Source organism: Pleurodeles waltl, chromosome 5 (genome assembly GCF_031143425.1).
Source record: "Pleurodeles waltl isolate 20211129_DDA chromosome 5, aPleWal1.hap1.20221129, whole genome shotgun sequence".
Lineage (NCBI taxonomy): Eukaryota > Metazoa > Chordata > Amphibia > Caudata > Salamandridae > Pleurodeles > Pleurodeles waltl.
Window position 1 is genome coordinate 415,936,796 of NC_090444.1, and position 576,716 is coordinate 416,513,511.

Below are 576,716 nucleotides of genomic sequence, written 5' to 3' on the forward strand. Positions count from 1 at the left end.
ATAATTTTTATCGGGAGACTTGGGGGAACGCTGGGAGGACAGAAATTTGTGGCTCCTCTCAGATCCCAGGACTTTCTGTCACCGAAATGTGAGGAAAATGTGTTTTTTTTAGACACATTTTGAGGTTTGTAAAGGATTCTAGGTAACAGAACCTGGTCAGAGCCCCACAAGTCACCCCATCTTGGATTCCCCTTGGTCTCTAGTTTTAAAAAATGCACAGGTTTGGTAGTTTTCCCTAGGAGCCGGCTGAGCTAGATTCCAAAACCTACAGGTAGGCACTTTGCAAAGAACACCTCTGTCATCTGTCAAAAACTGGGATGTATCCACCTTGTGTTTTGGGGCATTTCCTGTCGCGGGAGCCAGGCCACCCACACAAGTGAGGTATCATTTTTATCGGGAGAGTTGGGGGAACGCTGGGTGGAAGGAAATTTGTGGCTTCTCTCAGATTCCAGGACTTTCTGTCACCGAAAATTGAGGAAAATGTGTTTTGTTTAGCCAAATTTTGAGGTTTGCAAAGGATTCTGGGTAACAGAACCTGGCCAGAGCCCCATAAGTCACTCCATCTTGGATTCCCCTAGGTCTATAGTTTTCAAAAATGCACAGGTTTGGTAGGTTTCCCTAGGTGCCGGCTGAGGTAGAGGCCAAAATCTACAGGTAGACTTTGCAAAAAACACCTCTGTTTTCTGTCAAAAAATGGGATGTGTCCACGTTGTGTTTTGGGGCATTTCCTGTTGCGGGCGCTAGGCCTACCCACACAAGTGAGGTATCATTTTTATCGGGAGTCTAGGGGAAATGCTGGGTAGAAGGCAATTTGTTGCTCCTCTAAGATTCCAGGACTTTCTGTCACCGAAATGTGAGGAAAATGTGTTTTTTAGCCACATTTTGAGGTTTGCAAAGGTTTCTGGGTAACAGACCCTGGTCAGAGCCCCACAAGTCACCCCATCGTGGATTCCCCTAGGTCTCTAGTTTTCAAAAATGCACAGGTTTGGTAGGTTTCCCTAGAAGCCGGCTGAGCTAGATTCCAAAACCTTCAGGTAGGCACTTTGCAAAGAACACCTCTGTCTTCTGTCAAAAACTGGGATGTGTCCACGTTGTGTTTTGGGGCATTTCCTGTTGCGGGTGCCAGGCCACCCACACAAGTGAGGAATCTTTTTTATCGGGAGACTTGGGGGAACGCTGGGTGGAAGGAAATTTGTGGCTCCTCTCAGATTTCAGGACTTTCTGTCACCGAAAATTGAGGAAAATGTGTTTTTTAGCCACATTTTGAGGTTTGCAAAGGATTTGGGTAACAGAACCTGGTCAGAGCCCCACAAATCACCCCATCTTGGATTCCCCTAGGTCTCTAGTTTTTAAAAGTGCACAGGTTTGGTAGGTTTCCATAGGTGCCGGCTGAGCTAGAGGCCAAAATCTACAGGTAGGCACTTTGCAAAAAACACCTCTGTTTTCGGTCAAAAAATGGGATGTGTCCACGTTGTGTTTTGTGGCATTTCCTGTCCCGGGCGCTAGGCCTACCCTCAAAAGTGAGGTATAATTTTTATCGGGAGTCTTGGGGAAATGCTGGGTTGAAGGAAATTTGTGGCTCCTCTCAGATTCCAGATTTTCTGTCACCGACAATTGAGGAAAATGTGTTTTTTTAGACACATTTTGAGGTTTGCAAAGGATTCTGGGTAACAGAACCTGATCAGAGCCCCACAAGTCACCCCATCTTGGATTCCCCTAGGTCTCTAGTTTTAAAAAATGCACAGGTTTGGTAGGTTTCCCTACGTGCCGGCTGAGCTAGAGGTCAAAATATACAGGTAGGCACTTTGTAAAAAACACCTCTATTTTCTGTCAAAAAATGGGATGTGTCCCCCGTTGTGTTTTGGGGCATTTCCTGTCGCAGACGCTAGGCCTACGCACACAAGTGATGTATCATTTTTATCGGGAGACTTAGGGAAACGGTGGGTAGAAGGACATTTGTGGCTCCTCTCAGATTCCAGGACTTTCTGTCAGCGAAATGTGAGGGAAATGTGTTTTTGTAGGCAAATTTTGAGGTTTGCAAAGTATTCTGGGTAACAGAACCTGGCCAGAGCCTGACAAGTCACCCCGTCTTCGATTCCCCTAGGTCTCTAGTTTTCAAAAATGCACAGGTTTGGTAGGTTTCCCTAGGTGCCGGCTGAGCTAGAGGCCAAAATCTACAGGTAGACTTTGCAAAAAACACCTCTGTTTTCTGTCAATAAATGGGATGTGTCCACGTTGTGTTTTGGGGCATTTACTGTTGCGGGCGCTAGGCCTACCCACACAAGTGAGGTATCATTTTTATCGGGAGTCTAGGGGAAATGCTGGGTAGAAGGCAATTTGTGGCTCCTCTCAGATTCCAGGACTTTCTGTCACCGAAAATTGAGGAAAATGTGTTTTTTAGCCACATTTTGAGGTTTTCAAAGGATTCTGGGTAACAGAACCTGGTCAGAGCCCCACAAATCACCCCATCTTGGATTCCCCTAGGTCTCTAGTTTTCAAAAGTGCACAGGTTTGGTAGGTTTCCCTAGGTGCCGGCTGGGCTAGAGGCCAAAATCTACAGGTAGGCACTTTGCAAAAAACACCTCTGTTTTCCGTCAAAAAATGGGATGTGTCCACGTTGTGTTTTGTGGCATTTCCTGTCCCGGGCGCTAGGCCTACCCTCAAAAGTGAGGTATAATTTTTATCGGGAGTCTTGGGGAAATGCTGGGTTGAAGGAAATGTGTGGCTCCTCTCAGATTCCAGGACTTTCTGTCACCGACAATTGAGGAAAATGTGTTTTTTTAGACACATTTTGAGGTTTGCAAAGGATTCTGGGTAAAAAGAACCTGATCTGGAGAAAAAAAGAGAATGTAGGAAATTTGAGAGAAGATGGCGATGTACCAAAAATGAATCCATGAAAAAGGATTATAAAAATGCGATCCGAGAATATCACCTGGAAATAAAAAAAGCTCAGGCAATATACTATGCAGGAAAAATTGAAGCGGTGGCCAACTCTCCTAAGGAGATTTTTAAGGCCCTAAAAGATCTTATCCATCCTAGAGAGGAAGTAGAAAGTAGAGACTCCCCCCAACAACATGTTGAAGAGCTAGCTAATTTTTTCCTGGATAAAATCCAGAATATTTCCCTGGCATTTCCTAATACGTCGAATATAGGACAGGAGAGAGTAAACCAGAAGGCAGGGTAGGTAATCACTTTTTCTAATTTTACCCCTATCAGTCTGGATAGAGTTATCAGTCTAATGAGATTAACAAAATCGGGCTCTCCGCTTGACCCGGCCCCTCCCCAGGCCCTACTCTTGGGAATCTCAGTAATAGGGCCTATAATAAAGAATCTTATTAATAATTCCCTGAAGGACGGCATAGTACCTGACCATTGGAAACAAGCCATTGTCAAGCCACTCCTGAAGAAAACTAGCCTGGACCCCAAGATACTAAGCAACTTTAGACCAATTTCATTGTTGCCCTTAATCTCTAAATTGGCTGAGAAACATGTACATTCTCAGTTATCATCTTTCCTAGAAGGAAATAAGGTTATACATCCGACTCAGATGGGTTTCAGGCCTAAACATGGTACTGAAACTTTCTTGATTGCCATAACAGAAGAGGCAAGGAAGAGGATGGACTTAGGTATGGATACCGCGATCATCCTCCTTGACCTAAGTGCCGCCTTTGATACAGTTGATCTGAAAATCCTCTTAGAAAGGGCACAAGAATGTGGGATTGATGGGTCTGCGTTAGAGTGGATCCGCTCCTTCCTTTATGGTAGGTCTTTCCAGGTACTTGACAGAGAATGTATCTCTAGGAGCACTTTTAGCAGCTGTGGTGTCCCCCAGGGCTCGGCCTTGAGTCCACTGCTTTTTAATATATACATGAGGCCATTAGCAGGCATAGTTGAGCCCTTTGGACTGAACATAGTTTCGTATGCCGATGATACGCAGCTGATAGTATCCTTTTCCAATTCCCACCCGGACATGGGACTAGCTTTAGGCCCTTGTATGAAGGCAGTTGCAACCTGGATGGCTGATAGTAAACTAAAGCTTAACGATGATAAAACAGAGGTTATGTTTTTTGGAAATAAAATTCCTCCTTCTAATCCTAGCATATTGGGAGGAATATCAACTCTTCCCCCCCCCCTAAAGGCCTGATAAAAAGCCTCGGAATATGGCTTGATCCCCTTCTTTCTATGGCTCAACATGCAAATAAAGTAGCAGGAACGACCTTTGCTCTGCTCAGGACCTTAAGGAAGGTGTTAACTATTCTGCCTTTTACAGCGAGGAGAATGGTCATCCAGGCATTGATTGGGGCCCGGATTGACTATGGAAACGCGCTGTTCATTGGCTCCCCGAAATATGTAATCCAGAGACTGCAAAGAGTACAAAACGCAGCGGCTCGTCTACTACTAAACATTCCTAAACATCACTCAATACGGCCAGGAATTGTTTCTTTACACTGGCTCCCTGTGGCAGAAAGGATCCAATTCAAGACTTTGTGCCATGTTCATAGAGCCATATTTGAGAAGGGACCTGAAATGTTGAAAACTCTTGCTCAGGTCTATATTCCAGCTAGGCCTCTTAGATCCTCCTCAGCTAATCTGGCTAAAGTTCCAACTATGAGGAAAGCCAGATGGGGAGGAAGATCGGTAGCCTATCAAGGCGCGTTACTGTGGAATAGCCTTCCTCTCAAGCTGAGAAACAACTCTCAAGAGGTATTGTTTAGAAAAGAATTGAAGACATGGCTATTTAAAACTTAAAACTGAATAATTTTGTGTTTTTTAAACAGTATATCATCATTATGGCTGTATAAGCGCTACGAGGCCGTTGGCAGTTGGGCGCTATATAAATCTTTATAACATAACATAACATCAGAGCCCCTCAAGTCACCCCATCTTGGATTCCCCTAGGTCTCTAGTTTTCAAAAATGCACAGGTTTGGTAGGTTTCCCTAGGTGCCGGCTGAGCTAGCGGTCAAAATATACAGGTAGGCACTTTGCAAAAAACACCTCTGTTTTCTGTCAATAGTGGGATGTGTCCCCCGTTGTGTTTTGGGGTATTTCCTGTCGCAGACGCTAGGCCTACCCACACAAGTGAGGTATCATTTTTATCGGGAGACTTAGGGAAACGGTGGGTAGAAGGAAATTTGTGGCTCCTCTCAGATTCCAGGACTTTCTGTCAGCGAAATGTGAGGAAAATGTGTTTTTTTAGGCAAATTTTGAGGTTTGCAAAGTATTCTGGATAACAGAACCTGGCCAGAGCCTGACAAGTCACCCCGTCTTCGATTCCCCTAGGTCTCTAGTTTTCAAAAATGCACAGGTGTGGTAGGTTTCCCTAGGTGCCGGCTGAGCTAGAGGCCAAAATCTACAGAAAGACTTTGCAAAAAACACCTCTGTTTTCTGTCAAAAAATGGGATGTGTCCACGTTGTGTTTTGGGGCATTTCCTGTTGCGGGCGCTGGGCCTACCCACACAAGTGAGATATCATTTTTATCGGGAGTCTAGGGGAAATGCTGGGTAGAAGGCAATTTGTATCTCCTCTCAGATTCCAGGACTTTCTGTCACCGAAATGTGAGGAAAATGTGTTTTTTAGCCACATTTGAGGTTTGCAAAGGATTCTGGGTAACAGACCCTGGTCAGAGCCCCACAAGTCACCCCATCTTGGATTCCCCTAGGTCTCTAGTTTTCAGAAATGCACAGGTTTGGTAGGTTTCCCTAGGTGCCGGCTGAGCTAGAGGTCAAAATCTACAGGTAGGCACTTTGCAAAAAACACCTCTGTTTTCTGTCAAAAAATGGGATGTGTCCCCCGTTGTGTTTTGGGGCATTTCCTGTCGCAGACGCTAGGCCTACCCACACAAGTGAGGTATCATTTTTATCGGGAGACTTAGGGAAACGGTGGGTAGAAGGAAATTTGTGGCTCCTCTCAGATTCCAGGACTTTCTGTCAGCGAAATGTGAGGAAAATTTGTTTTTTTAGGCAAATTTTGAGGTTTGCAAAGTATTCTGGGTAACAGAACTTGGCCAGAGCCTGACAAGTCACCCCGTCTTCGATTCCCGTAGGTCTCTAGTTTTAAAAAATGCACAGGTTTGGTAGGTTTCCCTAGGTGCCGGCTGAGCTAGAGGCCAAAATCTACAGGTAGACTTTGCAAAAAACACCTCTGTTTTCTGTCAAAAAATGGGATGTGTCCACGTTGTGTTTTGGGGCATTTCCTGTTGCGGGCGCTAGGCCTACCCACACAAGTGAGGTATCATTTTTATCAGGAGTCTAGGGGAAATGCTGGGTAAAAGGCAATTTGTGGCTCCTCTAAGATTCCAGGACTTTCTGTCACTGAAATGTGAGGAAAATGTGTTTTTTAGCCACATTTTGAGGTTTGCAAAGGATTCTGGGTAACAGACCCTGGTCAGAGCCCCACAAGTCACCCCATCTTCGATTCCCCTAGGTCTCTAGTTTTCAAAAATGCACAGGTTTGGTAGGTTTCCCTAGGAGCCGGCTGAGCTAGATTCCAAAACCTTCAGGTAGGCACTTTGCAAAGAACACCTCTGTCTTCTGTCAAAAACTGGGATGTGTCCACGTTGTGTTTTGGGGCATTTCCTGTCGCGGGTGCCAGGCCACCCACACAAGTGAGGTATCATTTTTATCGGGAGACTTGGGGGAACGCTGGGTGGAAGGAAATTTGTGGCTCCTCTCAGATTCCAGGACTTTCTGTCACCTAAAATTGAGGAAAATTTGTTTTTTAGCCACATTTTGAGGTTTGCAAAGGATTCTGGGTAACAGAACCTGGTCAGAGCCCCACAAATCACCCCATCTTGGATTCCCCTAGGTCTCTAGTTTTTAAAAGTGCACAGGTTTGGTAGGTTTCCCTAGGTGCCGGCTGAGCTAGAGGCCAAAATCTACAGGTAGGCACTTTGCAAAAAACACCTCTGTTTTCCGTCAAAAAATGGGATGTGTCCACGTTGTGTTTTGTGGCATTTCCTGTCCCGGGCGCTAGGCCTACCCTCAAAAGTGAGGTATAATTTTTATCGGGAGTCTTGGGGAAGTGCTGGGTTGAAGGAAATTTGTGGCTCCTCTTAGATGCCAGGACTTTCTGTCACCGACAATTGAGGAAAATGTGTTTTTTTAGACACATTTTGGGGTTTGCAAAGGATTCTGGGTAACAGAACCTGATCAGTGCCCCACAAGTCACCCCATCTTGGATTCCCCTAGGTCTCTAGTTTTCAAAAATGCACAGGTTTGGTAGGTTTCCCTAGGTGCCGGCTGAGCTAGAGGTCAAAATATACAGGTAGGCACTTTGCAAAAAACACCTCTGTTTTCTGTCAAAAAATGGGATGTGTCCCCTGTTGTGTTTTGGGGCATTTCCTGTCGCAGACGCTAGGCCTACCCACACAAGTGAGGTATCACTTTTATCGGGAGACTTAGGGAAACGCTGGGTAGAAGGAAATTTGTGGCTCCTCTCAGATTCCAGGACTTTCTGTCAGCGAAATGTGAGGAAACTGTGTTTTTTTAAGAAAATTTTGAGGTTTGCAAAGTATTCTGGGTAACAGAACCTGGCCAGAGCCTAACAAGTCACCCCGTCTTCGATTCCCCTAGGTCTCTAGTTTTCAAAAATGTACAGGTTTGGTAGGTTTCCCTAGGTGCCGGCTGAGCTAGAGGCCAAAATCTACAGGTAGACTTTGCAAAAAACACCTGTTTTCTGTCAAAAAATGGGATGTGTCCACGTTGTGTTTTGGGGCATTTCCTGTTGCGGGCGCTAGGCCTACCCACACAAGTGAGATATCATTTTTATCGGGAGTCTAGGGGAAATGCTGTGTAGAAGGCAATTTGTGGCTCCTCTCAGATTCCAGGACTTTCTGTCACCGAAATGTGAGGAAAATGTGTTTTTTAGCCACATTTTGAGGTTTGCAAAGGATTCTGGGTAACAGACCCTGGTCACAGCCCCACAAGTCACCCCATCTTGGATTCCCCTAGGTCTCTAGTTTTCAAAAATGCACAGGTTTGGTAGGTTTCCCTAGGTGCTGTCTGAGCTAGAGGCCAAAATCTACAGGTAGGCACTTTGCAAAAAACACCTCTGTTTTCTGTCAAACAATGGGATATGTACACGTTGTGTTTTGGGGCATTTCCTGTTGCGGGCGCTAGGCCTACCCAAACAAGTGAGGTATAATTTTTATCGGGAGAGTTGGGGGAACACTGGGTGGAAGGAAATTTGTGGCTTCTCTCAGATTCCAGGACTTTCTGTCACCGAAAATTTAGGAAAATGTATTTTGTTTAGCCAAATTTTGAGGTTTGCAAAGGATTCTGGGTAACAGAACCTGGCCAGAGCCCCATATGTCACTCCATCTTGGATTCCCCTAGGTCTATAGTTTTCAAAAATGCACAGGTTTGGTAGGTTTCCCTAGGTGCTGGCTGAGCTAGAGGTCAAAATCTACAGGTAGGCACTTTGCAAAAAACACCTCTGTTTTCTGTCAAAAAATGGGATGTGTCCCCCGTTGTGTTTTGGGGCATTTCCTGTCGCAGACGCTAGGCCTACCCACACAAGTGAGGTATCATTTTTATCGGGAGACTTAGGGAAACGGTGGGTAGAAGGAAATTTGTGGCTCCTCTCAGATTCCAGGACTTTCTGTCAGCGAAATGTGAGGAAAATGTGTTTTTTTAGGCAAATTTTGAGGTTTGCAAAGTATTCTGGGTAACAGAACTTGGCCAGAGCCTGACAAGTCACCCCGTCTTCGATTCCCGTAGGTCTCTAGTTTTAAAAAATGCACAGGTTTGGTAGGTTTCCCTAGGTGCCGGCTGAGCTAGAGGCCAAAATCTACAGGTAGACTTTGCAAAAAACACCTCTGTTTTCTGTCAAAAAATGGGATGTGTCCACGTTGTGTTTTGGGGCATTTCCTGTTGCGGGCGCTAGGCCTACCCACACAAGTGAGGTATCATTTTTATCAGGAGTCTAGGGGAAATGCTGGGTAAAAGGCAATTTGTGGCTCCTCTAAGATTCCAGGACTTTCTGTCACTGAAATGTGAGGAAAATGTGTTTTTTAGCCACATTTTGAGGTTTGCAAAGGATTCTGGGTAACAGACCCTGGTCAGAGCCCCACAAGTCACCCCATCTTCGATTCCCCTAGGTCTCTAGTTTTCAAAAATGCACAGGTTTGGTAGGTTTCCCTAGGAGCCGGCTGAGCTAGATTCCAAAACCTTCAGGTAGGCACTTTGCAAAGAACACCTCTGTCTTCTGTCAAAAACTGGGATGTGTCCACGTTGTGTTTTGGGGCATTTCCTGTCGCGGGTGCCAGGCCACCCACACAAGTGAGGTATCATTTTTATCGGGAGACTTGGGGGAACGCTGGGTGGAAGGAAATTTGTGGCTCCTCTCAGATTCCAGGACTTTCTGTCACCTAAAATTGAGGAAAATTTGTTTTTTAGCCACATTTTGAGGTTTGCAAAGGATTCTGGGTAACAGAACCTGGTCAGAGCCCCACAAATCACCCCATCTTGGATTCCCCTAGGTCTCTAGTTTTTAAAAGTGCACAGGTTTGGTAGGTTTCCCTAGGTGCCGGCTGAGCTAGAGGCCAAAATCTACAGGTAGGCACTTTGCAAAAAACACCTCTGTTTTCCGTCAAAAAATGGGATGTGTCCACGTTGTGTTTTGTGGCATTTCCTGTCCCGGGCGCTAGGCCTACCCTCAAAAGTGAGGTATAATTTTTATCGGGAGTCTTGGGGAAGTGCTGGGTTGAAGGAAATTTGTGGCTCCTCTTAGATGCCAGTACTTTCTGTCACCGACAATTGAGGAAAATGTGTTTTTTTAGACACATTTTGGGGTTTGCAAAGGATTCTGGGTAACAGAACCTGATCAGTGCCCCACAAGTCACCCCATCTTGGATTCCCCTAGGTCTCTAGTTTTCAAAAATGCACAGGTTTGGTAGGTTTCCCTAGGTGCCGGCTGAGCTAGAGGTCAAAATATACAGGTAGGCACTTTGCAAAAAACACCTCTGTTTTCTGTCAAAAAATGGGATGTGTCCCCTGTTGTGTTTTGGGGCATTTCCTGTCGCAGACGCTAGGCCTACCCACACAAGTGAGGTATCACTTTTATCGGGAGACTTAGGGAAACGCTGGGTAGAAGGAAATTTGTGGCTCCTCTCAGATTCCAGGACTTTCTGTCAGCGAAATGTGAGGAAACTGTGTTTTTTTAAGAAAATTTTGAGGTTTGCAAAGTATTCTGGGTAACAGAACCTGGCCAGAGCCTAACAAGTCACCCCGTCTTCGATTCCCCTAGGTCTCTAGTTTTCAAAAATGTACAGGTTTGGTAGGTTTCCCTAGGTGCCGGCTGAGCTAGAGGCCAAAATCTACAGGTAGACTTTGCAAAAAACACCTGTTTTCTGTCAAAAAATGGGATGTGTCCACGTTGTGTTTTGGGGCATTTCCTGTTGCGGGCGCTAGGCCTACCCACACAAGTGAGATATCATTTTTATCGGGAGTCTAGGGGAAATGCTGTGTAGAAGGCAATTTGTGGCTCCTCTCAGATTCCAGGACTTTCTGTCACCGAAATGTGAGGAAAATGTGTTTTTTAGCCACATTTTGAGGTTTGCAAAGGATTCTGGGTAACAGACCCTGGTCACAGCCCCACAAGTCACCCCATCTTGGATTCCCCTAGGTCTCTAGTTTTCAAAAATGCACAGGTTTGGTAGGTTTCCCTAGGTGCTGTCTGAGCTAGAGGCCAAAATCTACAGGTAGGCACTTTGCAAAAAACACCTCTGTTTTCTGTCAAACAATGGGATATGTACACGTTGTGTTTTGGGGCATTTCCTGTTGCGGGCGCTAGGCCTACCCAAACAAGTGAGGTATAATTTTTATCGGGAGAGTTGGGGGAACACTGGGTGGAAGGAAATTTGTGGCTTCTCTCAGATTCCAGGACTTTCTGTCACCGAAAATTTAGGAAAATGTATTTTGTTTAGCCAAATTTTGAGGTTTGCAAAGGATTCTGGGTAACAGAACCTGGCCAGAGCCCCATATGTCACTCCATCTTGGATTCCCCTAGGTCTATAGTTTTCAAAAATGCACAGGTTTGGTAGGTTTCCCTAGGTGCTGGCTGAGCTAGAGGTCAAAATATACAGGTAGGCACTTTGCAAAAAACAACTCTGTTTTCTGTCAAAAAATGGGATGTGTCCATGTTGTGTTTTGGGGCATTTCCTGTCGCGGATGCCAGGCCTACGCACACAAGTGAGGTATCATTTTCATCAGGAGACTTGGGGGAATGCTGGGTGGAAGAAATTTGTGGCTCCTCTGAGATTCCAAGAGTTTCTGTCACCGAAATGTGAGGAAAATGTGTTTTTTTAGACACATTTTGAGGTTTGCAAAAGATTCTGGGTAACAGAACCTGATCAGAGCCCCACAAGTCACCCCATCTTGGATCCCCCTAGGTGTCTAGTTTTCAAAAATGCACAGGTTTGGTAGGTTTCCCTAGGGGCCGGCTGAGCTAGAGGTCAAAATCTACAGGTAGGCACTTTGCAAAAAACACCTCTGTTTTCTGTCAAAAAATGGGATGTGTGCCCCGTTGTGTTCTGGGGCATTTCCTGTCGCAGGCGCTAGGCCTACCCACATAAGTGAGGCATCACTTTTATTGGGTGTCTTGGGGAAATGCTTTGTAGAAGGCAATTTGTGGCTCCTCTCAGAGTCCAGGACTTTCTGTCTCCGAAACTGTGAGGAAAATTTGTTTTTTAGCCAAATTTTGAGGTTTACAAAGGATTCTGGGTAACAGAACCTGGTCAGAGCCCCACAAGTCACCCCATCTTGGATCCCCCTAGGTCTCTAGTTTGCAAAAATGCACAGGTTTGATAGGTTTCCCTAGGAGCCGGCTGAGCTAGAGGTCAATATCTACAGGTAGCCAATTTGCAAAAAACACCTCTGTTTTCTGTCAAAAAATGGGATGTGTCCACGTTGTGTTTTGGGGCATTTCCTCTCACGGGCGCTAGGCCTACCTACAGAAGTGAGGTATCATTTGTATCGGGAGACTTTGGGAAACGCTGGGGAGAAGGAAATTTCTGGCTCCTCTCACATTCCAGGACTTTCTGTCAGCGAAATGTGAGGAAAATGTGTTTTTTTAGTCAAATTTTGAGGTTTGCAAAGGATTCTGGGTAACAGAACCTGGTCAGAGCCCCACAAGTCACCCCATCTTGGATTCCCCTAGGTCTCTAGTTTTCAAAAATGCACAGGTTTGGTAGGTTTCTCTAGGTGCCGGCTGAGCTAGAGGACAAAATCTACAGGTAGGCACTTTGCAAAAAACACCTCTGTTTTCTGTCAAAAAATGGGATGTGTCCACGTTGTGTTTTGGGGCATTTCCTGTCGCGGGTGCTAGGCCTACCCACACAAGTGAGGTATAATTTTTATCAGGAGACTTGGGGGAGCGCTATGTGGAAGGAAATTTGTGGCTCCTCTCAGATTCCAGGACTTTCTGTCACCCAAATGTGATGAAAATGTGTTTTTTTAGACACATTTTGAGGTTTGTAAAGGATTCTGGGCAACAGAACCTGGTCAGAGCCCCACAAGTCACCCCATCTTGGATTCCCCTTGGTCTCTAGTTTTAAAAAATGCACAGGTTTGGTAGGTTTCCATAGGTCCCGGCTGAGCTAGATTCCAAAATCTACAGGTATACTTTCCCAAAAAAACCTCTGTTTTCCGTCAAAAAATGGAATGTGTCCACGTTGTGTTTTTGGGCATTTCCTGTCCCGGGTGCTAGGCCTACCCACAAAAGTGAGGTATAATTTTTATCGGGAGACTTGGGGGAACGCTGGTTGGAAGGAAATTTGTGGCTCTTCTCAGATTCCAGGAGTTTCTGTCACCGAAATGTGAGGAAAATGTGTTTTTTAGCCTAATTTTGAGGTTTGCAAAGGATTCTGGGTAACAGAACCTGGTCCGAGCCCTACGAGTCACCCCATTTTGGATTCCCCTAGGTCTCTAGTTTTCAAAAATGCACAGGTTCGGTAGGTTTCCCTAGGTGCCGGCTCAGCTAGAGGCCAAAATCTACAGGTAGGCACTTTGCAAAAAACACCTCTGTTTTCTGTCAAAAAATGGGATGTGTCCATGTTGTGTTTTGGGGCATTTCCTGTCGCGGGTGCCAGGCCTACCCACACAAGTGAGGTATCATTTTCATCGGGAGATTTGGGGGAATGCTGGGTGGAAGGACATTTGTGGCTTCTCTCAGATTCAAGAACTTTCTGTCACCAGAATGTGAGGAAAATGTGTTTTTTTAGCCAAAGTTTAAGGTTTGCAAAGGATTCTGGGTAACAGAACCTGGTCAGAGCCCCACAAGTCACCCCATCTTGGATCCCCCTAGGTCTTTAGTTTTCAAAAATGCACAGGCTTGGTAGTTTTCCCTAGGTGCCGCCTGATCTAGAGGCCAAAATCTACAAGTAGGCACTTTGCAAAAAACACCTCTGTTTTCTGTCAAAAAATGGGATGTGTCCACGTTGTGTTTTGGGGCATTTCCTGTTGCGGGCCCTATGCCTACCCACACAAGTGAGGTATCATTTTTATCGGGAGTCTTGGGGAAATGCTGGGTAGAAGGAAATTTGTGGCTCCTCTCAAATTTCAAGACGTTCTGTCACCGAAATATGAGAAAAAGGTGTTTTTTTAGCCAAATTTTGAGGTTTGCAAAGGATTCTGGGTAACAGAACCTGATCAGAGCCCCACAAGTCACCCCATCTTAGATTCCCATAGGTCTTTAGTTTTAAAAAATGCACAGGTTTGGTAGGTTTCCCTAGGTGCCGTCTGAGCTAGAGGCCAAAATCTACAGGTAGGCACTTTGCAAGAAACACCTCTGTTTTCTATCAAAAAATGGGATGTGTCCACGTTGTGTATTGGGGCATTTCCTGTTGCGGGCGCTAGGCCTACCCACAAAAGTGAGGTATCATTTTTATCGGGAGACTTAGGGGAACGCTGGGTAGAAGGAAATTTGTGGCTCCTCTCAGATTCCAGGACGTTCTGTCACCGAAATATGAGGAAAATGTGGTTTTTTAGCCAAAGTTTGAGGTCTACAAAGGATTCTGGGTAACAGAACCTGGTCAGAGCCCCACAAGTCACCCCATCTTGGATTCCCCTGGGTCTCTAGTTTTCAAAAATGCACAGGTTTGGTAGATTTCTCCAGGTGCCGGCTGAGCTAGAGGCCAAAATCTACAGGTAGGCACTTTGCAAAAAACACCTCTGTTTTCTGTCAAAAAATGGGATGTGACCACGTTGTGTTTTGGGACATTTCCTGTCTCGGGCGCTAGGCCTACCCACACAAGTGAGGTATCATTTTTATCGGGAGACTTGGGAGAACGCTGGGTGGAAGGAAATTTGTGGCTTCTCTCAGATTCCAGGACTTTCTGTCACCGAAACTGTGAGGAAAATTTGTTTTTTAGCCACATTTTGAAGTTTGCAAAGGATTCTGGGTAACAGAACCTGGTCAGAGCCCCACAAGTCACCCCATCATGGATTCCCCTAGGTCTCTAGTTTTCAAAAATGCACAGGTTTGATAGGTTTCCCTAGGTGCCGGCTGAGCTAGAGACCCAAATCTACAGGTAGGCACTTTGCAAAAAACACCTCTGTTTTCTGTCAAAAAATGGGATGTGTCCACATTGTGTTTTGGGGCATTTCCTGTCGCGGGCGCTAGGCCTACCCACACAAATGAGGTATCATTTTTATCGGGAGTCTTGGGGAAATGCTGGGTAGAAGGAAATTTGTAGCTCCTCTCAGATTCCAGGACTTTCTGTCACCGAAATGTGAGGAAAATTAGTTTTTTAACCACATTTTGAGGTTTGCAAAGGATTCTGGGTAACAGAACCTGGTCAGAGCCCCACAAGTCACCCCTTCTTGGATTCCCCTAGGTCTCTAGTTTTCAAAAATGCACAGGTTTGATAGGTTTCCCTAGGTGCCGGCTGAGCTAGAGGCCCAAATCTACAGGTAGGCACTTTGCAAAAAACACCTCTGTTTTCTGTCAAAAAATGGGATGTGTCCACGTTGTGTTTTGGGGCATTTCCTATCGCGGGTGCTAGGCCTACCCACACAAGTGAGGTATCATTTTTATCGGGAGACTTGGGGGAACGCTGGGTGGAAAGAAATTTGTGGCTCCTCTCAGATTCCAGGAGTTTCTGTCACTGAAATCTGAGGAAAATTTGTTTTTTTAGACACATTTTGAGGTTTGCAAAGGATTCTGGGTAACAGAACCTTATCAGAGCCCCACAAGTCACCCCACCTTGGATCCCCCTGGGTCTCTAGTTTTCAAAAATGCACAGGTTTGGTAGGTTTCCCTAGGTGCCGGCTGAGCTAGAGGTTAAAATCTACAGGTAGGCACTTTGCAAAAAACACCTCTGTTTTCTGTCAAAAAATGGGATGTGTGCCCCATTGTGTTTTGGGGCATTTCCTGTCACAGGCGCTAGGCCTACCCACACAAGTGAGGTATCATTTTTATCGGGAGACTTAGGGAAACGCTGGGTAGAAGAAATTTGTGGCTCCTCTCACATTCCAGGACTTTCTGTCAGCGAAATATGAGCAAAATGTCTTTTTTAGGCAAATTTTGAGGTTTGCAAAGGTTTCTGGGTAACAGAACCTGGCAAGAGCCCCATAAGTCACTCCATCTTGGATTGCCCTAGGTCTCTAGTTTTCAAAAATGCACAGGTTTGGTAGGTTTCCCTTGGTGCCGGCTGAGCTAGAGGCCAAAATCTACAGGTAGGCACTTTGCAAAATACACCTCTGTTTTCTGTCAAAAAATGGGATGTGTCCACGTTGTGTTTTGGGGCATTTCCTGTCCCGGGTGCTAGGCCTACCCACAAAAGTGAGGTATAATTTTTAATGGGAGATTTGGGGGAACTCTGGTTGGAGGAACTTTGTGGCTCCTCTCAGATTCCAGGAGTTTCTGTCACCGAAATGTGAGGAAAATGTTTTTTTTAGCTAAATGTTGAGGTTTGCAAAGGATTCTGGGTAACAGAACCTGGTCAGAGCCCCACAAGTCACCCCATCTTGGATTCCCCTAGGTCTCTAGTTTTCAAAAATACACAGGTTTGGTAAGTTTCCCTACCTGCCGGCTGAGCTAGAGGCCAAAATCTACAGGTAGGTACTTTGCAAAAAACACCTCTGTTTTCTGTCAAAAAATGGGATGTGTCCATGTTGTGTTTTGGGGCACTTCCTGTCGCGGGTGCCAGGCCTGCCCACACAAGTGAGGTATCATTTTCATAGGGAGATTTGGGGGAATGTTGGGTGGAAGGACATTTGTGGCTTCTCTCAGATTCCTATACTTTCTGTCACCAGAATGTGAGGAAAATGAGTTTTTTTTAGCCAAAGTTTGAGGTTTGCTAAATATTCTGGGTAACAGAACCTGGTCAGAGCCCCACAAGTCACCCCATCTTGGATTCCCCTAGGTCTCTAGTTTTAAAAAATGCACAGGTTTGGTAGGTTTCCCTACGTGCCGGTTGAGCTAGAGGCCAAAATCTACAGGTAGGCACTTTACAAAAAAACACCTCTGTTTTCTGTCAAAAAATGGGATCTGTCCACATTGTATTTTGGGGCATTTCCTATCGCGGGTGCTAGGCCTACCCACACAAGTGAGGTATAATGTTTATCGGGAGACTTGGGGGAACGCTGGGTCGGGGAACTTAGTTGGTCCTCTCAGATTCCAGGAGTTTCTGTCACCGAAATGTAAGGAAAATGTGCTTTTTTAGACACATTTTGAGGTTTTCAAAGGATTCTGGGTAACAGAACCTGATCAGAGCCCCACAAGTCACCCCACCTTGGATCCCCCTGGGTCTCTAGTTTAAAAAAATGCCCAGGTATGGTAGGTTTCCCTAGGTGCCGGCTGAGCTAGAGGTCAAAATCTACAGGTAGGCACTTTGCAAAAAATACCTCTGTTTTCTGTAAAAAAAAATGGGATGTGTGCCCCGTTGTGTTTTGGGGCATTTCCTGTCATGGGCGCTAGGCCTACCCACACAAGTGAGGTATCATTTTAATCGGGAGTCTTAGGGAAACGCTGGGTAGAAGGACATTTGTGGCTCCTCTCACATTCCAGGACTTTCTGTCAGCGAAATATGAGCAAAATGTCTTTTTTAGGCAAATTTTGAGGTTTGCAAAGGATTCTGGGTAACAGAACCTGGCCAGAGCCCCATAAGTCACTCCATCTTGGATTCCCCTAGGTCTCTAGTTTTAAAAAATGCACAGGTTTGGTAGGTTTCCATAGGTGCCGGCTGAGCTAGAGGCCAAAATCTACAGGTAGGCACTTTGCAAAATGCACCACTGTTTTCTGTCAAAAAATGGGATGTGTGCCCCGTTGTGTTCTGGGGCATTTCCTGTCGCGGGCGCTAGGCCAACCCACACAAGTGAGGTATCATTTTTATCGGGAGTCGTGGGGAAATGCTTGGTAGAATGCAATTTGTGGCTCCCCTCAGATTCCAGGACTTTCTGTCACCGAAATGTGAGGAAAATGTTTTTTGTAGCCACATTTTGAGATTTGCAAAGGATTCTGGGTAACAGACCCTGGTCAGAGCCCCACAAATCACCCCATCTTGGATTCCCATAGGTCTCTAGTTTTCAAAAATGCACAGGTTTGGTAGGTTTCCCTAGGTGCCGGGTGGGCTAGAGGCCCAAATCTACAGGTAGGCACTTTGCAAAAATCACTTCTGTTTTCTGTCAGAAAATGGGATGTGTCCAAGTTGTGTTTTGGGGCATTTCCTGTCGCAGGCGCTAGGCCTACCCACAAAAGTGAGGTATCATTTTTATCGGGAGACTTAGGGAAAAGCTGGGTAGAAGGAAATTCGTGGCTCCTCTCAGATTCCAGGACTTTCTGTCACCGAAATGTGAGGAAAATGTTTTTTTTAGCTAAATGTTGAGGTTTGCAAAGGATTCTGGGTAACAGAACCTGGTCAGAGCCCCACAAGTCACCCCATCTTGAATTCCCCTAGGTCTCTAGTTTTCAAAAATGCACAGGTTTGGTAGGTTTCCCTAGGGGCCGGCTGAGCTAGAGGCCAAAATCTACAGGTAGGCACTTTGCAAAAAAAACCTCTGTTTTCTGTCAAAAAATGGGATGTGTCCAAGTTGTGTTTTGTGGCATTTCCTGTCGCAGGCGCTAGGCCTACCCACAAAAGTGAGGTATCATTTTTATCGGGAGACTTAGGGAAAAGCTGGGTAGAAGGAAATTCGTGGCTCCTCTCAGATTCCAGGACTTTCTGTCACCGAAATGTGAGGAAAATGTGTTTTTTTTGCCAGATTTTGAGGTTTGCAAAGGATTCTGAGTAACAGAACCTGGTCAGAGCCCCACAAGTCACCCCATCTTGGATTCCCCTAGGTCTCTAGTTTAAAAAAATGCACAGGTTTGGCAGGTTTCCCTAGGTTCCGGCTGAGCTAGAGGCCAAAATCTACAGGTAAGCACTTTGCAAAAAACACCTCTGTTTTCCGTCAAAAAATGTGATGTGTCCACGTTGTGTTTTGGGGCATTTCCTGTCCCGGGTGCTAGGCCTACCCACAAAAGTGAGGTATAATTTTTAATGGGAGATTTGGGGGAACTCTGGTTGGAGGAACTTTGTGGCTCCTCTCAGATTCCAGGAGTTTCTGTCACCGAAATGTGAGGAAAATGTTTTTTTTAGCTAAATGTTGAGGTTTGCAAAGGATTCTGGGTAACAGAACCTGGTCAGAGCCCCACAAGTCACCCCATCTTAGATTCCCCTAGGTCTCTAGTTTTCAAAAATACACAGGTTTGGTAGGTTTCCCTACCTGCCGGCTGAGCTAGAGGCCAAAATCTACAGGTAGGCACTTTGCAAAAAACACCTCTGTTTTCTGTCAAAAAATGGGATGTGTCCATATTGTGTTTTGGGGCACTTCCTGTCGCGGGTGCCAGGCCTGCCCACACAAGTGAGGTATCATTTTCATAGGGAGATTTGGGGGAATGTTGGGTGGAAAGACATTTGTGGCTTCTCTCAGATTCCTATACTTTCTGTCACCAGAATGTGAGGAAAATGAGTTTTTTTTAGCCAAAGTTTGAGGTTTGCAAAATATTCTGGGTAACAGAACCTGGTCAGAGCCCCACAAGTCACCCCATCTTGGATTCCCCTAGGTCTCTAGTTTTAAAAAATGCACAGGTTTGGTAGGTTTCCCTACGTGCCGGTTGAGCTAGAGGCCAAAATCTACAGGTAGGCACTTTACAAAAAAACACCTCTGTTTTCTGTCAAAAAATGGGATCTGTCCACATTGTATTTTGGGGCATTTCCTATCGCGGGTGCTAGGCCTACCCACACAAGTGAGGTATAATGTTTATCGGGAGACTTGGGGGAACGCTGGGTCGGGGAACTTTGTTGGTCCTCTCAGATTCCAGGAGTTTCTGTCACCGAAATGTAAGGAAAATGTGCTTTTTTAGACACATTTTGAGGTTTTCAAAGGATTCTGGGTAACAGAACCTGATCAGAGCCCCACAAGTCACCCCACCTTGGATCCCCCTGGGTCTCTAGTTTAAAAAAATGCCCAGGTATGGTAGGTTTCCCTAGGTGCCGGCTGAGCTAGAGGTCAAAATCTACAGGTAGGCACTTTGCAAAAAATACCTCTGTTTTCTGTAAAAAAAAATGGGATGTGTGCCCCGTTGTGTTTTGGGGCCTTTCCTGTCATGGGCGCTAGGCCTACCCACACAAGTGAGGTATCATTTTTATCGGGAGTCTTAGGGAAACGCTGGGTAGAAGGACATTTGTGGCTCCTCTCACATTCCAGGACTTTCTGTCAGCGAAATATGAGCAAAATGTCTTTTTTAGGCAAATTTTGAGGTTTGCAAAGGATTCTGGGTAACAGAACCTGGCCAGAGCCCCATAAGTCACTCCATCTTGGATTCCCCTAGGTCTCTAGTTTTAAAAAATGCACAGGTTTGGTAGGTTTCCATAGGTGCCGGCTGAGCTAGAGGCCAAAATCTACAGGTAGGCACTTTGCAAAATGCACCACTGTTTTCTGTCAAAAAATGGGATGTGTGCCCCGTTGTGTTCTGGGGCATTTCCTGTCGCGGGCGCTAGGCCAACCCACACAAGTGAGGTATCATTTTTATCGGGAGTCGTGGGGAAATGCTTGGTAGAATGCAATTTGTGGCTCCCCTCAGATTCCAGGACTTTCTGTCACCGAAATGTGAGGAAAATGTTTTTTGTAGCCACATTTTGAGATTTGCAAAGGATTCTGGGTAACAGACCCTGGTCAGAGCCCCACAAATCACCCCATCTTGGATTCCCATAGGTCTCTAGTTTTCAAAAATGCACAGGTTTGGTAGGTTTCCCTAGGTGCCGGCTGGGCTAGAGGCCCAAATCTACAGGTAGGCACTTTGCAAAAATCACTTCTGTTTTCTGTCAGAAAATGGGATGTGTCCAAGTTGTGTTTTGGGGCATTTCCTGTCGCAGGCGCTAGGCCTACCCACAAAAGTGAGGTATCATTTTTATCGGGAGACTTAGGGAAAAGCTGGGTAGAAGGAAATTCGTGGCTCCTCTCAGATTCCAGGACTTTCTGTCACCGAAATGTGAGGAAAATGTTTTTTTTAGCTAAATGTTGAGGTTTGCAAAGGATTCTGGGTAACAGAACCTGGTCAGAGCCCCACAAGTCACCCCATCTTGGATTCCCCTAGGTCTCTAGTTTTCAAAAATGCACAGGTTTGGTAGGTTTCCCTAGGGGCCGGCTGAGCTAGAGGCCAAAATCTACAGGTAGGCACTTTGCAAAAAAAACCTCTGTTTTCTGTCAAAAAATGGGATGTGTCCAAGTTGTGTTCTGGGGCATTTCCTGTCGCAGGCGCTAGGCCTACCCACAAAAGTGAGGTATCATTTTTATCGGGAGACTTAGGGAAAAGCTGGGTAGAAGGAAATTCGTGGCTCCTCTCAGATTCCAGGACTTTCTGTCACCGAAATGTGAGGAAAATGTGTTTTTTTTGCCAGATTTTGAGGTTTGCAAAGGATTCTGAGTAACAGAACCTGGTCAGAGCCCCACAAGTCACCCCATCTTGGATTCCCCTAGGTCTCTAGTTTAAAAAAATGCACAGGTTTGGTAGGTTTCCCTAGGTTCCGGCTGAGCTAGAGGCCAAAATCTACCGGTAAGCACTTTGCAAAAAACACCTCTGTTTTCCGTCAAAAAATGGGATGTGTCCACGTTGTGTTTTGGGGCATTTCCTGTCCCGGGTGCTAGGCCTACCCACAAAAGTGAGGTATAATTTTTAATGGGAGATTTGGGGGAACGGTGGTTGGAGGAACTTTGTGGCTCCTCTCAGATTCCAGGAGTTTCTGTCACCGAAATGTGAGGAAAATGTTTTTTTTAGCTAAATGTTGAGGTTTGCAAAGGATTCTGGCTAACAGAACCTGGTCAGAGCCCCGCAAGTCACCCCATCTTGGATTCCCCTAGGTCTCTAGTTTTCAAAAATACACAGGTTTGGTAGGTTTCCCTAGGTGCCGGCTGAGCTAGAGGCCAAAATCTACAGGTAGGCACTTTGCAAAAAACACCTCTGTTTTCTGTCAAAAAATGGGATGTGTCCATGTTGTGTTTTGGGGCATTTCCTGTCGCGGGTGCCAGGCCTACCCACACAAGTGAGGTATCATTTTCATAGGGAGATTTGGGGGAATGCTGGGTGGAAGGACATTTGTGGCTTCTCTCAGATTCCAGAACTTTCTGTCACCAGAATGTGAGGAAAATGTATTTTTTTTAGCCAAAGTTTGAGGTTTGCAAAGGATTCTGGGTAACAGAACCTAGTCAGAGCCCCACAAGTCACCCCATCTTGGATTCCCCTAGGTCTCTAGTTTTAAAAAATGCACAGGTTTGGTAGGTTTCCCTAGGTGCCAGCTGAGCTAGAGGCCAAAATCTACAGGTAGGCACTTTACAAAAAAACACCTCTGTTTTCTGTCAAAAAATGGTATCTGTCCAAGTTGTATTTTGGGGCATTTCCTATCGTGGGTGCTAGGCCTACCCACACAAGTGAGGTATAATGTTTATCGGGAGACTTGGGGGAACGCTGGGTGGGGGAACTTTGTGGCTCCTCTCAGATTCCAGGAGTTTCTGTCACCGAAATGTGAGGAAAATGTGTTTTTTTAGACACATTTTGAGGTTTGCAAAGGATTCTGGGTAACAGAACCTGATCAGAGCCCCACAAGTCACCCCACCTTGGATCCCCCTGGGTCTCTAGTTTTCAAAAATGCACAGGTTTGGTAGGTTTCCCTAGGTGCCGGCTGAGCTAGAGGTCAAAATCTACAGGTAGGCACTTTACAAAAAATACCTCTGTTTTCTGTAAAAAAAATGGGATGTGTGCCCCGTTGTGTTTTGGGGCATTTCCTGTCATGGGCGCTAGGCCTACCCACACAAGTGAGGTATCATTTTTATCGGGAGTCTTAGGGAAACGCTGGGTAGAAGGAAATTTGTGGCTCCTCTCACATTCCAGGACTTTCTGTCAGAGAAATATGAGCCAAATGTCTTTTTTTGGCAAATTTTGAGGTTTGCAAAGTATTCTGGGTAACAGAACCTGGCCAGAGCCCCATAAGTCACCCCATCTTGGATTCCCCTAGGTCTCTAGTTTTCAAAAATGCACAGGTTTGGTAGGTTTCCCTAGGTGCCGGCTGAGCTAGAGGCCAAAATCTACAGGTAGGCACTTTGCAAAATGCACCACTGTTTTCTGTCAAAAAATGGGATGTGTCCACGTTGTGTTTTGGGGCATTTCCTGTCGCAGGCACTAGGCCTACCCACAAAAGTGAGGTATAATTTTTATCAGGAGACTTGGGGGAACGCTGGTTGGAGGAACTTTGTGGCTCCTCTCAGATTCCAGGACTTTCTGTTACCGAAGTGTGAGAAAAATGTGTTTTTTAGCCAAATTTTGAGGTTTGCAAAGGATTCTGGGTAACAGAACCTGGTCAGAGCCCCACAAGTCACCCCATCTTGGATTCCCCTAGGTCTCTAGTTTTCAAAAATGCACAGGTTTGATAGGTTTCCCTAGGTGCCGGCTGAGCTAGAGGCCCAAATCTACAGGTAGGCACTTTGCAAAAAACACCTCTGTTTTCTGTCAAAAAATGGGATGTGTCCATGTTGTGTTTTGGGGCATTTCCTGTCGCCGGTGCCAGGCCTACCCATACAAGTGAGGTATCATTTTCATAGGGAGATTTGGGGGAATGCTGGGTGGAAGGACATTTGTGGTTTCTCTCAGATTCCAGAACTTTCTGTCACCAGAATGTGAGGAAAATGTGTTTTTTTTAGGCAAAGTTTGAGGTTTGCAAAGGATTCTGGGTAACAGAACCTGGTCAGAGCCCCACAAGTCACCCCATCTTGGATTCCCCTAGGTCTCTAGTTTTAAAAAATGCACAGGTTTGGTAGGTTTCCCTAGGTGCCGGCTGAGCTAGAGGCCAAAATCTACAGGTAGGCACTTTACAAAAAAAACACCTCTGTTTTCTGTCAAAAAATGGGATGTGTCCACGTTGTGTTTTGGGGCATTTCCTGGAGAGGGCGCTAGGCCTACCCACACAAGTGAGGTATCATTTTTATCGGGAGTCTTGGGGAAATGCTGGGTAGAAGGAAAATTGTGGCTCCCCTCAGATTCCAGGACTTTCTGTCACCGAAACTGTGAGGAAAATTTGTTTTTTAGCCACATTTTGAGGTTTGCAAAGGATTCTGGGGAACAGAACCTGGACAGAGCCCCACAAGTCATCCCATCTTGGATTCCCCTAGGACTCTAGTTTTAAAAAATGCACAGGTTTGATAGGTTTCCCTAGGTGTCGGCTGAGCTATAGGCCCAAATTTACATGTAGGCACATTGCAAAAATCACCTCTGTTTTCTGTCAAAAAATGGGATGTGTCCACGTTGTACTTAGGGGCATATCTTATCGCGGGTGCTAGGCCTACCCAAACAAGTGAGGTATAATGTTTATCGGGGGACTCTGGGGAACGCTGGGTGGAGGAAATTTGTGGCTCCTCTCAGATTCCTGGAGTTTCTTCACCGAAATGTGAGGAAAATGTGTTTTTTTGGACACATTTTGAGGTTTGCAAAGGATTCTGGGTAACAGAACCTGATCAGAGCCCCACAAGTCACCCTATCTTGGATCCCCCTTGGTCTCTAGTTTTAAAAAATGCACAGGTTTGGTAGGTTTCCCTAGGTGCTGTCTGAGCTAGAGGCCAAAATCTACAGGTAGGCACTTTGCAAAAAACACAGCTGTTTTGTGTCAAAAAATGGTATGTGTCCACGTTGTGTTTTGGGGCATTTCCTGTCGCGGGCGCTAGGCCTACCCACACAAGTGAGGTATAATTTTTATCAGGAGACTTCGGGGAACGCTGGGTGGAAGGAAATTTGTGTCTCCTCTCAGATTCCAGGACTTTCTGTCACCCAAATGTGAGGAAAATGTGTTTTTTAGACACATTTTGAGGTTTGTAAAGGATTCTGGGTAACAGAACCTGGTCAGAGCCCCACAAGTCACACCATCTTGGATTCCCCTTGGTCTCTAGTTTTAAAAAATGCACAGGGTTGGTAGGTTTCCCTAGGTGCCGGCTGAGCTAGATTCCAAAATCTACAGGTAGGCACTTTGCAAAGAACACCTCTGTTTTGTGTCAAAAACTGGGATGTGTCCACGTTGTGTTTTGGGGCATTTCCTGTCGCGGGTGCCAGGCCACCCACACAAGTGAGGTATCATTTTTATTGGGAGACTTGGGGGAACGCTGGGTGGAAGGAAATTTGTGGCTCCTCTCAGATTCCAGGAGTTTCTGTCACCGAAATGTGAAGAAAATGTGTTTTGTTTAGCCAAAGTTTGAGGTTTGCAAAGGATTCTGGGTAACAGAACCTGGTCAGAGCCCCATAAGTCACCCCATCTTGGATTCCCCTAGGTCTCTAGTTTTCAAAAATACACAGGTTTGGTAGGTTTCCCTAGGTGCCGGCTGAGCTAGAGGCCAAAATCTACAGGTAGGCACTTTACAAAAAAACACCTCTGTTTAATGTCAAAAAATGGGATGTATCCATGTTGTGTTTTGGGGCATTTCCTGTCGCGGGTGCCAGGCCTACCCACACAAGTGAGGTATCATTTTCATACGGAGATTTGGGGGAATGTTGGGTGGAAGGACATTTGTGGCTTCTCTCAGATTCAAGAACTTTCTGTCACCAGAATGTGAGGAAAATGAGGGTTTTTTAGCCAAAGTTTGAGGTTTGCAAAGGATTCTGGTTAACAGAACCTGGTCAGAGCCCCACAAGTCACCCTATCTTGGATTCCCCTAGGTCTCTTGTTTTCAAAAATGCACAGGTTTGGTAGGTTTCCCAAGGTGCGGTTGAGCTAGAGGCCAAAATCTACAGGTAGGCACTTTACAAAAAAAACCTCTGTTTTCAGTCAAAAAATAGGATGTGTCCATGTTGTGTTTTGGGGCATTTCCTCTCGCGGGCGCTAGGCCTACCCACACAAGTGAGGTATCATTTTTATCGGGAGTCTTGGGGAAATGCTGGGTGGAAGAAATTTGTGGCTCCTCTCAGATTCCAGGAGTTTCTGTCACCGAAATGTGAGGAAAATGTGTTTTTTTAGACACATTTTGAGGTTTGCAAAGGATTCTGGGTAACAGAACCTGATGAGAGCCCCACAAGTCACCCCATCTTGGATCCCCCTAGGTGTCTAGTTTTAAAAAATGCACAGGTTTGGTAGGTTTCCCTAGGGGCCGGCTGAGCTAGAGGTCAAAAGCTACAGGTAGGCACTTTGCAAAAAACACCTCTGTTTTCTGTCAAAAAAATGGGATGTGTGCCCCGTTGTGTTCTGGGGCATTTCCTGTCGCAGGCGCTAGGCCTACCTACACAAGTGAGGCATCATTTTTATTGGGTGTCTTGGGGAAATGCTGTGTAGAAGGCAATTTGTGGCTCCTCTCAGATTCCAGGAGTTTCTGTCTCCGAAATGTGAGGAAAATGTGTTTTTTAGCCAAATTTTAAGGTTTGCAAAGGATTCTGGGTAACAGAACCTGGTCAGAGCCCCACAAGTCACCCCATCTTGGATTCCCCTAGGTCTCTATTTTTAAAAAATGCACAGGTTTGGTAGGTTTCTCTAGGTGCCGGCTGAGCTAGAGGACAAAATCTACAGGTAGGCACTTTGCAAAAAACACCTCTGTTTTCTGTCAAAAAATGGGATGTGTCCACGTTGTGTTTTGGGGCATTTCCTGTCGCGGGTGCTAGGCCTACCCACACAAGTGAGGTATAATTTTTATCAGGAGACTTGGGGGAGCGCTGGGTTTAAGGAAATTTGTGGCTCCTCTCAGATTCCAGGACTTTCTGTCACCCAAATGTGATGAAAATGTGTTTTTTTAGACACATTTTGAGGTTTGTAAAGGATTCTGGGTAACAGAACCTGGTCAGAGACCCACAAGTCACCCCATCTTGGATTCCCCTTGGTCTCTAGTTTTAAAAAATGCACAGGTGTGGTAGGTTTCCCTAGGTCCCGGCTGAGCTAGATTCCAAAATCTACAGGTATACTTTCCAAAAAAAACCTCTGTTTTCCGTCAAAAAATGGAATGTGTCCACGTTGTGTTTTGGGGCATTTCCTGTCCCGGGTGCTAGGCCTACCCACAAAAGTGAGGTATAATTTTTATCGGGAGACTTGGGGGAACGCTGGTTGGAAGGAAATTTGTGGCTCTTCTCAGATTCCAGGAGTTTCTGTCACCGAAATGTGAGGAAAATGTGTTTTTTAGCCAAATTTTGAGGTTTGCAAAGGATTCTGGGTAACAGAACCTGGTCAGAGCCCTACGAGTCACCCCATCTTGGATTCCCCTAGGTCTCTAGTTTTCAAAAATGCACAGGTTCGGTAGGTTTCCTTACGTGCCGGCTGAGCTAGACGCCAAAATCTACAGGTAGGCACTTTGCAAAAAACACCTCTGTTTTCTGTCAAAAAATGGGATGTGTCCACGTTGTATTTTGGGGCATTTCCTATCGCGGATGCTAGGCCTACCCACAAAAGTGAGGTATAATGTTTATCGGGAGACTTGGGGGAACGCTGGGTGGAGGAACTTTGTGGCTCCTCTCAGATTCCAGGAGTTTCTGTCACCAAAATGTGAGGAAAATGTGTTTTTTTAGACACATTTTGAGGTTTGCAAAGGATTCAGGGTAACAGAACCTGGTCAGAGCCCCACAAGTCACACCATCTTGGATTCCCCTAGGTCTTTAGTTTTAAAAAATGCAGAGGTTTGGTAGGTTTCCCTAGGTGGCGGCGGAGCTAGATTCCAAAATCTACAGGTAGGCACTTTGCAAAGAACACCTCTGTTTTGTGCCAAAAACTGGTATGTGTCCACGTTGTGTTTTGGGGCATTTCCTGTTGCGGGCGCTACGCCTACCCACACAAATGAGGTATCATTTTTATCGGGAGACTTAGGGAAACGCTGGGTAGAAGTAAATTTGTGGCTCCTCTCAGATTCCAGGAGTTTCTGTCACCAAAATGTGAGGAAAATGTGTTTTTTTAGACACATTTTGAGGTTTGCAAAGGATTCAGGGTAACAGAACCTGGTCAGAGCCCCACAAGTCACCCCACCTTGGATTCCCCTTGGTCTCTAGTTTTCAAAAATGCACAGGTTTGGTAGGTTTCCCTAGGTGGCGACTGAGCTAGAGGCCAAAATCTACAGGTAGGCACTTTACAAAAAACACCTCTGTTTTCTGTCAAAAAATGGGATGTGTCCACATTGTGTTCTGGGGCATTTCCTGTTGCGGGCGCTAGGCCTTCCCACACAAATGAGGTATCATTTTTATCGGGAGTCTTGGGGAAATGCTGGGTAGAAGGAAATTTGTGGCTCCTCTCAGATTCCAGGACTTTCTGTCACCGAAATGTGAGGAAAATTTGTCATTTAGCCACATTTTGAGGTTTGCAAAGGATTCTGGGTAACAGAACCTGGTCAGAGCCCCACAAGTCACCCTATCTTGGATTCCCCTAGGTCTCTAGTTTTCAAAAATGCACAGGTTTGATAGGTTTCCCTAGGTGCCGGCTGAGCTAGAGGCCAAAATCTACAGGTAGGCACTTTGCAAAAAACACCTCTGTTTTCTGTCAAAAAATGGGATGTGTCCATGTTGTGTTTTGGGGCATTTCCTGTCGCGGGTGCCAGGCCTACCCACACAAGTGAGGTATCATTTTCATCGGGAGATTTGGGGGAATGCTGGGTGGAAGGACATTTGTGGCTTCTCTCAGATTCAAGAACTTTCTGTCACCAGAATGTGAGGAAAATGTGTTTTTTTTAGCCAAAGTTTAAGGTTTGCAAAGGATTCTGGGTAACAGAACCTGGTCAGAGCCCCACAAGTCACCCCATCTTGGATTCCCCTAGGTCTCTAGTTTTAAAAAATGCACAGGTTTGGTAGGTTTCCCTCGGTGTCGGCTGAGCTAGAGGCCAAAATCTACAGGTAGGCACTTTACAAAAAACACCTCTGTTTTCTGTCAAAAAATGGGATGTGTCCACATTGTGTTCTGGGGCATTTCCTGTTGCGGGCGCTAGGCCTTCCCACACAAATGAGGTATCATTTTTATCGGGAGTCTTGGGGAAATGCTGGGTAGAAGGAAATTTGTGGCTCCTCTCAGATTCCAGGACTTTCTGTCACCGAAATGTGAGGAAAATTTGTCATTTAGCCACATTTTGAGGTTTGCAAAGGATTCTGGGTAACAGAACCTGGTCAGAGCCCCACAAGTCACCCCACCTTGGATTCCCCTTGGTCTCTAGTTTTCAAAAATGCACAGGTTTGGTAGGTTTCCCTAGGTGGCGACTGAGCTAGAGGCCAAAATCTACAGGTAGGCACTTTACAAAAAACACCTCTGTTTTCTGTCAAAAAATGGGATGTGTCCACATTGTGTTCTGGGGCATTTCCTGTTGCGGGCGCTAGGCCTTCCCACACAAATGAGGTATCATTTTTATCGGGAGTCTTGGGGAAATGCTGGGTAGAAGGAAATTTGTGGCTCCTCTCAGATTCCAGGACTTTCTGTCACCGAAATGTGAGGAAAATTTGTCATTTAGCCACATTTTGAGGTTTGCAAAGGATTCTGGGTAACAGAACCTGGTCAGAGCCCCACAAGTCACCCTATCTTGGATTCCCCTAGGTCTCTAGTTTTAAAAAATGCACAGGTTTGATAGGTTTCCCTAGGTGCCGGCTGAGCTAGAGGCCAAAATCTACAGGTAGGCACTTTGCAAAAAACACCTCTGTTTTCTGTCAAAAAATGGGATGTGTCCATGTTGTGTTTTGGGGCATTTCCTGTCGCGGGTGCCAGGCCTACCCACACAAGTGAGGTATCATTTTCATCGGGAGATTTGGGGGAATGCTGGGTGGAAGGACATTTGTGGCTTCTCTCAGATTCAAGAACTTTCTGTCACCAGAATGTGAGGAAAATGTGTTTTTTTTAGCCAAAGTTTAAGGTTTGCAAAGGATTCTGGGTAACAGAACCTGGTCAGAGCCCCACAAGTCACCCCATCTTGGATTCCCCTAGGTCTCTAGTTTTAAAAAATGCACAGGTTTGGTAGGTTTCCCTCGGTGTCGGCTGAGCTAGAGGCCAAAATCTACAGGTAGGCACTTTACAAAAAACACCTCTGTTTTCTGTCAAAAAATTGGATGTGTCCACGTTGTGTTTTGGGGTCATTTCCTGTCGCGGGCGCTAGGCCTAACCACACAAGTGAGGTATCATTTTTATAGGGAGTCTTGGGGAAATGCTAGGTAGAAGGACATTTGTGGCTCCTCTCAGATTCCAGGACTTTCTGTCACCGGATCTGTGAGGAAAATTTGTTTTTTAGTCACATTTTGAGGTTTGCAAAGGATTCTGGGTAACAGAACCTGGACAGATCCCCACAAGTCACCCCATCTCTGATTCCCCTAGGTCTCTAGTTTTCAAAAATGCACAGGTTTGATAGGTTTCCCTAGGTGCCGGCTGAGCTAGAGGCCCAAATCTACAAGTAGGCACTTTGCAAAAAACACCTCTGTTTTCTGTCAAAAAATGGGATGTGTCCACGTTGTATTTTGGGGCATTTCCTATCGCGGGTGCCAGGCCTACCCACAAAAGTGAGGTATAATGTTTATCGGGAGACTTGGGGGAACGCTGGGTGGAGGAACTTTGTGGCTCCTTTCAGATTCCAGGACGTTCTGTCACCGAAATATGAGGAAAATGTGTTATTTTTTTGCCAAATATTGAGGTTTGCAAAGGATTCTGGGTAACAGAACCTGATCAGAGCCCTACAAGTCACCCCATCTTGGATTCCCCTAGGTCTCTAGTTTAAGAAAATGCACAGGTTTGGTAGGTTTCTCTAGGTGCCGGCTGAGCTGGAGGCCAAAATCTACAGGTAGGCACTTTGCAAAAAACACCTCTGTTTTCTGTCAAAAAATGGGATGTGTCCACGTTGTGCTTTGGGGCATTTCCTGTTACGGGCGCTAGGCCTACCCACAAAAGTGAGGTATCATTTTTATCGGGAGACTTAGGGAAACGCTTGGTAGAAGGAAATTTGTGGCTCCTCTCAGATTCCAGGACTTTCTGTCACCGAAATGTGAGGAAAATGTGTTTTTTTAGACACATTTTGAGGTTTGTAAAGGATTCTGGGTAACAGAACCTGGTCAGAGCCCCACAAGTCACCCCATCTTGGATTCCCCTTGGTCTCTAGTTTTAAAAAAAGCACAGGTTTGGTAGGTTTCCATAGGTGCCGGCTGAGCTAGATTCCAAAATCTACAGGTAGGCACTTTGCAAAGAACACCTCTGTTTTCTGTCAAAAACTGGTATGTGTCCACGTTGTGTTTTGGGGCATTTCCTGTCGCGGGTGCCAGGCCACTGTGTTGCTTTACTCTTCAGAATATCAAAACTATGCACTTCAGGATATTTTAAGGCACAATGTAAAGCAATCACTCTCAGACACCTTAGTGAGTAAAATAATCAAGTTTATTTAAGGGGCAGGTTCTCATATGGCAAAGCTAACCACCCCAATATATACATATATATATATATCAAGAGAATAACATGAGAATAATGGTGAGAATATAAGCACTCTGTGAATCACTGCAAGAGTAAGTGCATATAATACACGCACACACAATATTCTTCAATGCTTAATAGCATGAAAATGACTGCAAGAATAAGTGCATATTACGCACGCACACACAATATACTTCAATGCTCAATAGCATGAAAATGACTGCAAGAATAAGTGCATATTACGCACGCACACACAATATACTTAATAAATTGAAAAGCTTCACCGAAAAGAGCGTCTGCATCCCTCCGCCGTACACAAAGCCGGGGAACCCAAATCGGCTGGCACAGGGAGCCTCTTTTGGGACAATCAGTCCTCCTGGCGTTGCTTCCAACCCAGAAGAGAGTTCCTAAACCAGTCCATCCAGGCCCCCAACCTTTATAGTATTTACTAACGCCCAGGAGTCTTTTCTAGAAAAAGACCCCCTCCTTTACAAATTGTGCAATCGGCGGTATCTTGTTCACCCTTTGAGACGTCTCCTCAGAACGGGCCAAGTTCCCAGGAGAGGGCTCCAAGGTGAAGCTTGCATTCCTCCTTGTGTACAGGCAGCTTGCATTCCTCCTTGTGTACAGGCGCATCCCCCTGTTGTTCCAACTGATAGCTCGTGGAATGTAAATAGCGCCCTTCGTATCAGGCAGATGGAGCGAAGTTGAGCAGAAAAACACCCCACCCTTCAGCTTGCCGAAGCTTGTGGAAAAACACAGAACAGTGCCTTACGCACTGAACCAGACTCGACAAAATGGAGTCGTGAACCAAAATGGAAGCGAAGGCCAATGGAAGCAGAGGCCAATGGTCCACACCCTGCACCATTGTTTATCTTGCACGTAGTGCATGTAGCACTACATTTCCACCCTTGGACCATTTGGCCAACTTACAACTAAGTATATCCTATAAGCTGAAATGGCAATGTTCTTGGGCGACACTGAGATAGAAGGTTAGGCACACACTGAATACAACAACATAACGAAATTAAAATAACTGTTATGATAATGATTACACCAAAGATATAACGCAGTTGGCCTAAATTAGGTAGCCATCCAAAAGCCCAATCCCACCACCCCTTGTCAACATCCTGCTGCACCCCCTTCACTAATTTATGCAGGGCCTCTATATGGGAGTTGATTGATATGGAGTGGTCGGATAAATTGAAGCAACACAACCCTTCAAAATCACTGCAGCCATGGTTGTGTTTAAGCAGTAAATAATCAATAGCAGCGCGATTCTGCAAAGCAGCTCTTCTAATTCCCTGTACATCTAATAATAGCTCAGCTAAGGCAGCTGATGTATAGTTAATATTCTTGACTACTAAACATGCAAGTTTATTAATAACTCTGGTATTATATACTGCAAGTCCTGGCACCCCTACAATAGAACCAGCTAAACTAACATATTCTGTTTTGGAATGCAATGAAATTTCAGAATCACACTCCGTAGGTAATTGAATAGTGTCTCTGGTATAGCGAGGGTGTAGAGCAGTATCCATAGGAAACATGAGAAAGCCTAAGCGTGACCAGGCACAAGGCCCTCCGGTTAGATTGGCTGGAATATAAGTAAAAGAAAGGTTACCACAAGAAAAGAGCCAACCTTTAGGCAAATTAACATTTTGAATGTGGCTGGCAGCAGGCACCACATGCTGGCAAAACATCGAATTATTTACATTCAAACAGGTCAGGTCATTCCGTGAGTGGCACAACGTCCATTGTGCAGCAGTTAAGTTTTTGTCTCTTTTCTCCAATTTGAGCTGAGCACATTTACCTATTTTCATAGGATCACAGGTCAATGAATAGCACACATCCCCATTTGAGATGTTAAACGTGAGTATAGATGTCATGTTCCTCCACAACCGCCTGCCCACCTCCGGGCAATGACGGCAGTACTCATAGAGTGACAGATGGGAGCGAACGTCACTCACATCCACCATTCCATCCTGGTTTGTATTGTTAAAGATGTGCAATAATACAGCAGCAGGAGTGGGCACTGCCACTAGACAAGTGGTAATCAGATCTTGAACGCTTTGCATGTTACTCATTCAGAAGTAAGATATATTCAGCACTTCCTGCGCTAGATGAATCCAAACATTGTTCGGTTGATGCAGCAGCGTCGGCATCTGCGGCTGACGGTTGAATTTTTGGGCTATGAGCCCCTCCCGCTCCCCGGTGGAGTCTCCCGAACGGGCTCCATACACGACACTCATGGCACAGGCACTCCACAGGATGATCTGAAAAGAACAAAGGACAAAACACGTATTATCATTCTCGCAAATAGCATTTGTCAGCGGGAACATGTTCCCATTTGTCTTGACCAGGTCGCATAACTACCAGGACATTATCTGGTCCAGTGGCGATGACATCAGCGGGTTGAGGAGGGTTATTTGGGGATTCAATCCACACTTTGGCCCCTGGGTTCTTGTCAGTAGATCCGAACCCTCCTTTGCCTCTTACAGTGAGAAGAGCTGGGGCGCTCCCCTTCTTAACAACACCTCCATAAACCGGCATGATGACAATTTGGGCAACGCGATCACCAGGTTGCACCACTAGGTCTGCGTCACCACTGTTCAAGAGAATGACTTTTAACTCGCCTTGGTAGTCTGCATCTATCACGCCTCCTAAAACTTGGATGCCTCTCAGGGCAAGCCCAGATCGAGGGGCGATCAGACCGTAATGCTCAGGGGGAATCTGAATTCCCACCCCAGTTTCAATCAGAGTGATGTCTCTAGGCTTTAATCGATGCATGTGTAAAGCATGTAAGTCAAGTCCTGCAGATTCTGGTGTAGCTCGATATGGGGCCAAAGCTCCTGGAGCTGTTTCCCAATACACAATGGTATTGCTCGTTGTAAACGGATTAATCTGTAAAGCAGGTGTGAGCATTCTCATAAGAGGTGTCTCGGCATTTGTAAGGGGTCGGTTGTTCAAAATTTGCAAAGCATCGTACAAATTATCCCTCCACCCCTTCAGTGTCCCATCAGACAGTTTACGCAATTGTTCTTTCAGCAACCCATTCATTCTCTCAATCAGTCCCGCTGCTTGTGGGTAGTAAGGTATGTGAAAAATCCACTCAACATTGTGTTGTGCACAATAGTCCTGCACTAGTCTGCCCTTGAAGTGGCTGGCGTTATCACTTTGAATTTGGAGCGGCACTCCATAGTACAGAATCAACAGATCTAATGTTTTCAGGGTGCTCTGCTGAGTTGCGCGCTTGCAGGGAAAGGCTATGAGATAACCAGAGTAAGTATCTACCACGGTGCAGGCATACTGACACCCCCTGCTCACTGGCATTGGTCCAATGTAATCAATCTGCCAAATCTGTCCTGGCAATTTACCTCTGCCTAGCTTGCCTCTCACCACCTGTGGGACCGGTCTGTGCTGTGCATGCTGACAAATGGGACATTCAATGGTCGCTGTTTTAATCAAATCTAGGGGAAGATGCATCCCTCTAATCTCGGCCACCTGTGAGTAGCCTTTTCTCCAAGATGTCCGCATTTCTGGTGTGCCCATTTAGCCATTCCCACCAAATCAGAATTCTGCGCCTCCACTTCAGCCTCTTGAATCTTGGCTCGATCGTCTGCAAGACAATTGAACCATCGGTCTAATGAATCAGTTGGACAGTGAGCGTCCACATGATAGACAGTCACGGTGCTTTGAGGTAACATTTCCCAGATCTCCTGCCATAACTCCTTCCCCCATACCTCTTTGTTATGGATTTTGTACTGATGTGCATGCCACGTGGGAAGCCAAGTAGCTAACCCATTGGCGGTAGACCAGGAATCTGTATAAATGTGACATTTTCCAGGTAGCTCTTGTTTTAAAGCCTGATACACGGCATAAAGCTCTGCAAACTGGCTACTTTTTCCCTGTCCTGTAGTTGTCAAAAGCTTCTTTGTAACAGGATTATAGGACACTGCCTTCCAGTGCCTTTTCGCTCCAACATATTTTGCTGAGCCATCCGTGAACCACACATGTTTTTTGTCATCTGCAGACAAGTCTGCAAACGGCTGGCCCCACCCTACTGGGGATTCACACACTAAAGGTACATCATGCAACATTTCGGAATTCTCCACTGGAGCCTGCGCTACCTGCTCATGCAAAACGGCGGTTCCTTTTGGACCCGCTCGTGCCCTGTCCTGGACATACCATTTCCATTTTATAATGCTGGCTTCCTGCGCATGTCCAATTCTATGAGTTTTAGGGGAACTCATTACGCACTGCATGATGAGAATTTCAGGCCTTAAAATCACATTGTGTCCCAGTGTAATTTGCTCAGTATCAACCAGGGACCAATAGCAGGCCAGCAGCTGCTTTTCAAAGGGAGTATACCGCTCTCCTGCCTCAGGTAACTTCTTTGTCCAAAATCCCAGGGGCACCCTCTTTCTTCCTTGTTTTTGCCATAAACTCCAATTAGCATACTGCCCCTGGACAGTCACATTCAACTCAATGTCTCCCTCTCGAATCGGCCACAAATCCAAAGCATGCTGAATGGCGTCTTTCGCCAATTCAAACGCGTGCTGCTCCTGCTCTCCCCATTCAAACGCATTCTTCTTTCGTGTAACTCTGTACAATGGGGCCAAAATCTGAGACAAATGGGGTATATGCTGTCTCCAATACCCGAATAGTCCAATAAAACTCTGGGCTTCCTTCCGATTTCGCGGCACTGCAAATACCTTAATCTTTTGTTTCACTTTTGGCAACACTTCTCTGTGTCCCTGATTCCACTGAATGCCCAAAAATTTCACGCTCTGAGACGGTCCCTGCACTTTTTCGGGGTTAATCTCCCACCCTTTATTCTGCAAATGTTCCACCACCCTGTCTAGCTGAATTTGCACCTGTTCTTGTGTCTCTCCCTGCATCATCACGTCATCTATATAGTGAGAAATTTGCACTCCAGGAACCACTGGTACTTCATCCAAATGCTCTGCCACCAGCCGGTGGCAGATAGTGGGGCTATGTAAATACCCCATGGGCAATCTACAGAAGGTGTACTGACGCCCCGCCCACTGGAATGCCGGCTGAGGCTGGCTCTCAGTAGCTATTGGTATCGTAAAGAACGCATTGGCAATGTCAACGGTGGCATACCAAGTCCCACTGTGTTTCTGTATGTTCTCAATCATGGTAATGGTGTCTGGGACCGCTGCAGTCAGAGGAGGTGTATGTTTAATCAATTGGCGATAATCAATGCAAATCCTCCAACTGTTATCACTTTTACGAACAGGCCAGAGGGCATTATTCCACGCAGTGATGATGGGAACTATTACCCCGGCCTCCAGTAAGTCATGTATAGTCTGGCTAATCTCCTCATGTCCTCCCGGTATTCTGTACTGTTTCATTTGAATCACCTTAGTAGCTTGGGGAAGTGTTACCGGAGGAATCTTCAACAGCCCCACCCTTGCGGCGGCTATTGATATAAATCTTTTGGAACCAAATTGATAACATCCATCTTCCAAATGTAGGGTCATCCCTTTCAAAATGTCAATTCCAATAATGTACTCGGGAATGGGCACAATCAAGACAGTGTATTCTCTCTTTGGAAGTGCCCCTATTTTCATGGGAACCACTATCTGCACTGCGGGGGTTTCTTTTCTGCCCAATCCCGTAATGGTGAAGTACTGTCCCCTGAATTTTCTTGGGTTGCCATGAATCAAAGTGGCCTCCGCTCCGGTGTCAACGAGGGCTCGAACTTTTTGAACATTTCCACGTTTCCAATAAATTTCTACTTTGACATGAGGTCTGTTATCTTTGCGAGCCCATCCCTGCACCGGTGTTTGACCTGTTTCCTAATCTATTTTCACTCTGCGCACATCAGAGTCTGCCCAAGTCAGATCTGGATACAGTTTGTGGTAATTCTCAGGGAACTCCTCCTCCCTGTCTCTGCTTCGCAACCTCTCTGAGCTTACCAGCTCCCTCTCCCACTCTCTTCCTCGAGTTTTCCCAGAACCTGTCAGTTCTCGGTCTCTCTCCCTGCTCCGGGTTCCCTCTGAGCTTCGGTGCTCTTCCTCCCAATCTCCATCATCTGGGGATCTCTCTCTACCGTGGGGCTCTCTCCCTCTCTCTCCCTTTTCACCCTCACGCTCCTCCCCTCCTGCCTTTCTCTGGTTCACCACTTTGTTATCCTTCTTGTTCCCTTTCCTGCTCCCCTCCTTTTTATCCAAACCGCGTTTGCGGTACATTTCCCACATGTCCTTGATGCTTATCCCATCAATTTCATCCCTGGTCACCCCATCTCGCAGCAAGGCCTTAAACATGTCTCGCCTTGTCACCCTGTTGTTATCAGTATGATTCTCAGAACATGAATTCCTCTCTGGCTTAGCCCATTCTCCTAAGTCACTTAACTCACGCACCGCTTCTACCACCTGAGACAATGGGTTACCCGTCTGATTAATTAACAAAGTCATGATGACATGCTTATATGCAGGAGGAGCGGCCCTAATCAACCGGTTTCGCACAGACACACTTACAATTTCATTCATCAAATCATGGGCATTACCCATAAAGATAGCTGTTTTCATCCCTTCTTCCTTCAATCTCTGTACTGCATCTCTCGAAGTATACCAAGGTTTATCATTAGGCGGCCAGTCTGACTCTGTCGGATACTTCTGAGCACACCCTTGCGCAGCTAACTCCAACAAATTGGTCATGGGACCATTCCCTGGATAAGTTCTAAACTCATTTTGGATAACCGGGTCTGTACTTAACATACAAAGCCTCGGGGCGTCGCCGTGATCCAATTGGACACCCTGGCCTCCCATATCATACACACGCACCATCCACGTAAGCAATGTTTCCCCAGACCTCTGTCGAAATCTGTCTATCACATCACTTAGTTCTTGCTGTGTATAATCCTCCAGGGCATCCAACATCACCCCTCCAGGATTAGCTGGACTATGCTGTAACTTTCGCCGATATATGGGCTGCGCACGGACAACATCCTGCGCTCTGTCTTTCCCTGACTAACATCTTGACAGTTATCACCCCCAGACTCATCTGAAAAATCAGATGTATCCCAGATGTTTCCATCCCAAAATTCAGGGTCAAAGGCTAATCCTGCCTGAGAGATAGCTAAATGCACCTTCTTTTTATTAACCCTCCCTCTTCGTTTCTTGTGTTTATATTTAGCGACGCTAACGGCCGTTCTCTCTGCAACCAGTTGGTACATTTCCAGCTTATCACTTAATAATTTATTTTGACAAGCTAGCATGGTAGAGGAATTTCGGGCTTCTACTAACTCCTTCTCCAGCTGCCCGTGGTCTTTTTGTAACTGTAAACATTTTTCATACAACTTTCGGTACTCAGAAAGCAAGATCCAGCCTCGCCTCCCCAACACACAAATCTCCCTTCCGTTGTCAATTGAAACTTTTTGTAAACATGTAAGAACATCTTCAGGTTCTGCATTTAACATACACGCATTCCAATTTTCACACAAACCAGCACAACGTGACCATTCCTGAGCTAAAAGTTTATATGGGGCCATTTCCCAACCCGGTATTTCTATGTCTGGATTTGCTACATGAGAACTTGCTTTTGAGTTCGCTTTGATCTTATTAAGCATTTTCCCTTTTTTTTTTTCTAATCCTGCAAACGACTACGCCAATTTGTGTTGCTTTACTCTTCAGAATATCAAAACTATGCACTTCAGGATATTTTAAGGCACAATGTAAAGCAATCACTCTCAGACACCATAGTGAGTAAAATAATCAAGTTTATTTAAGGGGCAAGTTCTCATATGGCAAAGCTAACCACCCCAATATATACATATATATATATCAAGAGAATAACATGAGAATAATGGTGAGAATATAAGCACTCTGTGAATCACTGCAAGAGTAAGTACATATAATACACGCACACACAATATACTTCAATGCTTAATAGCATGAAAATGACTGCAAGAATAAATGCATATTACGCGCGCACACACAATATACTTCAATGCTCAATAGCATGAAAATGACTGCAAGAATAAGTGCATATTATGCACGCACACACAATATACTTAATAAATTGAAAAGCTTCACCAAAAAGAGCGTCTGCATCCCTCCGCCGTACACAAAGCCGGGGAACCCAAATCGGCTGGCACAGGGAGCCTCTTTCGGGACAATCAGTCCTCCTGGCGTTGCGTCCAACCCAGAAGAGAGTTCCTAAACCAGTCCATCCAGGCCCCCAACCTTTATAGTATTTACTAACGCCCAGGAGTCTTTTCTAGAAAAAGACCCCCTCCTTTACAAATTGTGCAATCGGCGGTACCTTGTTCACCCTTCGAGACGTCTCCTCAGAACGGGCCAAGTTCCCAGGAGAGGGCTCCAAGGTGAAGCTTGCATTCCTCCTTGTGTACAGGCAGCTTGCATTCCTCCTTGTGTGCAGGCGCATCCCCCTGTTGTTCCAACTCATAGCTCGTGGAATGTAAATAGCGCCCTTCGTATCAGGCAGATGGAGCGAAGTTGAGCAGAAAAACACCCCACCCTTCAGCTTGCCGAAGCTTGTGGAAAAACACAGAACAGTGCCTTACGCACTGAACCAGACTCGACAAAATGGAGTCGAGAACCAAAATGGAAGCGAAGGCCAATGGAAGCAGAGGCCAATGGTCCATACCCTGCACCATTGTTTATCTTGCACGTAGTGCATGTAGCACTACAGCCACCCACACAAGTGAGGTATCATTTTTGTCGGGAGACTTGGGGGAACGCTGTGTGGAAGGAAATTTGTGGCTCCTCTCACATTCCAGTAGTTTCTGTCACCGAAATGTGAGGAAAATGTGTTTTTTTAGACACATTTTGAGGTTTGTAAAGGATTCTGGGTAACAGAACCTGGTCAGAGCCCCACAAGTCACCCCATCTTGGATTCCCCTGGTCTCTAGTTTTTAAAAATGCACAGGTTTGGTAGGTTTCCCTAGGTGCCGGCTGAGCTAGAGGCCAATATCTACAGGTAGGCACTTTGCAAAAAACACCTCTGTTTTCTGTCAAAAAATGGGATGTGTCCATATTTTGTTTTCGGGCATTTCCTGTCGCGGGTGCCAGGCCTACCCACACAAGTGAGGTATCATTTTCATCTGGAGTTTTGGGGAAATGCTGGGTAGAAGGAAATTTGTGGCTCCTCTCAGATTCCAGGACTTTCTGTCACCGAAACTGTGAGGAAAATTTGTTTTTTAGCCACATTTTGATGTTTGCAAAGGATTCTGGGTAACAGAACCTGGGCAGAGCCCCACAAGTCACCACATTGGATTCCCCTAGGTCTCTAGTTTTCAAAAATGCACAGGTGTGATAGGTTTCCCTAAGTGCCGGCTGAGCTAGAGGCCAGAATCTACAGGTAGGCACTTTGCAAAAAACACCTCTGTTTTCTGTCAAAAAATGGGATGTGTCCACGTTGCATTTTGGGGCATTTCCTATCACAGGTGCTAGGCCTACCCACACAAGTGAGGTATAATGTTTATCGGGAGACTTGGGGGAACGCTGGGTGGAGGAAATTTGTGGCTCCTCTCAGATTCCAGGAGTTTGTGTCACTGAAATGTGAGGAAAATGTGTTTTTTTTAGACATATTTTGAGGTTTGCTAAGGATTCTGGGTAACAGAACCTGATAAGAGCCCTACAAATCACCCCATCTTGGATCCCCCTAGGTCTCTAGTTTTCAAAAATGCACAGGTTTGGTAGGTTTCCCTAGGGGCCGGCTGAGCTAGAGGTCAAAATCCACAGGTAGGCACTTTACAAAAAACACCTTTGTTTTCTGTCAAAAAATGGGATGTGTGCCCCGTTGTGTTTTGGGGCATTTCTTGTTGCGGGCGCTAGGCCTACCCACAGAAGTGAGGTATCATTTTTATCAGGAGACTTAGGGAAACGCTTGGTAGAAGGAAATTTGTGGCTCCTCTCACATTCCAGGACTTTCTGTCAGCGAAATATGAGCAAAATGTGTTTTTTAGGCAAATTTTGAGGTTTGCAAAGGATTTTGGGTAATAGAACCTGGACAGAGCCCCACAAGTCACCACATCTTGGATTCCCCTAGGTCTTTAGTTTTCAAAAATGCATAGGTGTGATAGGTTTCCCTGGGTGCCGGCTGAGCTAGAGGCCCAAATCTACAGGTAGGCACTTTGCAAAAAAACACCTCTGTTTTCTGTCAAAAAATGGGATGTGTCCACGTTGTATTTTGGGGCATTTCCTATTGCGGGTGCTAGGCCTACCCACACAAGTGAGGTATAATGTTTATCGGGAGATTTGGGGGAGCGCTGGGTGGAGGAAATTTGTGGCTCCTCTCAGATTCCAGGACTTTCTGTCACCGAAACTGTGAGGAAAATTTGTTTTTTAGCCACATTTTGATGTTTGCAAAGGATTCTGGGTAACAGAACCTGGGCAGAGCCCCACAAGTCACCACATTGGATTCCCCTAGGTCTCTAGTTTTCAAAAATGCACAGGTGTGATAGGTTTCCCTAAGTGCCGGCTGAGCTAGAGGCCAGAATCTACAGGTAGGCACTTTGCAAAAAACACCTCTGTTTTCTGTCAAAAAATGGGATGTGTCCACGTTGCATTTTGGGGCATTTCCTATCACAGGTGCTAGGCCTACCCACACAAGTGAGGTATAATGTTTATCGGGAGACTTGGGGGAACGCTGGGTGGAGGAAATTTGTGGCTCCTCTCAGATTCCAGGAGTTTGTGTCACTGAAATGTGAGGAAAATGTGTTTTTTTTAGACATATTTTGAGGTTTGCTAAGGATTCTGGGTAACAGAACCTGATAAGAGCCCTACAAATCACCCCATCTTGGATCCCCCTAGGTCTCTAGTTTTCAAAAATGCACAGGTTTGGTAGGTTTCCCTAGGGGCCGGCTGAGCTAGAGGTCAAAATCCACAGGTAGGCACTTTACAAAAAACACCTTTGTTTTTCTGTCAAAAAATGGGATGTGTGCCCCGTTGTGTTTTGGGGCATTTCTTGTTGCGGGCGCTAGGCCTACCCACAGAAGTGAGGTATCATTTTTATCAGGAGACTTAGGGAAACGCTTGGTAGAAGGAAATTTGTGGCTCCTCTCACATTCCAGGACTTTCTGTCAGCGAAATATGAGCAAAATGTGTTTTTTAGGCAAATTTTGAGGTTTGCAAAGGATTTTGGGTAATAGAACCTGGACAGAGCCCCACAAGTCACCACATCTTGGATTCCCCTAGGTCTTTAGTTTTCAAAAATGCATAGGTGTGATAGGTTTCCCTGGGTGCCGGCTGAGCTAGAGGCCCAAATCTACAGGTAGGCACTTTGCAAAAAAACACCTCTGTTTTCTGTCAAAAAATGGGATGTGTCCACGTTGTATTTTGGGGCATTTCCTATTGCGGGTGCTAGGCCTACCCACACAAGTGAGGTATAATGTTTATCGGGAGATTTGGGGGAGCGCTGGGTGGAGGAAATTTGTGGCTCTTCTCAGATTCCAGGACTTTCTGTAAGCGAAATATGAGCAAAATGAGTTTTTTAGGCAAATTATGAGATTTGCAAAGGATTCTGAGTAACAGAACTTGGTCAGAGCCTCACAAATCACCTCATCTTGGATTCCCCTAGGTCTCTAGTTTTCAAAAATGCACAGGTTTGGTAGGTTTCCTTATGTGCCGGCTGAGCTAGAGGCCAAAATCTACAGGTAGACTTTGCAAAAAACACCTCTGTTTTCTGTCAAAAAATGGGATGTGTCCACGTTGTGCTTTGGGGCATTTCCTGTTGCGGGCGCTAGGCCTACCCACAAAAATGAGGTATCATTTTTATCAGGAGACTTAGGGAAACGGTTGGTAGAAGGAAATTTGTGGCTCCTCTCAGATTCCAGGACTTTCTGTCACCGAAATGTGAGGAAAATGTGTTTTGTTAGACACATTTTGAGGTTTGTAAAGGATTCTGGGTAACAGAACCTGGTCAGAGCCCCACAAGTCACCCCATCTTGGATTCCCCTTGGTCTCTAGTTTTAAAAAATGCACAGGTTTGGTAGGTTTCCCTAGGTGCCGGCTGAGCTTGATTCCAAAATCTACAGGTAGGCACTTTGCAAAGAACACCTCTGTTTTCTGTCAAAAAATGGAATATGTCCACGTTGTGTTTTGGGGCATTTCCTGTTGCGGGCGCTAGGCCTACCCACAAAAGTGAGGTATCATTTTTATCGGGAGACTTGGGGGAACGCTGGGTGGAAGGAAATTTGTGGCTCCTCTCAGATTCCAGGACTTTCTATCACCGAACTGTGAGGAAAATGTGTTTTTTTAGACACATTTTGAGGTTTGTAAAGGATTCTGGGTAACAGAACCTGGTCAGAGCCCCACAAGTCACACCATCTTGGATTTCCCTTGGTCTCTAGTTTTAAAAAATGCACAGGTTTGGTAGGTTTCCCTAGGTGCCGGCTGAGCTAGATTCCAAAATCTACAGGTAGGCACTTTGCAAAGAACACCTGGGATGTGTCCACATTGTGTTTTGGGGCATTTCCTGTCGCGGATACAAGGCCACCCACACAAGTGAGGTATCATTTTTATCGGGAGACTTGGGGGAACGCTGGGTGGAAGGAAATTTGTGGCTCCTCTCAGATTCCAGGAGTTTCTGTCACCGAAATGTGAGAAAAATGTGTTTTTTAGCCAAATTTTGAGGTTTGCAAAGGATTCTGGGTAACAGAACCTGGTCAGAGCCCCACAAGTCACCCCATCTTAGATTCCCCTAGGTCTCTAGTTTTAAAAAATGCACAGGTTTAGTAGGTTTCCCTAGGTGCCGGCTGAGCTAGAGGCTAAAATCTACAGGTTGGCACTTTGCAAAAAACACCTCTGTTTTCTGTCAAAAAATGGGATGTGTGCCCGTTGTGTTTTGGGGCGTTTCCAGTTGCGGGCGCTAGGCCTACCCACAGAAGTGAGGTATAATTTTTATCGGGAGACTTAGGGAAACGCTGGGTAGAAGGAAATTTGTGGCTCCTCTCACATTCCAGGACTTTCTGTCAGCGAAATGTGAGGAAAATGTGTTTCTTTTGTCAAATTTTGAGGTTTGCAAAGGATTCTGGGTAACAGAACTTGGTCAGAGCCTCACAAATCACCCCATCTTGGATTCCCCTAGGTCTCTAGTTTTCCAAATGCACAGGTTTGGTAGGTTTCCTTAGGTGCCGGCTGAGCTAGAGGCCAAAATCTACAGGTAGACTTTGCAAAAAACACCTCTGTTTTCTGTCAAAAAATGGGATGTGTCCACGTTGTGCTTTGGGGAATTTCCTGTTGCAGGCGCTAGGCCTACCCACAAAAGTGAGGTATCATTTTTATCGGGAGACTTAGGGAAACGCTGGGTAGAAGGAAATTTGTGGCTCCTCTCAGATTACAGGACTTTCTGTCACCGAAATGTGAGTAAAGTGTGTTTGTTTAGACACATTTTGAGGTTTGTAAAGGATTCTGGGTAACAGAACCTGGTCAGAGCCCCACAAGTCACCCCATCTTGGATTCTCCTTGGTCTCTAGTTTTGAAAATTGCACAGGTTTGGTAGGTTTCCCTAAGTGCCGGCTGAGCTAGATTCCAAAATCTACAGGTAGGCACTTTGCAAATAACACCTCTGTTTTCTGTAAAAAAATGGGATATGTCCACGTTGTGTTTTGGGGCATTTCCTGTTGCGGGCGCTAGGCCTACCCACAAAAGTGAGGTATCATTTTTATCGGGAGACTTGGGGAAACGCTGGGTGGAAGGAAATTTGTGGCTCCTCTCAGATTCCAGGACTTTCTGTCACCGAAATGTGAGGAAAATGTGTTTTTTTAGACACATTTTGAGGTTTGTAAAGGATTCTGGGTAACAGAACCTGGTCAGAGCCCCACAAGTCACACCATCTTGGATTCCCCTTGGTCTCTAGTTTTAAAAAATGCACAGGTTTGGTAGGTTTCCCTAGGTGCCGGCTGAGCTAGATTCTAAAATCTACAGGTAGGCACTTTGCAAAGAACACCTCTGTTTTGTGTCAAAAACTGGGATGTGTCCACGTTGTGTTTTGGGGCATTTCCTGTTGCGGGTGCCAGGCCACCCACACAAGTGAGGTATCATTTTTATCGGAGACTTGGGGGAACGCTGGGTGGAAGGAAATTTGTGGCTCCTCTCAGATTCCAGGAGTTTCTGTCACCGAAATGTGAGGAAAATGTGTTTTTTAGCCAAATTTTGAGGTTTGCAAAGGATTCTGTGTAACAGAACCTGGTCAGAGCCCCACAAGTCTCCCCATCTTGGATTCCCCTAGGTCTCTAGTTTTAAAAAATGCACAGGTTTGGTAGGTGTCCCTAGGTTCCAGCTGAGCTAGAGTCCAAAATCTACAGGTAGGCACTTTACAAAAAAAACCTCTGTTTTCTGTAAAAAAACAGGATGTGTCCATGTTGTGTTTTGGGGCATTTGCTGTCGCGGGTGCTAGGCCTACCCACACAATTGAGGTATAATGTTTATCGGGAGACTTGGGGGAACACTGGGTGGAGGAAATTTGTGGCTCCTCTCAGATTCCAGGAGTTTCTGTCACCGAAATGTGAGTAAAATTTGTTTTTTTAGACACATTTTGTGGTTTGCAAAGGATTCTGGGTAACAGAGCCTGATCAGAGCCCCACAAGTCACCCCATCTTCGATCCCCCTAGGTCTCTAGTTTTCAAAAATGCACAGGTTTGATAGGTTTCCCTAGGGGCCGGCTGAGCTAGAGGTCAAAATCTACAGGTAGGCACTTTGCAAAAATCACCTCTGTTTTCTGTCAAAAAATGGGATGTGTGCCCGTTGTGTTTTGGGGCATTTCCAGTTGCGGGCGCTAGGCCTACCTACAGAAGTGAGGTATCATTTTTATCGGGAGACTTAGGGAAACGCTGGGTAGAAGGAAATTTGTGGCTCCTCTCACATTCCAGGACTTTCTGTCAGCGAAATGTGAGGAAAATGTGTTTTTTTAGTCAAATTTTGAGGTTTGCAACGGATTCTGGGTAACAGAACTTGGTCAGAGCCTCACAAATCACCCCATCTTGGATTCCCCTAGGTCTCTAGTTTTAAAAAATGCACAGGTTTGGTAGGTTTCCTTAGGTGCCGGGTGAGCTAGAGGCCAAAATCTACAGGTAGACTTTGCAAAAAACACCTCTGTTTTCTGTCAAAAAATGGGATGTGTCCACGTTGTGCTTTGGGGCATTTCCTGTTGCGGGTGCTAGGCCTACCCACAAAAGTGAGGTATCATTTTTATCGGGAGACTTAGGGAAACGCTGCGTGGAAGATAATTTGTGGCTCCTCTCAGATTCCAGGACTTTCTGTCACCGAAATGTGAGGAAAATGTGTTTGTTTAGACACATTTTGAGGTTTGTAAAGGATTCTGGGTAACAGAACCTGGTCAGAGCCCCACAAGTCACCCCATCTTGGATTCTCCTTGGTCTCTAGTTTTGAAAAATGCAAAGGTTTGGTAGGTTTCCCTAGGTGCCGACTGAGCTAGATTCCAAAATCTACAGGTAGGCACTTTGCAAAGAACACCTCTGTTTTCTGTAAAAAAATGGGATATGTCCACGTTGTGTTTTGTGGCATTTCTTGTTTCGGGCGCTAGGCCTACCCACAAAAGTGAGGTATCATTTTTATCGGGAGACTTGGGGGAACGCTGGGTGGAAGGAAATTTGTGGCTCCTCTCAGATTCCAGGACTTTCTGTCACCGAAATGTGAGGAAAATGTGTTTTTTTAGACACATTTTGAGGTTTGTAAAGGATTCTGGGTAACAGAACCTGGTCAGAGCCCCACAAGTCACACAATCTTGGATTCACCTTGGTCTCTAGTTTTAAAAAATGCACAGGTTTGGTAGGTTTCCCTAGGTGCCGGCTGAGCTAGATTCCAAAATCTACAGGTAGGCACTTTGCAAAGAACACCTCTGTTTTGTGTCAAAAACTGGGATGTGTCCACGTTGTGTTTTGGGGCATTTCCTGTCGCGGGTGCCAGGCTACCCACACAAGTGAGGTATCATTTTTATCGGGAGACTTAGGGGAACGCTAGGTGGAAGGAAATTTGTGGCTCCTCTCAGATTCCAGTAGTTTCTGTCACCGAAATGTGAGGAAAATGTGTTTTTTAGCCAAATTTTGAGATTTGCAAAGGATTCTGGGTAACAGAACCTGGTCAGAGCCCCATAAGTCACTCCATCTTGGATTCTCCTTGTACTCAAGTTTTGAAAAATGCACAGGTTTGGTAGGTTTCTCTAGGTGCCGGCTGAGCTAGATTCCAAAATCTACAGGTAGGCACTTTGCAAAGAACACCTCTGTTTTCTGTCAAAAAATGGGATATGTCCACGTTGTGTTTTGGGGCATTTCCTGTTGCGGGCGCTAGGCCTACCCACAAAAGTGAGGTATCAATTTTATCGGGAGACTTGGGGGAACGCTGGGTGGAAGGAAATTTGTGGCTCCTCTCAGATTCCAGGACTTACTGTCACCGAAATGTGAGGAAAATGTTTTTTTAGACACATTTTGAGGTTTGTAAAGGATTCTGGGTAACAGAACCTGGTCAGAGCCCCACAAGTCACACCATCTTGGATTCACCTTGGTCTCTAGTTGTAAAAAATGCACAGGTTTGGTAGGTTTCCCTAGGTGCCGGCTGAGCTAGATTCCAAAATCTACAGGTAGGCACTTTGCAAAGAACACCTCTGTTTTGTGTCAAAAACTGGGATGTGTCCACGTTGTGTTTTGGGGCATTTCCTGTTGCGGGTGCCAGGCCACCCACACAAGTGAGGTATCATTTTTATCGGAGACTTGGGGGAACGCTGGGTGGAAGGAAATTTGTGGCTCCTCTCAGATTCCAGGAGTTTCTGTCACCGAAATGTGAGGAAAATGTGTTTTTTAGCCAAATTTTGAGGTTTGCAAAGGATTCTGTGTAACAGAACCTGGTCAGAGCCCCACAAGTCTCCCCATCTTGGATTCCCCTAGGTCTCTAGTTTTAAAAAATGCACAGGTTTGGTAGGTGTCCCTAGGTTCCAGCTGAGCTAGAGTCCAAAATCTACAGGTAGGCACTTTACAAAAAAAACCTCTGTTTTCTGTAAAAAAACAGGATGTGACCATGTTGTGTTTTGGGGCATTTGCTGTCGCGGGTGCTAGGCCTACCCACACAATTGAGGTATAATGTTTATCGGGAGACTTGGGGGAACACTGGGTGGAGGAAATTTGTGGCTCCTCTCAGATTCCAGGAGTTTCTGTCACCGAAATGTGAGTAAAATTTGTTTTTTTAGACACATTTTGAGGTTTGCAAAGGATTCTGGGTAACAGAGCCTGATCAGAGCCCCACAAGTCACCCCATCTTCGATCCCCCTAGGTCTCTAGTTTTCAAAAATGCACAGGTTTGATAGGTTTCCCTAGGGGCCGGCTGAGCTAGAGGTCAAAATCTACAGGTAGGCACTTTGCAAAAATCACCTCTGTTTTCTGTCAAAAAATGGGATGTGTGCCCGTTGTGTTTTGGGGCATTTCCAGTTGCGGGCGCTAGGCCTACCTACAGAAGTGAGGTATCATTTTTATCGGGAGACTTAGGGAAACGCTGGGTAGAAGGAAATTTGTGGCTCCTCTCACATTCCAGGACTTTCTGTCAGCGAAATGTGAGGAAAATGTGTTTTTTTAGTCAAATTTTGAGGTTTGCAACGGATTCTGGGTAACAGAACTTGGTCAGAGCCTCACAAATCACCCCATCTTGGATTCCCCTAGGTCTCTAGTTTTAAAAAATGCACAGGTTTGGTAGGTTTCCTTAGGTGCCGGGTGAGCTAGAGGCCAAAATCTACAGGTAGACTTTGCAAAAAACACCTCTGTTTTCTGTCAAAAAATGGGATGTGTCCACGTTGTGCTTTGGGGCATTTCCTGTTGCGGGTGCTAGGCCTACCCACAAAAGTGAGGTATCATTTTTATCGGGAGACTTAGGGAAACGCTGCGTGGAAGATAATTTGTGGCTCCTCTCAGATTCCAGGACTTTCTGTCACCGAAATGTGAGGAAAATTTGTTTGTTTAGACACATTTTGAGGTTTGTAAAGGATTCTGGGTAACAGAACCTGGTCAGAGCCCCACAAGTCACCCCATCTTGGATTCTCCTTGGTCTCTAGTTTTGAAAAATGCAAAGGTTTGGTAGGTTTCCCTAGGTGCCGACTGAGCTAGATTCCAAAATCTACAGGTAGGCACTTTGCAAAGAACACCTCTGTTTTCTGTAAAAAAATGGGATATGTCCACGTTGTGTTTTGTGGCATTTCTTGTTTCGGGCGCTAGGCCTACCCACAAAAGTGAGGTATCATTTTTATCGGGAGACTTGGGGGAACGCTGGGTGGAAGGAAATTTGTGGCTCCTCTCAGATTCCAGGACTTTCTGTCACCGAAATGTGAGGAAAATGTGTTTTTTTAGACACATTTTGAGGTTTGTAAAGGATTCTGGGTAACAGAACCTGGTCAGAGCCCCACAAGTCACACAATCTTGGATTCACCTTGGTCTCTAGTTTTAAAAAATGCACAGGTTTGGTAGGTTTCCCTAGGTGCCGGCTGAGCTAGATTCCAAAATCTACAGGTAGGCACTTTGCAAAGAACACCTCTGTTTTGTGTCAAAAACTGGGATGTGTCCACGTTGTGTTTTGGGGCATTTCCTGTCACGGGTGCCAGGCCACCCACACAAGTGAGGTATCATTTTTATCGGGAGACTTAGGGGAACGCTAGGTGGAAGGAAATTTGTGGCTCCTCTCAGATTCCAGTAGTTTCTGTCACCGAAATGTGAGGAAAATGTGTTTTTTAGCCAAATTTTGAGATTTGCAAAGGATTCTGGGTAACAGAACCTGGTCAGAGCCCCATAAGTCACTCCATCTTGGATTCTCCTTGGTCTCTAGTTTTGAAAAATGCACAGGTTTGGTAGGTTTCCCTAGGTGCCGGCTGAGCTAGATTCCAAAATCTACAGGTAGGCACTTTGCAAAGAACACCTCTGTTTTCTGTCAAAAAATGGGATATGTCCACGTTGTGTTTTGGGGCATTTCCTGTTGCGGGCGCTAGGCCTACCCACAAAAGTGAGGTATCAATTTTATCGGGAGACTTGGGGGAACGCTGGGTGGAAGGAAACTTGTGGCTCCTCTCAGATTCCAGGACTTACTGTCACCGAAATGTGAGGAAAATGTTTTTTTAGACACATTTTGAGGTTTGTAAAGGATTCTGGGTAACAGAACCTGGTCAGAGCCCCACAAGTCACACCATCTTGGATTCACCTTGGTCTCTAGTTGTAAAAAATGCACAGGTTTGGTAGGTTTCCCTAGGTGCCGGCTGAGCTAGATTCCAAAATCTACAGGTAGGCACTTTGCAAAGAACACCTCTGTTTTGTGTCAAAAACTGGGATGTGTCCACGTTGTGTTTTGGGGCATTTCCTGTCGCGGGTGCCAGGCCACCCACACAAGTGAGGTATCATTTTTATCGGGAGACTTAGGGGAACGCTAGGTGGAAGGAAATTTGTGGCTCCTCTCAGATTCCAGGAGTTTCTGTCACCGAAATGTGAGGAAAATGTGTTTTTTAGCCAAATTTTGAGATTTGCAAAGGATTCTGGGTAACAGAACCTGGTCAGAGCCCCATAAGTCACTCCATCTTGGATTCTCCTTGGTCTCTAGTTTTGAAAAATGCACAGGTTTGGTAGGTTTCCCTAGGTGCCGGCTGAGCTAGATTCCAAAATCTACAGGTAGGCACTTTGCAAAGAACACCTCTGTTTTCTGTCAAAAAATGGGATATGTCCACGTTGTGTTTTGGGGCATTTCCTGTTGCGGGCGCTAGGCCTACCCACAAAAGTGAGGTATCAATTTTATCGGGAGACTTGGGGGAACGCTGGGTGGAAGGAAATTTGTGGCTCCTCTCAGATTCCAGGACTTACTGTCACCGAAATGTGAGGAAAATGTTTTTTTAGACACATTTTGAGGTTTGTAAAGGATTCTGGGTAACAGAACCTGGTCAGAGCCCCACAAGTCACACCATCTTGGATTCACCTTGGTCTCTAGTTGTAAAAAATGCACAGGTTTGGTAGGTTTCCCTAGGTGCCGGCTGAGCTAGATTCCAAAATCTACAGGTAGGCACTTTGCAAAGAACACCTCTGTTTTGTGTCAAAAACTTGGATGTGTCCACGTTGTGTTTTTGGGGCATTTCCTGTTGCGGGCGCTAGGCCTACCCACAAAAGTGAGGTATCATTTTTATCGGGAGACTTGGGGGAACGCTGGGTGGAAGGAAATTTGTAGTTCCTCTCAGATTCCAGGAGTTTCTGTCACCGAAATGTGAGGAAAATGTGTTTTTTAGCCACATTTTTCAGGTTTGCAAAGGATTCTGGGTAACAGAACCTGGTCAGAGCCCCACAAGTCACCCCATCTTGGATTCCCCTAGGTCTCTAGTTTTAAAAATTGCACAGGTTTGGTAGGTTTCTCTAGGTGCCGCCTGAGCTAGAGTCCAAAATCTACAGGTAGGCACTTTGCAAAAAACACCTCTGTTTTCTGTCAAAAAATGGGATGTGTCCACTTTGTGTTTTATGCATTTCCTGTTGCGGGCGCTAGGCCTACCCACAAAAGTGAGGTATCATTTTTATCGGGAGACTTGGGGGAACGCTGTGTGGAAGGAAATTTGTGGCTCCTCTCAGATTCCAGGAGTTTCTGTCACCGAAATGTGAGGAAAATGTGTTTTTTAGCCAAATTTTGAGGTTTGCAAAGGATTATGGGTAACAGAACCTGGTCAGAGCCCCACAAGTCACCCCATCTTGGATTCTCCTTGGTCTCTAGTTTAAAAAAATGCACAGGTTTGGTAGGTTTCCCTAGGTGCCGTCTGAGCTAGAGGCTAAAATCTACAGGTAGCCACTTTGCAAAAAACACCTCTGTTTTCTGTCAAAAAATGGAATGTGTCCATGTTGTGTTTTCAGGCATTTCCTGTCGCGGGTGCCAGGCCTACCCACACAAGTGAGGTATCATTTTCATAAGGAGACTTAGGGGAATGCTGGGTGGAAGGACATTTGTGGCTTCTCTCAGATTCCAGAACTTTCTGTCACAGAAATGTGATGAAAATGTGTTTTGTTTAGCCAAAGTTTGAGGTTTGCAAAGGATTCTGGGTAACAGAACCTGGTCAGAGCCCCAGAAGTCACCCCATCTTGGATTCCCCTAGGTCTCTAGTTTTCAAAAATGCACAGGTTTGGTAGGCTTACCTAGGTGCCGGCTGAGCTAGAGGCCAAAATCTACAGGTAGGCACTTTGCAAAAAACACCTCTGTTTTCTGTCAAAAAATGGGATGTGTCCACGTTGTGTTTTGGGGCATTTCCTGTTGCGGGCGCTAGGCCTACCCACACAAGTGAGGTATAATGTTTATTGGGAGACTTGGGGGAACGCTGGGTGGAGGAAATTTGTGGCTCCTCTCAGATTCCAGGAGTTTGTGTCACCAAAATGTGAGGAAAATGTGTTTTTTAGACACATTTTGAGGTTTGTAAAGGATTCTGGGTAACAGAACCTGGTCAGAGCCCCACAAGTCACACCATCTTGGATTCTCCTTGGTCTCTAGTTTTAAAAAATGCACAGGTTTGGTAGGTTTCCCTAGGTGCCGGCTGAGCTAGATACCAAAATCTACAGGTAGGCACTTTGCAAAGAACACCTCTGGTTTCTATTAAAAAACTGTGATGTGTCCACGTTGTGTTTTGGGGCATTTCCTGTTGCGTGTGCCAGGCCATCCACACAAGTGAGGTATCATTTTTATCAGGAGACTTGGGGGAATGCTGGGTGGAAGGACATTTGTCGCTCCTCTCAGATTCCAGGAGTTTCTGTCACCGAAATGTGAGGAAAATGTGTTTTTTAGCCAAATTTTGCGGTTTGCAAAGGATTATGGGTAACAGAACCTGGTCAGAGCCCCACAAGTCACCCCATCTTGGAATCCCCTAGGTCTCTAGTTTTTAAAAATGCACTGGTATGGTAGGTTTCCCTAGGTGCCGGCTGAGCTAGAGGCCAAAATCTACAGGTAGGCACTTTGCAAAAAACACCTCTGTTTTCTGTCAAAAAATGGGATGTGTCCATGTTGTGTTTTCGGGCATTTCCTGTCGCGGGTGCCAGGCCTACCCACACAAGTGAGGTATCATTTTCATCAGGAGACTTGGGGGAATGCTGGGTGGAAGGACATTTGTGGCTTCTCTCAGATTCCAGAACTTTCTGTCACAGAAATGTGATGAAAATGTGTTTTGTTTAGCCAAAGTTTGAGGTTTGCAAAGGATTCTGGGAAACAGAACCTGGTCAGAGCCCCACAAGTCACCCCATCTTGGATTCCCCTAGGTCTCTAGTTTTCAAAAATGCACAGGTTTGGTAGGTTTCCCTAGGTGCCTTCTGAGCTAGAGGCTAAAATCTACAGGTAGGCACTTTGCAAAAAACACCTCTGTTTTCTGTCAAAAAATGGAATGTGTCCATGTTGTGTTTTCAGGCATTTCCTGTCGCGGGTGCCAGGCCTCCCCACACAAGTGAGGTATCATTTTCATAAGAAGACTTAGGGGAATGCTGGGTGGAAGGACATTTGTGGCTTCTCTCAGATTCCAGAACTTTCTGTCACCGAAATGTGATGAAAATGTGTTTTGTTTAGCCAAAGTTTGAGGTTTGCAAAGGATTCTGGGTAACAGAACCTGGTCAGAGCCCCAGAAGTCACCCCATCTTGGATTCCCCTAGGTCTCTAGTTTTAAAAAATGCACAGGTTTGGTAGGCTTACCTAGGTGCCGGCTGAGCTAGAGGCCAAAATCTACAGGTAGGCACTTTGCAAAAAACACCTCTGTTTTCTGTCAAAAAATGGGATGTGTCCACGTTGTGTTTTGGGGCATTTCCTGTTGCGGGCGCTAGGCCTACCCACACAAGTGAGGTATAATTTTTATCGGGAGTCTTGAGGAAATGCTGGGAAGAAGGAAATGTGTGGCTCTTCTCAGATTCCAGGACTTTCTGTCAGCGAAATGTGAGGAAAATGTGTTTTTTAGGCAAATCTTGAGGTTTGCAAAGGATTCTGGGTAACAGAACCAGGTCAGAGCCTCACAAGTCACCCCATCTTGGATTCCCCAGGTCTATAGTTTTCAAAAATGCACAGGTTTGGTAGCTTTCCCTAGGTGCCGGCTGAGCTAGAGGCCAAAATCTACAGGTAGACTTTGCAAAAAACACCTCTGTTTTCTGTCAAAAAAAGGGATGTGTCCACGTTGTGTTTTGGGGCATTTCCTGTTGCGGGCGCTAGGCCTACCCACACAAGTGAGGTATCATTTTTATCGGGAGTCTTGGGGAAATGCTGGGTAGAAGGAAATGTGTGGCTCCTCTAAGATTCCAGGACTTTCTGTCACCGAAACATGATGAAAATTTGTTTTTTAGCCACATTTTGAGGTTTGCAAAGGATTCTGGGTAACAGACCCTGGTCAGAGCCCCACAAGTCACCTCATCTTGGATTCCCCTAGGTCTCTAGTTTTCAAAAATGCACAGGTTTGGTAGGTTTCCCTAGGTGCCGGCTGAGCTAGAGGCCAAAATCTACAGGTAGGCACTTTGCAAAGAACACCTCTGTTTTCTGTCAAAAACTGGGATGTGTCCACGTTGTGTTTTGGGGCATTTCCTATCGCAGGTGCTAGGCCTACCCACACAAGTGAGGTATAATGTTTATTGGGAGACTTGGGGGAACGCTGGGTGGAGGAAATTTGTGGCTCCTCTCAGATTCCAGGAGTTTGTGTCACCGAAATGTGAGGAAAATGTGTTTTTTTAGACACATTTTGAGGTTTGCAAAGGATTCTGGGTAACAGAACCTGATTAGAGCACCACAAGTCACCCCATCTTGGATCCCCCTAGGTCTCTAGTTTTTAAAAATGCACAGGTTTGGTAGGTTTCCCTAGGGGCCGGCTGAGCTAGAGGTCAAAATCTACTGGTCGGCAGTTTGCTAAAAACACCTTTGTTTTCTGTCAAAAAATGGGATGTGTGCCCCGTTGTGTTTCGGGGCATTTCCCGTTGCGTGCGCTAGGCCTACCCACACAAGTGATGTATCATTTTTATCGGGAGACTTGGGGGAACGATGGGTGGAAGGAAATTTGTGGCTCCTCTCACATTCCAGGAGGCTCTGTCACCGAACTGTGAGGAAAATGTGTTTTTTTAGATACATTTTGAGGTTTGTAAAGGATTCTGGGTAACGGAACCTGGTCAGAGCCCCACAAGTCACATCATCTTGGATTCCCTTTGGTCTCTAGTTTAAAAAAATCCACAGGTTTGGTAGGTTTCCCTAGGTGCCGGCTGAGCTAGATTCCAAAATCTACAGGAAGGCACTTTGCAAAACAACACCTCTGTTTTCTGCCAAAAAATGGGATGTGTCCACTTTGGGTTTTAGGCATTTCCTGTTGCGGGCGCTAGGCCTACCCACAAAAGTGAGGTATCATTTTTATCGGGAGACTTGGGGGAACTCTGGGTGGAAGGAAATTTGTGGCTCCTCTCAGATTCCAGGAGTTTCTGTCACCGAAATGTGAGGAAAATGTGTTTTTTAGCCAAATTTTGAGGTTTGCAAAGGATTATGGGTAACAGAACCTGGTCAGAGCCCCACAAGTCACCCCATCTTGGATTCCCCTAGGTCTCTAGTTTTCAAAAATGCACAGGTTTGGTAGGTTTCCCTAGGTGCCGGCTGAGCTAGAGGCTAAAATCTACAGGTAGGCACTTTGCAAAAAACACCTCTGTTTTCTGTCAAAAAATGGGATGTGTCCATGTTGTGTTTTCGGGCATTTCCTGTCGCGGGTGCCAGGCCTACCCACACAAGCGAGGTATCATTTTCATCGGGAGTTTTGGGGAAATGCTGGGTAGAAGAAAATTTGTGGCTCCTCTCAGATTCCAGGACTTTCTGTCACCAAAACTGTGATGAAAGTTTGTTTTTTAGCCACATTTTGAGATTTGCAAAGGATTCTGGGTAACAGAACCTGGACAGAGCCCCACAAGTCACCACATCTTGGATTCCCCTAGGTCTCTAGTTTTAAAAAATGCACAGGTGTGATAGGTTTCCTTAGGTGCCGGCTGAGCTAGAGGCCCAAATCTACAGGTAGGCACTTTGCAAAAAACACCTCTGTTTTCTGTCAAAAAATGGGATGTGTCCACGTTGTATTTTGGGGCATTTCCTATCGCAGGTGCTAGGCCTACCCACAGAAGTGAGGTATAATATTTATTGGGAGACTTGGGGGAACGCTGGGTGGAGGAAATTTGTGGCTCCTCTCAGATTCCAGGAGTTTGTGTCACCGAAATGTGAGGTAAATGTGTTTTTTTAGACACATTTTGAGGTTTGCAAAGGATTCTGGGTAACAGAACCTGATCATAGCCCCACAAGTCACCCCATCTTGGATCCCCCTAGGTCTCTAGTTTTCAAAAATGCACAGGTTTGGTAGGTTTCCCTAGAGGCCGGCTGTGCTAGAGGTCAAAATCTACAGGTCGGCACTTTGCTAAAAACACCTTTGTTATCTGTCAAAAAATGGGATGTGTGCCCTGTTGTGTTTTGGGGCATTTCCCGTTGCGGGCGCTAGGCCTACCCACAGAAGTGAGGTATCATTTTTATCGGGAGACTTAGGGAAACGCTGGGTAGAAGGATTTGTGGCTCCTCTCACATTCCAGGACTTTCAGTCAGCAAAATATGAGCAAAATGATTTTTTTGGCAAATTTTGAGGTTTGCAAAGGATTCTGGGTAACAGAACTTGGTCAGAGCCTCACAAATCACCCCATCTTGGATTCCCCCAGGTCTCTAGTTTTTAAAAATGCACAGGTTTGGTAGGTTTCCTTAGGTGCCGGCTGAGCTAGAGGCCAAAATCTACAGGTAGACTTTCCAAAAAACACCTCTGTTTTCTGTCAAAAAATGGGATGTGTCCACGTTGTGTTTTGGGGCATTTCCTGTTGCGGGCGCTAGGCCTACCCACAAAAGTGAGGTATCATTTTTATCGGGTGACTTAGGGAAACGCTGGGTAGAAGGAAATTTGTGGCTCCTCTCAGATTCCAGGACGTTCTGTCACCGAAATATCAGGAAAATGTGTTTTGTTAGCCAAATTTTGAGGTTTGCAAAGGATTCTGGGTAACAGAACCTGGTCAGAGCCCCACAAGTCACCCCATCTTGGATTCCCCTAGGTCTCTACTATTAAAAAATGCACAGGTTTGGTAGGTTTCTCTAGGTGCCGGCTGAGCTAGAGGCCAAAATCTACAGGTAGGCACTTCGCAAAAAACACCTCTGTTTTCTATCAAAAAATGGGATGTGTCCACGTTGTGTTTTGGGGCATTTCCTGTTGCGGGCGCTAGGCCTACCCACACAAGTGAGGTATCATTTTTATCGGGAGACTTGGGGGAACGCTGGGTGGAAGGAAATTTGTGGCTCCTTTCAGATTCCAGGACTTTCTGTCACCGAAATGTGAGGAAAATGCGTTTTTTTAAACACATTTTGAGGTTTGTAAAGGATTCTGGGTAACAGAACCTGGTCAGAGCCCCACAAGTCACCCCATCTTGGATTTCGCTTGGTCTCTAGTTTTAAAAAATGCACAGGTTTGGTAGGTTTCCCGAGGTGCCGGCTGAGCTAGATGTCAAAGCCCAGCTCACCTGAATTCTTGTTCAGTTCTGATGGAGGTTGAAGACAATCCGACCCCACCCTGAAACTGCTTGTTCCAGCACACTAGTTTTTAAAACAGTGCACTAAGAACAGAAGCTCAAGGGAAGGGGGGAAGTGGATAAAATAAAAAAGAGAGACAACACCGTTCTTGCGTTTCCACTGTTGAAGTGCTGCACAAATCTGCGGCCCTTTCTGACTTCTGTAGAAACTGGTGCCTAATGAAACATAAACAAAGAACAGATAAGTGCAACCTATTCCTAAATGGGTTCCTGACTATCCCTTTATTTATTAGAAATTCTCTTCTAAAAGTACCTCTTGGATCCTGGTCTCTAGTTTCCAGGTTTGGAATGTGTTACTGCTCTGGGATGTGTTTTCTATTACTGTAAAGCTTTTTTCCCATATTTCCAGAATCTTTTATAAAACAAATACTGTACTTTTACATCAAAATACAGCATGTAATTTGTGCAAGTCCTTGATTTACTGTTTGCCTTGCTGTCAATGGTTTCCACTGTTCGATTCCCAAAAGTTCCATGAATAAAAAACAATGTCCGCTTCACAAAGTTCAGCAAAATACTCCTGCAACAAAGAGCCTGAATCACAATGCTCGTGGAAGTCACTTCGCCTCAAACTGTCTATAGAGGAATCCAGAAATTGCCGTCAAAGCTCCCTCAGGTAATAAAAAGTTTTGCACTTACTTGTTGCTGGCAAGAGATACTGATCAGTCTAACCTTGTCTTCTTTCTCTTTTGCAGGTTACTCGTAGGAGAGAGGCTGAGGCAAGGAGGAACTGGAAACCGGAAGAAGGAAGAGCCAGCAGCTGCGCCCATTGAAGTCAAAGAAAGTCTGTAAAGAGCAGGAGTGCCAGCGCCGAGGGATCTGTTCTCAGGTAAGCGGGAGGTAGACGAGCACAAGCACTGGGTGAGGCTCGGGGGAGGCCTTTTATAGACAGGGCTGGGTGTGGTTCGAAGAGCTGGGTGTGGTTTGAAGGGCTGGGTGTGGTCCTCACATGCTGCACATGTTTTTGGAAGGTGTGCAGAGCTGGGTGTGGTTTGAAGAGCTGGGTGTGGTCCTCACATGCTGCACATGTTCTTGAAAGGTGTGCAGAGTTTCAGTTATCATGCAAATGAGTTGGATTAACACATGGCCTAGGGAGGAGTGTTTTAAAGAAGCCTTGGTAAAAGCAAGGCCCAATGTGTAAACAAAACAGCACATTAAACAACATACACAGAAGCCTAGGGGGGGGGAGGTGAGATAACAAGAAAGGCTTTCAATAGTAAGTTTAAAAGGGAGCTATTACAGAACCCACTAGTGCAGTGAGAGGGGACATGCTCTTTGCTGTGTACAAACCCTAACAGTTGCCCCCCTCAAAGGCCCTCCTACAGGACTGGGTTTTCCTGGATTTTTTAAATAAAACCGTCTAATCAGCTGTGGGGCAAGTACATATGATGCTGGTTCCCCAGAATTCTCAGATTCATCATATCCTTTCCATTCTACTAAATAAAACAGACGTCCACTAATTCTTTTTGAGTCTTTTATGCTTTTCACTTCATATTCCAGATTTCCCTTAATTGGTATGGGTGGAGGTTGTGGTTCAGGTCGGGTTTTTGAGTTGTACGGCTTAAGCAAGGACACATGGAATGTAGTATGTACTGGATATTCTTTTGGTAAATCTAATTTTACTGTTACCGGGTTTACTATGGCAGTTATACTAAAGGGTCCAATGAAACGTGGTTGCAGCTTTCGGGATCCCTCTATGTTTAGGTTCTTTGTGGAGAGCCATACCTTGTCACCAATTTTATACATTGGGGCCTCAGACCTGTGTTTGTCTGCTTGTCTTTTCATGCTTTCCTTGTACTTTAATAAATGTTTCCTGGCTTTATCTTGTATGTCACCTAACCTCGTTAGTCTATCCGTTACTGTAGGCAACAGGGAATCTTCTAACAAAATGGGTATAGCTCTTGGATGATACCCCTGCAAGAAATAGAATGGTGAGCAAAGTAGAGCTGAATGCTCAGTATTATTATAAACAAACTCTGCTACAGGAAGAGCTTCCAACCATTCACTAGAATAATCAGCCAATAAACAACGTAGCGTTTGAAGTAAGGTTTGGTTCAGTCGTTCAGTCTGTCCATCTGTCTCTGGGTGGAAAGCAGTGGATAAGGCCACATCTATTTTCAGTTTTTCACATAATTTTTTCCAAAATCTGGAGTTGAACTGGCTCCCTCGGTCTGACACCACTTTGCTTGGCAAACCATGTAAACGCACAATTTCCCTTATAAAAATATCGGCAAATTCTGCGGCCGTGGGTAATTTCCGTAATGGTACAAAATGTGCCATTTTAGATAAAAAATCCACTATAACCAACACTGTTGTGAAGGATTTTACAGGTGGTAAACCTACAATAAAGTCTACGCTCACAGTGTGCCAAGGTTGTTTGGGTGTTGGCATTGGTATTAACAAGCCGTCAGGAGCCTTATGAGAAGATTTATGTCTTGCACAAATTGGACAGGTAGTGACAAATTGCTTAATGTCCTTTCTTATAGTGTCCCACCAAAAGTGTTTTTGCACATTTTCCAGGGTTTTTACCCAACCAGGATGACCTGCCAACGGTGAGGCGTGATGCCAAATTATCACCTGTGTTTGTAATTCAGAGGTGGGCACTAACAGCATGTTGTCGTGATACAATAAACCTCGTTGTATTGTGTTATGGGAATCCTTTAACCAATCCTGAGGTGCTATTTGCATGTGTGCATTATATAGATCTGTGATGAAATACTTCTGTTGTACTGGTGCCAACAACTTTTGGGGAGGAATAATGGGTTCTCCTATTTTATCTTGTTTCATGTCTGAGGTATGTCCGTATCTAGATAACACATCAGATTGAATTTGTTGTGCACCTGGTCTATAGGTTATAACAAAGTCAAATGTGCTAAAAAAAAATAACCAGCGCATCTGACGTGGTGTTAGTGCTTTAAGTGATCCAAAAAACTGTAGGTTCTTATGGTCAGAAAAGATTGTAACTGGGTACTTGGCTCCCATTAAATGGTGCCTCCATTCTGAAAAGGCTACTTTGATAGCTAGTAGTTCCCTTTCAGCCACAGTGTAATTTTGTTCAGCTGGCAATAACTTTTTGGAATAGAAGGCTATAGGATGTAACTGGCCATCTACTGCATCTCGTTGAGAGAGAACTCCTCCTAAAGCTACTTGTGAAGCTTCCGCTTCAACAAAAAAGGGCAAGTCAGGATCAGGATGTTTCAGAATTGGGGCTGAAGTGAACTTTTGTTTTAGGAGTTGAAAGGCGTGTGCCGCCTCATCAGTCCAAAGAAATCGTTGCCCTTTCCGCAACAAGGTAGTTATTGGGGCCGCAATGTCTGCAAAATGTGCAATAAACCTCCTATAAAAATTGGCGAAACCCAGAAATTTCTGAATATCTTTTACAGAGGATGGTTCTGGCCAATCAGCAATAGCACTGATTTTCTTTACATCCATAGTTATTCCTTGAGGTGACAGGCAGTATCCTAAAAAGTCCACCTTGTTGACATTAAAAGTACACTTTTCCAACTTAGCAAAAAGATGATTTTCTTTTAACTTTGATAATACTGCACGAACATGTTGGGTATGTTCTTCTGAGTTCTTAGAGTAAATGAGGATGTCGTCTATGTATACTATGACACAAACATCCAGGAATTCGTGTAGGACCTCATTTATAAAGAACTGAAAGGCCGCAGGGGCATTACATAACCCAATGGGCATTACTGTGTACTCAAATAAACCAAACTTTATCTTGAAAGCTGTCTTCCACTCATCCCCCTCTTTTACTCGGACCAGGTGGTAAGCTCCCCGCAGATCTAGTTTAGTGTATACAGTAGAATGTCTTAATTGATCCAACAACACAGGTATTAGAGGAAGAGGATATTTATTCTTTATTGTAGCCTTATTTAGTCCTCTATAATCGATACACGCGCGCAGGGATTTATCCGGCTTCGGGATAAAAAAGAGTGGAGATGACACCGGAGATGTGGAATGACGGATGAACCCAGACTGTAGTAGGTCATCTAGGTAGGTTCTTAAGTATTTGGTTTCTTCGTCAGTCAAAGCATATACTCTGTTATTAGGTAAAGGGGCCCCTGGGATAAGATCTATACGGCAGTCAAAGACCGATATGGGGGCAGCACACTAGCCTTTACTGGATCAAAGACGTCTTTAAAGTCAGAATATTCAGGAGGGAGACTTGGTTCATCTTGTGTAACACTAGCACAGTGTAATACTGTGCTCTGTTCTGTACCTGCTTCTTGATAGCAATTGGTTCTACAGAAAGAGGAATCCAAAGTAACAGTTCTATTCACCCAATCAATTTTTGGGTTATGAGTTGTTAACCAGGGTACCCCGAGAATCAAACCAAAATTAGGAGTATCTATCAGATCAAAGCTAATCACCTCTGTGTGCCCGTTCTGACAGACCATAACAAGTGGACTTGTTTGTTTTGTGATTAATCCAGAGGTCAATTCTGACCCATCCACTGCACATACTGCTTCTTGACAAGGCTTTAGGCACATAGGAAGTCCTAAGATTTCAGCTAACTTATTATCCACAAAATTTCCTGTTGTGCCTGAGTCCAGTAGGACAGGGAGAGAATGCCTCACTTGGGTAGTAACAAATAAAACGACCTGAATTATGAAATGTCTAGGTATGTGCGGTACCCTGAAGGCTGCAGCATTAGAGGTTTGATTAAGATGTTTTCTCGAACAAGTAACCTCTCCCCTTGTCGAGCTTAATCGTTTCCCAATTCAGTTGAGGAGGTGGAGGAAACAGCACCCTTTCGTGCAGTTTCAGGCTTTACTGGACATTCTCTGGCAAAGTGACCTGCCCTGCCACAATATAAACATAATTGAAATTTTCTCCTTCTTTCTTTTTCCTCTGATGTGAGTGGACCTCTGAGTGTCCCTATTTGCATAGGCTCTGGTTCAGGGAGTTTATTATCTGTGTCTTTCTTCTCGTGTCTAATAAAAGTTAACCGTGATTCCAGTTTATATTTATCTCCCTTTCTTTCTCCTAGTCTATGTTCTAATTTCACAACTAAATCTACAAAGTCCGAATAGTCTTTTGGCAAATCAACGATATGAGCCAGCGCGTCTTTTAACTCGTCTCTCAAACCTTTATAAAAAAGGGAGACACGCTTTTCTTCTGGCCACTGTATCTCGGTGAGTAAACGATTAAAACTAGTGAGATAGGTCAATAAATCCTTGTTACCTTGTTTAAGATTTAAAAGCTCATTATCACTTGCCTGCATGAAAGTGTGTTTTGCAAAAAGGCTGGTCATGGTACGTTTAAATTGATTCCAATTATGGAGGATGGGATCATCTCTATCCACGAAAGGAATTGACCAATTGGCTGCTGTGCCACCCAAATAAGACAAGACGAATGCCACTTTCGTATCATCAGTAGGGAACTGTTGTGGCTTACAAATGAAGTGTAATTGACATTGATTGATAAAAACATGGAATTTGTTACTATCTCCATGAAAACGTTCAGGTGCTGCTAATGGCACAACATTAGGAACATTAACAGTAACCTCAACTAGGGAAGGCAAAGTTGTATGTTTTGATGGCGCCCCTGTCTCTGAGGAGGTTTTAAACAAAGGCGTAGAAGCTGTGTTCCACTGAGATCCCCTAAATTTATACCTGCTTAAATCCTGTTTTAAAGAGGTATTCTCCATCTTTAGGCCCGTATTTATACTTTTTTTGCGCCGCATTTGCGTCGTTTTTTTACCGCAAAAACGGCTCAAACTTGCAAAATGCCATTGTATTTTGTAGGTTTGCGCCATTTTGCGTCAAAAAGCGGCGCAAATGCGGCGCTAAAAAAAGTATAAATACGAGCCTTAATCTCTCTATTTCCTCTTGCATATGTTGCAAGATGCCAGACACTGATTCATTATGAGCCAAGTCCTCATTTAGGTCCTGCGCCATATCCGTGACGTCAATGCCCTCTATTTCTTCCCCGGTATTCATCGTCCACCAGAACTGAAATTTTTTAAGGCTTGTGCTTCTGTCAAAGCCCAGCTCACCTGAGTTCTTGTTCAGTTCTGATGGAGGTTGAAGACAATCCGACCCCACCCTGAAACTGCTTGTTCCAGCACACTAGTTTTTAAAACAGTGCACTAAGAACAGAAGCTCAAGGGAAGGGGGGAAGTGGATAAAATGAAAAAGAGAGACAACACCGTTCTTGCGTTTCCACTGTTGAAGTGCTGCACAAATCTGCGGCCCTTTCTGACTTCTGTAGAAACTGGTGCCTAATGAAACATAAACAAAGAACAGATAAGTGCAACCTATTCCTAAATGGGTTCCTGACTATCCCTTTATTTATTAGAAATTCTCTTCTAAAAGTACCTCTTGGATCCTGGTCTCTAGTTTCCAGGTTTGGAATGTGTTACTGCTCTGGGATGTGTTTTCTATTACTGTAAAGCTTTTTTCCCATATTTCCAGAATCTTTTATAAAACAAATACTGTACTTTTACATCAAAATACAGCATGTAATTTGTGCAAGTCCTTGATTTACTGTTTGCCTTGCTGTCAATGGTTTCCACTGTTCGATTCCCAAAAGTTCCACGAAAAAAAAACAATGTCCGCTTCACAAAGTTCCGCAAAATACTCCTGCAACAAAGAGCCTGAATCACAATGCTCGTGGAAGGCACTTCGCCTCAAACTGTCTATAGAGGAATCCAGAAATTGCCGTCAAAGCTCCCTCAGGTGATAAAAAGTTTTGCACTTACTTGTTGCTGGCAAGAGATACTGATCAGTCTAACCTTGTCTTCTTTCTCTTTTGCAGGTTACTCGTAGGAGAGAGGCTGAGGCAAGGAGGAACCGGAAACCGGAAGAAGGAAGAGCCAGCAGCTGCGCCCATTGAAGTCAAAGAAAGTCTGTAAAGAGCAGGAGTGCCAGCGCCGAGGGATCTGTTCTCAGGTAAGCGGGAGGTAGACGAGCACAAGCACTGGGTGAGGCTCGTGGGATGCCTTTTATAGACAGGGCTGGGTGTGGTTCGAAGAGCTGGGTGTGGTTTGAAGGGCTGGGTGTGGTCCTCACATGCTGCACATGTTTTTGGAAGGTGTGCAGAGCTGGGTGTGGTTTGAAGAGCTGGGTGTGGTCCTCACATGCTGCACATGTTCTTGAAAGGTGTGCAGAGTTTCAGTTATCATGCAAATGAGTTGGATTAACACATGGCCTAGGGAGGAGTGTTTTAAAGAAGCCTTGGTAAAAGCAAGGCCCAATGTGTAAACAAAACAGCACATTAAACAACATACACAGAAGCCTAGGGGGGGGGAAGGTGAGATAACAAGAAAGGCTTTCAATAGTAAGTTTAAAAGGGAGCTCTTACAGAACCCACTAGTGCAGTGTGAGGGGACATGCTCTTTGCTGTGTACAAACCCTAACACTAGATTCCAAAATCTACAGGTAGGCACTTTGCAAAGAGCACCTCTGTTTTCTGTCAAAACATGGGATGTGTCCACGTTGTGTTTTTGGGGCATTTCCTGTTGCGGGCGCTAGGCCTACCCACAAAAGTGAGGTATCATTTTTATCGGGAGACTTGGGGGAACGCTGGGTGGAAGGAAATTTGTAGTTCCTCTCAGATTCCAGGAGTTTCTGTCACCGAAATGTGAGGAAAATGTGTTTTTTAGCCAAATTTTTCAGGTTTGCAAAGGATTCTGGGTAACAGAACCTGGTCAGAGCCCCACAAGTCACCCCATCTTGGATTCCCCTAGGTCTCTAGTTTTAAAAATTGCACAGGTTTGGTAGGTTTCTCTAGGTGCCGCCTGAGCTAGAGGCCAAAATCTACAGGTAGGCACTTTGCAAAAAACACCTCTGTTTTCTGTCAAAAAATGGGATGTGTCCACTTTGTGTTTTATGCATTTCCTGTTGCGGGCGCTAGGCCTACCCACAAAAGTGAGGTATCATTTTTATCGGGAGACTTGGGGGAACGCTGTGTGGAAGGAAATTTGTGGCTCCTCTAAGATTCCAGGAGTTTCTGTCACCGAAATGTGAGGAAAATGTGTTTTTTAGCCAAATTTTGAGGTTTGCAAAGGATTATGGGTAACAGAACCTGGTCAGAGCCCCACAAGTCACCCCATCTTGGATTCTCCTTGGTCTCTAGTTTTAAAAAATGCACAGGTTTGGTAGGTTTCCCTAGGTGCTGTCTGAGCTAGAGGCTAAAATCTACAGGTAGCCACTTTGCAAAAAACACCTCTGTTTTCTGTCAAAAAATGGAATGTGTCCATGTTGTGTTTTCAGGCATTTCCTGTTGCGGGTGCCAGGCCTACCCACACAAGTGAGGTATCATTTTCATAAGGAGACTTAGGGGAATGCTGGGTGGAAGGACATTTGTGGCTTCTCTCAGATTCCAGAACTTTCTGTCACAGAAATGTGATGAAAATGTGTTTTGTTTAGCCAAAGTTTGAGGTTTGAAAGGATTCTGGGTAACAGAACCTGGTCAGAGCCCCAGAAGTCACCCCATCTTGGATTCCCCTAGGTCTCTAGTTTTCAAAAATGCACAGGTTTGGTAGGCTTACCTAGGTGCCGGCTGAGCTAGAGGGCAAAATCTACAGGTAGGCACTTTGCAAAAAACACCTCTGTTTTCTGTCAAAAAATGGGATGTGTCCACGTTGTGTTTTGGGGCATTTCCTGTTGCGGGCGCTAGGCCTACCCACACAAGTGAGGTATAATGTTTATTGGGAGACTTGGGGGAACGCTGGGTGGAGGAAATTTGTGGCTCCTCTCAGATTCCAGGAGTTTGTGTCACCGAAATGTGAGGAAAATGTGTTTTTTTAGACACATTTTGAGGTTTGTAAAGGATTCTGGGTAACAGTACCTGGTCAGAGCCCCACAAGTCACACCATCTTGGATTCTCCTTGGTCTCTAGTTTTCAAAAATGCACAGGTTTGGTAGGTTTCCCTAGGTGCCGGCTGAGCTAGATACCAAAATCTACAGGTAGGCACTTTGCAAAGAACACCTCTGTTTTCTGTCAAAAACTGTGATGTGTCCACGTTGTGTTTTGGGGCATTTGCTGTCGCGGGTGCCAGGCCACCCACACAAGTGAGGTATCATTTTTATCAGGAGACTTGGGGGAATGCTGGGTGGAAGGACATTTGTCGCTCCTCTCAGATTCCAGGAGTTTCTGTCACCGAAATGTGAGGAAAATGTGTTTTTTAGCCAAATTTTGAGGTTTGCAAAGGATTATGGGTAACAGAACCTGGTCAGAGCCCCACAAGGCACCCCATCTTGGAATCCCCTAGGTGTCTGGTTTTTAAAAATGCACTGGTATGGTAGGTTTCCCTAGGTGCCGGCTGAGCTAGAGGCCAAAATCTACAGGTAGGCACTTTGCAAAAAACACCGCTGTTTTCTGTCAAAAAATGGGATGTGTCCATGTTGTGTTTTCGGGCATTTCCTGTCGCGGGTGCCAGGCCTACCCACACAAGTGAGGTATCATCTTCATCAGGAGACTTGGGGGAATGCTGGGTGGAAGGACATTTGTGGCTTCTCTCAGATTCCAGAACTTTCTGTCACAGAAATGTGATGAAAATGTGTTTTGTTTAGCCAAAGTTTGAGGTTTGCAAAGGATTCTGGGTAACAGAACCTGGTCAGAGCCCCACAAGTCACCCCATCTTGGATTCCCCTAGGTCTCTAGTTTTCAAAAATGCACAGGTTTGGTAGGTTTCCCTAGGTGCCGTCTGAGCTAGAGGCTAAAATCTACAGGTAGGCACTTTGCAAAAAACACCTCTGTTTTCTGTCAAAAAATGGAATGTGTCCATGTTGTGTTTTCAGGCATTTCCTGTCGCGGGTGCCAGGCCTCCCCACACAAGTGAGGTATCATTTTCATAAGAAGACTTAGGGGAATGCTGGGTGGAAGGACATTTGTGGCTTCTCTCAGATTCCAGAACTTTCTGTCACAGAAATGTGATGAAAATGTGTTTTGTTTAGCCAAAGTTTGAGGTTTGCAAAGGATTCTGGGTAACAGAACCTGGTCAGAGCCCCAGAAGTCACCCCATCTTGGATTGCCCTAGGTCTCTAGTTTTAAAAAATGCACAGGTTTGGTAGGCTTACCTAGGTGCCGGCTGAGCTAGAGGCCAAAATCTACAGGTAGGCACTTTGCAAAAAACACCTCTGTTTTCTGTCAAAAAATGGGATGTGTCCACGTTGTGTTTTGGGGCATTTCCTGTTGCGGGCGCTAGGCCTACCCACACAAGTGAGGTATCATTTTTATCGGGAGTCTTGGGGAAATGCTGGGAAGAAGGAAATGTGTGGCTCTTCTCAGATTCCAGGACTTTCTGTCAGCGAAATGTGAGGAAAATGTGTTTTTTAGGCAAATCTTGAGGTTTGCAAAGGATTCTGGGTAACAGAACCTGGTCAGAGCCTCACAAGTCACCCCATCTTGGATTCCCCAGGTCTATAGTTTTCAAAAATGCACAGGTTTGGTAGCTTTCCCTAGGTGCCGGCTGAGCTAGAGGCCAAAATCTACAGGTAGACTTTGCAAAAAACACCTCTGTTTTCTGTCAAAAAATGGGATGTGTCCACGTTGTGTTTTGGGGCATTTCCTGTTGCGGGCGCTAGGCCTACCCACACAAGTGAGGTATCATTTTTATTGGGAGTCTTGGGGAAATGCTGGGTAGAAGGAAATGTGTGGCTCCTCTAAGATTCCAGGACTTTCTGTCACCGAAATGTGATGAAAATTTGTTTTTTAGCCACATTTTGAGGTTTGCAAAGGATTCTGGGTAACAGACCCTGGTCAGAGCCCCACAAGTCACCCCATCTTGGATTCCCCTAGGTCTCTAGTTTTCAAAAATGCACAGGTTTGGTAGGTTTCCCTAGGTGCCGGCTGAGCTAGAGGCCAAAATCTACAGGTAGGCACTTTGCAAAGAACACCTCTGTTTTCTGTCAAAAAATGGGATGTGTCCACGTTGTGTTTTGGGGCATTTCCTATCGCGGGTGCCAGGCCTACCCACACAAGTGAGGTATCATTTTCATCAGCAGACTTGGGGGAATGCTGGGTGGAAGGACATTTGTGGCTTCTCTCAGATTCTAGAACTTTCTGTCACCGAAATGTGAGGAAAATTTGTTTTTTAGCTACATTTTGAGGTTTGCAAACGATTCTGGGTAATAGAACCTGGTCAGAACCCCACAAGTCACCCCATCTTGGATTACCCTAGGTCTCTAGTTTTCAAAAATGCACAGGTTTGATAGGTTTCCCTAGGTGCCGGCTGAGCTAGAGGCCCAAATCTACAGGTAGGCACTTTGCAAAAAAGACCTCTTCTTTATGTAAAAAAATGGGATGTGTCCACGTTGTATTTTGGGGCATTTCCTATCGCGGGTGCTAGGCCTACCCACACAAGTGAGTTATATTTTTATCGGTAGACGTGGGGGAACGCTGGGTGGAAGGAAATTTTTTGCTCCTCTCAGATTCCAGGAGTTTCAGTCACCGAAATGTGAGGAAAATGTGTTTTTTAGCCAAATTTTGAGGTTTGCAAAGGATTCTGGGTAACAGAACCTGGTCAGAGCCCCACAAGTCACCCCATCTTGGATTCCCCTAGGTCTCTAGTTTTAAAAAATGCACAGGTTTGGTAGGTTTCCCTACGTGCCGGTTGAGCTAGAGGCCAAAATCTACAGGTAGGCACTTTACAAAAAAACACCTCTGTTTTCTGTCAAAAAATGGGATCTGTCCACATTGTATTTTGGGGCATTTCCTATCGCGGGTGCTAGGCCTACCCACACAAGTGAGGTATAATGTTTATTGGGAGACTTGGGGGAACGCTGGGTGGAGGAAATTTGTGGCTCCTCTCAGATTCCAGGAGTTTGTGTCACCGAAATGTGAGGAAAATGTGTTTTTTTAGACACATTTTGAGGTTTGTAAAGGATTCTGGGTAACAGAACCTGGTCAGAGCCACACAAGTCACACCATCTTGGATTCTCCTTGGTCTCTAGTTTTAAAAAATGCACAGGTTTGGTAGGTTTCCCTAGGTGCCGGCTGAGCTAGAGGCCCAAATCTACAGGTAGGCACTTTGCAAAAAAGACCTCTGTTTTAAGTAAAAAAATGGGATGTGTCCACGTTCTATTTTGGGGCATTTCCTATCGCGGGTGCTAGGCCTACCCACACAAGTGAGTTATAATTTTTATCGGTAGACGTGGGGGAACGCTGGGTGGAAGGAAATTTTTTGCTCCTCTCAGATTCCAGGAGTTTCTGTCACCAAAATGTGAGGAAAATTTTTTTTTTAGACATATTTTGATGTTTGCAAAGTATTCTGGGTAACAGAACCTGATCAGAGCCCCACAAGTCACCTCATCTTGGAATCCCCTAGGTCTCTAGTTTTTAAAAATGCACTGGTATGGTAGGTTTCCCTAGGTGCCGGCTGAGCTAGAGGCCAAAATCTACAGGTAGGCACTTTGCAAAAAACACCTCTATTTTCTGTCAAAAAATGGGATGTGTCCATGTTGTGTTTTCGGGCATTTCCTGTCGCGGGTGCCAGGCCTACGCACACAAGTGAGGTATCATTTTCATCAGGAGACTTGGAGGAATGCTGGGTGGAAGGACATTTGTGGCTTCTCTCAGATTCCAGAACTTTCTGTCACAGAAATGTGATGAAAATGTGTTTTGTTTAGCCAAAGTTTGAGGTTTGCAAAGGATTCTGGGTAACAGAACCTGGTCAGAGACCCACAAGTCACCCCATCTTGGATTCCCCTAGGTCTCTAGTTTTCAAAAATGCACAGGTTTGGTAGGTTTCCCTAGGTGCCGTCTGAGCTAGAGGGTAAAATCTACAGGTAGGCACTTTGCAAAAAACACCTCTGTTTTCTGTCAAAAAATGGAATGTGTCCATGTTGTGTTTTCAGGCATTTCCTGTCGCGGGTGCCAGGCCTACCCACACAAGTGAGGTATCATTTTCATAAGAAGACTTAGGGGAATGCTGGGTGGAAGGACATTTGTGGCTTCTCTCAGATTCCAGAACTTTCTGTCACAGAAATGTGATGAAAATGTGTTTTGTTTAGCCAAAGTTTGAGGTTTGCAAAGGATTCTGGGTAACAGAACCTGGTCAGAGCCCCAGAAGTCACCCCATCTTGGATTCCCCTAGGTCTCTAGTTTTAAAAAATGCACAGGTTTGGTAGGCTTACCTAGGTGCCGGCTGAGCTAGAGGCCAAAATCTACAGGTAGGCACCTGGCAAAAAACACCTCTGTTTTCTGTCAAAAAATGGGATGTGTCCACGTTGTGTTTTGGGGCATTTCCTGTTGCGGGCGCTAGGCCTACCCACACAAGTGAGGTAACATTTTTATCCGGAGTCTTGGGGAAATGCTGGGTAGAAGGAAATGTGTGGCTCTTCTCAGATTCCAGGACTTTCTGTCAGCGAAATGTGAGGAAAATGTGTTTTTTTAGGCAAATCTTGAGGTTTGCAAAGGATTCTGGGTAACAGAACCTGGTCAGAGCCTCACAAGTCACCCCATCTTGGATTCCCCAGGTCTATAGTTTTCAAAAATGCACAGGTTTGGTAGCTTTCCCTAGGTGCCGGCTGAGCTAGAGGCCAAAATCTACAGGTAGACTTTGCAAAAAACTCCTCTGTTTTCTTTCAAAAAATGGGATGGGTCCACGTTTTGTTTTGTGGCATTTCCTGTTGCGGGCGCTAGGCCTACCCACACAAGTGAGGTATCATTTTTATCGGGAGTCTTGGGGAAATGCTGGGTAGAAGGAAATGTGTGGCTCCTCTAAGATTCCAGGACTTTCTGTCACCGAAATGTGATGAAAATTTGTTTTTTAGCCACATTTTGAGGTTTGCAAAGGATTCTGGGTAACAGACCCTGGTCAGAGCCCCACAAGTCACCCCATCTTGGATTCCCCTAGGTCTCCAGTTTTAAAAAATGCACAGGTTTGGTAGGTTTCCCTAGGTGCCGGCTGAGCTAGAGGCCCAAATCTACAGGTTGGCACTTTGCAAAAAAGACCTCTGCTTTATGTAAAAAAATGGGATGTGTCCACGTTGTATTTTGGGGCATTTCCTATCGCGGGTGCTAGGCCTACCCACACAAATGAGTTATAATTTTTATCGGTAGACGTGGGGGAACGCTGGGTGGAAGGAAATTTTTTGCTCCTCTCAGATTCCAGGAGTTTCTGTCACCAAAATGTGAGGAAAATTTGTTTTTTTAGACATATTTTGAGGTTTGCAAAGGATTCTGGGTAACAGAACTTGATCAGAGCCCCACAAATCACCCCATCATGGATTCCCTTAGGTCTCTAGTTTTCAAAAATGCACAGGTTTGGTAGGTTTCCCTAGGTGCCAGCTGAGCTAGAGGTCAAAATTTACAGGTAGGCACTTTGCAAAAAACACCTCTGTTTTCTGTCAAAAACTGGGATGTGTCCACGTTGTGTTTTGGGGTATTTCCTGTCGCGGGTGCTAGGCCACCCACACAAGTGAGGTATCATTTTTATCAGGAGACTTGGGGGAATGCTCGGTGGAAGGAAATTTGTCGCTCCTCTCAGATTCCAGGAGTTTCTGTCACCGAAATATGAGGAAAATGTGTTTTTTAGCCAAATTTTGAGGTTTGCAAATGATTATGGGTAACAGAACCTGGTCAGAGCCCCACAAGTCACCCCATCTTGGAATCCCCTAGGTCTCTAGTTTTTAAAAATGCACTGGTATGGTAGGTTTCCCTAGGTGTCGGCTGAGCTAGAGGCCAAAATCTACAGGTAGGCACTTTGCAAAAAACACCTCTGTTTTCTGTCAAAAAATGGGATGTGTCCATGTTGTGTTTTCGGGCATTTCCTGTCGCGGGTGCCAGGCCTACCCACACAAGTGAGGTATCATTTTCATCAGGAGACTTGGGGGAATGCTGGGTGGAAGGACATTTGTGGCTTCTCTCAGATTCCAGAACTTTCTGTCACAGAAATGTGATGAAAATGTGTTTTGTTTAGCCAAAGTTTGAGGTTTGCAAAGGATTCTGGGTAACAGAACCTGGTCAGAGCCTCACAAGTCACCCCATCTTGGATTCCCCTATGTCTCTAGTTTTCAAAAATGCACAGGTTTGGTAGGTTTCCCTAGGTGCCGTCTGAGCTAGAGGCTAAAATCTACAGGTAGGCACTTTGCAAAAAACACCTCTGTTTTCTGTCAAAAAATGGAATGTGTCCATGTTGTGTTTTCAGGCATTTCCTGTCGCGGGTGCCAGGCCTACCCACACAAGTGAGGTATCATTTTCATAAGAAGACTTAGGGGAATGCTGGGTGGAAGGACATTTCGTGGCTTCTCTCAGATTCCAGAACTTTCTGTCACAGAAATGTGATGAAAATGTGTTTTGTTTAGCCAAAATTTGAGGTTTGCAAAGGATTCTGGGTAACAGAACCTGGTCAGAGCCCCAGAAGTCACCCCATCTTGGATTCCCCTAGGTCTCTAGTTTTAAAAAATGCACAGGTTTGGTAGGCTTACCTAGGTGCCGACTGAGCTAGAGGCATAATCTACAGGTAGGCACTTTGCAAAAAACACCTCTGTTTTCTGTCAAAAAATGGGATGTGTCCACGTTGTGTTTTGGGGCGTTTCCTGTTGCAGGCGCTAGGCCTACCCACACAAGTAAGGTATCATTTTTATCGCGAGTCTTGGGGAAATGCTGGGTAGAAGGAAATGTGTGGCTCTTCTCAGATTCCAGGACTTTCTGTCAGCGAAATGTGAGGAAAATGTGTTTTTTTAGGCAAATCTTGAGGTTTGCAAAGGATTCTGGGTAACAGAACCTGGTCAGAGCCTCACAAGTCACCCCATCTTGGATTCCCCAGGTCTATAGTTTTAAAAAATGCACAGGTTTGGTAGCTTTCCCTAGGTGCCGGCTGAGCTAGAGTCCAAAATCTACAGGTAGACTTTGCAAAAAACACCTCTGTTTTCTGTCAAAAAATGGGATGTGTCCACGTTGTGTTTTGGGGCATTTCCTATCGCGGGTGCCAGGCCTACCCACACAAGTGAGGTATCATTTTCATCAGGAGACTTGGGGGAATGCTGGGTAGAAGGACATTTGTGGCTTCTCTCAGATTCTAGAACTTTCTGTCACCGAAATGTGAGGAAAAGTTATTTGTTTTTTAGCTACATTTTGAGGTTTGCAAACGATTCTGGGTAACAGACCCTGGTCAGAGCCCCACAAGTCACCCCATCTTGGATTCCCCTAGGTCTCTAGTTTTAAAAAATGCACAGGTTTGGTAGGTTTCCCTAGGTGCCGGCTGAGCTAGAGGCCAAAATCTACAGGTAGGCACTTTGCAAAGAACACCTCTGTTTTCTGTCAAAAACTGGGATGTGTCCACGTTGTGTTTTGGGGCATTTCCTGTCGCGGGTGCCAGGCCACCCGCACAAGTGAGGTATCATTTTTATCGGGAGACTTGGGGGAACACTGGGTGGAATGAAATTTGTGGCTCCTCTCAGATTCCAGGAGTTTCAGTCACCGAAATGTGAGGAAAATGTGTTTTTTAGCCAAATTTTGAGGTTTGCAAAGGATTCTGGGTAACAGAACCTGGTCAGAGCCCCACAAGTCACCCCATCTTGGATTCCCCTGGGTCTCTAGTTTTTAAAAATGCACAGGTTTGGTAGGTTTCCCTAGGTGCCGGCTGAGCTAGAGGCCAAAATCTACAGGTAGGCACTTTGCAAAGAACACCTCTGTTTTCTGTCAAAAAATGGGATGTGTCCACGTTGTATTTTGGGGCATTTCCTATCGCGGGTGCCAGGCCTACCCACACAAGTGAGGTATCATTTTCATCAGGAGACTTGGGGGAATGCTGGGTGGAAGGACATTTGTGGCTTCTCTCAGATTCTAGAACTTTCTGTCACCGAAATGTGAGGAAAATTTGTTTTTTAGCTACATTTTGAGGTTTGCAAACGATTCTGGGTAATAGAACCTGGTCAGAACCCCACAAGTCACCCCATCTTGGATTACCCTAGGTCTCTAGTTTTCAAAAATGCACAGGTTTGATAGGTTTCCCTAGGTGCCGGCTGAGCTAGAGGCCCAAATCTACAGGTAGGCACTTTGCAAAAAAGACCTCTGCTTTATGTCAAAAAATGGGATGTGTCCACGTTGTATTTTGGGGCATTTCCTATCGCGGGTGTTAGGCCTACCCACACAAGTGAGTTATAATTTTTATCGGTAGACGTGGGGGAACGCTGGGTGGAAGGACATTTTTTGCTCCTCTCAGATTCCAGGAGTTTCTGTCACCAAAATGTGAGGAAAATTTGTTTTTTTAGACATATTTTGAGGTTTGCAAAGGATTCTGGGTAACAGAACCTGATCAGAGCCCCACAAGTCACCCCATCATGGGTTCCCCTAGGTCTCTAGTTTCAAAAAATGCACAGGTTTGGTAGGTTTCCCTAGGTGCCAGCTGAGCTAGAGGTCAAAATTTACAGGTAGGCACTTTGCAAAAAACACATCTGTTTTCTGTCAAAAAATTTGATGTGTCCCCCGTTGTGTTTTGGGGCATTTACTGTCGCGGGCGCTAGGCCTACCCACACAAGTGAGGTATAATGTTTATTGGGAGACTTGGGGGAACGCTGGGTGGAGGAAATTTGTGGCTCCTCTCAGATTCCAGGAGTTTGTGTCACCGAAATGTGAGGAAAATGTGTTTTTTTAGACACATTTTGAGGTTTGTAAAGGATTCTGGGTAACAGAACCTGGTCAGAGCCCCCCAAGTCACACCATCTTGGATTCTCCTTGGTCTCTAGTTTTAAAAAATGCACAGGTTTGGTAGGTTTCCCTAGGTGCCGGCTGAGCTAGATACCAAAATCTAAAGGTAGGCACTTTGCAAAGAACACCTCTGTTTTCTGTCAAAAAATGGGATGTGTCCACGTTGTGTTTTGGGGCATTTCCTGTCGCGGGGGCCAGGCCACCCACACAAGTGAGGTATAATTTTTATCAGGAGACTTGGGGGAATGCTGGGTGGAAGGAAATTTGTCGCTCCTCTCAGATTCCAGGAGTTTCTGTCACCGAAATATGAGGTAAATGTGTTTTTTAGCCAAATTTTGAGGTTTGCAAAGGATTATGGGTAACAGAACCTGGTCAGAGCCCCACAAGTCACCCCATCTTGGAATCCCCTAGGTCTCTAGTTTTTAAAAATGCACTGGTATGGTAGGTTTCCCTAGGTGCCGGCTGAGCTAGAGGCCAAAATCTACAGGTAGGCACTTTGCAAAAAACACCTCTGTTTTCTGTCAAAAAATGGGATATGTCCATGTTGTGTTTTCGGGCATTTCCTGTCGCGGGTGCCAGGCCTACCCACACAAGTGAGGTATCATTTTCATCAGGAGACTTGGAGGAATGCTGGGTGGAAGGACATTTGTGGCTTCTCTCAGATTCCAGAACTTTCTGTCACAGAATAGTGATGAAAATGTGTTTTGTTTAGCCAAAGTTTGAGGTTTGCAAAGGATTCTGGGTAACAGAACCTGGTCAGAGCCCCACAAGTCACCCCATCTTAAATTCCCCTAGGTCTCTAGTTTTCAAAAATGCACAGGTTTGGTAGGCTTACCTAGGTGCCGGCTGAGCAAGAGACCAAAATCTACAGGTAGGCACTTTGCAAAAAACACCTCTGTTTTCTGTCAAAAAATGGGATGTGTCCACGTTGTGTTTTGGGGCATTTCCTGTCGTAGGCGCTAGGCCTACCCACACAAGTGAGGTATCATTTTTATCGGGAGTCTTGGGGAAATGCTGGGTAGAAGGAAATTTGTGGTTCCTCTCAGATTCCGGGACATTCTGTCACCGAAATGTGAGGAAAATGTGTTTTTTAGACACATTTTGAGGTTTGCAAAGGATTCTGGGTAACAGAATCTGATCAGTGCCCCACAAGTCACCCCATCTTGCATTCCCCTAGGTCTCTAGTTTTAAAAAATGCACAGGTTTGGTAGGTTTCCCTAGGTGCTGGCTGAGCTAGAGGTCAAAATCTACATGTAGGCACTTTGCAAAAAACACCTCTGTTTTCTGTCAAAAAATGGGATGTGTCCCCCGTTGTGTTTTGGGGCACTTCCTGTCGCGGTCGCTAGGCCTACCCACACAAGTGAGGTATCATTTTTATTAGGAGACTTAGGGAAACGCTGGGTACAAGGAATTTTGTGGTTCTTCTCAGATTCCAGGACTTTCTGTCAGCGAAATGTGAGGAAAATGTGTTTTTTTAGGCAAATCTTGAGGTTTGCAAAGGATTCTGGGTAACAGAACCTGGTCAGAGCCTCACAAGTCACCCCATCTTGGATTCCCCAGGTCTATAGTTTTAAAAAATGCACAGGTTTGGTAGCTTTCCCTAGGTGCCGGCTGAGCTAGAGGCCAAAATCTACAGGTAGACTTTGCAAAAAACACCTCTGTTTTCTGTCAAAAAATGGGATGTGTCCACGTTGTGTTTTGGGGCATTTCCTGTCGTAGGCGCTAGGCCTACCCACACAAGTGAAGTATCATTTTTATCGGGAGTCTTGGGGAAATGCTGGGTAGAAGGAAATTTGTGGTTCCTCTCAGATTCCGGGACTTTCTGTCACCGAAATGTGAGGAAAATGTGTTTTTTAGACACATTTTGAGGTTTGCAAAGGATTCTGGGAAACAGAACCTGATCAGAGCCCCACAAGTCACCCCATCTTGGATTCCCCTAGGTCTCTAGTTTTCAAAAATGCACAGGTTTGGTAGGTTTCCCTAGGTGCTGGCTGAGCTAGAGGTCAAAATCTACATGTAGGCACTTTGCAAAAAACACCTCTGTTTTCTGTCAAAAAATGGGATGTGTCCCCCGTTGTGTTTTGGGGCACTTCCTGTCGCGGTCGCTAGGCCTACCCACACAAGTGAGGTATCATTTTTATTAGGAGACTTAGGGAAACGCTGGGTAGAAGGAATTTTGTGGTTCTTCTCAGATTCCAGGACTTTCTGTCAGCGAAATGTGAGGAAAATGTGTTTTTTTAGGCAAATCTTGAGGTTTGCAAAGGATTCTGGGTAACAGAACCTGGTCAGAGCCTCACAAGTCACCCCATCTTGGATTCCCCAGGTCTATAGTTTTAAAAAATGCACAGGTTTGGTAGCTTTCCCTAGGTGCCGGCTGAGCTAGAGGCCAAAATCTACAGGTAGACTTTGCAAAAAACACCTCTGTTTTCTGTCAAAAAATGGGATGTGTCCACGTTGTGTTTTGGGGCATTTCCTGTTGCGGGCGCTAGGCCTACCCACACAAGTGAGGTATCATTTTTATCGGGATTCTTGGGGAAATGCTGGGTATAAGGAAATGTGTGGCTCCTCTAAGATTCCAGGACTTTCTGTCACCGAAATGTATTGAAAATTTGTTTTTTAGCCACATTTTGAGGTTTGCAAAGGATTCTGGGTAACAGACCCTGGTCAGAGCCCCACAAGTCACCCCATCTTGGATTCCCCTAGGTCTCTAGTTTTCAAAAATGCACAGGTTTGGTAGGTTTCCCTAGGTGCCGGCTGACCTAGAGGCCAAAATCTACAGGTAGGCACTTTGCAAAGAACACCTCTGTTTTCTGTCAAAAACTGGGATGTGTCCACGTTGTGTTTTGGGGCATTTCCTGTCGCGGGTGCCAGGCCACCCGCACAAGTGAGGTATCATTTTTATCGGGAGACTTGGGGGAACACTGGGTGGAATGAAATTTGTGGCTCCTCTCAGATTCCAGGAGTTTCAGTCACCGAAATGTGAGGAAAATGTGTTTTTTAGCCAAATTTTGAGGTTTGCAAAGGATTCTGGGTAACAGAACCTGGTCAGAGCCCCACAAGTCACCCCATCTTGGATTCCCCTGGGTCTCTAGTTTTTAAAAATGCACAGGTTTGGTAGGTTTCCCTAGGTGCCGGCTGAGCTAGAGGCCAAAATCTACAGGTAGGCACTTTGCAAAGAACACCTCTGTTTTCTGTCAAAAAATGGGATGTGTCCACGTTGTATTTTGGGGCATTTCCTATCGCGGGTGCCAGGCCTACCCACACAAGTGAGGTATCATTTTCATCAGGAGACTTGGGGGAATGCTGGGTGGAAGGACATTTGTGGCTTCTCTCAGATTCTAGAACTTTCTGTCACCGAAATGTGAGGAAAATTTGTTTTTTAGCTACATTTTGAGGTTTGCAAACGATTCTGGGTAATAGAACCTGGTCAGAACCCCACAAGTCACCCCATCTTGGATTACCCTAGGTCTCTAGTTTTCAAAAATGCACAGGTTTGATAGGTTTCCCTAGGTGCCGGCTGAGCTAGAGGCCCAAATCTACAGGTAGGCACTTTGCAAAAAAGACCTCTGCTTTATGTCAAAAAATGGGATGTGTCCACGTTGTATTTTGGGGCATTTCCTATCGCGGGTGTTAGGCCTACCCACACAAGTGAGTTATCATTTTTATCGGAAGACGTGGGGGAACGCTGGGTGGAAGGACATTTTTTGCTCCTCTCAGATTCCAGGAGTTTCTGTCACCAAAATGTGAGGAAAATTTGTTTTTTTAGACATATTTTGAGGTTTGCAAAGGATTCTGGGTAACAGAACCTGATCAGAGCCCCACAAGTCACCCCATCATGGGTTCCCCTAGGTCTCTAGTTTTAAAAAATGCACAGGTTTGGTAGGTTTCCCTAGGTGCCAGCTGAGCTAGAGGTCAAAATTTACAGGTAGGCACTTTGCAAAAAACACATCTGTTTTCTGTCAAAAAATGGGATGTGTCCCCCCGTTGTGTTTTGGGGCATTTACTGTCGCGGGCGCTAGGCCTACCCACACAAGTGAGGTATAATGTTTATTGGGAGACTTGGGGGAACGCTGGGTGGAGGAAATTTGTGGCTCCTCTCAGATTCCAGGAGTTTGTGTCACCGAAATGTGAGGAAAATGTGTTTTTTTAGACACATTTTGAGGTTTGTAAAGGATTCTGGGTAACAGAACCTGGTCAGAGCCCCACAAGTCACACCATCTTGGATTCTCCTTGGTCTCTAGTTTTAAAAAATGCACAGGTTTGGTAGGTTTCCCTAGGTGCCGGCTGAGCTAGATACCAAAATCTACAGGTAGGCACTTTGCAAAGAACACCTCTGTTTTCTGTCAAAAAATGGGATGTGTCCACGTTGTGTTTTGGGGCATTTCCTGTCGCGGGTGCCAGGCCACCCACACAAGTGAGGTATAATTTTTATCAGGAGACTTGGGGGAATGCTGGGTGGAAGGAAATTTGTCGCTCCTCTCAGATTCCAGGAGTTTCTGTCACCGAAATATGAGGAAAATGTGTTTTTTAGCCAAATTTTGAGGTTTGCAAAGGATTATGGGTAACAGAACCTGGTCAGAGCCCCACAAGTCACCCCATCTTGGAATCCCCTAGGTCTCTAGTTTTTAAAAATGCACTGGTATGGTAGGTTTCCCTAGGTGCCGGCTGAGCTAGAGGCCAAAATCTACAGGTAGGCACTTTGCAAAAAACACCTCTGTTTTCTGTCAAAAAATGGAATATGTCCATGTTGTGTTTTCGGGCATTTCCTGTCGCGGGTGCCAGGCCTACCCACACAAGTGAGGTATCATTTTCATCAGGAGACTTGGGGGAATGCTGGGTGGAAGGACATTTGTGGCTTCTCTCAGATTCCAGAACTTTCTGTCACAGAAATGTGATGAAAATGTGTTTTGTTTAGCCAAAGTTTGAGGTTTGCAAAGGATTTTGGGTAACAGAACCTGGTCAGAGCCCCACAAGTCACCCCATCTTGGATTCCCCTAGGTCTCTAGTTTTCAAAAATGCACAGGTTTGGTAGGCTTACCTAGGTGCCGGCTGAGCAAGAGACCAAAATCTACAGGTAGGCACTTTGCAAAAAACGCCTCTGTTTTCTGTCAAAAAATGGGATGTGTCCACGTTGTGTTTTGGGGCATTTCCTGTCGTAGGCGCTAGGCCTACCCACACAAGTGAGGTATCATTTTTATCGGGAGTCTTGGGGAAATGCTGGGTAGAAGGAAATTTGTGGTTCCTCTCAGATTCCGGGACTTTCTGTCACCGAAATGTGAGGAAAATGTGTTTTTTAGACACATTTTGAGGTTTGCAAAGGATTCTGGGTAACAGAACCTGATCAGAGCCCCACAAGTGACCCCATCTTGGATTCCCCTAGGTCTCTAGTTTTAAAAAATGCACAGGTTTGGTAGGTTTCCCTAGGTGCTGGCTGAGCTAGAGGTCAAAATCTACATGTAGGCACTTTGCAAAAAACACCTCTGTTTTCTGTCAAAAAATGGGATGTGTCCCCCGTTGTGTTTTGGGGCACTTCCTGTCGCGGTCGCTAGGCCTACCCACACAAGTGAGGTATCATTTTTATTAGGAGACTTAGGGAAACGCTGGGTAGAAGGAATTTTGTGGTTCTTCTCAGATTCCAGGACTTTCTGTCAGCGAAATGTGAGGAAAATGTGTTTTTTTAGGCAAATTTTGAGGTTTGCAAAGGATTCTGGGTAACAGAACCTGGTCAGAGCCCCACAAGTCAGCCCATCATGGATTCCCCTAGGTCTCTAGTTTTCAAAAATGCACAGGTTTGGTAGGTTTCCCTAGGTGCCGGCTGAGCTAGAGACCAAAATCTACAGGTAGACACTTTGCAAAAAACACCTCTGTTTTCTGTCAAAAAATGGGATGTGTCCACATTGTGTTTTGGGGCATTTCCTGTCACGGGCACTGTGCCTACCCACACAAGTGAGGTATCATTTTCATCAGGAGACTTGGGGGAATGCTGGGTGGAAGGACATTTGTGGCTTCTCTCAGATTCCAGAACTTTCTGTCACAGAAATGTGATGAAAATGTGTTTTGTTTAGCCAAAGTTTGAGGTTTGCAAAGGATTTTGGGTAACAGAACCTGGTCAGAGCCCCACAAGTCACCCCATCTTGGATTCCCCTAGGTCTCTAGTTTTCAAAAATGCACAGGTTTGGTAGGCTTACCTAGGTGCCGGCTGAGCAAGAGACCAAAATCTACAGGTAGGCACTTTGCAAAAAACGCCTCTGTTTTCTGTCAAAAAATGGGATGTGTCCACGTTGTGTTTTGGGGCATTTACTGTCGTAGGCGCTAGGCCTACCCACACAAGTGAGGTATCATTTTTATCGGGAGTCTTGGGGAAATGCTGGGTAGAAGGAAATTTGTGGTTCCTCTCAGATTCCGGGACTTTCTGTCACCGAAATGTGAGGAAAATGTGTTTTTTAGACACATTTTGAGGTTTGCAAAGGATTCTGGGTAACAGAACCTGATCAGAGCCCCACAAGTCACCCCATCTTGGATTCCCCTAGGTCTCTAGTTTTCAAAAATGCACAGTTTTGGTATTTTTCCCTAGGTGCTGGCTGAGCTAGAGGTCAAAATCTACATGTAGGCACTTTGCAAAAAACACCTCTGTTTTCTGTCAAAAAATGGGATGTGTCCCCCGTTGTGTTTTGGGGCACTTCCTGTCGCGGTCGCTAGGCCTACCCACACAAGTGAGGTATCATTTTTATTAGGAGACTTAGGGAAACGCTGGGTAGAAGGAATTTTGTGGTTCTTCTCAGATTCCAGGACTTTCTGTCAGCGAAATGTGAGGAAAATGTGTTTTTTTAGGCAAATTTTGAGGTTTGCAAAGGATTCTGGGTAACAGAACCTGGTCAGAGCCCCACAAGTCAGCCCATCATGGATTCCCCTAGGTCTCTAGTTTTCAAAAATGCACAGGTTTGGTAGGTTTCCCTAGGTGCCGGCTGAGCTAGAGACCAAAATCTACAGGTAGACACTTTGCAAAAAACACCTCTGTTTTCTGTCAAAAAATGGGATGTGTCCACATTGTGTTTTGGGGCATTTCCTGTCACGGGCACTGTGCCTACCCACACAAGTGAGGTATCATTTTTATCGGGAGACTTGGGGGAACGTTGGGTAGAAGGAAATTTGTGGCTTCTCTCAGATTCCAGAACTTTCTTTCACCGAAATGTGAAGAAAAAGTGTTTTTTTAGCAAATTTTGAGGTTTGCAAAGGATTCTGGGTAACAGAACCAGGTCAGAGCCCCACAAGTCACCCCATCTTGGATTCCCCTTGGTCTCTAGTTTTAAAAAATGCACAGGTTTGGTAGGTTTCCCCAGGTGCCGGCTGAGCTAGATTCCAAAATCTACAGGTAGGCACTTTGCAAAGAACACCTCTGTTTTCTGTCAAAAAATGGGATGTGTCCACATTGTGTTTTGGGGCATTTCCTGTTGCGGGCGCTACGCCTACCCACAAAAGTGAGGTGTCATTGTTATCGGGAGACTTAGGGAAACGCTGGGTAGAAGGAAATTTGTGGCTCCTCTCAGATTCCAGGACATTCTGTCACCGAAATATGAGGAAAATGTGTTTTTTTAGCCAAATTTTGAGGTTTGCAAAGGATTCTGGGTAACAGAACCTGGTCAGAGCCCCACAAGTCATACCATCTTGGATTCTCCTTGGTCTCTAGTTTTAAAAAATGCACAGGTTTGGTAGGTTTCCCTAGGTGCCGGCGGAGCTAGATACCAAAATCTACAGGTAGGCACTTTGCAAAGAACACCTCTGTTTTCTGTCAAAAACTGGGATGTGTCCACGTTGTGTTTTGGGGCATTTCCTGTGGCGGGTGCCAGGCCACCCACACAAGTGAGGTATCATTTTTATTGGGAGACTTGGGGGAACGCTGGGTGGAAGGAAATTTGTGGCTTCTCTCAGATTCCAGGAGTTTCTGTCACTGAAATGTGAGGAAAATGTGTTTTTTAGCCAAATTGTGAGGTTTGCAAAGGATTATGGGAAACAGAACCTGGTCAGAGCCCCACAAGTCACCCCATCTTGGAATCCCCTAGGTCTCTAGTTTATAAAAATGCACAGGTTTGGTAGGTTTCCCTAGGTGCCGGCTGAGCTAGAGGCCAAAATCTACAGGTAGGCACTTTGCAAAAAACACCTCTGTTTTCTGTCAAAAAATGGGATGTGTCCATGTTGTGTTTTCGGGCATTTGCTGTCGCGGGTGCCAGGCCTACCCACACAAGTGAGGTATCCTTTTCATCAGGAGACTTGGGGGAATGCTGGGTGGAAGGACATTTGTAGCTTCTCTCAGATTCCAGAACTTTCTGTCACAGAAATGTGATGAAAATGTGTTTTGTTTAGCCAAAGTTTGAGGTTTGCAAAGGATTCTGGGTAACAGAACCTGGTTAGAGCCCCACAAGTCACCCCATCTTGGATTCCCCTAGGTCTCTAGTTTTCAAAAATGCACAGGTTTGGTAGGCATATCTATGTGCCGGCTGAGCTAGAGGCCAAAATCTACAGGTAGGCACTTTGCAAAAAACACCTCTGTTTTCTGTCAAAAAATGGGATTTGTCCACGTTGTGTTTTGGGGCATTTCCTGTCGCAGGCGGTAGGCCTACCCACACAAGTGAGGTATCATTTTTATCGGGAGTCTTGGGGAAATGCTGGGTAGAAGCAAATTTGTGGCTCCTCTCAGATTCCGGGACTTTCTGTCACCGAAATTTGAGGAAAATGTTTTTTTTAGGTAAATTTTGAGGTTTGCAAAGAATTCTGGGTAACACAACCTGATCAGAGCCCCACAAGTCACACCATCTTGGATTCCTCTAGGTCTCTAGTTTTCAAAAATGCACAGGTTTGGTAGGTTTCCCTAGGTGCCGGCTGAGCTAGAGGCCACAATCTTCAGGTAGGCACTTTGCAAAAAAGACCACTGCTTTATGTCAAAAAATGGGATGTGTCCCTGTTGTGTTTTGGGGCATTTCCTGTTGCGGGCGCTAGGCCTACCCACACAAGTGAAGTATCATTTTTATCGGGAGACTTATGGAAACGCTGGGTAGAAGGAAATTTGTGGCTCCTCTGAGATTCCCGGACTTTCTGTCAGCGAAAAGTGAGGAAAATGTGTTTTCTTAGGCAAATTTTGAGGTTTGCAAAGGATTCTGGGTAACAGAACCTGGTCAGAGCCCCACAAGTCACCCCATCTTGGATCCCCCTAGGTCTCTAGTTTTCAAAAATGCACAGGTTTGGTAGGTTTCCCTAGGGGCCGGCTGAGCTAGAGGTCAAAATCTACAGGTAGGCACTTTGCAAAAAACACCTTTGTTTTCTGTCAAAAAATGGGATGTGTGCCCCGTTGTGTTTTGGGGCATTTCCTGTTGCGGGCTCTAGGCCTACCCACAGAAGTGAGGAATCATTTTTATTGGGAGACTTGGGGGAACGCTGGGTGGAAGGAAATTTGTGGCTTCTCTCAGATTCCAGAACTTTCTGTCACCGAAATATGATGAAAATGTGTTTTTTTAGGCAAATTTTGAGGTTTCCAAAGGATTCGGGGAAACAGAACCTGGTCAGAGCTTCACAAGTCACCCCATCTTGGATTCCCCTAGGTCTCTAGTTTTCAAAAAAGCAAAGGTTATGTACGTTTTCCTAGGTGCCGGCTGAGCTAGAGGCCAAAATCTACAGGTAGACTTTGCAAAAAACACCTCTGTTTTCTGTCAAAAAATGGGATGTGTCCACTTTTTGTTTTGGGGCATTTCCTGTCGCGGGTGCCAGGCCACCCACACAAGTGAGGTATCATTTTTATCGGGAGACTTGGGGGAGCACTGGGTGGAAGGAAATTTGTAGCTTGTCTCAGAATCCAGAACTTTCTGTCACAGAAATTTGAGGAAAATGTTTTTTTTTAGACAAATTTTGAGGTTTGCAAAGGATTCTGGGTAACACAACCTGCTCAGAGCCCCACAAGTCACCCCATCTTGGATTTCTCTAGGTCTCTAGTTTTCAGAAATGCACAGGTTTGATAGGTTTCCCTAGGTGCCGGCTGAGCTAGAGGCCACAATCTTCAGGTAGGCACTTTGCAAAAAAGACCTCTGCTTTATGTCAAAAAATGGGATGTGTCCCTGTTGTGTTTTGGGGCATTTCCTGTTGCGGTCTCTAGGCCTACCCACACAAGTGAAGTATCATTTTTATCGGGAGACTTAGGGAAACGCTGGGTAGAAGGAAATTTGTGGCTCCTCTGAGATTCCAGGACTTTCTGTCAGCGAAATGTGAGGAAAATGTGTTTTCTTAGGCAAATTTTGAGGTTTGCAAAGGATTCTGGGTAACAGAACCTGGTCAGAGCCCCACAAGTCACCCCATCATGGATTCCCCTACGTCTCTAGTTTTCAGAAATGCACAGGTTAGGTAGGTTTCTCTAGGTGCCGGCTGAGCTAGAGGCCAAAATCTACAGGTAGACACTTTGCAAAAAACACCTCTGTTTTCTGTCAAAAAATGGGATGTGCCCATGTTGTGTTTTGGGGCATTTCCTGTTGCGGGTGCCAGGCCTACCCATACAAGTAAGGTATCATTTTTATCGGGAGATTTAGGGAAACGCTGGGTAGAAGGAAATTTGTTGCTCCTCTCAGATTCCAGGACTTTCTGCCAGCCAAATGTGAGCAAAATGTGTTTTTTTAGCCAAAGTTTGAGGTTCACATAGGATTCTGGGTAACAGAACCTGGTCAGAGCCCCACAAGTCACCCCATCTTGGATTCCCCTAGGTCTCTAGTTTTAAGAAATGCACAGGTTTGGTAGGTTTCCCGAGTTGCCGGCTGAGCTAGAGGCAAAAATCTACAGGTAGGCACTTTGCAAAAAACACCTTGGTTTTCTGTCAAAAAATGGGATGTGTCCACGTTGTGTTTTGGGGCATTTCCTGTCGCGGGCGTTAGGCCTACCCACACAAGTGAGGTATCATTTTTATCGGGAGTCTTGGGGAAATGCTGGGTAGAAGGAAATTTGTGGTTCCTCTCAGATTCCGGGACTTTCTGTCACCGAAATGTGAGGAAAATGTGTTTTTTAGACACATTTTGAGGTTTGCAAAGGATTCTGGGTAACAGAACCTGATCAGAGCCCCACAAGTCACCCCATCTTGGATTCCCCTAGGTCTCTAGTTTTCAAAAATGCACAGTTTTGGTATTTTTCCCTAGGTGCTGGCTGAGCTAGAGGTCAAAATCTACATGTAGGCACTTTGCAAAAAACACCTCTGTTTTCTGTCAAAAAATGGGATGTGTCCCCCGTTGTGTTTTGGGGCACTTCCTGTCGCGGTCGCTAGGCCTACCCACACAAGTGAGGTATCATTTTTATTAGGAGACTTAGGGAAACGCTGGGTAGAAGGAATTTTGTGGTTCTTCTCAGATTCCAGGACTTTCTGTCAGCGAAATGTGAGGAAAATGTGTTTTTTTAGGCAAATCTTGAGGTTTGCAAAGGATTCTGGGTAACAGAACCTGGTCAGAGCCTCACAAGTCACCCCATCTTGGATTCCCCAGGTCTATAGTTTTAAAAAATGCACAGGTTTGGTAGCTTTCCCTAGGTGCCGGCTGAGCTAGAGGCCAAAATCTACAGGTAGGCACTTTGCAAAGAACACCTCTGTTTTCTGTCAAAAACTGGGATGTGTCCACGTTGTGTTTTGGGGCATTTCCTGTCGTGGGTGCCAGGCCACCCGCACAAGTGAGGTATCATTTTTATCGGGAGACTTGGGGGAACACTGGGTGGAATGAAATTTGTGGCTCCTCTCAGATTCCAGGAGTTTCAGTCACCGAAATGTGAGGAAAATTTGTTTTTTAGCCAAATTTTGAGGTTTGCAAAGGATTCTGGGTAACAGAACCTGGTCAGAGCCCCACAAGTCACCCCATCTTGGCTTCCCCTGGGTCTCTAGTTTTTAAAAATGCACAGGTTTGGTAGGTTTCCCTAGGTGCCGGCTGAGCTAGAGGCCAAAATCTACAGGTAGGCACTTTGCAAAGAACACCTCTGTTTTCTGTCAAAAAATGGGATGTGTCCACGTTGTATTTTGGGGCATTTCCTATCGCGGGTGCCAGGCCTACCCACACAAGTGAGGTATCATTTTCATCAGGAGACTTGGGGGAATGCTGGGTGGAATGACATTTGTGGCTTCTCTCAGATTCTAGAACTTTCTGTCACCGAAATGTGAGGAAAATTTGTTTTTTAGCTACATTTTGAGGTTTGCAAACGATTCTGGGTAATAGAACCTGGTCAGAACCCCACAAATCACCCCATCTTGGATTACCCTAGGTCTCTAGTTTTCAAAAATGCACAGGTTTGATAGGTTTCCCTAGGTGCCGGCTGAGCTAGAGGCCCAAATCTACAGGTAGGCACTTTGCAAAAAAGACCTCTGCTTTATGTCAAAAAATGGGATGTGTCCACGTTGTATTTTGGGGCATTTCCTATCGCGGGTGTTAGGCCTACCCACACAAGTGAGTTATCATTTTTATCGGTAGACGTGGGGGAACGCTGGGTGGAAGGACATTTTTTGCTCCTTTCAGATTCCAGGAGTTTCTGTCACCAAAATGTGAGGAAAATTTGTTTTTTTAGACATATTTTGAGGTTTGCAAAGGATTCTGGGTAACCGAACCTGACCAGAGCCCCACAAGTCACCCCATCATGGGTTCCCCTAGGTCTCTAGTTTTAAAAAATGCACAGGTTTGGTAGGTTTCCCTAGGTGCCAGCTGAGCTAGAGGTCAAAATTTACAGGTAGGCACTTTGCAAAAAACACATCTGTTTTCTGTCAAAAAATGGGATGTGTCCCCCGTTGTGTTTTGGGGCATTTACTGTCGCGGGCGCTAGGCCTACCCACACAAGTGAGGTATAATGTTTATTGGGAGACTTGGGGGAACGCTGGGTGGAGGAAATTTGTGGCTCCTCTCAGATTCCAGGAGTTTGTGTCACCGAAATGTGAGGAAAATGTGTTTTTTTAGACACATTTTGAGGTTTGTAAAGGATTCTGGGTAACAGAATCTGGTCAGAGCCCCACAAGTCACACCATCTTGGATTCTCCTTGGTCTCTAGTTTTAAAAAATGCACAGGTTTGGTAGGTTTCCCTAGGTGCCGGCTGAGCTAGATACCAAAATCTACAGGTAGGCACTTTGCAAAGAACACCTCTGTTTTCTGTCAAAAAATGGGATGTGTCCACGTTGTGTTTTGGGGCATTTCCTGTCGCGGGTGCCAGGCCACCCACACAAGTGAGGTATAATTTTTATCAGGAGACTTGGGGGAATGCTGGGTGGAAGGAAATTTGTCGCTCCTCTCAGATTCCAGGAGTTTCTGTCACCGAAATATGAGGAAAATGTGTTTTTTATCCAAATTTTGAGGTTTGCAAAGGATTATGGGTAACAGAACCTGGTCAGAGCCCCACAAGTCACCCCATCTTGGAATCCCCTAGGTCTCTAGTTTTTAAAAATGCACTGGTATGGTAGGTTTCCCTAGGTGCCGGCTGTGCTAGAGGCCAAAATCTACAGGTAGGCACTTTGCAAAAAACACCTCTGTTTTCTGTCAAAAAATGGGATGTGTCCATGTTGTGTTTTCGGGCATTTCCTGTCGCGGGTGCCAGGCCTACCCACACAAGTGAGGTATCATTTTCATCAGGAGACTTGGGGGAATGCTGGGTGGAAGGACATTTGTGGCTTCTCTCAGATTCCAGAACTTTCTGTCACAGAAATGTGATGAAAATGTGTTTTGTTTAGCCAAAGTTTGAGGTTTGCAAAGGATTCTGGGTAACAGAACCTGGTCAGAGCCGCACAAGTCACCCCATCTTGGATTCCCCTAGGTCTCTAGTTTTCAAAAATGCACAGGTTTGGTAGGCTTACCTAGGTGCCGGCTGAGCAAGAGGCCAAAATCTACAGGTAGGCACTTTGCAAAAAACACCTCTGTTTTCTGTCAAAAAATGGGATGTGTCCACGTTGTGTTTTGGGGCATTTCCTGTCGTAGGCGCTAGGCCTACCCACACAAGTGAGGTATCATTTTTATCGGGAGTCTTGGGGAAATGCTGGGTAGAAGGAAATTTGTGGTTCCTCTCAGATTCCGGGACTTTCTGTCACCGAAATGTGAGGAAAATGTGTTTTTTAGACACATTTTGAGGTTTGCAAAGGATTCTGGGTAAAAGAACCTGATCAGAGCCCCACAAGTCACCCCATCTTGGATTCCCCTAGGTCTCTAGTTTTAAAAAATGCACAGTTTTGGTATTTTTCCCTAGGTGCTGGCTGAGCTAGAGGTCAAAATCTACATGTAGGCACTTTGCAAAAAACACCTCTGTTTTCTGTCAAAAAATGGGATGTGTCCCCCGTTGTGTTTTGGGGCACTTCCTGTCGCGGTCGCTAGGCCTACCCACACAAGTGAGGTATCATTTTTATTAGGAGACTTAGGGAAACGCTGGGTAGAAGGAATTTTGTGGTTCTTCTCAGATTCCAGGACTTTCTGTCAGCGAAATGTGAGGAAAATGTGTTTTTTTAGGCAAATTTTGAGGTTTGCAAAGGATTCTGGGTAACAGAACCTGGTCAGAGCCCCACAAGTCAGCCCATCATGGATTCCCCTAGGTCTCTAGTTTTCAAAAATGCACAGGTTTGGTAGGTTTCCCTAGGTGCCGGCTGAGCTAGAGACCAAAATCTACAGGTAGACACTTTGCAAAAAACACCTCTGTTTTCTGTCAAAAAATGGGATGTGTCCACATTGTGTTTTGGGGCATTTCCTGTCACGGGCACTGTGCCTACCCACACAAGTGAGGTATCATTTTTATCGGGAGACTTGGGGGAACGTTGGGTAGAAGGAAATTTGTGGCTTCTCTCAGATTCCAGAACTTTCTTTCACCGAAATGTGAAGAAAAAGTGTTTTTTTAGCAAATTTTGAGGTTTGCAAAGGATTCTGGGTAACAGAACCAGGTCAGAGCCCCACAAGTCACCCCATCTTGGATTCCCCTTGGTCTCTAGTTTTAAAAAATGCACAGGTTTGGTAGGTTTCCCCAGGTGCCGGCTGAGCTAGATTCCAAAATCTACAGGTAGGCACTTTGCAAAGAACACCTCTGTTTTCTGTCAAAAAATGGGATGTGTCCACATTGTGTTTTGGGGCATTTCCTGTTGCGGGCGCTACGCCTACCCACAAAAGTGAGGTGTCATTGTTATCGGGAGACTTAGGGAAACGCTGGGTAGAAGGAAATTTGTGGCTCCTCTCAGATTCCAGGACATTCTGTCACCGAAATATGAGGAAAATGTGTTTTTTTTAGCCAAATTTTGAGGTTTGCAAAGGATTCTGGGTAACAGAACCTGGTCAGAGCCCCACAAGTCATACCATCTTGGATTCTCCTTGGTCTCTAGTTTTAAAAAATGCACAGGTTTGGTAGGTTTCCCTAGGTGCCGGCGGAGCTAGATACCAAAATCTACAGGTAGGCACTTTGCAAAGAACACCTCTGTTTTCTGTCAAAAACTGGGATGTGTCCACGTTGTGTTTTGGGGCATTTCCTGTGGCGGGTGCCAGGCCACCCACACAAGTGAGGTATCATTTTTATTGGGAGACTTGGGGGAACGCTGGGTGGAAGGAAATTTGTGGCTTCTCTCAGATTCCAGGAGTTTCTGTCACTGAAATGTGAGGAAAATGTGTTTTTTAGCCAAATTGTGAGGTTTGCAAAGGATTATGGGAAACAGAACCTGGTCAGAGCCCCACAAGTCACCCCATCTTGGAATCCCCTAGGTCTCTAGTTTATAAAAATGCACAGGTTTGGTAGGTTTCCCTAGGTGCCGGCTGAGCTAGAGGCCAAAATCTACAGGTAGGCACTTTGCAAAAAACACCTCTGTTTTCTGTCAAAAAATGGGATGTGTCCATGTTGTGTTTTCGGGCATTTGCTGTCGCGGGTGCCAGGCCTACCCACACAAGTGAGGTATCATTTTCATCAGGAGACTTGGGGGAATGCTGGGTGGAAGGACATTTGTAGCTTCTCTCAGATTCCAGAACTTTCTGTCACAGAAATGTGATGAAAATGTGTTTTGTTTAGCCAAAGTTTGAGGTTTGCAAAGGATTCTGGGTAACAGAACCTGGTTAGAGCCCCACAAGTCACCCCATCTTGGATTCCCCTAGGTCTCTAGTTTTCAAAAATGCACAGGTTTGGTAGGCATACCTATGTGCCGGCTGAGCTAGAGGCCAAAATCTACAGGTAGGCACTTTGCAAAAAACACCTCTGTTTTCTGTCAAAAAATGGGATTTGTCCACGTTGTGTTTTGGGGCATTTCCTGTCGCAGGCGGTAGGCCTACCCACACAAGTGAGGTATCATTTTTATCGGGAGTCTTGGGGAAATGCTGGGTAGAAGCAAATTTGTGGCTCCTCTCAGATTCCGGGACTTTCTGTCACCGAAATTTGAGGAAAATGTTTTTTTTAGGTAAATTTTGAGGTTTGCAAAGAATTCTGGGTAACACAACCTGATCAGAGCCCCACAAGTCACACCATCTTGGATTCCTCTAGGTCTCTAGTTTTCAAAAATGCACAGGTTTGGTAGGTTTCCCTAGGTGCCCGGCTGAGCTAGAGGCCACAATCTTCAGGTAGGCACTTTGCAAAAAAGACCACTGCTTTATGTCAAAAAATGGGATGTGTCCCTGTTGTGTTTTGGGGCATTTCCTGTTGCGGGCGCTAGGCCTACCCACACAAGTGAAGTATCATTTTTATCGGGAGACTTATGGAAACGCTGGGTAGAAGGAAATTTGTGGCTCCTCTGAGATTCCCGGACTTTCTGTCAGCGAAAAGTGAGGAAAATGTGTTTTCTTAGGCAAATTTTGAGGTTTGCAAAGGATTCTGGGTAACAGAACCTGGTCAGAGCCCCACAAGTCACCCCATCTTGGATCCCCCTAGGTCTCTAGTTTTCAAAAATGCACAGGTTTGGTAGGTTTCCCTAGGGGCCGGCTGAGCTAGAGGTCAAAATCTACAGGTAGGCACTTTGCAAAAAACACCTTTGTTTTCTGTCAAAAAATGGGATGTGTGCCCCGTTGTGTTTTGGGGCATTTCCTGTTGCGGGCTCTAGGCCTACCCACAGAAGTGAGGAATCATTTTTATTGGGAGACTTGGGGGAACGCTGGGTGGAAGGAAATTTGTGGCTTCTCTCAGATTCCAGAACTTTCTGTCACCGAAATGTGATGAAAATGTGTTTTTTTAGGCAAATTTTGAGGTTTCCAAAGGATTCGGGGTAACAGAACCTGGTCAGAGCTTCACAAGTCACCCCATCTTGGATTCCCCTAGGTCTCTAGTTTTCAAAAAAGCAAAGGTTATGTACGTTTTCCTAGGTGCCGGCTGAGCTAGAGGCCAAAATCTACAGGTAGACTTTGCAAAAAACACCTCTGTTTTCTGTCAAAAAATGGGATGTGTCCACTTTTTGTTTTGGGGCATTTCCTGTCACGGGTGCCAGGCCACCCACACAAGTGAGGTATCATTTTTATCGGGAGACTTGGGGGAGCACTGGGTGGAAGGAAATTTGTAGCTTGTCTCAGAATCCAGAACTTTCTGTCACAGAAATTTGAGGAAAATGTTTTTTTTAGACAAATTTTGAGGTTTGCAAAGGATTCTGGGTAACACAACCTGCTCAGAGCCCCACAAGTCACCCCATCTTGGATTTCTCTAGGTCTCTAGTTTTCAGAAATGCACAGGTTTGATAGGTTTCCCTAGGTGCCGGCTGAGCTAGAGGCCACAATCTTCAGGTAGGCACTTTGCAAAAAAGACCTCTGCTTTATGTCAAAAAATGGGATGTGTCCCTGTTGTGTTTTGGGGCATTTCCTGTTGCGGTCTCTAGGCCTACCCACACAAGTGAAGTATCATTTTTATCGGGAGACTTAGGGAAACGCTGGGTAGAAGGAAATTTGTGGCTCCTCTGAGATTCCAGGACTTTCTGTCAGCGAAATGTGAGGAAAATGTGTTTTCTTAGGCAAATTTTGAGGTTTGCAAAGGATTCTGGGTAACAGAACCTGGTCAGAGCCCCACAAGTCACCCCATCATGGATTCCCCTACGTCTCTAGTTTTCAGAAATGCACAGGTTAGGTAGGTTTCTCTAGGTGCCGGCTGAGCTAGAGGCCAAAATCTACAGGTAGACACTTTGCAAAAAACACCTCTGTTTTCTGTCAAAAAATGGGATGTGCCCATGTTGTGTTTTGGGGCATTTCCTGTTGCGGGTGCCAGGCCTACCCATACAAGTAAGGTATCATTTTTATCGGGAGATTTAGGGAAACGCTGGGTAGAAGGAAATTTGTTGCTCCTCTCAGATTCCAGGACTTTCTGCCAGCCAAATGTGAGCAAAATGTGTTTTTTTAGCCAAAGTTTGAGGTTCACATAGGATTCTGGGTAACAGAACCTGGTCAGAGCCCCACAAGTCACCCCATCTTGGATTCCCCTAGGTCTCTAGTTTTAAGAAATGCACAGGTTTGGTAGGTTTCCCGAGTTGCCGGCTGAGCTAGAGGCAAAAATCTACAGGTAGGCACTTTGCAAAAAACACCTTGGTTTTCTGTCAAAAAATGGGATGTGTCCACGTTGTGTTTTGGGGCATTTCCTGTCGCGGGCGTTAGGCCTACCCACACAAGTGAGGTATCATTTTTATCGGGAGTCTTGGGGAAATGCTGGGTAGAAGGAAATTTGTGGTTCCTCTCAGATTCCGGGACTTTCTGTCACCGAAATGTGAGGAAAATGTGTTTTTTAGACACATTTTGAGGTTTGCAAAGGATTCTGGGTAACAGAACCTGATCAGAGCCCCACAAGTCACCCCATCTTGGATTCCCCTAGGTCTCTAGTTTTCAAAAATGCACAGTTTTGGTATTTTTCCCTAGGTGCTGGCTGAGCTAGAGGTCAAAATCTACATGTAGGCACTTTGCAAAAAACACCTCTGTTTTCTGTCAAAAAATGGGATGTGTCCCCCGTTGTGCTTTGGGGCACTTCCTGTCGCGGTCGCTAGGCCTACCCACACAAGTGAGGTATCATTTTTATTAGGAGACTTAGGGAAACGCTGGGTAGAAGGAATTTTGTGGTTCTTCTCAGATTCCAGGACTTTCTGTCAGCGAAATGTGAGGAAAATGTGTTTTTTTAGGCAAATCTTGAGGTTTGCAAAGGATTCTGGGTAACAGAACCTGGTCAGAGCCTCACAAGTCACCCCATCTTGGATTCCCCAGGTCTATAGTTTTAAAAAATGCACAGGTTTGGTAGCTTTCCCTAGGTGCCGGCTGAGCTAGAGGCCAAAATCTACAGGTAGGCACTTTGCAAAGAACACCTCTGTTTTCTGTCAAAAACTGGGATGTGTCCACGTTGTGTTTTGGGGCATTTCCTGTCGCGGGTGCCAGGCCACCCGCACAAGTGAGGTATCATTTTTATCGGGAGACTTGGGGGAACACTGGGTGGAATGAAATTTGTGGCTCCTCTCAGATTCCAGGAGTTTCAGTCACCGAAATGTGAGGAAAATTTGTTTTTTAGCCAAATTTTGAGGTTTGCAAAGGATTCTGGGTAACAGAACCTGGTCAGAGCCCCACAAGTCACCCCATCTTGGCTTCCCCTGGGTCTCTAGTTTTTAAAAATGCACAGGTTTGGTAGGTTTCCCTAGGTGCCGGCTGAGCTAGAGGCCAAAATCTACAGGTAGGCACTTTGCAAAGAACACCTCTGTTTTCTGTCAAAAAATGGGATGTGTCCACGTTGTATTTTGGGGCATTTCCTATCGCGGGTGCCAGGCCTACCCACACAAGTGAGGTATCATTTTCATCAGGAGACTTGGGGGAATGCTGGGTGGAATGACATTTGTGGCTTCTCTCAGATTCTAGAACTTTCTGTCACCGAAATGTGAGGAAAATTTGTTTTTTAGCTACATTTTGAGGTTTGCAAACGATTCTGGGTAATAGAACCTGGTCAGAACCCCACAAATCACCCCATCTTGGATTACCCTAGGTCTCTAGTTTTCAAAAATGCACAGGTTTGATAGGTTTCCCTAGGTGCCGGCTGAGCTAGAGGCCCAAATCTACAGGTAGGCACTTTGCAAAAAAGACCTCTGCTTTATGTCAAAAAATGGGATGTGTCCACGTTGTATTTTGGGGCATTTCCTATCGCGGGTGTTAGGCCTACCCACACAAGTGAGTTATCATTTTTATCGGTAGACGTGGGGGAACGCTGGGTGGAAGGACATTTTTTGCTCCTCTCAGATTCCAGGAGTTTCTGTCACCAAAATGTGAGGAAAATTTGTTTTTTTAGACATATTTTGAGGTTTGCAAAGGATTCTGGGTAACAGAACCTGACCAGAGCCCCACAAATCACCCCATCTTGGATTACCCTAGGTCTCTAGTTTTCAAAAATGCACAGGTTTGATAGGTTTCCCTAGGTGCCGGCTGAGCTAGAGGCCCAAATCTACAGGTAGGCACTTTGCAAAAAAGACCTCTGCTTTATGTCAAAAAATGGGATGTGTCCACGTTGTATTTTGGGGCATTTCCTATCGCGGGTGTTAGGCCTACCCACACAAGTGAGTTATCATTTTTATCGGTAGACGTGGGGGAACGCTGGGTGGAAGGACATTTTTTGCTCCTCTCAGATTCCAGGAGTTTCTGTCACCAAAATGTGAGGAAAATTTGTTTTTTTAGACATATTTTGAGGTTTGCAAAGGATTCTGGGTAACAGAACCTGACCAGAGCCCCACAAGTCACCCCATCATGGGTTCCCCTAGGTCTCTAGTTTTAAAAAATGCACAGGTTTGGTAGGTTTCCCTAGGTGCCAGCTGAGCTAGAGGCCAAAATCTACAGGTAGGCACTTTGCAAAGAACACCTCTGTTTTCTGTCAAAAAATGGGATGTGTCCACGTTGTATTTTGGGGCATTTCCTATCGCGGGTGCCAGGCCTACCCACACAAGTGAGGTATCATTTTCATCAGGAGACTTGGGGGAATGCTGGGTGGAATGACATTTGTGGCTTCTCTCAGATTCTAGAACTTTCTGTCACCGAAATGTGAGGAAAATTTGTTTTTTAGCTACATTTTGAGGTTTGCAAACGATTCTGGGTAATAGAACCTGGTCAGAACCCCACAAATCACCCCATCTTGGATTACCCTAGGTCTCTAGTTTTCAAAAATGCACAGGTTTGATAGGTTTCCCTAGGTGCCGGCTGAGCTAGAGGCCCAAATCTACAGGTAGGCACTTTGCAAAGAACACCTCTGTTTTCTGTCAAAAACTGGGATGTGTCCACGTTGTGTTTTGGGGCATTTCCTGTCGCGGGTGCCAGGCCACCCGCACAAGTGAGGTATCATTTTTATCGGGAGACTTGGGGAACACTGGGTGGAATGAAATTTGTGGCTCCTCTCAGATTCCAGGAGTTTCAGTCACCGAAATGTGAGGAAAATTTGTTTTTTAGCCAAATTTTGAGGTTTGCAAAGGATTCTGGGTAACAGAACCTGGTCAGAGCCCCACAAGTCACCCATCTTGGCTTCCCCTGGGTCTCTAGTTTTTAAAATGCACAGGTTTGGTAGGTTTCCCTAGGTGCCGGCTGAGCTAGAGGCCAAAATCTACAGGTAGGCACTTTGCAAAGAACACCTCTGTTTTCTGTCAAAAAATGGGATGTGTCCACGTTGTATTTTGGGGCATTTCCTATCGCGGGTGCCAGGCCTACCCACACAAGTGAGGTATCATTTTCATCAGGAGACTTGGGGGAATGCTGGGTGGAATGACATTTGTGGCTTCTCTCAGATTCTAGAACTTTCTGTCACCGAAATGTGAGGAAAATTTGTTTTTTAGCTACATTTTGAGGTTTGCAAACGATTCTGGGTAATAGAACCTGGTCAGAACCCCACAAATCACCCCATCTTGGATTACCCTAGGTCTCTAGTTTTCAAAAATGCACAGGTTTGATAGGTTTCCCTAGGTGCCGGCTGAGCTAGAGGCCCAAATCTACAGGTAGGCACTTTGCAAAAAAGACCTCTGCTTTATGTCAAAAAATGGGATGTGTCCACGTTGTATTTTGGGGCATTTCCTATCGCGGGTGTTAGGCCTACCCACACAAGTGAGTTATCATTTTTATCGGTAGACGTGGGGGAACGCTGGGTGGAAGGACATTTTTTGCTCCTCTCAGATTCCAGGAGTTTCTGTCACCAAAATGTGAGGAAAATTTGTTTTTTTAGACATATTTTGAGGTTTGCAAAGGATTCTGGGTAACAGAACCTGATCAGAGCCCCACAAGTCACCCCATCATGGGTTCCCCTAGGTCTCTAGTTTTAAAAAATGCACAGGTTTGGTAGGTTTCCCTAGGTGCCAGCTGAGCTAGAGGTCAAAATTTACAGGTAGGCACTTTGCAAAAAACACATCTGTTTTCTGTCAAAAAATGGGATGTGTCCCCCGTTGTGTTTTGGGGCATTTACTGTCGCGGGCGCTAGGCCTACCCACACAAGTGAGGTATAATGTTTATTGGGAGACTTGGGGGAACGCTGGGTGGAGGAAATTTGTGGCTCCTCTCAGATTCCAGGAGTTTGTGTCACCGAAATGTGAGGAAAATGTGTTTTTTTAGACACACTTTGAGGTTTGTAAAGGATTCTGGGTAACAGAATCTGGTCAGAGCCTCACAAGTCACACCATCTTGGATTCTCCTTGGTCTCTAGTTTTAAAAAATGCACAGGTTTGGTAGGTTTCCCTAGGTGCCGGCTGAGCTAGATACCAAAATCTACAGGTAGGCACTTTGCAAAGAACACCTCTGTTTTCTGTCAAAAAATGGGATGTGTCCACGTTGTGTTTTGGGGCATTTCCTGTCGCGGGTGCCAGGCCACCCACACAAGTGAGGTATAATTTTTATCAGGAGACTTGGGGGAATGCTGGGTGGAAGGAAATTTGTCGCTCCTCTCAGATTCCAGGAGTTTCTGTCACCGAAATATGAGGAAAATGTGTTTTTTAGCCAAATTTTGAGGTTTGCAAAGGATTATGGGTAACAGAACCTGGTCAGAGCCCCACAAGTCACCCCATCTTGGAATCCCCTAGGTCTCTAGTTTTTAAAAATGCACTGGTATGGTAGGTTTCCCTAGGTGCCGGCTGTGCTAGAGGCCAAAATCTACAGGTAGGCACTTTGCAAAAAACACCTCTGTTTTCTGTCAAAAAATGGGATGTGTCCATGTTGTGTTTTCGGGCATTTCCTGTCGCGGGTGCCAGGCCTACCCACACAAGTGAGGTATCATTTTCATCAGGAGACTTGGGGGAATGCTGGGTGGAAGGACATTTGTGGCTTCTCTCAGATTCCAGAACTTTCTGTCACAGAAATGTGATGAAAATGTGTTTTGTTTAGCCAAAGTTTGAGGTTTGCAAAGGATTCTGGGTAACAGAACCTGGTCAGAGCCGCACAAGTCACCCCATCTTGGATTCCCCTAGGTCTCTAGTTTTCAAAAATGCACAGGTTTGGTAGGCTTACCTAGGTGCCGGCTGAGCAAGAGGCCAAAATCTACAGGTAGGCACTTTGCAAAAAACACCTCTGTTTTCTGTCAAAAAATGGGATGTGTCCACGTTGTGTTTTGGGGCATTTCCTGTCGTAGGCGCTAGGCCTACCCACACAAGTGAGGTATCATTTTTATCGGGAGTCTTGGGGAAATGCTGGGTAGAAGGAAATTTGTGGTTCCTCTCAGATTCCGGGACTTTCTGTCACCGAAATGTGAGGAAAATGTGTTTTTTAGACACATTTTGAGGTTTGCAAAGGATTCTGGGTAACAGAACCTGATCAGAGCCCCACAAGTCACCCCATCTTGGATTCCCCTAGGTCTCTAGTTTTCAAAAATGCACAGTTTTGGTATTTTTCCCTAGGTGCTGGCTGAGCTAGAGGTCAAAATCTACATGTAGGCACTTTGCAAAAAACACCTCTGTTTTCTGTCAAAAAATGGGATGTGTCCCCCGTTGTGTTTTGGGGCACTTCCTGTCGCGGTCGCTAGGCCTACCCACACAAGTGAGGTATCATTTTTATTAGGAGACTTAGGGAAACGCTGGGTAGAAGGAATTTTGTGGTTCTTCTCAGATTCCAGGACTTTCTGTCAGCGAAATGTGAGGAAAATGTGTTTTTTTAGGCAAATTTTGAGGTTTGCAAAGGATTCTGGGTAACAGAACCTGGTCAGAGCCCCACAAGTCAGCCCATCATGGATTCCCCTAGGTCTCTAGTTTTCAAAAATGCACAGGTTTGGTAGGTTTCCCTAGTTGCCGGCTGAGCTAGAGACCAAAATCTACAGGTAGACACTTTGCAAAAAACACCTCTGTTTTCTGTCAAAAAATGGGATGTGTCCACATTGTGTTTTGGGGCATTTCCTGTCACGGGCACTGTGCCTACCCACACAAGTGAGGTATCATTTTTATCGGGAGACTTGGGGGAACGTTGGGTAGAAGGAAATTTGTGGCTTCTCTCAGATTCCAGAACTTTCTTTCACCGAAATGTGAAGAAAAAGTGTTTTTTTAGCAAATGTTGAGGTTTGCAAAGGATTCTGGGTAACAGAACCAGGTCAGAGCCCCACAAGTCACCCCATCTTGGATTCCCCTTGGTCTCTAGTTTTAAAAAATGCACAGGTTTGGTAGGTTTCCCCAGGTGCCGGCTGAGCTAGATTCCAAAATCTACAGGTAGGCACTTTGCAAAGAACACCTCTGTTTTCTGTCAAAAAATGGGATGTGTCCACATTGTGTTTTGGGGCATTTCCTGTTGCGGGCGCTACGCCTACCCACAAAAGTGAGGTGTCATTGTTATCGGGAGACTTAGGGAAACGCTGGGTAGAAGGAAATTTGTGGCTCCTCTCAGATTCCAGGACATTCTGTCACCGAAATATGAGGAAAATGTGTTTTTTTAGCCAAATTTTGAGGTTTGCAAAGGATTCTGGGTAACAGAACCTGGTCAGAGCCCCACAAGTCATACCATCTTGGATTCTCCTTGGTCTCTAGTTTTAAAAAATGCACAGGTTTGGTAGGTTTCCCTAGGTGCTGGCGGAGCTAGATACCAAAATCTACAGGTAGGCACTTTGCAAAGAACACCTCTGTTTTCTGTCAAAAACTGGGATGTGTCCACGTTGTGTTTTGGGGCATTTCCTGTGGCGGGTGCCAGGCCACCCACACAAGTGAGGTATCATTTTTATTGGGAGACTTGGGGGAACGCTGGGTGGAAGGAAATTTGTGGCTTCTCTCAGATTCCAGGAGTTTCTGTCACTGAAATGTGAGGAAAATGTGTTTTTTAGCCAAATTGTGAGGTTTGCAAAGGATTATGGGAAACAGAACCTGGTCAGAGCCCCACAAGTCACCCCATCTTGGAATCCCCTAGGTCTCTAGTTTATAAAAATGCACAGGTTTGGTAGGTTTCCCTAGGTGCCGGCTGAGCTAGAGGCCAAAATCTACAGGTAGGCACTTTGCAAAAAACACCTCTGTTTTCTGTCAAAAAATGGGATGTGTCCATGTTGTGTTTTCGGGCATTTGCTGTCGCGGGTGCCAGGCCTACCCACACAAGTGAGGTATCATTTTCATCAGGAGACTTGGGGGAATGCTGGGTGGAAGGACATTTGTAGCTTCTCTCAGATTCCAGAACTTTCTGTCACAGAAATGTGATGAAAATGTGTTTTGTTTAGCCAAAGTTTGAGGTTTGCAAAGGATTCTGGGTAACAGAACCTGGTTAGAGCCCCACAAGTCACCCCATCTTGGATTCCCCTAGGTCTCTAGTTTTCAAAAATGCACAGGTTTGGTAGGCATACCTATGTGCCGGCTGAGCTAGAGGCCAAAATCTACAGGTAGGCACTTTGCAAAAAACACCTCTGTTTTCTGTCAAAAAATGGGATTTGTCCACGTTGTGTTTTGGGGCATTTCCTGTCGCAGGCGGTAGGCCTACCCACACAAGTGAGGTATCATTTTTATCGGGAGTCTTGGGGAAATGCTGGGTAGAAGCAAATTTGTGGCTCCTCTCAGATTCCGGGACTTTCTGTCACCGAAATTTGAGGAAAATGTTTTTTTTAGGTAAATTTTGAGGTTTGCAAAGAATTCTGGGTAACACAACCTGATCAGAGCCCCACAAGTCACACCATCTTGGATTCCTCTAGGTCTCTAGTTTTCAAAAATGCACAGGTTTGGTAGGTTTCCCTAGGTGCCGGCTGAGCTAGAGGCCACAATCTTCAGGTAGGCACTTTGCAAAAAAGACCACTGCTTTATGTCAAAAAATGGGATGTGTCCCTGTTGTGTTTTGGGGGCATTTCCTGTTGCGGGCGCTAGGCCTACCCACACAAGTGAAGTATCATTTTTATCGGGAGACTTATGGAAACGCTGGGTAGAAGGAAATTTGTGGCTCCTCTGAGATTCCCGGACTTTCTGTCAGCGAAAAGTGAGGAAAATGTGTTTTCTTAGGCAAATTTTGAGGTTTGCAAAGGATTCTGGGTAACAGAACCTGGTCAGAGCCCCACAAGTCACCCCATCTTGGATCCCCCTAGGTCTCTAGTTTTCAAAAATGCACAGGTTTGGTAGGTTTCCCTAGGGGCCGGCTGAGCTAGAGGTCAAAATCTACAGGTAGGCACTTTGCAAAAAACACCTTTGTTTTCTGTCAAAAAATGGGATGTGTGCCCCGTTGTGTTTTGGGGCATTTCCTGTTGCGGGCTCTAGGCCTACCCACAGAAGTGAGGAATCATTTTTATTGGGAGACTTGGGGGAACGCTGGGTGGAAGGAAATTTGTGGCTTCTCTCAGATTCCAGAACTTTCTGTCACCGAAATGTGATGAAAATGTGTTTTTTTAGGCAAATTTTGAGGTTTCCAAAGGATTCGGGGTAACAGAACCTGGTCAGAGCTTCACAAGTCACCCCATCTTGGATTCCCCTAGGTCTCTAGTTTTCAAAAAAGCAAAGGTTATGTACGTTTTCCTAGGTGCCGGCTGAGCTAGAGGCCAAAATCTACAGGTAGACTTTGCAAAAAACACCTCTGTTTTCTGTCAAAAAATGGGATGTGTCCACTTTTTGTTTTGGGGCATTTCCTGTCGCGGGTGCCAGGCCACCCACACAAGTGAGGTATCATTTTTATCGGGAGACTTGGGGGAGCACTGGGTGGAAGGAAATTTGTAGCTTGTCTCAGAATCCAGAACTTTCTGTCACAGAAATTTGAGGAAAATGTTTTTTTTTAGACAAATTTTGAGGTTTGCAAAGGATTCTGGGTAACACAACCTGCTCAGAGCCCCACAAGTCACCCCATCTTGGATTTCTCTAGGTCTCTAGTTTTCAGAAATGCACAGGTTTGATAGGTTTCCCTAGGTGCCGGCTGAGCTAGAGGCCACAATCTTCAGGTAGGCACTTTGCAAAAAAGACCTCTGCTTTATGTCAAAAAATGGGATGTGTCCCTGTTGTGTTTTGGGGCATTTCCTGTTGTGGTCTCTAGGCCTACCCACACAAGTGAAGTATCATTTTTATCGGGAGACTTAGGGAAACGCTGGGTAGAAGGAAATTTGTGGCTCCTCTGAGATTCCAGGACTTTCTGTCAGCGAAATGTGAGGAAAATGTGTTTTCTTAGGCAAATTTTGAGGTTTGCAAAGGATTCTGGGTAACAGAACCTGGTCAGAGCCCCACAAGTCACCCCATCATGGATTCCCCTACGTCTCTAGTTTTCAGAAATGCACAGGTTAGGTAGGTTTCTCTAGGTGCCGGCTGAGCTAGAGGCCAAAATCTACAGGTAGACACTTTGCAAAAAACACCTCTGTTTTCTGTCAAAAAATGGGATGTGCCCATGTTGTGTTTTGGGGCATTTCCTGTTGCGGGTGCCAGGCCTACCCATACAAGTAAGGTATCATTTTTATCGGGAGATTTAGGGAAACGCTGGGTAGAAGGAAATTTGTTGCTCCTCTCAGATTCCAGGACTTTCTGCCAGCCAAATGTGAGCAAAATGTGTTTTTTTAGCCAAAGTTTGAGGTTCACATAGGATTCTGGGTAACAGAACCTGGTCAGAGCCCCACAAGTCACCCCATCTTGGATTCCCCTAGGTCTCTAGTTTTAAGAAATGCACAGGTTTGGTAGGTTTCCCGAGTTGCCGGCTGAGCTAGAGGCAAAAATCTACAGGTAGGCACTTTGCAAAAAACACCTTGGTTTTCTGTCAAAAAATGGGATGTGTCCACGTTGTGTTTTGGGGCATTTCCTGTCGCGGGCGTTAGGCCTACCCACACAAGTGAGGTATCATTGTTATCGGGAGTCTTGGGGAAATGCTGGGTAGAAGGAAATTTGTGGTTCCTCTCAGATTCCGGGACTTTCTGTCACCGAAATGTGAGGAAAATGTGTTTTTTAGACACATTTTGAGGTTTGCAAAGGATTCTGGGTAACAGAACCTGATCAGAGCCCCACAAGTCACCCCATCTTGGATTCCCCTAGGTCTCTAGTTTTCAAAAATGCACAGTTTTGGTATTTTTCCCTAGGTGCTGGCTGAGCTAGAGGTCAAAATCTACATGTAGGCACTTTGCAAAAAACACCTCTGTTTTCTGTCAAAAAATGGGATGTGTCCCCCGTTGTGTTTTGGGGCACTTCCTGTCGCGGTCGCTAGGCCTACCCACACAAGTGAGGTATCATTTTTATTAGGAGACTTAGGGAAACGCTGGGTAGAAGGAATTTTGTGGTTCTTCTCAGATTCCAGGACTTTCTGTCAGCGAAATGTGAGGAAAATGTGTTTTTTTAGGCAAATTTTGAGGTTTGCAAAGGATTCTGGGTAACAGAACCTGGTCAGAGCCCCACAAGTCAGCCCATCATGGATTCCCCTAGGTCTCTAGTTTTCAAAAATGCACAGGTTTGGTAGGTTTCCCTATGTGCCGGCTGAGCTAGAGACCAAAATCTACAAGTAGACACTTTGCAAAAAACACCTCTGTTTTCTGTCAAAAAATGGGATGTGTCCACATTGTGTTTTGGGGCATTTCCTGTCACGGGCACTGTGCCTACCCACACAAGTGAGGTATCATTTTTATCGGGAGACTTGGGGGAACGTTGGGTAGAAGGAAATTTGTGGCTTTTCTCAGATTCCAGAACTTTCTTTCACCGAAATGTGAAGAAAAAGTGTTTTTTTAGCAAATTTTGAGTTTTGCAAAGGATTCTGGGTAACAGAACCAGGTCAGAGCCCCACAAGTCACCCCATCTTGGATTCCCCTTGGTCTCTAGTTTTAAAAAATGCACAGGTTTGGTAGGTTTCCCCAGGTGCCGGCTGAGCTAGATTCCAAAATCTACAGGTAGGCACTTTGCAAAGAACACCTCTGTTTTCTGTCAAAAAATGGGATGTGTCCACATTGTTTTTTGGGGCATTTCCTGTTGTTGGCGCTACGCCTACCCACAAAAGTGAGGTGTCATTGTTATCGGGAGACTTAGGGAAACGCTGGGTAGAAGGAAATTTGTGGCTCCTCTCAGATTCCAGGACATTCTGTCACCGAAATATGAGGAAAATGTGTTCTTTTTAGCCAAATTTTGAGGTTTGCAAAGGATTCTGGGTAACAGAACCTGGTCAGAGCCCCACAAGTCATACCATCTTGGATTCTCCTTGGTCTCTAGTTTTAAAAAATGCACAGGTTTGGTAGGTTTCCCTAGGTGCCGGCGGAGCTAGATACCAAAATCTACAGGTAGGCACTTTGCAAAGAACACCTCTGTTTTCTGTCAAAAACTGGGATGTGTCCACGTTGTGTTTTGGGGCATTTCCTGTGGCGGGTGCCAGGCCACCCACACAAGTGAGGTATCATTTTTATTGGGAGACTTGGGGGAACGCTGGGTGGAAGGAAATTTGTGGCTTCTCTCAGATTCCAGGAGTTTCTGTCACCGAAATGTGAGGAAAATGTGTTTTTTAGCCAAATTGTGAGGTTTGCAAAGGATTATGGGAAACAGAACCTGGTCAGAGCCCCACAAGTCACCCCATCTTGGAATCCCCTAGGTCTCTAGTTTATAAAAATGCACAGGTTTGGTAGGTTTCCCTAGGTGCCGGCTGAGCTAGAGGCCAAAATCTACAGGTAGGCACTTTGCAAAAAACACCTCTGTTTTCTGTCAAAAAATGGGATGTGTCCATGTTGTGTTTTCGGGCATTTGCTGTTGCGGGTGCCAGGCCTACCCACACAAGTAAGGTATCATTTTCATCAGGAGACTTGGGGGAATGCTGGGTGGAAGGACATTTGTAGCTTCTCTCAGATTCCAGAACTTTCTGTCACAGAAATGTGATGAAAATGTGTTTTGTTTAGCCAAAGTTTGAGGTTTGCAAAGGATTCTGGGTAACAGAACCTGGTTAGAGCCCCACAAGTCACCCCATCTTGGATTCCCCTAGGTCTCTAGTTTTCAAAAATGCACAGGTTTGGAAGGCATACCTATGTGCCGGCTGAGCTAGAGGCCAAAATCTACAGGTAGGCACTTTGCAAAAAACACCTCTGTTTTCTGTCAAAAAATGGGATTTGTCCACGTTGTGTTTTGGGGCATTTCCTGTCGCAGGCGGTAGGCCTACCCACACAAGTGAGGTATCATTTTTATCGGGAGTCTTGGGGAAATGCTGGGTAGAAGCAAATTTGTGGCTCCTCTCAGATTCCGGGACTTTCTGTCACCGAAATTTGAGGAAAATGTTTTTTTTAGGTAAATTTTGAGGTTTGCAAAGGATTCTGGGTAACACAACCTGATCAGAGCCCCACAAGTCACACCATCTTGGATTCCTCTAGGTCTCTAGTTTTCAAAAATGCACAGGTTTGGTAGGTTTCCCTAGGTGCCGGCTGAGCTAGAGGCCACAATCTTCAGGTAGGCACTTTGCAAAAAAGACCACTGCTTTATGTAAAAAAAATGGGATGTGTCCCTGTTGTGTTTTGGGGCATTTCCTGTTGCGGGCGCTAGGCCTACCCACACAAGTGAAGTATCATTTTTATCGGGAGACTTATGGAAACGCTGGGTAGAAGGAAATTTGTGGCTCCTCTGAGATTCCCGGACTTTCTGTCAGCGAAAAGTGAGGAAAATGTGTTTTCTTAGGAAAATTTTGAGGTTTGCAAAGGATTCTGGGTAACAGAACCTGGTCAGAGCCCCACAAGTCACCCCATCTTGGATCCCCCTAGGTCTCTAGTTTTCAAAAATGCACAGGTTTGGTAGGTTTCCCTAGGGGCCGGCTGAGCTAGAGGTAAAAATCTACAGGTAGGCACTTTGCAAAAAACACCTTTGTTTTCTGTCAAAAAATGGGATGTGTGCCCCGTTGTGTTTTGGGGCATTTCCTGCTGCGGGCTCTAGGCCTACCCACAGAAGTGAGGAATCATTTTTATTGGGAGACTTGGGGGAACGCTGGGTGGAAGGAAATTTGTGGCTTCTCTCAGATTCCAGAACTTTCTGTCACCGAAATGTGATGAAAATGTGTTTTTTTAGGCAAATTTTGAGGTTTCCAAAGGATTCGGGGTAACAGAACCTGGTCAGAGCTTCTCAAGTCACCCCATCTTGGATTCCCCTAGGTCTCTAGTTTTCAAAAAAGCAAAGGTTATGTACGTTTTCCTAGGTGCCGGCTGAGCTAGAGGCCAAAATCTACAGGTAGACTTTGCAAAAAACACCTCTGTTTTCTGTCAAAAAATGGGATGTGTCCACTTTTTGTTTTGGGGCATTTCCTGTCGCGGGTGCCAGGCCACCCACACAAGTGAGGTATCATTTTTATCGGGAGACTTGGGGGAGCACTGGGTGGAAGGAAATTTGTAGCTTGTCTCAGAATCCAGAACTTTCTGTCACAGAAATTTGAGGAAAATGTTTTTTTTTTAGACAATTTTGAGGTTTGCAAAGGATTCTGGGTAACACAACCTGCTCAGAGCCCCACAAGTCACCATATCTTGGATTTCTCTAGGTCTCTAGTTTTCAGAAATGCACAGGTTTGATAGGTTTCCCTAGGTGCCGGCTGAGCTAGAGGCCACAATCTTCAGGTAGGCACTTTGCAAAAAAGACCTCTGCTTTATGTCAAAAAATGGGATGTGTCCCTGTTGTGTTTTGGGGCATTTCCTGTTGCGGTCTCTAGGCCTACCCACACAAGTGAAGTATCATTTTTATCGGGAGACTTAGGGAAACGCTGGGTAGAAGGAAATTTGTGGCTCCCCTGAGATTCCAGGACTTTCTGTCAGCGAAATGTGAGGAAAATGTGTTTTCTTAGGCAAATTTTGAGGTTTGCAAAGGATTCTGGGTAACAGAACCTGGTCAGAGCCCCACAAGTCACCCCATCATGGATTCCCCTACGTCTCTAGTTTTCAGAAATGCACAGGTTAGGTAGGTTTCTCTAGGTGCCGGCTGAGCTAGAGGCCAAAATCTACAGGTAGACACTTTGCAAAAAACACCTCTGTTTTCTGTCAAAAAATGGGATGTGCCCATGTTGTGTTTTGGGGCATTTCCTGTTGCGGGTGCCAGGCCTACCCATACAAGTAAGGTATCATTTTTATCGGGAGATTTAGGGAAACGCTGGGTAGAAGGAAATTTGTTGCTCCTCTCAGATTCCAGGACTTTCTGCCAGCCAAATGTGAGCAAAATGTGTTTTTTTTAGCCAAAGTTTGAGGTTCACATAGGATTCTGGGTAACAGAACCTGGTCAGAGCCCCACAAGTCACCCCATCTTGGATTCCCCTAGGTCTCTAGTTTTAAGAAATGCACAGGTTTGGTAGGTTTCCCGAGTTGCCGGCTGAGCTAGAGGCAAAAATCTACAGGTAGGCACTTTGCAAAAAACACCTTGGTTTTCTGTCAAAAAATGGGATGTGTCCACGTTGTGTTTTGGGGCATTTCCTGTCGCGGGCGTTAGGCCTACCCACACAAGTGAGGTATCATTTTTATCGGGACACTTGGGGAAATGCTGGGTGGAAGGAAATTTGTGGCTCCTCTCAGATTCCAGGACTTTCTGTCACCGAAATGTGAGGAAAATGTGTTTTTTTAGCCAAATTTTGAGGTTTGCAAAGGATTCTGGGTAACAGAACCTGGTCAGAGCCCCACAAGTCACCCTATCTGGGATTCCCCAAGGTCTCTAGTTTTCAAAAAAGTACAGGTTTGGTAGGTTTCCCAGCTGGGGGTCGGTGGTTTAGGTTTTTAGGGTTGGGCTGGTGGATTGGGGTGGTTTAGGTTTTAGGGGTTGGGGTTGGGGTAGTTTTAGGTTTTAGGGGTGGGTTGAGGGGATCGGGTAAATTTAGGGGAGGGGTGGGGGTTGGGGGGTTTAGGCTTTAGTGGCGAGGAGGGGGCTCGGGGTAGTTTTAGGGGTGGGGGTGGTTTTAGGGGTGGGGGTTGGGGTTGTTTAGGTTTTAGGGATGGGTGGGGGTTGGGGTTGTTTTAGGGGTGGGGGTTGTGGTGGTTTTAGGGGTGGGTTGGGGGTCAGGTAATTTTAGGTGCAGGGTGGGGGGCTTGGGAGGGTTTAGGTTTTAGGGGCAGGGTGGGGGGCTTGGGATAGTTTTAGGTGTGGGGTGGTTTTAGGGGTGGGTGTTGGGGTTGCTTTAGTGGCAGGGTGGGGTCGCAGCAATTTTATGGATGAGGTGGAGGTTGGGGTAATTTTAGGGGCAAGGGTGGGGGGTTGGCGTGGTTTTAGGAGAGGGGGTGGGGGTCACGGTCATTTTTAGGGGTGGAGGTGTGGGGCCAGGGAGATGCATGCTGGAACCATGCATGCCTATCACTAATTCCTTTACCAGGAATGCCTTTACAACGAAAAATCGTTGTTAAGGCATTCGTGGTAAAGGCATTAGTGGTAACAACGCGGTTGTTGTTCCGACCTCGTTGTTCAGGCATGCGTTGTTCCAGCATGCGTTGTTCCAACATACATTCCTTTTCCACACTAAGGGGCATATTTACAAGAAAGTGGAGCATCACTCTGATGCGCCACTTTTCTTATTTTGCCCTGCGCCCCCCAAACATCACCATGGTAGTGCTGTATTTACTATACAGCTCACGATGGCACACATTAACACAATAGCGTCATCATTTAGGACGATATTGTGGCGCTTTGATGGATTAGCGCCATAAATGATGGCACTTGTCCAAAAAAGCACAGGAAGGCCACAGTTTACTAGGAGCAGGCGTTAAAAATAACAGAAAACATGGCGCAGTGGAATCTTGTAACTTTCACTGTGCCATTGTTTTGGGCCTCCCTACCTGGGAACACCCACCTTACGCACCCTGGCGCAGTTATAATGTGGCCTAAGGGGTTACAAAGTGGCGCATTGTGCCACTTGGTAAATACGGTGCACAGTGGGGACCTCCTTAGCATAAAAATGACACTAGGGCGGCTCCAGCAGGTGCAAGGGGCTTGTAAATATCCCCTTAAGTACGTGCTGATTCACTGTATATGTTAAAAAGATCATTTTGGTAAAAACATTTGTGATATTTTTATTCAGTGCACCTTAATAAAGTGTGGATTGTGGAAGCCGAATGCAGAGACTAATTAAGTTTTGACATATTCTTACATATGATATAACTGTTTTCCTTTAAATACCTGTTTTGGCTGACAGAGATATGCTTTATTTCGTTCAGTACATTGTTATAGCCCACATTAGGAACTCAGCTGAAAAATATGTAATTGTAGTTAGCACAAAAAAGCGGAATCCAAATTTGTCTGGCAATTGTACAGCTACAGTTTGCCTCATTTTTGCAACAAGTAATTCCTAAGAGAATTAATTTATACAGGACAGCAGACACCAACAATAATATCCTTTGGGTAATTGGGATTCATTTAAAAATCATTACCATTCCAAAGCAGAGTTAGGTTCTTTTTAGGTATTTCTTAATCCTTAACTCCTCATTAGCGATCACCTGTTAGCACGAGTTAAAGGGTTTCTAGAAATAAACACAGTATATATTGATTGTCGATGGCGTTTCAGAGTTTTTGTAATTCTGTTTGTGCTGATATGATTTATATTCCATGTAGACAATTAGAATACATATCTTGCAAAAGGTATGAAGGTATAGAATGCCTATGTAAGACGTTATTTGAACTTACATTTTGAAAGAAAATAACATAGGCTTTTGTACCCTTCTATACAAGCAAGGTATCTGTAAGGTAAATTGTAATTTTGAAAAAAAAAACATCTCCATGTGGGACCTAGATCAAAAAGTCCGAGAATAGAATTTCGTCAAAAATGCATGGACGTGGGATATAGAATAGCAATCAGCACCCCAAATAATAGAAATAGTCAGCTACATTTTCAGGTCAGGGCTTCGCTTTAGGTATGTACTGCAAAGAGACAAATTAATTCAGTCCACTCTCAGCACTAACATTTATGTTTCGATAAAACTAACTAACTGCAAGAACATTCAGTTTACCAAAAGCACATTTTTCTGCCAAATAACCTGAAAACAAACACCCAGGTTATGATTATTACTAAGTGCAACAGTTAGACGACGATGCGTGTAAGTGAAAAATAAGGATCAAAATGATGATTGCAAAAATATAACAAATAAGTGAATAGCAGACAAAATATCCATGATAGAGTGAAGAGAACTGAAACACTGCAGCCCTAGCCAGGGTCTTATTGGGACCAGAAATAGGCCTGGGCACGTGACAAAGAAAGTGACCTAGATATATGGATCGCAACCATTTGAGGCTCACAGCCTTTCGTGAGGCACTACTGGTTAGTACCAGGAGGCGACACTGGGAGTTGGTCAAGCCAACAATGGTTTATGCAGTAAGAAACAACATGTTGGAAGATGCTGCAGTACCTTTATAGCTCACAAGGAAAGGCTTTACCTCTTTCATGTTTTTGGTGAAATGAAGTAGGTGTGCTCAAAGAGAAGGCAAGTGAAGAACACAATTAAAATGTCTGACTTTGACAAATCAAGACTTGCTGCAGCTTTAAAATATACATTTCTGATCTTAGGTGGGACCAGACACATGTTTACATATAGAGAAAACAGACGCAAATACATGGTTGTGACAAGGACCACTTCCACACTACAGTTTACTAGAGGACCATAGATGGTATCCAGGTTTGGCTTGCTTCACTCAGTACTATTTTAGCTATTTTTGGCCTTGACTGAAACTTTCACTTAATGGGATGGTAATACATCTTGTTCATCCACAAATGCAACAGTGCTGGAGAACTTCACCCTCTCTGTCCTCCCTCAAGAGGTTATGATATTAAGCAGCTGCTGTCTTCTGGCCCTTCTACTTGTCTGTCTACAGTAGGATGCTCCCCAAGACCGAGGCTACAGACAATTCAGGCAACTAATAGTGGCCAAGAGTGGAACTGGCAATGTTCCTTTCTGGATCTTCTTTAGTGCCACTACCTGATCTGAAGCAAGGGTCAAGGTCCAGCCAGCGCTATAAAACACTCCATCCAAGCAGGCACTCTTAGGCCCATATTTATACTTTTTGCCGCAAAGCTGCAATAACGCAGTTTTGCAGAAAAAAGTTGACCGCAGGCTTGCGTCATTTCACAACACCAGCTGGGTGCTGTATTTATTGAATGTCGCAAGCCAGCGCTAAACCTGGGCTAGCGTCTTAGAAGAAGACACTAGCCGGGTGGGGATGGTGGTAGGGAAGGAGGGGGATGTGCATCAAAAAATGACACTAGTCTGGTTAGAGACAAAAAATGCCTCTAACCCGACTAGTGCCATTTCCTGGCACACAACCACCAAAAATATGACTCCTTTTTTGGGAAAGACAGGAGTTATGCACACCACCCCAATTGCCAGCACATGGGAAAGGTGTCCCCGGGGCATAGCTATTGCTTCCTGTGCCATGCAGGGGGCACCAGGTTAGGGCCCCTGATGGCAAAAAAACATGAAAAAATACTCATCTGGACTTACCATCTTCCGGTGTCCCTCTGGTGGGGGTGGGAGTGTCCCTGGGGCTTGGGGAGGGCCCCTGTAGACCCATTCCATGGTGTTTAACCATGGAAATGGGTCCACAGGTCCCCTCATGCCTGGCCTGACCTACGCGTTAAAAAAGGGTGCAAATCAAGCTTAGCACCATTATTTACCCCCTCCTCCCTCCTGTACATCATTTTAGCACTGGGGATAAATATGGTGCTATCAGGATAGCACAATTTTTTAGTTGGGAACGCCTACCTTTCATCTCATTGACTCAAGGTAGGTGCATGCATTGAAAAAATGGTGCAAACTCCTATATTTTAATGTTAGATGTGTCTAACGTCAAAATATAAATATGTAGTTAGGTTTGAGTCAAATTTGCATTTAAAAAAATGACGCAAATTCAGCGCAACATAAGTATAAATATGGGCCCATGTCTTTAAGTGCAAGACTAACCCTTCAGTGAAACAGCAGGTAACGTGGGACAGGTGGTTACATGAATTGCACTAGTCAGCAAACTCACTCAGTTATTTAAGTGTCTGTGGAAGAGGATGGAAAGGAAACAGTAAGACAAACGTTTGGACTCTGCCCTGGCCTATTTAGTATTTCATCCATTGATGGATATTTCTACATGTGCCATTTTGTTGGTAATCACAATACCTACTATTTAGACACCAAGAGACATTTCAGTTTGTGGTGTGCACCAACACTGTAAGAAATAGGAGTGCTCTACAGGGCGCTGAATATTTGCTTTCAAGCAGAAATGAAAGGATAAAATGGGAATCTTCTGGTTTCTCACTTGTTTTATGTAATTAAAAGTAGGAAGAGAAGGAAGTGTGTGTTCCTTTGGACAGGTGGAAGTTAAGCTCTTTGACATTGGGTAGGGCGCTGTGTCACCAATCCCCATTGAACTTATATACTTCTCTTCTGACTGGCGATGTATATTATGCCAATAACTTGTCTAGGCTTGATTAGACAGCGGCTCTGGTTAATACAGAAGTGTCTGCCATAGGTCAGCAGTATCTGCACACTGAAAGTTATGGGCAACAGGTGATGTGCTCTGTCAGCTCGTCTTCATCAACAGCCTCTGACTTTCACACCATGAGACAATTGGCTGTCTCTGTTCTTATAGAGTCACAGTTTTCTGTGGTAAACATTTCTCTCCTGCTAGAAGTAGTAGACTCAGCGGACGGAACAGAGAGGGCTTCAATAGTTGGGTAAGGACAATATTGAATACACTAGAAAATGTATACTTCATTCAAATCCAGCATTTTAAGTGCAGCCGGTCTCCAAAAGGGACACGATCAAAGAAGCATAGCTCTACATCCTTACAAAGAGGTGTGGTGTGTATGTAATTAAGAGTTTGAAAAATGCAACTTGAAATCCTGTTACACTGTGCGCCACCTGGTTAGTATTTGGGTGCCTCGCTGTGAGTTTTTTTTTATTACATGTAGACATATTACTAAAACACAGAAGATTCTTGTTAGCTGCAATAATATAAATGAGTACAAATGGTTTTGTGACAAGAAATGTCTCAGTTCTGAAAAAAATGACTGTGCATGAAACATTACTACGGTCTGTGGAAGGGGTAGCGGTCGTCAGAGCAGTTGTGACCGGTAATTAGACCAAGAGGGGGCATGTGGGTCACACATGCACACACATACACTCACCCATATACATGCACACTCACTTACACCCCCATGTATTCACAAGCGTGCACAAATACATCCACCCTTCACAAGCACTCATGCAGATAAACACCCATTCACAGTACACACTCACAAATACACATACATTGATACATGCTGTTGGACTTTTTTCCTTATGCAGGGTCATCCCCAGTCTTTTTGCCTCCTGCCTCCTAATTTTTCTGACCTGTTGCTGTTGGCGCTAGGACTCTGAGCACTTTATCACTGCTGATCAGTGCTAAAGTGCAGGTGCTCTCCCATCTAAAGTTGGTATGATTGGCTTATATCTATTTGGCATATTTAATTTACCTGTAAGTCCCTTGTACAGTGGTATCTCTAGACCCAGGGCCTGTAAGTTAAATACTACTATTGGGCCTGCAGCGCTGCTTGCGCCACCCACTGAAGTAGACTTTCAAACATGTCGCAGGTCTGCAAGCGCAAGGCCTGTGTGCGCAGTTTTCTTCCACAGGGACCTATCATCTAAATTTACTTGCCATGCCCAGAACTCTCCTTTTATTACATGTAAGTCACCCCTAAGGTAGGCCCTAGCTAACCCTATGGGCAGGGTACCATGTATGTAGAAGGCAGGACATGTGCCAGGTTGCGTGGCCTGCTCTGGTAGTGACAAACAGCCTAACTTGGTGTCTCACTGCTGTGAGTGCTGCCTTCTCATAGGACTACATTAGAAATGCCCTGCCTTATGTGTAAGGGGTATTGTCTGATTTATGAGGGGTAGCGTAGGCATGTTTGATATGGTTGTGATGGTTATAATAAATGCTGCTTACTAGTGTAGGTGTATTTTTTATTATTATTACAGAAATGCCACTTCTAGAAAGTGTGCATTTCTCTGTGCTTAAGACTCTGGTGTTTTGCAGCTTGACTTTAATACATGTTTGGGCAGAGTGACAGTTGGGACTTTGTGCATACTTTTCAGACAGCCTGTACACAGGGAGGGTGGAGGTGTCACAGAGATGCATCTGCATGCTGAATAGTCTTCCTGGGCTGAGAGAAGGGAGAGGTGGGGCACACCTACATTTCTAAAGGCTGTGCCCTGGCCTCACACAATAGGGCAGTTTACCCCGAACTGACGTTTGGAGCCTGTGCTTGAGGAGAGAGGGGCATTCCCAGAACCAGTTGTAACTGGTTGAAACCTCCTTTACCCCACTATTGTAAAACACTGTAAGGACTGAGTATAAGAACAGGGGAATTTTCCCCATAATTTGGAGACTCTTGGAATCATCTTGGAACTGACACAAAAGGCTGGAAGGACTCACCAGGAACCACCATGGACTGTTGCTGCTCTGCTGACCTGTGACCTGCTCGGTCACTGAAAGAACTTGACACCTGCTTGCATCACCTGTATGCTGGCCTGTTGCTGGGCCCTTCCACCTGTGGGCCTTTTCCTCAGACTCTTGTCCCTCAGGGGCAGGGTGCTGTGGTCCCTGATCCCTGTAACAATCCAAAGCATGAGGAGTGCTTTCATATATGGCAATAACTGGCGCTTTGGAAAACACTTCCATTTTTTTTGCATTGGCGCTTGAGGGAAAGCGCTGCTTCTTTTACATTATTAGTGCTTGAAAAGCGCTTTTTCTGCTATGAAAAAAACATCACCGCCACGACCCGGGCTGTGTTTCATGCAACGCCGGAGTCGCGCTGCCGTTTGTGCCCCCGGGGCACAAGAAAATAAAGGAATAAGAAGATTGGAGCGAGCGTGCTCCTATCGTGCCCCCTGGGTGAAGCGCGTTGCGTGGAGCACCACTGGGGCACAAGCAGGCACCTACTTTGGTGCCTGCCCTCTCGGCCGGCCGGATGGGCCTCCGAGTGTTGCTCCAGAGGTTGGGAGGGGACGGAGGCCCCTTTCTTCTCGTGTCCAGAAAGGGCAGGGGAGAAGGAAGTATCACCCTTCCCCGCCGGAGCCGTGGCCGTTTTGCAGCAGGACCTCGGGTGGGGCAGAAGCCTCATCGGAGGCACCTCGCACCGGCAGTCCCTTTTGTGTGGCCCCTTGTGGGCCAGTGCAGGAATGTTGGCCCCCCCTCGTTGGAGGGCCAGTGAGGGCCTGCTGTGGCCCCTCAGAGATCGTGGGCTCCAGGAGGGGCCTGTCCTTGAAACAGAGTGGTGCGTGGTGCCCCCTCCTCCTTAAAACTCCTGTCTTACTTTGCCCCCCCTCGTGAGGGCCGGTGAACGCCCCCAGTGATAGTGGGCCCCAGGAGTGGCCCGTCCTTAAAACAGAGGGAGTGCATGGAACCCCCCTCCTTCCCAAAAAGTAATTGCTGACCTTGGCCCCCTCCCTCGTGAGGGTCGGTGGAGGCCCGGGGGGCCCCCCAGCGATTGCAGGTCCCAGGAGGGGCCCGTCAGTAATACAGAGGGGGTGTGTGCGGCCTCCCTCTACCCCAGAATCCTCAGGGGGCCCCCGTTTTGCACATAGGAGCGTCGGGCCCCTTCTTCATTCTGCAGGCACTAGAGGTGCCTACATCAAACCAGGTATTACCAAATGACAATATATATAACATAAGTTCTTGTTAGAGACTTTATTGCCTTATATGTTGCCTACCTGTTTTAGGATGTTTCATATGTGTATACAAATGATCATTTTATGGGCATAACATGCTAATATGTTTTTCTGACTTGCCATACGTTTTATGTTCCTAATATGGGCGTTTATGATATTCTTATGACAAGTGCTTTAATGTAATAACGTGTTTCCTGACTACTGCTTATGTTGCAGAATACTGAGCAACCTGTGTGTTATAGGTGACTACTGCTAGTTTGCAGAGTAACTAATGTGTAACGTTCTGACAACTGCTAAGGTAGCAGGGTATTACTGATATGTGATGTTTGGTCCAATAATTGTGTTGTGTACAATACAGTATAATTTCATATAACTTGGTGTTGTGTTTCCTTTGTGGTGAGGATAGTGCGTCACGTGGGTTGTGTGTGTTGTGTAAGCGCTTTACACATTGCCTCCGGGTTAAGCCTGATTGCTCGTGCCAAGCTACAAAGGGGATGAGCAGGGGTTATCTTGGTTGTGCAACTCCCTTGCCCTGACTAGAGTAGGAGGGTTCTGCCTGGCTTAGGTGCATACCCTAGCCAACCAGAAACCCCATTTCTAAGACATGCACGCACACGCAGACACCAAACATTTAAAAAAACTTACCAGCTGAGGCGCTGATCTCTGGTGGAAAGCCTCTGATGTTCCTGGAGAACTGAGACTGCCGCCTCCTCTTACTGGCAAATCTCAGGTCAGCCAATGAGAGGCGTCGGCAGTCCCTTACATATCATAGGCTAGAATGGGTCAGTGAGACTGTTGACCCTACCTCACCTAGTGGAAAGGTGTAACTGATTGAAACTCAGCCCGGGCACTTCAGGCCTTAAAATGGAAGCACCCAGGTCCGAGGCTGTCAGTGATGCTTCCCCTCATCATGATGGGTGGGACCTCTAAGCCCTTGCCAGGTGGAGAAGGCTATGCCCACAGGGCTGTGAAATCCTCAGCCTGGCAAGGTTCAGCTCAGGCAGCCAGGCACATGCACATTTAACACATGCAAAGCACCAGGCTGCCTGACCTGAACATAAAGAGTGTATGTCAGGCAGACCTTTGGTCAACCTGACAGACACCATTTATGTCTGCCAAAAGTTGGACGTGTGGAACCCCTCTGCCCTCAAGGACGGGACACTACTGCTTCAGAGTGTCTCCATCACTGCCATTCTCCCCTTTTGCCTCCGTCCCAGAGCTCTCATTCAAGAACACCCACAATTGGAACTCACACAGGACACCTAGTGGCGACTCAGTTCACATTATCACTGTGCAAGAGTTGCAGGGAAAAAATTTGCAAAAGTAGATTTAGAAAAAAACAAATACCCTAAGAGAATGCAAGCTGAAATAAATGTATGAAATGTAAACATTCATTCTTGAGAAATTGATCCATATTTGTTCTGTTAAATCAAGGTCATGTAAATGGCCTTTTACATGTAGTTTCATAGTCGGCCACACCACATCGAATGTGGCCTTCTTGCAAGGCGAGTACAAACTGCTGCTCCTAACAACAGCTCATGCGATTAGACGTCGGTCTTATACACCTAGGTCATAATGGAAGGAGGTGCACTACATGCTGGTTCTGCCCAGGCTGGCTCATTTTCAATCTGTGCATGACAATGGGCTGGCCGGAAAAGCATACAGTCTGGTCCCCTGTAGTCTATAGGTTTCTGCAGAAACACCGCAAGCAGACTCACATAAGTCTGCACTCAATTGTTACAATCTTGGGAAACCGACCCATCGCTGAACTCTGTCAGTGGGCTTCGGGCATTGCCCGACTGCCAGCTTTGCCAATCTGACCCTGGTCACAGCACAATAACCTATAACCAACTCAATACTGTAAACAGACAAACATGCAAATACAATACAAACTATCTACCTCCAAACACAGTGGGCCCAAAAACTGGCTTTCACTCATGCATCTTGTCATTTGGGCAGATATTGTGTTGGGGAATGCCAGGATGTTACTGATGCACGGATTCAAGTGTATTTCCCTTTCAAAGAGAGGTGTGCTCAAATCCATACATCACTCACTGAGGGTGGGTTTGTCCTGGTGCAGGGCTGTCAAGGAGAGGTGCAATGCAGCCAGGGACAGAAATATCATCTTTCTGATTGTAGGCTCTGTACTTTATGAGATGGGTAGCACAGATTTATCTTAACCCCCTAATTTAGAGAGAGGCATATGAGCATTTTACATATTTGAGCCCTTTGATTGATTGATTTATTGATTGATTGAATTTCCTTTATTTGGATTATAAAAAATGATCAGAAAAGTACAAAGCATTACAATATACATAATTCATATGAGGAACAATCAGACATGTTAAAAAAACATAAAACGTTAAAAATAAATATGGCCATGTCATGACCCTGGGTTCTTAAACGAAAAATCATATATTCTGTCTCCAAAAGCCATAAAAATCTAATGCCCAAAGTTCATAATCTTGTTCCGACGCAAGGCATTTTTTAAAAATTTAGAAACTGCCACTGCAACCATGGAATCATTCAGCAGTTGTAAATATATAAAAAATCAGGACAATATTGATAACATCCTTTGGTTTTAATAATGGGCAGAAGAGATCTTCTTCTAAGTGAATCATAAAAATTACAGAACAAGACCAAGTGTTCTAAGGTCTGGAGCAAGGAGTAGTCACAGGGGCAACTTTTTATCGCAGAGGGCTCATATTGACCAGACAGGAAGCATAAGTTGCAATGGATAAAACCTAGTCTGAACCTTGAGAGAAGGACTCTATCCCATGGGTTTCTGACAAAGGAACAATAGGGTTCTGGCCTGAGAGTAGTATTTAAAACCATCAGGGCCCCAGCTGACTTACTGCCCAAGGCCGTGTTTTCTCTACTTTCACTTAGCTGCATTACAGTCTTTTTTTCAGCCCGTTTCAACACTCTCAAGATTAAAAAATAATTCTAGGCGCCCTGCTGATAAAGCTAAAGATCTAATATAGTTAAGCCATGGGAATTCTAAGACCTAAATCATAACTGAACCAGTCCTCAATGACTTCCCTGTTAAAAGTTGCCATTTCGCCATTCCAGACAGATATCCACAACATAGGCACAATTTTGCATGATCTTCCGCAAAGACCAGAACCAACTACTCATGCATAAACTGGCTTGGACTAGCCAGTCCCACCCCTAATAGCTTTCAGTGAAAACATTTTCTTTGCACTGAATAGATATACAGTTAGAGTACTGTAGTGAATCCTAGTTCGTTTTAATGGGATAACAGGAGTTAGCTTAGCCTCTGGCTTGCAGACTTGTGCCCTCATCACATAGTGACTTTTAACCTACTTAGCTAGCTCTGTCTTAGCTCATTTCATTATTTAATTCTTCTAAGATGGCTGCCTTGTTTATAGTTAGGCCACTTGTTATGCTTTGCATTATCAGTGTCACTGCGCTAAGGCGTCAAGATCAAGCAACAAAGACAAACAAACAGTAGGTGTTCACACTTAGGGATTTTCCCTCTCTAAACTTTCGAGGGATTGTTGATATTAATTGCCGTCCCAACTACACGTTACCGGTAATACATTGGCTGATGAAGCGGCCAAGGCAGCAGTAGCTATGGCTTCTGTGGCTGCAGTGACTCGTTCACAAACGAGATTGGATAATGAAATTTTGATTGCCGTGAAAGCTTCGGCTGCAGACAAGCCCCTTCCGAAAGGATACCCTACAAACTATACTTACCATATCAGTGCGTAGAATGTTGCTTACACAACAATTCCTGGGGTTGGAGATCGAGTGATCCCAACGAAGACCAGAGATTAGATCTAATTAAAGCAGCGCATGAGGGTGTCACTTCTGCACATGCTGGTATATCGGCCACGATAACACTTCTACAGAAACGCTTCTGGTGGCCTAGTCTATGCAGATGAACAAAACAGTATGTCCTTTGCTGTGACAATTGCCAGCAGATAAAGGGCTCTAATATCAATCGCCCACTGCAGACATCCCTTTTAGTGTCGAACAGGCCACTACAGTGTGTGTACCTGGACCATTGTGGCCCCTTACAGCCTGATGATGCATACAAATACATTCTAGTCGCTGTAGATTCTTGTTCTAGATTCCTGTGGGTATAGCCACAGCGGTCGGCTGACACCCGGACTGTTATAAAAGACTTGCTGATCTTTATTGATACATATGCGGTTGCAGCATTCCATTCGGACAAGGGCCCCGCATTTGCCTCTAAGGCATTCAGGGACACCATGGGGACAATGGAAGTTGAACTCCATTACTCTTCACCATACCATCCCGAGGGAAATTCGGTCGTGGAGAGGTGGAATCGTGATCTAAAGCAGTCCTTAACAGCTCGAGTATTAGGTCCAGGCCGCAGCTGGTTACATCACCTATATGGGGTCCAGAGAGCTCTTGTTAGTTCCTGTCACCACTTCAGTAACAACTCCTGTCAAAGATTTGGCTGTTTTTTACACAAACACATCACAGACTAATGACACTGTCTACCAAGAGCCTCCACGTGAAGTGGACCAAAGTACGGATAGTGCACCAGCTCCCGTGTTTGCAGAGACTGCCTCTGGCTATTTCATTGACATTGATGATTTTACTTCAGACTCATCCACCACTGTGATTGACAATGTTTCAAAAAGAAGTGAGCTGTATCATTGGCTTAAAAATAACTATTTGATATTCCCATGGAACTATTTATGGTTCTGTTTGACAATTTTTTGCATTATTTTTATGGATTGGTTTTGTGACTGTTATCTTTTTGCTCATAAATGGTCACTATATTCCTGATCGCTCCTCTGTGGAGCCTGTTGATGACGTTTTAACTCCATATCATTCCTCACATGAGGTCCGAAGAGACTTGTCCCCTGTAAATGTTACAGCAATACCGATTTCTGATGGGATTGTGTGGGACAAAGTTCCATTTGATATATACGGGCCTACAGAAATTATTCAAATACCATACGTGTTCAAAATTTCTATGACAGATGTAATTACACCTGATGTTGTATCTGATGATTGGGATGTCCAAACAGTTGATTCCATGCTAACTGAAATGAAGGACTATTCCGCTTTTGAAAGTGATGATGTATATGAACATACAATGAATTATGGGGAAATGTTCTGCTATAACAATTTGGGACATTACTACCTACACCGTGCCACTAGATACAGGCCAGTATTAAACTATACACAGTGGGAACACTGTTCTACACCACCGTTGGGGAGCCCAAAATACTACACTGATAAATGTACATATTTTTCTGGGCATGACACAAAAAAAAGCAGAGTCGTATTATTTTAAAATACCTCCAGCAAAAATTAGGAAAATATTGCTAACTGACACAAAAATTATTTATTCAGATCCCTTTGTTTCCCGGCTCGCAGCTGAAGGTTACGAATACTGGAAGAGCACTATCGACTTGAAAAGTGTTTGGGGAACACAAGATTGACAGATACAGGGTAGGAAGGCTCTATTTCGAGCATGCCTGATTCCTGTGCAAATGATTTCTTGAATGACACTATTCAGCAGACATCCTGTCTGGGGTTAGCAAAAATTAAAGACTTGAACTTGCCCAATATCCCCACTCCAGCAAGGTTTGAAGATTGGCAATACTTCCTTAATATCACAGAGGACAGGCTAGATGCAATGGTTAAGGCTGGTACCCATAATTCTTCACTTTCCAGTCCCGGCGGGTGGTTAATATGGCCCACTGACACTAATGAGTGTCAAGCGTGTTTTTTTAACTCTTCAGGGTTTTTTTCAATGAACAGGCCAGACCCTCGCTTTGTATCGGGTCAACATACAGGTATAGTTACAACATACAGTGTGGGTAAACTGTGCGAGCAGTGGGTACAGACCAACACGTTAGCCGCAGTTAAGGAACACCTGAACACTCTTTCTGAAGATGTAGACTTGCAGGATTTTCTGCTGGGTCCTAGAAACCCTGCTTGAAAAGGTTTCTATATGCCATGTACAATGAAATTTGGAAACTTTCACAGATTGAGGCTGCTGCAAGTTTAAGGCAATTGGATAAGGAAAATTTAGAAAAGGCTTTAGCGGTTGTCGACAACGGCATGAATACTCTGTCCAACAAAATGTATTCACTATCAAATATAGGGGGTCATTCCGAACCCCGGCGGTCCGGAGTCGGCGGGAGCACCGCCAACAGGCTGGCGGTGCCCCGCAGGGCATTCTGACCGCGGCGGTTTGGCCGCGGTCAGAAGAGGAAAACCGGCAGTCTCCTGCTGGTTTTCCGCTGCCCTACGGAATCCTCCATGGCGGCGCAGCTTGCTGCGCCGCCATGGGGATTCCGACACCCCATACCACCATCCTGTTCCTGGCGGTTCGCCCGCCAGGAACAGGATGGCGGTATGGGGTGTCTTGGGGCCCCTGGGGGCCCCTGCAGTGCCCATGCCAATGGCATGGGTACTGCAGGGGCCCCGTAAGAGGGCCCCACAAAGAATTTCAGTGTCTGCTGTGCAGACACTGAAATTTGCGACGGGTGCAACTGCACCCGTCGCACCTTCCCACTCCGCCGGCTCCATTCGGAGCCGGCTTCCTCGTGGGAAGGGGTTTCCCGCTGGGCTGGCGGGCAGCCTTCTGGCGGTCGCCCACCAGCCCAGCGGGAAAACCAGAATGGCCTCCGCGGTCTTTCGACCGCGGAGCGGCCATTTGGCGGTTCCCGCCAGGCGGGCGGCTACTGCAGCCCGCCAGCCTCAGAATGAGGCCCATAGTGTCATCTGCTATTGATATCACTCAGACAGACTTGTCCCGGTTTTATCATGGGCAAACGCAGCTGTGCTCCATTATGCAGCTGGGTTGGACTTTACAGACACTGAAACATTTACGTATTTCATGGAAGTATATTAACAGGAGTGAGTTCTTCACTGCTTTTAATTTTTCCAGAGAACAACAGACAATGGCTAAAAGGGAGGCTAGTTTCACCATGCTTCACGTAGAAAAGTTTGATTAGTTGCCCTTCACTGTAGCAGAGAATCCTTCAACTATCTGGCTCCTACGTGGCATAATTAATTTACCCATTTTGACCTTTCATTTCTCAAGCTGCCTGAAACATCTTGCAGTGGGAAGGTACGAGCAACTAGGAGATAGCTATATTAAGGAAGAGTGGGAGTTGCCCTTTGATTACAAATGTCTGAATGGCGAAACAGAGGTCTTTCTTAGCGGAAGCGAATGTGAGACTGCCATGATATGCAAGCAGGTGTCCCTTCACGGTCTTTGCAATGCGGGGGTCGCAAATTTGGCCTGTTTGCTGAGGGGTACTCCTGTCCCTTTGATTCCCCCTGTATTTCATGTACTTTCCGATGGAAGTTATGTGGTACTGACCGATCAAAGTTGTTGCGGCATGCGACCAGGAATTGCTTACGCAATCTCGGTCTCGAAGGTTGTTACGTGTTGTGGACATGTTTTGTCCCCCCCCCCCCACACGAGAGATAAAAGTATCTGACATATGGGCCCACATAGATACTATTAATGTGAACTATGACAAGCTGAGCAGGCTCTATTGTTTCAAAAACAGGTCACATTGACATCCGCAAAAGAGACGTATGCTCTCCAGATTTCGAGATCATCAGCAGAGATACAATCCCTATTAAATACCAACTTCCCCAAGCACTTTGGAGAACTGGTATGTAGAATATTCAATGCTTCAAGCACCTCTGGGATTGTTCATTTCTTTAAGGCTGTCTGGTCTGGTTTCGTGTCCATCTTCCACTGTCTTCGGAGTCATCCCGTCAGCCATCGACTCGCTCTTTTCAAGCGTGTTTGGTGGCTTTCCAATTATTTTGGCTTTGATTGGCAGACTACTACTGCTATTTCTTCTGATTCGCAGCGGTTGTTTCTTTCCAGCTACCCAGAGAAATGGAGCCGCTCCCACCAACTCCAGTGTGCCGTGAACGCATGGTTCGGACCTTCGGTGCACCTTTGCTGGTGGAATTGGAGCATGACTGTTCATTGTCATTTCGGCCCCTTCTCTGGTGCGAACAACCAGTCTTCCGCTGCATATGGTGCCTCTTTGAACATCTGCCTATGGTCTGTGTTGCTGTTGCACCGACATCTCCTGTGGACCACAAACTGCTGATGTCCCCGCTGAGGGTTCATACATGGTCATGCCCCTTGAGACTGAGGTTACTCCACGAGGCCACCTATGAGCCTTCCATTTTGAGATCTACCATAGACGAGGGCACTGCAACGAATGACGTTACACCAGAAAGTACTGCTCACTACTGCTCTGTGGATCCGTTTGTCCGCCCAGCACTCGATTTAACATCAGATGATGTTGACTCATTTTTTAGGTCATTGGTTGGTGACTTCGATGACACTCTTCAAGATCATGCGTACAGCAAACAAATTGATGATTTGACTTGCCATTCCCGATTCAAAATTATGCATTTCAATTAACTTGCTTTGGCACGCTGTGCTTGTCATGGTTGACATTAACATCTCTGTATGCATTTTTAGCGGAACTGCTTTTATTATCTTTTAACACATTTTCAAGATTTTTTTAGCTGGTTTTTATGCTTTTGGCTTTTTAGTTCAGAGCAATTTTAGCATTTGGGTTCCTGTACCTTCGTCATACCTGTTACGGCAATGGGGAGGGTGTAGTGAATCCTAGTTTGTTTTAATGGGATAACAGGAATTAGCTTAGGCTCTGGCTTGCAGACTTGTGCCCCCGTCACCTAGTGTCTTTTAACCTACTTAGTTTGCTCTGTCTTAGCTCATTTAATTATTTAATTATTCTAAGATGGCTGCCTTGTTTATAGTTAGGCCACTTATGCTTTGCATTATCAGTGTCACCGCGCTAAGGCGTCAAGATCAAGCAACAAAGACAAACAAACAGTAGGTGTTCACACTTAGGGATTTTCCCTCTCTATACTTTCGAGGGATTGTTTATATTAATTGCCGTCCCAAGCATGTCTGTTATCTATTGTTTGGGAACACACCTGCGTCAGGGGTCCTTGTAGATCTGTATAAATACATTGCACTTTAGACAGATAATCAGACATCGATGCTGCACGTCGTCTTGACGCTGACCCAGTCTTTGTGTCCCTGCGGAGTTTGAGATAGAGACCTCCTTCCAAGTTAACAAGGGTTGGGGACTCCACTCATGGACATGGCATTGGCAGATTAGGTTTAGCAAACCCAGCTCTCCTTTAGGTAGGAGGTTAGGCCTATCACATTAGGGTATTAGGGCATATTACATCTCGTATGTCTTTCTTGTGCATTGCAAGATGGTGGGGGTCTTTGTAGTAATGATTCTCTTCTTTACAATTCTGTTCCTTGCATTATTCATTATCCTAATCATTGCAGCCCATGCAACTTACCGCAAATTGCAGTTATGTTAAATAAAAACTATTGAAACTTTACTGCATCTTTGTCATTGCCTGTGTTTGTATGAGACATGATATATCTGTGAGAAAGGGGTAGTTTCCGTTTAACCACGGCACTACCTGAGATGTCTTATTCTTGAGTCCATGCGTAAAGGCTGCCACAAATTACCTTTTACTATTGTGTTTCTGGTGAGGTGCTGCTAGTGAGCGGGTAAGGTTGGGACAACCTTTGCAACTTATTGTAGGACAGGCATAGTCTCCTACAAACAAAAGTACTGTCATCCTTTAACCAGCAGTCTTGCCTGGAGCAAGAGTCAAAACTACGACAGTACCCCCAGATTCCAGCACCATTTAATAGTACAGGTAAAAATGTAATCTTGTGGATCTGCAGCAATGGTAAAACAGACATGCTCCCAATTAAACAAGCGAATCTAAAGAGCGCCCCACAAGACTGGTCAAAGCGCAGACAGCGGTTTGCAAGACATTTGGTCCATGTACAGTACTCATCAAAGATGACACCCAGATATGAGAAGGAGGTTACCCTTTGTTATCACCTGATCCTTAATTAAGATCGGTCTAAATTTTGTGTTATGATTCCCACAAACCATAAAATGTGTCTTAGAGGTGGTAACATCCAGCTATAAGGTCACCCATAAAATCAACAAACAGATCCACCAGAACTTTCAGACTATTCAGTGTGCGAGAAAGGATGACTATGTCATCTGCATATAATAAAGAAGGGACAGGATTATTTTAAGACATCAGAGCATTCCCCTGCCTTTTAAAATATAACTGAGGCGTTAACATCTTGGTGGAGTGCACAAAGGAAATTTACCAAAGGTTGGGGCAGCCCAAGACCTTCCAAGATTGACCATAGCTTTGATCGAACAACCCTCTCAAAGGCACAGATCAGACCCATAAAGGGCAGGTAGACAGCACCCTTCTTGGCCACCACACATTTACCCACCAAGGCATTAAGATTAAGGCACTGTTCCATTGTCCCTCTGCCCTCTCTAAAACCACATTGGGCTGGGCAGATAATATTATTTGCTCGGATCCATTCTTCAATACGGAGGAGGACAATACATCACAGTATCTTAACCGTGGAGTCCAGCAAGGAGATGGGATGGTAACATGCTGGGTCTTGTCTACACCCTTTTTTAAAAACTGCCACTATTACTGATGACTTCCATGAGCTAGGATACCTGTTTGCGATGCAGCGTTAAGAACATTCGTCAGTAGGGGAGCCCATCCCTCTATAAGTGTATAGGGATGCCATCCAGGCCGGGGCCTTTATTGGAAGGGCTCCCCATGATGGCAACCTGAACTTCCTCCAATTTAAAGTTGAAATACAATGGAGAGGGAACAGCCACGTCCAGCTTCACCAATTGTTCTACACTATCCGATGAGTAAACCCACTCGAAGTGGGCAACCCATTTTTGGGTGGGTATGGTGGTCCCTACAATGTCTGGGGAAGCTTGATAAGCAGGCTTCCCATTCACTATACACCAGAAGGACCTCACATCCCCATGCTTGCAAGCACTCACAACCTGCTCCCACAACTCTTCTTTGAGGCATTGCTTCCTGAGTTTTATTGCCTCCTTGTAAGCAGCCCTAGCTTCATTGATAGAGTGGGGATTCCTTGGGTGGCCCCTAAGGACTTTGTGGAGGCGTTTACTGGCAATATGGCAATTCTTATCAAACCATCCGTCTTTATGGTCTTTTAATGGTCCTTGAAGATCCAACATAATGGATCTGAGGTTGCTTTTCAGAGTCTAAAAATCAGCCAGAACAGCACTTGATGGGGCCTCAAATAGTAATAGGGAGATAGAAAACACATTCCTGCATCTCTTAACAACCTCCACCAATAGGATGGGGATTGAATCTTTCTGCCAGATGAGCCTCCTACCTTGGCCTTTTGAAATCAGCCCAAACACACTTGGAGTCAAGTTCACAGTCCCAGTAGTGGGAGTAACCATTCTAGCTTCAATGGCTTTATGGTCACTGAATAGTTGGTTGTGGATCAGCCCCTTGGTAAAACACTCAGCAAAACTATTAGAAATAGAAATGTAATCAAATATAGTCCCTTTTCCCCTCCCTACAAAAGTGATTTTGAGTAAGTCACAGCTTGCCACTCTCTCCAGCATATTACAGAGACGGGCTCATCTCACTTATGATGTTGAAAATGGCTGCGAGATTTAGTCCCTTTTATCAGAGTTTAGCGCTTCCCGCACAACAATGTGCTCCCTCGCGCTTTATAGCACTCATTGGAAATGGCAAGTGGGAGCAGTTGATGTAAAAAATGGCCACCTCCTGGGGCCACAAAGCTGTCTGGGATATGTAGTCCCTTTTAGCAGAGTTTAGCGCTTCCGGAGCAGCAGTGTGCCACTTCACGCTTTGTAGCGCTCATGGGAAACGGCAAGTGGGAACAGGTGATGTTGAAAATGGCTGCCTCCTGGGGCCACAAAGCAGCTGGGATATGTAGTCCCTTTTAGCAGAGTTTAGCGCTTCCCTTTAAAAGTCATACATGTCAGTGCTGCTCTCATGAATGATGTGGCAATGCGAAAGTGAGACTCCTGACTTTTGTAGGCTGCTGTAACCATGCGGCTCATAGGAACTGATGTGTGAGAGAGCAGCTATGATTTGCAATGCATTAAGTTTGACTGTGCCAAAAATGGGAGCACAGCATCTGTAATTGCTGCCCGCCATCCTCCTACCCACAGGTCCCAATCATAAATTGGGACCTGATAGCTTTGAAACTTAAGATCTGCTTTTGCGAGGGTGTGAGAAATTTGGTTGTTGGTTGAGGTGGATGTGAGCCCTTCTCAAACAATATCTTCAATCCTGTTCTGGGTGAACAAAAGCAGTCACTAAATTAACCTGTGTTTAACCCTCTGGTGGCTTAACTTAGAGGCAATGTGTAAAGTATTAATGCAGCACTTGAACAGTGATAAAGTGAAAACACTAGAAAAATCCCACACCAATTAAGAGAAGTAGAGTAAAATGTATTAGATTATTTAACACCAAAACAATAAAAAACCAATCAATAGAACTGGAGATAAGCAATTTCAAAGATTTCAGGTAAGTATGGCACATAAAAGCACAAAGCGCGACTCATGGTTTAGGTAGGCCATGAAGGAGTGTGAGTTGGATACAGGGACTTAGTTAGTCCCACTTGAAAAGTTACCTTCTAAAGTCCAACGTGAAGAGTTCCTTTCTTGGTAGAGGGGGCCACAAGGAGCATGGAGAGCACTAAGGATGGTTGTCAGTGTAGCGTGAAGAGCAGAAGGGGCATCACAGATGGTCATTTCTGTAGCTAAAAGATTCTGTTGGACGTTGTGGATGGTCTTGCTGGAGCTTCACATTTATGATCATAGTGAGCTGATGAAGGTGTAGTGTGAAGTGCAGATCTTGCATTGCAGGTTGACCCTGGAGGTCACTGCAGCACGAAGAGTCAGGTTCACAGGAGCTTTGTATTGGGTGTCAGCACGGGCAGCAGGATCTTGGAATGAACAGACGTGTTCATGGTCACAAAGAGTCAAGAACATCAGGATTTCTCCTTTTTTTCAAGGAGTTCAACTGATGCCACAACTTGGGTCCAGGACCTGTGAGGCACCTCTTGGGCATCAGGAACTCACTCTAGCAGAAGCAAGCAGGGCTCAGGCAGGACTAGTTGCAGATCCTGGCAGGTCCAGTTATAGCAAGTCAGTGGCAGAGGGTCTCTGGAGAATGCTATATCCCTGTAGCTCAGAGCAGGAGGTCAGTCAGCTGGCCATTAAAGTCACTTCAACCTGGGATGAAGGGTGCAGGTCCAGTCTTCCTTTTCAGCAAGCAGGGCAGGCCTTATGAAGCAGAGCAGCAGGGTGTCCTTTTTCTGTAGTATCCACAGGTCCAGGAGTGTACTGAAGAGTGGGTCTGAGGGAGGGTCCTCTTTATGTAGAAGAAGCCCCCAGAATGTTCTTCTTACAGAAGTGTTGGGAATCTTCTACCTCCTTTCCCTAGTCTCATTCTGTCTGGGGGTGCAATAGACTCATGTGAAGTCCTTTGTGTGTGTGTGCTGAGGCAGCCCCATTGAAGTATAAGTGTGGTAGGTGACTGATCTGTACCCTCATCCTGACAGAGATGGCCCCTCCTGCCAATACCCAGTTAGCTTTTGTGATTCTGTCTCAGAGGAATACACAAAGGCCAACTGCCAACTACACCTACTGGTGTGACCCAGGAACAAGCTGCAGCCACCAAATGGTTAGGACAAGAAAATGTGAACTTCCAAAAATTGCATTTTCAGAATTGTTATTTAGAATCCTACTTTTTCATTAAAGAGGATTTCACATTACAATTCTTCAGACACAAAACATGATATTACTATTTGTTTGTAAACGCAAGTTATTACTTATTAAATGTAATAATAAGGTAACCCATTGTTATCCTAGGGGAGAGGTAGGCTTTGCAATAGTGAAAAATGAATTTGAGGGTTTTTCATTACAAGGACATGTAAAGCTGAAACGTACATGTCCAATCTTTTAAATACAATGCACCCTGCCCTAAGGGCTATTCAGGGCCTACCCTAGGGGTGAATTTTATTTATATTAAAAAGGAATGTTTAGGCCTGGTAAAAGTTTTATTTTGTCAGGTTGACATATTTAAAAAGGCTACTTAGGTGGGCAGCGCAATATGTACTACAAACCCGGTGATTGATTGATTCAAGTCCGGTGGGACTTTCAATATTTGTGGTGAAATTACATTGTCCTTTCTTTATACTGGAGTAACTGACTAACGTTGGATGTGCCGGAGAAAAGGATTAAGCAGTGTTGTCCTAGGGAGTTGATTTTGAAAGCAACAATTATTGTGATTTAATTCACTTTGACACATTGTTCTGAGGATGGTCTCATGGACGGTTTGAGCCTTGGGAGATTAAACGTCAACCATATACTCTCCAGGATGCAATTCCTCGCATGAGCTGCTGGAATCCATTAGGAACGATTTCTGATTGTTTGAAAGACTGCATGTAGGACTCAAACGTTTGTGCTTGGAGAATCAGGAGGGTTGGTGCTCTCCTTCTGTCCATCGGATGTGAAGGGATTGTTGACTAGAGGGGTCACCAGTGCATTTGTATAAAAAAATTCTCTTTGTTGCTTTGCTATATTGATGAATATATTATTAGTGAATATATAAAAATCCTTCATTTTTCTAGAAACAAATTACACGCTGTTTGACGATTTAATAATTTATGTAGTTTGATCTATGGTTAATTACAACATTAATAGTATTTAATGTCGCTGAAATATTTGTATGTAAATGATTCCTCCATGAACATTATGTGCTTTACAGTGCAGACCCACCAATAGCATTTACTTGACATGCCCTGGATGCATGTAGTACCACTTTACTAAGGACTTATAAGTAAAATAATTTGCCAAATGGGAGTAAACCAATTTTACCATGTTTATAGAAGAAGCACTTTAGCACTGGGTAGCAGTGGTACAGTGCACAAAGTCCTGTCAGTTCTGATATCCTGCGAGAGGATCAGCATGATAGTGAGGTGCAGCTGCTACACAGGGGGAAAACACAAAAGGAAAGGGATTTTCTGTAAAAGAGAACACCAAATGATAACATTTATCAAGAATGACTCTGGAGAATTTGCATTAAGTTCATATCTCTTTCTACTAAGAAGCCTAAGGCCGTGAACCATTGTATTGTGCATCTGCAAACGTTGTACGAGACCTAACAACCATTTAGTTCATGAGGCCCATTTTAGTTTTACTGCCTACTAAAAATGGGTCAGGTGCTTATGGTATTACTCTGCCATCTTGGATGCCATTTGAGTGTCCATATCACTTCTAAGACAAAAATTCAGGAGGTGTGTCGTAAATTCCCACACAAACATAAATATTTACATTTAAACATTCAGAGAGGTTTGTTTTGTTGGCCACTCTTTCAATTACACCCTGTGGGTAAAACAGAGAACAGATGTTTATGTTCCAGCAATGCCAGTGGTTTAAATATATTGCAGATATCTCTGTTTACTAACTTTTTTTAATCACTTCGGTCATTCTCAACCAGGAACAGAAACCAAATACCATATTAGCTAGTACGTTTAATGTTTCTAGAAAGTGGGAAAAATATCTATCAAATCTGAATTAAATCGTTATAAAAATGATGAGAGAAAACACAAACAAAATGTAACGGTTAGAATACTTTATTATCTGAAATATAAAGAAAGACGGTTGTCAATCTGAGATTTTGAGACATGTAATCAAATTGTGTAACAAGTACAAAGTTTAAGCATCTACACCTGCCACTTCCAAAGAGAGCTTAATATTAGCACTTGAGTACTTGTGGATTGTTTATTTTCCTTTTTCCCAAAATCAGTTTCAAGAGAATCATCTGTGGTGTAATTTTCAATTGTTTGACTCACCGAACACTAGTCACTACTCTCCTCAAGCTAATCATTTGGAATCACTCCAGAATGATATTATAGAACTGCTTAGAGACGCAACCGTAAAATAACACAGGGGCCCATGTTTATCCTTTTTGCCGCAAAACTATGCCAATGCAGTTTTGCAGCAAAAGGTTTAGCATGGGCTTGCTTCATTAAACAAAGCCAGCCGGGCACCATATTTATTGAATAATGCAAGCCAGCACTAAACTTGTGCATGCGTCTTAGAAGAAGACACTAACCAGGTGGGGATGGCGGTAGGGAAGGAGGGTATTGTGTGTCAGAAAATGACACTAGCCTGGTTAGAGGCAAAAAAATGCCTCTAACTAGACTAGGGCTACTTCCTGGCACACAACCACCAAAAGCATGACTCCTGTCTAAGGAAAGACAGGAGTCAACACCACCACCCCAATGGCCAGCACAGGGGACAAGAGTCCCCTGGGCATGGCCATTGCACCCTATGCCTGGCCAGGGGACCCAAGTTAGGGCCCACGATGGCAAAGAAAAAAAAGAAAGAAAAAATACTTACCTCGACTTACCTGGGATAGGGTCCCACATCCTCTGGTGTCCCTTTTGAGGGGGTGTTCCTGGGGGTTGGGGAGGGCACCTGTGGACCCTTTTTAATGGTGTTTAACCATGGGAATGGGTCCACAGGTCCCCTAACACCTGGTCTGACCCAGGCATTAAATAATGGTGCACAGCACGCTTAGCACCATTATTTAACCCCTCCTCCCATCCGTGCGTCATTTTAGCTCAGAGGGATAAATATGGGGCTATGGGTATAGCACCATTTTTTAGATGGGAACGCCTGCCTTACATCTCATTGATGCATGGTAGGTGCACGCATCCAAAAAATGGTGCAAAACCCTTGACGTTAGAAGTGTTTACTGTCAAAATATAATTATGGAGTTAGGTTTGCGTCGAATTTGCATTATAAAAAATGACACAAATTCAGCGCAACAGAAGTATAAATATGGGTCAGAATGTTTTGTTGGCTGTGAGCTTACAGACTCTTTAATCACCCATCCCATTGTGAACTAAAAGCAAAATATCCATCACTTTTTGTGCTAAACCAATCTCCCAAGGTAGGATGTGTATGCCCATGTTATGATTTGCTCATTGTCCTCTCGCACCCCCTACCAGAGGGCATGGCTGTGAACTTTCCACTGTTTGACTCAGCTCTCTGATTCTGTGCTACAGTCAAATACTGATTTCAAGCCTCTTGGAAAATAATTTGAACATTCATTTTGCGGCCATGTCAGGCTTCATGGTAGCAAGCATGCTGTTGCCTTTAGACTACCTTTTCTTGTAGCCTTGACCTTGTGGCATATCCTAAGACCGATCTTCAGCTTCCTGATAAACATGCATGTCTCGACATGCATCAGTGAGCTATTTTAATCACCTGCTTGATGCTGTCCAGGGCTAGTCAGTGTAGCAGTTTTCCTGACTTTTTTCTAGAGATTCTTAATTCCTGAGCTATAGCAATCTTTGTTTTCTGTGCCCACACTGTAAAACAGTGTAGCCTTGTTTCCTGAACCTACCCTGTTAGCAATGTAGCCTTGCTTCCCGTGCCTGCTTGTCTAGCAATGTAGCTTTGTTTTCCGAACCTGCACTGTTAGCAGTGTAGCCGTGTTGCCTGTGCCTGCACAGCTGTGCAATGTAGACTTATGTCCTGAATTTGCAGAATTTTATAGTGTATCCATGCGTCACTGTTTTTAGTGTGTCCACTGTTCTACAGTGATTCTTGATATAGCACGGCTCGGTGCTTCCTCATTCCTTGAACTTTCCGTTCTTCTGCGGTTCACTTCTTTATAGTCATCATCGTCTTTTCCCTGTTTTCTTAGTTCCTAGTGCTATTGTCTTCCTTTCCATACTTCCGTAGTTCGCAGCATTTGCCTTCTTATGCCTTCTTCTTTAGTTTTAAGTTACCTAGTATGATACACTTGCATGCTTTCAGTCAGTGATGTCTGTCTTCCTTCCTATCCTATTAAGTACTACTCCATTCTTGATCCTTGTCTAATATTGCTGTGCACTTACTTCTCAACCCTTGCTTGGTGTTACTACTTTGCGTGATTCTGTGTTATCACCAGGATTTGTGAGCACACAGTCCATAAAATCTGCACTGCATTATGACATCCATTATTAATAAAGTTTCTTTAGATATGTAGTGTGGGTTTCTTGTGTGTATTCATCCATGTGGAAAAGGAGCTCTGGTACTCACTAATAACAAATAAAGTAATCCTGTAGCCCAACATTGCTGATTGTTGCACTATTTGCACCATCCTCAAGTATGTCATGGAAGGTACGTGGCTTAAAGTCTGCTTGACTTTTTAGCTCAAGGTAGCACGTTGGTTTCAGCCTGCATTTTCCAGAGGGCTTTAGATGTCTAAAACTGGGCGATATTTGGTGGTCAACCTGCAAAATCATATCACTATGGGCCTGATTATTATATTGGTGGATGGAAAAGTCTGTCTGCTGAAATCCCGACTGGTAGATTGCCGCCAGTGTGGCAGCCTCCCCACCGGGCCCATTACGAGTTTCCCACTGGGTCAGCATGTGGAACCTCGGTTTCCAGTGGGAAATGGCCTACAGCAGTGCCTCTGGCTCGTGATAGAGCTGACGGCAATGCTGTACTGCTTAGGGTGCACCAACACTCATTGCAATGTTAACTGCCTGCAAACCAGACAGTGAACATTGCGACAGTGCTGGCTAGGAGGGGACCTGCACCCCGTCTCCACCAGCGTTTTCATGGCGGTGCTACCATCATGAAATCACTGGCGGAGAAGGGGGTCTTAATCCCCAGTGCAGCACTGTCCTTGCGGATTTGATCTTCCAAAATGTAGCCAAGGCTGCAAACTCCTTGCAGCTCCGAGGAGCCTGTTTTTTCAATTAGGAAAATCTCATGGTTCAACCTTATAGTCTCCCACAGTGGGCTACACCTCCTATCAAAGACTAATTCCTTTGTAACAACGCTACAGGGAGCTGTGTGAATATTTAAAAAACGTTTATTTACTAAAATCTCACAAAAAACTCTATTCGAGTATTTTTACTTACAGAACCTCACACTACTAATCCATTGGCTCTGTCACTTTCTGCAAAAGGCTGTAAGTCTAACTTGCAGTCATACTCTCAATTTCCAGCAACCATAACTTTCCTGCTGCTTAAGAGATTTAGTAGACACCACAAAAAATGTATTCATCTTAAACCAGTGGCAGTTGCATTTTCTATGAAATCCTGTGGCTTGTATGGATGTTTAAACCGATATAGTCATTCTCATACCTTTCTTGAGTGTGAATGTTGTCAATTGAAGTACTTCATTAGCATAATTAATAATCTATTGTAATAGAATTTTCCTGTTTTCTATGACCAAATGCAGAAGTTGTTTGATGCTAAATCACACAGGGGGTCATTACAACATTGGCGGTAAAAGCCGCATACCTGCATGTGACTGAAGGCCACAGAGAGACACCACCATCTACAAACCAGCATCCACAGGCACTCAACACCATCACTCACACAACATCCACGCACCTCACAGAAAACACCAATAAATATCACCCCACACATCACAACACACACCACCCCACACATCACCCACACCACCCCATGGCATGGCAAAGCCACCCCAGGTTCTCTGAGGAGGAGCTCAGGGTCATGGTGGAGGAAATCATCCGGGTAGAGCCACAGCTATTTGGATCACAGGTGCAGCACACCTCCATAGCTAGGAAGATGGAGCTATGGCGAAGAAAAACTTGTGGGCAGGGTCAACGTAGTGGGACAGCACCCAAGAAATACGGAAACCATCAGGAAGAGGTGGAACGACCTAAGGGGGAAGGTGCGTTCCGTGGTCTCAAGACACCACATCGCGGTACAGAGGACTGCCGGCGGACCCCCACCTCCTACCCCACAAATAACAACATGGGAGGAGCAGGTCTTGGCTATTCTGCATCCTGAGGGCCTCGCAGGAGTACCTGGAGGAATGGATTCTGGTGAGGCAAATCATTACTATTACATCCCCCACCCTACCTGCATGCCATCACATACCCTCACCCTCACCCTCACCCTCATTACTCCTACTCCTCACACATGTCCCAATATCACAAACCACCCATCCCAAAAAAACACCCACCAAAGCATGGACACCCATCACCAAAGCATGGCCACTGCACATACCCATTCACCCCACTAAACCATCATCACACAAGGTCCTACACAGGAATGCAAGCACTGGGGTACACGGTCACCCACCCATTGCACACCATGGCACACACAGATGCAATAATCATGCTTTTACACCCCTGCAGGACCCCTACCCAACATCACCAGACAGGAGGGTCCAGACATGTCCACTCCACCCACAGAAGAGGCCCACAGTGATGACAGCAGCTCTGTCCAACTGGATCTAGATGACCAGCCCGGCCCATCTGGACCTCGGGACAGTCGGTTCACCTCACACAGCCACAGACCACTACAGAGCTTCCCCCCTCTGGAAACACCAGCGCAGCACCCACCCCATTCCTCTGTTTCCAGGACACGTCAAGCAGCAATGTGTCCAACACTACAGGGAACCCAGGCTAACCCACCACCCCAACAACACCATGGACCTGGGGGCAGTGGTAGTGGGCACACGGTTCAGGGGACAGAGGCCCAGGAACACACAGGAACTGGGAGGGCTGCTGTGCGACAGAGGGAGGACAGGCCCAGGGAACCCACTCTCCACGAGGCCCTCTCCAACATCATGGGAGCCTACCACCATTCCCAGGAGACGATGGCAACGGTACTGGCCAAGTTTCAGGAGACCCAGCGGCTGCAGGAGGAACAGTATTTGGGCTTCAGGGAGGAACTCAAATCCATCAATTCCACCCTGGGCACTATTGTAGGGGTGCTGAAGGAACTCCTCAACACCAGGAGGGGCACTGTGGCACTACAAGGGGCCCCTGACAATAGCCTGGACGATGAACTGCCCACCACCTCCGCTGGTGCTAGTGGACAGGAGGCACTGCCACAGGACCACCACACCAGCACCCCACCCCCTGCAGAGGGAGAACCACCCTGCAAGCAGTCCCTGAGATCCAGGACAAAGACAGAGAACGAAGCCAAAGCTCCCACCTAGAAATTAGACCACCCTGATTGTCATCCTTCTGTCCCACCTTGCCACCCTGTCCATACTTAAACTGCCCCAGCTCCACTTCCTATGCCCCTTTGGACAATGCACCTGTGAGACTAATAGACTGGACTCTGCCATGGACATTCCTCCACTATCACCCCTCACCATTTTACAACCCCCTCCAATATTGAGCACTTAAATAAATACCCTTACAGCACAAAAAACCTGGAGTCTGTTTGTGATTTCAAAATATTGTATTAGCAATTACAGTGCCAAAATGCTCTTTCAAATGTAATGTCAACATACCTATGTCACACAGCTCTAGTCCATGAGGAGACAAAGCAAATGTCACACAGTGGGACCCACATCTGTGAAATCGTAAGGGAAAGTGTCAACTCAGTGACCATACACTGGGCGAAAATGACAGACAGTAGAGAGTTAGTAGATTTAAATTAGATGTAGGAGGTAGGTTTGTCTTCTTACCTGTGTCTCACTGGAAGTATTGCAGGATCACCGTGTTCCAATTGTCGATATCCTCTTCTTCTGCTTCCTCGTCTTCACTGTCCACAGGCTCCACAGCTGCCACAACACCTCCATCTGGACCATCCTCCTGCAGAAAAGGCACCTGTCGTCGCAAAGCCAAGTTGTGAAGCATACAGCAGGCCACGATGATCTGGCACACCTTCTTTGGTGAGTAGAATAGGGAACCACCTGTCATATGGAGGCACCTGAACCTGGCCTTCAGGAGGCCGAAGGTCCGCTCTATAATCCTCCTAGTTCACCCATGGGCCTCATTGTAGCGTTCCTCTGCCCTTGTCCTGGGATTCCTCACTGGGGTCAGTAGCCATGACAGGTTGGGGTAACCAGAGTCACCTGCAAATGGCGAGGGACAACTGTTAGACACACACTAACTCATAGGGACATCCACACACCCAGACAACTATTCCCACTGATTTGGGTCCAGGGGCTCACCAAATAGCCACACACAGTGCCTCTGTAGTTGCCCCATCACATAAGGGATGCTGCTATTCCGCAGGATGTAAGCGTCATGTACTGAGTCAGGGAATTTGACATCCACATGGGAGATGTACTGGTCTGTCAAACACACCATCTGCACATTCTTCGAATGGTAACTCTTCCGGTTTTTGTACAGCGGTTCACTCCTGCGGGGGGGTACCAAGGCCACATGTGTCCCATCAATTGCACCTATGATGTCGGGGAAATGTCCCAGGGCATAAAAGTCTTTCACTGTAGGCAATTCCTCCAACTGAGGGAAAACGATGCAGCTCTGCATGTGTTTCAGCAGGGCAGACAACACTCTGGAAAACACGTTTGAGAACATAGGCTGGGACATCCCTGTTGCTATGGCCACTGTTGTTTGAAAAGACCCACTTGCTAGGAAATGGAGTACTGACCGCACCTGCACTAGAGCGGGGATTCCTGTGGGATGGCGGATAGCTGACATCAGGTCTGGCTCCAACTGGGCACACAGTTCCTGGATTGTGGCACGATCAAGCCTGTAGGTGATGATCACATATCTTTTTTCCATTGTCGATAGGTCCACCAGCGGTCTGTACACCGGAGGATGCCACCATCTCTTCACATGCCCCATCGGATGGTGCCTATGGAGGAGAACAGCGAGCACAGAGTCAACCAAATCAGAGGTACGGAAACACAACTTACTCCGAACATATTCATAAATTGAAATTTGCCTGTATGAGTGGTAAGGCAAGGCCTAGGTATGTGTGACGCAGTCAAAAATAGAGCCATGTGGGCCCCTGAAATGGCGGCTGCCTGAACTGTAAGGTGGGACAAGGGGATATGAGGTAACTGCGCTGACGTTGTACACCGTCGCGGTAGGCGGTCGAAGACCGCGGCACAATCCTGCATTGGTTAACATTGGCCCCAAAGGGTCCTAGGAGCCAAAGACGATGTACGCCGGTGGTGACGGTACACACCGCCGCGGATGTGACTGCCATTTTCTCTCTGTTCAATCACTCGATACCTGATCTTCGACAAGAAAGGACCTACACTGCAATTGCTGCTGTGACCTCAGTCTGGAAGAGACAATGGCTTGTGTTTCTGGGGACAGGGCCCCTGCTTTCAGCACGGAGGAGTTGAAGAAACTAGTGGGTGGGGTCCTCCCCAGTACACCATACTCTACGGTCCTCCAGACAAACAGGTAAGTACACTGTGAGCATGCTGTATGGGCAATGCCTGTGCGGAGTGGTGTGGATGGTAGATGGGGGGGTGAGAATGAGGCGTGCATGAAAAGACAGTGAGTGCATGTGTGTCATGGCAAGGGTAGGGATGCGGGTCAATGACTGTGAAGGTGCAGTTGGTTATTACTACTCTTTTTCACCTGTACAATTCCTGTAGGTCAGCGCCCACCAGAAGAAGGACATCTGGCGTGCCATCGCCAAGGAAGTCCGGACCCTGGAGGTCTACCACAGATGGAGCACCCACTGCTGGAAAAGATTGGAGGACATTCGCCGCTGGAGCAAGAAGACGGCAGAGGCCCAGCTGGGGATGGGCTACCAATGTGGGAGGGGTGCCTGTCGCACCATGACCCCCCCTGATGTTCAGGATCCTGGCGGTGGCGTACCTTGAAGTTGACTGGCGCTTGAGGGCATCACAGCAGCCACAAGGGGGTGAGTACACTCTCATTCTGCTGATTCAGCACGCATTCCGAATTCACCAGTGGGACGGAGGGTGAGGGGAGCTCCACAGCGGGGACAGGAGCTTACACCAGCGAAACGGACTCCTCCTCTGAAGGGAGCTCCCTTGCGGTGGCGGCCCCATCTGTGCCCCCCGCATCCACAGGTACAGCCGCCACCCTCCCCCACCAGCACTGCCCTCCCAGCAGCCCCTCAGCTTTTGCCCCGTGCCCGCTCACCCAGGAGGGTGGGCATCACCTTCGCCCCATGCACCACAGGCCCTGCCCCAGTCACCCCTGCTGCCCTCTGTGAGGAGGCCATTGACCTCCTCAGGTCCCTCACTGTTGGGCAGTCTACCATTTTGAATGCCATCCAGGGTGTAGAGAGGCAGTTGCAACAAACCAATGCAATCCTGGAGGGCATTCACTCTGGTCAGGCAGCCCTTCAGCGAGCTTTTCAGACTCTTCAAGGTAGTTCGCTCTTTAATCACGCCTCCTCTTCCCCCTACCAGCTCACCTAATTCTCAGGCAACGTGTAATCAAATTGCGTTTTTAAAAAAAACTAAAATCCGTCAAATGCATGCAGGTTTCCCTTTGATAGACCCCTGGATAGCCCCATTGGATTCTTCAAGTCAGGATACCCCTCTGCTTACATGTTTCCCTCCGTTGCTGCTGGATAGGATTAAAGGATTTCTAATGGGGATTAAGTCAGGTTCACCTATGGATCCGTGTCCATCCGGCATCTTACAGATGATTTCGGAACCGGTTGTTCCGAAATTAGCTACTATTTTTCAGGAATTCCTATCTTCATGGATTTTCCCTTTTACATGGAAGCAGGCCACTGTTATTCCTTTAAAAAAGAAGCCCGATCAAACTGCATTTGATTTAAGCAATTTGTGACCTATTTCTTTGCTACCTACATTAGCTAAGATCTTTGAAAAACACATTAATTACGAACTCTACACGTTCCTTAATCAGGTAGGAGGCTGCGACCAGTCACAACATGGGTTTAAAAGGGCTCATAGTAAGGAATCAGCGCTACTAACGACATCTGACTCCATCCGGAGTCCACTGGATGAGGGTCAAGTCGCAATTCTTGTACTTTTGGATCTTTCCGCTGCATTTGACACCATCTCGTCTATGATCCTGGTTTCTCGCCTCCATAATGCTGGAATGAGACATTCCGCTCTTAAAATCCTGGAATCTTTTTTAAGTAATAGATCTATTACCGTAAGCTGGGAGGGCCATGCGAGGTGCCTCAGGGCTCGGCATTGAGTCCAACGCTTTTTAACATCTATGTGGCACCCTTAGCAAGACTTATCCGATCATATGGTTTTATCCCATCCTCTTATGCTGATGACACACAACTTTTCATCCCGGTGTCTAGGAACAACTGGGAGGAATTGGCTGATCGGTTTAATAAGTGTATGCAGGATATTGATAAGTGGATGAGACAGAACTGGCTAAAGCTTAACACAAATAAAACGAAGATTGTTTTGTATGGGTTTAGTAAGGAGCTGTGGAGTTCACGATGGTGGCCTGAGGAATGCGGAAAGCCACCGGCCCTGTGCGTGGCGACCAGAAATTTGGGAGTGATTTTCGATGACTCAATAAGCTTTAAGCCACAGGTTAGTGCTATAGTCAAATCTAGCTACTGGACACTGAAACTCTTGAAATTTTCTTTTCCATTTTTGAAGCAGGAGAAAAGAGTTACTGTTATTTTGGCATTGATTCTGTCCAGATTGGATTATTGTAACTCCTTGCTGTTGGATACGGATGGGGGTTCCTTGAGGAAATTGCAGCTAATTCAGAACAATGCAGCTTGTATGATTCTGGACCTCCCACGTTTTGCCTCGGCTTCTCATAGCTTAAAGTATCTTCATTGGCTTCCGGGTGGCAGGAGGATAACTTTTAAAGCCCTTTGCCTAATTTTTAAAGCGCTCTATGGGGACGGAGCTGAACACCTGGCAGATAGACTCAGGTGGTATTGTTCAGGGCACGTCCTAAGATCGGACAATTCCTACCTGATACAGGTTTGTCGAACTCGTAGAGCCAGGTGGGGAGATAAAGCTTTTACAGTGGCGGCTGCCAGATATTGGAATGCTCTACCATTGGATATCAGGAAAGAACATAACTTCCTGATATTCAGGAAGTGAGTGAAAACATGGTTGTTTTCACAGTAAGGATGCTGGTCTTGGTCGTTCCTTCCTCATTTATGTCCTCGAGCGATTCGATGCTAAGGCCGGAACGCGCTATATAAATCTCCATATACATACATACATACATGCATGCATACTCTGGCCTCAGCACTGATGGCAGCCATTGTCCCTGTCTCTAGCCTCCCCCCTCTAACTTCCTCCACCCAGACCCACACCCCTGTACCTCAGCCTATCCCAAGCACACCATCAGACCAGCATGAACACACCTCAACACACAAGGGAAGCTCAGGCAAACATAAGCACCACACTTCCCACAGGCACTCACGCAAGCATCACACACATGCAGACACACCAACATCCACTGCCTCCACTGTCTCCCCCTCCTCCTCGTCTCCCTCCTCCCTCCCTGTCTCGTCTCCACTCACATCTGCCTGCACTACATCCTTAGCCACTACGTCCATCACCAGCACACACACCACCATACCCCGCTCACGTGCAGTCACCACCCCCACTACCATTCACACATCCCCTGTGTCCTCTCCCAGTGTGTCTGTGAGGCCACCTCCCAAGGTACACAACCGCAGCCACACACCCACCCAACAGCCATCCACCTCACAACAGCCTCCAGCCCATGCACCTTCACCCAAAGTCACCAAACAAACACCTCCTACAACCACTACCTCTTCCTCCACTCCCAAACCCCCTCCAGCTACCCGTCCCAGTGTGTCCCAAAAACTTTTCCTGTCCAACCATGACCTCTTTCCCTCACCTCCCCCACCCCTTCACTCTCCTAGGGCCCGACTCTCCAAGTCCCAACCTAGCACCTCAGCCACAACATCGGTGGGACCAGTTGTGCCAGTAGTCACCAGATTATGTAGTGCACCAGACAGCAGGGCAGCCAGTGTAGCAAGGAGCCAGAGCACGGACAGTCCCCCACCTGTCAAGCGTCAAAAGTTGGCCAGTGCCCGGCGGGAGAGGGGAAAGAAATCAGCCACCAAAGCCGCTCCCAGGGGTCCAGTTGGGAGTGTGGTGACATCCAAGGTGGGGAAGGGACACAGTAAAACCGGCAAGTCTGGGAAGATCAGCACGGCGGAGAAGACCGCCAGCAGCCCTGATGCCCAGGAGAAGAACGCCAGCAGCCCCGCTGCCACAGACAGGACCGCCAGCAGGTGCCCCGCTGCCCAGGAGCAGACCACCAGCATCACCCACACTGCCCAGGAGCAGATCGCCAGCAGCCCCGATGCCACAGACAGGACTGCCAGCAGAAGCCCTGCTACCCAGGAGAAGACCACCAGCAGCCCCGCTGCCACAGACAGGACTGCCAGCAGCAGCCCCGCTGCCCAGGAGCAGACCGACAGCAGCCCCGCTGCCACAGACAGGACCACCAGCAGCAGCCCCGCTGCCCAGGAGGCGACCACCAGCATCAGCCACACTGCCTAGGAGAAGACCGCCAGGAGCCCCGCTGCCACAGACAGGACCACCAGCAGCAGCCCCGCTGCCCAGGATGCGACCGCCAGCATCAGTCACAGTGCCCAGAAGAAGACCGCCAGCAGCCCCGCTGCCACAGACAGGACTGCCAGCAGCAGCCCCGCTGGCCAGGAGGCGACCGCTATCATCCCCGCCGGCCAGGACAAGATCACCACCAGCTGAACCGCTGCCAAGGACACCGCCGCCACTAGCAACGCTGAACAGGACACCGCCGCCACCAGCACCGCTGAACAGGACAAGACCGCCACCAGCTGAACCGCTGCCAAGAACACCGCCACCACAAGCACCGCTGCCAAGGACACCGCCGCCACCAGCACCGCTTAACAGGACAAGACCGCCACAAGCACCGCTGAACAGGACACCGCCACCATCAGCACCGCAGGACAATGAGCACCAAAAGCTCTGATGCTACTGAGACCGCCACAAGCAGGATGAAGCACTCTGGGCACAAAGCCCCCTCCATAACCAGTGGAGATTTACATCCACCACCTCTCTCCTTGGCAGGATGAAGCACTCTGGGCACAAAGCCCACTCCAGAACCAGTGGAGATTTACATCCACTACCTCTGTCCTTGGCAGGATGAAGCACTCTGGGCACAAAGCCCCCTCCAGAACCAGTGGAGAATGTTATTGACTTGAGAGACTGTGGCTTTGTAATCCCCAGGATTGAACAGTGGGCAAACCACCCACTGTAGAGACTTGAGAGACTGGCTTTGCACTCCCCAGGATTGAACAGTGGGCAAACCACCCACTTGTGAGACTTGAAAGACTGTGGCTTTGCGCTCCCCAGGATTGAACAGTGGGCAAACCACCCACTGGAAGGACTTGAGAGACTGTTGCTTTGCACTCCCCAGGATTGAACAGTGGGGAAACCACCCACTTGTGAGACTTGAGAGACTGTGGCTTTGCACTCCCCAGGATTGAACAGTGGGCAAACCACCCACTGGAAACACTTGAAAACCCTCTCCCGCCGGGCACTGGCCAACTTTTGATGCTTGACAGGTGGGGGACTGTCCGTGCTCTGGCTCCTTGCCACACTGGCTGCCCTGCTGCCTGGTGCATTCCATAATCTGGTGACTACCGGCACCCCTGGTCCCGCCGATGTTGTGGCTGAGGTGCTAGGTTGGGACCCGGAGAGTCGGGCCCTAGGAGACTAAAGGGGTGGGGGAGGTGAGGAAAAGAGGTCAAGGTTGGACAGGAAAAGTTTTTGGGACACACTGGGACGGGTAGCTGGAGGGGGTTTAGGAGTGGAGGAAGAGGTAGTGGTTGTAGGAGGTGTCTGTTTGGTGACTTTGGGTGAAGGTGCGTGGATGGCTGTTGGGTGGGTGTGTGGCTGCGTTTGTGTACCTTGGGAGGTGGCCTCACAGACACACTTGGAGAGGACACAGGGGATGTGTGAATGGTAGTGGGGGTGGTGACTGCACGTGAGCGGGTGTGGTGGTGAGTGTGCTGATGATGGACATAGTGGCTGAGAATGTAGTACATGCAGGTGTGAGTGGAGACGAGACAGGGAGGGAGGAGGGAGACGAGGAGGAGGGGGAGACAGTGGAGGCAGTGGATGTTGGTGTGTCTGCATGTGTGTGATGCTTGCGTGAGTGCCTGTGGGATGCCAGAGCTTCCCTTGTGTGTTGAGGTGTGTGCATGCTGGTCTGATGGTGTGCTTGGGATAGGCTGAGGTACGGGGGTGTGGATCTGGGTGGAGGAAGTTGGAGGGGGGAGGTTAGTGACAGGGACAATGGCTGCCATCAGTGCTGAGGCCAGAGTCTGAAAAGCTCGCTGAAGGGCTGCCTGACCAGAGTGAATGCCCTCCAGGAATGCATTGGTTTGTAGCAACTGCCTCTCTACACCCTGGATGGCATTCAAAATGGTAGACTGCCCAACAGTGAGGGACCTGAGGAGGTCAATGGCCTCCTCACTGAGGGCAGCAGGGGTGACTGGGGCAGGGCCTGAAGTGCCTGGGGCGAAGGTGATGCCCACCCTCCTGGGGGAGCGGGCACGGGGTAAAAGCTGAGGGGCTGCTGGGAGGGCAGTGCTGGTAGGGCGGCTGTACCTGTCTATGCGGGGGCACAGATGGGGCCGCCACCGCAAGGGAGCCCCCATCAGAGGAGGAGTCTGTTTCGCTGGTGTCAGCTCCTGTCCCCGCCGTGGAGCTCCCCTCGCCCTCCGTCCCACTGGTGAATTCGGAGTCCGTAGTCTCGCCCTCCAGGGCCATGTGGGATGCAGCTCCCTCCTGCTCCAGTGCCACTGCTCCTCCGCCTGATGGTGCTAATGCACACAAGAACAGGGAGACCACAAAAATGGGGGGGGAAGACAGAAGAAAGACATGTTCAGTGCATGCAATACCGCTACAGTTGGCGGATACAACAGACACAGAAGTCCCCTGCACTACGCCACGCACTTGGGGGCCACTATTCAATCCCTGGGACATAGGTTACAGGGCTATAGCTGATTTATGCACACATGGATGTCACAGGAGCCTGACTAGGTGTAGTTGGCACTGTACACAGGTGGGGTGGGGTGCCACAGGGCCTGGATGAAGAAGGGAACTTAACTACCAAACTCGCCCTGGCCTAAGGGAACCCACAGCCCACCTCTCCCACCCAGACACCTCCAATGCGCGCTGAATCAGCAGAATGAGAGTGTACTCACCCTCTTGTGGCTGCTGTGATGCCCTCAAGCGCCCATCCAACTCCGGGTATGCCACCGCCAGGATCGTGAACATCAGGGGGGTCATGGTGCGACGGGCACCCCTCCCACGTTGGGAGGCCATCCCCAGCTGGGCCTCCGCCGTCTTCTTGCTCCAGCGGCGAATGTCCTCCCATCTTTTCCGGCAGTGGGTTCTCCGTCTGTGGTAGACCCCCAGTGTCCGGACTTCCTTGGCGATGGCACGCCAGATGTCCTTCTTCTGGTGGGTGCTGACCTACAGGAATTGTACAGGGAAAAAGAATAGTAATTACCAACTGCACCGTCACAGTCATTGGCCCGCATGCCTACCCTTGCCATGACGCACATGCACTCACCGTCGTTTCATGCACGCCTCATTCTCACCCCCCCTATCTTTCATCCACACCACTCCACACAGGCATTGCCCATACAGCATGCTCACAGTGTACTTACCTGTTTATCTGGAGGACCGTAGAGTAGCGTGTACTGGGGGAGGACCCCATCCACTAGTTTTTCCAACTCCTCCGTGCTGAAAGCAGGGGCCCTTTCCCCAGACACACGAGCCATTGTCTCTTCCAGACTGAGATCACAGCAGCACTTGCAGTGTAGATCCTCTCCTGTCGAAGATCAGTTATCGAGTGATTGAACAGAGAGAAAATGGCAGTCACGTCCGCAGCGGTGTGTACCGTCACCGCCGGCGTGCATCGTCATTGGCTCCTGGGACCCACAGGGTCCAAGTCCAATGTTAACCAATGCAGCATTGCGCCGCGGTCTTCGACCGCCTACCGCGACGGTGTACAACGCCAGCGCAGTTACCTCATATCCCCTTGTCCCACCTTACAGGTCAGGCAGCCGCCATTTCAGGGGCCCACATGGCTTTATTTTTTACTGTGTCACACATACCTAGGCCTTGCCTTACCACTCATACAGGCAAATTTCAATTTATGAATATGTTCAGAGTAAGCTGTGTTTCCGTACCTCTGATTTGATTGACTCTGTGCTCGCTGCTCTCCTCCGTAGGCACCATCCGCTGGGGCATGTGAGGAGAGGGTGGCATCCTCTGGTGTACAGACCGCTGGTGGACCTATTGACAATGGAGGAAAGACATGTGATCATCACCTACAGGCTTGATCGTACCACAATCCAGGAACTGTGTGCCAAGTTTGAGCCAGACCTGGTGTCAGCAATCCGCCATCCCACAGGAATCCCCCCTCTAGTGCAGGTGCTGTCAGTACTCCATTTCCTAGCAAGTGGGTCTTTTCAAACAACAGTGGCCACAGCATCAGGGATGTCCCAGCCTATGTTCTCAAACGTGTTGTCCAGAGTGTTGTCTGCCCTGCTGAAACACATGCAGAGCTACATCGTTTTCCCTCAGGTGGAGGAATTGCGTACATTGAAAGGTTACTTTTATGCCCTGGGACATATCCCCAACATCATAGGTGCAATTGATGGGACACATGTGGCCTTGGTACCCTCCCGCAGGAGTGAACAGGTGTACAGAAACCGGAAGAGTTACCATTCGATGAATGTGCAGATGGTGTGTTTGGCAAACCAGTACTTCTCCCATGTGAGTGCCAAATTCCCTGGCTCAGTACATGACGCTTAAATCCTGCGGAATAGCAGCATCCCTTATGTGATGGGGCAACTACAGAGGCACTGTGTGTGGCTGTTAGGTGAGCACCTGGACCCAAATCAGTGGGAATAGTTGTCTGGGTGTGTGGATGTCCCTATGAGTTAGTGTGTATCTAACAGTTGTCCCTCGCCATTTGCAGGTGACTCAGGTTACCCTAACCTGTCATGGCTACTGACCCCAGTGAGGAATCCCAGGACAAGGGCAGAGGAACGCTACAATGAGGCCCATGGGCGAACTAGGAGGATTATAGAGTGGACCTTCAGTCTCCTGAAGGCCATGTTCAGGTGCCTCCATATGACAGGAGGTTCCCTATTCTTCTCACCAAAGAAGGTGTGCCAGATCATCGTGGCCTGCTGTATGCTTCACAACTTGGCTTTGAGACAACAGGTGTCTTTTCTGCAGGAGGATGGTCCAGATGGAGGTGTTGTGGCAGCTGTGGAGCCTGTGGACAGTGAAGACGAGGAAGCAGAAGAACAGGACATCAACAACAGGAACACAGTGATCCTGCAATACTTCCAGTGAGACACAGGTAAGAAGACAAACCTACCTGCTACATCTAATTTAAATCTACTACCTCTCTACTGTCTGTCATTTTCACCCAGTGTATGGTCACTGAGTTGACCCTTTCCCTTACGATTTCACAGATGTGGGTCCCACTGTGTGACATCTGCTTTGTTTCCTCATGGACTAGAGCTGTGTGACATAGGTATGTTGACATTACATTTGAAAGAGCATTTTGGCACTGTAATTGCTAATACAATATTTTGAAATCACAGACAGACTCCAGATTGTTTTGTGCTGTAAGGTGTTTATTTAAGTGCTCAATATTGGAGGGGGTTGTAAAATGGTGAGTGGTGATGGTGGAGGAGTGTCCATGGCAGAGTCCAGTCTATTAGTCTCACAGGTGCATTGTCCAAAGGGGCATAGGAAGTGGAGCTGGGGCAGTTTAAGTATGGACAGGGTGACAAGGTGGGACAGAAGGATGACAATCAGGGTGGTCTCATTTCTTGGCAGGGTTCTTGGCACCGTTCTCTATCTTTGTCCTGGATCTCAGAGACCGCTTGCGGGGTGGTTCTCCCTCTGCAGGGGGTGGGGTGCTGGTGTGGAGGTCCTGTGGCAGTGCCTCCTGTCCACTAGCGCCGGTGGAGGTGGTGGGCAGTTCATCGTCCAGGCTAGTGTCAGGGGGCCCTTGTAGTGCCACAGTGTCCCTCCTGGTGTTGAGGAGTTCCTTCAGCACCCCTACAATGGTGCCCAGGATGCAATTGAAGGATTTGAGTTCCTCCCTGAAGCCCAAATACTGTTCCTCCTGCAGCCGCTGGGTCTCCTGAAATTTGGCAAGTACAGTTTCCATCTTCTCCTGGGAATGGTGGTAGGCTCCCATGATGTTGGAGAGGGCCTCGTGGAGAGTGGGTTCCCTGGGCCTGTCCCCTGAACCGTGTGCCCACTACCACTGCCCCCAGGTCCCTGGTGTTGTTGGGGTGGTGGGTTAGCCTGGGTTCCCTGTAGTGGTGGACAAACTGTTGCTTGACGTGTCCTGGGGACAGAGGAATGGACCCGCTGGGTGGGTGCTGTGCTGGTATTTCCAGAGGGGGGAAGCTCTGTAGTGGCCTGTGGCTGCGTGAGGGGAACCGACTGTCCCGAGGTCCCAGATGGGCCGGTCTGGTCATCTAGAACCAGTTGGATAGAGCTTCTGTCATCACTGTGGGCCTCTTCTGTGGGTGGAGTGGACATGTCTGGACCCTCCTGTCCGGTGACGTTGGGTAGGGGTCCTGCAGGGGCATAAAAGCATGATTATTGCATCTGTGTGTGCCATGGTGTGCAATGGTTGGGCGACCGTGTACCTCAGTGCTTGCATTCCTGTGTAGGACCTTGTGTGATGTTGGTTTAGTGGGGTGTATGGGTATGTGCAGTGGCCATGCTTTGGTGATGGGTGTCCATGCTTTGGTGTTACATGCAGGGCTTGATTTTGGGATGGGTGGTTTGTGATATTGGGACATGTGTGAGGAGTAGGAGTGATGGGGTGAGGGCAAGGGTGGGGTATGTGATGGCATGCAGGTTGGGTGGGGGATGTAATAGTAAAGATTTGCCTTACCAGAGTCCATTCCTCCAGGTACTTCTGCAAGGCCCTCAGGATGCAGAATAGCCAAGACCTGCTCCTCCCATGTTGTTAGTTGTTGGGGAGGAGGTGGGTGTCCGCCGCCATTCCTCTGTACCGCGATGTGGTGTCTTGAGACCACGGAACGCACCTTTCCTCCGTAGGTCGTTCCACCTCTTCCTGATGTCATCCCTCTTTCTTGGTGCTGTCCCACTGCGTTGACCCTGTCCACGATTCTTCGCCGTAGCTCCATCTTCCTAGCTATGAAGTGTGCTGCACCTGTTATCCAAATAGCTGTGGCTCTACCTGGATGATTTCCTCCACCATGACCATGAGCTCCTCCTCAGAGAACCTGGGGTGCCTTTGCCGTGCCATGGGGTGGTGTGGGTGATGTGTGGGGTGGTGTGTGTTGTGATATGTGGGGTGATATTTAGTAGTGTGTTGTGTGAGGTGCGTGGATGTTGTGTGAGTGATGGTGTTGAGTGCCTGTGGATGCTGGTTTGTAGATGGTGGTGTCTCTCTGTGGTCTTCAGTCGCAATTGATGTCGTAAGTGTTTGTGGGTGATGTGGGTGTGTGTTTTATATTGTATTGGGTGTGTGGGAGTGGTGTGTGTATGTGTATCAGGTGTGTGTATTTTGAATTGTCCAATGTGGTAGTGTTTTTTATATGTGTGTGTATTTTGAGCGCGGCAGTGTGTACCGCCAATGGAATACCACGGTTGAAAGACTGCCGCGTGGATTCGTGGGTCGTGATAGTGTGGGTGTATTCCTGTTGGCGTGACAGTGGAGGTTTTGTTATCGCCAGTTTATCACTGACCTTTGGTGTGGCGGACTTGCGTGGGTGTCTAGATTTTGGCGGATTTCGGCCTTTGGGTCATAATGACCGTGGCGGAATTCCGCGGTTGCGGCGGTGTGTTGGCGGTCTTCTGCACGGCGGTATGCGGCTTTTACCGCCAATGTTGTAATGACCCCCCATGTCTGAATTCTGATTATTGTTTCAACCATTATTTACTAGACAGTGAATCGTTCTGTAGTTACCCTTTCAAGGCATAACAACCATGTTATAAGTGCATGTGCACTCTGCTTAAAACATGGTAATAATGGCTTATCCACAATTGGCATATTTCATTTACTTGTAAGTCCCTAGTAAGGTGCATCGTAGGTGCCCAGGGACTGTAAATTAAATGATACTGTTAGTGGGCCTGCAGCTCTGATTATGTTTCCCACTGGAGTAGCACTTTAAACATGTCTCAGATGTCACTACAGAGCCTGTGTGTGCAGTTTTAAACTACCAATACGACCTGAAGTGCAACTACTTGCCAGGCCCAAACCTTCCTTTTTTATTACATACAAGTCACTCCTAAGCTAGGCCCTAGTTATCCCTAAAGGCAGGGTGCTGTGAATTTAAAAAGTAGGACATGTACTTTTAAGTTTAGCATGTCCTGGTAGTGCACAACTGTTAGAACCATTTTTCACTGTTGCAAGGCCTATCTCTCCAATACGGTAACATTAGGATTACCTTAAAATATCTTTTAAGTGTATTTCCCAATTGGGAAAAGATAGAAATGTAGAGTTTACTGTCTCTGAACTCACAATTTAAAATCACAACTTATCGTAAAGTCGGATTTTAAATTGTAAGTCTAAAATTCGCACTTTTAGAAAGTTGGCATTTTATTACACTAGCCATTTTGTGACTCTGCCTCTCTCCGAATACACGTCTGGGGTAGATGACAGCTGGGCTTTGTGTATTCCCTCTAGTCAGCCACACGCAATGGGAGTTTAGATGTGACTTGATGGGCCTTAAAACTGGCTTGATGGGGTGGAGCTTAGCACTGCCTCACGTACACCTGAAAAGACTTGTTCTGTCTACCCAAAATAGGGCTTACCAAACCTGTATTGTTACTCCAGTCAGATTGGAGCCAGAACAAGAGAGCCAGTGCACCTGTATATTTCAAAGGAAACCATGGAAGTTTCTCCCACCTCCCAGAGCCAGAGCACCAAAGTATAAATACTGGACCCCAAACCCCACCAAATCAGATCTCCACTGGAACAAAGGAAACTCTGCCAGGAGGACAGACTGCTGTGCTGCAGGAGGGACTGCTTCTCTGCAACTGCATTGCTGTGTTCTTCTACTGCTGCGGCTTTATGAGTGACTGCCATTTTTACTGTTTCCTCTGTTGTGTTGGCCTGCTGCCTACTACTTCTGTCCTGTAGTGAGAAGTACTGGACTTGTTCTTTACATCCTTTCAACCAAGAATCTCCGAGGGCTTGTTGGTTTGCCCTCTGTTCATCTGCAGTCTCAGGGACATCAAAGACTGCTGAAACTCAGCTGTGATAGCACCTGGACTCTGCCATCTGTGAGTCTACCCTGCCAAGTACTGCCTCCCCAGATCTGGACCCTGGAAATGGGCAAAGGGTGCTCTGCCTTCTGTGTTTTTTCATCAGAACTGTCATGTTGCAGTGCAAAGTCTTGCAAAGCAACACAGTGCAGACCGTGCACTAGAATTTAAAGTTCAGCTGGCACAAGTGGGCCCCTGTAGCCAGCGCGTGCTCTATGGCGGTCAGCCTGAACTTGTGACTTTGTCCGAGTTTAGCCGGACCAGAAAACTTCTATATGCTATTTTCACCTAAATCTTTAAAATTGCATATCTCAGGATCTATTTATTGGATTGTTGTTGGTTTGGTCTTGCTATATTTATAAAATCATAATCCATTTTCCTAACCTGGTGTTGAGTCTGTTTGTGGTATCTTTCACGGTGTTACTGTAGTTTAAGTGTTCCATAGATACTTTACACAATGCCTTCTACCGCTGCCAATTAGAGACCCAATTTCTAAGACTGCACATAGGGACTATATTTGAAAGTTCGATTTAGAAACTTGACCATCTAAAATTTGTAGTTAAGCACATGCACTCACAGGGAGTATAAATATTATTCCCTGTGCGCACTCTCCTGGGCAGGGAAAATAGGTGTGTTCTTGCCAGGCGGGGTCAGAAATAAAATTTCTCCCACCCTCGCGGGACCAAAGTAATAGAGCCAGCTCCTGCTGGCACACTGGATGAGCTTGGTGCCCTCCATGGCCCCTAACTGTTAGCAAAGGTATAGTTCTCTTTGGTGGCACCTGGGCACCAATGGTAATTACCAAATGGGCAGCTCTCATCAGCACCCAGAATAGGAGCTGTCTGGGGAGCCAGTAGGGGCCACAGGGCCTAAGGACTGCTCTTGTGGCCCCAAAGTGTACATAATGTATGGGTGAGCTGAGTGGGACTTGGACACCCACACAAATGAAAAATAAAAAAACTGTAGTGGCCATACCAGGGCTATTTAATTAAGTGGTGCTAGGGGCACCATGCAGCATTTTGTTTAACATTGTGGAGGGCTGCAGGGAGCTCAGCATCCCTTAGCAAATTTTTAAAAAAGATCACATTAAGTCGCCTGGGTCATTTAATCCATGATCCCAGCAGAACTTAACTTTATTTTTAAAGCACTCAGAGCTGGAGCTGTAAGCTTGTGGTTAGTTCTGTGGCTACATTTTGTAGACTGGAAAATATTTTTAAAAAACTCCACACACATGTTTATAGTTGTTTTAAAAATGCTCTATTTAAAATATTTTTTGACAAAACATATTATTAAACATTGCAATGTATGTAATTATAAAATATACATTTGATTAAAATTATTGTTGACTTTTTGGTAAAGTCAAGAGGTCTGCTTTATACATTTTTTTGTACTCATCCCCTGAGAAAGCCACTGGTCCTGTCTGTTATATTATTATATTTTAAAAATGGGGTTGTGCCATTGGGGCTCAGGTGTGGGGCTCGACCACAGTGCAGCAGGGGTTAGGGACCCCATGGGGGTTGGGCACAGGGCTGTGTTCAGGTCTTGAGCCCAAAGTCATGCCACACAAAGTCAAAGACCATGTGCAGAAGGGGGTTGGACACCTGCAGGGGTTGCACAGTCATTCACACCTTACTTTATGTTAAAAAAAACTAAATTCAAATGTTAAAGTGACTTTATAATTAGGAATTGGAATACTATCTTACTTTATCTAAAATAAACCTTAGAAATTCACTGAAGAAAATCTAATTTTAAAGGGATGTTATTGTTAGGTGACAATATCAGTTAACACGAACACACTGAAATTCATCACCTACAGTTGTCCTAAGCAACTTTAACCAACACCATTACTATGAGCTGCTGATTACTTGCTGATTGTTGCAACCTTTGAAAGAACATAATTGATGACAACACTTTGCATGGTAGGGATGTGAGCTTTAGTTGCTTTAGCATATATGCCAATATTTTTAAACAGGGAAGTTGAAAAACAAATATTTTTGCTCCAAAATCGGGAGTCTCCCGTCTGATTTCGGTCTACTGGCATGTATGTTTTAGGGTATGCAAGTTGAAACTAAAGGGAAGCGATGCAAGTGGCCTGAACGGGTTGATCTGGCAATTTAGCTACCCACATAAACACATACCTGCAAACAACAGGTTTTAGGAATAAACCTGATGTATTTCTTTCACCCTCATGTATACTTGTAGTCTCTGAATTTGTCAGTGAAAACTCATGAAAGTAACAAATAAGCAGCTTCTCTGAACAATATAGATGACCCCGGTCAGTTTTATAGTTAAGAGAAATGTCACAATCATTCAGGCTGAGAAAACCTGGGAGGAAGTTTCAGTGTAACAATGAATCATCACTGACACTGAAATGTACTGCCTCAATGCCAGAGAGAAAATGGTCCCGACTATAATACAAACATGTACCATTCTTATTCAGGACATGACCCGTAGATGAAGGAAAATAGATTGGTGCACAGCACACATGCAGTTCAATGCCACAGCAGGCAGGCCAAGTTTGGTCATGCCACACCGGACACTGCTTTGAGCCTTTAAATACGTAAATCAATGTAAGTAGGTGTTTTGCTCTCTTTGAAAGTGCCCCAAAATTACAACTTTCAGGGTACGAGTTTGTCACATGACAACCCCAGACCTAGGTCAAGACCCATGACACATGGAGCTAGGTGCCTGACCCAAGCATCAGAAGGCAAAACCACAGGCCAGCAGACCACTGAGTAGAGAGAAGAGAACCTTCTGCATGAAGAACAGAGGCTAGCTCAAAATCCTCCATACCCCAACTTACCCCTAGAAGTCCCAGAGCCTGAGCAAACTAATGAATGAAAACACCCAATGGTGGGGTGAGATTGGTGAGAGGTGGTAAAATCCAAAAGCACTGGTGAGGTAGATTGGACTGGTAACAGGATCCCTTCAACTGAACAAAACCCATATGCAGTCACTGAAAAGAAACTCCCTGTACTGCCAGGAAATAGCCACACGAGCAGTACATGGCAAAGCAGTGATAATGTCTAATTTTGTTGCTCTATCATCTGTTACCGGAGTGGCATAACAATGTAACCAACAATGCATAGATTGTGTGTCTTAACGTTACTAATGTAAAGTGTAGCACCTAAATCGTACTACTGGAGGTGCATTCACAGTAGAAGATTAGAAATTCACATATATGTGTGTGATCTAATGTGTGACTTTATCATGCTGAAATGTAGTACTCGTGCACATTTATACTTAAGTACTCTGATCATGGTATTATGGTGAAACTCCATATAATCACGTTTCGTTTATTTTCTTGTTTCCATATATAATTGCAAGATGCACTTATAATCATGTATTTCAAATGTGCATTCAGTGCCATATTAAGTTAGCATAACTAAAGGCCTGAAACATTTGGACCCATATTCATGCTTTTTGCTGCAAAACTGTTCTAATGCAGTTTTGAAGCAAAATGTTTAGCGTCGCCTTGCGTCATTTAACAATGCCTGCCTGGTGCTGTATTTATTGAATGGCGCAAGCCGGTGCTCAACTTTGGCTAGCGTCTTAGAAGAAGATGCTAGCCGGGTGGGGGCGGCGGTAGGGAAGGAGGGGGTTGTGCATCAGAAAATTACGCTAGCCTGGTTAGAGGCAAAAAAAATGCCTCTAACTAGATTAGCAGCATTTCCTGGCGCACAACCACCAAAAACATGACTTCTGTCTTAGGAAAGACAGGAGTCATGCTCACTACCCCAATGACTAGGAGGAGGCGGCAGCAATCCAAAAGTGCAGGAGCCCTTTAAATTCAACGTAGCGCTCCCGCGCTTTGGGAGGAGGCGGCAGCAATCCAAAAGGGCAGGAGAGCTTTAAATTCAACGTAGTGCTCCCGCCTCGCGGGACGCGCTTTGGGAGGAGGCGGCAGCAATCCAAAAGGGCATGAGCCCTTTAAATTCATCGTAGCGCTCCCGCGCTTTGGCAAGGGCGGGCCCGTCCTTTGCCCGTTATCGACCGGAAGAGGCTGGGCTGGGCCCCCCCTCTAACATTTCTTCCTCCCGTTTTGCGGTAAATTCTTTTGGAAGTTGTTAAAGGTGCTGTGGGAAACCGTCATCTATAATGGGGAAGAGAAAGATTAACTTGCAAAAGGGGGAAGGTGGGCCCAGCTCTCTCCAGTCCTCCATTACTAGCTATTTATCCTCTGTGATGGGGGCCATTGAATCTGAACTAGAGCAAGTAGAAGAAAGGATTGGGGCTGTCCAAAGTACTGTTCAGCAGCCCCCTTTGGAACCTATTGTTCATATAAACACTAATTCAAGAACCGGGCCCTTACTAACGGCCCTGCCTTCTAGTATTATACAGTTGAGCCGTGATATACTTCCTCCCACAGATTTAAACAATTCTCCTACCCCATTTGTTAATCCACCTCTGGAAAGCTCTTGTTCTCAGGTTGATTCTCCTCCTCTGAAGAAGAGGAGAGCTGGGAAAAAGTCTAAAAATACAAAAAAGGCTTTGGGCCCTAAAAAGAGAACATCCACCCTTTTGGTTTTAAGTGCTAAAGATCCAGCTTCCCTGGTTTCCACTCCTGAATGTTTTCTGAGAAAGGATGCCCCTGAAGATTTTACAAGTAGTATAGTTTCTATACTCAAATCTTTTTGTGCAACCTTAGAGGCGAAACTTATCACAATGATTACTAGGAAGCTTGATTGCATTTGTAGTGATGTGACTAGTACTTTATCTCATTTACTTAAGCCAGGATTAGTAAGTACGGGAAAATCTCCCAGCCAAGACCCGGTTCACCAAACCAACCCCCTATCTACTTCGTTACACCAAGGAGCAAGTAATCCCTCGCCCAATCTACAGGCCGTTTCTGGCCAAGGAAACTTACCTGACGATTCTGCACAGGGGTTGACCAGGGAAGTTTGTTCCTCCAGGTTGCAGGTTATGGGTCATAATAAACCTACAAAACATGCAGATTCTTTACATCTACCTCCAGATTGCAATCCATATGTATTGGTTCTATCAAATGCTCCCCCTTTAGTGAGTTCTAAATTAGAAGATACCCAATCCCTAATCAGGAAAGCTGGTCACTGGTTGAAATCTAATATTAAACCTAATTTTCATCATAATGATAAGATTCTTATGGCCCGCAGAGTGAGGAGGGTTGGATATTCAAAGAAAATGGAGGAGGGAGATTATGTTGTCTTCAATTTTTCAAATTCTTGTTCAGTGGACTATTTTTTGACCAACTCTGAACAATGCAATAGGTCATGTAATAGGATCCAAATACATCCCCTATGTCAATTTTATGACCCCGCGCTCCTACCACATTGCTCCGCTACTAACCTAAGAACCCACACACCTGACCCAGTAAGGTCCCAACTGCAGGTAAATGTACCCACTAGCAATCGGTTTTCGGCTCTCAATTATCTTGATGAGAACGATTGACTGACGGCTACGGTTTACCCCTGCCCTATTAATATGGCGAGATCAATAGCTGGGAATGTTCACAATGAATGTACTTGGGATGCAGGAAAGTTTGTAGTGGATTTGCAAACTCCTATAAATACCGGAGTTATAACACCATGTCCTGGGTTTAGACCACTAACTCTGCTTAGGTGGAATATAGCGGGGTTGCGGTCTAAAGCTGACAACTCGAATTGGAGGAGCCTTATTTCTTCTTATGACATAATTTGTCTACAGGACACTTGGTCTAAGGATATGCTCCTTCTGAATGGTTTTACTTCTCTGTGTCAGCCGGCTATATCCTCCCCAATGGGGAGAGCACGTGGCGGCCTTTTAGCTCTTGTATCCTTACATCTCCCTTTATTAAATGTGTCCTTAATCTGGTCTTCCCCTCATTTTATGGTCGTTTTAGTATCTATAAGTGGACAAAAAGATATTCTGATTAAAATTTTTTATAATAATATCCCCCGGGGTCTCCTTATGGGATGCCTGGAGGAGGCAGCAGACTTCATTGATTCATCAAATGTTTTACAGGATAGCGATCTAATAATACTATGGGTGGGGAATTTCAACACTCCTTTGTGTAGCAAGGAACTCATGGAACTGTGTGCCTTCCCTGGTGAGGGCAGAGAGTCATCAATCCATTTCACTCACACTGCTGAAGGAGATGCCCTAAACTATTTTATATGTAAGTTTGATTTGGTACACGTTACGGAGAAACTGCCTGCTGACGCCTGTAATATGCCAACCTTCACAGGGAAACCGAAGGGGAGCACCATTGTTTATATACTTATTGGCTCCTCTGATTATCATCTAATTCAAGAATTTAAGATCACGCCTCACTGCGCCAGTGACCATAATCCCCTCAGCATTAATTTGGATTTAAATATTAACCAGGTTCCAAGTAATAAAAGTTTGAGAGCTAGTATTGTCTACAATCCAAATTGCGGTTTACGCTTAAAATGGGACAAAATAAATCCTAAATTATTTAATCAGGAAATTGTAAGAACTAGGTCTGACTCTATTAACATGTGTCTGTCTCATCAGTTAGATCCTGAATGTATAGTTCATGAATTTGAATCTTTAAGTACTGATATCTCGCAAGCCTTGGTGGTGGATAGGCCCTTGAAGGGCCAGTGGTCCATAGATGGTTTGATTCTGTGTGCTCTTCTGCTCATAAAAAACTTAAAGATGCTCCTAAAGCAGTTCACCCCTCCCACCAACTAGTTAAACTAGCTAGAGCCGATTACAAGGCTGCGCTTGAAAAAAGGAAATCAGAAATTAGGTCTAAGGCTTGGGATGATCTTCTGTCTGCCTCTGAGCTGAAGGACACTTCTAAATTCTGGAAGGTGATAAATCATCCTTACTTTTCAGATAACAACACTAAGGCCGATGATTGTCTCATTGCAGAGGACGTATGGGTGAACCATTTTAGGAAAGTATTTTGCCCAGGAAACGATGATAATGAGAACCCGTTTATAGAAGATAACCTTACTGCATATTCTATATCAGACTCTAACATCAAGGACTTAGATATTACCTTTGATCTCTATGAGGTCCTAAGCGCCATTAATCGGCTAAGGCAAGGAAAGGCTCCTGACCCTGACGGGGTCCCCACTGATCTTTTAAAATCTGAAATTGACCTTTGGGGCCCTTTAGTTACAAATGTGTTGAATAGCGTGGTAAATAGTAACGTACCTATTTCATGGAAATCGGCTATCATTGTTCCCATCTTCAAAAAAGGAAACAGACAAGATCCTTCCTGTTACATACCAATTTCTCCTATTGATTCAACGGCAAAGATTCTAGGAAGTGTGATCTTATCTCATTTAGAAGACTGGGTGACTGAGGCCCAGATTTTATACCCAATTCAATTTGGTTTTAGACCCGGTGAAGGCACAGTTGAGCAAGTTTTAAATCTGCATCTGATACTTAGTAAATACGTGACAGCTAAAAAAGAGTCTATTCATATGGCATTTATTGATTTAACCAGTGCTTTTGATATGGTTAATAGGTTGAAGTTATGGCAAATTCTGGGAGCTTTAGGTTGTGATACGTCCCTTTTGGAGCTTATTAAACGCCTACATACAGATTTAACGTTTTCAGTTCAGACTGGTTTATGTGGTCAGAGAACTTCTCCTATTCCGTCAACAAGGGGCGTAAGACAGGGATGTATCCTAGCGCCTTTTCTTTTCTTGATATATATAAATGGGCTTTATGATTCGCTGGTAAAACATGGAAAGGATGTACCAAAGATGGGCCAGAGATCGCTTCCAGTTTTATTATATACTGATGATGCAGTTTTAATCGCTCTGACCGCAAATGGTTTACAGGGACTTTTGGACCTATTTTACAATTTTATGTTGGACCTTGATTTGAAAGTAAACTACCCTAAGACTTTTGTCATGACCTGTGGCCCACGTAAGACAAAGTCTAAACAATTTATTATGGGAGGACATATTTTAAAAAAGTTTAAAAAAAAGTGTTACTTAGGGATGTATATGAGTTCTTCTTTGTGCTGGAAGACTCACATTAATTTCAAGTTCCAACAGTTGACAAGGAATAATGAAGTGATTTTCCGCTTTACTAGTAAATTGGGTCACAGACCCCTTGCACAGATTAAAACACTTTATAACTCCAAGTGTGTTGCAGCAGTCCTATACGGGGCAGGAGTTTGGGGCTGTAACAAAATACCCTCTCTCCAAAGTGCTGAAAATAAATTCCTGCGCAGACTACTGACGGTTCCAAAATGTATAGCAAACATCATCAGTAATGAGGAAATTGGTCAACGTTTTTTGGAGGACAGGGTCTCTATCGCTCCTTTACTGCTCTGGATTAGATGCTGGCTGAACCCTGCGGCAAAACTTGTTCAAGACTGTATTTCTGATTGCTTACAATTGGACAACTCAAATAGGATTCCCTGGCTTGTGTTCCTGCAAAACTCCTTTGAGAAGCAAGGGCTCAGATATATGTTTTAAGAACCCCAATTGTTAACCACATACTCTAGGTCTGTCTTCAAGTCAACTTATTTTGAGCACATATCAGAGTCGAGATTTTATGACTCCCTAAAACTGAAATCTTTCGATCCCTATATCCGGATTGTAACTGCCCCATGTCTTGAACCTTATTTGATCTGGTTTTCAAGTTCTAAAATAACCTCTCTTTTAACATTTTTTAGATTTAATTTGATTCATTTTAAGGTAGCCTTTCCCAAACCATGTTTTTGGAAAAAGGACTTACCTCCCTGCGATTCCAAATCAAAGCAGAGTACCTCACATTTGTTTCTCTTTTGTTCTCTATATGCTGTTCCTAGAAAGGCTTTTATTTTACCCATTTTATGTTATCTTAGACCTATCCATTATAAGGAAGCTCTATTATATTTTCAGAGACTGCCAGATATCCAAACTTGTCATCACGTACTAAATTTTGTTACAGCTTCTTTAAGTATTAGGAAAAGGTCTACTCCATTTTAATTTCTATGTTTTGTGAGAGATTTCTATTCTGAGATAATATCTGTAAATTTTGTGTTTTTGCTATTCTTAATTATGTTTTAGTATACTCTTTTGTTACATGTCAAGGGTTTTTTAGATCAGATGTTTACATGGTGTTTTTAGAAATAGTTTTTATAGTTTTTATTTGTGTTTTATATTATTTACAGATTCATAATATGTGTCTTTGTATGCACTTTTATGGCAATTGCCAAATAAAGTTCTTTTGACTGACTAGTGTCCCCTGGGCCTGACCATTGCACCCTGTGCGATGCAGGGGGCCCAAAGTTAGGGCCCTTGATGGCATTTAAAAAAAACCATAAAAAATACTTACCAATACTTACCTGACTTACCTGGGATGGGGTCCCGAGGGTAGGTCGCTCCCCCTGCCGCTGCAGCTCCACCAGCCCAGGCTCCTGACACCTCCCAGCAAGACCTGCTAAAAACAGTAAGTACTCCCCCGCCCAGCCCCTCGCCCAGCCCCGCGCTACTCACCTCTTCTCCTGTACCTCTGTCTTCTGCCTTCCGCTCTCCTCTCCTACCTCTCTCCGCACCTCTGCTGTCCTTCTTCCCTTCGCTCTCTGCTCCTCTTCTGCAGCCCTCTTGCTGCGTGTTTCTGCTCTTCCTCGGCCCCGCTCCTCTTCCTCACCGCGTTCTCTTCCTGCTCCTTTCTTCATCTTTGTCCTTCTTCTGTGTTCTTCATCTGTGTTCTTCTTTCTTCCCTGCACCCCATCCTGCGTGTTCTTCTTCTGTGTTCTTCATCTGTGTTCTTCTTTCTCCTCTGCACCCCGACCTGCGTGTTCTTTCTTCTTTCTTCTTCTGTGTTCTTCATCTGTGTTCTTCTTTCTTCCCTGCACCCCGACCTGCGTGTTCTTTCTTCATCTGTGTTCTTCATCTGTGTTCTTCTTTCTTCCCTGCACCCCGTCCTGCGTGTTCTCTCTTCTTCCTTGTCCTTCTTCTGTTTTCTTCATCTGTGTTCTTCTTATCCTCTGCTTCTCAGGTCTCTCCTCTTCTGCCTGACTCCTCTTCCTTGACTCTTCTCTCCTCCTCTTCTTTACCCTTCTTCTTGGCTCTTCTCTCTTCTGTTCTTCTGTTCTTGACTCCTCTCTCCTCTTCTTCTATACCCTTCTTCTTGGCTCTTCTCTCTTCTGTTCTCCTGTTCTTGACTCCTCTCTCCTCTTCTTCTTTACCCTTCTTCTTGGCTCTTCTGTTCTGTTCTTGACTCTTCTCTCTTCTGTTCTTCTGTTCTTGACTCTTCTCTCCTCTGTTCTTCTGTTCCTGACTCTTCTCTCTGTTCTTCCTTACTCCCCTCCACCTCTGTAACCCCCCCTCCCCTATCTTTCTTCCTTACTCCCCTCCACCTTTAACCCCCTCCCCTTTCTTTTCTCCCCTCCCCTCTACCTGACCCCCCACCCTCCGCTTTCCCGCCGCCACCTCCTGCTCGGCCCCGCCCCCCCTGCTCCCATTCGTCGCCCCCTCCCGCTTCCCACCCCCAGCTGATCCCTCCTCCCCCCCTCCTCCCTCTTATGGTGGCCGCTGCGTGGCCGCGCCGCTGGCGCGCCAAAGGCAAGCCCGTCTGCGCCCGTCCGCGCCTGGACTGCGCCCAGCGCCACGACCCCTGGCCCCCAGCACTCCCAAACCCTGCAGCACCGCTACGACCCCATCACCCTCCACACCCTCAACCCGGGGCGCTCCAGCACCTGCTTCCAAGCCAACCCGAAATGTACCCACGGACCCTTCACATGTCACACCTGCAAACTCACCTTCCACCGCGAAACCACCACGCCCGCCAGCCCACGCGCCAACAACCACCTCAAATGCATCCTGATCAACGCACGCTCCGTCCACAAGCACGCCGTTGAACTATGGGACCTCCTGGACTCCACCGCACTGGACGTCGCCTTCATCACTGAGACCTGGATGAACGCATCTACGGCCCCGACATCGCCATAGCCATCGCCGACGGCTACAAGATCTCCAGGAGAGACCGCACCAACCAAGTTGGAGGAGGAATCGCCAGCGACTTCAAGGACTCCATCAACGTCACCAACTCCACCGAAGACACCCCCCTCGCTGCCGAACACCTGCACTTCCAGATCCACATCGACCCCAGGACCACCCTCCCAGGAACTCTCATCTACAGACCCCCTGGACCACGCGCCCTCTTCAGCGACTCTATCACTGACTTCATCTCCCCTCACGCCCTTGCCTCGCCGGACTACATGCTCCTCAGTGACCTCAACTTCCACCTGGAACAGAACAACGACCCAACACCACCGACCTGCTTGACAACCTCGCCAACATCGGTCTCAAGCAACTGGTGAACACCCCCATCCACACCGCCGGACACACGCTTGACCCCATCTTCTCCGGCAGCAACCACGTATCCTTCAGCCACTCCTCCGCAATACACTGGACCGACCACAGATGTGTCCACTTCACCTTCCGACGCGAGACTCGCCACCTCCGCACACAACCCATCCCACGCCGACATTGGAACAAAATCCCCACGGAACAGCTTCTCTCCACTCTCAGCAACAACCAACCCACCTTCTCCACAGACCCCAACGACGCAGCCCTAAGCCTCAGGCACTGGATCACCAACTGCGCAGACAACCTCGCTCCCCTCAGACGCCTCCCAAGACATACCAACACCAAAAAACCTCTCTGATTCACAGACACCCTCAAGGAATCTAAAAAAACCTGCCGCACCCTCGAGAAAGCCTGGCGCAAGGACCACACCGCAGATAACATGGCTGCCCTCAAGAACGCTACCCGCGAACACCACCAACTGATCCGTGCCACCAAAAGAAATTCCTTCACAGACAGACTGGACAAGAACACTCACAACAGCAAAGAACTCTTCAACATTGTCAAAGAGCTCTCCAACCCTAACGCCAACGCCATCACGCCCCCACAAGACCTCTGCAACTCCCTCGCCACCTTCTTCCATCGTAAGATCACCGACCTACACGACAGCTTGGGACACCAGACCCAGCGAACCACCACAGAACCTACAACCCCAGCCATCACCCTCAACGCCTGGACTCACATCAACACGGAAGGGACCAAAGCCACCATGAACTCCATCCACTCCGGTGCCCCCTCGGACCCCTGCCCACACTTCATCTTCAACAAAGCCGACGACATCATCGCCCCACATCTCCAGACCATCATCAACAGCTCGTTTGCTTCTGCCACCTTCCCCGAGAGCTGGAAACATGCAGAAGTCAACGCCCTACTGAAGAAACCTACGGCGGACCCCAGCGACCTGAAGAACTTCCACCCCATCTCGCTCCTCCCCTTCCCTGCCAAAGTCATAGAGAAGACCGTCAACAAGCAACTTACCAACTTCCTTGAAGACAACAACCTATTCGACCCCTCTCAGTCCGGATTCTGAGCCAACCACAGCACAGAAACCGCCCTCATCTCAGTCACAAACGACATCAGAACTCTGATGGACAACGGAGAAACAGTCGCCCTCATCCTCCTCGACCTCTCCGCTGCCTTCAACACCGTCTGCCACCGAACCCTAATATCCCGCCTCCGCTCCACCGGGATCCAAGGACAGGCCCTGGACTGGATCACCTCCTTCCTCTCCAACCGCTCCCAAAGAGTCTACCTCCCACCTTTCCTCTCAGACCCCACCGAGATCATCTGCGGCGTCCCACAAGGCTCCTCGCTCAGCCTGACTCTCTTCAATGTCTACATGAGCACCCTCGCCGACATCGTACGCAAACACAACATCAACATCACCTCCTATGCCGACGACACTCAGCTGATACTTTCCCTCACCAAGGACCCCACCAGCACCAAGACCAACCTGCAAGATGGAATGAAAGACGTCGCAGAATGGATGAAACTCAGCCGTCTGAAACTGAACTCAGACAAAACGGAAGTCCTCATCCTCGGAAACACCCCGTCCGCCTGGGACGACTCCTGGTGGCCCACGGCCCTTGGCACCGCACCAACCCCCTCAGACCACGCACGCAACCTCGGATTCATCCTGGACCCAATTCTCACCATGACCAAACAAGTCAACGCCGTATCATCCTCCTGCTTCCTCACCCTCCGCATGCTCCGAAAGATCTTCTGTTGGATCCCCGCCGACAACTGAAAGACCGTGACCCACGCCCTCATCACGAGCCGCCTGGACTACGGCAACACCCTATACGCAGGAACCACCGCTAAACTCCAGAAACATCTGCAACGAATTCAAAACGCCTCCGCCCGTCTCATCCTCAACATACCCCGCAACAGCCACATCTCCGCCCACCTGAGACACCTGCATTGGCTTCCCATCAACAAAAGGATCACCTTCCGACTCCTCACCCACGCCCACAAAGCCCTCCACAACAAGGGACCCGAATACCTCAACTGCCGCCTCAGTTTCTACACACCCACCCGTCAACTTCGCTCCGCCAACCTCGCTCTCGCCACCGTCCCTCGCATCCGCCGCACCATCAGGTGGGAAATCCTTCTCCTACCTGGCGGCCAAGACATGGAATTCCCTCCCCACCAACCTCAGGACCACCCAGGACCACCTCGCATTCCGGAGGCAACTCAAGACCTGGCTCTTCGAGCAGCAGTAACCCCTTCCCCCTAGCGCCTTGAGACCCTCACGGGTGAGTAGCGCGTTTTAAAAATGTTTATGATTTGATTTGATTTGGTGTGGGTGAGGGTGTTCCTGGGGCTTGGGAAGGCATCTGTGGAGCCATTTTATGGAGTTTAATCATGGAAATGGGTCCACAGGCCACTTAACACCTGTCTGACCCAGGCATTAAATAATCCTTTCTCCGACCGGTGCATCATTTTAGCATGGGGGGATAAGTATGGGCCTATGGGGATAGCACCATTTTATAAACGGGAATGCCTACCTTGCATCTCATTGACGCAAGGTAGGTGCACACATCCACAAAATATTGCAAACTCCTATATTTTGATGTTAGACGTGTCTTACATCAAAATATAAATATGGAGTTAGGGTTGCGCTAAATTTGTGTAAAAAAATGACACAAATTCGTCACAAACAGAGTATAAATATGCCCCTTGATTTCTTGTTTTTAACCTTCAACGTGGCATTTTGCTCATGTTGCAATATTCTTTCTTTGCAGCTGAATTCATGCGAGTCTATAGTTAATGAAAGGTATATTGTGTGTAGAAGATAGCAGGGTAAAGGTGGATACTTTGGCAAGGTCAAAGGAATGCTAACAAACTGAGAAGAAAAGACTCCTGTTTGTGTACCAGACACCAGGAGACTTTCAAAGCTGTCCTGATGTTTGATTCGTGGAATTAGAGACCTGAGGAGAGTTGACAATTTCAACCATGCACTGACAATGGAAAACTACTGGTGTTGATGGCATGGACTTTTTAAAGTTTCTGTAGGTTTAAATGGTGTTCATTTAGTTAGAGTAGAACAGATTCCCTTGAAACTTGGAAGGGTGCAGACCTTTGTACTCTTTATTCTTTTGTGTGGCTTTATGCCATACACCACTTCTCTATCAGAACTTCTGAGGTTTCCGCTATGCTGACACTTACAATTTCTAAAAGTTAATAAGGATTTCCCTTTAACTTAGTTTAGGGTATTTAGATTAATTTAGTTCCTCCAAAGATTAGGCAAGAAGATAACAACTTATTTACTGATCATCAGATTCTGTTTTTCACCTTTTGTGTTGCTTCAACTGAAATTCTTGTATGCTTTATACTTATACGATTTAGCCTCAGTTGACGTTTTACTTCACCTTTGCTGATTTTGTACTCATGTAGCATTTTTTGGGATTCATTTACATCTGTCTGGCTCTTACTTTGTAATAAACGTTTACATTTAAGCTACTGCCTCCTGGATTTAATGTGTGACCAAATAGGTTACACTGTTAATTGATTTTATGGGTGGGTTTTGACTCTCTTTCCCACTCAAGTACCCCAAAAAATGTCCATCAGAAGAAGAAAAATTGAAATATAAGCACTGAGCATCATTAGATGGTAGCAGAGTGAGGTAGGCTTGGGTTTTGAAGTAAGGAGAGCTAAAACTATATTCCTAGAGTCCTGCCCCTAGTGCCTATGTCCAGAATTTGGAAGATTGGCAGATTCCAGAGATTTGAGAGAGTGTTGTGTCAATGGAGGAATGAGTATCAATATGGTCATGAGTTGCATTGGTTCATGTTTAACTTGCGGTGCTTTGTGAAGTTTGCTTTTACTGAGATGTTTTGCATGTCGTGTGAGTGTGGTGTTTAGTAAAAGAAGTTGAAGTTGCTATCAGGACCATTATGACCTAAAATCCCAGGATAGAATAAAAAAGTATATAAGACACTATATTGTAATTGTCTGTTAAGTTTGGTGGTGCTTGTTGTGAGACCTCGTTGATGGCACTATTGAGAAAGGGAAATTTTTCTTTGTGTGAATGTGAGATGTGGTTCGTATAGTGAATCGTGATGCCCTGGGTGAATCTGTAACAATCTGAATGTCACCCTGCAGGTCAAGGTTTCGTTTAAAGTGCTTGATTACTTTGACCATTGTCTGTCAATTCTTTAGTGGAGCAGACCAAAGTGATTTGTATTGTATTTTGTTAAGCATGTTTGATGCTGAGAAGAGTGGGCATGTGCAGATTACAAAAAATCATGAATCGCTGCATTGTGCTGTGTTGGCATTGATCAGTTGATGTAGTGCTGTGGTGCTATTGGTTGTTTATCACAAGGGATTGTGGTGCAATTGGGTATTGCTGTTGAACGAGAACTGTGTACAACGAGTCATTTCCTGGTCCAAAACAACAAATTTATATGAGATTATTTGATCAAAAAATAAATGGTTTCAAGGTTGTACCAGATTACTTTAGAGGAGATATGCCTGTACCTAGCAGAGAAGGAGAAGAGGCACTTCCTTAAGATACCCCAGGTCATTGTATGGCAATAAATGAAGGGCTTCACACATGTATTTGGCATGGTCAGTGGCACAAGGTCACAGAAAAGGAAGGTGCATCGAGGTTTCCACGTTATGGCACATTTAATCGGAGAATTACTGAAAACTTGAGGAGGATAATATATGGGATAAAATCACCTCCCAGACCTGCACTGTATGAGGCGTTAAATGCTTCGAACCATGTTGCTTATGCTAGAGAGAAAGAGAAGTATCAGGGAAGAGCTTGAAAAGCAATGCATACTTATGCCAGATGAGATGCTGAACAAATGAAGTGGAGAACTGACATTATAGAGGGAGTTAGATTGTACTCAGCTCTAATGAGCGAAACATTTGAGAGAGAAGGAATAGCAAAATGACAAGAAACAAAAGAAGGCAGACGATATGAGTGAGATCACTGACAGTGATTCTGGTGATAGCCTTTTAGATGTATTATTGTCAGAATGTCCACCTTTGTATAATGAGACCCCAGTGGAGGGAGGAGATAGTACTAATGGTGGTGGGAGTCTTGGATTAGCTACTGTGTATCCTGGCTCAGTGGGGGTTACTCCGGTGAATATGCACCATAAACCGTTAAGAGAAGGTTCAGGAATTTGGGTTCCTGCAAATCCTACTGTCCCAAACACTGCAGATGCTCTTATTGTCGCAGTTATTGTTGGTCCTGTGGTCCTCATGTATAAATCTGATTTCCCAGGAAATACAATTTATGATTTGATTGTCCCCGGCACAGCAAGTGTTTCAGGTAGTGTTTGCATAAGTCCTGATATGAGACGATTTGTTCCTCCAATCCCAACAAATTCAAATTCTCTGTGTGTGGTGAATGCTGATTCAACTATGAATCTTATGGAGTGCAGTTCCATTTCTACATATCATAGACTTCCAACCTCTAGTACACCTGTGGGAGGCACCTTTAAGTTCCAAAAGTGATGAAAAAGTTTCAGCAGGTGGTGAAATTTTTAAAGTCAAAGGTGTCACCAAAAGGTTCTGATTTGCGCAAAATATACAGAATACTCAAGAACCTAAAGAGTCCATTCACACTTATTATGAGAGATTGCTGGAGGGGTTGAAGCAGTAATGTGGAATGGAGTTGTTTGAGATAAACGATATGGGACATTTTGTCGAGTTCTGACAGGATTGAAACCTGAAATTAGCATGATGATTCACCAAATGTTGATTTGCTGGCAGAAAAAATCAGTTGATGAAACTTTAAGATATGAGAAGTACAGCAGTGATAAGATAGAGGTGAAACATAAGAAATTAAAGGAGAAGTTAATGGTTGCTCAGAAGAAGACTGCTCAGAGAAGTAGCCAGACCCAGCCTTTTGTGGGGAATGTTGTTGCTAAGCAAGGAGTATATCAGCAGGGAACTTCTGTGATGCAGAGTAAAGGTCGAGGTGCTCCAATTGATACCAGTTCACACATGGATGTGGGTAGTCTGGAGTAGATAAACCCTTGTCATTTTTGCAGCAAGTTGGGGCATTGGAGGGGGAATGTCTTTTTGAATCCAGCTAATCAACTCCAGAATTCAGGGTTTGTACAGCCCCAGAGTAACAACCCCGTACAAATGCAAAATGTGCAAAGACAAAGAGTGCAGAATTTTGTTGTACCACAAGCTCCAGTGATGCAGGTTCCACAACCCCCGATTGTCACCTTCCACCTCTCTCTTACCACCCTTGTCAGATGAAAGCAGGGTATGACTTCGGATCTTGCACATTCTGGTCTGGCCAAGATAGGGGCCGACCCCTTCCAGTAGCCACGGTGCTGCTTACAAGGCAGATGCCAAGGCAGCCTGTGCCCTCCAAAAGGAGTCCCAGAGGAAAAAGCACAAGGGAAAAAACCCCTAGGCTGGAACTACAAAGAACAGTAGAAGGAGCAGCAAAAATCAGAACTCCAAGGACAGGAAGCTGAAGGGAAAAAACAAGCAAGAACAAATCCACAGGAACAACAAGCAGGAGCGAGGACCACCACCAACAGGGAGTGTTGTAACGCAATAAAAATAAGAACCCAAGCTCCTTATGTACCAATGGACAGGAAGTGAAAAAGCGGGAAAAGGAAACAACACCATATTAGATTGGGAAAGTACCACAGAGAAAGCTAGACAGAAGCCACCTTGGAAAGGGAATAATTAAAAAGGGAAACAGTGCAAGCTGGGAAGGGAATATCACCCTGGCAAAGAGAAAGCATGTCTGGAAGAAAAAATAGCCCAAGAACCCAAGAGAAGGTAAGCATTATGTGAGCGTCGCAGGGCATACTGGCTACACAAGAGTAGGATGAGAGGTACTCACGGCGAGATCTGTGGCCCAACCCCAGGCCACCCATCCTCACTGCCGGGAACAGGAAAGACACTGCGGGCAGACATGCGGCATTCAGGAGGCACGACGGGCCGAGTAACGGATAGCGGGCCTCATTGCAGGCAGAGAATGTATTTCTGGGGGCTGAAAACCCATCTGTGGCGTAACACCAATGCCACAGCAATATGCGAATGGCCCTAGATTAGTTTCTAATAAAGTTACAAACATGAATTCAAATGCATTTCAAGATAATAATCCCTTCCAACAGTACCCCATGTTTGAGATATCGGAAAGCTATAGCTCTGATCAGTCAGCATGATGGTGCCTGAGGCTGAGAAAGATTGCAAACTTGTCACAGTCTTGGAGGTAGACCAGAGTGGTCTATTCATAGATGGTGAAGTGAATGACTACCGTTGTGCTTTTGGGTTGGCACTGGTGCTACCCATTCTACTCTAAGAAAAGTAGATGTCCCAAACCTACACCTCTCAGGAAAAATGATCCAAGTTAACCCCTTCTGTGCTGCCCAGGACGTAATGGTTACGTCCTGAGGCACAGTGCTCGTGTGCCCAGGACGTAACCATTACGTCCTGGGCACAGAGCCCAGAGGGAGCGCTAGCGCTCCCTCTGTGGGGTTCTCCCCCATCCCGCCAAGGCAGGGATGGAAAGGGAAGCCCTTCCCCTTCCACCCCCTACCCCCCCGTGCCGTCAGTGCGTGATTGCGCACTGACAATCACAGAGGCCTCCTCCCATCGATCGGAAGAGAAATGCAAAGCATTTCTCTTCCGATCATGTGGAGGAGGCCGGAGAGGCTTTAAAGGGAAGGAAATTCCTTTGTAAAGCAATCCGGCTTTTGAAAAGCCCACTAGACACCAGGGATTTTATTTTTATTTGGAAATTGGCATGAGGGAGCGACCCCTTGGGCAAGGGTTGCTCCCAGGGGGAGGCATTTTTTTAAGGCCTTTTCTGCCCCCCCTGGAGGCAGATCGTCCTATTATTAGGCCGCAGAAACCTCTAGGCACCAGGGATAATTTTTTTGTTGTTGTTTTTTTAGTTTTTTAGAGGTGGGGAGCGACCCATTAGGCAAGGGTCGCTCCCCTAGGGGGCAAATTATATTTGGGCCATTTCTGTCTCCCTTGGGAGCAGATTGGCCTATTTTTATGAGGCCAATCTGCCCCCAAGGGGGACAGAAACCACTAGACACCAGGGAGGTATTTTATTTATTTTTTCGTGAATTTCACGGGTCATTCCCCTGGGGGGCAAATTTATTTTAGGCCATTTCTGCCCCCTGGGGGGCAGATCAGCCTATTTTAATTAGGCCGATCAGCCCCCAAGGTGGGGCAGAAAGCACTAGGCACCGGGGCTTTTTTTTGTTTTGTTGTTGTTTTACAGATGGGGAGCGACCCCTTAGGCAAGGGTCGCTCCCCTGGAGGGGCAAATTGTATTTAGGCCATTTCTGCCCCTTTGGGGGCAGATCGGACGATTTTAGGTCAGAAACCACTAGGCACCAGGGATCTTTTTTTTTGCGCCGTAGGCAAGGGTCGCTCCCTGGGGGGGTAAATTTATTTTAGGCCGGTCTGCTCCCAAGGGGGGGTGGGGAGGGGTCAGAAACCACTAGGCACCGGGGCTTTTTTTTGTTTTGTTGTTGTTTTACAGATGGGGATGGACCCCGTAGGCAAGGGTCGCTCCCCTGGAGGGGCAAATTGTATTTAGGCCATTTCTGCCCCCAAAGGGGGCATTTTATGTCAATCTGCCCCCAAGGGTGGCAGAAACCACTAGGCACCAGGGATTTTTTTTTGCGCCGTAGGCAAGGGTCGCTCCCTGGGGGGGGGGGGATTTATTTTAGGCCATTTCTGCCCCCCCCTGGGGGTAGATCGGCCTATTGTTATTAGGCCGATGTGCCCCCAGGGGGGGCAGAAACCTCTAGGTGCCAGGGCTAATTTTTTTGTGTGTTTTTTGTTTGTTTTTTTAGAGATGGGGAGTGACCCATTAGGCAAGGGGCGCTCCCCTGGGGGGCAAATTGTATTTAGACCATTTCTGCCCCCCTTGGGGGCAAATCGGCCAATTTTAGGTCAATCTGCCCCCAAGGGGGCAGAAACAACTAGGCACCGGGGATCTTTTTTTTGAGCCACTGTCACGCAAGGGGAGCGACCCCGTAAGCAAGGGTCGCTCCCCAGGGGGGTTGGGGGGACAAATTTATTTTAGGCCATTTCTGCCCCCCCCGGGCCGGCTGAGCTAGAGGCCAAAATCCACAGGTAGGCACTTTGCAAAAAACACCTCTGTTTTCTGTGAAAAAAGGTGATGTGTCCAAGTTGTGTTTTGGGCCATTTCCTTTCGTGGACGCTAGGCCTACCCACACCAGTGAGGTACCATTTTTATCAGGAGACTTGGGGGAACGCTGGGTGGAAGGAAATTTGTGGCTCCTCTCAGATTCCAGAACTTTCTGTCACCGAAATGAGAGGAAAAAGTGTTTTTTTGGTCAAATTTTTAGGTTTGCAAAGGATTCTAGGTAACAGAACCTGGCCAGAGCCCCACAAGTCACCCCATCTTAGATTTCCCTAGGTGTCTAATTTTCAGAAATGTGCTGGTTTGCTAGGTTTCCCCAGGTGCCGACTGAGCTAGAGGCCAAAATCCACAGGTAGGCACTTTGCAAAAAACACCTCTGTTTTCTGTGAAAAAATGTGATGTGTCCACGTTGTGTTTTGAGCCTTTTCCTTTCGTGGGCGCCAGGCCTACCCACACAAGTGAGGTACCATTCTAATCGGGAGACTTGGGGGAACACAGAATAGCAAAACAAGTGTTATTGCACCTTGTCTTTCTCTACATTTTTTCCTTCCAAATGTAAGGCAGTTTGTAAAAAAGACGTTTATTTGAGAAATGCCCTGTAATTCACATGCTAGTATGGGCACCCCGGAATTCAGAGATGTGCAAATAACCACTGCTTCTCAACACCTTATCTTGTGGCCATTTTGGAAATACAAAGGTTTTCTTGATACCTATTTTTAACTTTTTATATTTCAGCAAATGAATTGCTGTATACCCGGTATAGAATAAAAACCCATTGCAAGGTGCAGCTCATTTATTGGCTCTGCGTACCTAGAGTTCTTGATGAACCTACAAGCCCTATATATATCCCGCAACCAGAAGAGTCCAGTTGACGTAACGATATATTGCTTTAAAAAATCTGACATCGCAGGAAAAAGTTACAGAGTAAAACGTGGCGAAAAATGGTTGGTTGTTTCACCTCAATTTCAATATTTTTTTATTTCAGCTGTTATTTTCTGTAGGAAACACTTGTAGGATGTACACAAATGACCCCTTGCTAAATTCAGAATTTTGTCTACTTTTCATAAATGTTTAGCTTTCTGTATTGGTTTCTTACCCATTTTGGTCATTAACTGGAAGGAGGCTGAAAGCACAAAAAATAGTAAAAATGGGGTATGCCCCAGTAAAATGTCAAAATTGTACTGAAAAATTGGGTTTTCCAATTCAAGTCTGCCTGTTCCTGAAAGCTGGGAAGATGGTGATCTTGCCACCACAAACCCTTTGTTGATGCCATTTTCAGGGAAAAAACAACAAGCTGCCTTCTGCAGCCCTTTTTTCCCATTTCTTTGAAAAAAACAAAATTTTCACTGTATTTTGGCTAATTTCTTGTTCTCCTTCAGGGGAACCCACAAAGTCTGGGAACCCCTAGAATCCCTAGTTTGTTGGAAAAAAAGGACGCAAATTTGGTGTGGGTAGGTTATGTGAACAAAAAGTTATGAGGGCCTAAGCACGAACTGCCCCAAATAGCTAAAAAAAAGGCTCGACACAGGAGGGAGAAAAGGCCTGGCAGCAAAGGGGTTATAGGAGTTGAGAATAAACACATGACAAACCCAGAAATAACAGAAGTACCATTGAAAATATGGTCTTTTGAGGAGGTTCACCATGGTGTATGAATCTAGCGCAGAGAGTCTCTTGGGGAGAAAACTCCTTTGCTGAATTGTGGAGAAATGCAAACTGATGATGAGGATGTCGCCTTCAAACTGGTGAATGACTGTTCTTACAAAGCATTGTTTATCATGATGACAATTGATGACTTGCCGCCAAACCGTAAGGATGCAGTCAGGTCTGAGATTTGGGCTTTTTCAGAAAAGGACATCGGGTTGATGAAGGGTGTTGAACCCGTTCGAATCACAGTGAAGCCAAATGCTGAATATCCAAGAACACCCCAAGATAATTTGACTCCTGAAACTATTTATGGGATTACTCCAGTAATTGAATATATGATTCAACAAGATATTCTGAGTGAGATTACGGGGGGGTCCATGCAATTCACCCATTATGGGCTTACAGAAGCCAAGTAGGAAATATTGCATCTTCAAGGTTGGAGAAAAGTGAACATCGTTGTTGTTCCCTTTTGTCCCATGGTACCGAATCCAGCTATGAATTTGTTTGAGATTCCATGTGAGGAGCAGTGGTTCACAGTTATCAATATGTGACAGACTTTCTTTTCTATACACTTTCATGAGGACAGTCAGTGTATCTTTGCATTTTGTTTCGACAATCGCGTTTTGGCATGGTGCAGAGTCCCACAAGGGTACACCGAGAGTCCCTCCATCTTTAACAGATTCTCAAGAAGAATCTGAAGTCCTTGGTTCTGCCTTGCAACTCAGTCCTGGTCCAAAATATGGCATGCCCCAGCACTAGGAATGCCTAATTATAATGAGTAATTTGCACTTTTTTGTAGTGAGGAGGAGGGCTGCACTCTCTCAGTGCTTAAACACCTACAGGGAAACACCAAATGGCCCGTGGCCTATTTCTATGCCATTCTTGATCCCATAGCTTCTGCGCTACCAGATTGCCTTAAAGCAGTGGCGTAGGTCAGCATCTGCATAGAGTGGTGTGTAATCATAGTCAACTAACCGTTTGTGTGCCTCATTCTGCTGAGTTACTGTTGACAATTACCAGAACTGAGCTTTTGACTAGTAAGCTGCCTTACTAAGTGTAGGAAAGCACCCTTTTTGACCTTGTTAGCCCCCACATATTTTGCCTGGATTTTTATGTGGCTTTGACCGTTAGTGCAATGGGTCCCTGCTAACTAGGTCCCCAGTGCCAAATCTCTTTCCTCAAAACTGAGCAGTTGTGTTGCACAGTTGGCAAGCTCTTTAGCTACCACTGTAAGTCCCTAGTAAATGGTACCCATGGTACCTAGGGCCTGGTGTACTAAGGAATGTCTCTGAGGGTTGCAGCACCAGTTGTGCCCTCCTCAGGGATCCCTCGCCAAACCCACATAGTGCTGCCATTGCAGACTATATGTGTTTGTGCAGGCTAAAATTAAAACACGACCTGTCACACACCCCTGTCTGCTGGGTCCCCTATCACTGCATGTGCCAGGTATAAGCCAGCCCTAAGGCATGGTGCCTCCAGGCACATGTGGAGGCATAGATGCATGAGCAGATATGCCCCTGCTATATCTCTGTTGATTCTGATTCTAGTAAGTGCTCAGGGAAACCATTTTATATGCATGTGCTGGATACTGGTCATTACGAGTTCCCAACTTACAAGATGACTTCTCTGAATCCTGGGATGTTTGGTATCACACATCTCAGAATAATAAACCCTCACTGACCCCAGTGATGGATTTATTAATAAATGCACACAGAGGGCACCTTAGAGGAACCCTCTGAAAACCTACCAACTACTAGTGTGTTGACTGACTGATCCTGGCTAGTTTAGCCACCACAGATGTGTTTCTGGCCCCCAAGGTGAGAGCCAGTGCTCTCAAGGGCCTAACACAAAAGCCTGCACTAGACGGAGGTGTGATCTCCTCTCCTAGGCAGGATGGACATTCCAGGGCAGGAAGTTTCAAAGACCTTGTCACCTTTGTAATGCAACTCTGTCCAAATGGTGGAGCTCACTAACCCCCCTGTCCTGACCCCACTTTTGTCAGCAGCACAGTCAGGAAAATTAGTTTAAATTAGGAGGACCACCCACTTCATGCCAGTCCCACCCCTAAGGAGGACGAGCTGAAGTGGACACTACTTTTTAAATTCCTCCATCTTGCTTGGAAGAAATTAGGCCACTAGGGTTAGGGTTGTGACCACTTCCCAGCGGAAGTGGCCATAAAAAGGGTGTAGTCACCCTAAAGATGGTCAGCCCATTGGATACCTCCTGGCACTCCTTGTAATGCCCCTAAATTGAGTATTTAGGTTGCACACCTGAAACATAGAACTCAGATTTCAACAACCTAAGAAGACCTGGACAAAGAAGGGTTGCACCAGCAGATGAGGAAAAGATGAAGCAGCTGGACTGCCTGCTGACCTGAAAGTACCCTGCACAAGAAGCCAACTAGTCCAGCTGTCAATAAAGACTCAAGTCTCCAATAGGCAGCGTACCTGCCCTGTGAGAAGAAGCTCCAAAGAAAAGACTCTGCAGGTGCTGGAACCACTGAAACCCAATACCTGAAGTGACCACTGCACCCAACATCCAAAACCTGGGGTGAAGCCAACCAACAGTGCCAACGCAGTTCCTCAGTTGTCCAGACACCGAGTCCAGTGTGGTTTCACCCAACTCAGACTCACCCGAGATGCCTTCAACTTCTGCACACAGGTCCCCTCTCCCACATTCTGTTGGTGAGAGAAAATCCGACACCTCCAGCAACCACTAGACCCATCACCCCTGACCACATCTGAGGTGAGTCACTGGTGCCAACAACCTCCCCCAGCTCTCCTGAGATCAAGTCCACCCTGGGTCCACCCCTGCAGACTCCCTGAGGACGCCTGCAACCTCAAAACACAGGACCCCCTGACTTAGAATGCTTCCGGACGTAAAAACCTGATGCCTAAAGACACTCCTGCATCTGTCACCCCCGGGAACAGGAGAAGAGGGCCAAAGGTACACTTATGTCCCAAACACCCCAAGTCTACTACCTAACTGCTTGTTGTCCCTGACTGGCCTCCTAGCCACAGTCTGCAGCTTCTTTGTCATGAGGTCCAACTCCCATAGAGAACCATTTGGCACCAGATGCCTTACTGCTCCTTTGCAGTGCTGCCTGGTGAAAACCTGTTGGGATGTTTTTGATCAGTGCCCAGTACTTACCTATGCTTCCCAAGCTCAACCTGGTAAGCCATTGTTAACCCTGTGTTTTCTGCTCACTGTTTTCCTCCATTCAGATAACATGTAGAGAACCCTGAAAATTGATGAGTGTTGATTTCTGAAACTGCAAAATATTCATGCTTATAAGCTTACTTACCTGAATACAAAGTTTTTGGGTTTGAAATATATAAAAATAATTGTTATTTTTTTCTAAATTGGTCTCAGATTTATTCTTTGAGTGTGTGTCTTATTTCTTGACTCTGTGAGAACAATAAATGCTTAGCACTACCCTCTGATAAGCCTCACTGCTCACCCAAACTACCATGAAATAGCAAAATAGAGCATTAGTCCTATCTGCTTTTGCCTCTGCAAAACCAGTTGGGGATTCACTGGACTCTCTGCACAATGTACTTCATTTTAATTAACTATATAGCGAGCCAGCTTCCTACATTAAGGATGAACAAACCATACTTGCAGCCAAAAATGTGATTGTTATGCACTGTGCTCTTCTAAATCCTGTTACACTGTTGCCCAACCCAGACAATAAAAAATGATGTTTGCGATGTGGATCATCACTGTCTCAATGTCACTGAACTATGCACTAAGCTGAGACCAGATATACAAGATGAGCCACTATCTGAGTCTGATTTTGTGCTATATGTGGATGTCTCATGTTTACAAGACAATGGACGAAGTTTGAGAGTTGCCTATGCAGTCTGCACAATTTCAGGAGTTGTTGATCTTCCTGGCTTTAAGGATTTTTTTCTGCACAAGTGGCTGAATTGATTGCTCTTGCTAGAGCCTGCAGTGTCTCAAACCACCTGAAAGTAATGATTTTCACCAATAGTACGGCTCAGGTGTCATGCATGACTTCAGACAGTTATGGTCCCAGAAGGGGTTTATGACAACTTCCGTATCCCCTATCTCCCGTATCCCACCTCCTGGCAGGCGCCTGTTGCCCTCCACAGCTCCTCCTGCTGCTGCTGCTTCAGGAAACAAACTTAGAGTCTGCCTGACTCTTAGTTCGAGGCCCTCCTCCAGCCGTAGCCTCCTGCCTGCTCCTCAGCCCTGGTGGCCTAGTGGCCATCTACAAGTAAGTATCTCCGTCTCTCGCTGTCTCTCCTTACTCCTGCTTTTTACTGCTGTATTTGACCTCTGTTTGACTTTGTTCTGGTTCTTTCTTCTTCTTTCTGTCCCTTCTCCTATTTTCTGCCTTTCTGTTCCCTACTCCCTCCCATGCAGCTGCTGCCCCTGTGCCCTCCCATCGAAGTGCTTTCCCTGCCCTCCCGCCTCCCAGCTGACTGGACCCCACACCTCCCTCCCCTTCTTAATGGCAGCTGCAGTGCTGTGAGAGGGCAACTCCACTGACCTCCTGGCCAGCATCTGTTGCCCTCCTCTTCTCCTACTGCTGCTCCCTCTGCCTCAGGGAATGTACTGAGAGTCTGCCTGACTCTCAATTCGAGGCCCTCCTCCACCCACAGGCTCCTGCCTGCGCCTCATCCCTGGTGTCCTAGTGGCCATCTACAAGTAAGTCTCTCCATCTCTCTCTGTCTCTCCTTACTCCTGCTTTTTACCTCTGCATTTTACCTGTGTTTTACTTAATTTTGGTTCTTTCTTCTTCATTCTGTCTCTTCTCCTATTTTCTTCCTTCTTGTTTCCCTCTCCCTCCTGAGCCACCGCTGCCCCTGTAGCCTGACCCTGTACCCCTTTTGCAAAGCGCTTTTTCAGCCCTCCCACCTCCCAGCTGACTGGACCCCCACCTCCCTCCCCTTCTTAATGGTGGCCATCCACAGCAGGTGCGCTGCTAGCACACTGAAGGTGCGCCAAAGGCAAGCCCCTCTGCACACGTCTGCTCCTTGACCGCACCCAGCACCAGAAACCCTGGATCTCCGACGAGCCATTCCCTGGCCACTCTCCATTATGACACCAAGACCCTCCACCACCTTAACACAGGACACCTCAGCGTCTGCTGCACCGCACCTCCTAAGGTCACCCGCTGACCTTTTTCCTGCCTGAATTGCAACCTCAGTTTCAGCCACAACAGACAACTGGAACACCCCAAACCTCAAACCACTGATGCCCACCACAACCTCATCAACTGCCTCCTTCTAAATATATGCTCCCTCCACAAGCACACCACCAAACTCTGGGACCTGATAGACTCCACCCATCCAGACATTGCCTTCCTGACCGAGACCTAGACCAACCCTGCCTCCAGACCGGACATCGCCATCGCAATCTCTGGTGGCTACAACTTCTTAAGGAAGGACTGACCCTCCAGTCCTAGCAGAGGACTGGCCATCGTATATAAGTCCTCACTCCGCATCACAGTCAACAGGGAGGAACACTGCACCACAATGGAACACCGACACTTCATGGTCTACGCCACTCACAATCCCTCCCTTCATGGCACCCTAGTCTACAAACCACCTGGCCCCCACCCAGTCTTCATCAATGCCATTGTAGACATCACCAATCCCCATGCCCTGGCATCCACTGCAAACCCTCTCCTGGGTGACTTGAATTTCCACCTTGAGGACTGCAATGACCGAAACACCACTTTCCTACTCGACAATCTCGCCACTCACGGCCTCAAGCAACTGATCACCTTGCCCATGAACACCCCAATACACACACAAGACCCCATTTTTATCTCAAGCAACCGGATCACCATCAACAATACCTTCACTCCAGACTGGACCGACCATCACTGCATACACTTCTCCATCACCACACCCAACAGCCGCCTGCACATCCCCAGGCCCCCTACAGGAAATGGAATAGAATCACTGATGAGCAGCGCACCCCTGTCACCCACCGACCACGGCAACACTGCAGCATGCAACCTCAACTCCTCAAGCGTGTCCCAAAAAAAGCCAGCTTGTTCCCTGTTGAACTCCAAGAATCCAAACGCACCTGCAGGTACCCAGAGAAGAAATGGAGAAAAAGCTAAACCAGCGAAGACCTCGCCTCTTTCAGAGCCGCCATTGCCACCCATCACCAACTCATCAAGAACGCAAAAAAAGCTGTATTCCGTGAACGCATCAACATCTCCCCACACACCACGAGAAAACCCTTCACGGTAATCAACAAATTCACCAATCCTCCTTCCGAAGCCACCAACATCACTCCATCACAAGACCTCTGCGACAAACTGGCCACCTTCCTCCACTGCAAGATTAAGGACATATATGGCAACTTCCTCCCACAGAACCCACCCAGCGTCAGAACGTGTGACTGACCCAGCCACCCAGAACCCACCCAAAACATCCGCAGCTGGTCCACGCTCACCACAGAAGAGACTGAAATCACCATGAACAGCATTCACTCCGGAGCTTCAATAGACACCTGTCCTCACCACATCTACAACAGAGCCAGTGCATACATCGACCCCGAACTCCATAGACGCTGAACTGCTCCATTAAAACAGACACCTTTCCTGAAGATTGGAAACACACCAAGTCTGCCCCCTCCTAAAGAAACCCACAGGGACCCATCATAGCTTAACAACTTCCGACCCCTCTCGCTGATACCATACCCAGCCAAAATACTGGAAAAAGCCATAAACTCGCAACTGCGACAGTTCCTCGAGGACAACAACTCTCTGTATACCTCTCAGTCTGGATTCCACAGCAAACACAGCAAGGAGAAGAGTTCTTCTTGCAGCCACCGATGACATCTGCACACTCCTCAAATGCGGACATAGGCCCTCATTACAACCCTGGCGGTTGGTGTTAAAGCGGCGGTAAGACCACCAACAGGCCGGCGGTAAAAAAATGGAATCACGACCAGGGCGGAAACCGCCAACATAGACAGCCACTTTAACACTCCGACCGCCACGGCGGTACAAACAAACAGCATGGCAGTCAACGCCAACAGACAAGCGGAAGACAATTTACTGCCCACACTATTATGTAAGGCCAATCCACCACCTTTTCCGGGGTGGAACCTACGTGAACAAAAACACAGCAGAAACCGGACTTGGAAGGGGAACCACTCACCTTTACACAACCCACGAGGAACCAGAACACCATGGAGCCAGAACTCCAAATCCTCCCTGCAATAGTATTCCTGCTCCTCTACCAGGAGTACGAACGATGGCGGCGACGACCACAGTGAGTACTGCACCTACAACACAAAGGAGGGGGAGGGAAAAGAAAGTGACACACACACGCAACACGCAACACGCAACACCCCCACCCTCACCCACAACAACAGAACACACTAATACATGCTGCAACATTAGATTTACACCCCCAATCCCCCCTGGAAAAACGCAATGACAAAAGGAAATGATTGTAATGATTGTAATCAATAAAAATCCATTAGTAAAAACTTTAAATACAGTATAAACAATTATGTACACCAACTATACAAGTCTGGATAGTGCACAATTCATAGTCCGTGCACCACTGGGCCCAAAATGCATGGGCGAGGCCCACACTCGATACCAGACTCCAAACGGAGAGGACACTGCTGGGGCTTCAGATCGAAATGAAACAGGCACCTCAGAGGGAAGGGAAGGGGGGAAACCTCAGCGGGATGAGTGCACAACTACAGCTCCACGAGGGGGCTCCATGCCCATTGATGTACCCTGGAGAGTGCAAAGCCACAGTCTCTCAAGTCTCTCCAGTGGGTGGTTTGCCCACTGCTTTATCCTGGGGAGTGCAAAGCCACAGCCTCTCAAGTCTCTCCAGTGGGTGGTTTGCCCACTGCTTTATCCTGGGGAGTGCAAAGCCACAGTCTCTCAAGTCTTTTCAGTGGGTGGGTTGCCCACTGCTTTAGCCTGGGGAGTGCAAAGAAACATTCTCTCAAGTCTTTCCCTTGGGTGGGTTGCCTGCTGCTTTATCCTGGGGAGTGCAAAGCCACAGTCTCTCAAGTCTTTTCAGTGGGTAGTTTGCCCACTGCTTTATCCTGGGGAGTGCAAAGCCACAGCGTCTCAAGTCTCTCCAGTGGGTGTTTTGCCCACTGCTTTATCCTGGGGAGTGCAAAGCCACAGTCTCTCAAGTAGATGCTTTTCTCCACTGGTTCTGGAGGGGGCTTGGTGCCCAGAGTGCTTCATCCTGCCAAGGACTGAGGTAGTGGATGTGATACTCCACTGGTTCTGCAGGGGACTTTGTGCCCAGAGTGCTTCATCCTGCCAAGGACTGAGGTAGTGGATGTGATACGCTACTGGTTCTGGAGGGGGCCTTGTGCCCTGAGTGCTTCGTCCCGACAAGGACTGAGGTAGTGGATGCCTTTCTCCACTCGTTCTGGAGGGAGCATTGTGCCCAGAGTGCTTCATCCTGCCAAGGACAGAGGAAGTGGATGCCTTTCTCCACTGGTTCTGGAGGGGGCTTTGTGCCCAGAGTGCTTCATCCTGCCAAGGACTGAGGTAGTGGATGTGATATTCCACTGGTTCTGGAGGGGGCTTTGTGCCCAGAGTGCTTCATCCTGCCAAGGACTCAGGTAGTGGATGTGATACTCCACTGCTTCGGGAGGGGGCTTTGTGCTCAGGGTGCTTCATCCTGCCAAGGACTCAGGTAGTGGATGTGACACTCCACTGACGGTGGTTCAACATGCAAGCTAGCCAGGCTCATGGAACTGACCACCAGCCTCGTACGACTGACCACGGGGGATGGCAGCCATGTCTGAGGTGGTGCCACTGGCTCAGGATGTCGCGGGGCCGCTGGCGGTGCTGGCGGCGGTGTCAGTCACGGCGGTGCTTGTGGCAGACTCTGTGGCATCGGTGCTTGCGGCAGACTCTGTGGCATCGTTGCTGGCAGCGGGCTCTGTGGCATCGGTGCTGGTGGTGGGCTCTGTGGAAACGGTGCTGGCGGTGGGCTCTGTGGCATCGGTGCTGGAGGTGGGCTCTGTGGAAACAGTGCTGGCGGCGGTCTTTGTGACGGCGGTGCTGGTGGCGGTCTTTGTGGCGGTGGTGCTGGTGGCGGTCTTTGTGGCGGCGGTGCTGGTGGCGGGCTCAGTGACTGCGGTGCTGGTGGCGGGCTCAGTGACTGCGGTGCTGGTGGCGGGCTCACTGACTGCGGTACTGGTGGCGGGCTCAGTGTCTGCTGTGCTGGTGGCGGGCTCAGTGTCTGCGGTGCTGGCAGTGGTGTCTGTGGCAGCGGTGCAGGTGGCGGTGCTGGTGGCTGTCTTGTACACCATGCAGGTTGGCATCAACATGGACCTGCCCTTGATTTTCTGGCCCTTCCCCACCTTGGATGGTGGCGCAGCTGTCTTGCCACTTTCCACTTTTGTTTTGCCTGAGCCCTTGGTGGCAGGTGTTTTCCCCTTCTCCCTCCGGGATGTGGGCAACTTTTTCACTTTTGGAGGTGGCGGAATGTCCTTGCCCTTGCTCCGTGGGACACTGGCAGCCCTGTTTCTTGGTGCACTCCAAAATCCCACTATTGCTGGCACCACTGTGCCCAGTGATGTGGTGGCTGAGGTGCTGGGTTGGGACCTGGAAAGGCGGGCCCTAGGGGATGGACGGGGGGTGGAGGTGTAGGGAAGAGGTCAACATTTGATAGGAAAAGCTTTTTAGGCACACTGGGACGGGTAGATGGAGGGGGTTTGGGAGTGGAGAAGAGGTAGTGGATGTAGGAGGTGTACGTTTGCTGACTTTGGGTGAAGGTGCATGGGCTGGAGGCTGTTGTGAGGTGGATGCCTGTTGGGTGGGTGTGTGACTGCGTTTGTGTACTTTGGGACGAGGGCTCACAGACACACTGGGAGAGGACACTGGGAATGTGTGAATGGTAGTGGGGGTGATGAGTGCACGTGAGCGGTGTGTGGTGATGGGCGCGCCGGTGATGGAGGTAGTGGCTGAAGATGTAGTGCATGCAGGTGTGAGTGGAGGTGAGACAGGGAGGAAGGAGGGAGACGTGGAGGAGGGGGACACAGAGGAGGCAGTGGATGTTGGTATGTCTGCATGGGTATGATGCTTGTGTGAGTACCTGTGGGATGTGTGGTGCTTATGTTTGCCTGAGCCACCCTTGTGTGTTGAGGTGTGTGCATGCTGATCTGATGGTGTTCTTGGGATAGGCTGAGGTACAGGGGATTGGGTCTGGGTGGAGGAGGTTGGAGGGGGAGGCTGGACACAGGGACAATGGCTGCCATCAGTGCAGAGACCAAAGCCTGAAATGCTCGATGTTGGGCTGCCTGGCCAGAAAGAATGCCCTCCAGGTATAAGTTTGTTTGTTGCAACTGCCTCTCTACACCCTGGATGGCATTCAGAATGGTAGACTGCCCAACAGTGAGGGATCTCAGGAGGTCAAAAGCCTCCTCACTGAGGGCAGCAGGGCTGACTAGGGCAGGGCCTGAGTTGCCTGGGGCGAAGGAGATGCCCACCCTCCTGGGTGAGCGGCAACGGGACTCACGCTGAGGGGCTGCTGGGAGGGCGGTGCTGGTAGGGGGGTAGCGGCTGTACCTGTAGATGAGGGGGGCACAGAGGGGCCCGTCACCGCAAGGGAGCTCCCATCAGAGGAGGAGTCGGTGTTGCTGGTCTCTGCTCCTGTACCCGCCGTGGAGCTCCCCTTGCCCTCCATCCCACTGGTGACTTCAGACTTCGTTGTCCCGCACTCCAGGGCCATGTGGGATGCAGCTCCCTCCTGCTCCGGTGGCACTGCTCCTCTCTCTGATGATGCTATTGCACACAAGAACAGGGAGACCACAAAAAGGTGGGGGGGAGAAAGAAGAAAGACATGTTTAGTGTATGCAATACCGCTACTGTTGGCGGACACTACAGACACAGCAGCCCTCTGCACTACGCCATGCCCTTAGAGTTCCCTAATTAATCACAGGGATATGGGGTACAAGGCCTATGCCCGATTGCTGCACACATGGACGTCACAGGAGCCTGACTAGGTGTAGATGACTCTTACCACTGGTGGGGTTGGGGTGCCACATAGCCTGCCTCACAAAGGGACCTTGCCTACAAAACTCGCCCTGGCCTAGTGGAACCCACAGCCCACCTCCCCGCCCAGACACCTCGTAATGCGCGCAGAGTCAGATGGATGTGAATGTACTCACCCCCTTGTGACTGCTGTGATGTCCATCCAACTCCGGATATGCCACCGCCAGGATTTGGAACATCAGGGGGGTCATGGTGAGACGGGCACCCCTCCCATGTTGGGAGGCCATCCCCAGCTGGGCCTCCGCCGTCTTCTTGCTCCAGTGACGAATGTTCTCCCATCTATTCCGGCAGTGGGTGCTCAGTCTGTGGTGGACCCCCAGGGTCCGGACGTCCTTGGCGATGGCACGCCAAATATCCTTCTACTGGTCATTGGCCCACGTTCCCACCATTGCCCTGACGCACATGCACTCACCGTCCGCTCATGCAGGCCTCAGTCCTCCCCGTATGTTCCATCCACACCACTCCAAACAGGCATTGCCCATACAGCATGCTCACAGTGTGCTCACCTGTTTGTCTGGAGGACTGTAGAGTAGCGTGTACTGGGGGAGGACCCCATCCACTAACTTCTCCAACTCCTCCGAAGTGAAGGCAGGGGCCCTTTCCCCAGACACATGAGCCATCGTCGCTTCCAGAATGAGGTCACAGCAGCACTTGCAGTGTAGGTCCTCTCCTGTCGAAGGTCAGGTATCAAGTGAGTGAACAGAAAGAAAATAGCGGTCACGTCCACGGCGGTGCGTACCGTCACAGCCGGTGTACATCGTCATTGGCTCCTGGGAACCATAGGGCCCAATGTTAAACAATGCAGGTTAGCGCTGCGGTCTTCGACCGCCTACCTCGACGGTGTACAATGCCAGCGCAGTTACCTCATATCCCCTTGTCCCACATTACAGGTCTGGCAGCCGCCATTTCAGGGGCCACATGGCAATAATTTTAAATGAGTCACACCTATCTAGGCCTTGCATACACACAGTGATAGGCACATTGCGGATTGACAAATGTGTGCAATAATTTCTTTTTTTAATACCTCAGTGTTGGCTGACTCTGTGCTCGCTGTTCTAGTCCACAGGGCACTTCCGCTGGGGCAGGTGAGGAGATGGCGGCATCCTCCGGTGTACAGACCGCTGGTGGACCTGTCGACAATGGAAGACAGAAACATCATTATCACTTACAGACTTGATCGTGCCACAATCCAGGAACTGTGTGCACAGTTGGAGCCAGACCTGATTTCAGCTATCCGCCATCCCACAGGAATCCCCGTCTAGTGCAGGTCCTGTCAGTACTCCATTTCCTGGCAAGTGGGTCTTTCCAAACAACAGTGGCCGTTGCATCAGGGATGTCTCAGCCTATGCTCTCAAACGTGTTGTCCAGAGTGTTGTCTGCCCTTCTGAAACACATGCGGAGCTACATCGTTTTCCCTCAGGTGGAGGATTTGCCCACAGTGAAAGGTTACTTCTATGCCCTGGGACATATTCCCAACATCATAGATGCCATTGATGGGACACATGTGGCCTTGGTACCCTCCCCCGCAGGAGTGAACAGGTGTACAGAAACAGGAAGAGCTACCATTCGATGAATGTGCAGATGGTGTGTTTGGCCGACCAGTACATCTCCCACGTGAACACTAAGTTTCCAGGCTCAGTGCATGATGCTTACATTTTGAGGAATAGCAGCATCCCTTATGTGATGGGGCAACTCCAGAGGCACCGTGTGTGGCTAATAGGTGAGGACAAGGACCCTACACCGTGTGAATGATTGTCTGGGGTTGTCCCTAAGGGTTAGTGTGTGTCTAACAGTTGTCCCTCGACATTTGCAGGTGACTCTGGGTACACCAACCTGTCATGGCTACTGGCCCCAGTGAGAAATCCCAGGAGAAGGGCAGAGGACCGCTACAATTAGGCACATGGGTGAACTAGGAGAGTGATCGAAGGGACCTTCGGCCTCCTGAAGGCCAGGTTTCGGTGCCTCCATATGACAGGTGCTTCTCTCTACTACTCACCAAAGAAGGTGTGCCAGACCATCGTGGCCTGCTGTATGCTGCACAACCTGGCTTTGCAACGTCAGGTGCCTTTTCTGCAGGAGGATGGTCCAGAAGGAGGTCTTGTGGCACCAGTGGAGCCTGTGGACAGTGAAGAAGAGGAGGCAGAAGAAGAGGATATCGACAACAGAAACAACGTTATCCAGCAATACTTCCAGTGAGACACAGGTAAGAAGACATCACTGCCTCCTACATCTCATACAATTGTTAGACCTATCATATGTCTGTCACTTTCACCCAGTGTATGGACCCTGACTTGTCCCTTTGCCTTTCCATTTCACAGATGTGGGTCCCACTGTGTGACCTCTGCTATATTACCTCATGGACTAGAGCTGTGTGACATAGGTATGTTGACAATACAATGGAAATTGCTATTTTCCTTAGTTATAGCAAATATACATTTGTGAAAGCACAGACTGACTCCAGATTGTTTTGTGATTCAAGGGTGTTTATTTAAGTGCAAAATAGTGGAGGGGGTTGGAAAATGGTCAGGGGTGATGGTGGAGGAATGTCCATGGCAGAGTCCAGTTATTTGTCTCACAGGTGTATTGTCCAAAGGGGCATAGGAAGTGGAGCTAGGGCAGTTTAAGGATGGTCAGGGTGACGAAGTGGGACAGAAGGATGACATTCAGGGTGGTCTCAATTCTTGGCGGGGGTCTTGGCATTGTTCTCTGTCTTTGTCCTGGATCTCAGCGACCGTTTGCAGGGTGGTTCTCCATCTGCAGGGGGTAGGGTGCTGGTGTCGTGGTCCTGTGGCGGTGCCACCTGTCCACTAGCGCCGGCGGAGGTGGTGGGCTCTTCATCATCCAGGCAAGTGTCAAGGGTCCCTTGTTGTGCCACAGTGTCCCTCCTGGTGTTCACAAGGTCCTTCAGCACCCCTACAATGGTGACCAGTGTTGTGTTGATGGACCTGAGTTCCTCCCTGATGCCCAAATACTGTTCCTCCTGCAGCCGCCGGGTCTCCTGAAACTTGGCCAGTACCGTTGCCATAGTCTCCTGGGAATGATGGTACGCTCCCATGATGTTGGAGAGGGCCTCGTGGAGAGTGGGTTCCCTGGGCCTGTCCTCCCCCTGTCCCACAGCAATCCTCCCCGCTCCCCGGTTTTCCTGTTCCTTTGTCCCCTGAACCGTGTGCACACTGCCACTGCCCCAAGGTCCCTGATGTTCTTGGGTTTGTTGGTTTGCCTAGGTTCCCTGCAGTGGTGGACACACTGCTGCTTGACGTGTCCTGGGGACAGAGGGATGGGCCCGCTGGGTGGGTCCTGTGCTGGTGTGTTCTGAGGGGGGAGGCTCTGCAGTGGCATGTGCAGCGTGTGGGGAACCGACTGTCCCGAGGTCCCAGATGGGTCGGGCTGGTCATCTAGATCCAGTTGAACAGAGTTGCTGTCATCACTGTGGGCCTCTTCTGTGGGGGGAGTGGACATGTCTGGAACCTCCTGTCCGGTGACGTTGGGTAGGGGTCCTGCAGGGGTGTAAAGGCATGACTATTGCATCTGTGTGTGCCATCGTGTGCATGGGTGGGTGACCCTGTACCCCAGTACTTACAATCTTGTCTAGTACCTTGTGTGATATTCGGTTTGGGGATCTGTGTGGGTATCTGTAGTCGACATGCTTTGGTGATGGGTGTCCATGCTTTGGTGTTGCATGCAGGGATTGGTATTGGGATGGGTGGTTTGTGATAGTGGGACATATGTGAAGTGTTGGAGTGATGGGGGTGAGGTTGGGTGTATGTGATAGCATGCAGGTAGAGTGGGGGATGTAATAGTTAAGATTTGACTTACCAGAGTCCATTCCTCCTGCTACTCCTGTGAGGCCCTCAGGATGCAGTATAGCCAAGACCTGCTCCTCCCATGTTGTTAGTTGTGGGGGAGGAGGTGGAGGTCCGCCACCAGTCCTCTGAACTGCAATCTGGTGTCTTGAGACCACGGAACGCACCTTCCCCCGTAGGTCGTTCCACCTCTTCCTGATGTCATCTCGTGTTCTTGGGTGCTGTCTCACTGCATTGACCCTGTCTACGATTCTGCGCCATAGCTCCATCTTCCTAGCAATGGAGGTGTGCTGCACCTCTGATCCGAATAGCTGTGGCTCTACCCGATCGATTTCCTCCACCATGACCCTGAGCTCCTCCTCAGAGAACCTGGGGTGTCTTTGCGGTGCCATGGTGTGGTGTGGGTGATATGTGAGGTGGTGTGTGTTGTTATGTGTGAGGGGATATGTTTGTGTGTGTTTTGTGAGGTACGTGGATGTTGTGTGAGTGATGGTGTTGTGTGCCTGTGGATGCTAGTTTGTTGATGGAATCTCTCTCTGTGCTTCGTTCTCAATTTTTGTCATAGGGGTTTGTGGGTGATGTGGGTGTGTGTTATATATTGGTAGGGTGTGTGGGAGTGGTGTGTGTATGTGTATCAGGTGTGTGTATTTCGAATTGTCCAATGTGGTTGTGCTTTGTAAATGTGTGCGTATTTTGAGCGCAGTGGTGTGTACCGCCAATGGAATACCGCTGTTGAAAGACCGCCGCGTGGATTCGTGGGTCGTGATAGTGTGGGCGTATTACTGTTGGCGTGACGGTGGAGTTTTTTTTTTATTGCCAGTTTATCACTGACCTTTGGTGTGGTGGACTTGTGTGGGTGTCTAGATTTTGGCAGATTCCGGCCTGTGGGTCGTAATAGCTGTAGCGGATTTCCGCGAGCGCAGCGGTGTGTTGGCGGTCTTCTGCATGGCAGTAAGCGGGATTTACCGCCAATGTTGTAATGAGGGCCATACCGCAGCACTCAACCTCTCAGCAGCCTTCGACACGGTCTCCCACAGCGCCTTCTGCACTAGACTCCACTAGGCAGGAATCCCCAGAAAAACCTTGCAATGGATCCTTTCCTTCCTCACTGGAAGAATACAGAGAGTAAGGCTCCCACCCTTCATATCCAAACCAACAGAAGTCAGCTGCGGACTCTCTCAGGGATCCTGACTGAACCCAACGCTCTTCAACATATACAGGGCCCCGCTGGCAGCCATTGTCAGAGACACCGAAATGAACATCATGTCATATGCTAATGACACACAACTCATCATATCCCTCACTGAAGACCCGGACAAAGCGAAGAGGAACTTCCACACTAGGATAAAAGCCGTCACCATCTGGATGAGGGAGAGCTGCCTCAAGCTCAACTTGTACAAGACTGAGCTCATCATCTTCAGAAATTCCACCTCAGCCTGGGACGACTCCTGGTGGCCAACATCGCTCAGCTCACCACCTACTCTGACTGACAACACCTGCAACATTGGAATCATCCTCAACTTCTCCCTATCAGTGACCTGACAGGTAAATGCAGTGACTTCTTCCTGATGGCACACCCGCCACCAACTCTACAAAATCTTCAAAAGGGTCCCTATTGACTGCCCCAAAACAATCACCCATGCCCGAGTCACTAGCAAGCTCGACTACGGCATCACACTCTACGCTGGCACCACAACAAAGAACATCAGGAAACTACAACTCATCCAAAACACTACCAGAAGACTCGTCCTGAACCTCCCCCGCAAAGAACACGTCTCCCAAAACCTCAGAACCCTCCATTGGTTCCCAGTAGAGAAGCAAATCAATTTAAAACTACTCCCCCACACCTACAAGGCCCTGCACAACATCGGACCGGCATACTTGAAACACTGTATCTCCTCTCATAATCCCACCAGACCCGTCTGCTCCGCAATGCAGCCCCTAGCAACCATCCCACGTATTCCAAAAACCACCACCAGAGGAAGGTCTTTCACATTTCTCGCAGCCAAGAGTTGGAACAACCTGCCCATGCACTTCAGGCAAAGCCTATCTCTCACCATCTTCAGGAAGAAACTCAAAACATGGCTCATCGAATGAGTTCCAAACCCACTACCAGTGCCTTGAGACCCTCTCAGGTGAATTATTATGCTTTACAAAAACTGATTTATTGAATGGTGAACAAGTGAGGAATCTTCTTGAGGCATTACAGTTGCCTGAACAGGTTGCAGTGATCAAGTGCCCTGCACACTATAGTGGAGATGATCATGTACCCTTGGGCAACAGGTATGCTGATGAGGTCACAAAGTACTGTGCGCATAATGTCTGCACCTTTAACAGAGAGTATGCAAATGAGGGAATGTATGAGGCCAATTACGACCTTTTGTTAACAAATGCAGCTACATGGGAAGAAATAAAGAGGCTTCAGGACGATGTGTCAGAGGAAGAACAGAAGAGTTGGGTCATAGCAGGTTGTGTCAAGAGATAGGATGATGACATTTGGGTTTCAGTGAATGGAAGATCTGTGTTACCAAATATTTTGTTGCCCCCAATAGCTAGACATTTACATGGTCCACCTCATTTTGGTTGAGATGCCATGGTACGATTGTTTAGCCAAACATGGTTTAATCCCAAGTTCAGATTGATGGCTGAAGCACTGTGACACTAATGTGTTGTGTGCCAACAGAACAATGTTGGAAAGAAAACTGCATTAACACTAAGGCCCAAATGTAAGAAAATTACGTGCAACTGTGCTAGCGAAGTTGTGTGTCAAAAAAATTAGCACAGCATAACGACATTCTTTAGCGCCGTCCGTGCACTGTATTTATAAAACTGCACACCATGGTGCTAAGGAAAGGTTAGCATAAACAAAATTATGCTAACTACTGCGACACGTCATAAAGAAAAGTTATGCTAATGCTTCAAAAGTCGTGTTAGCATGATTAGCAGCACGTTTTTGACGCTAATCATGCTAGCTCCATTTTTGCTTTAAAAGCGTAAAAAAAAGACCGCAATAAAAAGACACAAGGACCCAAGATGGAGAATGCAGAACAGGAGAGACCCCAGAGAGACCCAATCAGCCCAGTTCAAACCATGGACAAACAAAATCACGGGAGAAGGGGAAAAGGAAGAGGAAGTGTTGCTTCAGTGAGATGGAGAATACCATCTTGGTCAGAGAGGTGACAGAGCACCAACACCAGCTCTTTGTCCCCTCTAAATTGCAAATGGGTAGAAAGGAGGCTATTTGGCAATCAATTGTCAACAAAGTCAGCATTGTGGCAAAGGTGAAGAGGACTGTCACAGATTGTAAGAAGCGCTGGCACAATTGCAAGCACAGAACGGAATAGAAATTGGCCAGGAACCTGAAAGGCAGTACTGGAGACTGGAGGTGGAAGTCCCGCACCCAAGGAGGACCCTGATGAGCTGGAGGAGATGGTGGCAGCAAACATCCCGGAGGAGCTGGTCACTGGAGTCTCAGAACAGGACAGTGTAGACTTGAAAGACCTACCACAAATACAGGGTAAGTTGCAGTGGGGGCCAATATTGAAACTAACAAATGGCAGAAGGGGGAGGCACATAGGACACACTGAATGCCTGCAAAAGGGTTGTTTAGGGACACAATAATGGACAAACTCTTCTAATGCACTCACACCTTCCCCCCTATATGCAAAGACCATTTCTCTACCCTCACAACAATCCTTTGACTATTGTAACTGAACCACCTGCCCATGTTTAATACCCATTGGGCAACATGTATGCTTGTTGTACAGGGTGGGCCAACAAGAACTGTGAGACGCCTCCCTGCACCATTGGGAATGGGCACAAAAGTGATCACACACAACATATGGGGCATGTCTGTGATTACAATCTGTGCTGCTGTACAACCAGCTTCCATGTCACCATGTAGCAAGGTTTCCTTTGTAGTGGGAATGGTTGATGTTATGCACAAAGGGACACCTTCATGCATAACATCAGCCACAAGTGGTCTCACTGTCTCACTAGGGGCCCATATTTACAAGCCCTTACTGCAACATTATCATCATATCGATTGATGCCAATGTGGAGTCAAGCCACCCATTCCCCTTGTGCTAAATTAACAAAATAACACAATACATGCATAGATCCACTTTGTACATCCCTGCACCACAACATGCCAGTGCCAGATATGATGTATACAGAGACACATTTCGTATGCAGAGAGAGAAGTTTAAATGGGGCAGACAATCCATAAAGATTGCACTGTGCTGTCTGTTAACCTTATTTATGAGGCCTGCCAAAGGCAGATGTGACAGTGACACAAGCATTGTAAGCAATAGTCACTTTGCTTTGCTGCACTAGTGCCATCATTTATGGTGCCAATGCAGTAAAGCATCACTGTAGTGCCAAAACTCATGAAGCTACTGTGGAAATGTCCACCCACCATGGTGACCAGTAATGTAAACAAGGTGCTTCCATGGTGTCATTGGCTGAGGGAAGAGAGCTGCAAGGAAAATGGTGGTTTGGGCTCAATGCACCAAATACATAGAAAGTTTTCCCAATGCGTGATGCACAATTCAACACACAATGAACAACTACATTCTTTGGAAATACAAAATTGTCACCCACCCACTTGTAACTCCCACACCACCCTTGCATTCTTGGACTACAGTGAACCAAATCCAGATGTGCATATTTGTAAAGGCATCAGAAGCTGGGTGGATCACATGCTTTGCATATATACTATACACATGGAATCCCACCTATAAGCAGTGTCAGGTGTGAGAGGGGCATATGAGAATTAGGCCAGGATAAGGTATACAAGATTCCTTACCTTGGCATGGTAATTATGAGCTACTACTATCCACAACTGGAGTGTAAGATAAAAGAAAATCTGCATTGGTAGAGCACTATGATGTCTGTGTCTGGGAATTGTGGCACATATTTACCCATTTATGAAGAAAGACGCAGTGCAACAGCTCTGCTTGCTGTGCAGCATCATTTCAAATGTACAGGGATGTGTGGTTGTCACAGATAGTTAGTGCATCCCTCTATTAACCTTGGTTATGGCATAAGAAATGACCAACAATACCAACTTTGCCACACAATCGGCCCTATTTGTCGTTCCAAATGCACATGTGCAGGAAGGTACACATCCTGCAAGGTCAACTAACAGGAATACTGTCTGCCACTTTCAGTGATTGATGATGATTGCAACACACATTGAATGTAGTGCACAATGCAACTACAACAATGTCAGTCCTCAGTACCATGACTACAATGCCAACCCTGATGTTGTTTCCCAACATGATGCATTCAAACATCAACAACCCTCAAAATGTGTCAGGTGTCAGTGATTATTGATTATGTACGCTCTTACCTGGAGAGAAGAGCAGCACCAAAGACGTTGCGGAGACGATAGGTACCCACCTCCTAATTCCCTACATAGTCCTCAGACTTATATGTAAGCTCCCGAGTGATAGGTAAGATTCAGGGAGGAGGGCCTTCCAGGAAGATGTCCTCTCAGCTCAATTCCGATTGACAACCTTTTAGAGGAAATTACAAAAAGGGGATTTAGCTGTAGGTATAGTTTAAGAATTATTCACCCTAGTACCACTCCCAACCCTTATCACTCTAAACTCTCCCTAAAATCCTACAAAGAGGTATGTACCTGCGTACGATTGGAAGGCCGCAGTGCGGATACCTTCACAGTTAATTCTCACCAGAAAGAGGTGTGTTGGAGGTTGAGATCATGGATGACATCTAAAACAATATGAAATAAAATATTTCAATTGCCAATTCACAAATCATACGTGACTTCACATGTTTTACTACTTTTTTGGTGTATTAAATCATGTTACCTTCTCATACATACAGCTTCCTGAGTCTCTTTTTATTACTGCAAGAAGTTGAATTCACTTCCGTAAATTTGTTTCTTTGTTTTCTCTGAAGTTATGCAAAACTTAACTTGGATAGAAAAAGTACAGCAACATGAAACAATTTAACAGGATATTCATAAAAGGCAGAAGTTCTATAAATTCTTCTTTTTTGCACAAGTGGTTAAGGAACTGTTCGAACTCCTCCTTGAGGGTTAATCTTACTTAAAGTCTGTTATCAGTATTCAATCTATTTTAGTTCTTGGGCCTTTGCTAATTAAATGTCTTGTCCTAGTAAAGCAATGCTGCCCAGTGCTGTCTTTTTTGTATTACCTTTTAAGCTTTTCTTCTTTCCTTTCAGGCATGTTTCATCCCCTTGGTCAAGGTCAGCTGAAGTCTGAAAGGCTTCAGCTGGTAAGTAAAGATTTCAGCTCCATGATTTATGATTAAACCGGTTCCGTGAGGAGAGGAAATCCTTGAATAAGGAACACAAAACAATGTTTGTTGAATGGGGTGGGTTTTTATAGTTGGTCTCTTGGCTCATGAGGCAGCTGTCTTTGGAGATGAATCATCAAGCACATTGTTTATTGTGTCACGTTCTACTGCAATGAAAGTCTGTACACTGCCTTGAATTCTCTTTTGGTCAAAAAATGCACAAATATCCTAATGCATACACGGAGGCAAGTAGTGTAACCGAATGCAAATATGTAATCACCTATATTTTTCCTAAAGTGTACTGATGTCATAATTTCCAACCAAAATTTGATGTGAATGTTTTACATGTTTACTTATTTGCACACAATTACTGACTAGTTTTAGCATGATCCTTGACAGTACCTCCCTTTTAGAAGTGTTCCCAAAACTGGTAGAATTGGTTTTGGTTTATCGGGTGTGATGGAAGGCACGAACTATACGAGAAGCATGGGTCATGTTAGACACTGGTTCCCATGATCTTTTTTCTGGGCCAAAACCTTTCCAATCAACTAAATATTGCAATTTCCCACAGATATGTTTAGAGTCCCTAATCTTTCGTACTTCGTACTCAGGATGGCCCTCTATGAGAAGTGGTGGCGGAGATATGATTGCTCTAGTGTTAGGGTGCCAGGATTTTAGTAGAGATGTATGAAATACTGGATGTACCTTCAGATTTGGGGAAAGGACTAACTTCATTGCTACTGGATTTATGACTTGGTTAATGGGGAAAGGATCAATATACTTGGGCAACAATTTCTTTGTTCCAATCAGGGGTAGAATTTTGGTAGACATCCAGACTTTGGGGGTCATTTCGACCCTGGAGGACGGCGGTGAAGCGGCGGTAAGACCGGCAACAGGCTGACGGTCTAAAAAATGAGATTTTGACCATGGCGGTTACCGCCATGGCCAACCGCAGCTTCACCGTTCCGCCCGCTAGGGCGGAGACGACCTCCGGGCTGGAGACCTGGGCTTCCAGCCCGGCGGTCGTCACTATACCGCCGGCGGTATCACAACCCGCCTGACCCGGCTTACCGCCATGGATTTCATGCGGTTTGGGACCGCCATGAAATCCATGGCGGTAAGCTCTATCAGTGCCAGGGAATCCCTTCCCTGGCACTGATAGGGGTCACCCCTGCCCTCCACCCCCACCCCAACTCCCTCCCCTACCCCCCCACCACCCCTGCCACCCCCCAAATGTGGCAGGACCCCCCTCCCCACCCCGATCCCCAACATTTCTACACACATACACGCATGCATTAATGCACGCACTCATTCACATACACACAACACCCCCGCATTCATGCACTCACTCATTCACATACACACAACACCCCCCATTCATGCACGCACTCATTCACATACACACAACACCCCGCATTCATGCACGCACTCATTCACATACACACAACACCCCCGCATTCATGCACGCACTCATTCACATACACACAACACCCCCGCATTCATGCACGCACTCATACGCCCCCTCAACATACACACACGCACAACCCCATGCATGCACACAGCACACTACACTCCCCACCCCCCTTCCCTAACGGACGATCACCTTACCTGTTCCGGTGATCCTCCGGGAGGGAACGGGACCCATAGGGGCAGCTCCGCCGACACCACCACGCCAACAGAACACCGCTGCAGTGAATCACAGGACGTGATTCGCTGGGCGGTGTTCTGTTGACGTGGAGGTGGAGGTGGAGCTACCTCCACTTCCCCGCCTGCCGCCAGTATGGCTGTTGGCGGCTCTCCGTCTGTAAAAGGACAGAGCGCTGCCAACGGTCATAATGGCCCGTGCGGAAGAGCACCAGCACTGGCGGTCTTCCGTACAGCGGTCCCTCGGCGGTCTTCGGAAAAGACCGCCGAGGTCGTAATGACCACCTTTATATCCTGGTTTATACATGGGGGCTGGATTACAATGTTTGTCTGCCATGTGCTTGTAGGTTTATTTGGCCTTTACCAGTTGTTTCTGTGCCTTTTGTATAAGAAGTTGGATGCATGTGTGATTCTCAGCCACTGCTGGTACATTAGTATTTGTTGTTTCTTCCCAGGGTGTCATGTGTGGATGTTCCCCTGTAAGACAATAAAATGGTGAAATGCCAGTAGAACTATGGTCTGAGTTATTGTCCGCAAATTCCATTGCCCACAATAAGTCTGACCAATCTTCATCGCCAGTGAGCAACAAACATAGGATATATTGCTTCATCGTTTGATTCAAGCGCTTGTCTTGACCATCCGTTTGTGGGTGGTAACTAGAAGATAGGCGTGCATCTATGCCCAACGAGGTACACATAGTTGACCAAAAGTTTGCTAAGAATTGAGAACCTCGATTGGTAATGATAACTCATGGTAAACCATGTAGGCGTACTACACTTTGTAAATAAAATGGTAACAAACTCTTGTGCTGTTGGGAGTTTTATTAAAGATACAAAATGCGCAGCCTTAGAGAGGTGATCTACAATCGTCAGAATTGTAGTATGCCCAGTAGAGGATTTGGGAAGTTCTACCCCAAAATCCATAGATATTGCATGCCATGGTTTGGGGGGTACCGGGATTGGATGTAATAACCCACTCGGGGAACCAGGAGTCTTTTTTCCCTGAGTACAGATTTAGCATGTTTCTATGTAATGGTGCACGTCGTTGGGCAAAGATGGCTACCAAAAATGTCTCTTTATGATCTGCAAGGTTTTCTGGGCACCAAGAGCCTGTTCTTGCAGTTTCTTACTTGGTATAAACATTTTGTCACCATAGAACAACAATTTATCTCTTAACACCAGTTTTGAGTTTACTAGCAACCATTCTTGTTCTGACCTTGGCTCTACTTCTTGCATGAGATTATCAATGAAGCTAGAAGAGACTATTGTCCCTTGAAAAAGTTCTGCAGAGATTATAGGTTTCATCTCTTCCTGTTCTGGTCGTGAATATTTCTCTTCAAGTCATGACAAAGCATCTGCTTTGGCATTTTCTTTGCCCGGTCTATAAGTTATTACAAAGTCATAATCATTAAAAAATAATGTCCATCCTAATTGTCTAGCCGTGAGTGCTCGAGCGGAACGTAAAAACTGTGGATTTCGATCGTCTGTATATATAGTTGTCGAATGTCGAGCTCCCAACAAGTATGTTGTCATTCTTCAAAAGCAGCTTTTATTGCTAAGAGTTCACGGTCTGCAATAGGGTAATTTCGCTCCGCTGGTACTAACTTTCTGGAAAAATATGCTACTGGTTGCATTTGGCCTGCAACTAAATCCCGTTGGGTCAGAATTCCTCCTATACCATTATGTGAAGCATCTGCTTCTACAATGAACAGCTGTCTAGTATCTGGGTGTATTATAATTGGAGCCTCTGTGAATCTTTGTTTTAACCCCTTCTGTGCCGAGGACGTAATGGTTACGTCCACTGGCAGAGTGCTCATGTGCCAAGGACATAACCATTACGTCCTCGGCACTGAGCTCAGATGAGTGGAAGGGGAAGCCTTTCCCCTTCCACCCCCAACCCCAACTGACCCCACCAGTGACGTCTGATGACGTCAGGGCGCATTTGCGCGCTGACATCAGAGGCCACTTCCCCATTGTGCTGGAAGCTCAGCTTCCAGCGCGATCGGAAGAGAAATGTTTACATTTCTCTTCCGATCATGTGATGGGGGCCCTGAGATGCTTCAAAGGGAAGGAGAGGAATTTCCTTCCCTTTGAAGTCTCTCAGAGCATTTCAAAAGTCAGATCGTAAAGCGATCCGGCTTTTGAAATGCCTACTAGACAACAGGGATATTTAAAAAACAATGAAACTGGCACAAGGGGAGCAACTCCTTGGGCAAGGGTCACTCCCCAGGGGTGCAATATTTTGCAAAACCTTTTCTGCCCCCCTGGGGGCAGATCGGCCTATTGTTGTTAGGCCGATGGGGGCAGAATCCACTAGGTGCCAGGGATAAAAAAAATTTTTTTAGTTGGGGAGTGACCCCTTAGGCAAGGGTCGCTCCCTAGGTGGCAAATTATATTTCGGCCACTTCTGCCCCCCTTGGGGGCAGATCGGCCTATTTTTATGAGGCCAGTCTGCCCCCAAGGGGGGCAGAAACCACTAGACACCAGGGAGTTTTTTTTACAGCAAATTCATGGAAGGGGAGCGACCCCTTAGGCAAGGGTCACTCCCCGGGGGGGGGGGGGGGGCGGAATTTGTTTTAGGCCATTTCTGCCCCCCCGGGAAGCAGAAACCTCTAGGTGCCAGGGATACATTTTTTTTGTTTGGTTTTTTAGAGATGGGGAGCGACCCCTTAGGCAAGGGTCGCTTCCCTGGTGGGCAAATTGTATTTAGACCATTTCTGTCCCCATTGGGGGCAGATCGGCTGATTTTTGTTAGGTCAATCAGCCCCCAAGGGAGGCAGAAACCACTAGGCACCGGGGATCTTTTTTTTGGCGCCAATTTCACGCAAGGGGAGCGACCCCTTAGGCAATGGTCACTCCCCGGGAGGGGGGGGATTTATTTTAGGCCATTTCTGCCCTATTGTTATTCGGCCGATCTGTCCCTGGGGGGCAGGAATGGGGGCAGAAACCTCTAGGTGCCAGGGATACATTTGTTTAGGTTTTTTTTGTTTTTGTTTTTTGTTTTTTAGAGGTGGGGAGCGACCCCTTAGGCAAGGGTCGCTCCACTGCGGGGCAAATTGTATTTAGACCATTTCTGCCGCCCTTGGTGGCAGATCGGCTGATTTTTGTTAGGCCAATCTGCCCACAAGGGGGCAGAAACAACTTAGGCACAAGGGATTGGTGTGTGTGTATGCGTGTGTTTTCCTTAGGGGGCAGTTTCTTGGTTAAGGGTCGCTCCCCATGGGGGCGCATTACTGTTGGGCATATCTGCCCCCATTGGGGGCAGATGGGCCTATTTTTGGAAGGTCCATCTGCCCCCAAGGGGGGGGGGGGCAGAAAGCCCACCAGAGGCCAGGGAAGATTTTTCTTAAAAAAATAAGAGGGTGGGGGTATGGCCATACCCCCACCCCAAATAAATGGGGCCAAAGTTGTTCTGCCCACCAGTGGGCAGATGGGGCCATCACCCCTGATCGACACTCCGGGGGGGCAGAAATTCTACTAGATGCCAGGGAACTTTAAAAAATATATATATATATTGGGGTGGTGGCTACCAACCAGTATGGGCCTGGTTATGCCCCCACCCCAACTGAAGGGGGTAACAGTCTTTCAGCTCTCCCCCACACTCTAAAACATCTTTTCCCACAGCAAGCAAGAAGTCATTTGATAATTTTGGGTTTTGGTTTTACATTTGGGCCATGAGAGCTTGGCTAACTCTCAAAATCGTCCCACTTGGAATGGTGAGGGCTGCACTTTATGGACTTTGGGACACTGCCACGTCGAAAAATCCACAAGACCTAGACACATATGAAAACAAAAAACCTGGGTGATTTCAGGGTAGTGTGTTTCACATGCACCCCGTACCATTTTTGTATCCACAATGCCCTGCAAACCTCCAACTTTGCTGGAAATCACACATTTACCCACATTTTTGTGATGGAACATTCCGGAATCTGCAGGAATCCAAAAAAAATTCCTACCACCCAGCATTGTCTCATCTATACGGATAAAAATTCTGCTGCTCTTGTTAGCCTAAAATCTTTTTTTTGTAAACTGCCCTTTTGGGCCCCCTTTGGTTCCCCCTCAATATCAACATGTTTTTGGCTCTTCCCTTTCACAAGCACTTGGCCCACACAAATGAGGTATCATTTTTACCAGGAGACTGAGGGGAACATTGGGTGGTATGAAATTTGTCCCAGTGCGGTGACCCACACAGAAATGTGGTAAAAATATGATTTCTTTAGCAAAATTTGAGTTTTGCTGAGGATTCTGGGTAAGAAAACATTGAGGGATCTATGCAAGTCACATCTCACTGGACCCCCTCGGGTGTCTAGTTTTCAGAAATGTCTGGGTTTGGTAGGTTTCCCTAGAAGGCTGCTGAGCCCAGGACCAAAAACGCCGGTGCCCCCCTGACAAAAACAGGTAGTTTTGTATTTGATAATTTTGATGTGTCCAGATAGTGTTTTGGGGCATTTCCTTTCGCAGGCATTTGGCCCACTCACAAAAGTGAGGCACCATTTTTATCGGGAGACTTGGGGGAACGCTGAGTGGAAGGAAATGTGTGGCTTCTCTCTGATTCCAGAACTTTCTGTCACCGAAATGAGAGAAAAAAGTGTTTTTTGACCAAATTGTCAGGTTTGCAAAGGATTCTGGGTAACAGAACCTGGTCAGAGCCCCACAAGTCACCCCACCTTGGATTCCCCTACGTGTCTAGTTTTCAAAACTGCACAGGTTTGCTAGTTTCCCTAGGTGCCGGCTGAGCTAGAAGCCAAAATCCACAGGTAGGCACTTTGAAAAAACAGCTCTGTTTTGTTTGTGAAAATGTGATGTGTACAATTTGTATTTTAGGGCATTTCCTGTCGCGGGGGCTAGGCCTACCCCCACAAGTGAGGTACCATTTTTATCAGGAGTCTTGGGGGAACGATGGGTGGAAGGAAATTTGTAGCTCCTCTTTGATTCCAGAGCTTTCTGTCACCGAAATGAGAGAAAAAAGTGTCTTTTGGCCATATTTTGAGGTTTGCAAAGGACTTCTGGGTAACAGAACCCCGGTCAGAGCCCCACAAGTCACCCCATCTTGGATTCCACTAGGTGTCTAGTTTTTAAAGCTGCGCAGGTTTGCTAGGTTTCCCTAGGTGCCGGCTGAGCTAGAGGGCCAAAATCCAAATGTGCTTTGCAGAAAACAGCTTTGCTTTCTTTGTGAAAATGTGATGTGTCCACGTTGTGTTTTGGGGCTTTTTCTTTTGCGGGCGCAAGGCCTGCCCCCACAAGTGAGGTACCATTTTTATTGGGAGACTTGGGGGAACGCTGGGTGGAAGGAAATTTGTGGCTCCTCTCTGATTCCAGAACTTTCTGTCACCGAAATGAGAGGAAAAAGTGTTTTTTGGGCCAAATTTTGAGGTTAGCAAAGGATTCTGGGTAACAGAACCTGGTCAGAGCCCCACAAGTCACCCTATCTTGGATTTCCCTAGGTGTCTAGTTTTCAAAACTGTGCAGGTTTGCTAGGTATCCCTAGGTGCCGGCTGAGCTAGAGACCAAAATCCACAGCTAGGCACTTTGCAAAAAACAGCTCTGTTTTCTTTCTGAAAATGTGATGGGTCCACGTTGTGTTTTGGGGCTTTTGCTGTCGCAGGCAATAGGCCTGCCCCCACAAGTGAGGTACCATTTTTATCTGGAGACTTGGAGGAAAGCTGGGTGGAAGTAAATTTGTGGCTCCTCTCTGATTCCAGAACTTTCCGTCACCGAAATGAGAGGTAAAAGTGCTTTTTTGGCCAAATTCTGAGGTTTGCAAAGGATTCTGGGTAACAGAACCTGGTCAGAGCCCCACAAGTCACCCTATCTTGGATTCCCCTAGGTGTCTAGTTTTGAAAACTGCACAGGTTTGCTAGATTTCCCTAGGTGCCGGCTGAGCTAGAGGCCAAAATCCACAGCTAGGCGCTTTGCAAAAAGCAGCTCTGTTTTCTTTGTGAAAATGTGATGTGTCCATGTTGTGTTTTGGGCAGTTCCTGTTGCGGGTGCTAAGCCTACCCACGCAAGTGAGGTACCATTTTTATCGGTAGACATTGGGGAACACAGAATAGCAAAACAACTGTTATTGCCCCTTGTCGTTCTCTACATTTTTTCCTTCCAAATGTAAGACAGTGTGTAAAAAAGACATCTATTTGAGAAATGCCCTGTGATTCACAAGCTACAATGGGGTCCCGGAATTCAGAGATGTTCAAATAACCACTGCTTCTCAACACCTTATCATGTGACCATTTTGAAAATACAAAGGTTTTCTTGAAACCTATTTTTAACTTTTTATATTTCAGCAAATGAATTACTGCATACTCGGTATAGAATGAAAACCCATTGCAAGGTGCAGCTCATTTATTGGCTCTGGGTACCTAGGGTTCTTGATGAACCTACAAGCCCTATATATCCCAGCAATCAGAAGAGTCCAGCTGACGTAACGGTACATTGCTTTAAAAAATCTAAAATCGCAGTAAAAAGTTACAGAGTAAAACGTGGAGAAAAATGGCTGTTTTTTTACCTCAATTTCAATGTTCATTTATTTCAGCTGTTATTTTCTGTAGGAAACACTTGTAGGATATACACAAATGCCCCCTTGCTGAATTCAGAATTTTTTCTACTTTTCAGAAATGTTTAGCTTTCTGGGATCCAGCATTAGTTTCTCACCCATTTCGGTCACTGACTGGAAGGAGGCCAAAAGCACAAAAAACAGTAAAAATGGGGTATGTCCCAGTAAAATGTCAAAATTGTGTTGAAAAATTGGGTTTTCTAATTCAAGTCTGCCTGTTCCTGAAAGCTGGGAAGATGGTGATTTTGCCACTGCTAACCCTTTGTTGATGCCATTTTCAGGGAAAAAACCACAAGCCTTCTTCTTCAGGCCTTTTTTCCCTTTTTTTTTATATTAAATGACATTTTTGCTGTATTGCTGCTAATTTCTTGGTGTCCTTCAGGGGAACCCACAAAGTCTGGGTACCTCTAGAATCCCCCGGATCTTGGAAAAAAAGGACGCAAATTTGGCTTGGGTAGCTTATGTGAACAAAAAGGTATGAGGGCCTAAGCGCAAACTGCCCCAAATAGCCAAAAAAAGGCACGGCACAGAAGGGGAAAAGGCCTGGCAGCGACAGGGTTAACAACTGGAATGCTTTTTCAGCATCTTCGTTGCAATTGAAGGGTACATTCTTATGCAACAGATGTGTGATGGGATGGACGATCTTAGAACTTTTTTTTATGAAACGTCGAGAAAAATTTGCAAAGCCCAAGAAAGTTTGGATTTGCCTTGTGCTTGTAGGGGAGGGCCAATTTATCACCGCCTCTACCTTTTTGGTATCCATTTGTACCCCATTAGGTCTTAGAACATAGCCTAAAAAGTCCACTTCAGATTTATGAAATTCACTTTTTTCTATCTTGACGAACAATTGATACTTCTGCAGTTGTTGAAGAATGGCTCGTGCTTGTTTCACATGCTCAATTTCTTTTTTAGAATAGATTAAGATGTCATCAATATGAACAATACAGCAAATATAAAAAAATTCACGTAAGACTTAATCAATGAAGAACTGAAAAGCGGCCTGGGCATTACAAAGCCCAAAGGGCATCACCTGTGTATTCAAATAAACCAAACTTGGTGCGGAAGTCCGTCTTCCATTCGTCTCCTTTTCTGACTCTTACTAGATGGTATGCTCCCCTAAGGTCTAATTTAGTGTAAATTACCGCATCCCTTACTTTATCTAATAATTCTGGAACTAGGGTGTGAACGGGCCGCCCCGACCACGTCCACGCCAGCGTCACCTAACTCCTTGTCGGGCAAACCCGACACGTCCGTTCCGCGTTCCCATGGCAACATGGGAACACTCCAGGCATCGGTGACGCGTTTCCCTGTTTCCAGGGAAACGCTCGAAGACTTCCGGGACATAGAGGGTGAAAAGGGGAAGGAGAGCGTAACGAGGGGGCAAGGAGTCGGAGGAACAAACAATTGTGGAGCAGGACGAACCGAAGAAGAGCAGCGCGATGGGACGGACGAGGAAACAGCTCTAGCAGGAGACGAGGAGGAGGAGACCACCCACGGAGAAGAACCGGAGCAGGAATGCCGAGGAGCCAGCCACGACCCAGGAGGGTCGTGGCTTGCAAAGGTACGGTCCCTCTTGGGGACACGGGAACCTAGAACAAAAGGGGCACTGGGGAAGGGAACAGGGGAGTTGGGAGAGGAGAAAAGGGGAGGGGCACAGTCCCAGTAATCGAGGGAAGACTGGTTATCTTGCCCAACCCGGGAGCACGATGTGTTAAACTAGATACCCTTCACCACTATCTGATGTCCCCTCCACTGGTGTATCGTCACTCTATCCCTGTCTCTCTACAACCCCTTCCCCTCCTCTACAGTAAAGAAAACCCCAGAAATACCCAGACACTTACCTTGGCGTTCTTCTGTTTCTCTTGCCGGTAATCCACTGGAGCCGCCCGATTTCCCCAGAATCCACCGACCTAGGAAGCAAGGAGAAGAAGAAGAAGACGGAGTTAAAAGAGAACTAAAAAAAAAACAGCCAAAGACCCCTATAGTAGACTGCAATCACTCAGAACAAAAGAAGATTAAAAATAAAAATCCTTACTTACCTTACTGCTCGGTCTCAGTCTTGTTTATACCGTCCAGCCTACCACAGTGGTGTCAGGAGTGGGATCAAAACCCATCCTAAGGCTGAGGAACGGTATAGACAATGAGCGAGAGCCCCACTCTGGAGGACATGATTAAACAGCTGGCGGAAGGCCAGCGCCATTTACAGTTGGTATGGGAAGCCCACCAACGAGAGGCCAAGGAAGATAGGGAGGCCTTGCAGTCCGCCCTAAAAAGCCAAGCTACTATCTTGGCGAACAATCAACTTGTGCATGAGACGGCGCTGCAGAAGTTAACAGATACAATAGCCGCCAGTAAAGTTCACCCTAATGTCCCCAGTTCGGTTCTACAAAAATTCCAGGAGGGGGAAGACCCGGACTCTTTCTTTACCAACTTCGAACGGGTGGCTTCCTCCGCCCAATGGCCGGAGGAAAGGTGGGGACAATATATCGCCCCTTTGCTCACAGGACTTTTGCAGGCGGCTTATCAAGCGGCTAATCCGGGGGGTACCACGTCATATAAGGACATAAAGAGGAGCATTTTGGAAAGGGTTGGCCATGATGCTGAGTACTATAGAGTAAAATTCCGGAAAGTGAAATGGGGACAGAATGAGGACCCCCATACCTTTTACTTCCGGGTTAAAGATTTAGCACTTAAATGGTTGGGCCCTATAGGAACCAGCAGAGAAGATGTTATAAAGACAATCATCCTTGAACAGTACTTGGACTCCCTACCCACCAGTACTAAAAATTGGATAAGGCAACATCCAAAGGTGGATACAGAGCTTGCCATAGATTTGGCCTGTGCCTACCACAGGTCCACCGATGTGAGACCACTACAACCCAGACTCAACATAAAACCCCTCGCACCACCACCAAAACCCGTCCCGAGATATCCTTTGGAAGACCCGAGCCCCCGTAAGCAAGGGGAGGGTCACCCGATGCAGGGACCACATTTAACTGTGGTGAATGGGGTCACATAGCACGAGTATGCCCCAGGAAAATAGAAGGAGTTGAACCTATGGAGATAGGGGTAACCAGACGCAGAGTCCTATGTACTGGAGGCGGGAACGCCAAATTTAAACAAATCGTAAAAATAAATGGAGGCTTCCTCTCTGCCCTCATAGATTTGGGTTGTAGTCAATCCGTCATACGACAAAATTTAGTAGGCCCTGTTGGTACGACCTCTAGTCAATGGGTCACTATCTGCTGTATACATGGCGATAAGGAGCAATATCCCCTAACGGTAGTTGAGCTCGAGTGGGGTGAATATAGAGACTTCCTTCCCATGGGAGTTATGGACCAACTGATTGAAGATTGTATTATCAGCACAGACTATATGCGGTTTCAACATCTCTTAGATCACACCCAAACCCAGAAGGAGAACCCCGAATGGTGGACTGAGGCTCCCTTTTCTAGTAGCCCCATTGAGTGTCCCCCACACCACAGGAAACTCTCCAGAAGGGAAAAAAGATACGAGAAATTGAAATTTCAGGAGACCAAAGAGAGCAACCACCCTATAAGAGTTGTAGCAGAGAATTGTAGCGCACCTATAAGCTTCCGCCACCATCAGAGAGAAGACCCTACCCTCACTCATGCTTGGAGAACAGCGAAAACCGAAGAAACAGATGAGGTGGGTCCCTATTTCCTCGTACAAAGAAACCTTCTTTACAGGGTTACCACGACCAAAACAGGGGAACGCAAACACCAATTAGTAGTTCCAGAAACCTACAGAAACCAAGTACTCTTCCTCGCACACAATCAACCGGGAGGGGGCCATTTCAGTAGAGAAAAGACAGAGGAAAATCTCCTCCGGAAGTTCTATTGGCCAGGGGACTTCACCCACAGTAGGAAATATTGCTTACAATGTCCTAGGTGTCAGCTCACAGAACCAGGTATGCCCAGGAAAGCACCCCTACTACCTCTTCCCATCATTGACATTCCGTTTAGCAGGGTGGGTATGGATTTAATTGGACCCCTACTTCCCTCATCTAGAGGACACACATATATATTGGTTATCGTAGACTATGCTACGAGGTACCCAGAAGCCCTCCCCTTAGCAAGCATGACGACTAAAACAGTAGCACAAGCCATGATAACGGTCTTCACTCGGACAGGGTTTCCCCAAGAGATCCTCACTGACCAAGGTACACCATTCATGTCGAACCTCATGAAACAGATATGTAGGTTATTAGGAATTACCCAAATAAAAACCTCAGTTTATCATCCACAGACGGACGGTTTAGTGGAACGCTATAACCGGACCATTAAAACATTATTGAGGAAGGTAGTAGACGACTCTGGGAGGGATTGGGACCAGAAATTACCCTTAGTTCTTTATGCCATTAGAACCCACGAACAGGCCTCAACGGGAAATAGTCCGTTCGAACTGGTTTTCGGAAGGCAACCACGTTGTCTTTTGGATATGGCCGTAAAAACTTGGGAGGAAGAAGAGGAAGAGGAAGGAAGGCCATTGTTAGAGTATGTCCAAAAACTTAAATCACACTTACGAGAATTATGGGAGGATGTAAGGCAACATCTTGAGAGGGCCCAAGAGACACAAAAACACTATTATGACAAGGGAAGTAAATTACGTACATTTCTTCCGAATGATCAAGTCTTGATAATGCGACCCACGTCTGAACAGAAATTATTGGCTAGATGGCAGGGACCCTATAGGGTTATTAGAGCAGTCTCCCCCGTCACCTATCTCATAGAACTGAGTGTCAACCCCCAAAAAAACCAAATCTACCATGTAAATCTCCTCAAGAAATGGGAAGCCGTAGAAGAGTTTGGCGGCCATGTGGAGATGGGGCGTTTTGTCTCTCCCAGTAAGGAGTTGGACATAGAACTGTTTCCCTTGGAAAACCGACAAAGGGAAAATATTCCCTGTATCAACACCTCTCTGACAATGTCAGAGAGGGGGCAGCTATTCTCCCTGTTAAAACAATACCCACATTTCTTTTCGGAGATACCCGGAAGAACTTCCCTGATCTGTCACAAAATAAAAACACCACCAGGACAAACTATCCGACTACGACCTTATCGCATTCCCGAGGCTAGGAAACATGTCATAGAAGAGGAAATAGAGAAAATGATAACCTTAGGAGTAATTGAGCCCTCTAGTAGCCCTTGGAGCTCTCCAGTAGTTTTGGTTCCAAAGCCTGACGGATCGGTCCGATTTTGTATCGACTTCCGCAAACTCAATGCAATATCCCTGTTCGACACATATCCTATTCCCTGAGTGGATGATGTCCTCGAGAAGTTAGGGAGAGCCAAATATTTGTCTACGTTGGACCTCACTAAAGGTTATTGGCAGATTCCCCTTTCCCCTGAAAACAAAGAGAAATCAGCCTTCTCTACACAATCCGGTCTTTATCAATTCACAGTTCTACCCTTTGGTCTTCACGGAGCTTCACTACCTTTCAGAGATTAATGGATAGGCTACTAAAACCCTTTCACACATTCTCTGCAGCCTATCTAGATGATGTTGTCATTTTTAGCGATACTTGGGCGAACCATCTGCACCATCTCAACCAAATCTTTACCACCCTGGCAGAAGCCGGTTTGACGGCTAACCACAAGAAGTGCATCTTAGGGAATACCAACATATCGTATCTAGGCTATAAGATATGCAATGGTACCCTACAACCGCAAACAACTAAAATTGATGCCATTAACCAAGCCCAAACCCCAAAAACGAAAAAAGACTTGCGTTCTGTCTTAGGTTTAGTGGGCTATTACCGTAGATTTATCCCAGGATATTCCACTATTGCAGCTCCACTTACTGATCTATTGGCCAAACATCACCCTAACAAGTTAGAACCCTTTACAGAATGTCAAAAGGCTAGTTTTGAGTGTTTAAAGTCCTCCCTTACATCGGATCCTGTCTTACAATGTCCTGATTTCTCTAGACCTTTTCATCTGTACACTGATGCTTCTAACGTGGATCTCGGGGCGGTGCTCGCTCAGCCTGATAAGGAGGGTCGGGACCACCCGGTTGTATTTATCAGCAGGAAACTTCTTTCCCGCGAATGTCACTACCCTATCATTGAGAAGGAGTGTTTGGCCATTAAATGGGCGGTGGAAAACTTGCAATATTATCTTCTGGGCAGGCCTTTTATACTGTATACTAATCACGCTTCTCTTACCTGGCTTGCCTCTCACAAAGATTCCAACTCTAGGGTGTTACGGTGGTTCCTTGAGCTACAACCTTTTACCTTCCAGGTCTGCCATGTCCCTGGGTCGCAACAGGGCCCTGCGGATTACTTGTCCCGGTTCCCATGCTCCTCTTCGGTCCTCGACCAGGACCGTTCTTGGGATGGGGTGTGTGAACGAACCGCCCCGACCACGTCCACGCCAGCGTCACCTAACTCCTTGTCGGGCAAACCCGACACGTCCGTTCCGCGTTCCCATGGCAACATGGGAACGCTCCAGGCGTCGGTGACGCGTTTCCCTGTTTCCAGGCAAACGCTCGAAGACTTCCGGGACATAGAGGGTGAAAAGGGGAAGGAGAGCGTAACGAGGGGGCAAGGAGTCGGAGGAACAAACAATTGTGGAGCAGGACGAACCGAAGAAGAGCAGCGCGACAGGACGGACGAGGAAACAGCTGTAGCAGGAGACGAGGAGAAGGAGACCACCCACGGAGAAGAACCGGAGCAGGAACGCCGAGGAGCCAGCCACGACCCAGGAGGGTCGTGGCTTGCAAAGGTACGGTCCTTCTTGGGGACACGGGAACCTAGAACAAAAGGGGCACTGGGGAAGGGAACAGGGGAGTTGGGAGAGGAGAAAAGGGGAGGGGCACAGTCCCAGTAATCGAGGGAAGACTGGTTATCTTGCCCAACCCCGGAGCACGATGTGTTAAACTAGATACCCTTCACCACTATCTGCTGTCCCCTGCAGTGGTGTATCGTCACTCTATCCCTGTCTCTCTACAACCCCTTCCCCTCCTCTACAGTAAAGAAAACCCCAGAAATACCCAGTTACTTACCTTGGCGTTCTTCTGTTTCTCTTGCCGGTAATCCACTGGAGCCGCCCGAGTTCCCCAGAATCCACCGACCTAGGAAGCAAGGAGAAGAAGAAGAAGACGGAGTTAAAAGAGAACTAAAAAAAAAACAGCCAAAGACCCCTATAGTAGACTGTAATCACTCAGAACCAAAGAAGATTAAAAATAAAAATCCTTACTTACCTTACTGCTCGGTCTCAGTCTTGTTTATACCGTCCAGCCTACCACATAGGGGAAGAGGATATCTGTTCTTAATGGTATTATCGTTAGGTGTGTGATAGTCGATGCACGTGCGCAACTCTCCCCCTTTTTTTGGGACGAAGCAAAGAGCAGAAGAGACTGGCGATTTGGAATGGCGAATAAAGCCATTGGCCAAATATTCATCTAGATATTGTCGAAGGTGTTCATTTTCCCACTCAGTAAGAGCATATATTCGACTACATGGTAATTTAGCTCCAGGTACAAGGTCTATTCTACAGTCAAACTCCCGATGAGGGGGTAGGGCATTTGCTTTCTTTTTTATCAAAGATCTCAGCCAATTCAGCATATACTGCTGGCAGGCTGTCTATTGGGGAAGTACTTAATTCCTTCTGAACCGTCTGCAAGGCTTGAATTGTTCAAGACCATGGTCCCATGGCATCATAGCAATGTAGTGCACAAAAGGAAGATCCTAGGGTAAGAACTCGGATGTTCCAATCTATATACGGATTATGCTTTACTAGCCATGGTAAGCCTAGGATAAGTCGAAACTGAGGTGTATCAGTTATGTCAAAGTATATTTGCTCTTTGTACTTATCACATTTCATTGTGAGTATTTCTGTCATGAATTGTACTGGCCCTGAGGTGAGTTCCTTGCCATCAATGGCTCGAACAATTTCGGGTTGGGTTTTTGTTACCACTCGTATTCCTAGGTTTTCTGTGAACTAGGTGTCAATAAAATTCCCAGTCGCACCACAGTCAATAAGTGCTTTAGTGTTCCAAATTTGACCAGAGAGGGAATATAACACAACAGTTCTAGTTGAGTGGTGATAGGCTGAACATGGGTGAGAGGAAATGGTCTTATTAACTGCTATCCTCGACAAGTGGACCCTTTCACCTATCGAGTTTCCTCATTTTCCATCGGTTCTAAACTCTGAGTGACAACCACTGAAGTAAGTCCTGTAGAAGTCTTAGGTTGTAGTGGGCGAGCCAGGCACGCTTTTACAAAGTGTCCGGTCTTACCACAATATAAACATTGATTCAATCTCCTGCGTTTATCTTTCTCTTCTTTTGATAGGGGTCCTCTTACTGACCCCGCCTGCAGGGGTTCCCCCATATCAGTGGCTTGTTTTACATGAGCCTCTCCTTTGTTTTTATTCTGAAATAGAATTACCTTGTGGTCTAAATCCTTCCCTCTTTCTGACTTCCTTTCCTGCAATCTATGGTTTAGTTTAACCACTAAATCAATACATTCAGTGCAATCGTCTGGAAGTTCTAGAAGTTGTGAAAGCAGGTCTTTTAATTCTTCCCTAAGTCCTTGATAGAAAAGAGACACACGTTTGTCCTCAGGCCAATTTGCCTCTATGACCAACCAATTAAAGGTGGTAATATAATGCAGTAAATCTGAGAATCCCTGTTTTAGACCAAATAATTCATTCTCTGCAGCCTGTAAAAAGACATGGCGAGCATACAGCTTTCGCACTGCCTCCTTAAAGCGCCAATAATTATACAACATTGGATCGTCTTGTTCTACAAGTGGTATGGACAACAAGGCAGCATCACCGCCTGGGTAGGAGAGAACGAAAGCCACCTTGGAGGCATCTCTGGGAAGGCGGTTGGCTTAGCCATGAAAGGTAAATGACATTGATTTATGAAAATACTAAATTTCTTACTGTCACCATAAAACCTTTCAGGAGGGGCTAGTGGAACCGGAACTGGAGTGATAACTTGGAGATGAGTAGTAGATGGAGGGGCTGTGGCTCCTTGCGGTGTCACATTTCCTCCAGAAGGAGTCACGTGAGGCCTCGGCGTCAATTGTGACTGAATAGAGGCCATTTCTAATTTCATGGCTGAATTTTCCACTTGTATAGTGGACAACATGTTTGCCATACCTTGTAAAGTAACCTGGGGGTCCATATCGGCCAGGCAACTTTTGTAATTGTGGGCTTCGTGTTCAGTCAGTGATTATGGTACGCTCTTACCTGGAGAGAAGAGCAGCACCAAAGACGTTGCGGAGACGATAGGGCCCACCTCCTAATTCCCTACCTAGTCCTCAGACTTATATGTGAGCTCCTGATTGATAGGTAAGATTCAGGGAGGAGGGCCTTCTAGGAAGATGTCCTCTCAGCTCAATTCCGATCGACGACCTTTTAGAGGAAATTACAAAAAGGGGATTTAACTGTAGGTCTAGTTTAAGAATTATTCACCCTAGTACCGCTCCCAACCCTTATCACTCTATACTCTCCCTAAAACCTTATAAAGATGTATGTACCTGTGTTAATTCTCACCGGAAAGAGGTGTGCTGGAGGTTGAGATCATGGATGTCATCTAAAACAATATTAAATAAAATATTTCTATTGCCAACTCACAAATCATACATGACTTCACATGTCTTCCTACTTTTTTGGTACATTAAATCATATTACGTGCTCATACATACAGCTTCCTGGGTGCCTTTTTATAACTGCAAGAAGTTGAATTCGCTCCCGTAAACTTGTTTCTTGGTTTTCTTTCAAGTTATGCAAAACTTAACTTGGATAGAAAAAGTACAGCAACATGAAACAATTTAACAGGATATCCATAAAAGGCAGAAGTTCTATAAATTCTTCTTTTTTGCACAAGTGGTTAAGGAACTGTTTGAAATCCTCCTTGAGGGTTAATCTTACTTAAGGTCTGTAATCAGCAATCGATCTCTTTTAGTTCTTGTGCCTTTGCTAGTTAAATGTCTTGTCCTAGTAAAGCAATGCTGTGCAGCCTGTATTTTTTGTAATACATTGTAAGCTTTTCTTCTTTCCTTTCAGGCATGTTTCATTCCCTGGGTCAAAGTCAGCTGAAGTCTGGAAGGCTTCACCCGGTAAGTAAAGATTTCAGCTCCGATGATTTATGATTAAATCCAAATGCTTCCGTGAGGAGAGAAAACCCTTGAAGAAGGAACACGAATAAATGTTTGTTGAATGGGGTGGGTTTTTATAGTTGGTCTCTTGCTGCAGTGTGATGAGTTATACACGTGGCTCATGAGGTGGCTGTCTTTGGAGATGAATCATCAAGCACGTTGTTTATTGTCACGTGCTACTGCAATGAAAGTTTGTACACTGCCTTGACTTCCCTTTTGGTAAAAAAATGCACATATATCCTAATGCATACACAGAGGCAAGTAGTGTAACCAAATGCAAATATGTAATCACCACATATTTTTCCTAAAGTGTACTGATGTCCTAATTTCCAACCACAATTTGATGTGAATGTTTTACATGTTTACTTATTGCACACAATTACTGACTAGTTTTGGCATGATCCTTGACATCAGGTCCTCATGCCACCCAACATGCGCTGTCAGAGTGATGGAAGTGGGTGGGCTTTCCACATGCATCCTCCTAGCCACTTTGAGTCATGTGTTCAGCATCCTGCACCACACATCGTAACGATGAACCACCTCGTGTGTATGTGTGCAAACAGGAAGGTCTAACTTCCAGCAAAACAACACAGTTCAGAAATGCAGGCATCCATGCAGCTATGCAACCAGGAAGCCTGTGATGCACAAATGAGTGTTGTTCTGCAGGACTGGAGAAATTCCTGTTTGCACACATACACATTAGGTGGTGGAATCTAACAATGGGTGGTTGGGGATGCTGGACACATGACTCAAAGTGACTAGGAGGATGCATGTGGACAGCTCATCCCTTCCATCACTCTAACAACACACGTAGGGTGGCAGAGGAGTCTGTTACTTACTCAAATATCTGCAAATCCAAATGCAAATTATTCTGCACATCTCCATTTGTGGTGTGTACACAAATCTCTTACAACACCCATGGCACGCACATGTAACACAGTCAAATCGGTGAAAGGGTCACCCATGCAGAAGACCATGACAAGTCATTTAAGCAGGGTGGAACACACTGGGAAATGTGGACTGGCAGACTGTGCCAATGGTGATTCCAGAGAAGTCCATACCTGTGTGCCTTGATGTGTGGGTCTGTACCATGTCAATAAGCCACAAGTAGCAAGTAAATGATGACTCATGTCAACAGCCGCTACAGTCCAAGATTGACATTTCACTATCCCATTGCAGGGTATGAAGTTTTACCTCCTGTAGAGCTGCCTGTCCTGGACTTCTCTGATGATCTGGATGGCCAGCTACTGACCATCAATGCTGACACTCTCCAGGATGTCCTGAGTTCCTTCCAGGCACCATATCAAGTCAAAGGAAAGACACACAGCATTGCAGGGTCTCCACATGAATCACCCAACAACCAACACACAGTACCAACCAGTACAGCCACAGCCCTGGACTCTGAGGACCCAGACAATACCTTTCAGAAGACAGCGGTAGGAGTCCAGTGGGAGCTGGCTCACTCGGCGCAGGTGGGGGTGGAGACCATGGCGGGCAGCCTAGAGGAAGTGCAGAGGTGCCAGAATAAGGACAACTCTTCTGTCGTCAGAGGCACCCACTCTCCACTACATGGACTCTAGCAGTCTCTGGCTGACATAGCTGCTGTCATGAGGCAGAGGCTGGAACAATTGCCCTCCCAAAGTGCCAGCAGCATGATTTACAACAGGCTGGGGGCTATCCAAAATGTCCTGGCCTCCCTCCTTGAAAACATGGCTGCCTACTACTGTGATGTAGCTGCTGTGTTGTGAAACCAGCAGTTCCTCCTTGCTGCAGTGATGCCTTTTGTTTTCCCACAAATGGCAGCTGCCAGGACCTTTGATTCCACATCTCTATACCATGAGGTGTGCATACCCCTCTTAACTTCAACAATAGCACCACCCGTGGCACAGTAGGAACCACACACATCAGAGGTTGAAGATGTGGAAGGAACGACAGTCACCAGAAAAAACACCAGGTAGCTACTGTCTGTGCCATATGGACAATATCTCTTTAGTTCTGTACTTAAGATCATGCCAGTGTAGTGACAACTTGAAGCATGCCCTTATCACACTACCACTGTTGACTTATCATGCATGGACTGTCATATTCTCAATTCCTACCAATTGTCAATTTGGACACCTCATCACTGATGCACACCACTCTTACACATGTCTCATAACATGTCTCTCACCCTTGGACTCTGACTGGATAGTTAATTGCTTGGGATCTCTCATGGGGTCAATCAACTGTACATTGTACATAATCTGAAACAAAACTTACACATGTAATAAATTACCATATCCACATATGTTTTGCTTTTTTCGGTGATCAATCAACTGTTTTAAATGTAGGCATTGTGTGAAGCTACGACAATCAGTACTGAGCAAAAGGACACGTGTGGGTTTCTGTGGGACACAAAGCTACATACATAGGCGCAAACATGATTAAGGTGACTGTTTGCATTGTAGACTCCCACACATCTTCTGAGTTTTCCAAACATGTATTAAACAGGTACCATGCAAGTTTACATATGGCATGTTTGGTTCAGAACACAAGTGTCTAGAAATATCTCTGATGATTGTACCAGTACAACATTGATGTGACAAACAAAATAGGCATATGTAAGACTGTGAGGGGCAGCTGTTAGGAAGCCAGTATCCATTCCCTAAATGAGGTGGAGTGCAATGTTCTAAATGTTTGAACAATTAATGTGACACTACCTACCAAAAACAGATAGTTTCTGATTACGTGTCTCAGAATTTGTATCCATGCATAATCAGAGTGTCAGGAACTTCTCTAAATAGTGCATTGAGTAGCTGATGTTATACCGCTGCAAATCAGACATGTACTCAGTCAGAGGGGATACACGTAGTCACATGTTAATCAATACTGAATGCACACCCAAAGGCATTTGTCTAACATGACCAGTGCAGACATGATAATACCCAGACAGTCAATCATCATGGACACCATATTGTGGGAAACTAACATGATTTATCAATACTAAAAACTTCTACCTATCAAAAACCTAAACTACACACTAACTTTTACTGGCCTAACCTATACTAACTAATCTTAACCTATCCCTACAGCTAAATATCCTTATCTAAACTTATCTTATACATGTAACGCGACACAATAAACATTGCCCCCCTCATCCCACTTAAGAGACAATAGACGAGAAGGACAACATGAACTAAAGCTAAACATAGACTAACTAAACCTATTGCCTAAACTAATATATATATGTATTTTTTTATTTTTTTTAAATATTTGTTATGAACATATAACCCTATACATACCTTTCCAACACAAAAAAAACCCAAAGAAACAAAAAAATCCCTACATTCCACCCCCTAACTATACCAACTATGTCCTAAAACTAACCTACTGTATGCCAGCTTAACTATGCCTACCCATCTAAAACCCAATAAAACTATTTACAATCAAAACTAGGGGAAGGGAAGGTACTGGGAAGAGGAAGGGGTCCAAAGTCAGTGCCTCTTCCTCTTCTTTTTGATGTAATTTAATAATTTATAATTCCTCTTCTTTGCTTCCTATAATTTGGTCAACCTCAACTTGATCTCTGCCTTGTCCTTCCACATTTCATCCTCAAATTTAGAGACAGTGGAAGCTGGTAATGGCTGTGGCAGGGATGCCGTTGTGTTGAAGGGACGGATCCTTCAAACCCACCCCTGACTTTCTGTGTTGAGGTTCATGTAGTATGTGTGCTAGCAGCAGGCTGTTTCCCTGGTCCTTCATGAGGAAAAGCCTGCCACAACCTCGATGTTTTTTTCATGTCTGTATCACCTGGCCATCCTGCGGTACCCTCTCTGAACCTCACTGATGTGCCGGAACCTCTCTGTCCTTTTCATAAAGGCATGCTTCTGTGCTAGAGTAATTGAGGCCACTAAAACATGAGAGGAACATGTCATCAAAAACTGGGTTGGGCAGAGGAAGCAAACACATGCTATGGAACCAGCATCTTCAGATGACACATGTTGTCCACTAGACCTCATAAAATAGCGTCAAGCCCAAAGTCTATACCAGTCTGCTTCCCAAGTATCTACGATATATTGTTCATGTCACAGGGATAACGCTATCTGTGCACAAGCTTGTAACATCTTCTAAGTACCAGATAAACACTCAGCATGCACTTCTCATACAGACGTGATGTGACCATGTTCGCTCACACTCATTGTGTAGGTTCACCTGCACACATCTTTTTTACTTCTGTTCATCGACAGGCACCACAATCATCAGAATAAGAACTAAGGGGGTCATTACAACCCTGGCGGTCGGTGTTAAAGTGGCGGTAAAACCGCCAACAGGCCGGCGGTAAACAAAATGTAATCACGACCGTGCCGGGAACCGCCAACATAGACAGCCACTTTAACACTCCGACCGCCACGGCGGTACAAACAAACACCGCAGTGGTAACTGCCAACAGACAGGGGGAACACAATGTACTGCCCACACTATTACAACCCACCAATCTCTACAGTGGGTGGGTTGCCCGCTGTTCAATCCTGGGTAGTGCAAAGCCACAGTCTCTCAAGTCTCTACAGTGGGTGGGTTGCCCACTGTTCAATCCTGGGGAGTGCAAAGCCACAGTCTCTCAAGTCTCTACACTGGGTGGTTTGCCCACTGCTGCATCCTGGGGAGTGCCAAGCCACAGCTTCTCAAGTCTCTACAGTGGGTGGTTTGCCCACTGCTGCATCCTGGGGAGTGCCAAGCCACAGTCTCTCAAGTGGATAACATTCTCCACTGGTTTTTGGAGGGGGCCTTGTGCCCAGAGTGCTTCATCCTGCCAAGGACTGAGGTAGTGGATGTATCTCTCCACTGGTTCTGGAGGGGGCCTTGTGCCCAGAGTGCTTCATCCTGCCAAGGACTGAGGTAGTGGATATATCTCTCCACTGGTTCTGGAGGGGGCCTTGTGCCCAGAGTGCTTCATCCTGCCCATGGCGGACTCAATAGCGTCGGAATCATTGGCGCTCACTGGCCTGCGGTGCTGCTTGCGGCGGTGTCCTGGGCAGCGGTTCAGCTGGTGGCAGTCTTGTCGTGGCCTGCGGTGCTGCTGGCGGCGGTGTCCTGGGCAGCGGTTTAGCTGGTGGCGGTCTTGTCCTGGCCTGCGGTGCTGCTGGCGGTGGTGTCCTGGGCAGCGGTTCAGCTGCTGGCAGTGTCCTGGGCAGCGGTTCAGCTGCTGGCGGTCCTGTCTTTGGCAGTGGGGCTGCTGACGGTCCTGTCTTTGACAGCGGGGCTGCTGCTGGCGGTCCTGTCTTTGGCAGCAGGGCTGCTAGCGGTCACCTCCTGGCAGCGGGGCTGCTGGCGGTCGTCTCCTGGGCAGCGGGGCTGCTGCTGGCAGTCCTGTCTTTAGCAGCGGGGCTGCTGCTGGCGGTCCTGTCTTTGGCAGCGGGCTGCTGGCGGTCGTCTCCTGGGCAGTGGGGCTGCTGCTGACGGTCCTGTCTTTGGCAGCAGGGCTCTTGGCGGTCGTCTCCTGGGCAGCGGGGCTGCTGGTGATCGTCTCCTGGGCAGCGGGGCTGCTGCTGGCAGTCTTCCCCTGGGCAGTGGGGCTGCTGGCGGTCTTGTCCACTGTGCTGATCTTCCCAGACTTGCCGGTTTTACTGTGCCCCTTCCCCACCTTGGATGGTGTCGCAGCTGTCTCCACACTCCCAGCTGGACCCCTGGGAGCGGCTTTGGTGGCTGATTTCTTTCCCCTCTGCCGCCGGGCACTGGCCAACTTTTGATGCTTGACAGGTGGGGGACTGTCCGTGCTGTGGCTCCTTGCCACACTGGCTGCCCTGCTGCCTGGTGAACTCCATAATCCGGTGACTACTGGCACCACTGGTCCAGCCGATGTTGTGGCTGAGGTGCTAGGTTGGGACCTGGAGAGTCGGGCCCTAGGAGACTGAAGGGGTGGGGAGGTGAGGGAAAGAGGTCAAGGCTGGCCAGGAAAAGTTTCTTAGGAACACTGGGATGGGTACCTGGAGGGGGGTTTGGGAGTGGAGGAAGAGGTAGTGGTTGTAGGAGGTGTACGTTTGCTGACTTTGGGTGAAGGTGCATGGGCTGGAGGCTGTCGTGAGGTGGATGGCTGTTGGGTGGGTGTGTGGCTGCGTTTGTGTACCTTGGGAGGTGGCCTCACAGACACACTGGGAGAGGACACAGGGGATGTGTGAATGGTAGTGGGGGTGGTGACTGCACGTGAACGGGGTGTGGTGGTGTGTGTGCTGGTGATGGACGTAGTGGCTGAGGACGTAGTGCATGCAGGTGTGAGTGGAGATGAGACAGGGAGGGAGGAGGGAGTTGAGGAGGAGGGGGACACAGTGGGGGCAGTGGATGTTGGTTTGTTTGCATGTGTGTGATGCTTGCATGAGTGCCTGTGGGATGTGTGGTGCTTATGTTTGCCAGAGCTTCCCTTGTGTGTTGAGGTGTGTGCATGCTGGTCTGATGGTGTGCTTGGGTACAGTGGTGTGGGTCTGGATGGAGGAAGTTGGGGGGGGAGGCTAGAGACAGGGACAATGGCTGCCATCAGTGCTGAGGCCAGAGTCTGAAAAGCTCGCGGAAGGGCTGCCTGACCAGAGTGAATGCCCTCCAGGTATGCATTGGTTTGTTGCAACTGCCTCGCTACACCCTGGATGGCATTCACAATGGTAGACTGACCAACAGTGAGGGACCTGCGGAGGTCAATGGGCTCCTCACTGAGGGCAGTAGGGGTGACTGGGGCAGGGCCTGGGGTGCCTGAGGCAAAGGTGATGCCCACCCTCCTGGGTGAGCGGGCACTGGGCAAAATCTGAGGGGCTGCTGGGAGGGCGGTTCTGTTAGGGGGGTGGCGGCCGTACCTATAGATGCGGCAGCACAGATGGGGCCGCCACCGCAAGGGAGCTCCCATCAGAGGAGGAGTCCGTCTCGCTGGTGTCAGCTCCTGTCCCTGCTGTGGAGCTCCCCTCGCCCTCCGTCCCACTGGTGAATTCGGAGTCCGTAGTCTCGCCCTCCAGGGCCATGTGGGATGCAGCTCCCTCCTGCTCCGGTGCCACTGCTCCTCCACCTGATGATGCTAATGCACACAAGAACAGGGAGACCACAAAAAGGGGGGGGGAGACAGAAGAAAGACATGTTGAGTGCATGCAATACCGCTACAGTTGGCGGACACGACACACACAGAAGCCCCCTGCACTACGCCTCGCACCTGGGGTGCACTATTCAATCCCTGGGACATGGCTTACAAGGCTGTGGCCGATTTCTGCACACATGGATGTCACAATAGCCTGACTTTGTGTAGTTGGCACTGTACACAGGTGGGGTGGGGTGCCACAGGGACTGCCTGAAGAAGGGAACTTAACTACCAAACTCGCCCTGGCCTAAGGGAACCCACAGACCACCTCCCCCACCCAGACACCTACAATGTGCGCTGAATCAGCAGAATGAGAGTGTACTCACCCCCTTGTTACTGCTGTGATGCCCTCAAGTGCCCATCCAACTCCAGTACGCCACCGCCAGGATCGTGAACATCAGGGGGGTCATGGTGCGACGGGCACCCCTCCCACATTGGGAGGCCATCACCAGCTGGGCCTCCGCCGTCTTCTTGCTCCAGCGGTGAATGTCCTCCCATCTTTTCCGGCAGTGGGTGCTCCGTCTGTGGTAGACCCCCAGGGTCCGGACTTCCTTGGCGATGGCACGCCAGATGTCCTTCTTCTGGTGGGCGCTGACCTACAGGAATTGTACAGGGGAAAAAGAGTAGTAATTACCAACTGCACCGTCACAGTCATTGGCCCGCACCCCTACCCTTGCCATGACGCACATGCACTCACCGTCGTTTCATGCACGCCTCATTCGCACCCCCCCTCTATCTTTCATTCACCCCACTCCACACAGGCATTGCCCATACAGCATGCTCACAGTGTACTTACCTGTTTGTCTGGGGGACCGTAGAGTAGCGTGTACTGCGGAGGACCCCATCCACGAGTTTCTCCAACTCCTCCGTGCTTAAGGCAGGGGCCCTTTCCCCAGACACACGAGCCATTGTCTCTTCCAGACTGAGGTCACAGCAGCACTTGCAGTGTAGGTCCTCTCCTGTCGAAGATCAGGTATCAAGTGATTGAACAGAGAGAAAATGGTGGTCACGTCCGCGGCAGTGCGTACTGTCACCGCCGGCGTATATCGTCATTGGCTCCTGGGACCCATAGGGTCCAATGTTAGCCAATGCAGAGTTGCGCCGTGGTCTTCGACCGCCTACCGTGATGGTGTACAACGCCAGTGCAGTTACCTCATATCCCCTTGTCCCACCTTACAGGTCAGGCAGCCGCAATTTCAGGGGCCCTTATGGCTTTATTTTTGACTGTGTCACACATACCTAGGCCTTGCCCAAACACTATTACAGTCAAAATTCGATTTATGAATATTTTCTGAGTAAGATGTGTTTATGTACCTCAGAGTTGGTTGACTCTCTGCTCGCTGTTCTCCTCTATAGGCACTGTCAGCTGGGGCATGTGAGGAGATGGCGGCATCCTCCGGTGTACAGACCGCTGGTGGACCCGTCGACAATGGAGGAAAGACATGTGATCATCACCTACAGGCTTGATCGTGCCACAATCCAGGAACTGTGTTCCCAGTTGGGGCCAGACCTGATGTCAGCTACCTGCCATCCCACAGGAATCCCCCCTCAAGTGCAGGTGCTGTCAGTACTCCATTTCCTTGCAAGTGGGTCTTTTCGAACAACAGTGGCCATGGCATCAGGGATGTCCCAGTCTATGTTTTCCAACGTGTTGTCCAGAGTGTTGTCTGCCCTGCTGCAACACATGCGGAGCACATCGTTTGCCCTCAGTTGGAGGATTTGCCTCCAGTAAAAGGTGATTTCTATGCCCTGGGACATATCCCCAGCATCATAGGTGCCATTGATGGGACACATGTGGCCTTGGTCCCCCCACGCAGGAGTGAACAGGTGTACAGAAACCGGAAGAGTTACCATTCCATGAATGTTCAGATGGTGTGTTTGGCAGACCAGTACATCTCCCATGTTAATGCAAAATTTCCTGGCTCACTGCATGACGCTTACATCCTGCAGAATAGCAGCATCCTTTATGTGATGGGGCCACTCCAGAGGCACCGGGTGTGGCTATTAGGTGAGCACATGTACCCAAATCAGTGGGAATAGCTATCTGGGTCTGTGGATGTCCCTATGAGTTAGTGTGTGTATAACAGTTGTCCCTCGCCATTTGCAGGTGACTCTGGTTACCCCAACCTATCATGACTACTGACCCCAGTGAGGAATCCCAGGACAAGGGCAGAGGAACACTACAATGAGGCCCATGGGCGAACTAGGAGAATTATAGAACGGACTTTCGGCCTCCCGAAGGCCAGGTTCCGGTGCCTCCATATGACAGGTGGTTCCCTATTCTACTCACCAAAGAAGGTATGCCAGATCATCGTGGCTTGCTGTATGCTTCACAACTTGACTTTGCGACAACAGGTCCCTTTTCTGCAGGAGGATGGTCCAGATGGAGGTGTTGTGGCAGCTGTGGAGCCTGTGGACAGTGAAGACGAGGAAGCCGAAGAAGAGGACATCGACAACAGGAACACGGTGATCCTGCAATACTTCCAGTGAGACACAGGTAAGAAGACAAACCTGCCTGCTACATCTAACTTAGATCTTATACCTCTCTACTGTCTGTCATTTTCACCCAGTGTATGGTCACTGAGTTGCCACTTTTCCTTACGATTTCACAGATGTGGGTCCCACTGTGTGACATCTGCTTTGTTTCCTCATAGACTTGAGCTGTGTGACATAGGTATGTTGACATTACATTTGAAAGAGCATTTTGGCACTGTAATTGCTAATACACTATTTTGAAATCACAGACAGACTCCAGATTGTTTTGTGTTGTAAGGGTGTTTATTTGAGTGCTCAATATTGGAGGGGGTTGTAAAATGGTGAGGGGTGATGGTGGAGGAATGTCCATGGCAGAGTCCAGTCTCTGAGTCTCAGAGGTGCATTGTCCAAAGGGGCATAGGAAGTGGAGCTTGGGCAGTTTAAGGGTGGACAGGGTGACAAGGTGCGACAAATGGATGACAATCAGGGTGGTCTCATTTCTTGGTGGGGGTCTTGGCATCGTTCTCTGTGTTTGTCCTGGATCTCAGGGACCATTTGCGGGGTGGTTCTCCCTCTGCAGGGGGTGAGGTGCTGGTGTGGTGGTCCTGTGGCGGTGCCTCCTGTCCACTGGCGCCGGCGGAGGGGGTGGGCAGTTCACCGTCCAGGCTAGTGTCAGGGGCCCCTTGTTGTGCCACAGTGTCCCTCCTGGTGTTGATGAGTTCTTTCAGCACCCATACAATGGTGCCCAGGGTGGAATTGATGGATTTGAGTTCCTCCCTGAAGCCCAAATACTGTTCCTCCTGCAACCGCTGGGTCTCCTGAAACTTGGCCAGTACGGTTGCCATTATCTTCTGTGAATGGTGGTAGGGTCACATGATGCTGGAGAGGGCCTCGTGGAGAGTGGGTTCCCTGGGCCTTTCCTCCCCCTGTCGCACAGCAGACCTCCCAGTTCCCGTGTGTTCCTGGGCTTCTGTCCCCTGAACCGTGTGCCCACTGCCACTGCCCCCAGGTCCTTGTTGTTGTTGGGGTGGTGGGTTAGCCTGGGTTCCCTGTAGTGGTGGACACACTGCTGCTTGACGTGTCCTGGGGACAGAGGTATGGGCCCGCTGGGTGGGTGCTGTGCTGGTGTTTCCAGAGGGGGAAGCCCTGTAGTGGCTTGTGCCAGTGTAAGGGAACCGACTGTCCCGAGGTCCCAGATGGGCCGGGCTGGTCATCTAGATCCATTTGGACAGAGCTGCTGTCATCACTGTGGGCCTCTTCTGTGGGTGGAGTGATGTCTGGACCCTCCTGTCCGGTGACGTTGGGTATGAGTCCTGCAGGGGTGTAAAAGCATGATTATTGCATCTGTGTGTGCCATGGTGTGTGTTATGGGTGGGTGACCGTGTACCCCAGTGTTTGCATTCCTGTGTAGGACCTTGTGTGATGATGGTTTAGGGGGGTGTATGGGTATGTGCAGTGGCCATGCTTTGGTGATGGGTGTCCATGCTTTGGTGTTGCATGCATGGCTTGGGTTTGTGATGGGTGGTTTGTGATATTGGGACATGTGTGAGGAGTAGGAGTGATGGGGTGAAGGCGAGGGTGGGGGTATGTGATGGCATGCAGGTAGGGTGGAGGATATAGTAGTAAAGATTTGACTTACCAGAGTCCATTTCTCCAGCTACTCCTGCGAGGCCCTCAGGATGCAGAATAGCCAAGACCTGCTCCTCCCATGTTGTTAGTTGTGGGGGAGGAGGTGGGGGTCCGTCGCCAGTCCTCTGTACCGCGATGTGGTGTCTTGTGACCACGGAACGCACCTTCCTCTGTATGTCATTCCACCTCTTCCTGATGTCATCCCTATTTCTTGGGTGCTGTCCCACTGCGTTGACCCTGTCCACGATTCTTCGCTATAGCTCTATCTTCCTAGCTATGGACGTGTGCTGCACCTGTTTTCCAAATAGCTGTAGCTCTACCCGGATGATTTCCTCCACCATGACCCTGAGCTCCTCCTCAGAGAACCTAGGGTGTTTTGGAGGTGCCATGGGGTGGTGTGGGTGATGTGTGAGGTGGTGTGTGTTGTGATGTGTGGGGTGATATTTAGTGGTGTGTTGTGTGAGGTGCGTGGATGTTATGTGGGTGATGGTGTTGAGTGCCTGTGGATGCTCGTTTGTAGATGGTGGTGTCTCTCTCTGGCCTTCAGTCGCAATTGTTGTCGTAGGGGTTTGTGGGTGATGTAGGTGTGTGTTTTATATTGTATTGGGTGTGTGGGAATGGTGTGCGTATGTGTATCAGGTGTGTGTATTTTGAATTGTCAAATGTGGATGTGTTTTGTAAAAGTGTGTGTATTTTGAGCACGGCGGTGTGTAACACCAATGGAATACCACGGTTGAAAGACTGCTGCGTGGATTCATGGGTCGTGATAGTGTGGGCGTATTCCTGTTGGCGTGACGGTGGAGGATTTCTTATCTCCAGTTTATCACTGACCTTTGGTGTGGCGGACTTGTTTGGGTGTCTAGATTTTGGCGGATTCCGCCTTTGGGTCATAATGGCCGTGGCGGAATTCCACGGCCACAGCGGTGTGTTGGCGGTCTTCTGCACGGCGGTAAGTGGCTTTTACCGCCAATGTTGTAATGACCACCTAAATCTCAATGTGTACTCAACTAACTTTTGGGCTTCTCAAAAAACTCCTTGCATAGCTAGTGCATCACTTCATTTCTGAAGAGTAGTCATGCACCGATGGTGAGAGTGTCGCATTGACAACCCCCTTAGAGAACTCTACACATGAACTCAAATTGTACCATGTCCGGAGTAACTTTGTGCTATGTGTGGCACACAACACAGTAATATGTGCTAGGACAAATATGATGCCAACATACATACATTTCTAAAACCCAGCACGTCTGACACATATCTTGACTGACATCACTGTTGTTCTGCGCATATTTACCTATTCAAAAGACTCACAGATCCGTTGGAGCACACGTTGGAAACTATGCCTTATTTTGTTGTATTACACATCCTCAGCATGACATCAGACATACTGTCAGTTTCCAAGGATAGATTGTGTTGTCTTAATTGACACACGTGCCATTTTAACATGACATTTCACACATCATACTACCTCACACACAACCCTTGATCTCCACATTTGACATACAAGGTGACACTTACTGGCTGCATCATGGTCTTCAAATCGTGAAACCTCGCCAAAGGTGCAGGGTGTAGGTCCACCTGCAAGACATGACAGGAAATCATAGCTTTGTGATTGTAGAACAAAGAAAAGCATGGACAACTGTTACACATTCCACTTGTTTAGCTGATTGACCTTGATAAGCAGTAGGCTTAACTTCAGAGTGCTAGGTGTAAAGTATTTGTACCAAACACACAGTAACTTAATGAAAACACAACAAAATGACACAACACAGGTTTAGAAAAGTAGAGACTATTTATCTAAACAAAACAAGACCAAAACTACAAAAATCCACAAAACATAAGTCAAGTTATCAATTAAAATGCAAAAAGAGTCTTCATGTAGTTTTAAACACACACTAACCCTGTTAACGTGAACATGTACCTTGGGTGCGTTAAAAATAAACCTGCACGGGCAAGTGTGCGTCAAAAAGTGCTTGCGATGTGTCAATTCCACTCACGAGCGGGACTTTGCGTAATTTCTTCTTTTATCGGGTCAGACTCATCGTTTCTTCTCTCTGCAGAATAGCGATGCATCGATCTGGTCATCACTCTTGGGTCCAGGCAGGCCTTGCGTTGTTTTAACATGCCCTTCGATACTTCAGTCGTGTTGCAGGCAAGCGTTGATTTTCAGCCACAAAGCCAGTGGTGCGTCAATTTTTCAGCAGCAGATTAGAGTTGCGTCAATCTTTTCCCCGCACGGCGATCTGTGCATGGATTTCTTCCTCTTAGGTTGCCAGCTTCTCCTTTCAGGGTCCCAGGAACAGGATGGGCACCACAGGGCAGAGTAGGAGTCTCTCCAGAGACTACAGGTGCTGGCAGAGAGAAGTCAACTGTCAAACTGACCCAGACAGGGAATCCACAAACAGGCAGAGTCGCAGAAATAGTATAGGCAAGAAAATGCTCACTTTCTAAAAGTGGCATTTTTAAACACACAGGCGGTCATTCTGACCGCGGCGGTCGGCGGTCGCCGCCCGCCAAGCGGTTCCCGCCGAAAGACCGCTCCGCGGTCAAAAGACTGCGGCGGCCATTCCGGCTTTCCCGCTGGGCCGGCTGGCGACCGCCAGAAGACCGCCGGCCGGCCCAGCGGAACAGCCCCTTCAACAATGAAGCCAGCTCGGAATGGAGCCGACGGAGTTGACGGGGTGCGACGGGTGCAGTGGCACCCGTCGCGATTTTCACTGTCTGCAGAGCAGACAGTGAAAATCTTTGTGGGGCCCTGTTAGGGGGCCCCACGGCACCCGTTCCCGCCATCCTGGTTCTGGCGGTGGACACCGCCAGAAACAGGCTGGCGGGAAGGGGGTCGGAATCCCCATGGCGGCGCTGCAAGCAGCGCCGCCATGGCGGGTTCCCTGGGCCAGCGGGAAACCGCCGGCTCCCCTTTTCCGACCGCGGCTTTACCGCCGCGGTCATAATCGCCCCGGAAGCACCGCCAGCCTGTTGGCGGTGCTTCCGCCGCACACCGCCATGGCGGTCATGGACCGCCAAGGTCAGAATGACCCCCACAATCTCAAAATCAACTTTACTAAAAGATGTATTTTTAAATTGTGAGCTCAGAGACCCCAAACTCCACATGTCCATCCGCTCCCAAGGGGAATCTACACTTTAATCATATTTAAAGGCAGCTCCGATGTTAACCTATGAGAGGGCCAAGCCTTGCAACTGTGAAAAACAAATTTAGTAATACTTCACTGTTAGGACATATAAAACACATTACTATTTGTCCTACCTTAAACATTCACTGCACCCTGACCTTGGGGCTACGTAGGGCCTACCTTAGGGGTGTCTTACATGTAGGAAAAGGGAAGGTTTAGGCCTGGCAAGCCAAATTTACAGTTAAAACTGCACACACAGACACTGCAGTGGCAGGTCTGAGACATGATTACAGAGATTCTTATGTGGGTGGCACAACCAGTGCTGCAGGCCCACTAGTAGCATTTGATTTACAGGCCCTGGGCACCTCTAGTGCACTGTACTAGGGACTTACTAATAAATCAAATATTCCAATCATGGATAAGCCAATTACATACACATTTTTTAAAGGAGCACTTGCACTTTAGCAGTGGTTAGCAGTGGTAAAGTGCCCAGAGTAACAAAAACAGTAAAATCAAAGTCCAGCACACATCAACAACCTGGGAAACAGAGGCAAAAAGTTAAGGGAAACTAAACCAAGGATGAAAAGTCTAACATGTGTCCCCCCAGCTGAAAGTGGGGAGCAACTACCTAACCTCATGGGAGTTCTCATTCCTAAGGTGGAAGAACCTGGACGGACCATCAGCATTGGCATGCTCCATACCAGGACGGTGTTCCACCGTAAAGTCCATCCCCTGTAGGGAAATGGACCACCTCAACAGTTTTGGATTCTCACCCCTCATCTGCATCAACCATCTGAGGGGCCTGTGGTCGGTCAGAACATGGAAGAGAGTCCCAAACAAGTAGGTCTTAGCTTCTTCAGTGCCCAGACCACAGCAAACGCTTCAAGTTCTATGGCACTCCACCTACATTTCCTGGTAAGTAACCTACTGCTAATAAAGGCTACGGGTTGATCTAGGCCCACTTTATTAAGCTGTGAGAGTACTGCTCCAATACCACGCTCTGAGGCATCTGTTTGAACAACAAACTCTTTGGAGTAGTCAGGTGCCTTCAGCACAGGTGCTGTGCACATAGCAGCCTTCAGTGCATCAAAAGCATTCTGGCAACCCTCTGTCCAGATCACTTTCCTGTGTTGCTTCTTCGAAGTCAACTCAGTCAAGGGGGTAACAATGGTACCATAACACCTGACAAACCTCCTGTAGTATCCTGTGAGACCTAAGAAGGTTTCACTTCAGTCTGGGTCTTGTGTTAACCTTAGGCTGTAGGGGTGCCACCTGGCCACTCCTCACTTGGTGTCCTAAGTACACCACAGAACCCTGCCCTATTTGGCACTTGCTCGCCTTAATAGTGAGGCCTGCCTTCTGCAGGGCCTCTAACACTCTCCAGAGGTGTTGCCCGTGTTCCTTCCATGTGGAACTGAAAACAGCAAAGTCATCAAGGTAGGTGGCACAGAACTCATCCAGCCCAGCCAACACCTGATTGACCAACCTCTGAAATGTGGCAGGGGCAGTCTTCATCCCAAATGGCAAGTGTTCATTTGGGGTAGAGATTGCTGAGCTCGCCTTGCCCCCCTCAGTTAAGGCAATCTGCCAGTACCCAGATGTTAAGTAAAACGTACTGAGGTACTTGGCAGCTCCTAACCGGTCAATGAGCTCATCAACTCAGGGGATGGGGTGTACATCAATATTGCTGACTGCATTGAGTCCCAGGTGGTCCACACAGAACCTGAGTTCCGGAGTGGCATCAGGTGCAGCAGCCTTTGGTACCAATACCACTCGGCTGGCCCAAGGACTCCTGGAGTGCTCAATGACCCCTAGGGCAAGCATTTTGGATCCTTCATCCTTAATGCATGCCCTCACCCTGTCAGTCACCCTGTAAACTTTTTGTTTAATAGGTGTACTGTCCCCAGTGTCCACATCATGTGTGCACAAGTGTGTGACCCCTGGGATCAGGGAAAACAGTGAGGCAAACTGTCCCAACACATGGCGACAGTCACCTTGCTTCTCCTCAGTAGGGAGGGGGAGAGGATCACTCCCTCCACTGACCCATCTTTTTCTCCTGCAGACAGGAGCTCAGGAAGAGACTCACTCTCCTCCTCTACCCCATCATCTGTCACAAGGAGCATGGACAGTTCAATCCGCTCAAAGTGATGTTTGAGGCGGTTGACATGTAGGACCCTTAAAGGGTTCCTTGGAGACTGCAAGTCCACCAGGTAGCTGACTTCACTCTTGCGCTCCACTACGTCAACTGGCGGAGTCCACCTATCTTGGAGCTCCCTAGGCTCCACTGGCGCCATCACCCACACTTTCTGACCAGGTTGAAACTCAACCAGAGTGGCTTTCCGGTCGTACCACCATTTCATATCCTCCTGGCTTGCTTCCAGGTTCTCCTGTGCGAGACTCCTGAAGCGTGCAGTCTGGTTTCTTAAAGCCAGCATGTAGCTAAATACATCCTGGGGGGGTACTAAGAGCTTTCTCCAAAGCCTCCTTAACCAGACTCAAGGGTCCCCTCACAGGGTGGCCATACATGAGCTCAAAGGGACTAAACCCAAGTCCCTTTTGAGGAACCTCCCTGTAAGCGAACAGAAGGCATGGCAAGAGGATGTCCCACTTCCGCCTCAAGGGCTCTGACAGGCCCTGAATCATGCCTTTCAAGGTGCAGTTGAATCTCTCAACCAGACCATTACTTTGGGGTGGTAAGGTGTGGTGAACTTGTAGGTCACCCCACACACTTTCCACAAAGACTTCAAATACGTGGCTATGAAGCTGGTACCCCTATCAGATACCACTTCCTTGGGGAACCCCATGCGAGTAGAAACCCCCATCAGTGCACGACCCACCAAAGGGGAAGTGACTGTCCACAGAGGAATGGCTTCTGGGTACCGGGTGGCATGGTCAACCAAGACCAGGATGAATCTGTTGCCCAAGGCTGTCTTGGGGTCCAGAGGCCCCACTATGTCAATACCTACCCTCTCAAAGGGAGTACTAACCGCAGGTAAAGGTTGGAGGGGAGCCTTACATTTCCCCCCACTCTTGCCACTTGCCTGGCAAGTCTGACAAGAGCTGCAATGTGCATCTGAGTGCCTACGCATTAGGGGCCAGTAAAAGTGGGTGACAAGCCTCTCAAAGGTCTTGTCCTGCCCCAAATGTCCAGCTAAAGGCACATCATGAGCCAACCCCAGTAGGAAGGCCCTGAAGCACTAGGGTACCACCAGCACACGGGCTGACCCAGGCTCAGGAACCTTAGGCTCGCTATACAGGAGATCATCCTCCCAATAAATCGGGTGTGATCCTGGCTCCTTGCCAGTCACCTGGTCTGCAGCCTGCTGCCGCAAAGCCTCCAGAGAAGGGCATGTCTTCTGTGCTGCACAGAATGCTTCCCTGGTAGGCCCCCCTTCCTGCTGCCACTGCAAAAGCTTGGGGACCTCCCCCAGTTCAGCCACCTGTCCCGCTGTAGGCTCCGGGGCGTCACCCTCAGGTGCCACCTCCTCCCGGACCGTGGGAACTTCTGGGGCCGATTTCCCACACCCCCTGCCCTTCTTCTTCTTGGCGGTCCCCTGAGCCACTGTTTTATGCTCCAGGGGCTCTTGACTACCCTGACGAGCTGCCATTGACCGGGTGGATACACAAACCCACCCAGGCAGACCCAACATCTCCAAGTGAGACCTGTGTTCCACCTCCTTCCAAGGGGAATCCTCCAGGTCATTGCATAGAAAACAATCAACAGGCATGGTTGGACTCACAACTACCGTCAAGGAACCTGAGACCCCCCATTCAAAGGGAACCTGCGCTACTCTGCACAGGCGCTATGAGTTGTCCACTGCAACTACTTGGTGAAGTACCCAGGGATCTATCTGCTCTTCAGACACCAGCTGACTCCTCACTGTAGTCACGCTGGCTCCTATGTCTCTCAGAGCCTCAACCCTCTGTCCATTGATGGTCACCCACTGCGTTTACTTCTTAGTGTTCTCAGGCACAAGGGTTCTCTGGACCATCTCACTGTCCCCGAGTGACACAGGGGTCATCTCAGCTGGCTCCCGCCTACCTGGAACCAACTCTTCCCCAATCGCTACACTGGCCAAACCCTGGGAGGGTGCACCAGCGGGTGCCGATGTACTTTTGGGGCATTTAGTGTCCCCCCTCACATGACCCACCTGGTCACATGCATAATATTTACGTGGGGGACCACCTGCCACTGGCTTCCCTTTGGAGAACCATGGCTTCTTCTTACTGGGGGGTTGGGAATCCTTACCCTGGGAATCAGTTTGGGGCCCTTTAGAGAACTCCCCTTGTTTACCCTTAGCCCCCTTTTCTTCTGAGAGGGACCCTGCCCACCCTTGGCGTGGTCTCCCCCATACCTCTTTGGGACCCTGGTGCTCTCCCAGAGGTCTGCTTCCTGCACATGCTTCCTGGGGTCAGTCAGCTTGCTGTCAATTAGGTGCTGACGCAGCTCTGGAAAACATAAACTGTACAAGTGCTCCCACGCAATCAGATTGTAAAGCCCCTCATAGGTAGTTACCTTACTGCCCTTCCCCCAGCAATTCAGTGACCTAGAGTAAGAATCAACACATTCCAACCATGTGTGGGATTCCTTCTTCTTGTCGGACCTAAACGTATCCTTATACTGCTCAGGGGTGAGACCATACCTTGTGAGCAAGGCATCCTTCATGCTAGAGTAGGTGAGATTCTGAGCATCCTCTAAGGCTGTCAGTGTATCCCTCCCCTCTACTTCAAAGTGCTTCCACAGACCTGCCCCCCACTGAGCTTCAGGGACCAGCTTCATATGGAGAGCAGACTCATACCCCTTAAACCACAAGTATATGTCGTCTTTCCTTTTATAATCCTTCAGAAGATCTTTAGGAATGTGCACCCTCCTTTCAGGCTGCACTGTGATGTGGTTGCCACCATCCCTACTAGACTGGCTCCTCTGTTTCAGTTCCCTCAAGCAGAGCTCATAAGCCAAACAACAACTTGTTCTCTTCAATGGCCACCCTCATTTTCTCCAACTCTCTCTGGTGCTCCCTCTCCGCTTGTCTGTCCTGCAATTCTTCAGGAGTCAGACCCTTAGATGAGACATTGCTACCTGCCCTGGAGACCCTCTCCCTGGACATAACAGGCCCACCCACAACACCACTGTGTATGGACTGCCCTTCCTCCTCATCCTCTTCATCTTCTGTGTTCCCTTCAGTTTTCTTGGCTGTCACCCAGGCCCTTAGCGCCTTTTGCAGCTCTTACTTCTCGGATGAGCTCTTAATGGGACAGTCAGAACTTTTACAGAACTGTTTTAACTGAGCCTTGGAATAGCTTTCCAATTTCTCCAGGTCAAAAGCAGCTCCAACTGATGCATCTCCAGATTGGGACTTGATGAAAAGTCAACAAAAGTGCAAAGTTCCAAAAAGCAGAAAACAAGTTCCCAAATGAAGTTTAGAAGTCAATCAAAGATTACCACAAAAATGGATGTAGGGATGAATCCAAGCAAAAGAGAAAAAAATCAAAGATCACAAGACAAGCAGTATGTTGTCACGTAGTGGTCTGCATTCAAACAGTAGTGTACATTTAATTACTGTATGTCACGTACAAATACAAGTCCAATCCGAACCGCTGATCACCAATGTTAGAAATGGGTTCTTTGGTTGGCAGTCAAGTTACTCCCTGTCCAAGCAAGGACCCTCACTCTAGTCAGGGTAAAAGAGAATCACTGTCAGCTAACCCCTGCTTACCCCCTTGGTAGCTTGGCATGAGCAGTAGGCTTAACTTCAGAGTGCTAGGTGTAAAGTATTTGTACCAAAACACACAGGGGGTCATTCTAACTTCGGCGGGCGGCCTCCGCCAAAATACCACAGCGCGGTCAAATGACCGCCGTAGTAATTCTGACTTTCCCGCTGGGCGGGCGGGCGACCGCCAAAAGGTCGCCTGCCCAGCGGTAAAGCACCAGCAACGAGGATGCCGGCTCCGAATGGAGCCGGCGGAGTTGCTGGTGTGCGACGGGTGCAGTTGCACCCATCGCGATTTTCAGTGTCTGCCAAGCAGACACTGAAAATCAATGTGGGGCCCTGTTAGGGGGCCCCTGCAGTGCCCATGCCAGTGGCATGGGCACTGCAGGGGACCCCAGGGGCCCCACGACACCCGTTCCCGCCAGCCAGGTTCTGGCGGTGAAAACCGCCAGAACCAGGCTGGCGGGAATGGGGTCGGAATCCCCATGGTGGCGCTGCTTGCAGCACCGCCGTGGAGGATTCCTTGGGGCAGCGGGAAGCCGGCGGGAAACCGCCGGCTTCCCTTTTCTGACCGCGGCTTTACCGCCGCGGTCAGAATAGCCCCTGAAGCACCGCCAGCCTGTTGGCGGTGCTTCCTCCGTCCCCTACCCTGGCGGTCTCGGACCGCCAGGGTAGGAATGACCCCCCACAGTAACTTAATGAAAACACTACAAAATGATACAACACAGGTTTAGAAAAATATAGAATATTTATCTAAACAAAACAAGACCAAAATGACAACAATCCACAATACGTAGGTCAAGTTATAGATTAAAAAGCAAATAGAGTCTTCGTGTAGTTTCAAACACACACTTACACTGTTAACGTGAAAATGTACCTTGGGTGCATTAAAAATAACGCTGCATGGGCTAGTGTGCATCAAAAAGGGCTTGCGATGCGTCGATTCCACTCACGAGCGGGACCTTGCGTCATTTCTTTTTTTATTGGGTCGGGCGCGTCGTTTCTTCTCTCCGCAGGAGAGCGATGCATCGATCCGGTCAGCACTCTCGGTTCCGGGCAGGCCTTGCGTTGTTTTTATACTCCGATCAATACATGTGCCGGAAATCCAGCCGCACGATGATCCAAAAGCCACGCAGCTCGGGTTGCGATCTAACCAGCCTCTGTCAGCAAAGCTGCACGTCATTTCTCCAGCTCCGTGCATCGATTCTTCGGTCGTGTTGCATGCGAGCATTGATTTTCATCCACAAAGCCAGAGGTGCGTTGATTTTTCAGCCGCAGATTAGAGTTGCGTCAATCTTTTCCCGGCACAGCGTTCTGTGCGTGGATTTCTTCCTCTTAGGTTGCCAGCTTCTCCTTTCAGGGTCCCAGAAACTAGATGGGCACCACAGGGCAGAGTAGGAGTCTCTCCAGAGACTCCAGGTGCTGGCAGAGAGAAGTCTTTGCTGTCCCTGAGACTTCAGACAACAGGAGGCAAGCTCTAAATCAAGCCCTTGGAGATCTTCACAAGATGGAAGGCACACAAAGTCCATTCTTTGCCCTCTTAATCTGGCATAAGCAGCAACTGCAGGATAGCTCCACAACGCAAAGTCACAGGCAGGGCAGCTCTTCTTCCTGAGCTCTTCTCCAGGCAGAGGTTCCTCTTTGTTTCCAGAAGTGTTCTAAAGTCTGTGGTTTTGGATGCCCTGCTTATACCCAATTTCTCCTTTGACGTAGGCCTACTTCAAAGCAAAGTCTGTCTTGAATGTGAAATCCTGCCTTGCCCAGGCCAGGCCCCAGACACTCACCAAGGGGTTGGGGACTGCATTGTCTGAGGACAGGCACAGCCCTATCCGGTGTAAGTGACCACTCCTCTCCTCCCTCCTAGCACTGACAGCTCATCAGGAAATGCAGACTACACCCCATCTCCCTTTGTGTCACTGTCTAGTGTGAGGTGCAACCAGCCCAACTGTCAAACTGACCCAGACAGGGCATCCACAAACAGGCAGAGTCACAGAAATGGTATAAGCAAGAAAATGCTCACTTTCTAAAAGTGGCATTTTCAAACACACAATCTCAAAATCAACTTTACTAAAAGATGTATTTATAAATTGTGAGCTCAGAGACCACAAACTCCACATGTCCATCCACCCCAAAGGGAATCTACACTTTAATCATATTTAAAGGTACCCCCAATGTTAACCTATGAGAGGGACAGGCCAGTAATATTTCACTGTTAGGACATATAAAACACATTACTATGGGCCTGATTACAACTTTGGAGGAGGTGTTAATCCGTCTGAAAAGTGACGGTAAAGTGACGGATATACCACCAGCCGTATTACGAGTCCATTATATCCTATGGAACTCGTAATACGGCTGGTGGTATATCCGTCACTTTACCGTCACTTTTGGGACGGATTAACACCTCCTCCAAAGTTGTAATCAGGCCCTATATGTCCTACCTTAACCATACACTCCACCCTGCCCTTGGGGCTACCTTGGGCCTATCTTAGAGGTGTCTTACATGTAAGAAAAGGGAAAGTTTAGGCCTGGCAAGTAGGTACACTTTGCAAGTCGAATTTACAGTTAAAACTGCACACACAGACAGTGCAGTGGCAGGTATGAGACATGATTACAGAGCTACTTATGTGGGTGGCACAACCAGTGCTGCAGACCCACTAGGAGCATTTGATTTACAAGCCCTGGGCACCTCTAGTGCACTGTACTAGGGACTTACTAATGAATCAAATATGCCAATCATGGATAAGCCAATTACATGCACTTTTTGTAAAGGAGCACTTGCACTTTAGTACTGGTTAGCAGTGGTAAAGTGCCCAGAGTAACAAAAACAGCAAAATCAGAGTACAGCACACATCAACAACCTTGGAAACAGAGGCAAAAAGTTAAGGGAGACCACCCCACGGATGGAAAGTCTAACACCCCCTATCACCACCTAACTCCATGATGTGTGTGACACATGGCCCACCATGGTACATGTAAGGGCACTGGCATTGTGAACTATGACATTATGTTAGCACTTTGCATGCTTTGCACCACACGTAAAGGTGCTAAACTTTCTAAGTCAAATTAGGCACATTGAAAACAATGGGAGTGCCATCTTACCAACCTGCCTTAGGCACTGTTGGACCTAACATCCTTGGCATGGTCTCCCTTGTCTTTTCTTTTTTGCCTCTGCTTCCCATGTTTTGACTGTGTGCTGGACTCTGTTTTTGCTGTTTTTGGTACTCTGGGCACTTTACAACTGCTGACCAGTGCTAAAGTGCAAGTGCTCCTGTGTAAAGTGTCTGTGTAATTGGCTTATCTATGATTGGCATATTTGATTTACTAGTAAGTCCCTGGTAAAGTGACTTTAATGTGCTGTGTTATACAACTGGTTTTATCAATGCCTGTTTTACCAATGCTTGTTTGCTAATGTGAGCAGGTGTACACATGTGCTTCTAATTGGGCGTGGTGTAGACATGTGCTTCTCATTGGGTGTTGTGACTCATCCACCTGTGGAAACTCAACTGCTTTCCTGATTGGCTATAAATAGCTGAGTGAAGCATGCCTCTCTGCTTGGCTTTGTTTTGCTTCCTGATCTCAGCATCTGATTTGGCAGTCTGGCCCCTACTGTCATCCTCGTATTCAGGGCATTTGAGGCAATTCTTTTCTTCGTTCCTGTTCCAGCTGACACCAGGCATTCCTCCAGCACTCCAGAAAAGACTGCAGCTAAGTGACTAGTATTCTCCAGGGAGTTTGTTCTTTGAGCGCCGCGCTTTCCTTGAACAGCTGGAGTATTTCAGACCTCGTATTTTGGCACAGCGCTTTTCTTGAAGAGACAAATGCATTTCTGAACATTCTACATTATTATTGTAGTTACTTTCCTAAATGTGCTTCAGGAAATCTGCTTGAGCTCAAGTGCTACAAAAAGTGACAGTGCAATGTTAAAAGATAATTTTAGTGACTTTTCTATCTCTAATAGTATAATTCTCTGATTTAAATTGTGTCATTCATGCCTGTGTTTCAGGTTTAAGGAATTTGCTTTTGAAGGGTTTTTCACACACACAGTGAAACAAAACCAAACTGTGTCACCCTAACTGTTTAAACCCAGAATGGACGTTTGTATTTCTTGGATTGTTTTTGTGCCTTTTAGTTTAACCCTATGCATGCTGGAAAGTTATACATGATATAATGAATGCCTTTGTTTGTGTTTCTTGTGCATAATAAGTGCAACCACAGTTCTAATTGTAGTGTGCAACAGTGAGTCTCTGTGAAGCCAGTGTTGCAGTACTTATCGTTATGGTACTCAGTTTGGGTTTTTGGTAATGCAGTGTTAGTAATTGTGTCAATTATCTACTATCACTCTGTCAACAACGACCTGCCACCCGAAGATACAGGGTGCCTGGCTGGACCGGCAAGATGTGGCAGTGTTTTGTATCTTTCTCTTCCACTCCCCCTTTCTTTTTGGAACACCTGCTGGGGTTTCTGTGTCCACCAGGAAGTGCCGAGAGGTGTTCCAGGAGGTCAGGGGGCATACCATCGCCCCTGCAGACATCCTGCTTTTCAGGTGAGTGGCCCCATCTCGACAGTTAACATGGGGGCTGCCTTCAAGTATTCTTAAAGTGCAGTTCCTCTTAGAGAGCAGATAGAAGTATGGAGTTCCGGGTCTCTGAACTCACAATTTAAAAATATATCTTTTAGTGAAGTTGGTTTTTAGATTGTTAGTTTGAAAATGCCACATTTAGAAAGTAGGCATTTTCTTGCTCTAATCATTCTGACTGCCTGTTTGTGGATTTCCTGGCTGGGTCAGACTGACAGTTGGGCTGTTTGTGAATCTCCTCTAGACAGTGACACAAAGGGAGCTGGGGTGTAACCTGCATATCCTGATAAGCCATCTGAACTAGAGTGGATGGAGGAGTGGTCACGTATACCCAAATGGGCTGTGCCTGCCCTCACACAATGCAGTCTACAACCCCCAGGTGTGTGTTAGGAGCCTGGCCTGGGCAAGGCAGGGTCTTGTGAACAACAGACACTTTCTTTTGAAGTTTGCCTGCTTCAAAGGCAGAAAGGGGTATAAGTAGTGGACCCAAAACTCCAGACTTTAGATCACTTCTGGAACAAGAGGAACCTCTGGCAAGGAGAAGAGCTGAGCAGAAGGGTTGCCCCTCCTTTTGACTGTGCTTTGTTGGTCTATCCTGCATTTGCTGCTTCTGCTTATGAAAGGGGACAAAGACTAGACTTTGTAGTGCATTCCTGCTTGAAGAAGAATTTCCAAGGGATTGACCTGAGCTTGCCTCCTGTTTTGAAGGCTCAGGGCCATCAAAGACGTCCTCTGCCAGAACCTGGACTCTCTGCTGAGACTCCTGCCCTGCAAAGTGGTGCCCTATCCAGTCCCTGAGCCCTTGGAAGGTGAAGTTGGGGAAAAAAAAGCTGAAATCCATGCACAGAACACAGTGCGGGCAAATTTGTGACGCACCATCTGCATCGCGGCTGATGAATGACGCACCCCCAGCTTTGTGCCAGGAATCGTCGCTCCACCTGCATCGTGGCTGGAAGATCGATGCATCGCAGCTGGAGAAACGATGCAACACCGCTTGCGGCTGCTGATAACAGTGCAAACCCCACGCAGTGCGGTTTCTGAACACTGTGTGACTGAATTTCTCCCACATCCTCCCTGGGCGTCAAAGTCATCATCAACATGCGTGGATCCAAAGTGCCCGGTCTGTAAATCAAAGCATTGTTCTCTTGCGAGGGAGAAAAACTATGCATTGCTTACCTGACCAGAGAAAAAATGAAGCATGTCCTCACTTGCGAATAAGGAATCGATGCATTGCTGACTTTTTTGGCGCACGCTTGCCCGTGCGGCTTTATTTTTGATGCAATCCAGGTACTGTCTGTAAAATCAACGTTTACATTGTTTTCTATGGAGTGATACTCTGATTCTTTTGAAAATTCATATATTGACTTGTATATGTTGGATTTTTGTCATTTTGGTCTGGGATTTAGATGAATATTTCCTATTTTTCTAAACTGGTGTGGTGTCCATTTTGTAGTGTTTCACTGTATTACTGTGTATATTGGTAAAAATACTTTATACATTGCTTATGAGATAAGCCTGACTGCTTGTGCCAAGCTACCAAGGGGGTGAGCAGGGTTTATGTAAGTGTGTTTCTCCATTACCCTGACTAGAGTGAGGGTCCCTGCTTGGACAGAGTGCAAACTGACTGCCAACCAGAGACCCCATTTCTAACAGGCACGCATTCATGTAAGCTCCAAAATTGGTGCAGTGGAATCTAGTTGATTTGAATGCCAATTTTTTTGTTCTTACTATTGCCGAACACACCCCTTGTATTCATCATGCCTGGCACAGGCCTTATGTGGCTCCATGGTTTAAAAGTGCCACAATGCTTGCACTGTGCAACTTTTAACATATGGTGTGGCAATACTTGCCTCCATCAGTCACAGTACCTTAAAAATATATGACACTTATGTTGTAGTATGAAGCACTAAGCCTTTCTTACATTTTGGTTCTTGTTGTGTCACTCTGCACATACGTGACTCAAGGAACACACACATCCATGGTTACTTATACTCCAGTGTCATGTTTGCCATCACTTAAACATTACTATGCAAATTTCCACAGTTGTCAAGCCCATGATGATCATGGACAGTTGTGCCTGGAAAAACATGAACCCTTGCACCATTACACATGTGTCTTTTATTTACTGCACTTCAACATATATATGTGTGATACACAAGGTACAAAGAGAAGAATGTACAAATTGCCAGCAACCAGTGCATTGCTGAACTCTCATGAATACAGTTTGGCAGAGACACAGAACTTTCTGTCCTCACCTTTGTCATGACATGCTGAAGTAATACTTATGTCCTACTGTCATGCAAATGCAAATAAGGATGTTGCTATTTGTAAGGGGGACTTATCAACAGTTCTGCCGACTTAAATAACCAGGTCATCCAGGAGATCCCTCTCATAGTAGATGATTTCTGCCCACCTGTGCTTCAACTGGTGGTTAGTGCACTGGACTGAGAAGATGCATGTGAGCTGGTACAGCACCTTGCCCCACAGCATCTTCAGTGCCTCCGGACAGTACCCCATTATCACACTGCCACCCATGACCACCATGTTATGAAGGTAGTGGCAGACCAACCAGATGAAGCCTCCCAGTTCATCCCCAGTAATTCTCTGCACCCTTCTCTTCCCTGACATTTTGTAGTATCCCTCCACTGCAACATAAATACCCAGACAAAATAATAAAAATAATGTTCCCCAACTAACCCGAACAATCCCAACAAACTTACCTACCCCTAATACAAACACCCGACCATACTGACAAAATAACAGGAAAAAAATGTACAAATACAATGACACAGATTATTAGATGAACAGGACACAGACAGTACACAGCACAAATGACAACTTCTCCCAAGCAAAGACTACAAGACTGCAAAGTAAAAGTGAAAGTAATTCACTTTTCTGTGTGGGCAGCAAGCAATTCTTATCACATGACTTCGTGGACGTATGTGTCTTGTTTTCTGATATACGTTGTTTTGTTTTTTGCACAGGGCAGCTATGCGTGAATTTTTGCATGAAGGCTGACAAGGCATAACAATTTAGTTTAGATGCGCAGGTGCTAGGCATCAATTTCAGTATTTGTGATGTTTGAAGAACTACCGTATTCGTAGTTTTTTTTTTACGGATGATGGCCATGCGTGAATTTCTGTATGAAGGCTGACAAGGTATGACGATTTAGTTTAGACACGTAGGTGCGAGGTGTCATTTTTGGTATTTGCGTTGTATGAAGTACTACAGCATGCATCAATTTTTTTGACTCATGACAGGTATGCGTGGATTTTAGAGGGAAGGCTGACAGGGAACCCAGATTCACATTTCTAGTCACATGGGCTATGGTTCTTTATTGTTTGCATGCCAGGGCAACACATGTATGCATGAGTATTGTACCGGTAGCATTGTAATGTGTTTCCATATTTTTGTAGGAGTGTGTGATGCATGGGAGGACTGCAAATGTGCATGTGTATGAATACTTTTTCCACATACTTATTTTTACATGTATACAATGTGTGTACTGTGAGTATGCATGCCTGATGGCAGTCATATCTTTGGTCTAACATCTTGTTATGTCAGAATTCCAACTGTTTGTTTCACAACACATCACCACACCAGATAGGTGGGCCATGTGTAAAACATGTTCATGCATATGATAGTCTTGACAAATGTTTAGCTAAGGATACTGTTGACTAAGGCTGGGTTATGATCCAGTAACCCATGACAATGTAAGTGCAAGTGTGTGTCACTCTGTGGTGTGTTCTGAGGGCCAGGCTTCATGATGCAATGCAGCACATGTAACCTATAGTAGCCCATGCATGCAAATTCTTGAAGATGGTGTGCTGACATGTGTCATGGTTGTTACGTATGTGATATGTTTGTGTGTGAAAAGATATGTTTAATGTAGATAAGTGATGCATACTACAGCAGTGTGTTTAGGGATTTGATGACTACCAATACTCTATTCCAGTATGGATATATATATAGCATTGTATCACAGTTGTGTACTCATACCTGTGTTGTCTATGTTTCCATATGTAGAAACGTATGTCCTTGTACAATAGTTTGTAAGTAAATATTTGACACATATACATTTTCATATGTAAATGGTTCACTTTTTTCCATACACAAATAGACAGCACCACGCCTGGTCTACCTAGTTGGGACATGTGTGCAAGCATTATGGATTATATGATTAGCACATACACACTGAATGTACTATGACTCACCCTTGTTTTTATAGCCAGATTTCCCTTCTAGCATACAATCCGTATGGCAGGGCTGCTCTCAGGCAGTGATGACAGCCTATTCATCAGTGTTTGGGTGGCACTTTGCATGCCCACAAAGGCACATTGTTGCAAGTATTGACACAGGATGACTGTGGTTACCTCAGCACAGTTCCCTGTGCACAGGCAGCAGGCCCCCGACTGTGTCAACAGTTGAGCCTCCTCTGGGGACTAGGGAGGGGGGGGCTTGCCATCCTCAAGATAAATCATCAGCACTGCAATGCACAGTCACCTATAGACATGGACCTGCACATTTGTGGTCCCATGGCCAACTATGTTTTGTTGACTTTGATGTTGATTATGTCAGGCTTGCACTTTTATTTACTAGGGACTTCGAGCTTCTTTGTGTTGGACATTTCTCATCATTTCCTATGGTTGAACATGGCTTTGCATACATAGATGATATAATTCCTATAATGCTTGATTAGGTCATTTATTGATTGTGGAACTGGGTCGTATCTGCAGATCCAGGGTACAGATACTATATTTTTTCACTTTCTTCTTTCACACTTGTTTGTGCTGGCCAAGCACATAGTTGTAGTTGTTGCCAATTTGACTGGAATATGTACAGACCTACACAATCTATGTGAACATGTGTCGGGCTTCACATGGAAACAATGTTGTGTTTGACAGTGAGTATTAGTCTATGTGTGTTCCTTCACATACATTGATGGCATATTTTGGCAGGAATGCTTTTGGTTAAACATTGCAGGTATAATTTGTGCAGATTAACCTAGTGCCCATCTTCGTCATTATCATTGTCCCTTCATTCATTGACAGCAGAATAAGTCAGACTTGTGAACTTTGTAGATGGACATATCTTCTTCTACAGGCTAAGCAATATTTGCCCTCGCATTTCCAGGCTTTGCCTTATCATATGACTGACCTCCACACATTTAGAACATCAGCCACAGCACTTGTGTAGTGTCTGAGTGACTTCCACATATTTTATTTGAGATGGGCACTCATGCACATTTGCATTCTACAACCTTTGTCACATTCACTATGAGTGTATTTAGAGTGTGTATTTAGTCATGACAGCTGTGAAAAGAGAAGATGCTACATCCAACCTCTCTGTGTCCTTCATCACATGTACATTTTGGCAAGAGTTTGTGACTTGTTAAGACATTGCTTGACTTACATTCACATTCCAACTGGATTGAGTGTGACAGACCTAAACATTTAGGTGTTTTGGTCCCTGTATGTCACCCTCTCTTGGTCAAACAGGTGAGTGCCACTGAGGAGTATGTTTTTAGTTATCAACTGTGATCAGTAGTGTAAGTGTTTACTCATGCAAATTTTGATCGCGGGCAGATATCTTATTTTTAAATCACAGGCTATTTTATTTACAGGCTTTTTGAGCTCAGAGGCCGGTTTTAACTTTGGAAGGTGAAGGGGTTTGTTAGAGTCCTCCCCTTCATTTCCGCTTTTACTATCTGCTAGAATTCAGGTCAGCAGTCTAGCTGGGGCCGGCTCCATGAGCCTATGAGTCTGAGAGCCGGAGCTCTTATTTCAGACCTGATGCGGCCACGCAGCTACTCAGTAGTGTAAGTGTTTACTTGTGCTAATTTTGATAGGAGGTAGATTGGGGATAGCTTATTTTGAAATCACAGGCTATTTTATTTACAGGCTTTTTGGCCTCAGAGGCCGGTTTTAACTTAGGAAGGTGAGGGGGCCTGATAGAGCCCCCTCTTCATTTCCGCTTTTACTATATGCTAGAATTCAGGTCAGCGGTCTAGCTGCGGCTGACTGCATGAGCTCATGGATCTGAGAGCCGGAGCTCTTATTTCATACCCGATAGCAGCCACACACAGCAGGCGTGCCTTAGGCACACCAAAGGCGTGCCTAAGGCAAGCCTGTCTGCGTCCTTCTGCGCACGACTGGGACAGGGGGCCAGTGATTATGCTCCGTCCCAGGCAATTCCAGTTCATACCTCTTATTCTTCTCAAGCCCTCCACTCTTTAGCGGAAGGCCAGTTATGCAAGCACTTGCCCAAGATTGCCCCAGACAAATTGAAAGGGTAGAGTTGCAAACACTGCAGTTGGTGACTCTGGATTCCATGTGACACTACTGCTCCTGGCATTTCTTCACAGGAGGGATGCATGAGGTCCAAAAAGGAAGCGGCTTCAATTACTGACCCTCTGATTTGTGCTTTTATTAATGCACGCTCTTTAATTAAACATAAGACGGAAATAGAAGATTTAATTAGTCATCAAAATTTAGACTGCCTTATTATTATCGAAACTTGGGCAAAGCTGATTCCAACCTGGATTTTATAGTCGTTATGCCTCCAGGATATACATTCTATAGATTGGACACAACCACTGACAGAGGAGGAGGCTTAGCTATTATCTGCAAGTCCTATCTCTCTTTCCAGTGGGATGCGGTAAATCCCACATCAGAGATTTTTGAAGGAATGTGTTTTAAAATTCTGTACTATTTGAAGGACTCTTGGTCTATCGGCCGCCAGGCCCTTACTCCAACTTCTTGAAACATTGGCCAAATTTACTTGAAGCTCTAACTATGTCCACTAAATGTATTATATTAGGGGACTTCAATTTTGATTTTGATAACAGCCAGAACCCACATATTAATGAATATTTAAGTCTTATGGTGGTTTTCGACTGGGAATTAAAAGTTTCAACAGCTACTCACACAGCAGGCCATTTGTTAGACAGGATATTTGCCCATCCCGAGGATCGGGTGATGTTGACAAATAGGCCACTTGATTGGACTGATCATCATCTTTTAACCTTCAGGTTCATGAAGGTCCATTCCTCTCAACATATTAGCTATAATTTGAAACCAGTCAGACACTGGAACCGTATTAAAAAGCAACAGCTAGGCCCGGCTCTGGTCGCAGGTTGGGAAGCCGTTAAAAGCATCCCTCTGTTGGCAACGGACAGTTTTAATTATGGAATTAATATTGCAATAAATCAACTTGCGCCACTTAAGACCCCTGCTCTTTAGAAAGTAAAAAAGCCAGATGCCCCTGGTTTACTAAGGACCTCAAGCAATTACAAAGAAAAGATTCGCCAACAAGAATGGAGATGGAAGTTAGATTCAAATTTGGTTGAGAGATGAGCTTAGAGTTGTCCTTAGGGCTTACAAAGATGCTAATAATAAATCTAAATCCAATTACTTTTCACGAAAGATTAAGGAGGCATGAAATGCCCCTAGAGAACTTTTTCTGACGACTCCCCTTAACTCCTCTGAGCTGGAGAACTCACAAGAATTTTTAAATAAGGTGATGACTTTCTGTGAAAATAAAGTCCTCCAAATTCATTTGAGCTTTAGTCACTCTGAAGGGACATCCTGCCCTCTTGATTTTTCTAATAGCACCTCAGTCAAAGACTGTCCTCTGCTAACTAATTGTTAGCCATTACCTCCTGAAAGAATTAAAGAGATCATGTTGGGAATTGTCAGGCCCCCCTAGTGATCCATGCCCCCCCCCACACATCTTACAGCAGGTTCCTGAACTAGTTTCCACAGACTGGCTCCTGTTTTCCAGGAGGTCTTAACCACAGCAGTTTTTCCTCCATCTTGGAGGGAAGCAACAGTGGTTCCTCTGAAAAAGAAACCTGATGAAGCAGCACATGATTTAAGAAATCTGCGGCCTATTGCTTTAATCCCAGTTCAGGTTAAGATCTTTGAGAAACACATTAATATGGAACTAGCCAATTTTCTTCATAACTCGGGAGGCTTAGATTCCTCTCAACATGGTTTTAGGAAAGTCCATAGCACTGAATCTGCTCTTATTACCACTTCAGACACTATTCGTAGATTGGTGGATGAGTGGCAAGGAGCCATATTAGTCCTATTAGATTTATCTGCTGCTTTTGATAATATCTCACCTCAGATTATGGCATCTCGTCTCTATCAAGCAGAGATTAGAGATACGGCATTGAAGACTTTGGAATCCTTTTGGGGAGAAAGACCTTTTACAGTGAGTTGGGGAGACTCAGGGCACCAGCTTATTATCTGCCATGTGGTGTCCCACAGGGCTCCTCACTCAGACCCACCTTATTTAATCTGTATGTCGCTCCTTTAGCGAGACTAATTCATTTGTTTGGCTTCATGCTCACCTCCTATGCTGATGATACTCAATTGATCATTCCAGTCCTTAGAAATTGGGAGCAAGAGGAAGATTTTTTTCACAACTGTATGTGAAAGGTCAACAGTTGAATGGACTTGAATTGGCTAAAGCTGAATGGCGACAAAACTGAGATTTTATTCTTCGGCTACAGCAAGGAATTGTGGAACTCACGCTGGTGGCCTTCAGAATATTGTGAGCTTCCTGCCGCCATCACTGCCACCAGAAATGTGGGAGTTATTTTTGACAATTGTCTTTCTTTTAAACCCCAAGTGAATTCCATTAACAAATCTAGCTTCTGGATTTTGAAAATGCTGAAAAAAATCTTTCCCTACTTGCAAAAGGAGCTGAGAATCACAGTTATCGTGGAATTAGTAATTTCTAGATTAGATTACTGTAATGCCTTGTTGCTCAATCTGCACAATTCTTCTTTTAGGAAGCTCAAGCTGATTCAAAATACTGCTGCCCACTTTATATTAAATGTTCCCTGCTTGGCATCAGCTAGCATTAGCCTGAAACAATTGCATTGGCTACCGGCCGCAAAGCATATTACGTTTAAAACTTTATGTCTAAATTATAAGCCTTGCATGGATGTGGGTCTGAATACTTGTCCTCAAGGCTACGTTGGTAGAGGCCGAGCCGGCAACTCAGATCAACAGGAGCCCACATGATCCATGTTCTTCGAACTCACAGAGCTAGTTGGGGGGATAAAGCTTTCACTGTAGTGGCGGACAAGTATTGGAATTCGCCCCCCCTGATTATAAGGAAGGAACAAAACTTTATGACCTTCAGGGGGTTTGTGAAAACTTGGCTCTTTCCCCAGTAGCCGCCTTTTTCCCTCTTAGTTCTTTTTTATTTTTTCTGACACTTACTCTTCTCATACTCAGCTCTTCGATGCCATGGCAGGAATGTGCTTTTTAAATACTAAAATACAAATACAAATAGGGACATTCAGACATTGCTTGGTTACGTAGCAGACACAAACCTGCACCTGAAGGTGATTGCTACTCTTTTCCTACCTAGGCCAGACATCTGTTCAGCAGTCTTCATGTGCATTTACTGGATTGCTGCAGGCATATGCCACCCAAACACACTTGTGTGATATGTGTGTGACAATATAAGTTGTTGGTGCTAAAGACTATGCCAACATTTCACCCACACATTCATGTGTTAGTGCATTCTTTTTATTTGTTTTTAGTTCCTGACTATGTCCCTAAGTTATTTACATCTTTTGTGGTGTCATCATTCTTTCTGAGATGAGGGTGAGTTAAATAGGTATGTGATGGTGAAAAGAAGTACACCATGAGGAATCAGAGTTAAAGTGATTTATTTACAAATTTGTATATAATGATGCTTGGAGTACAGTCTCTAAGTGAAAAGGTTGTGCACAATTTGGTCTCTTCTGCGTGCTTGAGCAGCAGAGTTTGGTTGTTCCCCATCCTCTTGTTGTGCATCATTGGCCTCATCCTCTTCACTGGAGACATCTGCCTGTTCGTCCGAGGGGACATTGGTGCTTACACAGATGTTGAGCAAAATTACACAAACAGGTATTATTTTGTACACAAGGGGAGGTGCATAGAGCAGGCTTCCTTCTGTTAGAACTGGGCACCTGAACCATGATTCCAGCATACCAAATGTCCTCTCCACCACATTCCTGGTCCTTTTGTGTGCTTCCTTGTAAGCCCACTCAGCATCAGTTGGTGGTTTTCCATATGGGGTAATGATCCATGGCTGGATGCCACAACCTTGGTCCAAAGCAATGGGGTGTGAGAACATGTGTCAGACATGCATATTCGTTAATTGCTATGTTCCATGGCACATATTTGTTTTCAGTAGAGTGGTGATTCAGACTTGCTTCAAGTGTTGTGCATGTTCCTGTTTGAATGCATGGTTGTATTGGTGTGTCGTTGTGCATTTTCCAGTCATGGGTTGTGCCTCAGGAACCTGGTGATTCTTGATTAATTTCTGGTCGTACAGTCCACCGATGCAGACCATGGCCCTCATTATGACATTGACCGTAAATCCCACTTACCACCACGCCTACCGCCACCAACTTACCGCTGTGGTGGCGGATATCCGTTCACCATCTTATGACACACACACACCAATCCGCCAGAATACTGCCACATACACAAATCCGCCAGACCAAAGATCAGTGATAAAGTGGCAGTCCCAAAACACATACCGTTACGCAAACAAAACAACACCAACCACATTATGAATCACGAATCACCACGGCGGACATTCAATGGTGGTAAACCATTGGTGGTACATACCGCTGTGTTCAGAATGGACACCCACAAAAAAAACAACACCAAATTAGCCAATATGAAAAATACACACCTGACACAGATACACCCACCACACCCACACCACAATAAAACACACACCCACATTACCCACAACCCATTAGCATACAACAATTACTGTCAGGAGACTGAGAATAAGAGCACAGAGACAACTAGACACACACACCACTTACACCCATACACCCCTCACGCACTCCACATCACACACCCCACAACATTACCCCACACACCCTCACCAACACACATCACACAACACCCATGGCACCTCAAAGGCATCCCCGTTTCACTGAGGAGGAGTTAAGGGTCATGGTGGAGGAAATTGTGAGGGTAGAGCCACAGCGGTTTGGAGCACAGGTACAGCAGATTTCCATTGCAAGGAAGATGGAGCTATGGTGGAGAATTGTGGACCGGGTGAACGCTGTGGGGCAGCACCCAAGAACATGGGACGACATCAGGAAGAGGTGGAACTACCTATGGGGGAAGGTACATTTCATAGCAGCAAGACACCAGCTCGCCAAACAGAGGAATGGCGATGGACTCCCACCTCCTTCCCCACAGATCACAGCATGGGAGGAGCAGGTACTGGCAATACTGCATCATGAGGGACTCGCTGGAGTAGCTGGAGGACTGGACACTTGTAAGTCAACATTTACCACTTATCACCCCCCATTCCTGCATGCCATCTCACACCCACACCCTCACTCCCATCACTCCACTCCATCTCACACACTGCACCCTCACATATCACTAATCCCAATGCCAAGCCCTGCATGCCATACCAATGCATGGACACCCCTCCCAGCCCTGCATGGACATAGGGAAACTAACAATCCCACAATACATCACAAAACACAACCAAAAGCAGGCAGGGTAACACCAACCATAGAGGGGAAGTTAGGGAAGTACAACTATCATACACATGAAGCATACTACATCAATTATATCACCACAGGTAACCCAGCCAATGTCAGTGGAGAGGAGGTGCCACCACTATCCAGTCCCCCAACAGAAGAGGCCCTCAGTGATGACAGTAACTCTGGACTTCTGGATCAGGAGGACATACCTGGCCCATCAGAGACCAATCAACAGTCAGTCACCCAAGCCCACTCACAGACCACCACAGAGCCTCCCCCATCAGGAACCAAAACCACAGCACCACAGCACCCACCCAGTGTACTAACACCTCTGTCCCCAGGACACGTCAATCAGCAGTGTGCCCACCTGTACAGGGGACCCCAGGCCACACCTCACCCACAAGACAATCAGGAACCTGGGGTCAGTGGCAGCGGGCACATCATTCAGGGGACAGCGGCACAGGCCATCAGGGACACTAGGAGGACTGCTGTGCACCAGGGGTAGGACAGAACCAGGGAACCGACACTCCAGGAGGCACTCCCTGAGATCCTGGGAGCATACCAACATTCCCAGGACACAATGGGCCAGATCCTTGACAATGCGCAGGAGAACAGCCGGCGGAAGGAGGGACAGTATCAGGGGATCACGGCAGACTTGCAGGCCTTTAACAACACACTGATCTCCAATGCAGGGGTGCTGGCAGACTTGGCCATCATCATGAGGGAGGCAACAGCACACCAGCGGACCCCTACCACTAGCCAGTCCATCGACCAGCCCTCCACTTCCACTTCCGCTGGTGGCCTCCACAGGACCCAGAGGCCACCACCACCCCTCCCCCTGCAAACGTTCCCTGCGACCCATACAGAAGCCAGAGACACTTGCCAAGACCACTGCCAGGAAATCAAACTCTCCTGATTGTCCCCCTTGTGTCCCACTCTGTCACCTTGTCCACCTTGAACTGCCATAGCTCCCCTTCTTCTGTCCCTTTGGGACACTGCACCTGTGCTACAAACAGACTGGACCAATACCCTGGACTATCCTCCATCATCACTCCATTCCATTGCACTTTCCCCTCCATTTACTAGCATCACAATAAACACCCTTGGATAAAACTTGACTACTAGTATTTCATGTATTGCAAATTTGTATTAATTGAAACAGCTACATCCATTGCAAATGAACTGTACATAGTGAGAGCATAGAATGAATTACCTGTTGCTGGCTGTTGTGATCACATCAGGACATTGTTGTCATATCACCAAAATCTGTAAAATGACAATTCATAGGTAACAGTAAGTAGAGCTAACAAGTGTGTAATGCCAGCATGCCAATGCCACACAGAAATACAACAATAGTAATAAAAATGTGAAGTTGCAATGCAGAAAAGGTCAATGGCGTCTGAGGGCCAGGTTGCGCAACATGCAACATGGCACTCCTATCTTGCAGACCTTCTCGGGTGAGTGGCACAGGGACCCACCTGTCAGATGGAAGCACCTGAACCTGGCCTTCAGGAGGCAGAAGGTTCTCTCAATTATCCTTCTGGGTCACTCATGTGCCTCATTATAATGTTCTTCTGCCCTTGTCCTGGCATTTCTCTCAGTGGTCAGCAGCCCCAATAGGTTTGGGTAACCAGAGTCACCTGCAAAATTGAGGGACAAAATTTAGCCAAACACTCTACTATTTGGCCAACAGCATAGGCATACACCAACATACAGTGGGTGGGAACCAAGGCTCACCTATAAGCCACACCCTGTGCTTCTGTAGTAGGGCCATCACATTTGAGATACTGCTATTCCTCAGGACAAAGGCATTATGCACCGCCCCAGGATACTTAGCAATGTCATGTGAGATGTACTGGTCCACCAGGCACACCATCTACACATTCATGGAGTGAAAACTCTTACACTTCCTGTACACCTGTTAATTTTGCCGGGGGGGTGGACAAATGCAATATATGTACCGTCAATCACACCAATTATATTGGGGGTATGTCCCATTGGATATAAAACGGCCTTCTCAGTGGCCAAATCGTCCACATGGGGGAAAGAAATGTAGATGCACATGTGTTTTATCCGGGCGGACAAGACTCTTGCCAGCACTATTGAGAACATTGGCTGTGACATTCCTGCTGCCAAGCCCACTGTCACTTGTAAAGAATAAATTGCCAAGAAATGGAGCACTGATAGCACTTGCACAAGAGGGGGGGGGGTCCCAGTGGGATGACGGAGAGCTGAGATCAGGTCAGACTCCAACTTGGCACACAGCTCTGTGATTGTGGCCCTGTCCATTATATAGGTGACTATTATGTGCCTGTCCTCCAGTGTAGCTAAGTCCACCAGGGGTCTGTACACGGGGGTATGTCTCCATCTCCTATTCTTCCACAGCGGTAGGTATCTAAGGGACATAAGAGTGAGTAGGCTGTCACAATTGGAACAACTGTACCACAAAAGCAGTCCACATCGTGCAATCATGTTTTGGGACAGTGGAATTTATAAGTATGTGCTGTTTATCCTGTGAGGCAGCAATTTACAATAAGCCTGCCCCCCACCCCTGAAATGGCAACCACCTGTCCTGTGTGGACGGATAGGTGGAAGTGAGGTAATTTCGCCGATGTTGTGTGCCGTGGCGGTAGGCGGTCTAAACCGCTGTGCAATTCTTCATTGGATAATATTGGGCCCAGTGGGGTACAGTGGCCAATGGGGATGTACGCCGGCGGTGACGGTATACACCACCGCAGACATGACCGTCATTTTATTTCTCAATCTTCACTTGATTTCTGACCTTCCACAGGAGAAGACCTACACTGCATGTGCTGCTGTGACCTGTGTATGGAACCTACCATGGCCCATGTGACCAGGGAAAGGGCTCCAGCCTTCACTTCAGAGGAGTTAGAGCGACTGGTGAATGGGGTCCTACCCCAGTACAGACTGCTGTATGGGCCTCCAGACCAATAGGTGAGTACACTGTGGGCACGATGCATGTGGCCTGAATGCATGGAGATGTGTGTGATGGCATCCTGTAAAGGTGGGTGGGGGGTGGGGTGATTTACTCTTGGTTGTGTACATGTTGTGAGCCTATGTGTTTTGCAATGTTGATGGGATCCGGTATGGTGGGCCATTTGTATGACAGGCTGGACTGTTCCTTTAATGGAGTTCTTCAGTATGTATTATCTCTGCAGGTCAGCACCCATCAAAAGAAGGAATTATGGTGTGCCATTGCCAAGGAGGTATGGACCCTGGGGGTCTATGGCAGGCGGAGCACCCACTGTCGCAAACGGTGGGAGGACCTAGGACGCTGGGCACGGAAGACCGTGGAGGCCCAGCTGGAGATGGCCTCCCAACTCGGAAGGGGTGCCCTTTGGGCCCTGACCCCCCTGATGGCCTGCATACTGGTGGTGACCTACCCAGAGCTGGATGGGTGCTTGAGGGCATCACAGCAGCCACAAGGGGGTGAGTACAGTGGGTATAGTTACAACTTATGGCTGGTGGGGTGGTGGTTGTGTGTTAGTGGGTGCCCCTAAGGCCAGAACAGACATAGCAGCTTAGGTTCTCTGAAGGGTAAGTGTTGCATGGCAAATGCAGGTAACCTAGCTTGTCAGTATTCACTTCCAGGCAGGGCTGCGTGGGTCCCAGGTGTGCTGCAGTTGGCGGTGTTTGCTCATCCTCATGCCCTGGTGACTAGCCATATCACTGGTAGTGCAATGCATAGTGTGTGGGCCTGTTCCTTGTGTGTGAGGGTGCTGTGTACACCAAGGGTGGTATTGGTGCAGTCATTGACCCAGTGTATCCTTTGTCTCCCCCCCTTTCTTGTTTTGTCATCCTGTCCTTGTGTGCATTAGCATCATCTGGCAGAGGAGTGGAGGCACCGGCGACAGAGGGAGCTGCATCTCACAGGACCCAGGAGGCAGAGTCCACCGACGCCGAGGGAAGCAGTTGGGACGGAGGGTGAGGGGAGCACAACGGCAGAGACTGGAGGGGACAACAGAGACTCTGATACCTCCTTCGAAGTGAGCTCCCTGGTGGTGGTGGACACCTGTGACCACCTCAGCTGCCCCTCAGTGAGTTGCCCGTGCCCGCTCACCCAGGAAGGTGGGCATCTCCTTTACCCCAGGCACCTCAGGCCCTGCCCCAGTGAGCCCTGCTGTCCTGAGTGAGGAAGCATTCCTGGAGGGCATTCACAGTGGATTGGCCGCCCCAAAGAGATTGATTCAGGCCCTGGCCTCCTCTCTGATGGCATCCATTGTCCCTGTATCTACCATCCCCCCTCCAAATTCTACTTCCCAGTCTCATTCTCCTCAACCCCAACCCATCCCAAGCACACAAACAGACGAGCATGCACACAAGGCAACACCCAAGAGTGGCACAGGCAAACACAAGCACCACCCTTCATCCCACAGGTACTCACACAAACACCATACCGTTGCAGACACGACAACATCCACAGCCTCCACTGCTCTTCCTCCTCCTGGTCCTCCACCTATCTCTCATTTATGTCCACACTCACACCTGCATGCACTACATCAACATCCACTACCAGCATCACCACACCAAGCAGAACACACACCTCACTGTCAGACACCTCCACAACATCCATGCACGCGTCACCTGTGTCTTCTCCCACTGTGTCTGTCTCCCCCTTATAAAGGAAAGAAACACAAGCACTCAGACACCCAACAGCAATCCACCTCACAACAGCATACACCTTCACCCAAATCCAGCAGATGTACACCTCTAACAACCACTCCCTCATCCTCCTCTGCCATTACTCTTCCTTCCTCCCGCCCCAACGTCCCTAAAGGGCTTTTCCTTGCCCACCTTACCCTCTTCTCTCCCCCGTCCTGCATGTATGGGCATGGTACCAAGGACACAGCCCAGCACCTCAGCCAAACAGTCCATGGGGACAGTGGTAGCCCCACCTACTCATGGTGGTAAGGATACAAGACCTACAACACTGAAGGGGAAGGAGTCAGCACCACTAGGGATGAAAGGGAAAAGTCCTGCACTAGCTCTGAGGAAGGGGAAGGGGCCTGCACCAGCTGTGAGGAAGGGAAAGGAGCCTGCACCACGAGGTAGTGAGGGGAAGGGCTCATCCACCCCTGTCAGGAAGGGTAAGGGATCCCTGACCCATGAACAGGAGGAGACGAGGCACTCTATGCCAGCGGAAGCTGGTAGGCTAACACTGCCACCAGCACCCGCTGTCACGGGGCCCCTACCGCCATCTGTGGATGTGCAACCATCAGGGAGTGCAGGGGCTGCCCAGGATCCTCCCCCAACCACCACCACCATGCAGCCATCAATGCCGGCAGACTCCATGTAGTCCACCCTCCAGGGGATACTGTGCTGGCTGCCCCCTCGAGAAGCAGTCAGCAAGACACCCACTTGAGAGACTGTGGCCTTGCACTCCCCAGGACAAAGCAATGGGCATGTTGCCCCCTCCAGAACCAGTGGGCAAGACACCCACTCCAGGAACTGTGGCCTTGCACTCCCCAGGACAAAGCAATGGGCATGTTTCCCCCTCCAGAACCAGTGGGCAAGACACCCACTCCAAGAACTATGGCCTTGCACTCCCCAGGACAATGCAATGGGCATGTTGCCCCCTCTAGAACGAGTGGGAAAGTCACCCTCTTGAGAGACTGTGGCCTCGCACTCCCCAGGACAAAGCAATGGGCATGTGCCCCCTCCAGAACTAGTAGGCAAGACACCCACTACAGAGACTGTGGCTTTGCACTTCCCAGGACAAAGCAATGGGCATGTTGCCCCCTCCAGAACACTTCAGGAACTGTGGCCTTGCACTCCCCAGGACAAAGCAATGGGCATGTTGCCCACTCTAGAGCCAGTTGGCTTGTTCCTGCATCTGGCAGTAGTTTACCTGTCACAGTCCACTCTTGGCACCCTTGTATCATGGTAGGTAGATGTGGGATTTACATGTGTGATTGTTGGTATGCTGTAATGTGTCCATTCCTACACATGATCTATCAGTGTTGACGATGTTCTATTTCAATGTGTCTTGCACTATGCACCACACAAGGGAAAGGTGAACACAATGAGTAAATCAGGTATATTTTGATGTTATGTAAATGTAATGCCTCCACTATGGAGGCATTAATTCTCGGTGCTGCCTCAGGTTCGTACAGCATGGTAAATGTGGGGCGGTGTGTCAGAGTCACCAGATCCTCGGGGTCTGTGCACTTTCCCAACACTTCCACCACAAGACAGCTCCAATACTCTGATTTGAATTGTCACAGAGTCTAAGAGAGTCCAAGTGGGGAAAAGGGGATTAGGAAGGGATGTCAAAGCCCAGCTCACCTGAGTCCTTGTTCAGTTCTGATGGAGGTTGAAGACAATCCGACCCCACCCTGAAACTGCTTGTTCCAGCACACTAGTTTTTAAAACAGTGCACTAAGAACAGAAGCTCAAGGGAAGGGGGGAAGTGGATAAAATAAAATAAAGAGACAACACCGTTCTTGCGTTTCCACTGTTGAAGTGCTGCACAAATCTGCGGCCCTCTCTGACTTCTGTAGAAACTAGTGCCTAATGAAACATAAACAAAGAACAGATAAGTACAACCTATTCCTAACTGGGTTCCTGACTATCCCTTTATTTATTAAAACATTTCTTCTAAAAGTACCTCTTGGATCCTGGTCTCTAGTTTCCAGGTTTGGAATGTGTTACTGCTCTGGGATGTGCTTTCTATTACTCTAAAGCTTCTAAAACATTAAACAAATACCGTTATCAGAATTACCAATATCAAACATTCATCTTAATATAACTAAAGCATAAATTCCCAATAGCAGACTCACATTTCCCATATTTCCAGAATCTTTTATAAAATAAATACTGTACTTTTACGTCAAAATACAGCATGTAATTTGTGCAAGTCCTTGATTTACTGTTTGCCTCACAAAGTTCCGCAAAGTATTCTTGTAACAAAGAGTTTGAATCACAATGTTTGTGGAAGGTATCTTGTTTCAAATTGTCTATACACTAATCCAGAAATTGTTGTCAAAGTTCTTTCAGGTAATAAAAGTTTTGCACTTACTTGTTGCTGGCAAGAGATACTGATCAGTCTAACCTTGTCTTCTTTCTCTTTTGCAGGTTGCTTGTAAGAGAGAGGCTGAGGCAAGGAGGAACCGGAAACCGGAAGAAGGAAGAGCCAGCAGCTGCGCCCATTGAAGCCAATGAAAGTCTGTAGAGAACAGGAGTGCCAGCACCGAGGGATCTGTCCTCAGGTAAGCGGGAGGTAGACGAGCACAAGCACTGGGTGAGGCTCGGGGGCTGCCTTTTATAGACAGGGCTGGGTGTGGTCCTCACATGCTGCACATGTTCTTGAAAGGTGTGCAGAGCTGGGTGTGGTTTGAAGAGCTGGGTGTGGTCCTCACATGCTGCACATGTTCTTGAAAGGTGTGCAGATTTTCAGTTATTATGCAAATGAGTTAAATTAACACATGGCCTAGAGCGGAGTGTTTTAAAGAAGCCTTGGTTAAAGCAAGGCCCAATGTGTAAACAAAACAGCACATTAAACAACATACACAGAAGCCTAGGGGGGGGGGAAAGGTGAGATAACAAGAAAGGCTTTCAATAGTAAGTTTAAAAGGGAGCTATTACAGAACCCACTAGTGCAGTGAGAGGGGACATGCTCTTTGCTGTGCACAAACCCTAACAGTTGCCCCCCTCAAAGGCCCTCCTACAGGACGGGGTTTTCCTGGATTTTTTAAATAAAACCGTCTAATCAGCTGTGGGGCATGTACATATGATGCTGGTTCCCATGAATTCTCAGATTCATCATATCCTTTCCATTCTACTAAATAAAACAGACGTCCACTAATTCTTTTTGAGTCTTTTATGCTTTTCACTTCATATTCTAGATTTCCCTTAATTGGTATGGGTGGAGGTGGTGGTTCAGGTCGGGTTTTTGGATTGTACGGCTTAAGCAAGGACACATGGAATGTAGTATGTACTGGATATTCTTTTGGTAAATCTAATTTTACTGTTACCGGGTTTACTATGGCAGTTATACTAAAGGGTCCAATGAAACGTGGTTGCAGCTTTCGGGATCCCTCTATGTTTAGGTTCTTTGTGGAGAGCCATACCTTGTCACCGATTTTATACATTGGGGCCTCAGATCTGTGTTTGTCTGCTTGTCTTTTCATGCTTTCCTTGTACTTTAATAAATGTTTCCTGGCTTTGTCTTGTATGTCACCTAACCTTGTTAGTCTATCCGTTACTGTAGGTAACAGAGAATCTTCTAACAAAATGGGTATAGCTCTTGGATGATACCCCTGCAAGAAATAGAATGGTGAGCAAAGTAGAGCTGAATGCTCAGTATTATTATAAACAAACTCCGCTACAGGGAGAGCTTCCAACCATTCACTAGAATAATCAGCCAATAAACAACGTAGCGTTTGAAGTAAGGTTTGGTTCAGTCGTTCAGTCTGTCCATCTGTCTCTGGGTGGAAAGCAGTGGATAATGCCACATCTATTTTCAGTTTTTTACATAATTTTTTCCAAAATTTAGAGTTGAACTGGCTCCCTCGGTCTGACACCACTTTGCTTGGCAAACCATGTAAACGCACAATTTCCCTTATAAAAATATCGGCAAATTCTGCCGCCGTGGGTAATTTCCGTAATGGTACAAAATGTGCCATTTTAGATAAAAAATCCACTATAACCAACACTGTTGTGAAAGATTTTACAGGTGGTAAACCTACAATAAAGTCTACGCTCACAGTGTGCCAAGGTTGTTTGGGTTTTGGCATTGGTATTAACAAGCCGTCAGGGGCCTTATGAGAAGATTTATGTCTTGCACAAATTGGACAGGTAGTGACAAATTGCTTAATGTCCTTTCTTATAGTGTCCCACCAAAAGTGTTTTTGCACATTTTCCAGGGTTTTTACCCAACCAGGATGACCTGCCAACGGTGAGGCGTGATGCCAAATTATCACCTGTGTTTGTAATTCAGAGGTGGGCACTAACAACATGTTGTCGTGATACAATAAACCTCGTTGTATTGTGTTATGGGAATCCTTTAACCAATTCTGAGGTGCTATTTGCATGTGTGCATTATATAGATCTGTGATGAAATCCTTCTGTTGTACTGGTGCCAAAAACTTTTGGGGAGGAATAATGGGTTCTCCTATTTTATCTTGTTTCATGTCTGAGGTATGTCCGTATCTAGATAACACATCAGATTGAATTTGTTGTGCACCTGGTCTATAGGTTATTACAAAGTCAAATGTGCTAAAAAAATTTAACCAGCGCATTTGACGTGGTGTTAGTGCTTTAAGTGATCCAAAAAACTGTAGGCTCCTATGGTCAGAAAATATTGTAACTGGGTACTTGGCTCCCATTAAATGGTGCCTCCATTCTGAAAAGGCTACTTTGATAGCTAGTAGTTCCCTTTCAGCCACAGTGTAATTTTGTTCAGCTGGTAATAACTTTTTGGAATAGAAGGCTATAGGATGTAACTGGCCATCTACTGCATCTCGTTGAGAGAGAACTCCTCCTAAAGCTACTTGTGAAGCATCCGCTTCAACAAAAAAAGGCAAGTCAGGATCAGGATGTTTCAGAATTGGGGCTGAAGTGAACTTTTGTTTTAGGAGTTGAAAGGCGTGTGCCGCCTCATCAGTCCAAAGAAATCGTTGCCCTTTCCGCAACAAGGTAGTTATTGGGGCCGCAATGTCTGCAAAATGTGCAATAAACCTCCTATAAAAATTGGCGAAACCCAGAAATTTCTGAATATCTTTTACAGAGGATGGTTCTGGCCAATCAGCAATAGCACTGATTTTCTTTACATCCATAGTTATTCCTTGAGGTGACAGGCAGTATCCTAAAAAGTCCACCTTGCTGACATTAAAAGTACACTTTTCTAACTTAGCAAAAAGATGATTTTCTTTTAACTTTGATAATACTGCACGAACATGTTGGGTATGTTCTTCTGAGTTCTTAGAGTAAATGAGGATGTCGTCTATGTATACTATGACACAAACGTCCATGAATTCGTGTAGGACCTCATTTATAAAGAACTGAAAGGCCGCAGGGGCATTACATAACCCAAAGGGCATTACTGTGTACTCAAATAAACCAAACTTTGTCTTGAAAGCTGTCTTCCACTCATCCCCCTCTTTTACTCGGACCAGGTGGTAAGCTCCCCGCAGATCTAGTTTAGTGTATACAGTAGAATGTCTTAATTGATCCAACAACACAGGTATTAGAGGAAGAGGATATTTATTCTTTATTGTAGCCTTATTTAATCCTCTATAATCGATACACACGCGCAGGGATTTATCCGGCTTCGGGATAAAAAAGAGTGGAGATGACACCGGAGATGTGGAATGACGGATGAACCCAGACTGTAGTAGGTCATCTAGGTAGGTTCTTAAGTATTTGGTTTCTTCGTCAGTCAAAGCATATACTCTGTTATTAGGTAAAGGGGCCCCTGGGATAAGATCTATACGACAGTCATAAGACCTATGTGGGGGCAGCGCACTAGCCTTTACTGGATCAAAGACGTCTTTGAAGTCAGAATATTCAGGAGGGAGACTTGGTTCATCTTGTGTAACACTAGCACAGTGTAATACTGTGCTCTGTTCTGTACCTGCTTCTTGATAGCAATTGGTTCTACAGAAAGAGGAATCCAAAGTAACAGTTCTATTCACCCAATCAATTTTTGGGTTATGAGTTGTTAACCAGGGTACCCCGAGAATCAAACCAAAATTAGGAGTATCTATCAGATCAAAGCTAATCACCTCTGTGTGCCCGTTCTGACAGACCATAACAAGTGGACTTGTTTGTTTTGTGATTAATCCAGAGGTCAATTCTGACCCATCCACTGCACATACTGCTTCTGGACAAGGCTTTAGGCACATAGGAAGTCCTAAGTTTTCAGCTAACTTTTTATCCACAAAATTTCCTATCGCGCCTGAGTCTAGGAGGACAGGGAGAGAATGCCTCACTTGGGTAGTAACAATTAAAACGACCTGAATTATGAAATGTCTAGGTATGTGCGGTACCATGAAGGCTGCAGCATTAGAGGTTTGATTAAGATGTTTTCTCGAACAAGTAACCTCTCCCTTTGTCGAGCTTAATCGTTTCCCGATTCAGTTAAGGAGGTGGAGGAAACAGCACCCTTTTGTGGATTTTTAGGATTTACTGGACATTCCCTGGCAAAGTGACCTGCCCTTCCACAATATAAACGTAATTGAAGTTTTCTCCTTCTTTCTTTTTCCTCTGATGTGAGTGGACCTCTGAGTGTCTCTATTTGCATAGGCTCAGATTCAGGGAGTTTATTATCTGGGTCTTTCTTCTCGTGTCTAATAAAAGTTAACCGTGATTCCAGTTTGTATTTATCTCCCTTTCTTTCTCCTAATCTATGTTCTAATTTCACAACTAAATCTACAAAGTCTGAATAGTCTTCTGGCAAATCGACGATATGAGCCAGCGCGTCTTTTAACTCGTCTCTCAAACCTTTATAGAAAAGAGAGACACGCTTTTCTTCTGGCCACTGTGTCTCGGTGAGTAAACGATTAAAACTAGTGAGATAGGTCAATAAATCCTTGTTACCTTGTTTAAGATTTAAAAGCTCATTATCACTTGCCTGCATGAAAGTGTGTTTTGCAAAAAGGCTGGTCATGGTACGTTTAAATTGATTCCAATTATGGAGGATGGGATCATCTCTCTCCACGAAAGGAATTGACCAATTGGCTGCTGTGCCACCCAAATAAGACAAGACGAATGCCACTTTCGTAGCATCAGTAGGGAACTGTTGTGGCTTACAAACGAAGTGTAATTGACATTGATTGATAAAAACATGGAATTTGTTACTATCTCCATGAAAACGTTCAGGTGCTGCTAAGGGCACAGCATTAGGAAGATTAACAGCGACCTCAACTGGGGGAGGCAAAGTTGTATGTTTTGATGGCGCCCCTGTCTCTGAGGAGGTTTTAAACAAAGGCATAAAAGCTGTGTTCCACTGAGATACCCTAAATTTATACCTGCTTAAATCCTGTTTTAAAGAGGTATTCTCCATCTTTAATCTCTCTATTTCCTCTTGCATATGTTGCAAGATGCCAGACACTGATTCATTATGAACCAAATCCTCATTTAGGGCCTGCGCCATATCCGTGACGTCAATGCCCTCTATTTCTTCCCCGATATTCATCGTCCACCAGAACTGAATTTTTTTTTATTTTTTTTAAGGCTTGTGCTTCTGTCAAAGCCCAGCTCACCTGAGTCATTGTTTAGTTCTGATGGAGGTTGAAGACAATCCGACCCCACCCTGAAACTGCTTGTTCCAGCACACTAGTTTTTAAAACAGTGCACTAAGAACAGAAGCTCAAGGGAAGGGGGGAAGTGGATAAAATAAAATAAAGAGACAACACCGTTCTTGCGTTTCCACTGTTGAAGTGCTGCACAAATCTGCGGCCCTCTCTGACTTCTGTAGAAACTAGTGCCTAATGAAACATAAACAAAGAACAGATAAGTACAACCTATTCCTAACTGGGTTCCTGACTATCCCTTTATTTATTAAAAAGTTTCTTCTAAAAGTACCTCTTGGATCCTGGTCTCTAGTTTCCAGGTTTGGAATGTGTTACTGCTCTGGGATGTGCTTTCTATTACTCTAAAGCTTCTAAAACATTAAACAAATACCGTTATCAGAATTACCAATATCAAACATTCATCTTAATATAACTAAAGCCTAAATTCCCAATAGCAGACTCACTTTTCCCATATTTCCAGAATCTTTTATAAAACAAATACTGTACTTTTACGTCAAAATACAGCATGTAATTTGTGCAAGTCCTTGATTTACTGTTTGCCTCACAAAGTTCCGCAAAGTATTCTTGTAACAAAGAGTTTGAATCACAATGTTCGTGGAAGGTATCTTGTTTCAAATTGTCTATACACGAATCCAGAAATTGTTGTCAAAGTTCTTTCAGGTAATAAAAGTTTTGCACTTACTTGTTGCTGGCAAGAGATACTGATCAGTCTAACCTTGTCTTCTTTCTCTTTTGCAGGTTGCTTGTAGGAGAGAGGCTGAGGCAAGGAGGAACCGGAAACCGGAAGAAGGAAGAGCCAGCAGCTGCGCCCATTGAAGCCAATGAAAGTCTGTAGAGAGCAGGAGTGCCAGCGCCGAGGGATCTGTCCTCAGGTAAGCGGGAGGTAGACGAGCACAAGCACTGGGTGAGGCTCGGGGGCTGCCTTTTATAAACAGGGCTGGGTGTGGTCCTCACATGCTGCACATGTTCTTGAAAGGTGTGCAGAGCTGGGTGTGGTTTGAAGAGCTGGGTGTGGTCCTCACATGCTGCACATGTTCTTGAAAGGTGTGCAGAGTTTCAGTTATTATGCAAATGAGTTAAATTAACACATGGCCTAGAGCGGAGTGTTTTAAAGAAGCCTTGGTAAAAGCAAGGCCCAATGTGTAAACAAAACAGCACATTAAACAACATACACAGAAGCCTAGGGGGGGGGAAGGTGAGATAACAAGAAAGGCTATCAATAGTAAGTTTAAAAGGGAGCTATTACAGAACCCACTAGTGCAGTGAGAGGGGACATGCTCTTTGCTGTGCACAACCCCTAACAAGGGAACAGCTGGGAAGGAGATCTGTAGGAAGCAAAAAGGGTAAAACACACAATATCAAGATTACATCATATGAATCAATACTAGGCTATGACTCTAAGCATTGTCATTCTGAAAACATGGACAACCTAAGGATAGACTTAAAATGACTAGGCTTCAAGATGACTGGATACCTGGGAGGGAATCAAGAAAGGTTAAATGCAACTTTCAAATTCAAGTATTATCCTTTGCATGAGGATCAGGAAACAATCTGAATAATTTCTAAACCATCATATGAATCGTGTTTGAGAAACATATTAGGAACACACAATATTACATCTAGAACTCTGGCTTTTTGTTCTCTCAAATTGCCGGAACATGAATTGCGCACATTGCAGATTTTTACATGGGTAATAAATACCATAGAATGATTGTGCACCATGAATAACACAGATTAGACTCAAGAAATAAATAATGCGACTTGCCAACTCGAAAGCCACCAAGTTAATGTCTTAAAATTACAGCGCATAATGAACACCGTGATTTTAAACACAGAAAAGAAATCGCACGGCTTGCCGATTCGAATGTCACCAAATAAAAGTCAGGAAATGGTAGCATACAATGAGTAACATGAACTACACACAGGAAATGAATTGCGCGTCTTGCCGATTCGAGTATCACCATGTAACTGCCAAGGAATGCTAGCGCACAATGAATATCAAGGGTTAAAGCACAAGAAAACGAATGGCACGTCTTGCCGATTCGAAGGCCACCATGTGACTGCCAAGGAATGGTAGCACACAATGAATAACATCAATTAAGCACGAGAAAAGAATTGCGCGTCTTGGCGATTTGAATGCCACCATGTAACTGCCATGGAATGGTAGCGCACAGTGAATAACTTGAATTAAGCACGAGAAAAGAATTGCGCCTCTCGTCGATTCAAATGCCACCATGTAACTGCCAAGGAATGGTAGCGCACAATGAATATCAAGGGTTAAAGCACAAGAAAACGAATCGCGCATCTTGCCGATTCGAATGCCACCATGTAACTGCAAAGGAATGGTAGCGCACAATGAAAATCAGGGGTTAAAGCACAAGAAAACGAATCGCACGTCTTGCCGATTCGAAGGCCACAATGTAACTGCCAAGGAATGGTAGCACACAATGAATAACATGAATTAAGCACGAGAAAAGAAACGTGTGTCTTGCCGATTCGAATGCTACCTTGTAAATGCCATAAAATGGTAGCGCACAATGAATATCAAGAGTTAACACACAAGCAAAGAATCGCGTGTCTTGCCGATTCGAGTATCAGCATGCAAATGCAACGAAAACGACCAAGCGCACATTCACACACACAAGAGTAAAATTGTTTATCATGCAAAGATTAGGCCCAAGGATTCGAGAGTCTTCGATAACGGGGTTGGGGGCCCAGCCAGACCTCCGTCTTACCGCCCTGATCTAGGATCACCAATTAAAGTGAAAAGGGCAAGGCCTGGAGGATCAAAGTGGGCCACCAGAACAGGAGCTCAGGAAGTTGCTGCTGCTCTGCACAGGGACCTCTGAATAGTGAGCACGTGGAGCTGGGCTGGCTCCCTTATATAGAGTCTTGGCCCAGCCCACAAACCACACCCAGGCATGCTGCAGGGAAAGCTTCTAGAAGGCCCTGGAAAGGGACCACACCCTGACACAGGGGGTCATTCTGACCTTGGCTGTCCATGACCGCCATGGCGGAGTGCGGCGGAAGCACCGCCAACAGGCTGGCGGTGCTTCCTGGGCGATTCTGACCGCGGCGGTAAAGCCGCGGTCGGAAAACGGGAGCCGGCGGTTTCCCGCCGGTTTCCCGCTGGCCCAGGGAATCCGCCATGGCGACGCTGCTTGCAGCACCGCCATGGGGATTCCGAGCGCCTTCCCGCCAGCCTGTTTCTGGCGGTGTCCACCGCCAGAACCAGGATGGCGGGAACGGGTGCCGTGGGGCCCCTGGGGGCCCCTGCACTGCCCATGCCACTGGCATGGGCAGTGCAGGGGCCCCCTAACAGGGCCCCACAAAGATTTTCACTGTCTGCTGTGCAGACAGTGAAAATCGCGACGGGTGCCACTGCACCCGTTGCACCCCTTCAACTCTGCCGGCTCCATTCCGAGCCGGCTTCATTGTTGTAGGGGCTGTCCCGCTGGGCCGGCCGGCGGTCTTCTAGTGGTCGCCCGCCGGCCCAGCGGGAAAGCCGGAATGGCCGCCGCGGTCTTTTGACCGCGGAGCGGTCTTTCGGCGGGAACTGCTTGGCGGGCGGCGACCGCCGACCGCCGCGGTCAGAATTACCGCCACAATCTGAAAACCTGCAGCAATACATAGCATGTGAACAGTATTTATATGCATGCTGAACATAAGTCTTTAAGATTAAACTCTGCAATGCAAAAGGTTAAACAACATCATATCAGCACAATGCATAAATTATGTTAGCTTAAAATTGTTGGGTTTTTGCATTCTAGTCGCCCATAGAGCACGCACTGCCCTGATGTTGACACGGGCCAATATGTGAGTTGTTTTACAGTGGCACGGCCAATGCAATACACATAGCTGAGATATTCCATGCTAAGTGTTATGTGTGAAGGATCTGTATTTTCGTGATAAACATGTGGACACATGTAGTGGTTTGACCCTAGCTTTTGAATGCAGAGGGGACATTGCTCCACCAGTCCATCATGTACAGTGTCAGTCAGGTGGTGCTAAGAACTTGAACACATGGGCATATGTGAGGGTGATGAGCATTGGATGCAGTGTAGTATAGCATATGTGTTGTTGTCCAAACATCTGTGTTTCCCTGTCCATGTGTGTTTGATGTGGTGTATGTATTGTTTGTCCCACATGTTTAGTGTGCTGTCTGTGTTACGAAGTGTATGCTGGCTTGTCTACGAGTAGGTCATTGCCATATTGATCATCCTGGAAGTGTTGATTATTTGTAGAGAGTCTGAAGATGTAGGCATCATTGATGCTGCCCGGATATTTAGCAAGGATGTTGTTAAATATTCCACAATGGTCCACAATGGCCTGCACATTAATTGAGTGTGTGTGTTTCCTGTTCCTGAAGAGGTGTTCCATTGCAGCAGGAGGGACAAGTTGGACATGAGTGCAGTCCATTGCATCCAGCACATGCGGGAACTCAGCAATTTGTTAGAATCCTTGTTTGGTCTGTTGCAGTTACTGGGTGTTTAGGAACCGGATGTGGTGGGTGTGAGGTGGATGATGGTATCCAGGACCATAGGAAGGAAATCAGAAAGATATGGTTGTGAGATGCCACCCACTTGTGCTGCAGTGGTCTGAAATTATGTGATATCAGGAGCAATGTGGTGGAGCAGCCATATGATGGACTCCTGCTTGAGATGGTACAGTCTGATGACCTCTTCGTTCCTAAAGCCAAGGAAGAATGCACATGTGGAATATTCTCTCCTTCCTGCGCTGCTTTTGTGGCTGCAGTGGTGGTGGTTGAGGTTGCTGCGGTGGTGCTGGTGGCATTTTTGCTGTCATCTTCTCCTGGTGCCAAGCTGTAGCAGTAACAGGTCCATGTTGACCAGTTGCTTGCCAGGGTTCCTTCTGTGTGTTTTCCTTATGTAGTTGTGCCTGGGCCTCATTTTAACGCCTGGTCTGACCAGGCGTTATATTTTTTACGCTAATCGGAATTAGCAAATTTGTTTGGGCCTGATCTAGGCATGCGTAATTTTTCTGTTGGCTTGTAGATTTGGCGCTAGCGGGCTAGTGTAATTTTTTTTAAGGGAAAGCCTACCTTGATTATAATTATTGTTAAACGACGCAAGGTGAGTCTGGAAATTTGTCGCTAGACTGCTCTAGCGACACTATCTAAATATGACACTGGGTTAGCGCCGCTTTTGGCGTAAAGGTGGCACTGAGGCCCTCATTATGACATTGGTGGTAAGTTCCGCTTACTGCCATGCCGACTGCTGCCAACATACCGGTTCGGCGGTTTACCGCTACGCATATTATGACCCACACATAGCAATCCATCACTTTACAGCCACACACACAAGTCGCCAGCCCAAAGGTCAGTGATAAACTGGCAGTACCAAAACCCACACCGTTACTCCAACAGAACTGCGCCCACAACATAATGACCCACGAATCACTGCGGCGGACATTCAACCACGGTAAACCATTGGCGGTACAGACCGCCGTGCTCAAAATACACAAACACATACAAAACAACACTACATTGGACAATTCAAACTACACACACCTGACACACATACACACACCACAGCCACATACCCACACCACTATAAAACACACACCCACACTACCCTTTCCGACTTAAAGAAATTGACAACAGAGAGAGAGAGAGAGAGACACCAAGAGCACCCATAGAACCAGAGCCACAAAATATCATCACCCATACAACATCCACGCACCTTACAGCACACACCCCAACACATCACCCCACACACCCTCACACACACCACACACACTACGCCCATGGCACCACAAAGATACCCCAGTTTCTCTGAGAAGGAGCCAATGGTCATGGTGGAGGAAATCATCCAGGTAGAGCCACAGCTATTCAGATCACAGGTGCAGAAGACATTCATTGCCAGTAAGATGGAGCTTTGGCGGAGAATCGGGACAGGGTCAATGCTGTGGGACAGCACCCCAGAACAAGGGATGACATCAGGAAGAGGTGGAATGACCTATGGGGGAAGGTACGTTCCATGGTAGCAAGACACCAGATAGTTGTACAGAGGACTGGCGGACGACCCCCCACTTCCTACCCCACAACTAACAACATGGGAGGAGCAAGTCTTAGCAATACTGAATCCTTAGGGCCTGGCAGGAGCAGTAGGAGGACTGGACTCTGATAAGTCAAATCTTTACTACTTTCAGCCCCCCACCTGCATGTCATCACATACCCCCACCCTCACTCCCATCACTCCACCACCTCCCACACACCCTACCATCACACCCCACCCCTCCAACCACTAAGCCCTGCATGCAACACCAATGCATGGACACCCATCACAGACCTGCAAGGACACCCATCACCAAAGCATGCACACTTGAGACAATCACCTAGCCCACCAAATAACCACTGACACAAGCCTAAGCTGCCAGGGCAATAACAACCATAGAGGGCAACACACCCATGCACAAGGTGGCTCACGCAAACAATAACACTGAATTTGCATCCCCACAGATCCCCCACACAACGTCACTGGAGAGGATGTGCCAGCAACATCCAGTATCCCCCCAGAAGAGGCCCACAGTGATGACAGCAGCTCTGCATGCCTGGATCAAGATGACCAACCTGGCCCATCAGGGACCTCCAGACAGTCGGTTTCCCAGGCACAGTCACATACAACCACAGAGCCTCCCCCCTCAGGAAACACCAGCAAAGCACTCACCCAACGGGCCCATACCACAGTCCCCCAGGACACGTCAATCAGCAGTGTGTCCACCACTACAGGAACCCCAGGCCACCCCACAAACACAGGATGATCAGGGACCTGGGGTTAGTGGTAGTGGGCACACAGTCCAGGGGACGGAGTCACAGGACAACAGGGAAGCTGAGAGGACTGCTTTGCGACAGGGGGAGGACAGGCCCAGGGAAACGACTCTCCACAAGGCACTCTCCAACATCCTGGGATCATCCCACCATTCCCAGGAGATGATGGGCCAGATACTAGCCAAGTTGCAGGAGACCCAGAGGCTGCAGGAGGGACTGTACCTGGGGATCAGGGAGGACCTGAGGAACATCCACACCACCCTGGTCACCATTGCAGGGGTGCTGGCAGACATGGCCAACATCATGGGGGAGACAGTGGCACATCAATGGGCCCCTGACACTAGCCAAACTGATGAACAGCCTTACACCTCCGCTGATGATAGTGGACAGGAGGACCGCCACAGGAACAACAGGCCATCAGCACCCATCCCCCTGCAGAAAGAGAACCACCCCGCAAACGGTCCCTGCGATCCAGGCAGAAGCCAGAGAATATTGCCAAGACCCCCGCCAAGGAATAAGACTCTCCTGAATGTCACCCTTGTGTCCCATGCTGTCACCCTGTCCCCCTTGAACTGCCATTGCTCCACTTCCCATGCCCCCTAAGAAAGTGCACCTGTGATACAAATAGCCTGGATTTTTACCCTGGACTCTCCTCCACCACACCCCAGGCCATTGCAATACCCCCTCCACTTATTAGCACATAAATAAACAGCTCCCTGCTGGTGGTGGACCTCTCCGTGCCCACCCCAACTACAGGTACAGCCACCACCCCCCATACCAGCACCACCCTACCTGCAGCCCCTCAGCGAGTTTACCATGCCCGCTCACCCAGGAGTGTGGGCATCTCCTTCGCCCCAGGCACCTCAGGCCCTGCCCCAGTTAGCCCTGCTGCCCTGAGTGAGGAGGCTATTGACCTCCTGCGATCCATCTCTGTTGGGCAGTCAACCATTGTGAATGCCATCCAGGGGCTGGCAGGCCAGTGGCAACAAACAAATGCATTCCTGGAGGGCATTCACTCTGGCATGGCGACCCAACAGAGATCAATCCAGGCTCTGGACTCCTCCCTGATGGCAGCCATTGTCCCTGTCTCTAGCCTCCCCCCTCCAACTTTCTCTACCCAGTCCCATTCCCCTTGAACCCCAACCTATCCAAGCACACATTCAGACCAGCATGCGCTGAAGACAACACACAGGAGTGGCTCAGGCAAACACAAGCACCACACATCATCACACAGGCACTCACACAAACACCAGCGGGCCCCTACCACTAGCCAGTCTACTGACCAGCCCACCACTTCCGCTGCAGCTAGTGGGCAGGAGGCCCTGCCACAGGACCCACAGGCCACTAGCACCCTTCCCCCCGCAGAAGGTGAAACACCCCTCAAACGTTCCCTGCAACCTAGGCAGAAGCCAGAGACACTTGCCAAGACCACCGTCAGGAAATTGGACCCTCATGAATGTCCCCCTTGTGTCCCATCCTGTCATCTTGTCCACTTTGAACTGCCTTTGCTCCCCTTCCTATGGTCCCTTGGACACTGGACCTGTGATACAAACAGACTGAAACAATACCCTGGACATTCCTCAACCATCACTCCATTCTATTGCACTTTTCTGTCAATTATTTGCACTACAATAAACACCCTTGAACACAACTTGAGTGATAGGCCCTCATTACAACCCTGGCGGTCGGTGATAAAGCGGCGGTAATACCGCCAACAGGCCGGCGGTGAAAAAAAAGGAATTATGACCACGGCGGAAACTGCTCACACAGAAAGCCACCTTAACACACTGACTGCCACGGCGGTAGCAACAAGCACCATAGCGGTAACCGCCAACAGCTAGGTGGAAGACAATGTACCGCACACACTATTATAACAGGCCTATCCGCAACTTTTTCCGGGGCAGTACCAACAACATCAAAAGCACGGCGGAAACAGTGCACTGAAGGGAAACGACTCACCCATGGATACTTAAGGCAGAACCACGCCACCATGGAGCCCGAGTTGCAGGTGTTCCCCATGCTCGTCTATCTCCTTCTTCACCATGAATACCAACGCCGGTGAAGACGACCACGGTGAGTACTGCCGCATAGAACACATAGGAGGGGGTAGGAAAAAGAGAGTGACACACACACACTCAACATGCAACACTCCCACCCCCAACACCATACACACAAACAGATGCAGTAACATTACAAATCCACTGTACCCCTCAGGAATAAGGCAAGGACAAAAGGAATTGATTAAAGTAAGTGTAATAATATAAAATACTAGAAATACGTCCTTCAAAATCAAAACAGTATATACATATATACAAATGGAAGGACCCTTCCCAGTCCTCAATGTGTGCAAGGCCACAGCCTCTCAAGTGGATGGCTAGGAAGACCACTATGTGCCAGGGGACGACAGGCCCAGGGAACCAACTCTCCAGGAGGCACTCACTAATGTCCTGGGGGCTTATCAAGCAATCCCAGGACAAGATGGGCCAGGTCCTTACCAACATGCAGAAGAACAAGCAGCTGCAGGAGGAACACGATCAGAAGATCAGGGAGGATTTGCAGGCCCTCAACACCACCATGGTCTCCATAGCAGGGGTGCTGGCAGATATGGCCAACATCATGAAGGAATGGACCTTCGACCTAGAAAAAGAACAGCTGCAAATTAGAGTCTCATTTTCATGCATAAGTTCTGGGGTGCAGCTTACAACTTCCATAGAACCTGCGGCCAGTGCTGTTGGCTCAGAGCAGCCAAAATCAACACCAGCAACAACAACATGAACAGGAGCAGCAGCCCCAAAATTTGCATTTTCTGAAGGCATGCTTAAGTCCATTGCAGAGGTGAAGGCAAAAGAGGTCAAGCAAGGTGGAGCAGCAATGACTATTGAGAGGATGGTCCAGGCCTACTTGGATAACCCAACGGAGGTCTATCTGGATCAAAACCCATTGATGTATTGGTATAGGAGCCAAATGCTAGTGCTCATAAGGCTGGCAATCAAGTATCTAGCTTGCCCTGTAGCCAGTGTGTCTGCTGAGCATGTGTTCAGTGCAGCTGGTGTGGTTGTCACAGTGAGAAGGACCAGTCGCTCACCCCAAAAATGTTGAGAGACTTACCATGTTCAAAATGAATCAGCACTTTATACCCTTGAATTACAGCGTACCTGAAGTACAACAGGGGGTGGATGAGGGTGATTGGTCAGACTCAGGTCATGGTAGTGTGTTAGCTGACCAACTTCTGGGTGACCCACCTGAGTTTGAGGACAACCTCTACTTCCCTGACCAGACCTGGGGCAGGATAGAACTTTCTACTCTCTTCTATTTATGAACCGCTTTGAGGAAAACAAAAGAACATAGTTAACTGGGGGAACATTTTTATTTTATGGTGTTTGTTTATGTCTAAATGACTAATGAATCACAACTGTTTTAGGCACAGAGTGGAGTTGGACCAGTGTGAATTGACCCACCCAAATCACTTCAAGAAGGTTTGAGAGACAATGCCTGGCTCCATTCTGTGCCTATCCTTCCTTTTTGTCCCCTAGCAGGACTGCCCCAGACATTTTTATTTACAACTTACTGGCCAATGTGTGTTTTGTTTTGTGAATCGAAGAGGATCAGCAATATAACACTATGCTTTATTGGAACAGATAAATAATGCTATATGCCCCAACAAATGAAATAGGGGATTCTTGTTTCAATTTTGAGATGGTTCATGTGAATCATGTCTAGTGGTGGCAGATAGTGAGAGTGGGTGTTTCTTGTTTAACAATATTATTACGCTTGCTTGTGTTTGTGTCATGATTGATTTACAATGTTGGTGGCCAAATAATGGGATATACCTTTTTTCCTGAAGGTGATTTTTTTTCCCTTCCCCTTTGAAACTTAGTGAGATTTGTTTACCGGCGTTTTCACACTGCTTTGTTTTCTGGTGCTTTTTTTCCTGGTTCACATTTGTCAAAGAAAACCCGCACCTGTCCATTGAGCTAACAAACAAAACTCCAGTCTAGACAAAAGCAACTACTCAATGTTTCTCTTGTTGTTAAACACAGCTTTGCGCTACAGGTCGCTCTATCTCAATTGGGTTAGGAGACTCTGACTCTCTGGAGCAGTTGGTATGGAGTTCAACATAATCTTTAATCAGAGTCTGGAGGATGATGGAAGTACTCAGAGAGTGAGTTGACAAATTAACTGCCAAAAGAAGGAAATAATAATCTTCCTGGAAATCAACATGGATGATGATGATTCTAAGAGGCCTACCCAAATCTGTGGACTGGTAGTGAGAGGCACGTTGATTATTTCATTTGGGAAATGCGATGCTGATGCGTGTGTGTGCTGGTTGGCTCAAACTTGAATCTATGTGGTTGGGTGGGGGGGGCCTGTTGTAGGTAACTCGAGGAGACGACATGTGATGGATTATGTCACATTATCCACTTACTCTAGGCTAAGTGTTATAATGATCATGACAGATGTGAGTTTGATTATCCCAATACATGCAGCCACTTGTCTGTGATTCTTGGCTGTTGTAATTGCTCTCACTTAATTGATCGCACATCAGTCATAAAATGCCTTGGGCTTTGCTCTTGCTCAGCCACCTCTGAGTTTTCTTGGTACACTACTCCAAATGAAGCTTTCCTTCCACTCAATCCTTCTTGATTCTACAATATGTAGCATGATAATCATTTATGTTTTACAATTTGCATGCCTTCTCTTCTCCTGCACCATAACACTCATGCTTACCTTATCGGACCACTTCAGGCAGGCTCCAAAGAAGATTGATGGGGCAATCAAAGAAAAATGCAGATACACCACCCAATTTGGCAATACAGACTAGTATCATGCTTCTTTCAATAATCTTATTTTAGAACTGTGTGTATTAGCTTCACTCCAACCTTAATTATATTTACTATTTTGCAAACGTAGGAGACTGAACATTTTTAGAGATATAACAACTTGGGTCTCACTGGGGCTGATGGATTGTAAAGTTATGTGTGTCATACATACTCAGATGTTGTCTATTACTCCCCAGTCCCCAGCAAAAAGAATAGAAACCCACTCCTTCCAACCACAGCTGGCCCATCCCTATCCCCAATCAAATCTCCCTTTCCACAACCAATGCCCACAAAAAACATGTCCAATTTTCCATCATAAAAGAAAAACAAAGTGGAAAACTCCAGAGCCCAAAACACCATTCCCACCTTCTCCATCAACAACAAGTCCCACCCACAAAAATAAAAGGTTAAAAAAGGGGCAGAAGAGGGCACTAAAGGTGGGCCAGGATTCGTTTCAGGAGCCCCTCAATGCATGCAAGCCTGCCCTCTATTTGTGCCAACCTGTGAAGGACGCGGCATTGGAAAACAGTGTCTATGGCGGCACAGCAGTGATGGTATGGCAGTGGGCAGCTGCCCTGAAACTGTGGCACTGGTGTTGTTGGGCATGAGCTGGAGGCGCTGAGGGCTGGCTGGGGCCCTGAGTATTGGCAGCAACTGTTGCTGCTGCCTCCTTTTCCTCCTCCTCAAGTACCACCAGCCGCTGATACTCGGCCCTGATGGCCCCCAGCTTCTGCCACCGCAGATTTGTTGCTATTTACTGCTATGATTGTTGACCAGCAGGAATAGCTATATCAAGAAAGAAAAAAGAGAAATTGTAAACACTGCTCTGAGCAAAACACTTGTTTAAAATCATGTAGTGTAGTGGCACAGTAGCAGTACATCTGCTAGTCACCTCAGGCAATTCAATTTTAAGGTGATTAAAGTCACAGCCATTATGCACTATGGAGTACAAGTATTCTTCTCTCTCCTCTAGTTGCAAATCAGTGGTGGCATTGGTAGCTGAGCTGGCACCCTAGTCATACTCGTTACTGTCTGCAGCTGGGGCAGCTGTACTAGAAAATTATCTTATTCCAATGGCCCTGTTCTTCTACTAAATCCTAAATAAATGCCTTTCAATTGTACCCAGATACCAAGTCCGATGATTATACTAAGAATGAAACACGCAACATAGTATAATTAAATCAATCATGCAGACATCCTGTCTGCCATAAGAAGCGAGGGAGAAAAGCGATGTACTGCAGTACAGGGATAGTATAAAGGAATGAGATAAATATATAGATTCTATTTGGCATGCTCCTAACAGACTATCGCATTCAGAAAAATCAAGGCACTTACTTAGTACCACTTTACTCACTGACCTCATCACCCTCCTCCACCACACTGTAATAATTTTTTTTTTCCAAAAACATACATTTGTCTTGCAGTAAGGAAAGGAATCTTCGTAACTTACTCAACTGCAGGGTAAGGTAGAGGGGATTAGGCTGGGTAGGTAGAGTACACACTTTACTAATTAATTCCTCATCATCCTCATGTGCCTAAGGTTTGGCTAGTAGTGTGACTCACTGTAGTTTGCAAATGTTGAAAGGAAAGAATTTGAAGAGAAGTAAATCCGTTATGGAAGCCATAATAAATTATATTTATATCACTTGGCTAGAAAAATGTGGCACAAGCAAAGAATGGATTTTTCAAAATATTTGGAAAGCTGGGACAGAACTTATGAAAGATTAAAGGAGTGAAGTACTAGGAAGCGACTGACCCAGTGGGCACTGGAAGGGAAGGGAAACTCACCTTGTTTTTTGCATTGCCATGCATTGAAAAGTGATTGACACATTAACTTAACTAAAGCAGACAGATGCACATTGCACAGCCAACATTGCAATGCCACTTCTGCCCAATTGAACCATGCAGCTGTTAGGTCATCATGGGTGGCACTGGTAAAAGTTCATAGCAAAGGAGGGAGGTGACGGTTGATGGATGCTAGTATATATAGATTGCCTGCCTCGCTTGAAAAATACTGTGAGCCAAGGGAATATTCAGAAATACCATCTGTTGGAAAATGGGTTACTAGTAAGGGCAGGTATGTACCTACACTTAGCAATAGGCCACTAACCTCCACTTAGGTCCAGTTAGGTCTCAGTAAATTAAACCCAGCTCAACCCTTGGCAGCTTGGCAACGAGCGACAAGGCTTAACTTAGGAGACAGAGTGTAAAGCATGCAAATATCACAAAACAGTAATTAAATAAAATACAGGAAACAGTATAAAAATCCAAAACCAATTTATAAACATAGATTATATTTTTATCTTTAAAATGACACAAAAACAAATAAAATCGGATAAGGGGAACCGGAGATATGAATTTTTAAAGAATTATTGTTTTCTAGCGCCTAGAAACAAAAAGCGCCAATCTGGTCCTCTGGTTGCACCTCGACTGGGGCAAAGTCAAAGTTTAGATCGACCGCGATGGTGCCCGGCTCGGCTACAGCCCACGGGAGGCCTCAGTCAAAAGTTTACCTTCGCACTTAGTTGTTTTTCTGAAGATTTTCTTCAGCGGGATGAACCTGCCAGTCCAATCCGACCTCCTAGAACTCTTCTCCGAATACACGTCGTGGGAGACCTCGGTGGAGATTTTTACCTTCGGACTTAGTCGTTTTTTCGAGGTGAAAATCCTTCGACCAGGGTAAACCTGGATCTTGATCCGACGTCCTTGGAGCCCTCCTCGGATACGCTGGCTGGGAGGTCCTGGTCAACTTTCTAAGTTCGGACTTAGGTGGTCATTACAACCCTGGCGGTCGGTGTTAAAGCGGCAGTAAAACCGCCAACAGGCCGGCCGTAAAAAAAATTGAATTACGACCGTGGCAGAAACCGCCAACATAGACAGCCACTTTAACACTCCGACCGACAAGGCGGTACAAACAAACACTGCGGTGGTAACCGCCAACAGACAGGCGGAGGACAATGTACCACCCACAGAATTAAAACAGTCCAATCCGCCACCTTTTCTGGGGCGGATTCACCGCGAACAAAAACACGGCGGAAACAGGACTTGGAAGGGGAAACGCTCACCTCTACAGATCCCACGAGGAACCAGGATGCCATGGAACCCGAACTTCAGATTCTTCCAGCCTTTATCTTCCTGTTCCTCTACCAGGAGCACGAACGCCGGCGGCGAAGACCACGCTAAGTACTGCACCTACGACACAGGGGGGAGGGAAAAATAATGTGACACACACCCGCAATATGCAAAAACCACACCCCCACACTCACCCATGACAACACACACACTAACACATAATGATACATTACAGTTACACCCCCCAAACCCCCCTGGAAGAATGCAAGGACAAAAGGAAATGAGTCGAATGATTGTAATATATTCAAATACAGTAATCAAAAATATATTCATATATAAAGATATTCACACCATAAACAAATATATACACCAGGAATACAAGTCCAAGGTATTCCACTATCATAGTCCGTGGACCACTGGGCCCAAAAGGCATGGGCGAGGCCCACACAAGATACCCGAACAAGACGGAGAGAACACTGCTGGGGCATCAGATAGAAGACACCTCAGGGGGAAGGGAAGGGGGGGCACCACAGCCGGATGAGTGCACAACGCCAGATCCACGAGGCGGCTCCATGCCCACTGTTCAATCCTGGGGAGTGCAAAGACACAGGGGGTCATTCCAACCCTGGCGGTCAGAGGTAAAGCTGCGGGAAATCCGCCAACAGGCTGGCGGTAAAAAAAATGGAATTCCGACCCTGGCGGAAACCGCCAACAGAGACCGCCACTTCAACACACCGCCCGCCACGGCGGGACAAACAAACAGCGCGGCGGTCACCGCCAACAGACAGGCGGGAGTCAATGTACCGCCCACCCTATCACAACCCACTAATCCGCCACCTTTTCCGGGGCGGTAGCCCCGCCGATAAAAACACGGCGGAAACAGCCATTCGAAAGGAAAAAGCTCACCTCTATACACCCCACGAGGAATCTGGACAGCATGGAACCCGAACTCCACATCCTCCCAGCGATTGTCTTCCTGCTCCTCTACCAGGAGCACGAACGCCGGCGCAGAAGACTACGGTGAGTACTGCACCTACGACACAAGGGAGGGGGGAGGCAAAAAATTACGGGGACACACATACGCCACACACTCACCCCCATCCTCACCCACTACAACACACACATCAATGCATAGCAACATATCACAGTTACCCCCCCAAACCCCTCGGAAGAATGCAAAGACAAAAGGAAATGATTATAAACAGTCGAATATATTGTATTACTGGCTTAAAAACATATCACACATCTAAAACTTTTATACACATAAATTCTCAAGTCCGATATTTGTAGCAGTCATTGTTAGTGGACCACTGGGCCCAAATCACATGGGCAAAGCCCACACAGGATACCTGACTCCAACGGAGAGAACACTGCAGGGGCATCAGATAGGAAAACTACAGGCACCTCAGGGGGAAGGGAAGGGGGGGCACCTCAGCCTGATGAGTCCACGACGCCAGATCCACGAGGGGCCTCCATGGCCACTGTTCCATCCAGGGGAGTGCAAAGCCACAGTCTCTCAAGTCTCCACAGTGGGTGGGTTGCCCACTGATACGTCCTGGGGAGTGCAAAGCCACAGTCTCTCAAGTCTCCACAGTGGGTGGGTTGCCCACTGATACGTCCTGGGGAGTGCAAAGCCACAGTCTCTCAAGTCTCCACAGTGGGTGGGTTGCCCACTGATACATCCTGGGGAGTGCAAAGCCACAGTCTCTCAAGTCTCTACAGTTGGTGGGTTGCCCACTGATACATCCTGGGGAGTGCAAAGCCACAGTCTCTCAAGTCTCTACAGTGGGTGGGTTGCCCACTGTGCAATCCTGGGGAGTGCAAAGCCACAGTCTCTCAAGTCTCTACAGTGGGTGGGTTGCCCACTGTGCAATCCTGGGGAGTGCAAAGCCACAGTCTCTCAAGTGGATAACAGTCTCCACTGGTTCTGGAGGGGGCCTGGTGCCCAGAGTGCTTCGTGCAGCCCTGCCCGACACAGATGCGGGCCTGCCCCTTCTGCCAATGGGCCAGCGGTGCTTGAGATGAAGGGCCCAGTTTAGCGGTGCTTGAGATGAAGGGCCCTGTTCAGCGGTGCTTGAGATGAAGGGCCCAGTGCAGCGGTGCTTGAGATGAAGGGCCCAATGCAGCGGTGCTTGAGATGAAGGGCCCAGTTCAGCGGTGCTTGAGACGGCGGTGCCCTGTTCAGCGGTGCTTGAGACGGCGGTGCCCAGTGCAGCGGTGCTTGAGATGAAGGGCCCTGTTCAGCGGTGCTTGCGATGAAGGGCCCAGTGCAGCGGTGCTTGAGATGAAGGGCCCAGTTCAGCGGTGCTTGAGACGGCGGTGCCCAGTTCAGCAGTGCTTGAGACGGCGGTGCCCTGTTCAGCGGTGCTTGAGACGGCGGTGCCCTGTTCAGTGGTGCTTGAGACGGCGGTGCCCTGTTCAGCGGTGCTTGAGATGAAGGGCCCAGTTCAGCGGTGCTTGAGATGAAGGGCCCAGTTCAGCGGTGTTTGAGACGGCGGTGCCCAGTGCAGCGGTGCTTGAGACGGCGGTGCCCTGTTCAGCGGTGCTTGAGACGGCGGTGCCCAGTTCAGCGGTGCTTGAGACGGCGGTGCCCTGTTCAGTGGTGCTTGAGACGGCGGTGCCCTGTTCAGCGGTGCTTGAGACGGCGGTACCCAGTGCAGCGGTGCTTGAGATGAAGGGCCCTGTTCAGCGGTGCTTGAGATGAAAGGCCCAGTGCAGCGGTGCTTGAGATGAAGGGCCCTGTTCAGCGGTGCTTGAGACGGCGGTGCCGTGTTCAGCGGTGCTTGAGACGGCGGTGCCGTGTTCAGCGGTGCTTGAGACGGCGGTGCCCTGTTCAGCAGTGCTTGAGATGAAGGGCCCAGTTCAGCGGTGCTTGAGATGAAGGGCCCAGTTCAGCGGTGCTTGAGATGAAGGGCCCAGTTCAGCGGTGCTTGAGATGAAGGGCCCAGTTCAGCGGTGCTTTAGACGGCGGTGCCCTGTTCAGCGGTGCTTGAGACGGCGGTGCCCTGTTCAGCGGTGCTTGAGACGGCGGTGCCCTGTTCAGCAGTGCTTGAGACGGCGGTGCCCTGTTCAGCGGGGCTTGAGATGAAGGGCGCAGTTCAGCGGTGCTTGGGATGAAGGGCCCAGTTCAGCGGTGCTTGAGACGGCGGTGCCCTGTTCAGCGGTGCTTGAGATGAAGGGCCCAGTTCAGCGGTGCTTGAGATGAAGGGCTCAGTTCAGCGGTGCTTGAGACGGCGGTGCCCTGTTCAGCGGTGCTTGAGATGAAGGGCCCAGTGCAGCGGTGCTTGAGACGGCGGTGCCCTGTTCAGCGGTGCTTGAGACGGCGGTGCCCAGTTCAGCGGTGCTTGAGACGGCGGTGCCCTGTTCAGTGGTGCTTGAGACGGCGGTGCCCTGTTCAGCGGTGCTTGAGACGGCGGTGCCCAGTGCAGCGGTGCTTGAGATGAAGGGCCCTGTTCAGCGGTGCTTGAGATGAAAGGCCCAGTGCAGCGGTGCTTGAGATGAAGGGCCCTGTTCAGCGGCGCTTGAGACGGCGGTGCCCTGTTCAGCGGTGCTTGAGATGAAGGGCCCAGTTCAGCGGTGCTTGAGATGAAGGGCCCAGTTCAGCGGTGCTTGAGATGAAGGGCCCAGTTCAGCGGTGCTTGAGATGAAGGGCCCAGTTCAGCGGTGCTTTAGACGGCGGTGCCCTGTTCAGCGGTGCTTGAGACGGCGGTGCCCTGTTCAGCGGTGCTTGAGACGGCGGTGCCCTGTTCAGCAGTGCTTGAGACGGCGGTGCCCTGTTCAGCGGGGCTTTAGATGAAGGGCCCAGTTCAGCGGTGCTTGAGATGAAGGGCCCAGTTCAGCGGTGCTTGAGACGGCGGTGCCCTGTTCAGCGGTGCTTGAGATGAAGGGCCCAGTTCAGCGGTGCTTGAGATGAAGGGCTCAGTTCAGCGGTGCTTGAGACGGCGGTGCCCTGTTCAGCGGTGCTTGAGATGAAGGGCCCAGTTCAGCGGTGCTTGAGACGGCGGTGCCCTGTTCAGCGGTGCTTGAGACGGCGGTGCCCTGTTCAGCGGTGCTTGAGATGAAGGGCCCTGTGGTGCCCTGTTCAGCGGTGCTTGAGACGGCGGTGCCCTGTTCAGCGGTGCTTGAGATGAAGGGCCCTGTTCAGCGGTGCTTGAGATGAAGGGCCCAGTTCAGCGGTGCTTGAGACGACGGTGCCCTGTTCAGCGGTGCTTGAGACGGCGGTGCCCTGTTAAGCGGTGCTTGAGACGGCGGTGCCCTGTTCAGCGGTGCTTGAGACGGCGGTGCCCTGTTCAGTGGTGCTTGAGACGGCGGTGCCCTGTTCAGCGGTGCTTGAGACGGTGGTGCCCTGTTCAGCGGTGCTTGAGATGAAGGGCCCAGTTCAGCGGTGCTTGAGATGAAGGGCCCAGTTCAGCGGTGCTTGAGACGGCGGTGCCCAGTGCAGCGGTGCTTGAGACGGCGGTGCCCTGTTCAGCGGTGCTTGAGACGGCGGTGCCCAGTTCAGCGGTGCTTGAGACGGCGGTGCCCAGTTCAGCGGTGCTTGAGACGGCGGTGCCCTGTTCAGCGGTGCTTGAGACGGCGGTACCCAGTGCAGCGGTACTTGAGATGAAGGGCCCTGTTCAGCGGTGCTTGAGATGAAGGGCCCCGTTCAGCGGTGCTTGAGATGAAAGGCCCAGTGCAGCGGTGCTTGAGATGAAGGGCCCTGTTCAGCGGTGCTTGAGACGGCGGTGCCCTGTTCAGCGGTGCTTGAGACAGCGGTGCCCTGTTCATCGGTGCTTGAGATGAAGGGCCCAGTTCAGCGGTGCTTGAGATGAAGGGCCCAGTTCAGCGGTGCTTGAGATGAAGGGCCCAGTTCAGCGGTGCTTTAGACGGCGGTGCCCTGTTCAGCGGTGCTTGAGACGGCGGTGCCCTGTTCAGCGGTGCTTGAGACGGCGGTGCCCTGTTCAGCAGTGCTTGAGACGGCGGTGCCCTGTTCAGCGGGGCTTGAGATGAAGGGCGCAGTTCAGCGGTGCTTGAGATGAAGGGCCCAGTTCAGCGGTGCTTGAGACGGCGGTGCCCTGTTCAGTGGTGCTTGAGATGAAGGGCCCAGTTCAGCGGTGCTTGAGATGAAGGGCTCAGTTCAGCGGTGCTTGAGACGGCGGTGCCCTGTTCAGCGGTGCTTGAGATGAAGGACCCAGTGCAGCGGTGCTTGAGACGGCGGTGCCCTGTTCAGCGGTGCTTGAGACGGCGGTGCCCAGTTCAGCGGTGCTTGAGACGGCGGGACCCTGTTCAGTGGTGCTTGAGACGGCGGTGCCCTGTTCAGCGGTGCTTGAGACGGCGGTGCCCAGTGCAGCGGTGCTTGAGATGAAGGGCCCTGTTCAGCGGTGCTTGAGATGAAAGGCCCAGTGCAGCGGTGCTTGAGATGAAGGGCCCTGTTCAGCGGTGCTTGAGACGGCGGTGCCCTGTTCAGCGGTGCTTGAGACGACGGTGCCCTGTTCAGCGGTGCTTGAGATGAAGGGCCCAGTTCAGCGGTGCTTGAGATGAAGGGCCCAGTTCAGCAGTGCTTGAGATGAAGGGCCCAGTTCAGCGGTGCTTGAGATGAAGGGCCCAGTTCAGCGGTGCTTTAGACGGCGGTGCCCTGTTCAGCGGTGCTTGAGATGAAGGGCCCAGTTCAGCGGTGCTTGAGATGAAGGGCCCAGTTCAGCGGTGCTTGAGATGAAGGGCCCAGTTCAGCGGTGCTTGAGATGAAGGGCCCAGTTCAGCGGTGCTTTAGACGGCGGTGCCCTGTTCAGCGGTGCTTGAGACGGCGGTGCCCTGTTCAGCGGTGCTTGAGACGGCGGTGCCCTGTTCAGCAGTGCTTGAGACGGCGGTGCCCTGTTCAGCGGGGCTTGAGATGAAGGGCCCAGTTCAGCGGTGCTTGAGATGAAGGGCCCAGTTCAGCGGTGCTTGAGACGGCGGTGCCCTGTTCAGCGGTGCTTGAGATGAAGGGCCCAGTTCAGCTGTGCTTGAGATGAAGGGCTCAGTTCAGCGGTGCTTGAGACGGCGGTGCCCTGTTCAGCGGTGCTTGAGATGAAGGGCCCAGTTCAGCGGTGCTTGAGACGGCAGTGCCCTGTTCAGCGGTGCTTGAGACGGCGGTGCCCTGTTCAGCGGTGCTTGAGATGAAGGGCCCTGTGGTGCCCTGTTCAGCGGTGCTTGAGACGGCGGTGCCCTGTTCAGCGGTGCTTGAGATGAAGGGCCCTGTTCAGCGGTGCTTGAGATGAAGGGCCCAGTTCAGCGGTGCTTGAGACAGCGGTGCCCTGTTCAGCGGTGCTTGAGACGGCGGTGCCCTGTTCAGCGGTGCTTGAGACGGCGGTGCCCTGTTCAGTGGTGCTTGAGACGGCGGTGCCCTGTTCAGCGGTGCTTGAGACGGTGGTGCCCTGTTCAGCGGTGCTTGAGATGAAGGGCCCAGTTCAGCGGTGCTTGAGATGAAGGGCCCAGTTCAGCGGTGCTTGAGACGGCGGTGCCCAGTGCAGCGGTGCTTGAGACGGCGGTGCCCTGTTCAGCGGTGCTTGAGACGGCGGTGCCCAGTTCAGCGGTGCTTGAGACGGCGGTGCCCAATTCAGCGGTGCTTGAGACGGCGGTGCCCTGTTCAGCGGTGCTTGAGACGGCGGTACCCAGTGCAGCGGTACTTGAGATGAAGGGCCCTGTTCAGCGGTGCTTGAGATGAAGGGCCCAGTGCAGCGGTGCTTGAGATGAAGGGCCCAGTTCAGCGGTGCTTGAGATGAAGGGCCCAGTTCAGCGGTGCTTGAGATGAAGGGCCCAGTTCAGCGGTGCTTGAGATGAAGGACCCTGTTCAGCGGTGCTTCGGATGAGTGTCCAGCTCAGCGGATCCGGCCATGGCATGGAGGTCATTCGCCACCTGACCTGTGGCTGATGGTGCCTTCCTGCCCATCTGTCGTGTGGCTTGCGGGGCCCTCCTGGGCTGCAGTACCGAGCCTGTGGGTGTCCTCCTGCCCACCTGGGATGGGGCTGGCGTGGCCATCCTGGCCCGCTGGCCTGCTGGCGGACTTGTCGGGCGTGCTGCCCTTCCCACCCTTCCCTGTTCACCTGTGGCCCTTTCCCATCTTTGGCGGTGTGCCAGGTGGTACCACACTTCCTGCCGGAGCCATGGTAGGAATTTTGGTCCCTGGTGTCTTCGGCCTTTCGCGCCGGCCACTGGCAATCTTCGGATGCTTTACCGGGGGTGGGCTGGCCGTGCCTTGGCTCCTTCCTGAACTGGCTGCCCTTGAGGGTGGGGGACTCCACAGTCCATGGCAAACTGTCTTTACAGGGCTCGGTTTTGTGGTGGCTGAGGTGCTGACTGGAGTCCTATGAGATGGACGGGGTGGGGGAGTTGTTGGAAAGAGGTCAAGTTTGGAAAGGAAAAGCAATTTAGGAAGAGAGGGACGGGTAGGTGTAGTGGGTATGGGAGTGGAGGAAGAGGTTGTGGTTGTAGGAGTTTTCAGTCTGGTGTCTTTGGGTGCAGGTGCTTGGGCTGGATGCTGTCGTGAGGTGGATGGCTGTTGGGTGGGTGGCTGCCTGCGTTTGTGTAGCTTGGAAGAGGGGGTCACAGACACACTGGGAGAGGACACAGGGGACGTGTAAATGGTAGTGGGGGTGGTGACTGCACGTGTGCGGGGGGTTCTGGTTGGTGTGCTGGTGATGGACGTAGTGGCTGAAGATGTTGTGCATGCAGGTGTGAGTGGAGATGTGACAGGGAGGGAGGAGGGAGACGAGGAGGAGGGGGACACAGTGGAGGCAGTGGGTGTTGGTATGTCTGTATGTGGATGTTGCTAGTGTGAATGCTTGTGTGATGTGTGGTACTTATGTCTGGATGAGCATCCCTTGGGTGTTGAGGTGTGTGCAGGCTGGTCTGATGGTGTGTCTGGGATAGGCAGAGGTACAGGTGATAGGGTATGGGTGGAGGAAGTTGGAGGGGGGAGGCTAGAGACAGGGACAATTGCTGCCATCAGTGCTGAGGCCAGAGTGTTGAACGATCGCTGATGGACAGCCTGACCAGAATGAATGCCTTCCAGGTATGCATTACTCTGGTGCACCTCCCTTTCTACACCCTGGATGGCATTCAAAAGGGTAGACTGCCCAACAATGAGCGTCCTCAGGAGGTCAATGACCTCCTCACTCAGGGCAGCAGGGGTGACAGGGGCAGGGCCTGAGGTGCCTGAGGCGAAGGAGATGCCCACCTTCCTGGGTGAGCGGGCACGGGGCAAACGCTGACGGGCTGCTGGGGGGGCGGTGCTGGTGCGCTGGGTGGTGGCTGTACCTGTTGTTGCGGGGGGCACGGATGTTGCCGCCACCACAAGGGAGATCCCTTCAGAGGACGAGTCGCTGTCACTAATGTCTGCACGGGTCCCCGCTGTGGAGCTCCCCTCGCCCTCCGTCCCACTGGTATATTCGGACTCCATTGCATGGCCCTCCAGGGCCATGTGGGATGCAGCTCCCTCGTGCTCCGATGCCACGTCTCCTCCGCCTGATGATGCTAATGCACACATGAACAGGAAGACCACAAAAAAGGGGGGGGAGAAATAAAGACATGTTGAGTGCATGCACTGGCGACACCGTTGGCGGAGAGGACAGACACAGAAGCCCCCTGCAGTACGCCGCGCACTTGGGGTTCACTACTCAATCCGTGGGACATGGCCTACAAGCCTATGGACGGCAGCTGCACACATAGATGACACAGGGCCATGAATAGCTGTACTTGGCACCCTACAGAGGTGGGGGGCGGGGGCACAGGGCCATGCCTTATGGAGGGGCCTAGCCTACAGAATTCGCCCTGGCATTGGGAGACCCACAGCCCTCTTCCCCCACCCAGACACCTCCACTGCGCGCAAAGTCAGCAGAATGAGTTTGTACTCACCCCCTTGTGTCTGCTGTGATGTCCTCACGCGCCCATCCAAATCGGGGTAGGCCACCGCCAGGATCCGGGACATCAGGGGGGTCAAAGTACGACTGGCACCTCTCCCACGTTGGGAGGCCATCCCCAGCTGAGCCTCCGCCGTCTTCCTGCTCCAGCGTCGGATGTCCTCTCATCTCTTCCGGCAGTGGGTGCCCCGTCTGTGGTGGACCCCCAGGGTCCGGACGTCCTTGGCGATGGCACGCCAAATGTCTATCTTCTGGTGGGCGCTGACCTATGTGAAATGTACAGGGGGAGAAAAATAGTCATCACCTTCTGCACCCTCAATGTGAGTGGCCCCCCATCCTGTCATCCGTCGTCTGATGCATGCCTCATTCGCTCCCCTCCCCACCATCTTTCATCCACCCGACTCAACACAGGCATTGGCCACAAAGCATGGTCCCAGTGTACTTACCTGTTGGTCTGGAGGACCGTAGAGTAGCGCATACTGGGGGAGGACCCCATCCACGAGTTTCTCCAATTTTTGAGCAGTGAAGGCAGGGGCCCTTTCCCCAGTCGCATGAGCCATTGTCTCTTCCAGACCGAGGTCACAGCAGCACTTGCAGTGTAGGTCCTCTCCTGTCGAAGATCAGGTATCGAGTGATTAAGCAGATAGAAAATGGCGGTCACGTCTGCGGCGGTGCGTACCGCTGCGGTGCGTACCGTGACCACCGGCGCTCATCGTCATTGGCTCCTGAGACCCATAGGGTTCAATGTTAACCAATGCTGCTTAGCGCTGCGGTCTTCGACCGCCTACCGCCACGGTGTGCCACGCCAGCGCATTGACCTCACATCCCATTGTACCACTTCACAGGTCAGGCAGCCGCCATTTCAAGGGCCCACATGGCTTAATTTCTACTGCGTCACACATACCTAGGCCTTGCATAGACACTCATACAAGCCATACAATGCATTGGGAATCGTGTTTTGTGCAAGCTGTGGGAACGTACCTGTGGGTTGATTGACTCTGTGCTCACTGTTGTCCTTCATAGGCACCGTCCGCTGGGACATACGAGGAGATGGAGGAATCTTCCCGTGTACAGACCGCTGGTGGACCTGTCGACAATGGAGGAAAGACATGTCATACTGACATACAGGCTTGACCGAGCCACTATACAGGAACTGTGTGCCCAGCTAGAGCCAGACCTAATGTCACCAATCCGCCAACCCACAGGGATCCCCCCTCTAGTGCAGGTTCTGTCAGTACTCCATTTCCTAGCAAGTGGGTCATTTTAAACAACAGTGGCCATATCATCAGGGATGTCCCAGCCCATGTTTTCCAAGGTGTTGTCCAGAGTGTTGTCTGCCCTGCTGAAACACATGCGGAGTTACATAGTCTTCCCTGAGGTGGGGGAATTGGCTACAGTGAAGGGTGATTTCTATGCCCTTGGACATATCCCCAACATCACTGGTGCCATTGATGGGACACATGTTGCTTTGGTCCCCCCCCAGCAGGAGTGAACAGGTGTACAGGAACAGGAAGAGTTATCATTCCATGAATGAACAGATAGTGTGTTTGCAGACCAGTACATCTCCCATGTTAATGCCAAGTTCCCTGGCTCAGTGCATGACGCGTACATCATGCGGAATAGCAGCATCCCTTACGTGATGGGTCAACTCCAGAGGCACCGTGTGTGGCTAATTGGTGACTCTGGTTACTCCAACCTGTTATGGCTACTGACCCCAGTGAGGAATCCCAGGAAAAGGGCAGAGGAACGCTACAATGAGGCACATGGGCGTACTAGGAGGGTGATCGAGCGGACCTTCGGCCTCCTGAAGGCCAGGTTTAGGTGCCTCCATATGACAGGTGGATCCCTAATGTACTCACCAAAGAAGGTGTGCCAGATCATCTTGGCCTGCTGTATGCTTCACAACCTGGCTTTGCGATGCCAGGTACCTTTTCTGCAGGAGGATGGTCCAGATGGTGGGGTTGTAGCAGCTGTGGAGCCTGTGGAGAGTGAAGAGGAGGAAGGCGAAGAGGACGACATAGAGAACCGGAACACAGTAATACAGCAGTATTTCCAATGACACACAGGTAAGGATCGACACCGACATATTACATTTACTTAAAGAGTACTACCTCTCTACTGTCTGACCTTTTCCCCCAGTGTATGGTAACTGAGTTGTGACTTTCCCTTCCGATTTCAGAGATGTGGGCCCCACTGCGTGACATCTGCTTTGTTTCCCATGGACTACAGCTGTGTGACAGTGGTATGTTGTCATCACAATGTACATATACATTTTGGCACGGTCATGTCTAATACATTTGTATAAAAACACAAGCAGACTCCAGATTGTTTTGTGCAATAAGTGTGTTTATTAGAGTGTTCTAAATTGGTGGGTGGTTGCAAATCGGTGAGGGGTGATGGTGGAGGATTGTCCATGGCAGAGTCCAGACTATCAGTATCACAGGTGCATTGTCCAAATGCCTGTGGAAAGTGGAGCAGGGGCAGTTTAAGGGTGGACAGGGTGACAATGTGGGACAGTGGGATGACAATCAGGGAGGTATCCTTTGCTGGCGGGGGTCTTGGCATCTTACTCTGTCTTCTTCCTGGATCTCAGGGCCCGCTTGCTGGGTGGTTCTCCTTCTGCAGGGGGTGGGGTTCTGGTGGCCTGTTGGTCTTGTGGCAGTGCCTCCTGTCCACTAGCGTCGGCAGAGGTGGTAGGCATTTCTTGGTCCATGCTAGTGACAGGGGCCCTTTGTAGTGCCTCGGTGTCCCGTAATGTGGTGACTACCTGATTCAGAGCCACTACAATGGTACCCATGGCGGAACTGATGTTTCTTAGTTCCTCCCTGAACCCCATATACTGTTACTCCTGCAGAAGCTGGATCTCCTGAAACCTGGCCAGGACCGTGGCCATCGTCTTCTGGGAGTGGTGGTATGCTCCCATGATGGAGGAGAGGGCCTCGTGGAGAGTGGGTTCCCTGGGCCTGTCCCCCCCCCTGTCGCATAGCAGCCCTCCCAGTTCCCCTGTTTCCCTGGGCCTCTGTCACCTGGATTGTGTGCCCACTACCACTGCCCCCAGGTCCCTGTTGTTGTTGGGGTGGTGGGTTAACCTGGGTGCCCTGTAGTGGTGGACACACCGCTGATTGACGTGTCCTGGGGACAGAGATATGGGCCCGCTGGGTGGGTGCTGTGCTGGTGTTCCCAGAGGGGGGAAGGTCTGCTGTGGCCTGTGGCTGTCTGAGGGCAACCGACTGTCCAGAGGTCCCCGATGGGCCGGGCTGGTCATCTAGATCCAGGGAGACAGAGCTGCTGTCATCACTGTGGGCCTCTTCTGGGGGTGGAGTGGACATTTGTGGACCCTCCTGCGCGGTGACGTGCGTTCGGGTCCTGCAGGGCTATAATAGTGTGGTTATTGCTTCTGTGTGTGCCATAGCGTGCAATGGGTGGGTGCCCGTGTACCCCTGTGCTTGCATTCCTGTGTGGGGGCTTTTGTGATAGTGGTTTGGGGGGGGTGATGGGTATGTGCAGTGGGCAAGCTTAGGTGATGGGTGTCCATGCTTTGTGGTCGCATGCAGGGCTTGGTGTTGGGATGGGTGGGTTGTGATGGTGAGACATTTGCAAGGATTGGCTGTGATGGGGGTGAGGGTGAGGGTGGGGGTATGAGTTGTCATGCTGGTGGGGTGGGAGGGATGAAGTAGTTAAGATTGGACTTACCAGAGTCCATTCCTCCAGATACTCCTGCGAGGCCCTCAGGATGCAGGCTCGCCAAGACCTGCTCCTCCCATGTTGTAAATTCTGGGGGAGGAGGTGGGGGTCGGCCGCCAGTCCGCTGCACCGCGATGTTGTACCTGGATACCATGGAACGCACCTTCCCCCGTAGGTCGTTCCACCGCTTCCTGATGTCGTCCCGATTTCTTGGGTGCTGTCCCACAGCGTTGACCCTGTCCACTATTCTGCTCCATAGCTCCATCTTCCTGGCAATGGTGGTGTGCTGCACCTGTGTCCCAAAGAGCTGTGGCTCTACCCGTACAATTTCCTCCACCATGACCCTGAGTTCTTCGTTAGAAAACCTGGGGTGTCTTTGCGGTGCCATGGGATGGTGTGGGTGATGTGTGGGGTGGATTGTGTGGTGCTAAGTGTGGTGATGTGTATTGGTGTGTAGTTTGAAGTGCGTGGTAATATTGCTGGATGACAGTGAATTGCGCGTCTGTGTGCTCGGATCTCTTTTCTCTGTGCGTGTTCACAAATCTCTAGTAGTGGGGGTTTGTAGGTGATATGGGTGTGTGTTTTATATTGTATTGGGTGTGTGGGAGTGTTGTTTGTATGTGTATCAGGTGTGTGTATTTCAAATTGTCCAATGTGGTTGTGTTTTGTAAGTGTGTGTGTATTTTGAGCGCGGCGGTGTGTACCGCCAATGGAATACCGCGGTTGAAAGACCGCCGCGTGGATTCGTGGGTCGTAATGGCATGGGCGTATTTCTGTTGGCGTGACGGTGGAGGTTTGGTCATCGCCAGTTTCTCGCTGGCCTTTGGTGTGGCGGACTTTTGTGGATGTCTGTATTTTGGCGGTTTGCCTGTTGTGGGTCAGAATGACCGTGGCGGCTTACCGCGGCCGCGGCGGTGTTATGGCGGTCTTCTGCATGGCGGTAAGCGCCTTTTACCGCAAAGGTTAGAATGACCCCCACAGTCTCTTAAGTCTCTACAGTGGTTGGTTTGCCCACTGTTCAATCCTGGGGAGTGCAAAGCCACAGTCTCTCAAGTCTCTACAGTGGGTGGTTTGCCTACTGTTCAATCCTGGGGAGTGCAAAGCCACAGTCTCTCAAGTGGATAACAGTCTCCACTGGTTTCTGGAGGGGGCTTTGTGCCCAGAGTGCTTCATCCTGCCAAGGACAGAGGTAGTGGATGTCTTTCTCCACTGGTTCTGGAGGGGGCTTTGTGCCCAGAGTGCTTCATCCTGCCAAGGACTGAGGTAGTGGATGTCTTTCTCCACTGGTTCTGGAGGGGACTTTGTGCCCAGAGTGCTTCATCCTGCGAAGGACAGAGGTAGTGGATGTCTTTCTCCACTGGTTCTGGAGGGGGCTTTGTGCCCAGAGTGCTTCATCCTGCCAAGGACTGAGGTAGTGGATGTCTTTCTCCACTGGTTCTGGAGGAGGCTTTGTGCCCAGTGTGCTTCATCCTGACAAGGACAGAGGTAGTGGATGTCTTTCTCCACTGGTTCTGGAGGGGGCTTTGTGCCCAGAGTGCTTCATACTGCCAAGGACTGAGGTAGTGGATGTCTTTCTCCACTGGTTCTGGAGGGGACTTTGTGCCCAGAGTGCTTCATCCTGCGAAGGACAGAGGTAGTGGATGTCTTTCTCCACTGGTTCTGGAGGGGGCTTTGTGCCCAGAGTGCTTCATCCTGACAAGGAGAGAGGTAGTGGATGTCTTTCTCCACTGGTTCTGGAGGGGGCTCTGTGCCCAGAGTGCTTCATCCTGCCTGTGGCGGCCTCAGTAGCGTCGGAATCATTGGCGCTCAATGGCCTGCGGTGCTGCTGGCGGCGGTGTCCTGGGCAGCGGTGCTGCTGGCGGTGGTGTCCTGGGCAGCGGTGCTTCTGGCGGCGGTGTCCTGGGCAGCGGTTCTGCTGGCGGCGGTGTCCTGGGCAGCGGTTCTGCTGGCGGCGGTGTCCTGGGCAGCGGTTCTGCTGGCGGCTGTGTCCTGGCCAGCGGGGCTGGTGGCTGCGGTGTCCTGGCCAGCGGGGCTCGTGGCGGTGGTGTCCTGGGCAGCGGGGCTGGTGGCGGCGGTGTCCTGGGCAGCGGGGCTGGTGGCGGTCTTGTCCGCTGTGCAGATCTTCCCAGACTTGCCGGTTTTACTGTGCCCCTTCCCTACCTTGGATCGTGGCGCAGCTGTCTCCACACTCCCAGCTCTACCTCTGGGAGCGGCTTTGGTGGCTGATTTCTTTCCCCTCTCCCGCCGGGCACTGGCCAACTTTTTATGCTTCACAGCTGGGGGACTGTCCGTGCTCTGGCTCCTTGCCACACTGGCTGCCCTGCTGCCTGGCGCACTCCAGACGCCGGTGACTACTGGCACCACTGGTCCCGCCGCTGTTGTGGCTGAGGTGCTGGGTTGGGACCTGGAGAGTCGGCCCTAGGAGACTGAAGGGTTGGGGGAGGTGAGGGAAAGAGGTCAAGGTTGGACAGGAAAAGTTTCTTATGAACACTGGGATGGGTAGCTGGAGGGGGTTTGGGAGTGGAGGCATAGGTAGTGGTTGTAGGAGGTGTACGTTTGGTGACTTTGGGTGAAGGTGCATGGGCTGGAGGCTGTTGTGAGGTGGACGGCTGTTGGGTGGGTGTGTGGCTGCGTTTGTGTACCTTGGGAGGTGGCCTCACAGACACACTGGGAGAGGAAACAGGGGACATGTGAATGGTGGCGGGGGTGGTGACTCCACATGAGCGGGGTGTGGTGGTGGGTGTGCTGGTGATGGACATAGTGGCTGAGAATGTAGTGCATGCAGGTGTGAGTCGAGATGGGACAGGGAGGGAAGAAGGAGACGAGGAGGAGGGGGACACAGTGGAGGCAGTGGATGTTGGTGTGTCTGCATGTGTCTGATGCTTGCATGAGTGCTTGTGGGATGTGTGGTGCTTATGTTTGCCAGAGCTTCCCTTGTGTGTTGAGGTGTGTGCATGCTGGTCTGATGGTGTGTTTGGGATAGGCTGAGGTAAAGGGGTTTGGGTCTGGGTGGAGGAAGTTGGAGGGGGCGGCTAGAGACAGGGACAATGGATGCCATCAGTGCTGAGGCCAGAGTCTGAAAAGCTCGCTGATGGGCTGCCTGACCAGAGGGAATGCCCTCCAGGTATGCATTGGTTTGTTGCAACTGCCTCTCTATACCCTGGATGGAATTCAAAATGGTGGACTGACCAACAGTGAGGGACCTGAGCAGGTCAATGGCCTCCTCACTGAGGGCAGCAGGGGTGACATGGGCTGAGGTGCCTGGGGCGAAGGAGATGCCCAACCTCCTGGGTGAGCGGGTACGGGACACACGCTGAGGGGCTGCTAGGAGGGCAGTGCTGATAGAGGGGGTGGCGGCTGTACCTGTAGATGCGGGGCCACAGATGGGCCCGCCACCGTAAGGGAGCCCCCATCAGAGGAGGAGTCCGTATCGCTGGTGTCTGCTCCTCTCCCCGCCACGGAGCTCCTCTCGCCCTTCGTCACACTGGTGAATTCAGACTCCGTAGTGTCGCCCTCCAGGGCCATGTGGGATGCAGCTCCTTCCTGCTCTGGTGCCACTGCTCCTCCGCCTGATGATGCTAATGCACACAAGAACAGGGAGACCACAAAAAGGGGGGGAGACAGAAGAAAGACATGTTGAGTGCATGCAATACCGCTACCGTTGGCGGACACTACAGACACAGAAGCCCCCTGCACTACGCCACGCACTTGGAGTTCCCTATTCAATCCCAGGGACATGGGTTACAAGGCTATGCCCGATTTCTGCACACATGGATGTCACAGGAGCCTGACTAGTTGTAGTTGGCACTGTACACAGGTGGGGTGGGATGCCACAAGGGCCTGCCTTAAATAGGGTCCTTGCCTACGAAACTAGCCCTGGCCTAGGGGAACCCACAGCCCACCTCCCGCACCCAGACACCTACAATGCACGCTGAATCAGCAGAATGAGAGTGTACTCACCCCCTTGTGGCTGCTGTGATGCCCTCAAGCACCCATCCAACTCCGGGTACGCCACCGCCAGGACCCTGAACATCAGGGGGGTCATGGTGCGACGGGCATCCCTCCCATATTGGGAGGCCATCCCCAGCTTGGCCTCCGCCGTCTTCTTGCTCCAGCGGCGAATGTCCTCCCATCTTTTCCGGCAGTGGGTGCTTCATCTGTGGTAGACCCCCAGGGTCCGGACTTCCTTGGCGATGGCACGCCAAATGTCCTTCTTCTGGTGGGCGCTGACCTACAGGAATAGTACAGGGAAAAAAGAGGAGTTATTACCGTCCGCACCATCACAATCATTGGGCCGCATCCCTACCCTTGCCTTGACGCACATGCACTCACTGTCGTTTCATGCACGCCTCATTCTCACCCACCCCTATCTTTCATCCACACCACTCCACACAGGCATTGCCCATACAGCATGCTCAGAGTGTACTTACCTGTTTTTCTGGAGGACTGTAGAGTAACGTGTACTGGGGAGGACCCCATCCACGAGTTTCTCCAACTCCTCCGTGCTGAAGGCAGGGGCCCTTTCCCCAGACACACAAGCCATTGTCTCTTCCAGACTGAGGTCACAGCAGCACTTGCAGTGTAGGTCCTCTCCTTTTGAAGATCAGGTATGAAATGATTGAACAGAGAGAAAATGGCGGTCACGTCCGTGGCGGTGCGTACCGTCATCGCCGGCATACATCGTCATTGGCTCCTGGGACCCATAGGGTCCAATGTTAACCAATGCAGGATTGTGCCGCGGTCTTCGACCGCCTACCGCGACGGTGTACAACGCCATCGCAGTTACCTCATATCCCCTTGTCCCACATTACAGGTCAGGCAGCCGCCATTTCATGGGCCCACATGGCATTATTTTGGACTGCGTCACACATATCTAGGCCTTGCCTAAACACTCATACAGGCATATGTCGATTTGCTAATATTTTCAGAGTAAGCTGTGTTTAGGTACATCTGAGTTGGTTAACTCTCTGCTCGCTGTTCTCCTCCATAGGCACCGTCCGCTGGGGCATGTGAGGAGATGGCGGCATCCTCCGGTGTACAGACCGCTGGTGGACCTGTCGACAATGGTGGAGCGACATGTGATCATCACCTACAGACTTGATCGTGCCACAGTCCAGGAACTGTGTGCCCAGTTGGAGCCAGACCTGATGTCAGCTATCCACCATACCACAGGAATCCCCCCTCAAGTGCAGGTGCTGTCAGTACTCCATTTCCTAGCAAGTGGGTCTTTTCAAACTACAGTGGCCATAGCATCAGGGATGTCCCAGCCTATGTTTTCCAACGTGTTGTGCAGAGTGTTGTCTGCCCTGCTGAAACACATGCGAGCTACATCATTTTCCCTCAGGTGGAGGAATTGCCGACAGTGAAAGGTGATTTCTATGCCCTGGGACATATCCCCAACATCATAGGTGCCATTGATGACACATGTGGCCTTGGTCCCCCCGCAGGAGTGAACAGGTGTACAGAAACCAGAAGAGTTACCATTCGATGAATGTGCAGATGTTGTGTTTGGCCGACCAGTACATCTCCAATGTGAATGCCAAATTCCCTGGCTCAGTGCATGACGCTTACATTCTGAGGAATAGCAGCATCCCTTATGTGATGGGGCAACTCCAGAGGCACCGTGTGTGGCTATTAGGTGAGGACATGGACCCAATACAGTGTGAATAGTTGTCTGGGTCTCGGGATGTCCCTATGAGTTAGTATGTGTCTAACAGTTGTCCCTCGCCATTTGCAGGTGACTCTGGTTACCCCAACCTGTCATGGCTACTGACCCCAGTGAGGAATCCCAGGACAAAGGCAGAGGAATGCTACAATGAGGCCCATAGGTGAACTAGGAGGATTATAGAGATGACCTTCGGCCTCCTGAAGGCCAGGTTCCGGTGCCTCCATATGACAGGTGGTTCCCTATTCTACTCACCAAAGAAGGTATGCCAGATCATCGTGGCCTGCTGTATGCTTCACAACTTGGCTTTGCGATGACAGGTGCTTTTCTGCAGGAGGATGGACCAGATGGAGGTGTTGTGGCAGCTGTGCAGCCTGTGGACAGTGAAGATGAGGAAGCAGAAGAAGAGGACATAGACAACAGGAACACGGTGATCCTGCAATACTTCCAGTGAGACACAGGTAAGAAGGCAACACTTCCTGCTACATCTGATTTAATTCTACTACCTCTCATCTGTCTGTCATTTTCACCCAGTGCATGGTCACTGAGTTGTCACTTACCCTTACGATTTCACATATGTGGGCCCCACTGTGTGACATCTGCTTTGTTTCCTCATGGACTAGAGCTGTGTGACAAAGGAATGTTGACATTACATTTGATGTAGCATTTTGCCACTGTAATTGCTAATGCACAATTTCGAAATCACAGACAGACTCCTGATTGTTTTGTGATTTAAGGGTGTTTATTTAAGTGCTAAACGGTGGAGGCGGTTGTCAAATGGGCAGGGGTGATGGTGGAGGAATGTCCATGGCAGAGTCCACTCTATTAGTCTCACAGGTGCATTGTCCAAAGGGGCATAGGAAGTGGAGCTAGTGCAGTTTAAGGATGGACAGGGTAACAAAGTGGGACAAAAGGATTACAATCAGGGTGGTCTCATTTCTTGGCGGGGGTCTTGGCATTGTTCTCTGTCTTTGTCCTGGATCTCAGGAACCGTTTGCGGGGTGGTTCTCCATCTGCAGGGGGTGGGGTGGTGCCTCCTGTCCACTAGCGCCGGCAAAGGTGGCGGGCAGTTCATCATCCAGGCTAGTGTCAGGGGCCCCTTGTTGTGCCACAGTGTCCCTCCTGTTGTTCACGAGTTCCTTCAGCACCCCCTACTATGGTGCCCAGGGTGGAATTGATAGATTTGAGTTCCTCCCTGAACCCCAAATACTGTTCCTCCTGCAGCCGCTGGATCTCCTGAAACTTGGCCAGTACTGTTGCCATCGTCTCCTGGGAATTATTTTACGCTCCTATGATGTTGGAGAGGGCCTCGTGGAGAGTGGTTCCCTGGGCCTGTCCTCTCCCTGTTGCACAGCAGTCCTCCCAGTTCCCCTGTGTTCTTGTGCCTCTGTCCCCTGAACCGTGTGCCCACTACCACTGCACCCAGGACCCTGGTGTTGATGGGTTGGTGGGTTAGCCTGGGTTCCCTGTAGTGGTGGACACACTGCTGCTTGACGTGTCCTGGGGACAGAGGGATGGGCCAGCTGGGTGGGTGCTGTGCTGGTGTTTCCAGAGGGGGGAAGCACTGTAGTGGCTTGTGCCAGTGTGAGGGGAAACGACTGTCACACTGGCACAAGCCCAGATAGGCCGGGCTGGTCATCTAGATCCAGTTGGACAGAGCTGCTGTCATCACTGTGGGCCTCTTCTGTGGGTGGAGTGGACATATCTGGACCCTCCTGACCAGTGACATTGGGTAGGGGTCCTGCAGGGGTGTAAAAGCATGATTATTTAATCTGTGTGTGCCATGGTGTGCAATGGGTGGGTGACCGTGTACCCCAGTGCTTGCATTCCTGTGTAGGACCTTGTGTGATGCTGGTTTAGGGGGGTGTATGTGTATGTGCAGTGATGGGTGATGGGTATCCATGCTTTGGTGTTACATGCAGGGCTTGGGTTTGGGATGTGTGGTTTGTGATATTGGGACATCTGTGAGGAGTTGGAGTGATGGGGGTGAGGGCAAGGGTGGGGGTATGTGATGGCATGCAGGTAGGGTGGTGGATGAAATAGTGAAAGATTTGACTTACCAGAGTCCATTCCTCCAGCTACTCCTGCGAGGCCCTCAGGATGCAATATAGCCAAAACCTGCTCCTCCCATGTTGTTAGTTGTGGGGGAGGAGTTGGGGGTCCGCCGCCAGTCCTCTGAACCGCGATGTGGTGTCTTAAGACCACAGAACGCACCTTCCCTCGTAGGTCGTTCCACCTCTTCCTGATGTCATCCCTAGTTCTTGGATGCTGTCCCACTGCGTTGACCCTGTCCACGATTCTGTGCCATAGCTCCATCTTCCTAGCTATGGTGGTGTGCTGCACCTGTGATCCGAATAGCTGTGGCTCTAACCGGATGATTTCCTCCACCATGACTCTGAGCTCCTCCTCAGAGAACCTGGGGGGTCTTTGCGGGGCCATGGGGTGGTGTGGGTGATGTGTGGGGTGGTGTATTGTGATGTGTTGGGTGATATTTAGAGGTGTGTTGTGTGAGGTGCTTGGATGTTGTGTGCGTGATGGTGTTGAGTGCCTGTGAATGCTAGTGTTGTTTCTGGTGGTGTCTCTCTCTGGCCTTCAGTCGCAATTGTGGTCGTAAGGGTTTGTGGGTGATGTGGGTGTGTGTTTTATATTGTATTGGGTGTGTGGGAGTGGTGTGTGTATGTGTATCAGGTGTGTGTATTTCGATTTGTCCAATGTGGCTGTGTTTTGTAAGTGTGTGTGTATTTTGAGCGCAGCGGTGTGTACTGCCAATGGAATACCGCGGTTGAAGGAACGGCGCGTGGATTCGAGGGTTGTGATAGTGTGGCCGTATTCCTGTTGGCGTGACGGTGGAGGTTTTGTTATCGCCAGTTTATCACTGACCTTTGGTGTGGCGGACTTGTGTGGGTGTCTAGATTTTGGCAGATTCCGGGCTGTGGGTCATAATGACCTTGGTGGAATTCAGCGTCCGCGGCGGTGTGTTGGCGGTCTTCTGCACGGCGGTAAGTAGCTTTTACCGCCAATGTTGTAATGACCCCCTTAGTCTCTTTTTTTGGAGATTTTGTTCACTGGGACGAACCTGCAAATCAGGCTGGGTCACGGTTGAGGCAAGCCGGCTAGAGTTGCCGCGGCGGGTCGGTCCCTCTATGGAATCTTTTTCCAAAAGTTCTTTAAACTCCTCCAAACTTCTACATCTTCTCCCAGATGTTCCTTTGAGGTTCTTCTGAGGTCCACAGCTCACCCCAAGGTTCTAGAAGCTCTGAGATGATCCTTGGGGGTCTGGACTACAACTCCCAGAATGCACCTGGCGCAAACTCCTTTTTGGCCACTGGACAGTGGTCAGCTGGTTGATTTCTTCAGGAGTTGGTGCAGAGGACTCTGGTTAGCAATTTTTCACCTGCAACAAACAGGGAGTCCCTCCTTGAACCAGTTGAAGGCAGGCAAAGTCCTTCTTGTTATGAAGCCCAAGTGTGCAGCTGGTGCAGTCCTTCAGAGTGCAGGGTCCAGGTGCAGGCCAGGGGTCCAGCAGGGGAGTCCTTCTTCTTCTGTGGTTCTTCCTTGTTGGAATCTGATGGGGATCTGAGGTGTGGGTGCAGGTCTGCCAGTTTTATCCTTGCTCCTGGGTGAAAAACAGGGGGTCCTGGTTCCCAAATCAGGTGCAGGGTCCTTCCCCCTGTGATGACCACTTCCTGGGAAGTGTGGCAAAAATCAATCCCAGGAGGCAACATTCCTCAAAAATCCATCATGGCTCAAAGTGATTTTTGGAGGTTACATCTGGCTGAGCCCACCTATTGGTGTGGCTCAATGGGGCACCTAGTTGTCTGGGGTTACAAGATGTGGGGGTGTTGCTGGGTTGCTCCAAATGTCCTTCTCTGCCTTTGAAGACCAGTTAGGTAGCCCTTCCCATTCCTTCTTCACCATCTGTTGAGGGGAGATCCCCTCCCACAGGCACATCTCTTTGTTTGAAGCCAGGCCACTTCACACCTCATCAAGGCACCCTGGCCAGGCTGCCAGAGGCTGGCCAATCAGAACACAGCAGCAAAAGCAATGCAGGGCTGAAGTTGGCAACGTTTCAGGTAAAGTTTAAAACTCTTTACCTGAACAAGTTATATTAAATCCAACAACTGGAAGTTGTGGGATTAATTATAACAATTAATTTGATACCAAACTTGTTGTATCTGTCACTTAAGGGGACTTTTAAAATTTAAATAAAGTCTCCCCATTCTAGCCTATGAAGGCCATTCACTACAATGAGGGAAAAACGAATTTGGCTGTTTTTACCTCACCAGGGCTTATAAAACTATTTACTGCTTATAGTTACATGACACCCAGCCCTCGGGGCACATAGGGCACACCATAGGGGTGACTTATATGTAAAAATAAGGTAGTTTAAGACTTTGGAACTACTTTGAATTCCAAAGTCGAATTTGCATATAACTTTATTTTAAAAGCAGCCAGCAAGGCAGGCCTGCCTTTAAAATGACACTGGGCACCTCAGCAGTGCACCTATGGGTGCACTACCTATGCTGGGGTCCCTAAACCTACATGCCCTACCATATACTAGGGACTTTTAGGTCAGTTGACTTAGCCAATTATATTTAGCCTAATTTTCATATCCACTTTACACAGAGCACTGGCCCTGGGACTGGTAAGCAGTACCCAGGGCACAGCCAAGAGTCAGTAACCGCAAGTATCTGTCCAAAAAGTGTGGGGGTGACCAGGGCAAAAAGGAGGTCTTTACTACACTATCCAACCCTTTGAATCAAACCTTTGATAAAAACTATTCGTAGCAAGTAAAGTAGGTGAGAAGACACCCCTATCCAGAGGACCTCCCTTGTTTCTTTATTCCAAGCTTTTAACTATTCATCATTGCAAATGTGTCATTATAGTACTCTTAATCTTCACCCTTGGCATTGATACACACCATTTAAGCTTTGGATTCTGTCAATCAGTCCTTCGCCATTTAAAACCATCCAAACATGGCTCTCAACTAATCTTTCACCAACATCCATTTACCCAATACCCACCCATGCATCCTTTCACCCATTCACCCATCCAAGAAATCCAACCCACCCGAGATGTCCATTTATCTATCCAGGCATGGAATCCTTTCACCCATACCCTTTTACCCACCAGGGCAGGCATCCTTTCACCCGTATACTCTTTCATGGATTCTTCACCCACACATGCATCTTATCATTCTCATAACCTACCTATATGATTATTATGCACCCTTTCACCCATACATCCTTTCATTCATATTATATTTCACCTATCCTTTCTCCTTCAATCTGTCTCTCAATTTTCCAAAACACATCATCGTTCAAGTTCATTTTATGAACCTTTGGCCCATATTTATACTCTGTTTGCACCAGGTTTGCATCATTTATTTTGGCGCAAATTTGGCGCAAACTTAACTCCTTATTTATACTTTGGCACTAGACCCGTCTAGCGCCAAAGTTTTGGAGTGTGCGCCATTTTTTGTACGTGAAAACCTACCTTGCGCTAATGACATGCAAGGTAGCCTTTCCTGTGCAAGAAATTATTCTAAGGCATGTGCGCCTTATTTATCCTCCGGTGTCAAAATGACGCACAGGAGGAGGCGGGCCTTATAACATGACGCCAAGCAGGATTTGCTCCGTTTTTTAACGCCTGGGTCAGGGCAGGCATTAGGGGACCTGTGGGCTCATTTCCCTGTTGGGAGACCATGGAAGCAGTCCACAGGTGCCTTCCCTGCACCCAGGGACACCCCCTGCCACCCTCGCCCACCCCTGGAGGACACCCGTGGATGGGGGGGCCCATCTATGGAGAGTGCAGGTAAGTGCAGATAAGTATTTAAAAAAAAAAAAATTAAGTGGCATAGGGGAGCCTAACGTGGGCCCCCCTACATGCCACTGTGCCCAATGGTCATGCCCAGGGGACAGAAGTCCCCTGGGCATGGCCATTGTGCAGGGGGGCATGACTCCTGTCTTTGCTAGTGTGTCAAAAAATGGTGATAGTCAGGTTAGAGCCAATGTTTTTGACTCTAACCTGATTTGCACGATTCTTTGGCACACAACCCACAGTCTTCCCTTTGCCTCCGCTGCCCGGTTACCGTCATTTATTTTGGCACTAACCAGGCTGCAGCGCCGGCTACCGTCGTTCCATAAATAAGGCGCCCAGCTGGCGCCTTAGAATGGCGTTAGCCGGCATTAAACTTTTTGACGCAAATCTGCGCTATCGCTGATTTGTGTCAAAAAGTATAAATATGGGCCTTAGTCGGCTGAGTTGCAGAGAGAAGAGGCCATTAATACTCAACTCCCACTGTGTCTGCTAAAGCAGATGTTGACAAGTGAGTCAGCAATACTAGTACATCCTTGTAGTTACTATATTACTGATTGTCAATAAGCAAGCAATAGGACTTACCATTGCCCACCACTGCCGCTGCTGAAACTCCCCCTTCATCCGTTCCCACATCCGCATCTGCGATGACGCTGTCGCTGCTGATCACGGCACTGGTGGTCGGTACTGCTAGAACAAGAATTGCACAATTTACAGTCAGATACACCTCCCCCTATTGTTTTTTTAATAGCAAAATACAACTGCAATATATCACTATATTTTGGTTACAGACTTATCTTCTATCAAAATATCAGGTGGGCATTTTGTTGGTTGCAATTTTTTAAAAGCCAGGTAGTCAAGTAAAAAAAAAAAAAAAAAACTTTTGGTCATGGAGGAGCAGAACTAGCTATTGATGAATCTGAGTTTTTCAAGAGAAATAAAAGGGTGCAAGAATTGGTCAATGAAGGACATAGGGTCTTGGCTGACTAATGCAATGGGGCCATTCTCCTCATACTTCCAACCATGGTGCATGGTCTTCAACTGCTAGTATACCAATAATACATAAACAACTTTGAAGGGTACAAACAATTACATGACCATGTTCAAAAACACCTTTTTTCCTTTTTTTTAATGATTGAGCAAGAAAAAGAAAGCCTTCTCACGAAACATGCGTAGAATACCTTACATGGGCATGCAATCTTCAGTACATGGGTTCTCTGAGTCTTGCCACCACTCCACAAGATATATAAGGGGAGAGGGAAAGCTGATTGACAAAACAGAAGAAAGGAAGATAAGACATACTAGGACAGCCAGACAGTTTGAAGTAAAGAAACTTGAAATATAGAAATAAAATAAGTAAATAGGATAATGCAGGGATAAGAATAATTTACGAGACAGATTGATTGAAGTGGAGATGAAAAAAAATTAGGAGACAGGCACAGGAAAAAGAGAAAAAACTATTCTAAATGTGGAGCAGTAAAAGGTAGGGAAATAAATATAAATATTAATAACAACAGGCAGACTTACTTGGGCCAGCAGAACCATATGCCTCGCACTTGTTGAAGGAGTACCTTCACCTCCCTCACCCACCTCACCAACCCTCTTCCGGCCCCTGGATGCTGGATGATGTAAGAAAAAAAAATAGAAAATATTAGTGATACTGTTAATAAATAATCTCTCCAAGAATATTAATTTTTTAAAGGAAAAGGCAAACGCAGAAACATTTGTACATCAGAGGTTCAATGCGCCTATCCAATAATTCTATCCTTTTCCAAATTTTCTAACCCTATTCCAAATTTCCTAAACTACATTTTGGAATTACTGATAAATTCAAATGACCTATTTCTACAATTCTCATCTCATTCTCAATCTCCCAATGCATAGATTGAATGCATGCATGCAAAACTACTACACAGCACTTAGAATTTGCTTGACAGTTGGCACTGTCCGAGCTACAAAAAATGAAAGCACAGAGAAGTGAGAGATCATGCTAGGTCACTAATACTAATATTAACTATGACTATCTTAGACAGGAAAGGGCACAGCATGAGTCTCTGCATTACTTCTTAATCAGCCCAAGCAAGCAGCAAAAACAAGAACAGGTAGGTAGCGCCGAGCACCTGTCTAGATGACAAGAAGATCACATAATATTATAATGGCAACATAAAATTAACTTACCTGCATGTGAGCAGCATGCTTGCTATTTTGCAGAGAACACATCTAATAATTAATTATTATTCACCGAGCCCCACAACTTCAATGCTTAGTAGGTAGAGCAGGTCCGTTTCATGGTCCAGGATATTGGCCCAACGGTGCATCAGCTGTTCCTGGGTGCACTCGACCCCAGAGCTATGGCGCACAGCCTGGCGCACCCTCTCCCAGCGTGGCTGGTGCTCCTTGAGGCCGTACCCAGTCCTGTACCTGCTGCCTGCTGCCAAGGTAGAGGTGAGGTGATGATGTCATAGAAGATGTTATGAGTGATTTAAAGATGGGGTAATTGGCATTGCATAGCGTGGGAGCAAGTTACAGTTACCTTAGGGTGCGACCTATAGTTACTTGAGATAACCATAACTATAACTGCTGAATTTCTATGGTTTTGTGCGAGTAAATTCAGAATCTAACTATAACGTCTCTGTAACCTTTGATTTTTTAGGTGAATTCGATTTCCTAACTATGATGTCCCTGTAAACTTTGTTTTGTCAGTGAATTTCAAGTTTTTTTTTACCACAAAGTAACTTTAATTACTTTATGTGAATTTAACAACTGCCTAAGGCAACATGCGGCCACCGTTGGCCACACAAATGTGCGCCACACAAGACTTTTCACTGTGCATGGCGGGGATTGTCTGCAGTGCCATTGTCTGCAGCCTACTCCCTATACCCACTCAATCCACGCCACTCAGGAAGTGCTTCTTTGTTTGGTGGAAATGTGATAATATTCCTGTGCATCAAGAATGAGTTTCCAAAACCAGTGTGAAAGACGCTTCCATTATCCTGGGAAAATGGCAGGAAGATGTTGCATACCACTAATATATATGGGATGTGGCCAAAAGGGTAGGGCTTCTAGGCCATGTTTTATACTTTAAGTTTTTTTTAAAGTTAGAACAAGGTCTCTTGTTTCAGCAGCAGATGACAAGAAAGAATCCTATTGTCACCAAATGAGATATTGCACATGGAAAAAAAGGATGCAAACCCTTTCATCAAGGATAACAGATACCTTTTCATGGGGGAAATGCAGAGAAAACGTGCTTGTTTGGCCATGATCATGTGCAAAAAAATTAGGATGATTAGTACTTCACAGAAGTAAAGCTTCAACTTGGGCACCTGCTTTGTTAATATGTGTTATTGCTCCCTGTTGAGGTTAAATTTCAATGAAATGAGCATCATGCCAAAATTAATTCTGCCCTGCGTATTTAACCAAGAAGAGGACACAGTTTTATGCAGAATGTCAACCCAACTGGAATATTTTCTACTGCCTAATTAGTAATTGCTACCTCATTGGGAAAATGTATAGTGCATCCATATAGAGCTACTAGAGGACGCCGTTGAAATGTCTCCAGTGACCTTGAGTGTCTGTAACTTTGTCAATGTGCGTGTTCCTTGATCATTTTTTGTAATACCTTTTTCAGGTGCAACTGTAGAAAAAACATCAAAGTGTTTTTTCTCTCCAGTTGCAGCTTGAAAAGTTCTCTTTTCTTCCTTGTTGGGGACCACGGGGGAGCCTCAAGGCCCAGTGGTCCCAGCCAGCTCCCCTCCTCCTGAAGGAGCCAGCATTGTTCCCACATGCAGGGTGCTACTGAAAATTTAGCTTCCTGCGTGCAGGAGCAATAGTTTCATCTCTTTCCCTGCCTGCATATTAGAGGGCAGGGAAATGGATGAAAACTCCCCTTCCAGCAAGTGGGAGCATTCTCACAGCTCCCTTTTGTAGGAAGTGGAGTGTCTGCTTTTGCTTGGCGTGAGCTGTGACAGCCCCTGCCAAGCAAAAGTAAACAGCTACCTTCCGATGGTGTGCACCTCGGGAGGTAGCAGGAGCCGGCCATATGGGGTCACAGTCTCCAGGGCCATATAGGTGTGATAGCAACACCCTGCCTGCCTAGGCCCTGTGGGGGGGACAGAGGGACCCACCCTGGGGTCAAAATAAAATTATATGAGGAGGGGGCGTGAGTATGGCCCTCTAACCTGAGTCCATTTTGGGCCTTGGTGACCCTATACCGGATGGCCAGATATATTCATTAATGAGAGGGGGGATACAGCCCCGCCAAGCCTTGAAAGGCCCCAAGGTCCCAATCCGCCAGGGCTAATTTATTTATTTTTTAAAGGGAAAGGGCCACTTGACCCCTTACTCCCCTCATAAGCCATTGAAGGTCCCAGGGACCCCATGGCCAGTCAGTAAATTAAAAGGTGGGGAGCCCTAAGGCTCTAAAAGTCCTGAGGACCCCATTGGCTGGGGCCGTTATGTAATTTAAAAGGGAGGGAGACAGTGCAGCCCCACTTCCTGAGCCTTTATATGCCCCTGCTACCCCATCCTCCAGGGTCGTCTCAAGTACTCTGTCTCAGGGAGCCCACCCTGGGGCAGACTAATTTCTAGTGTGGGCAGGCATGCACGTGTTTGCTACTTATTGGTTGGGAGCCTTTTAAATCTCTAGCCAAATAGGAGGAAACATGTAAGTTTGCTCCCAGCCAGTAGGAGATTTAAAAATGATGGAGAGTGAGCAGGGAAACAAAAGTCTCCTCCCACCCAGTGAAACCATCCTTAAAGCTCCTGCCAAGTAAGAGCAGATATGCTTTGCCTGCCTACATTCCTGTGGGCATAGAAGTCATGTCTACTCCCACTCAGTGGAAGCTCTACAAATGCTCCCTCCAGGTGTGAGCAGATATTTGTTACCCTACCTGGCCTTTACAGGCTCATAAAGGGAGGGGGCATGGCCTAATCCCTTTGAAGTTCACTTTGGCCCAGGGGGAAAGGGTCGGCAGGCGCTATTAAGGCTCAGAGAGTGAAGTTGCTGGCTCCGTACCTCTTTTTCCATGACAACCCATGGAATGGGATTCACAGTGCCTTCCAGGGGTGCTATGTGCCCCCTACTCAAATTAATTTGCCTTAAGTTACGAAAGCGTAGAATGTTCTAAACATGCATTTACATAAACAATTGAAATTAAGTTAACAGTACACCATACATGGCACAGAACTGTGTATCACTGTGCCTCCCCCCTTGAAAAGGAAAGAATGGGATTAGCAAATATCAGCCTGCATAACAAACATAGCAGCAGCCCATGGCTGGTAAAAAAAAATAGATGATGAACACTGACAATAATAATGCTGAGTGCCAATTGTGTTTGAATTCATTGAGACTGATGACACATGAACACTACACAGAGAAAATGTGTGCCTTGAATTCTCCATGAGAGAAAAAAGAACAGATGGTGGATGGAATGCTGAATAATGCAAACATTCACCCTAATCACTGATCTGGGTTTAATCCATTGTTTTTTGTTCACCACGCCACTCCAGTTTGGACCCAGTCATATGCAAATCAGTCTTGACCCTGTTCCCCATGGAAACAGTCCCACCCGAACTGCCAGGCCAGGTCCTCCCAATGCCACCAGACCCAAGCTAGCCTGGCTGATGAGGGGTGATACCCCAAAACTGGTCTCAGGATGCCCACTGGCTGACATATGATAACATTCGGTACTGGTGATAATGATTGAGAGCAAATGTGGTTTGGGCATATTTCAGCCCCAGAAGCGGTTTGGAAGTCAAGCACCAATATGGCAAGTATGGGAAGTCCTGAAGAGACCACTAGTCCAGCGACTTTTGGCCATTTTGCAGTGAACCAAGGGAGAAGGGGGCAATAGATCCCATGAGGACATGCTAAGAAGCAAAGCAGTGAGGTTTCAAGAGAAATGCAGGAATCGCTTGTGACAAACTTACAAAATATTTCCAGAGCTACTGATAAGGTTCCAGGTACCCCTAAGATGTCCAAGGATGTCAACATTTTTCTCTAAAATAGGAGAAAACATAGAATTGTATATGTTTGTCTTTTAGGGGATTGGGCCCAAAGCTTCTGTTCAGTGAGTGTCCTACTCCTGGAAACGAATTTATAAGTGAGGCACAGCTACTGACAAAAAGTAAAACACTACTTCTCCTAAAACAGCTTTGCGAATCTGGACTATTATGGAGCAGATAAGTCACTCAGCATGGTTCACCAAGATTGTTCTGTGAGTTGTTGTGCTTTACTATTGCCCTAAGCATTACTTGTACCTCAATTTAAGGGCCTGACTCAAAGCTTTTTCCATTAATATGCATGCATTACTTCCAGAGTTTCAGGAGTAATTCACATGTAAGATGGAGAAAGATACTAAGTTCTGTGAAGCCTTGACACTGGCACAATCAGACGACAACATCATTGTCCATACATGACTCACAGAAAACTATTTCCCACAAACAATTTTCAAATTGTGACCCATATTTATACTTTTTGACTCAAAACTGCGTTTGTGCAGTTTTGTGGCAAAAAGTATAGCACCGACTTGCGCCATTCCAGGACACCAGCCGGGTGCCAAATTTATAGAATGGCGCAATCCGGCTCAAAGGGTGGGCTAGCGTAAAAAAAATGACGTTAGCCGAATGGAGGTGGCGGTATGGGAGAAAGGGGTTTTGCACCAAAAAATGACATTAGGCTGGTTAGAGGCAAAAAAATGCCTCTAACCAGCCTAGCATCATTTTCTGACTTAAACCATCTATACCACATGACTCATGCCTTAGAAAAGACAGGAGTCATGCCCACCATACTAATGACCAGCACATGGGACAAGGGTCCCCGGGGCATGGTCATTACACCCTGTGCCATGCAGGGGGCCCCAATTTGGGCCCTGATGGCACTTTAATAAAAAAAAATATACTTACCTATATTTACCCTACTTACCTGGGATGGGGTCCTTCATCCTCAGGTGTCCCTCTGGTGTGGGTGGGGGTGTTCCTGGGGCTTGAGGAGGGCACCTGTGGACCCATTGCATGGTGTTTGACCATGGAAATGGGTCCACGGGTCCCCAAACACCTGTTCTGACCCAGGCTTTAAATAATGTGCAAAGAAAGCTTTGCACCATTATTTAGAGCCTCCTCCCACCCGTGCGTCATTTTAGCACGGGGGATAAATATGGGGCTAGCACCATTTTTTAGATGAGAATGCCTACCTTGCATCTCATTGACGCAAGGTCGGTTCATGCAACTAATAAATGGTGCAAACTCCAACATTTTGATGTTAGACGTCTCTAGCGTCAAAATATAAATATGGAGTTAGTTTTGCGTCAAATATTCGTAAACAAATGATGCAAATTTGGTGCAAATGGAGTATAAATATGCCCTGAATATTTAGCTGGATCACAGATTTGAACCAATTACTATCTTTCTCAGTTGCTAGTGGTAGGTGATAGACAGGAGGTACAGACATTTCCTACATAGTGGGTATATTTGAATGCTATTGCAAAGTAGGAATGGAGAAAAGCGGTGGAAGAGGGTGATGTTTTGTCTAAGGAATTTGAGAATCTTGTCAAAGGGTTGTCTAACTACAGGGTGCTAACTGATGAAGCAGCTTGGTTCTGGTCAGTGTAGGATGAGCTGTCTGTGGATGGAAGCATGTTGAATAATGGTTTGAGACAAGGTATGCAGGCCCCATTTGTAGGACAGATGCAATTCCTTGCATCTCTAGCTCCCTTTCTGTCTTTGGACACCTAAAAACTGCTAATACTAGGGGGCAATTATAACTGTGTGGTAGACATTATACTAAATGGGTCGGTGCCCACACTTACTGATTCTCTGACCGCTAGGCTAATAATGATTTCCAGGAATAGATAGGGCCATTGGAGGTCTGTGTGATACTTGGAGATTAAGAAATATGGGACAGAGAATTTACTGTTTCTATTTCCCAGTTTATGATCTCCATGTTTTCCTGGATAAGATGGTATGCTGCCCCAAGTTTGAGGAACATTTCGTTAATGATTTTCTAATGTTCTGGACATCCACAGTCCTACTGCCCTCAAAGTCAGTGGACCGTTACCTGGAAAATCATCATCAATCAGGTCACTTTCTCTCTTACTTCTAGTAGATTTACATTTTTAAAGGGATCCCACAGGATTCTGATTTATCCTCCGGCTTTTACTGTATGTAAGACCATGTGTTATCTCATTTAATCAATGGTTCAACCAACAGGAGCCAGCAGAAGATGTCTTCTTCGTCACCTTTAAGAACTTGGTTATGAGTTGGCTGGAATAGGTACAGGTCTAGCCAATTCTGAATGGCCAAGTATACCTCCTCTACGATTAACAGGTGGGCAATGCGAGGGGAAAATGCACCTGGTTTTATCACATTAGTCTGCTCAGAGCAGGTGGAAAATTCCCCAGATTTGGAAATGGCATGTATTAAAGGGCCCACTAATGTAATGCAGCTACCTCATAATGCCCTAGTTCATGGGGGCAGATACCAACTGGAATTGTTGCTTCTGGCCAGGTATCCTTCCCACTCACTCAATAAGCATTAGAAGACATTAGAAAAAGTTCCCCTTGTGCATTACCTATGTGCAGATACTTCTCATATAACCTAAACTTCTCTATATCTGTTAATAATGCAGAGGTTGTCTCTAAAGCTAAAGTATGGTTGGCTTTACTCTTGGCAAGAACAGTCATACCCACAATCAATATCACTAACAATAACACACACACAATTGCCAAACGAATACTCATGTATTTACAGCACCTGTTCTTCCTACCCTGCTGGCTAACATTACTCATGATCTGTAAAGAAGAACAATTTAGAAATATTGCAGCAAAATCAAAAACAAAATCTTTTTTCAGCATTTATTTATAGCTTTCAGTCTCACATCCAGGATCCTTTTAGTCAAAAATCGGTTTAGCAGCTTGTCAAATCATGTAATCTTTTTCTAATCAGGTTTCAAAAAGTCTTTTCCAGGTACTTTCAACAGTCTCTTATTCTTTGTACTTTTTCTCAGACTGTTTCAATAGATCAGTTCATTGATTCCCTTCAAGTACCAAAATATTGACCTGGAATGTCTTGATCAAAAAAAAAATACAAAAATTCTCTTTGCCACTCACTTGTATTTGAATACACCCATTCAGGACCTGTGTACCTTCAACTTGCTATTCTCTTTCTTTTCAACCTTCGATCTCCATTCAATTCTCCTTCACTCATATCTTCTCACCTTGTTGTATCTACTTCCTCCTCTATAGTTGTCACAACAACTGCTTCCTTTCTCTTTGCTTGTGACTCAGGCCACTTATCTCCTTTCAGTGGACCCATGGTCAATGCTCTTTTCAGTTTTGAACTTGAAACTTCTTTGTGCTCTGCAGGATTTCCTCTTGACGGACCTGTAACTGGTTCAGGAGGATTCAGATCACATTGGCTTTGATCCGCCTCAACTCCTTCCCCCTCGGGGTCTGGCATTTGATCTGTTTGTCTCTCAAAATCTTCTACTTCTGGGAGAGCCCTACTCTGACTAGACTCTTCTACTGCCCCAATTGAGATTGGCTCACTGTCGACCTCCCGGAGCTCTTCTACTTTGTCTCTCACAGGAGTGACTGAACCGTCCTCAACGTGCTTAGATCTGGTCTCAGTTCTTCTTTCTTTTCCTTCTGGTTCCGAGGCTTGTCTGGTCTTTGTTGGTACTCTCAACAACTCCTCTTCATTGTCCAAATGACACGCCACTTTTTTCATGTGGCTGGCATGGATCCAGTTCGGAATTCCAGTGCACTTCACAGCTGTTGTAGTGGTCAGAACTACCTGGAAAGAGCATTTCCACAGAGGCTCCAAACAGGTCTTCCTTACATGTTTCCGGACCACCACCCAGTCACCCGCTCTCAGGGTGTGTCCTTGATCTTGGATTGGTCAAAGTGTGGTGGCTTCCACCTGCTGAGAGAAAGAGAGAACCACATCAGCAAGACCTTTGCAGTAGTACAACATCATATTATCTGTTATGTTCACAAGAGCATTTGCAGGGACTGCTAGCAACCTCATTGCTCTGCCCATGAGGATTTTGTGTGGTGACAATCCCGTTTTCCTGTCGGGTGTGTTTCTCATTGTCATGAAAACTAAAGGCAGCACATCAGGCCATTTCAGGTTTGTGGATGCACACATTTTCCCCATTCTTGATTTCAAGGTACCATTCATCTGTTCCATTAGTCCTGATGCTTCTGTGCAGTAACTACAATGCAACTTATGCTCAATGTTTCATGCTGCACATAGCAATTTAATTACTTCATTGTTGAAGTGACTTCCCCTCTCTGGTTCTTAAGAGATCTGAAACCCAAAACGTGTTATCAGTTCCCTAAGCAGTAGTTTCGCTACTGTGAGGCTGTCAATTCTTCATATAGGGTATGCTTAAATCCAATGACTAAAGATAAAGACAATCACCAACACAAATCTCAATCCTCCATACACAGGCATCTCAATAAAATCCATTTGCTTTCTGCTGAATGGACCTCCTGCTCTTCCAATGTGGCTCAAATTAACCATAGTACCTTTTCCCATGTTTATTTGCTGACAAATGATGCAACAAAGGCAAACTGCTTCAGCAACTTGTCAACCACGGGTTCAACCAATAATGCTTAAAAAGACAAATCATGGCATCCCTCCCAACATATGCCTGACCATGATAAAACCTAGCCATTTGAGACAACAGACTGTTTGGAAAAAACAGTTGACCCTCTTCTGAAACCCACAATTCATCCTGTCTCTGTACACATTTCTTTTTGCTCCATGATCGTTTTTCCTCCCTGTCAACATTATTCTGCAGTGTTTTCAATTATTCCAATGTATCTATTATGTGTAATGCAAAACTTGGACATGTTTTATCTTCTTAAGGTAACAGTTCCTACTTATCTTTGAACGATATACAGTTCAATGTGCAAAACCTTGCGACTTGATACGCATATACATATCCCATTGACACAAAGGCCCTCATTCCGACTTCGGCGGGCGGCGGGCACCACCCGCCAGTCGGAAACCGCTGAAAGACCGCACCGCGGTCATAAGACCGCGGGGGTCATTTTGACTTTCCGGCTGGGCCGGCGGGCGATCGCCAGAAGATCGCCCGCCGGCCCAGCGGGAAAGCCCCTGCAACGAGGAAGCCGGCTCCGAATGGAGCCGGCGGAGTTGCAGGGGTGCGACGGGTGCAGTGGCACCCGTCGCGATTTTCACTGTCTGCAAAGCAGACAGTGAAAATCTGTATGGGGCCCTGTTAGGGGGCCCCTGCACTGCCCATGCCAGTGGCATGGGCAGTGCAGGGGCCCCCAGGGGCCCCACAACACCCGTTCCCGCCATCCTGGTTCTGGCGGTGAAAACCGCCAGAAACAGGCTGGCGGGAAGGGGGTCGGAATCCCCATGGTGGCTCTGCAAGCAGCGCCGCCATGGAGGATTCCCTGGGCCAGGGGAAAACCGGCGGGAAACCGCCGGTTCCCCTTTTCTGACCGCGGCGGTAAGAATAGCCCTGGAAGCACCGCCAGCCTGTTGGCGGTGCTTCCGCTGCCCTCCGCCCTGGCGGTCAGAGACCGCCAGGGTTGGAATAAGGGCCAAAATCTTGAGATTTCAAATGTGCACTGCATTTCACCATGGCAATCTTTTCAGGCATTTGGATAGCTTGCAACAATTCTTTAATTCTCTCACCATTTCTCACTGGTGAACCAGAAGAGGTCATGAAACCTCTCTGTGACCACAATTAACCAAAGTCATGGACTATTCCAAATCCATACTGGCTATCCGTACAGATGGTAACTTTGAGCTGAGCAGAAACATGGCACGCTCTAGTAAGGGCTACCAGTTCTGCTACCAGGATACTAGAAATTGTGCACACAGCATATCTTGCTCTTAGTACTCCTGTATTGTCTCTTAGACAGGAACAATCAACAAAGATAATTTGGTCACTTTCTTCCAATCGGGTGTCTCTATAGTCAGGTCATGGTTTTGTGCACAAATCAGTTACTTCAAGACAATCATGCTCAATGTCTTCCACTTTTTCAATTCCAACATTTTCATTTATAAGCAAGGTTGCTGGGTTAATCACTGTACATCTTTTCAATGACACATTTGGTGACCCTAAAATAAACGTCTGATACTGGGTCAATCTGGCACCGGTCAGGTACTGGGTTTTCATTTCTCTAAGTAGGATCTCAATGGAGTGAGGGACCATGATAGTTAACAATGTCTTCACGCTGTGTGAGGCTCTGTCTGATGACTGCAACTGCATGCAGACAGCCTGGTAAAGCTTCTGCAACTGGGTCCAAAGTGGCTGAAAAATATGCTACTGGGCGGTTTACACCTCCATGGACCTGCGTTAAGACAAACAAAGAACACGCATCACGCTCATGACAAAACAATGTGAAAGACTTTGTGTAGTCAGGCATACCCAAAGTCGGAGCTTTGCACATACTCTCTCGCAAATCAGAAAAAGCTTTCATGCAAGCCTGCTATAATACTAGGGGATTGGTGACCTCCTTGTGGGTCAGCTTCTGCAAGTCCTTGGAAAAATTGGGAATCCGTAGTCTACCATCCCTAAAAACCTCCTGACATCTCTCTGTGTGGCTGGGGAATTCCTCTGCAATACAGCAGTGACCCTTTCTCTGGATATTTTTCTGGATCTTTTGTCAATCTGGTGATCCAAGTATTTCACTCCTTTCTGACAGTATTGTAATTTAAATGGTGACACTTTATGATCATTATTTCCCAACAGGTTCAGTAAGGCAATTGTGTCATACTTGCACTCCTCCTTCGTTTTGGATGCAATCAATAAATCATCAATGTACTGTACCAATGTCAATTTGCAAGGCAATTCCAACGACTCCAAATTCTTTTTAAAGATCTGATTAAGTATGGAAGGTGACTTTGAAAGCCTCTGAGGGATTTGACATCAACAGTAAACTCGGTCTAAAAATTTGAAACAAAATAGAAATTGTCTATTCTCATGAAGGCACACAGAAAAGAAGGCTTATGGCAAGTCTCTGACAGTGAACCATTCAGCATCACATGGAATCTGAAAGATTATCACAGCTGGATTTGGCACCATGGGGCAACACTTGATCACAATGTCATTTATTTTTCTCAAGTCATGGACAATTTGAACTTTCCCACTGGGCTTTATCAATCCCATCATCAGTGAATTACATGGACTGCTCAATACTTCTTTCAAGACCCTGTGATTTAAAAATTCTGCAATTATATGAGCAACCTTTATAAGGATATCCTGTGGCATGTGATATTGGGGAATCTGAGGAAAAATGGTGTTCAGCTTTACAGGAACTTTAACTGGCTCAACTCCATTTATCAGGCTAATCTCTTTCCCTGCCTGATCCTACACTTCTTCTTCAACCCTTCCCTGTATATCAGGAGTAAGCTCCTTCACTGTGAAAACTGGAAAGAAATTAATCAGAGGGTACTCCTCATTTATAGTCTCACACTCTGTCTCTCGAGCTGGGTCATCCTCATCATCACTATTTGTCTGTATCTCGATTCCGTCACTTGAACAAGTAATCAAGCACCTGGTTTTACACAGGAAGTCTCTTCCCAGTAGGGATACTGGACTTGAATCACAGACTACGAATTTGTGGAATCCTTGACAGTTGCAAATCCTAACCTGGACTGGTTCTGTAATCGGGTTGGTCAAATACTGATTTGCTACTCTTACAATCTGGACTGTCTTCCCTCAAAGGGGCAAATTCGTAACTTCTGCAGTCAGCACTCTACAGCGTGCAGCTCCTGAGTCAACCAAGAATGAAACTCTGTGACCGATGCCTTTTCCCTTCACATAGGGGCCTTTCTGATCTACTTCTAATGAAGTTGCAAGCATACGTTCCTCTTCATTCGAACTCTCACCCATCCGATCATCGTTTATTCCATTCTCACTGTGTAATATGGGAATTGGTGTACTGTGTTATTACTCTGATTAGACCGCTGACTTGTGACCTGTTGAGGAGGCATCACCTGCTGCTGTTCCATTGGAGCTTGAGGTATTTGAATTTGCTGTCTAGGTACCATTTGAACCTGCTGTTGCATCGGCTACAACTGTGTCATTTGTACATGTGGCATTTGCACCTGCTGCATGGGTTGAAAACTTTGCATTTGATTCACATTATTATGAATATTTGGATTATGACCGCTAATTCTCGGTCCTCTCATGTTTTGGAACGAGTTGATGTCACCTGTTTGCTGAACAGCACCTTCCTGTATCATCATCGGACAATCCCGCTTCCAATGTCCGACCGATCCACAAGCGTGATAAGGCAACAATCTCTTCATTCCCTGCACATCATTCTGAACCACTACAGTACCCAAATCGGGATTACGATTTCCATTGCCAATTCCTCCACGACCTCTACCTCTTATCTGATTTTGAAATACCACATTTCCCTGCTGCTGCTGTGGAAAATTTTCCTGCATGCCTGTTTGTGCCGCTTTAATCTGCATAACCATTGCTTTTTCATACAGCTTTCTCTGTTTCAATTTAATCTCGGCTTTCCTTGCCAGCAAATCAAATGATTCTTAATCACCTGGCTAATTTCAGGTCTCAATCCTTCCACAAATCTGACCACAAAATGAATCATATCTTTTGGCTCAATTGTCTCTGTACCACGGTAATGCTTAAATGCCTGCAACAATCTCTCATAGTACTCATGTATCGACTCTTGCTTCCTGAGCTGTCCTGTCTATTCTCTGCCAGTCAATGTTTTTGGGCGAAATTCTCATCTTAAAAAATTCTATCACTTTATAATAATATTTCATTACCTCAGGAGACAGCGCACCTGTAACCTAATCTCTCTCTAATTCTTTTCTCGGCCAATCTATGCTCCTTTTGCACTCATTCCACAAATCAGCTGGAACTACTATCTCTAAAATAGTGCTCAAGTCTCTCCCACAGGCATTTTGCAAGCTTCATGAACCTGTCTGTCTGCTGGTACCATTCTACTGGCTTCTCTCTCAATCTGGGGTAGTCATTTGCAAAAGACAGAGGCCCTCATTACAACATTGGCGGTAAACCCCGCTTACCTCTGTGCAGAAGACCGCCAAAACACCGCGGAATACCGATACAGCTATTACGACCCACAGCCCGGAATCCGCCAAAATCCAGACACCCACACAAGTCCGCCACACCAAAGGTCAGTGATAAACTGGCGAAAACCAAACCTCCACCGTCACGCCAATAGGAATACGCCCACACTATCACGACCCACGAATCCATGCGGCGGTCTTTCAACCGCAGTAAACTATTGGCAGTACACACCGCTGCGCTCAAAATACACACACATTTACAAAACACAACCTCATTGGACAATTCAAAATACACACACCTGATACACCTACACACACCACTCCCACACACCCAATCCAATAAAAAACACACACCCACAAACCCTTACAACCAAAATTGAGAAAGAAGCCCAGAGAGAGACACCACCAGAGACAACACTAGCATCCACAGGCACACAACACCATCACTCACACAACATCCACGCACCTCAGTCAACACACACAAACACATCCCCTCACACATCACAACTGACACAACCTCACACATCACCCACACCACATCATGGCACCTCAAAGACACCCCAGGTTATCTGAGGAGGAGCTCAGGGTCATGGTGGACGAAATTGTCCGGGTAGAGCCACAGCTATTCGGATCACAGGTGCAGTACACCTCCATAGCTAGGAAGATGGAGCTATGGTGCAGAATCGTAGACAGGGTCAACGCAGTGGGACAGCATCCAAGAACTAGGGATGACATCAGGAAGAGGTGGAACGACCTACGAGGGAAGGTGCGTTCCGTGGTCTCAAGACACCAGATTGCAGTACAGAGGACTGGCGGTGGACCCTCACCTCCTCCCCCACAACTAACAACATGGGAGGAGCAAGTCTTGGCTATACTGCATCCTGAGGGCCTCGCATCAGTAGCAAGAGAAATGGACTCTTGTAAGTCAAATCTTAACTATTACATCCCCCACCCTACCTGCATGCTATCACATACCCCACCCTCACCCCATCACTCCAATACCTCACAAATGTCCTACTATCACAACCCACCAATCCCAACACCAAGCCCTGCATGCAACACCAAAGCATGGATACCCATCACCAAAGCATGTCCACTACAGATACCCACACAGACCCCAAACCAAGTATCACACAAGGTCCTAGACAAGAATGCAAGCACTGGAGTACAGGGTCACGCACCCATTGCGCAAAATGGCACACACAGATGCAATAATCATGCCTTTACACCCCTGCAGGACCCCTACCCAACGTCACCGGCCAGGAGGTTCCAGACATGTCCTCTCCCCCCACAGAAGAGGCCCACAGTGATGACAGCAGCTCTGTCCAACTGGATCAAGAGGACCAGCCCGGCCCATCGGGGACCTTGGTACAGCAGGTTCCCCTTACAGTGGCACATGCCACCACAGAGCCTCCCCGCTCAGGAAACACCAGCACAGCACCCACCCACCGGGCCCATCTCTCTGTCCCCAGGACACGTCAAGCAGCAGTGTGTCCACCACTACAGGGAACCCAGGCAAACCCACCACCCCAAGAAAATCAGGGACCCGGGGCAGTGGCAGTGGGCACACAGTTCAGGGGAAAGAGGAACAGGAAAACAGGGGAACTGGGAGGACTGCGGTGCGACAGGGGGAGGACAGGCCCAGGGAACCCACTCTCCACGAGGCCCTCTCCAACATCATGGGAGCGTACCATCATTCCCAGGAGATGATGGCAAGGGTACTGGCCAAGTTTCAGGAGACCCAGCGGCTGCAGGAGAAACAGTATCTGGGGATCAGGGAGGAACACAAGTCCATCAACACCACCCTGGCCACCATTGTAGGGGTGCTGAAGGGCCTTGTCAACACCCAGAGGGACACTGTGGTACAACAAGGGGCCCCTGACACTAGCCTGGATAATGTACAGCCCACCACCTCCGCCAGCACTACTGGACAGGATGCACCGCCACAGGACCACGACACCAGCACCCCACCCCCTGCAGATGGAAAACCACCCCGCAAACGGTCCCTGAGATCCAGGACAAAGACAGAGAACAATGCCAAGACCCCGCTAGGAAATTAGACCCCCCTGATTGTCATCCTTCTGTCCCACTTCGTCACCCTGTCCATCCATCAACTGCCCTAGCTCCACTTCCCATGCCCCTTTGAACAATGCACCTGTGAAACAAATAGACTGGACTCTGCCATGGACAATCCTCCACCATCACCCCTGCCCATTTTACAACCCCCTCCACTAATTTGCACTGAAATAAACACCCTTGAATCACAAAACAATCTGGAGTCAGTCTGTGCTTTCACAAATGTGTATTTGCAATAACTATGGAAAATAGCAATGTCGATTGTATTGTCCACATACCAATGTAACACAGCTCTAGTCCATGAGGTAATATAGCAGAGGTCACACAGTGGGACCCACATCTGTGAAATGGAAGGGCAAAGTGACAAGTCAGGGTCCATACACTGGGTGAAAGTTACAGACATATGATAGGTCTTACAATTGTATGAGATGTGTGAGGCAGTGACATCTTCTTACCTGTGTCTCACTGGAAGTATTGCAGGATAACGTTGTTTCTGTTGTCGATATCCTCTTCTTCTGCCTCCTCTTCTTCACTGACCACAGGCTCCACAGCTGCCACAAGACATCCTTCTGGACCATCCTCCTGCAGAAAATGCACTTGTCGTCGCAAAGCCAGGTTGTGCAGCATACAGCAGGCTACGATGATCTGGTACACCACTTTGGTGAGTAGTAGAGAGAACCACCTGTCATATGGAGGCAAAGGAACCTGGCCTTCAGGAAGCCGAAGGTCCTTTCAATCACTCTCCTGGTTCACCCATGTGCCTCATTGTAGCGTTCCTCTGCCCTTGTCCTGGGATTTCTCACTGAGGTTAGTAGCCATGACAGGTTGGGGTACCCGGAGTCACCTGCAAATGTCGAGGGACAACTGTTAGACACACACTAACCGTTAGGTACAACCCCAGACCCAGACAACTATTCACAGGGTATAGGGTCCTTGTCCTCACCTGTTAGCCACACACGGTGCCTCTGGAGTTGCCCCATCACATAAGGGATGCTGCTATTCCTCAAAATGCAAGCGTCATGCACTGAGCCAGGAAACTTGGCATTTACATGGGAGATGTAGTGGTCGGCTAAACACGCCATCTGCACATTCATTGAATGGTAGCTCTTCCGGTTTCTGTACACCTGTTCACTCCTGCGGGGGGTACCAAGGCCACATGTGTCCCATCAATGGCACCTATGATGTTGGGGATATGTCCCTGGGCATAGAAGTCACCTTTCACTGTAGGCAGTTCCTCCACCTGAGGAAAACGATGTAGCTGCTCAGGTGTTTCAGCAGGGCAGACAACACTCTGGACAACACGTTTGAGAACATAGTCTGGGACATCCTTGATGCAGTGGCCACTGTAGTTTGAAAAGACCCACTTGCCAGGAAATGGAGTACTGACAGGACCTACACTAGAGGGGGGATTCCTGTGGGATGGCAGATTGCTGACATCAGGTCTGGCTCCAACTGGGCACACAGTTCATGGATTGTTGCACGATCAAGTCTGTAAGTGACTATTACGTGTCTCTCTTCCATTGTCGACAGGTCCACCAGTGGTCTGTACACCGGAGGATGCCGCCATCTCCTCACCTGCCCCAGCAGGCGTGCCCTATGGACAAGAACAGCAAGCAGAGATTCAGCCAACACTTAGGTATTGCAAAATGTCATTAGCAAACATTTGTAACTCCGCAATGTGCCTGTTACTGTGTGTATGCAAGGCCTAGATAGGTGTGACGCAGTTATTATTAATGCCATGTGGCCCCCTGAAATAGCGGCTGCCTGACTTGTAAAGTGGGACAAGGGGATATGAGGTAACTGCGCTGGTATTCTACACCATCGCGGTAGGCGGTCGAAGACTGCGGCGCAATCCCGCATTGGTTAACATTGGACCTTATGGGTCCCAGGAGCCAATGGTGATGTATGCTGGCGGTGACGGTAGGCACCGCCGCGGACATGACCGCCATTTTCTGTCCGTTCACTCACTTGATACCTGACCTTCTACAGGAGAGGACCTACACTGCAAGTGCTGCTGTGACCTCAGTCTGGAAGCGACGATGGCTCGTGTGTCTGGGGAAAGGACCCCTGCCTTCACTTTGGAGGAGTTAGAGAAGTTAGTGGATGGGGTCCTCCCACAGTACACGCTACTCTACGGTCCTCCAGACTAACAGGTGAGTACACTGTGAGCATGCTGCATGGGCAATGCCTGTTTGGAGTGGTGTGGATGGAAGATAAATGGGGGGGGCTGAGGGCTGCATGTGTGGATGGTGAGTGTATGTGCGTCAGGGCAAGGGTGGGAACGGGGGCCAATGACTGTGACGGTCCGGACGGTTAAATTTTTACCTATTCCCCTGTACTAATCCTATAGGTCAGCGCCCACCAGAAGAAGCATATTTGGCGTGCCATCGCCAAGGACGTCTGGAACCTGGGTGTCCACCACAGACGGAGCACCCACTGCCGGAAAAGATGGGAGGACATTCGCCGCTGGAGAAAGAAGGCGGTTGAGGCCTCCCAATGTGGGAGGGGTGCCCGTCGCACCATGACCCCCCTGATGTTCCGGATCCGGGCGGTGGCATATCCGGAGTTGGATGGGCTCTTGAGGGCATCACAGCAGCCACAAGAGGGTGAGTACCATCGCATCCATCTGACTCTGCGTGCATTATGAGGTGTCTGGGTGGGGGAGGTGGGCAGTGGGTTACCCTAGGCCAGGGCGAGCTTTGTAGGCAAGGACCCTTTGTGAGGCAGGCTATGTGGCATCCCAACCCCACCAGTGGTAAGAGCCATCTACACCTAGTCAGGCTTCTGTGACTTCCATGTGTGCAGTAATCGGGCATAGGCCTTGTACCCAATGGGCATGTGATTAATCTAGGAACTATAAGTGCATGGCGTAGTGCAGAGGGCTGCTGTGTCTGTAGTGTCCGCCAACGGTAGTGGTATTGCATGCATTGAACATGTCTTTCTTTTGTCTCCCCCCCCTTTTTGTGGTCTCTCTGTTCTTGTGTGCAATAGCATCATCAGACAGAGGAGCAGTGGCACCGGAGCAGGAGGGAGCTGCACCCCACTTGGCCCTGGAGGGCGAGACAACGGAGTCTGAAGCCACCAGTGGGACGGACGGCGAGGGGAGCTCCACGGCGGGGACAGGAGGTGACATCAGTGACAGCGACTCCTCCTCTGATGGGAGCTCCCTTGCGGTGGAGGGCCCCTCTGTGCACCCGCATCAACAGGTACAGCTGCTACTCCCCTACCAGCACCGCCCTCCCAGCAGCCCCTCAACGTGTGTCCCGTGGCCGCTCACCCTGGAGGGTGGGCACCTCCTTCGCCCCAGGCACCTCAGGCCCTGCCCCAGTCAGCCCTGCTACCCTCAGTGAGGAGGCTATTGACCTCCTGAGATCCCTCACTGTTGGGCAATCTACCATTGTGAATGCCATCCAGGGTGTCAAGAGGCATTTGTAACAAACAAATGCATACCTGGAGGGCATTCATTCTGGGCAAGCAGCCCAACAGAGAGAATTTCAGGCTCTGGCCTCAGCACTGATGGCAGCCATTGTCCCTGTGTCCAGCCTCCCCCCTCCAACTTCCTCCTCCCAAACCCAATCCCCTGTACCTCAGCCTATCCCAAGCACTCCATCAGACCAACATGCACACACCTCAACACACAAGGGTGGCTCTGGCAAACATAAGCACCACACATCCCACAGGCACTCACACAAGCATCATACCCATGCACACATACCAACATCCACTGCCTCCACTCGTTCCCCCTCCTCCACGTCTCCCTCCTCCCTCCCTGTCTCGTCTCCACTCACACCTGCATGCACTACATCTTCAGCCACTACCTCCATCACCAGCACACCCATCGCTACACACCGCTCACGTGCACTCACCACACCCACTACCATTCACACATCCCCTGTGTCCTCTACCAGTATGTCTGTGAGCCCTCCTCCCAAAGTACACAAACGCAGCCACACACCCACCCAACAGCCATCCACCTCACAACAGCCTCCAGCCCATGCACCTTCACCCAAATTCAGCAAACGTACACCTCCTACAACCACTACCTCTTCCTCCACTCCCAAACCCCCTCCATCTACCCATCCCAGTGTGTCGAAAAAACTGTTCCTAGCTAATATTGACCTCTTCCCTACACCTTCTCCCCGTCTGTCCCCTAGGGCCAGGCTTTCCAGGTCCCAACCCAGCACCTCAGCCACCACATCACCGGGCACAGTGGTGCCAGCAACTGCGGGCTTGTGGAGTGCGCCAAGCATCAGGGCTGCCAGTGTGCCACAGAGCGATGGCAAGGACATGCCGCCTCCTGCAAAAGTAAAAAGGTTGCCCACATCCCAGAGGGAGAAGGCAAAAACACCTGCCACCAGGGGCTCAGGCTAAACAAAAGGGGATAGTGGCAAGACAGCTGCGCCACCATCCAAGGCGGGGAAGGGCCAGAAAATCAAAGGCAGGTCAGGAGAGGGCATGGTGGCACCAACAATGGGACCAGTGTCACACCTTCTGTCCACATCGACGCCAACCTGTACGGCGGACAAGACCGCCACCTGCACCGCCACATGCACCACCACATGCACCGCCACAGCACCGCAGTCACTGAGCCCGCCACCAGCACCGCAGTCACTGAGCCCGCCACCAGCACCACAGTCACTGATCCCGCCACCAGCACTGCCGCCACTGAGCCCACCACCAGCACCGCCGCCACTGAGCCCACCACCAGCACCGCCGCCACAGAGTACGCTGCCAGCACCGATGCCACAGAGTCCGCCACAAGAACTGCTGCCACAGAGTCTGCCGCCAAAACCGATACCACAGAGTCAGCTGCCAGCACCACTGCCACAGAGTCCGCTGCCAATACCGCTGCCACAGAGTCCGCCACCAGCACCGATGCCACAGAGCCCGCCGAAAGCACCGCCTCTACTGACACTTCGCAAGCACCGCCAGCGGCCCCGAGACATCCTGAGCCAGTGGCACCACCGCAGATATGGTTGCCATCCCCAGTGGTCAGTCGACCGAGCCTGGTGGTCAGTTCCAGGAGCCTGAGCAGAATCCATGTTGCACCACCTTCAGTGGAGTATCACATTCACTACCTCTGTCCGTGGCAGGATGAAGCACTCTGGGCACAATGCCCCCTCCAGAACCAGTGGAGTATCACATCCACTACCTCAGTCCTTGGCAGAATGAAGCACTCTGGGCACAAAGCCCCCTCCAGAACCAGTGGAGAAATACATCCACTACCTCAGTCCTTGGCAGGATGAAGCACTCTGGACACAAAGCCCCCTCCAGAGCCAGTGGAGTATCACATCCACTACCTCAGTCCTTGGCAGAATGAAGCACTCTGGGCACAAAGTCCCCTCCAGAACCAGTGGAGAAAGGCATCCACCTGAGAGACTGTGGTTTTGCACTCCCCAGGATAAAGCAGTGGGCAAACCACCCACTGGAAAGACTTGAGAGACTGTGGCTTTGCACTCCCCAGGATAAAGCAGTGTGCAAACCACCCACTGGAAAAACTTGAGAGACTGTGGCTTTGCACTCCCCAGGATAGAGCAGTGGGCAAACCACCGACTTGAGAGACTGTGGCTTTGCACTCCCCAGGATAGAGCAGTGGGCAAACCACCCACTGGAAAGACTTGAGAGACTGTGGCTTTGCACTCCCCAGGATAAAGCAGTGTGCAAACCACCCACTGGAAATACTTGAGAGACTGTGGCTTGGCACTCCCCAGGATAGAGCAGTGGGCAAACCACCCACTGGAAAGACTTGAGAGACTGTGGCTTTGCACTCCCCAGATACAGCAGTGGGCATGGAGCCCCCTTGTGGAGCAGTGGCGTTGTGCACTCATCCGGCTGAGGTGCCCCCCTTCCTTTCTCCCTGAGGTGCCTGTTTCATTTCTATCTGATGCCCTTGCAGTGTTCTCTCCATTTGAAGTCTGGTATCGAGTGTGGGCCTCGCCCATGCATTTTGGGCCCAGTGGTCCACGGACAATAATTGGTGCACTATCCAGACTTGTGTAGTTGGTGTACATAATTGTATATACTGTATTTCGAGTTTTGACTACTGGTTTTTTCATGATTACAATCGTTCAACTCATTTCCTTTTGTTCTTGCATTATTCCAGTGGGGTTGGGGGGGTGTAAATGTAATGTTGCTATTTGTATTTGTGTGTATGTTGTTGTGGGTGAGGGTGGGGGTGGGGGTTTTGTGTGTTGCGTGTGTGTGTCACTCTCTTTTCCCTACCCCCTCCCCTGTGTTGTAGGTGCAGTACTCACCTTGGTCGTCACCGCCGTCTTTGGTGCTACTGATAGAGGAGCAGGAATACCATCGCAGGGAGTATTTGGAGTTCTGGCTCCATGGCGTCCTGGTTCCTCGTGGGGTGTGGAGTGGTGAGTGTTTTCCCTTCCAAATCCTGTTTCTGCCTTGTTTTTGTTCGCGTTGGTTCTGCCCCCGAAAAGGTGGCGGATTGGCCTCTCATAATAGTGTGGGCGGTACATTGTCTTCCGCCTGTCTGTTGTCGATGACCGCCGCGTTGTTTGTTTCTACCGCCGTGGCGGTCGGAGTGTTAAAGTGGCTGTCTATGGTGGCGGTTTCCGCTACGGTCGTAATTCTATTTTTTTTCCCACCGGCCTGTTGGCGGTGTTACTGCCGCTTTAACAAAGACCGCCAGGCTTGTAATGAGGGCCAGAATGTTACCTCTACTCCAAGGAACATGAATAAAATTCCCTCTGGGCATTTCCCTCATTGGTAAAATATTCACCGGACCCTTACTTTGCTGCACATTTGCAGCAAGTTATGCTGAATCCCTCTTTCGTTTATCTCTTTTCTTTACCCATCTGCCTTCCCATCTATCTAATGCTCCCCAGGTCTGGGCATTCTGAAGTAACTCCCTAAGGTGTGCCTTCATTCCAGCTGATCTCATGTGTTCAAAATCTTTTGTGTCAAAATCTAATCTGTAGCTCATTTTCAAACGTTTTGTTTTCTCTATTTCTATGGCGTACTTCTCTGCCAGGTCTGATAGCTTTTAATGCATACTGCTCACTTCCCTTGTAATTTTCGAGAACAGATATCTCACTCTGCTTCTGTGGTGGACTCTAATATGTTCACACCCATAGTTCCTTCAATGAGCTCACCAGTTTCCATTCCTAGTCTTGTATAGTTCAGGTACTCCTCTCCTTTAGGAGCAGTCTGCGGGGTATTTAGCTTGTCTAACCATTCTTTCAATTGTTGGGCAGTCAAACCTTGCAACAAAATATTTCTGGCCTGGGCATGTGGCATCTGTTGCACAACTGTAGTTGGAGTCTGCAGTGTCAATAATTTCAGGCTCTGGCTAACATTTGACACTATGACAGTATCCAGAGGACCTCCGAATGGACTAAGGTCTAGCAATGATCTCGACCCATCAAAGGTCTGTCCCAAAAGAGAGACTGCTTGAGTATTCTCATTCAGTCGCCCTCTCATTGCATTCTGACTCAAGACTCCCTGTCCAGTTGCACTATTATTCTCTTGTGCAAACAAAGGAACAATTGGACCAATGGTGACAGGTACAGATACAGCATCTGGGCTAGGACTGACACTCAAATTCTGTGGATGCATAATTCCCGTATTCTGGTTCATCAGTACAGGCATATCTGACTGTTTCCCTACTGTCAGAGTATACTTTGGCATTGCTTGTGACTGTACTTAGGCTAGTAAAAGTGGAGTTGGTTCTGTCTGAACCAATATTGGTTTCTGGAAAGCCTGTCCTGTTGGAACTATAAGGTTTGTGGAGGTTTCCACAATGATTATATCTGGGTAAATTCTTGGGACATTTGACTGTGAAACGTGAGTTTGTAATTCTGGAGTAGTAGGCCCATTACGACTGCTCTGCATTGAGCTCTATGTCAGGCTAGGATTAACCTACACTGGACTCCTTTTCACATTAACCAGTGTCGGAGCTGAAGGATTTAAACTAGTGCTCGAACCAATCTCTTGCACTTCATAGGGTGGGGGACGATTTCTCAATAACTACAAAATAAACTCATCTTTGTCTGACTATTCCTCAAGTGGCAAAGATCTACTAGACTCTTTTAATCTCCGCTCCCTACTCTCGGATGGGCTTCTGTTTGTCTTTCTAATAGGCTTCCTTCCTTCTCTCTCTCTGTCCTGTGTAGTCGCTGGAAACAACCTAATCCCCGGTAAAGTCTTGGTTCTCCAAAATCACTGATCGCTGTCCCATATAGCCCCCACTAATATCTTTTCTGTGTTTCTAATCCTCCTTTCAAATTTCTGTTGCTGTTGCTGTCTGGCTACTAATTCCCAGATTGCTAATGCCTCAAACTGTGCTGGTCTTGGAGGGGGTTTCAGATCATACAGAACCCTCTTCAGATTCTCTGAACTCCTCAAATCAAACGTTCCATGGGCAGGAAACGCTAAACTCTCATCTCTTCACTTTGCACCATTGCTTCAGCCAAAGACATGCCACAGAGACCTTTTCTTCGATTACAATGTAAGCTGGTGTACCTTCTAGCAGTGCAATATCTCCCATACTTATTGTAATATACATATCTCCCCTTAAAACACCCTTTAAAGCTTTGAAGCTTTGAAAAATCTCCTTTCTGCTACCTTTATTTTTATTCTAAATCAAATCAGGAAGTAACTTTTAATCCCAGAATTCTCTTCACACACGTTCTCAACCAATTGTGCTTCACTGTTGTCTACCAATCCATGTGCGACCCTTCTCACTAACCAACCTATCCCAACGCGGCTCCAATGACGTCACACTCTCATGTACTGCGGCTGACAAAGCCTTGCGGCTTGTCCTCACAAACTCAGATTCACACGAAACTAGTGCAAAATTATTGCCAGCACTAAACAAAACCCAAACCAATTTGTCTGTTTACTACACATAAGGTAACACAGCTGCTTCAGAAACTTTATGGATTTTTCCCTGATGGCGTTTCACTCTAACAGCTACTTCTTCTTTCTCAGTTTCCCTGGTTTGCAAGCAAAATTTGACCTGCAAATTTCACTCTCAACAGATCAATGGGTCTGCCCTGGTACACATAAGACTTGCCAGATCTATATCAAAAACGTCTTTCACTCCCTTTGACTCACACTCTGACTTGTTGACCATGCCCCATCCACCTATTAAACCAGACAAATTACAACAAAAACAAGTGAACAAGTGTCTCATAAACTTTTCAATATACTTTGGAGTCTTCCTTTTCCACTCACATGTGAAGTTTGACACCTTCCCTACTCTCACACTGTGGAGCATGCAGACTCCTTCTACAACTTTATTTGGAGTACGCAAACTCCCTAAACCCTCGCATACACCACAATTCACCTGCAATTTGCATAAGCTGTGCAAGCATAAAACCTACTTCATCCACACCGTCACTAGAACAACAAGAACATCCTCAAACCACCATTGGCAAGCTCCAAGTTTCTGGGAAAGTCACTTTAAGTACTATGGGACACATTTTCTCTTCACCTTGTATCATCGAATCTGAGAAATCCCAAATCTCTGAGATCACCTGTCATTTCTTGCTTACAATCTCTGGGACCAAATACTCTACCACCTATCTTTGGACTGTGTGATGGGCTCTTAAAGAGACAAACCATGTATCGGGCCTCTACGATGGGGACGTTAAGGAGACAAACCATGTACCGGGCATTTATGATGGGCTTTTAAGGAGACAAACTATCAATCTCTGCTACCATCTCTGTTAGCATGTCAGACCTTAACAAGTAAACTTACAAGGGAGACGCAAATAGGCTGATGGACCTTTTGACTGCGCTTCGAGTAGCTCCCACCATATAACCCCCTACTAATACAAATCAATAGCAATAACAATCAACGACATCAATAATCAATAGGAGCCAGTAATTTCCGCACCCCATGACCTTGCGGCCATGAATAACCACACCTTTATGTAGAAGTTAGAATGTTTATTTCCCTTTATTAAAAATGTTAATGTCACGTATCTTAGTCTCAAAATCAAATGATAAACATACAGAAACAACACTGGCTGACCAAAGTGGCGAAAGAATCGCAGTCTAATCAAAGCTTGAGCTAAAACAAATTCTGAGGTTTCAGTACAAATTAATTGCAAGCATAACTGTGCAAACAAAATAATATATATTTAGATTCAGCAAAGAAAAGACATCAACTGTTATTACATGTAGCGAGCATCATCGGTGAGAATCCTAACTAACATCAGATAAGAATAGCATGTTTGGGCTTCATGCAAAACAATTTATTCACACACATTTGGAAAAACATCTAACTATTACTCTATTAAAATAGTGGTTGGTACCTAGAAACAAAAGCAAATATACATCACAATAAGTAACATAGGGGGCCATTACAACATTGGTGGTAAAAGCCGCTTACCGCCGTGCAGAAGACCGCCAACATACCGCCGCGGCCGCGGAATTCCGCCACAGTCATTATGACCCACAGCTCGGAATCCGCCAAAATTTTGACACCCACACAAGTCTGCCACACCAAAGGTCAGTGAAAAAAAGGCGAAAACAAAACCTCCACCATCACGCCAACAGGAATACGCCCACACTATCACTTCCCACGAATCCATGCGGCGGTCTTTCAACCGCGGTATTCCATTGGCTGTACACACCGCCGCGCTCTAAATACACACACATTTACAAAACGCTACCACATTGGACAATTCCAAATACACACACCTGATACACATGCACATACCACTCCCACACACCCAATAGAATATAAAACACACACCCACATCACCCACAAACCCCTACTATCAAAAATGCCGAAAGAAGGCCAGAGAGAGACACCACCATCTAAAAACAAGCATACACAGGCACTCAACACCATCACCCACATAACATCCCCGCACCTCACACAACACACCACTAAATATCACCCCACACATCACAATACACATCAACCCACACCACCCCATGGCATGGCAAAGACACCCCAGGTTTTCTGAGGAGGAGCTCAGGGTCATGGTGGATGAAGTCATCCGGGTAGAGCCACAGCTATTCGAAGCACAGGTGCAGCACACCTCCATAGCTAGGAAGATGGGACTATGGTGAAGAATAGTGGCCAGGGTCAACGCAGTGGGACAGCACCCAAGAAATAGGGATGACATCAGGAAGAGGTGGAACGACCTACGGGGGAAGGTGCGTTCCGTGGTCTCAAGTCACCACATCGTGGTTCGGAGGACTGGCACCGGAACCCCACCTCCTCCCTGACAACTAACAACATGGGAGAAGCAGGTCTTGGCTATACTGCATCCTGAGGGCCCTGCAGGAGTAGCTGGAGCAATGGACTCTGGTAAGTCAAATCTTTCACTACTTCATCCCCCACCCTACCTGCATGCCATCACATACCCCCCCCTCGCCCTCACCCCCATCACTCCAACTCCTCACAAATGTCCCAATATCACAAACCACCCATCCCAACACCAAGCCCTGCATGCAACAACAAAGCATGGACGCCCATCACCAAAGCATGGCCACTGCACATACCCATACACACCGTAAACCATCATCACACAAGGTCCCACACCGGAATGCAAGCATTGGGGTACACGGTCACCCACCCATTGCACACCATGGCACACACAAATGCAATAATCATGCTTTTACACCCCTGCAGGACCCCTACCCAACGTCTCCGGACAGGAGGGTCCAGACATGTCTACACCACCAACAGAAGAGGCCCACAGTGATGACAGCTGCTCTGTCCAACTGGATCTAGACGACCAGCCCGGCCCATCTGGGACCTCGGGACAGTTGGTTCCCCTGACACAGTCACAGGCCACCACAGAGCTTCCCCCCTCTGGAAACACCAGCACAGCACCCACCCAGCGGGCCCATACCCCTGCCCCCAGGACACATCAAGCAGCAGTGTGTCCACCACTACAGGAAAACCCAGGCTAACGCACCACCTCAACAACAACAGGGACCTGGGGGCAGTGGCAGTGGGCACACGGTTCAGCGGACAGAGGCCCAGGGAAACAGGGGAACTGTGAGGGCTGCTGTGCGACAGGGGGAGGACAGGCCCAGGGAACCCACTCTCCACGAGGCCCTCTCCAACATCATGGAAGCCTACCATCATTCCCAGGAGATGATGACAACGGTACTGGCCAAGTTTCAGGAGACCCAGCAGCTGCAGGAGGAACAGTATTTGGGCTTCAGGGAGGAACTCAAATACATCAATTCCACCCTGGGCACCATCGTAGGGGTGCTGAAGGAAGTCCTCAACACCAGGAGGGACACTGTGGCACAACAAGGGGCCCCTGACACTAGCCTGGACGATGAACTGCCCACCACCTCTGCCGGCACTAGTGGACAGGAGGCACCGCCACAGGACCACCACACCAGCACCCTACCCCCAGCAGATGGAGAACTACCCCGCAAACGGTCCCTGAGATCCTGGACAAAGACAGAGAACGATGCCAAGACCCCCGCCAAGAAATGAGACCACCCTGATTGTCATCCTTTTGTCCCACCTTGTCACCCTGTCCATCCTCAAACTGCCCCAGCTCCACTTCCTATGCCCCTTTGGACAATGCACATGTGAGACTAATAGCATGGACATTCCTCCACCATCACCACTCACCATTTTACAACCCCCTCCAATATTGAGCACTTAAATAAACAATCTGGAGTCTGTCTGTGATTTCGAATTAGTGTATTAGCAATTACAGTGACAAAATGCTCTTTCAAATGTAATGTCAACATACCTATGTCACACAGCTCTAGTCCATGAGGAAACAAAGCAGATGTCACACAGTGGGACCCACATCTGTGAAATCGTAAGGGAAAGTGAAAACTCAGTGACCATACACTGGGTGAAAAGGACAGACAGTAGAGAGGTAGTAGTGTTAAAGTACATGTAGCAGGCAGGTTTGTCTTCTTACCTGTGTCTCACTGGAAGTATTGCAGGATCACCGAGTTCCTGTTGTCGATGTCCTCTTCTTCTGCTTCCTCGCCTTCACTGTCCACAGGCTCCACAGCTGCCACAACACCTCCATCTGGACCATCCTCCTGCAGAAAAGGCACCTGTTTTCGCAAAGCCAAGTTGTGAAGCATGCAGCAGGCCACGATGATCTGGCACACCTTCTTTGGTGAGTAGAATAGGGAACCACCTGTCATAAGTAGGCACCAGAACCTGGCCTTCAGGAGGCCGAAAGTCCGCTCTATAACCTCCTAGTTCGCCCATGGGCCTCATTGTAACGTTCCTCTGCCCTTGTCCTGGGATTCCTCACTGGGGTCAGTAGCCATGACAGGTTGGGGTAACCAGAGTCACCTGCAAATGGCGGGGGACAACTGTTAGACACACACTAACTCTTAGGGATATCCCCAGACCCAGACAACTATTCCCACTGATTTGGTTCCAGGTGCTCACATAATAGCCACAAACAGTGCCTCTGGAGTTTCCCCATCACATAAGGGATGCTGCTATTCCACAGGATGTAAGCGTCATGCACTGAGCCAGGGAATTTTTCATTAACATGGGAGATGTACTGGTCTGCCAAACTCACCATCTGCACATTCATCGAATGGTAACTCTTCCAGTTTCTGTACACCTGTTCACTCCTGCAGGGGGGACCAAGGCCACATGTGTCCCATCAATGGCACCTATGATGTTGGGGATATGTCCCAGGGCATGGAAGTCACCTTTCACTGTAGGCAAATCCTCCACCTGAGGGAAAACGATGTAGCTCCGCATGTGTTTCAGCAGGGCAGACAACACTCTGGACAACACATTAGAAAACATAGGCTGGGACATCCCTGATGCTATGGCCACTGTTGTTTGAAATTACCCACTTGCAAGGAAATGGAGTACTGACAGCACCTGCACTTGAGGGGGGATTCCTGTGGGATGGCGGATAGCTGACATAAGGTCTGGCTCCAACTAGGCACACAGTTCCAGGATTGTGGCACGATCAAGCCTGTAGGTGATGATCACATGTCTTTCCTCCATTGTCGACAGGTCCACCAGCAGTCTGTACACCGGAGGATGCCGCCATCTCCTCACTTGCCCCAGCGGACGGTGCCTATGGAGGAGAACAGCGAGCACAGAGTCAACCAACTCTGCGGTACGTAAACACAGCTTACTCAGAGAACTATTCATAAACCGAAATTTGCCTGTATGAGTGTTGAGCCAAGGCCTAGGTATGTGTGACGCAGTTGAAAATAAAGCCATGTGGGCCCCTGAAATGGCGGCTGCCTGACCTGTAAAGTGGGACAATGGGATATGAGGTAACTGCGCTGGCGTTGCACACCGTCGCGGTAGGCAGTCGAAGACCGCGGCGCAATCCTGCATTGGTTAACATTGGACCCTAAGGGTCCCAGGAGCCAATGACGATGTACGCCGGCGGTGCCGGTACGCACCGCCGCAGACATGACCGCCATTTTCTATCTGTTCAATCACTCAATACCTGATCTTCGACAGGAGAGGACCTACACTGCAAGTGCTGCTGTGACCTCAGTCTGAAAGGGCCCCTGTCTTCAGCACGGAGGAGTTGGAGAAACTTGTGGATGGGGTCCTCCCCCAGTACACGCTACTCTACAGTCCTCCAGACAAACAGGTAAGTACACTGGGAGCATGCTGCATGGGCTATGCCTGTGTGGAGTGGGGTGGATAAAAGATAAGGGGGGGAGATTGAGGTGTGCATGAAATGACGGTGAGTGCATGTGCCACATGGCAAGGGTAGGGATGCAGGCCAATGACTGTGACGGTGCAGTTGGTAATAACTTCTCTTTTTCCCCATTACAATTCCTGTAGGTCAGTGCCCACCAGAAGAAGGATATTTAGCGTGCCATCGCCAAGGACATCCGGACCCTGGGGGGCTACCACAGACGGAGCAAACACTGATGGAAAAAATGGGAGGACATTCGCTGCTGGAGCAAGAAGACGGCGGAGTCCCAGCTGGGGATGGCCTCCCAACGCGGGAGGGGTGCCCGTCGCACCATGACCCCCCCTGATGTTCAGGATCCTGGCGGTGGCGTACCCGGAGTTGGATGGGCGCTTGAGGGCATCACAACAGCAACAAGGGGGTGAGTACACTCTCATTCAGCTGATTCAGCGCGCATTGTAGGTGTCTAGGTGGGGGAGGTGGGCTGTGGGTTCCCCTAGGCCAGGGCAAGTTTGCTACTTAAGTCCCCTTTTTCAGGCAGACCCTGTGACACCCCACCCCACCTGGGTACAGTGCCAACTACACCTAGTCAGACTCCTGTGACATCCATGTGTGCAGAAATTGGCCATAGCCTTGTAAGCCATGTCCCAGGGATTGAATAGTGGACCCCAAGCGTGGCGTAGTGCAGGGGGCTTCTGTGTTTGTCGTGTCCTCCAACGGTAGCGGTATTGCATGCACTCAACATGTCTTTCTTCTGTCTCCCCCCCTTTTTGTGGTCTCCCTGTACTTGTGTGCATTAGCATCATCAGGCGAAGGAGCAGTGGCACCGGAGCAGGAGGGAGCTGCATCCCACATGGCCCTGGAGGGCGAGACTACGGACTCTGAATTCACCAGTGGGACGGAGGGCGAGGGGAGCTCCACGGCGGGGACAGGAGCTGACACCAGCGATACAGACTCCTCCTCTGATGGGAGCTCCCTTGCAGTGTCGGGCCCATCTGTGCCCCCCGCATCTGCAGGTACAGCCTCCCCCCCCTCCAGCACCGCCCTCCCAGCAGCCCCTCAGCCTTTGCCCCGTGGCCGCTCACCCAGGAGGGTGGGCATCACCTTCGCCCCAGGCACCTCAGCCCCTGCCCCTGTCACCCCTGCTGCCCTCAGTGAGGAGGCCATTGACCTCCCCAGGTCCCTCACTGTTGGGCAGTCTACCATTTGGAATGCCATCCCGGGTGTAGAGAGGCAGTTGCAACAAACCAATGCATTCCTGGAGGGCATTCATTCTGGTCAGGCAGCCCTTCAGCAAGCTTTTCAGACTCTGGCCTCAGCACTTATGGCAGCCATTGTCCTTGTCTCTAGCCTCCGCCCTCCAACTTCCTCCACCCAGACCCACCCCCCTGTACCTCAGCCTATCCCAAGCACACCATCAGACCAGCATGCACACACCTCAACACACAAAGGAAGCTCAGGCAGACATAAGCACCACACATCCCACAGGTACTCACGCAAGCATCAGACACATTCATACATACCAACATCCACTGCCTCCACTGTGTCCCCCTCCTCCTCATCTCCCTCATCCCTCCCTGTCTCATCTCCACTCACACCTGCATGCACTACATCTTCATCCACTACGTCCATCACCAGCACACCCACCACCACACCCCGCTCTCGTGCAGTCATCACCCCCACTCACATTCACGCATCCCCTGTGTCCTCTCCCAGTGTGTCTGTGAGGCCACCTCCCAAGGTACACAAACGCAGCCACACACCAACCCAACAGACGTCCACCTCACGACAGCCTCCAGCCCATGCACCTTCACCCAAAGTCAGCAAACGTACAACTCCTACGACCACTACCTCTTCCTCCACTCCCAAACCCCCTCCATCTACCCGTCCCAGTGGTCCTTAGAAACTTTTTCTGGCCACCCTTGACCTCTTTCCCTCACCTCCCCCACCCTGTCAGTCTCCTAGTGCCCGACTCTCCAGGTCCCAACCTAGCACCTCAGCCAAAACATCGGCGGGACCAGTGGTGCCAGTAGTCACCGGATTATGGAGTGCACCAGGCAGCAGGGCAGGCAGTGTGGCAATGAGCCACGGCACGGACAGTCCCCCACCTGTCAAGCATCAAAAGTTGGCCAGTGCCCGGCGGGAAAGGGGGAAGACACCAGCCACCAAAGCCGCTCCCAGGGGTACAGTTGGGATTGTGGAGTCAGCTGCAACACCTTCCAAGGTGGGGAAGGGGCACAAGAAAACTGGCAAGTCTGGGAAGATCAGCACGGCGGAGAAGACCGCCATCAGCCCCGCTGCCCAGGAGCGACCGCCAGCAGCCCCACTGCTCCAGACATGACTGCCAGCAGCAGCCCGCTGCCCAGGAGGCGACCTCCAGAAGCCCCACTGCCCCAGACAGGACCGCCAGCAGCAGCCCTGCTGCCAAGGAGGCGACCGCCAGCAGCCCCACTGCCCCAGACAGGACCGCCAGCAGCAGCCCCGTTGCCCAGGAGGCGACCGCCAGCAGCCTCACTGCCACAGACAGGACCGCCAGCAGCTGAACCGCTACCAAGGACACCGCCGCCACAAGCACCGCTGCCAAGGACACCGCCGCCACAAGCACCGCTGCCAAAGACACCGCCGAAGACACCGCCGTCATAAGCACCGCTGCTAAGGACACCGCTGCCACAAGCACCGCAGGCCCATGAGCGCCAAAAGCTCTGACGCTACTGAGGCCACCACAAGCAGGATGAAGCACTCTGGGCACAAAGCCCCCTCCAGAACCAGTGGAGATTGACATCCACTACCTCAGTCTTTGGCAGGATGAAGCACTCTGTGCACAAGGCCCCCTCTAGAACCAGTGGAGATTGACATCCACTTGAGAGACTGTGGCTTTGCACTCCCCAGGATATAGCAGTGGACAAACCACCCACTTTAGAGACTTGAGAGACTGTAACTTTGTACTCCCCAGGATACAGTAGTGGGCAAACCACCCACTGTAGAGACTTGAGAGACTGTGGCTTTGCACTCCCCAGGATATAGCAGTGGGCAACCCACCCACTGGAGAGACTTGAGAGACTGTGGCTTTGCACTCCCCAGGATATGGCAGTGGGCAAACCACCCACTGTAGAGACTTGAGAGACTGTGGTTTTGCACTCCCCAGGATTGTACAGTGGGCATGGGGCCCCCTAGTGGATTTGGCATTGTGTACTCAACCGGCTGAGGTGCCCACCCTTTCCCTCCCCCCTGAGGTGTCTGTTTTATTTCTATCTGGTGCCCCTGCAGTGTTCTCTCCGTCTTGTTTGTGTATCTTGTGTGGGCCTCGCCCATGCCTTTTGGGCCCAGTGATCCACGGACTATGATGGTGGACTCCCTTGGACTTGTGCTCTTGGTGTATTTAATTGTATATAGTATAAATGTATATATTTGTAAATATTTTGGATGTATGTAATTGAATATATCACAATCATTCGACTCATTTCCTTTTGTCGGATTGGTGGGTTGTAATTCTGTGGGCGGTATATTGTCCTCCGCCTGTCTGTTGGCGGTGACCGCCGCTGTGTTTGTTTGTACCGCTGTGGCGGTCGGAGTGTTAAAGTGGCTGTCTATGTTGGCGGTTTCCGCCACGGTCGTAATTCCATTTTTTTTTACCGCCGGCCTGTTGGCGGTGTTACTGCCGCTTTAACACCGACCGCCAGGGTTGTAATGACCACTATAGTCTTAATACCTGTCCCCAATAAGGTTCAGCAAGCTGTGACAGTTTTCATCAATGGAACATCAGTCAGTCAGTGAAAAAAATCTTTATTCGGTTCTTGTATGAATATCCATAAAAGGGCAAATATCACAACTAAACAATACGTTTAAATAGTCAATGCATCGAAGTAGCAGTTAAAACATGCATTACCCATAATCAAATATTGAAAAGTCAAAAAATACAGATACTAAAAACAGTTTAAAAAGTTGTAAAACAGACACAGTACTCCCTGGTTCAGATAAATCTGCAGTATATCATGATAAGGTGTGCAAGTTAACATCCCAAATTCTGCAGATGTAACCATAAGGTCCAAGTCTTTTCCTCTCTTTTATCAGTGCAGCAATAAAATGATAAATAACCTCACATAATAAGTCGCACTGTAATAATTGCAGATACAGCATAGCTTCCAAACACATCGTAATATTCAGTGACCTGAGAGTTGGAAGTAACAAGACTTTTCTCTGTTATTTGTAGAACTTGCAGAATAAAAACATACGTATTTGTGATTGCTTTGAGTGCTTATCGCAAGGGCATGGTATTAAATCCCTACTACAATACACTTTAGGGGGCTAGGCCAACAGAAGCTGGGCTAACCCCAAACAAAACCTTTTCTAATAAAATCTGTAATGCCGTGGAACAGTTAAAAGACAAGGTTCAATTTTAAATAAGGTATGAAGGGGAATGTAAGATGCAACCAAACCTTTCTCCACATATTGACTCTCTATAAACAACCTTTTTCTCTCAAAATTCACTTTTTACTGATGAGATGACCCACTTGGCCACTGCTCTTGGTTTAGAAAACAGGTCTAGTCTATTGAGGCTACTCATAGAATCTTTAATATACATAATCCATGTACATCTCTGTAGTCCATCCAGTCTCATACAGTCCAAAAGTCGTGACTGGGTAAAATGTGCTTCTGGCTTAGTCCAAACAGACATCCATAAAGCTAAAGGAGCTCCAAAAAAGGCAGACCCACTTCTGCATGGGGGATTATAGCAGGGACGCTTTGAGGGAGAGACAGTAGGCTTCTCAGAAATCTATTTTCACTTCTTTGTATGGAGACTGCCCCCTTATAGCCCCATATCCTGGCACCGTATATACCAATTGATCTGGACATCAGTCTGGTCAGCAAGGCATCAGGTTCAGCATCAAAGTTCAGAAAAAGCAAAGTTTCTTTAAGCAATAAAGTTAAGCACGTCTCTTCACTGGAAAAAAATTGACAAATATGGTGGTCTCTTCTCAGTACAGTCCAACTAAGTTAGATTTCCTAAAACTACTTCCCATGTCCCAATTGGTTAAAGAATTGCATGTTGAATTTAGCCCAATGAAAATAAAACCTGAATCTACAACTCTCAATACTACTACACGGTTCACATGTCGGTGATTGGCTCCTCCTCTCCTGGTCCCATGGTTTGGATTGTCAGTTATCAATATTGTTGCATCTTATACTCCAGTCAGTGCATTCATTGTCTTCTCCTGGGAAGGTCAGTCCTACACGTTACATTAAACATTGTTTCACTAGCAAGTACATCATCTTCAAGCAAGCAGTTCTCATGAGAAAGACTTTTATCTACGAGCACTTGGTCAGCAAAGTGGAAAATCTAAATTTAATTCTCTAAGCATCCATTTTATAATACGCCTAAGAAATGCAGCTTGACATGAGGCCTTGCAACTAGGCCAAGACCTCGCTAAGTTAAGGCCTATGATTAATAAAGCTAATACATAATGCATAACCCTTAATATGACATATTACTACATTAATCAATCATAAGCTCAACATTTTATTTTAATAAGCCATTAATAAGAACACTTCGTGAACATTGGCAGCCACTCAGGTAGTCGCACCTTCAAATGCGTGCATTATTTTTCTCTAAGTTAATTCATTTTCTGTGCAAATTCAACACTCAGAATACTTGAATAATCATTGTTAAAGTTCAGCGTGAACACAAGTTTTGCTTCATTGGTCAATACTCTACCCAATTTGCTGTTTACTTACAATTGCATTCACAGTTTAGTCTCACCTTTGTTTCTCAAACCTTTACCTCGCATGTTGTTTGCCCATTGTTTAATTTTCTCTGTTACCCATTTCTATTGTTTGTATGTATCTAAGATGTTAAAACATGTGTCGTTCTTGATTGTATGTTACATAGATGGCCAAAACTGTTTTAATACTCTGACTTGAAAAGACATTGTTTATATATGTCCAAACACTTCGAGAATGTTGAGATATTTAGGGTAATTGAAACAAAATTGGCACATTTCATTGATAGTCTGATTTGTGGAAACCAGTGATTATGAACAACATTGTTTAAATTGTTTAAAATGCACGATGGTCCAATCATTTAGGGATCATAACTGTGATCCCCGTCTTGCCCTTTGGTGCTCTTAGCACTGCCTTTAAGACCCTCAGAGGTGGTAAATTCAGTGCCAGCACTTATGGATGTCAGCAGGGGCTCCACACTGTGGATTCTGTCAATTTTTTATCACACCAATAGTGAATAATAACATATTAGTCACTATTAGTGTAATACAATGGAGGACAATTAGCCTGAATATGCCCTTCCATGACAGCTGAGGAAAGTAAAAAATGCTTGTAAATGTACATTGTGCTCATGCTTGCGGGTGAGGGTGTCTTTATGCAAGAGAGTATATGTAAGTGTACATTTGTGCATGTGTGTGTGTGAGTGAAGGGGGAGGTTAAAGGGCGTGTGATATCACTTCCGCTTCCCTGGCATTTTGGTGAAATAACGTCCATGGCTCCAATGTGTAGTAATAAGACGTTACTATGCACATGATTAGGCAAGAAAATGGCTTGGACACCTGTTACGTTTTAGTTTTAGAAATGGTAGAGGTTTTGTTTCACATATGCCCTTTTTTACTGACTGTTTGGCATGGTGTTGGCTGAAATGCATCAGCCATTATTTGCATACTTATAGTGAAGCAAACATTTTATTTAAAAGCTATCTTTTTGGGGGAAAATGTTAATACAACAGACCACTAATATATACAAGGAAACTCCTTCATGCTTCCTTTTGGGGAAAAGGAGTGGGGGCACTGCAATCTGTGCTGTCCGTGAGTTTCATTGCATTATTTTATTCACTGCTTCAATATAGGCCTGCAACAAGTTCCTTGTAATCGAGACACATCATTTTTTTCCTGCAATAAAAGCTTCTGTTTGAAGCAGAGTGCCAGTGGAGGCCGGTAATTTGAAGAGGAAGGGGGTTGGGGTAGGGTGTAGGTTACACACGCACACATACATATCACTGACATCCATTCATTCAGACACGCACTCACATACCCATTCCCAACACTCACTAACAAATACAAATACACATACACTTATACAGTACACACGCGCATGCACTAAACATTAAAAAACCTCAGCAGCACTGACAGGAAAGCCTCAGATGTCTTAGGAGGGTTGGGACTACTGTCTTCCCTCACTGGCTGGCCTCAGGTCAGCCAATGAAGGAAGGCAGAAGTCCCAACTCATCACAGAGCGGGATGGGTCAGTGAGACTGCTGACACCCACCCCACTCTCTGATGAGGTGTCACTGATTGACACTCGCCCTGGGTGCTTCAGGGCTTAAAACTGAAGCGCCCAGGTCCAAAGCAATTAGTGACATTCCCCCTGGTCATGACTTCTTCAGCCCAGCAAAGTGCCGCTCAGGCAGCCAGGAGTCTGCATATTTATCACATGTCCAATTCCTGGCTGCTGACCTGAGCCAGAAAGAGTATCTGTCAGGTTGACTTTTGTTTAGCCTGACAGATACTCTTGAGGTCAGGAAAAAGGTAGGAGGGTGTGGCCCCTCAGCCCGTATGGACGGGCTGCTGCTGCAGAGTGCTCTGGTGCTACTTTCATCAGGTTGGTGGTGAAGGATTTATATATATATATATATTTATATATACATAGCTATAACTAAACTGCAACTGTACCCCTGGGAGCGGCTTTGGTGGCTGGTGTCTTCCCCCTTTCCCGCCGGGCACTGGCCAACTTTTGATGCTTGACAGGTGGGGGACCTTTTCCCGGGCGGATTCACAGCGGATAAAAACACGGCGGAAACAGGAATTTCGAAGGGAAAACTCTCACCTCTACACACTCCACGAGGGACAAGGACACCATGGAACCGGAACTCCAAATTCTCCCTGCGATAGTCTTCCTGCTCCTCTACCAGGAGCACGAACACCGGCGGCGAAGACCACGGTGAGTACAGCACCTACGACACAGGGGAGGGGGAGGGAAAAAACAGGGACATACACACGCAACACCCCCACCCTCACCCACCACAACACACACACTAATGCATATCAATACATCACAGTTACACCCCCCAAACCCCCCGAAAGAATGCAAAGACCAAAGAAAATTAGTGTAACCATCGGAATATATTAAAAACAAGTAGGCAGAAATATATATATACACAATGTACAAAATAAATACCAGGCATAGTAGTCCAGGTACTGCACAAAGAAAGTCCGTGGAACACTGGGACCACACGGTATGGGCGAGGCCCACACAAGATCCCCGACCCTGACGGAGAGAACACTGCAGGGGCATCAGAGAGCAAGAAAACAGGCACCGCAGGGGGAGGAAAAGGGGGGGCTGGTTGAGTGCCCGACGCCAAATCCACGAGGTGGCCACATGCCCACAGTGCAAAGCCACAGTCTCACAAGTCTCTACAGTGGGTGGGTTGCCCACTGTTCAATCCTGGGGAGTGAAAAGCCACAGTCTCAAAAGTCTCTACAGTGGGTGGGTTGCCCACTGTTCAATCCTGGCGAGTGCAAAGCCACAGTCTCACAAGTCTCTACAGTGGGTGGGTTGTCCACTGTTCAATCCTGGGGAGTGAAAAGCCACAGTCTCTCAAGTCTCTACAGTGGGTGGGTTGCCCACTGTTCAATCCTGGGGAGTGAAAAGCCACAGTCTCACAAGTCTCTACAGTGGGTGGATTGCCCACTGTTCAATCCTGGGGAGTGAAAAGCCACAGTCTCACAAGTCTCTACAGTGGGTGGGTTGCCCACTGTTCAATCCTGGGGAGTGCAAAGCCACAGTCTCACAAGTGGATGACAGTCTCCACTGGTTCTGGAGGGGGACTGGTGCCCAGAGTGCTTCATCCTGTTAAGGACAGAGGTAGTGGATGGGTCTCTCCACTGGTTCTGGAGGGGTACTGGTGCCCAGAGTGCTTCATCCTGTTAAGGACAGAGGTAGTGGATGGATCTCTCCACTGGTTCTGGAGGGGGACTGGTGCCCAGAGTTCATCATTCACCCCGTGACGGACCAGTTGCGTCAGTGCCCCTGCCGCTCATGGGCTAGCGGTGCTTCAGATGGCGGTGCCCTGTTCAGCGGTGCTTCAGATGGCGGTGCCCTGTTCAGCGGTGCTACAGATGGCGGTGCCCTGTTCAGCGGTGCTTCAGATGGCGGTGCCCTGTTTAGCGGTGCTTCAGATGGCGGTCTAGATTGCAGGGTCTCAGCTGCTGGCGGTCCTTCATGGCCCAACGGGCCTTTTGCTGGCGGTCCTCCATGGCCCAGCTGGGCTGGTGCTGGCGGTGGCCTCCTGGGAAGCTGGGCTGGGGCTGGCTGTGGCATCCTGGGCAGCTGGGCTGGGGCTGGTGGTGGCCTCCTGGGCAGCTGGGCTGGGGCTGGCGGTGGCCTCCTGGGCAGCTGGGCTGGGGCTGGCGGTGGCCTCCTGGGCAGCTGGGCTGGGGCTGGCGGTGGCCTCCTGGGCAGCGGGGATGATGGCGGTCTTCTTTGCCGTGCTGCTCTTCCCAGACTTGCTGGGTTTCTTGTGGCCCTTCCCCACCTTGGAAGGTGTCACAGCTGACTCCACAATCCCAACTGGACCCCTGGGAGCGGTTTTGGTGGCTGGAGTCTTCCACCTCTCCCGCCGGGCACTGGCCAACTTCTGATGCTTCACAGGTGGGGGGACTGTCTGTGCTGTGGCTCCGTGCCACACTGGCTGTCCTGGTGACCGGTGCACTCCACATTCCGGTGACTACAGGCACCACTGGTCCCTGAGATGTTGTGGCTGAGGTGCTACTTCGGGACCTATGAGATGGACGGGGTGGGGGAGGTGTGGGAAAGAGGTCAAGGGTGGACAGGAAAGGTGTTTTGGACACACTGGGACGGGTAGATGGAGGGGGTTTGGGAGTGGAGGAAGAGGTGGTGGCTGTAGGAGGTGTACGTTTGGTGACTTTGGGTAAAGATGCATGCGCTGGAGGCTGTCGTGAGGTGGATGGCTGTTGGGTGGGTGTGTGCCTGCATTTGTGTATCTTGGGAGGGGGCGTCACAGACACACTGGGAGAGGACACAGGGGACGTGTGAATAGTAGCGGGGTGGTGACAGCACGTGAGCGGGGTGTGGTGGTGGGTGTGCTGGAGAGGAACGTAGTGGCTGTAGATGTAGTGCATGCAGGTGTGAGTGTAGATGAGACTGGGAGGGAGGAGGGAGACGAGGAGGAGGGGGACACAGTGGAGGCAGTGGATGTTGGTGTGTCTGCATGTGTGTGATGCTTGCGTGAGTGCCTGTGGGATGTGTGGTGCTTATGTTTGCCTGAGCTTCCCTTGTGTGTTGACGTGTGTGCAGGCTGGTCTGTAGGTGTGCTTGGGATAGGCAGGGGATTGGGTCGGGTGGAGGAAGTTGGAGGGGGAGGCTAGAGATGGGGACAATGGCTGCCATCAGTGCTGAGGCCAGAGTCTGAAAAGCTCGGTGAAGGGCTGCCTGACCAGAATGAATGCCCTCCAGGAATGCATTGGTTTGTTGCAACTGCCTCTCTACACCCTGGATGGCATTCAAAATGGTAGACTGCCCAACAGTGAGGGACCTGAATAGGTCAATGGCCTCCTCACTGAGGGCAGCAGGGGTGACTGGGGCAGGGCCTGAGGTGCCTGGGTGAAGGTGATGCCCACCCTCCTGGGTGAGCGGGCACGGGGCAAAGGCTGAGGGGCTGTTGGGAGGGCGGTGCTGGTAGGGGGGGTGGCGGCTGTACCTGTAGATGCGGGGGGCACAGATGTTGCCGCCACCACAAGGGAGCTCCCATCAGAGGACGAGTCCGTGTCGCTGGTCTCAGCTCCTGTCCCCGCCGTGGAGCTCTCCTCGCCCTCCGTCCCACTGGTGAACTCTGACTCCGTAGTGTCGCCCTCCATGGCCATGTGGGATGCAGCTCCCTCGTGCTCCGGTGCCACTGCTCCTCTGCCTGATGATGCTAATACACGCAAGAACAGGGAGGCCAAAAAAAGGGGGGGACAGAAGAAAGACATGTTGAGTGCATGCATTACCGCTACCGTTGGCGGACATGACAGACACAGAAGCCCCCTGCACTACACTGCGCTCTTGGGCTCCACTGTTCAATTTCTGGGAAATGGCCTACAAGGTTATGGACGACATCTGCACACATAGATGACAGAGGGGCATGAATAGCTGTACTTGGCATCTCTACAGAGGTGGGGTGGGGTGCCACATGGCCTGCCTTACGGAGGTGCCTTGCCTACGGAACTCGCCCTGGCCTAGGGAAAGCCACAGCCCACATCCCCCACCCAGACACGTCGTAATGCGCACAAAGTGAGCTGAATGAGAGTGTACTCACCCCCTTGTGTCTGCTGTGATGCCCTCAAGTGCCCATCCAACTCCGGGTAGGCCACCGCCAGGATCCTGAACATCAGGGGGGTCATGGTGGGACGGGCAACCCTCCCACATTGGGAGGCCATGCCCAGCTGAGCCTCTGCCGTCTTCTTGCTCCAGCGGCAAATATCCTCCCATCTTTTACGGCAGTGGGTGCTCCGTCTGTGGTAGACCCCCAGGGTCCGGATGTCCTTGGCGATGGCATGCCAAATATCTTTCTTCTGGTGGGCGCTGACCTACATGAAATGTACGGGGGAAAAAGAGAAGTTATTACCAACTGCACCGTCAAACTGATTGGCCCCCATCCCTACCCTTGCCATGTGGCACATGCATTCACCGTCTTTCATGCACGCAGCACTCTGCCCCCTTCCTTCTTACAGTCAACCCTCTCCACACAGGCATAGCCCATATAACATGCTCCCTGTGTACTTACCTGTTTGTCTGGAGGACCGTAGAGTAGCTTGTAGTGGGGGAGGACCACGTCAACGAGTTTCGCCAACTCCTCCGATGTGAGGGCAGGGGCCCTTTCCCCAGACACTCGAGCCATTGTCTCTTCCAGACTGAGGTCACAGCAGCACTTGCAGTGTAGGTCCTCTCCTGTCAAAGATCAGGTATCGAGTGATTGAACAGATAGAATATGACGGTCAAGTCCGCAGCGGTGTGTACCATCACCGCCGGCGTACATCGTCATTGTCTCCTGGGACTCATAGGGTCCAATGTTAACCAATGCAGCATTGCGCCGTGGTCTTTGACCGCCTACCGCGACGGTGTACAATGCCAGCGCAGTTACCTCACATCCCAATGTCCCACTTTGGAGGTCAGGCAGCCGCCATTTCAGGGGCCCACATCGCTTCATTTTCAACTGCGTCACACAGACCTAGGCCTAGACTCAACACACATACAGGCCACCTTTTGTGTATGAATGGTGTTCTGTGTAAACTGTGGGTACGTACCTCTGAGTTGTTTGACTCTGTGCTCGCTGTTGTCCTTCATAGGCACCGTCCGCTGGGACATGTGAGGAGATGGCGGCATCCTCCAGTGTACCGACCGCTGGTGGACTTGTCGACAATGGAGGAGCGACATTTGATTATCACATACAGGCTTGACCGTGCCACAATCCAAGAACTGTGTACCCAGTTGGAGCCAGATTATCACATATAGGCTTGACCGTGCCACAATCCAAGAACTGTGTACCCAGTTGGAGCCAGACCTGATGTCAGCAATCCACCATCCCACAGGAATCCCCCCTCAAGTGTAGGTGCTGTCAGTGCTCCATTTCCTTGCAAGTGGCTCATTTCAAACAACTGTGGCCATGGCATCAGGGATGTCCCAGCCTATGTTTTCCAACGTATTGTCCAGAGTGTTGTCTGCCCTTCTGAAACACATGCGGAGCTACATCGTTTTCCCTCAGGATTTTCCTACAGTGAAAGGTGAGTTCCATGCCCTGGGACATATCCTTAACATCATAGGTGCCATTTGTGGGACACATTTGGCTTTGCCCCCCCCCCCCCCCACAGGAGTGAACAGGTGTACAGAAACCGGAAGAGTTATCATTCCATGAATGTACAGATGGTATGTTTGGCCGACCAGTACATCTCCCATGTGAATGCCATTTTCCCTGGCTCAGTGCATGACGCCTACATCCTGCAGAATAGCAGCATCCCTTATGTGATGGGGCAACTCCAGAGGCACCGTGAGTGGCTATTAGGTGAGCACCTGGAAGCAAGTCATTGGGAATGGTTGTCTGGGTCTGGGGTTATCCCTACAGGTTAGTGTGTGTCTGACAGTTGTCCATCGCCATTTGCAGGTGACTCTGGTTACCCCAACCTGCCATGGCTACTGACCCCAGTGAGGAATCCCAGGACAAGGGCAAAGGAACGCTACAATGAGGCCCATGGGCGAACTAGGGGGGTGATCGAGCGGACCTTCGGGCTCCTGAAGGCCAGGTTCAGGTGCCTCCATATGACAGGTGGATCCCTATTCTACTCACCAAAGAAGGTGTGCCAGATCATCGTGGCCTGCTGTATGCTTCACAACTTGGCTTTGCGACGACAGGTGCCTTTTCTGCAGGAGGATGGTCCAGATGGCGGTGTTGTGGCAGCTGTGGAGCCTGTGGACAGTGAAGACGAGGAAGCAGAGGAAGAGAACACGCACAAGAGGGACTCAGTGATCCTGCAAAATTTCCAGTGAGACACAGGAATACAAATCTGCCTACTACATGTACTTTAACACTACTACCTCTCTACTGTCTGTCATCTTCACCCAGTGTATGGTCACTGAGTTGTCACTTTCCCTCACGATTTTACGGATGTGGGTCCCACTGTGTGACATCTGCTTAGCTTCCTCATGGACTAGAACTGTGTGACATAGTTATGTTGACATTACTATTTAAAAAGCATTTTGTCACAGTAATTGCTAATACACTATTTTGAAATCACAGACAGACTCCAGATTGTTTTGTGCTTTAGGTGTGTTTATTTAAGTGCTCAATATTGGAGGGGGTAGTGAAATGGTGAGGGGTGATGGCGGAGGAATGTCCATGGCAGAGTCCAGTCTATTAGTCTCACTGGTGCATTGCCCATATGGGCATAGGAAGTGGAGCTGGGAGAGTTTAAGTATGGACAAGGTGACAAAATGGGACAGTAAGATGACAATCAGGGTGGTCTCATTTCTTGGCGGGGGTCTTGGCATCGTGCTCTGTCTTTGTCCTGGATCTCAGGGACTGTTTGCGGGGTGGTTCTCCCTCTGAAGGGGGTGGGGTGCTGGTGTGGTGGTCTTGTGGCGGGGCGTCCTGTCCACTAGCGCTGGCGGAGGTGGTAGGCAGTTCATAATCCACGCTAGTGTCAGGGGCCCCTTGTAGTGCCACAGTGTCCCTCCTGGTGTTCACAAGTTCCTTCAGCACCCCTACGATGGTGCCCAGGGTGGAGCTGATGGTTCTGAGTTCCTCCCTGAAGCCCATATACTGTTCCTCCTGCAGGTGCTGGGTCGCCTGCAACTTGGCCAGTACCGTTGCCATCGTCTCCTGGGAGTGGTTGTAGGCTCCCATGATGGAGGAGAGGGCCTCATGGAGAGTGGGTTCCCTTGGCCTGTCCGCCCCCTGTCGCACAGCAGCACTCCCAGTTCCCCTGTGTTCCTGGGCCTCCGTCCTCTGGACCTTGTGCCCACTGCCACTGCCCCCAGGTCCCTGTTGTTGTTGGGGTGGTGGGTTATCCTTGGTTCCCTGTAGTGGTGGATACACAGCTGATTGACGTGTCCTGGGGACGGAGGTATGGGCCCGCTGGGTGGGTGCTATGCTGGTGTTTCCAGAGGGTTGAAGGTCTGTGGTGGCCTGTGCCTGTGTTAGGGGAACCGACTCTCCAGAGGTCCCCGATGGGCCGGGCTGGTCATCTAGATCCAGTTGGACAGAGGTGCTGTCATCACTGTGGGCCTCTTCTGTTGGTGGTGTGGACATGTGTGGACCCTCCTTTCCGGTGACGTTGGGTAGGGGTCCTGCAGGGGTATTAAAGGATGGTTATTACATCTGTGTGTGTAATGGTGTGAAATGGGTGGGTGACCGTGTACCCCAGTGCTAGCATTCCTGTGTGGGACCTTGTGTGATGATGGTTTAGGGGGGTGTATGGGTATGTGCAGTGGGCATGCTTTGGTGATGGTTGTCCATGCTTTGATGTTGCATGCAGGGCTTGGTGTTCGGATGGGTGGTTTGTGATGTTGGGACATATGTGAGGAGTTGGGGTGCTGGGGGTGAGGGTGGGGGTATGTGATGGCATGCAGGTAGGGTGGGGGTTGTAATAGTTAAAAATTGACTTACCAGAGTCCATTCCTCCACCTACTCCTGTGAGGCCCTCAGGATGCAGAATCGCCAAGACCTGCTCCTCCCATGTTTTTAGTTGTGGGGGAGGAGGTGGGGGTCCGCCGCCAGTCCGCTGAAACGCCTGGTGGTGTCTTGAGACCACGGAAAGCACCGTCCCCCGTAGGTTGTTCCACCTCTTCCTGATGTCCTCCTGATTTCTTGGGTGCTGTCCCACTGCATTGAGCCTGTCCACTATTCTTCGCCATAGCTCCATCTTCCTTGCAATGGAGGTGTGCTGCACCTGTGAGCCGAATAGCTGTGCCTCTACCCGGACGATTTCCTCCACCATGACCCTGATCTCCTCCTCCGAGAACCTGGGGTGTCTTTGCAGTGCCATAGGGTGGTGTAAGTGATGTGTGGGGTGGTGTGTGGGGTGATACGTGTGCTGATATGTAGTGGTGTGTTGTGTGAGGTGCGTGGAAATTGTGTGGGTGATGGTGTTGTGTGCCTGTGAATGCTAGTCTAGTTTGTTGATGGTGGTGTCTCTCTCTGGCCTTCTCTCTGTGATTCTGGTTGTGAGGGTTTGTGGGTGATGTGGGTGTGTGTTTTATATTGTAATGGGTGTGTGGGAGTGGTGTGTGTATGTGTATCAGGTGTGTGTATTTGGAATTGTCCAATGTGGTGGTGTTTTGTAAATGTGTGTGTATTTTGAGCGCAGCGGTGTGTACCGCCAATGGAATACCACAGTTGAAAGACCGCCACGTGGATTTGTGTGTTGTGATAGTGTGGGCGTATTTCTGTTGGCGTGACTGTGTCGGTTTTGTTTTTGCCAGTTTATCACTGACCTTTCGTGTGGGGGACTTGTGTGGGTGTCTGAATTTTGGCGGATTCTGAAATGTGGGTCATAATAGCTGTGGCGGAATTCCGCGGCTGCGGCGTTGTGTTGGCGGTCTTCTGCTTTTACCGCCAATGTTGTAATGACCACCAATATCTCTTTTGCTTGACTGGCAGCCTTCCTCAAGGGTTATCTTATAACCATGCTGGCTGGTGTCTCAAAGCATCCGTACTATCTGTTGAATTCTAAAAACAAAAAATAAACCAATTCCCAGGTGAAACACTGCTGCATTCTATTAAAGTCTCATTATTTCAGATAAATTGCAATCAACGAAAAAAGGCAAACTCAATAATTTACAGTCATTGTAAATTCTGTGTAAATCTTTCGGGGTAGCGGTTCTCCCAAATGTACTGCTAATTAATCGCCTAAATTCAAACATCCTGGGTGCAGTGTATTGTAATCAAGACTAGTTTTGACTCTAATTTCTGCAATTCCTGGGTCCTGTTAACACTTCTTTCCCTCAAGGGTATTTTATTGAGCACCCAAACTGCAACAGATCAAAATTTCTCTCATGATAGATTTTAAAATGTTGTGCCACTGGATATGATTTGTCTTCATAGAGAATTGCCCTCTTATGTTCCATTACTCTCTTTTTAGCTCCTTGTATTGTGCTACCCACATAATATTTATTGCATGGACATCTTAGTGCATGTATGCTATAGTCTAATTACATGTCAGGTGTTTTTTTTATGTAAAAGGTTTTAAGTGTTGTGGGGAAATTAACCTTTTTGCAATTATTACTGTGTCTGTAGGCCTTACATTTCCCACATACAAAACATCCCTGAATTAGTGCACTTTTTGCAGGCTGTAGCACTAAACTTTAATGTATAGAGTCTTTTAATGAAAGAAAGGCTTTTTCTAAATATAAACTTAGCATGATCCTCTAGAGTTTTGGAAAACATCTCATCAGTTTTTAATACGTGCCAACATTTTTGAAAAATCCATTTCACTTCCTTAGTTTGACAGTGGTGTGTTGTACTATCTCATATAGTCTGTATTCTCACCTGCTCTTGTTCTGGGCACTAACAAATCTTCCCTTTTGACCAATGTATCTCTTTACAGTGCTTTTGTAATGCTTATTCTTATTTTAGAGTATCCTCTTTTTATAAATCTTTTAGTCATAACTTCAATTTCCAGCGCTCAAAGGCAATATCTCATCTACAATTCCTTCTGGCCCTTATCAATTCCCAGTATGGGATACTGTTAATCAAGTTTCTTGGACGACAGCTACTCGCATGAAGCAAACTGTTCCCAGCTGTTTTCTTTCTGTGCAATCAACTTTCCAGTTTTCCATTTTCAACCTGAATTTGTATATACAGAAATTCAATCATTTTGATACCAATCTGACATGAAAATGTTAAATTCAAATCATTGTAATTCAGAATACTAACTGACTCCTTTGCTGACTCAGAGTCACCATACCATATGCAGAATATGTCATCACATAACGGGCCCAGAGGATTACGTGCTGGTCCATAAGATGCACCTCCCATGTACAAACCCACATAGCTGCAGGGGAAGCAAGTCCCCTGGGTCTGACAATAGATTTCTTTATTGAAGACAAAACAAATATTGGTTAGACATGTATTAATCATTTCTAGAAGCATTGCAGTGTGTAACAACTATGAAAGAGATCTTGCTCTGAGGAAATGTCTAACAGCTTTTATACCCAGGTCATATGGTACGCAAGTATGTAAACTGTTTACGTCAAGACACATTAGCAGATAGTCATACTCCCAATTATATCATTAATGAGGCATACAAAATTTCCGGTATCCCGAGTATACAATGATAATGTTTCAACAAATGGACGTATAAGGAACTCCACACATTTAGAAGTATTTGTTTACTTATAAGCAGCCTCTAGATGACACAATAGGTCTGCCCTAGGGAGTGCCAGGGATTTTGCACAATTTGAGCAAAACATAGAGTGCCGGTAATTTGGGGAAATCACATTTGAGGAACTGATATTCCTTCTACTCAAGAAGGTCCTGATCTTTCCAGTCCAATAACTCAGAATACACCTGATTTGCTTTTGTTACGGCTTATCTATTCGAGTTTTCATAGTTAGTGCTGTTGTACAACTGTATATACCCTTCTTGTAGGTACATCTCCCAAGGCCAGATGACCACATTGCCTCCTTTGTCAGATTTGTTTTATTACTATTTCCTTGTTTGCCTTCAAGGAACTTAATGCTCCCTATGTCTTAGTTCCAGGTTGTTCCAATGGAAATTATTTCTGTACATTAGTTTTTTTAGACCTTTAATCACTCCGTTGTCAAATATGTTAATAGCATCATTGGTAAATGTTGGTGGTAGAAAAACTGATCTAGGTCTAATGTTATTAGGACAGTTCAAGCCTATATCTATAGAAGCATCAATTAAATTCAGATAAGGATCAGAAACTGCATTCACATTTTCATCTTATTCACATAGCGTGTGTAATACCTCAATTGAAGTAATTTTCAAAATAGAACTGGTTGTGTTCCTCACTGTTAAGTCTGTGGATTTAGTGGCATAGCATTTCTTTAATTTCAGTTTCCTGATAAAATGGAAAAGATCAATTTACTAGGAGTGCAGGTGAACTGAAAAATTATAACCCCAGAGATAGTACTTCAATTTCTGAGTCATTTAGAGAAACATTTGAAAGGTTTACCACAGATTTTATCCATAATTTTGATGCTTTTTGGCCCCTTGTTGGTACTCCGACTGGGCTTCTGGCATAGTCTCTTCCTGCACCTCTTCAGTAGGTGCCTCTTCCTCCTTGACATCTGTAATTTGCTACTCTTCCTTGTTGTTTGGCAAGCCTCCTCTGGGCCATCAGGTCAAATTCCTTTAAAATTTGGATTTTTGCCCCTGCTGCTTCTGATTGCAGCGAAGCATCACTTTCAGTATTGAACCGTTATTTCCATCCTAGACCCAGCTAAGTTCTTCTCCAGGTTTAGTATTCCCGCTGCTTGCCCACTCATATTTTGCTGTTCATTTCTGATTGGATCATAACTTTTCCCAAACGTTCAAATTTGGTCTCTTTCATAATGTATATATATATATATATATATATATATATATATATATATATATATATATATATATATATATAGTTAGAAATTGAGTCTTTAGTTAGCAGTCAGGTTACCCCTCTCCAAACAAGGACCCTCACTCTAGTCAGGCTAAAGTAGAATCACACTCGGTTAACCCCCACTCACCCCCTTGGTAGCTTGGCACGAGCAGGCAGGCTTAACTTCAAAAGCAATGTGTAAAGTATTTGTACCAACACACAGAGTAATACAGTGAACTGCTACAAAATGACACAACACAGGTTTAGAAAAATAGGCAATATTTATCTAAACAAAACAAGACCAAAACGACAAAAGTCCAACATACACAAGTCAAGATATGAATTTTTGAAAGAATAAGATTCTTAATCCTTAGAAAACAGTGAGAAGGATGTTGTTACACAAAGTACCTGGTTAGCGTCAAAAATAAAGTCTCACGGGGAGCATGAATCAGAAAAGTCAGTGATGTGTCAATTCCTTACTCTCAAGTGAGGCTGTGCATCGTTTCTTTCTCCAGTCGGGTTGGTGATGTGTCGTTTTTCTCCCTTGCAAGAGAGTGATCCATCAATTTCTAAATGGGGCACCTTGGATCCGTGCAGAGTGGGGTTGACTTGGACGCCCAGGGATGATGCATGGAAAAATCCAGTCTCTGTGTTAGAAAACTGCACTGGGTGGGGTTTGCATCATTATCAGCCTCCGTAAGGGGGTGTAGCAGATCGTTTCTCCAGCTGCCATGTGTCGATCTCCCAGCTGAGATGCATGTGGAGCATCGATTTTAGCCGCAAAGCCAGCAGTGCTTCATTTATCAGCTGCATCGTGGAAGCTGCATCGTAAATTTCCTCGCACAGCGTTCTGTGCATGGATTTTCAGTTCTTGTCGGCCAGCTTCACCTCTCAAGGGCCCAGGGACTGGATAGGGCACCACTTGGAAGGGCAGGAGTCTCAGCTGAGAGTCCAGGTGCAGGCAGGGGAAGTCTTTGATGGCCCTGAGACATCAACAATGGGGGGCAAGCTCAGTTCAAGCCCTTGAAGATTCTTCTCAAGTAGGAATGCACAACAAAGTCCAGAATTTGTCCCCTTTCACAGGCAGAAGCAGCAACTGAAGGATAGCCCAGCAAAGAACAGTCACAGGCAGGGGCAGCACTTCTCAGCTCTTCACCTCTTCTCCTTGGCAGAGGTTCCATTTCATTCCAGAAGTGATCTAATTTTCAGGGGTTTTGGATCCACTACTTATACCCCTTTCTGACTTTGACGTAGGCAAACTTCAAAGGAAAGTCTCCCTTGTTTGTTAGATCCTGCCTTGCCCAGGCCAGGCCCCAGACACACACCAGGGGGTTGGAGAATGCATTGTATGAGGGCAGGCACAGCCCTTTTAGGTGTGAGTGAACACTCCTTCCCTCTCTCCAAGCACAAATGGCTCATCAGGATGTGCAGGCTACACCCCAGCTCCCTTTGTGTCACTGTCTAGAAGAGAGATGCAAACAGCCCGACTGTCAAACTGACCCAGACAGGGAATCCACAAACAGGCAGAGTCACAGAATGGTTTAAACAAGAAAATGCCTACTTTCTAAAAGAGGCATTTTCAAAAACACAGTCTAAAAACAACCTTTACCAAAAGTTTTATTTTTAAGTTGTGAATTCAGAGACCCTAAACTCCATATTTCAATCTGCTCACAAAGGGAATCTGAACTATAATAATATTGAAAGGCAGCCCCCATGTTAACCTATGAGAGAGACTGGCCTTGCACAATGAAAACCAAATTTGGCAGTATTTCACTGTTAGAACATATAAAACACATTATTATATGACCTACCTTAAACATACACTGCATCCTGCCCATGGGGCTACCTAGGGCCTACCTTATGAGTGCCTTACATGTAAGAAAAGGGAAGGTTTACGTCTGGCAAGTGGGTACGCTTGCCAAGTCGAATTGGCAGTTTACAAATGCACACACAGACACTGCAGTGGCAGGTCTGAGCCATGATTACAGGGCTACTATTGTGGGTGGCACAACCAGTGCTGCAGGCCCACTAGTAGCATTTGATTTACAGGCCCTGGGCACTTCTAGTGCACTGTACTAGGGACTTACTAGTAAATCAAATATGCCCATCATGGAAAGCCAATTACACATACATTTTACATAGGAGCACGTGCGCTTTAGTACGGGATAGAAGTGGTAAAGTGCCCAGAGTATCAAAAACAGCAAAAACAGAGTCCAGCACACATCAACAACCTGGAAAACAGAGGCACAAAGTTAGGGGAGACCACGGCAAGGATGCCAAGTCTAATATATATATATATATATATATATATATATATATATATATATATATATATATATTTCTTTTTTTCATATATATATATTTATTTTTTTACTTAAAAAAACAAAGATCACAGGGACGTTATAGTTAGGCTCACATTTTAAATGTACAACATAATAGAAATTCTCCTGTTATAGTTAGAGAAACTATAACTCTTGCCCCCGCCATGCACAATCTTTTTGTCAAACATGTTACTGCAAATATTACATTGATAGTATTAATGATGTTATCTAAGATCTCATGAGTGCCATAATTTGTGGGGTAATTAGCAGTGCATGGCAAGAGAGCAAGTTATAGTTACCTTAGAGCGGGAGTTATGAATACTTGAAAGAACTCTAACTGTAGCTTCTGAATTTATATGCTTATGTATGAGTATATTCAGAACCTAACTATAACGTCCCTTAAACCTTCGTTTTTTTCAGTGAATGTCTATGGTTTATTAACATAAAGTAAATTTAACTGCTATATGTTATTTCAACCCCCGAAGGCCATGGGCGGCACCGGGGCACTATTTTTGAAAAACTTTGTGAAGATTAATCAAACGGAGCCAAAGATATAGGCAAATCAAAAAACTTGGTCCTAACTATTTCTAACTAGTGCCGACTGCCACTAGGTACACTAGCTAATATATTTATATATAAAAAATATATATATATATATATATATTTTTTTTTTCTTTATTTTTTTTTTGGGTGAATAAAGTGCCTCACATTGCTGCAAATTTAGGTGAACAGCGTGCTTCTTTTGTCGGAGAAGTTGGTTTGGATGTTCAGCGAGGGTGTTGGTGATTAGGCTACATGCGGAGAGATTGTGTTTGAAATATACTGTATATATATTTATATAGCAGTTGCTTCCCTGAATTCAAAGAAGACGCTCGGACAGCATTTCTACTTGTATACGTTATTTAATAGTAAAAGGTCTCCTTACAACGAGTTTCAGCCGTAGCCTTGATTACATATGGGAGGGCTGGTTCTATTTGCACATTAAATATCCTTTCTAACACCAACATAAACAACGGACTAATCACCAATGTTCCTACAAAAAAGCAGCGGCCATCTTAGAATGTCAAATACCTGCTAATATATATATATACACATTCTTTGCAAATATCATCGACTGTATGGACAATGTGTAGGTGATAGAATCTGATATATATTAATCAGCGTTCCTACAATCAGCATCTTATATTGCTGTAATTCTAATTGTTTATACTAATTCGATAATGGTATTCAAACACATAGGGATCCAACTTTGAATTTGGATGGAATGGGCATTGAGACAGACATAGCATGTCCAACTCCCTTTAGATCAAAATCTATGTTTGTACCAGCGATACAATGTGAGGCTATAGAGGTCTTTGAGAGGGATGTGATCAAACAATTGAAAAAGATCAGATACAAATCAAGGAATAGGAAGTTAGATAATCTTTCTGAGTTACAAAAGGTAGTCTTACATAGTTTGAGTAAAGATTCTAACATAGTGATTCGTCAATCTAACAAAGGAGGGAATGTGGTGGTCCTAGATAAAGGTCAATATTTAATGGAGGAATAAGACTACTGAATGACATAAAATGTTATAAAAAAAGCAGGAATGTCAGAAGTGAAATCAACAAATGTCTTTTTATTATGAGTTATTATTGGATTGGAGAGAAAGGGATTTGTTAAATTGGGATGAATATTGCTTTTTGAAGTGTGATCACTCCACAATCCCTGCATTATATCTTCTACTGAAGTCGCATAAAAACATGAAAACCCCTCTGGGAAGACCCATTGTATGTGCTATGGCTCCCTGTTGGAAAATACTCCAAGATATATAGATTATTTTCTGAGATCATTTGTGGAAAGCCTTCCATCATATGTTAAAGATACTACTCATTTTTTTTTAATTGATTGATGGTTTTCAATGGGAGGAAGGGTATTTACTTTTAACAATGGATGTAACACGTTTGTATAAGTGTATCCAATGTGATCTAGGGCTACTAGCTGCCAGACATTTTTTGAGGGCCAGATCTCTATCAAATTTATCACATACGGAAATGGTATGTGATATGATTAACTACTACCTCAAAAACAATTGTTTTTCTATTTAATGATCAGGTGTTCAAACAGGTGCAGGGAACGGCAATGGGCATGTGCTTTGCACCTAGATATGCAAATCTTTTCATGGGGTGTTGGGAGGAACAGATATCCACCAATATACCAAGTTATGAGGAGAAAGTAGTGATGTGGTGTCAGTATATTGATGACATTTTTGTGATTTGGAATGGTGATGATCGGTCTGTCATGGGTTTTGTGGAGATATTGAATGAAAATGAGTATAATCTCCACTTGAGTGAAGAACATAGTAACCAGCATATCCAATTTTTGGATGTAGAGATTATTGTTCAGGAAAACTACAGCTGGGCACAGTTTACTCAATGTTAAGAGTGCACATCCACTAGAATGATAGAGAGCATTCCGTATGAAGAATTACTGAGAGCCAGACATATTTGCAGTACTTGGGAGGATTACCAACAGGAATGTTTGACAATGTATGCCACATTCAAGGAAAGGGGCTATAGTGATAAATCTATTAGACAAGCTAAATATAAGGTAGGTAATCTCAGACGAGAGGATCTTTTATATGCAAGGAGAGTTGAATATAAATTGGAAGAGTTTGAGATTCATCACCACATATTCGATTCAAGCATTTGCATTAAAACAAATTCTTACAAAGAGTTGGCATATTTTACAGACGGAATCTGTCTTAGATGCACAGCTTATGGGTATGCCATTGGTCACTTTCCGGAAGGGGAGATCTTTGAAAGATAGTTTGAGCCAGAATGTGGTAACAGACACTGGGAACACGAAAACACCACAGGGAATCCAGTGGGTTTTTACTGTTGCACTCGATGCAAGGCCTGTAAAATAGTAATAGTTGCACGGAGGTGCCAATTGACAATGGATATAGGACACATTTGATTAAAGCCCACTATAACTGTAACACAGACTTCTGTGTATACTGTTTATAGTGCCCCTGTAATAATTTGTATGTGGGGAGTACAATACACAAGGCTAAAAAGAGAGTTTTAGAACATATGAGAGCTATTCGCAACTAAGATCATGACTATCCTGTGGCCAGGCATTTTCATACTACACAATGGGAATGAAAGATTACTTAGCTTTGTAGTTATCGATCAGATTAATCAAAGTATACGGGGTGGAAATAGAGAGAGGAAGTTGCGGATTTTGGAATCAAAATTAATTATTAAATTGAATACCATGACCCCTTCGGGCCTAAACTCGAGTGAATAGATGAACGTACACTTGGGCTAAAATAAAGTAAGTAGAGCTGGACAAATCTTCTCTTTTTTAGGACCATAAGAATATTGTGTTTTTTAAACACATATTGGGTGTTTATGATTTTGTTTTTAGATATTTTTCAGGGCTGAGTTGGTTTTGATTCATTAGAATCGTTTTAGCATATGGTGTTTAATTGGGGTACAATATGGCCTACTTGGAGATTTGATATAATTGGAGAGTATACATAGAATGTAAATAGAAAACCGAAGATGTGATTAGGGCAATAAAAATGTATTTACCCATCATGGCATATTCGAATTAGTATAAAACAATTAGAATTACAGCAATATAAGATGCTGATTGTAGGAAGGCTGATTAATATATATCAGATTCTATCACCTACACATTGTCCATACAGTCAATGATATTTGCAAGGAATGTATAAATATATAAGCAGGTATTTGTCATTTTAAGATGGCCACCTCTTTTTTGTGTTATATGTAGGAACATTGGTGATTAGTCCATTGTTTATAATGGTGTTAGAAAGGATATTTAATATGCAAATAGAACTTTCCATATGTGATCAAGGCTACGGCTGAAACGCGCTGTAAGGAGACTTTTTCCTATAAATAACGTATGCAAGTACAAACGCTGTCCGAGCTTCTTCTTTGAATTCAGTGAAGCAACTGCTGCATATGTGGATTTCCGGGTCCACGCTCGGACCGCCATGGAGGTGTGCCTCGGGCTTCCGGTAGCGTTGTAGTGGCGATATATATATATATATATATACATATATATATATATATATATATTTATTTATCCTGCCTGTCGATTAGAATCTTTTCCAAATTGAAGAGTCACTTCATTCCTGCCCATAGAATTTGGTGGCTGATTTTTTATCTAGACTGCTGGGCAAGCTAACTTACAGAAAGAGTTGTTCTGAAGTGGTACAAAAATGTATTGTTTGTCCTGTGAATGACGTGTTAGAATTCTGCAATTTCAGCTTCCCCATGGAAATGTGGTGTGAAGCTAGGGTTGGCAAAAAGAAAACACACATTCTAGTGAATTAATAGTGTGCTTGAAAGTGAAGTAGTGCTTTTCTATGTGTAAAGATTTAGGGCCTGATTTAGAGTTCAGCATATGGGTTCTTCCTTCACAAACATGACAGATACCCCATCCGTCTTATTATAAGTGCCAAAAGGTTGTAATAAGGGCTCACATTTCTGATGGAGTAACACATTTAACAAACTCTAAGCCCGGACCTTAATCTTTTGGCGATGAGTGTATAATTCCTCTCCAGAAAACGTGTTCTTACATTTTGCTAATTTCCCATAGTGGTCATTTTGGGGGATCTTTAACTTTAAGAAGAGTCACAGAACATTTGTGGTAGCCCCATATGAATCAATAAATTAAGGATTTTGGTGGTCATTATGAACACGGGGTCTGGACTGCCACGCCAGCAGTGGCAGTCAGTACCGTCATTACCACCAACGGCATGGCAGCCCAGACCGCCATATTCTGAACAAAGTAGTGAACTGGCTGCAAAGTAGCCTGTTCACTACCACCCACCGCCAGGCCAACTGTAGACACATTCAACCCGGCGGAGGAGGCCAGACCGGTGGTGGGATTTTGATCCCATTTCACCAGGAATTTCCTGGTGGGATGCTCCGCCAGATAATCCCTGGTGAAAAGCATACAGGTGACAGGTATTTCTGTCACCTGTATGTGACACACTAGCCCCCCCTTACCACTACACCTACCCACCCCCCAAAGCCCCTAGATCTGCCCCCACCCCCTGAACCCCAGAAACTGACCCCCCAAACACTCCAGCTCCAAAAACCCATGCAGGACCCCCAGCTCGACCCTCACCATACCCCACCCCTAAATACAGGTCCCCCCCAAACCCCAACCCTCCATATCCACATGCACCTATTCACCTACATGCACAAACGCATTCATGCACTCAGACACACATCCCCCCACACATACACTCACGCACACCCCCATGCACTCGCACACTCACACACACACACACCTTCCCTCTACAACAGCACTTACCTCTTCCGTCACGCTGCTCTTGGAGGGAACGGGCTCCCTGGATGCTGCTCCGCTGCCATTACTGCCTCTCTATACACCGCCATGGCTATGAATGCATCATTATAGGTGTAGCTGGGTATGGACTGACATGGCGGTGAGGGTGGTGCAGCATCCACCCCGCCACCTACCACCAGCATGGCGCATGGTGGCCCTCACCGCCAGCAACGGTGGTGAGGCTCCATGCATCATTATTTGGTGGGATGCCGGCCACCGCCACTGGCGGTCTTCCATTGACCCCCGGCGCGGTTGGCAGTGGGGCATCCTGTCAAAACCATAATGACCACCTATGTTTGGAGATGTGTGATTGCCAAATCTAACACATTTTTAAGAGTGATAAGCGGTGAACATGGAAATTCAGAGTTTCCTAAGAGACCCTGGCAGAAGTTCCCATGGTTGTGCTGGGACCATGAGACATGGCCATCTTAGAAAATATATGCTTTCATTGTGATAAATTATTTTTCCAAATGCTCAGTGATTCAATGATGGATTCATCAGTCAAACACTGATGCTTCACTGGATTTTGTGAAGGATTGCTTGCACATCGACCTGAACTTACTAAGAAGGGTGTACAATTTACTGCTGACAAATTTCTGAAGTTCCAAAAAATCAAGTTAATTGTGCATAAAGAAACTGTTCCATTTTCACCACATCTGAATAGTCTTGTAGAAAGAGTTAACAGATGCATTGTCGAAGCAGTTGAAACTGCTGTAGGTAACAGGTATGATGTTCAGAAGTCTGTTGATGAAAAGATCTAGGTTTACCACTGCACCCCGCATTCTACCACCAGAGTCTTACCTTTTCAATTATTGAAACGTAAGGAGTTCTGCATGGAATTGATACCAAAATGGATTAAAGAAAATGTTCCTGTTTTAGATTCTGGATCTCCCTATCACAAAGCTGAGATCAATGTAGACAAAGATGGACAAATTTAGCTCTAGAAACTGGTCAAGTTCGACGTCTAATTTACAATAAGGTGGCAGAGTCAAAATCAAAGTGTTAAGAAAGGCTTTTTCTTTTTTGGGAGTGTTTAAAGAAGTGTAAGTTGAGACATCTACCAAGCGCAATAATGGCTCATGGTAGAGTTTAAACAAACCTGACAGATTTAACATTGATACTACTAACACTGATGCTGTAGAGTGATTGTTGGCATTCTTTTCTATCTAAAAAAATTCTGGATTTGGGTTCTTCATCTTATTTTTCCATATAGAGCGTCACCCCAAAAATCATTTGAAAATGTCAGCCCTGCTTCTGAAACATCTTTGAAGTATCCCTCCAGTAGTGGGAAAATGCCATGTTGTGGACTCTGATTGTGAGCAGGGCACATGAGAAGAACATAGTCATAATGTTAGTGCTCAGCCTCATCCTGATGCTGTATGCAATGAAATCCCTGCATTGTTTAGAGGAGACACCAGACGATCCATGAGAGAAAGGCAAATTTCCAAGAGACTGGAGGTATAGCACTTGCATTAATTTACAATTATTTACCTTTTCCTTTCAGAGAGGAGAGATGTGTTGAAATATAGTTAAATTTATTTAGTTTGTTTTACTCCTGCTTAATCTTACTTTTGTAGGTCTCACTTCATTGGTCAAATCTCCAAACAGTTTTCTGCTGTTTACTTACAATTGCCCTCACAAACAATTTTGTTTCACAGCTGTCACCCAGCACATTCCCTTGCTTTTCTTTCCATCTGCTTTTACGTTCCTCTGTGTTATTATTTACATTCTGTTTCCATGTTTTGATGCTTCTTCTCCATCAGTCCATTCGAAGGTGTGGCCCCTGGGGACAGTTTTGATGAAAATAACGGAGGGATGTCTCTCCAGGTCATTTGTCTCTGTGTTAGTACCTGGTAAAACTGGTATCCCCATGGATATTTCCAAGTCAATGTGGGAGGACACCACGTTCTTCCGATTCTAGCCAGTCCTTGGGCTGACCAACTTTCTATCTTTGTTTTCTCTGGCACAATTGTGCTATTTTCTCAGTTAAAGCTGTGTTTTGCTTCTGCTGGTGTGCCTCAGTCCCCAGGAGTGGTTTCTTCAGGCCTCGTGGCTTGTACATTTTTATACTCCTTTAGGAGCTTCCTATTTCTGCAATTTAGCTCCATGCTCAGGCCTTTCCTCTGTCCGATGCCTGGTATCTTCTTCTTTAGCATCTGGTCATCTCCAGGGGCATCCCACAGTCCCCAATGCAGAATACCCTCCATGCCTGCACTTTTCATATTCCGTAGCCCCAAGAAAGGACCCCATGTGATAGCAGAAGTCAGGGAGTGACCCTCTCATGAGGATTACCCACCTGTGAGCCCAGTCCTCGGATGCTCTAGGGGAACTCTTCTTCTCTGGATTACCACAGCAGGTTAATCCTTCTACTGTTCTTTAGTGGCTATAAGAGGGCCAGACCCACTGACTCAGGAGAGGTGAATCCATAGGGTTCCATCCTGTCTAAGTCCAGTGTGATCCAGCATCCCAGATGTCTGCCTAATCCTAGGATGACAGACCATTACTCATCCCTGCTCCAACCCTCCTGCACAGCAATTTGGACATTTCAAGGTGATGACTTGATGTGGTCTGTTGAAAGAACTCTCTGAGAGTCTTTAACCATGCTCTTAGCTGCAACAGCTTCCTGGTCCCTTCTTTTCAAAACCTCAAAGAGTACTTCCGCCTTTGTTTGGCTCCAGAGGTCTGGCCTTCTCCCCTTTGTTTTCATTGAGATGAGCCTTCCCTGCCTAGAGCAATGTAAAAAGTAATTATCACATTCATATTCAGTCTCTGCCTTTTCTTTTCCTAGGGACAGGCCCAATCGTTGGCAAATGGCCCTGTTGTGTGCTGTATGGATCCCAAAGCTGGACAGCAGAGTAATCAACTTGGCCCAGCAGAGTGTACAAAACCTAAAAGTTAAAGAAGGAGCTGAGTGAGAGAAATATGACCAATTCTTAAGTGCTAGGAGTGCAGACATTGATTTGGGTGATCGGGGCTGGTGAACCAGACACACGACAACACTGCTGTCAGCCATATTATGAGCCGGCGCTGTTGTTGTTGTGCGTTTCCCGCTGGGCCAGCGGGCGGATACTGTGTTTCCACCTTCTGACCCACCGGGAAACTCATAATAGGGGCAAGGGAAGGAGATTGCACTGGCAGTCGCCTGAAAGCTGGAGTTTGGTGGGCGGCCTTTTCTGTCCACCAAACTCATAATATGGCCCTTAATCTGTACTTGGGGATTATGTCTGCCCTAAAGTTGATGCGTCAATGAAATCTCAACTGTTCTTTGGTGAAGACGTATAATACAGTAAAGCACCCACCCTTTTCACTGCAGCACTACAGACTTACACTATGAATTCCCACTCACAAGATGAAGCCTACACTCGGACAACACCAATCCCTGAAGGATCCTGTCTACGACACACTATTTGTGCACAGAAATGGAGAAGTGTGGCGCAATGGTTAGAGCAGTAGACCCTCATGCAGAGATCTGGCCTGGGACCAGCGTTCAATTCCAGCCTCAGCAGGTCTTGGGCTCAGTTCCCTTGGACCAGCTAATTCTCGCCTCAGTGACTAGTCTAATTAATGAGTCCCACTCTGTATCTCTGGGCAATAGATTACTTAATCTCCACAACAGTTCTGATAGCCCTTGGATGCCTGGCTTCACCCTGGGGGTTGCCCAGGAGTGGGTGCCTCACAAGGAAAAGCTAGGAGGGGTTCCACAGTGCCTTAAGACCCTAACAGGTGAGTAGTGCACTATACCAGTGTGAAGTTTATGTTTACGTTTATACCACACTGAGCTGAAAGGTAGCGTAAGCGCATGTTCACATGCAGAAACACCAGAGTCGCATACCCCAAGGATGCAGCAATGGACCTTGTTTTAAAACTAGTACGTTGGTGGCTATCACTCCCAATCCATTTTTACAAAGTTTGTTGTGCAAGAGGCTCATTAAGTGAGACTCAATCACAGTATAATTTCCAAAACTGGGTAGTTCACAAAATAAAAAACTACTTGCTGGTACATGGGTCACAGCCCATTTTCCTAAGGTCTGGACTTCTTTTAAAAGCAGTCTTCTTCAGGAAACATACTGGATTTTCAAGACAACTGAACAATCATGCCACATTACCTAACTTTATTTATTCTGCCTACACAGCCACTTGTGGATGAAAAGCATTAGAATGATTTCAGGTAAAGAGGGTAGTTTGAGGGCAAAGATAAAACAATTTCATGCCATACAAATAATAATTCCACCTTATGGTGATTATGCTAGAGGTTAAATGAAACTAAAAAAACAACAGGTCCCTTAATTATAATTCTACAGGTCAAAAGATAGAAGTAATAAAGCTCTGAAGGACCCTGGCAATAAACATGGGGCATTTTTTCTTATTTGGACACTCATCACAATTGTCCTGTTATTAACTGTGGTAAATCTGTGCTAAAGAAATACTGACACAGTGCAACTACGAAAATACCAGGGCCCTTAATACAGATAGGGTGCATTTTTCCTGTTCCCTCCATGGCACACCTTCAAATAAGTGTTCTGTGTGCATACAGGAAAAGTGTTTCCTATGACAGAGAATATGATGCCCTTAGGGCTGCTATGAACTTGTATTGACTTGGAGGTAGCGCATTCAAGTGAAATACGGAGCGGCTGCTTCAAAGCAACTCTGTGTTTCACAGTGCAGGCAACAATCCGTCTGCACTTTGAGGAGGGATAAGGGATCCCTTTGCAGACGGGGGCCTATGAGTGACTGCATATGCTTGCACTGTTTTTGTTGCCAAATTTTGAGGTTTGCAAAGGATTCTGGGTAACAGAACATGGTCAGAGCCCCACAAGTCACCCCATCTTGGATTCCCCTAAGGTCTCTAGTTTTCAAAAATGCACAAGTTTGGTAGGTTTCCCTAGGTGCCGGCTGAGCTAGAGGCCAAATTCTACAGGTAGGCACTTTGCAAAAAACACCTCTGTTTTCTGTCAAAAAATGGGATGTGTCCACGTTGTGTTTTGGGGCATTTCCTGTCGCAGGCGCTAGGCCTACCCACTCAAGTGTGGTATCATTTGTATCGGGAGACTTGGGGGAACGCTGGGTGGAAGGAAATTTGTGGCTCCTCTCAGATTCCAGAACTTTCTATCACCGAAATGTGAGGAAAACGTGTTTTTTAGCCAAATTTTGAGGTTTGCAAAGGATTCTGGGTAACAGAACCTGGTCAGAGCCCCACAAGTCACCCCATCTTGGATTCCCCTAGGTCTCTAGTTTTCAGAAATGCACAAGTTTGCCTAGGTTTCCCCAGGTGCCGGCTGAGCTAGAGGCCAAAATCTACAGGTAGGCACTTTGCAAAAAACACCTCTGTTTTCCGCCAAAAAATGGGATGTGTCCATGTTGTGTTTTGGGGCATTTCCTGTTGCGGGCGCTAGGCCTACCCACACAAGTGAGGTGTCATTTGTATCGGGAGACTTGGGGGAACATTGAATAGTAAAACAAGTGTTGTTGCCCCTTGTCTTTCTCTAAATTTTTTCCTTCCAAATATAAGAGAGTGTGTAAAAAAGACGTCTATTTGAGATATGCCCTGTAATTCACATGCTAGTATGGGCATCCCGGTATTCAGAGATGTGCAAATAACCACTGCTTCTCAACACCTTATCTTGTGCCCATTTTGGAAATACAAAGGTTTTCTTGATAGCTATTTTTCACTCTTTATATTTCAGCAAATGAATTGCTGCATACCCGGTATAGAATGAAAACCCACTGCAGGGTGCACCTCATTTATTGGCTCTGGGTACCTAGGGTTCTTGATGAACCTACAACCCCTATATATTCCCACAACCAGAAGAGTCCAGCAGACGTAACGGTACATTGTTTTAAAAAATCTGACATTGCAGGAAAAAGTTACAGAGTAAAACATAGAGAAAAATTGCTGTTTTTTTACCTCAATTTCAATATTTTATTTTTAGTTGTTATTTTCTGTAGGAAACCCTTGTAGGATCTGCACAAATTACCCCTTGCTGAATTCAGAATTTTGTCTACTTTTCTGAAATGTTTAGCTTTCTGGGATCCAGCATTGGTTTCACGCCCATTTCTGTCACTGACTGGAAGGAGGCTGAAAGCACAAAAAATTGTAAAAATGGGGTATGTCCCTGCAAAATGCCAAAATAGTGTTGAAAAATTGGGTTTTCTGATTCAAGCTGGTGATTTTAGCACCACAAACCCTTTGTTGATGGCATTTTCAGGGAAAAAAACACAAGCCTTCTTCTGCAGCCCCTTTTTCCCATTTTTTTGAAAAAAACGAAATTTTCACTGTATTTTGGCTAATTTCTTGCCCTCCTTCAGGGGAACCAACAAAGTCTGGCGTGGGTAGCTTATGTGGACAAAAAGTTATGAGGGCCTAAGCGAGCACTATTCCAAATAGGCTCAAAAAGGCCTGGCACAGGAGGGGGGAAAGGCCTGGCAGCGAAAGGGTTAAATAGAATTGCTTAGACAAGGCATTCATGCTCTAGTTGAATCAATCTAATAACATGGAACGAGAAAAGCGTGTATACATAGCCAGCTCGCCCTGGAGAGGCTGAAATAATCCCAAAACACTTGCAAGTTTAAAAATATCCTTGCCAGACTGGACTTCATGTAACATGTTGCTGTACAACATGGCTAAAAAGTTTGACAAAGGCATTTGGTGCATCCTAATTAGCTGGTTGTTAAAAAATATAACATTAAGAAAGATAGTTGTTAATAAGTAGGAAATGACATATGATGGTTAGTATTGTTCCAAATCTATTTAGATTGCAAACCCACATCTGGAGAACTCAAAGGGCTCAATTCCAAAACAGCACTGTTTGTTAACCAGGGCATTGTGCTTTGAGTAGAAGCTTAAAATCAAAGCATACGAGTGTTATGTAAAGCTGAACAGGTAGAATGTTGGTAAATTACTCATAGCCCAAAATATAGAGATCATTTCTAAAATAGCTTATAAAGAGGAAACATTTCTTCATATGACAAAATGATAGTCCAAAGTATCAAAAATGTTTTTCAAAAATTATGTATGTGCAATAACGGAAACAGCAGAACGACTGAGATTTCATGCCGTCCCTTTGCGGTGTTCATTTGCGATCTGTTTGCATTTCTTTGTGCCCATTTGGAGTTTCAGTTGCTTTATGTGATGCGCAAATTAATTGGCCACATAAGTCAGGCTCTATTGTGGTTGGAGCTCGTAATTCCCTGTCCATGTTATGTTCATCCAAGATCCATCCAATCACAAGTTGCATCTGTAAAGAGCTGAGAACAAAAAGAGGATGGAATCACACTGCCTGGCAAACCAGCATACAATTAGCCCAGATCTATTGTGGCAAATGCAGTGCATGATGGCAGTCACTTCAGTTTAAAGTATTTAGTATTCACTATTGTTGGTGCAGCCAATGCTGCGTATCTCTAGACAAGTATTTCAGGACTATTGTCTTTCTTCAGAGCACCCATAGGCCAACCTAATGAGCCCATTCAGAATAGAGTTCTCAAGTTGAATTTTAGATGGGATAGTTTGTGGACCTTATAGAATATATTGACATGGTATTTTATTGTTGGTGAAATACTGAAGTGTGTAGTCTACATGTGAAGAGGCACAAAGGCTCTCACATATTTACCTCTCCTTGCCAATAAATTAAGCAATTTATATGCTAGTATCTCTTTTGCAAGAGATAAAACAAGATCTGCCGTAGCAGGTACTTCTCTGTAATGTTCAGCTTTGAGAGATTGTGGTATTTATTCTCCCTCATACTATGGTGGTCATTATGATTTTGGCGGTCACCTGACTGCCATGGCGGAAGTAGAAGCCGGTCCGCTGCAAGGCCGGCGGTGAAGACCGCCACATTATGACTGCTGCAGTGAACAGACCCAAACACAGCCACAACACCGCTAGTACCTCCAGTGTGGTCCAACCGTGGTTGCCATCCTCAGGATATGCAGATGGCATATCCCTGCTCAACATATTACAAGTCAGCAGACCTCCACGATTTCTGTGGCAGACCGATCGTCAACAAAAGACTGGCAGAAACAACCAGTGTATCAGGTGACACTCACCTCCAGGGACACAGACAAGTCCGCAGCCAACATGGAACCAGAACTCGAAGTCTTCCCAATGCTCTACCACGCAATCTAAGTACAGGAACAGTGATGACAACGAAGACGACAACTGTGAGTACCGCCGTCAATCACACAAGGGAGGGAAGGGGTGAGTTACACACCCACAAGCCATCCCCCCCCCCCAAGGTCTGCCACGCACATACACAAATAGCCGTCCAGATACACACACACAGCCACAAACACAAAAGCACACACAAATCACAGACAGGCACAACCAAAACTCACACATCAATCCCAACACACACAGCACACACAGCAGATAAAAAATGGCTCCAAATATACAGAAATAACATTTGCACACTCAATTAAAGGCAGTACAAATCACTGAAATCAACACCAACATCATCAGTTGGGCAGATGTATTCTTTGGAAATGTTCAATTTTAACACTTTATACAAGAATGGGCCATTGGTCAGTCCAGCTTGTGCTAATTGCACACATGGGGATGATGTTGGCCCAGTTTGACTCCTGACAGCCTCATGGCCTCCACTGGGCAGGGACATCAGTGGGGCAGGCAGGCACATCAGGGGTCATGGGGTAGGAGGGGATGGTGGTAACATGTTTTGAAGGGGGGTCCTTGGGCTTTGGTTTGAGAGGGGGTATGGCATTAACCTTGGATGGTGGGAAGTGGTCTTGGAGCGGGGGGCAGAGTGGCTACAGTCATTGCCTTAGAGGGAGGCTTTTTGGCTGGGGAAGGGACATGGGAAACACTAGGGAGGCCATGGGAGGACTGGGAGCTGGAGGGGCTGGGCTGAGGGAGGGAAATGTGATGCTTAGGGACAACACAGTGTTGGGCTAGAGGAGGGAACAGGTCAAGGCGGGCAAGGAAAAGTTCCCAGATTGTGGGAAAAGGTTTGGGAGTGGAGGTAGAGGGAGTGGTTAAAGGACGTGTAGGTGTGCTGGACTTGGATGTAGGTGCATGCAAAGTGTGCATGTGTGAGGTGGATGACTGTTGGGTGGAGGAGTGGGTGTGTTTATGTGTTTTGGGAGGGGGAAGAGAGGCTGGGAGAAGACAGGCAGGTTGTGTGAATGTATGTTGAGGTGGTCTCTGCAAGTGAGGTTGGTGTGTTGCATGTGGGTATGATGGTGATGGTGGTCAGTGCGGATGTAGTGCATGGGGTGCATATCTGCTGTAGTGGTGACTGTTGGCAAGGCTGAACTTGTGGCGGGATCTGGGAGTGAGGATGCAGTGCTGGTAGGTGTGAGTAGTGATGTGACAGTGAGGGATATGCTGGTAGGGGAGACAGTGGAGGCAGTGGCTGTTGTTGTGTTTGCTGGTGAGTGTTGGGGGTGTGCATGCTTGTGATGTGACCTGTGGTGCTTGTTTTTGTCTTTGCACGTCTTGTCTGTTGTCTGGGGTGCATGCAGGTGTGATGGTGTGCTGGGGATGGGTTTGGAGAGAGGGCTCTGGGACTGGGCATAGGTTGCTGGAGGGGGGAACGATGAAGTAGGGACACTGGCTGCTGTCAAAGAGGAGGCCAGAGCCTGAAATAATCTCTGTAGGCCAGCCGACACACTCTGAATGCCTTCCAGGTAGACACTGCTTTGCTGCATCTGGGATGCCAGCCCCTCGCAGGCATTCACCATGGTTGACTGTCTCACAGAAATGGATCTCTAGAGGTCAATAGCTTCCTCACTGACGGCAGCAGGGCTGACTGGGGCAAAGGTAGAGGTGCCTCTTAGATGAGCAGGCACAGGCAACTCGGTGAGAAGCTACTGGGAGGGAAGTGCTGGTAATGGGGATGGCGGCCGATGTAGTTGCTGGGTTAGTCCCAGAGGGGTCTGCCACCACCAGGGAGCTTCCATCAGAGGAGCAATCAGAGTCAGATGTAGCAGTTCCTGTCTCCCCTGTGGTGCTCCCCTTGTCCTCCAAGCCACTGGTCCCCTCGACATAAGTGGACTTTGCCTCCTGGGTCCCGTGGGCTGCAGCCTCCTCACTCGCCGGTGCGCCTACTCCTTCACCTGATGATGCTAAAGCACACAAGGACAGAGGAAGACAAGGAGGGAGGGTGGTGAAGAAAGAAAGGGAGCATAGGGTCAATAACCACACTTATGCCACATTTGAGTCACACTTTACTACAATATAGAAGCAATATACAGTTTGCTGTGCCAAACACCAAAGGAATGGCTACTGACAACAAGAGACCTTGCAATTTGAAGACCCTGCAATCCTCCATCGACAACACTACACTGATACAGCAGCAGACCGTGACTACTTAACATACAATGTATGGGAGTAAAATGATGGACACCTCCACCTACCCCATGACAGTGTGTGCACAACCTGCATTTGCCTGGACATACCTCATAGCTAGTCGAAAGAGCAGTACATGAGAGTCACCAATCTTCACATTAGTCCCAGGATGTACCCTTCAACATATGTAGCCATGCCTGTTACTTACAGCTACCTATCAGACAGACCAATTAGAATTACAATGAGGACCTCAGCTACAAACCCAACCTGAGGTTACTTGGGCATCCACTAGCTATTAGCTAACAAAACAATCACTCAATACCAACATGAAGAACTCTGTCAGTACTTACCCCTTCATGGCTGCTGTGCTGCCCTCAAGCGCCCATCCAACTCTGAGTAGGCCACTGCCAGTATGGGGGCCATTAGGGGGGTCACGGTCTGACGAGCACCCCTCCCTCTTTGGGAGGACGTCCCCAGCTGGGCCTCTGCGGTCTTCTGGGCCCAGCGCCCCATGTCCTCCCACCCCTTTCTGCAGGGGGTGCTCTGCCAACTATGGACCCCCAGGGTCCACACTTCCTTGGCGATGGCTCGCCACAAACCCTTCTTTTGATAGGTGCTGACCTGCATGGGAGAAACAGAGATGAAGACGCATTTTATGTAGACGACTAAACCAGTTACAGCATAGGACAACATACTGTAAACATATCACATCATTCTAGAGATTACACGTACCTAAGTGCACATTAAGATTGCACGACACAACACTCTCAAAAGGACATACTGCATGCACACAAGCAATTGCATGCAACCATGTTGCATCTACTATTCAGAAAATCTGGTTGCCTGCTTATCAGGAGCCACATACAACTGTCCATACACGGTTAAGACTCCATCGTCAAGCTTCCCAAGTTCTTCCGGAGTGAAGGCTGGGGCAATATCCCCTGTAGAATGTGCCATTGTGGCTTCCAGATACAGGACACAGCAGCACATGCAGTGGAGGTCTTGATACCTAGACAGTCAGGAGTCAAGTGAATTGGCATCTAGAAAATGGCAGTCACGGCCACGGCGGTGTTCACCGTCACCGCGGGCGGTGATTTTTATTGGCTCCTGTTCCCCATAGACAACAGTGTTATCCAATGAGGAATTGCACAGCCATTCTGACCTCCCACCGCCATGACGATGGAGTGAGGTCACTTCCATCTGTCCTCTGCATGCAGGACAGGTGGCTGCCATTTTACACTGTAATTTATCATTGTACCCAATAATATGTGCCTCATAGCCCGATCTGGCAAACTACATGCCAGGCCCAACACATTGTGAAGCTACTCATCTGAAATGATAATGCCTTACATTATCTGTGTCATAATTGATGCTCCGCTCAAAACTGTCTGACCTAGGGAACTGTGGTGTACTATATGGTTTTGTGACTCATATCTTCACATGTCTCCAATCATTGTACATTTGAGCTGTAGACATGCAAAATAATGAAAGGGGGTTGTAACTTATGGCCGTCAGTATGTAGGAGCAACCAGTGTAGAGATGGCAAATAGGTTGCCTGTGAGGTTGATATTTCAGCATTGATTGATTACATGGGTGCTCAGTATGTATAATTTTTCGTTCCGCTTGTATTTCCTGCTGTGTGTAGATACCGACCAATGCAGAGGTGGAGGAATGCAGCTGTGTACTGGCCCCTAGTTGACCTGACAACAGTGGAACAAGGGCATGTACTGCACACCTATCGTCCGAATAGTGTGACAATCAGAGAAATGTGTGCACAATTGCATCCAAATTCTATTTCTAATATTGTACAGGTGCTTTCAGTGCTACACTTTTTGGCCACTGGCTCATTTCAGGTGACAGTGGCCTTGGCAGCAGGTATGTCTCAACCAATGTTCAGTTTAGTGTTGAACGGTGTTCTATCTGCCTTGCTAAAGCACATTCATAGCTACATCAAATTCCCACATGGTGCAGATTTGGCCACAGTTAAGGCATATTTTTATGCAATGGGACACACCCCACATGTGATTGGGGCCATTGATGGTATACATATAGCTTTGGTGTCTCCCAGGATAAATGAGCAGGTGTTCAGAAACAGAAAAAGTTATCATTTTATTAATGTGCAGATGGTGTGCCACGCTGATCAGTATAACTCACAAGTGACTACCAAGTTCCCTGGATCTGTGCATGACGCACACATTATGAGGAACAGCATTGTCCTACACCTAATGGCACAACTACAGACAGAGAGAGTCTGGCTCATAGGTGGGTATGAAGTTTGTATTCACTGTCTGCCACAACATCTATCCTTTCTCTTCTCCTCTATATTACTGTACATATATTGTGTCATTTCACTATTACCAGGTGACTCAGGCTACCCTAACCTATCCCGGCTGTTGACAGCCATGAGGAATCCGAGGACAGAGGCTGACAATTGCTGCAATGAGACAAATGGGAGGACCAGAAGAGTGATAGAAAGGACCTTTGGCCTTCTGAAAGAAAGATTTTGGTGTCTGCACATGTCCGGTGGATCCCAGGTCTACTCCCCTGATAAGGTCTGCCAGATAGTTGTGGCCTGCTGCATGCTGCACAATTTGGCACTCAGAAGGCATGTGCCATTACTGGAAGAGGGGGGGTTCTAATGCACCGCTGGCAGCAGAGGGAACAGAAGACAGTGATAAATGTGGGGAGGAGGATGATGTGGACACCAGTACTCAGCTGATTCAGCAGTACTTCCAATGACAGGTAGGATTGTGGTTGAGTATCTTACAGTCACCTCGTGAGGTGCAGTGTGTCAACTCTCATATTCATTTCAGTAGTATGTGGGTTTCTGTGCGTCAGTCATCTCAGTGTGGTTAGTGGTACAGGAGGGAGATATGGGGTTACTGTTACCCTGCCTTTGCTATGTTTCGACTATATGTTTGCTCAGATTGGTTTGGCCAACTCATATTTTTGAATCAAAGTGCCTCTGTAGTTGGGAAGTGCTGTTGGTAGTGTAATGGTGATACTGATGGCCTCACTTTTCATCTCTGATCGCCTCACTTTCCACCTCTGTGATTGGGTTTCCCTCACACTTTCCCCAGCCCTGGTTGCCATGTAGGAGTGTGCTATACAGACAACATGGCACATCTCTATTCTTAGTGTGTGTTCTAAGGCCATTAGTGAGGTTGTGTAATGTGTGTAGTAATGTTGATCGTTCATTACACTGCTGTATTTGTAGGACACGAGGTCTGTGAATCTAATATTTTGTTTGACAACCATCTATTTCAAATGTGTATGTCATGGATTTTTTACCCTTCTTACAGATCTTGCAGTGGTCACTACTGTGTGCCCATGGAACAGCTGCTGACTGCTATCACTGAGATTGGTGGATGGTAAATGGTAAAATGCACTTAGATTGTAAACCATTACAACAAGCTGACAATACTTTGGATGGGGACTGATGTCCTGTAACATTAACATTTACACTGTCACATTGTAACCAGACATTGCATAGTGATTGAAAGCAGAAATACATCAGCTGTGTTTAAGTGAGTTTATTCTTATTACAGAAAGCAAGGAATAGTGCAGAAGAGCAGTCTGATGGTGGGGAAAGTCTTCAGTGTAGTGGTTCAAGCAGTTGATAACACAGGTCCAATATCCATGGGGCCACATAAATATGGAGCAATGGCAGTCCAAAGTCAACAGGGTGTGTCAGTGGTGCATAAGGGAGACATGTTAGCAATGGTTTTGGTCGTGGCTACAGTCTCTGTTGATGTCTGGCTCGTAGGGAACGTTTGCGGGGGAGTTCCTCAGCTATGGAGGGAGGGGTGCTGGGGCCCTGTGTGTCCTCTGGCAGGCGCTCCAGTCCACTGGCTGCAGCAGATATAGAGGACTGGCCATGACTCTGGCCAGTGGAAGGGGCCTGCTGATGGGTGGAGGACACATGCAGGCTAGTGGCTATATCCTAAGCCCCCCTGCAATGGAGGCCATGGTGACATTGTGAGCCTGCCACTACTGCATGGCCTCCTGGTGGTGTTCCCTCTGCAGCCTCTGGTTCTCCTGCAAAGTGGTGAGTACCAGGCCCATCCTGTCCTGGGATTTTTGGTAGGCTTCCAGGACTTATGATAGTGCCTCCTGGGCAGTCAGTTTTCTGGGTTGCCCCACCCCTTGGCTCACAGATTACTTTCTACTGGCCCTTGCCCCCTGTGCATGTGCCCCCAGAATGGAGTGCCCACTCCCACTTGCACCAGGTCCTTCATAGTCTTGCCTGGTAGGTGTTGACTCCGGTCCTTGTACAGTTGGGCACAATGTTGATTGACGTGGGGACACAGGTCCTGGGGCATTGGGCAACTGGTGGTGTATCTGCCTCAGTAGCAGGGGGTGTCTGGCATGGTCTGGGTGAAGCTTGTGGAGTTTGACTGACCAGAGGTGCCAGATGGGCCAGGGAGATCTTCCTGATCCAACCATCCAGAGTTGCTGTCATCACTGTGGCCTACCTCTGATTTTTTACATCTGATATGTGATGACATATCAATATTTTTGCATTACTGACATTGCCTTTTCATGGTTTGCTCTTGGGACCTGCTTATTCAGTGGTAAATGCCATCCTTTCCCTATTTTGGTGGGCCTATGGGATGAATGGTGTGCATTTTTAGGTCAGTGAAGTGTGAGGCATTGTGGGATTGGTAGTGCTTCATGCTGAACATGCTTTACCAATCATTGTGAGTGCAGACGTTGGATAGGTGCTTGTTAAGTGGTGTGGACATGCAGGGGTAATAAGTATGAGTGGTTAGGGGGGTGGGTTTAAGTGTGGGTTTGGGTGGGTTAGGGAGTGATAGGGTGACGTGGACACATGCATTAAAGGTGTTCATAGTGATAGGGAAGTATCGGTGACTTACCACTTTCAATTCCTGCAGTGATTCCAGTAAGGTCCTATGGATAGCCAAGACCTTCTCGTCCCATGGTGTTAACTTTGGGGGAGGAGGTGGGGGTCCACAGCTGGTCCTGTGAATGGCAATCTGGTGTTGTGATACCATAGATCGCACCTTCCCCCGTAGGTCGTTCTACCTCTTCCTTATGTCATCCCTTGTGAGTGGATAGTTTCCCACTGAGTTCACCTTGTGGATGATCCTCTGCCATAACTCCATTTTCCTGGATATGGATGTCTGCTGCACCTGTGCAGTGAACAGCTGTGACTCTACCCTCACAATTTCGTCCACCATGGCACACAACTCATCATCTGTGAAATTGGGTGCTTTTGCGGGTACATGGTGATGTTGATGTGTATGTGGTGAATGGGTTGTGCAGAGGGTGGTTTATTTTGTGGGAGGTGGTGGGTGGGTGGTTATGTGGGCTTGTGGAATAGTGCAGTGTGTGTTTGTGAGTAATGCTGTTGTGTGGTGTGTGATGTGCGTTTGGGGTGTACAGGAGGCTGTGTTGTGTATGTGTAGTTCCTTGTCGTGAGTGGCTGCGAGTTGTGTGGCAAAAGTTTTCCATTGCAAAGGATTTTGGGATGTGTGGGTGTGTGTTTAATACTGGTGGGTGTGGGCGTGTGTGGTGTTTGGATGTGTATCAGGTGTGGTGTATTTGAAATGGCCAATATGGGGTGGTTTTGTTGGGAAGTCAGTATTGGTACCGCAGCATTCCACAGTGCCAATGGCGTACCGCTGTTGAATGACCGCTGTGCTGATTTGGGGGTCGTAATGTGGAGGATGGTCTCTTCTTGGCATGGCGGTGAAGGTGGTGGGACAGCCTTTCTCCCGCCATAGTTCGGCCTGGCGGTATCAGATTTGTGGCTGCTTTCAGGCGGTTTAGTTTATAAAAATGTATTAAACTGTGGTAGTTTTACTGCCTCCGCGGCGGTAGATTTACTGCCTCCGCTGTGGTCTTTTGTCAGCCACCAGAATAGCGGTCTTCAATAAAGACCTCCAATATCATATTGACCATCATAATGTACTATAAAACCTAAACAAATGTTCCCAGCATAGTCCAAAGAAGGCATTCTTTCTGTTTGAGGAAGCCAGCGCTAGTTGTTCCTCACTTTCTGAAATAATTATTACTGTGCCCAATCTCTTTTATAATACCTGGCAGATGAAATTTATATTTTCCAGGGCCAGCCCAACACAAGCTATCACTGAACTGGAGATCAATCAATCAGTTTTTATAGAGCGCAACTACTCACCTGTGAGGGTCTCAAGGCACTGGTGGTGGGTCTGGGCCTCATTCGAAGAGCCATGTCTTGAGGTTCTTCCTGAAGATGGTGAGTGATGGGCTTTGTTTGAGGTGCAGGAGTAGGTTGTTCCAGCTCTTAGCTGTGAGGTAGGTGAAAGATCTTCCTCCGGCGGTGGTTTTCCTGATGCATGGGATGGTGGCTAACGCCTGCTGGGTGGAGCGTGGGGTCTGGTGGGGTTATGGAAAAAGATGAAATGGTTCAGGTAGGCCTGTTTGATGTTGTGAAGGGCCTTGTAGGTGTGGGTGAGTAGTTTGAAGTTGATTCACTTCTCCACTGTGAACCAATGGAGTTTCCTCTGGTTTTGCGAGATGTGTTCCTGGCAGGGGAGGTTCAGGATGAGTCTGGCAGTGGCGTTTTAGATGAGTTGTAGTTTCCTGATGTTCTTTGTTGTGGTGCCGGTGTAGAGTGTGTTGCCATAGTCGAGCTTGCTTGTGACTAAGACGTGGGTGATTATCTTGTGGCAGTCGACCAGGATCCATCTGAAGATTTTGCGGACTTGGCGGAGGGTGTGCCAGCAGGAAGAGGTGACTGCATTTACCTGTCAGGTCACTGATAGGGAAGAGTCGAGGATGAGGAAAGGAAGAACTACAAAAAACAGAAAACAACTGAAAACAATGTACAGTGCTGTGCTGCTCTCAGCTACCTTTGAGTTATAGAAACCACCAACATATATATATCCATGTTCTATTTTTGACAGTCATCAATTGCCATACTAGAAGTACATGTATGAACATAAAATAATTTACCATAATATAGTTTTTATAGCAGTGATTCTTCTCCCTCGCACATATCAAATGGCATAGTATTTAGCGTTAATCAGCTAATCGAGTCAGCAACCTTGATTTCCATGCAGTAACTCTGAAATATACTAGCATAACTTAGGCTCTGAATATCATTTACTCTGCTTGGTTATATGCAATATTGGAATGCTTTAACATTTAATTGAGCCATTGCCACCTTGCCAAAATAATCCACATTGTCCAAAAAGTCTGCCTTATGTGTATGAACATGACCTTTCTTCGTGTTCTCATGTAAAGTGCTTGTTTACACTCTGTAAACCAATTTACGTACACTGTTTATGTTCTTCCAGAAAAACATCTAGTTCCCAAAAGCACTTGGAAGGTGCTGGCCATTACGCAACACAAAGGGCATTTATTTGTATTCAAAATGAGCCAGACCTTTCTCACATTCAATTTTCCATGCATCTCTTTTTTAAGTGCATTAGAGAGAACAAATATGATCTTATTGAGAGATATGATAGGAGACCCGCTGTCTGCCAAGTGGGCAGAAGTCATAACCTCCACCACCCTAGCAGATTACCACCAACCATATTTAGAGACCTCTACTATTGTGAGTTTACTGATGGCCTACCATAATTCAATCAGGCACTGAGCAAACATTTTTGTTTTTTAACAACAAACTCCCAAACTGGAAGTTTGTTTTTCAAAAATAAAAGAAAATACTAATTAATCTGGGTAGACATTTTATTTCCTGTCCTTAACCACCAGGTTTTATCTGGTGGGCCCAAAGAGAGAAAACGTACATCAGAACATCTGCCCTAAATAGGGTAGAAGGTATCAGGTATTTACACCAACGTCCCTAAGTCCATTGACCCATTGGTGTAAGGTGTCTGCCAGCAGACCAAACAGGAGCTCCTATTGTGGAAACATGTCGATCTACTCAATTCTTAATAGAGCAGACAGCCAGTTTGGTTGACAGGATAAGCCACCATGTTTATGCCCAAATGCCCCATCTACAAAACTCTAATTCTGTTCTCATTTCCTTGTGGGCAATCCATTATTTCACTATTTAAAGTGAATCAGTACAGAATTCTGATTGATTGTTAATGCTAGTAATTGAGATTTCAATGATCTATAGTGTCGTAAGGGATTACATTTACTACTCCACACCAATGGGGTACATGGGCTTCAGGGGTTTTATATGTATGTGACCCCTTAATGCAGTACAAACTTATTTTTCTGTTGGGGTATTGGGTGATGGAATACTTTGCACTGCTCAGTCTCTTTGATTATTCAATAAAGAGAATGGGGTGATTCATTTGCACGCTCTTCACTGGTCTTCAACTGACATCACTTTAAAATCAGATGCACTTGTAGGGACATGAATGGGGATTCCATTTCTGTGTGCACTGTTGGTGGCTTGGTTAAAGTCTGCATGAGACAGAAGGGTGAAGAGACTGCCCAGCTTCACCACCATCCTTCACACCTAAGCTAGTACAGAGAGAGCTTGGACATTTCCATCCTTCAGTCACTTGCCTTCAGACTAAACTGCACGGTTAGTGGGAAGGTAAGCCCATTACACCTTACCTACACCTCAGCACCCATCCTAGAAATAATCCCAGGAGGAACATTATGACTTGATTTAGATCTTGGCAGGCGGGTTACTCTGTCACAAGTGTGACGGTTTTTCTGTCTCCCTAATTACAATTTCCATAGTATATAATGTAATTGTAATACCGCATGTGGGATATCCACCACGTTTGTGACAGAGTAACCCCATTCACCAAGATCTAAATCAGGCAATTAGTCAAGGGCCTCGGAGTAGTGGGCACTACTGTGTGCACCTCCAGTGACTGAAGACTTCATGAAGTAAAGTTAATCAGATATCTTTACAATGTGATGCAGAAAAAATGCCCATCCGTTTTTTGATAAACTTTTACACAATTCTGCCAATCCTGACCTGTTCTGTACAGAACTTACCATTCACTATAACACCTAACTGAATGAAGCATTTAACTTTTTTGTGCTTAGTCAAGTGCGAGAATGTGTAAAGAGTGATTCGCGCCCACACAACAATAATGAAAAGAGTTACGCTAAGAAAACAGAATCCAACAGCATAATGTACAAAACCTATTAACTGCTCACCAAATCTATCTACCACAAGACTATCTACACAGTAAAGAAATTATAAGGGTGAATTTGCCATCCATGCAAAACTCAACCAAACATTTATCCACTCCATTCAAACAACTAATAAAACTGACACAACAGCAGGTAAAATGCCACTATCTCAACTACTTTGTGTCAGTTTCGGCAAATATTTATTTTTCAAAAATCACCAAGATTAAAGTGGCTATGAATGTGATTATTAGCTAGCCAAAATCTTTGAAAACAACTGCTGCTCCGCTGTTTTCCAAGATCCTTCCACCATTTCAATTTACCAGCATCACATAGTGTTTGGTAAGAGAATAGCATTCTAAGTGTTAGCCATGAAGGTCCTCAGCTGATCGCATCGCCATAGGACCAATTAAAGAAATCACAAAAACCCTCAAACACCCTAGCCCTAATTAGTTACAAGGATCATTAATTTGTCCATCCTACTGTGTGAGTTTCCTGGAGGCCCAAGCCTGCTATCGTTCTACAACTACCAAAAAGCCAACAGAGCATCATCATTAGAATGATAACCTTTGCCCTTCTGCTAATACTACCCTGCTTGTCAATGTGATCAAGAAAACGGTCTTGTCCCAGCTTCAGGATCTCATGGAAAACCACGTAGGGCCTCATTTTATACTAGCAGATGAGCCATCAAACCCCTGTGGCTTACCTCCATCAGTCTCTTGGTGCTTAGACCAACAAAGCTAGAATTCCCTTCTGCGCTTAGTGGAAATATTTTGCAAATGTGCTCATTCGGTGTTGCATCCAAAATGTAATGCTGGTCAGGCTGCCATATTGAGGTAGCATACTCAGCGCGGGCTTTGTTTTTAAAAAAATAACTCCCTAAAAGCTGGGCTTTTCCTCTAAAGAACATAGAAATGTACTTCACACACTGGGAGATGTCTTCAACAAGTGTGCAACATTTCTACATTTTTCCTGTTTTACCACCGTTCCCTTTGCAGCGGTTCTGAGCCGGAAACAACTGTGTTGGAAGATCTGCCTTTGGAGATTGGGTTTTCCAACACTACTTTTCCAGTTGATCCATGGTGTATTGGCTGCTACATGAGGATATCCAGCAGTGAAACCAGCAGAGACTCCACCATAGGATCCCAGGCTGTTCTCCCACCTCTAAACAAGGTGGGGGGGGAGGCGTAAGTGGAATGACATTGGAGAGCTTCTCTCTTTTGGTGCTTCTATGTTTACCACTCTTACATTGGCCACACAAGCCTTTAAGAACTTTCACTCAAGCTTTAGATGTACGCATAGGACAAAGACAGCTGTTCTGAACTTGTAAAACAATGTCCTAAACCCATTTGTTACAGGAATCGCATATCTCCAGTGACTACTATAGATAGGAATGTTTCACCAAAGTGCACTATGACCTGCCACTGTGTCAAGGGTGTCTTAGACAGACATACTCTGACTCTGGTCTTACAGATTGCTCATAGTACAACACATTGGGATCTATTTCCTCCCCATCTACCTCTCGTTTGTACATAGTACCCAGGAGCCTGTCCCTCTCCTCAAATATTCGTTTACAGGTACTTTTCTCCGAAATTTCACAGCCTCAGGCTATTCGCCATTCTTAAACTGATAGTTCACTGCTTGGGGTCTGTCTTTTGGGACGTTCAGACAAGTCGGCTACGCTTGGCCATTTACTCTACACCATTAAGACATGGGTAGATAAAAACTGCTTCCATCCTAACCAAACTAAGAGTCAATGCTGATGATACCCAACAAAGATGCTTTTAGCGCCTGAGCATTCTTGCTTGGACCAGTTCCTGATAGTTCAGCACAGAAACTCCTGCCCATGCCCTCTGGACACAGTAACTGCTGGGGTGCTATCACTGAGCACAGCAACTAGTGGGCACAGCAACTGATGGCCAGATCACAGTGTGTAGAACTTGGTACAAGAAGAGCTGAAACGAGAAGTAAATGAAAGGTAATTTGCTACCGGCATGGCTCCCGTTATGTGCTCCACACCTTAAATAGTCACACATAACAAAGAAGCTGTTGCAGACGAATTTGAAGAAACAGTTCAAAATGCACATATATGCTGTCACAATGATGTAGCACCTAAAATAATTTCCACGCTTTAAGACAGTAAAATAATGTACCAAGTGAAGACTCATAATTGGACTTGTAAAATGTGTGGTGGTGTAAAAGTCACTATAATAGGAATTACATAATAAAAAGCAACAAATATGCAATGTGAAACAAGAACACAACTCCTGTAGTACAATACTACTGAGTGATAAACAAATATTAAAGGGAATGGATATTGCGGGTCAGCCTAACCCAGCAGAGTCAAGCTACCCAGTTGAACTGCAATGATGGCACTGTCTCCATGGCGACCACCTCCACTTTCACAAACATTCCCTAGCAGTGCAAAACTGGCCCTGATTGTTGAGTGAGCGGACTGGAGACAAAAAAAACAGATAATGCATCGAGAACAAGCGTGCTCTAGAAGTTAACTTGTTATATTATTATAAATATGCATGACACCCAGCCAGACACTGCATACCTTTCAGGTCAGCAAACTCGCTCATGATGGTTGAAATCATCGGCCTGTGAGTTTATAGCACCGTTCATCTCATGTGGCCACGGCAGCCTGTCTGCCTCCTCGAGCCAGGCCTTCATCAACAGAAGGGGTATGGAGTTTGATAGACAATAGCAAACAAAAGACAGCGTGGGCGCCCTTCTGTCATAAACAGGCAGAATCACTCAATAAGAGGAACACACCCCTAGTAAAATGCGGTGTGCTAAAGATGATGAGTTTAAATTCCATCAAATCAGACGCAGCCTTCCAAACAGATCTATAACTCGAACACCATAAATTGCATAAAAGTGTCCTCTGTCATTTTCAGCATTGCAGATGTGCGTGGTGAATTTCTCTATAAATCATGTTATTATGATTTGTGATTGCAAGATATAGGACAGAAGGAACATCCAGGTGACACAGAGATACTGCACTGCTCATGAGCTCAGCGAGGAGCAGGATGACAGTGCACTACACAGATGAAGTAGGATAAAACGCAGCGCTGTGGGAAATGCTGAAATATTTGGGGCCTTATTTATACTTTTTGGTGCAAAACTGCACTAAGGCAGTTTTGCCCCAAAAAGTTTTGCACCGGCTTGCACCATTTTTTAGCACCAGCCGGGCACCATATTTATGAAATGGTGCAAGCCGGTGCAAAGGGTAGGCTAGCTTAAAAAAAAATGACATTAAGCAGGTTTGAGTCAAAATAAATTATTCTGACCAGATTAGCATCATTTTGTTGACGCTAAGGGGCATATTTATACTCTGTGGGCCTTATTTATACTTTTTGGTGCAAAACTGCACTAAGGCAGTTTTGCCCCAAAAAGTTTTGCACCGGCTTGCACCATTTTTTAGCACCAGCCGGGCACCATATTTATGAAATGGTGCAAGCCGGTGCAAAGGGTAGGCTAGCTTAAAAAAAAATGACATTAAGCAGGTTTGAGTCAAAATAAATTATTCTGACCAGATTAGCATCATTTTGTTGACGCTAAGGGGCATATTTATACTCTGTGTGCACTGAATTAGCGTCATTTCTTTTTCACTCTAATTCAGTGCAAAACTAACTCCATATTTATACTTTGGTGCTAGACCCGTCTAGCGCCAAATTTATGGAGTTAAAGTCACTTTTTGGAAGTGGAAATCTACCTTGCCTTAATGAGATGCAAGGTAGGCGTTCCCGTGCAAAAAAATGACTCTATGGCCTTAACACCATATTTCTACTCCCATGTAAAAATGGTGCAAGGGAGGGAGGAGGGGTCAAAAAATGGGGCAAAGCTTGCTTTGCCCCATTTTTTAAGACCTGGGTCAGGGCAGGCGTTAGGGGACCTGTGGCCCTATTTCCATGGTGGAACACCATGTAATAAGCCCAGAGGTGCCCTCCCTAGGCCCTAGGGGCACCCCCACCCACACTAGAGGGACTGCGAGGATGGGGGACCCCATCCCAGGTAAGTACAGGTAAGTGCATTTTATTTTTTAAAGTGCCATTGGGGGCCCTGAAATGGGCCCCCATACATGGCACAGGGTGCAATGGCCATGCCCAGGGGACCCCTGTCCTCTGTGCTGGCCACTCAGGTGGTGGGCATGACTCCTGCCTTTTCTAAGGCAGGAGTCATGAGGCATGGTAGTTTTAGCACCATAAAATGACGCTAATCTGGTTAGAGTAATTTTTTTTTACTCTAACCTACCTAAAGCCATTTTTGGTGCTAAATCCTCTTCTTCTATACTGCCAGCCCCACCCGACTAAAGTCATTTTTTAAAACTCTAGCCTACCCTTTGCACCGGCTTGCACCATTCCATAAATATGGTGCCTGGCTGGTGCACAGAAATGGTGCAAGCCGGTGCTAAACTTTTTGGTGCAAAACTGAGTTAGTGCAGTTTTGCAGCAAAAAGTATAAATAAGGGCCAATATTTTGTAAGTTTCCGCCACTTTTGCGTCATAAAATGACGTTAATGCGGTGCAAAAAAAGTTTAAATCAGGGCCTTGGTGCTAGATGGGTCTAGCACCAAAGTATAAATATGGAGTTAGTTTTGCACCGAACTAGAGTAAAAAAAAATTACACTAATTCGGTGCAAACAGAGTATAAATATGCCGCAGAGTATAAATATGCCCCTAAATATGGTGTTAAGGCCATAGAGTCATTTTTTGCACGGGAACGCCTACTTTGCATCTCATTAAGGCAAAGTAGGTCTCCACTTTCAAAAAATGACTTTAACTCCATAAATTTGGTGCTAGAGGGGTCTAGCACCAAAGTATAAATATGGAGTTAGTTTTGCACCGAATTAGAGTTAAAAAAAATGACACTAATTCGGTGCAAACAGAGTATAAATATGCCCCTGTGTGCACTGAATTAGCGTCATTTCTTTTTCACTCTAATTCAGTGCAAAACTAACTCCATATTTATACTTTGGTGCTAGACCCGTCTAGCGCCAAATTTATGGAGTTAAAGTCATTTTTTGGAAGTGGAAATCTACCTTGCCTTAATGAGATGCAAGGTAGGCGTTCCCGTGCAAAAAAATGACTCTATGGCCTTAACACCATATTTCTACTCCCATGTAAAAATGGTGCAAGGGAGGGAGGAGGGGTCAAAAAATGGGGCAAAGCTTGCTTTGCCCCATTTTTTAAGACCTGGGTCAGGGCAGGCGTTAGGGGACCTGTGGCCCTATTTCCATGGTGGAACACCATGTAATAAGCCCAGAGGTGCCCTCCCTAGGCCCTAGGGGCACCCCCACCCACACTAGAGGGACTGCGAGGATGGGGGACCCCATCCCAGGTAAGTACAGGTAAGTGCATTTTATTTTTTAAAGTGCCATTGGGGGCCCTGAAATGGGCCCCCATACATGGCACAGGGTGCAATGGCCATGCCCAGGGGACCCCTGTCCTCTGTGCTGGCCACTCGGGTGGTGGGCATGACTCCTGCCTTTTCTAAGGCAGGAGTCATGAGGCATGGTAGTTTTAGCACCATAAAATGACGCTAATCTGGTTAGAGTAATTTTTTTTTACTCTAACCTACCTAAAGCCATTTTTGGTGCTAAATCCTCTTCTTCTATACTGCCAGCCCCACCCGACTAAAGTCATTTTTTAAAACTCTAGCCTACCCTTTGCACCGGCTTGCACCATTCCATAAATATGGTGCCTGGCTGGTGCACAGAAATGGTGCAAGCCGGTGCTAAACTTTTTGGTGCAAAACTGAGTTAGTGCAGTTTTGCAGCAAAAAGTATAAATAAGGGCCAATATTTTGTAAGTTTCCGCCACTTTTGCGTCATAAAATGACGTTAATGCGGTGCAAAAAAAGTTTAAATCAGGGCCTTGGTGCTAGATGGGTCTAGCACCAAAGTATAAATATGGAGTTAGTTTTGCACCGAACTAGAGTAAAAAAAAATTACACTAATTCGGTGCAAACAGAGTATAAATATGCCGCAGAGTATAAATATGCCCCTAAATATGGTGTTAAGGCCATAGAGTCATTTTTTGCACGGGAACGCCTACTTTGCATCTCATTAAGGCAAAGTAGGTCTCCACTTTCAAAAAATGACTTTAACTCCATAAATTTGGTGCTAGAGGGGTCTAGCACCAAAGTATAAATATGGAGTTAGTTTTGCACCGAATTAGAGTTAAAAAAAATGACACTAATTCGGTGCAAACAGAGTATAAATATGCCCCTTGATTTCTCCAGTTAAAACTCACATCGAAAAATGACCCTTTCGAAATTACCGTAATTTTGTGTATTTTAAATCCCCTTGGTGTCTCTACATTCTACTATGTAATATCTGCATATAAGGCTTTACAGTATCTCTTGAGTTTCTGCAATTGGGAAAATAAGCTAAGTAGCCACCAAATTGTCTCTTTTAAAGTATACATTTCCCCAGAAATCGCTGGACTGCACTGTCTTTATTCATAAAACTTGTGGTCGAATACTGTGGTGTCCTAGCAATTTATTACATCAGTTGATATTATCAGTTATTAACAACCCCAAGAGTAATGCCATTGAGGAACTCGGTTATATGTGGAATCATTTGTTAGAATGGGTTCAGCTCATCCCCAGAGATCTCTGTCAGGCATAGGATAGAGGGAGAAATGCTACCGGAAATAGGCAACATAATCTGCAGGCAGTTCAAATTACTCTCAGCAAGCTCGGAGACTATAGCAGAAAAGGAAAGTCAGATGCGTAAAAAGATATTACGCAGAACAGTCATGGGTAGATCTACCCAACGCTGCTGTACAAGAGACAATCCTGGTGCGTAATTGCGCAATAACGTGGAACTAAGGTACCCGTTCAGTCATTACTCATGTCTAGTCTAGAGTGGATTGATTATATATCAGATCTGAATCTGCTGCCAATGATTGCTCTAATGCAAAACTGCAGTTTCCCAGAGAGCCACCAAACGCACATCCCCTCCACCATACAATACAATCCCCTACATTCCCCCAGGGCTATGAGCCGATCGGATCCCAATTACTATGATAAAAAAAGGAGTCTACACTCCGGACAAAATGTTTAACATCTTCTTGCATTTACTGAATATGGGATTATTCCCGATTGCTGGACAGACAGCATTATTTTCCCTACATATAAAAAGGTGGGGCCACAAAGTATCAAGCAGCTATAGACAAGTAACATGATTAGAATATGAAGGGCCCACTTTTGGAAAAAAAAGTGTCTTAGAATACCTTCAGCCCTGGGCTCTAGACTATGGCTTGATCCTGATTGAGCAGTCTGTCTTTGAAACAAACTGCTCACCACTTGATTACATAACCGCGTTACAGATGCCGGCCTAGCATATCGGCTGACATCTGCACCTGAATGGTGACAGTCATTTCCTCTGCCCTCCGTTCCCCACCTACTAGAGTAGACTCCCCCCACTCCGATGTTATTTGCAGGGATTGAACAAACATACCTCAGGGGCTGCATATCACGGCTCACTGGTCATCCCGCTGATTTTGGTTCTCTAGACTCTTTGGTTCTGGTGCTATTTCTGAGATTACGTATAGACACTTGGAGTATTTTGTGCATAATTTGGGCCTGATTCACAAAGGTAAATTTACACTTGTGTGTAAGTTTATAATTGTTTGTTATTCACAAAGGTATTTTACCAGTAGTATCTTTACAACTACGGTGCCTCCACACAAGGAAAGATAGGACTGTCCTATCTTATTATGTGCGGAGACTCCGCAATCGTAAAGATACTACTACTAGAATACCTTTGTGAATAGCAAACAGTCATTAAATTACACAAAATGTGTAAATTTACCGTTGTGAATGTTCTTTATTACTCAGTTTTATCTCTAACCTCCGAACCAAGGTCTTTACTATCTCTGTTGCATCTACTTTGCTGTGCATCACATTACAACAATATAGTTCTCCGTTCTCCCCCAGAGGACCGTATCCCTTAGTACCTGTTGCTAAAAAGCCTGTCATGATGCTGTTTCCTTAGCCACATCGGTTTACTAATTGCCCGAGAAACTGCTGTTTATCACTGTTCCACAGCCTATTTAGCACCAGACTCTTTTTTTGCATTTCAATGCACTTTCTGACACGTACATGCGGCTTTCATTGATTTCTCTGTCGCCTTCGATCTAGTCAATAGACCGACCATGTGGAAAAAATGAGTGGCCCTGGACCCCAGCGCCTGCTGAAACTGGTCATTGCATGACATACTGCACTGCGTGGATTATTACTCCATCTCATTGTTATAAGATTCCCTAATCAAAGAAACATAATGAACCATATAACACTATGTGGAATTCTGAAGGAGAGATGCAATTGTATCAAACCACAGGAAATGTTGGTACATATTGCAATTATAAGATTTAAAAGAAGTGCAATGTCTAATGTTCAGCAAATGACATAATTGCAAAGGCTGACATCTAAAAGAAAGTCGAAGATGGTGTGGCGACCATTTACTAAGCTATCCCATGTTACATTCAAATTACTCCACTACTGTGTCGAAATTTCTCTGGAAGACAGAGTACACTATAGAGTCTTGCATAACTTCATCCCTGAAAAGAGACCTCATGGGGCGTGGCTTCAGGCATGAAGATGGAAGTCACACACTAAGAGTTCTCCAGACCCAGGGTGACCAGATTTTGAGGAGCAAAAACTGGACAGGTCAGACATAAAAGAAGGACTAAAGGCTTTACTCTCACTTTTATATCTGGCCTGTCCCATTTTTAGGTCGAGCGTAGCGTTCAACATGTGTTATACTTTTAAGTATACTTATAATATGGGTTCCAGCAAATTCAAGCAATTTCATTTGTTGGTTCCAATGTCCTTTAAAAATCCTTGCTTGCTAGTGGTCAGTTCTGGCTCTCTGTCCTGCCTTTTTCTCTTTGGGAGCAGCACAAAATACGGTATAATTACGCTATGTCCTGTTTATCTCTTCTGCAAGGGACTTTTTCTTTAGTATTTGCCTGTTTTTCTTACACTGTCGGTGTGTGTTCAGTTCCTACTCCCCACCAGTTCCCTCTGTAAACATAAACCAACATCAGAGGGGGGCTTATCCAGGGCCAGCTCACCCTCGCCCTCTTTCTCTTGTTATTTTCAGTCTGGGTGGCAAGAAAAGTCCAGTCAGTAATTTACAACGCTAATAGCTCTAACTCGAGCAAACACAAGACCATTGCATTCCAAATGCTTTTTCTCTTTATCCTCAGCTAGTTTGGTTAGTTTTCTGCTCGTTCTCTGCTCCGTATCTTTGATCGCTGCCCCGCATCCTGCTTTTCATTCACCCATTGTTTGTATTGCCTTTTTCCCTCCCTCCCCTCCTCTGTTGTCCATCTTGTAAATTCCCTGCTCCCGCCCCCCCCTTCTGTTGTCCATGTTAACCACCTCTGTCATCCTTCTTCCTCTCCTTTTTGTGGGCATGTAGTGTTTTTTCTTTGTTTACTAAATGGTTTTTTTTCTTTCACATAGAGCAGAGACAGCACGTTCACCAGAGAGCTGAAAAGTTGTAAGGATCCTCAAGGATACAGTGGTGAATGCGACCACAAGTACAAAAGATGTTGAGCTTACAGTCCCGATGGGAACTCTGTCACTGCTTCTTAAGTTTCACCCTCACTCCGAGAGCTAAGACAACACAGTTGCAGGAGGGGACATACATTTTTTTTATCACTGGCATCCTGCAAGAAGGCCCCTCCACTCAGTGACCAATACCCTGAGTCAGATTTCATACCAACAGGAGACTTGTTTAGCAGTGCACTTCTGAAAGAGGACGGGAGCTGAGCAGTCCTCGTGCTCCATTGGCGCTGTTCAGCCATTCCTGTGCAGTCACATTTTGCCTCGGCTAGTTTTGTTCATTTTGTGCTTGTTCTCTGCTCCTTGTCTCCGATGGCTGCCCCGCATCCTGCTTTTCATTCGCCCATTGTTTGTATTGCCTTTAGCCCCTCCCTCCCCTCCTCTGTTGTCCATCTTGTAAATTCCATGCTCCCGCCCCCCTCCTGTTGTCCATTTAAACCACCTCCGTCATCTCTCCTCCTCTCCTTTTTGTGGGCATGTGGTGTTTTTTCTTTGTTTACTAAATGTTATTTTTTGTTTCACATGGAGCACAGAGAGCACATTCACCAGAGAGCTGAAAAGCTGGAAGGATTCTCAAGGATACATTGGTGAATGCAACTACAAGTACAAAAGATGTTGAGCTTACAGTCACGATGGGAACTCTGTCACTGCTTCCTAAGTTTCACCCTCACTCCGAGAGCTAAGACAACACAGTAATAGGTTTTACACATCACCGCAGACAGCTTCACACTGCTGTAGACAGTGTCCCACTGATACTCAGCTAATAAGAGTTAATGCTGCTGCTGGCATTTGCTTAGCGGTCAGCATCTTCGCTACAGCATCGTAGCACAATCTCTATCTAGGCGCCCTTTTGAACAGACCGTGGAGTGCCATCAACGGACTATGGCTTTCCTAATGATTCTTTGTTTGATCCACAGATGCTAACAGAATACATTAAACTGCCACAAGGGAGACATGTATGATTCACAGTTCAGTGTTCTCAAACCCCTGGTTACAAAAATTGTTTTTTAAATGCCTGAGGTTTTACATAGCACGTATTACTCGCACTGAGCCTATTCTATGCGCTTGAAACGTATTCAACTATCTGAACTGAGGCACAGAAAGTGTTCTGCCTAGAATCATGATTTGTTGAAGTGAGGAAGCCAAAATCATAAGGCAGGGCTTCGAGTTTCTTAGTGAGCAACTTAACCACTTGACCGCATCTCTTCCATTAATGAGTGGGTAGCATTATGGCTCAGTGCCTTGGTTTGCTAATCCTTGGCCAAGTAATTTTAATAATTTTATACTGTATTGTCACATTTGTATAGTGCTTCATACCCCTGTAGATGCTTTAAGGCACTTTATCAGTTGTCGGCTAGGAGGTCCCATGCTAGGTGTGCACATAATTTAGCCATTGTTGGGGGCTGTGCTTGAGCTTCTCAAAGGTGCTCCTATCAGGGCCCAGCAAACTCATATCTTGCCTTATGTAGGAAGTTAGCAGATATGGGTACGACAGGCACGCTTACTGATACATACCATCTTCTTGTTTCCTATAGCTCGCACAGTAAGCTAAATCATTTCAAGGCACATCTAGCACAATTACAGTGAGTCTATCTTGATCCAGAACTGAAACAATTCACATGATCATATGTTACGGTTGACTTATAAGATATTAAAACATCCTATTTACGTGGGAGGAGTTGTATTGAAGCCTCTGCTGATGCTATGTTTCATCACATTTCCACTGGCTGTAGTGACTGCTGGTGATGTTTTTATTCTGCCTATATCGGTCCTAGGTATTCAGCAGTAAGTAGTGCTTCACGTCACAGCGCCTCTTAGTGACTCTAAACCCCTGGTACCGCAATGGTTCAGCCCAGAGTCCAGTACTTGTTTGAAATGTGCATACAGTGTGTAAAGTGAATTCATGTAACCCAGAGCAACCCATAGAATCCTTTCATCTGCACAGCTCAGAAATTGGAAGAGGCATACCCTGCTCACTGTTTTAAACCCTTACTCAAACAAATATAGGGTAAATAAAAAAATAATAATACACATGGTATGTGTTTTAGTTATATGCATGGCCACTAGAATTATGTGGCAGGAAAATACCAAATTATAAGGCAGGGTTGACTAATTTATGTGGCAAGAAATGTCCAGTTATGAATTTACAATGGCAATAGCTCTAACTCAAACAAATGTAAGACCTATTGCATTGCAAATGCTTGTTTTGCATAGCTTTGCGAATGTGTGCCCTACATGTGTGTGTGTGTGTGTGTATATATAAATATATATATATATATATATATATATATATATATATATATATATATAAACACACACATTTACAAGACTACATATATAAAATTAGCTATGGCTAGACCTCGCACTCAGCAACCCCAACCCGCCCCCACCCACCTCTCTCTGCTCCCCACCCCATCTCTTTCCTGAGAGCAGACAGGACTGTGTTGCCTGAGAGTAACAGAGAAATGACTTTACTTATTTTTTATACGTTGTAGGCGTCTGTTAAAGGAGAGCATACTTTTAATTCATACTTCCCAAGATGATCTGACCTCAGTACCAAAAGTCGGGACATTTATTTGATGATCTTACCTTTGTCCCAAAAACAGGGTAATTTATTTAAAATTAAGAGAAGTGTCAGGACCCTGAGAGAGTCCTCTTAAAACCGGGACTGTCCGGGAAATCTGGGACGTCTGGTCACCCTATCCAGACCCCCTCCGTCATCCGCCGCCATCCACTGATTAAACTAAAGCCCCTGGCACAGCAACCTGGTGGAATACAGCTTCCTGTCCCTGCTACTGCTGTTACTTAACTTCGCACCTCTGTGCTTTGCCTCTGGCGGCCTGAAACTGTGGCTGTGATCGAGTTGCCTAATGTCAAGATAGCAGCATGAGGTGCCTGTTGGAGGGGCAATGAGGTGCACTGCGGGCCCGGGGTACACTTTCACCCACGTGCCCTATTGAAGCCACAGGACTTGTGTCCCAAAGCAGCACCAGAGGCCAGATGAGAGATCTGTTATAAGGAGAGGGTGCGGTCGGACAGTTTTGACGGATTGGCAGGCTGCACCGGATGGTGTGAGTGCAGTCAGGTGTTTGCGGAACACTTGCTGGTGCCTCCAACGATCGCTCATAACGAGACAGTGGCCCTTCCCCCTCTCCCGAACCAACTGGAGCTGGAGCGGAGCCCACCTAGGGGCAGAAGTAGGTGTTTTCAGCCTTGTGGCAGGGGAAAGTAATCAGCACGAGTGGAATGTCGACCGGCTGGCAGCACGGGCTTGTGGCCCCCGTCCCCAATCTAAATGCTTGTAAGAGGCCTGTCTGCCATGGCGAGGCAGCAGTGGGGCCTGTGTACTGCAGCATAGGGCCCTATCACTGTACCGACCACTGACTACAAAAGTGCCCCTGGACAGGACACATCTTGTTTCCTCCAATCTCTTCTGGGGTGACGTGATCTTGGGTCCTGTGAGAAACAGTGGGGGTGCGCGGGCACAGAATATCAATTGCGCTCATCAATTGGTTTTATGCATCAATCTGCTCTCCCTCCTGGAGTAGGCTCTTCTAATTACCATTGCTCTGCTGGCCTCTAGACGCACCACAGCTGAATCCCCTCATGCTGATCACCATTGAGTGACATCTTTGTGGACTGCATAACTAGAATGCAAGCACAACAGACGATTCAATGGCCTTCTGCCAAGCATATAGCCCCTCATTCCTACCTTGGCGGGCGGCTGTCGCCACCCGCCAAGCGGGAACCGCCACTTGGCTGCTCGCGGAGGCCCTTCTGGCTTTCCCGCTGGGCCGGCGGGCGCCCACCAAGGGAGTGCCCGCTGGCCCAGCGGGAAAGGCCCTGCAACCCAGAAGCCGGCTCCGAATGGAGCCGGCGGGGTTGCAGGGGTGCGACGGGTGCAGTTGCACCCGTCACGATTTTCACTGTCTGCTAAGCAGACAGTGAAAATCATGCTGGGGCCCTGTTAGGGGGCCCCTGCACTGCCCATGCCAGTGGCATGGGCAGTGCAGGGGCCCCCAGGACACCCGTTCCCGCCATCCTGTTCCTGGCGGTAAAAACCGCCAGGAACAGGATGGCGGGAAGGGGGTCAGCGCCGCCATGGAGATTCAGTCCAGCAAGGGGAAAACCGGCGGGAAACCGCCGGATCCCCTTTTCTCACCACGGCTTTACCGCCGCGGTCAGAATGGGCTGGGAAGCACCGCCAGCCTGTTGGCGGTGCTTCCGTCATTTTAGCCCTGGCGGTCGCCGACCGCCAGGGTTAGAATGACCCCCATAGACACGTAGCCTGGTTTCTCCTGCAACAGGCTGGTGATAATTTACTGTTGGTCAGTTCCCCCCAACTTTGTGGACAATTGTCTAGAGCGTGGCTTCTCATTTTGCCATGCTGTCCAGCAAGGATCCTGCTAAACCATGGGGAAAGATAAAGCCCTGAAAGCCTCCCTCCTCGCAGCCACAAATTGACCAATACACCGCAGACCAAGGGGCAAGTGGTGGGGGGGGTCAGTGGACAAAAGCACAGGTCCTAGCAGTGATCTAGATACCATTTTACAAGCTATTCAACAGTCTCAAATGGTGTTCGAAGCCAAAACTGTAGAAGTTCATATTGACGTATCGCTCCTGTGCCAGGACCTATGGAATATCACCCCAAGACTCACTAAGGCAGGGGAGCAAGTATCTGCAGTTGAAAATGAGGTGTTGGACCTCAAACTCAAAGTCACATGCCTGCTCTCCCAGATGGCTGAGCTGCATCATCAGGGAGAGGATGCCAAAAACCATTCCCGACACAACAATCTTAAGTTCGTGTGGTTTCCAGAATGGGTGGAGTTCACAAAACCAACAGAATTCCTCAAGCATTGGCTTAAGTCTTGGATGCCTGCTGATAAACTCATGCCGTGGTTTGTCATGGAATGAGGTTATAGAGCTGTCATGCCAAAGCCATTTCCGGGAGCACCTCATAGGACTAAGATATGATTGCTCGTTTCTTTAAATTAAAAGACATAAATTACATTCTATGGGAAGCCTGGTCCAATCCAGAGCTCAGATGTCAAGAGGCTAAAATACTTATATTTCCATACTACACCAAATAAATACAAATAAAACGCAACTCATACGAAGTGGTGAAATAAAAGCTTAGAGCACTCAATCTTTCCTACACCCTTCTTTTTCCTGCCAGGCTCAAAGTAATACATGCAAGCAAAACACAGTTTTTCGACACACCTGAATCTGCATGGGATTGGTTCACGGAGGAGAAGCAACTTCGTAGAACTGGGAGCTCACCTCCTCCATTGAGTACAATGTCTGTACTGTTGCACAAGAAACTAGCCTGACAAAGGAAACTGATCCATACCCACTTCCAAAGAGAAAGACATGTTGCAAGAGGCTCCTCTCCCTACTCACTGGAGGTGCCATCCCATAAACAGGCCAAGCCGGCTCTGGCGGAAGGAGGTGGACCTTGGCATCACCAGAGGATGCCCAGGAGGATCCTGCTCCCTCCCCTGTACATACTCCTCTAACTGTTTCACAATGATGCTTTTCTTTCAGGCGCATGGGCTGTCACACCCTATCCGGGACTAACATGTTACCTGAAGGCGGTACATTTAAACTTCAATGTTCCTTGAACATGGAGCAGTCCACTTCTCCACATCTATGAACAAATTGTATTTTTGTGTTTGCTTGTAAGTTTCAGGGTGACAGATGCTTCTAGTAGGGAATTATGGGGTGAGGGTGTTTTGGGGGAGGGGTTTTGTACTATTTTGGTTCACTGTATTGGAATATGGAGTTTATTACTCTGCTTGCTTATCTTGTCACATCATTGTTGTACCTGGCTTTTTGACAGGGTCATCCCCAAACGTTTTGCCTCCTTCCTCCTATTTTCTGACCTGTTGTTGTTGGCTTTTGACCTCTGGGTACTTTACCACTACTAACCAGTGCTAAAGTGCATATGCTCTCTGTGTAAATTGTACTATTGATTGGTTTATCCATGATTGTCTATTTAATTTACTTGTAAGTCCCTAGTAGAGTGCACTACATGTGCCTAGGGCATGTAGATTAAATGCTACTAGTGGGCCTGCAGCACTGGTTGTGCCACCCACTTCAGTAGCCCCTTAACCTTGTCTCAGGCCTGCCATTGCAAGGCCTGTGTGTGCAGTTTCACTGCCACTCCGACTTGGCATTTAAAAGTACTTGCCAAGCCTAGAACCCCCCTTTTTCTACATATAAGTCACCCCTAATGTGTGCCCTAGGTAACCCCTAGAGCAGGGTGCTGTGTGGGTAAAAGGCAGGACATGTACCTGTGTAGTTATATGTCCTGGTAGTGTAAAACTCCTAAATTCGTTTTTACACTACTGTGAGGCCTGCTCCCTTCATAGGCTAACATTAGGGCTGCCCTCATACATTGTTGAAGTGGCAGCTGCTGATCTGAAAGGAGCAGGAAGGTCATATTTAGTATGGCCAGGATGGTAATACAAAATCCTGCTGACTGGTGAAGTCGGATTTAATATTACTATTCTAGAAATGCCACTTTTAGAAAGTGAGCATTTCTTTGCACTTAAATCTTTCTGTGCCCTTCAATCCACGTCTGGCTAGGTTTAGTTGACAGCTCCTTGTGCATTCACTCAGACACACCCCAAACACAGGGTACTCAGCCTCACTTGCATACATCTGCATTTTGAATGGGTCTTCCTGGGCTGGGAGGGTGGAGGGCCTGCCCTCACACAAAGGACTGCCACACCCCCTACTGGGACTCTGGCAGACAGGGTTGAACTGAAAGGGGGCTTGGTGCATTTCTTAGACACTCTTTGAAGTCACCCCCATTTCAAAGACACAACTTAGTATAAAACAGGGCCTGTGCCCTACCTCATCAAACACTTGCTGGAGAAGAAACCTGAACCAGAAACTACATCCTGCCAAGAAAAACTGCCTGGCTGCTCAAAGGACTCGCCTGTCTGCTTTTCTACAAAGGAGTGCTGCCTTGCTGTTGGCCTGCTGCCTTGCTGAACTCTTGTCTGGCTGTAAAAGTGCTCTCCAAGGGCTCTCCAAAAGACTTCTCTTTTTCACTTGGACGCTTTGTGTGCTGAAATTTTTGACCCACAGCTTGTTCCGCGGCGAGAAAAATGGCGCACACTGACGCTGATCGACGCGACGCCTTCGGGACGACTGAAACTTTGGCGCACGGCCTCGCAAGGACAACGCCGCCCGACTTCCAAGGAGAAATCGACGCGACGCCTGCCGTGAGAGTGAAATTTTGACGCACAGCCCCGCGGAACGACGCGCAGCTGGAAAACAAGCAGGAGAATCCACGCACAGACCGGGGACATCTGGTAATCCCCGCGAACCATAGAAAGAGACTGTCCGCGCGCCGGAAAACGACGCCCGACTTCCCAGCGTGAAAAATAACGACGCAAGTCCGTGTGTGCTGGGGAGAAATCGACGCACACACCATTTTTCCACGTATCTCTTCTTCTGCGGCCCTTTGCGGAGATATTCCAGCAGAAACCAGTTACTTTGTGCTTGAAAGAGACTTTGTTTGCTTTTTAAAGACTTAAGACACTTTATATCACTTTTCAGTGATATCTTTATAAATTCATATTGCATCTTTAATCGTTTTGACCTGAAAATACCCATAAATATTATATATTTTTCTAAACACTGTGTGGTGTATTTTTGTGGTGTTATATTATGGTATTGTATGATTTATTGCACAAATGCTTTACACATTGCCTTCTAAGTTAAGCCTGATTGCTCATGCCAAGCTACCAGAGGGTGGGCACAGGCTAATTTTGGATTGTGTTTGACTTACCCTGACTAGAGTGAGGGTTCTTGCTTGGGCAGAGGGCAACCTGACTGCCAACCAAAAACCCCATTTCTAACAATCATCATGTCTGCATATGGCTTTGAGCTTCATAGCTGTACATGCCACATGACACGCAACATTTTTACCCAAGCTGTCACCCATACCAGCAACGGGCCACATTACTTTTTCATGTTACCAGGCATCAGCCCTACATTACACCCGTTCATATTATGACCTGAAATGTGAACGGTCATTAAACCCATATTAAGCATGTCACAGTGTTACAATACGCCCATACATTTCTGCTGTCCGTCCTGATGTTACAGAAAACACATTTGCTTTGTACAAAATGCACATTTCTCAGGCATCAGGGATACGACTGGGTGTTCCAAGCAGGCTACGCCAAAGGCTCCCAGTGGTGGAGATTCTACTGCGCTGTACCTTTTCTATGGTGGTTACCAATAAATGGCTAGATCCTCAGGGCAGATATCTTACACTCAAAGGATTGTTAGAAGGTCAACCACTCAATCTCCTGTGATCTTGTGCTCCTCCTCGTGCACTAGATTCCTTCATGAACACACTCATGTGGTTACAACAAGACGAAACATACGCTGGTGGGATAGAGCAGGAAATCCAGGCATATTTCCTGTCTAATGAAGGCACTGTAGGGGCTATGAGTTTTCTCTGCAGACAAGGCAATCATACGAGGTTTTGCAAAGGGTCTCCTCTGTAAGAAGGAAAAAGATAGGAATTACGGCATAGCCCAGCTTGAGATACAGGTTTTCCGAATGGAAACAGAAATCACGGCAGATCCCCGAAATGATCCCACTCGACAGCTAGCGATGATTAGAGAGGAGACATTCATCACATCTCTTGGAGCATGGAGACAAATATGGCAGGTGACTACAGCCTGTGTTTACACCTCGGGTGACAAGAATGGTAAGATATTATACTGGCTTTCCTCCAATCAACTGGCGTCAAGGATAAAGCACAGATTAGGGACTGTTCGGGCACCCTTCACCATACTTCCCTTGCTATGGCTCAGACGTTTGCAGACTACTATGCGTGTTTATACGACACGATCCCCCGGCCCCATGCAGAGACAACCTCTGCTCTCTTTGATGAGCTGCCTCTTCCTCAGCTCTCCATCCTCGAGCAACAAGAGCTAGATCAACCTATTGCATTAGAGGAGCTTGGCTCAGCTATCTCAGCAGTGGCATCCAGGAAGACTCTAGGCCCTGATGGCTACCCTATGGAGTTCTATGCTAAATACAGAGACCTTTTTGCCCCCCCCATCTGCTGAACCTTTATCGAGAGGCAGCCAAGTTAGGCTCTTTTCCAGTTTAAACTGCTCAAGCCATCATCGTGGTTATACCAAAGGCACACCCTCCATTGACTTCATGTGCTGACTTCCAACCCATCTCCTTCATCAGTGGTGAGGTTAAAATCTTTGTGATTATCTTGGCTTCATATCTTAAACAAGTTCTTTGAACCCTTATCTACCCTGACCAATGTGGGTTTATGCCCGGGAGGAGCAAGAGTCACTGCCTGCCACACCTTCAAGGGGCCATAGTTCATCGTTATTTTCTATCACCTCCATTGGCCTTACCCCTTATACACTTTGAAGAGGCCTTTGACACAGTGGACTGGAACTACCTGGCTCATGTACTACAGAGGGCCAGTTTTGGGCCACGTTTCTGTTTCTGTTCAATTCCTTTACTTCAACCCCACCGCATATGTACAAAGTAACGGGGTAGACTAAGGTGTATTCCCCATTGGTTGGTGGACTAAGCAGAGCTGCCTCGTCCTTCCCTTCAATTTGTGCTTGCAATTGAGCCTCTGGCCCACCTTAATAAGTGGTTAGGAATGGGACACTAGTCATGAAGATCGGATTGTGTTATACTCTGATAATATCCTCCTATATCTTTCAAGTCTGCAGACCAGTGGATCTTAATGTATGTGACTCTTAAAACTTTGTAGAGGCATGAGGGCTGCGTATAAACCTGACCAAATTGATCCTTGTGCCGCTCTCAACCTGTTGCTGTGTGGAGTAGCAAACCTCTATTTCTATACACCAAAATCGTTCTGGTACCTAGGAATTTATGTGGCACTCTACCCCAAAACTATTCCTCTGAGCCATTAGGTCGGATTAGACCTTTTTTTAACATACTTTATTGACGTTTTTGTTAAGCACAGCACAACAATCTCATAGTGTATCTGTTTATTGGCAATACAAATAAAATATGTCTCATTCCATTGAGTTACATAAATCAGGAGGCATTTAAACTTTGTTTCAGATCAATCTGCCGTAGACTGTGCTGTGATCCATCCCCCCAACCCCAACAAAGCAACAGGTCACCTATAGCAAGAAGTCTTTTCTGTGTAGGGGTGTGTGTAGCTGGTGAAAGTATCTTAGGGCTGCCTGTCTAAGGGGTAAGTGATTCACAAGCCGCCTGGTCAGTTCTGCAGTTACCATAGTTATTGATACTCATCAGAAGCCACTGCCTGTGCCTTAAACCCCTCCAGTAGTGCATCCTATTCTAGAGAGATGGGCTTCTTATGAACACCTCAGTACTCTTCCCTATGCAGGGCAACACTTTCTGCCAATCTCCAGCACTCAGAGTCCTTCTGCTAGAGGTCCACACTGGAAACTCTTGGAGATTTCCAATGTTGTGCCAGAAGACTTTTCCCTAGTAGTAGGGCTAGGTTGACAATTTTTTTTTCTCTGACGCTCCCAGGCCCGGGGTGTACACCCAGAAGGCAGTAGGCTGGGGTGCCCTGTGGATCCACCCCACCTCTGGGAGAGCCGATAGTGTTCCTGCCACAGGGTCCCAGAATCTGGACATGCTGGGCCACAACCACAGCATCTGACGTAGGTCTGCTACTAATGTTTTACAGTGGGGACATGTGGCAGAAGTGGCTGGGAACATGGATTTTATTTTGTGGGGTGTTAAGTGTGCCCTGTGCAGTATGGAGAATTGTATGAATTTATATCTTTCATTGCAGGACACTTTTTTTGTGTTATTCTAGTACGAGGGCTCACTCTCTCTCCGAGATTTCCAAACAAGGTCAGTCTCCCATTTCAGTGTTAGGCAAGCAAGTGATGTCCCTAGATGTGGTATAGCCAGTGTATCAGGTGCCTACCATTGCCCATGAGATGTAATCCTTGTATACGCCTGTGTGTTGTGGGTTCTGTCCCGTCTGGTGCTCAGTTTCTTCATACATAACAAGTGAGGCTAGCATATATCAAAAATAATGTCTTGGGGAGCACATGTGTAAGTGTAAAGTCAGCACGTGGTATTAGTATGCCATGGTGGAAAAGCAACCGCACTATAATTTCCCTATCCCCCCCCCTAAGTCCTCCAGCATCATGCTGTTAGGGTGCCAGAGGGTGTAGGTATACCACGTAGTGGGATATTCAGTGCACATGGCAGAACGAGAGCAGTGTATCATAGTGCTAGTTTCCAATACATGAGTGCTTTGTGCAGAGAAGAATAGAGTATCAGGGTGAGACCACACCTGGCCAAATCAACCTGTGGAGGCAGCTTCACTTTATATCCTATCTCCATCAGGTTGTGCCCACCCAACCAGTAAGATAACCAATGTAGTTGTCTCACCAGACAGTAGACCTTAAAATTAGGAGCACCCATGCCCCTGCAACCTGTTTTGAGTTGTAACTTGGTGAGGCTGACGCCCGGTGCCCTGAACTCCAGGCAAGTTCCACCAACATTGTGTTAAGCATTTGAAATATCTAGGCTGGGATGACCATAGAGAGATTAATAAAATAATATAAAAGTCAATGATAGTCGGCCTGCCACCACCAGGGGCAGGGTAACCCAGAAGGCCACCTGTGTCTTAAGGAAGGTAATCACCTACAAAAGGTTGTCATAAAGTATACCCCATGTCTCACAGTAGATTTGAATGCCCATAATGAAATGTGGTGCGAGCCACCTTTAGGGATGTGTTTCTGAATCTCAGGGCTGGGCCAATAGGGGCTCCCGTAAAGGCAAGTGCACAAGATTCCGGAGGCCGGAAAGTCTTCCAAAGGGGTTAAGGGATTGCGCAACTCGCTCTAGGTCTCCTTGGAGATCCTTCAAATGGAGGAACATGTCATCCACTTTTAGCGATATAGAATGGGTTGTCCTGGCTATGGGTATTCTGCATGTTAGGGAGTCCCGCCTGACACATTGTGCAAAAGGCATGATGACTATCACAGACACGGAGGGCTGACAGCGGGCATACCTGTCTGGTTCCACACGACACAGGATACTTGCTTGAGATGGAATGGCTTATTCGGGCCCTGGGCCTTGTGTATAACAGGCAGACCTATCAAATGTAGGCCAGAGGGATCCCCAAACAATCCAAGGTCGCCAACATGAAATCCTGACCTAAGGAGTCAAAGGCCTGGCAGAGGTCCAACAATATACAGCCTACTAATAGGTAGTGATCATAGACCACATCCATTATTTTGAAGAGACAGTTAATAATTACATTCTGGGCTGATTGTATCAACTGCTGTAATATAGGGAGTAGCTAAAAGGCAAGAATCTTACTAAGGACTTTATATACAGTGTTTAGAAGTGACAGTAGCCCATATAATGTGAGCTCATTGGGTGATTTCCTGGGTTTAAGCAGAGGTTACTAAAGCCCATCGGTGGTGAGTGCAGACCCCTCTCTTTCAAGGAGGAATTATATAATTTTTCCATCTGTGGGGCCAATCATCCCACGTATGTAGAGTAAAATTCAATAGGAAACCCATCTGAGCCTGGAGTTTTATTCTCAGTCAGTTCACTAATAGGGGCTTGAACTTCTTCTGTTGTAATACTGACACTCAGAGCCTCCCTGTCCTCTGCTGTTATCCTAGGGAGTGCGACTCGATCTAGATAGGAATGACATCAACTGGGTCTAGAGGTGTAGGGGCATTGTGTAGAATAGCGTAAAAGTCTTGAAATGCCTCATTGATTTCTAGGTGTGTTTCAACCTGTCCCTGGGTAGGGATAGTTATAGAAAGGATTTGTGTGCGTGAGATGTCAGGCTGGATCATGTGAGCTAATAACACCCCCGATTTATCTGCATCCGCAAGCATTCTCTGAGTGTAGGCTCTGTAATCACGCACCCGACGGCGGACTAGGAGTTCAGCATAAGCAATGCGGTTCTCCTGTAGCTCAGCAGCTGCCTCTGCTTTATCTAGCTCCTCCTTTTTAAGTGGGGCTAACTTATTTTTGAAATGTGCGAGCTCCTGCTCCACTTCCCTCCTGACTCCCACCACTGCACCAAGAGACGCACCTCAAACCACCGCTTTAAAAGCCTCTCACTCAGCCAGTGGGGAGGAGGCAGTACCAGTGATTTTGGCAAAATATGTGGCAATGGTGGTGCCTAATGTCTCTCTAAAGGCCTCAAGTCGAACCAGCTGCAGGCGCATTTAGGGATCAAGGTTGGGGCATGACTCCATGAAAGCAATATTTCTACGGGTTTGTGATCTGATAGTGTCTTAGGTACACAGCAGTAGTTATATTGGGTTGCATCTTCTCCTGGGCCAGGAATCTGTCAAGGTGGGAATGGAGTTTGTGTGAGGGTAGGAACAAATACTCTCTCTCTGACATGATGGCAGTGCCACTAGTCTAATAGGCCCCAACCCTCCATCTATTGCTGTAGTGCCTTAGCTTGACACACTGGAGCTTTACCTGGCAAAGGAGGGTGCACCAGTTCAAAGAAATATCTATGACAGCATTAAAGTTGCCACTGAGTATCCAGGGATCCTGGTCTTCCGTCAGTATAGAAGACAGGTGGGTTAGATAAACATCCTGTTCCTAATTGGGGGCATATCTGTATCCCAGTACAATGGGTGCAGCATCTAAACTTCCCCATAACAGGACACAGTGCCCCTGCATATCAATTTTGGATTCCAGTGCCCTGAACGTGACCCCTGCCCGAAACCATTTAGCCATGCCTCGTACAAAAGAGGAGTAGGAGGTGTAGAATAATTGTCTGTGCCATTGTTTTCGCAACTTCTGGGCCTCGTGTGTTTGCATAAACAACATGAGTGCCCAGCGCTTGTTCAATTGGGCAAGCACCCTGTTTCTTTTGTGTATGGAACCCAGACCCCGCATATTCCACGTTATAATATTATAGACATTGGATACTACATTCATTATGATGGCAATGTATTCTCTTCCCGCCCTTACTTTCCCCATTCCTCCTGCCGATCACATGTATGTCCTCCCATTAAAGAATAGGTGACAGGTTCAAACAATAAACTTCCAACTTTGAATACAAGATCCAAAAGGCATAGGTGATTGGACAAAACTGTACATGCAACAAAAATATTACAATCAGTTTATCAAGGTTGCCTATGCAATTGGGGTATGCAGTAATGTGGCGTTAGTGTCCAGAGGAATCAGTCAAGAACATCTTACTCTCCATCTCAGGTCACACGGACCCGATCCCCCATTGATAAACACAATAATTGTAGTTGAACATTGTGAGCAGAATCCCATCCACCCTCCATAAACTGAGCAAAAAATAGGAGAAGAGAGAGGTAAACGATATAAGATATTATTGTGATCAAGTTAGGAGAAAAAGTCGGGTTGACGGAGCTCAGGTGTCTTGTAACGTGACCTATCCCATGTCTGTTACACCTAATGTACTCATGACTTTCATCCCAGCAGATCATGTGTGATCTGGGGGTTGATTGAAGGGAACAGTGCCATTCTGTCAGCTGAGTCCAAATCTGATGCACTGCCCAGTGAGAAGCTGGAACTGATGGGGTTCTTGGCAAGTCACAAGGAGTTTGCCGATCAGGTCGCCTCCTGTTGGCCCTCCAGGGCTTGCTGAAGTGAGGGGACTGACTCTGGGGTGGAAGCACAGGAGGGCCCCACCAGCGGTTCCACAGAGCACGCTGCATCTGGGATGGTTCACGGTCTGGTTGTTTGCACCAATGGGAATCTGGGATATTTAGTTCCAGCCAGTCCAATACTTCCTCTGGAGTGCCAAAGAAGGGGGTGCATTGTTAATGGGTCACTTTGAGTCTCGCTGAGAAGAGCAACAGATACTTAAGATCAGCTATGCGTAAATGTTTTTTGACCTCCTGGAAAGTAGAGTGCCTGCATTGCACTGAAATGGTATGGACTGATAACTCAGAGATCATTGTGGTTGCATGAGGATGGGTGCTCTGTCACATGCTTCCCACATGGTAGTGTCTTGGTCTCTAAAATTGAGTATCCTTGGCATCATGGGGTGGGTGTGCACCAGGTGTGGGTTTCCTCATAAAGATTCAAAGTGTTCTATCCACCACAAAGAGACTGGACAGTCCTGATGGAGCCACATTGTTGTGGAGGCAAATTAGGTAGGATGAGTCCACTCCCTCAGGGATACCAACAATCTGGATTTTGTTCCTGCAGGACGTCCCCCCAGCATGGTCCAGATGGTCTTCAAGTTCCTCCATTTATTTACGCGGCTGTACAATTTGTGTTGAGTGTTTTGCTTGATCCAAGGATAATGCTGCCAGGACCTGTTCAGTCATTTTGACTCGATTAGATATTTTACGCTGGTCATTCTTGAGCACGCTAGTATTGGTCACGATAGTCCTCAGTCACTGTTTAATTGCCACTTCTGATTCCCAGATTTGTTGTAGAATGATGTCTAATTTGTTCATCTGTGGGACTCAGTTGGTCGGGGAGACATAGGGGGTCATTCCGACCCCGGCGGTCAAGGACCGCCGGGGCCGGGGTCGGCGGGAGCACCGCCAACAGGCTGGCGGTGCCCCGCAGGGCATTCTGACCGCAGCGGTTTGGCCGCGGTCAGAAGAGGAAAACCGGCGGTGCCCCGCAGGTTTTCCGCTGCCCTGGGAATCCCCCTGCGCCGCCATGGGGGATTCCGACCCCCTCACCGCCATCCTGTTCCTGGCGGTTCCGACCGCCAGGAACAGGATAGCAGTGAGGGGTGTCGTGGGACCCCTGGGGGCCCCTGCAGTGCCCATGCCAATGGCATGGGCACTGCAGGGGCCCCCGTAAGAGGGCCCCACTTTGTATTTCAGTGCCTGCTTTGCAGACACTGAAATACGCGACGGGTGCCACTGCACCCGTCGCACATCCTCCACTCCGCCGGCTCCATTTGGAGCCTGCATCCTCATGGAGGGGTGTTTCCCACTGGGCTGGCGGGCGGCCTTTTGACGGTCGCCCGCCAGCCCAGTGGGAAACCCAGAATACCCGCGGCGGTCTTTTGACCGCGCAGCGGTATTCTGGCGGTTCCCTCCAGACGGGCGGCTCCCGCCGCCCGCCGGGGTCAGAATGACCCCCATAGTCTTCGTGTGTCTGGGCTGATGAGCTGTCTGACAGGGCGGACTGTGAGGGGGGAGATGCACTCTTTTCTCTACAATGGCCTTCATACAACCCATGATGGTGGGCAGTCACTGCAGTCTTGTACACCCATTGGCAGGCAGGAAGGGGGGAAGAGAGAGAGCAACTCCTTCTTCATGTTCATGGTGTTCCATAACAACAGCACCTAATGAACCTCGCCTGCCCCATCATTGGAAGATGAGAAGGTAAGGGGTGGATTCATGATTGTTACTGACTACACAGACAGAATACTACCAACCAGACCTATCACTGCCTATTCCTATAAATGCATTCTCTGAAATAAAACTGAGAATCCAACAATAATCATAAGCATAAGAACTCTTAAATACATCCTCTTATTATACCTGGGAACATACTGTCTAATTCCCCTGGACATTATCACCCAACAATATATTTTTAGCCTTGAGAAAGACAATATGACAAAACATGTGTCAGCTGTTTTTGAATGTACTATTGTTCAACATGAATAAACTTCTATCAACCACATTAATGTGTTTGTTTGGACTTTGAATTCACCTCTCCACTTGGATGAATACTTTTGGACTACATGGGTGTGTCCTGGTATATATTGGCAGTCTCTTGAACTATATAATGTCATATATATTTTCCACCCAGGATTGAAATGTCAGGATTTGATTAGTTTTCCAGAGCCACAGAATGCCCGTATTGGCCATGCCAAGAGCAGTGGAAAGCCCTCTGCTGACATGTTTCATCTAGGTAAGTATCACTGAAGTGTCATGCAGGACAGACACGCAGGCAATTAGCTGGGACTGACACTTGCATTGTGGCTGCCTGATGTGTCAGAATCTGCATAGAGACCCGCAAAACCCAAAACACATAAACAATGTTGCATTCTAGCTCACCAAACCTCAAACAACACAAGTCAACGCTGAGCTTGTCTTTATATAATTTTGCTGGGGACCAATGTCATTGTTAGATGATTTTCAAAAATCTATATTTCAATCGTGATTCTTGAAGCCCCTTATTGTAATCTTCTGAATGTATGTCACACTTGTCTTCTAGAAATTCAGTTGTACCACTCAAAAATGTTTAACATTGAGGATGTGTCTATATAGAAGCATTGATTGATCAGTATGGAGTAGAGCCCTGACATGAACCTACAGAAATTCATCCAGATGTGAACATAAAGGGTAATGGGGGAGAGGATTAATGCAATCTGGGATTTCCCTAATATGGCCAACAAAATGTATGAAGTGTGAGTGTACTGACATTTCCGTAAATGGAGATGCTAAACTCCTGATTCAATGTGTCAAGGGAAATATTGCCATAAATATAACCTATCTTATATGTTTTCCAGAGGGACCATCTGACCTTCCCTTCCTTTATTGTGATGTCCCCGTTGCGCCATAATGCTGCTTTGGAGTGCAGGTGGCTAGGAACGTTCATCAGTTTGTGGGCACTCCACCATGTGACCTGAGAGGTATATATGATAGGGTTGGGGAGGAGGGTGATCCGAGGTTCTAAATTAATATAAGTAACTAGATCCTTGCTCTCACTCAAAATGTTTCTCTAGTTTGCAATTCAAAAGGGTATCATCCTGTGGTTGGGTACCATACACACTGAGTACGCCAGTTGCCGCGCCAGCAAAAAATTCCCTAGATGGGGTAGTCTGACACACCCCTTCTCCACAGATGTGCGTAGCTTGGATCATTTTAGTCTTGGTTTATTTGAGCCCTGTATAAACTGATAAACTGAAGGTGAGATGTCATTAAAGATGGATTTTTGTATAAAGAGGGTCAACTTAACAAAGACATAATTGAATTTAGGTGCTGTATTCATTTTGATAACCTGAACTTTCCCCAACGGAGACAAGCTCATATGGAACCACTTGTAGAAGTCATGTTTCCTTTCGGCAGTGATTGGTGGGATATTGTCATTAATCATGTTATGTTCCCCACAATTTATTTATAAGCTAAAGTACTTCAGTTTGTTGTGGAACCATTTGATGGGTAAATCACCCAATGAGGCTTCTGTGGTAGATGGTGTTAGAGGCAGTGCTTCTCACTTATTCCGGTTTAATTTGTAGCCTGAAAATTGGGAGAAAGTGTTTAGTTGGGTTATCAGAGAGGAGGCTGAGGGGTGTGACAGGGTCTTAAGGATATCATCCACATAGTAGAATGCATTAATATCCCACGCAGCTGTCAAATTTTTCTTGATGTCATCATTGGTCCTTATGCAATATGGCAATAGCCAATGGTTCCAAAGTGAATAAGTTAAGAAGTGTAGACACTTCCAGAACAAGCAGCAACAGCGGTAAGGGGTAATCCAGCCGGGTACCCCATTAGATTTGAAAGTATGGGGAAGTAAATCCTCTGCAATTGACTGATGCTGTGGGATTGTAGCACATGCCTTTGGGCAATATGAGGAAGGTCTGACCTATTCCCATCATTTCCATGGTCCAAAAAAGGTAGGCCCATTCTAGGGCATTCAAGTGGATGCTTCCCCAGTTTTAAGGATCACAGAGATTCTAGCTCTGAGGAACTCGCTTGACAACTATTCTAGTTCGAGTGCTACCTACAGTAAAGGGGCTGCTAATTCTCCAGTGCAAGAACAACAATTTGTGAAAAGGGAAGGGGGAGACTCTGGTCCATAACAGCACAATCCATGCAATTATATCCCTAATTGAGATCAAGAAGCCTTAGGGTAGATAAGAACTACATCCACATTCCAACAACCTCCATGTAAAACAATTGTCCTTTATCTAATTGTCACCAAACATGTCAGAGAAAAAAAGAAAGCTCTTTTCAAGGCTTACGGAACAACCTCAATTTGTCTCCGGTCAAGGCAGGATCCAAGATCTCGGCTTGCCACTCCAGGACCACTTCTGCATAATTGATTTGCATCTCGGATGTTCTCCCTGATCCAGTGGGTTGTTGTGTCCTGGTAAATTACAGTGTTGGCAGCTTGGCCTTGTCTTGCATAGTGTTCATTGAAGCACCCTCCAGTTTGTCCAAAAAAGACTACAGTTCATCACGGTCATGATATGAGGTAGTGCAATCTTGAAACATGATAATCATGGTGGCTGGTTCTAGCAGGCCCTATTTAATGTTTATTTTCCTCAGTCTGGAATGCAGGACCAGGAACCTTTTCAGTTTGATGTTAATAGGTACTGAGACGTTCTCCATCAAGATAACTTGGTTGTTTTCATAGCGGGAAGGCCAGGTTTGTTTGGTTCCAAAATGCTCTGATGGGTCCGTCTGAGACAGCAAGCTAGAACGTGCCATTGGTGATGGTTTCAGGGAAAAATCGAGAGAGCATAAAAAGTAAGGTTCATAGGGGTTGGAATCAGCGAGCCCAGAACAGTAAACATATTATCCTTCTCAGGTTGTGTAGGAAGTCCAATGATCCTTACAGTATGTCTTTGGCTCCGAGGTTCCAAATCAATTGCTTTCTGATGAAGGTCCCACAGTTCCTATTTGCAGTCCAGGATACTATCCAGGTGCGGTTCCTCTTTTGAGAGTAGCTGAAATCTGGTAACATCCCTCAGAAAGGACTGCACTTCTGAGTTGGTTGGGGGTGCTGTCATGTCAATTTGTGATGTTTTCATCATGTGCGGATTGTAACATTTACAGGTGAGTGTTTTAATCTGCAGGACGGGGGCAGTTGAAGGACAGGACAGTAATGGAACAGAGGCCTCATTCCACATCTGCAGGCTGGGGTTTTATTCTGGAATAAATAGTACCAAACATATAACTCTGAAACGTCCCTTCTTCACAAAGCTGGTAATGAGTTTGCTTAAACCTCAATCCATCCCACTCATGTCCTCAGCGCCTTCATTATGAATTGTTGCCAGAAGTAGCTACCATCATTACTGACGCTCTACCATGCTGCCGGCAACTTCAGAGTGGACCTTCGTAAAGGAACAAGTGCATTGACAGTGGCTTGAGTGTGGAATTCTTCAGTGTTGGAAAATATGTTGACAGCGGCTCGAACGTAGAATTTTTCAGTGCATGACTAGCATTCAGTGGGTGCATTCAAGATTCTGGTCACCAAAAAACACGTTGAGCACGATGTTGAATGCGGGCCACATGACTATACGAGTCAGCCATTTTGGAATGGGAAACATTTTCTCTTTGAAATTAAAACAAATTGTACTCTTCACCTATGGAGTTCATGTTTAACATTCCAGAGAAGGAATTACTTTGAGGTACTTTTGTTTTTTTGTGGCAGACTTACATATTTTGGCACAAAGAAGTTTTCAGTAGCACTGTAGTGTTCTGGACCTTTTCCTGTATGTTTTTTTGGTGTAAACAGAACAGGTGAACTTTCTGAAAAAATATATCTTTCCCTAGGAAAAATGTGTTTATTTATTCCCTTCACTTGTAATTACAATGTATGTGCAAATGTTTTCCTTGACACCTCCTTAAATGTCTCCTGTTGGACCAATGATGAGCAGGCCCCAGTGGAAAGCTTATTTCTCCAATCACATTTTCACGAAATGGAAATTGGCGTCCCCAAAATATCAAAGCAAATTGGTGCTTTATAGGTTCCTTCAGTGAGGGGAAGGAGGGCCTGTCACTAGGGGCCATATTTATACTTTTTGACGCAAAACTGCGCTAACGCAGTTTTGCGCCAAAAAAATTAGCGCCGGCTAACGCCATTCTGAAGCGCCATGCGGGCGCCGTATTTATTGAATGGCGTTAGCCGGCGTTAGCCGACCGGCGCTGCCAGGTGTGCGTGAAAAAAACGACGTACACCAGGCAGCGCCGGCGTAGGGAAAAATGGCGTTTGGGCGTCCCAAAATGGGGCAAGTCAGGCTGAGGCAAAAAAATAGTCTTAACCCGATTTGGGCCCTTTTTTTTGGGCGCCCAGACGCCATTAACATGACTCCTGTCTTAGCAAAGACAGGAGTCATGCCCCCTTGCCCAATGGCCATGCCCAGGTGACTTCTGTCCCCTGGGCATGGTCATTGGGCATAGTGGCATGTAGGGCGGCACAAATCAGGCCCCCCTATGCCACAAAAATCTTTTTAAAAAATACTTACCACAACTTACCTTTTCTTCCCTGGGATGGGTCCCTCCATCCTTGGGTGTCCTCCTGGGGTGGGCAAGGGTGGCAGGGGGTGTCCCTGGGGGCAGGGGAGGGCACCTCTGGGCTCATTCTGAGCCCACAGGTCCCTTAACGCCTGCCCTGACCCAGGCGTTAAAAAGAGGCGCAAATGCAGGTTTTTTTGCCCCGTCCACTCCCGGGCGTCATTTTTGCCCGGGAGTATAAATACCACGCACATGCCTGGGAGTCATTTTTTAACACGGGAACGCCTACCTTGCATCTCATTAACGCAAGGAAGGTGTTCACGCCAAAAAATGACGCTGACTCCATGAACTTTGGCGCTAGACGCGTCTAACGCCAAAGTATAAATATGGAGTTAGTTTTGCATCGAATTTGCGTCGAAAAAAACGACGCAAATTCGGCGCAAACGGAGTATAAATATGCCCCCAGGTCTGATAGGAAAAAGACCTGGAAGATTTGAAGATATCTTAGCAGGTGTAGTTAAATAATTTTATCAGGGTGCTTCCTCTGTTCTTCCTCTCACAAAAGTATTATCTGTGCTTTTTTCCACAGTGGTTTTATGTTAAGGTGTACTTTTTTTACATTTAATTTTTGCTGTATACCCCTTCAATTTATCTTTACTTACCCTCTGCTATCGTGAGAAAATTTATGTAGAGATCAGCTGCACTTATTTATTGTCATTGTATTTGAACTTATTGTATGTTTTATTTTGTTCAATATTAAGGGGGAAGACGTGTGGTGTTGTGATTTCATCTAGTGAGGTTTTCACTGCGTGTAGATTAGAACACTTATACATGAGCGTTCCAATCCACAGGAGATGGCAATTGGAGATAAGGGCAGGAGTGGAGCAGATGTCTCACTCTGCATCTGCAGACTGGGGCTTTATTCTGGAATAAACAGTACCAAACTTATAACACTGGTACATGCCTCATTTAAACTACTCCTGAGTTTACTGTGGCAACAGAACCTTTGAAATCTGCCAGCTCCTTCATGAGCTTTGTTAAGACTATGCTAGGAGTGTCTGGGGTTGTTGCCATGTCCAATGATGCAGTTTTCATATGTTGATTGCTTGTCATGGCTTCGAGCAATGAAAGTTGTCTCACTTGTTCTGGCATCTTCATACGTTGCTTAGGGTTGTGCGGGGTGCTCTGCTCTGCCGATGGACCTAACAGAGTTTTTGGACCACCACAAGGACTGAAATGGCAGCTTTCACTGCTTATGGCCCTGGTTTGAAAATCAGGCCAGGGCCAAAGGCAGTGAAAGCTGCCATTTGAGGCCTCTTGTGCACCAGCCTGTCCCGTGTGTAGTGCGCATGGGGCAGGTGGTGCACAAGAGGCCTGGCACCTTTCAGTGCCTACGGCCTTGGCCTGAATTCAGGCCAGAGTCATAGGCAGTGAAAGAAAGCTGCTGTTTTGGGCCTCTTGGGCACCGGCCTGTCCTCTCTGCAAAGCACACAGGACACATTTGTGCACAAGATGCCCAAAAAGGCAGTTTTCACTGCCAAGGCCCTCTCCTGAATGTGCCCGATTTCAGAATCGCAAAGCAGGGTCGGGCCTGGCTCACCAGGCTCAACCCTGCTTAGTGCCTCCAAGATGTGGTGTATTCAGTACTCCACAGTTCACAGAACTCCGCCTCTGTGGTATCCCAGAGAGTTTCTTTTACTCTGTGGAATTCCACAGAGTAAGACTCTTTGAAATCAATCGAGGCCTAATGTTGATGTAAGAGATGAGGAGTGAGAAGAGAGCAATACAGTAGGGGAATACATATCAGATTTGAGGGTAAGGAGTTCAGGAATATTGAGGGCCAAACACAGTAGAAAGGTCTGGAAACACTGGTAGACCACCAGCACATAGGCTACCCCAGCACCAGGAGCCTTAGGCTCTCTCTGGATGAGATCATTCTCACAGTAGGTTAGCTGATCCCCAGAGGCTTCACTTGCTGGCGCTCCAAGCCTTCAAGAGTGAGAAACTCCTTCTGTGCCTTGCTGAATTTCTTCCTGGTGGGCCCACCCTCAACTTGCCAGCCAGCAAGCTCAGGCAGGTTATCTAGGGTGGCAATGTCCTAACTGGTTGGTTTGAGGCCTTCTTCCTCAGAGCCCTGTCAACCTCCACTGTGTCATGGAAACATCAAGTCTGGTTTCCCATACCCCCTTCCTTGGCAGATGTCTGGGCCATTGTTCCAGGCTCTGGATGTCCTTGACTTCCTTCCCTGGGCAGCCATTGACCGTGTGGTCATACAGACTCACTCAGGCAATCCCAACATCTCCAAGTGTGACCTGAGCTCTCGTTCCCTCCTGGTAGTGTGCTCCAGGACCTTTACTAACAGACAATCTACAGACATCGCAGCACTCACAGCTACTTCCAGAGAAACTGAGACCCCCCGCTCAAAGGGAACCTGAGGCACCAGTAGAGACGTCTTGCAATTGTCTGCAGCTACGACTTGGTAGAATGTGTTTGGTAGGACCTGCGCTGCAGGCACCAGCTGACACCTCATAGCAGTCATGTTGGCTCCTGAGTCTTGGAAAGCCTCCTCCTGTTGCCCATTGATGATGACCCACTGCATACACTTTGAAGTATTTGCAAGGATATGGGATTTAGGCACCATCTTCTTATCCCCAGGGAGAATACGGTTACCTCTGTATGTTCCCCAAAGCTAAATGGGACTGTCTCCTCTCTGAGTGCTACACTAACCAACCCAGGTGTCTGCTCAACAGTTGGTGGCTGTACTCTCGTGGGACATTTGGAGTCACACTTTGAGTGTCCATACTTGAAGCCCTCAGTACATTGGGGTACAAACCTCCCTGGCTTGTGATCAAAGAACCCCTTCTTCTTAGAATCAGACTAGGACTGTTTACCAGTACTCTCTTGAGAATTACTTTTGGGACCTTTTGAGAACTTAATTTTAAGTTTTTTCCCTCCTCTTTTTTTCGTTTGTTTCTGGGTGTTTCTTTCCTCCTCTTACAGATACCTTTGTGGAACTTTGATGCTCGCCCAGTGGCCTGTCTTCTCAGCAGGCTTCCTGGGGTCAGTCAGCTTACTGTCAAGTAGGTGCTAGCACAACTCTGGAAAACAGATACTGAGCATGTGCTCTCTCAAAATTAAATGGTACAACCCACTATAATCACTAACCTTGTTGCCCCACACCAAACCTTTCAGTGACTTACGGGGGTAGTCCACAAAATCTACCCATGGTTGGTTGGGGATCTTCTGTCTATCGCTGAATCTTTGGTGATATATCTCAGGGCTCTGCCCAAATTTGGCAATTGAAATTGCCTTCATAGGGGTATACTTGATTTGGTCCCCAACCTCTAGTGTAAGAAGTGTCCCCCTCCCCAGAGTGGACATGTGTTTCCACAGGCCACCACTCCCCCAGTGCTCATCAGGCACTTCTGTGCAACTTCATAAGCAGGAACCATTTGTGAATGCCATCTCCCACTACGTGACTGGACACCAAATATTTAGGCATGTGAACTATTTTCTCTCTTTGAGGTACTACAGGTATGCTGCCACCATCACCACTCCATTCCACCTGTATAGCCTTGATATCTAGCTTATTTAGGCTGTTCTCGTGAGCAGACAACAACTTTTTTTCTTCTAGGGCCTTTTCAGCCTTCTTCTCCTCCTTGGCCAGTTTCCTTTCCTGCATTTTTAACTGAGCCAGCTGCAGTTTCAATTTGTTCTCCTTCCTCCTCTCCTCCAGTTCCTCTGTGGACAGACACTGATGCCTGCCCTGATAGAAAGCTCCAATTCAGATGTTTCACCCTCAGAAACTGTAGGTGGTTCCTCAAAAGAGCCATTCCCAAGCTCCCCTAATCCACCATTCTCAGCTGTGTTGTCATCTTGTCCAGAGATCTTGTCCAAAGTAAGCTTCTGCCCAGGTCCTCAACATGCTTTGCAACTCTACCTTCTTGGTGGCACTCTTGGCATGATGCCCAAACTCCTTGGAGACATCTTTGAGCTAGGCCACTGTATAGGTTTCAAGGTTGTCAGCTCAAATTCCATGCTTTCAGTTGTAGTATAAGGAGCCACAGGCATCATTTTGGAGAAGAATCAAAAATCCAATTAGGGAGTACTTAAAATTCTAAGTGGTGTTTAATGTGAATTGGTAGTATATGCCAAGTTACTGTTTGGCATTGCACAAACACAAGTCCTTATTCTAGCGCTGATCACAACTGTTAGAAATTCGGTTGTTGACTGACCCAGGTGTGAACCTTAGTCAAACTTCAACCATAATCCTAGTCAGGGTAAGAATCAGGCAAACCCTAATTTAACCTTTGCTCACCCCCTAGTTGCTTGGCACAGAGCAGTCATGATTAACTTAGAGGCAGCGAGTGAAGAATGTGTGCAACGCTTCAAATAGTAAAACATTGAAAACACTACACAAAATGATTCAACACCAGGTTGGAACAATAGAGAAACATGCAACAAATAAAACAAGACCAAAATAAAAAAAATCTAATCAGTAGAACTAGAGTTGTGAATTTTTAAGGAATAGGCTGCAATATAGCACCTAAAAGCATAAAGTGCCAACTGCGGCTCTCTAGTCTCGCTAGCAAAGTTCAAGCCAGCTGTGATGGAGTGTTGGTCAGATACAGACCCAGGTTGGTCCCCCTGAAATTTTACCTTATCAAGAATTTTGCCAAAAGTCCTGTTCAAAGGAGCAAAGAGAGCATCACTGGTGAGGACTGGCGGAACGTGAGGCGCAGACCGGGTATCGTGAACTGAAAGGATGGAGCCTCGCAAGCAGACAATGTTTGCTCTGCAAAGAGACAAACTTGCTGCTGCAAGCGCTGGATTTCTTGGTGAGCTACGAGGTTCCAGGGCAAAAAGGCCTTTTGCATTCATAAAGAACCTAAAAGCTTGATTTAAAGAGTTTAAAATGCCCTAGGTCCTGAGAAGCACCTCTTAGGAGTCAGGAGCTTGTTGAAGACTGGTCCAGGAGTTGTGGGGAGCCTGCTATGTGCCTAAGGCTCATATCAGGAAGCCAGCAGACCAGCCTTTGAGTCACTCTGGGGCCCTGGGTTCAAGCTGGGCTCCAGATCCAAGTCTTCCTCTTCAGGCAGGAGGGCAGCAGGTCAGCACAGTAAGGCAGCAGAGTGGCAGTCCGGCAGAGTGGCAGTCCTTCAGTAGCACAGCAGTCCTTCTTCCTGATACAGAATCCACAGCTCCAGAAGTGTTGGTGTTAGAGGTCCACTACTTAACCAGTTAGGCCTTTGAAGTGGGGGAGATTTGAAAGACAGGTCTTTGAATTGTGCAGAAGCCCTGCCCTTCCTATCCTGGTTCCAGACTCACTAACAGGGGTAGTGCAGGCCTTTGTGTGTAGACAGTACACAGTCTATTCAGGTGTAAGTGAGGCTTTATCTAGTTCCTCCCTCTCATCCTGTCAGAGATGACCCATTCAGACATACCCAAACTCCCATTGTGTGTGGCTGCTACACAAAGCCCAGCAGTCACCCCACCTCGGACATGTAAGCAGAGGCAGGTAGCAACCCCAGATATATGAGCAGAGGCGGGCAACAGGCAAATGGCTAAAGTAAGAACATGCTAACTTTCTAAAAGTGGCTTTTTTCAGAATTGCAAATCAAAATCCAACTTCACCATAAATTGTGATTATAAATTGTAATTCCATAGATACCAAACTTAAAAAGTCTATCTCTTCCTAATTGTGAATTATACTTTTAAAATGTAAAAAGGTAATCCAAATGTTATCCCATGGGAAACATGGCCCACCAGGACTTGTTCAACATAAACGTACATTGTCCTGCCTTCTAAATATATTGCACCCTATGTCTAGGGCCTACCTAATGGGTGACATATTTTTAAAAGGGTACGTTTTGGCCTGCCAAAAGGCTTATTTTTCCAGGTCATTATGGCAGTGTAACATTGTACACACAAGCTCTGTAATGGCAGACTTGAGACGTTGTTAAATGGCTACTTAAGCGGGTGGCACAATCAGTGCTGGAGGCCTACAAGTAGCATTTAATTTACAGGCTCTGGGTACATATAGTACCACTTTACTGTGGACTTATAAGTAAATCAAATAGGCCAATTGGGAATGAACAGATATTGCCACAGTTAGAGGACAGAGAACAAGCACTTTAGCACTGGTAAGCAGTGATAAAGAGCACAGAGTGCTAATGGCAGCAAAAACGATGTCAGAAAAGTGAAGAATGCAAGAAGGTAGGTGAAAATTATGGTGGAAGACAACCCTAAAGCTCTCAGGTCAAACAAAATGCTTCCATTAAGAAAGCATTACCAACTTTACCTGGTACTTGTGGAGTTACACCTGCTGTGGATACAATCATTACTGTTGCTGAAGGAGTGGTTACTACACCTCCTGAAAAGTAAGAACTCATTTTTTGCTAATTTTTAAATTGAATTTGAGAAAATGTTGCAATTGGTATAAAAAAGATTATCTGTATTAAATTTAGATGAACTGAAATATTTGACCAAAGAAGCAGCGAGGTAAGAAAATGAGGCTCATAGTAATCTTGCACATTTGATAGAAGAATTTGCAGTGTGTTTATGAAAAGAAAGGACCATACGTAAAAACTACAAAATGGAAGTGAACTAAGCAGAAATAGCAAATATATGTCTAAAGACTCTGCAAGCTCATACCAGAGACTTGGTTGAGAATCTAAAGGAATTGAGGGATGTGAAACAATAAAGGGACAAGTGGAAGAAGAAAGTTCATTTTAACAAGACGAATATTGCCACAGGAACAAAAGGGAGTGTGGTCATGAGTGAACCTGAATCAGAATGAGTGGCAGAGTTTCCTTTATGAGACGTACACAGAGAGAATTATGTGCATGTTCCTTGGTCCAAGGGTGAGCTTTCGCTTTTTCATCAAATTTTTCAAAACTGGGATAAGAATCTGTTAAATGGTGTAAGGAGATTTACAGATTAGTGACAATTTCAAAGGGACTTTAGATTGATTTTGATACTTTTTTGAAATTATGGTTCCTAACGATTTTCTGGCAGAAAACAAAGTGGTTGTCACTTGGCCGACAGAAGAGCCACAGGGGCTTCACATAATAATGATCCAGCTGATTTGGTTATGAAAAACTACAGAGGTGTGATATAGCATTTAAAAAAGAATGTGCCAGCAAAAGAAGCAAATAGGCTAAAGATAGTTAGAGTAACAAAAGAACTAAATGAGTGAGTGCACGCTTATTATGAGAGCCTTATGCATATTTACAGTAAGTAGAGCGTAGTTGAAGAACCAGAAAGAGAAGGCATTAGTATTTTAGTATTGGCTTTTCTTTTATGGTTGCATCCTTAGCTTAGCTCATATATTTAGCAGAGTGTAATGTGCTGCTGTTTAAGGGTACTGATGAAGTACTCAAGCATGACAAGAACTGCAGTGAATGTTTTGATGCAAATCAGAAAAAGGTTAAAGAGAAGCTAATGATTGTGCAGACAAAGCAGATTCAGAGAAACAATAAAAATCAGATGAAGCATTCAGATTTCCTGTTACCTTGAGGGTTCTGGTGAGAATAGGAATTAGAATTTTTGAACACTACAGATGCAAGGAGTTGGAACAAGGAGTGATCTGTTGCCAATGCAAGTCCAATGTAGGGGTTGATAGTTTATGAATAATTGTGGAATTAATGATCACTTCTCATCAGATCTGCTGAGAAATTGGGCACTGACATCATGACTTAGGTGTGGGGTAGGATGTCCACCCTTCTTTTTTTAAGGTCCTGATGAAGCGCTGTGGATCCTTTTTGGACCTTTGGGCGTGAAACATGTCTAACATTCTACACCCGACCTGACTACATCCACAGGCTTGAGACTACTTGGGTACATTATGCCCCTACAGCAGCCCTGACCCACTTACATTGTTTTAATCCTGTCAAGAGAGCATCATATTCAAAATTTTATTTGATATCTCTAACAGAGTTTCATCAATGTTTTCTCACTCCTGCATATACTATCACTCCATCTCACACATTTAGGACACCCCAACACTTGCACCTCTCATCATACACCAAGAACAATGAAAGATCTCTGCTAAAGTGACCCTTCGTGGGGCCTGTAAGGCATTGCAGTGCCAGTCCTACGAAGAGCAACACCTGATGATGAAGCATGACATCCCAATGGATGTGTGAGGGCACCAAAGAATATTCTTTAGAATTCCCCACTCTGTGTCTCGTTCACCGCTTTGTCATCCTTTCTTTCTGAAAGAAGCAGCACCTTCTTTGTTGGTTGCATGAAAAATAACCACCAATTCAATGTATGTGATTCAAGACCTGTTAACTTACATGGCCAAGGCTTGCTTTGCAAGGTGAATTGTGTGATCTATTGCACAACGGATGGTATCAGGATTGCAAATAATGATAAAGATTCAGTGTTTGAAATATTATCACAAGTCAAGAGTTCAGTTGTTCCCAGTTCTTATAAAAGATTACCTGCCTCTTTATTTAAGACACACAGTTAAAGAAGAGGTAGAGGATGTTAGAGAGAGGGAAACAGGATTAAAAAGGAGTGCCGAACAAGGTAAGATATACATTAAGCCAGATGCTCTTTAACCTAGAAGTAAACATTATAAACGTTCATGAAAAGCAGAAGAGGGAATAAAGCTCATCATTGAAAAGATGTTAGAACAGGGTATTGTATGAGAGCTGCTTGGTAGTCCTTCCAGCACTCGGTGATGGCCATTAAAAAGTAGAAATTGGAGGGCAGTCCAATATATTGAAAAAAATTACAAATTGTGGCCCCCATGGTGTCTGGAGGTACCAGAATCATGATGCTATATAATCACAGATTTATGCCAAGCTTTCTTTTCAACTCCTCTCTATATGAGGATAGACAATAATTATTTGCATTTCAATTTTTGAATAAAATTCTGGTTTTGTGTACAGATAGTCCCTCAATCTTCATTGAGATGCTAAAGAAAAGTTAGGAGGATTTGCAACTGCCCTGTAATTCAGTGTTGGTGCAATATATCGAAAACCTAATGGTAGCATCGAACACAAAACAAGACTTCAAGTTACATAAAATTGCACTCTTGAACCATCTTGTTGGCAATGGTCATATGATTTCACCAACAAAGATGCAGTACTGTAAAAAGGAAGTAATTTATCTATGTCACTATGTAGAGAAATGTGCAAGGAAAGTGTCCAAACAACGTGTTTTTAGGAATAGTTTGCTAAAGTTGTAAATGGATTCAGAAAATGTTTTCTTGATTGTGAAGCTTTTTCTGAGGCTCACTCACTGTGGCATAAAAGGGCCATTGTCATTTTGATAACAAATGCATGGAAGCCTTCTGAGAGCTTAGAGAAAGTCTTTGTAACTTACCCGCTCTTGGAATGCCTGACTATGATGAGGAGTTTTACTTAGATTCTTTTAAAAAAGATGAATGTGCTTTATAAAGTGTTGGTTCAAAAGCATGGTTAGATAACTGGCCTGTAACTTATTTCTCTGCTATATTAGACACAGCAGCTGTATCTCTTTCTGGTTGTTTGAAATCTGCATCAGCTGTTTGCCTTGCAATCAAACAGAGTGAGGGGATTGTCATGGGTCATATACTGATTGTGTTAGTCCTTCATTCCATTGAAATTCTTCTGACTTGTACTTGAAGTCAACACTTGAAAAACAGTCACCTTGCGAAGTATGACCAAATGATACAGGCAGCTGAACATGTTTCCATCAAAAGATGGAATACTTTAAATCCTGCAACATTGCTGGTGATTCCAAACAATGCAGATGATGATAAATATGTCACCCTTGATTGCATTAATGTGACAGAGTTATGTTCCAAACCAAAACCAGACATCAAAGATGTTCCCTTTGAAATGGCTGATCTGTCTTTGTTTGTGGATGGTTCTTGTCTGTGAGACCATCAAGGAATACTGAGAGCAGCACAGGCAGTCTGTTCCATTTCTGAAATTGTTGATGCATTGTACTTGTCCAACATAATTTCTGCTCCAGTAGCACAACTAATTACTCTAACAAAAGCCCGTTGCTTGGCTAAAGGACTGAGTGTGACAATTTACACAGACAGACGATATGGGTTTGGAGTGGTACACAATTGTGAACAGTTATGGTTATGAAGAGGCTTAAAACATCCTCTGGTACTCCTAGCCATAAGGCATCATATATCTAGAACTATTGGAGGTTAGTCAATGATCTACAAGATATCGAATGAAAAGTGCATGCTCATAAACTTAGGGCCTGATTTATTCTTTTTTAGCACCTCATTTGCTTCATTTTTTATTCAAAAGCGGCGCAAACGTACAAATAATAATTGAATTTTGTACGTTTGCGCTGCTTTTGCATCAAAAAACGACACAAATGCAGTGCTAAAAAAGTATAAATCAGGCCCTTAGTCACTATGAGCAAAAACTATGCTGATCAAACTGAAATATTGTTTTCTTGAAAATGTAGTAATATAATTGAATTAATAGAAACAAACACAAGAGTCAGAACAATATGCAACTGATGTGAAACCTGATGATGTAAAAAAGTGTTTGTTTTTTTGTTAAATCCCAGACAGTCAACAACACTAAATAAACTATGAGAATTGCAGGAGGAGGTACCAGAGGGTGAAAAGAAAGTGTGGGTGTTAACTGGTTGTAAGTGGGATTACAATTATCTCTGGGCAAATTCAGATTATCAATTAATTCTTACTGACTCAATGCATCAGGGCCTGGCGACATACGTGCATGGACCAACTCATGTGGAGAGATATGTCATAGTCATGTTGTTTGACAGATATTGATAGAACACAAAATTCATAATTGTAGCAGAAATTGTATGTTTACAAGGCATTACTTGCCAGAGATTTAATCAAGGCTAACACACACTAACTACCATGCGTTATATAGGCACATATGAAGATTCATTTTACTAGACTACAGGCTGTCTTCATAGAACTTCTTGTTTACAATAGGCTCAAATATGTCTGCCTGTTCTCTTAATGGTTTGAGGCCTATCTGAACAAGAGAAATGACAGCATGACTGTAGCCAAACACTCGTTGAGAAGGTTGATACCACAATATAGCATGCCTACTTCTATTGAGACAGATCAAGAAAGTCCTTTCAAAATTAAGGTCCTAAAATCATTGTGCACTTCTTTTTAAGTTGAGCAAAAGATCCACTGCAGTTACTGACCAAAGGCATAATATATGGTTCAGAATGTGAATGACTATCAAATCCAAACTTGACTAAGTGTTAGCCTCAACAAATTGTGGTCTGATGTTCTTCCTCTCATTCTCATGAGCATTAGAAGTACTCCAAATAAAAAGACAGATCTCTCGCCTCATGAAATCCTCGTAAGCAGAGTTATGTGGATTACATATGTTCCTTCAGCAGCACTGGTTGCAAAAACTGACGGGATGCTATTATATTGAATTCTGTAAAAGTCTAGCTGATGTGAAATCTCTGTCCCATCAGGTAAATTTGACAACTCCATCGACAAAAGAAGTCCAGTTTAACACACTGTAACCAGGGGACTGGATACTGCTCAAGAACCATGTCAGCAAATGTTGTCTGTAGCCACAGTGGCCGAACCCACATCAAGTTGTGCTTAAGACTAGCACTGCTGTGCAATGAGCAGAAATCCATCTGTGCATCAATGCAGCTCACATGAAGAGAGTGAAGATGGCAGATGGAGAAGTGGTAACAACAACCACTAATTCACAGAGTCAAGCTTAAGTTCACTCCATGCATCCAGAGGGAGAAGTAGCAGATAGTGAAGATCCTAGTGAAGATATGAGTAACCAGTTTGAAAGCCAGCAAGTTGAAAATCAAGAAGAATCATTGTGAAGTTGTGACCAACAAGAACAGACAGAAATTGTTCCAGTTCATGAAACTATTAAGCTGAAAATCTAAGTCTCAAGAACCCCCAGACAAAGCGGTTCACAGTGAGCCTAGATACTGATCAAAGCTCATATTTGGAAGTTAGTGAGGAGATTCAGCAGTTGTCAAAAGTAAAGACACTGAAGACACAGGACTTGAGAGTGTGGACCAAGGAGATAAGGGGCTAGAGTCAGTACAATGAAGCAGAAAAAGATTACAATGGAAGACTGAAAGGCCAGCATCAATCAAGGAAGAACCAGAGAAAATTGAAATTGAATCTGAGAATAGTGAGAGTGATCTACAAGAAAAAAATGTGACAAATAGAAAGTACAAATCTACCGTGCCAACCTAGCTGGCATTCGTGTCTGAAGAAGAAGATTCAGATGTGGTATTCTATGATTTGACAAACTTTTGCTATTAAATCTTTGAATACAAACCAGAAGAAGATCCGGCTTGCATTTTCATTAAATTTTTATGAATTTCAGCTTAAGATTTTGAAGTTTGCAGAAATGTATTGATTTATTGTGTACATCAGGTATCCAGAGGAAAATAACAATGTGCCTGTATTCTATGAATTGAAAAAAGACGAAAGTTTGATTCCTGATTTTGTACCTCTAAAATGTTGTACTCTGTACCTTTTTTCATAGTTGTAACTGGCGTACAGCAGATTCTGTAAATTATTTGGTAAAATATTTTTGACATTATTCTGATAGTTTCAGTTGGTTTGATGCTATGCGTGATTTCTCTGATTGGATATGTCTCACCCTCACAAAGTGAATTAGCTACTATACATAATGGCATAAAACACGTGATTTACACACTAGACTAGGTCAGTAGAAAGTTGTAGGAAGAATGCATATTCAAATTTAATAGAGGCGTATGTAAAAATTATGAATTTTAGAGACTTTCATGTGTACATTTCTTCCATCCTCAGCTGAAGAAGGTTCTACTTATTTTCAGTTCAGATTGTCCTATAGTACATCATGCAATTTGTTTAGTGTTTTTCATGACCATGCGATTTTGTTGTGATTGAGAGTTTGCTAGGGAGTATGATGAGAGCACAGGGTAAATCTTGGAGGACTGGAAAGATATGAGTGAGCTTTGAGAACAAAATGAAGCTGAAGAGAAATTTAGAAATTTGAATGTGCATCCTTCATTGAGAATGGTGCACAAAATGACAGGAGAGTTATGTATGCTGGGACATGGGTCAAAGAGAACTAGATCAATAGAATTTGTTAGAGAGAGTGTGTGTGAAATGAGTTATGGTGTCAGTGGTTGACATAGATCCACTATATAGAAGAATTAAATACGTGTATTAAGACTGCTTATTTTAACCTGCCTTGTAACTGAGTCTGTAGTTGCTACCTTGTTTTGGTATTCCCAATGGATTAGAAAGTAAATGAGATGAGAGATGCTGATGATTTGAGAAAAGTGAAATATGGATTTCGGCAAACTGTGTTAGATGTGTTGGGTGCTATGATCTTGAAGATCACCTTTTTTCTAACATTTCTGGAGAATTAACCCAGATAAATAATGAGCTAGTTGCAATGTGTGCTTTGATTTTCTAGAATCGCCTTGTGATAGACACCCTTCTCATAAAGGAATGCAACCTCTGGTATGTGTGGGGGTAAGGGAGTGCTGTAACTTCATCCCGGACAGCAGTGAGCTAATTAATGTACGTGCAAGTAACATTACTATTATCTATCCTGAAGCCAATGCTTTTGAAGAATGTGGCTTGTGAGAATTGGTGAATTCCTAGTTTGGTGAGATTCAAAAGGGTTTTAGAAAGGATGGTGAATCGTCTGATGGTTTGGGGGGTGATAATGCTATGGTTATACGAACTCCTGTAATAATTGTGTTAATTTTTGCGATAGCTTTCCAGTAGGACACATTGATCACAGAGAGTTAGCTAGAGGGAGCCTTTTGTTACATCTCAAGGTTCTTCCTGCTAACATACTGCATTGAAATAATTCACAATGGTTCTTTGCTGATTATGTAACCTGTTTATTTTTACACTACCTGACTGCATTAGATTGGCAGGGGCAATCAATATTCATGTAGGGGGATAGTGCTACGATAGTGGGGTTATGTGACAATTTTAAAATATGAATTGTGATTCATTTTACTAATGTTCATACTATGCTGACTCTGTCTTTGAATTTTCTATAATATATGTAATGTAACAAAACTGTATATAAAGCCTTTGTTTCTAGACATGACCCAGATTTTTAGGAGAACTCTGTGGATGGTGTCCAATTTCCAATTGATTTCGCTGCACATTTGAGTTTTTAACTATTTCTGATTTTGCTTATAATTTTGTACCTTTCCCATTACTGAGAACCTTCATAGCAAATGATTTCTATGTATTTCAATTAGATTACTACTGTCGTTTTCAGATTTCTTTATAGCACTTTAACCTACATGTTTTTTCTAAATTCTAAACTGAAATGTTGCTTTAAAAGCCAGGGACAGCGATGGATTGACAGCACCTTTGGATCTGCCCCCTACGAGAACAAAACACCCATCTAGACAAGATAAACCTCAATCTCAACTATGAGGACTGGAATTATGCAGCAAGGGAGAACAAATAATGTGGCAGGGCTGAGGGAGTTATATAGCAAGAAAGAGATACTATGCAGTAAGAAAATGCCAACTGTAAACCATCTAAAGGTAAACTGTGCTGAAAATTCCAAAATTAGAAGCAAATAATGGGTTGCATTTTGTGGCATTGTTATGAAGACATTAGAAAACAAATTGATAAAAGAAGGGACAGCCAGTACTATATATTACGAACAAGAAACCTTCAGCATGACCTATTCAAAATTGTATTCACAAGCAATTAAAGATTTACAGATGGGATACCCTATCACAAACATGTACCCCATCCCCTGTGGATGAATCCCATAATTAAGGAGAGAGAGGCGTGCAGCCTTCCCTCCCCCAGTCTTCTTGGGTCTTGAGGCCCGTGAGTCCTGGGGCTGTATTCTAAGAGAGTGGGATGTGCATCCCCAACTCTCCAAGTCTTATTAGGCCCTGGGAACCAGGGTTTCCATCTTACAGGGCTAAACAACTGAATTTAGGGGAGGAAGGTGTGCTGCACCCCTTCCCTTTATTATTGCTTTTGGCCCTGGGGGATGGGGTACCTGGGGACTCCCACAGGATTACAGCAAAAAAAAAAAAGAAACAAGCATCCTGCAATTTAAAAAAATTATTTGAGGAAGGGGAGCATGAGTAGGGCCTCCACCCCAAGCTCCATGAGTTGGAATCCCTGGGCTTGAGAAGGCCAGGGTGGGTGCTGCACACCCCTTCCCTTTAATTAAGCATTTCTGCCTGAGGGATGGTGTCCCCATGGCTCATCAGGCTCAAGGAAGGGGACTGTGACCTCTTTTCTTTTAATTGTTTTTAGCCTCAGGGATGGGTCCCTGTGTTCTATGAAAGCTCATGGGGAGTTGCTGCATTCCTGTGCCCCTTACACTTTTGCCCAGGTGGGATCAAAAGAGTGGCATAAAGTGCAGTGGCAAATAGTGGAGTGGTGCAAAGAAGAGCAGAGTGACATACAGTGCAGTGTCTTAGAGCACACTGGCATACATTAGAGTGCTGCACAGTAGAGTAGAATAGCACAGAGTGCAGTGGAGCAGAGTGGTGCTGAGTACAGCACAGTGGTGTACAGTGCAGTGACGTAGGCTGCAGTGTCATGGAGTGCAGTGCCACAGAGTAGCATGGTGCACAGTACAGTAGAGTTGTGTTGAGTGCAGTGGCATAGAGAAGGGTGGTGTACAGTGCAGTGGCATAGAGTGAAGTGGGATTGGGATACAATGAACAGGGGTAGCACAGAGTGGCATAGAGTAGAGTGGCATACAGTACAGTGGTATAGAGTAGAGCAGCATAGAGTAGAGTGGCATTGTGTGGAGTGGAGTGGAGTCGGGTAGAGTGGCAGACAATGGCACTGTGTGAACTGCAGTGGCTTAGTTTACAGTAGAGTGGCATAGAGTGAAGTGGCAAAGAGTAGAGTGGCATAGAGTGACATGGAATTAGAGTGGTATGGAGTGGAATGGCCTGGCATAAAGCAGTGTGGAGTGGCATTCAGTAGAGTAACGTCTATTAGTGTAGAGTGCAGAGGCATAGAGTACAGTGGCATAGATTGGAGGATGGTGCAGAGTAGAGTGGTGTAGTATGAGTGCAGTGGTGCAGAGGGCATTGGTGTAGAGTGCTCCAGAATACAGTAGAGTGGCATGTAGTGCACTAGGGTACAGTGCAGTGGAGAAGATAGAATGATACAGAGTAGAGTAGAGTGGTGCGCAGTGCAGTGGCATAGAATACAGTGCTGTACAGTGTAGTAGTGAATAGTGCAGTAGCACAGATTGCAGTGCCATAGAGTAGAGTGGTGCAAAGTAGAGTAGAATGGCATGAAGTGCAGTGGCATAGAGTATGGTGTAATAGAGTAGAGTGCAGTGGCACACAGTCTAGTGGGGTACAGTAGAGTGGTGCAGATTAGAGTGTTGTAAAGTACAGAGACACAGAGTGAAATGGCGTACAGTACAGTAGTGTAGAGTAGAGTGGTCATGAGTGCAGTGGCATAGATTGTAGTGGTGCTGAGTACAGTAGAGTGGTGTACAGTTTAGTGGCATAGAGTAGTGTGGTGTACAGTGCAGTGTCATAGAGTGTAGAGTCATAGAGTGCAGCAGCATAGAATGGTGAATAGTAGAGTAGAGTGGTGTAGAATGCAGTGATGTACAGAACATTGCAGTGGCATAGAGTGCAATTGCATAGAGTGCAGTGACATAAAGTAGAGTGTGGCAGAGCACAGTGTTGCAGAGTGCAATCATGTAGTGTGCAGTGGCATAGAGTGCAGTGAAATAGAGTGCATTGTGGAGAGTAGAATAAAGTGGGGTAGAGTGCAGAGGTGTAAAGTAGAGTGCATTGGTGTAAAGTGCAGTTGCATTGAGTGTAGTAGCATAGAGTAGAGTGGTACAGTGTAGGCTACAGTGGTGTAGAGTCTACTGGCATACAGCAGAGAGGTGCCATGTAGAGTAGAGTGTTGTAGAGTGCAGTGGCATAGAGTGGTGCAGAGTACAGTGTAGAGGCATAAAGGGCAGTGGCATAGAGTACAGAGGTGCAGACTATAGTAGAATGGCATGGAGGGCAGTGGTGTTGAGTCAAGTACAGTGGTGTAGAGTGCAAGATGTAGGGCTGCGCAGAGTAGAGTGCAATGATATAGTGTGCAGTGGCATGCAGTGCAGTGATGCAGAACTGAGTACAGTGGCATAGACTGCATTGGCATGCAGTAAATAGCACCTCTACTTGTAGATGTATTTTTATATACTACAAAAATACTGCAGTACTTTTGACACAGTACCACGGTACTTCAAAAACGTTTTAAAAAATATATAAAGTAATAAAAATAATTGTACCTACCTCTAGACAGTTTGCCTTACGCCTTCATATGCAATTCTAAAACAGTATTAATGTAGATTGCACACTACAACCAAGCGAACAAAGTTTGCTGCTACCAGGCTACCCTTTAATTTTGTAAGTGCTGTCATTAGCCAACAATATTGTGTTTTGTCATCATGATTGGAAGTGTGTGGGGTACTCTTCTCCACGGGCAGAGCTGAAGGAGTTTTTGGAGCGCAGAGTTGTCCAAAAAACTCCACTAGCCCTGCCAGCGGAGTGGAACTCACCCAGTGAGCACTGCAGCCCAGCTGGGCTGTACCGCACAAGCGCAGGCAGTCTGCGCTTGCGCTGTGCAGCCAATAATTGGGCTGCAGTGCACACCGGGCCAGAGGAGGGAGGCAGCTGCTGGAGAGGAGGACCCCCTAGGAAGACCCAGGGAAGTCCTCTACTCCTCTACTCTTTTTCTGGTAATTGTTTGTGCACACCGGTGCACAAGCAAGGACTGAAACGGCAGCTTTCACTGCCTATGGCCCTATCCTGAATTCAGGTCAGGGCAGTAGGCAGTGAAAGCTGCCATTTCAGGCCTCTTGTGCACCAGCCTGTCCCAGGACAGGCCGGTGCACAAGAGGCCTGCCTGCTTGGATTCAGGCCAGGGCCGTAGGCAGTGAAAGCTGCTGTTTCAGTCCTTGGTTGTGCACCGATAAACTTGCACAGGCCCACACCTTTGGAACAGTATACCTTTGTTATATACAACCGCTGCTGTGCACAGCCAGCAGTGGTTGAATTAAAATTTAGGAATGAAAATTACCATATGTTAAAAAAAGCATAGAAATTCATTGAAAAAACGAAGGATACAGGGATGTTATAGCTAGGAAATATTTTTCTTTTAAAACATAGAAATTCACTTAAAAAAACGAAGGTTACCGGGACTTTATATTTAGGCTCACATTTTAATTGTACGAAAGGATATAAATTCACCAGTCATTGTTAAAGTTACCTCAAGTAACTTTTTAAGTGATATATATATGTAATCTGCAGATAAGAAAATGTTGAAATCTCTGAAAATTCTAATGCCACAAATGTAAAAACAGTAACAGAATATTGAGCTGTGCTCTCCAGGGCCCATTCAGAAATATCTTTCTGAGCAGAAGAGTAATTAGAACAGGGGTACATATTTACGTACTCATAAATGCCTTTGTTTAATTGGTGCCGAAATGCTTCAATTTTCTTACGATAATGGCATTACTCCTAGTCCTACTCCCTCGCCTTCCTTTTAACCAATGAGGCCTCCTGCCTCCCCCCTAGACCCTCCCTTCCCCTTTCAAAACCCCCCCCCACCCTTATCCCCTCCTGTACAAAAACCAAGCCCAAGCCGCAACTCGGACAGTCCGTACCGGGAGGGTGGGAGGGAACGGAAAAGGAAGGCGAGGGAGTAGGACTAGGAGTAATGCCATTATCGTAAGAAAATGGAAGCATTACCTCCCGTCCCTCCCTCGCCTTCCTTTTAACCAATGAGACATAGCAAGAAAAACACACAGGAGACGGACATCGAGTTGCAAGACCCTTAGTTAATATCCTGCACCAAGAACATCCCAAACATTATCTCATAGAGGATAAGACCCGGTGACCAAACACCGACTCCAAACCACCCAAGTCCGATAGCCTATAATGACGCACAAACGCCGAAGGAGAAGCTCAAGTGGCGGCCCTGCAAATCTCCACCACTGAAGTCCCCTGAAGCTCTGCCACCGTCGCCGCCATGCCTCTGGAAGACCTCCCCTGAATCCCTAGAGGAGGAACCACCTCTTTCAAGGAATAGGCCAACAGAATCAAAGATCGAACCCACCGACTCAAGGAAGCCGTGGAAGGTTTCTCACCTTAGCGCGCCGGACCAAAAGTAACAAACAGTGAATCCCCTGTACGAAAAGGAGCCACCACCCGCAGATACTCCAACAAAACCCTACGTACATCCAACAAATGCAAACGGACCTCCTCCCCAGATGAGGGATCCGGACAAAATGAAGGAAGGATGACCGCCTGCCTGGAATGGAACGAAGAATTGACTTTTGGAATAAAGGAAGGCACCGGAACCAGAACCACCCTATCGGGAAAAATCTTACAAAAAAGGAAAGGAACATGCCAATGCCCCCAATTCCCCCAACCGACGAGCCGAAGTAATGGCGACCAAAAAGAACGTCTTCAAAGATAGACGTCGCAAATCATAGTCCCCCAATGGGTCAAAAGGGGCCCCCGTCAACACATCCAAAACCAAGGACAGATCCCATGAGGGAAAAGAACGTACCGGGCGAGGAAATAAATTAATAAGCCCCTGAAAAAATCCAGGCATCAATCGCCCTTCAACTTGAAGATTACGCCATGGTCCCTAAATGCCTGAATAGCCGCCCACTGTACCCGAAGAGAAGCCACTGACAACCCTAAACGAGCACCGTCCTGCAGGAACTGCATCACCTCAAAGAGAGAAGCGCAGGAAGGATCCAACTCACGACTTAAGCACCAAGACGAAAACACCTTCCACTGTCTACCATAGGAAAGCAAAGTTGAACGTCTCCATGAAGCCAGCAAGGTAGAACTCAAAGCCACTGGCACCTAACAGAAACGCCCTGAATAGTTGAAACGGAGGGAACGCATATAAAAGGCCCTGCGGCCAAGGACATGACATCCCGTCCACCTCCCATGCTTGGGGACACCGAAACCGGGAGCAGAAGCACTCCACTATCGCATTCTCTACTGACGCAAACACATCCAGCACTGGAAGACCCCAAAGCCGAACCAGATGCCGAAACAGAGACCTCCGGAGAGAGAAAAGTTGAGAGGAAGGAATCACTCTGCTCAGTAGATCCGCCCGAACATTTACCACTCTCGCCGAATGACATAAGCCTCGGCCACTAAGTCGTCTGTGCGAACCAGAACCGCCAACCCCCTCAGGGAATCCTGGAAATGGACCCGAGCCAGGAATATAGCCCGCAATTCTCGCCAATTAGATGACCGACTCGCCTCCCGAGGGGACCAAAACCCCCGAATCTGAGCTGACCCCATTCATGCCCCCCAACCGGAGAGGCTGGCATCCGTCGTCACCACCACGGGTCTCAGAGGTGACAAAGACACCCCTACCCTCAGGTGGTCTGCATCCAACCACCATTGCAACTCTCTGTGAATCAATCCGGACCCTGGAACCCCGTCCTTCAGAGAACCGGACCCTGGATCCCACCTACTCAAGAACCACGTCATCAAGCACAGGGGATGGAAACGTGCCCAAGAACCCAAAATATCACTGACGCCAAATGTGCAGTCGCAACCATAGAAGAGCTCGGGGAGCAGACAGTAACCATACCTTCTTTACCAAAGCCTGGAGAGCATCCAACCTCTTTTCGGACACAGTCACCAACCCTGGAATAGGCTGAAACCGAGCCCCTAGAAAAACCAGATCCTGGGACGGCACAAAGTCTGATTACACCCAATTGATCAAAAACCCGTGTTATTGCAGGACCCCCAGAACTTGGGCCACCTGCCTCTGCAAAAGGTCTCGTGAATGGGCATGAATCAAAATGTCGACTAGATAAGGGTGCAGAAACACCCCTTCTGAATGAAGCAAAGCCACTAGAGGAGCCAGCATATTCCTGAAAATTCGGGGAGAAGATTTCAGACCGAAAGGCAGAACGCAAAACTGGAAATGATCCTGCCCCACAGCAAACCTCAGGAACTTTTGAGAGGACCATGCCCCCGGTACGTGTGGGTAAGCATCCGGCAGATCCAGTGACACCAGAAAATCCCCTTGCCTGACCAATGGAAAAATAGTCCGAATGGACAGCATGCGGAAATGCACTGTCCTGATCCAGGTATTCACCTCCTTCAGATTGAGCACCGGTTGAAAATCCCCCTGAAACTTTCCGCACAAGAAACAAGACCGCATAAGTGCCCTGACCTCGGTCGTCTAGCGGAACATGGGAAATGGCCCCCATGACCAGTAAGTCCCGCACTCCGTCCAATAATGCTCCACTCCAAGACCCCTCTGAAGGCAGAGGTGTGGGATGCACCCCGGAATCTGGAGGAACCGCCACAAAATCTATGACATAACCATTGGTCACCATGTCTAGTACCCAATGATCGGTTACACTGTCCTCCCAAGCTGAAAGAAAGTGACACAGTCATCCCCCAACCGGCCCTCTGCCAGGCCCACAGCGAATGCCAGGACCCCTTCTTGAAACCACCCCGGGTCTCAGGAGTAGACTTCTTAGGTGAAAAACGCGGATGAAAACGCCGTCTCCTAAACGAAAAGGATTTAGCAACCCTAGTAGGAGAAGATCCGGAATGCTTCTTCCACCCTTTACCCGAAGAAGAAACCTCTTTATAAGGTAAGGCATGCTTCTGCTCCTTAAACGCCTTGGAAAGTATGGATGGTAATAGTTCTCCAAACAAGTTACAACCCTCAAACGGCAGTCTCAACAAGGCCGCCGTTTCCCCTGGATCAGCCTTCCATGAACGCAACCAGAGGGACCTACGAGCCCCAATCAAAGACCCAGATGCCAGAGCCGAAGTACGGACTATATCTGAAGACACATCCGCCAATAATCTGGCCAGCTGTTCCATACCAGCCAGGAGCTCCGAACACTCCGCCCCTTCCTGTACAGCCACCGCCAGTTTATCAAAGCCTTGAACCAATGATTGTGATGCATAAGCAGAATAAATCCCTGCCTTCAGCGCCAGATTCTCCACCGCAAAAGCCCTCTTAAGACCTGAATCCACTTTACGGTCTGTGGCATACGTAGGCACACAATCCTCCGGATTGACTGCCGTTTTGCCAATTAGAGTAGCCAGAATAGAGTCCAGGCGTATTGAAGGAGGAAAAACCCCCTCACCCTCAAGTAAGTAAAGTTTCTGAAGGAATCGTGGAACCTGAGCCTTCTCCACATCCTTCCACTCACGAAACACCATATCCTTCACAGGTCCCTGGAAAGGCATGGCAAACATAAAAGGCGTCTGATATTTGAGGAAATAAATGAGACTCTGAGTTTGTAGGTTGAAACACAGGGAAACCTAAACTGTCCCGAACATGTGTCATTACTTCCCACATTACCTCTTCTGGAAACCTATTTCCCCCCAGATGACGTTGATGGGGCCTCATCCTCACTCTCCGATGAGGATTTCCTTGCCGCTACCGATGAGTGCGCACGCTTAGACTGATCAGTCCTGGCCACGCCAGCTTGCAGTGCCCTGGTGACAGCCATTTCACCCATATCCTGCACTTCCTCACTAGACATGAGGGGAGTACCCCTGCCAGGTACCTGTGGGTTCTCAGGAAGAGCAATGCTACCCTCCCCTCCCACCTCCGAGGAGGAAGAAGAGACAACCACGTCTCTTTGCTGGAGCTTTAGGCATGGTAACCAAAATAACACTGCCTTTCATTCCAAAACACTACCCTACATATAGGACCCTGGTCCTCCCTAACAGGGCTCCACCAAACCCTAAAAAGGTCACAATCCTTGTAAAAATCCAAAAAACCACGGGCAGAACGCCCGTCCTACCTGACCAGCATCCAAAAATTGAAGTTCCTCGGTCCTCGCGGCTCCGCGGCGCGGAAACCCGGAAACTAATGCCCCAGCCACAGAGGGCCGGCTGACCCCGTCAGCCGGCCCCCAGTACACGCCTCTCGAGCATCCATGCCGTTCGCTCAAGACGTGACCCAGCCGTAGCACTCCTCGCGGAGCACCGCGTCCCGAGGAGTGCCTCCATCGACGACCTCCAGGCCCCGCCGTGCAGGTAAGAAAGGGAAAGAAAACCATCTAGCGTGGGCTAGACAAAAGAACAGGAGGGGATAAGGGTGGGGGGGGTTTTGAAAGGGGAAGGGAGGGTCTAGGGGGGAGGCAGGAGGCCTCATTGGTTAAAAGGAAGGCGAGGGAGGGACGGGAGGTAATGTACAGTTCCCTCATAGTAATAGCGGGTAAGGTAGTTTCAACTTCTACTAGTTAAAGGTGAATACCCCCTAAATATTATTATTTGAGATGAATTAGGAGTAATTCGTGAAAGCTTATAAGAGTAGGTAAAGTACTAACTACAGAAATATTACTTTACCTGCTCAAGCATGCCTTTGCCAATTAGTTTGAGTGTATGTATATTCAACATTCATAACTGCTTAGAAAACAAGTTAATTGTAATATATATCGGGTATTTGCCCCTCTGCTGCACCCCTCGTTTCACCTAAATTTGTGAGTCCTGATATGAATGTATCCTTCTCCATCATCTTTCAATAGCCAGATCCCAGGGTATATGTACTCGCACACGTTTCTCAGGCCCCCAGTTGCCTACTTATGCACTTAAAAGCACACACATGCTTGCTGTGTTCATTTGTATGGCACAGCACTCACTGGGTGACCGAGTGACTTGGGCTGGAAGGCAGGGGCGTCGATAAGTTCAGAGGTAGCGGAAGTGACATCACACCACATAACATGACAGGAAGTGACATCAGGTGACCTTTGACTTGAATTACATCACAAGCCATGTGACCTTCGACCTTCTGTCATGGCAATAAGTGACATCACCGAAGACAAAGTAACAATAATAGAAGCAGGATTAGTAAACTAGGAAAATCACTTCTAAAGCAAATAAATGTCCATTTAGCCATTAGCTAATAAAAAGTTATTCAATTAGAATCGTGTTTTCTAGTTCTACAGTTTCCAACTAGTCCACTGAACACAGCTGGGGTGGAAGTGATTTTAAGGGCGGGGCCAAGGGACTGCATTTCCCAGGAAATGTCACTGTGTTGTGGTGCTTGTCTGGTTCAAAATACAATGTTCGTTTCCGGCAAATTTAGATGTCAAGTATCCTAGTTCCATGGTTAAAGGATGTTCACTGTGCCGCTTCTAGTCTAATGCCTGCACAAGACAGTGACTTGCCCAAATTGTTAGGCGTCTTGACAAGATTGTTTAAGGCATTCTTTACGCCTTCTTTGGGTCCGCAGAAGTAGGTAGTTTGTGGGAAGTATGCATACTAGATACTGTTATTTACAATTTGTGTTTCAAAGTTTAAAACTGTTTCATTTCATAAACATACAAGGATTAGTCAGGTTCCATACTTGTCTTTCAAAAGTTGCAATAGTGAGCAGTCAAGGCTCACTTTGGAGGTTGTAACGGCGTTAGACCGCAAATTCAAAATAAATAGCAATCACGCTTGATAAATTCAATCTTGACACGAGTTACATCTTTTAAAATGACTTGAGTTAGAGAATGGGGATTAAGAATGAAACCACAAAAATATGCTGCTCAAGTCATACTCCTCTACTTTCCCAAAGAAATACCCATTGATGCACTGCAGTGTGGCTTTGTGCATTCATTGTGTCGCTGCATGTACATTGTGTCCTGTCTAGTGATATAATGTAATGCTTGACACCCTTTTTGCGTGTGCATGAGGGCGCAAACTTCCTCCAAGCTCAGAACAGAATGTAGTACTTCGTTTGTGTCTGCAATGCCTACGAACTACCTCGGTGCTGCCATGATTAGACTTTGTTAGCATTGTCTGTTTTGTGTCTGTTAAAAATCATGGTTTAGTAAACTATTTCAGCTCTGACTTTTCAAGAAAGTTGAAAAAGGATGTACAATAGTCCTACTTCTTGGAAAGTGACAGCAAAATGAAAGGACGTGTAATATACATTCAAGCTACTCATTTCACTTTGAGAAGTGATGCAACAGTTCGTAGCATTACTGGTAACTATGCTGAACAGTACTCTAAGGTGTTAAAGCCCTGTGGTGGTTTGATTAACAACAGCTACTTTGATGACAGCAAGTGATTGTCCTTCGCACATTACAGAATTAAGGTAAGGGAGTCAAAGTGGATGTCAGTTAACAGCTATCATGAGTAGAGCATGTGGAAAAAGGCTACAGTACCCAAGTCTCACCCACAATAGGAAAACATCTATGCTGTCCCCTCTCTTTCCTGACCCTGCTCGACACTTTCACCTAATTAAGAATGCAGGGACACAGCACACGTTGATGTAGGCACTTTAACTCTTCAATTGGCCAAGATCAGTAAACTCAGTACCCAATATAGCTTGCTGATAATGACTGCCAACTTCTCCGCATCGAATATCTGGCTGGGAAACACAGAACGCAATATTGGTTACTGGAGAGGGGCAGGAACCACACAGTTTATGCAGTCTTGTGTCTACACTCTCGCGAGTGGAGTGAGCTCCTCTAAAGCTCGGTAGAGGAAACCGTTACTCCTGTTTACCAGAACTGCTCTTTTGATTTTTTTATGTGTTTTTCCTGCTTCTCAAGCAGTATGGAACATTATATGAAAAGCAGAAACAAGAGAGTACCTAGGCCCTACCTAAGAAGCCACAAATGTACATGCTTCCAGCGTGTAAAGGTCATAATGTGGCTTTAAACTTGAGATAGAAGACATGTCCAGTCCTCGCGTAGAATGTTGTCAAATTATTATACTCAAGAAAGCATGTTTCAAGATATGCCGCTGTTAATTCTAGTTCCTCACTATAAGCATGTTATAACCAAGTGATGAACCAAACACACAAGTTTTCCATGCTGAAATCATACCCTCAAGACTGCCACACTCACGATGACGAGCAGACCTCTGCAGACAGGGCGATACGACCACCCCATTATGATCGTTGTGGTGAGTGTTCTCCTGGGCCAGCAGGTGAGAAATGCTGTTTTTGCCCGCTGGCCCAGCGGAATACTCCTAATATGGTGGGCAAAAGTCTTTTGCCTGCAGCGGCTTTGGCGGTCCTAGAAAAGGACTGCTGAAGTCGTAGTGAGGCCCATAATCTTGAAAGAGCACTCACTAATCAGGGTCTATTCATCTGATGTTGCTGTGCACTGGCATCGACTACCTGCCTGGGGATGTACTGTGGCGTAAATTTCAGCCAATGTAGTTCTCTAGGGATACAGTACAAGCGAGTTGGCAAACCATATGAAGTGAAGGTTCAGTTTTATGTTAACCCTATAAATCTCTCCTTATGTGACTGCTCTCCATTTGCATGATGCATTTACTCAAACAGAGGAATTATTCAGTACATGCTGTCCTAGATTTAATTAGAAAAGAAAACATTGCGTACACTAGATGCCTATGTATGTTGTGCCCCGTGTTTGGAATTTAAAGACAATCATTCATCTCCATTGTTCGTATAACCCGCCCAGTTGCATACATGCACACTAGTAAGGACGCAGTTAGTTCACACGTCGCATCTCTGCACTGCAGGATGAAACAACCACAGCAATTTGTAGCCAATCTTGATAGCATAAAGACATTGTTTTTTAACGAGGCAACATGTGTTCTAGCAAATGTCAATAAAAGGTAGGGGTCACATGGAAAACCACATGGGGTGCAATGGGTTGCCTGGGGATCCCAGCGGCGACCCCCCGGCCACCCCCAATTGACGTCCATCTTGGAAGGCTTTCTAGAAAAGGTTCACGGTGCTCAGTTCTCAGCCACCCAGCAAGTTAGCTGAACTACAATAAAAACGCAAGTACTTCAGTAGGTGTCTGCCTTGTTCCAAGTCTGTTAGCAGTCTTGCCAGTGAAGCCTTCTTGGAACCAGCCAGTCCAGCTTCCTTTCTGATGTTTCTACACACTTTCTTTTTTCCTGTAAATTGAGGCTAGTATGAGAAATCTGCAATCATTTCCAAATTTTTAAAAAATGCAGAAAATTCAGAAAATATCCAAAATGTGTAAAATATGCTAGAAACAAGACAATCTGCATTTTTTGCAAAAAAGTCTGTGCCGCTGATTTGGTATATCCTTAGCCATAATGAACTGGCATTGAGTAAAATGAAGAAAAATTAACTGGCATTGGGTAACAGAGACATTAGTTTAGGGCACATGTGCGTGTATGTGAGCCTGTACCTGTGTGTGTGTTTGTATGTAAGAATGCCTATGTGTTGGTGATTGAATGCAGACCTTTCTGTGAGTGTTTGTGTCTCTGTGTATGTTTGTTTATATGTATACCTGAAAGAATTCAGCACGTATAGAAAGAGGAATCAACGAGGAGGAATAAAGATATTTCTCCTTGTTGTGCCTGACCTGACGAGGCATACAGTTTTTGATGCATTCCCAGGTTTACAGATTCTTATAAATCTGGGAATGCATCAGAAACCCATGAGTGTTGCATGAGAAACCCCACCGCAATGCCCGTGGAACACCTCCCTGATGCAGTGTAAGGCAAGGTAGTGACTTGTGCTGTGTTGCCTTACACCATATCGACAAGGCCATGAAAAGCCATGCAAAGTGGCTTTGCGTGACCTTGTAGATATGTGCCTGCACTATCACACCTGTGGCACACAGGGCTTGTAAATATGTCCCATATTAGTTTTTGTTTTGCTAGAACTGCCATTTCAAAGAATTGAGGAAAATTGTAATAATTATATTGAACTTCCAGGGAATAACCCAAAAACACCCAAAAGGTGATATGAGGAATGCTTACAAATAGTCTAACCTCTGGCAATGGCTCTAGGTAGCATTCCAGACCATTGTTTTTCCCTCTCTGTGCCACTGTATCTAGATGCCAGCATTGTGAAAATCAATTCAGAAAGGACCTGGATTGACAGTTCAGGCTGGACTATTCCTGTTGGGGCAAGACCAAGGTTGATTTGCATATGGCCAGGTCTACTCTGAGGTGGCATGGTGTGCAGAAATAACACGGGTTGGAATGCTACCCTGTATAATTTCCACTTGTTGGACTATTTGCAGGCATTCCTCCCATTGCTTTTTGTGTGTTTGATGTAGTACCCTAAGTGCCCAAGGATATGCCCAGATGTAAACCATGTACCTGCGTTGCCTCTGGAACCAAGATGCACCTGACTAAAGAGGCCCAAATAGTTTGTAACGAGCCTTGGATTACATATGTCCAATTCAGAGAGCATGTGGCTTGACCGTTTGGGCTGGCCTATCCTTACTGGAGCAGGTCCAAGGCTGATTTACATATGGTTGAGCTTAATCTGAGGTGGCATGGTGGGCAAACAAATGGGATGAAATGCTACTTCAAGCCATATCCTGTGTTTGATAACACACGTGATCATTAACCTTTCTTTTTCGTTCTATACTCCTCCACTTACCCAGTCTGCTTCTTCCGACACATTGAAGGGGTACAGAACCCAGATAACAAATATTTTCTTTGTGCACTTGTGTCATCTCAGGTGTACCTTACTCTTGTATTTCCAAAAATAAGACACACGTATTCAAGAAAAAAAGCTTTCTGTATCAAAAAACTTTTTTTCCCGAGTGAGCATGTCTCACTCCAGGGAATTCATGGGCATGTCTCGTCCAATCCTTTAGTAAAACGTAGCTACTCAAAACAAATAGCTTTGTCAGTCAGGCCCACAGAAAGCATCCTCCCTCGTGGTGTGACGCTGTCAGTGATCCTGGTGGGTTTTGAGATCCCGGTGATGCCATAGCGCCAACTCTTGCCCTCGCGTCCTGTTCTACTAATTCACGTAAACGCCACTGAAACATGCTCTCACTCCAGTGCACCGAAACAAACACTAGCTCACAGGAGCAGCTCCCTTTTCCCAGAAAATAAAAGCCTGACAAAAATTGACAGGAAACATTCAAATGCGGCATTGGGACGATTGACATTTTAATAGTTATTTTTAACAAACTGGAACTGATTGCAGGAGCGTCTGTGAAGCAGTAAACATACCTACACGTTTTTAAAACACACAGACACAAAGAGTGATCGATATCTGTCATTCTGGCAAGTAAAAAGCATCCCTGGGTGCGCTGAGGTGCGGTAGTCCGTGGGAAGGTGCCGTGCTTGTGGCTGTGCTGGGGCTGCACGGGCTCTGCGGGAAGTCCAGCGGCCGGTGCTGGTGGTGGTGCTGTGGGTGGTGCAGGCAGGGCCGGCTCTTCAGTGCCGTGGCGCAGTAGTCCACTGGCTCGTCGGTGGCGCTCTCCAGCCAGCGGAAACACACGATCCTCTGGAAGGAGCGCCTAAAGTTGTCAGAAAAGAAGCCGTAGAGGATGGGGTTGGCACAAGAGTTGGCGTAGCTGAGGATGAGAGAGACATGGTTGACTGTGGCGTCCATGCGAGGCAACGACAAGTTAAGCAGCTGCACCACGTAGAACGGCATCCAGCAAATCACAAAGACGGCCACCACTAGGAGCACCAACCGTGTGATCTTGCGCTCCGAACGCCGGCGCTGCTGCCAACCCGCCTTGAGCGCCACGGCGCGCATCTTAACGATGATGAGCACGTAACAGAGGCCGATGGCCAGCACGGGCAGCAGGAAACCCAGCAGGAAAGTGTAGACCACGAAGAATGCCGACCAGGCGGGCTGGGGCCAGAGCAGGTTGCAGACCACGGCACCGTCCGCCGACGGCATGGTGTCGGCGAAGAGCAGGATGGGCGAGATGACAAGAAGGGAGAGCAGCCAGACGCCGGCATTGATGGCCTTGGCCACGGTGGGGCGGCGGTAGCGCGCGGCGCGCAGCGGATGCACCACGGCCACGTAGCGGTCAGCGCTCAGCACAGTCAGGCAGAAGACGCTGGTGAACATGTTGATGCCGTCCACGCTGAGCACCGTGCGACACATGCCGGAGCCAAAGGGCCAGTGCTGCAGCGCCGCCGACGCCGCCAGGAAGGGCACGCTCAGCATGAACAGCTCGTCTGCAATGGCCAGGTTCAAGATGTAGATGTTGGTGGCCGTCTTCATCTTGGCATAGCGCAGGATGACGAAGATCACCATGGAGTTGCCCACAAGCCCCACCAGGCACACCAGAGCGTAGATGAATTGGATCACGATCATGCTCACGTCCCTCTCTTCGACCTCCGGGGGACTGCCGTGGGTGCCATTCGCGTGGCGATCTGTCCCAGAAGCAGGCAGGTAGGAGTCGTTCCAAGCGCTTGGCCAGAGCAGAGCCCCTTCCACAGGCGCTAGGAGGGCAGCAGGCGAAGTGGTCATCTTGGCTCTCCCATAGGACTGCAGGGCTGCTGAGGAAGCTCTCTCCTGTGCAGATGCTGACTGGATCTGAGTGTGAGGCGGTAAAATGGAGCGATGACTGGAGCGAGGGAGTTATGCACCGCCGGGACTCCTCAGAGATTTGATGCTGGTTGGATCAGAGGAACAGGCCTTAAGAGGGAGCGGTGGCCGGAGGGAGTGAGTGAGTTATGAAATGCATGGGCTATCGGGCTTCCGACACTGGCTGGATCTGAGCAATACACGATGAGAGATGACTAGAGCTCAAAAGTTATGCGGGGCTGGAGGTCTGTGAGTCAAGCCTGCGGGAGATCTGTTAAGGGGACGCTGTGAGTAGGGGGAGGGTGGAACGGAAAGCACTCGATTTCCTGGGTGCTCAGTGCTGGTTGCATCGGAGGGGCAGGTGGCGAGAGCGGATGAGAAGACGGTCGCGTTGATAAAGAGTTGTGCAGTGCACGGACTCTGCGGGCTGCTGCAAGGTGATGAGGGAGTGAGCAGTGATAAAAGAGAAGCAGTGAAGTGCCGGCGCTCTCCGAGGTTCTGAAGCTGGTTGGATCGGAGAGACGAGGATTAAAGGGAGGGAGCTGACTGGAGTGGAGGGGGAGGGGGATTTGGGGAAGGGAATTATGCAATAGATGGTGTCTACGGGGTGGTGGGTGCTGAACTAAATCTGATAGAGCGGCGATGAAAGATGGAGAGGTGACTGGAGGGAAAGAAGGTTATTCAGCTCTCCAGGGTACCAATGCTGGACTAAAGCGGGGGATAGCGCAGGACAGAGGGTGTATTAACGAGAGTGGAGAGGCTATGTAGCGGCTGTGTGCTGCATGCTGGGAGGGCTCGCATGAGTAGTAGGAGTGATGACTAGAGAGGCTGCGAGATGCCCGGAATACAGGGAGAGAGGAGAGGCCTTTCAGAGCTAACAGTCTTCCAGCTGCTCAGCGCTGAAATGACTGTGAAGGGAGGGGAGTGCTGATAAAGGAGAGGGGGAGACTAGAAGAGGGTGGGACTGAGAGGTGGTGCAGTGAGATGCAGATATTCGATGTGCCCCTTTCCCTCTGTTTTCTCCCCTCCCGCCCTCTTCCCTCTCCAGCGCTGAGCCTCCTTCTGTACTGGAACGCTGACGTCCAATGACAGCAGCATCGATCTGAAGTTCTTAGTACACGGCACCCCGAACTTTGTAACCCGTCTTCAGCTGCAATAGATGCTTTTCTGAGCTTATCAATGCACGAAGGCCACTAGCAAACGAACACAATCCGTCTTTTCATGCCAGCGTGCAACCATTGCCTTCTGCACGCGTAGTAATCGAGTCGCTTGCCTCGGCTTCCGGAAGGCTCCTGAGCAGTTGGTGCTCATCCAAACTGACAATCTCTGGGATCAGTGGAGGATGCTACCTCCAAATCGTCACTTGTGTACTTGTGTTTATCTGTCACAGCAGCACACCCCACACACCTTCTTGTATAACCACCCGTTAACGTCTTCACCCCGCTGCCTGGGCTTGAAGCAACTGAGAGCCGGTGTACAGCTAAGGCTTTGTGACAGGTGTGTAGCAGTTTGCGATGAATGCACCTTCACAAGACACCCAGATTTGCCACTGATAAGTAAGGTACTGTTCAGAGGCACTGAGCTGCAAAGTGGAGCCCAACGGCAAGGCCAAGTGTAAGAATGATTCTGGACTGATAGATCACTGATGTACCATCTTCACAAGATAAGGCCCTGCGAGCCCGGTATGATAGGAAATGGCGCACGTTAAAAAATGAGCGTGAGATTACAGTATTTAATAGCATCTCGTTCGCCAATAAATTGCACAAATTAATTAATTTCAAATATTCTAGAGAGTAAGCTAGTCAATCATATAGGGCACAGGGGGTACCTTCAAACACAGACGGCAGTTCCGAAACAGGAAACTATAAAAACTATAATCTCATGCTGACATGTAACAAGCAATGCGCCACACCGAAGACAGCTGAGCATATCAACAAGTAACAGGACTTCTGAATAAGATCAAACATAAGGAGGTGACGCACAGAAATAGATCAGTAGAGTAAGACTGAGAAGGGTAAAGTAGCAAATACAGAGTAGAAACAGTAAAAGCTAATTGTGAAAACCCTAGGAAGTCAGAAGGCATAAGTAATACACATACCAAAGAGTAGGTAAGTACAGAAACAAAACTGGCAGATGAAAAAGCCGCTCTTATAAGAATTATAATCTTTTTAGGTCGAGCGTTAGCGTTCAGACTGCTGTATACTAAAGTATACAATAGAGTGAGTTCCAGCGTTTTGATTTGTTAGTTGCAGTGTCCTTCAAAAATCCTTGCTTGCTAGTTGTCAGTTCTGCCTCTTTGTCCTGCCTTTTTTCACTTTGGGAGCAGCACAAAGTACTGTGTAATTACGCTATGTCCTGTTTATCTCTTCTGTAAGGGACTTTTTTTTGGCATTTGCCTGTTTCACCTCGACAGTGTGAGTGCTTGTTCAGTCCCTCCTCCCCACCAGCTCCCTATGTAAACATAAACCAACAGCAGAGGGGGGATTTTCCAGGGCCAGCTCGCCCTCGCTCTCTTCCTTTTGTTATTTTCAGTCTGTGTGGCAATAAAAGTCCAGTCAGTAATTTACAACGCTATGAGCTCTAACTCCAGCAAACACAAGACTATTGCATTCCAAATGCTTGTTCCTCACAGCCACCAGCCCTCACTTTGACATCTTAGTTCTTCCATGTTATCATCTATTCTTTGTCACTTGCGCCCCATTCTCCCATCAAGTTTTTCTGCTCACTTTTACTCGACTGTCACCGTCTCCCCTTGTTTCTTTTGCCTCTCTGCTTCACGTGGCCGTATGTTGTTGGTCGTTTTTCCTAGCATACACTTACTCTCCCCTGCCATCCCACCCCCTCTTTTACCTCCCACAAACATTGCTAAGTGTGTTTCACAGCTAATGTAAACATTAAAGCCACAGCTGTATGTCTATCTGCGCCAAAGATCAGCCTCGGCGCCGTAGCCATCGGCCGGCAGCCCGCATCAATGCATACGGATTCTGAGCGCCCCAGAACCTTCTTTCTATGCCTACACCTCTGCTGGCTGCAGCTACACACATGGCTGCCATGGAACGTTTCTTCTCTGCTTCCTTTGCAATACTGCCACAGTCCCTTGTTTTTCAAATCTGTCATCATTTGACCAGTTAAGAGAAAGTACAAAGAGGATATCCTGAAGTGCGCGTGTCAGCATCTGCCTGCCAGAAAATGGAATTTTAAATCTGTAAATGTTTTCTTACAGACTCAGTTAGGAAGACTTGGTACGGATTAAATATCCCGATTGCTAATCATCGAGAAGTTTGGGCGCAGCATTTGGTTTTGACTGCAAATGGACAAAGTTCAAGGGTCAGCTGAGTAGGTTCTTGTTAATATTCTTATGTCTCCAGATGTGGAATCAGTTCACCCATTGATCTGAAATGAGGGCAGGTGAATGTGAATGTGTTATACAAAACTGCCGAGCAGTCTGTCTTTCAATCTACATTAGAAATGCATCACCGTGCATTCGGTATAGTGACGACTTTGATCCCAAGCACGCAAACATGAAATATCCACCACAGCAGGAAACTACTAGATATGTCTGCTTTAAGTTCACTGTGTTCGTCTTTTTAATAAAGAAAAACAGTGTGCACTGCTGCAGAAATAAATTAAGTTCAGGGTTGATCAACTTATGTGGCAAGAAAAGTCCAGGTTTGTATATACAACGCCAATAGCTCTAACTCAAGCAAATGCGAGACCTATTGCGTGGCAAATGCTTGTTTATTTTTGTAAGAGGTGGCACCGCAGCAGACTCATTTTTATTTCACATCCAAAATCTAACTCCCAACAGAAACCTCCTAAATGCACGAGACTATAACCGACATATCAACCATCACTGCCAGGTACATAAAATACAATTTATTTATCTTTTTTATGAGTGTAGGTGGGCAGATGTGGAAAGACAAAAATGAATCGTGTTCTTACAATATAAATGGAACCTTAGCGGGAGTAAAATATTAATAACATTATGGTTTTTTAAATCTAGGACTTTGCAGGTACGGGAATTTGGAGACCAAAAACTTGAATCGACAAAGACATCTCAGAGGGTCTGTTTGAATGAATATTAGCAGTTGAACTATTCAGGCATTGTTAGAGGATGGTTCTGACCATCAGGTCTGCCCTGATTTTTTGATTTTTTGACCACCTGGTTTTTGACTTTTTACTGTGAGGAAGCCTCCTATGAGGTGACTCACACACAGTAAACACATGGTGAAATGGACTGCGAATGTTTACCACCGGTGCCGCCGTGCTAAGGAAAGGCTGCTGTGGCGCAGCAAGGGCAGGTTACATGTGATCATGTGTGCGCATGGATGCTCACCCATTTGACGGCTGTGGGGGGAGGATTCCTGGTGTGCACAGTCCAAGAACTGTGCTTGGGTAATCCTGGTGCAGGAGGAACTAAGCAGAGTTGGTGGTGACCTGGAGTAGGTCTCATAAGAGGGGTGTATACATGTGAGGGAGAGTCAGTGTGCTTACTGTCTTTTCACTGTAGGGACACTCAGTTCAATGCCAATGTCAGTGTGCTTAAGGTATTTGCATTGTAGGGATACACCATTAAATGTCAATGGGAAAGGAGGGCCTAGGGTGCAACTCCAGTTCTCTGGGGTCCACCAAGACCAGAGTCACACCAAAGTACACTGTAACCTGTAAGAAAAGAATGATGCAGTAGGTTACAAGAGCATAGTTGTACAACTTATGGGTCATCCAGGGATGTCATCTTTCTCTGACTCAGCTCAGGATTAGGGCCAATTACTGCTCTGCCCAGTTGCTTGAGCAGGGCCTTGCATCAATCAGCCAGCTGTTATCCGTGCCAGGAGCAGGCTGGAGAAACCCTGCGAGGAATGTCAGGGAGGAGGGGCTGAGACTTTCAGAGCACATGTGGCAACTAACTCCTGGAGGATGCCCTTTTGAGCTATCCCAGAAGACTGTGCAAGCAGGAGGGGACGGGGGCAAGGAAGTGATGTGGCACATCTGGATAGGCCAGAGGTGCAGACCTGCTGGACACTTCCGCCCCCACTTAAAAGGTCCTGCAAAGGGGAGAGCTCTCTCTCTTGGCTGTGCTTCACTGCTGGACACTGGGACTGCAGGCGGGCGTCATGGACAACTGGAAGGAAGAACCTCCTGAATGCCCTTGGGGCAGGGACTCTGCCCCTGAAGGATTTCAGGCCAGCGAGGCGCATTCCAGGGCCAGGCAAGCTGACCCCCTTACCCTCCCAGAGGACTAGTTGGGGGAAGGACTGGGACAGCGCAAGGAGAGCACGCTGCCCAGAAGGAAAAGAGGGAGCCCAGAGGAAAGGTTGGCGCAGGGAGTCAGTGGGACTGGCTCCCGATGATCTGGGACCCTTCTAGGCCAGGAAGCCTAAGGAGAGTGCTCCTGGTGGCAATGGCTTGTCACCGGGAGCAGAACAACGCAAGAATGATGCGGGGTGCTGGCGGGGGCGTCCAGGGGTGGGCTCCCTGGGCCGCCCTCCATCGAGGGATTCTCTGTTTGGTGCAGGGGTGTCCGATTGGGACCTGCACCCCAAAAGAAATAGTACAGAGCGAGGCACAGCGGCTCTCCCCAGCTCAGCGGGAGAGCCACTCTTCATGTATGCGGCTGCCCCAGCATGCTTTGCGGGGCAGGGGCTGCAGCTTGAGCCCCCAAAACGGCTGTGGTGGTCCCAGGGAGATGGGGCCACCACCAAGTGAATACCCAGAGACAGGGGGAGCTGCAGGAACAGAGCAGCCTCCCCCCAACATCAGTTGGTGTTCCCACCCTACGTAGGGTGGGACACATGAAAGATAACCCCTCAAGGGTTGGACTGTTGTTCGAAGCACAAGCTTCAGTGAGCTTTTGTTCCTGCTTGTAGAAGGGTGCCTATTATAGGTGTAGGCTGCTATTGCCCCCTGTATTAAACTGTTATTTTATGGTCAATTAGGAGTAATCCTAATGGTTATAGTGCTAGAATTTGGTCCCATATGTTCCCTGATTAGGCTAATTTGAATAATGACACTGACAGCCACCTCTTGGCCAGATGGAAGTATGTAATTACAAATGTCGGTGTCTTCATTTCACTGTCACAATGTTGAATACTGTCAAATGTTCAAATGTTGCAAGGGGGACACTGGGATTGTTTTGCCATGTGGATTGCTGGATTATACTCTCCCTTGAGGAGACCTGAGATATTACATAATGTTTGCCCAGAGTGATTCCATCACTTTGTATATATTTGTAGATTGTTGCATAGTATTGAGTATAGTGTGTGTCAATAATAAATGTACTTTTACTTTATCAAAAGAAAAAGCACAGACTGGACAATCATTTATTGAGAGTCATGCTTGTGTTCTCGTGAATGGGGATTACTAGCCCACACCACCTCCCTTGAGTAAGCCTTGGACTGCTCTGCAACGCTACCCTATGAGAGTCAAGCGCTACAATGGGGTGTTTGGTTCCCAGTGGTGGTCGTGTGCGGACTCGTCACTTGTGCAGGCCACACAACTAATGACCCATCTTCCAACAGGCATTGTATACACAATACAGATCAAACATTACTTCAAAATCTCTTTGTTATCCTTTCAGTTAAAGTCTGCTGTCAGAGCCTGAAACTGGTGGCTGTTAGAGACTGACACTTTTTCTCATGGAGGAACCCCTAAATACTGTTTCATTTCACAAGAGCCCCCTACTTATGAAACTTTTACGGGCCAGAAAATATTGATGGCAGTGAGTACAATTCATTTGCTGCTAAACTGCTGCCAAGAAAACGTATTTGTAAAGAGCTACTAAAACATTTATATATAAACCAGATTATTTGTAACAAAAAAATGAAAGCATTTTTGCATTTTGTTGAATTATTTTTTCAAATATCAAAATACAGTCGCAGCTCGCGGCACGCGTTAGGGGTGTGCTGGCATGTGGGGTGTGGGAAATAAAAAATAAAAAATATTAACACTTACCTTACTCGTCGCCTCCGCACCGCTCCATCCACTTCTCCTCAGCAGACACAGGCTCCAAGCGTGTCCTGTGGTCAATTCTGACCCAGAAAGGTTGCTCCATCCCAGCAACACAGTGCGGGGCTGGAGAGTGCCCACTGCACATGTGTGTTCGGCCAGCCCGAGACAGCTGGCTAAACATACATGCACAGTGAGAGGGATTGCTATGCATCTTAACAAGTCACTCCCCTCAGTGCACGTCACAGCCTGTAGTCCCACCTCTTTTACCAAAACATTATAATAAACATAGTTTATTACCTTTTTTTGGTAAAAGGTTTGCAGCTCCCGCAGCTGGCAGGGGTGCAGTACTCCTCCGCCCTAATGGAGGAGCCACCCCTGTCAAAATATTAAATAAAATACCCGTCTCAGTATCACGTTCATGAGATCCATATAAATGCACTGCTGCCAGAGCTTAATTCAAGCCTGTGGTTGCAGATAGGGCCCACCAGCACTAACTTGTGCTGGCTAGCACTTAATTTTCTCATCAGGTTCTGAGTCAGAGCAATAGTGAGAAAAGCACACAAAGGTTAAAGAAGGAGGAAGAGAATGATGAAAAAATGACAAACAGAGAAAGCAGGAACCAGCAAGAGTCAGAGAAAGACATCATGGGGTGTCTGATGGTGGATTAAAGAGGCACAAGGTGGAATCAAGATTAAGCAGCCATGTTTTTTCATGCCAATATACATAGTGCTGACCTCAGGCTTCTGAGCAACACTTTGGCCCCTTGCACACTTTCTTTTACAAGTTAAACACTGACGGCTAATGAATACTGGCTTGGTGGCTCGAGTATCACTCTTAGATACAGAAAAATAACCTTTTCAAGCAATTGGGAAGCAGAGAGAATAAATAATGACTAGAAAAGAAGAAAATTATGCAAAACATGCAGGACACATAAGGGATTCTCGGAAATTGACCTGCTGATATAGATGCTACTTCTAGGAAGAGTTTGCACTCTGTTCTGTTTCTTTGAACAGATATAGCTTGGCTTTCTGGCACCAAAATCATAAGTGGTTCGACCGCAATGCAAAAGGAACACAGTCACAATAAACTAAATACAACCTTAATCATGAATTGTCCCAAAAAAGAGGTAATTGATAGTACATTATTGCCAATTACCAGATACAAATTAGAGAAATTCAAAGAAATATTTTGAGGGATGTTTGAACTCTTCACTGTATTTAAATTTTTCAGTTTAAAGTCAATTACTTCTTTATTATTCCACAATGTTTTATTTAGATCCCTTATCATCAAAGGTTAATCCTAAATAGGGAAATTCCTGCACACGGCTGATGATTTGGTCATTGATCTTCAGCGCACCCACTTTGCTCAATGGTTTTCCACAGACTATGAAATGTGACTTACTGCTGTTTAGCTCTAGATCTAAGTCAAACATAAAATTGCCATACGCCTTAACCACCTCGCAGAGACCATTCATAGTCCGGGCCATAAACACTCCATCATTTGCATGTATCAGCGCCGGCACACTCTTTCCATTTATTGTGGGTGCATCCTTACATCTTTCTACCAAAAGTTTGTGCAACCCATTTGTGTACAAAAGAAATAGGGTGGGGGCAAAACGCACCCCTGTCTCACACCTCTTCCAAAACCAAAAGCTTCTGTACATTCCCCATGCATCCCATACCTCACGGTTGCATTTGTTCCCGAGTGCAAGTAACGGAGCAATTCCACAATTTGGGGCTCCATGCCCATCAAGGTTAGCCATTTCCATAGCTTGCTGCGGTTTACTTTATCAAATGTACAGCTAAGATCCATAAAAGCAAGATACAGGGTACCCTTCTTTGCTTAAGTATATTTACCAATCATCATGAGCAAATTTAAACATTGCTCTTGAGTCCCTAGACCTTCCCTAAAGTCATACGGCACCTTACTAATCACATTGTGCTCACTCACTCATTCCTCAATACGTCATAAAACAATTCGCCCCAACATTTTACTGAGGAATCTAAGAGTGAGATCGGGTGATAGGATTTGGAATCACTATGATTTCCCTTTTTATAAACAGGGACAATACACGCAGATTTCCAAGAGGAAGGGGTTCCTGAACTGACTGCCTCATTTAAAACATTAAACATTATAGTATCCCATAGCTGTGGACAGCTTTTACATAAACCCATTGGGATAGCATCCAGGCCCAGTGCTTTGTGACTTGAACTGTCCTGTGTAACCACCAGCATCTCATCAAGTGTGAATCTATTAGCCAAATGTGGGGTATATCCTGACAGCTCATCCATTTCCTCCCCTTTGGTACCCCCTAGGAAAACCCTGCAAACATTGCTCACCCACACATCAGGGGGGGTATTACAGCCCTGCCCTTGAGATGTTTCTGTCTCGAAGATGCCCCTGTTTACAATCTACCAGAACAGGCCTGGGTTCTTAGTGCACGACGCATGCTCCAGATCCTCCCAGGCCTTGCTCCTTGAGCTGCTGTTTTCTTACCATCAAAACAAATTTCTATTGAGCTCACGCTTTACTCACAACAGCCTAATCCCTGGGCTCTGTCTTTAAAGCTCTCTCCAAGGTTTTCCTTGCCACTTAACAGGGTTTGCTAAACCATCCTCCCTGATAGTTAGGACTGGGCTCTTAGATTGTGGTCATAAACTCCTTGATGGCTTCATTTACTGTAGTCACAGCATAGATTACTTCCCCCGGTGAGGGGGATTCAGCCAAAAGAATCCCTGTTATCAGATTTAAATTTTGGTTCACTATCCTCTCCATTACCTGCGGGATACTCACAAGTCTCCACCCAATTCTCCTGCCCTGATGCTTTAGTCTTAAAGAAACCGTCCCACCGATTTCTGATTTGCGCTCATTGTATGGGAAATTTAGACAAAACTTAAGGGGGTTATGATCACTAAAATGCTGCCTTTTGACCTCTCCATACTGAACCAAGTTTCTCTTTGAAGGGGACACGAAAATATAATCAATTGTCGTCCCAGCCCCTCTCCCTACAAAGGTTGGTACCTGATCTCCACAAACAGATTCCAGGGCACGTATATTCTGCAAACCCAGGCTCTGTAACCTCTTAATAAGTGTCCTTCACCTCGCATCCTCTATATCCTTAGGTACATGCACATTGTGATCTTGCTCAAAGGGATTCTCCCCAGTACAGTAGCCCCCTATTTTAGCATTAAAATCACCACATACAAAGCACAAAATTCCATAGCACAGACCTCCAATCTCCCCTTCAATATCTGCAATGTCGAGAAAAGGTTCCCAATTTAACAGCCAGAATCACATACTGCATTGTAGAAGTTTACCAAAAGGACGTTATACCTATTTGGAAAAGCTACCCATACTACGAGGAGTACCCAATGATTACAATTTATCGGATATGTTTTAGCAATCTTAGCCCTTCGCTGCCAGGCCTTTTCCCCCTCCTGTGCCAGGCCTTTTTTTGGCTATTTGGGGCAGTTCACGCTTAGGCTCTCATAACTTTTTGTCCACATAAGCCAGCCAAGCCAAATTTGCATCCTTTTTTTCCAACATCGTAGGGATTCTAGAGGTACCCAGACTTTGTGGGTTTCCCTGAAGGACGCCAAGAAATTAGCCAAAATACAGTGTTTTTTTTTTTTTTTTGTAAATGAGAAAAAGTGGCTGCAGAAGAAGGCTTGTGGTTTTTTCCCTGAAAATGGCATCAACAAAGGGTTTGCTGTGCTAAAATCACCAGCTTCCAAGCTTTCAGGAACAGGCAGACTTGAATCAGAAAACCCAATTTTTCAACATAAATTTGGCATTTTACTGGGAAATGCCCCATTTTAACAATTTCTTGTGCTTTCTGCCCCCTGCCAGTCAGTGAAGGAAATGGGTGTGAAACCAATGCTGGATCCCAGAAACCTAAACATGTCTGAAAAGTAGACAAAATTCTGAATTCAGCAAGGGGTCATTTGTGTAGATCCTACAAGGGTTTCCTAGAGAAAATAACAACTGAAAAAGAAAAATATTGAAATTGAAGTGAAAAAAACATCAATTTTTCTCTACGTTTTACTCTGTAACTTTTTCCTGCAATATCAGATTTTTGAAAGCAATATACCGTTACGTCTGCTGGACTCCTCTGGTTGCGGGGATCTATAGGGCTTGTAGGTTCATCAAGAACCCTCGGTACCCAGAGCAAATAAATGAGCTGCACCCTGCAGTGCGTTTTCATTCTATACCGGGTATACAGCAATTCATTTGCTGAAATATAAAGAGTAAAAAATAGCTATCAAGAAAACCTTTGTATTTCCAAAATGGGCACAAGATAAGGTGCTGAGGAGCAGTGGTTATTTGCACATCTCTGAATTCCGGGGTGACCATACTAGCATGTGAATTACATGGCATTTCTCAAATAGATGTCTTTTTTACACACTCTCTTATATTTGGAAGGAAAAAATGTAGAGAAAGACAATAGGCAATAACACTTGTTTTACTAATCTACGTTCCCCCAAGTCTCCCGATACAAATGATACCTCACTTGTGTGGGTAGGCCTAGCGCCCGTGACAGGAAATGCCCCAAAACGCAACGTGGACACATCACATTTCTTTTAAAGAAAAAAGAGGTGTTTTTTGCAAAGTGCCTACCTGTAGATTTTGGCATCTAGCTCAGCCGGCACCTAGGGAAACCTACCAAACCTGTGCATTTTTTAAAACAAGAGACCTAGGGGAATCCAAGATGGGGTGACTTGTGGGGCTCTGACCAGGTTCTGTTACCCAGAATCCTTTGCAAACCTCAAAATTTGGATAAAAAAATAAATTTTCCTCACATTTTGGTGACAGAAAGTTCTGGAATAAGAGAGGAGCCACAAATTTCCTTCCACCCAGCGTTCCCCCAAGTCTCCCGATAAAAATTATACCTCACTTGTGTGGGTAGGCCTAGCGCCCGCAACAGGAAATGCCCCAAAACGCAACGTGGACACATCACATTTTTTTAAAGAAAACAGAGGTGTTTTTGGCAAAGTGCCTACCTGTAGATTTTGGCATCTAGCGCAGCCGGCACCAAGGGAAACCTACCAAACCTGTACATTTTTGAAAACTAGAGACCTAGGGGAATCCAAGATGGGGTGAGTTGTGGGGCTCTGACCAGGTTCTGTTACCCAGAATCCTTTCGAAACCTCAAGATTTGACTAAAAAACACATTTTCCTCACATTTTGGTGACAGAAAGTTCTGGAATAAGAGAGGAGCCACAAATTTCCTTCCACCCAGCGTTCCCCCAAGTCTCCCGATACAAATGATACCTCACTTGTGTTGGTAGGCCTAGCGCCCGTGACAGGAAATGCCCCAAAACACAACGTGGACACATCACATTTTTTTAAAGAAAACAGAGGTGTTTTTGGCAAAGTGCCTACCTGTAGATTTTGGCCTCTAGCTCAGCCGGCAACTAGGGAAACCTTCCAAACCTCTGCATTTTTGAAAACTAGAAACCCAGGGGAATCCAAGATGGGGTGACTTGTGGGGCTCTGACCAGGTTCTGTTACCCAGAATCCTTTGCAAACATCAAAATGTGGCCAAAAACACACCTTTTCCTTTGATTTTGGTGACAGAAAGTTCTGGAATCTGAGAGGAGCCACAAATTTCCTTCCACCCAGCGTTCCCCCAAGTCTCCCGATAAAAATGATACCTCACTTGGGTGGGTAGGCCTAGCGCCCGCGACAGGAAATGCCCCAAAACGCAACGTGGACACATCACATTTTTTGAAAGAAAACAGAGGTGTTTTTGGCAAAGTGCCTACCTGTAGATTTTGGTCTCTAGCTCAGCCGGCACTTGGGGAAACCTTCCAAATCTATGCATTTTTGAAAACTAGAGACTTAGAGGAATTCAAGATGGGGTGACTTGTGGGGCTCTGACCAGGTTCTGTTACCCAGAATCCTTTGCAAACCTCAAAATGTGGCTAAAAAAACAAATTTTCCTCACATTTTGGTGACAGAAAGTTCTGGAATGGGAGAGGAGCCACACATTTCCTTCCACCCAGCGTTCCCCCAAGTCTCTCGATAAAAATGGTACCTCACTTGTGTGGGTAGGCCTAGCACCCACGAAAGGAAATGGCCCAAAACACAACGTGGACACATCACATTTTTTAAAAGAAAACAGAGGTGTTTTTTGCAAAGTGCCTACCTGTAGATTTTGGCATCTAGCTCAGCCGGCACCTAGGGAAACCTTCCAAACCTGTGCATGTTTGAAAACTAGAGACCTAAGGCCATCCAAGATGGGGTGACTTGTGGGGCTCTGACCAGGTTCTGTTACCCAGAATCCTTTGCAAACCTCAAAATTTGGCTAAAAAAATAAATTTTCCTCACATTTTGGTGACAGAAAGTTCTGGAATAAGAGAGGAGCCACAAATTTCCTTCCACCCAGCATTCCCCCAAGTCTCCCGATAAAAATGATACATCACTTGTGTGGGTAGGCCTAGCACCCACGAAAGGAAATGGCCCAAAACACAACGTGGACACATCACATTTTTTAAAAGAAAACAGAGGTGTTTTTTGCAAAGTGCCTACCTGTAGATTTTGGCATCTAGCTCAGCCGGCACCTAGGGAAACCTTCCAAACCTGTGCATGTTTGAAAACTAGAGACCTAAGGCCATCCAAGATGGGGTGACTTGTGGGGCTCTGACCAGGTTCTGTTACCCAGAATCCTTTGCAAACCTCAAAATTTGGCTAAAAAAATAAATTTTCCTCACATTTTGGTGACAGAAAGTTCTGGAATAAGAGAGGAGCCACAAATTTCCTTCCACCCAGCATTCCCCCAAGTCTCCCGATAAAAATGATACATCACTTGTGTGGGTAGGCCTAGCGCCTGCGACAGGAAATGCCCCAAAACGCAACGTGGACACATCACATTTTTTGAAAGAAAACAAAGGTGTTTTTGGCAAAGTGCCTACCTGTAGATTTTGGCCTCTAGCTCAGCCGGCACCTGGGGAAACCTAGCAAACCAGCGCATTTTTGAAAACTAGAAACCCAGGGGAATCCAAGATGGGGTGACTTGTGGGGCTCTGACCAGGTTCTGTTACCCAGAATCCTTTGCAAACATCAAAATGTGGCCAAAAAAACACTTTTTCCTTTCATTTCGGTGACAGAAAGTTGTGGAATCTGAGAGGACCCACAAATTTCCTTTCACCCAGCGTTCCCCTAAGTCTCTCGATAAAAATGATACCTCACTTGTGTGGGTAGGCCTAGCTCCCGCGACAGGAAATGCCCCAAAACGCAACGTGGACACATCACATTTTTTCGCAGAAAACAGGTGTTTTTTGCAAAGTGCCTACCTGTGGATTTTGGCCTCTAGCTCAGCCGGCCCCAGGGGGGTCAGAAATGGCCTAAAATAAATTTGCCAACGGGATCGCTCCCCCGCGTGACATTGGCGCCAAAGAAAAAATCCCCGGTGCCTAGTGATTTCTGCCCCCTTGGAGGCAGATTGACCTAAAATCCGCCAATCTGCCCCCAAGGGGGACAGAAATGGTCTAAATACAATTTGCCCCCCAGGGGAGCGACCCTTGCCTAGTGGGTCGCTCCCCATCTCTAAAACAACGAACAAACAAAAAGAGAAAACACCCCAAATAAATTTGCCCTGGCGCCTAGAGGTTTCTGCCCCCCCTGGGGGCAGATCGGCCTAATAACAATAGGCCAATCTGCCCCCAGGGGGGACAGAAATGGCCTAAAATAAATCCCCCCCCCCCAACCTCTCCCCGGGAGCGACCCTTGCCTACTGGGTCGCTCCCCATGAGTGACATTGGCGCCAAAAAAAATCCCCGGTGCCTAGTGGTTTCTGCCCCGTTGGGGGCAGATTTACCTCAAATCGGCCAATCTGCCCTCAAGGGGGGCAAAAATGGTCTAAATAATATTTGCCCCCCAGGGGAGCGACCCTTGCCTAATGGGTCGCTCCCCATCTCTAAAAAAACCAAACAAACAAAAAAAAACCCACACAATTTTTTTTTGCCCTGGCACCTAGAGGTTTCTGCCCCCCCGGGGGCAGATCAGCCTAATAACAATAGGCTGATCTGCCCCCGGGGGGGCAGAAATGGCCTAAAATAAATTTGAACCCCCAGGGGAGCGACCCTTGCCTAAGGGGTCGCTCCTCTTGCGTGAAATTCACGAAAACAAAAAAAAATTCCCTGGTGTCTAGTGGTTTCTGCCCCCAAGGGGGGCAGAAATGGCCTAAATATAATTTGCCCCCTAGGGGAGCGACCCTTGCCTAAGGGGTCACTCCCCACCAAAAAAAAAAAAAAAAGAAACAAAATAGTGATCCCTGGTGGCTAGAGGTTTCTGCCCCCAAAAGGCCTTCCTAAAAAATGCCCCCCATTGGTATGCGAGTGGTTAAAGGTGCAAACCAGGTTAACCAAACCACCTTTTTGTTGATGACCAGATATTTGCTCAGCCAGAACAGCAAACCTTTGGAATCCATCTCATACCACGTCTCCCTCTGACCAAGTTTCCTGGAGTAAAATAAAATCGTAATTTAACATGAACTTAACCCAACCCTATCTTGGAGCTTGGTATCATACCCTGTCACGTTCCAGGAGATTAGGAGGGTCAGGAAAGTTACCTCACCACATCCTCCAAGACCTGCGGTTATATTAGAAGACCTCAATAAAGCTGCCTTGCCAGTTTCCTCCTGTATTGATTGAAACACCTGTACACACCGTTAATAATTTTCTTCCAAATCAGAAAGCACAGTAAATCTGTTCTCCCTTCAAGGTGTTTTGCTGTCCCTCCTTCAATTTAGTGGGACCCCTAGCTCGAAACCCATCTAAGGACCAAGTAGGCCTTTAGAAAAAGCCCAAAGGGGCCATACCAATCTTTCCACTTGCATGAGGAGCTGTATATTGTGTCAAAAGAAGATGTTGGGCCAGTCCTGGGTATCTACAGTTCACAATTATACAGTCCCCTTCTCTTTCCTTTTCCAAGATGGTCTACCTACCCAAACCTTCTGACAAACAAAATGTCCCTGATATCCTTGCAATTGAAATCACAATTTTTACACAGTCAGTGTCCTGTCTTGTTCTTTAATTGCTCAGTGGATTCACTTACCCCCGGAGCTAAAGGTGGAATAGTTGTAAGATTTACTACATAGGGGGCACAGTCTGATGGAAGCTCCAGGCAGGAGAATGGGGGGCTATTTCCAGGGTGCAGGTTCTGACCCCTCCTCTGTTCTTGGATCACCACTGCTTTATCGCTAGACGAACCACTGGATCTCTATCCTAAACCAGTTCTGCCAGAGTCTTTTGCAACTCTACATGAATTTTTGACAACCAACTTAGTTAGAATCCCTGAGTTAGCATGGTGAGGGGGCTGTTGCGCATCTCTTTTCTGCAATGGTGGATTTTCATCCAGAAAATATCTTCTCCCAGTATGGGACCATAATGCTCAAAATCCAAAGGTCCCAACTTTTTTGGAACTGTGCCGGGCCCCCATTAGAGTACATCAGGGAGACTGCTTCGTCCAAGGCCTGCAATTTTTCCTTTAGCGGCACCAAGCAAGCCTCAATCAGTTCCTTGAATTTTTCCAGTAGATTTTCAAAACCAGGAGCTTGGCACTGGCTGACATGAGTTCCTTCCTGGGTACCAAAGCACCTCAGTGTTTCAGGCAGTGCCACTTTGTTTTTTTTTCCCAGGCTTCTTCAAAGGTCTTTTCCTCTTGAGTGGAGGGCTACTACATCTGGGAGGAGAGTCAGACAAAGTCCCCTTACTATTTCTTGGAAGAGCATTCACAGCATTTTTCCCAGTTGAAAGCAGGGGGGATTTAAACAAGTCCCTCTGCTGTACCAGATGCTGACCCTCTTCATTATCAGGAAGCTCATGAACCTGATAATTGAGCGGTACTCATTGTCAGTCACTCATTTCCATTGAAAGATGTCTCTCTGCCAAGTCTATCTCCTTTGCAACTACCCCAACCGCTCAGGATAGAAAGGAATCTAGTGTTGAATTTGGGAGCCCCCTGACATCTTGTTTGCCATTCTGCAAAGTCCTCTTCCTACTCATCCCACCGATCTATCCAACAGCTGTTACCCCACAGATGCTTCTCAGGTGGTTGAACAGTTACAGCTGTATGGGTCAAAACTCCCCCTCACACTGGCTTGGTAAAAATAATAAGAATGAAATTTAGCACTCACTCTGCTTTTGCCAGGTATTAGAGGGGTGGCCCAACACAGCCTCTTCTGGCCACTGACGGGCAAGGACGGCTGGGGCAAGGGCTTACCCCGGGTGCAGCCTGCAAGAGTCCTGCGCTGCAGGTTCCCAATGCACTTATGTAGTGCTCCACGGGCTGATGGGGGTGCTGCTCCGCCCCTTGTCCTGGGCCCTGCTGGGACTTCGAGTCCCCCACAAGTTTCACAAAGCGGCCCCGTACAGATCACCACTATTATTTGGTACTTTATGATTTTTGGCACAACACCTAAAATGGTATTAGGAGCCATGGGTTAAATAAACCCTGGTCAACAAACAGTAGCCCAAAGAACCATTGTGCAAAATCAAGGAGCGACTCTTATTTAATTATTTAAATGGTTCATATAACTTTGTGGCAGCATTGTGGTATTAGCATTGTGGTATTATCTCTCTTTACATTGAATATAAACTTTAATTACATATGAACATAATATCACATGCTATAGAGAAGTCTAGGTAACATTACATGGTTGTGGACCATGGTAAAACATGAGTTGCTGCTTAGTTACACACAGAGTATTTCAGAAATTACCTACAAAGGTTAGTTTTCAGAGAGTTCCAGAATGATGTGGCTGCCTTTCTAAAAGCATGACATTGTCATCTGAAGTACTTTGACAATGGAATTTCTAGCAGAATGAAAATTTGCCTAGCTTAAGTGAAGTTAAATTTCAATTCCGTTAAGGATAAGTAGGTGAGGATTATGCTTTCCTTCTTCACTTTAATTTCAAAATATATTAAAGAGTAGCCATAGAAACATAATAAAAATACTATTTTCCATGAACACCAGGGAAACACAGAGTTCATAAGTCCTTTCTCAATCTCTGCAGCCAGGCCCCAACACAGTCCCCTGTCACTGCTTATTCTCCCTCTTTCTTTACACGAATCATGCTTCAGTTTCATTCAAGTATCCTGTTTCTTACCATCATTCCCTGCAAAGAGAAGTTGAGTCAGTAAAAAGCCCAGAACTTCTTGAACAGTACAAGCGAGATACTGCGAGAATCAACAATGGACATGCAAAACATCCCCCTGGGGGCAATACCACCTAGAAACAAGTGGCAACAATAAGACACAATAACAACTGTAGAAACAACGCTTAGAAAGGCAAACCCAGATTACTTACTCCAGAACGGGTGGTATTCTCAATTCCTGAGGCGCAGGGTGGGATAATCCTTGCCTCTGTATCCTTAATAGAATTGGAACTTATCATCACTTAAGCTACACAAATTTTCATTGTATGTCAGGACCGGAGGCAAGGATTATGCTAGTTCAAAGCTTACTTACAAACAAAAGGGCTGCATCCACAACCAGGCTGAAATAGAATCTCTTTAAAGTAGAGCGCAACAACCAATTCACAGCATGCATGAGATCCTCCAAATGTGCACTCAGACCAAATGCCTTGGAAGCCATTGCTCCTCTGGTAGAATGAGTCCCAAATCTTTTGGTATCTATGCCAGCTTCTAGCATCACCCAACGGTCCCTTTGGGCTATAGTTGGGGATGATACCACCATGTACGGTTTCCTTATTGCAATAAGGAGTTTTCTCTCCCCAGGAGGCCACACCTTTTCGGTCATCTGTTCAGATGCATGATACATTGTACGACGCAGAGCTTGGGGGACTCTGCAAAAGCTGGATAGGAGATCGTAGGAGGGTTTTACTTAGTACGTCTACCGACAGTGAAAACGACCTTATAATGGGTTGTTATGTCTAGGGCACGCACGTCTGACAATTTCCTGCATGACACCAAGTAAAGTAACATAGCGAGCTTGGTGGAGGGTTCCTTTCAAGATAGAAATCAGTTAGGTTGCCATGACAAAAAAATATTAAGGACTAAGTTTATGTCCCAAAGCATCACATATCGTGGCTCAGGTGGTAGGGAGAGATGACTGCCCTGGAACAGCCTACATACAAAAGAATGTTCACCCAATGGGACACCATCCACGGGTGAATGACCCACTGAAATTGCTGTTGAAAAGCGTTAATGGAGCGATAAGCTAGCCCTGTACTACGTCAGCGACAACAGGATCCAAACCCTGCCACAAACACCAATGTACCCATCTTGTCAAGGCTGAATGGTAACGCCTTGAGGTACTTTCTGCCCAGGCCAAACAGAGGAGGAACTCAGCATGGTGCGAAAGACCTGGGAGCATCCAAGGTTCCCGGTAATCTGCCACATGTGGTTCAAGATCTGGATTACTCAAAATGTGAAGAAAGTGGGGAGTCAGATTGGACTATCCCAGCAAAGTTCTGGAAGAACCGGAAACCACACTTGAGACCTCCAAATTGGGGTTATCATGACCACCTCTGATTGCTGCTGGCATAACTGAGCCAAACCTCTGGTGATCATCAAGAAGGGGGAAACGCGTAACCATTCTCCGACTCCAATCCTGCAGGAACGCATCAGTCGCCTCTGTCTGGGGGTCTGGCCTCCAACTGAAGAACTGAGGCAGCTGGTGATTAAGGTTCAATGCAAACAGATCAATTGTGAACAGACCCTATTTATTGGCAAGTCCTGAAAGAACTGAGGGGGTCATTCTGACCCTGGCGGTCCAAGACCGCCAGGGCCACGGATGACTGAAGCACCCCAACAGGCTGGCGGTGCTTCATTGCCCATTCCGACCGCGGCTGTAAAGCTGCGGTCGGAAAACTGGGTCCGGCGGTTTCCCGCCGGATTTCCCCCGGTTGGGCGAATCCTCCATGGCGGCGCTGCAAGCAGCGCCGCCATGGGGATTCTGACCCCCTTCCCGCCAGCCTGTTTCTGGCGGTTTTTACCGCCAGGAACAGGCTGGCGGGAACGGGTGTCCTGGGGCCCCTGGGGGCCCCTGCACTGCCCATGCCACTGGCATGGGCAGTGCAGGGCCCCCCTAACAGGGCCCCAGTCTGCTTTTCACTGTCTGCCTAGCAGACAGTGAAAAGCACGACGGGTGTAACTGCACCAGTCGCACACCTGCAACACCGCCGGCTCCGTTCGGAGCCGGCTTCTGTGTTGCAGGCCCCTTTCCCGCTGGGCCAGCGGGCGCTACCTTAGGTAGCGCCCGCCGGCCCAGCGGGGTAAGTTAGAATGGCCCCAGCAGTCTTTTGACCGCGGGGCGGCCAAATGGCGGTTCCGTCCAGGCGGGCGGCGACCGCCGCCCGCCGGGGTCAGAATGACCCCCTGAGTGTCCAACTTCCACAAGCTGGAGTCCTGATGGTGCCTGGAATGCCAGTTTGATATCTGGTTCGGTTGACCCAGGAGGTATTCTGTTGTAACCAAGACTTGGTTCTCCAGGCAGAAGGCACAAAACTCTTTTGCCATCTCTACCAGGGCAGGAGACCTGGTGGTTGATATAGCGCACCAGACACATTATCCATCTTCAGGATGACTGAGGAATGAATCCTGTCTTTTGTCCAACACCGAACGGCAAACGACTGTGCCAGGAGTTCTAAACAGTTTATATGTAAATTCTGTTTGAGTGGTGGCCAACTGTTGCCTGTGGAGAACCCCCCCACCTTGCACCCCAGTCTGACCTTCTGGCATTTGGTTCTATGACCAAATCTGGAGCAGAACCGAAGATTGCTTGTCTGTTCCACACCTCCATATGGGTCAGCAACCATTCTATCTCCTCTCTGCCCTCTCCAGACAGAGGGACCAACTGGGAATACATGAGACCCTTCCTTAGATGGTGTGCTTTTAGGTGCTGCAGAGCCTAAATGGAATGTAATGGAGAGGGCCCAGAAAAATTGCCTTTATTGATGAAGAGAAAAGTTCCACCAAGCAGGCCATCTGTCTGAGGGAAGTATGAGATTTGGCCAACATTTGGCATTGTTCATGCCGGGTGTTCGCTATCTTACGAGATGGGAGTCTCAGGGTCATGACCTGGAATCAATGACAAAACCCAGAAAGGTTGCGAACTGGGACAGGGTAAGAAGAGACTTATTCTCATTGATCGCGAACCCCAGGTTCTGCAGATGACTGACCGCCATTTGAACATGAGACACCAGCCTCCTTGCACTGGGCCAGTAGAAACATGTTGTTTAAGCAGACTATGAGGTAAATTCCCTAAGCCAGGAGGACTTCTATTGCTGGCTTGAGGACCTTCGTGAAGCACCATAGAGCAGACGAGAGTCCAAAAGGAAGGGTGACAAACTTGTAAGCCTGGGAGTGCCACATGGACTGCAGAAAATGGCAATGGGGGTGAAACACCGGCACTGTCATGCACATATCCTTCAGATCTAGGTGCAGAAGTAACACATCTTGAAGTGGAAGTACACCAGCACCTCATTGAAGTCACGGAGATTGATAACAGGATGATGATCCCCATTGGCCGTGCTGACCAGAAAATATTGCTGATGAAACCCTTGGGAGGCACCTCCAAACTGCTTGTTGCTCCCTTCTGAAGTAGGGCTTGGGCCCTCTTGTGCTGTATTGTGGGAGGAAAAAGATATAGGGCGAGACCAAGAAGCCCAATGGGGGGACCCATAAAAGTTGATGTAGAACCCTTGAACAGTTTGCAAGACCCAGGCAACCGAAGTGATGGCCACCCATGCTGGGAGAAAGAAAGCCATCCTGCCCCCACCCTGATAGTAGCTGAAAGAGATACTTACCGGTTCCAGCACTGCCATATGACTGTCCCCTGGAACCTCCACGGAAGTGTTGTCCTCTCATGGGGTAGAAATTGGAGAAGAACGGGTTGGTCTGGTATTGTCTACGACTGGAGCCGTGTCTCCTGGAGAGTTGAGAGTAAGAAACACGGCGGTTGAGTGGCCACCGCCCAGACCGGCCCCTGAGAAAACACGGGCCGGGACCCATTCTGTGGAACTAGAGTGGATAATCTCATTAGGGTCTAACATGTCCGATGTCCGAGGTACCTTTGGGATCCGGGTCGATGGCCTGGCACCAGAGCCTGGATGGGCCTGCTTCATTGTCTGTATCAGGGGAGTCAGACAGATTGGGGAGGCTTGTAATGGGGCTCTGTAGAGCCAGAGAGGGCCTCCTGCAGGGAGGTGCTGGCTAGGAATTCATAGTTCAGATGCTTAAAGACACCTTCATCAACCTCTCCCTCACACTTCTTCTTAGTGGGGTTAGGGGCCCAGGCTGAGGGCTTAACTGGCACAGCCGTGCAACTCTGAGCAATCTTCGTGCACTTCCTCGCTATTTGGTCAGAGTGGCGCTGCTCCATAGGGGTCATTAAATCATTAACTGCCCTGTAAATGAGGAACCCATGGCTTCGTAGAAGTCCACATCCCATTTAAGCTGCGACAATGAGTTGCCTTCCTAAGAAGTGGCCTGCTAGATTGCATAACTGATCAGTAGGGGTGGGCGGTGAACTCCACTTTGCACGCAGAGTTTACAGAGTTTTTCCCACTTTGCTCTCCGCTTAGAGCGCGGAGTTGTGAAAAACTCCGTAGAGCTGAGTTTTTTCCTTGTACTCGCTCACCAATGTAAAGTTGGTGACCGCAAGCGAGGAAAATCTTACTCCAGACTACCTCCTGGTGAGATTTCTCAATGAGGGCATTCATGGATTGTCACTTCTGCTTGCGTTAAGAAATCTTTCCTTCACGGTGAGGAAGCTGCTGCTTGAGTAGAAAATCTACTTGAGCGGCAAAAAAGAAGCAGCGCCCTCTTGCGCTGCACATTGTGTCATTCTCGCTGATTTTACAGCCTGGGACAAACACCCAGTGCTAAAAATCAGTGCGAACGGAAGGACAACGCACTCTGCCACTTGCAGAACTCCACGCAGCACGGCCGAGTCTTTAGGTCACATTGCCGAGTTCCGAATAGTGGAACTCCACAAACTCCACCAAGACCTACTGAGCAGCCAAAAAGAGAGCACTGCACGTTTGCCACGTAACACAGGCATCTAGGCACAGTACAGGTAGGCCTAGGCCTGAATGCAGGAGGGCTGGGTTAGCCCTAATATGGTACACGCAAGTGTGAGTAAATGCAATGCTGGGAGGGAGCGCAGACTATGTGGGTGGTCGCGGTCACCTGGTTATGAGGGCGCCAGCCCTGAGGACAAATCATCCCTGAGGTATGGAGGGTAAAAGTTGCCAGGGATATGTCCTAACCACAGGCCTTGAGAGGCCTAGTCCAATACTGACCCTGCAGGGCATCCAAAGCAAAGCCTCAATACAGATCCCAAGTGGGGCATCAACAGTAAATAGGGGAAAAACCATCCCAATGCTAGGTTGAGCTTCACCCTCTGGCAGCAGGACAAGGCTCGACCAACTCCGAGGCCCAGACATTGCGCGCTGCACTCCCGAAATGAGAGAGGCACGGGCCGAGGACCCAGAGCATCACCCATGTACATCACCCTCTAGGGGCATCAGAACCGCACAGAGGCCTTCAATGGGGAAATGTGTCACCCTAGCAGTGGGGCAGCTCTGCCCCGATGGCCATTCAAACAGAAATGGGGAATCAGTAAAAGAAAGGCAGAGCGATGACAAGCACCAATAGTACCAGGCAACCATTGAAACTGCACAACAGTATGTGGAACACAGTGTGAAGCCACTGCACAATCAGCAGGCAAAGCACTAAAACAGTAATAAGGCCTTGAGAACCTGCCTTAAAGCATGCCACAAATATAAGCAAAGTGCCCGATAGTGTGGACAATGAAGGAGAAATAGAAAACACGACTTAAGTGGCTCTGAGAAGCGACGAAAGAGGGAGAATAAGCAGTGACAGAGGCTATGTTGGGGCCAGCCTGCAGAGATTGAGAAGGGTCTTAAGAACTATGGCCCTAATTACAACCCTGGCGATTGGTGATAAAGCGACGGTAATACCGCCAACTGGCCGGCGGTAAAGAAAATGGAATCATGACCACGGTGGAAACCGCCCACACAGACAGCCACTTTAACACACCGACCGCCGCGGCAGTAGCAACAAAAACTGCGGCGGTAACCGCCAACAGCCAGGCGGAAGACAATGTACCTCATGCACTATTACAACAGGCCTATCCGCCACCTTTTCTGGGGCGGTACGAACGACATCAAAAGCACGGCAGGAACAGTACACAGAAGGCGAGGGACTCACCTCTGGAGACTCAAGGAAGAACCATGACGCCATGGAGCCCGAGTTGCACATCTTCCCATGCTTGTATACCTCCTCATGCATTACGAACAGCAACGCCGGCCAAGACGACCATGGTGAGTACTGCCGCCGTGAGCCACATCACATAGGCCAAGGCCCCACTTGACTCCTGCAACAACACGGAGAGAACACTGCAGGGGCATCAGGTCAAAAATACACAGGCACCTCAGGGGGACGGGCAAGGGGGGGCACCTCATCCAGAAGATAAGAACACAAAGGCCAGGGCACACCCAAAGTATAGTATTCATGTATTATATCCAAGTGGTGATTCAAAGATTGAGTGGTAGTCCAGGTAAGCAGGTGACACAGGATATTTATTGTCGGTGAAAGCAGAAGGTCATACTTCCAGTTAGATGACCAAATGATACAAGTCCAAAACAGCAAAACAGCCGACACGTGTTTCGTCTTCAAGACTTTGTCCAGGCTGTGAAATAGATGAACATAAATACCAATGCATGAAATGGAATGCAAACACTGAGATGACCGACATCAAGTAAAATATCCCAACGACGACGGAAATGAAAACGGCCCAATCACCAGTGCCCCGTGTGACAAAGAATAGTCACATACAGGTGAGTGAACATGACTGGAAAATCACTAAATCCTAACATACTTAGTGGGATGTGTACGAGAGCTGAAGAATCATATTAAAAGGAGAGTGAACAGTATGAGAGTGATGAACATACTTAATACGAGTGAAAGAGTTTGAAAGGCCCAACACCCAGTGGTGTTGGACTACTGATTACTCCTGAGACGGCCAACCTTCACATTACGTGCACCATGCCATATTTGTGCAGAGAACTGGAATAGAGAAGTGCAACCAACTTTCATTGGATATTATACATTAAAGTGAAATAAAGTGAAAATGGCCGGATAATGCCCCAAAGGGAGAGTCTTAATAATAAAAATAGTATGCGCCAGAGAGAAGGTGCATGGGTAGGTGAGTACAAGCAAAAGAGAAAATAAAAGGTCAAATACCTTTATCTATGTGGACACATGTGGATGAGTCCCGAAGGTTCATATAAAAGATGTGAAGCAGAAGTGTCGCTCAAGATGAGCCAATCAAATGCAGTACAGGTAGCAACAAGGGCTATGATAAGCCTAATGTGGAAAAAATGGGCGAAACTATAAAAATATATAAATATAAAGCTGGTGCTGTAAACATCATGGTAAGTAACGTTAAAACAGATAAGTTAAGCCAAAAAGCTGTAAACTGAGTCCTAACATCCTTAGTTAGGGTATATGGATGCTAAGACTGTGGACTGCAAAGTTATAAGGCAAGAAAAACTGGGTTGTAACAAGATAGACTAACATGTAAGATGACATAATATAAAAATAGTAAGGGGTGGTGGACTAATTTGGCAAATTAACACAGCGTGGAAATGGTATAAAGTCAAAGAACGAAGAGAAATGGCTGCGCGAAGATCAAAGTTATCTCCTTATGCACAGCGTGAAAGAATATCCTCTTTGCCAGGATGAAGCACACAGGGCACAAGCTCCCTCCAGAACCAGTGGAAGAAGCCATCCACTCAACCCCTCCTTGCCAGGATGAAGTACACAGGGCACAAGGCCCCCTCCAGAACCAGTGGAGAAGCCACCCACTTGAGAGACTGTGGCTTTGCACTCCCCAGGACCAAGCAGTGGGCAAACCACCCACTTGAGAGACTGTGGTTTTGCTCTCCCCAGGACCAAGCAGTGGGCAAACCACCCACTTGAGAGGCTGTGGCCTTGCACTCCCCAGGACCAAGCAGTGGGCAAATCACCCACTTGAGAGACTGTGGCTTTGCACTCCCGAGGACCAAGCAGTGGGCAAACCAACCACTTGAGAGACTGTGGCTTTGCACTCCCCAGGACCAAGCAGTGGGCAACCCACCCACTTGAGAGACTGTGGCTTTGCACTCCCCAGGACCAAGCAGTGGGCAAACCATCAACTTGAGAGACTGTGGCCTTGCACTCCCCAGGATATCACACAGGGCATGTAGCCCCCTCCAGGACAAGTGGTGTTGTACCATCTTCTGGATGAATGAAATGAAAGCGAAAACAGGTGGAGAATGCCGAAGGTGCTTGCACATCAACAAATGTTTTAACAAATGTCCATCAGTAGTAGTCCTTTTCTTGTGCAAATGCTAGTAGTGGGTGCCACGCTAGCCAAACACCTGCCACCTCAGGTGTAGAAAGGGCTCACACACTGAAACAGTGAGTGGAGACCTAAATCATAAGAACACAAAGGCCAGCACACACCCAAAGTATAGTATTCATGTAGTATATCCAAGTGGTGATTCAAAGATTTAGTGCTAGTCCAGGAAAGCAGGTGACACAGGATATTTATTGTTGGTGAAAGCAAAAGGTCATACTTCCAGTTAGATGACCAAATGATACAAGTCTAAAACAGCAAAACAGCTGACACGTGTTTCGTCTTCAAGACTTTGTCAAGGCTGTGAAATAGATGAACATAAATACCAATGCATGAAATGGAATGCAAACACCGAGATGACCGACATCAAGTAAAATATCCCAACGACGAGGGAAATGAAAACGGCCCAATCACCAGTGCCCCGTGTGACAAAGAATAGTCACATACAGGTGAGTGAACATGACTGGAAAATCACTAAATCCTAACATACTTAGTGGGATGTGTACGAGAGCTGAAGAATCATATTAAAAGGAGAGTGAACAGTATGAGAGTGATGAACATACTTAATACGAGTGAAAGAGTTTGAATCACCAGTGCCCCGTGTGACAATGAATAGTCGCAAACGGGTGAGTAAACATGACTGGAAAATCACGAAATCACGATGTCCTCCTTTTTTGGTCTGGTAGCCTTGACTCATTTGAGCTCTTTTTACATCATCTGAACAATAACACCTTCAATGTCACCTTCTCCGGCAAACACAGTACATCACATGTTAATTTCTTGGATCTCACCTTAAACATTAAGGATGATAAAATCTGTTCCAAACTTTACAGAAAACCTACAGCATGTAACTCCATCCTACACGCCAAAAGCTCACATCCTGCTGCACAAATCAACGCTATACCCTATGGGGAGCTTACTAGGAGAAACTGCAGTGAAGACATGGTGTTTCAGGAAGAGCTAAAATCTATGAACACACGTTTCATTCGGAGGGGTTACTCGCACAACACGTTGATACGAGCCAATAATAGAATCAACCATGTTAAAAGGTCCGATCTACTGATTTTTTCCACCAAGAGGAATGATACATCGAGACCTCTCTCTTTTATTGCCCCTTACAACGCACTAAGCGCTAATATATTCAAAATTCTCAAGAAACACTGGTCATTCGTACTAGCTGATGGGCACCTTAAGAAAAATCTCCCGCCCAAACCAACTGTCACCAGTAGTAGGGGACCTGCCCTACGTCACTTTCTGTGTCATAGTTTCCTACCACCTGACTTGAAAGAGACTTGTCTACCCTCAGCACCACATGGGTCCTACAAATGTGGAAATTGCAATATGTGTTGTTACATTAAAGACAAATTGATGAAATTCCAATACAACACGCCAGTCACATATAGGATTAATAAGTTCATCAATTGTAACACCAAATATGTGGTTTACTGTTTCATCTGCATTTGCAACCTTATTTATGTGGGCAGCACCATTCGACCACTCAAAGAGAGACTACAAGAACATATTAGAGCTATCCGCAACAGTAATGTTAACTACCCCTTTGCGGTTCACTTTAACACTATGCATGGACAGCGAGAGGTTTTAGGCATTAGCATACATGGCATTGATGTGGTCAACACACCACCCAGAGGTGGTAACAGAACCCGAATTTTGAGACAGCTTGAGAGCAGCTGGATTATTAAACTCAGAGCTGTGGAGGAGGGGATCAACATTGACAAAGATTTACACACCTTCCTTTAATCTACTGCTCATGAGTGGATGGCTTCTCCTCTGGTTCTGGAGGGGGCCTTGTGCCCTGTGTGCTTCATCCTGGCAAGTAGGGGGTGAGTGGATGGCTTCTTCCACTGGTTCTGGAGGGGGCCTTGTGCCCTGTGTGCTTCATCCTGGCAAGGAGGGGGTGAGTGGATGGCTTCTTCCACTGGTTCTGGAGGGGGCCTTTGTGCCCTATGTGCTTCATCCTGGCAAGGTCTGGGTGAGTGGATGGTTCCTTCCACTGGTTCTGGAGGGGGCCTTCTGCCCTGTGAGGCAGCACTTGGGGAGTGCAAGGTCACAGTCTCTCACCTGGTTGTCACACCTACAGGATTTGCAGAGGCTAGGATGCACTACAGACCATGGAGGCAGGACTACACACTGCCCGCTGGCGGTGACGGCTGCTCAGTGGTGGCAGTGGCGGTGCAGGTGGCGGTGCTGGCAGTGGTGGGGGAGGCTCCAGCCCTTCCCCTGCAGCCTCAGACGGCTGCCCACTAGGGCTGCTACTGCTGCCAGTGGTGCTGGTGGTGGTGCTGGTGGCGGGGATGCCAGTGGTGGGGGAAGGCTCCAGCCCGTCCCCTGCAGCCTTGGACAGCTGAATTGCCATGGTTGGTGGTGGGGGCTCAGAATCAGTCCCAGCACCAGGCCTCCTGTCCTACCTGCTTGCAGGTGCAGTCACCTTGCCCTTTCCCATGGCAGCTGGTGGTGCCTCCTTGCCATTCCCTTTGGCAGCTGGTGGTGCTTCCTTGCCCTTCCCCTTGGCAGCTGGTGGTGACTCCTTGCCCTATCCCTTGGCAGCTGGTGGTGCCTCCTCGCCCTTCCCCTTGGCAGCTGGTGGTGCCTCCATGCCCTTTCCACTTGGAAGCTGGTGGTGCCTGATTGCCCTTCCCTTTGGCAGCTGGTGCAGGCACACTGTCAGTGCTGATGGTTGGTTCCCTGGAGCCTCTCCCACTTGCAGTAGCTACCGACACTACTGTGGCCGTGGTCTGGGTAGCTGAGGTGCTCGTCTGGGTTCTGACCACCCTGGCCCAACGTGAAGGATGGGAGAGGAGGGGTAGGGAAGAGGAAGAGGAAAGGTTTCTTAGGGACACTGGGGCAGGAAGAGGGTGAAGGTTTGGGAGTGGAGGAAGAGGGAGTGGTTGTAGGAGGTGTCTGTCTGCTGTGTTTGGGTGCAGTTGCATGGGCTTTATGCTGATGTGAGTGGGGTGGCTGTTGGGTGTCTGAGTGCTTGCGTTTGTGTACTTTGGGAGGAGGGGGCACGGACACAGTGGGAGAGGACACAGGGGACGTGTGCATGGATATGGGAGGTGGTGACTGCCAGTGAGGGGTGTGTAGTTACAGGCGGGATGGTGATGGGGTAGTGGATGAGGATGTAGTGCATGCAGGTGTGAGTGGATATGCTACTGGGAGGGTGGTGGATGACGAGGAGGCGGGGGACACAGTAGAGGCAGTGGATGTTGGTATGTCTGCATCTGGATGGTGTTTGTGTGAGTGCCTGTGGGATGATCTGTGGTGCTTGTGTTTGCCTGAGCCACTCCTGTGTATTGTCATGGGTGTATGTTGGTCTGAATGTGTGCTTGGGATAGGTTGAGGTTCAGGGGAATGGGATTGGGTAGAGGAAGTTGGAGGGAGGAGGCTATAGACAGGGACAATGACTGCCATCAGGAGGAGGCCAGAGCCTGGATTGATCTCTGTTGGGCCGCCATGCCAAAGTGAATGCCCTCCAGGAATGCATTTGTTTGTTGCAAATGGGCTGGATGACATTCACAATGGTTGACTGCCCAACAGAGATGGATCACAGGAGTTCAATAGCCTCCTCCCTTAGGGCAGCAGGGCTAACTGGGGCAGGGCCTGAGATGCCTGGGGCGAAGGAGATGCCCACCCTCCTGGGTGAGCGGGCACGGGAAACACGCTGAGGGGCTGCTGGGAGGTCAGTGCTGGTACGGAGTGGCGGCTACAGCTGTAGTTGGGGTGGGCACAGAGGTGTCCGCCACCAGCAGGGAGCTTCCATCAGAGGAGGTATCACTGTCCGAACTATCCCCTCCTGTCTCTGACGTGATGCTCCCCTCGCCCTCCGTCCCACTGGTACCCTCACTGTCTGTGGATTCGGCCTCCTGGGCCCTGTGGGATGCAGCTCCCTCCATCGCCGGTGCCACTGCTCCTCTGCCAGATGATGCTAATGCACATGAAGACAGGGTGACAAAACAAAAAGGGAGGAAAGAGACGAAGAATGCACTTGGTTAATGGCGCCTCAAACTCCACAGTTGGCATACACGACACACACACACACACAGGGAACAGCCCCACGTACTAGGCAAAGCAATACCAGTCACCATGCTAGTCACCAGGCCATGGACAGGAATACCTAATGTCAATAGCAGCATACCTAACACCCACAGACCCCTTCCTAGCAGTGGATGCCTGCTAGCTTGGTCGGAGGTGGTGTTCATCAGCCCCTGTCCAACATGGGACCTACCCTGCAATGCCCGGCCTGGCCTAGGGACACCCACAGGCCCACATCCCCCACCCGGAGACCACCCTACCACGCGCAAGTACTATATTAGGAAACTGTACTCACCCCCTTGAGGATGCTGTGATGCCCCAAGCCCCCATCTAGCTCCGGATTTGCCACCACCAGTATGCGGTCCATCAGGGGGGTCAGGGTTCTACAGGCACCCCTTCCTCGTTGGGAGGCCACCCCCAGCTGGGCCTCTGCCGTCTTCCTTGCCCAGCATCTCAGGTCCTCCCTCCGTTTGTGACAGTGGGTGCTCCGCCTGCCGTAGAGCCCCAGAGTCCGCACGTCCTTGGCGATGGCACAACATATACCCTTTTCCTGATGGGCGCTGACCTGCAGGAAAAGAAACATAGAAAAAGGTATCAGTCATACCATCCAGCCTGTTACACTCATGGCCCACCATAGCCCTCACATCCCCTTACGCACAGACATTGCCCACCATACATGCATCCCGCTGCCCAGAAACCTTCCACCAACCACTCCCCTACACAAGGCCCTCACACACAGCACTCCATGCATCCATGCCCCTTGCATCGTGCTCACAGTGCACTCACCTGTTGGTCTGGAGGCCCATACAGGATTCGGTACTGGGGTAGGACCCCACCCACCAGTCTCTCCAACTCCGCAGCGGTGAAGGGAGGGGCCCTTTCTCCAGTGACATGAGCCATGGTCGGTTCCAGACACAGGTCAAGCAGCACTTGCAGTGTAGGTCCTCTCCTGTTGAAGGTCTTGTAGCAAGTGAGTGAACAGATAGAAAATGGCATTCACATCCACGGCGGTGCGTTCCGTCACTGACGGCGTACATCACCATTGGCCACTGAAACCCATAGGGCCCAATGACAACAAATAAGGAGCTGCACGGTGGTACTCGACCGCCTCCCGCAACGGCGCACAACGTCAGCGGCATTACCTCATTTCCACATGTCCATCCACACAGGACAGGCGGACACCATTTTGGGAGGGAGGAATTACTGTTACTAATGTGATCACTCCTTCTGATGTAATTAAGATTAACTTAGGGGAGGGGGAGAATCCTGCTGTGAGAACACATTTAGCGAGTGGGTGCTCACGCTTGCTATTTATGTTCTGCTGTATTTAGCACTGTTTCTAAGTGCAAAAGGCATTATTTCTTTGTTCATTTTAAATGCACAGGTGCATTTTTTGCTAAGAAAATAGTGCTAAATGCTGGTAGTAACTTGGGGGAAACTACTACCCATGGAACACAATTACCACCTACTCACACTCGATATTTCTGTTGCAGTTAGCACTATTCTTAGGAGATACCTGCATCTTCACATCTATTTGGATGTGTGGGGGCATTTTTGCATTATGAAATACCCCTAAACCCAGAATCACTCTTTGCACTTAATTCTAAGTAATTACACTATACAGATTTATGCAAGTTATGCCCAGCCCTAGAGGTGATGCCTATGCTGGGACTCCATCTCATATGTTGACTCCAGATCACCTCCTATGGTTAACCCCTTACCTGCACCCACCTTCTGATTCACTGACATAAAGATCATTGGGAGAGGAGGTTCAATGAGCTGCTTTGGTTGCCTGTTTACCACAGATTTTGCATCCATGCTTTGTAAGCGATGAACGAGTACAACGTTGTCTTTGTGTGGACTCTTTCTTAACAGCGTGAAGTGAAATCCATAATTCTAGACATGTCACATCTGTGACACGTCACTGTAGGAAGTGAAGAAGGTGCAATAGCCAACTCGCTGACAGACCAAGATTCAGTGTACAATGCAGTACTCCTGGTCAGCCTAGAAGCCATCTTAAGCTGCAAGACTCCCCAGGAATAACAAGTTAGCAAGAAGGGCATATGTTCCACCATCATGTCATTTTTAAATCTCGCTGAAAAGACTGTAATGAGGATACTTTTCTAATTTTGTTAGATACAATCCCAAACACTCTCCTCACCATGCTGTAAGCGAAACCAAGTTTCTAAAAAGACTAGTTTCAATAAAGTCAATAATACTGCCTCAGAGACTACCACCCAGAGCCCAGAACACATGATCTTAGATTCCTCTATGCTAATGGATATCACAATAAATATAAATACAACAAAGAGTATAAAGAATTAAATAATCCTCGGAGCAAGGAAATTGGGAAACTGCTGCATGGTTATCCTCTCCTGGACATTTTAGAAAAGATTTGAAATTCAAATCCAATCAATCAGAATGTTTCTCGGTCAAAACCTTCTTGTGTAAGCATCCCTTTTTTGTGTACTAATGTTACTGTTTTTGTTTTTTTTCACTCTGTGCACTGGGATCCTGCTAACAAGACCCTAGTGCAAGTGCTCTAATCCCTAAACACATTTGAACTGACTAACATCTAATTGGCATATTTAATTTTCCTACAGGTCCATGGTATATGGTATCCAAAGTACACCTACATCATCGAAACGTATAGCTCCACGCCTGCCGCAGCAGCCTGGAAGCTGCAGTTTAAAACTGCTATTGACGTGTCAAAAGGAACACTTACTAACAAGAGAAAACCTTAATTTTCAATATTAACAGGTCAGCTATTTAGCCCACAAAGCACGGTGCATGATATTTAAAAGGAGATTATGCAGAAATTTAAAGTTAACATGTCCTTACATTGACTAGCACCTACATGCTATTTTCACTGTAGCAAGTCTGACTGTTCCACAGAGAAACACTGGGCTGGCTATCAGTGGCTATGAAACACTTAGAAATGTAATTCTTGTAATTCTTGGACTCTTTGTAATATTTATTAAAAGCAAAATTCATTGGTGATGTCAGATATTTTAATAAATATTGAGGAAAAGCTACTTTTAGTTAGTAACCTTTTCCCCACTTCAGGCCCCCTGAAGGCTAAATTGCACTACAGCTGCAGCCTACCGAGTACTCAACCATTGGATGAGGTGTGAAAACTCCTCTCAGAGTAGAGACAAAGGCCTGGACATGGAGAGGTGTTCCTCTAGTTTCTCTAGGAGGATGATCTTTTGGACAGTGCCCAGGAACATGATTAACTTCAGAGGGGCCTCCTCTGTCACAGGTGGCTGTGAGAGGACATCTGCACAGGCCTGTTCTTTGCTCACCCAGTCAGGCAGGCTCCAGTCCCAGAGGGAAGGGAGCTGCCTCCAGAACTGGTTTGAAGTAAAAGCAGAGGAGTAGTTCTAGTTACTCATTTCCTAGGTCACACCTCTGGGGTGGGCACAAAGGCTCTGAACAAATGAAGAAGGGTTTCACAATTTTGGATTTCAGTGGCAGAAAGTACTGTGGGAATTTTGCAGCAGGGAACATAGGAACTGCTGCAAAAGTGGGTGTGGTTACCCGTGGGAAATGTTTCTGTATTGGTTAGAGAGAGGCCAGGAGTCACACCGTCCCAGAAGCTAGTGCGGGCATTAATGTGACATCCTCTGGCACCCTAATCAGGGGAAACAGCCTTTGCATTACAGCTCAAACCACGCTGTGCTTAAACAATATGGTCTGAACACAAATGCATCTTACCAACACATTCCTTTACCACACAAGTCATAACGACTGGCCTTAAGGAACGCGTTGTTGAACTTTCCCTATTGTTGGAATAGTAAATTATATAATTTTATAATTTTCAAAGTCCAGCACTTTCCCTAAGGTAAGTCATTGTAACAAATTGCGTGGTAAAGGAATGCATTGTAAAGATGCATTCGTAGTTCAAACCGCATTGTTTAGGAGTGGCAAATGCCTGCGTGGTTCCAACATACAACCCTTCATCAGAACACTCCACACCAATGGAAGAACAGAGGAAGGACTGCACCTGCTATTTTCCCATAAGAGCCAGGCCCCATCACAATTACAGTTATATCTGCTATGAAAAAAACCAAAATGATTGCTTCCCTGAGGTGTTTATGGTTTCATTGCCTCCTGGCTCTGAACACAGCATGCTATATTCAGCTTATATGTTACAATGTGCATTTGCTGCCACATTGAACTGAAAGTTTTACTTTCAGCAGGCACAGACATGCAACCCCACCTAAGGTCTATCCCTGGATTAGGCTGTGAAGATCAAAGCCTGACAAACAGTGAATGCTCTAATGAAGTGCTGTACTTAGCATTTTCCTGTGCATACCTGCCTGTTGCAAAAATGCTTGTGGTACTCACCTTGCTTGTTGCCATCAGACCCCCAAGGAAAAGAATATTTCCATGGCGGTTGCCTTACTGGAAGGATGGTGGTCTGTCAGGTGAGGGAAGACTCACCTATATTTTGAAAAACACCATTGTGGGTAACAATTGTGAGCACACATTTATAAAGAGTAGTAGCATTATGTGCAAAGTCATCAACATTGTTGATTTATTTACAGAACAGTACTGCTTCAGAGAACTTTCTTTGCATTAGTACAACAGGAATGATAAGTAAATGCTCTGTAATGGTACAGTTCTATAAACAAATTAGCAGTGTTTGTTTATTTACAAAGCAATACCAATTGAAAACATTTACCTTTCTTTCCTTTTCCTCTAATTCAAAGTAATTGTTCTGTAGCTGCACTGCTTATAGACGGGGAGCCAGTGAAGTAATGGTTAGAGCCCAGTCAAGGGTCTGGTTGGCCCTATGATAAAGGTTATAAGAAATTCAAAAAGGTGTATTTCTTAAATATGTTGATTATTTTCTCTTCACTACATTTAATTATTTTAATCAGTTGAGTACCATTTATCCAGAAGTAGTAGTTTAAAAAACATGCATGAGCTTCCTGCCCTAATAATGATAATACCAGTGAACCAAGAGACTAGTTAGTTTCCATATACCCACTACATGTAGCCTATTTTGTTATTATACCTAGGGAATCATTACAGTCAATCAATCCATGTACAGAAGAGGTTTTGATATAGGCCACATTCTTAACTTAATTACATCAAGTGCTGCCTCCCTCCCGAAACCCTCCTTTGAGAGAGGCCGGCTCACTTGCTGCATTTTTACTTTAGGAATTCTTCAGGCAGTCAGTAGGTGAGCCACTGGGTGACGTTCCGGGTGCTAGTGAGAGAAGTTGGTGGTGCCAGTGAGTGAAGTGTTTTTTTGCAGCTTGCTCACACTCCCAAGACATGCTTTAAATAATGTAAAATGGCATCCTTCTGGTCTTCCTCCTCCTCTTCCTCCTTGTTCCTGGAATTGGCTGAGAGAGTAGGGTGAGCGAGGTAGGCAGGCCTGTATCAGAATTATCTTTCAGTTTTTCACCTATAGTGAGCTCTTCTATATTTTAACTTTTTGTAAACCACTCCTTGCCTCGCTGTTAGACCTGGCAGCCTTAGGGTGGTCATCCCCCAACATTTTGCCTGCCTCCCTCTCTCCACTTTTCTGATACTGTTTTTGCTGGTTTTAGGGCTCTACGCACTGTACCACAGCTAACCAGTGCTAAAGTGCATATGCTCTCTCCCTTAAACATGACAACATTGGTTCATTCCCAATTGGCATATTTGATTTTGTAAGTCCCTAGTAAAGTGCACTACATGTGCCCAGGGCCTGTAAATTGAATACTACTAGTGGGCCTGTAGCATGGTTGTGCCACCCACATAAGTAGCCCCTTAACTATGTCCCAGGCCTTCCATTGCAAGGCCTGTGTGTGCAGTTTCACTGCCACTTTGACTTGGCATTTAAACGTACTTACCAAGCCTTAAACTCCCCTTTTTCTACATATGTCACCCGTAAGGTAGGCCCTAGGTAACCCATAGGCAAGGGTGCTACTTAGGTAAAAGGCAGGACATCTACATGTGTGTTTTATATGTCCTGGTAGTAGAAAACTCCTAAATTAATTTCCCACTGCTGTAAGGCCTGCTCCTTTCATAGGATAGCATCAAGGCTACCTTCAAATACTGTTTGAGTGGTAGATTCTGATCAGAAAGGGGTAACCAGGTCATATTTAGTATGGCCAGAATGGTAAGTGAAGATCTGCATATTGGTGAGGTTCGATTTTATATTGCTATTTTAGAAATGCCACTTATAGAAAGTGAGCATTTCTCTGCACTTAAAATCCACCTGGAGCTTAATGCCTGTCTCCAATCCATGTCTGGGCTGGGCTGGTTGACAGCTCACTTGTGCATTTCACCCAGACAACCACAAACACAAGCTACTCAGTCACACCTGCACTCATCTGCATACTGAATGGGTCTTCCTGGGCTGGGAGGGTAAAGGGCCTGATACTTACATTTCAAAGGCCAGTGGCCTGCCCTCACACAATGGACTGCCAGACCCCCTACTGGGACCCTGGCAGACAGACCTGTACTGAAAGGGGACCATGTGCATTTCAAAACCACTGTTTGAAGACTCTCCTACTTCAAAGGTATTTTTGGGTATATAAACTGGGTCTCTCACCCCACCAGCTCAAACACTTCTGGACCTGAATCTGCAACCTGTGAAGAGAAACTGCCTGGCTGCACAAAGGACTAATCTGGACTGCTTTGCAGAGAAGGACTGCCTCTCTGCTGTTGGCCTGCTGCATTGCTGCCCTCTGACTTTGCTGAGACGTCCTCTCCAAGGGCTTCAATTGAGCTTGCCTCCTGTTTTCTGGAGTCTCCTGGCCAAAAAGACTTTGGTGGTCAATATGACATTTGTGTTAAATGCTGCTTAGCCCTGCGGTGACGGCAACCAACATACCATCGCGGGGGGAACATCTGCTTGCCATATTAAGACAAACACACACTAAACCGACAGAATACTGCCACAAACACCCATACCATTATGCCAACAAAACAACACCCATCACATTAGGACCCACGAATCACCACAGCGGACATTCAATGGTGGAAAACCATTAGCGGTACACATCGGCACAGCCAGATTGGCCACCCAAATATAAAACAACTCAACATTGGCCAAAACTAAAATCACACTTTTACTTTTGACACTGAAACACATACCACACCCACCCACAGCACTATAAAACACACACTCACATTACACACAACCCTTGCCAACATGAAAAGACTGCAATAGCTAGCCACGCAAAGCACAGAGGCATCTACATACACACACACCACAACCACCCATACATCCGTCACGCACTCCACATCCCACACCCCACCACATTACGCAACACCCTCTGCACAACACATTGATAGAGCCACAACTCTTTGGAGCACAGGTACAGCAAATATCCAATGCAAGGAAGATGGCGCTATGGCGGAGAATCGTGGACTGGGTGAACGCCGTGGGACAGCATCCAAGAACAAGCGATGGAAGGGGTGGAACGGCCTACGGGGAAGGCACTTTCCGTGGCAGCAAGGCACCAGCTCGCCATCCACATAACTGGGGGTGGACCCCCACCCCTTCCCCCATAGCTGACAGCATGGGTGGAGCAAGTCATGGCAATCCTGCATCCTGAGGGACCCACTGGAGTAGTCAGATGACTGGACACTGGTGAGTCAACATTTACTACTTATCACCCCATACCTTCTTGCCATTTCACCCCTCACCCTGACTCCCATCCCTTCACCCCCGCCCACACAGTGCACCTACACATATGACTAACCCCAATGCCAAGCCCTGCATGCCATACCTATGAATGTACAGCCCTCCCTGCCCTGCATGTACACCCACTACCAAAACAAAGGTGGCAGGGCAACAGCAATGATATAGTGGAAGCTATGGATGTAGAATATGTCACAGACATGAAGCATAATATATCACTTACATCCCCACAGGTGCCCCAGCCAATCCCAGTGGCAAAGAGGTGCCACAACTATCCAATCCCCCAATTGAAGATGCCCCCAGTATTGACAGTAATTCTGGACTTCTGGATCTGGATGACCAGCCTGGCCCATCAGGGACCACTGGTCAGTCGGCCACACCAGCCTACTCCCAGTCCACCACAGAGCCTTCCCCCTTAGTATCCAATACCACAGCACCCACTGTCCCCAGGACACTTCAATCAGACGTTTGCCCACCTATACAGGGACCCCAGTCCACACCTCACAGCCAAGACAATCAGGGTCCTGGGGTCAGTGACAGTGGGCACACCGTTCAGGGGACACGGGCACAGGGGGACAGGGACACCCAGAGGACAGCTGTGTGCCAGGGGCAGGACAGGCCCAGGGAACCGACTGTCCAGGAGGCAGTCACTAATGTCCTGGGGGCTTACCAATAATCCCAGGACAAGATGGGCGAGATTCTTAATAACATGCAGGAGAACCAGCGGCTGCAGGAGGTACACCATCAGTGGATCAGGAAAGTTTTGCAGGCCCTCAACACCACCATGGTCTTCATAGCAGGGGTGCTGGCTGATATGGCCAACATCATGAGGAAATATACAGCACACCAGCGGGCCCCTTCCACTAGCTAGTCAACTGAACAGCTCACCACATCTGCTGCAGCTAGTGGACAGGAGGCCCTGCCCCAGGACCCACAGGCCACCAGCACCCCTCCACCTGCAGAAGGTGAACCACCCCCAAACAGTCCCTGCGACACAGACAGATGCCAGAGACATTTGCCAAGACCACCACCAGGAAATGAGCCCCTCCTGAATGTCCCTCTTGTGTTCCACTCTGTCACCTTGTCCACTTTGAACTGCCATTTCTTCCCTTCCTTTGGCCCCTTGGACACTGGACCTGTGCTGCAAACAGACTGTACCAATACCCTGGACTTTCCTCTACCATCACCCCATTCCATTGCACTATTCCTTCAATATATTTCACCACAATAAACACCCTTGAACACAACTTGAGTGATAGTGCTTTAAGTGATGAAAATGTGCAATCATATTCACAGTTATATCTTGTGCAGTTGACCTGAACTTTGTGATAGCATACAAATAATGACCTGTAGCAGTCTGTAGTCATCACACCAGTACACAGTTGTAATAACACCAACATCTGTAAATTGAGATGCAAAGGAAGTGACTGCCATCCTGCTACAGCCACACTGAAAACATATATAATTAGAGGAACGTTCAGTTCCACTGTCTCACCTGTGTGTCATTGGAAGTACTGCCATATTACTGATGTTCTGTTGTCCACATCCTCATCCTCTACCTCACTGTCTTCAGGGTCCACTGCTGCCACAGGGGCATTTCCTATTTCCTCCTCCTGCAGATCAGTAACATGTCGTCTGAGGGCCAGGTTATGCAACATGCAGCATACTACAGCTATCTGGCAGACCTTCTCAGGGAAGCAGCACAGGGATCCACCTGTCAGATGGAGGCATCTGAACCTGGCCTTCAGGAGGCCAAAGGTACTTTCTATGATTTGCCTGGTTCACCCATGTGTATCATTATACCGATTCTCAGCCCCTGTCCTAGCATTTCTCACATGGGTCAGGAGCCATGACAGGTTTGGGTAGCCGGAGTCACCTGCAAGAATTGAGGGACAAACATCAGCCTTACACTATGGTACAGGGAATTACTCCAGAAGGCATACACTGACATATCTTGGGTGGGGCTCAGGCTCACCTATCAGCCACATCCTGCACCTCTGTGACTGTGCCATCACATTTGCGATGCTGCTATTCCTCAGGATGAAGGCATCATGCACCGACCCAGAATACTTGGCAGTGATGTGGGAGATGTACTGGTCAATGAGGCACACCATTTGCACATTGAGTGAGTGGAAACTCTTCCTATTCCTGAACATCTGTTCATTGTGCTAGGGGAGGAGGAGGAATGCAATATGTGTTCTTTCAATTGCCCAAATAATATTGGGAATATGTCCCATTCCATAGAATCTAGCCTTCACAGTGGCTAAATCTTCCACTTGGGGGAAAGCGATGTAGCTGCACATGTGTTTGAGCAGGGCAGACAAAACCCTTGCCAGCACGATTGAGAACATTGGCTGTGATATTCATGCTGTCAAGCCCACTGTCACTTAGAAAGAACCAATTGCCAGGAAATGGAGCACTGATAGAACTTGCACAAGAGGAGGATCCCAGTCGGATGACGGATAGCTGATAGCAGATCAGGCTCCAATTGAGTATACAGCTCTGTGATTGTGGCCCTGTCCAGTCTATAGGTCAGTATTATATGCCTCTCCTCCAGTGTAGCCAAGTCCACAGTGGGTCTGTACACAGGGGCTTGCCTCTTCCTCCTATTCCTCCACAGTGGTAGGTACCTAAGTGCCACAAGAGTGTGAAGGGTGTCACAAACTGAACGAGGGAACCACCACCTCAGTGCTACTGGGCATGAAAGACCTAGGGGCTGGACCGAGCTGTCTTGTTAGTATATGTGTATTTTTAGCGCAGTGGTTTGTACCACCAATGGTTTACCGCGGTTGAATGTTCGCCGCAGTGATACGTGGGTCATGATGCTGTGGGCATATTTCTGTTGGCGTAACGGTGTGGGTTTTGGTATCACCAGTTTATCACTGACCTTTGTGCTGGGCGACTTGTGTTTGTGTCTGTATAGTGGCGGACTTCTCTGTGTGGCTCATAATACCCATAGTGGTGTACCGCCGCAGGCTGCACCCTTCGCACCCCTGCAACTCCGCCGGCTCCATTCGGAGCCGGCTTCATTGTTGCAGGGTCTTTCCCGCTGGGCCGGCGGGCGCCCTTTTGGCGGTCGCCCGCCGGCCCAGCGGGAAAGTCGAAATGACCCCTGCGGTCTTTTGACCGCGGTGCGATCTTTCGACGGGGTTCCGCTCGCCAAAGTTAGAATGACCCCCATAGTCTCTTTCAAGCACAAAGTACCTGGTTCGTGTGAAAAATCTCTACAAAGAACCGCCGAGGAGGAGATGCGTAGAAACAAAGGAGTGTGCACCGATTTCTCAGGCCGCACACGGCGATGTGTCGTTTAGTTTTCACACAGGGACAACTGTGTGTCAATTTCTGTCACTCGGTCATGTATCCTCTTCGGGTTGTGGGGTTTTCAGACGCCCCGGGGACGATGCATGGATTTCCTGCTCTGGCAGGATGAAGTCACAGGAGCTGTGTCGATCCTGTGGGCATTGCGTTTAATTTTCTCTCCACGGCAGGCGCTGCGTCGATTCCTCTCTGGAAGTCGGGTTGCGTCTTTCCAGGTCGGCTGTGCGTCAATCCAGTGGGCCATGCGTCTAATTTCCAGTTGCTATGCTGGCGCTCTTCGCGAAGTCTGGTTCACTACGGGGAAGGCTGTGCGTCGTTTCTGGCAGGCTGTACATTGACTTTTGCCGCACAAGGAGTCCTTCTTGAAGAGATTAAGTCTTTTTAGTCCTGAGACTTCAGGGAGCAGGAGGCAATCTCTATCTGAGCCCTTGGAGAGCACTTCTTCACCGCAGCCAGAGAGGAGCAAGGCAGCAGGGCAACAGCAAGACAGCAGTCCTTCACAGAAAGCAGTCAGGTGAGTCCTTTGGGCAGCCAGGCAGTTCTTCTTGGCAGGATGCAGGTTCTGGTTACAGGTTTCTTCTCCAGGAAGTGTCTGAGTTCGTAGGGACAGAGGCCCTGTTTATATACCCAAATGTGCCTTTGAAGTAGGGGAGACTTCAAAGAGTGTCTTAGAAGTGCACCAGGGCCCCTTTCAGTTCAATCCTGTCTGCCAGGATTGCCAGTAGGAGGTGTTGCAGTCCTTTGTGTGAAGGCAGGTCCTCCACCCTCCCAGCCCAGGAAGATCCATTCAAAATGCAGATGTATGCAAGTGAGGCTGAGTATCCTGTGTTTTTGGTGTGTCTGAGTGAATGCACAAGGAGCTGTCAACTAAACCCAGCCAGACGTGGATTGTAAGGCGCAGAAATATTTAAGTGCAGAGAAATGCTTACTTTTCCAAAAGTGGCATTTTCTAAAATAGTCATATTAAATCTAACTTCACCAGTCAACAGGATTTTATATCACCATTCTAGCCATACTAAATATGACCTTCCTCCTCCTTTCAGATCAGCAGCTACCACTCAAACAATGTATGAGGGCAGCCCCAAAGTTATCCTATGAAGGGAGCAGTCCTCACAGCACTGTAAAAACAAATTTAAGAGTTTTAGACTACCAGGACATGTAAATTACATAGGTACATGCCCTGCCTTTTGCCTACACAGCACCCTGCCCTATGGGTTACCTAGGGCGTACCTGAGTGGTGTTTTATATGTAGAAAAAGGGGAGTTTTACGATTGGCAAGTACTTTTAAAAGCCAAGTCGAATTGGCTCACACAGGCCTTGCAATGGCAGGCCTGAGACAAGGTCAGGGGCTACTTAAGTGGGTAGCACAATCAGTGCTGCAGGCCCACTAGTAGCATTTAATCTACAGGCCCTGGGCACATATAGTGCACTCTACTGGGGACTTATATGTAAATTAAATAGTCCAATTGGTTATGATCCAATGTTACCATGTTTAAAGGGAGAGAGCATGTGCACTTTAGCACTGGTTAGCAGTGGTAAAGTGCGCAGAGTCTTAAAACCAGCAAAAACAATGTCTAAAAAGTGGAGGGAGGCAGGCAAAAAGTTAGGGGTGACCACCCTACTGCTGTTAGGTCTAACACCTTGCATATGGCATGAGTTATTTGCTGATCTATGAGGTGCAGTGTGGCCATGTTGGGTATGTTTAGAATGGTAGTGAGAAATGTTGCTTATTGGTGTAAGTGGAATTTTTAGTACCATGGTAGAAATGTCACTTTTAGAAAGTGGGCATTTTTCTGAGCTTATGACTCTTGTGCTTTGCAACCTGACTCCAATCTACGTCTGGGGTAGGGTGACAGGTGGGCATTTTGCTTACTTTCCAGACAGCCATTGAGCAGGGAGGGTCGAGGTGTAACAATTGCATACTGAATGGTCTTCCTGGCTGGGAGAGGTAGAGGCAGGATACATTTACATTTGCATAGGCTGTGTCCTGCCCTCACACAAAGGGCTTATTTACCCCCCTCTGATGTCTGGAGCCAGGACTGGGGTCAAAGGGGGGTGTTGTGTACTTCTAAAGGTCCATTGAGGTGCCCCAGAGAAAAAAATGCGTATAAGTATGGGGGTTGTTGTCAATGTTTTACACATTGTATGGACTGGACACCAGAAACCGCCATTGGAACTGCCCTGCTGATGTGCTGACCTGTGGCATGCTAGGTCACCAGAAGGACTGTCACTTAGTGCCCAGAACCCCATTGTGCTGGCCTGCTTGCCTGCAGCGTGGTGCCCCTCTCAGTTCTCCAGTGGCTGAGTGGCTTGCCCCCCTCCCCTTCTCTTTTTTACTTGTTAGCGTGAGGTGCGCGCTCTATTTTTTGCTGGAGCGCTATAGTTTTGCCTGATAGTCTCATGAGGAGAATGTTGATGTCTTCCTCCTGGCCTGCTGCTCATTAAGCGCATGGCAGCTTTTTCTCTTCTCTTTGCCATTAATAAAAGTGTGTGGTGAGTGCTGAGACCCTGTGCCGCTGGTGAGGAGAAGTCAGGAGAAGGGAGGAGAGCAGCAGCAGTTGTTGGTCAGCATTTCTGTAGTGCAGACAAAGCTCACCTATGTGGGTGCCCTCGGGGACAAGTAGGGACCTGCTTTGGTGCCTTCACCACAGAGCGAGCTGGGGCCACGCTGCCTGCGTGGGTGGCCCGATTAGCAGAGGAGAAGCACAGCAGTGAAAAGGAACTGAGACGCTGATCAGGAAGATGAGGATTGCTCATGGCTCGCTGAACGAACCCCTGATGGAGGGGAAGACTGAGTGAGGTCTCGCCACAGGAGTCTGCCCTTCTGTGCATTTACCCCATGAGGTGCTTGAGCAGGAGGGTTCATTCCATCTCTGCCATTGGAGCTGAGTGTCAGCAGTTGCACTGCACAGACGCGGGCAGCTGCCCTGGGTCTTTCTGCTGGTGGGGAACCCATTGTATACAACGGACGGGCCCCCTCTGCCTTCCACTGGCATTCACAGACCATCTCGCAGGGAAGGGGAAGGGGAAGGGGAGCCTTGATTTTTATAGTGTGGCATTACCCATAACAGATGCACAGGAGCGCCGCATTCTCATTTGTCTGAGGCGACTATCAGTGAGTTAAGTGTCCCAAGGATTTAGGGTGATAATACCTCACGTGCTGGATGGAGATCCACTGGCTAACTCATAAAAAGGAACACAGGTGCACGATGGTCAACATGTAATGAGTATTGGTGGTGATTATCATGAAACCTGCCGTTTATCCCTGTGTTTCTTTTCACCCTTAGAATTTCCATGGTGTTTTCTTCCAGACCTGACTGAGTTATTTGTCGTGCTGCCAGTTTCGGGTGGTGTACATATTTACAGGATCTGCCTGTATGCAGTGGGAGGGTGGGTAATGGTCTACCTGACACATGCAATTTGAGAATGTTTCATGGTATGTGGATTCCTAAAGATGATTATCTGACAACTGCAGGGAATTACTGATTTATGTTGTTTTTTGGTCTAGTGATGTTTTATGCAATTTATTTTTATATAACTTGTGTATTTATTGTGTCACTGGGTTGTGTGTGTTGTGCAAATGCTTTCCACATTGCCTGTGGGATAAGCTTGACTGCTCGTGCCGAGCTACCAAGAGGGTGGGCAGGGCTTATCTTGTGTGTGTAGCTTCCTTGCCCAAACTAGAGTAGTGATCTCTGGATGGCTGAGGTGCCTCCCCAGCCAACCAGAAACCCCATTTCTAACAAGGCTTATATATTAAAAAAGCTTTCTCAATCACAAACTGTTTCTACTACGGGGGTACCCCTGATCATTCAGAACATGTGCCCATGTTTACAGTAACCAGATTTTGGAAAACAAAAACCAGAAGAGACTATACACATAGAAGCAGGGCTGCAAGGGGCAACAATGGCATATGATTGTTCTAAGACATAGTTTCAGAGACATTGCTACATAAATTTAACTTTTAAGATTGACAACAATATATCCTGTTGACACATAGTAAATTTCAGTGTTTTTGTGGTAATTGCACAGTAAAAAAAATAAAAGCATATTTTGTGGACCCTTTAAATGTGCATATTTTGACAAAGGCATGTAACCACGAAGAAATGTTTAGGGCTATGGTCCAGTGAAATGGAAAGATGCTGAGCTGGCGATACTCTGTGGCTATACAGCATGTTGTGTTTTTTCCACAAATGTGACACTTGCTTTGCATGTAGCAAAACAGAAATATGTAAAAAGGTCACAGTAGTTCAGTCTCTCTTATTGTAATTATGCAATTGACTGACACCTCATTTCATATATTGCAAATTCACCATCTTTAACCCCTTCACTGCTAGGCCTTCCCCCCCTGTGATAAGCCTTTTTTGGCTATTTGAGGTAGTTCACTCTTAGGTCGCTATAACTTTCTGTCCACATAAGGTATTCTCACCAAATTTCTGTCCCTTTTGTCCAATATTCTGGGGATTCTAAAGGTGCCCAGGGTTTGTGGATTCCCCTGGAGGGGACTGAGAAAATGGGCAAAATATAGCTACATTTTGAGATTGGGAAAAAATGGGACAAAAGTGCTGCAGAAGAAAGCATCTGTTTTTTTCCTTCCTTGCACATGGCAACAAAGGGTTTGTGGTGCTGAAATCATCATCATCTTTCCAGCTTTCATAGACAGGCAGACTTGAGTCATATGGTAAAATATAAATAGTGAAAAGTAGGTATCAAGGAAGCCAATGTATTTCTGAAATGGGCACAAGATCTGGAGTGCAGAAGCAGGGGTTATTTGCACTTCTCTGAATTTGTGGGCACCCATACTAGCATGCGAATTGGAGGGTATTTTTCAAAATTACTTCATTCTTACACATTGTATTACATTTGGAAGGTGCAAATGCAGAGAAATGCAATTAGTAATGACACATGTTCTACTATTCTGTGTTCCCTTAAGTATCCCAATACAAATGGTACCTCACTTGTGTGGGTAGGCCTGGTGCAATGATACATCACATATTTCTACGCCAAACTGCCCCGTTTTTTGCCAAGTGGGGTGATGTGGTTTGTGGGTCCAACCTCAGCTGGCACATAGGGAAACCAGCAAACCCATACATTTTTGAAAATTAGATACCTAGGGTAATCCAGGGTGGGAGTGACTTGAGTGGCTCTCACCAGGTTATTTTAGTCAGAATCCCTTGCAAACCTCAAACATTTACTAAATACACATTTTCCTCACATTTCTGAGATGAAAGGTCTGGAATCTAAACAGAGCCACAAACTTCCTTTCACCTAGCATTCTTCTATGTCTTCTGATGAAAATGGTGCGTCACTTGTGTGGGTAGGCTTAGTGCCCACGACAGGAAACATCCAAAAATGCACCATGGATACATCATGGATTTTGGGCCCTACCTGGCACATAAGGAAACCTAGCAAACATGTACCTTTTTTAAAATTAGGACCCCAGGGAATCCATGATTCCATGACTTGTGTGGCTCTCTCCAGGTTGCTTTACCCAAAATCCCTTGAGAACCTCAAACTTTGATTAAAAAATCACATTTTCCTTACATTTCTGTGATGGAAGTTCTGGAATCTGCACAGAGCCACAAACTTCCTTCCACCCATCATTCTCCTACATTCTCTGAGGAAAATGATACCTCACTTGTGTGGATTAGCCTAGTGCCGAGACAGGAAATTGCCCAAAATACAACATGGATACATCAATTTTTTCCACTCAAAAGTGACCAATTTTAGCAAAGTGGGTAGCTGTGGGTTTTAGGCCCTCACTCAGTCAGCACCTAGGAAAACCTAGCAAACCTGTAATTTTTTAAAAACTAGACGCCTAGGGAAATCCAGGGAGTGGTAACTTGTGTGGCTCCCACCACATGTTTTTACCCAAAATCCCTTGCAAACCTCAAAATTTGTCTAAAACCACTTTGTCCACGCATTTCTTAGATGGAAAGTTCTGGAATCTTAAAGGAGCCACATATTTTGTACTATTCAGTGTTCCCCTCAGCCAATCTCTCTTGGCCTAATTTAAAAAAAAATCAAATATCCTCTTGTTTGCCATTGGGGTGAAATATTTTAGTCCACAGGGGAGCGTAAAGACTGTTTCCTCATTTTGAGGGGGTGGGGGCTTAGCCATGCCTATGCTGGGCTACTCCCATCCCTACAAAAAAGTTACCCCTGCTGCCTAGTGGGCTTTCTGCCCCACCAGTGGTGGGGGCAGTTGGGATAATTGCCTCCATTTTTCCCCCAGGGTGGGCAGAAAGACTGTTTATCTTTTTGGGTGGGGGGCATAGACATGCCTATGTTGGGCAGCTTCCACTGATATAAATAAAAAATATAATTCCTGGTGTCTAGCATGCTTTCTGCCCCCCTGTGGGGCAGATTGGGGGTTAATAAACCCGATCTGCCCCCGGGGGGTTGAAAGCTTGTTCCTATTTGTGTCTAGTGGTGGGGCCATTGGCATTCCCATTATAGGCAACCTCCACCCCTGTTTTCAATAAACAAATCCCTGGTGTCTAGTGGGCTTTCTGACTCCCCCACCCTCTCCTGGGGATCTTATTGGGGGTAATGACCCCCATCTGTCACCCGGTTGTGCAGAAAGACTGTTTGTGTCCGGGGAGGGGAGGGGCATTGGCATGCCCACTTTTGGCAGCCCCCACCTCTATAAGTTTGGGAAAAAGTCCTGGGTCTAGTGGGCTTTCTGACCACCTGGGAGGGCAGATTGGTGGCTATTTCCCCCTTCTGCCCCTGGGGAGGTAGAGGGACTGAATATGGCCTAAACAAGAGGGGAGCAAAAGCCCTTGCCTAAAGGGCTGCTCTCTCCTCCTTGGTGTCTAGTGGGGGGGGTCACTGCTTGGTGACCGCCATCATGCAGCGATCGTAAAGCAGGGATCCACTAGTGAAAAGTGCCATTGGAAAGGGGAGATTCTCCTAGGGTGTCAGGGCCCTGAGATAACTCCACAAGAACCTAGGCAGTGAAAATTAAATGAGCCGCTTGGGACATTTCACTTTCATTTTCAATGAAATGACACCAGCGTGCTGTGTGCGCTGTTTGGCATTTCACTGAAAATTAAAAATAGCCTCAGAAATTGGGAAATATCTTTCCCAGCTCCCAAATGTTGTTTTTAGAAAAAACAAGTCCCTCTGCTGAAAACAGCAGAGGCATTTGAAGTTTGTGTGCAGATGACATAATGGTTATACCCTCATCACATGACTAGCGTAGCTGAGGACGTAACTGTTACATCCTCATCACAGAAGTGGTTAAAACCTTATCCCTCAACCTAACACTATTGAATCTCTACTATTCACCTGAAAACACATATCCCTCATTAATAATCACACCTAAGCTGAATTAATATAATCTATCACAAAGTAACTGGAGTAAAAGCATGTCATTTTTTGTTAAGCACACTTGACTAATCACAATAATTACCTATAACCACTGGACTAACCACTAACCTTAGATTGCAGAGTATCGTGCTAATTAAAGTACAGCGCTTCAATGCCTCATCAAAGGTAGTAAGTGCTATATAGGTGCACTTACATTTACAATGAGCAAGTACTTATTGGGTCCCAAATACAAACAAGTGATCGCTGAATAGTGGTTGCAAAGTGTGACCAGTATTTTGCAGACTAATACAATTTTTTTAGGATCTGATTGATTTACTAGGAGGTCTTTTTATAAAATTCCAAATGATAGTGGGAAGTAATCTGATTTACCTTGTGAATAATAATGAGGTAGAATGTAAACTGTGGCTCTCTAGGATTGATGGCCATCACAGGGATGGTGGCCTGCTAGGGTCTGCAGAAACCCACGTCTATCATTGCTGAATAAATAAATTAACTTTTTCTATAGCTGCAGCCCATTTTCTTTGAGTTTAATAAGACTGATGCTTTAATACAAAAGTTTACTTTATTCCAAAATAAATTTTGTTTGAGTGGTGGGAGTGGTCCCCTAGACCACTACCAACAAACTTTAATTCACAAAGCCAAAGTGTACAAGGGTCCCTTTTTCTTTTGTAAATGCATTACTACCCCAACTCAGGACTCCATAACTTTTCATTATTTTGCAACTTGCTTTTGATTACAAAACATATAACAGGAACGCCTACAACATGCTCTTTAAAGAGATATTCTGGTATGAGGTTGCAATACCATTGTAAACATCGATAAAAGATTACTGACTTCTAAAATGGAAATAATACATTTGAAATGGAAAAGCTTCATAGTTATGCTTCTTGTATACCTCTATTTTTGCGATCACCAACAGTTTTTTCCAGTTAGAGCCCCACAAATAGAATACAAGTGTCTGGCATATTGTGTTATTGAAAGGGGATGGTAGAGTGCACAAGTTCTTGAGGGGAAGAAGGGGAGCATGGACATGCTTCGTGATTTACTGTTCTTTTTATGACCATGCTTGTATGCTGCACAGGTATGTGAATACTGCATTAAAAACATGGATTTCCAGTAATTAAGAGTCAGATTGGCCAGCCAGTTGATTGGGGTCAGCAGACTGCCATATTTGTGATCACATTTAAATAAAGTAAACATTTGTTAATGTTACCTTAAAGGAATGGAGCTGAGTTAAAAAAAAAGTTTACTTTCTTTAAAACGTTTGTGGAATATGTCTTTAAGTAATAATAGTGCACTCAGTCAGTGCACGGTCACTGCGATTGACCCCAGCACTACAGAACATGACCAGACCACCAGAATTATGCCCTGCTATAGCAAGTAGGATTAGAAATTACATTTAGAGGCATCTGGAAATTGTGGCCAACAGGGCTTATTAGCACAGTTTAGTAAAACAGGATTGGAAGAAGCCTAAGCAGAAGAAAAACAGGCAAACATCTTATAGGTATTTATAGGAAACCAGTGTTGAAGCCTAACAGTTTAGTAATGCTTTTAGTGACTCAGACTTCAGCATTTGATAACATTCATATTCACGTTTTAGGAAGCCCAACATAGAGAAAAGCTGCATTGACACATATTTTAAAAGTGCTCGCATTTTGTTTTGTGGTGGACGGTCAGCATGCCTGAATTGCCAAAGTGCTAACAAGAATAAAATAATGTTGAAGTATATTTTATACATTAGAGTAACTGTTAGTAGTGAAACAAAGTGATTTATAGTGTTCAATATGATTTATTTGTATAAGGTTATGTGCACAGAAAATATAAATGCACTTTTCTGTCATACTTAGTGTGATGCTTTAACAAAGATTTAAATTAATAATGAAATGTTTTACATACTCTGATGATATATTATTAATGCTGAATTTATATGTTTACATATTATGTGTTTTTATTAATAACAATATTAATGCATTGTATTCCTTGTGTTAGCATGACTAGGCCTGAAATATTCATATTTGCAGGCATGTAAAAGTGCTGAATCATTTATTCTCCTCTAACATTAATTTTTCCATCAGATTGTTTCTCATGAATAGTAAAGAGTCCCGCAGTTCACTCTATAAGATTGGTTTCCCAAAGATCTTGATTCTAGAAGACTCAGACCTGGAGATTGAAAGCTAAAGTAGTGGTGGATATTGTTGACTGGTTCTTTCTCATGAGAACTGTTGAAATCATCTCACCCTATGAGAAAATGCAGATTGCAACAAGTGATGTACAAAATTGCTATACTCTACTGGATTCAAACAAAAAGTAGAGCTGACTTTGTTTCAAACCTGAGAATTTTCTGTCATGTTGCAAATTTGATTTGAGCTCCAATTCTAATTGGAAATTGCCCCTTTTGCATTATGTGGACTCACTGATATGATCAATCACACTGTTTGGAGTATTTGTAATTAGAGATGGACTTTGTCAGTTTCAGTCAGACACCTTTAGAATCTTGTTCTGTTTACTTGACCCTTAGATGCTTCCTGATTTCCCTCTGAAGCCCGTGCACTTTGCTTTTTTCCCTGATGGTGTTTCTAATGGACAAGGATGATTATTTATATACTCTGCTGATGAAACTTAATTGAATGCTGACCCTGGGAGAGGTATATTATAATACAAATGTTATTTTCCCCAACCCACGATTCTTGAGTAGAAGTTAGCATGCTGACACCTGTCTATTTGCTTTTCTTAATTAGCTTAACTTAGCCCAAGATACCTGATTTTCCAAAATATTATTTTCTTTCTTTTTTCACTTTTAGTGGTTGTAATTTGTTTATTTAAGATATTTCAATCCATATAAATCTATCAAAACACACATTATACAAAGCTCAAAACATTATAAATACATTACATTAAGTAAAAATGATGTTATTTTTAAAACCAGCATGAAAGGAAGTGGACTTGATCACCAATTATACCACAATCCTGTTGTGCGCAACATTCCATATTAAAATTTCCTCACTACACAACGTAAGAATTACGATTTTTTTCTTTGTTTGATTTAGCAGCATCCATACTGGTTCATCATCACAATACAAGCTGGATAATGGGATCACGTTGGATAATTAAATAATCAGAAATGATAGCACAGTTCTTGCATGCCTCATCTGGGGTACCACTAATTCTATTAGGCTGTGATTGAAATAACAGGGTGATCTTCCTGCACTTTATTAATAATACAAGCAGTATGAAGAAATGTGGCTAAACTAACAACAATCACTTCATGTGTGTCTGATTTTGGTATCCTAACAGCTGATCCAAGAGTCCTTATGCCCAGAATTTTACACATGGGAATATAGCACTTTCTCCTTGGGAGCCTATATGCCACACAAAAGAAAACAAAGTGTGAGATTGTTTCAGGAGCACTGTCAAAGGATTGTTGGCAGGTGATACTGACTATTATATTTTTTCCCCATCCAACTGTGAACTCAAGCGTGGGGAAAATCCATGCCTACACTTCAGGTCTAGGAAAAGAGCCTGCGTGTGTTAGCTTGTTCCCACACATGCTTGCCCTAATTTGTTTAGAAATAAGGATAACATGTCAAAATCTTGATTTCTAAATCTTTGTAATCTGATTTGACTAATGTATTCGCAGTCGGATTTAAAGAATATTTCTGTGTTATAAATTGTGACTTTATTAATGTGCATTATTCTTCTTGAAAGTGTAATGGTGTTGATGTTGAGTAGATTAAACGTGTTTCCTAGATTTGGTCAACCTATGTTTTTTATTTACCTTTACAACTTGATTTTTGCACACTATTTACGTGACTTTGGCTCAGTGATTATAATATAAAGCTTTGAAACCTTTATAGATTGGAGTTTTCATCTGTGGTTACATGGGTCATGGTGTAAAAATTTGTTGTTGGGTTTGAAAGGATTGTCTATGGTTAACCACACTCCACGATCTCAATATACATCAGTAGTGCAGGAACAATTTTCAAAGTGGGAGTGCTGCCATCATTACATTCAGCAGAAGAGTGTAACAGGGGCAGTATGTAGCTCGTGCTGCATTTTGGAGCACAGTGTTGCAAATTTAGTACAACTGTGGCAGTACACAGTTGTTTACATACTGCGCATATTCCATTGAAATGACCAATGAATTTGCACAGATATGCCATTTTACTGATAAAACTATGTAGCGCACTTGCAATAATATGTAATAATCAGGTTTCAGTAAATAATTATCATTTGCGCATCACCAAGAAAATTGCCTTGATTTGTTTTGCTCTGATTAAATACTTTATTTCCATCACAATTTAAAATTGCTAAAAAAGCTTCCTCATGTATGCTTTCCTAACAGCTGATATGTTCTGAAATACATGTACAGTTAAATGCAGATACTTAAATGTTGTTTGTGTTAGAATATAATTGACATCCTACAACCTTTTGTTTCACACTCCCTGTACCCCGGCGAGGTTGTGACTCAGTGAATTTACAAAACAATTCTCACTTTGCAGTCAGAGAAAGAAGTGTACACATCAATCTCCATGTTAAAAGAATAAGCAGCAATTTGTCACATGACATAGCCTAACATTTGACCTCTCTGTCTTTGAACACCCAACAAATATGACAACATAAAAACAAAATGTAAAGACATCTATTTCACCTTCTGAACCCTAGCATGGTTATTGTGAGGGTGTGGCAGCACCCACAGCAGCCACTACATTCAACGCCTATGGTATACACATGTTGTAAACTTATGCCACTGATGATCACATTATCAGTTGAAATGTCCTATTTACATCTGAAAGGGGTGGTTGCATGCAACCAACAATTCACATCCCTGTCACAGGGCTAAGGACAGCAAATCTGAATAGCATCCTAAAACACAATCTGGCAATAGGGAACTGCATACTGCAACATCCTTGCATCTGTTACCCTACTAGTAAGTGTTGGAAAATGGGTTATTGGTAAGGGCAGGTAGGTACCTACACCCAGCAACAAGCCACTAACCTCCACTTAGGTCCAGTTAGGTCTTAGTAAATTAACCCCAGCTCAACCCTTGGTAGCTTGGTAACGAGCGTCAAGGCTTAACTTAGGAGACAATGTGTAAAGCATTCAAATATCGCAAAACAGTAATTAAATAAAACACAGGAAACAGTTTAAAAATCCAAAACCAATTTATAAAAATAGTTTATATTTTTATCTTTAAAATGACACAAAAACGAATAAAATCGTATAAAGGGAACCGGAGATATGAATTTTTAAAGAATTATTATTTTTCTAGCGCTTAGAAAGAAAAAGCGCCAATCGGGTCATCTGGTTGCACCTCGAACGGGGCAAAGTCAAAGTTTCAGGCCGACCGCGATGGAGCCCTGCTCGGCTACAGGTCGTGGGAGGCCTCGGTTAAAAGTTTACCTTCACACTTAGGGGGTTATTCCAACTTTGGAGGAGGTGTTAATCCGTCCCAAAAGTGACGGAAAAGTGACGGATTTACCACCAGCCGTATTACAAGTCCATTATATCCTATGGAACTCGTAATATGGCTGGTGGTATATCCGTCACTTTACGGTCACTTTTGGGACGGATTAACACCTCCTCCAAAGTTGGAATAACCCCCTTAGTCTTTATTTTGAAGATTTTCTTCAGCGGGACGAACCTGCCAGTCCTATCCGACCTCCTGGAGCCCTTCTCCGGATACGCGATGCTGGAATCCTCGGTGGAGATTTTTACCTTCGGACTTAGTCGTTTTTTTGAGGTGAAAATCCTTTGACCGGGGTAAACCTGGATCTTGATCCGACGTCCATGGAGCCCTCCTCGGATACGCTGGCTTGGAGGTCCCGGTCAACTTTTTACCTTCGGACTTAGTCTCTTTTTCTGAGATTTTTCTTTACCGGGACGAACCACCAAGTCAGGCCGGGTCGCGGTTGAGGCAAGCCGGCTAGAATTTCTGCGGCGGGTCGGTCCATCTATGGAGCTTTTGTACAAAAATTCTCAAATCTTCTCCAAACTTCTGGGGCTTCACCCAGATGTTCTTTTAAGGTTCTTAACCCAAGGGTCCAGAAGTTCTGAGATGGTCCTTGGGGGGTGCGGATTACAACTCCCAGAATGCACCTGGCCCAAACTCCTTTTTGGCCACTGGACAGTGGTCAGCTGGTCACTTTCTTGAGGAGTTGGTGCAGGGGACTCTGGATAGCAATTTTTCACCTGTAGCAAACAGGGAGCCCCTCCTTGAACCAGTTGAAGCCAGGCAAAGTCCTTCTTGTGATGAAGCCCAAGTGTGCAGCTGGTGCAGTCCTTCTGAGTGCAGGTTCCAGGTGCAGGCCAGGGGTCCAGCAGGGCAGTCCTTCTTCTCCTTTAGTTCTTTCTTGTTGGAATCTGATGGGGATCTGAGGTGTGGGTGCAGGTCTGCCAGTTTTATCCTTGCTCCTGGGTGAAAAGCAGGGGGGTCCTGGTTCTCCAATCAGGGGCAGGGTCCTTCCCCCTGCGATGACCACTTCCTGGGAAGTGTGGCAAAAATCCATCCCAGTGGGCAACATTCTCTAAAAATCCATCATGGCTGAATCTGATTTTTGGAGGTTACATCTGGCTGAGCCCACCCACTGGTGTGGCTAAAAATCATAAACACACCCCTCTCCTGCCCTCTCCTAATCTAATCAAGGGGGCACCTAGTTGTCTGGGGTTGCAGGATGTGGGGGTGTTGCTGGTTGCTCCAAATGTCCTTCTCTGCCTTTGAAGACCAGTTTGGCAGCCCTCCCCCTTCCTGCCTCACCATCTGCTGAGGGGAGATTCCCTCCCACAGGCACATTCCTTTGTGTGAAGCCAGGCCACTTCACACCTCATCAAGGCAGCTTGGCTAAGCTGCTACAGGCTGGCCAATCAGAGCACAGCAGCAAAAACAATGCAGGGCTGAAATTGGCAACTTTTTAGGTAAAGTCTAAAACTATTTACCTGAACAAGTTATATTAAATCCAACAACTGGAAGTTGTGGGATTTATTACAACAATTAATTTGATACCAAATTCTTGGTATGCATCATTTAAGGAGACTTTAAAATTTAAAACAAAGTCTCCCCATTCTAGCCTATGAAGGCCATTTACTACAAAGAGGGAAAAACGAATTTGGCTGTTTTTACCTCACCAGGGCTTATAAAACTATTTTTATAAAGTCCCTGCTTATAGTTACGTGGCACCCAGCCCTAGGGGCACATAGGGCACACCTTAGGGGTGACTTATATGTAAAAATAAGGTAGTTTAAGACTTTGGAACTACTTTTAATTCCAAAGTCGAATTTGCATATAACTTTAATTTAAAAGCAGCCAGCAAGGCAGGCCTGCCTTTAAAATGACACTGGGCACCTCAGCAGTGCACCTATGGGTGCACCACCTATGCTGTGGTCCCTAAACCTACATGCCCTACCATATACTAGGGACATATAGGTAGGTTAACTTAGCCAATTATAATTAGCCTAATTTGCATATCCATTTTACACAGAGCACAGGCCCTGGGACTGGTTAGCAGTACCCAGGGCGCCATCAGAGTCAGGAAAACACCAGCATAAAGTGGAAAATGGGGGCAAAAAGTTAGGGGGCCTCTGCAATCAGCCCTGTTTTCTCACACAAGCCCCCCCCAGCCCACACGCCCAGGAGACTTAGCCCAACCCTGGGAGAGTCTTCCTGGCTTGTTAGGCGAGGAAGACAGTGAAGAAAACTGGCTGTCCCTTTGCAGGGCCTACTCTGCCTTACATCCTCCTGTCATGGTCACTCCCTCTGGGTAGTGAAGCCATCCCAACAGTGAAAGGACCCATCTCAAACTGAAACTTCCCTCTAGGGGGGTCTTCCTCCTCTCTCTCTGCCAACTTGGGTAGTGAAGTGCCCACCTCCCCTACTCCTAACTTTGCTAGGGCAACACCTAGCTTACCCAAAGAGGTCACCCAACACTTGAGCAACCCCACCATGACCAACAGGGTCAGGGGGCCTACTTTGCTATTGGCCCTGGGGTCTGCCTCCCAGGCCAAGTACAGTGCTGCCAGGAAGGCTAGCACCCAGCAGAGGCTACTGACAGCTGTCAGTACCTAGAACCACACCCTAAGCTCTCCACTGACAGGTGGCTGAGTTACTTTAGGGGCAACTTTGGGGTCCTGGCACCCCTCTTGCTGTCTAGAGTGGGGGGCTACCACCTCCTGTGGCAGACACCCTCCTTCCACTCTCCCTTCTGTCAGTGGAGGCGCAACACCCTGCATCTGGACAGCTGCCTGACTACTCAGGACTTCCTTGGGGTCAGGGGAGGCCTCACCAGTGCCAACTCTGGGCTCCCCCCCTACTGGGGCAGAAGGCCTTTGGCTCCCTGGAACTCTCTTTAAGAGTGGCCTACCCTTCCTTTTCTTCTTTCCTTTTCTTGGGGACCCCTGTCTCCTAACTGTAGGGACGGACTCCCCAGGACTTTGGGTTGGGGGGGCGGCCTGGGCGACCGCCCCATCTGGGACCAGACCCACCTCTGGGAGGTCATTGCCCAGGATACAATCTAGGGGGAGGTCAGCACTGACTACCACCCTAAACCAGTCAAGGATACCCTCCCTCTCTAGGGGCACTATGGCTACAGGTTTGGAGGTGACCTCCCCTGTGGCTATCCTGACTTTCCTTGTCTCTCCTGGGACATACATGTCTGGGGTCACTAAACGGTCACTCACTATAGTGTGACTGGCACAGGTGTCTCTCAGGCCAGTGGTAGGGATCCCATTCACCTGAATGGGGTGGAAGTGCCTACTTCCACCCTCAGGGATCACCAGCTTACCATCTGGTCCTGTCTCCCAGCTCAATGCTAGGAGGACTTCATCATCTGAGGAGTCCTCCTCCATGGCTACACTGGACAGCCCAGTGCTAACCACCTTCTTTGGACAGGCTGCATCTCCTCTGAAGTGACCTGTCTGCTGACAGTCAAAGCAAGCCCTACTGTCCAAGAGCTTTTTTAACCCTGGGTCTCCCTGTCTCTGCTTGTCAGAGTGGGAGTGGGATTTACTCTCCTCCTTCTTAGGGTTCTGGGGTACAGAGGGAGTCTCTGTGGTGGGCTTACCACCTCCCTCCTTAGGTTTTTGGGGACCTGCCCCCCCCTTCTTGGAGTCTCCCCCCTGGGACTTGACAACCACCCTGGTTCTCAACCACTCGTCAGCTGCCTCCCCTAGCTCTCTAGGGTTGGTCTGCTTAGAGTCCACTAGATGCTGGCGTAACCTTTCTTGGGTAGAATTGGTCAAGATGTGCTCTCTCATGATCAGATTATATAACCCCTCATAAGTATTTACTTTGTTACCAATAATCCAGCCCTCTAGTGCCTTAAGTGAGGTGTCTACAAAGTCAACCCAAGACTGGGTATTGACCTTCTGGATGTTCCTGAACTTCATTCTATACTGCTCTGGGGTCAGACCAAACTTCTTGGTTAAGCACCTCTTCATACTAGGGTACGAATCTGCCTCCTCCCCCCTTAAGGTCAGAAGCCTATCCCTCCCTGAGTTGGGGACCAACTCCCACAAAAGGGAACCCCAGTATTGAGGCCTAACCCTTCTCATTTGGAGTGCCCTCTCAAAGGCCTCCAACCACTTGTCTATATCATCTCCCTCTACATAAGCAGGAACCACCCCCTTGGGTAATCTGGGGCAAACTCCCCCACCCATGGACACCTCAACTTCTCTGTCGCTGCCACCATCTCTTTTCTCTTTCTTTGCCCACTTTTTCTTTTCTAGGGCCAGCTTGTCTGCTTCCAAAGCTATGTATGCTAGCTGGGCCTCCAGCTCTCTTTCCCTGATGGATGGGTTCTCTCCTCCTGAAGGGACCCCCTTCCCACCACTAGCTTTGGGTCTGCCCCTAGTGACTGTATGTACTGAGGACCGGTCTTCCTCATCCTCACTTAGGCTCAGATGCCCTGAGTGGTTAGAGCTAGCATCCTCCCCTGTTTCTCCCTCCTCTGGAGCTTCCCCTGGGTCTACCTCTTGGGCCTCAGCCCATGCTGTCAGGGATTTGATCAGGACTTGCTTCCTGAGGTCAGTGGTTGCAGGCAACCCTCTTTCAGTACACAACCCCCTAAGCTGGACTACTGTCAGTGTGGGTAGGCTAGCTAGATCAAGCTCCATGGTTCCCTAGTTTTGTGTCAACAAAAACATTTTGCAAAAATTAGAAACAATAATTTAGAAAAATTTCAAAAATTCAATAATAGAAATGAATGCAAATATTATTATTATTTTTTTTAAACAATATTTGCACTAAGACAATTTAAAGGATTTTTAATTTGTTTTACTTAAAACTGTAACGTGATACTGAACACAAGTACAGGATCCCACCGCTGCCACCAAAAATGTTGGAAAATGGGTTATTGGTAAGGGCAGGTAGGTACCTACACCTAGCAACAAGCCACTAACCTCCACTTAGGTCCAGTTAGGTCTCAGTAAATTAACCCCAGCTCAACCCTTGGTAGCTTGGCAACGAGCGTCAAGGCTTAACTTAGGAGACAATGTGTAAAGCATTCAAATATCACAAAACAGTAATTAAATAAAACACAGGAAACAGTTTAAAAATCCAAAACCAATTTATAAAAATAGTTTATATTTTTATCTTTAAAATGACACAAAAACGAATAAAATCGGATAAAGGGAACCGGTGATATGAATTTTTAAAGAATTATTATTTTTCTAGCGCTTAGAAAGAAAAAGCGCCAATCGGGTCATCTGGTTGCACCTCGACCGGGGCAAAGTCAAAGTTTCAGGCCGACCGCGATGGAGCCCTGCTCGGCTACAGGTCGCGGGAGGCCTCGGTTAAAAGTTTACCTTCACACATAGGGGGTGATTCTGACCCCGGCGGTCAAGGACCGCCGGGGCCAGGGTCGGCGGGAGCACCGCCAACAGGCAGGCGGTGCCCCGCAGGGCATTCTGACCGCGGCGGTTTGGCCGCGGTCAGAACAGGAAAACCGGCGGTCTCCCGCCGGTTTTCCGCTGCCCTCATGAATCCTCCATGGCAAGCTGCGCTGCCATGGGGATTCAGACACCCCATACCGCCATCCTGTTCCTGGCGGTTTGCCCGCCAGGAACAGGATGGCGGTATGGGGTGTCGTGGGGCCCCCGTAAGAGGGCCCCACAAAGAATTTCAGTGTCTGCGAAATTTGCGACGGGTGCAACTGCACCCGTCGCACCTTCCCACTCCGCCGGCTCCATTCGGAGCCGGCTTCCTCGTGGGAAGGGGGTTTCCCGCTGGGCTGGCGGGCGGCCTTCTGGCGGTCGCCCGCCAGCCCAGCGGGAAACACAGAATAACCGCAGCGGTCTTCTGACCGCAGTGCGGTATTCTGGAGGGGGGAACTCTGGCGGGCGGCCTCTGCCGCCCGCCAGAGTTAGAATGACCCCCTTAGTCTTTATTTTGAAGATTTTCTTCAGCGGGACGAACCTGCCAGTCCTATCCGACCTCCTGGAGCCCTTCTCCGGATACGCAATGCTGGAATCCTCGGTGGAGATTTTTACCTTCGGACTTAGTCGTTTTTTCGAGGTGAAAATCCTTCGACCGGGGTAAACCTGGATCTTGATCCAACGTCCATGGAGCCCTCCTCGGATACGCTGGCTGGGAGGTCCCAGTCAACTTTTTACCTTCGGACTTAGTCTCTTTTTCGGAGATTTTTCTTTACCGGGACGAACCACCAAGTCAGGCCGGGTCGTGGTTGAGGCAAGCCGGCTAGAATTTCCGCGGCGGCTCGGTCCCTCTATGGAGCTTTTTTACAAAAATGATCAAATCTTCTCCAAACTTCTGGGGCTTCACCCAGATGTTCTTTTATGGTTCTTTTGGGGTCCACAGCTCACCCCAAGGGTCCAGAAGTTCTGAGATGGTCCTTGGGGGGTGCGGACTACAACTCCCAGAATGCACCTGGCGCAAACTCCTTTTTGGCCACTGGACAGTGGTCAGCTGGTCACTTTCTTCAGGAGTTGGTGCAGGGGACTCTGGATAGCAATTTTTCACCTGTAGCAAACAGAGAGTCCCTCCTTGAACCAGTTGAAGCCAGGCAAAGTCCTTCTTGTGATGAAGCCCAAGTGTGCAGCTGGTGCAGTCCTTCTGAGTGCAGGTTCCAGGTGCAGGCCAGGGGTCCAGCAGGGCAGTCCTTCTTCTCCTTTAGTTCTTCCTTGTTGGAATCTGATGGGGATCTGAGGTGTGGGTGCAGGTCTGCCAGTTTTATCCTTGCTCCTGGGTGAAAAGCAGGGGGGTCCTGGTTCTCCAATCAGGGGCAGGGTCCTTCCCCCTGCGATGACCACTTCCTGGGAAGTGTGGCAAAAATCCATCCCAGTGGGCAACATTCTCTAAAAATCCATCATGGCTGAATCTGATTTTTGGAGGTTACATCTGGCTGAGCCCACCCACTGGTGTGGCTAAAAATCATAAACACACCCCTCTCCTGCCCTCTCCTAATCTAATCAAGGGGGCACCTAGTTGTCTGGGGTTGCAGGATGTGGGGGTGTTGCTGGTTGCTCCAAATGTCCTTCTCTGCCTTTGAAGACCAGTTTGGCAGCCCTCCCCCTTCCTGCCTCACCATCTGCTGAGGGGAGATTCCCCCCCACAGGCACATTCCTTTGTGTGAAGCCAGGCCACTTCACACCTCATCAAGGCAGCTTGGCTAAGCTGTTACAGGCTGGCCAATCAGAGCACAGCAGCAAAAACAATGCAGGGCTGAAATTGGCAACTTTTTAGGTAAAGTCTAAAACTCTTTACCTGAACAAGTTATATTAAATCCAACAACTGGAAGTTGTGGGATTTATTACAACAATTAATTTGATACCAAATTCTTGGTATGCATCATTTAATTAGACTTTAAAATTTAAAACAAAGTCTCCCCATTCTAGCCTATGAAGGCCATTTACTACAAAGAGGGAAAAACTAATTTGGCTGTTTTTACCTCACCAGGGCTTATAAAACTATTTTTATAAAGTCCCTGCTTATAGTTACATGGCACCCAGCCCTAGGGGCACATAGGGTACACCTTAGGGGTGACTTATATGTAAAAATAAGGTAGTTTAAGACTTTGGAACTACTTTTAATTCCAAAGTCGAATTTGCATATAACTTTAATTTAAAAGCAGCCAGCAAGGCAGGCCTGCCTTTAAAATGACACTGGGCACCTCAGCAGTGCACCTATGGGTGCACCACCTATGCTGTGGTCCCTAAACCTACATGCCCTACCATATACTAGGGACATATAAGTAGGTTAACTTAGCCAATTATAATTAGCCTAATTTGCATATCCATTTTACACAGAGCACAGGCCCTGGGACTGGTTAGCAGTACCCAGGGCACCATCAGAGTCAGGAAAACACCAGCATAAAGTGGAAAATGGGGGCAAAAAGTTAGGGGGCCTCTGCAATCAGCCCTGTTTTCTCACAGTAAGCCACTGCTCCTAGGAAATTAGTTCACAAACAACCCAGGGGTAAAGCTAGAAGGTCCAGGACCAACAGCATTTTAGTCCTCTTCCCCACAAATGAATCACATTCCTGTCTAGAGAATGACAAGAAAAGAAGTACGATGTCCATGCTACTCCTTCAAGGTTTGTTGTGAAGTTTTCCGCTGCAGGTGAGGAGGCCATTGACAAATTCAGCCTCCACTGCCAAAACAGGGTCTCCCAGAAATAAAGTAGCTCAAAGAATTGCATCAGATAAATGTTCCCCATTCTAGGAAACCAAATTAACATACCTGAGCTGGAATAAACCATGTCTGTTGCCCTATTAATTTTTTTCATGTATATATATGTTCATCACTCTGTGGCATAACCCATTCTGAGAGATTACCCCTGGTATACTTTCCCACAAAAAGATTAAGGCTTTTGGAAGTCACTTCTTTACTCTAGATATTAACAAACCTCCGCCCCTCTCACTTCCCTTCGGAAGATATGTCATTAGCCTCTGCTTGCATTAAAATATCAGGTACTTGGAACACACATTATGGGCGTTCTCTTCTTTCACTTCTAAAATGTGAAACAACCTCTTGCTCCACATCAGAGCCTACTCCTCTCTTCTTGGATTCTGAAAAAAGATGAAGATCTAGCCATTCAATTACCAAAAGTACCATAGGCAGTGCTAGGCACACCCAGGATATCCTTGCGGGTGATAGTGCTTGTTACAAATACACATAACTTTCCAGAAAAGCAAATAAACTTTGCAGCTTGGGTCTTTCAACACTTAAGCCAGGAATGCCTAAACTCAGAGTGTAATTCGTCTGCCTACAAACTACAATCATTAAAATTCTGACCTGCTCTGCAAATGAATAAATGGCCGCACCAAAAGATGTTGACCGATCTCATTGGAGAGCTCACTGAAAAAGACAAACAGCAAGTTTAAATCTTACCTCCCCGCCTAACGTTTGAGGGGGAAGAGATCAGAAACACAAAGGGAACATCAAAACAGTGGCTACACCAAATAGCGTCTGCTATAGCATAAAAAACAGCAGTACTTCCACCACCCTGATCACTTTTCAAGGCATTTGTATCACTGCAGTAGTCGTGTCTGCCCCAAATCTGAAAGAGCAGAATGTGAAACCCACGCAGTCAACTCCTGTCTGTGTTAGTTAGCTATTACACAACTGTGTTAAGTGGGAACACGAAAGAAGTGTGCCACCCCGAAGAACAAGAAACTGGGATTCCCCAGTGTTGTTTGCTTGGGTGAGCCTCCTCAAGGTTTAGTCTCATATGAGTAGGCCTCCCTGTGGAAGACAGTTGCTAGAAGAGAGAAGGGTCCCAGAAATACATTGCCTTACATTTCTATTGAGGGAAGTAGGTAAAAAAACACTGCTCCTGCTCGCATAGTGACTAGTTTTCCCTTAGCCATCTGCATGCTCTGTCTTACCAAAATCCTCATGAAAGTGACGTTCACTCAATATCTCCATGGATTATGTGTGCTCATAAGGACATGCATCAGCAGCTGTTCATTTGATAAAAACCAGGAAGGTTGTAAATAAGGCATCTGACTGCTGTAATTTAACCAGCTGTTCACACAAAGGGATCGGTCACGGACTCCCATGATGCATATTGTAAGATTCTGGTTTTGTTAGAAGATGAGTAAACAAAATATTTAAATAGTGATATGAATACACACGTGAGAAATGCTTATTATTCCATAATGAGAAAATACAGCTTATGATACTCGAGGTCTCATTTACAAGCACCTTGCACAGCTGCTGCACCATTTTTTTTGACACAGCGGCGGCGCTAGCAGTGCATTGCACTGTTTCATATTTACAAACAGACGCATTGGACCTGATGCATCAATTTGTAAACCCCTTCCTCATATTATACCTGTGCCAGGTATAGTGTACTCAGGGTAGGCGTTCCCAACGACAAAGCCATGTAAAACTGATGCAGTGAGATTTACAACTTATCACTGCATCACTCTTTGACTCCACTGTGTCAAATTCTTTTCCGCCTGCTCAAACCAGCCGTAAAATTGATGCAGGGCTTTTCCCAATGGGACTCTCTTTGCATTGCTGGAGCTGTGTCAGTTTAACGATGCAGCTCCAGCAATGTGTCACTTTAGCGCCCACAGAGTTGCCAGAATATATGACACATCTGTGAAAATGTGCACCATAGAGCTCTGTATTGTATTTACAGTGCATCCATGACATTGTTAGAGGATGTGCGGCAGGTGCAAGAAATGTGACGCATCCCTGACAATGCATCAGTTTTTTGTAAATGAGGCCCTGGATTTTGTACATGAAGTGAATTCATAACATATTACCTGCTCTTTTCACATTCTCATCCCTATCTGTGTGGAGGCTTCCAATTCTGTAGCACTACTTTTTTTTCTTTTTTTTTTTACGTAAAGCATACATCTCTCTCTATGTCCAATATTACAGAGTGCTTCCCAGAATGTCTCCTGGTAATACCTAACCCACAACCAAAGTTCCAGACCAAGAAGGTAGGGCAGGACAGAATAAAGTTTGGAAAGCGGAAAGGAGAATTGAAGTAATGGTATTACCTCCTCATCTCCCATTCTCATCCCTGGAAGGCTGGAAGGCTGACGTGAGTGAGCGGCACTAACTCATAGACAACGCACACATCTGGGATTCAGGCAAACATTTGTAAATCTCCCTCAACATGGTTCTTTGGTGAACAACCTTCTATCTTTGATGATTTAACACATTGATCTAAATGTAACTTTAAAACATTAATTTAGTTTGATATGTCATAGTTCTCTGTCGTTGTCTCTACTGCTATTTTCTTTTCTTTAGTTCTGGTGTGTTTCTTATTGGTTGTTTATATCTTCAATGTTCTGTCTCAATGGTTTTCTTAATGCCACCTGAAAGGGAGTTTTTCTGTGGCCTTTCTGTTCCCAAAATATATTGTTATGTCAATAAAATAGTGGTGCTATGAAGATATATTGTTACTGTCTGGTGTTTTTGTAATGGGGTATGCTGTTGTTTGGGAGACATGAGCAACCTCATGTTAAAGACTGTGCTTGCTTAGGATGTGCTTGCTTTCAGTGATGGAAAGGAGTGGATACTTTCCCTTATTGTTTAGTATTCACAGTGGTTCGACATCAGAATATTGTCTGACATAATTATTACATCTTAAATATCGTCTACAAAAATATCGCTCCATTGAATTTAACAATAGAACATCTAAATGATAGCTTTGTAAACTAAATGTAAACAAGATATTTATGTTACTTTTGTAAATGATATTGCGACATTTGACCTCTACTGTAAGAGTGCATTTGGAGTTGAGTCCCATGAATTCAAACCGTCCCTTTGCATATAACGTAGGTCACGGTTCCCTTCCCTTGCATCTTACTCTTTGGTTTTGGTGAGAATGTTGGAGGCCTTCTGGTCAAGCAACCTCTTGGTGATCATCTTTAGACATGCAATGCACATTAGCATCACCCTGTAGTACACACAATTTGAAGGGAACTCCAATTTGGTGAATCAGTAACTGTGTCCACAGCTGCTGCCAGCTGCTGTGGCACTAGCTGGAAGGCTGATGGTGGCTATGGCCAGACTTCGCTTTTGGTCTTGCACAGTAGTGTGGAGATGGTAGTTTGGTGACAAATACCAGGGGAATGCTCATGTTGAAGTCAACTTCCATGTGATAGCCTCAGAGCTTGTCTCATTGTACATTTTTTCCAGAGGTGTCTGACTAGAACATTGATACCTGGGTGTAGATTTATCATAGTGTTGTGTTGCCGTTGCATCACACAAGGTAGCGCAAGGGATACACAACACTAGAGTCAGATTTTCCTAGCAATGCAAGGCCACCTTGCATGGCCATGCAGTGCTTGGTAAATCTGGAGTAATACAAGGCAGCATAAGCCGTTGCTTTGCCTTACTCTGCTCCAGGGAGGTGTTCCATGGGTTCAGCGTGGTTGATTTTGGTGCAATGCCACATTTATTATGAGTGGTACACCTGGGAATGTGTCAAAATGCTACACCTTCCCAGGGGAGGCATGAAGAGGACAAATATGCTTATTTCTCCTTCTTTTTCCCTCTTTCTACTTATGCTGCATTCTGCCACACACCTTAAAAGAGGACAAAAACTCAGATGATTGTTTTGTGCAAGAAGGAACAATGGTGACTGCCTACAATGCAGTCACCATTGCACCACGGCGCAAGGGTGCCTGCATTGATGTAAGGTAGCACACTGTGCTCCAGCATATGGAGGGGACAGGAAGCGCCTATATATATTTAAATATGGCACATTCCTGCCCTATCTCTTTCACGTAGCACAGCAAGATGCCTTGCTGCACTGTGCTGTGCTGTACTGTGCTGCATGAATGTTTAAAAAATATAGGCCCTAGTGTTTTTACAGGTGTGCTCCACATCTTCCACTTGCCACTATTTTACATATACTCCAGCTTGTGGCTTCATTACAGTGCTCTCTCATTGAAGTAAGCAAAGTTCATCCAGGTTCTGAATATAAGACAGTGCTCTCTGCCATCACGCTGTCTCTCCTTGGATTCTTCTACTATTTTAAATTGTCTAATTATGGGGTCACAGTTAAACAGCCAATTCGTTCTTGAGTCTTGAAGATGTCTTCTCCTACAGGGCATTCTTCTGAGCTTAACTTCTACAAATATATAACAATTGTCACTTTGTACTTCTTCAGTAGGGCAGTTAGCCAATCAATCTATAGACCCTGTAATCCCATTGACTTATTTATACTTGTCAGTTTAATTTAGGTATATTTCTCTGTAAGTATGAGCACACCTTAACTTAATATGCATAATTTAGATAAAAGTGCTGGACAAATAGTAAAATTATATATTTAATTACAATTATCACTTAAACATTGCAATAATCAAAAGTGTGAGAAATGAATCAAAAGTGTAGGCCACGCAGTGTTCATATATAAATAAACAAATACAAACATATAGGACAATAATAGACTGTATAGTACCAAATGGTGTCTTCTGAAAAGCAAATAACTGAGGTGTCCCTATATATCAGAGCTACTCTGTTCTCAAACTAGTCCTTAACCGTATGAGGAAATTTGTTGATGTTTCAACCTCAAACCACTACTAGGGTATCCTCAGGATGCCGTTTCCTAACTCTGACACCTATGGAATAAACTGAACTGAAATTAAATCCAAGTCCAGCATTGCTCCTTAGTTATCAAGGTTAGCCATACTGGTGCTACTAAACTCTTAGTCTAAAGTACATCTCAAAGGATTGGGGAAATATCATCAATAGATTTCACACCCATGTGTTCTATGCTATCTGGCATTATGGTATCCACATGTTATTAACCAGTAAACAAAACAGGCCTCAGTTCCTCCAACAGGTGTTATAAACCTAATGTGCCAGGCACTTTTGTGTAAAAAAAATCCACCATCACATCCTGGCACCAATTTAAACATTCACACCAATGCATGTTGCGATATCACTTGCATATCAATATCATATCCAGCAGGTCCCTGGTTGTGTCGCTGGGACCCACTTTGACTCAGTCCACTGAAGCACATTGCAAAATACTACTATAGTGCCAGCATCATATTGGTGAAGTAAACCCCAAGTCATGTGCAAAACATTCCATTATGTGGTTGCGTGCTACAACTTACACATTCGCCAAGGTAGCCTGACACCGCTTCAGTAAAAGCGGAGTATCTGGTTGACACAATGCAAGAACTGTAGACAAGAGAGTACTTTATAGATTCAAGTTGTCCTGCATATAACGGTTTCTTAAGTAAATAAAAGCCAGCGGCTGCATGTCTAAGCTAACTTAATTTTGCTGGAATACTAGTGGGGAAACAAATCTCTTTATTTTGCCGCCATGGGGAACGTCAACTTGTTGCGCCTCAGTGAAAGGTTCAGAAGACATGGCAGACGCATTTGACTTATCTGTCTGGGGCTTCCTCAACAAGGAGTCTGCAAGCCCACCTGTCATCATCGTGGTATGTCCACATGCACACTTATCCTGGAGGCGTTACTCGTCACATCAGAGTAGACCGTTGCGTCAGTGAAAGAATCAGAAGACGTGGCAGGCACGCATATCTTAATTGTCTGATGCTGCCTCAACATCTAAAATGCAACTCTCTGGCCACCAAATTGGGGCGTCCACATGTACACCAGTACTAATGGCATTCCACACCACATCAGAGCTAATGACCCCCACGTAATTGTTATCCAAACTGTCATTTCATCCAGATCACTCTTTCTAAACTCAGTGAGCCAAATCAACACTAAGGGCCAGATGTAGATAGGTTGAAAATTGCGACTTGCAATTTGCGAGTCCGTGCGACTCGCAAATTGCAAGTCGCAATTTGCTATGCAGAAAGGTGTCTCAGACACCTTCTGCAACTCGCAATGGGGTCGCAAAGACCCACCTCATTAATATTAATGAGGTGGGTCGCAGTTTGCGACCCCATTGCGAGTATGGGCACTCACGGGGATGGTGGCCTGCTGGAGACAGCAGACCACCATGTCCGTGACTGCTTTTTAATAAAGCAGTTTTTTTTCTTCCAAGTGCAGCTCGTTTTCCTTTAAGGACCACTGCCTGCTCTGAAAAAATATTTTTGTTTCCATTCACAAAGGGGAAGGGGTCCCCTGGGGACCCCTTCCCGTTTGCGACTGGGTTACCGTCCACTTCAAGTGGATGGTAACTGCGATTTCATTTGCAACCGCTTTCGCTGTCGCAAATGAAATTGCATAGCATTGCGAGTCGCAAATAGGAAGGGTACACCCCTTCCTATTTGCGAGTCGGAAATGCATTTTGTGAGTCGGATCCGACTCGCAAAATGCATTTCTGCATCGCGGAGAGGCTTTTGGCCTGTAAAACCCTGAAACCCGGCGGCTGTATAATGTTTTCCCCGCCCGCCGGTCTGGCGGGGAACACGGCCACAACATTGAGGGCGGCTCCATGAGGAGCTGCCGCCAATGTTGGTGTGCGGCGGGTGCAGCAGCACCCGTCGCGCATGTCACTGCCCGTAAATCGGGCAGTGACATGCACGACGGGTGCCTGCATGGGGGCCCCTGCACTGCCCATGAAAAGTGCATAGGCAGTGCAGGGCCCCTAGGGGTGCCCCAGACACCCCCTCCGCCAGCCTTTTCCTGGCAGGATATCCCACCAGGAAAAGACTGGCGGCATTTGAAACATCATCTGCAGGGTAGCGCAGCTACCCTGGCGGATGGTGTTTCATCCCGCCGCCAGGCTGCCTGGCGGCAGGAGCATGGCTGTGGGTGATGGCTGCCGCTGGCGGCCGTCACCCTGTTCTTTATATGGCGGTTCGGCCCGCCATGCCTGCTGGCGGCTTCAGCCGCCACTGCCGGCATGGCGGGCCGAACCGCCATGATCGGAATGAGGGCCATAGTGTACAGATGTGGGGAGTCAGTCTAAGGGACAAGTAAAAAAAAGGTGTGAACTATTATATCATTTCTTACATGATGGGATCAGTAATCCACAGAAACATTGAATTTGCAAGCAACATTCTAGGTGACAGTAGTGTCATGAAGAGATATCATGTCACCCAAATAATAGGGAACAGCACCAATTCACAATTGTGCAACCAACAAATGCCTCATCTCATTCATGTCTTTTAGTCCATTGCTAGTGCTTGACAGAATGTTCATCCATTTACATTTTTTGATGTTCAAGAGGTTCGCAACAGCTCCTCCTCTTTTGGGTGCATTAGTTACTTCGACCATCTGCCAATAGATGTCATCCACAGAATGGGCTTGTTGCTTGAAAAGTTTCACCAATGGAGCTCCTTCAACTCCACACCTCATCCAGTTTATGTCCTGTGCAATACGTTGTATGACCATCCGGGATGTCTGACCCATATACATCAGCATACAAGGACATTGGATTATGATTATATTAAAATCACCGGCACTAGTTGGCTGAGACTTTCTTAATGAATGGTAAAAAGGGTGCTGCATCCTTATAAAGTAATCTTTAGGTTTGTGGGAAGTACCCCTTTTCACTATTTATACCTGCAAGGATGAAGGAATATTGTCCTTGCTCACATGTGTATTCTACACTGCCTTAAATTGCCGTTTGTGTTAACTGCTACAGAAATAATTTCTCTAGGGGTTTTAGGGTGCCAGTGAAGTGCTAAGTGATATAATGGCTTGCAAAATAGTATATTCTAGTCAACTATAAAACAAATTTAAATGAACTATACTTCGGAATTATTTTGTCTTTGAGAACAAAAAGCACTCATGTCACATTACAGCAAATGTGGAGTTATCGATTAAAGATCGATTCCACGTTTTTTTTTTTTAACATGAGGATATACCTCTGATACTTTCCTTGTGGGCAAACAATATCAATGCTTTATCTCCTCATCTCTTCTTTCTGCCATAAGGCATGTCGTAAGGTACATATGTGCTCTTGAGACAGCCACCCTGCTACCTGTGTAAAAATATAACGCAAGGTCCTCACCTTTAGAGTGTCTTCTAACGTACCCACTCTTTTGTGCAGCTAATGGTCTGCAGGGTACTGTTATTTTGTACCTTTTTACCTGTTTTCTAGGAGCCTGCTGAGCTAATGGCACAGGTTTCTGATAGCTGGTGGTGTGTTCCTTACTCCCTGACAGACGTCGGTGTTGTGTGATGTTTGTTTTAGTTCAGTATTTTCCGGGCTCGCTGCTGGAAAACGAACTGGAGCCTACATGAGCAGCACTGGAGACTGTCATTGCTGTCTGCCAGGAAAATACCTCTATTCTGATGGCGGACTGCTTGTGGGCTTGATCATGAGCTCCCTGATGGGATTGCATCTTTTACATTGTCTATCCTGCATCCCTTTCTCATGCTGGGACACAGTTATCTTGTTTGCCCTCGCCACCCCCTGGCCTGGGGGGGACGTTGTCCTGCTATGGACCTTGGAGTAAGATGACTTTGACCCTGGAGGCATTTCTATTCCTCATTCACTTTTAGGCTCGTTGTTGGATTCACTCTATGCTCTTTGCTGATCTTTTAACTTGAGATTTGGTGCACTGGTTTCCAACTCACAGTGCTTCCCATTTATCCTCTGGTATCCAACCTTGTGGCATGCTTCCTGATGACTCTGAAGCATGGAGTGAATCTCCTGGAAGGGTGGATGTCTGTTGCATAGTGTGCTGTGTGTAATGACGTGTGTTGCATAGTTTGTCCCTCTTAGTGTATTGTTGCCCGCCCTCCAGCTTGAAAGGTGTGGGTTTCTGACCATGTATACCCGCATAGAGCTTGATTAGTACTGTTTACTCCTTTGTTGTCTTTATTTCCTACAGTTGTTTATGGCATGTTTGCATGCTCACTTCTGTGGGTTGGATAGCGGTTCCAGGGTTTGCTTTCTAGATGCTTGAAAATTAGAGAATGGGAGCTGAGGCATGCAGAGTTACCCTACTGTAGGCATTGTGGGCATGCGTACTGTTGGGACCCCACTATGCCATTTGCCTGACATAGGACTTGTGGATTGTCACACATTCAGACATACTAACTTCTTGTCCCCCTTTACCCCATATTGGTATTTGTCTGCTCCAGGATGTTAAGCAATATTTGTTTGCCTCCCCTCTTGTAGTGGGAATTGGTGGTGGATTACCACCTGCCTGTGCTCCCTGCTGATTGATAAGATAAGTATGTCTATTCTTTTGCTCAGTGAATATGTTTTGAATCCCTGTGAGCCTCTGGCTCTACAATTCCTTTGGGTCACTGATTTTCTGCTTGCCTGCATTGCATGTGTGTTTGTTTGCCTACAGTGGATGTCTGTGTTGACATGGTGTTTTGACCACAGACAACATAGGGGGTCATAAAAAACCGCCAGGGCTAAAGTGGCGTCCGTACCGCCAACAGGCTGGCGGTACGGAGACCCATATTATGACCGCAGCGGTAGCGCCGCGGTCGCACCGCCGGGGCTGGAGGTTTCCTGCCGTTTTAGCCCCGGCGGTGATAATCCGCCAGGGCAGCACTGCCCTGGGGATTATGACTCCCCTACTGCCAGCCTGTTTCTGGCGGTTTGCACCACCAGGAAGAGGCTGGCAGTAAGGGGAGTCCTGGGGCCCCTGCACTTCCCATGCCACTGGCATGGGCAGTGCAGGGGCCCCCTAACAGGGCCCGTGCAGCTTTTCACTGTCTGCATAGCAGACAGTGAAAAGCGCGACGGGTGCTACTGCACCCGTCGTACGGCTGCAACACCGCCGGCTCCATTAGGAGCCGGCTCCTATGTTGCGGCCGCATCCCCGCTGGGCCGGCGGGCATAAACTAGGTTTGCGCCCGCCGGCCCAGCGGGAATGTTGTTATGGGGACCGCGGGAGTGCGGCCGCATTGGCGGCCGCACGGCGGTGTCCGCCAATGTTGTAATGCCCCCCAATATCTGTTCAAAACTCAAGGGGCCAGGAAGGTCTGTGGTAAAGAGCAAGTCTTCAGAGGTCTTGTGAGATTTGGTGGCTATCCTGGGTGTGGCCCTACTTAAACTGCACCAAGAGAGAACATGTTGCTTGGAAGCCTGTATTCCAGAAGATAAGAACTCACTGTGATGCTGGAGCATTGAATGTGTTGTTCGTGTATCAGGAATCATTTAATCCCGATCCCTTATGTAGTTTTGGATCCATTGGCTTTTCTAGATCACGTGTTTTTGGTGTCCTGAATCAAGAGAAAACTAAATTGAAAGGTTATCATCGCTATCTGCAAGTCAGTGGACGAGTAGACTCACGGAATTTGGCATACAAAGGAAATTCAAATACTGTGATTATGCAAGAAACTAGTCAGAACAATAAAAACACAGCTTTGTAAAATAGATTTTAGTGAAAGAGATAGAAACATTTGAATATATTGATAAAAGAGACTTTTATGAGCAATGGAAAAATGTTGGATTATACAAGGGTGAATTGCAACCTAAGTGATTGACAGCTCAATACCTCGCATTTCCAGAACTATATACAAATTGCCCAGATTGTTGTGGAAGCAAAGTCCCATTCTATATACCTCGATATTGGCAAGACTTTTATTGTCCCATCAGACATGGATCTCAGAAGAGTGCAGACAAAACACTTTTATACTGTATTTTCATTGAGAGTTAATACCATATTCTTGCTGGGGGCAATATGAGTAAACTTTTGTTCTAATACATGGGGGGACAAAGTGAATCCTAGGTTTTTGTTGTATTTTGTTGTAGCCTCTCATATCTTTTTATGTGCTGAGCTCTCCTCCCTGACTGCAAAGTCTCCATAATCATAAAATTACTATTAGTAAAATCAATCTTGTAATTGATGAATACCAAGAAAAGAAATAGTAAACTTACATAAAAGCTTAAGTTTACCTTTGTGAATCTGGCCCGGAGTCTCCATAAACAATGAAACGGAGAACAGGACTACCCAGCCATTGAGACGTAGAGATAGAGCATGCTGAAATTAACGGAAAAGGGGTGCAAGCTTGAGTGAGAGGGTATTCTTAATAAAAATATCTTATAACACCAAAGCACCATAAACCGAGAGGAATTAAGAATCCAGAGAACAGGAAAAAAATCTAAGGAAACCTTTTCCTGTTTTGAGACTAATCCTTTTCAACACACCCAGTTTTGGTCTAGCCACCTGAAGAGGAATGGGCTGTCGGTGTTTTATGGCAATATTCACCATGCAAAGGTGAAAGGAGATGGACCAAACTGTAAGTAGGGCATCCTTTCCCTTGAGGAATGGGGGCCAGAGAAGTTGGTAAAGCAATAGAAATGGCTACTACTGCAAACTTAGGTTAATTGTAGTGAAGCATGTTGCGGTTTGAGGTTGCAAAGTGTTCCAGAAATTGGTGCTCTAGTTTAGAGTTTATCACTACAGGCAGGCCCCACGCGGTTTGTACAATCTCACATGTGGATTCAGAGTTACCCTTGCTTGATCAAGAGAGCTGAATGTAGATAAAGGGTGTCCTTTCACATAGAAATCTTGGGCACTTGGCAATGGCCTATTTTTCCCGCTGCAATTGGTTAAGTGTCTATCTTGCATTCAAGTTAGCATACAGTGCTATGGCACCACCATATTTTTAAATTGTCCGAAAGGAATGAAGTGAAGAATTGCTAGTGTTATTATACTCACATATCTTTTATTCAGCAATATTCATGTGTTTAATAATATTCTTAAGTTGTATCTTCCCATTCTGTGACTGCCATCCTCCCATTGCACACTCACATTTCTTTACTCTCCCTTTACACGTCTTAGTCGATCGTGATAGAGCGTTACGTACTAATAATTTACCTGTACTTGGACGCTCTTTTGGCCGATGAATCTTTTGGCTAAGTGGGACTCTCTTCACCCGAGATCAGTCAATTTAATCAAATCAATAATCAATAACTAACGTAAGCAATGCCCTGATCAACATAACACTTAACAATTAATCCAGAATACATTTCGGCGAACCATGACCTTTCGGTCATGAATAACCACACCAGTTTATTCAAAGTTAATGAATTTATTTCCCTATATTAACAAAGCTAGCACAATATAGATGTGTCTCAACACCAAATGATAAACGTAAATGAACATTAATAGCTGTCCATAACGACGAAACAGGTGCAATCTATGCAGCATTTGAATAACAAGGCATTCGATGATAGCAATGCAAATCACTAAAACTATAATCTGTAATGAGCTAATTGCATACATTTAGTCAGCATAACAAGGTCTCAAATTGTATCGTGCAACAAAAGGAATCCTCATCTAACCTCAAATTAGCATCGGCATGTGGGACTTCATGCAAAAACAATTTAGCAACATTAATTTAGAAAAACTCCTAACTAGGGCTCTTATCAAAAAATCAGCAGTTGGTTACCTAAAAGAAACACAATGCAATTGTACAATTTCCTTTCATATTTACCAATTACAATCAGCATTCAAGGAAGTCTTCGTCTCACAGGTACCGTTTCTCGATCAGCATGGGACGGGGCAAAGGGGCAGGGGTGGACGGGGCAGTTGCCTCACGGCGGCAAGATAAACTACTACTTCATGCAAAGGGACAAATCAAAGTTAAAATCTCTAGGGTAAGAATCATTTAAGTCTCTTTCTCTCGATTAGAGAAAGCATCAAAGTCTCTTTCAAAATGGCGTCACAGCAAGGTGGGCCATATTAGCTGCAAAATGGCTCAATGGGTGTGATGTCGGGTAATAGCTACTTTCTTCTCGTACACCTGGTTTAAATAGACAACAGTTCAAATCCAGTAGGGTCTTCCATTGGAGGGTTCATAGGTTGGCTTCAAATTGTCCAATCAAAAACAACAGTTCTCAAGCTTTTACTTAAGCATACATTATCCTTGGAGACGGGTACGCAAGTTGCAACATTTTATACCAATTAACTCATTTTCAGAGCTTCCATTGTCCGCACCTGCAGATTGACCTTGGAGCAAAGAGAAAAATGCCTGGCTGGCACGAAACCTTAAGATAAGCATGTGAACGATCTCAGTGGAAAAGTACAGCTTCAAGCAGAAATACACGTTTAATAGCACATTGGAAAAATACGAGCATCTAAACCGTGAGACCAGGCAACTAGGCCGAAGCCTCCATTAAAGTAATGCTAAGCTAAAACATTTCAAACAAGCAAATCATAGCACACGTTTATGATTATGTCGGATTAGTGCAATTCTAATACATCACGTTATATAAAGCACGCTTATAAATGTCGGCAACTACTCTGAGGGCACATTTTGTCCCCGTACAATCTTTATTAGTTCGGTTAAAGTCACTCTTGATTATTGCAGCACTACGTTTAAGCGTCAATAAATGAAAAACCTTTATTTCTGCGTCATCAATCCCTACTCTGATGACTACTTGTCATCACACAAACTATTCCCACAAATTTTATTCCATTAAAATTCTGTCAGTTCTCTTTTCCTTTTAGTTCCCCTAGTTTTCGCTTTATATTCTTCTGCCATTCTTTTCATCATTTTCTCTTCCTTCCTTCTTTTAATTCTTTCCATAATCATTATTATTCCCCTTTTTATTCCCCGAATTCCAAATATGCAAATCAGTACTATTAAAATTCCCTGTATTATTTTTAGTAATATTCCATTCCAAATTCCACCAATCCAATTTCCCACTGAAGCAAGTCCTTTTCCAACCTTCTCCCACACTCCTGGTTCTTTCAATTCCTTCAAGTCTACACTCTCCTTTGTTAGATTAGCAAGCATAGTTTTAATTTTCACACTGTTGTCGGGAATATACGTGCAACAGTGGCGCACACCAAGCATTTTGCAAACGCCGCCATCCTTTGCTAAAAGAATGTCTAAGGCAAGCCTGTTTTGAAGAGTCATAGCTCTTTCCGCTGCAAGCTCAGCATCTATCAGGATTATAGCACCTGAAAACTTTGTCAACATGTTATCCACTATAGTAGACAACTTTCTTATTTTGATGAAATTCAGCACAACTCCCAACGAAGGAATCATGGCTCCAAATATATCTCCTACCACAGCAGCTGCGGTCTCTCATTTCTGGATACGATGGGATCCAGATGTCTTTGGAATCATCGATAGGTCATCCAGTTGATAAACCTTTGGGAACACTATACCCAAATAACATCTTCCCCACCATCCCTTCGGAAGACGATAATAGGCATTATACCCACAAATGTAATATACACCTGGTATGACAGGGTCAAGTCCGTTCATCATGAATGTCCATTTGGCCTTAAAGATAAACGTATGTTTACACTCACTCGCTCCTACGAAAATGTTATCATAATAAGATTCACCTCGATATATACAAAATTTCCCTACATGCCAAGCATCTAAAGCTATTCTCCCTTGTGTCTTTATTGCGGCAAAATCATAGTGATCTACTGAAGTCCTCTTACTTAGCTCTTTTTCTAATTTCGCATTCATTTGTGCCCTTCTATCATCTGTGTGATCTAAAAAGCTTATTTCTACTGCAGAGAGCGAGCAGGTAAGGTTTTCCCTATGAGCGTGAGCCGTTTCAAAAGGTTGCATTGGCTCGAAAAATTCCCTCATTATTTTAGCATCCCAATCTTTAGCAATCTGGCTTAGCTGCGCTATTATAGGAACATATGCAAAGGTAACATCATAATTTGAGTAAAAATACTGTATGTTAGTTTGACCATAAAATCTAGAAGTTACTATACTACATGTAATCCCGTATGTGAGAGGCATGTGGTGATAAGTCACTCCTTCCTTTACTGATGTCGGTATCTGTGTACACACATAACAATCTTTCGCATCCATAGTCTCAACATATTCCGTTAGCAAGCGATAGAAAACATTATACGAAAGTTCTTTCTTATCATGCAAGTGTCTCTCATCTAGTTCTAGTCTTTTCAATGCGGTTAGTTCAGTGACAGTAACAGGAGCAAAAGTAGAAGCATCAATTTCCTCATTCTCACCCTTTCCATGCATTGCAAGCACTATTGCCATTATTATTAGTACACATGCAATTATCAAGCCTATACACGCATATTTACAATATTTCACTCTACTGTTTTGTGTAGCCATGATCTGTATAGAATCAGAGAGCTAGAAGCACCTATAAAGAAACTATTTAGCAATTCAGTTACAAAGCTGAACGAGCGCAATGTTCACACAGTTTTCTTCAAGAGGCCAGTCACTTATCGGTTAGCAGCATTTGTCTCAATTCGGCAATAACTCAGTCTTTTATCAGTTCAGCAAGTGTCTTATCCGGTTTAGCAATGTCTCAGCTGGTTGTTTGTATCACGTTAGATTGTAGCAAGCAATGTCATTTATTACCCTTTCAATCGACAGAGTCCATAAAACTTTTCTTTTCTATTGGTATCTCTTCTTCTTTGTTCTCGAGGCTAAGAGATACAAATTCGTCAGTCCAATCGTCATTGACTACATATGCCCATTCTGGACCGGAATATCACCTGTTTGGTATCCTTTTCCTTTTCAATTTTGCTTCTCTTTTCGATTCTGCCTCACTGGTACTTTCCTCTTTGGCCAAGTCTTTTCCTTCACTTGAGGATGGTACCACGACAGTCACTTCCTTTCTTTTCTCTTTCACTTTTGGCCTTTCTCCGTCGTTCAAATTTTCTTTAGTCCTTTGTTTTATTGATGATATACTTAGTCTCCTCTTTGCACCGTGTCCATTTGATGGACCTGCGATCTTTTCTGTGGAAGCTTGAACTGTTTCGTTCTGTTCTGCCTTGTCCCCTCCTTCTGGGGAATCAATCACGTTCTCCTTTTCTTTTTCTCTATCGTCTGCTTCTGGGAAAGCCCTCCTCTGATCAGGCTCTCCTGCCTTTTCACCTCTTTCGAGCCCTTCGTCACCGTTACTTTCTTCAGACTCTTTATCACTTTCAGCTGCTTCAGGCTCTTTATCACCTTCAGCTACTTCAGGCTCTTTGTCACCTTCAGCTGCTTCGTCGCTGTCTGAGGTTTCTCCTTGGTCTTCCCCAAGTGAGTCGGTCGTTTCGTCCTCAGAGAATATTTCTCTCTCTTCTGTTCCTGCCTGTTCGCTTTCAGTTCGGTTTTGCTCTGTCTCAGCGCTCAGCACTGTTTTATCAGGCACTGGCAGTTTTAGCGCTTCAACTTCCTCATCTGTGGGACACAACACTTTCTTTGTGTGACTGGCGTGAATCCAGTTGGGAACTCCCGCACACTTCACAGCGGTAGTGGTCGTCAGGATCACTTGGAAAGGGCCTTTCCAACGGGGTTCCAGACACGACTTTCTCACGTGCTTCTTTACCACGACCCAGTCACCTGCTTTCAGTGTGTGTCCTGGACCTTGGATCGGTGGCAAGGTGGTCGCTTCCACCTGGTGAGAGAAAGAGCGAACCACGTCAGCCAGACCTTTGCAGTAGTCTAACACCATATCATCTGTAATATTCAAAAGCGCGTTTGCGGGAACTGCAGGAAGTCTCATAGCCCTGCCCATGAGAATTTCGTGTGGAGACAATCCAGTCTTTCTATCAGGGGTGTTTCTCATTGACATTAACACCAAGGGCAATGCGTCAGGCCATTTCAAATTTGTCGATGCACATATTTTCGCCATTCTTGATTTCAATGTACCATTCATTTGTTCCACCAGTCCTGAGGCTTCAGGGCGATAGCTACAATGCAGTTTTTGCTCAATGTTCAGCGCTGCGCAAAGTAACTTTATCACCTTGTTATTGAAGTGACTTCCCCTATCTGATTCTAAAGAGATCGGGAATCCGAAACGTGGTATTAACTCCCTCAACAATAGTTTTGCAACTGTAAGGCTGTCATTTCTACGTGTGGGGTATGCTTCAATCCAGTGACTAAAAATGCACACAATCACCAACACATACTTCAGACCTCCATGCACAGGCATCTCAATGAAGTCCATCTGCATTCTACTAAACGGGCCGCTCGCCCTACCAATGTGGCTCGCGTTCACAACCGTTCCTTTCCCTGGGTTCATCTGCTGACAAATGACACATCGATGGCAAACTGCTTCTGCAGCTTGATGAAATCTGGGGTTAAACCAATCAGTTTTGAACAATCTTATCATGGCATCTCTCCCTTGGTGAGCCTGCCCATGATAGAACCGCGCTAGCTGCGATAAGAGACCATTTGGCAAAACAAATTTTCCCTCATTTGAAACCCATAACTCATCTGGTCTCTTTATACATTGTGACTTAATCCAGGAATCTCTTTCATCCTCCCTGACGTTATTCTGTAACGCTTTTAGTTCATCCATTGTATCTACGACCTTCACGGCAAATGCTTCAGCTGGTTCGAGTTCTGGTTCACTTATCGAATTCCATTCATCTCTGAGTAATATACAGTTCAAGGCACAAAATCTTGCGACTTGATCCGCATATGCATTTCCCAGAGAAACATAGTCCTGTCCTTTTGTATGAGCGCTACACTTTACCACTGCAACTTCGGCTGGCATTTGAATGGCGTGTAACAATTCCCTTATTCTCTCTCCGTTTTTCACTGGGGACCCTGAAGAAGTCAGGAAACCTCTCTGTGACCATAGTTGTCCAAAGTCGTGCACAATTCCAAACCCGTACTGACTATCAGTGTAAATGGTGACTTTCATCAATGCAGACAGTTGACATGCTCTTGTAAGGGCTACAAGTTCTGCTACTTGTGCAGAATAGACTCCTTGAAGCCAGGACGCTTCCAAGACACCTGTTACAGTACATACAGCATATCCTGCTTTCAAAATTCCCATCCCATCTCTTAGACATGAACCATCAACGAAAACAATTTGGTCATTTTCATCAAGCTTAGTATCCTTAATGTCAGGTCGAGGTTTTGTGCAAAATTCAGTCACCTGAAGACAGTCATGCTCGACGTCTTCAGCGTTCTCAACTTCAGCATTTTCACCGGGAAGCAAGGTTGCTGGATTCAACGTAGTGCACCTTTTCAGCTGCACATTCGGTGAGCCCAGAATTATCGTTTCATACCTTGTGAGTCTTGCTCCAGTCATGTGTTGCGTTCGGGAGCGGGTCAAAAGTATCTCAACTGAGTGAGGGACCATGACTGTTACTGGGTGTCCCATCACTATTCCTTCACTCTGAGTGAGGCTGATACCAACTGCTGCTACGGCGCGCAAACACCCTGGAAGTGCTGCTGCGACCGGATCCAAAGTAGCTGAAAAATACGCTACTGGTCTGTTTATGCCACCATGGGCTTGAGTCAAGACAGACAAAGAACATGCATCACGTTCATGACAAAACAATGTGAAAGGCTTTGTGTAATCAGGCATACCTAAAGCTGGAGCCCTGCACATGCATTCTTTCAATTCGATAAAAGCATCCATCTCATCTCCTTTCAGCTCAATTTGATCCAAGGCATCCTTCTGGGTCAGCTTCAGTAAAGGCTTTGCTAGAGTTGAGAAGTTGGGAATCCACTGACGACAGTAGCTTACCATTCCCAAAAACTTCCTCACCTCCCTCCTTGTCTTTGGTGGACTCATTTGAAGTACACTCGTTATTCTTTCCTTCATTATTCTCCGTGACCCTTTCTCTATCTGGTGACCTAAGTATTTCACTTTCTTCTGACAGAACTGCAATTTGGAAGGAGACACCTTGTGTCCATTCCTTCCCAAATGGTTCAACAGAGCAATGGTATCGGCTGTGCAGCCACTTTCTGTCTTTGATGCAATCAGTAAGTCATCGATGTACTGTACTAGGGTTGACTCGAATGGCAATTCTAATGCTTCCAAGTCTTTCTTTAGAATCTGATTGAATATTGACGGTGACTCAGAGAACCCTTGAGGAATTCGACACCAACTGTACACTCTGTCTAAGAATTTGAAACAAAAGAGAAATTGGCTGTCCTCATGAAGAGGCACCGAAAAGAATGCTTGTGACAAGTCGATGACTGAGAACCACTCGGCATCGCAAGGGACTTGAAACATTATCACAGCTGGATTTGGTACGACAGGGCAACATTTAATTATGATGTCATTTATTTTCCTCAAATCCTGTACAATTCGGACCTTTCCACTCGGCTTTATTAGTCCCATGATTGGTGAATTACATGGACTGCTTAACACTTCTTTCAGTACTCCCTGCTTTACAAATTCGTCAATGAGTTGGGCAACTTTCATGAGGGTGTCTTGTGCCATGTGGTATTGTGGGGTCTGGGGAAAGGTTGCATTGGGCTTTACAGTCACTTTCACTGGTTCCACTCCTTTCATCAATCCCACCTCTTTCCCTGTCATATCCCACACTTCCTTTCCGATTGTTTCCCGTAATTCAGTTGGAATATCTTCTTCAGTTATCATCGGGAAAAGACAAATCAGAGGATACTCTTCATCGACAGTTTCCATCTCATCCCCCTCTACACTGTCCTCTTCTTCCCCATCACTGCTCGTCTGAATTTTTATTCCATTGTTCGAACACATAATCGAACAACCCAATTTGCACAATAGGTCTCTCCCTAACAGTGCTATCGGGCTTGAGTCACATACCACAAACTTATGTAACCCTTGATAGTTACCAATGCTGACTGGTACCGGATCTGTAATTGGGTTTGTCAGGTGCCTGTTTGCTACTCCCACCACTTGAACTGTTCTCCCTGAGAGTGGCAAATTTGGTACTTCAATGCTCTTAACAGTTGAACGTGTTGCTCCTGTGTCAACCAAGAATGAGACACGATGACCCATTACTCTTCCCCCCACGTACGGACCCTTTTGATCAACTTCCAAGGATGCTGCAAGCACACAATCTCCTTCCTCTCCTGAACTTTCACTCTCCCATACATTGTTTATTCCACTCTCACTGTGTAATGGGAACTGTTGTACGGTGCCATTTGTATTCATTACCTGACCCGAGACCTGTGGAGGAACCATCACTTGCTGCTGACTCATTGGTGCCAAAGGTATTTGCATTTGCTGATTAGGTACCATGGGAAACTGCTGTTGCATTGGCTGCATTTGCGTCATCTGCATACGGGGCATCTGCATCTGCTGCGGCTGCATGGGCTGTAATCCCTGTAGCTGATTTATGGTCTGAAAATTTGGGTTTGGACCTCTCATTTTCGGTCCCCTCATTGTCTGAAATGCATTGACATCATTGTTTTGCTGACCAACACCTGCACCTTCCTGCACCACCATTGGGCACTCGCGTTTCCAATGACCGACAATTCCGCACACGTGACACGGCATCACCTTTTTCAATGCCTGCACACCATTCGGAGTCACAACAGTGTTCAAATCCGGACCATTATTCACAAAACCTCCTCTGCCTCTGCCTCTCGCCTGTGGCTGAAACGTCATATTTCCCTGCAACTGTGGCTGCGGTTGCGGTACCTGTTGTTGGAACCCTTGCAACCCTTGCAAACCTTGCAGACCTGTCTGTGCTGCTTTAAGCTGCATCATCATCACTTTCTCTTTCAACCTTTTCTGTTTCACTTCAATTTCGTCGCTACAGTATTTCGCATAATTCAACACCTCATCAATAGGTTTCGACTGCCAACAAATCAAATGCGACTTTATCATCTGACTTATCTCTGGTCTCAGCCCTTCCACAAATCTAAACACAAAATGAAGCATGTCCTTCGCCTCTATTGTTTCCGTGCCACTGTAGTTCTTGAACGCTTTCAACAACCTCTCATAGTAACTATGAATCGACTCTTTAGCCTCTTGGGCAGTTCGATCGATCTTCTGCCAATCCACATTTTTCGCGGCAACCTTCGTCTTCAAATGCTCAATCACCTTATAGTACAGGCTCATCACATAAGGTGATGGTGCACCCGTATCCCTGTCTCTCTCTGGTTCACTTGTCGGCCAACCTACAGCTCTTTTGCAATCCTCCCACAAATCTGCCGGAACCACAATCTCAAAGAGAGTGTTCAGGTCTTCCCAGAGACATTTTGCAAGCTTCACAAACCTGTCAGTCTGTTGATACCATTCAATCGGTTTCTCGCTCAGTTTAGGAAAATCATCCGTAAAAGACTGAATGTCGCTTCTGTGCCATGGTACATGTATTAATTTTCCCCCTGCTGTCTCCCTCATTGGTAACATGGTTACTGCATCACTACTCTGTGGTCTTTTCTCGTTGAGCTCTGGGACACTGTCTTTCCTCTTTTCCTTTCTCTTTACCCATCTGCTTTCCCATTTGTCTAAGCACCTCCACACTTGTGCACTCTGCAACAATTCTCTAAGGTGCGCCTTCATGCCTGCTGACCTCATGTGTTCAAAATCTGTGGTCCCGAAATCCAACCTGTAGCTCCTGCTCAAGTGTTTCGTCTTGTCTATGTCAACCCCGTTTTTGTCAGCTATTTCTTACAAGCTTCTATGTACCTTGTTCACTTCTCTCGTAATCCTGGGACATAGATACCTCAGCTCTTCTTCCGAGTAGGACTCTAACCTATTCACACCCATAGTCCCTTCCACCAATTCTTGTGCTTCCATGTTCAACCTGACCCTATTCAGATAATCTTCTCCCTTCCCACTGGCTGAGCTTTGTGTGGAATTCAGACTGTTGAACCACTGTGTCAGCTGTTGCGCATTCAACCCCATCAGTGTAGCATTCACATCGACTGCCATTGATGGTTGCGGCAACTTTTCAGTGTTCGATGATAGCGGTATTATCAGTGGGGGACTCGACCTCACCAGTGTTGACTGAGCACATATGGGACTTAACTCCATCAAGGGCCCAGATCCAGTTGGCTGAGCCGCTATCGGAGTTATCCCTGGAGTGTTTTCTATGCACCTCCTTTCTGTCCCATTCTGCAGCATTGATCCCTGACCGCTCATACCCAAGTTAGGCTGACTGTACAAAGGTACCGGTGGACCTACAGTAATGGGTAGTGATATCGCATCTGGGTTCTGTCCATTTCCCATGTTCTGAGACATGTTCATTCCCACACTATGGGTCATCATTGCCGGCATGCCCATCTCACTCCCCGTCATCTGAGCATGTGCGTTTCCCCCCTGCATCTGCTTTTGAGGCATCAAAAACTGGGTTGATTCAGCTTGTGCCAGTGTTGGGTTGTGACCATTCTGTCCTCCCATTGCGGTTGAATCTAGAATCATTCCCGTACTGTTGTCACTGCTGTAGTACCTTGGGACCTGCGGCTGATAATTTTCTGCTGGTTTCTGTATGGGCACATCTGGATATATTCTCAAACTGTGCTGGCCTTGGAGGTACCTTCATGTCGTACATCGCGAATCTCAAATTCTCTAGGATCCTTATATTGAATGTCCCATGGACCGGGAATGCTACGCTCCCATGTTTTTCTGTCAGCTTGTGCCATTACTTTAGCCAAAGGCACGGAGCTACCCCCTTTTCCTCCATTACAATGTAAGCTGGTGTACCTTCGGGCGGCGTTTCCTCTCCTACGCTCGCTTTAATGTAAGACTCCCCCTTCATCGCACTCTTTAATGCTTTAAAAAATGTCATTTTCTCATCTTTTATTTCACAAAGTTTGTAATCAATAGGTGACTTTAATTCCCGGAATACTCTTCGCTTGCCTTTCCCCTTCCAATCGAGCCCCACGGACTGCGTCCAATCCGTGCGCGACCCTTCTCTACAACCAACCTATCCCAGCGCGGCTCCTAGTGACGTCACACTCACACACTGCGGCTGACAAAGCCTCGCGGCTAGTCCTCCTTCACTCAGCTCCTCTTGTAACAACTTCTGGCATGTATCGCGAGCTACCAAAAATATAAAACAGATCTGTCGGTTTACTACAGGAGGGGTAACACAATCGCTTCAGGACCTTAGGGATTTTTCACTAGCCTCGGCAGTTATTCCATCTTTCTCGGTCCCCACGTTCGCAAGCAAATCTGACCCGCAGACTGCTCTCAACTTGTCAGTGATCTATTCTAGTGCACTTTAGAATTTTGTCAAAGCCCGAAGTCGAAGTTTTCTTTCACTCCCTTAACACACGTACCGACTCGTTGACCACGCCCGATCAACCTACTAAACCGACCAGACCACAACATAAACAAGTGTCTCATACACTTTTCAACATACTCCGGAGTCTCTTGACCTCGCAGGGCCCGTCTCAACAACAACAACCACGTGGACCTTTTTATGCACGAAGCGCCACATGCACATGAAGTTCGACGACTTCCCTACTTTCACACTCGGAGTCGCACCTCCGCTATTTCTATGAAGTTCGACGACTTCCCTACTTCTACACTTGGAGTCGCACCTCCTCTATTCTCTAAAATCCTCGCAACCTTTTCACACAATCTGCGGCAATAAGCTGTGCAAGCGCAAAATCCTAACTTCACTCATACCATCACTAGTACCGCCAACGCTGATCTCACACCTCCACTCTCTTCATTCGCAAGCTCCGAGATCCCGGGAAAGTCGCGGTGGACTTAGCCCATCATCATTTTCTCAATCTGTTTTACCCAAGAAAATCTAATTCAACTTCTCGAGTGGGATCTCAAAAGTCGAAACCGTTAATTCAACACCATATATGTTTCGAGTGGGGTCCCAAAAGTCTAAACCGTCCTCTGCTACCATCTACTGATAGAGCGTTACGTACTAATAATTTACCTGTACTTGGACGCTCTTTCGGCCGATGAATCTTTTGGCTAAGTGGGACTCTCTTCACCCGAGATCAGTCAATTTAATCAAATCAATAATCAATAACGAACGTAAGCAATGCCCTGATCAACATAACACTTAACAATTAATCCAGAATACATTTCGGCGAACCATGACCTTTCGGTCATGAATAACCACACCAGTTTATTCAAAGTTAATGAATTTATTTCCCTATATTAACAAAGCTAGCACAATATAGATGTGTCTCAACACCAAATGATAAACGTAAATGAACATTAATAGCTGTCCATAACGACGAAACAGGTGCAATCTATGCAGCATTTGAATAACAAGGCATTCGATGATAGCAATGCAAATCACTAAAACTATAATCTGTAATGAGCTAATTGCATACATTTAGTCAGCATAACAAGGTCTCAAATTGTATCGTGCAACAAAAGGAATCCTCATCTAACCTCAAATTAGCATCGGCATGTGGGACTTCATGCAAAAACAATTTAGCAACATTAATTTAGAAAAACTCCTAACTAGGGCTCTTATCAAAAAATCAGCAGTTGGTTACCTAAAAGAAACACAATGCAATTGTACAATTTCCTTTCATATTTACCAATTACAATCAGCATTCAAGGAAGTCTTCGTCTCACAGGTACCGTTTCTCGATCAGCATGGGACGGGGCAAAGGGGCAGGGGTGGACGGGGCAGTTGCCTCACGGCGGCAAGATAAACTACTACTTCATGCAAAGGGACAAATCAAAGTTAAAGTCTCTAGGGTAAGAATCATTTAAGTCTCTTTCTCTCGATTAGAGAAAGCATCAAAGTCTCTTTCAAAATGGCGTCACAGCAAGGTGGGCCATATTAGCTGCAAAATGGCTCAATGGGTGTGATGTCGGGTAATAGCTACTTTCTTCTCGTACACCTGGTTTAAATAGACAACAGTTCAAATCCAGTAGGGTCTTCCATTGGAGGGTTCATAGGTTGGCTTCAAATTGTCCAATCAAAAACAACAGTTCTCAAGCTTTTACTTAAGCATACATTATCCTTGGAGACGGGTACGCAAGTTGCAACATTTTATACCAATTAACTCATTTTCAGAGCTTCCATTGTCCGCACCTGCAGATTGACCTTGGAGCAAAGAGAAAAATGCCTGGCTGGCACGAAACCTTAAGATAAGCATGTGAACGATCTCAGTGGAAAAGTACAGCTTCAAGCAGAAATACACGTTTAATAGCACATTGGAAAAATACGAGCATCTAAACCGTGAGACCAGGCAACTAGGCCGAAGCCTCCATTAAAGTAATGCTAAGCTAAAACATTTCAAACAAGCAAATCATAGCACACGTTTATGATTATGTCGGATTAGTGCAATTCTAATACATCACGTTATATAAAGCACGCTTATAAATGTCGGCAACTACTCTGAGGGCACATTTTGTCCCCGTACAATCTTTATTAGTTCGGTTAAAGTCACTCTTGATTATTGCAGCACTACGTTTAAGCGTCAATAAATGAAAAACCTTTATTTCTGCGTCATCAATCGCTCCACCTATAATGGCACTCTATCGAACACTTTGTAACCAATCAGACTGCATCCGCCTGGACCTTTTTTAAGCAACAACGTCAGGGCCATTTTAAAATGTCATATTTCCAGAGACTCTCCTTTGATTTTGCTTCTTAGACAAGAACATCTTATTTTAGAGGAAGATGCCCTTCAGTAATGTGCAAACGCAAACATTGTAGACAATTGTTGTGGCCTTTACAACTTGTAAAGGTAATTATGATTGGAATGTAATTATTCTCAATGGTTAGTACTTCACAAATCAACACATGGGCGTGAAAACTTTGAATAGCATAAGCAGTGTGTTCTAAACTTGAAATTATTTGATAGTTTGCAATTGAGATAGTTAACACAGAGGATCAAAATCACAAAGGGAAATGTATCTATAAAGATCTCTGCTTATGCAAATTTCTGCTAGGACTGGCCGATATTTCCACCCTATGGGCATTTCCCTATTGTAGTTGGAAATCTCTACCCTTTATTAGGATTTACAAGTCTCCTTAACCTCACACAAAGGGCTAGCTACTGTTAATACAGAAATTATAAGCACAAAGTTAAACAAGTGATTTACAATCGGATTTTATATATATGCCTATTGTTGGGGATCGCTGCCTTCTCTGTGGAAAACTCAAAATGGAAAATTACAGAGAAACAGCGTTCACCTAACCTGTCACACACACCTGACACACGTTAAACCAGTGCAAGGACATGTGGACTGGTCACAAACAACAGATGGAAGGCAGAGACTGGTAAGTATGTAAATAATATTTTCAATGTGTATAGCAATATTTTTCGCTCTATGTGAATTAATGAAAAAAATGTTCCTCTTGTATTAAGTCATAAATATATTTGAACTTAAATGTCTAATCTTTCTCTTCACTAAATACATCCTTCGATTTCAGATTTATTGATAATTATATTAATACCGCTTTAGCCATCCATGTCCTCAATGCACACTTTTAGTGAATAATTTTTAGGTCTTAAAAAGCTTACTGGCTCTTATTTCATGTCTGTCTAAACCTACTAATAGCAGGTTTTTTCTCCCTGGCTTTGATCCAGGGTATCTTTCAATGTTATTCTATATGTTGCATGCATGACTGCCATTTTGCAATTCGCTGATACTATTTTTCTACACTTACGTATGTATATGGCTTTGTTTATTTTTCTATTCACAGCTTCAGTGATCAAACGGCCCTAGCTTTTAACATTATAACTATACTACAACACTGCAATTCCGCATTTCACCCATCATGCATCAGTGGATATCTGCCATCTGCTGGCTAGGTACTTCTGTGACATCAGTGCATGTAATAATATCTATATTCATTTCTAACTGTTCCCCTTTTTTTGTCCACTGATTGATGTCACTCTTAACATAGAAGTGTGTATCTAAGAGAAGTTCTTAGCGCCTTGAAAAAGCTAGTGTAAGCAAACAAAATGAACTTTAGCCACACTAACGTTAATCTGATTTTTTATACTTTTTGCTGTAACAACAACTGCTGGATCTATGTAGGCATGTCCGCCCCTTTCTTCCAGGATTCAGGTTCAGCAGGTGACACCCAAGAGTCTGTACACGAAGGAAACGTCTCTGACAAGATATATTGTTTTTATATGATTTATTTGGCAATACATTAAGCGCTAACATTACACAACAGTGTTGAGTTTGATTTATTTATGATATAGTGACATCAATCGATCCTAATTAATGTGCATTCTTTCAGTTATAGGAATATGCACAGTGTGAAATTCACTAACTATAATGCCCTTTCCTTAATCTCCTGGGATTGAAGAGGCTGATGATCATGCCTTCCCAACCACACGAAGAAGGCAGCTAGCAATCACGGGAGAAAAACCTAAACTCCTACAAGATGCTATGTGTGCGGGCTCTACAGCTCAAGAGGAAGAGAAGGAGACTTTTGTTCCCACAGAGGATAACATACAGAAAAAGGGCTCAAGGCCATCAGCAGCCTCCCTCCTAGATCACTAATATCAAATGCAAGTTCCTAAACAGCTGTTACTAATTCGCGGATGCGTTTCCTGGCTATGCCAGACTCTCCTCACCCACCCCAGCCTACAGATACTCCATTTAACCTCTGCTGCCTCCTCCAATTAAGGTGCAGCTCCAGTCTTCTCTGCATCTTATAATATTGAAGAAATCCATGGTGAAGAGAACGTCCCCCCAATTAACAATCTCCTTCCCATAACATTCCAAATAACTTCCCTCGAATAATAGGCAACATGTTAATGTGATTAGAAAGCCACACATGCAGGAGAGTAGACACGACAAATCCTGTCCTCTGAAAGGCTCTGTTTTTTCAGCAACAATCGTCTGTTAGAGGAGATAATCATCAAATGCAGGAGACCATTATTACAGTCCCAACTTGCCAGGAGGAAATACATAGGTTGATGGGAAGGCATACTTGTATCAAGAGAGGGATTAGAGCATTTCTCCAAAAAATGCAAAGTTGTACCAGGAATAGCTCTGTTTGTCGGGGAAGGAGTGTGCAAGGTGCCATTCAACGACCATACAGCCCAAATTATACAGGTGCCTGGCCAAGGCATACATCTCAGTTAACTGCGGCAAAGCATCAACATTTATGGCCCACCCATCTCAAAAATCCTATTAACAACTCCCATGGAAAACCTACAAACCCACCAGTTCCAGTTCTACAACTGTAACCTAGAGACCTAGAGTGGGTCCAGTATGGCTTAGCCAACCCCTACTCCACGTGCATGGACAACAACTACAACCCCCATGACAGTTCTATCACCTAACCACCCATTCTCACAATAGACACTTAATTTTTAAAAATCCCCCATCTAAAATTTGCAATGGCACATGGAAGCAATTTTTAATGAATCTCTAATGAAAAATATTAGTTGATCTTACTTTTCACCAGTGTACCATCTCTTGTGTGATTGGCCATGAAAATGATTCTATTATAATGTATAATGCATTGTTTTACTGACTTCAGAAGATTAGATAGTAACCCTCATCACAGCTAAGTCACATATATGCACAAGCATCCCCCACACATAAAAAGTATGAAAACACCTACTTTTAAGTTGTTAAAGAAAAAAATAGTTTTTATATAATATATTAAAGGTTACACATTAAATATTACGTATGTTTTGGAAAACATCACATTGTCTTGGGGAGGAGATAGCTGACAAAAATAGAGTATGATTCCATGAAGGTAGATTAAATTTGGCTGGGCAACTTGAAGCACCATGTTGTCAGTCTAAGTACAAAAATAAATTAGGATAATTTTGTTCTAAATTTTCAAAACTAATTACTGTCCCAATCACCATTCAAAGTCCTAAATTAATGTTCAATGAAAACGAAAAGGACCGATGTTCAATTTAAGTGTAAAGCTAGTTTCCCAAACCTGATGGTGAGTCTGAAAGGATTAGAAGGATTTAAGGACAAAATTATTGCCCATTCTCTTCCACTTTGTCTTAGACCAGGACCACTTCGACCTCCTCCAGAGATGCAGGCACTTGGGTTTACAGAGCAGGATCGGATACCACCTAAAGATCTGGCGACACTGGAATTGGTTTAGGTAAAGAGAGGGATGCCATATTATGGGACACAACAAAAGCATTGATTGAAAGTTGGGGCACAGAACATGTGGAGATGGCTGCAGTCCAGGAGACAGGAGAAAGTGAGCTCCTGTGCTGATTAGCATGGCCCTATTGGTTTCCCTACACCTCAGCAAACACACCTTAAAGGCCTAGTGAGATCTTATACTGTGCAACAATTGCCTGCTTTATGGCCTCCTTGAAAGGCAGCCATGGTCACACACTTAGGAGGTGGAGGTGGAACACCATATGATGCCTTTGGGGTGTCAATGTCCAATCCCACTTTTGGATACTGTTGTTCTGGGTGAGCACTGCTGGTGGGGGATGGGTAATTAGAGGGTAAAGCTTAAGGCCCAATTGTTGGCTGGGAGGTCCACCCATCATCTGCCTCCTCCTTGTATGTGTTGACCTGATCAACCACCCCCTTAGTGGTCTTCCCATCCTTCATCCAGAGTGCCTTTGTTTAAGACTGACTGACTTTTCGTGTGGATGTACACTGCCTGCTGGTGGGTGATCAATCCTTTGGTGTCATGGTTCGGGTATTCTCTTTCTGTGTCCACATAGTAACTGAGGACTTCATTCTACTCCCCCTGCTATTCATTGATTATTCTTTATCTGCCTGCTACAAAAGAAAGAAAAGGTATATTCATAAGTGAATATGTCTACTTCTCTAAATAAATCAGGCATAAACTTTTAATACCATAATATTGAATATGACAGTGCATAGGAATGCCATGTAAGCAAATCTCATTTGCTATGAAAGCTTTTAAAATGTCACTGTTAACAGTGGGTAGTTATGATTAACAAAAACGCAAAAGATGCATAATGTTTAGTTTCTAACATCAAAAAATTGTATGTAAGGCAATGGATTATGAGTAGGTGGAGAAATGGAGCTTAAACTAGTAATAATACCACAATCACTTATAAGGCACAGTCAGGTCTCCATAAATTAATCCTTACTCAACCCTGGGTAGGTTGGCAATGAGCAGTGAGGCTTAACTTAGGAGACAGGTAAGTGTAAAGCATTTAACATCATTAAAACAGTAATTAAGTGACAACACAACACAACACAAATCCAACATAAAATTATAAAAATAGGAAATATTTTTATCATTAACATGACACCAAAATGACAGAAATTCAATGTATGGACCCAGACATAAGAATTTTCAAATCTTTAAATTAAAAAATGTGCATTCTAGCATCAAAAAGCATAAAGCGCCACTCACAGGGAAACAGTGAAAGCTTCAGGCCAACAATGATGGTGCGTGGTTGGGAAAGGGTCAGTTCTAGATTACGGTCAAGATTTTACCTTTCCACTTAGTCATTTTTTTTTAGCTTTTCTCTCAACAATGAGCTTTGGGGTTCCTCACATCTGGAGTTGGCTTTGGTGATGGTGGCCTTCTGCAGTGAGCCCCTGGAAAGCTTGTTCTTGACACCATTTGCGAGGAGCTCCATTACTTTCAGCAGGACAAACCAGCATGGTCAGGCCAGTTCGTGGTTCAACAACGGTGGCTTGACTCTTGACATCAAGCTGGCCTTCTACTGTAGCTTTTGACATAAACTGCAAAAAGTTCCCAAACTTTCAGCACTTCTCCTAGGGGTTTTTCCTTTGTATTGAAAAGTGTCCAGCAGCACCAGTCTAGGGTTGAGAAGCTTTGGTTTGCCTCTTGGTGTCTGGAACTCAGCCTCCCACAATGCACCAGTACAGTCCAGGGTAAATCCAGTTACTACTGGTCAACTAGGATGATCCCCTCTTAGGGCTCTTAGTCCTTCCAGCACTTTTCTACCTGTTTCTGCTCAGGACGTCCACTTCATTTCCTTTTAAAGCAGGGACAGACCTTTCTACATGGAACCTTCAGAGTGCAGTCTTCTGTGGTACAGTCCAAGGGTCCAGCAGGGCAGTCCCTCTTCTTCTGATGTCCCAAGCTGTAATCCGAGGGGCTCCTGCAGCTCTGCCATATTTATTCATCATTCTGGGCTGACAGAATGGGGGACACTCCAACCAATCGGGGTAAAGAAACCTCCATCTTCTATGACCGCTTCCTGCGAAATGTTGCATATTTTTCAACCAGAATGCACTGTTCTCAGAAAAATAAAAATGGAGAAATTCTCTCCTTTGAGTGTGTGTCTGTGTAACCCACCCCAGAAGTGTGGCTAACATCTGGTTACACTTCCCTTTCAGTCCCTCTCCTAATCTATTTATGAGGACTCGCATTTGGCTTGGGATCGAAGACTTGGGGGCTGGTGTGGGTCCTGTGACATTTGCTATTCTGCCTTTAAAGTCCAGCTTATCTGAAAGTCCTCTTCCTCCCTTAGGTTCTACAGGAAACAGATCTTCTCACACCAAATGGCTGTATTGTTTCAACCCCAGGCCTCTTCATACCTACTCAGAGAGCAGCTTGGATAAGGCTGTAAAAAGCTGACCAATCAGAAGAGGCTGCTACTGGGCTGCCTTAGGTAAATTCAGTATAGTAAGTTCTAAAACTATTTTCCTGCAATAGATATAATACATCTGACCTTGGCAAGTTGTTGAGTTTATTGTAACCCTTATTTTGGTACTTTGAATGAAATTGCAAGCTAACTCCAATCAAAAATGATAAAACTTCCTATATCAGCTTGTGGGGCTTACAGCACTACAATAGGGAACAATGATGTTGGCTCTTTTTCCATACCATGCATATAAAACACATTTTATATTGTCCCTGCTACTTATAACAAGGCACCTGCCCTTGGGGCACCTAGGTCAGATCTTAGGGGTGACATAAGTTATAAAAAGGCAGTTGTGGACTTTGGAAGTACTTTTAATTCCACAGTGGAATTTGGACACAGTTTTATTTTAAAACAAGCCTGCAAGGAAGGCCTGGCTTTAAAATGGCACCGGACACCACAGCAGTGCACCCTGATGTGCATTAAGTCCACTGAGGTCTCTAAACCTATGTGCCCTGCCGTATACTAGGGGCTTACAGGTAGGTTGTCTTGGCCAATTAGAATTAGACTAATTAACATATATCTTTGGAGGACAGAGCACTAATCCAGGGCAATTTCAGTGACAGTAACCAGAAGCAGCAGTCAAACATTTGGTGAGATCAGGGCAAAAAATATATATTTTCTACATGCCCCCCCAGATAAAAGATGGTGGGTAACTAGCCTACACCCTGGTAGTCTCCATCATCTAGGTGGAAAAACATGGAAATTCCATGTGCATTGGCATGGACAGTCTCAGGTCTGTGTTCTACTCTGAAGTCCATGCCCTGTAGGGAAGTGGAATACCTCAGCAATTTTGTGTTCTCCCCCCTCATCTGCATGTGCCATCTGAGAAAGTCTGTGGTCAGTTTGAAGATGGGAGTGGGTACCAAACAGGCATGGCCTCAGATTCTTCAGGGATCATGCCACAGCAAATACTTACCTCTCAATGGTACACTGAATTTGCATTCTGGGGAGTAGCCGCCTGCTAATTAAGGCAATTGATTGATCTTGGCTCTCTTCATTTATTTGTGCCAGTACTGCCCCAATCTTTTGCTCTGAAACATCAGTCTGAATAATAAACTCTTTATTGTAGTCAGGTGCCAGCAGGACTTGTGCTGAATACATAGGCCCTCATTTCAACCTTGGTGGTCTTTTCACTGAGGTTCCGCCTGGCCGAAGACCGCCAGTGGTGGCGGTCCTCCGCCCACCATATTATGACTGGTGGCAGCCCTCCGCCCTTTTTTGGACGGAGAGCCACCAGCAGCCATACTGGCGGTCAGCGGCGAAGTGGAGGCTGCTCCACCATCACTGCCATGTCATCAGAAGACCGCCCATGGTAATACGATCCAGCATTTGGCGTGGCAGTGTTCTGGTGACGGGGTGCTGGTGGCGGAGCAGCCCCCATGGATCCCATTCCCTCCCAGAGGATCACTGGAACAGGTAAGGTGATCGTCCGTTAGGGGAGGGGGTGGAGAGGCGTTGTGTTTTGTGTGCTTGCATGGGGGTGTGTGTGTGAGTGTGTAGAGGGGTTGTGTGAGTGCGTGTATGCATGCAGGGGGTGTAATGTGTGTATGGGAAATGTAACGTGTATGTATGTGTGCATGTATGTGCACGTGTATGTGTGTGTGTGTGGTGTGAGCGTGCGTGTAGGAACGTGTGGGGGATATGTGTGTGGGTTACCATGTGTGTGGGGAGGGCAGGGGGTGGTAGGGGGTTGTGGGTGTTGGGGGAGGACTCAGGGGAGGGGGAGGATGGATGGGGTGACCCCAATCAGTGCCAGGGAACGAATTCCCTGGCACTGATGGTACATACTGCCATGGATTTTGTGGCAGTACAAAACCCCAAGAAATCTGCTGGAGTAGGCGGGGTCCTGATACCACCGGCGGTCTAGTGACTGCCGCCGGGCTGGAGACCGTTTTCTTCAGCCTGGAGGTCGTTACTGCTGTGGCGGATGGAGCAGGACATTGGCGGTTTTGCAAATGCCAAATCGCCAATGTCATAATACCGCCCTTTTTCCACCATCCACCAGGGTTGTAATGAGGGCCATAGCCTCCTTCAGACAATCTGGGGTCCAAGTGTCCTTTTTAGGCTGCTTCTTTGTGATAAGCTCTGCCAGGGGAGCTTCAATGGTCCCATAGTTCTTCAAAAACCTCCTGTAGTATCCAGCCATGCCCAAAAAGGTCCTGAACTGTTTCTGGGTTTTAGGAGCTCCCCAATTCAGGATGGTTTGCATCTTCAACTGGAAAGGTTGTACACAGCTTCCACCTACAAGGTGGCCCAAGCACACTACTGAACCTAGTCCTATCTGGCATTTGCTTGCCTTGATAATCAGGCTCTCTCACTGTAGGGCCTGAAGCACTTCCCTCAGGTGGACCAGGAGCTCCTCTCAGGTGGAACAGCTATGTTATCCAGATAAGTTGCACTGAAAATTTCCAACCCAGGCAGGACTCTGTTCACCAACCTTTCGAAGGTGGTAGAAGCGTTCTTCAAGAAAAAGGGCATCACCTTGAACTGAAAGTAGCCATCTAGGGTGGAAAATGCTGGCCTCTCCTGGACATAGGGCAATCTGCCAGTAACCTGAGGTCAAAGCAAATGTACTCAGGTACTTTGAAGTCCCAAGCCTGTCAATGAGCTCATCAGCTCTAGGGATGGGGTAAGTGGTGAGTCCAGGGGCCAGGGAGAACAGCTCAACAAACTGCCCAAACATATATCTGCAGTCCTTCTGCTGCTGCTCTGTTAATTTAGGAGAGAGTGCTACTCCCACCACTGACACATCTAGTGCTTTGGTGGAGAGGAGGTCTGGGAGAGAATCACTCTCCTCCTCCCCTACTTCATCTATGACCATCAGCATGGTCATGTGTGCCCTGTCTTGGTGGGCTTTCAATCTGTTGTCATGGAGTAACTTGTGGGGGCTCCTTGGGGTTCCAAGGTACACCAAGTAGATGACTTCACCCTTTTTCTATAAAAGGGGGTAGGGCCCAGTCTACTTGTCCTGGATGGTCATGGGGGTCACAGCATCCAAAACCCACACCAACTGTCCAGGATGGTACTCAGGCATAATAGCCTTCTAGTCATACCAAAGCTTTAGAAGCTCTTGACTGGCCCCCAGGTTACTACTTACCCTCCTCATTTACTTTGCTGTGCAGGATTGCAGGCATAGCACATAATCCAGTATGTCTTTTTTGGGATCTTTGAGAGGCTTCTATCAAGCTTCTCTAATCAAACACAATGGCTTTCTTACAGGATGGCCAAACAGTAACTCAAAGGAGCTAAAACCAACCGCTTTCTGTGGCATGTCTCTAAGCAAACAGCAGGCATGATAGGAGAACATCCCATCACCTCCTGAGCTTGTCACTTAAGCCCATGATTATTCCCTTTGGGGTCTTATTGAATCCTCCCACCAGACCAATGGTCTGGGGAGGATATGGGATGGTGAACACCATCCTTCTCCTGCCTGGAGGCAGTCTGCCCCAGGCCCTTGAGAGTGGGACAATCCATTTGTCTGTGGCAGAATTCCTCTCTGGTGGATCCACCAGTTCCTTGCAATTTGCCAAGTCAGACAGATCTTGCAGGGGTGGAATCCTCCCTTCTGAGGCCAGATCCTGCCACTCAGGATTGTATTCTTCCTGGTCCTCTTGAGCTACTTGGGCTGACACACCAGAATCTTTGATCTTTTTCTAGTTCTTGGAGTCATAGCCCATTGTTCCAGGGTCATAATATGGTGGGTGGATCCTTGCCTTCCGCTTGCCTGTAGGTGGCTACCGCCGTCTTCAGTGGTCGTACTATACTGACGGTTGGTGTGGTACATTGGCTGTCTATGGAAGGGATCACCGCCTTGGTCATTATTTGGAGGTCATTATCGCCGGCCTGGTGATGGTATTACCGCCATCACCGGCGTGACGGTTACCTGACCGCCAAGGTCATAATGACCACCATAGTGTGCAGCGGTGGGTGAGTACTCCTCACAAATACACACATACGGAAGCCCAGCAGAGTCACATTCAGGTAACAAACAAGACCTGCTACTTTGTGAAGGGGACTTCCAGAGTACACAGGTACTACTCCAGGAGTCAGGATAAGTTTAGGGGTCAATTACTCTACTCACCACCAGTGCCAATTGAATTAATCCTAGTGTGCTGCCTCTCACAGAATACATATGCAGGGCATAGTCTCTCATGGAGCAATCACAAAATGGGTCAGGAAGAATTGGACTATGACTATGAGGAAGATGAGGAGCCAGCACAAAATGTTCCATCAATAGCAGAAACATCACTGATGTACCATACACTAGTTATGTGTGTGGTACATGTGTAAATGACTCTCACACTGTCGGAAGAATATGACAACAAGAATCATTGTCCTTATGTAAAACAACACATATAAGCACAACCAGTGCATGTTCACACACATTTCGATGAATGACACTGGTGGTAAATGACCCTGTGTCTACTAACCAGGCCCAGTGCCACTCCTCTGAATAAAAGTTAGATGTTGAAGTGCTAAGATCCCAATTGCAAATTATAGACTCCTATAAGTCCCTAGTAGATAATAGGGCAAGGGGCAAAATCAGGGGAAATGGAATAGTCAAGCCCAAACACATGCATCCTTTTGGAAATGGCACCTTATGTGCATCAGAACCCTCACCAAGGTCTGTGTGGTATTAGTAGTATAGATGCTTATTGAACATTTGCACACACTTAGTCATCCCCCGGTGTCCTGGCACAAACTTAGTCATCCCCTGGTGTCCTGGTAAATGCCTAACTGATGGACATGTATGTACTGACACTCATAATATAGCTGCAGTTTATTGACACTCATACTGGCTGTGGCAGCAACAGAGGGTGTACCCTCCTGTGCATGGGAGCGTGGGACCATTCTATAGTTATCATCACCTGATTTGTACTGTATGCTATCTGTAAGATGTGGGGCCAGGCGCCAAGACAATATCTGGAGGTGAACTGACAGTGTGCCCCTGATGAGAGGCCCCTGGAGGGTGGGGCATGATCAATTGTCACTATTCATACATCCCTAACACGTGTGTCCAGCCTATCTCAACAGTTGCCTGCACAGGAGACTGTAACTTTCCCAGGTTGTATGACAGCTTGCTGTCTGTACATTGGGACACAGCGCAGATTGACTTACGCCTGCGCTGTCATAGATGTGGGTGTGCTGACCACATTCCAGGGCAAGTCCACGGCATTCCTGTGTTTAATCTAAGCAATGGAATCAGGTGCCAATACATTGTCAGCACATGGGGCGACCATTCTAAGGTGTGCTGTTGTCCAAACATAGGAATTGTGCTGTATGTGTAGTATGATCCCTGTTATGCATGTGCTTCCACCAACATACACTGACAAGACTGGAAGGGGTAAACACAACTATTCACAAGCAAAACTGAAATCCATATTATGACTCCTTGCAAGCATTCCACATCAGAACATACATTGACACATTTGCCCAATGTGTCTATATTCAGCCATTGCATCAGCCAAAAACTGATGCTTTCAATGTGACCTGTCAGAATGTCATCATGGTGCTTTGTCAGTCTTCCTGTAAAATCAACGCATTGCTGTTATGCATCGAAAAAGAAAGATGCATTGGCTGAAAATGTGCTGCATCCACCCCTGAAGTGGTGAAATGGATGATCCATGCTGCAAGCCAGAAACTATGAAGTTACTTTCACTTGCTCTTCCACTCACAGTATTTGTGTCTGTGCTTGGGATAGGTGGTGTTGTGCTGTTGGCTGAGGGAGGAGTGCTGTTGTATGAGTCTGTTGTGCTGTTCGTTGTCCTTGTTGTTTCCCTTACATCTACATTCTCATTTGTATTTAGTGTTGTATCTTACTGTGTATTGTTGGGGGTTTAACCTGGGGGGGGAAGGTTATTGAGGGTAGTTTTTTTGGGGGGACAATCGTGCATCAGGCGTGGGACATGTCGGAGAAGGGAAGGGTCAGGAAGATGTGTGCCCAGGAGTTAGAATTCATTTGGCTGGTGCCCTACTACCTTCCAAACATGGTGGCATTGGGAGGTCGTGTCATACAAGGGTACAACACAGAGGCACGCAAGCTGCGATGGGGGAAGGTCCATTTCCACATGCTGTGGATCTCTGAGGTGGACCAGACACACCACCAGCTCAAACATCAATAACCTCACATTAATAGCAGGGAAGGTAACTTATTGGACTTCCTTGTGATTGAGGTGGGTGGAACTGTTGGTAAGTACACATTCCTTGTGGATGATTCTTTGGATTGTACTTGCATTTAGATGTGTGCTGGCTATAGGGCTTCTGTTACTAAGTCATGACTCAGGGCAGTGCTGCAATTCATGTTGCTGCACCAACCTGCATACACTAGAAGTGCTGTACTGCACTGTAACTATGACATATGACACACCCCTGCCCTTGTCCCCTGTGCTGGTGCAGAATTTGCAGACCAGCACCAATGCAGGCACCCTTGTGCCATGGTGCAAGGGTACATGGTTGACAGGGAAAAGACACCTTCCTGCCTCTACACAATCATAAATGGTAGGCTGTATAAAGCAGCACACATACAAAGGTGATAAAGGTTGAGAAATCATGTATTTCATTACCATTGTGCCACTGTGATGCTTCCGATTAGGTGTTGTTTGAATATAATGCGTTTCTAGCCTTGTGATCATGGTCTGGCACACTGTGCCACAGAAACTTCGAGGAAATGTTGGGCTTGTGGTGTAGGGTGAAATGCAGGCTTGCCAGTGAGGCCCATAGTGTGAGTGGTTCATAAATGTCAGGGCACAAATGCAATCACACCCCAAAAACAGCATTTCATAAAGCATTTCAAAAAGCTGTCCCAATACTGGGCTGTCATGCTCCCACACAGAGCAGTGTCCCTATTATATCTGTTAGCCACTTTTTCTGTTAGCCCCACAGTGCATATGTCAACAGATGTGCTGTTTGCAATGTGAGGAAATGTGCTGCCAGGACATATCTCAACATGTGCCACCCTGGGAGATGTGCTTTAGCAGGAGCTATCCTTTTGAGACACTTAAAATGCTCATGTCTCATGTAGATGAAGCATGATGTATGTGACTCTAAACATGATTCTGACATGCGCACTGTCGTACATCTGTATATGTCACACACATGTGTGTTACTGATTTCAGAATGTTAAGGTTTGTTGATGGCCAAGATATGTTCAGTGTGTATAACTATGCAGCAATGACATCTATTGATTTCTATGATATGAGGGGACAAGGATGTGTAACTCATTTTGTATGTAGTATAGTCATGTACATCTGATGAAAAGTGTAAGACAGGAGTATTGCTGGTTGGAGCTGAGTGTGTTCCGTGAGTCATGTAGGTGCAGAGTGGCATTGCACTCAGCTAGGCTTGCTAATTGTTTGAGTAGTGAGTCATTTACAAGCAATCAACAATGTACCTAAGATATGTATGTATGTTTAATCATATTTGTGTACAGGGCAGCCTGGACTACAATTGTATGTCAATCAGACATGTCAAGTGAACTATGCAAGTTGTTACAAGTGTTCTATGGCCACTTGCAAATCATATAATGTGCAATATGTGACCACACTATTCACCTTTCAATAATCACAATGCTATGTCTCATGTTATGTCTCACAGGCAGACCCGAGCCACTGGAGATATAGAAAGCTTCAGTGACCACAATGCTACCAGTGAGTGTCATCCTGTATGTCTGCTGGGTAGTGCAAGGATTAGGTGTCCGATGTTGTATGCTGTGTGCAATGGCATGCACAAAGTGTGTGTATTCCACATGTAAGTCCATATGTAATCCACATATATGGACAGTAAGGTATAGTTTGTGTCCAGGATGTGGACTTGTGTCTGAGTAATTTCAAGGAGGTTGTGATTGCTATCCCTCAGGACCAATGTGTTTGCTGGGATGACCAAAGAGCAATATCCACATTGCCAGGATCAGTGAACATATTTGGCTGCTCATTATTAGGTGAACATGGCAGGTGAATTCATACCAGGCAAAAGATTTTCATGTGTACAAATAGGCTATTATTACTCACAGTGCTATGTCTGATGGGTATGTGTTGCCCTCACAGGGCTGATGAGTCCAAGCACAGTGATGACAGTAGGGGCACATGCCAGGGTTACAGGGTCCTAAACATCTATGCTGGATGTCAACATCTGGTGTACAAAACATGTTTCTGCTGTGTGTGCACAGGAACATCACAGTAATTCATGTTCTTCCAGGACTAGGAACCTTGTAAATAATGCCCTAAGTGTAGCAGGACAGAGGTCAACAGACCACACTTGGAACTGCAGTTGATTTGCCCACTCATGTTGTGTGATGCCCCATAGCCTATGTTGGGTGGTTCAACATTGCAATTCTCTGTCATCTTCCCCAATCTGGAAATATGTGTTGGACCAGACGAATGTGTGTACAGCATTGTCATACAAAATTCCAATGCTCAATGCATTTTCAGCTAGTGCCGCCCCTGATAGTCTCTAGGATGTACTGCAAACAGGTTAATACAATGGACAGCATTAGCCGTTGCTATCCCAAGATTTCTGTGCAAATGAGAAGTAGGGCGTGCAGGAACACACCCATCAAATGACTGTGCTGAGTGCTAGTGTGTAGTATGGTGACCTGAATATTGAACATGTGGGCTGCCTGAGGGTCACATCCCGTTACTCAGGAATATGCAAGAAGTCGTGGCCCAGCCCACCATGTACTGACAGGAGTTGACATAGGAGTAGTCTCATGGATCTTTGTGTGATGTGAGTGAGCTATCCACCCTCCATTTTCACATATGACACCTGGCACTTGTAGATTCTGTGTAGCAATATGTCCAGATATGTGTTCTTCCCACATTAGGCACATAGGGGGTTATTACAACTTTGGAGGAGGTGTTAATCCGTCCCAAAAGTGATGGTAAAGTGACGGATATACCACCAGCCATATTACGAGTCCATTATATCCTATGGAACTCGTAATACGGCTGGTGGTATATCCATCACTTTACCGTCACTTTTGGGATGGATTAACACCTCCTCCAAAGTTGTAATAACCCCCATAATGTTGTGAAATAATACAATTTAAGTTGCAGTCCTTGCTCAACTGACTTTAGCTAATAACAATAGATTCAAAGGCAATGGAGGATGCAGAAGGGACATTGTTGATCAATACAACGTAATGGGGCTGCTATACCATGCTCGCAATACTGCGTTGTTCATATGCATACTCAATGATGATATGGTCATGCCTAGATGTCCTAAGGCGGGGCATTGCTATTATGCAACATTAGCTCGGCCTTGGTTCCTTGGCCTTATAAACATGGTGGTGATGGATATTGTGCAGATGTATGCTCACTTTGACCATCAAGATGTGTATGGGATTTGTGAAGTGCAACATGAGATGTCTGAAGATAGTATTTCCATTGCATTGTTGATGTTCATTTTCCAAATAAACATTTGAATGGCATGTTTTCTTCATGATTACACAGGGAACATGACCCTAGCACAGAAGTTGAAGCATGAGGTGAGGGCAGAAAGGTTTTGCTACATACGTTAGGTGCACAAGACCTTTAAGAGAATGGAGAAGACATTTGAAAAGGAAGGAGAAAGCATCTGGGTCCTCAAGTGCCTTTCCCCAAGGGGTTCCTATGTTGGAAGGAGCAACCAAAAGCAAGGCTTGGGCCACAGACAAGGGTGGGTCTGCAGGGGCTGGTCCATCAACCTCCACCACCACTCAAACTGCCCCTTCTATGTCCCATGGTACACCACAGGTACTGCCTACTGACTTGGATCCTGACATGTGGAAGCACTTGGCTGACCTCAAATACTGTGTCTCCAAGCTGGAACATAAAACGGACATGATGCTCATCCTGCTCCAGGAAAAAAAGCAAGCGATCACAAACCCATAAAAAGCAGGATGGCCCAAATGGACCCTTACTTCCCATTTTAGATAGGTGTTTTCATTGTTGGGGTTTTTAGATAGTTCAGTTTAAATAAGTTAGCGTTGTGTAGGTTAGTAATAGTAATTTTCATAAGGGGTAGGTATATTTGCAGGGCTTTGTTTTTATTAGGTGTTTTTAGTGGGTGGGGGTTGATGTTTAGAGTGTGTGTTTAAACAAAAATTAAACAAAATACAAAATAATTGAACAAAAATTAAAAAAATACAATTATTTACATTTGTGTTTAGCCCTAGATGTTTAGTTAGTTAATGTATAGTTGCAGTTACTGTTGTCCTTGTCTACAGATGTGTTTTAAAGGGGGTTGATATTTATCATGTGGTGTTACATGTATAGGCTAAGTTAGGTTAAGTTAAGATAGTTGTAGGTACCAATTAGTATAAGGTAGTGTAGGTTAGGTTAGGATAGTTAGGTTTGGTAGTTTAAGTTGTATAAGTCACATATTTATGGTTTCATTAAATATTGTTGTTTCCTACTGTTAGAAATAGGGTCTCTTTTTGGCAGTCAGTTTACACCCTGTCCAGGTAAGGGAGATACACAGCTCAGATAGCCCCTGCTCATCCACTTGGTAGCTTGGCACAAGCAGTTAGGTTTATCTCAGAGGCAATGTGTTACGTATTTGTACAAATACATATAGTAATCAAACAAGACCAAAACAATACAGATCCAACATACACAAGCAAAGATATGAATTTTTAAAGTAAAACAAGTCTTAATCATTAGAAATCAATGGATGCGTTGTTTTAGCACAAAGTACCTGGAATGCATCAAAAATAAAGCCACATGGGCAAACATGCATCAGAAAAGCAAGTGATGCGTTGATTCCTTACTCGCAAGTGAGGTGGTGCATTGATTTTGTCTCTCCTGGGTAAGTGATGCAACGATTTCTGGACAAGGAGCCTCTGGTCTATGCGGTGATGTTGAAGATTTTGATGCCCAGGTGCAATGCAAGAAAAATCTGGACGCATGGCAGTGATAAATCCACACTAAGCTGGTGATCCATCAATTTCACTGGTGCTGCGTCAATTTTTCAGCCGCAGTGCAGGCGCTGCATTGATTTTCCTGTCCCTTGTCTCTGGTGTGTGGATTTTCACCCTGGTTCTGCCAGCTTCTCCTTCCAGGGGCCCAGAGACTGGATGTGGTACCATTTGGCAAGTTAGGGGGTCTCAGAAAGAGAGCCCAGGTGCTGGCAGATTAAGGTTTTGATGTCCCTGAGACTTTTTAACAGTAGGCAAGCTCAGCCCAAGCCCTTGGAGAATCTTCACAAGCAGGATACACAGCAAAGTCCAGTCTTTGTCCTCCCTCAGGCAAAAGCAGCAACTGCAGGCCAGCTCAGCAAAACATAAACAGCAGAGCAGCAGTACCCCTCCTCACAGCTCTTCAACTATTCTCCTGGGCAGATGTTCCTCTTGATTTAGAAGTGTTCTAAAGTTGTGGGGTCAGCAGTCCAATACTTATACTCATTTCTGCCTTTGAAGTAGGCAAACTTCAAAGGCAAGTCTTTGTTGTACACAAGGCCCTGCCTCTCCCTTGCTCTTCCACATACACACACTAGGAGACTGTATTGTTAGAGGACAGGCACAGCCCTTTCAAGTGCAGGTGACAGCTCTTCCCTCCCACTCTAGCCCAGGAATACTCACCAGGAAATGGAGAACACACTTTAGCTCCCTTTGTGTCACTGTCTAGAGTGAATTCACAAACAGCCCAACTAACTGTCAGTCTGACCCAGACGTGTGTTCAGTAGCCAGGCAGAGGCACATAGGCCCTCATTATGACATTGGCTGTAAAAGTCGCTCACCGCCGTGCAGAAGACTGCCAACACACCGCCGCGGCCACGGAATTCCGCCACAGCTATTATGACCCACAGTTCGGAATCTGCCAAAATTCAGACACACACACAAGTCCGCCGCACCAAAGGTTAGTGATAAACTGGCGAAAACAAAACCTCGACCGTCACGGCAACAGAAATACGCCCACACTATCACAACACACGAATCCACGCTGCGGTCTTTCAACCGTGGTGTTCCATTGGCGGTACACACCGAAGCGCTCAAAATACACACACTCTTACAAAACACAGCCACATTGGACAATTCCAAATAAACACTCCTGATACACATACACACACCACTCCCACACACCCAATACACTATAAAACACACACCCATATCACCCAGAAACCCTTACGACAACAAATCACGAACGAAAGCCAGAGAGAGACACCACCATCAACAACACTAGCATCCAAAGGCACACAACACCATCACCCACATAACTTCCACGCACCTCACACAACACCCCACTACATATCAGCACACTTATCACCCCACACACCACCCCACACATCCACTACACCACCCGATGGCATGGCAAAGACACCCCAGGTTCTCGGAGGAGGAGCTCAGGGTCATGGTGGAGGAAATTGTCCGGGTAGAACCACAGCTATTCGGATCACAGGTGCAGCACACCTCCTTTGCAAGGAAGATGGAGCTATGGCGAAGAATAGTGGACAGGGTCAATGCAGTGGGACAGCACCCAAGAAATTGGGAGGACATCAGGAAGAGGTGGAACGACCTACTGGGGAAGGTGCGTTCCATGGTCTCCATACACCACCTGGTGGTTCAGCGGACTGGCGGCGGACCTCCACTTCCTCCCCCACAACTAACAACATGGGAGGAGCAGGTCTTGGTGATTCTGCATCCTGAGGGCCTCACAGGAGTAGGTGGAGGAATGGACTCTGGTAAGTTAAACCTTTAACTACTTCACCTCCCACCCACCTGCATGCTATCACCTACCCCCACCCTCACCCTCATCCCCATCACTCCTACTCCTCACAAATGTCCCACTATCACAAACCACACATCCCAACACCAGGCCCTGCATGCAACACCAAAGCATGGACATCCATCACTAAAACATGCCCACTGCACATACCCATACCCCCCCAAACCATCATCACACAAGGTCCCACACAGGAATGCTAGCACTGGGATACACGGTCACCCACCCATTGAACACCTTGACACACACAGATGCAATAATCATGCCTTTATGCCCCTGCAGGACCTCTACCCAACGTCACTGGACAGGAGGGTCCACACATGTCCACACCACCAACAGAAGAGGCCCACAGTGATGACAGCACCTCTGTCCAACTGGATCTAGATGACCAGGCTGGCCCATCGGGGACCTCGGGACAGTCGGTTCCCCACACCCAGTCACAGGCCACTACAGAGCTTCGCCCCTCTGGAAACACCAGCACAGCACCCACCCAGCGGGCCCATACCTGCGACCCCAGGACACATCAATCAGCAGTGTGTCCACCACTACAGAGAACCCAGGCTAACCCACCACCCCAACAACAACAGGGACCTGGGGGCAGTGGTAGTGGGCACACGGTCCAGGGAACGGAGGCCCAGGAACACAGGGGAACTGGGAGGGCTGCTGTGTGACAGGGGGCGGATAGGCCCAGGGAACCCACTCTCCACGAGGCCCTCTCCTCCATCATGGGAGCCTACCACCATGCCCAGGAGACGATGGCAACGGTACTGGCCAAGTTTCAGGAGACCCAGCGCCTGCAGGAGGAACAGTATATGGGCTTCAGGGAGGAACTCAAAACCATCAATTCCACCCTGGGCACCATCGTAGGGGTGCTGAAGGAAGTACTCAACACCAGGAGGGACACTGTGGCACTACAAGGGGCCCCTGACACTAGCCTGGACGATGAACTGCCCACCACCTCCGGCGGCGCTAGTGGACAGGAGGCACCGCCACATGACCACCACACCAGCACCCCACCCCTGCAGAGGGAGCACCACCTCGCAAACGGTCCCTGAGATCCAGGAACAAGATAGAGAACGATGACAAGACCCCCGCCAAGAAATAAGACCACCCTGATTGATTGTCATCCTACTGTCCCACTTTGTCACCCTGTCCATCCTTAAACTGCCCCAGCTCCACTTTCTATGCCCATTTGGGCAATGCACCTGTGAGACTAATAGACTGGACTCTGCCATGGACATTCCTCCGCCATCACCCCTCACCATTTTGCTACCCCCTCCAATTTTGAGCACTAAAATAAACACCCTTAAAGCACAAAGCAATCTGGAGTCTGTCTGTGATTTCGTAATACTGTATTAGCAATAACTGTGGCAAAAAGCTCTTTCATTTGTAATGTCAACATACCTATGTCACACAGCTCTAGTGCATGAGGAATCAAAGCAGATGTCACACTGTGGGCCACAGATCTGTGAAATCGTAAGGGAAAGTGACAACTCAGTGACCATACACTGGGTGAAAAAGACAGACAGTAGAGAGGTAGTAGTGTATAAGTACATGTAGTAGGCAGGTTTGTATTCTTACCTGTGTTTCACTGGAAATATTGCTGGATCACTGAGTCCCTGTTGTCCATGTCTTCTTTCTCTGCTTCCTTGTCTTCACTGTCCACAGGCTCCACAGCTGCAACAACACCGTCATCTGGACCGTCCTCCTGCAGAAAGGGCACCTGTCGTTGCAAAGCCAAGTTGTGAAGCATACAGCAGGCCACAATGATCTGGCACACCTTCTTTGGTGAGTAGAAGAGGGATCCACCTGTCATATGGAGGCACCTGAACCTCACCTTCAGGAGGCCGAAGGTGCGTTCGATCACCCTCCTAGTTCGCCCATGTGCCTCATTGTAGCGTTCCTCTGCCCTTGTCCTGGGATTCCTCACTGGGGTCAGTAGCCATGACAGGTTAGGGTAACCAGAGTCACCTGCAAATGGCGAGGGACAACTATTAGACCCACACTAACCTGGAGGGATATCCCCAGACCCACACAACCATTCCCACTGACTAGCTTCCAGGTGCTCACCTAATAGCCACACACGGTGCCTCTGGAGTTGACCCATCACAGAAGGGATGCTGCTATTCTGCAGGATGTAAGCGCCATGCACTGAGCCAGGGAACATGACATTCACATGGGAGATGTACTGGTCTGCCAAACATACCATCTGTACATTCATCGAATGTTAACTCTTCCGGTTTCTGTACACCTGTTCACTCCTGTGGGGGGGGGGGCAAAGCCACATGTGTCCCATCAATGGCACCTATGATGTTGGGGATATGTCCCAGGGCATAGAAATCACCTTTCACTGTAGGCAAATCCTCAACCTGAGGGAAAACGATGTAGCTCCGCATGTGTTTCAGCAGGGCAGACAACACTCTGGACAACACATTGGAAAACATAGGCTGGGACATCCCTGATGCTATGGCCACTGTAGTTTGAAATGACCCACTTGCAAGGAAATGGAGCACTGACAGCACTTGCACTTGAGGGGGGATTCCTGTGTGATGGCGGACAGCTGACATCAGGTCTGGCTCCAGCTGGGTACACATTTCCTGGATTGTGGCACGGTCAAGCCTGTACGTGATTATCACATGTCTTTCCTCCATTGTCGACAGGTCCACCAACGGTTGGTACACTGGAGGATGCCACCATCTCCTCACATATCCCAGTGGACGGTGCCTATGAAGGACAACAGCGAGCACAGAGTCAAACATCTCAGAGTTACGTACCCACAGCTTACACAGAACACCATTCATACTCAAAAAGTGGCCTCTATGTGTGTTGAGTCTAGGCCTAGGTGTGTGTGACGCAGTTGAAAATGAAGCCATGTGGCCCCCTGAAATGGCAGCTGCCTGACCTCTAAAGTGGGACAATGTGATGTGAGGTAACTGTGCTGGCGTTGTACACCGTCGCAGTAGGTGGTCAAAGACCGCGGTGCAATGCTGTATTGGTTAACATTGGACCCTATGGGTCCCAGGAGCCAATGACGATGTATGCCGGTGGTGACGGTACGCACCGCCGCGGACGTGACCCCCATTTTCTATCTGTTCAATCACTCGATGCCTGATCTTCGACAGGAGAGGACCTACACTGCAAGTGCTGCTGTGACCCGGTCTGGAAGAGACAATGGCTCGAATGTCTGGGGAAAGGGCCTCTGCCTTCACATCGGAGGAGTTGGAGAAACTCGTGGATGGAGTCCTCCCCCAGTACACGCTACTCTACGGTTCTCCAGACAAACAGGTAAGTGCACTGGGAGCATGATGTATGGGCTATGCCTGTGTGGAGAGGGGTGGAGGTAAGAAGGAAGGGGGGAGAGTGTGGCGTGCATGAAACAATGGTGAGTGCATGTGCCACATGGCAAGGGTAGGGATGGGGGCCAATCACTTTGACGGTACAGTTGGTAATAACTTTCTCTTCCCCCTGTACAAATCATGTAGGTCAGCGCCCACCAGAAAAAATATATTTGTCGTGCCATCGCCAAGGACGTCCGGACCCTGGGGGTCTACCACAGACGGAGCACCCACTGCCGGAAAAGATGGGAGGACATTCGCCACTGGAGCAAGAAGATGGCGGAGGCTCAGCTGGGGATGGCCTCGCAAAGTGGGAGGGGTGCCCATCGCACCATGACCCCCCTGATGTTCAGGATCCCGGCGGTGGCGTACCCGAAGTTGGATGGGCGCTTGAGGGCATCACAGCAGCCACAAGGGGGTGAGTACACTCGCATTCTGCTGACTTTGCGCGCAGTGTAGGGGTCTGGGTGGGGGAGGTGGGCTGTAGGTTTCCCTAGGCCAGGGCGAGTTCCGTAGGCAAGGTCCCTCCGTAAGGCAGGCCATGTGGCACCCCAGCCCACCTTTGTACAGTGCCAAGTACACCTAGTTATGCCCCTGTGTCATCTATGTGTGCAGATGTCGTTCATAGCCTTGTAGCCCATTTCCCAGGAATTGAACAGGGGAGCCCAAGAGCACGGCGTAGTGCAGGGAGCTTCTGTGTCTGTCGTATCCGCCAACGTTAGCGGTAATGCATGCACTCAACATGTCTTTCTTCTGTCGTCCCCCCCTTTTTGTGGTCTCCCTGTTCTTGTGTGCATTAGTATCACCAGGCGGAGGAGCAGTGGCACCGGAGCATGAGGGAGCTGCATCCCACATGGCCATGGAGGGCCGCACTACGGACTCGGAGTTCACCAGTGGGACGGAGGGCGAGGGGAGGTCCACGGCGGGGACAGGTGCTCAGACCAGAGAAACTGACTCATCCTCTGATGGGAGCTCCCTTGTGGTGGTGGCAACATCTGTGCCCCCACATCTACAGGTACAGCCGCCACCCCCCTTCCAGCACTGCCCTCCCAGCAGCCCCTCAGCCTTCGCCCCGTACCCGCTCACCCAGGAGGGTAGGCATCACCTTCGCCCCAGGCACCTCAGGTCCTGCCCCAGTCACCCCTGCTGCCCTCAGTAAGGAGGCTATTGACCTCCTCAGGTCCCTCACTGTTGGGCAGTCTACCATTTTGAATGCCATCCAGGGTGTAGAAAGGCAGTTGCAACAAACAAATGCATTCCTGAAGGGCATTCATTCTGGTCAGGCGGCCCTTCAGCGAGATTTTCAGACTCTGGCCTCAGCACTGATGGCAGCCATTGTCCCTGTGTCTAGCCTCTCCCTCCAAATTCCTCCACCCGACCCAATCCCCTGTACCTCAGCCTATCCCAGGCACACCTACAGACCAGCATGCACACACGTCAACACACAAGGGAAGCTCAGGCAAACATAAGCACCACACATCCCACAGGCACTCACGCAAGCATCACACACATGCAGTCACACCAACATCCACTGCCTCCACTGTGTCCCCCTCCTCCTCGTCTCCCTCCTCCCTCCCTGTCTTGTCTACACTCACACCTGCATGCACTACCTCTACAGCCACTATGTCCCTCTCCAGCACACCCACCACCACACCCCACTTACATGCAGTCACCACCCCACTACCATTCACACGTCCCCTGTGTCCTCTCCCAGTGTGTCTGTGACACCCCCTCCGAAGATACACAAATGCAGGCACACACCCACCCAACAGCCATCCACCTCACGACAGCCTCCAGCGCATGCACCTTCACCCAAAGTCAGCAAACGAACACCTCCTACAACTACAACCTCTTCCTCCACTCCCAAACCCCTTCCAGCTACCCGTCCCAGTGTGTCAAAAAAACGTTTCCTGTCCAACCTTGACCTCTTTCCCAGACCTCCCCCACCCCGTCCATCTCATAGGTCCCGTACTAGCACCTGAGCCACAACATCTCCGGGCCCATTGGTGCCTGTAGTCACCGGAATATGGAGTGCACCGGCCACCAGGGCAGCCAGTGTGGCACGGAGCCACAGCACAGACAGTCCCCCACCTGTGAAGCATCAGAAGTTGGCCAGTGCCCGGCGGGAGAGGGGGAAGACTCCAGCCACCAAAGCCGCTCCCAGGGGTCCTGGTGGGAGTGTGGAGTCCGCTGTGACACCTTCCAAGGTGGGGAAGGGCCACAAGAAACCTGGGAAGAGCAGCACGACAGAGAAGACCGCCATCATCCCCGCTGCCCAGGAGGCCACCGCCAGCATCAGCCCAGCTTCCCAGGAGGCCACCGCCAGCACCAGCCCAGCTGCCCAGGAGGCCACCGCCAGCACAAGCCCAGCTGCCCAGGAGGCCACCGCCAGCACCAGCCCTGCTGCCCAGGAGGCCACCACCAGCACAAGCCCCGCTGGGCCATGAAGGACCGCCAGCACAAGCCCCGCTGGGCCATGAAGGATTGCCAGCACAAGCCCTGCTGGGCCATGAAGGAGTGCCAGCAAAAGCCCCGCTGGGCCATGAAGGACCGCCAGCACAAGCCCCGCTGGGCCATGATGGACCACCAGCAGCTGAGTCCCTGCAATGGAGACCGCCGTCTCGAGCACCGCTGAACAGGGCACCGCTGAACAGGGCACCGCAGTCTAAGCACCGATAAACAGGGTACTGCCGTCCCAAGCACCGCTGAACAGGGCACCGCCGCCTCAAGCACCACTGAACAGGGCACCGCCATCTCAGCCACCGCTAAACAGGGCACCGCCGGCTCAAGGACCGCTGAACAGGGCACCGCCGCCTCAATCACCGCTGAACAGGGCACCGCCGTCTCAGGCACCGCTGAACAGGGCACCGCCGCCTCAAGCACCGCTGAACAGGGCACCACCGTCTGAAGCACTGGTGAACAGGGCACCGCAGCCTCAAGCACTGCTGGCCCATGAGCACCAAGGGCAGTGACGCTACTGAGTCCGTCACGGGCAGAATGAAGCACTCTGGGCACCATGACCCCTCCAGAACCAGTGGAGAGATCCATCCACTACCTCTGTCCTTAGCAGGATGAAGCATTCTGGGCACAAGGCCCCCTCCAGAACCAGTGGAGAGATACATCCACCACCTATGTCCTTAGCAGGATGAAGCACTCTGGGCACAAGGCCCCCTCCAGAACCAGTGGAGACTGTTATACAGAGACTGTTATCCACTTGAGAGACTGTGGCTTTGCACTCCCCAGGACTGAACAGTGGGCAACCCACCCACTGTAGAGACTTGAGAGACTGTGGCTTTGCACTCCCCAGGATATAGCAGTGGGCAACCCACCCACTGTAGAGACTTGAGAGACTGTGGCTTTACACTCCCCAGGATTGAACAGTGGGCAACCCACCCACTGTAGAGACTTGAGAGACTGTGGCTTTGCACTCCCCAGGATGTAACAGTGGGCATGCTGTCCCCTCGTGAATTTGGTGTCGTGCACTCAAGCGGCTGAGGTGTGTCCCCCTTTCCCTCCCCCTGAGGTGCCTGTTTAGTAGCTGTCTGATGCCCCTGCAGTGTTCTCTTCGTCATGGTCGGGGATCTTTTGTGGGCCTCGCCCATACCGTGTGGGCCCAGTGTTCCACGGACTTAATTGGAGCACTACCTGGACTACTATGCTTGGTATATATTTTGTAAATGGTGGATATATATATTTTCCGTGGCGGTCAGAGTGTTAAGGTGGCTGTCTTTGTTGGCGGTTTCCGCCACGGTCGTAATTGCAAAACTTTTACCACCGACCTGTTGGCGGTCTTACCGCCCCTTTAACACCGTCCGCCAGGGTTGTAATGACCACCATAGTCTTTAAGCAAGATAATGGCCACTCCCTAAAAATGGCATTTACAAACAGACAAGCTAAAAATGTCCTTTACCAAAAGGTGTATTTTTAAATTGTAAGTTCAGAGACTTCAAACTCAACATCTCTCTTTGCTCACAATAGGAAAACTGGACTTAAAGGATATTTATAGGCAGTCCCCAGGTTAAACTGTGAGAGAGATAGGCCTTGTAATAGTGAAAACCACATTTAGCAGTATCTCACTATCAGGACATGTAAAATACAACATTACATGTCCTACCTTTAAAATACACTGTACTCTGCCCATGGGGCTACCTAGGACCTATCTTAGGATTGACTTACATGTAGTAAAAGAGAAGGTTTACCCACTTTTGAGGTTGAATTGACAGTTTAAAACTGCACACACAGACACTGCAGCGTCAGGTCTGAGACATATTTACAGGGCTACTCATGTGGGTGGCACAATCAGTGCTGCATGCCCACTAGCATCATTTGATTTACGGGCCCTGGGCACCTCTAGTGTGCACTTTACAAGGAACCTACTAGTAAATCAAATATGCCAATCAGGGATAACCAATGAGAATCACAATTTACACAGAGAACACTTGCACTTTAGCACTGGTCAGCAGTGGTAAAGTGCCCAGACTACCAAAAATCAGCAAAAACAAAATCCAGCACACAGTCAAAAATATAGGAAGCAGAGGCAAAAAGACTGAGGAAACCATGCCAAGGATGGCAGGTTCAACACCTACATCAGAGGCTCCATCATGATTTACTGTCTAGGAGTTAGCATGTCTGCGCAGGTTATGTGGGTAACATGCCTTTGGATGTGCTAGCAGTATTTGGCAACATGTGTGACTGACAGAATTCCCTATGGGTAGGTTGGACAAGGAATCACATCAGGTATCTAAAAACATTGTTGAGCATTGTATGGGACAATCTGGATGTGCATGGATATACATCTCAAAACAGGTATTCAAATGCATTTATCTGTATTGGGAAGTCATGGTACATGCATTGGTAGAATGTTGGTGTTATTGCATTCACCCTAATTCTGGGATTTGTTTCTCACACACATGCCTAGTCCTCACAGACTCACACTTACATCATTTGGTTGTCACATCAATGTTGAATTGTTGCTACCATCCATGCTAAGACTAGCCACATGTGGTGTGAGTTATATCAACTGTCACAATGACTGCATGTCACCTGTTGCACTACATGCTTGGGAGCCTAAGGAACTGCTTGACAGTCATCATACATATCATTTTCATCAATTATGTTTCACTCAATCCACACATATCCCTTTGGCAAGTAGCCAGAGTATTGTCTTTGCACAATGCTAAATATTCATATATGTCCAGCTTCAGACACATACAACACAAAGGTTGTAGTTAGTGATTTTATTTATATGTGCAAATTTACCTGATGTACTGATGTACATGTCATGAGACAACAACCCCAACAGATGTGTCAAGCCTATGGAAGTCGAGACAGAGTGCATGGGGATGAACATGTAATTGGACATGTTTTCGAGGAGTGCTTCAGTGAGGAGGAAGACCATATTGCCATTAGAGAAGGTTGGCCACTATGACAGTCCACATATGGGAGAGGTCAACAGTGAGAGAGTCAAATTGAGGACAGTGCTAATTTTTTGTACACTGGCATGATCTTTAGCTTAGAGCAAAGGAGAAAGTGGGCATGTGCCACAAAGAAATGCTACAGCGCAGTTTTCCTGGTGAAAGATATTCCTTTCACATCTTCATCCTCTGATGTATGGGGTGCCTGCCGTGACAGGGTTGCTGTAGGTGTTGAAGTAGATGGAGGCATGCACACATCAGGGGATGAAGATGTGGATCCTGGGTCCACAACAGCTTTCATCTCTGGCAACATATGAGACAGCACAGCTGCAAGGAGGATGTGCAGGGTGCAGGGTCTGCCATGCAGCAGCAACATCACAGTGGTAGGCACCCATGCTGGCAATGAGGAAGTCCTGCTTCCGCTCCATGGACACCAAGACATTTTCTATTGCCTCCAGCCTGTTGACAACCTCACTGGTACCATTTTGGCTGGGCATTTGCTTGTCCCTCTGCCTCATGATACTAGTGATGTCAGCCAGGGACTGCTGGAGGACACAAGGTGGAGATTAGGTGCCTCGTATGACAGCTGAGTTATCCTTATGCCTATGGACTTTCCTAGGGTACCCACTATAGTCTCCATCCCCACCTGCACCAGATCAGCCAGCTCCTGCTGAACCTCTACAGCAATTTTTTAGAATATAAATCCTGGGTTTTGTGAGTCCAGGGCTGTGGGTGGTCATCTGGAAACCCTTTAATGCTGTCTGGCCTTCCCACAGCCGGAGATGGTGTCTGTATTGCATCAATGATTTGTTGAAGGGTATCTGGATGTATGGTTTGCAGCTGGTCATCCACATCATCGGAATATTCCAGGACAGTCAGCTCCCCAGGAGGTATGCATTCATCCTCATCAATGAAATGGAGATAGGTTAATGTTGATCTCTGCTAGATGTTGACTTGAGTAATCAAGTTAACAAGCAAGGTATCAAAAGGAACACTTTAACCACCTCATTTACAAGACCCCTGCAGCACACTGTGCAACAGGAGTGTCATAGTTTTTGATGCTCGTGTGGCACAGTGTGCAGACCAGACCCCTAATTTATAAGGCCACACCAAGCCACCTTCTGTAGTTTGTCATGGCTTTGTCAATATATACCACTTTCATGCATTGCACTGCATAAAATGTGAGTTCCATGTGCGTTGCTGTGGGTGTTTCCACACAACACCCATGGGATCCAAAGGAATCTGATATATTCCCAGATTTAAATGTCTGGAAATATGTCAGATTTCTACACCACCTCAGGGGTGGCATTGAAGTTGTGCAATGAAAAAACTGACACTTTCCTCCCCATTTTTACCTCTTTCAATGTGTGCTGCATTCTTCAGCACACATAGAAAGTGGAAGGCTGCATTCATGATTGTTTATGTTCAGGGAAGTGTCCCTTCCTACACATGAGCAATCATCCCTGCAATGCAGGCACCCCTACAGCATGGTGCAAGGGTGCCTGTGTTGGTGCTAGGCAGCAGTTTGTGCACCATCACTGAGGAAAGTACAGAGATGCGTTGCATTTTGGTAAATATAACGTATCCCTCCAATTTCAAAATGATGCAACATAGCAAGCTGGCTTGCAGCACCATGTTGCGTCACTTAGTCATACATGAGGCACTGAGTTGAACAGTGATATATTGTACACCTGCTGGGTAAGGGTATTGATGCAGGTTCACAATATTTAGGTTACAAATGCATTGTTCTCACAATCACTGTGTGCATGCTCAGAGGGGATGGGCCCTGTCCTACTGGGTAGTTTATCTCACTTACATTCTCCCCCTAACATCCTGATGTGAGTTGTTTCTCTGCAGAGTTTCACATGTTGTGTGACTCAGGGCTACACCATTGTATGTGTACAGATCTGTTCAGATTGCCCACTTTTGGGTCCATGTACACAGCTAAGTGGCACACAGTAATCCTACCCAGATCATACATTCATTCTCACATGTCCATGACACGTCAATCATACATGACCCTATCCAGTGGTACGATATGTTGTTTTATTATGGACAGCAATTGTTATTGCCTCACCTCACATTGTAGTGGTGGTTTGATTAGCGTCAAGTTCCTACATCTGAATCCCACATCCGAAGGCTGCTCATTTCAGCCTGGGTTCTTCCATGGGTCTTAACATTTGTATTGGCTAGATGTTTCTTGGTATACCTTGTCAAGTCCCTGTTTGACATTCTCCAAATTGTACATGTGGCACCTTGAGACAATTTTACATCATACTCCCTCTTGGCATGTGCCAACTACTCCCCCTAGTCCAAAAACATGTACGCTGTAGTCTCTCAATGGGCTTTTCTACGAAATCCCTCCCCAGGTGTGCCACAAGCATTGAACAGTCAGACCCAGTGGCAGTGTAGGTGCCATACAGTATACATGTCCACACAGTAATCACCACAAACCACATACTAACCACCTTGAACATCCTCTCCACCCAAGACATCACCTCCACCATGAAATCCATCCACTCAGGAGCTCCCACAGACCCATGACCACACTACATCTTCAACCTTGAAAACCAAAGGATCGGCCAGGAACTCACTACCCTCTTCAACACCTCTATGAACACTGCAATATTTCCCAATGCTCAGAAACACATCGAAGTCCGACCATTACTCAAAAAACCCTCAGCCGACCCCAGCGAACCCAGAAACTACTGCCCAATCTTCCTGCTCCTATTTCCAGTGAAGGTATTGGAAAAAATCATCAACAAGTAACTCATGACATACCTGGAGCAGAACCAATTACTCAATACTTCCCACTCCCGCTTCCACAGTAATCACAGCACCAAAATTGCCCTGATCGCAGCCAACAACGACACACAAACCCTCCTCAACCGAGGACAAACAGCAGCTTTGATCCTCCTTGACCTCTCTGCAGCCTTCAATACGATATCCCACCACATGCTGATCGAAAGACTCCAACACACCGGCATCCAAGGGGTTGCACTCAGACGGATCCCTTCCTCCTTTACTGGAAGTACCCAGAAGATCTATCTCCCACCTTTCATCTCTGAACCCAAGGAGATCACTTGCCCTGTCCCCCAGGACTCAGCCCTCAGCCCCACGCTCATCGCATATATGACCCTGGTGGCCAACATCGTCAAATCCCACTGTCTCAACATAATTTCCTATGCAGACGACACCCAACTCATGCTCTCACTCACCAATAACCCATCCACCACCAGAACCAACTTCTACAGATGCATGACAACCGTGGCTGATTGGATGAAGAACAACTTCCTGCAGCTGAACACAGACAAGATGGAAGTACTAACCTTTGGCAGCAGTAGCAACACATGGAATGACTCCTGGTGGCCACCAGACCTAGGACCCACACCCACTGCCTCCAGCCACGCCAGAAACCTTGGACTCATCATTGACAACAATCTCACCACAAAATCACAGATCAACGCCAACTCCTCAGCCTGCTTTCTCACTTTGAGAATGCCACATAAGATCTTCAAGTGGCTATCTCTACACACGAGACACACCGTGACACAGGCCCTCATCACCAGCCGACAGTACTACGGCAACGTCCTCTACGGAGGAATTGCTGCACACCTCCTACAGAGACTTCAACCATACAGAACGCCCCAGCCAGACTCATCCTCAGCCTTCGGTAGCAAACCCACATCACACCCCATCTCAGGCAACTCCACTGGTTCCTCAAACAGAGGATATACCAATTCAAGCTGCTGACCCACACACACAAGGCTCTCCACAAACAAGGACTTGCATACATTAACCACCAACCATCGAGAAAACTAGGCTCTACCTTCTTTTCACTTGCCTATACTCCCCGCAGAAGTGGAGAACTCTCCTTCTCTCACATTGCTGCAAACACCTAAAACAGCCTTTCCACACACATGCGGACCATCACCTAACTTCCAGAATTCCAAATGACCCTTAAGACCTGGCTGTCCAAGTAAGCATCCTGGACCTGCAATCATCTGGATCCCCTATCAGGTGACTAACCATGCTTTATAAATCCTGATTGATTGATTCCCACCTCCCCAGTATGCATAGTCCCCACATTCACACCGAATGTAATTTTGCCATGCACAGTCATCACCTACCATGCACAGAAGTAGCAGTGTCCCACCATGCCCACACACAATCATTAGTATGTGCACATATGGTCCTTTAGTGTGAATTTCTTAGATTGCTCCCGCCCAATTGATTCTTTGGGATGAGTTCCTGTGGTTTCCTTCCATGGCAACTGACACCTGTGTGCACTCACCCTGCCTGCCATGACAGATGCAGACAACATAGTTATATGCAAGGTACAATAGACATGTCTCTTGCCATGTCACTATGTGTGGATACCTCCCATCGCCCACACTACATGGTGCCTGTGTTGGAGCTAAGCAGCAGTTTATGCATCTTCACTGAGGAAAGTACAGAAATGTATTCAATTTTAGTACATACAATGCATCCCTGCACTTTCTACATGACGCAGTGTGTCACAGCAAGCTGGCTTGCTGTATTGTGTCATTTCCTTGTAGAAGTGGCACAATGTGGGGTAAATGTTGGATGATGCTGCACTTCACACAATGAAGGGACTGAGGTGATGGTTCAGTACTGGCCTGTGAAAATTATGGGAGTTCAGTGCGCATTACATCTCTTTTCTGTTTAACCATAAGTGTGCCAGCATACTATCCTTCGGCTAGCCGACTATGCATTTTAGCGTTGGGACATAGCTGCCTCCACCGTATGGTATTGCTTAGTTACCACATTGCCCCCGTCCCCCACTGAAACTTACCCTATGGTTCTTGTAGTTCATTATATGCGGCACTGTTCTGTCCTGGGACTCCTGCCCCCAAATTCCTAAGGGATGACAGCTGCCACCATCTCCTCCAACTCATCCAGCTGCTCCTGGGTTGCTGGACTTCCCCCTCCGGTCTGCAATGCTGCCTTGCAGTTGCTGGCTAGTTTCTCTTTTGTTCTACGCTTGAAATCATGCCAGCACTTTTTACAGTTGATGACTGTCCTCATTACCTCTGCCACACTTTTGACTTTGTCTACAATGGGCTGCCACATGGCCTCTTTCTTCCCTAATGGCAATTTGGAGGTGACGAGGAGCTGGTGTTCATGCTCCATCACCTCACTGATCAGGATGTTGTTCTCCTCCTCACTGAACCTGCACATCCTCTTTCCCTTTCTCTTTTCCTGGGAGTCTGTCTGGACATCCTGGCTGGTACTGGGGTTTCTGGGGTTGTCCTAGGGTCTCTGGTCTTCCAGGTTCCCTATATCTGCTTCTTCAGTATCTCCTGTTTGTTTGTTTTTTGAGATGTGACATTTTCTGACATGTTTTATGCTTTTAGGCACAAAAGTGATGCTAGGATGGCCTGCATCAGAATACATGCCTCAAATCAGGCCAGCATCAGGTTTGCAGCATTAGCATAATTTTTTTACGATGCGAAGCACAGGCTAGCATCATTTATTTACACAGCGCAGATCTGGTTTGTAAATTTGATGAAAGCATGGCATCAGAATTTGTCATTTGACAGCGTTAACATTTTTGACTCATCGCTGCACTGTGGCATTGTTGCGTCATTTCTTGCGGCTAATGAGGCCCAGGTTATCTGCATTTTCCACATGACGTGTGTGATGTAGTATTACTATAATTCATCTGCATCTTTGGAGTCCGGGTAGAACTTAAAGGCAGGCAGAGAAGAGCAGGGCCATTGGAATTAAAGTAAGAAAATAAAATGTCCACAGGTGCAGACTGCAGAGAGTAGAAAAGTACCTGATAACCTAGCATGCCTCCATTTATTTAGCAGAACAAGAATACAATTAATTGTGCTCTATATTCCATAACGCCTAAGGCTCCCGGTTTTATGGTATTTACTTTTCAAAATTTCCTTTTGTTTTTATCCATATTTATTTTGGGGACATTTTGGGGGTGATTCTAAGTCTGGCGGGCGGCGGAGGCCGCCCGCCAGACTTCCCCCTCCAAAATACCACTCCGCGGTCGGAAGACCGCTGAGGGTATTCTGGGTTTTGCACTGGGCTGGCGGGCGACCGCCAAAAGGCCACCCGCCAGGCCAGTGCAAAACTACCTTCCCACGAGGACGCCGGCTCCGAATGGAGCCGGCGGAGTGGGAAGGTGCGACGGGTGCAGTGGCACCCGTCGCAAATTTCACTGTCTGCAATGCAGACAGTGAAATTCTTTGTGGGGCCCTCTTACGGGGGCCTCTGCAGTGCCCATGCCATTGGCATGGGCACTGCAGGGGCCCCCAGGGGCCCCACGACAACCCATGCCGCCATCCTGTTCCTGGCGGGCGAACCGCCAGGAACAGGATGGCGGTATGGGCTGTCAGAATCCCCATGGCGGCGCTGCGAGCTGCGCCGCCATGGAGGATTCAAATGGGCAGCGGAAAACCGGCGGGAGACCGCCGGTTTTCCACTTCTGACCGCGGTCAAACCGCCGCGGTCAGAATGCCCAGCGGGGCACCGCCAGCCTGTTGGCTGTGCCCCCGTCATTTTAGCCCTGGCGGTCTTGGACCGCCAGGGTTAGAATGACCCCCTTTATCTGTATTTATCCACATTTTATTTTGTTGCAAGCAAAAAAAGTCCCTGCAGCTAGTAGTTTTTCACATTTATTTAAATAGGCAATCCGCGCTTGGTTGTTATAGTTTTAGATAGATTTATGTACATGGGTAAATGGGTTACTGCTTTTAACAAAGAGATCCTTTTGTTACTAGCAGTTAATAAATTACAATCCTTTTAATATAGCACAGTGAGCTGTGAGGACCTTGTAACGCTCATGGTATTATGTAACACATCCTACACATCAATTTACACACATACGATTTATTCTCAATGTATAATGTGTGATGTAACCACTACATAGGGATGAGTAGTGTTCTAGCACCATAAAAGAAAGAAAATAAAATAGTGGTATTTAAATAGATCTTTGTGTAAAGACTGAGACAGAAGAACACATCCAGCAGTCCTACAGTGCATGCATATCTATTATATACAGGGACTGAGCAAAGTCAAAAGCATGCCTCTCTTAAGTACCTGTGAAGTGGTAAGCAGTGTGCATTTGTTATCTCTCAGTTGCTTTTAGGTGTGTGTCTCCCCCTGCATACTTGTACATCCTGGCCAGGATACTTAAATAAAAGGAGGCCTGATGCCCCTTAACATCGACCTTTGTTATAGGCTCAGCTAAAATCTGATAAACCCTCTCCCCGCCTGCACTCAGACAGGCTTGTCTTCTTCCAGACAGCAGCAATGTTAAACATATTTATTGGCATTTTTCTATTATTATTTATAAATACAGATTAAAAAATATATATTTTTCCGTCTGTATTTATTTGCGCAAATTAATTTAAAGCGTAAACCGGGAGCCTTAATAATGCCTTACTCATTAATGAGAGGTAATTTACTTTTTACACACAAAGGCCCTCATTATGACTTCGGCGGTCTTACTGTATTGGGCAGAATTCAGACACCAGTCGTGCTGGCGGTCGGTGTTGAAGAGGCTGTTCACCGCCAAACCAAAAGGATACCACATGCTGTATTATGACCCATAAAACAGCGTGGTTGTGTCCTGATGGCAGGGCATGCCGCCGGTGGAAGCCCTGTGACCTGACCTCCTCGACCGATGAGGTAACTGGATCATCAGACAGGGGAGTGGGGTGTCTGAGTGTGTGTGTGAATGTCATGAATGCTGGGAGAGGAGGGGGTGTTTGAGGGTGCATGTCTGCATGTGTGAGTGATTATTTGTGGACGAGGTGAGGGGGATGTGAGTGTTTGTGGATTGGGATGTGGGTGCGTGTATGTAAGTAGATTGGGGTGCGGGGTGTATGAGTGTTTGTGGATGGGGAGGGGGTGAGTGCATGAATGCATTTGTGCAGGTGTGAGTGATTGAATGCGTGAGTGCGATTGAGCGGGCGGAAGGGGCTAGTGAGTGCATGTGTGTGCATTTGTATGTAAGTGGATGGGGTGAGTGTATGAGTGGATGGGGTGCATGCCAGTGTGAGTGAATGGGGAGAGCGGGTGAGTGTGTGTATGCGGTGCAGGGGTGAGGGGGTGTGAATGTATGCGCTGGGGGAGAGTTGGAGGGGGAGTGAATGTATGTATGCGCTGGAGGGGGGAGGATGGTCTGAATATATGTATGCACTGGAAGGGGTGAAGGGCGTATGAATGTATGTATGCACTGAAGGAAGAGGGGGAGTGAATGCATGTGTGAGTGCAGTGTTTGTGTATGCATGTTAGTGTAAATGGGGGTGTATGACACGAGTGCGTGGCTGAGTGGGAGTGTGTTTGTTTGTGAGAGTATATGGGTATATGTGTGCAAGTATGTGGATGTGTGTGCAGGAGTATCCCGGCGACAGCAATGCAGAGTCCTGTGCCTGGGATACAAGACCCTCAGCTTTTTCTGGTGGTGCAACTGCCAGTAAAATGCTGATGGTCTTCCACGTCGTAATACTGTTAGCAGTGTTATGGCATCTGCTGGGCCGAAGGTGCTCACCTCCAGCCCAGCGGACTGCAGGAAAGCGGCGGGACGGGCAGAGTATCAGCAGTTTGGCTTAGGTCAAACTTGTAATTTGGCAGTCTTCACCGCCAGCCCATCGGCGGTGAGGCCTCCACCGCGGCTCTGTCGGTCTTTGAACCGCCAGAGTCGTAATGAGGGCCCAAGAGTCTTTTTTTTCTTTTTTTTTCTAAGAAATCCTTTCAAAGAAAAAAACACTTTAAAAGAGAAATCCTTTCAAAGAAATATCCTTAAAGGAGAAAAATCACTTTCTTTTGATCTGGTGGTATTGTGGCTTAATTCCTTGCAGCCAGTCAGTGCATGTGTAGGACAAACTAGGCCCTGTGGCTAATCACACCAAAATTCCAAGAAGACCATCAATTTATCGCTACTGTGCCACTACATAAACAAGTGTTTGCACAGAGCATTGTTTACAATTTGTCTTTTTTCTTTTTTTCTTTCGTGAAATAGCTACTCCTGCTTGTCGACTGCTATCTCGGCAGGAGATAGCAGCCCAGCTGCTGTGGCATCCATCCCTGCCCCGGGCCCCAGTTCCTCCAACCAGTCGCCAGTCATAACGTTGGCAGCGCTGCTGGCAAGAGGGATCCTCTGGATCCACCACTGCTTCCCCTCCACCCTGATCGTGTCCCACAATGCTTGCTTGACTGGCTGGCGCTACTTCACTGAGAGGTAGCCTGCCTTTGTCCTCACATTGAGAATGCAGTCTGAAGCCCTTTTTTATTTTTTGCTTTGGTGTGAGGGACTTTTGCTGTGGGTGGAAAGGGTGGCAGTTGGGAAGGAAACAGAAAGTTGGACTTTGCTTTAGTTTGGACATTCTTTGGACATTGATGGTGGATGGGTTAATATTTGTTTTGGAAGAGGGGTGGGCCTGTTATGTTCGGAGAGGGTGTTATTATTTTTAAGAAAAATTAAAAGGAAATGATTCTGTTACTTTAGGCCCAAAATCTTCTTTTTTGTTTACTTTGCACCGGTGCCTTTTAGTACAACCTGATTTTTAAACTTGCTTATCAAAGGGTATGTCATTTAGTTATACCCTTGTCCTACTACCCTTTCTAACTATATTGATCACTAGACCTAGGGGGGTTTGTCACTGCCTTTGCCTATATTGCCTACAACAACCTAGATAAACAACATCTTTAGCTTCAATAGAAGTTAGTTACTAAGTAAACTAGTTCTCTTCACTCCATAGTTACCTTACCTGAGTAGATGAAACAATGGTTGCTACCTCTCTCGATCTTCCAAATGCTTACTGCAGGGTTTCCCAAGGTGCTTTCTTATTGGTGGTGGTAGTAGTAGCAGGCTAGCGAGCTAACAGGGAAGACATCACAAGTGAGGTCCCGCTCCCACCTAGGTGCACTCCAACTGTAGGATTAATTAGAAGGATTATAAACAGGTAACTAGATTGAAAGAAAACACAGAATTATTAGATTATTTATTTATATTATAACTTTATAAACACTGAGGCGAAAACCCGATACTATAACAAAAACGAGCAATAGTAACTTTTTCTGAGCAATAGGGAGCTAGTATTTAGTTAAACATATGAAATTCTCGAGTCAGAAGGAGACTCAGGTGTGTACAAGGTGAAGCGTTTACACAACACAAAACGTGAATGATGATGTTGACAAATGTTATATATCTAAATGATGGCTCCCCTTTATGCATAGGTGGGCAAATGGGGCTGGTGTGGGCTATTGCTCAGGTACTGGAAGATACTGCAGTGAGTTGGCGTTGCTTTCACCAATATTTTCCCCACCAAGTGTGTGATCCATTTATTGTGCAAATTAATTCACAGCTCAATAAATCACACATCCTGGGGGATGAGGGTTAGTGGATTTGATGGGCGCTGAGAATCATATCATCATCATCAAATCTGTTGTGGAAGGAAATTAAGAAATTACAGTTTAATTAAATGCATTGCAAGCGCTCTCTGAGCCCCAGAAACCCAAGTTTTTATATATGTAAGTGGTCTTTTAAAATACAAATGGAGTAGTGGTCGAACTCACAAATTTATGGCTGCTAAAAGTAAGATGATACTCTATACAAATATCAAATTGGGGGGTGCATCTCCATTCTTCTTGTAATGTCTAAAATGTCTGTCTTGGGTCCCTGGCACAACTGGACCAGTAAGGTAGAAAGGAGTGTTGTGGAGCTTATGCCTTCCATGCAGCAGAAGAGAAGGACTGTGTATTTTAAAACAGATTGCATTGTAAAGTATAGGAGAAGGACAGAAGGTGAGCTTCATGAGGAGTGGACCAAGAGGCAGAGCAAGTTCATAAGCTGATGTAATCAATCATATTGACTCATGTGTGATTAATTGAGAGGTGAGAACAATTTTACAATCAATCCCAGACAGGTAGCTGCATGTACCTGGCTGATTAATCTCACAACTATCATAACATTTTGCCAAGTGGATCCATTATGTGATACTGATGATTTGACATTATCACATGTCTGTCTCCAGGTACAGCCCCTCACCCCAACCACATCATAGCAGAGTTTGACATTTATTTGAGTCAGCACACTATTCAACATTTCTCAAATCAGCACACCTCTCTGCAGTCCAAAGAGCTGAGTAGGCCTCTTAGAATCATGATCATGTTGGTTAGGTTTCCCTTTGAAGTAGATAACTTCCTTCTTCTGGCTGTTGAAGTAGTCCCGCCCTAAGTCTTGACTCTGACTAACAAATAATTCTGACTCACGACCCAAATGAAATTGAGAGAGATATACCTTTAGTGTATTGCTGTTGATGAACAAAATTAGCAAAATAATTTGAGCATCTGTTCAGATTTGCATTGGGTAACTAAACTGACTGATTTGGCCTTTTTAGAACCAGAAACAAAATTAGAGCAAAGAGTGGACCATGCAGGAAAATCTAGCTAAGTGTGAAAGAATCAACCACCTTCAGGCAAAATCACCCATTAGCCACCAATAATATCATAATATGATATATCAGTGAAATAGTTACCTGTTCAAATCCTAGCACATGGTCAACAACAGTATCTCCTCTTTTGATGAAAGCAACACATTCAACACATGGCAATTTGGCAGCTTTGTAAATCAAATAATCTTCACTGGGTCAGCCCTACTAGGGAACGTAAAAAAAAGGATAGGCATGGGATAATGACTGGCATTGTCTCCAATGTTCTTGAAGTGAATGGGGAAGTGTTTTCACTGCATACTGGTCCAACTCAAATCCGGGCATACATGTGCTTAAAATGGTAGGGCTGCATGAGTTATTTTTGGCAAAGCAGTTCAACAATAATCTGAAAGTTTTATGGTGGCCTACTCAGTCAGGGATTTAGAGTTTGTCATCAAACACAGAGGGCTCACCCAAAGTTGGTTGGTTAATGCACTTGAGTCTGACCAATCACCCTCCTCCTCCTCCTCCTGCTTTTGTGGTGTTTCATGGGCAGTGTACATGTGTGGTATGAAGTATTCGTGCTTCTGACTGAGACAACTGCCCCAGCTGCACGGAACACATGCTCAGCAGACACACTGTCTGACAGACAAGGCAGATAATTTATTGCCAGCCTGCTGAGCTCTGGTCATTGGTGTATTTTCCCATACCAAAAAACCAATGGGTTTTGATCCATGTAGACCTCTTTTGGGTCATCCATATTTTTCTGAAAGAACCTCTGAATTGTCATTGGTGCTTCTCTTTTGCCTTTGCCTCTGCACTTGACTTAAGCCCTGACACTTAAAACCAAGCCACTACAGATGTTGGATTTGTTTCTCCTGTTGCTGCTGTGGCTGTTGTTGCCGGTGTTCTTGCTGCTGGTGTGAGACCTCTATGGAAATTGAAGGCTGCACACCAAAACTTCTACCTGGGACTCTAGCTTCCACCTGTTCCTCTTCCAGGTATCTCACCTGTTCAATAATCCACATCTTGTATAATGAAATATCCATTTCTGAAAAAGGTAGAAGGTGGCCAGTATTTTTTTGTACCATGGATCAACTATTGTGGCACTAATATTCTCTTTGGATGACACAGTGGGGGTCATTACGACCCTGGCGGAGAAGCGGCGGTAAGACCGCCAACAGGCTGGCGGTCAAATTTTTGCAATTATCTGCCCGCCAGGGCAGAGACGACTACTGGGCTGGAGACCTGGGTCTTCAGCCCGGCGGTCGTCACTATAACGCTGGCGGTATTTGGATCCGGCTGACCGCCATGGATTTCATGCGGTTTGGAACCGCCATGAAATCCATGGCGGTAAGCACTATCAGTGCCAGGGAATTCCTTCCCTGGCACTGATAGGGGTCTCCCCCAGCCCCACCCCACCCCGACTCCCTCCCCTACACCCCCCACCACCCCTGCCACCCCCCAAAGAGGCAGGACCCCCTCCCCACCCCGACCACAACATCACATCACTCATTCACACACGACACGCACGCAGGCACCACCAACACACACACGCACACACACCGACATAAATGCCAACATCCACACACAGTCAGACACGCACACCCACATTCAAACATACATGCACACAACCATACAGACATACCTACAGACATACACGCACTCATTCCCAAACTCACAACACCCACGCAAGCATACAGGCACTCACACCCCCCCACCACATACACACACGCACACCCCATGCATGCACACAACACACAACATCCCCCCGCCCCCCTCCCCTAACGGACGATCGACTTACCTGGTCCGTCAGTCCTCCGGGAGGGGACAGGATCCATGGGGGCTGCTTCGCCGACACCACACAGTCAACAGAACACCGCCACGCCGAATCACAGGACGTGATTCGGTGGGTGGTGTTCTGTTGACGTGGAGGTGGAGCAACCTCCACTTCCCCACCAACCGCCAGTATGGCTGTTGGCAGCTCTCCATCCAAGAAAGGACGGAGAGCTGCCAACAGTCATAATACGCCGAGCGGAAAACCGCCACCACTGGCGGTCTTCAGCACGGCGGTCTTGACAAAAGACCGCCGAGGTCAAAATGACCCCCAATGTCTCTTTGCGGCCTTGGATTAACAGCCAGGAAAAGGATGCACTTCTCCGTTCATACGGGTGAACCTTGTAGCACCTTTTTTAACTGATCCTGTAGCAGATGCAACAACCAAATATCTTGGCTGATCATACTATCCTCCTTGCTGACTTCTGGTGTGAAAACCTCAAAAGGAAGTAGCATCTGTGCCAGGCATTTGACTAGGCCCCATTTGTCCACCTCCCTGGGTATGCTTATCACAATTACATCCCTTCCTCTTTGAATGACATAGTCATTGATTGGTCTGTACTATTCAAACAGACGCTGCAACATGTAATAGGTCGAGTGCCAACGTGTTGGTACCTCCTGTATGAGGGCTTTACGTGGTATTCCATTAGCATGCTGAATGATCCTCAGTTGCTTCAGGCTTTAAAAGGACAACTGAAATGAGTACAGATTCTTCTGAGAGTGGTCAGTATATTCCCGACCATGTCTTTTTTTTTTTAGAAAGTCTTGCACAATTAGGTTTATACAATGCGCCAAACACAAGATCCTGAAATTGGCACTATCTTCCATGACCTTAACTTTATTACAGTCTTTCTCTGTTGCAACAAATCTAAATATGAGGCTTCTGGGTCACTACAATTCAAACCCCTTGCTGCTAAAGTCTTCCAAGATGTTTGGAGCTGTATGGGATTTTTCCATGGCAAACATGACTACTGTTGCATACTGCTGAATGCCCTCAAAAGTTTGTACTGCACTGAGACCTATAGATAGCTGTCGCCTAACCCCCTAAAAGAGATCAAGTGTGCAGTGATACACATGTAATCAGTTGCTTGACAACTGTTCCACATGTCTGTCATCAAGTGGATAGGGTGAACAGCACTCTGATGCATACTTGTCCAACCAATTGCAGCACTTCATAATGGAGTGCTGAAAAGGCAACTCTGGCAAAATAGGTCCTGCCGGGAACTTTTAATTTCTAGCAGATGGCTGCCACAAGCTCTAAAAATCTCACTTCTTTCACAAAAGAAAAAGGGTGCTTCCCATTGTACAAACGTGCCATTGGGTGGTTGCATTCATAAGGGGCCCCTATTGCCTAAACATGCCCTTAATAATAGCTTGGATTTGTTTCATTTCTGGTGCCACTGACATGGGCAACTAGGAGAAGGTAGACTCAACATGCATCTTAGGTGCAGTCACTGTATGCTGTGGTGCCTCAATCTAACTTCTGTGCCATTTTGAATTTGCTGAGGTGAATAATACTGGCACAGTGCTGGGAAAAAGGCTGCTTTGCATAAAGCTGAATAAAGGTGTCAACCTCCTCTTCCTCATCACTTTCACCTCCCACCATGATCAGAGCTGACTTACTTTTCTCGTCATTGCCACCACCTGCAGCAATTCTTTAAGATGCTCCTTCCACCAGATTGTGTGATGTTTTTTCATTTAGCTTGTTTGTCCTTGAGTACCTTAGTGTGAAACCCGATGAACACTTTTGTGACAGATGGACAATATTGCAATGTTATCCTCCTGCTGGCTAATCATTTAGAAGTGCCAAACTGGGGAGGAGAACTTTCTTAGTGGGCCACTGGTGCCACTGCAAATGCCCAAAGAACTGGAGGAAGGTGGGTGTGTTGTTGATTGCCTCTCTGCAGTGCACAGTTTGATCGAGGTAGTGGTGGATGTAGGTCTCAGTGGGGGTCTTACAAATATGGAAGCTGGTGGTGGTGGTGATATAAGTGCCACATCCCTTGGAGCAGGTAGAATAGAAGGGGAAACTTTGGTGTCCTCTGACCAGATTCCATGACAATCACTTGCTAGTTATCCTCATCTTCCTCCATAAATTCTAAGGCTTTCATGAACTTTCCTTTTTCACTTCTCTCTCGTGGTAGATCTCAGACTCAGCTGGGGTCCAGTCCATGTCCAAACCATGTCCAATCCATGTCCAGATCATCAAAAGGGTGGCTTGGAGAAGATGGTGGAGTACCCTTCCTTTTTCTTGCTGGAGAGTGGGAATCCAATGATTCAAGAAGAGTTACATCTTGCTTAGCAGGAAACTCAACCTCTTGTTTTGTTCCTAATTCAGGAATGTCTACTATTGCTGACTCCTGTTGTCAACTTTGCTCAGTTTCTTGCGATGATTAGGCACTGGTTTGTGGCTGAAAAAAATTCAATTCAGACTCACTGCTCTCCGGCATGATTGCAGTGGCTCCCCCAGTGAGAGACATGGCTCTAGGCTCAGGTTGGGGTGCTGTTGATGCAGGAGTACTACTCCCAGCTTGCTGACTGGAGAAGGGTGTGGCAGTGGTGGAAATCTGCTTCTTCTTCTCCTACTCCTCACTAGCCCCTTTCTCAGCAACACCTTTCTTTAGAGCAAAATCCACGCTCTGGCAGATGGCAGTGACACCTAGCTGCACAAGCAGAAGACACTGGAGGACTCCAGTGTTGTGATCACATCACTTTGGGCCAACCTTTTTTCTGGCAGTACTCTGTGGGTGATGTCTCTTGTACACCTAAAAGACAACAAGCAAGAAAATATTTAGTGAAAGGTGGCATTTTGCAGTTTGAAATATGCATAGTACAGACAATATAATTTAGTGGGGTTAGCGGATCCATTCCAAAGTCATAGCACACAACCATAACATAATATTTCATTTTCAATCAAGGTGACAACATACAGATATAACTGTTTGCTTTAGGCGAATCTAAGGGGAGACATCTGTGGCAGGCAGGGTTGGGCCAAAGGGGAAAATGGAATAATTTTTAAAACATGAATGCTGGTGTGCACCCATGACAGGCAGGAAATCCAGAAATAAATGTAACAGTCCTGCCTGTGGCAGGCAGCGGATCAGTGGTAAAATGAAATAATCCTAAAAAATAAATGCTGGTTTGCACCTATGTCAGAGCGGGTGCTCAGGGGATAATGGAATGATCATTATAAAATTAATGCTGGTGTGTGTTCGGCTGTGCCCCGCGGCTGGCAGAGGGTTCAGTGGAAAAGAGTAAGTACAATCTTTAAAAAATGAATTCCAGTGTGCAGCAGGCGCCTATGGCAGGCGGGTGGTAGATGGAAGGAAAATGTAAAAAAACAAATAGAAACAATTACAAATAAATAAAAATAATTGCTGTTGATCTAGGGGACTAAGAGCAACCCATTGGGATTTGGGAAGCATGGGGGTGCATGTGAAAAATGGAAAAAATGCATATAATATTAAACACTGTTCATACATATATTACAATGATCCTCAATCGTATTAAACTGTTATCAGAGAGTAGTCAAAAAATGAACAAAAAGGCATGGCCCTCTTCTATCAATCTCCCTAGAAAATGGCTTTATAAACTAGAATAAACTGATTTACACACTGGCTGGCTGCACAAAATGGCTGCTGGCCACATGGGTATCCAGCAACAACAAGCAAAGAGGCACGGCCAGAACAAGGAAAGCATGCAGGCCTATGGCAAAAGCACACTGACTGCCTACACAAAATGGCCACCGGCCGCATGGTCAAACAGCAAGTAAGGAGGGATGTACAAAAAAGAAGAACACGTGCAGGCCTATGACAAAATAACTCTGGCTGCCTACACAAAATGACCACCAGCCAGATGATCAAACATTATCAACAGTAGCAAGCAAGGAGGCATTGGAGAACAAGAATGCATGCAGGACTATGGCAAAAGCAAAAGCACACTGACTGCCTAAACAAAATGGCTGCTGGCCACATGGTCAAGCTACAACAGCAAAGAAGGAAGTATTGGAAAAGAAAGAACACATGCAGGCCTTTGGCAAAAGCACACTGACTGTCTACATCAGTGGTTCCCAACCTGTGGTCCAGGGACCACTGGGGGTCCATGAAGCCTCTTCAAGGGGTCCGTGACTGCTTAGAAAATTAAGTAATATTAAGAGATTAATGAAGTAGCTTTAAATAAAGCTGCTACATGTACAAATGAAAATTCTAAAACGTACTATAAATGTCAAGGAAATTTAAATTGGAGGCAAACAAATAAATTAATATCCTTAAATTGATTCATGGGAGCAGTGCAGGTGCATCAAACAGAATACTGTATAGTATGGACGATATGTGTCTTCAATTGAATTTAGAAAGCTCCAACCTTCCATTAAAATGTTTATTTTTTATTTTATCTGTTTGCAAATTAAATTAAATGTGTTATCTTCTGTGTTTAGTGGAATGCTTGTTTGTGCATTGTTTTGTGGTTCAAATCATCAATAATGTTTAGGCCTGGGTCCCCTGCTTCCAGTAACGACTCAGTGGGGGGTGCCTGGATTTCAATAATGATTCAGTAGGGATCACCAGGTTCCAACAGTGATAAAGTGGGGGTCTAAAGAAGTCAAAAGGTTGGGAACCACTGGTATGCACAAAATGGCTGCCAACTACTTGGTCATCCAACAATAACAATAGCAAGTAAGGAGGCATAGAAGAACAAAGAATACATACAAGCCTATGGCAAAAGCACACTGACTGTCTAGACAAATTGGCCGCCAGCCACATGGTTTACCAACAATAAGCAAGGAGGCGTGGACAACAAAGAACACATGCAGGTGTTTGGAAAAAGCACACTGGCTGGCTACACAAAAGGGCCACGGGCCACATGGCTAAACAACAAGCAAGAACGTCTGGACAACAAAGAAGAACACATGCAAGCCTATGGAAAAAACACACTGACTGGCTGTACAAAATGGCTAGCGGATACATGGTCAAACAGCAACAACAGCAAGCAAAGAGGCATGGAGAACAAAGTACACATGTAGACCTCTGACAAAAGCACACTGACTGGCTAAACAAAATGGCCACATGATCAATCATAAAGCAAGGAGGTGTGGGCAAGAAAGAAAGAACACATGCAAGTCTAGGACAAAAGCATACAGGCTGGCTGTACAAAATATCTGGCAGCCACATGGTCAAACAACAACAAGCAAGGGGACATGGAGAACAAAGAACACATGCAGGCCAAAGAAAAAAGCACACTGGCCAGCTAGACAAAATGGCCACGGTGACATGGTCAAACAACAAAAGCAAGCAACGAGGCATCGAAAACAAAGAACACATACACGCCTATGGAAACAGCACACTGGCTGGCTCGGCTACACAAAATGGTCACCAGCTTCATGCTCAAACAGGCAAGGAGGAATGGACAACAAAGAAGAACATGTGTAGGACTATGGCAAAAGCAGAACAACTGACTGCACAAAATGGTCGCCGGCCACATGGTCAAACAACAACAGCAAGGAAAGAAGCATTAGAAAACAAACAAACACATGCAGTCCACTGACAAAAGCACAGTGACAGCCTATTCAAAATGGCACCGGTCACATGGTCAAACAACTAACAAGTAGGCATGGATGACGAAGAACACATGCAGGCCCACAGATTCTTACTACACAAAATGGCTCCTGGCCAAATGGCATGGAGAACAAGACAGATGGTGGCCTATGGGAAACACACACTCACACTTGTCAGACAAAGGAGACATGATAACAATGGAAAAACACTACCATTATTTCTGCAATGACAAGGACGAAAATTAAGTGAACTATGAAGATTTTGCAACAACTCACATCCCCCCAAGGCATCACACATTACCCCAACAACATTCAATTTTTGCAGAAAGAATGTGATTTAAAAAAAATCATTTTTTAATGTAATCTAATGCCATCCTTGGCCCAAAGGATGCTTCAAAACACCATATACCACAGAAACAGTTGTTTCATATACCCATGACTAGTACTGGCTGGATGATCCATGGGCAGACTAGACCACATAGTTATATAAATGCATAGTGCAAATTAAAAAAACATAGAGAAAATGTACTGAACTGTGCAACATTTTTTCCCTCCCAAAAGAAAAAAAAAGAATGCAATATTATAAATAGGTCCTTACTGAAACTCCAGTCCACCCACCAGAACCGAAATCAAATTTAAAAATTGAATAAACATATAAATAAATAATGGAGCATGCCCTCTGTAAAAAAAATACTGTTACAAAAAGGTTTTTCAACTTACTTTTGATATCACAAAAACAATTTCCTTAAAATCCAATGGTATCTCTGCAGCAGGAATTGCAGACAGAGACACTGATCCTTCCACCTTAAAATTCACCTGAAAAGTGACCAGCAGATGGACAGAGCACTGAAAGGAGCCTGCTCGACAGAAATAGGAAGTTAGAATCTACGTGGCACTTCCTTCTTGTTGAACAAAAAGGTTAAAAAAATGCATTTCGCAATACAAATCAACCTGAATGGTCAATTGGAGTAGAATATCTACTTGATAACATCTTTTCCAGTAGATTTATCTGCTTCTTGAGTAGAAAGTCTGCTAACGAAGAAGCAGTGGCCACTTGTGCTTGCCAGCATCAAGAAAATGGTGCCAGAAGGCTCTGTGGCAACCAAAAGTCACAGGAGTGGCCAGCAAATCTCATGTGCGCTCCCTATCAGCCAACAAAATCCCTTCTTGTTCACTTCTTGTGCCAAAACAAGGCTTGCCTGCATCAATGTAAAAATAACCAAGCCATTCGTTTGATGGCAGAATTTAGAAGGAACTCCATGTTACACATGCAGCATGGAATTCACAAATTCCACCAACTCTGCGAGCAGAATTTTATTTCCACCCAGACCTACTTATAAGTTATAACAAGCATTTGCAATGCAATAGGTCTCGCATTTCTGAGAGTTAGAGCTATTGGTGTTGTAAATAAATAATTGGACTTATATCGCCACATAATTTGGTCCTCTCCTGCTACATAGTTTCAGTGGCCCTGCATGTAAGTAAAGCACTTTCATTTACCTTCTTCCTCCACCTGCAGCAAAAAAAAAAAAATCTGTTATTTAGCATCCTAATTTAAATCTACCATGCTAATTCCAATAAATTACCACTGTCACCCCCTCATCACCAGAGTTGCTGGCTAACACAATTCCAAAAAAAACTAGAAAACACCTACACCGCGATGTATGCTGGTGAACACGACGAAACATGAGGCACATGGATAACGAGTGGTGTCAGTGGGGTTAAACACCCACGTTGGATAGTAAGGAAAGGCACAGATATCTAAGCAAAGTGCCATGAAGCCTGCTTGTTACATAACGGAGAAGCAGTGTGTGAGTGGGTGAGTAGCAGAAAAGTTGCAGAAAAGCAGAAGGGCCAGAATGTATTCTGAAAAGAAATGATGATGCACGTTGCAAGCTTTTGTCCTCAAAAACATAAGTAATAGTTTGTTGTCATAAAAAGTGACAAATACACCCTTCCAAGATGGGTTCTCTCACCTTAAATTCCATTTTAGAAAATAAAGCCAAGTAAAACAAACAGAGTGAGCAAGTTTCCAAACACAAAATGCCAATGTTTTGCGGCTATATATGCATGGGACCGATTGCTATTAAGTTTAAAACAGTTTATTTTTGCATAAGCACCAGAGACACCACAGTTACAGCAAATGTAGCTTGAAATGTACATCAAATAATTTGGAAGGTTGCCAACTCTGTTCCATGTGAAGTTTTAGAGCCATTGATTCATGGCACTTCATGCCTTGTTTACACAGCAACAAAACACACATTTGCAAGTGTGAGGAGCGATACAGATCTTTACAGCTAGGCTCATTTTCTCTTTCATCTAGGATAGTTATAGGCTTTCGAAACAGATGTGAGTGCATGGCAATTGGTTTTCATTGTAAAGATAGCCTAAAGGCATAAGAAAGAAAACATCTGACCTTTGGAGCCATCTGCTGAAAGTTTTTTTTTTTTGCCCTGAACAACAGTAAATTAGGGAAGAGTAGTCTGGCAGGGTGCAAGAGGGTTAAATAGTTTGTAGGGTACCGAAAAAGAGAATGTATTTAAAAGAAAAGGCCTCTACACTATTTAACACACCACACAAAGCTTGCCATTTTGTAAAGTTAAAATAACGAATGCCTTTGTTGTGCTCCTCATATCTGTAAAGGGTTTTTTGTTTTCTTCAGTTGTTATTCAGTATCACAGCTAGTATGCTCTGTAATGTGTTTTATGAAAACTGCAATTCCGAAACCCAGCAAAAGGCTGAGGACAACAAAAACTAGGGGGCACGCAAAAGCGGCCATTTACACTGTTAAAAGTGCTTAGCTGGTATCTGCTTAAAGAAGCTGATGTGCATTCAGGGGCAGAGCTCGTCCATGAAATCCCGAGATCGGGGAGAGCTTTGAGCGAGTGCGAGTGCATGTCCGAAAAAGAGATAGGCCCTCATTCTGACCTTGGCGGGCGGCGGAGGCCGCCCGCCAAAGTCCCGCCGTCAGGTTACCGTTCCGCGGTCGAAAGACCGCGGCGGTAATTCTGACTTTCCCGCTGGGCTGGCGGGCGGTCGCCTTCAGACCGCCAGCCAGCCCAGCGGGAAAGAGGCTTCCACGATGAAGCCGGCTCGGAATCGAGCCGGCGGAGTGGAAGCTGTGCGACGGGTGCAGTTGCACCCGTCGCGTATTTCACTGTCTGCGCAGCAGACAGTGAAATACATGTAGGGGCCCTCTTACGGGGGCCCCTGCAATGCCCATGCCAGTGGCATGGGCACTGCAGGGGCCCCCAGGGGCCCCGCGACCCCCCCTACCGCCATCCGGATCTCGGCGGTCCGACCGCTGGGATCTGGATGGCGGTAGGGGGGGTCGGAATCCCCGCGGCGGTGCAGCAAGCTGCGCCGCCGCGGAGGATTCAATGGGGCCGCGGTACACTGGCGGGACCCCGCCAGTGGTGCCGGTCCGACCGCGGCTTTACCGCCGCGGTCGGAATCCCCATTGGAGC

At 46.7% G+C, this 576,716-nt stretch overlaps 1 protein-coding gene across 1 annotated transcript; it reads right to left on the reverse strand.

The window, feature by feature from the left end:
* Positions 1–437,946: 437,946 nt before the first annotated feature.
* Positions 437,947–440,056, reverse strand: SSTR4 (somatostatin receptor 4). The gene has a single exon (XM_069234177.1). The coding sequence runs from the start codon at positions 439,276–439,278 to the stop codon at positions 438,064–438,066; it is 1,215 nt and encodes a 404-aa protein (XP_069090278.1). The 5' UTR covers positions 439,279–440,056; the 3' UTR covers positions 437,947–438,063.
* Between the last annotated feature and the right edge of the window lie 136,660 nt (positions 440,057–576,716).

What these genes read in the sequence shown, in the direction of transcription:
- SSTR4 (XM_069234177.1), bottom strand. Translation starts at nt 439,278, where the DNA reads ATGACCACTTCGCCTGCTGCCCTCCTAGCGCCTGTGGAAGGGGCTCTG.